General features: G+C 41.1%; 44 protein-coding genes and 3 long non-coding RNA genes across 64 annotated transcripts in view; 15 read left to right on the top strand and 32 right to left on the bottom strand.

Moving 5' to 3' along the window:
• The window catches only part of hand2 (heart and neural crest derivatives expressed 2), a 12318-nt gene extending 5890 nt beyond the window's left edge, over positions 1–6428 (top strand). The window contains exon 2 of the mRNA XM_079337325.1: positions 3381–6428. Coding sequence (XP_079193451.1) covers positions 3381–3521 — 141 coding nt within the window. The 3' untranslated portion in view covers positions 3522–6428. The remainder of the gene's footprint in view (positions 1–3380) is intronic.
• Positions 6429–17615: 11187 nt separating this feature from the next.
• Positions 17616–22889, bottom strand: LOC306819765 (uncharacterized protein). 3 transcript variants are annotated; one of them, XM_079337312.1, is made up of 3 exons: positions 22714–22889; positions 18303–19698; positions 17616–18194 (listed from the first exon to the last, which is right to left on the bottom strand). In XM_079337312.1, the coding sequence occupies exons 1-3, from the start codon at positions 22715–22717 to the stop codon at positions 17945–17947; spliced, it is 1650 nt and encodes a 549-aa protein (XP_079193438.1). In that variant the 5' UTR covers positions 22718–22889; the 3' UTR covers positions 17616–17944. The 3 variants fall into 3 exon arrangements, with proteins under 3 accessions (XP_079193438.1, XP_079193437.1, XP_079193436.1); XM_079337311.1 differs by having other exon boundaries at positions 17616–18283; positions 18350–19698; XM_079337310.1 differs by having other exon boundaries at positions 17620–19698.
• A 5259-nt stretch (positions 22890–28148) lies between these two features.
• On the top strand, positions 28149–39560 carry LOC306819883 (protein NLRC3-like). 2 transcript variants are annotated; one of them, XM_079337494.1, is made up of 13 exons: positions 28149–28246; positions 29324–29434; positions 29526–29618; positions 30004–30117; positions 31197–31295; positions 32020–32118; positions 33179–33257; positions 33767–33986; positions 34188–35985; positions 36742–36915; positions 37232–37393; positions 37693–37739; positions 38099–39560. In XM_079337494.1, exons 2-13 carry the CDS (start codon positions 29358–29360, stop codon positions 38689–38691), a joined length of 3555 nt encoding a protein of 1184 aa, XP_079193620.1. In that variant the 5' UTR covers positions 28149–28246; positions 29324–29357; the 3' UTR covers positions 38692–39560. The 2 variants fall into 2 exon arrangements, with proteins under 2 accessions (XP_079193620.1, XP_079193621.1); XM_079337495.1 differs by lacking the exon at positions 30004–30117.
• A 3911-nt stretch (positions 39561–43471) lies between these two features.
• Positions 43472–47078, bottom strand: LOC306820072 (uncharacterized protein). Its single transcript, XM_079337727.1, has 3 exons — positions 46936–47078; positions 45930–45984; positions 43472–45537 (listed from the first exon to the last, which is right to left on the bottom strand). The coding sequence occupies exons 2-3, from the start codon at positions 45969–45971 to the stop codon at positions 44446–44448; spliced, it is 1134 nt and encodes a 377-aa protein (XP_079193853.1). The 5' UTR covers positions 45972–45984; positions 46936–47078; the 3' UTR covers positions 43472–44445.
• Positions 47079–49726: 2648 nt separating this feature from the next.
• On the top strand, positions 49727–52905 carry LOC306820460 (CD48 antigen-like). The gene is made up of 4 exons (XM_079338311.1): positions 49727–49762; positions 51159–51497; positions 51636–51923; positions 52180–52905. Exons 2-4 carry the CDS (start codon positions 51197–51199, stop codon positions 52305–52307), a joined length of 717 nt encoding a protein of 238 aa, XP_079194437.1. The 5' UTR covers positions 49727–49762; positions 51159–51196; the 3' UTR covers positions 52308–52905.
• Positions 52906–53399: 494 nt separating this feature from the next.
• On the bottom strand, positions 53400–56342 carry LOC306820326 (rheacalcin-1-like). The gene is made up of 9 exons (XM_079338146.1): positions 56308–56342; positions 56092–56173; positions 55431–55553; positions 55309–55338; positions 55184–55228; positions 54996–55090; positions 54657–54782; positions 54417–54513; positions 53400–53783 (listed from the first exon to the last, which is right to left on the bottom strand). The coding sequence occupies exons 2-9, from the start codon at positions 56138–56140 to the stop codon at positions 53713–53715; spliced, it is 636 nt and encodes a 211-aa protein (XP_079194272.1). The 5' UTR covers positions 56141–56173; positions 56308–56342; the 3' UTR covers positions 53400–53712.
• Positions 56343–68575: 12233 nt separating this feature from the next.
• On the bottom strand, positions 68576–70014 carry LOC306842395. The gene is made up of 2 exons (XR_013781732.1): positions 69955–70014; positions 68576–69758 (listed from the first exon to the last, which is right to left on the bottom strand). It is a non-coding gene; the product is annotated as an uncharacterized lncRNA (long non-coding RNA).
• Positions 70015–74873: 4859 nt separating this feature from the next.
• LOC306820584 (ladderlectin-like) lies at positions 74874–77392 on the bottom strand. The gene is made up of 7 exons (XM_079338463.1): positions 77204–77392; positions 77083–77112; positions 76958–77002; positions 76770–76864; positions 76053–76178; positions 75812–75908; positions 74874–75230 (listed from the first exon to the last, which is right to left on the bottom strand). The coding sequence occupies exons 1-7, from the start codon at positions 77331–77333 to the stop codon at positions 75160–75162; spliced, it is 594 nt and encodes a 197-aa protein (XP_079194589.1). The 5' UTR covers positions 77334–77392; the 3' UTR covers positions 74874–75159.
• A 6925-nt stretch (positions 77393–84317) lies between these two features.
• On the bottom strand, positions 84318–86765 carry ddt (D-dopachrome tautomerase). Its single transcript, XM_079337734.1, has 3 exons — positions 86545–86765; positions 85235–85410; positions 84318–84564 (listed from the first exon to the last, which is right to left on the bottom strand). The coding sequence occupies exons 1-3, from the start codon at positions 86650–86652 to the stop codon at positions 84492–84494; spliced, it is 357 nt and encodes a 118-aa protein (XP_079193860.1). The 5' UTR covers positions 86653–86765; the 3' UTR covers positions 84318–84491.
• Positions 86766–91761: 4996 nt separating this feature from the next.
• Positions 91762–95309, bottom strand: chchd10 (coiled-coil-helix-coiled-coil-helix domain containing 10). The gene is made up of 4 exons (XM_079372031.1): positions 95128–95309; positions 94095–94323; positions 93159–93300; positions 91762–92019 (listed from the first exon to the last, which is right to left on the bottom strand). The coding sequence occupies exons 1-4, from the start codon at positions 95166–95168 to the stop codon at positions 92000–92002; spliced, it is 432 nt and encodes a 143-aa protein (XP_079228157.1). The 5' UTR covers positions 95169–95309; the 3' UTR covers positions 91762–91999.
• A 564-nt stretch (positions 95310–95873) lies between these two features.
• On the top strand, positions 95874–109740 carry LOC306819759 (uncharacterized protein). 3 transcript variants are annotated; one of them, XR_013778605.1, is made up of 6 exons: positions 95874–96802; positions 98716–98846; positions 99786–99977; positions 103993–104059; positions 105240–106373; positions 107096–107213. XR_013778605.1 is itself a non-coding variant. In XM_079337303.1 (5 exons), the coding sequence occupies exons 1-5, from the start codon at positions 96469–96471 to the stop codon at positions 108040–108042; spliced, it is 1671 nt and encodes a 556-aa protein (XP_079193429.1). In that variant the 5' UTR covers positions 95874–96468; the 3' UTR covers positions 108043–109740. The 3 variants fall into 3 exon arrangements, 2 of the variants coding, with proteins under 2 accessions (XP_079193429.1, XP_079193430.1); XM_079337303.1 differs by lacking the exon at positions 105240–106373 and having other exon boundaries at positions 107096–109740; XM_079337304.1 differs by lacking the exon at positions 107096–107213 and having other exon boundaries at positions 105240–107069.
• Positions 109741–112387: 2647 nt separating this feature from the next.
• Positions 112388–119286, bottom strand: tmem176 (transmembrane protein 176). The gene is made up of 7 exons (XM_079338413.1): positions 119156–119286; positions 117351–117479; positions 117134–117244; positions 116564–116620; positions 115854–115997; positions 113394–113510; positions 112388–113025 (listed from the first exon to the last, which is right to left on the bottom strand). The coding sequence occupies exons 2-7, from the start codon at positions 117474–117476 to the stop codon at positions 112966–112968; spliced, it is 615 nt and encodes a 204-aa protein (XP_079194539.1). The 5' UTR covers positions 117477–117479; positions 119156–119286; the 3' UTR covers positions 112388–112965.
• Positions 119287–119361: 75 nt separating this feature from the next.
• On the top strand, positions 119362–126872 carry LOC306820538 (uncharacterized protein). Its single transcript, XM_079338414.1, has 6 exons — positions 119362–119507; positions 123261–123345; positions 123472–123582; positions 124788–124844; positions 125326–125493; positions 126055–126872. Exons 2-6 carry the CDS (start codon positions 123265–123267, stop codon positions 126160–126162), a joined length of 525 nt encoding a protein of 174 aa, XP_079194540.1. The 5' UTR covers positions 119362–119507; positions 123261–123264; the 3' UTR covers positions 126163–126872.
• Positions 126873–129322: 2450 nt separating this feature from the next.
• Positions 129323–137558, top strand: vps37c (VPS37C subunit of ESCRT-I). Its single transcript, XM_079337482.1, has 5 exons — positions 129323–129859; positions 131164–131273; positions 132826–132997; positions 133226–133308; positions 133407–137558. Exons 2-5 carry the CDS (start codon positions 131181–131183, stop codon positions 134103–134105), a joined length of 1047 nt encoding a protein of 348 aa, XP_079193608.1. The 5' UTR covers positions 129323–129859; positions 131164–131180; the 3' UTR covers positions 134106–137558.
• Positions 137559–139186: 1628 nt separating this feature from the next.
• Positions 139187–155012, top strand: cd5 (CD5 molecule). Its single transcript, XM_079372523.1, has 6 exons — positions 139187–139694; positions 149317–149724; positions 150697–150822; positions 151818–151868; positions 151992–152057; positions 153909–155012. The coding sequence occupies exons 1-6, from the start codon at positions 139643–139645 to the stop codon at positions 153977–153979; spliced, it is 774 nt and encodes a 257-aa protein (XP_079228649.1). The 5' UTR covers positions 139187–139642; the 3' UTR covers positions 153980–155012.
• A 5195-nt stretch (positions 155013–160207) lies between these two features.
• On the top strand, positions 160208–168100 carry tmem132a (transmembrane protein 132A). Its single transcript, XM_079337725.1, has 13 exons — positions 160208–160697; positions 161086–161312; positions 161394–161600; positions 161681–161886; positions 162264–162404; positions 162483–162740; positions 163155–163307; positions 163511–163706; positions 164063–164206; positions 164345–164547; positions 165209–165428; positions 165513–165704; positions 166763–168100. Exons 1-13 carry the CDS (start codon positions 160664–160666, stop codon positions 167663–167665), a joined length of 3084 nt encoding a protein of 1027 aa, XP_079193851.1. The 5' UTR covers positions 160208–160663; the 3' UTR covers positions 167666–168100.
• Positions 168101–171442: 3342 nt separating this feature from the next.
• On the bottom strand, positions 171443–183926 carry LOC306819753 (uncharacterized protein). Its single transcript, XM_079337296.1, has 8 exons — positions 183134–183926; positions 180952–181049; positions 180755–180866; positions 180487–180620; positions 176567–176651; positions 176026–176141; positions 174123–174453; positions 171443–173328 (listed from the first exon to the last, which is right to left on the bottom strand). Exons 1-8 carry the CDS (start codon positions 183450–183452, stop codon positions 172739–172741), a joined length of 1785 nt encoding a protein of 594 aa, XP_079193422.1. The 5' UTR covers positions 183453–183926; the 3' UTR covers positions 171443–172738.
• Positions 183927–184435: 509 nt separating this feature from the next.
• On the top strand, positions 184436–189143 carry LOC306820722 (uncharacterized protein). 3 transcript variants are annotated; one of them, XM_079338659.1, is made up of 4 exons: positions 184436–184939; positions 185625–185740; positions 186056–186167; positions 186437–189143. In XM_079338659.1, exons 1-4 carry the CDS (start codon positions 184678–184680, stop codon positions 187453–187455), a joined length of 1509 nt encoding a protein of 502 aa, XP_079194785.1. In that variant the 5' UTR covers positions 184436–184677; the 3' UTR covers positions 187456–189143. The 3 variants fall into 3 exon arrangements, with proteins under 3 accessions (XP_079194785.1, XP_079194784.1, XP_079194786.1); XM_079338658.1 differs by having other exon boundaries at positions 186053–186167; XM_079338660.1 differs by lacking the exon at positions 184436–184939 and adding an exon at positions 185369–185504 and having other exon boundaries at positions 186053–186167.
• Positions 189144–189893: 750 nt separating this feature from the next.
• On the bottom strand, positions 189894–191441 carry tmem187 (transmembrane protein 187). Its single transcript, XM_079338661.1, has one exon. It carries the CDS (start codon positions 191184–191186, stop codon positions 190404–190406), a length of 783 nt encoding a protein of 260 aa, XP_079194787.1. The 5' UTR covers positions 191187–191441; the 3' UTR covers positions 189894–190403.
• Positions 191442–191992: 551 nt separating this feature from the next.
• Positions 191993–197409, bottom strand: saraf (store-operated calcium entry-associated regulatory factor). The gene is made up of 7 exons (XM_079337714.1): positions 197206–197409; positions 195506–195684; positions 194550–194739; positions 194190–194462; positions 193586–193757; positions 193258–193352; positions 191993–192316 (listed from the first exon to the last, which is right to left on the bottom strand). The coding sequence occupies exons 1-7, from the start codon at positions 197273–197275 to the stop codon at positions 192291–192293; spliced, it is 1005 nt and encodes a 334-aa protein (XP_079193840.1). The 5' UTR covers positions 197276–197409; the 3' UTR covers positions 191993–192290.
• A 540-nt stretch (positions 197410–197949) lies between these two features.
• LOC306819839 (N-acetylgalactosaminyltransferase 7-like) lies at positions 197950–207318 on the bottom strand. The gene is made up of 15 exons (XM_079337419.1): positions 207180–207318; positions 206043–206154; positions 205590–205905; positions 204683–204849; positions 204377–204507; positions 202984–203063; positions 202005–202187; positions 201053–201170; positions 200843–200965; positions 200177–200292; positions 199541–199643; positions 199248–199343; positions 198913–199041; positions 198771–198801; positions 197950–198250 (listed from the first exon to the last, which is right to left on the bottom strand). Exons 1-15 carry the CDS (start codon positions 207300–207302, stop codon positions 198144–198146), a joined length of 1935 nt encoding a protein of 644 aa, XP_079193545.1. The 5' UTR covers positions 207303–207318; the 3' UTR covers positions 197950–198143.
• Positions 207319–210926: 3608 nt separating this feature from the next.
• On the bottom strand, positions 210927–230315 carry LOC306819838 (N-acetylgalactosaminyltransferase 7-like). Of its 4 annotated transcripts, XM_079337418.1 has the most exons (16): positions 229650–230315; positions 227281–227392; positions 226817–227132; positions 225546–225712; positions 225090–225220; positions 224747–224826; positions 223666–223848; positions 223268–223450; positions 222138–222255; positions 221928–222050; positions 221495–221610; positions 212219–212321; positions 211982–212080; positions 211416–211544; positions 211296–211326; positions 210927–211125 (listed from the first exon to the last, which is right to left on the bottom strand). In XM_079337418.1, the coding sequence occupies exons 1-16, from the start codon at positions 229770–229772 to the stop codon at positions 211019–211021; spliced, it is 2121 nt and encodes a 706-aa protein (XP_079193544.1). In that variant the 5' UTR covers positions 229773–230315; the 3' UTR covers positions 210927–211018. The 4 variants fall into 4 exon arrangements, with proteins under 4 accessions (XP_079193544.1, XP_079193542.1, XP_079193541.1 ...); XM_079337416.1 differs by lacking the exon at positions 223268–223450; XM_079337415.1 differs by lacking the exon at positions 223666–223848 and having other exon boundaries at positions 229650–230314.
• A 2717-nt stretch (positions 230316–233032) lies between these two features.
• LOC306819840 (ankyrin repeat and SOCS box protein 5-like) lies at positions 233033–238707 on the bottom strand. 2 transcript variants are annotated; one of them, XM_079337420.1, is made up of 7 exons: positions 238460–238707; positions 235787–235866; positions 234843–234950; positions 234607–234760; positions 234292–234426; positions 233976–234167; positions 233033–233427 (listed from the first exon to the last, which is right to left on the bottom strand). In XM_079337420.1, the coding sequence occupies exons 1-7, from the start codon at positions 238578–238580 to the stop codon at positions 233300–233302; spliced, it is 918 nt and encodes a 305-aa protein (XP_079193546.1). In that variant the 5' UTR covers positions 238581–238707; the 3' UTR covers positions 233033–233299. The 2 variants fall into 2 exon arrangements, with proteins under 2 accessions (XP_079193546.1, XP_079193547.1); XM_079337421.1 differs by lacking the exon at positions 238460–238707 and adding an exon at positions 236618–237014.
• A 1208-nt stretch (positions 238708–239915) lies between these two features.
• On the top strand, positions 239916–243643 carry spcs3 (signal peptidase complex subunit 3). Its single transcript, XM_079337491.1, has 5 exons — positions 239916–240172; positions 240949–241024; positions 241550–241624; positions 242911–243026; positions 243204–243643. The coding sequence occupies exons 1-5, from the start codon at positions 240030–240032 to the stop codon at positions 243334–243336; spliced, it is 543 nt and encodes a 180-aa protein (XP_079193617.1). The 5' UTR covers positions 239916–240029; the 3' UTR covers positions 243337–243643.
• A 1044-nt stretch (positions 243644–244687) lies between these two features.
• Positions 244688–259161, bottom strand: kdm2aa (lysine (K)-specific demethylase 2Aa). Of its 2 annotated transcripts, none has more exons than XM_079337413.1 (25): positions 258673–259161; positions 257693–257831; positions 257398–257476; positions 257215–257261; positions 256625–256803; positions 256370–256476; positions 256193–256289; positions 255950–256103; positions 254714–254829; positions 254504–254630; positions 254201–254427; positions 253697–253774; positions 252948–253075; positions 252694–252817; positions 252472–252600; positions 252120–252203; positions 249425–249460; positions 249145–249250; positions 248464–249069; positions 247948–248083; positions 247391–247636; positions 246028–246191; positions 245537–245683; positions 245183–245401; positions 244688–245033 (listed from the first exon to the last, which is right to left on the bottom strand). In XM_079337413.1, the coding sequence occupies exons 1-25, from the start codon at positions 258706–258708 to the stop codon at positions 244852–244854; spliced, it is 3693 nt and encodes a 1230-aa protein (XP_079193539.1). In that variant the 5' UTR covers positions 258709–259161; the 3' UTR covers positions 244688–244851. The 2 variants fall into 2 exon arrangements, with proteins under 2 accessions (XP_079193539.1, XP_079193540.1); XM_079337414.1 differs by having other exon boundaries at positions 256193–256286.
• A 769-nt stretch (positions 259162–259930) lies between these two features.
• On the bottom strand, positions 259931–267602 carry stx3a (syntaxin 3a). The gene is made up of 10 exons (XM_079338453.1): positions 267315–267602; positions 265018–265089; positions 264785–264884; positions 264565–264639; positions 264251–264321; positions 264000–264108; positions 263696–263769; positions 263433–263567; positions 263069–263179; positions 259931–262473 (listed from the first exon to the last, which is right to left on the bottom strand). Exons 1-10 carry the CDS (start codon positions 267342–267344, stop codon positions 262396–262398), a joined length of 855 nt encoding a protein of 284 aa, XP_079194579.1. The 5' UTR covers positions 267345–267602; the 3' UTR covers positions 259931–262395.
• A 1334-nt stretch (positions 267603–268936) lies between these two features.
• On the top strand, positions 268937–283752 carry LOC306820729 (uncharacterized protein). The gene is made up of 14 exons (XM_079338670.1): positions 268937–269051; positions 272016–272061; positions 272411–272558; positions 272632–272689; positions 273515–273596; positions 274257–274369; positions 274557–274725; positions 276941–277071; positions 277815–277898; positions 278011–278040; positions 278161–278229; positions 278366–278473; positions 278741–278848; positions 280150–283752. The coding sequence occupies exons 2-14, from the start codon at positions 272016–272018 to the stop codon at positions 280270–280272; spliced, it is 1269 nt and encodes a 422-aa protein (XP_079194796.1). The 5' UTR covers positions 268937–269051; the 3' UTR covers positions 280273–283752.
• A 295-nt stretch (positions 283753–284047) lies between these two features.
• tmem109 (transmembrane protein 109) lies at positions 284048–287867 on the bottom strand. Of its 2 annotated transcripts, XM_079337423.1 has the most exons (4): positions 287748–287865; positions 287497–287684; positions 285607–285709; positions 284048–285464 (listed from the first exon to the last, which is right to left on the bottom strand). In XM_079337423.1, the coding sequence occupies exons 2-4, from the start codon at positions 287596–287598 to the stop codon at positions 285091–285093; spliced, it is 579 nt and encodes a 192-aa protein (XP_079193549.1). In that variant the 5' UTR covers positions 287599–287684; positions 287748–287865; the 3' UTR covers positions 284048–285090. The 2 variants fall into 2 exon arrangements, with proteins under 2 accessions (XP_079193549.1, XP_079193548.1); XM_079337422.1 differs by having other exon boundaries at positions 287497–287867.
• A 1369-nt stretch (positions 287868–289236) lies between these two features.
• Positions 289237–291537, bottom strand: LOC306820567 (uncharacterized protein; the record flags this gene model as incomplete). The annotated part of the gene is made up of 7 exons (XM_079338447.1): positions 290970–291537; positions 290824–290887; positions 290547–290672; positions 290313–290355; positions 289789–289953; positions 289579–289663; positions 289237–289446 (listed from the first exon to the last, which is right to left on the bottom strand). The coding sequence occupies exons 1-7, from the start codon at positions 291018–291020 to the stop codon at positions 289237–289239; spliced, it is 744 nt and encodes a 247-aa protein (XP_079194573.1). The 5' UTR covers positions 291021–291537.
• A 1695-nt stretch (positions 291538–293232) lies between these two features.
• ndufs8a (NADH:ubiquinone oxidoreductase core subunit S8a) lies at positions 293233–297465 on the top strand. The gene is made up of 8 exons (XM_079338125.1): positions 293233–293351; positions 294404–294458; positions 294594–294659; positions 295027–295116; positions 295614–295722; positions 296078–296141; positions 296316–296444; positions 297067–297465. Exons 2-8 carry the CDS (start codon positions 294413–294415, stop codon positions 297196–297198), a joined length of 636 nt encoding a protein of 211 aa, XP_079194251.1. The 5' UTR covers positions 293233–293351; positions 294404–294412; the 3' UTR covers positions 297199–297465.
• Positions 297466–301313: 3848 nt separating this feature from the next.
• LOC306819877 (glycine receptor subunit beta-like) lies at positions 301314–315245 on the top strand. The gene is made up of 11 exons (XM_079337488.1): positions 301314–301817; positions 304870–304993; positions 305556–305662; positions 306933–307000; positions 308746–308972; positions 309160–309242; positions 310065–310202; positions 311397–311549; positions 312028–312176; positions 312475–312639; positions 313781–315245. The coding sequence occupies exons 1-11, from the start codon at positions 301799–301801 to the stop codon at positions 314072–314074; spliced, it is 1527 nt and encodes a 508-aa protein (XP_079193614.1). The 5' UTR covers positions 301314–301798; the 3' UTR covers positions 314075–315245.
• Positions 315246–318223: 2978 nt separating this feature from the next.
• Positions 318224–357971, top strand: LOC306820609 (glutamate receptor 2-like). Of its 4 annotated transcripts, none has more exons than XM_079338491.1 (20): positions 318225–318467; positions 326339–326479; positions 329078–329317; positions 329634–329755; positions 330452–330526; positions 330966–331019; positions 331491–331649; positions 332517–332684; positions 333156–333260; positions 333495–333602; positions 335195–335258; positions 335526–335668; positions 336923–337138; positions 337580–337734; positions 338001–338199; positions 338318–338565; positions 345765–345879; positions 346950–347084; positions 350243–350418; positions 354965–355056. In XM_079338491.1, exons 1-19 carry the CDS (start codon positions 318398–318400, stop codon positions 350411–350413), a joined length of 2688 nt encoding a protein of 895 aa, XP_079194617.1. In that variant the 5' UTR covers positions 318225–318397; the 3' UTR covers positions 350414–350418; positions 354965–355056. The 4 variants fall into 4 exon arrangements, with proteins under 4 accessions (XP_079194619.1, XP_079194617.1, XP_079194618.1 ...); XM_079338490.1 differs by lacking the exon at positions 345765–345879 and adding an exon at positions 344946–345060 and having other exon boundaries at positions 318228–318467; XM_079338493.1 differs by lacking the exon at positions 350243–350418 and having other exon boundaries at positions 318224–318467; positions 354965–357971.
• A 581-nt stretch (positions 357972–358552) lies between these two features.
• LOC306817329 lies at positions 358553–360626 on the bottom strand. The gene is made up of 3 exons (XR_013778014.1): positions 360545–360626; positions 359516–359574; positions 358553–359438 (listed from the first exon to the last, which is right to left on the bottom strand). It is a non-coding gene; the product is annotated as an uncharacterized lncRNA (long non-coding RNA).
• Positions 360627–368536: 7910 nt separating this feature from the next.
• Positions 368537–371455, bottom strand: LOC306820219 (uncharacterized protein). The gene is made up of 5 exons (XM_079337992.1): positions 371363–371455; positions 370676–370984; positions 370424–370474; positions 370237–370344; positions 368537–369051 (listed from the first exon to the last, which is right to left on the bottom strand). Exons 1-5 carry the CDS (start codon positions 371400–371402, stop codon positions 368777–368779), a joined length of 783 nt encoding a protein of 260 aa, XP_079194118.1. The 5' UTR covers positions 371403–371455; the 3' UTR covers positions 368537–368776.
• A 955-nt stretch (positions 371456–372410) lies between these two features.
• LOC306820583 (uncharacterized protein) lies at positions 372411–376004 on the bottom strand. The gene is made up of 5 exons (XM_079338462.1): positions 375901–376004; positions 375477–375803; positions 375124–375171; positions 373981–374108; positions 372411–373556 (listed from the first exon to the last, which is right to left on the bottom strand). Exons 1-5 carry the CDS (start codon positions 375959–375961, stop codon positions 373245–373247), a joined length of 876 nt encoding a protein of 291 aa, XP_079194588.1. The 5' UTR covers positions 375962–376004; the 3' UTR covers positions 372411–373244.
• Positions 376005–380098: 4094 nt separating this feature from the next.
• Positions 380099–380477, bottom strand: LOC306818171. Its single transcript, XR_013778142.1, has 3 exons — positions 380370–380477; positions 380243–380284; positions 380099–380150 (listed from the first exon to the last, which is right to left on the bottom strand). It is a non-coding gene; the product is annotated as an uncharacterized lncRNA (long non-coding RNA).
• A 3614-nt stretch (positions 380478–384091) lies between these two features.
• Positions 384092–385157, bottom strand: LOC306820351 (uncharacterized protein; the record flags this gene model as incomplete). The annotated part of the gene is made up of 4 exons (XM_079338170.1): positions 384092–384235; positions 384358–384392; positions 384476–384571; positions 385055–385157. The coding sequence occupies 4 exons, from the start codon at positions 385155–385157 to the stop codon at positions 384092–384094; spliced, it is 378 nt and encodes a 125-aa protein (XP_079194296.1).
• Positions 385158–389044: 3887 nt separating this feature from the next.
• Positions 389045–392212, bottom strand: dnajb1b (DnaJ heat shock protein family (Hsp40) member B1b). The gene is made up of 3 exons (XM_079338655.1): positions 391835–392212; positions 389789–390384; positions 389045–389664 (listed from the first exon to the last, which is right to left on the bottom strand). Exons 1-3 carry the CDS (start codon positions 392052–392054, stop codon positions 389431–389433), a joined length of 1050 nt encoding a protein of 349 aa, XP_079194781.1. The 5' UTR covers positions 392055–392212; the 3' UTR covers positions 389045–389430.
• A 1686-nt stretch (positions 392213–393898) lies between these two features.
• On the top strand, positions 393899–404613 carry tecrb (trans-2,3-enoyl-CoA reductase b). 2 transcript variants are annotated; one of them, XM_079337526.1, is made up of 12 exons: positions 393899–394001; positions 396337–396387; positions 400767–400818; positions 400896–400940; positions 401033–401136; positions 401305–401420; positions 401778–401883; positions 402013–402085; positions 402170–402213; positions 402403–402460; positions 402615–402703; positions 403965–404613. In XM_079337526.1, the coding sequence occupies exons 1-12, from the start codon at positions 393939–393941 to the stop codon at positions 404136–404138; spliced, it is 975 nt and encodes a 324-aa protein (XP_079193652.1). In that variant the 5' UTR covers positions 393899–393938; the 3' UTR covers positions 404139–404613. The 2 variants fall into 2 exon arrangements, with proteins under 2 accessions (XP_079193652.1, XP_079193651.1); XM_079337525.1 differs by lacking the exon at positions 393899–394001 and having other exon boundaries at positions 396132–396387.
• Positions 404614–406746: 2133 nt separating this feature from the next.
• ndufb7 (NADH:ubiquinone oxidoreductase subunit B7) lies at positions 406747–409156 on the bottom strand. Its single transcript, XM_079334134.1, has 3 exons — positions 408895–409156; positions 407526–407694; positions 406747–406917 (listed from the first exon to the last, which is right to left on the bottom strand). The coding sequence occupies exons 1-3, from the start codon at positions 409004–409006 to the stop codon at positions 406830–406832; spliced, it is 369 nt and encodes a 122-aa protein (XP_079190260.1). The 5' UTR covers positions 409007–409156; the 3' UTR covers positions 406747–406829.
• Positions 409157–410468: 1312 nt separating this feature from the next.
• Positions 410469–419669, bottom strand: LOC306820610 (transitional endoplasmic reticulum ATPase-like). Its single transcript, XM_079338494.1, has 18 exons — positions 419306–419669; positions 418895–419006; positions 418636–418808; positions 418404–418546; positions 416369–416499; positions 415699–415830; positions 415499–415601; positions 415204–415337; positions 414967–415102; positions 414776–414888; positions 413573–413737; positions 413319–413441; positions 413008–413220; positions 412719–412897; positions 412470–412599; positions 411843–412001; positions 411034–411185; positions 410469–410959 (listed from the first exon to the last, which is right to left on the bottom strand). The coding sequence occupies exons 1-18, from the start codon at positions 419326–419328 to the stop codon at positions 410863–410865; spliced, it is 2418 nt and encodes an 805-aa protein (XP_079194620.1). The 5' UTR covers positions 419329–419669; the 3' UTR covers positions 410469–410862.
• Positions 419670–421821: 2152 nt separating this feature from the next.
• samd1b (sterile alpha motif domain containing 1b) lies at positions 421822–436019 on the bottom strand. The gene is made up of 7 exons (XM_079338496.1): positions 433059–436019; positions 431843–432059; positions 431129–431280; positions 423795–423837; positions 423571–423688; positions 422694–422808; positions 421822–422568 (listed from the first exon to the last, which is right to left on the bottom strand). Exons 1-7 carry the CDS (start codon positions 434223–434225, stop codon positions 422425–422427), a joined length of 1956 nt encoding a protein of 651 aa, XP_079194622.1. The 5' UTR covers positions 434226–436019; the 3' UTR covers positions 421822–422424.
• Positions 436020–436139: 120 nt separating this feature from the next.
• LOC306820613 (cAMP-dependent protein kinase catalytic subunit alpha-like) lies at positions 436140–456711 on the bottom strand. Its single transcript, XM_079338497.1, is given in 13 exon segments — positions 436140–438731; positions 438843–438947; positions 439057–439116; positions 442791–442913; positions 443280–443375; positions 445475–445601; positions 446834–446916; positions 449463–449561; positions 450592–450633; positions 450635–450676; positions 450678–450722; positions 452185–452246; positions 456055–456711. Coding segments are annotated over 13 exon segments (1056 nt in total). The 5' UTR covers positions 456101–456711; the 3' UTR covers positions 436140–438605.
• Positions 456712–458279: 1568 nt separating this feature from the next.
• Positions 458280–462993, bottom strand: LOC306817288 (histone chaperone asf1b-B-like). Its single transcript, XM_079334040.1, has 4 exons — positions 462668–462993; positions 460963–461078; positions 460647–460823; positions 458280–459213 (listed from the first exon to the last, which is right to left on the bottom strand). The coding sequence occupies exons 1-4, from the start codon at positions 462774–462776 to the stop codon at positions 459010–459012; spliced, it is 606 nt and encodes a 201-aa protein (XP_079190166.1). The 5' UTR covers positions 462777–462993; the 3' UTR covers positions 458280–459009.
• Positions 462994–464446: 1453 nt separating this feature from the next.
• Positions 464447–499682, bottom strand: LOC306820607 (complement C3-like). The gene is made up of 43 exons (XM_079338488.1): positions 499166–499682; positions 497538–497736; positions 497196–497358; positions 496151–496245; positions 493738–493826; positions 491573–491655; positions 491385–491472; positions 491123–491225; positions 490834–490954; positions 490248–490363; positions 489881–490027; positions 489671–489770; positions 487144–487238; positions 486866–487057; positions 486603–486758; positions 486351–486477; positions 485704–485772; positions 484619–484813; positions 484406–484526; positions 484228–484316; positions 482976–483115; positions 481963–482178; positions 480749–480812; positions 480561–480650; positions 479962–480168; positions 479056–479131; positions 478762–478921; positions 478579–478674; positions 477197–477347; positions 476992–477077; positions 475957–476034; positions 475709–475864; positions 474028–474090; positions 471835–471916; positions 471291–471339; positions 471001–471091; positions 470821–470910; positions 469715–469817; positions 468734–468823; positions 466843–466935; positions 466619–466705; positions 465540–465684; positions 464447–464737 (listed from the first exon to the last, which is right to left on the bottom strand). Exons 1-43 carry the CDS (start codon positions 499240–499242, stop codon positions 464596–464598), a joined length of 4980 nt encoding a protein of 1659 aa, XP_079194614.1. The 5' UTR covers positions 499243–499682; the 3' UTR covers positions 464447–464595.
• Positions 499683–500317: 635 nt separating this feature from the next.
• Positions 500318–526504, bottom strand: LOC306820608 (complement C3-like). Its single transcript, XM_079338489.1, has 43 exons — positions 526413–526504; positions 523919–524114; positions 523641–523803; positions 522783–522877; positions 522305–522393; positions 522101–522183; positions 521884–521971; positions 521633–521735; positions 519947–520067; positions 519590–519705; positions 518794–518940; positions 518510–518609; positions 518149–518243; positions 517875–518066; positions 517608–517763; positions 517327–517456; positions 513448–513516; positions 512740–512937; positions 512523–512643; positions 512333–512421; positions 512082–512221; positions 511607–511819; positions 511144–511207; positions 510968–511057; positions 510669–510875; positions 509612–509687; positions 509364–509523; positions 509142–509237; positions 508236–508386; positions 507898–507983; positions 507194–507271; positions 506943–507098; positions 506782–506844; positions 506370–506451; positions 506210–506258; positions 505970–506060; positions 505759–505848; positions 505573–505675; positions 504139–504228; positions 503061–503153; positions 502850–502933; positions 502162–502306; positions 500318–501189 (listed from the first exon to the last, which is right to left on the bottom strand). Exons 1-43 carry the CDS (start codon positions 526487–526489, stop codon positions 501048–501050), a joined length of 4977 nt encoding a protein of 1658 aa, XP_079194615.1. The 5' UTR covers positions 526490–526504; the 3' UTR covers positions 500318–501047.
• Positions 526505–530582: 4078 nt separating this feature from the next.
• On the bottom strand, positions 530583–567491 carry LOC306820614 (complement C3-like). The gene is made up of 40 exons (XM_079338498.1): positions 567407–567491; positions 565270–565465; positions 564992–565154; positions 563320–563414; positions 562855–562943; positions 561291–561373; positions 559548–559635; positions 559304–559406; positions 557600–557720; positions 557289–557404; positions 556750–556896; positions 553129–553228; positions 552687–552781; positions 552396–552587; positions 552129–552284; positions 551846–551975; positions 548497–548565; positions 543981–544178; positions 543764–543884; positions 543574–543662; positions 543323–543462; positions 542842–543054; positions 542401–542464; positions 542225–542314; positions 541921–542127; positions 539787–539862; positions 539528–539687; positions 539304–539399; positions 535666–535816; positions 535325–535410; positions 534307–534384; positions 534056–534211; positions 533895–533957; positions 533523–533604; positions 533387–533435; positions 533146–533236; positions 532919–533008; positions 532733–532835; positions 532271–532360; positions 530583–530897 (listed from the first exon to the last, which is right to left on the bottom strand). Exons 1-40 carry the CDS (start codon positions 567481–567483, stop codon positions 530731–530733), a joined length of 4680 nt encoding a protein of 1559 aa, XP_079194624.1. The 5' UTR covers positions 567484–567491; the 3' UTR covers positions 530583–530730.
• Between the last annotated feature and the right edge of the window lie 1089 nt (positions 567492–568580).

Here is a 568580-nt window from a genome sequence, read left to right as displayed (position 1 = left end):
GTAGCAAGAGGGCACATAGTGATTTTAAATTCTAGATATATGGCAGGTATAAGCTTTAAACACGTCTAACAGTACATAGAATAGTTTGTTGCAGATGTATTGGTTTGTGTGAGTCGGCTTTATCATATTTGAAAATGTATAAAAAGTAAAATCTCCTAAATTTAATTTTCAATCAACATATAAACACTGAGTACAAAGTGTGTCATCATCAGTGATTGTAGTAAACACATTTTTTTGTGTATATTTGTTGTGGGACTCATCGGGTCTGCTCTCGTTATAAACCTCAAGCCTTTCTTTAATGAGACCTCTTGTTCAATAACGAACCGGAACAGAAACTTGTGATGATCGAATCAGCTGCTTGTTTATTGCTCGATAACATCTGTCTCCATAGTAACACTTGTGTGAGTCTTTGTGCGCTCGGAGAGAAAGATGAATACTTCATTCACTGTTTGACTTTATTTATCAGTAACCTTCAGAACCTCTGATCAGGGTCCAGGATTTTTATTTGGGTCAACACTCGCTCCGTGGTGAAAAAAGTCTCTAACAAAAACAACAGCACCTTATCGATCCAGAGAAATACTCCCGATGGATCAACGTTAGTGTTTGAAGAGATGATTTGGTGTTTGATTTGTTAAAGATCACAAAGTGAGAGTCAGGAGAGCGGACTGTGTGAGGGACGGCTTGGACCTGATCTCCGCTCAGGCTCTGTCTTATTCATCTGCTGTGATGAAATATTTAATTTATTACTATAAATAAAAATTCAGAGAAACACACTGTGGCGTGTCTGAGGGCGGAAATTGTATCCGTCATCTAACATGAAGATCACAATATTCACATTAAATCTGACCGCAGGATGATGCAGGATGTCATTATGTGTTTATAGACAGTGCACGTTAATCAACATATAAGCGTCCATGTAAATATGCCGGAATGAGCACAAAAGCTTTTATTTAATTTAATATTCAATTTTATTCTACACTCCAATGGATAAATAGTTCACACGCTGCACCTCAGGCCTGTTATTATTGTTATTATGATTATTATATAGGCCACACATTCACAGTTAGTTCAGGAAAAATAATTATAATTCTTTAAAAAAAAACGTCTCAAAGTAGTTTCTCTCGTTGCGCACGTTTTGATATTTATTGTTTAAAAAAAAATAATGACGTCATTTAACCTGGAAAAAAATCTAAATCTTGGAATTTTGAGTCGTTCATCATGAAGAGCATTTTAAAAATGTAATTAAACATTGTTCATTGAGTTTTCTTTATTATCACATTTGATCAGGTGTGTTTTTTTCTCAGAAATGCTGATTTTAAAAAATAATGATAAATGGAAAAACCGATGCAAAACTTTTTTCTTTCGACGTTAGTTCAAACTTTCCCCCAAGTTTCTTTTCTTTTAGACCTTTATTTAGGGTTTTTGTTGTGGTTTAGCCTTTCTTTGTCTCGTAGGCTGCTTATTAACAATCTAATAAAACAGCAGTACAGTGTAGTGCTCTGTATCATTTCTAAATTGATCAGTTTTTGTGAACATTATTCAGAAAATAACACTATGAGCAAGAGCCTCGTGCAAAAAGTCAACAACTCACATAATTATAATTATTGTATTAATGCAGATTGCAGGAAAGAACAATAACGACCATAAATATCCCAGTTTTCATTCTAAATAAACCAAATCATTTCAGTTAAGCCTTTTATTTAAATAGCCTGTGTAAAAAAAAAAAACCTTCCTTGGTGGAATTCATTATAAATTGCAAAAATGATAATTGACCAAGTGACGTTCAATACCTGCTGAATTTAATTTAATATTCAACATCATTTACTGTATATAAGCCTCAAATCATGTGTTGATTTTATGCTGCTTCGGTCCCAGGCTCATTTAAATTGTTAAAACAACTATTAAAAATGTTTTTCCTTCTTTATCTTCTTTCTAAATTAGTGAAATCATTCATGAAAAATTCCATTGGAGTATGCCCTCTGCCCCCTGGTGGATGATCTGTACACTGCATGTAGTTTAATTCATTAGTTGTTGTTTCTTTAGGTAAAAGAAAAAAAGATCTTTTTAAAAATGCAGAGAGCTCAAAAAATGTTGTACTAAATGTATGCACTCGGCTTTAAAGGTTTGAAACTTGATTCATGATAAACGGACAGATTATTAAAATAAATGAATGAACGGTCCAATGAATATGATACATGCTTTAGATAAGACGCTGTTTCCATTGAGCTAATTGGTAACATAAACAAAACACAAAAATAAACCCACAAACAAGCAGGCAGACAGAAACTTGTGATATTGAAATATAAAACAATGAGTGAAACGCTGAGTTTAATTTGATTGACTCCTATAAATCGTATTAAATGCCACGTTAACCATCCTGACAGTTTCCGGAGCCTATTTTTATACGAAACAAAACATTTATTTGAATTATTACTGAAAGTTTTGGTCTCACACAGCATAATAATTCATATGAAATTTAAATGTTGGCCTATAGTTTAGGAATAAATATTTATCTTAGACAAAATGGCACGTTTTATTTTCATAGTCTAAGATATATACAATATATGACTGCAGCTTATATACATTAAGTGTATTCACCTACAAGCTTGAACAAAAGCTGGGATAGGAGCAAGGCTGTGAATCAAACATACGGACTTATAAATGGTGAAGTGTTTTAAACATCTTTCTGAAGTGTTCAAGAAAACAACAAGCAGAAGCACGCTTAATTAAAATATATCAAGTATTAGAAAAAAGAACGTCTTTAAACACAATTGTGTCTCATACCGTGGTGTCGTATTGTTTTGTTACACGTTTACTTCAGCTTTATTTGTTATATTGTACCGTTTTTACATATTTTAACGTGTGTGTGTTGTGTCTCCTTTCTGCATCACAAATAGACCGACTTCAAATTAACCGGACTTCTTTTCGCGGATTGATATGATAAAGAGCCGCTTCCCTGACGTCTTTTCTTAGCAACGATATGTTCTTCAATGAAATTCAGGAAGCTCTAATAATTATCAATAATTAAGAGTCGGCCTAATAATAAGCAATGCAAGGGGGGGGGGGGGTCATTTAAATGTTAAATGATTTAAAAAAACGTTTAATTAATCCTTATAATTTTGCTTATGCACAAACCACACTGTTGCGTAACAGGCCAATCAGATTGAAATTAAGCAGCCGTGCAGACAACAAATATCCTATTTCACACGAGATCGGTCCTGGAAAAAAAACAACATATTGAGGTTCTGGTGAACAAACAGAAAGGTTTAGCTTTATTTATAGGTCTGTGCGCGTGCATTCATGTGACGTGTCAATGACATAATAAGTACGTGCATCACTGTGCGTCATATGATAATAACTAAGCTGTCTGCTTTCTGCAGGTGGAGATACCAAAGACGACGACCTCCTCCTCTACGTCCTCTTCCTCCTCCTCCTCCTCGTCATCAGCAGCGGTAGATAAGAAGAGTAAAGGACGGACGGGTTGGCCTCAGCATGTCTGGGCGCTGGAACTCAAACAGTAGCCTCCTCCTCCTCCTCCTCCTCCTCGATGTGAGAGCTCGTGGTGCTTCTCCTCCTCCACAGATGATGGGACAGGAACGAGCGCCTTAATGGACTCCAACGGCCTCATCTTCCTCATCTTCACCCTCTCCCTCCTCCTCCTCTGTGCGTGGACCAGCACGCGCCGTGTTTCAGTGTTGAGGCACGCGGACAGTTCACTGACGCTTCGACTTTTGGAGTTTTGTGATTGAACGTGACGTCATAAGGAGAAAAACGCGTCATGTCAGAGCGCTGCTTGAGGGTTTAATGCTTGATTTCCAATTTAAAAATCACGTCCGGAAAATAAACCTTTTCTAGTAGTCTTTAAACAAAAGACTTTGGCTGAGGAAAAACCCAAAATTAAAACATCTTTTACCCAATCATGATATTGTCCTAATGACATCAATAGACGATGTTTAAGTACCTCAAAGTCAGTGTCAGAGGGAAGAAGACAAACACTCTGTAGCTGAAGATGCAAATGGCACATCAGGAATTTACTCCAGGTGTTTCTTATAAACCATCAGATAAAGAACATTTCTTTGGTTTCAATCATTTGGCTTTTTCAAGGTCTGATGGTTAATTGTCACCTTTAACTTACCTAACTATTTTCAAATAATTGGATTGAAGACTGTTACAAGATGATACAAATTATTTAAATAATCCTCCACTTGATTTTTTTAAGCAGTTTAAATTCTCACATCTTCAAAATTCATCTTCAAATCCAAATTATGTTTAATTCCTAAACCTCCTTTTACATGTTTTAGCGTCTTAACCCTTAAAATCAAATAGAGAACAAACACTACCCTGTGCATCTTTGAGGGACGCAAATATGGCACCTTCCTTGGTAGATATTTGCAGAATTAGAGAAACAGTTCTCTTCACTTATGTTTAAAAAATAACCTTTAAATCCTCATCAGATAAAAAGAAAAGTTGTCTTGTTGGGTGTTTATTTTCCACTTTATATTTACCTAAAAGAAAATATACACTTTAAATAAGTTTCATGGTTTGAAATGAAATTAAGAAATCATTTACCAGTACAACTTTGTTAAAAGTGATTTGATTCCCGTGTTTTATTAATATGAAAGCAATAGATGTTATAATTCAAACCTGAATCAAAAAGTTTTCAGTGCCTTAAACATCATAACCAGATTCAGAGTGAAAGAAAACAAACTGTAAATCTGCAAGAGATGCAAAAGAGCCACAAAGTTCATCAAAATAAAACTTTAAAGAGGCGGGGCTAAGCGTCAGAAATGAACAACCTGGGGAGGCAACGTGTTGCCTGTTGACAAATTCCTAAGGCTCTGTGGTCACATAGTGTTTTTGTTTTGTGAGCGCCAGCATTTTTATTCTCCTGGAGAAAAAGTGCAGCATCCAGCGACAAATTTTGCGAGCGCTCCGAGAGCTCAAGTTGAATTTTATTTTTAGCTTTTCAGAAAGGAGCTGTTAACATCTCCAGCTGCTTTTTCTAAAATGTCAGATATCCCTCGTGTTGTTGCCGCCTACAGATCGTCTCTTGTACTCATTTCCTCTTTGCTCCGTGTCTGATTGAGAAAGGAATTATTTTAAATATAAATCCTGCAGTAAAAAGTAATGCAGCATCCTCGGTCATACAGCAGACATTGTCAACAGACTGTTGTCATAGTAACAGGACGGACGTGCAGCGTTTTTGTTGCAGCGCATGACTGCTTCATGCTAGCGCTCCAGAGCGTACAGCTAGCGCTTTTTTGCACTGAAAAAAACGCTATGTGGACACAGCGCCAATGGAGAGTTTACCTTCCATCGGTGGCTGCCGTCACTGCGTGTGGCGTCTCAGCGTCTGCTGCCGCCTTCTTACTCTGACAGCAGCTCTCAAACGTCACACAGTTTGTGAACTTCCAGTTGTTCTCTGTGTTTGTCTTTAAAACAGGCGCTTCTTTCGTGCATATTTGCTGAATTAGAGATCTGAAGGTCTCTTCAGTTAAACCCACATCAGATAAAGACGCTTTTTGTTGCTGAATTAATTAAGTCTTTTTAGGTGTTTTATCTTAGATTTACACTGAAAAATGTACCGACAGTAATCAAACTCTTCGAGAAATATAACACAAAATAAAACCAAATTAACAAATGAGCTTCCAGTAAATTATTCTGATCATTGTTTTGATTTGTGCGTTTTGTTTACAGACTTGCAAATGTCAAAGTGAAAGAAAACAAAGTGCCATATGCATCTTTGAAATGTGAATTATCCACTGAACAAAGATAGCTAAAACATAATCCACCCGCAACACAGATTCGCTAAAAGTTCAACATGTTTGATGCCAGCCTCTCCGTGACCCTCAGGACCTTCACCCTTAAGTCGTGTGTTTGATTCATGTTTCGTGTAATTGTTCAAATCTACCCCACATTTAAGAAAAACGTTTTAGAGCCTGAATCCCAGAATCACAGTGGAAGAAAACTAAAGCTACCGTGTACAGCTGTAGTTGCGGAAAAGCGTCAAAAAGACGTCAAAGAGTCGGGCCAAAGACATCTGAATGTGAGGACCCGGGATGAGGACGGCGCTCTTTTGGTGGATGTTTGAGTTGAAGATAAAAGCTCTTAAATTGTGTTCTACCAGACTTTACTGCAAAGCGAGGCAGCTTCATACCACTGCTACATGGTGAACAGACACGTTATTTAATGGAATATATTTATGTGCAATGTGGACGTTTTAGAGACTCAAACGGCCGCTCTGACTGACAGACTGTCTTTGATTAAAGGTGTATGTGAAGTATCTCTCTTTCTGTTGTAAATGTAATGACGCCACAGTGGCGTAGCGTACGTGTTGTGATGTGTTGTGCTGTGATGATGCTCTGTGTGGGATGTAAACAGTGTCATGACTTTAATAAAGCAGCGCCTGGTTACGGTGTGAGCTCTGAGATTCACAGAAACTTGTTTTCTAAGGTTGTCCTGCATGTGAGAAGTTTTTTTTAAATCTTTTTATGAAACAGCCAAAGAGGAGCTCCGTCCTGTCTATATAGAAACCACATCCAGTTGCTCCACTTCTTGGAAGTTTTAGGCACCTTTAGGCTGCCCAACAGGCCGCACCTGAAGCCCATTTAATATTTACAATCAATAAAAAGAGATAGGAAGAATACAGGACAGTGATTTGAACTGTGTCCTCTCTGCTGTCGGTGCTCATTTATTTAAGAAACAGCAGGGACAACAAGACTAATAATAATAATAATAATACATTGTATTTGTTTGATGGTTTTCAAGTCAGCTGAAGTCACCTTACATGGGATAAAATCATAAAATAGCATCACAAAAAAGACAAGCATAAAATAATATCACAGATTATTAAAACAAAGTTCAAGGAGAAGAACTCTACAGAGGAACATTTTGAAACTCTTCAAACTTTTTATTTTGTGACATTTCATGCAAACCTTCTCTTTGCTTTGTGAGAGGGAACCTCTTCCTTGTGCTCAAACTGGATACAAACTGACAGGTACAGGTAACTACTAGATAACTACAGAAACAGGCCAATAATAGTACAAGTTTAGAATTTAAAATGTCTTTAATTTTATCATTCTAATGCAAGACAAATGTTCCTGTGTCGTTATTAAGTCTTTTTGTGCGTTTTGACCCCTGACATATTTAAAAGTCTTTTAATCACATAAATCATCCTGAATGCACAGAAACAGTGACACATATTCAGAGCTGTCACTCAGACGTCTTATCTGCGCTCGTCCGGCTTGTCGTCAGCGCTGCAGACGTTTGTCTTGTCCTGACTGAGACGAATGTGAGACGTGAAGGTCTGAGTCTGGCCTCAGGTGCAGACAGAGGAGCAGATAACCCGAGAGATGACCCCACAGCGACCACAACACAAACGCCACACAAGCTGTGTTCACAGCAGGAAGCTTTTTAAAGCTAAGTGTGCTGCAGATTTATGCTCTTTATCTGACATAGTAATAAATAAAACATCAGGCTGGAGATAAAACTCGCTTTGTTACACATCTGGTTGCGTCATGAGCAACTAGCTGATGTGCTGGATCCAGAACATGGAGTTACACTATATGTGTTCTAAGATGGGACTAAAATAATGTCACAAACGTAACAGTCCCCGACTTGTTTGTTTCCACACTGACAGACTACTACAATCTTATTGGTTCATTGTAAGCCACACTGTTTTGACACAACATGCATGTACACTGTGATGAGTTTCCTGCAAGGCGAGTCGACTCGCAGCATCATTAGCATCATTAGCGTGCGGCTGAGGTTGCCATGGCGGTAAGCGCAAAAAGCAAACTCTTGTCGTTGCGGCGTTCAAATACAAAGAAGAAGAAAAAAGGGCGGGAAAATAAAAATGTGGACACAGTGGTGGCTATGGGAAAAGTGGCATTTTAAGACTGCATGGTCTTAACATAGATCTGTCAGATAAATATCCACTCGGGATGTAATGATTCACTCAACTCACGGTCCGATTCACGATGTGTTCTGAGAGAATCGGGAGGTGATCTTTCTCTTTGTGGCGTTGATTAAATCCTGCATCATGTTGGTGGTGCTATTTTCGTCTTCCTGCGATATATGCAAATAGCTTTTGTCTCATCTGTGACCTTCTCCCCTCTGTCATTTTCTGTGATGGGAAAAAAAAGGCTCCTTCTTCCATGATGACGCCTGCTCATTACAACCAACCTCCTCGTCTCTACAGCTTCACGATATTACTCCGATTCATTTTTCCGAGTCACGTTTCGAACGTTTGATATTTAACTGCCTCGCGATTCATCTTTACATCCCTTTCCTACGCTGTCAGATATTTGTCTCAGGCTATCTTTGGTCACCAGACCAACTCGTCATCTTTGATTCTCTCTCACGGTGCGACGTAGGCCACTGGAATTAATAATCTACGACGTTTGAAAACCATGTCATCTGAATCATGGACATTCATTCATCATGAAGAGGAACAAAATGTGTGTGATGGAAAAGTAAAATGTTCTTTAATTGGTCCGAATTTTCTTTCGATGTTCTGAACCAATATAAGCTCACAAGTCTGTCTAAGATTCATGGAGCTCCTCTTGTGGTGGTTAAAACCATAACCATCCCATCCATAATGTGACTGGCTACTGGCTGCTTGAAACCAAAAAGTGTTGCTCTTCCTGCGGGTAGGTTGGATCGAGAGGAGTCAGTGGTCTTACTACAAACAAACCACACCAGAGTTTCTTCAAACGGATAACTTTAAAAGTTGTTTTGATTGATTTTTTAGACTATGTGGATGTAGCACTAGCATAAAAAGCCATCCTGCGCCTGTTCACTTCTGTCAGGCTCTTCAGGATCAGCAGTAAAAGAAATGTATTATCATGGTGTATGATCTAATGATTGTCCTCTGTGTTCATGTCAACATGTTTGTAGGTGACAAAACTCACACATAGCATAAAAAAAGAGCATCGAAAAAGGTTCATATTCAATAATACTTTGAAATAGACATGAAGTAGTCAACATCTCTGTTTAAAACACACACACACACACACACACACACACACACACACACACACTTATCTGTCCTCTCGTCTCCCGTCTGTCTCTCTGAGTGCACCCCAACATGATCGATGACTTCGCCTGGAATAGAACTTTTCCCTGCGATAAAACCAAAACATCTGGCAGCCATTACTGCACCCAGACCCTCTCCCTTCCTCCCCCTCATTCCTCTCTCCCACCTCCCCACCCCTTTGTGTGCTGTGTTTCCCCTCCACTAGGGGGCCGATTTCTCCACAGAGAGGTGGATTATCAGACAGAAAGACGAGGCAGGGGCTGACTGAGGCAGACAATGATTTCGTGGCTTTGGTTGATAACGGAGAACACACGCGCCAATTAGAAAGGAGTGTGAGCGAGTTATGAGTGTCGAAGAGAAGTGTGTGTGCAGGGAGGGAAACAAGAGAAGAAAGAGAGAGAGGAGGGCAGGGAAGTGGGCGGGGCCTTGGCAGCCGTTGAAACAAACCTCCAGGTCACTTCATAACGGCTATGATGTAACACACAGACACACACAAACACACAGACACACACAAACACACAGACACAGACACACACACACACACACACACACACACACACAGATAGGGCTCTCCATCAACAGACACGTTGACTAACCGTGTGTTTTCTCCGTCTAATCAGCCCTCGTGCCATGAGAGGGAATATTGGATTCATTAGTGGTGGAGCAGAGACAGCCTCCTCATTGTTCTCGTTTTTATAGATGTTTTTTTTAAAAAGAGGGAAAAAAAGAATGACCTGGAGAATTTATAGCTTTTTACCATATGGAGACTTCTTTTAATCAGCAGCACAGGATAGGCTGCCTTTTACTATTCAGCAAGGACACACAGAAACATTATCTTCATTTCACCCTTTTCAATGATTCAATCTCTGAGTTGGATTTTAATCTGCAGCCAGCAATCGAGTCAGCCATGACACGACTGAAACACGATGAATTAACTCTATTAGACAATTAACTGTTTGTTCAGTTACAGGAAACAAGAGTGTTTTAGGGATGCAGATATTTTTCAACCACTCACAAACTTCCTTTAAAAAAGTAAACACACTTCAAAGGTGTAAAGAATTTCCATCAGTACTTATAAAAGAAGCTCAAAACTTCTCCTTGAAATAAGAAGCTGTTTTTACACATCCCAAAAATGTCAAGAGAATTACAGGAGGACTCCTCCTGAAATCCTCCTGACTTGTTTGTTCACACATGCTCCTCACAAGACCACTGTCTTTAGCCATACAGAGCTGTCATGAGAATATCTGCCTTTATTTAAAAGCTTTGTGTAGTTTGACAGACTCACAACTCCAACAAAGAGCGGAGGAGAACATACTGGAGAACAGAACATTTTAATGCACCATTCAATTAAAAAAATGTATTTGTCCCCGGGGGGCGATTGAAGGGCACACAGAGCAGTAAATGATACTAAAAGTTAAGAATAAAGTGAACAGAGATGATTCTGTCCTATCTTTGATCCTGCTGCCTCCTCACATCACTCGGACATTCTGCAGAAAAATACTACGGGGCAGGCAGGAGCAACTCTGGATAAAGTCAGAGTGAGAGATGCATCTGTTTCCGTTCACACGTGCAGCTCACTCAGAAGACTTCAGGAGGTTATTCAAGTGTGAAAGCACGAAGTGACCAAGTTCTTCACATTCACATCGTACATGTCCAGTCGTGAACTTCCTGCTTTAAACAACCGAACAAAGAAACAGAGATTTAAAAAAAAAGATTTAAAAAAAAAACACAATCCTCTTAAGAAAGATGATCTTGAATATTTAATTATAACATATAATAATGATAATAATGATAATAATAATAATAATTATAATAATTATAATAATAATAATCATATACGTTCTTCATGCTCAGACACTGAGCTGTCCAGACAAACCAGTCCTAAATTCTAAAAAATAACAAGTTTGAATTCATCGCAATCAAAAGGTTTTGACCAGACGGGATCATGTTCAAGTCACGCCCAAAAGGCTGGGGGGGGGGGGTCATCATGATCATCATTCAAACAGAACACCAGGAAAAAGACGAGGCAAACATACAGAGGCCAAATGTGCCGTCAACACTGACAAACAGGGTCGTATAAAAACCTCACAGAACTTCTAAAAGCGTACAGCAGTAAACACATGGGATTGATTTAAAGATGTTTGTAATGTTCACATATTTTCATTTATTTATCAGATATATTTATAGTGAATGTATATATTATTTCCTTTAAATGATCTACACACACTCTTTCATGTAAATACTGTAAAACAAAACAAACTGTCTCGTGTTTACTTCAGCATCTCTCTCACTTTCACCACTGCACTATTATCTGATTTAGTCTTTGCTTATTTTTTGTTGATATTTAAAGTCAAACCTTTCTACAGAGAGAGCACAGTTTACAGAAGTTAAATTCCTTGTGTGTTTATACCTGGCTAATAAAGCTTGTTCTGATTCTGATGAAGTTTTTGATTCGGATGTGTGTCCGAGTTCTTCTTTTGTTTCTGCACCTACATGACGTGTGTGTCACTAACTCCTTTATCAAAGTCTAAAATACACAGATGGTGTAGCGTATGTTGGAATAGAAATCAAATCGTTTCCTGAACATCGTTTAAATCGTACAGGACATTTTAAGTTCTGAAAATGCCCGAGGCCTCAGTTTGAAACATTTAAAGTGACATTAACTTCAGATGGCTGTTGTCAAAGCAGCGATTCATCAAGTCTATGTTGTTAATCCATTTAAAGAAAGCCACTGAATGATTCCCTTAAAGCTGTATTTATTGTTTATTGTGTGACACATTCATCATTAATGTTGGCGTGTCTAAATGTGAGCTGCAGGCGTCAGGACTGTTTCAGGTGAAACTCTGCAGACGACACTCACAGACTTAAAGATGAATCTCTCTTTGTCAAACTGTGACTAGAAGTCCTATTATTGAAATAAATGATTTAACCTTGATGCAGGTAGGTCCCATTGACATTAAGAATCTCTTTTCAGAAAGTCAGCAGCACAAACACAAAGTTAAAGACACAGAGAGACAAAGTAGGATTTACAAAACTCTAAAGTTAAAAGAGAGAGAGAGAGAGAGAGAGAGAGAGAATAATCTATGAGTGAAAACTGGAGTCAGCAGTTAAATAAGTTAAAAGCATCAACATCCTATAGACACTTCCACGTCTTTCATTTCCCAATTTCTTTATCAAACGTTTGCAACATAAACATAGCATCAGTTAGATTTGAAGTTTGTCTCTAAAGCCTGAAAGAGACATCCGGATGGTTTCTTTCGTTAGTATTATCATAAAGTGACGACTTTTGCTCTTTGGTCTGTTTGTATTAATAACGATGTCTTGTAAGCCTGTTCGTGGGGAAATCATCAATCAATCAAATCATGAACCTGACAAATAAACTGATGAATAAAAAATGATCAAAGAATATCATTTCACTCCTTTAGCAGCAAAGAATCAGATCCTCTGTAGTAACGACAAAATAATACACAACACCTTTGAGTTAGGTTGTTTTGAAGAAACAAGGTTTGAAGGTTTGAGACTCGGATGTGTTTTGGTGGGAGGCAGAAGCAGAGGAGGGGAGAAGGCCACCCAGGTGTGAGAGGTGCGAGACCTGCCAACATCACAACTAATGACCAATAAACTGCCAAGGAGACTGACCTCCTCGCACGGCCGTAAATCAAAGGAGAATAAAGGAGGGAGGGAGAGAGAGAGAGAGAGAGAGAGAGAGAGGGAAAATGAAGGTGAGGTGTGGCGGAAGTGAGCGACACAGCTGCTTAAAAAAAAAAATCATCTACACAGAATCCCATTTAAAATTCTTTCAAAATAAGACGACAGGTGATGTTTGAAGTGTGAGCAGGCGGACGACAACTTCAAAAATATAAGATGTGTTTATCGTTCATCTGTTCAACATGTTGCAACAGATCTGAACGTAGACCCTTCCTCTCCACCAACACACACACACACACACACACATACACATACACACACACACACACACACACACACTGTTCTCTGACATGTACAATATTTACATTTATATTTAGTTAATATTCTGTTATCTGGTGAGACACTTTTTACATTACTTCATGTAAATACTTCTACTTTTCTTATCTCCTCGAATGACAGTTTTTGTTGTTTAGCTGGATAACTGTGTGATCTGTTAAATTTAAATTGCACATGAACATTGGAAATGTTGCCAGTGTTTTTTGTAATTAAGTAAAACTTTTTTTATTGAGCATTTTTAAAACACTCATAAATAAAAGTAATCAAACCAATCAATGCACCGAAAGGCCAAGAGTAGATCTGATTGGACGAGGGGTGTAATATGGAGCGAGGCGCTACCTTTGATGGATTCGCTTCTCTTAAAGCGGGCCAGCCGACAGAGTACAATGATGAGTTAAAGTCTGAGGATTAGTACTGAACCTCATGACCTCATGGTTTACAGAATCCAAAGATTTAGGATGTTAAGAAGAAGAATGCAGACTGTCAAAGTTCACATAAAGGCCCAATCTAAGGCCGCGTCCCAATCTAAGGCTAAAATGAGCTTCAGCAAAGAAAGAGAGAATAATGCTAATATGCATAGACGACATCATTCACTGTTGCATACAGGTAACTCTCTGTTGTACATTTACAGATTAATAGATTCTCCAGTCTTTGTTGTGAAAACGAGTTCTGTTTGAATATAATTAAAGACTTTTCTTGTGTCCAAAATAAAAACAGGGTCAATTTATAGAGGTAAGTAGATAAAAGCCTCGGATATTAACGGGCTCTAAAACATCCCGTGGTCGATCAGAGGCCAAAGAGTAGAAGCAACTAGCCGTCTGTTTGCAGCAAAAGACAAAACCAGGCTTGTTGCTGAAATAAAAACCCAGCTCCAACGTGAACTGACATTATTCGTTGGTCGAATGTTTGGTATAAATTAGGTATTTGAGTAGAGCAGGATGGCCCCTGACCACAGCGGGGCCCTCAAACCTCACCATGTGAGTCTGCTCTCTCTCAGCAGTTCGATTCATTCAATCACAGAAAAAACACACAGCTCTACTTTCCATTCATTTAAACTCCGACCTGCTGAGACGCAGGGAGGAGCACGCTGGGCGTTAATGAAGCAGCATATCAAAATAATCAAAACCAACATGGTGGAGCGCCGATACAGTAGCGCTTATGTCATGCGCCCCATGTATATTTGTAATATAGCAATAATTAAGGTCTTCTTAGCTGCTCTTTTAAAATATTAACAAAGAGTAAGGTCTTTTACTGCTTTTGTGAAGTGTCTTGAAATAACACTTGTTATGAATTGGTGCTAAACAAATAAAAATTGATTGATTGAAGTACATAGTACTCGTCACAGTGACCTTTGCCCTCTGCTGCATGTCATCCCTGATCTCTAATGCCAACATTTCCTGTCTCAGCTGTCCTATCCAAAAAAGGCCCCAAAAAAATACATTCAAGAAAAATCAACAATGTGGTCACGTTACAGAATGACATCGACATAAGTCGACATTAAAATCAGCAGCATGTTCACAGGAGGGACAAACAGACAGCTTCTCAGGGAGGGCAGATACAAATAACATGTCATCATTTCAAAGACAAAGCTGCATGTTTGTTGTTTCTGCACATTTCTGCAGATCGTTAAGCTCCTTCTTTACACTTTAAAAACACAATTTATTTTTCAATAGAATTTAAACGTTATATTTAATTGTTACATTTTCAGCAGGACAAACTTTTTGTTTGTAAAAACAAACAAACTGATTTGGTTAAAAGAACGACTTCAGAAAACGAAAAATTAGAAATTTGAGATTTTTACAGAATTGATGATCTTTTGAAATGTTATTTAACTTAGATCCTCAAAGTACTTTTCTAGAGCGGTAGGGGTTTTTGTTTGTTTGTTTGTTTGTTTTTTGTTTGTTTGTTTTTTTATCTCTGAATAGAACAGATCAGATCAGAGAATTATTTGGTTAACACCAAAGAACCAGCATTTTTATCCAGATATTTAAAAGTTAAAAGGAAATGTTTTTCTTTGCCATAAAGTTTTCTTTACGTGATGCAATATAACGATTTTCGTGTCATGTAAAGAAAACTTTCAGGCAAAGAAAAACATTTTTTCTTAAAGTTTCCCTTTAAGTTCTCAAGTAAACACTGGAAATTTAAAACTGAGTGAAATAAAAAGAATGGCTACATTTCTGAGGGCTATCGTATTGTCCTATTGTTCTGATCAGACATCAAACATTCCTAAAGTTGCAAAGGAAATATATAGTCAAATTAAACTGCATTAATTCAGAGAGAAGCACAAAGAGGCGAGGCAGATATCTACTCAGAAATACATGAGATTCAGAAAAAGAGTACTGACTGTTCCTGGAGCCCGAACCTGCAGAGGGTTTCTGTGTGTGGATCTCAGGTGAATTAAAGTCCGACAGGTGAAAGAAAAAAAAGAAAAGAAAAGAGTGCAACAAACTGAGGTGCCATCACACAACAACACTGAGACTCCGGTGTTTTCATTCATTCACTTTAAAGATCGATTCTACAAACCCTGTGACAGCCGTCCAGCACACCTGAGCTGGAAATGAGACAAATTATCCCACAACACCGGGAACCACACACACACACACACACACACACACACACACACACAAACACAGGTCGCTGTAAATCTTGAGACCACCCGGATCCAGGCAGACCACCAGGCCGATCAGTCCAGCGCTGAATGTTTTTGATCAGCAGGTCTGGGAACACACATAAAACTTTGTACACACACACACACACACACACACACACACACACACACACAACACACACACACACACACACACACACACACACACACTAATAATGGAGCCCGGGTTTTATGTTTTAAGTCATGTCCGGCTGTAACTTTTTGCATGCATGTGTGTGTGTGTGTGTGTGTGTGTGTGTGTGTGTGTGTGTGTGTGTGTGTGTGTGTGTGTGTGTGTGTGTGTGTTAGGTGAAGGAAGCTAATAGGCTGACTGATAGAGGTGCACAGCGGGGGTTGTGAGGTGGGTTTACATAGGAGACAGCAGGAACACATTCATGGCTCATTAATGAGTCTCAGGCTACATGCAGGACGACTCGTGAGGGATGTTAACGAAAACCCAATCGATAAACTTATCAACATCATCAACATTTATCATCATTTCATTTGAGAAAAATGTAAAGTGCAACACTCATTTTTAACCAGCAGAGGGCGATGATTGACATGTTAGAGCAAGCTGCTGAGCCCACCTTTCAAAAACTTGAATGACGAATGAATTCTGGTGAAACAATGTTTAGAAAACTCTTAACTCAATGTCAGAAACACAGACTGCACATCTTTTTTTAAATAGAGAAGTTTACATTATTTGCGCTTGACATAAAATTATTTATCAAAAATGGTTTTATTAGCCAATATACCAAAATTCTAAATTAAGAAATGTTCCTTAAATTAATTAATACGTCTGAGACTGGCAACAAAATGAAAGTATCCTCTTTAAATATTAGCATATAAGTGCAAGTAGCCTAATATTTTAAAGGACAAAATAAAAAAAAGTCAATATGTCCACCTTCATTCAAAAACTGAAAGATGACATTCAAGCCAATGAATATTTAATTAAAGCATGCAAGGTAGGCAATATTTATTTTAACATCAGTCCCCCCATTATGTTTTGACATTAATTTACATAATAGGCCTATTTCTCATGTTTCATCCTACTGACATTTTACTACAGAAAGTAAAGCGATCATTTCACTCTTAGACTCCAGAACTATTGCCTGAAATCTCTGAATATGTATAGTTGAAGTTTTATTTGTCATCAGAGTTTTAGCTTACCTTTTAATTTGATTTCTTAACATCTCACCATCGATCAATATTAGCCTCTATTTGTCTTTTTCTTACCTTGTTCCGTTGGACGACCTCCTAAGTAAAATATTTTACAGGATTTATTGATGAACAAGGACCAGAAGTGATCCAGATCAGAAGAACTGGATCACCGGGGGTCATTTACGGTCCTTGAGAGGATTTGTTGTGGCCCCCTACCTCAGTTGAAGAATCAGAGGATTTTTGCCCGAGGCCTCATTCAGATGGCATATTTAGTTATTTTTCTTTCTCATGTTAGCGAGGGCTGAAAGATATTCATAAAATAGAAAATGTTCTGTACAATGTATGCATTTTTCTTTATTTTTTAAACAGCTTTGACCATTTTCCCATTTAATAACCTGAGCTAAATACAGATAATTTACATTATTACAGACTTCATTCTGAGAAAAACAAATTAAAAAAACAGATAAAGAAGAATGAAAAAATGAAAAATTATTTGATGTCTTTTTACTAAAAGGGTTTCTTTTGTGAACCTTTTGATTCTGAGCTACAAATCCTTACTATTTTTTCAAAAAATAATTAGAACAAAATAGTTTCTCACTGTAATTATTTATTGTGTATTTACTTTATTTTTTAAGAGGTCAACATACAAAACGTTCCTTACAATATGATCTAAAATATTTTTTAAAAAGAAAAGAAAAAAAAAAACAACCTGTGGCCCAAGAGTGATTCTAATACGTCAATTTTGGAAGGCAAGAAAAAAAGTTTGGAGACCACTGGTTTACACAGTGGAGATAAGGCTGCATTATTCCACACTCCTGGTTGAGATATTTTGACTTGTGTTAACACCGGAGAAAAACTTGTTAGATATGAGAGTGTCTACAAAAGTCAACAATATGCAAACATTTATTACAATGATAAAATGATCTTCTTTTGTAGAATGTAAGAGGTCATGTAAAAAGAAACTCTATAGTATATTGCAATGTGAGATATACAGAAGCTTAAGTTGCTTAAAATCATCATTCCTTCAGGTAACTGATTAAAAAACAAAATGTGATGAAATGATCGGGATCATCTGGAGGCTTCCTCTTCATTCAACAGATTGAATTGTGAGCCGCTCAACTAAACCAGCTCCAGATCTTTTTTATACCATTTCCCACAGCTCTGCCAGCCGCAGCCACACTTCGACCTACTACTACCAGAGGACGTAATGGATTACTCGCCTCAGCTTGCTGCCTGGCCACAGCTCTATGCCTCTGCATAAGCATCTCTTCTTCCTGTCTCTTCTCCCTCTCACGCTCTGCCTTCAATCTAGTCAACTGTTCCTTCAGCTTCTCTTCACTATTGTCCTCTCTCTCTTCCCTCAACCTCTTTCTCTCTGCCTCTCTAGTTTTCTCTTCTCGCTCTCTCTTTCTCTCTGCCTCTCTATCTTTCTCCTCTCTCTCTCTTCTCTCTGCCTCTCTCTCTTCCCTCAACCTCTTCCACTCCTCCTCTCGCTCCTCCTTCTCTCTCTTTCTCTCTGCCTCTCTATCTTCTCTTCTCCTCTTCGCCTCCTCCTCTCTATCTTCTTTTTCTCTCTTTCTCTCCGCCTCTCCATCTTCTCTTCTCCTCTTCGCCTCCTCCTCTCTCTCCAGCATCATTCGCTTCCACTCCTCCTCTCTCTCTCTCTTTCTCTCTGCCTCTCTCTCTTCCCTCATTGTCATCATATCTACATGCTTCTCAAACTTCATTTGCTCTACCTGCTGCTGTCTCTCTCTCTCCTCTCTCTCTCTCTGTCTCTCTGCCTCTCTCTCTTCCCTCTCTCTCTTCCACTCCTCCTCTCGCTGATCCCTCTCTCTCTTTCTCTCCGCCTCTTTATCTTCTCTTATCCTCTTCGCCTCCTCCTCTTTCTCCAGCATCATTCGCTTCCACTCCTCCTCTCGCTCCTCCCTCTCTCTCTTTCTCTCCGCCTCTTTATCTTCTCTTATCCTCTTCGCCTCCTCCTCTTTCTCCAGCATCATTAGATTCCACTCCTTCTCTCTCTCCTCCCACTCTCTCTTTCTCTCTGCTTCCATCTCCTCCCTCATCCTCTCTGAATTTGAACTCTTCCTCTCCTTCTTTTTGCCTTTACTCCCTCTCTCTCTCTCAGCCTGCAGTTGGTCACTGATCTTCTTCATCTCTTCTTCATATTTCTGCTCTAGCATTCTCTCTATTTCTTCTCTTTCTTTGCGTATTTGCTCTTTTTTCTCCTTCAGGATGCCTTGTTGCTTTTCTTCGATTATCCTCTCAGCCTCTTGGAACATCTCGTTGGTGTAGTGACGTCCACTGTTGTTCTGGACTATACCTCTGATCTTCTGGAGCAGCTTGATGACCTGAGAGCGAGCCTTGTTCTTCTTGTTGTTGAAGACATGGTACTGACCGTTACATCTGGCCACGAGATCCTGCAGGTCGGGGCTTTCGGCCAAGAACTTCTCCATGGACGTGCCTGTAAGCTGGTCACCATGAGTGAAGAGAATCATGCTGTATCTGTCTGCTGCCGGCCCAAAGATTTCTTGAATCCTCTGCACCGTCTGCTTCTCCTCGTCAGTGAATCTGCCCAGCCTGATGACCACCAGGAACACATGGGGTCCAGGAGCAGCATAGCTGAAGCACTGCGTGATGTTTTCTACAGTTTTCTCATCTTCATATCTGGTGTCAAACAGACCTGGAGTGTCGATTACAGAAATCAGTTGTCCATCCACTTTACCTTCGCCCTTTGAGCAGTGCTCAGTCAAAGACTTTGCACTGAACTTTGCTTCAAAGTACTTTTTTCCAAGAATGGTGTTTCCAGTGGTGCTCTTCCCATTTCCAGTCTTTCCCAACATCACAATTTTCAGAGCCTCAGCACTTTGTTCTGTGGAGACGAAGAAAATGACATTAGATACAAGGGTCGATATATTACCCGTAGAAAAAAGGGCTTTATATAGTCTGATGGTAAATGTGTTATTAAACTGCACCCAAATCATTACAGCAACATAATAGTAGAAAAAACAGTTGTGTGCTGCTGTAGATCCTGCAGCAGGAGCAAAAAGAAATAAAAATAACAGCAGATCTGTTTCTCCCCCAGCGCTCGGCAGAGTATTTTCCAGTTGCTGTTTTGTCACTTGACATTTATGAAGTCACGGTTTCAAGTTCAAGTTGTTATCACTCATACTCTCTGTTCTGTAAAGCAGATAGTCTTGCGCTTCTCACACACACAGGCCTGAATCACACACGTGCAAAAGCAGGACCTGGGGACATGCATTAATGGAGAGATGTCAAAGTCTGGTGGGGGTTTGGTGACTTGCTCAAGGGCTCCTCTGCATTATTTGAGAAGTGGTCTAGCACCTCTCCAACTACCATCTGGACCTGAGCAGGCGACCCTCCGGTTCCCAACCCAAGTCCCTATACGGACTGAGCTACTGCGCCCATATTTTTAATAAATTATGTCTTTAAATAAAACCTGCCTACAAGCATGTCATTTTTGACCCATGTGTTGAAATGCTATCGTATAATACGAAACATTTTTTGTTCAGAAATAAAAAAGCAAACTTAAAAATAATGATTTGTGGAATTCAAAAACAGTCTCCTGGCAATAAATTATTTAATTAATCAAATACAATAATTTAAAAAGCATGCAAAGAAACACTGAGCCATGCATGAAATTACATAGGAAATGAATACTGGTCATTTTTGACCCATGTATGTAAACTTTATGGAATAAAAACCCTATATTTCTTCATAAAGCAAAAAAGAAAAAAATAAGGATTTGTGGTAATCAAAAACCAGATTTTTATTGGTTAATTGGTATATTACATGATCAAATGCATTCATTTAGTAAAGTAGAGCAAAGAAACACTCCGCTGTACATGAAATTACATAGAAAATAAATGTCCTTTTTGACCCATGTTGTGCACTAGAGGGGTAGTCATACAAAAAGTAAGAAAATAAAAATGAATATATGGCAAAGATCTAGATCAGGGGTGCTCACACTTCTTTGGCATGGAAGCTTCTTATAAAATGACCAAGTCAAAATGATCTACCTAATAACATGCAAAACATATATTTATTTAGAATTTAGCTCTATACCTGTATATTAAGTGTTTGGTAAAGGTTGTGTGGGGAGGAGGAGGAGAGAGAGAGAGAGAGAGAGAGAGAGAGAGAGAGAGAGAGAGAGAGAGAGAGAGAGAGAGAGAGAGAGTGACTCTGGTCTTTGTATGTGACTGGGTCCTGGTCTGTCTCATCCTCTGTTGAATTTTTTAAAATCAAAAGTCCAAGTATACTACTGAGTCATGATTACTGATTACTTTAACTGTATTGCCATGTTTAGTTACATTATTACTTAATCCACCCAAATAATATTATTGATGGATAATTCATACTGTGATTAACAACTGATTAACATGGCCTTGAGATATTTGGATTCATTGCATATCCTTTAGTTTTCCAGCCTAGGCTACATTTACATCTCTATTTTTTTATGTTTCATCTGTCGGCTCCTTCACTATGTTTCTCATTCTCTTAGCTTATTACAGTTCTCACCTTTCCTCCTCTTTGCCTGATGATCCTCTGCTTTTCTTGCTGCAACAAATGATAACTTGATTGATGCAGCCTTTTAACACTACGTTACATATTTTAATATTCATTCAGCAAATACAGTCACATCGCGACCGTCTTTACTTTCGGTTTAAATGAAACGAAACTTAAGAGGAAAATGCGGAGCACAGCTGTATTTATGACTGCGTGCTTGTACTTTCAGTCTCAGAACTGCACTGCTTCCACACGCCGTCTGATGTTCTCTCTCTCAACTGCAGGAGGTGCTGTGAACTGACATGTCAGTAGAGAGAATCAGGGGAAAGCAGCTGGTGTACAAGAAATGCACCTCTCTAAAATGTTCCAGACACTTTGTGTCAGTTTATTGTGCAGAGTTTTCAGCTTTCTATGGCAGACTGTAAACAGTGATGTACACTGGTCTGACTGTGTTTAAGTTGTATTTTTTCTTAAAGGTAAATGAACTCCTAATATCATCTGCAGCTGTACCAGGCACGTACTCACCTTGAGTGATAACCACTGAAAAATAGTTGGATGACGTTGTCCTTCAATTATTAACTTAGATTCCTTATCGTCAATCCACCACTGTGTGACGGTTAAATCACTCAAGTCTTCTTTGTTAAGTCTTCTTTATTGTTGGAATTCTCCTAATTATGTTGACATTCAGTGTGTGCGTGTGTGTGTGTGTGTGTGTGTGTGTGTGCGTGTGTGTGTGTGGTTTCTGCAATAACAACATGAAATGAAATTACAATGCTGCATTGAACTGCAATCAACTCCACATTAAAAACAAGTGCAGGTACGCAATAGCAACTTAGCAAACTCCATATCTTGACTCTTAACTTAACCTGAACATTATCATACGACACCAAGACATAATATGACATAGAATACTATACAATTTCACATTCTCCATGTACTTACAATCAAATGGACGCACACAAGATATGAAGGCACACCAACGAACTCCCAGCATCTGTAATGAGCGTCTATTCTCTAATCAAATCACAGCTGGGTTACTTGTGACCCATGTTGTGCATCAAACGGTTAAACCTTTGGCCGTGGGTTCAAGTATGTTCTTCTCAGTTTTCACTACGATTGTTTTTATTCTCATTTTAACTCAATAACATGGATTTTCTTTAATAATCTTTTACTGGTTTGGGGGTTTCAATGGTCTGTTTTGATGTTTTTCTCAGTCTTTTCACCAATTTAATTGTTTTGGTAATTTTCTTATAATCAAAAGGGAGAAATTGTAGCAGAAAAGCCCTGATCATCCTGTGCCCTTCCCTGCTCAAAATACATTAACATCTGTCAAGATCCTCTCAAAGAGACGAGCACTCACCCATTTTTGATGTTTCCTCTTCTGTTGGTCTCCTCACAACTGGGATGTCAAAGCTGTAACAAATTGTGCCTCTGCTCTGTGCACAGCTGTATTTATGACTGCGTGCTTGTACTTTCAGTCTCAGAACTGCACTGCTTCCACACTCCGTCTGATGTTCTCTCTCTCAACTGCAGGAGGTGCTGTGAACTGACATGTCTGTAGAGAGAATCAGGGGAAAGCAGCTGGTTTACAAGAAATGCACCTCCCTAAAATGTTCCAGACACTTGGCGTCAGTTTATTGTGCAGAGTTTTCAGCTTCCTGTGGCAGAATGTAAACAGTGATGTAACCTTCGTCTTGTGTTAGGGTCGGCACCGACCCGTTTTAGTTTTTAAATGCATAAAAGAACCACATAACTTTTTTTTTTGGATCAAGGCTTTTTGACTTTGTCGGGAACCTCTATTTCAACAAAATAAAACGTTTTTTTTTGTTTTCACTAAATTATAAAATGCTCTGGTTAAAATTATGACCTTGGTGTTGTTAGGGTCGGTTTCGATCCAGTTATAAAAATAAGATTATAAAGCAATAATTAGAGCCAAAATTGAACACACTGACAGCCAGCTCCTATCCCAATCATGTGAGCTTTAGGGGATTCTCATTTTACCTTGTTATCCAGTACAAAAACAAAACAAACAACGACAGGCATTTCCAGACATGTGAGGTCAATTCAGTATAGAGTTGGTGACTTGCAGAGTGCACATCTCCAATTTGCAGCATGCAAAAATGAAAAAAAGATTTACAGTGAGAGAAGTTCTGGATAATATTTTTGTTGAAAATGAGGGAGTGGACACAGAGCAGCATAGTGATACGGATGAACAGGTTTCTGAGGAAGACAATGTGGAGTATCATCCAGAAGACACAGACATATCTGATGAGTCTGATGAGGAGGTCACCGGTGGTGAAGCGACTCCCGCTGAAAGATTCAAGTCCAAAAGTGGTGAGATCTGTTGGAGCTCATTACATCATGATTTACATGGCAGGGTAGCTGCTGCAAATGTCATCAAAATGACCCCTGGAATCTCAAGGTTTGCTGTGACGAGAGTCACTGACATCAAGACATGTTTTGAGCTATTTATGCCATTGTCACTAAAAAGAGTCATCATTGCTATGACAAACCTTGAAGGAAAAAAAGTCCATGGCAACATGTGGAAAGGCATGGATGAAGAATACCTGGATGCTTATATTGGTGTTCTTCTTTTTGCTGGAGTGTACAGATCCTGCAATAAGGCCACTGATAGTCTCTGGGACGCATCGACAGGCAGAAATATTTTCCAGGCAACAATGTCACTTCAGACCTTTCATATGATATCAAGAGTCCTCAGATTTGACAACCAGAGCAAGATCTGACATGCTTGCCCCCATCAGGGATGTCTGGGACACATGGGTGCAGCTTCTTCCACTGATGTTCAACCCAGGGCCAGAGGTGTCCTGGGTTGCATTATATGCAGATACATCCTCGATGTAAATGGTAAATGGTAATGGTAAATGGACTTGAGCTTGTATAGCGCTTTTCTAGTCTTCCGACAACTCAAAGCGCTTTTTACACCGCAGATCACACCTACCCATTCACACCCATTTCCACTGATGGCTGGTTATGTGGACCATCCAGTAATTAATTCCATTCACGCACATTCATACGCCCCAGACGCAGCAGGGGGAGCAATTTTGGGGTTAAGTGTCTTGCCCAAGGACACATCGGACATGTTGCTCGCAGGAGCTGGGGATTGTCCCTCGACCATCCGATTGAGGGACGACGACTCTACCAACTGAGCCACAGCCACCCCTGCATATAATGCATTTGTGTTGTGGACCCACATCCACCAAGTAATGGAAAAATAATAGTAAATATATATGGGTCGAAATTGACCCGTAACACCAAAGATGTTACTATAGTTAAAATTATTAAAATGAAAAAATAAATAAAACAAATTTATTTAAGAGATGTGTTCTAATACCCCTCAGTGATAGTCAGGTAACACAACAACCTTTTATTTATTTATACAATTCTCTTGAGGTTAATTTTACCATTTTTTAAAATTGAAATCGAGGGGTATACTGACAAAAAAAAGGCCCAATGGCCCACACCAAAAATATTAAAACCAATATGTTCATGGATAAGGAAGCCTAACAAGGTAACCAAGAGATGAGAAACAAATTGGATGATAGATAATTGTTTTTAGTGTATTTTACAGCTGATTTAAGACATGGGTCAAAACCGACCCATTAACATAAGAGATGGTAACAGAAAGCTAGCACAAGAGGAAGGGTAAACTGGTTTGAATCTGTTTAAAATTGTATTCCTTCTTAAAGGTAAATTAACTCCTAATATCATCTACAGCTGTACCAGGAACCTCCTCACCTTGAGTCAACAGTGATAACCACTGCATGATGTGAGAAAATATCCCGTCAGATTTTTACTCTGGAGTCCCACCGGACACCAAACTAACCATATGCCACCACACTGTCATTTTCAAGCAGTGACCACACCAGGTCATTCAGCCATAAAATCTTCCTTTTGTTTGTGACTTGCACAGGGAGCAGATGATTTCCTTTGAGTTTCACTTGGAAAGAATCTTTAACACACATTATACGGATTATCATTGAACACAGAGTATTTAATTGAACTTGTATGTGTTTCACGATTGCTATTCACAGAAATCATGTGATGAATTTGATAGGGGAAATGGGAGGGGATTTTACAGTTTCAGTTTGACTCCCTGATACTATCTGATGTTTTGCTGATCTGCAGGAAGAATTATGACATAATGAGGAAATCTGAGGCTCATGGGGCATCGTGAAAAGACTCCGTCAAAAAAGGATTTCAAAATATTTAAATGAACTCTCAAGAGGACTTTAAAAAAGTTTAAACTGAGATGTTTTACACTCACACGAGAAAGTTTGTTTTCAATGAAAAATGGATTAAATGATAAATGGATTAAAAATAGTAAAACAAAGTCAACAATTGCATAACTCTGATCTTTCAACAACTTGATACAGAGTGATACACTCAGTTCGGAGCATTTCATCTTTACGCACACATTGAGGGGTTTGTGAGAAAGTTAAATGTTATCAAAGAAATTAAAAATGTCAGATCATCTTGTTAGACAAAGCAGAATTATTAAGTATTAAGTATTAAGTCTATGATATTACCCTATCCTACTCTTGAGTTTGGTCTGTTATTCTTATAACAACTTCAAAATAGCTTAGGACGGTGTGCAAATCCAACTCCGTTAGAAAGGAGCTGCTCCCTTATCTAAATTGAGGGTTCTTTTTTTTCACCTCCGTCTACTCTCTAAAAAAAAACTACTGGAATTTCCCTCGGGATCAATAAAGTATCTATCTATCTATCTATCTATCTATCTATCTATCTATCTATCTATCTATCTATCCATCTATCCATCTATCCATCTATCTATCTATCTATCTATCTATCTATCTATCTATCTATCTATCTATCTATCTATCTATCTATCTAATCTAATCTAATCTAATCTAATCTAATCTATTTTCAGATGTAACCCCCATAAATGTAACCTAGGCTACTATCAAACTATATAAATCTATGTAGGTCAAGTAAATGTTATTATTTAACAATACAGTTTGTTAAAATGTCCACTAGGTGTCACAAAACTCCTTCAAAAGGGAGAGTCATATTGACAGCATAAGGTAAAAAGAACCAGCGGTGTCGTGCATGCAGCTTGCATAAAATATTTTAGATGAAACTTTAATATTCTTCTTAAAACAAATGTGAACGTTATCCAGAAGTGTAAAGATGTGTTTGCAGGGGGATAAAGGAGGAACACTTTGAAGTGTTTTTATGACTTTATCTCCGGTTATGTTACATGGTATGCAGGTTGAATTCTGCGAGACTGAGGAGATCAAGAAGTTGCAAGGTTGAGGATCCAGTCTGCACCTGTTTCTCCAGTGGGATTACAGATAAGATCTTAACAAAATAAATGTTTGGGGCTCCAAACGATCAAACAAACTAACTAAACAGAAGAAAACATTGAATGAAGCAAAAACATGGACTATACTTGACTGATCTTAAATTGTTTGAAGTTAGAAGAACGGCGCTATTGCCTGAAATCTCTGAATACGTATAGTTGAAGTTTTATTTCTCATCAGAGTTTTAGCTTCCCTTTTAATTTGATTTCTTAACTTCTCACCATCGATCAATATTAGCCTCTGTTTGTCTTTTTCTTACCTTGTTCCGTTGGACGACCTCCTAAGTAAAATATTTTACAAGATTTATTGATGAACAAGGACCAGAAGTGATCCAGTTCAGAAGAACTTACTCAGAACATAAGATAAAGCTGTGGTTGCCAACTGTTTTTCCTTGAGACCCCTATTTCAAGGAAGTCTGAGACCCCCAGGACCCACATAGAAAAAAAGAGACCCACTGCTGTCACATTAATCTAGATTAACGGTAACTGTTTTCACTGAAACAGAACATGCCAATTCACTTTTGTTCTATACAAAATAAAGTCAAACAAACTATCCAGAGAGTGTGTTATCTTGATTTTAATTCATATTTTGACAATCTCAGGACATGCACCCCGCTCAGATTTTTAGTACTCCCCTTTTTGTGAGCATGTGAAACGCCTTGCAACACATACCGACTGGTTAAGGTTAGGAAAATGAATTGGGAGAGGATAGAACAGTTGTCTATGGGTAAACCCTTGACTCCTCCTGATGAAAGTTAGGGATTGGCGTATCATATGCACGCAAAATTGCAATTTGGCGTATGCATGGCACGACATTTCAATGTTGTGTTATTTGTATGCAGACTGTGAGACTGGGTTCTCTGGACTATACTTCTGATCTTCTGGAGCATTGATGACCTGAGAGCGAACCTTGTTCTTCTTGTTGTTGAAGACATGGTACTGACCGTTACATCTGGCCACAAGATCCTGCAGGTCAGGGCTTTCGGTCAAGAACTTCTCCATGGACGTGCCTGTAAGCTGGTCACTGATGGGTTGAATAATATAAATGTCCCTAAAGCTGAATCTATCAACAGACTGGATAATATTAACGCAGCATATCACGGCCGTGGTTCTAATCTAACAGACAACACTGAGACTCTGTGCAGGCTGAAAGATAGATAATTTACTGATCAGTGTGGAGCCAGTATATACAGTACAACAGGTGTCATACATTCCTTCCCACTTTGGATATTTCTATACATGGTCTGGAGAATCACATCACCTTTACCCTTTAAATGTCAAACCTCTATTTGAAGAACAATCAGTAATTCTACTGTCAACTGAGGCCACACATTGTGCTTTTGGAATACTTCATGCTTCTCTTCAAATATGGTCCTATATAACCTCATTCTAATTAATTAATTCATTATCCCCCCTCCCTCCAGCAGTGCCTCCCCTCAGTACAGACTCGGTACGGCCCTGCACTGAGGTACTTCCCTCCATATCGCTTTACTTTCACTTTCTGCGATGAGCTCTTGGTGTGACGCATCAGATTTCTTCTCTTCAAAGACAGGTTTGTATTCGACATGAATAACAGTATGACTCTTTAAAAGTTGAAGTTGTTTGCATGTACAGTTCAGACAGAAACAGCAACAAGACTTCAGATCTTTTTCATGCTCGCAGTTCTGCTCTTGTTCACCTTGTGTCGGTTTGTTTCAGGCTGCTGATAACGAGTGAACGGACAGAAATAAGCGAGTCCATGTTCGCCCTGTTGTCATTGTTTGTCTTCGCTGTGGATTAAAAAGACCACGGGCAGTGTTTGGATCACAGATATGTTGTAATTCAGACAGGAACGAGTCATTTCGAGAGGCAGGCCTGCACAGCTGTGAGAGACCGAGCATGTTTTTATCGGAATGACACAGAGGAGACTTATAATAATGACACACAGCGGGTTTTATTTTCAGTAGTATTAAAAACACTCTCACTAGTTTTTATATTGAAATATTACGGAGGTGACGTGCAGGGGTAACAGGGCTCCGTAGACAGCCGGTCATATGATCATGACGTCACTGTGCTGCCATCTTGGAGAGGGGCACCCTATACGTTTAGAAAGGAGGGTGAATTCAGGTATTTTGGGACGTTTTTTGTAATTCTGTCTTGTGATCATATTCCCAAATTCCTCAAGATGTCTACTTTTGAGTTTAAGATGTGCATGAATTGTGCATGAATTAGTGTATCTTATGTTTATTTTAGTACATTATTGCATCTTACATCTTTATCAATCATTTTTATTTTAAATAAATTAAAAAAAAAAAATGTAAATGTCCCAATATTGGATGCCTTGGTTTTCTTTTACTAGCCGTGTTATCAAACAGACCCAATATAATTTGATTTTAACTAAAGTCATATTTGTCAAAAAATCTTCGTGATTACATCTATACGATGTGTCTTTACGATGTGTTTCAGGTCTTACACAACATCTGTATTTTCAATAAGTCCCTCCAAAATTAAGTTTGGCACCGTTCATTTATCTGAGCGTAGCAGCTTCCTTTATAGATAGATATGTTTAGGGTACTGTCCTATTAAAGTCAGAACAGTGTGTGATGGTGATGAGATTAGAATTGAATGTGTGAGCTCTCTCTCCCTGCAGGTGTTCATGTCTGTGTGCACGTGAGGGCTCAGTGATGGACCATCGTGCAGACAGAGGGGGGGGCGCCCCCCCTTATAGAGGCGCTCTGTGTGAGGAAGGTGAAGCTCAAAGGTGAGATGAAGTCCTGGCCAGTATTCAGACATGTACCTTCATATAATCTTTGCTAAAGTGAGTATTTTTCTGAATACATTATTTTTGTCAGGGTGCATCAGACGGCACGCTGTGCTGAACATGATCCCAGATGTGAGTCCATGAAGAGTGTCTCGTCCATGGATCGTCCCGTTTTCTTTGGGAGGTGAGAGGTTTCTCATGATTAAAAAAAAAGTCTGTTGTTTTTATAAAGATTTGTTTGTAGTGGAAACTTAACAGTGAGTCTGAAGGTCAGCTGCAAAAAACATTTCACTGAACACAAGAATTCCTTTTCACAAAATGCAAAAACATTTAGATAAATATTTTTGATGACACATGAAATCATTTCACAACATGAAAAACTAAATTAAACATTAAACACCACCATGTAGCTCTGACGTACGATTCGCAGAAGATCTGACTCCGTGGTGTCGGCCCGTAATGGCACATATTGTTGACTCAAAGGGACTGTTAAGGTTTTTTTTTTTTTTGCAGTTACGTTTTTTCTCCAGTCAGTATTTTTTTAAACATGTGATTTAAATATTTGTCAGGAGCCATCAGGCTGCACGCCATCCTGAACATGAACCCAGGTGTCAGTCCTTAAAGAGCACCTGGTCCATGGATCGTCCTGTTTTCCTCAGAAATGGAGAAACTGCTGATCACAGGTGAAACATTTACACTAAGAATGAACGTTCACATTTTTTAAATTGTTTAAAATCAGACACTCACATTCACAGTTAGTTAACCAGAACAATCAGTCTGTTTAGCCATATGTATGTAATGTAATATATAATGCTACATTTATTTCAAAGTTCAGCGCTTCTTAACGAAGATGTTCTCATCCTTTGCTGGATAAATTAGATTAGGAAGTAATCATTAAGAATAAAGTTGGCCTTATTTGTCGATGGAAGACATTTCAATGAATAAGTTATTATATCAAGTCGGTTACTTCTGGTTTCACTTATTTTTTTGTTAACCTTTTAACAAAGGGAGCTGACTTTTCTCTTCTATCATTCCTCAGAGATCAATCAGAAATACTTTCTTAATCCCCACAGGGAAATTCAAGACGCTTAACACAGTGAGAAAAACCTGAATGGACTGGTCCATAACAGGCTGGTTCGTTGTACATTATCCAGGTCTCTGAGGACAGCTTCACTACAAGCTTTAATTCAACCTCTGATAAATCGGGTACAACCCTACGACCCAAAGCTGTCGATGACTTGAGAGGTTTGACAATTTGTCAGAGGCAGCAGCAAAGACAAACAACAATGTAGTCTGTCAAGAGGCAACAGAAAAGTTTGATTAGTAATAGTTTAATTGCCTTACCAAGCGGTGATGTTTCACACTCCATGTACAGAGGCTGTAGTCTTTATCACAGTGCCTGAAGGTTCGAATCCGATCATGGCCCTCTGCTGCATGTCATCCTCCACTCTCTCCTCCATCTTTCTTCAGCTGTCCTATCCAATAATACAAAATCCCCTTCCTTTGGCCCACCTGCAAACAGAATTATAAGATGTTTGACAACGTAAAACATCATTCAAAGTTCAGGGTTGGTTTTATTGGCTTAAAACTATTTCTGGTGTCAGACTCAGTGAGAGTCGCTCCGGCTTCTACTCAACATGATGAATATACCTCTAAATTCATCCATACAGAAAATAAACCCAAAGTTGAATACTTATAGTGCTCAGTAAGTGCATTTTAGTGACTGACTGATTCGGTCTCTGTGTTATTCTGTTTCTCACAGGACGAAATGCAAAGAAGCTGAACCCAGTGATGCAAGGAGTGATTGGTCGATGGATCGTCCTGTGTTCTTCAACTGTAAATGTGACTGCAGTGATCACAGGTGACGACTCACAACTGGTAGTGAAAAAAGGACTATGTGTTTTTTTTTTAATGAATTGCGAGATCTCCAACTTTAAATCCTTTCATGACTAAACCTTCATGCACAAAACTGTTTCCAGGAGGAGCTGCAAGTCTTAACACAAACCGCTAAATGTTCCCTTCAACTTTATCTGGAGTTTCTACTTTTTACTGCCAGCCCTCGATTTTTTTTCGGAGGCTTTGTATTGATTTTGTTCTGAGCATCCTTCTCTCTCTAAAGTCCTGTCAATCTGTCTTTGCGTTTCATCACTTTTGTTCTTGGTTTAACTGGTGAAGGCAGATCTACAGACTCTGAGGTCTTTCTGGGTTTTTCTGAACCATAACCAGGTATCTCAGGACAGCCTTCAACATCTAAACCAATCACTTCTGGTGACATGCTGAATGGTTGTAATATTTCTACATGCAGACACTAATGTTTACATCAGAGGATATCTACTAATGAGCAGACTGGGAATTGAAATGGATCTGAGTTCATTCAGCTGTTTGTCAGAAACAGTTTTGAGATGCCTCCTCCTGAGCTGAACTGAGGTTTTAAAAAGACACATTTTAATATTAAAATTCATATAAAAATAACTCCAGTCCAAGAAATCCAAATGTGTTTTGCACAGTTAGTGTACGTGTGACTGAATGATTCTGATTGTGTGTGTTGTTAATGCAGTGCACAATGTATTTTGTGTTTCTCTAAGGAGGACGTCTGGAGAACGTAAACCTAAGTATGCTAAAAGTGACTGGTCTATGGATCATCCTGTGTTCTTCAAAGATAAACCTGACTGTTGTTCTCAAAGGTGAGGATTTAAATCTGAATCTGAAAATGTAACGTATGGAATTATTCAAAAGGAATAATGTGCATAAAAAAGATGTGAAGTCTCCAGCGTGAGACGTTTGCTGACAGATGACATTCACTCTGAAGCCTCACACACAGTCTCCAGTTTCACTTTGAAGTTGCAAACGCTTTTAACACTGAATGCTACAGGCCATCCTCGGGGGGGGGGGGGGGGGGGGGGGGTACCTAAGAGAGCTCAGGAGCTCCCAGAAAAGGGAGAGGTTAGAATATAAAGATAGTGACAAGCAGTAATAAGATATGAAAGCTGGGAGAGAAAGAGGGAGAGAGAGATAAGAGATCCTGGGGCCAGTTCCCCCGGTTAAAGAAAGAAAGACATTTTCCAAAGGCTGCGTGTGTGACTTTAAGACTCCTGACTCCCAACCCTCTTCTCATATTGACTCCTTTTGAGCAGTTTTAATCTTATTTGTTGCCCATATGAGGCAGATTTTGTTGCCCATATGAGGCAGATTTTGTCTCCCCCTCCCCCATTATTAATGGGGGAGGGGGAGAGCGAGAGAGAGAGAGAGAGAGTGGGATATATACACTGAGGGATTAGTGAGGTCTGTTTGATAGAAACTAAACAAACTATCAAAACAAAATTCTGCAAACTGTTGATCCACTGCAGGATCAGTAAGCATGTTGAAGTCAACCTCCACAAGGAGTCCTGATTCATCTGCATGAATCACTTCATGGACATGACCTTGTTTTTCTCATTGTTTGATCAAACACCATGGGCAAAGTTTTTTCCCTGCATTCAATCTGTGCCTCCCTCTACAGGCATAGCATGGAAGTAGTGTTTTTATGCCCCCCCCCCCCTCCCACTGCATCCTTCATGTAACACGCCCTCCCCCTCCCTCTCCAAAGGTTCCGAGATGAAGCCAGGTCAGCGCGAAGTATCGCTGCAGACCGGTCCTCTTTGACCAAAGCAATTTCGTTGTACTTGTACTTGTACCTGTATCAATGACAAATAAATCTGATTCTGATTCTGATTCTGATTCTGACTCTGCGTGATTCCTCCACAGAGTCGACCAGGAGATCTTCGAGGGTCCTCGTGATAATTCCACCCAGCAGCATCGAACACACCTGGACTCCATATTTGAGGTCTGTACATGTACAACAGTTACTGTAAGCCTATACTGTACACAATAATCTCCATTTTGCAATATGTCAGTATTTACATTTACATTCATTTGTGACCCTGTAGAATCCAGCTCTCTCCAGTGTGTGTGTGTCTCTTTAAATTCTATGAGACCCCCTGTGTTTTCCCGGTAGACATCACTCCTCTATAGTGAGAACAAAAATGGCGGACCTGTGCAAAAGTTTTGCTCTCGGCTTGGGATGGGTGGAGAAAACAGGAAGGAAGGATAATTAATTATCACAGTCAAACTTGGGATGTTACAAACTGAGAACATTTGAAACTGAGCAATTCTCTGTGTTGTTAGACTTATACAGACCACAATCAAAGGACTGGATGGATTTATATCTCAGTTTGTGGATCGGTAGAAACTCAAGTTACCTAAATAAACAAAAACACTGTAAAAGTGAAACTGTCCCCTTTAGGTACGATCATTTTAGTTTGATTACATTAAACATGTAACTTTCTGTTCCAGCCATTGGAGGAGAAAATTGTCACTTTTGTGAAAAAGGAACTGAAGAACATCAAGAAGGATCTGGATCCAGAGTCCAGTGAGAGTGAGAGGGTGCGTGAGGAGACGTTAGCCTGGGGGGACGAGGAGGAGAGGAAGAGCAATAGAGAAGCTCTTCTGAAGATCATGCAGCACTTCCTGAGGAGAATGGACCACACAGAGCTGGCTGACTGTCTGCAGAGAAGTAAGAGAGTTTCCCTAAATGATTAAATAATTGATAAACAGGCCATTTATTCGTCCCCACAGGAAGTTGCGATATTGTTGTTGAGCAGATTTGCACAGAAAAAGCTTGTGGCATCCTGGAGAGAATGATTTACTCAGTGTTAATTGATCTGTCCAATTATTGTGTTGAAGAAATAAGCTCTTCTTTGTTGTGTTCCTTCAGAACATCCTGTTCCGGTTTATCAGCATAAACTCAGAAACAACCTGAAGAAGAAGTTTGAGTGTGTTTTTGAGGGGATTGCTAAAGCAGGAAACCGGACCCATCTGAATCAGATCTACACCGAGCTTTACATCATAGAGGGGGGGAATGGAAAGGTCAATGAGGAACACGAGGTACGTCAGATCGAAGCAGCGTCCAGGAAACTCGTTGGACCAGAAACAACCATCCGATGTAAGGACATCTTCAAAGGCTCACCTGGAAGAGATGAACCAATCAGAACAGTGATGACAAAGGGAGTGGCTGGAATTGGGAAAACAGTCTTAACACAGAAGTTCACTCTGGACTGGGCTGAAGACAAAGCCAATGAGGACATACAGTTCACATTTCCATTCACTTTCAGAGAGCTGAACATGCTGAAGAAGAAGTTCAGCTTGGTGGAACTTGTTCATCACTTCTTTCCGGAAACCAAAGAGGCAGGAATCTGCAGGTTTGAAAAGTTTAAGGTTGTGTTCATCTTTGATGGTCTGGATGAGTGTCGACCTCCTCTGGACTTTAACAACAGTGAGATCCTGACTGATGTCACGCAGTCCACCTCCGTGGATGTGCTGCTGACCAACATCATCAGGGGGAACCTGCTTCCCTTAGCTCGCCTCTGGATAACCACACGACCTGCAGCTGCCAGTCAGATCCCTCCTGAGTATGTTAACATGGTGACAGAGGTCAGAGGGTTCACTGACCCGCAGAAGGAGGAGTACTTCAGGAAGAGATTCGTAAAGAAGGATCAGGCCAACAAAATCATCTCCCACATCAAGACATCCCGAAGCCTCCACATCATGTGCCACATCCCCATCTTTTGTTGGATCACTGCTACAGTTCTGGATGTGTTGAAAACCACAGAGGTTCAAAAGCTGCCCAAGACCTTGACTGAGATGTACATCCACTTCCTGGTGGTTCAGACCAAGCGGAAGAAGAAGAAGTATGATGGAGGAGATGAAACTGATCCACACTGGAGTCCTGAGAGCAGGAAGATGATCGAGTCCCTCGGAAAACTGGCTTTTGAGCAGCTGCTGAAGGACAACCTGATCTTCTATGAGTCAGACCTGACAGAGTGTGGCATCGATATCAAACAAGCCTCATGGTACTCAGGAGTGTTCACACAGATCTTTATAGAGCAAAGTGGACTGTACCAGGACAAGGTGTACTGCTTCATCCACTTAACCGTTCAAGAGTTTCTGGCTGCTCTCTATGTCCATCTGGCTGTCACCAACTCTGGAGTCAATCTGATGGCAGAAGAACAAGAAACCTCCCAGAAGTCTACCACAACAGAAGGCCAACTTCCAAAGGCACAGCTCTACCAGTGTGCTGTGGACAAGGCTCTAAAGAGTCCAAATGGACACCTGGACCTGTTCCTCCGTTTCCTCCTGGGCCTTTCACTGCAGACCAACCAGACTCTCCTGCGCGGCCTGCTGACACAGACGGAAAGAAGCAATGAGACCAATCAGGAAACAGTCCTGTACATCAAGAAGAAGATCAGTGAGAGTCCGTCTGCCGAGAAAAGCATCAATCTGTTCCACTGTCTGAATGAACTGAACGATTGTTCTCTGGTGGAGGAGATCCAACAGGCCCTCAAATCAGGAAGCCTCTCCACAGACAAACTGTATCCTTCTCAGTGGTCCGCTCTGGTCTTCATCTTACTGTCATCCGAGAAAGACATGAACATGTTTGATCTGAAGAAATACTCTGATTCAGAAGACGCTCTGTTGAGGCTGCTGCCAGTGGTCAAAGCCTCCAACAAAGCCCTGTAAGTCCAGACGTAGTTCAACTACAGTTTTCCCCCCATTAAATATGCACACAACAATCAAAGTAAGAAAGCAAATCTGCAAACTTGAAGCTCGTGTATCAACAACGTGACTCCAAACTGCTAATCTATAATTACAGCTCCATTGGTCTCAATCAAATATCATTCTAAATTAAATTTTTACAAATCTCATCATTTAGCACACGTTGTTCACTGAGAAACGCAAGACTTCAAAATGCAACACCTAAGACCCCGAGTTGTGAGTTTTAAAGATTTCACGCAAACTTAAAACGGCGGTTGCTAACAGATGGCTAAATGAGACTACAGTGGTTGTCAGGGACATTAAACGTCATCACGCTGGGCACTCTCACACTAATCCTCCTTACAGCCTCTAGTAATGTTTGTCAGTGCTCTTGTAAATATTAAGTTAATAAACAACTTATTAAGCTACGGTTTCACTAGCTTATCCAAACTGATTAGATCGATGAAGCATTACAGTTGTGATGTCTAAATCAACCGAACGCGGTGTTGTTAGCTTGTAGCATAACGTTAGCTTTTTACTTCTCTGTGTTTGCTACAGATCTTATCGCAGTTTGTGATTCGAGTTTTGAGGAATCGAGCCACATTAATGTTGATGAAAGGGTTTAAACATTTGGGGGAAAACTGTAATATTTCACATTTGAAAGAATCTTCTGTAATTTAAACAGGAAAAGAAGAAGAACCTGACTTCCTTTTTGCTCCTTCTTCCGTTCTCTTCAGGCTGGGTGGCTGTAACCTCTCGGAGAGAAGCTGTGACGCTCTGTCCTCCGTTCTCAGCTGTCAGTCGTCTAATCTCAGAGAGCTGGACCTGAGTAACAACCACCTGCAGGATTCAGGAGTGAAGAGATTATCTGCCGGACTGAAGAGTCCAAACTGTGTGCTGGAAACTCTAAGGTCAGAATGTCTCAACTTGTTTATGTGTCTTCATTTCACAGACCGGCAGTCAGTTCAGTAAGAGTTTGCTTTAATGCTAGTGGCAGGAACGAGTCTTAAGTGTTGCAGGTTATGAATAAAGAAGCACACTGTTAACTAACCAGTCTGACATATTATTACAGTTCTGTAGTGAAGAAAATCTCTCAGAATCAACTCAAATTATTTTGGCTCATAAACATTTTTTGTCTAATGTGCGAACCCAAAGTTTAAATTGAACCTGATTTGGGCCCTCACAGTGCTCTCAAATGATCCTCCATGTTTCGTTGTTTCGTTGCAGTCTGTCCGGCTGTCTGATCACAGAGGAAGGCTGTGCTTCTCTGTTGTCTGCTCTGACTTCCAACCCCTCTCACCTGAGAGAGCTGGACCTGAGCTACAACCATCCCGGAGATTCAGGACTGAAGCTGCTCGAGGATTCTCCCTGGAGACCAGAAACTCTCAGGTATGAATTTACCTGCTGCAGCTACAAGTAAGCTGTGTGATAGAGGAGCTAGCTTTATTTCCTCCATCGCATGTGCCCGTGAAGATCACTATGCAGGCAGCCGATAGAGCTAGCTCAATCTCTTTTTGTAACTATTTAGAGCCATACTTATGCAAAACAAGCCAGATACAGAAATGGATTACACTTGGAAAACATTAGCTCGTATATGCCGTTGACAGAAAGCACTGAGCAGATGTCTTCATAAGATGGAAGTGTTAATACATGACGATGTGCTGGTCTGATCCAAGTCTTCCTTTCAGGATGGATCCTGCTGGAGTGCAATGGTTGAAACCAGGTCTAAGGAAGTGTAAGTTTGTTTTTAAGGTTTGTTAATGCCTTTATTGTAGAAATAGGACAGGGGATAGAGTGAGAAACAAGGGAGGGATTTCTACAATTGTTATTCCACTCTTTAATAAAAAATAATCAACAATTGTTTAACTAAAAAAAGTTTTACTTAATTGCAATGATCTGATGTCACAGCTTTTTCATTTATTAAAGTTGGATGCTTTGCGTCTATTCGTCAGTGTGATTTACATTTTGGGAACGAAAAATGTGAGTAAGATTCGGGGCTTGAAAACAAGAAAAACAAGAACCAGTGGGTTATGTTTAAGTTGCCACGTTTTATCTCCAGTCTGTCATCAATCACTGCTTTCCTCTCTCTGTCAGATTCCTGTAAACTTACATTCGATCCAAACACGATGAGCAAAGAGCTCAAACTGTGCGACAACAACAGGAAGCTGATCCACATGGAGGAAGAGCAGTTGTATCCCGATCATCCCGACAGGTTTGACTTCTGCCCTCAGCTGCTGTGCAGAGACGGTCTGTCCGGTCGCTGTTACTGGGAGGTGGAGTGGAAAGGACAGGTGGACGTGTCGGTTTCTTACAAAGGGATCAGCAGGAGAGGTCACAGAAACGACTGTGAGTTTGGATGGAACGACCAGTCCTGGAGTCTGGAGTGCTCCGACAGCGGTTACACCGTGTGGTACAACAACGTCGGAGCATCAATCACCCCGTCCTCCATCTCCTCCGTCTCGGACAGAGTAGGCGTGTATGTGGACTACTCTGCCGGCAGCCTGTCCTTCTACAGCGTCTCGTCTGACTCGCTGAGCCACATCCACACCTTCTACAACACCTTCACTGAGCCGCTCTACCCCGGGTTCGGGTTCTGGTCTGACCTGCCAGACTCGTCAGTAACTCTGTGTCCTCTGCTGGAAGAAGACCCTCCTGAGGACAAGACTGCCTCCTCACTCACCTCGTAGGTCAAACACAGGCTGTAAGCTGACCCCATCTGATCCTGTGCTGTTTCCACAGCTGTGAACTGCCTCGTGGTCAGTAGTGAATCTAAATGTGTAAATATTCAGAATCACAGCGACAGAGTGATGAGTCTCATTAGTGGAGGAAAGAGGGCATTCGGCATTTAGTATTGATCATTGCTATTATTACATTTCTTTATTATAAGGTGCCTCTTAGGTCCCTCGAGCTCATTATCGCACTAGAGGTGACCGGTCTTTCCAGGTTGTTGCTCCGAGACTCTGGAATGAACTTCCGCCATCTTTGCGTTCAATTGAATCAGTTGACACCTTCAAGAGTGAACTGAACTTTTATTTGTCCAGGCTTTTAATTATCCTCTTTCGGGCTGTTATTCTCTCTGTACTGTCTTGACCTGTATATTGTATTTTTTTTTTGTTTTTTAACTTTGTTTGTGAAGCACTTTGTGGCCTCTGCCTGTGAAAGGTGCTATATAAATAAAATTTACTTACTTACTTTAAAAGTATTAATTTCAGAACAAATTTATCTGTGAGTCTAAATCTTTGTGTTTAAATATAAACCTGCAATAGATCGAATATCCAATGACTGACGTGTCTAAAAAAGTGTGCTAATTCTACTTAATGCCATGTAAAAGAAAACACTGTTTATTATATTTTATTGTATAGATGCCTACAGCAGAGACATTAATGAGCCACACTGTTAAAAAATCTCTTCATATTTCAAGTAATTTTACCTTTTACGTCTGTTTGGCTGACAGTATTCCTAAATGATTGAATAAATGTTTGATGCACGTATAATGAGAGAAGTGAAATCTGTCTCTGTATAATTTTTTAATAAAGTTATATTTCTGTTAATAGAATCTGCTCAGTGTGTTCACTGTAACTACACAACAACATTGTAAACAGTCACCTGTTTGTGTCACAGCTGTTGATAACATTTTAACACATCTAGTTTTAAAGCAAAGTTCTAAGAAGCTGCAACCTGTAGAGTGTGAAGGTGTTGACACACCAAACAGCTTTTGGTGGCTCCTCACGTCGCCTTCTTTCTTGACCAAAATGTTTCACTTGAAAACACCGCAAAGACTACAGCCAACGGCCAACCCCAACAAACACTATGCGCATGCGTGAGAGGAAATAACGTCCCATGCCAGCAGGTGGCGGTAGTTTGTTGTTAAGATACAAGAAGACCATTTTCACACCTGTTGCACACCACTCATATTATAGGTACTAAAAATGGAGAGTAATGACAAAGGTTGAAAATGGTACTGGTGTGGTCAGCACTTGGTCTTTAAGAGGAGAAAGGAAAAAAAGAGGTGGCAGGGGCGTCATGAGAAACAGTACTAAATCATGGATACTACAGCAGCAGGCTCAATGGGCTTTTTCTGAACCAGTGCTGAGAGTATAGACTGTAAATATTAAGGTTGAGAGCATGAAACCTCTGAACAGCCAATCACCAACTGCGCCTATGAACGCCGAGTCAACATGTCAAATGGCTGAAGAAAAAAGGCAGACGGGCCGTAAGAGAGAAGCCAGTGCAGAAGTTACAAAAACTACTGTTCCTTGAGTGTCCACTAGAGGCAGTCTCCTACAGTGATTCAATCCCCATTGAGCCCCATGTTACAATGTCCAACTATAAAGCAGTGATAAACATGGTACAAAAACAGTTCCGGTTGCTTTAGCTCATTTCTGTTTTCATGACAACTTAACAAGCTAAATTTTCATCAACTCAACTGTTTCTATCAAGACTTATAGTGATGTAGAATTAGGGGCGTGGCCTCTTTGATTGACAGGTGGGAGCTCAAACGTGTCTAAGTGTTATGTTCCTGGTTTAAATCATGTTAACCTCGCAGATCTAAGCATCTGTTTTCAATTAAAGCTTCCACATTTATCTGAAACTACACAGACAATGCCACAAATAGAGATAAGAAACAGATTTAATGAGCAGCTTGCTAAAATCATAACTCAGCTAGCATTTAGCCTCTTCCTCGCTAACATTTACATTTTGAATCATTGATACAATATGAAAGACATCATCTAAATCTATAAACACTCATCATGATATTTTTTTAAACTTATGGTAAAACATTTCTGTATTTACTTCAAGCTACATAGAGGTCACATTAAATGTGCAGACCTGCCTTTAAGCTCCTCTGTTAGTTTCACATCCCTGTCGCAGTACCAGCACAGAAGCTCGGCTGCATGTACGAGTCTGCTTGTTTCACATCATTTAACTAATAAGAGAAACGGACCTGAAGTCCAAAGATAAGTCAGGATTAGTGACTTTACTGTCTCACTGGCTCACTTTGTTTTAGCACCTCTTCCTCCGACAGTGATCATCAAACTATCTCTTTTTGTCATCATGAATAAGAATATCAAGCAGAAGCTGAGCAGACTTTAAAAGACTATATAGACTCTTGAAAAACAGACAAAATAAAGATGAAACATTGGACTTAAAAGTGTGGTGAGCCCCCCATAGTGGCCAAAACAAGTCAATACAACATTTGTGATTACATTATACGCTACTAATCTTTTTAAAAGTATAATACAACTAAAATAAATTAGAGCTGACAGGATGCAGTTAATGTTTGTGTCAGGAGAGGGCGCCAAGCAACCCGACCTCTTAAAGAAAATCAGGTTTTACTAATCATCAGGAACAAGGCTCAAATGTGCTGAGTCTGCAATGACAGAAAGAAACACCTCCCTAAGGGGGCCTTATGTCTGACAGCGCTATATTTGTTGTGTGCTGCTAAACACTGCATACATTGTTAATCTAAAAATCAAAGTTTGTCAGTGAAAGTCGCCAACAAAAAAATGAAGAAGACTGATCAGTGAAATAGAAAGATAATAAAAGAAAGACCGACAGTGACAAGTGGAGCAGAAGACGACGATGGACACTAGTGTCATGATGTGGATTTATACTTCCCGAAAAAAACTATTTAGTTTGAAAATAGATGTTCTGTACAGTTTACCTGTACATTTTTGTCAAGGGTTCAAATAAACTCTAGATTCTCCCCTGGCTTTTACTCAGGTTTCGCTTTAATGTACTTTCCCCACCGATTTTCTTGGTACACAAAAAGACATTGAACATTTAAAAAAATTCTTAACTTACCTGAAAAAACATGAAGGATTCCTCGGTCGAAGGATGAAAGAATCAGTTGTATGTCGGAAGATCAGGCTGAGCAAATTTAACGTCCAGAAACAAAGATCTCTGAAGAAGGAAAGATGAAATTAAAGAGAAACTGAGCTACAATAAAAGTACAATCTAAAACAAGAAAGCCCTTAAAACAAAAAAAACTAGAGAAAAGTAAAAACTGACATTAGTCCTCCTCACGATGTCTCTTCTTGTTCTCCATAAAGCTGACAAGGCTAAAATGATCTCAGAGGCCAGCCAGTCACAGGACAAACGATTTACGTGACCTTGTGGTTTCAGATCAACAGTTTCAGTCACTGACACATTAAGATAAAAAGTCCAAACATTGTCAACTGGTCATCATGTCTCAACCAAACATCCTGTTTTTAAGATAAGCAGATTGAGCAAATGTTACACACATGTGCACACACACACACACACACACACACACACACACACACACACACACAATTCTTCCTCTTTTGATTTGATCATTGCAGTTGTGCTGCTCAGTGTCTGGCTGACATTAACATGAATTAATTTGGTTGTCATGGTTTTAGAAATACTTGATTGGTGTTCTTGACATTACAATAAAAACAAATCAAAGACATTTTTATTTGAACACTTTCCATCTTTAACATCTTTTGTGAATACAATAACCACAGAGGAATTTGGCGAAAAGTTGCAAGTTAACATGGTCACTTTTTAAACCATAACACAGATCATCAGCTTTTTAAAAACTGCCTTTGGTCAAGGAGGCTGCAGCGGGGCAAACACAGCCCGAACCTCAGTCTGTAAATGGTCATAATCTCAGTAGCACTCAAGTGCTGGCAGGGGGCTGGAGATGGATTTCTTGACATTATCATCCACAATCTATGAGTGACTGTGAAGGCTGTGCTGTGGAGGCAGAGATGGGAGGTGTGGATTCTAGCTAGTGTCGCAGACAACAACTTGCAGCCACCTCCATCCAAAGGTTGTGGACCAGAGCGTTATGGTAGTACTTTTCATTTACATAAAAAAAAAGTGATTGGAACAAACAAACAAAAATATAAATACATGCCGCGGGTCCAAAACTGACCAGCACAGGTTACCTGTCTTCATCTTAAAGAAAAGTGAAACTCAATAACAGAAGATAAAGAGGTTTTTCAATTCCTTGTTCCTCAATAAAACCTTCATTTGTTTTATTTCATTCTGTTGAGGCAGAACATAGAGGCCTCTCTTCTTTTTACTTTAGCCAATACAAAGAACAGCCGTAAAAAAAAAAAAATAATAATTCAGATAAGAAAAAACAACAATACAGTTAATTACCTTGGCTGAAGTGATACGAGAAGGATTCTTTTCCGCTTCCTGCCAAGGCTGAATATTTGTAAAGCGTTGTGTTTGTCTGCAGCTCCAAACTGTAAACAGTGTCTACAAAACAAAAGCAGTTCTGTATGTCATGTGACTCTTACTCAGGGTGCATGAGCTGTACAACAAAGAGCAAAGCATGCTCTACCAAGCGTTTTTTTATTATCTGATTATTTTTAATGAGAAGAGAGCGCTAGCAGCAGCAAGTGGCCGTCTGGGAAAGAGTCACTAGATGGAGCCAAAGTGAAACATTTTCAAAATAAAGAAACTTTGATTTGTTGCCACATTGACTCATTATAGAAACATTATTTGTTGTTTTATAACAATTGAAACACAAAACAAACAAATATTCAGGATTAAATTATGAAATAAATCAAATATTCATTTCACATATAGCTACCATATAATTTCAATTACACACACTTTTGAATAAATACTTGTGTACAGGTTCATGTACAGTCAACTTTGAATAATTCTAAAGAATATATAGACAGCTGATTGTTTTGTTCTCGGGTGATGGGCACAAATTATGTAGTTAATTAATCTAGTCCAAAATAAAGTGATAAAAACAGCTTTTCATGTTAAAACAAGAAAACTCTGATTACGATGATCCACTAGCTGTTTGTTGATTAATTAAAAAAACAGCAGCTCACTATTAACTCTTTAAAAAATCCATATAGCTCTTCAAATTTCAGGCTACAGACATGACACAGAGGAGGGATACTATTTTTAAGCGCAGATCCCAGTTTTTCATTTGTTTGTTTTCTTGATGGCTTACATGTACACACAATTTTTGGAATTGCTCCTTTTTCAGTCTGAAACTCGTGTGTTCTCTGGTCAAATCTGTTGTGATCAATGGAGTCTGGTGTCTTTAAATAGTCTCAGTGATGAAAACATGAACATATAAGTTGCACTGTGATTTGATATATCATCCGTTGGGTTTGTGCTGCAGCCAATAAAGCCCGATTCACAGAAGGCAACTGAAGAAATATGATAGATCACTTCCACAACATGTCATTTACACATGAGAAAAAAAACTGTGCTTAAAAAAAATGTGGACTTGTTTGAAGAATGGGGAGGTAAAATGTTAAATAACCAAAGAATTATGTCATTGTATAAATATGCATCTCACTAATAAATATTGTACATGTCAAAGTGAGATCCTTGTGTTCTCTTCTGTCTCTGTGTCATGTCAAATTAGCAACACGTTAAGGAGCCACAGAGATGCTTTGTGTGAAGTAATGTCCTGCATTCACACACACAGACATTTAATTTGTTTGAGCTGTTTGTGAGCAGCTCAGTGGTTCTTCTTCTTCCTTACACACAGTTGGACTGTCCTCATCTTTCAGCTCCACACAGCGGTGTTTCTTTAAGGATTGGGACCGGGTGAAAAATCTCTTACAGTGAGAGCACCAGTACGGTTTCTCTCCAGAGTGCACACGAAGGTGTCGGCTGTAACTGTACGAACTGTTGAAACATTTCCCGCACTGCTCACAGCTGTACGGCTGCTCCCCAGTGTGGATTCGGAGGTGTCTCATGTAGTTGCTCAGTCGACCGAAACCTTTCCCGCACTCCTCACACTTGTGCGGTTTATTTCCAGTGTGCGTGTTCACATGTTGTTTGTATGTTTTTGATATAGAAAAACTTTTGTCACAAAGTTCACATTGGAATGGTTTCTCTCCAGTGTGGATGCGCATGTGTGATTTGTAATTCCCTAACTGAGAGAAACTCCTCCCACACTGGGAGCAACAGTACGGTTTCTCTCCTGTATGGACTCTCATGTGAATCCTGTATCCACTCAGGTCGCTGAAACTCTTCTGACATTGCTCACACTCGTACGGTTTCTCTCCCGTGTGGTTACGTAGATGCAAACTGAAATGTCCAGACTGAGTAAAACTTTTCCCGCAGAAGTCACATTGGTACGGTTTCTCTCCACTGTGGCTCAGCTGGTGTCTCTTGTATGAGCTAAGAAAACTGAAACTCTTGGGACACTGATCACAGCGGTATGGTTTCTCTCCGGTGTGAACTCGCATGTGAATCTTGTAAATACTGAGGTACGTGAAGCTCTTCTCACACTGGTCACACTGGTACGTCCCTGTGTGTTCTCGCAGGTGTTCTTTGAATGAGCTGTTGCTGCTGAAGCTCCGCCCACACTGGTCACAGCAGTACAGTGTTTCTCCAGCGTGGGTTTTCAGGTGGAGCTTGTACGCCTCCAGTTGGCTGAAGCTCCTGTCACACTGCTCGCAGTGGTGCTGTTTGTCTGCAGAGTGACCGAGTTCATGTCTTCTCAGACTGCAGAGCCGACTGAAAGACTTCTCACAGTGCTGACACTGATGAAGTCTGGACTCCTCCTGTTTGTCCTGAGAGATATGAATACACAGAAATAAAAGTCTACATGGTGTGCAAGGGAACTTCAATGTCAGACTAAGGTTATCATGATAACGGTTTGATCCCACAGAAAAATAATAGAAGTCCTTGACACCCAATATTGGTTTATTTCATGTTTTTATTTTGAAAAATTGCAGAAAAGATATAAAGATACCTGAACTTTTCCACGCTATTCTTATTTTTTGACATTACCATCTAGTTTTAACTTCAGATCGGTTTAAACACAATCCCTGTGGCTGCAGGTGAATATATGTCAGTGAGTGTACTTCAGATGAAAAGAGAAGCTCAGAGCAGTGACTGTTTTGTTTTCACTTCACGTCATGCAGCATTTACCTCATTAACAAACTGTTCTTTCTGATCTCACCTCTTTTGAAGAACTCATATCAGCAGCTTTTCCTTTTTGCATTCTCCTCTCAGCTCTGAAATAATCCAAACAGACAGACAGGTGAGAGTAAGGTTTGCCAACCATCATGTAGCAGCTGGGTCGTCCCATTTTTTAAACTAAATTCTTCCAGAGCGGGAGGCCCCCTTGTCCTGAAGTTACTATTGAGGTTATTGAAGTTACTTCTGAGTAATCACTAAAGGACACTTTACTGATCCTAGATCAGATCATCAGACAAATCCAGTACCCCATCATGCACTGACTACTTTCCTTAAGTGACACTTGTCATCCAATTTTCATGGATAATGTCCATTGTCCTTGTGGGGCACAAGAGATGCACAGCTAGCAAGAGGTGTAAAGTATACCAACACATTTCATTTTACAAAAGACTCTGTAAGGCTGTCGAGGGTAACAAGGAAATTTAGTATTTCAAAAACGTTTATTTTATATTTGTACTGTGAGGCTTCAACCTGTGATTTATCCTGTAATTTTTAAAGTCTATGAGTTGTGCTGTTAAGAGTGAATTATTGATTTAAACTACTAACACAATGGCAGAATATGAAACTGTGAATGGTCAAGATTTCGTTCACTTTCTTCAATAAAATACAATAATTCAGTTTAGTGCTCCTTTATTAATATAGAATTACATATTAATACAGTTATAAGACACGTTTCTTTCATTCACACATCCCATCACGGTGACAGTGAACTCCAGAATAAATATTTTGTTCTTTATTTTGCACTAAAAAAAAGTGATCCCAGCCCTTCACTGACAGCTGACTCTTTGGAGATAAAGTCTGATCAGCTGTCTTCACCTTTCCTTCACCTGCTGACCCAAACACACCTCCTCCCATCTGACACAACATAACAAGCTAGCTAAGATGCTAACACACGTTAGCAGCGTTATTCTGTTCACTTCGAACGCAGAGCGCTAACATTTAACACATACACATGAGAAAAAACAACACGAAATAAATAAAGGACACACCTTCATCCCCCCTACAATCTTTCTGCAGCTAATGTTGCCACGCAGATACCGCCATCTTGTCAAATTACGTCACCATCACCATGACGACGTGCTACGCGTGTTCCTCTCCTCAGTCATTAATCGGCAGCTCACATCCTCACCGAAGCTTTACTGACACCTGCTGGGCTCAAGAGGCAACTCAGTGTTGGTCTTATGTTCAGCTTCTTGCTTTTTAATCAGCCTTTATATGGAATGTAAAATGTGCATTAAATCTTTTTTTTTTTTTTGTTCTCTGCTTGTTTTGTCGAATTTCTCTTCTCAAGTTATTTCATCTTCAAGGACGATGACTCAGAGTCTCATTTAGCCTATAAACAGTGAATGCATAGGCACAGATCAGGGTCTGAAACTGGCATTACCCATGCAAACTTTGTTATAGATAAAATCAAATTTGATTAAAAATTGTTTCCACTACCACCAGTAAGAAAACCGACCCATGAGCACACTTTGGAGGCAGGGGAGAACAAGCGACACTGACAGGGAGGTAGTGAATTGAAGCAAAATTATGTTAATGCTTTTTAAACATTTAATTTCACAAAATGTAATGTATCAATGAAATATCCATGCCATAGCAAAAAAAGTAGCCGACATAAGCAATGATATGTGTGGGCCACAAATATCACAAATTGATTTGGGAAAAAAGTGTACAACCAGAATCAGAAGCAGGCAGAATAGCTTAGGTCCAAAACAATATTGTTGAAGGACCAGCCTGAACTTGTGTCCTCCTATCCTGCCCATCCCTGATCAGCCAGCCTCTTCTTCCTTTCCTTCTATCCCTTTAACTTTCTTCTTATTCGTTCCCCTTACTTCCCCTCCTGTGTTCAGGTTTACTCCAGGTGCTCATTTGTTCCTACAATCCCAAAAAAGTATTGCTATCAATTACTGGAATAAAAAATGACTTGAATTATAAAAGGGTCACCATGTTATTAAAAAACGATGAAGTCTCTGTAAAGATTTTTGTAACAGTTCTGAAATAAATGACAAAACACAAACACATCACCTTCAGTTTTCAGGGGCTTCATTTTTGTCGGTACATAAAGTGCATATATGCAGTGTAGGTCCAGTGTGTGTGTGTGTGTGTAGGATGTGGTTATTGCGATGGCTGCTTGCCTGTGTCAGACAGGAAACCTTTCTTGTCTTCTAGCCCCAAATTTTCAGCGCTCACCTTCTGCACAGTCAAATGATGCTTTCTTACATGATACTAACCCTGATATCAAAGTCTGAAATTTCTCCTTGACTTTGCCAAAATGACCATGAGTACATGGGCCTGGTGGTTGTGGTCTCTGTGTGTGTGGAGCAGGATGGAGGATGCTGTACTAGGAATACAGTGGAGATTTTGCAGGTGCAGGGGTGATGTGTTCAGGGTGAGAGGGCATGCAGCAGAGTTCTGGATGTATTGGAGTTTATTGCAGACTGGATGTGATAAATGTGTGGGTTTAAGTTTTTGCAGCTGAGTGTGGATGTGATGGATGGAGATGGGCTACTTTTTTTTTTAAAGGTGAAAGTAGTAGTTTCGTGAGCTAGGTGACGTGGAGATAAAAGGAGAAGTTTCTGTCAGAAGAGTGCAGACATGAGGGAAGGAGAGAGAGTAGAGTTGGCTTTTTGAGCCAGATGTTGTGTGTGGAGTGAGAATTATATATTAACACATCCAAACTGCCGCCTGTTGTAGAACTTTTGGTCTATGCTCTATAGGAAACAGGGTTAGGGTTAGGTGTAAAATTCTCTGAAAAAGTTAAGACAAATAAAGCTTTGTTTTAAAAAAATGCAAACAATTGTGAATTAATGGAGGATGGTGAGTCTGACATTTGAGCATGGTGAAATAACAAAATGGGAAATATTTTACAGAGATCACTGATAAAAAGAAAAAGATCCAGGTGTTAAAACAAGAGACGAAGCTTAAGAGGCTGACATGGAAAGTTGGTCCAAAGTAATAAAAACATTTAAAAATCCCAAATCCCAGCTCTGCGACCCAAAACTGGGTCGCAGAGCTGGTTTTCAGTGGGTTGTGAATGTGTGCTGAAAAGAAAAATGCTTTCAAAAAGTATTTTAAGCTCTTTTTTAGCAAGTTGGTCTCGATCAGTTTCTTTGTTCGATCACAATTTGTACCATCTGTGGTCCAGCCTGCACAATTAAATTATCAAATAAAATCAGATCAGAAATTTAGGTCACAATTGTTCATGAAGGAGCGGTTGGTGGGTCCTGAGTTTCGGCCAGATGAAATCCACTGCTCTTTTTTTGCACTGGCCTCAGTACTTTTTTTTTTTTTTTTTATTAAACTTTGAGAGCTTTGAGTGGTCAGGGGACTGAAGAAGTTTGACATAATTTACCATATTTTAAAATATAGTGTCTTTCTTTCGGACATTTGGAAATTGTACAAAAATGAGGCTGCATTATAACTAAAAAACAAAGTTGGCATTTTATGAGAAAAAGTTATAAACAAGAATAAAAAGGCTTTGTTATCAGCATTAAGTTGTAATTTTAGGCTATTAAGTTAAAAGTGAAACCTTTACTAAAGTAATACCTCCATGTTCCTCTGAGTAAACTTGTCTCTTTCACTCTCTTCATCAGACTAATGTGAAGGATAACTCTTTGAATCTATTGAGAATGTGAGGTTCATGCAAGACATGATTTTAAATATAAAGCTACCTTCATGACAAAGGTGCAAAGAAAAAGAAAAACAGGAAATAGACATCCACTTATGACACTGATGACATTGCTGGCTTTCGTTTCCTTTCACACATACACACCATGGAGGCTTGTAGAAAACATCTGACTCTCTGTGTCACTGCAGGTAAAATACTTTTCTTTACTTCTGTTCTTTTCTTCACATCTCTTTATATTTTAGCATTGACATTAAAGGTTCCCTGCACAAGGCTGAAATTCACCTGAAACCTTTGATTCATGGGTTAAGATAAGATTTGTTGATCGATGACTGAGTCTCAATGAGCACATAAGATGTTTCTCTGTGTGACACAAAGACAGGACCGGCACTTTGTTGTCACTCCATTGAAAAAATCATTTAAACTTGCTTAACAACAGAACAGATGTGGCTTAGTTGTAAAAGTTGGCCGTCTCTTAACCGTAAGGTTGGATTTTTGATAGCCCCATGCCCGATGTGTCCTTGGGCAAGACACTTAACCCCAAAGTGCTCCTGCTGCTTCGGTGGCTGCCTATGACTGTGAATAAATGGGGTTACGTACTTCTGATGGGTGCATAACAACCTCTGCCATCAGTATGTGAGTGGATCTATTTACCATTCAACAATCCTGTACTGTAGCATTTCAACGAAATGCACCATGTATAAACATATATCTGCATTAGGAAATAAGGTTTTGCTATATTTGATTAAATTGATAAATAATTTTTAGTCGATCGTGGGACTCAACCAGTAGGAACGTACTTGGAGCTGGAGATGTGGCCCGCACAGGGTGAGCTCACCTAAAAACTCAGAGGGGTATTCCATCAGTTCACTTCAATTAAAGATTAATATATGTGTATATACACACACACACACACACACATATACACACACACACACACATCTGTTCTCTCCATCTGTTAACAGGGCCAAAATACTTGAGAAAAAAATGTTCCATAAAGACTTTCGTTTCTGTAGAAGACTCACTTCCAGTGCAGACATGACCTGTGAAGCTATTGATGTGGTTAACCTATTTAGTCACCCCCAGCATCGTCCGTGTTCACTCCTCACGAATTAGACTGAGACCCATCGGCACAGGGAAGCCCCCAGAGCTGGGCAAATCCAATTTAAAGAATGAAAACCAACATTTCCAGTTCTGTCGCTGTTTAGAGTGAGAGTGAAAACTCTTCTCTGCAGATCTTTGGCTTGTCAAAACACTTCACTAACATTGATAAGTGATGATAAACAATGTGAAAATATAGGACAGAAAACAATGTTTGTTGCAGACAAAAATTTAAATAACACAATGACAATGCAAACATGAACATTTGTTTTTGAAACCATTCAGCTTTAAATGAAAGGGAAGAAAGAAGCCAACTTTAGAGAACAGGCATCAAATTCACTTGTTTGCTCTTTGCTGAAGTCTTATTATTCCTCTTGATGGAAATCTTTCTCCCTGTTGCAGAGCTTTTCCAGCCACGTTTACATGCAGAGGTGTAGAAATAAAGTTAATTTAGGATGACGTCTCACACCTGCTCTTTGTCTTCAGTGCTGCTGTGCTGTGTGGGCTCAGAGGAAGAAAGAGAGATGGTTCAAGCCAAAAAGGGACAGAGGGTCACCCTGAGCACCAGAGAGGACGGGTGTGACAGCAATGCTAATCAGGTGGTGTGGATGTTTGGATTGGAGAATGCTGACAGGCGGATAGCCAGAATAAAGGACGGAGCTGTGAGGACGAACTACGACAAGTATTTCGGGGACAGGCTGCAGCTGGACCGTCAGTCTGGATCACTGAGCATCACCAAGCTCAGAGGCAATGACTCTGGAGTCTACATGTGCCAGTCCATCAGCTCCCACATCTTCTCCCAGCAGTTCAACCTTATTGTGTACGGTGAGTCCACATGACTATTTACAGTGAGAGACCCTCAGCGAGGCTTCTTTGTGAGTAAAGGGATCAATTTTCCATCCTTAAATTTGGTGAGCCATCTCTCAGCTGCACTTGTTACAAGCTGTTCTTGTTGTCTTCCAGCTTCTGTCTGCACTCCGTCCATCAGGATCAACACGACTGCGATGAACAGCCGCTGCAGCTTGCTCACAGTGGAGTGCAGCGTGAAGAGCAGCAGAGAGCTCAGACTGTCGTGGTTCAGAGGCAGAGACAAACTGAAAGAGACGAGCCGTCCTGATCCGTCCTCTATGTTGCATCTCTCTCTGCTCATACGGGCAGATGAGGAAGACGAGTACAGCTGTGTGGCTGAAAACCCTGTGGATCAGAAGAGCAGCAGACTGCACACAGCAGACACATGTCTGAACAAGGGAGGTATGATGATGAGGCTGGGGAACACAATGCTCCTCCTTCTCTCTGTCTCTGTCCTCTTTTTGCACCTTTTCACTGTTTTATTATGAATCAACTCAAATAATGATGTTTGTTGTAAAAACATTTAAAATGTATGAATACATTTATTTTCCAACAGCTTCAGTGAACTCTTTGAATCAGAGTCAGGCAGATAATTTTAAAAGGTCCCATCCGTGCTCCCTTTCTCTCTCTCTCTCGCTTTTTTTGCATCTCCCCTCAGAGACGCTCAGCTGCTGTAAGACTGAAGCGACAGTACGGCTTGTTTTCTCCGCTGTACTGGGTTTGGCTATGATAGTTGTGGTGGTGGACCACATCAGATTCAGGCGACAAACCCGACAAAGACGCTGAGAGTGTCATCTCATCACATGGGAGAAGAAAACACAAGAAAGTCCTGCACCAAAGGAAAACACTGTTACTTCAATGAAAGTGATGATATCACCTGGTTTATTACAATGCTTGGTATTGGTACAACTAAAATGCTCGTGTCTGCTGTGCAAGCTTTTATTTTGAAATGCTTCTTGACATACATGAAGACACTTCCTGAGGACCACAAGAGAGAAAACGTTGTAGATTTTCAACACAGATACGTGTAATTTAGAGTTACCATGGCCTCTTGAGAACTCAATCAAAAAGCTGATTGTTGTGTTATATGTTTATAAAAACCGGGTTAGGGTTTAAAAAGTGACCATGTTAACAGGGAACTTTTCGTTCAATATCTGTTTAGTTACAATGTACGTTGAAGATGGAAAGTGTCCTAACTATGGCTGCTTAACTGTAATGTTAGCATAAGTTCATTATTAAGGGAATTAGCTGATGTACTTTTATCACATCTTTGTCAATGTTTTAACAGCTAACAAAGTTATATATATGTACCTAAATGTAAAGGTACATATAGGTACAAGCCTCTTTTTAAGACTACTCACCCCTCCCACCTTCCAAGACAATTTTATTTAGAGATTTAGACAAAACCAAATCTTGTTTTTTTTGTATTTGTTGTATTCTTGTATTTTTTTTTTTGTAGGTTTTCAAACAGAGAACTACAAAACCCAATTTGACAGAGACTCGTGTCGTTGTTGTTTTTGAAGCCTTTTACTTTAAATCAAGTTTTCATTATTCTTTTAATAAAATGATCACTTCTAAATTAAACAAGTGCATCAATTTATCATTTATAGTTAATTTCCCCATGACTGGTGTCTCTCCCTGTTATCTCTCCCTGAGATTAGCATAAATATTTTAGGTCTAGTTCTATAACTTTGTGTTGATGAGCACATACAAACATTTCGAGGTGTGTAAACCTTTGAGTCTGACACCAGGAAGTAAACTTTTAATAAAGCACTGTGACGATGTCTGGGACAAGTTTTTAATATTCCTAAACCATAACTTAAATTAAAAACATACATGCTAACGTACCTGTAAGCAAATCAGACCAAAAAAGCAAAGTATGTCACAATATATATTTTTATTACAAACACATTTTCATTTCAAATACAAATTTTACGTCTTTGGTAAAAAAAAAAAAAGAACATTCCTCAATGGACAAATGGCTTCTTGACAAAGAAGGAACAAAAGAAAGAAAGTAGTTTCATACATACAGCATTAAGTCATCAGCAAATCCTCATTTTATATTACATTCAGCTCGTGTGACAGATTGAGGTTTATTGTTTTTCAAAAAATCTAATAAGCTTTGTCTGCCAACACCTCCTCAAGATCCCCTCCATCAGGCTGAAAGGTTTCTGATCAGCTGCTGTCATGTTCAGCAGGTCTCAGTACTCCTCACACAGATGAAATACTTTCCAGAACTGCAGAGATAATTGGTCCAGCCGCCTGCAACACAAAATGTTCAACCATTAACATTACAAAAGCATGACACTGGTTGTTTATGTTCCTTTAATGAAAAAAAAGAATTATAGTTGTTCTACAGTATTATAACAAGACAGAGAAAATGTAATGATCTAAATAAATGTAAAATAGAAAAGTGTCATTAAAGTATTCGTAAAAGTTTACATTTTAGAACCAAAGTCCTAAATTTATGTTCTTCTTTTTCAAGAAAGATACTGGAGTTCCTGAAGTAGCTCCAGTAGTGGTCAATCCAAATCTTGCTTCTTCTTCGTTTTTTATTTTATTTTATTTTTTTTAAGTGACCTGCAAAATTCAGAGTTCAGAACTTTTTTTTCTTCTTCTTTTTTTTTTTTTTTTACAAATCTCGTTCATGTTGCGTCCCTTTATCCTGTTTGTGGTAATATAATGAAAGTATAGTTTATTTTGGTTCATAGCACTATAAGCTAGTTCTCAGCTGATGTGAAGTCAGACTTAAGTTTACGAAACCTGAAAGGTGAAACCACCTGTGCATGTATAAAACTATAATTGTAATCCAGAGGTATTTTACGCTTCAATCAAACTTGAAGTGAGAGGTGACTTTAGACTTTAGACTTGACAGGTGGAGGTGTTTTGACTCACTTGAGGACTGAAGGTAGATGCACGGGTAGCTGCTGGCACCGTTTTGAGAGTACCAGTTGGAGTAGCTGAAGCGGCTCTGGTCCACCCACCTCCATTGCTGCACAAATCAACACACAGTTGATTACACATGCCACAAACATCTGTCTGTCCACAGATCTCACAGTCTAGGATGTTCAGTCAACAGTTACACACACTTTGATACTTTTATATATTTTGTATTATGTATGATGCGTTAATAACCTGGAAGTAGTATCCTCCCATCCAGGCGGTCGTGCTGCCTGCCCTGGCGGTGAGCGACTGGAGGAAAGTGTATTCAAACAAATCACGGGCAGAAGCCAGGGAGGATCCTTGACCGGCACAGTATGACTAAGGGACACACACAAATACACACACACACACACAGAAAAAATGTATTGTCAGTGAAAATCTTTTAAAAACAATTAAGTAAATGTAAATATAATCAAGCACATCAGCAAGCTGCAACTCTACTGCCTCGGACTAACACACTGTTCATATATGTCCCAGTTTGTTAGTGATATAGTGATAAGTAGTAAGTAGTAAGTGAACTTGATTTATTACCTCAGCGCTGCTCCAGGAATAGGATATGCTCACAAATTTATAGCAGTTGCTTCTGTATCGTTCCCAACCATTTGGACAACTGAAGAAACGTTGTCCTGAGAATGAAAGAGACAAGCACCTCATAACTCTGACAGACAGATCAGAGAATCATCGTGAAGATGCAGAGTGAATATTCAAAGACAGGAAACCTGGCGAATCGACCTCTGCAGCATCTACCATGGCAGCATACTCCTCTAAAAGTAGAGAAAAAGAAGTCATGTTTAGATCAAAAGCTAATCAACTCAGGATGCTCACAATGAGTTCAGCTTTTTACCTTCATTTATATGAAGTTCATCTTCGGCCACTGAGAAAGAAACAAGAGAACAAGAGCTGTGTTGGAGAGCGATTCAGAGAACTCACACAACACACTGCGTTTTATGTGTGGGAGTAACTTACACGGTTTGTTCTCCTGCTGCTCTGGAACTGCAGCTGCAACATCTGCAACACCTTCAACACCTTCAACAACTTCAACATCTGCGACACCTTCGAAATCTGCAACAGGTTGAACATCTGCCAAATCTGAAAGGAAAGCCATTTTTAAGACTCAGAAAATTACTTTTATGCATCATCCTTCATGGATGTGTGTTGTGACAACTCTGCCACTGGGTTAAAGGGAGTCTTTGGCTTGTTGCTGGTTCCCGTGTGTCCTGGTCGGTGGCTCATCAGCAGGATCAGTCCACAAATCTGCCCACAAAGAGCTGCTGGTTTCTCTCATTCACCCTCTGACTCTCTGGCTCTTTGGTTGTGGTTTGCTGACTCTCTGACTCCCTGATTCTTCATCTCACAATGACTTTTCTGTTTGTTCCGATTTGACCTACATGACACAGTATATAGGGTCTGTTTTTGCCCTTTGTAAATATCACTACTTTTTGAACTTGTCAGCTTGTCTTGTCTCTCTACTTTGTCACTATCAATGAGCCAGGTTGTCACAGTGTTTGCTGTGAGTCCACGTAATTAATATCGTAGACCTGGTTTCCAATCCAAGAAGAGGAAAATCTATGAATCTTTTACCAACATCTACAAGAAAAAGGTAAATAGAATAACAAAATGATGTTACCCGCTGCAGCTGTGAGAGCGAGAAGAGAAAGGAGCAGGAGAGCCTTCATGTTGATGATGAGGATGATGAAGTGACTGGAGGCCTGCAGGGAGTCAGAGACAGTCAGTTACAGAATATGTTAACATGTAAGAGAGAGAGAGAGAGAGAGAGAGAGAGAGAGAGAGAGAGAGAGAGACAGAGAGAGAGAGAGAGAGAGAGAGAGAGCGGCTGTCTTACCTGTCAGGTGAATATCTGCTGATGCTCAGGTATCAGGTGAATGATGAAGATGAGGTTGTCCTGCTCTTTATATACACACACCTAAACGTGAGCTATGACCTTGGGCTGAAACGTGGGTGTGTTTGTTTCCGTGCATGTGTTCGGTCAACGTGTGCCAGTTTGTGGGAATCGAGGCCAATAAGGAAACAGTGATAGAAACATTCTTACTGATAAAAGACTGATATGAAAATATGTTCCGGCAGCGACGATAACCAAGGATTATGTGTGACATGTGTGTGACTGACACACTTTCAGCATTAATGGTGCTATGGGATTTAGACTTAATGATGAATGTGTAATTATTAAATACTGAAAGCTTAGCAAGTGTACTCAAAGTTTAAAGTCGAGTCCATGCTAAGTGAAATAAAAGTAAATGCAAAGTCAGAGTGGAACATTTTAAACAACCGCAGTTTATCTCGGCTGTACAGGTGTAATGAAAAATACAATTAATAAAAGAATTTAAACATAATAAATTTGAGCATCCTCAAATGTTGAAAGCCAGTGCAGGGTTTTCAAAAATCACAACAACATTGATATAAAGGCAGCTGTAGGAGGCTAAAGGGACCAAGAACACTTTTACTGACATTTTTACTGATTCACACTCTCAGTTTTTGCTATTTGTGTTGTTGCTATTTATCAAGTTGTTGAAGTAACTGTAAATCGATTCTTTATGAATGCCACTGTTTACATAACTATTTACAATATATCTATTAAGAGTTTGTCATGACATGACCAGCAAGTACCTATTTAACTGATCCTCATTGATGCTGCATTTGCAGTATGCTATACCCTCTTTTGTTAACAGTTTCTTCACAGAACTTAAACATGTCTTCCATGTTGTGAAAGATGAACTTGAATGGCTCATGGATTTCTTTGCTCTCATCCTCTTCAAGGTCTCTCGTGTCTCCTGAACCCAGGGCTTGGAAAACAGCTTTACATCTTCTGCAGTCTGCAGAGCGTCAGGCAGGTCCACTATGACTGCAAAGAAATGTGGGTTTGCCTGAATCCATTCTGGATGAACTAACCAACATTTCCACTGTCAGGCACTAAGCTTACACTTACACTGTGTGAGCGACAGAGCTCCATTAGCCCTGAAACAAGCTTCAACCCTTTCAAAACCTCCTTCTTACAAGGTCTCCATCCCCACATGAATAGTCTAATATCAGGTTGATTAGAATGAGCAGATTTCAACGTCAAGAGCAGAGCTGCTCCACATGAGTGTGTGCCATTCATTGTCCCGCCCCCTCATGTTTTCTATGTAGCAGTTGGTTGAAAAAGCTCTCGGTTGGTGAAAATGAAAACATGTCATTTACAAGTGCTAGTTCATGTGTTCATTAGCGAACTGACAGAATTAGCTTGTGATTTCTTAAGCTTTTGATTACAGTATATTATTAAAAGAAGTACAACGCCATAGTGTGGAGCCTCAACATGCTAACTGAGTGCAAATTATTTTTGGTCAACGAGAACAAAATTCACTCTGGAGACAGAGAACAGCAGCTGAAGTTCAGATTTACTAAGAGTCGCTGAGCACTGTGTGTTGTTTTATTTTATTTTGTTTGCATTTTAATAGTTTCTTCACAAAGACAAAATTAAGACAAAAGAAAAACAAAGTAACAAAAAGCTTTTTCAAGAAGCATTTTACAACGTCAAAACTTGTCAGCCTTTTCTTGGGCAGAACATATTAAAATGAGTTAGTGATAAATCATAGCGGTTGCAGGTTGGGTTTGTTTAACTTGTCCATTTTAATCTCTGTGTACTGAACTTTGAGCGAGCTCTTACAAAGGGGTATCTTTCCCAACACTGTTTATCACAGCAATAAGGAAATTTTCTTTCATGTAGTTAAAACATGTTAAAATCGGCACGTTTTCTGTACTGTGTCACTTTACAGCACAAAGTGTGGCGTTAGGAAGTTCAGCTCTTAAATAAGTCTTTAATAAAACAGTTCAAATTTAAGTTGATAAAATGTCTTCATGTAAGCTGCGAGAGGTCTGAAATATTCTGTGGCACATTTACTGACATTTAACATTTACAGCAATGAATTATGAACAGAATCAGAAACCATAAACCAGAGAGAGAAGAAGTGGAAGGGGGAAAGTTCAAGGACAAATTGGCTTACGGACAAGTTGGAAAAATACAGGAAAATGGTTAAAACACGTGTATGACTTGTATGATGTGCAAAAAATGAATATTCTGGACGTTTGCAATCAAAGCAGTTGTGTTTGAGAAAATTTCCTTATTGCTGAGACACTTAACAAAAAGAGCATGTAGTCTCTGTTATATTATGAATTATATTAGTATATGAACATTATTATACTATTCACCACAAACACAAGGACCAGATATACACTGCTCAACAAAATAAAGGGAAGACTAAAATAACACATCCTAGATCTGAAGGAGTGAAGTATTCTGATTAAATACTTTTTTCTTTACATCGTTGAATGTGCTGACAACAAAATCACACAAACATGATCAATGGAAAATGTAAAAACACCCTACAGGCAGATACTTTGATGTAATGTCCTTAAAACAAGTCAAAATGAGGCTCAGTAGTGTGTGTGGCCTCCACGTGCCTGTATGATGCTCCTGATGAGGTGGCGGATGGTCTCCTGAGGGATCTCCTCCCAGACCTGAACTAAAGCATCCGCCAGCTCCTGGACAGTCCGTGGTGCATTGTGGCGTTGGTGGATGGAGGAGACATGATGTGCTCAATAGGATTCAGGTCTGGGGAACAGGCGGGCCAGTCCATAGCATCAATGCCTTCATCTTGCAGGAACTGCTGACACACTCCAGCCACATGAGGTCTAGCATTGTCTTGAATTAGGAGCCAACCGCAGCAGCATATGGACTTACAAGGGGTCTAAGGATCTCATCTCGGTAACTAATGGCTACCTCTAGCAAGCACATGGAGGGCTGATCGCCCCCCCCCCCCCCCCCCAAAGAAATGCCACCCCATTAATGTGCCATCTTGGGTGAGATGGTAAAGATGATGACTTATTGAGACTGGAAGCGTGAAGAATTGATGCTTCAAGATTCTGCAAAGACTGGCGGTGATGAGGAGAGATGTAAAAAACATCAGCATGAAGGATATAAAGGCATAAAAAGAATCATGTTAAAAAGGGCAGCCGAATGATGAAAGGCAGTGAGGGAGAAATGCCATGCCATTGGTTAGACGAGTACCACTAACGAGACAGTTGATTATCCAATGACTGCCCCAGAAAATGACAGCGGAAAAGCGAGTGAGTGTGCATAAGAGGGAGAGATGAGAAAGAGACCAGATCGTGACAAAGAAATAGTCCTCCTGACTGAACTTGTGCTGGATATTTCTACATATTCTCTGATAAAAAAAATACTTTCTCCAAGTTTGTTTTGCAATTTTCCTTAAATAATTCAGGTGTGTTACAAAGAATGAAAATGTGAAAATGAAGCCGGAAAATAGAAACCAAAAGAGAAATGTTGTATTTCTTTCTGCCATAAACATATCATTGTGTAATCTGTTTTGATAATATGAACCTAATTTAATTCTATTTAAGACTCCTCCCTTCTCACCGATGTCTCACTTTATTATTATTATTTATTCATAGAAGTCTTTATAGGTCACCCACTGGACCTTTAAACATCCAGATAAGATAACAATGTAATTAAAGATAACAGAGGACAGAAACAGGGCAGGTTAGTAAAATATGAAAGAATATATCAAAGACTACATTACTTATGAGCTCATCAACATAGTGGCTTAGCTGCTGTGGAAACACCTCATGTTACCTCGACCTCATTTTTCATTTCTTCTATTTGCATACAAGTCATATATAACTGATCTTCATCCATATATCAAAGTTCCTCAACTTGGATGGAGGTGCTCCAGGACAGGCCGGCTCAGTCACCAGACATGAACATCATTGAGCATGTCTGGGGTAGAATAAAAGAGGAAGCATGAAAGACCAAACCAAAGAATCCTGATGAACTCTGGGGGCATTTCAGACTGCTTTCTTTTTATGACTGCATATATATATATATATATATATATATATATATATATATATATACAGTATGAATCATTGTCGAACTGCATGGATGCAGTCCTTCAAGCTCATGGAAGTCATACAAGATATTACATATGGATCTCACAGCATCACTACTTAATTCACTGATGTTCTGTGACATATTTTTGTATTTGGGTTAGTAACTAGTAGTAACTAAGTAAATGGTTTGCTCTATTTTCACATCACTCTCTGTAGGCAACATACATTTTATCTTGCCAAATGCCTTGAACATTCTGTGTTCATTAAATGATCAATCTTTCCACAGTGAAACAAGTGTATTTACTATTAAACATCATTTGGTAGTGTTTTAGTTTTCATATGAGGCATTTCTAAAACCAATTGATTAATTGAAAGTCAGGTTGTAAGCTTTTGCTTCTACAAAATGGTTAAGTGACAAGACTTTTGTCAGGGACTGTTAATGTAAGAAATGAGCTCTTTCAGCAGAATAAAAACTTCACATGAACTTTACTGCCTGGGTTTATGAGTAGCACAGGCGCCATCTGCGCCATACCATCTTTTGTTAACAGTTTCTTCACAGAACTTAAACATGTCTTCCATGTTGTGAAAGATGAACTTGAATGGCTCATGGATTTCTTTGCTCTCATCCTCTTCAAGGTCTCTCGTGTCTCCTGAACCCAGGGCTTGGAAAACAGCTTTACATCTTCTGCAGTCTGCAGAGCGTCAGGCAGGTCCACTATGACTGCAAAGAAATGTGGGTTTGCCTGAATCCATTCTGGATGAACTAACCAACATTTCCACTGTCAGGCACTAAGCTTACACTTACACTGTGTGAGCGACAGAGCTCCATTAGCCCTGAAACAAGCTTAAACCCTTACAAGGTCTCAATCCCCACATGAATAGTCTAATATCAGGTTGATTAGAGCGAGCAGATTTCAACTTCAAGAGCAGAGCTGCTCCACATGAGTGTGTGCCATTCTTTGTCCCGCCCCCTCATGTTTTCTATGTAGCAGTTGGTTGAAAAAGCTCTCGGTTGGTGAAAGTGAAAACATGTAATTTACAAGTGCTAGTTCATGTGTTCATTAGCGAACTGACAGAATTAGCTTGTGATTTCTTAAGCTTTTGATTACAGTATATTATTAAAAGAAGTACAACGCCATAGTGTGAAGCCTCAACACGCTAACTGAGTGCAAATTTTTTATGGTGAACGAGAACAAAATTCACTCTGGAGACAGAGAACAGCAGCTGAAGTTCAGATTTACTAAGAGTCGCTGAGCACTGTGTGTTGTTTTATTTTATTTTGTTTGCATTTTAATAGTTTCTTCACCAAGACAAAATTAAGACAAAAGAAAAACAAAGTAACAAAAAGCTTTTTCAAGAAGCATTTTACAAAGTCAAAACTTGTCAGCCTTTTCTTGGGCAGAACATATTAAAATAAGTTAGTGATAAATCATAGCGGTTGCAGGTTGGGTATGTTTAACTTGTTCATTTTAATCTCTGTGTACTGAACTTTGAGCGAGCTCTTACAAAGGGGTATCTTTCCCAACACTGTTTATCACAGCAATAAGGAAATGTTCTTTCATGTCATTAAAACATGTTAAAATCGGCACGTTTTCTGTACTGTGTCACTTAACAGCACAAAGTGTGGCGTTATGAAGTTCAGCTCTTAAATAAGTCTTTAATAAAACAGTTCAAATTTAAGTTGATAAAATGTCTTCATATAAGCTGCCAGAGGTCTGAAATATTCTGTGGCACATTTACTGACATTTAACATTTACAGCAATGAATTATGAACAGAATCAGAAACCATAAACCAGAGAGAGAAGAAGTGGAAGGGGGAAAGTTCAAGGACAAATTGGCTTACGGACAAGTTGGAAAAATACAGGAAAATGGTTAAAACACGTGTATGACTTGTATGATGTGCAAAAAATGAATATTCTGGACGTTTGCAATCAAAGCAGTTGTGTCTGACATGAAATCCAAGACTTTTTTTTTCTTTTTCAACTGGTCTTTGAAAGTGTTTATTAAATTTCTAAAATGTGCAGCAGCCCTGTTTTTATAAATTACTGACCCATGAGTCAGCTTACACCAATCAATCAATATCTATTTGTACGGCGCCCATTCATAACATGCATTAGGAGCCAACCGCACCAGCATATAGACTTACAAGGGGTCTAAGGATCGCATCTCGGTAACTAATGGCTACCTCTAGCAAGCACATGGAAGGCTGATCGCCCCCCCCCCCCCTCCCCCAAGAAATGCCACCCCATTAATGTGCCATCTGAGGTGATAAAGATGATGACTTATTGAGACTGGAAGCGTGAAGAATTGATGCTTCAAGATTCTGCAAAGACTGGTGGTGATGAGGAGAGATGTAAAAAACATCAGCATGAAGGAAATAAAGGCATAAGAAGAATCATATTAAAGGGCAGTCGAATGATGAAAGGCAGTGAGGGAGAAATGCCATGCCATTGGTTAGATGAGTACCACTAACGAGACAGTTGATTATCCAATGACTGCCCCAGAAAATGACAGCGGAAAAGTGAGTGAGTGTGCATAAGAGGGAGAGGTGAGAAAGAGACCAGATCGTGACAAAGAAATAGTCCTCCTGACTGAACTTGTGCTGGATATTTCTACATATTCTCTGATAAAAAAACATTTTCTCCAAGTTTGTTTTGCAATTTTCCTTAAATAATTCAGGTGTGTTACAAAGAATGAAAATGTGAAAATGAAAATGAAAATAGAAACCAAAAGAGAAACGATGTATTTCTCTCTGCCATAAACATATCATTGTGTAATCTGTTTTGATAATATGAACCTAATTTAATTCTATTTAAGACTCCTCCCTTCTGACCAATGTCTCACTTTATTGTTATTATTTATTCATAGAAGTCTTTATAGGTCACCCACTGGACCTTTAAAGATCCAGATAAGATACAAATGTAATTAAAGATAACAGAGGACAGAAACAGGGCAGGTTAGTAAAATATGAAAGAATATATCAAAGACTACATTACTTAAGAGCTCATCAACATAGTGGCTTAGCTGCTTTGGAAACACCTCGTTACCTCGACCTCATATTTCATTTCTTCTATTTGCATACAAGTCGTATATAAATGAGTTCATCCTTATCTTTAGTGGATGGATGCAGTCCTTCAAGCTCATGGAAGTCATACAAGATAATAGATATGGATGTCACAGCATCACTACTTAATTCACTGATGTTCTGTAACATATTTGAAGTAAATGATTTGCTCAATTTTCACATCACTCTCAAGCTTTCTACAGTGAAACAAATGTGTTTATTATTAAACATAATTTGGGAGTGTTTTAGTTTTCATATGAGGCATTTCTAAAACCAATTGATTAATTTAAAGTCAGGTTGTAAGCTTTTGCTTCTACAAAATGGATAAGTGACAAGACTTTTGTCAGGGACTGTTAATGTAAGAAATGAGCTCTTTCAGCAGAATAAAAACTTCACATGAACTTTACTGCCTGGGTTTATGAGTCGCACAGGCGCCATCTGCGCCATACCCTCTTTTGTTAACAGTTTCTTCACAGAACTTAAACATGTCTTCCATGTTGTGAAAGATGAACTTGAATGGCTCATGGATTTCTTTGCTCTCATCCTCTTCAAGGTCGCTCGTGCCGCCTGAACCCAGGGCTTGGAAAACAGCTTTACATCTTCTGCAGTCTGCAGAGCGTCAGGCAGGTAATGACTGGGTCCCTGCAGAACATATTAAAATAAGTTAGTCATAAATCATAGCGGTTGTAGGTTGGGTTTGTTTAACTTGTTCATTTTAACTTGTTCTCACTTCCAGTGCAGACATGACCTGTGAACCTATTGATGTGGTTAACCTTTTTAGTCACCCCCAGCATCGTCCGTGTTCACCCCTTCGCAATCTGGAACGAATCTGTTCAAAATGCTCACGAACTAGACTGAGACCCATCGGCACAGGGAAGCCCTCAGAGGTTGGCAAATCCAAGGTCCATCAAGAATGATAACCAACATTTCCAGTTCTGTCGATGTTTAGAGTTAGAGTGAAAACCTTAAACGAAAAAAAAGAATCATCTGGTAGATTGAATCAGGTTTTTTCTTTTCTGCAGATATTTGGCGAGTCAAAACACTTCACTAACATTGACAAGTGAAGATGAACAATGTGAAAATAGAGCTTTAATACACCTTACGGTGATACTTGTACACACATCATCAGCGATGGACCTGGGTTCTCAGGGTGTTTCGGGTCTTATCATCGGACACCCTTCTCCCCCAGGTGACCCAACCAGGGGCGATCAACCCCCCGGCTTGTGTACAAGTAGCACGCACCACGGATCCCCCCTACGGATCCACAGCCGCCGTGAGGCCTTCTCTCCGGCCTCAAGAATGTTTTTGGTGGCTCTCCTCAACTGCAGTCCTCTAATGCCAAGGAGTTTGAAAACTCTCTGGAGTGAATGCCCTGCAAAACCTCTGCACTCGATCTCAACAGTCTCACAGCGAGCTTTCCAGCCGTTGTTCTGGCACTCACTGGTGGGCTCAGTATACTTGGTCCTCTTGCGCTCGTTGGCCTCATCAATCCGGTCCTCCCATGGGACAGTTAGTTCTAGCAGGACCACTTGCTTGGTGGACGCCGATGTTAAGACCATATCTGGGCGGAGTGAAGTGGTAGCCATGTTCGCTGGGAACTTGAGTTGCCTTCCCAGGTCAACTTGGAGCTGCCAGTCGCGAGCGGTAGCAAGGAGCCCTCCTGAAACGTTGGGCTGATGGTTAACCTTCTGCCCCGCTCTTACAAACGTGATTGACTGCTTCGGGGCAACCTGGGTCTTGCTGCTCTGTATCGCTGTGCAGATGGAATCCGTCAAGGATTTTAAAACTTGGTCGTGGCGCCAGCAATACCTCCTCTCTCCTAACGCCTTCGGGCAGTAGCTCATAATGTGCTCCATCGTTCCCCTCCTCTGGCACAACTTGCACTCAGGAGTGTCTGCCAGGCCCCAGGTGTGAAGGTTTGTTGGACTCGGGAGAACGTCGTAAACCGACTGGATGAGGAACTTTATGCGCAGAGGTTCAGCTCTCCAGATCTCTGCCCAGGTGAGTTTGCGAGGGTCCACATGCTCCCACCTAGTCCATGCTCCTTGCTTGGACATATCAACCGTCTTGCGCTTGCGTTCTTCATCCACCTCTGCACGGATCACAGGCACGGTCGTAGCATGGCTTTGGAAAGCTACCAAGGCCTGCCCTCCCCATTGCCACGGTTCCGACCAAGGTTTTGTGCCTCAGCCTTGCCTCAGCCTTGCCTCCGCTCTGCTGACGGCTTCTTGTGCCTGCCACTTCCTCCCAGTCTTGACGAGGATTCCTGTCGAGGCCACCTTCGCATCTGCCGAGTCCCTGTACATCATCACCTCTCTGGAACGGTTGACTTTGAACTCCTCTGTCAGTCCACTGAAAGGGAGGTGCAGCTTGGTGGAATGGCTATACAGGGCAATGCTGCTTAAGGACCGAGGGAGCCCCAGCCATCTCCTGAGAAACTGGCTGATGGTCCTCTCAAGTGCCTCTACCGTTGTCACTGGTACATCATAGACTAACAGGGGCCAGAGTATTCTGGGCAGGACTCCATGCTGGTACATCCAAGCCTTGAACTTTCCTGGGAGGCCGGATTTGTGAATGGCTGTGAGCCAGGATGACAGGTTGCTCTTGGTCTGCTGTATTGCTGCTGTGTCCTTTAGGGAGCTGTCAAAGATTTTGCCCAGGCTCTTGACAGGCTTTTAGGTCACCGTTGGAATCTTAGTCCCTCCCAGAGTAAAGCGGAAGTGGTCGGCCACTTTACCTTTTCTCAGGACCAGAGACCTGGACTTTGCTGGCTTGAAGCTCATCTTCACCCAAGAGATGAGCTGTTGAAGCCCCTGAAGCAGCCACTTGCACCCACGAACAGAAGTGGTCATCACTGTTAAGTCATCCATAAAGGCTCTTATGGGCGGCTGCCGGGTCCCTGATCTTGATTTGGGCCCTCTGCATTCTGCCTCCGCAGACTTAACATGTTCATGGCCAAGGAGAACGCGTTGGTTAAGTCGAGCCAGAAGGTTGCTAAGTCTCCTTTGCTTCCCCTTGCCTCCCGGATCAGCTGCGACAGAGGTGTCTATGTAGGCGTTCTTCAAGAGGAACTCTGTTAGTCGTTGGGACAAGATCTTGAAGAAAACCTTGCTCTCAACACTGAGCAGTGAGATTATGCGAAACTGCTCGATGTTGCATGACTTCTCTTCTTTTGGGATCCAGGCGACTTCAGCGTGCCTCCACTGGGTGGCAACTATCCCTCTACGCCAAATCACCTGGAAGATCTTCCATAGACGTTTAAGAAGCCATGGGCACTGCTTGTAGACCTTGTAGGGTACACCGCTGGGGCCGGGAACCGAACTTGATCTTGCAGATTTGACAGCTTCTCTTACCTCTGACAAGGTTGGCTCCGCACTGTTGAATTGAGACACTGGTTCTGCAGGTGTCACCAGAGCCTTGCAAGGGCCAAGTTCTTGGTCCCTTGTAGTGTCACTGAAGGTGGTGTTGAGATGGTGGTTGATATCTTCTGCAGGGCAATCAAGGCGGCCACTGCGCTTCTGGCCCAGTAGCTTCTTGATGAAAGCAAAGGGGTTGCTATTGAAGGCACTTCGCTTCAGTGCCCTTTCTTTGCCTGTCCTTCGGTGCCACTCAGCCCTCCTCAACGTGATGAGTTTCTTCCTTATGATGTCGGTGAGTTCTGATAGGGCATGTTTCTCCTCTTCCTTGGCTGCCCTGAACTGGCGTCTCAAGGATTTCAGTTCTTGTCTAGGCTGGCTTATCTTGACCTCCCGCCGGTTGAGCTTTGCTGGGTTGCTTGCTCCTTGCTTTTCTTCCACTCCAAAACGCTCGGCTCCTATACTCATGATGAGGGTGCACATAGTTTGGAGCTTCTGGTCTGTGTTGCCTTTCCAGATGGCTTCCAGGGTCTTGTCTATGTCCTCGTCCAGTTTGGTCCACTCCTTGCTGTTGGCGAAAGGGCACTCAACCCGACAATGTTCTACCCCGGTTGCCAGGACAGAAAACAGTGTTTGTTGCAGACAAAAAGTTTAATAACAAAATGACAATGCAAACATTAACATTTGTTTTTGAAACCATTCAGCTTTAAATTAAAGGGAAGGGGGCAGATCTGAAAAGAAAGAAGCCAACTTTAGAGAACAGGCATCAAATTCACTTGTTTGCTCTTTTCTGAAGTCTGATTATTCCTCTCGATGGAAATCTTTCTCCCTGTTGCAGAGCTTTTCCAGCCACGGTTACATGCAGAGGTGTAGAAATAAAGTTAATTTAGGATAACGTGTCACACCTGTTCTTTGTCTTTTGTGCTGCTGTGCTGTGTGGGCTCAGATGAAGAAAGAGAGATGGTTCAAGCCAAAAAGGGACAGAGGGTCACCTTGAGCACCAGCGAGGACGGGTGGGACAGCAATGCTAATCAGGTGGTGTGGATGTTTGGACTGGAGAAAGCTGACAGGCGGATAGCTAGAATAAAGGACGGAGTTGTGAGGACGAACTACGACAAGTATTTTGGGGACAGGCTGCAGCTGGACCATCACTCTGGATCACTGAGCATCACCATGCTCAGAGGCAATGACTCTGGAGTCTACATGTGCCAGTCCATCAGCTCCCACATCTTCTCCCAGCAGTTCAACCTTATTGTGTACGGTGAGTCCACATCACTATTTACAGTGAGAGACCCTCAGCGAGGCTTCTTTGTGAGTAAAGGATCAATTTTCCATCCTTACATTTGGTTAGCCATCTCTCAGCTGCACTTGTTAAAAGCTGTTCTTGTTGTTGTGATATTCTGCATCCTCAGGAATACCATAATTAACAGGATTTTCCAGTTAATGTTGAAAAGCATTAACTCAACCTTTTAAGTGGAAAAACAGATGTCAGATAGCTCCCAAGGACTTGGGAGAAACTGATAACAACAGGATGTTGATTAACAATCTTTCCTACTTTCAGTCAAAGACCAAATCAAGTTATTTATGCTTTGAAAGCTCTCCACATTCCGAACTTTGGACAACCTCTAGCAATCTTTAACTCTTTCCCCGCCAGAGAATTCTAGAATGTTTGCCAGCCAGCGCCAGCCTTTTTCACCATTTTCACCAATCTTTCAAGACTCACAGAATATTTTGTTCTTTGAATATGTAAATATTGAATACATCAAAAGAAAGATCAGAGCCTCTGCTTTCATATACAAAAAACTATTTTATTCAAACTTCATTCAATCTTTTTTTATCAGCACTTGAATATCGGCCATTTTCACAAAAAAACAACATTCCGGACAAAAAGCTGAGAAAACAGCACTTTTGTAAAACACACTTATTTTCAATAAAAAAAAGTGATTTTGAGTTTACATTTGGATTCTTTTTACTTTCATTTGACAACTACAGTTATATTTTAAAATAAATAACTAAAATAAATAAAAATGATTCCATAAAATTATAAATTTTCTTTGAATAGTGTAGCACTACAACATTTACAAACTATATTATACATTTTTCTTCTCTTATACACTCAGAAATACTTTGTTTTTACAAACACTTAAATATCATTATTATTTTCAATAATAAATCATTAGGTGAACAAAAACCTGATCAAGAAGAGAGACAATTGTGTATCCCAGGGAAGTGCCTTCTCTGCAATAGGGTTTCATGTTGTAACAGTACTCTGTGTCAGAATCACAAAGGATGTAGGATTTGAACCCATATTTGACAGGTTTTTGGGGATTGTACACCCTGAACGCTCGCCGTCCACGCCACAGAAGCATACTCTCATCAATGCAAATGTTGGCGTTAGGTTGATACATTTGACTGAATTTAGATATAAGGTAATATAAGACAGGGCGGACTTTGTACAACCTGTCAGTGCTATTTGCTGGCCTTGATTCATAATCATTGGAGTGTAGAAATCTCCATATGATTTCAAACCGGTTGCGGGACATGACCTTGTTGAAGTAGGGGGTGACCAAAATGTCATCTGTAGACCAGTACATTTCAAGGTCAGGCTTAGGAATGATATGATCAAGAGCAGCAGCATCATTTAGAGGTCCAGGGTTCTCAGTGAGCTGCCAGTTCATTTCTTTCCACATCAGATTACCTGGACCAGGACCTGAACCTGGCTGGTTTAAAGACCCTCTTGCTTGGTCACCAGGTACTTGACCTCCACCACACCCATAAGATCCACAGGTCCGACCTCTGCCTCTTTGCTGTGTTCGACCTGTAGATAATTAGAAAGACAATTTTTTTATTCAACAGTGTGATATGCACAAAGAGAGGAACGTTATTTTTCGGCCTCTTCATATCACATCTTACCTTTTTCACCTTGGGTAGTTCTGTATAAAGGACACCTGGGCCTTGAATCCCTGGACTCTGTGTGTAAAATGACAGTAAAATGTCATACAAATGTTCATTTGGTAAATAGTTTGTGTACAAAATGAAAGCTAAATTATTTCTTTTTTTATCTTCTCTCACAAATTAGCAGATGCTCTTGTCTTGTAGTATCTAATAATCATACAATCCAAGTGACATACTATCAAACTAAATAAAATAGGTTATCATGACTCACCGCTTGCACCTACGTGTATGTCTGGACCTTGGAGACCTGGACCTTGGAGACCTGGACTCTGTGTCTGGAAATTACAATAAAAAGTCCGTCAAAAATTCGTTTGGTACATAGTTTATGTACAAAAATGAGAGATATGTTATTTCGACGTCGCGTTATCAGATGCATATGCTATCACGGTGAATCAAAAAATAACGTGATCATATCTTACCTCTGACACGTCCTGAATCCCTCCATTCGCTGTCGCCGCTGCTGCCTTCATCCAGATCAGTTTCACGGAGGTCAAAAAATGAATTATCAGAGTCTGTATCGATAATTAACTCTGTAGCTTCCGCAGCCGAATATCTCCTTGCTGGCGCCGGCATGTTTGTACTGTTCAAGAGCTTTTATCTCATATCTAGACGGCTAATGTTGACTTTTTGACGCGCGTCAAACTCACATACAGACTGATAGAACTCCGCCCGCTAGAAAATAAGGACGTAGAAAATGTTTGTTTTTTTTCTCTCTACTTTCCCGCGGGTGGTCTTGTTTGTTGGTTTTTGACCCCACAGTCCTGTAACTTTTTCACAACATCAGTCAGAGCGCCCCCTATCATATTACACTGAAAACACCAATTGACGGAAAATCTCGTCAATGGCGGATAACGGTTGGATCCAAATGACGGAAAATTCCGTCAATGGCGGGGAATGAGTTAAAAAGACAACCAGATACGCTTTGGTCCAGCAGACTGACTGTCTCGGTCTCTCTTTATGACGGTCAGGAGTTCGAGAGTTCCACCTAATCCTGTTGATGTCTTCAGGACTTCCCGGAAAACAGAATAGTTAAACCATTATCTGTCTATATGATAAATGTATATGTTCGAGTGTCTGAGATTTGAAACCGTGCCTGTTGTTTGTCAAACAGTTTAAAAGGAAACTAAACTAAACTTCCCCCCCCAACTGATTTTATGCTCTGTCGTATAAAACTAGACAATGTCCATGACTTTGAAAAACTCCAATGTTGAAATCTCTATTAAAAGAATGCAGATGTATCAACATTGCCATCAAGTGGACAAAAACCATCGTGGGATGTGTAAGATGTGTAATGATGTAGTTGTACTCTCATAATCATAGATTGTTTTACTTAGTTACAGAAGACGTTATTTAAAGACACTAAGTCTTCACATGTGGTTAATCTGCGTTGTTAAAGGTTTTCTTATATAATTTTTTTTTTCAAACTTCAGGATGAAATGTATCGACCGATGGTAACCACTCCTTTAAAACCAGATATTTTAACCTAAAATATATGATGTAACCTACATTGATGTGAATCTTTAAACAACTGATATCTAATTGAATGAATGGTGATTTACATGTTTAGTCTTATTCTTAAACTTAGAGAGGAATCTAAAACTAAAACTAAAGACAACGCCTGTACATTCAGGAGGAGGGCCTGAAACTCCCCCTTTTTCTGACCTGATAAAACCCCTGAACAGTAAGTAATACCGGTTGGTTTTTTCGTGGCTTGGGCTGGTGCTGTGTTTTTGGCTTGTGGCTTGTTGAGTTTTGCTCTTAAAGGGGCTGACTCTGTTCCATCGAGTCAAGCCAGGCCCAGCAGTTTGATCCCCTGCTGCAATTTTTTCTGGAAGACGAACTCATTTTGTCTTAATCTAATTTTTAGCTTTTCCTGCAAGGCAAAGTTTACTTTATTTTTAACATTTTCACCGTAGGAATGATTCCTACTAAATTAATTTTAATTGCAACTTTTTACGCGTACATCTTTGGATTTTAATCTTTTCTTGCACACGCAAGGCCTTTTCAAACTTTTCTTCGGCTCACCGCATCTTTGAACTACAATTTACAGAAATGGATTAAATTCAAGATGGCCATGAGATTAATCTAAGAAGGAAATTGGACTTTCAAAGACTTTCAAAAGAATTTATTTTTTGTTTATATTGTTTATATTTTATAAATATTGGTCGTGTCTTTTTAAGTAATCCAAGTCCAAATTAAATCCCAGATTCTTTAATCCAGTTTATTCTTTATTCGTTTGCCGTCTAAAATACTTCAAACAATATTGCGTTGTATCTCGTTACTAAACATAATTTCACCATACGAGTCAAGTTATATATATAGTGTTCAAGGTATAACATTTCATGCTCACAATACATCAGTATTGCATTTCCCTGCCAAAACAATATATTATTTTATTTTGTTTTATATTTGTTTTGTTTTATTTCATTATTATCATTTATTAAACTTAACATAAAATTCAGTACTGTGTTCCGTGTCTCTCTTGATAAGAAACTGCTCTATAATTCACACTTATGATATGAGATTGATTTAATTAATAACTAATAACTAATTAATTATTCATAATTAACATAGTTATTCCTGGAAAAGCCAGGTGGTGCCCTATCAACGAGGAACATATTAGACTTATGTTTAATACACTTATTAGACTTTTACAGATCTCTGTAGCATCCTATGTGAAGCTAGGAAATATTGTCTAATCAATTAAAATATGCAACATTGTTGTCTTCCAGCTTCTGTCTGCACTCCGTCCATCAGGATCAACACGACTGCGATGAACAGCCGCTGCAGCTTGCTCACAGTGGAGTGCAGCGTGCAGAGCAGCAGAGAGCTCAGACTGCCGTGGTTCAGAGGCAGAGACAAACTGAAAGAGACGAGCCGTCCTGATCCGTCCTCTATGTTGCATCTCTCTCTGCTCATACGGGCAGATGAGGAAGACGAGTACAGCTGTGTGGCTGAAAACCCTGTGGATCAGAAGAGCAGCAGACTGCACACAGCAGACACATGTCTGAACAAGGGAGGTATGATGATGAGGCTGGGGAACACAATGCTCCTCCTTCTCTCTGTCTCTGTCCTCTTTTTGCACCTTCTCACTGATTTATTATGAATCAACTCAAATAATGATGTTTGTTGTAAAAACATTTAAAATGTATGAATACATTTATTTTCCAACAGCTTCAGTGAACTCTTTGAATTAGAGTCAGGCAGATTCTTTTAAAATGTCCATGCTCCCTTTCTCTCTCGCTTTTTTTGCATCTCCCCTCAGAGACGTGTAGTTTCTCAAGTTCTCCTTTGACGATGATGTGTAGATGATGAAGAAATATCCGCTGACACTGACTTGCATGTAATAGAAGACATATATTTACAAAAACAGCATCAGTCCAGGTTTGCCATGTTACCTGGGAGAGTCACCAGTCCATTGTGATCCTCTTGAACAAAGAAAAGACCCTAGTATTTATGCAGCATTGGTCAACAACATCAGGACATTTACGACTTCATTTAGGCTTTGATCATTCAGGTGTGCATCTCCTACAGTCCTACACCCCCTGTGGTTCCTCAGGACATATGGCTTCAAAGGTGACAAGTCACCATGGGGTGACTTCTTATCTCCCCCAATGTATTCTAAGGGTCTGTTCTCATTTCAATACTAAATTGTTTATCTTTCACAGTCTTAAGGAATGACCCCAAATAGACCCCTTCATTGCCTTTGATGTTAAACAAATGTCTAGACTTAAAAACACCATTTGTCCCACCAATAGCTCACATGTTTTAGCAGCATACTTACACTTCACATACTTATTTATATTACATTGTGTTGCATGTAAAATACACTTCAGACGCTTAGCTGGTGTAAGACTGAAGCGACAGTACGGCTTGTTTTCTCCACTGTACTGGGTTTTGTCACATCCCCGGGTTAAGTGACTGTTTATTTTCTGTTTTCCTCATGAATGTGCTTGTGTTTTACTTGTCACTCACCCTGTGTCTCGTTTCAGGTCTGTTGGCTGCATGCCCTTCCCCCAGTGTGTCTCAGCCTGCTGATTACCTGATGTGTCTCACCTGTGTTTTGTTAACTCCACCCCCTGTTCAGTATTTAATCAGTCTCGGTCTTCCCCTCACTCTGTGCCAGTTCGTCTTGTCTCTTCAGTAGCAGTGTCCCAGCATTTTTTAGTATCTTGATTCTTGTTCTGACCGTCTGTGTGTTTTTGGATTCCTTTTTTGCATGCCGATTCTGTACCTTTGCTTCCTTGGACTGACTCCCGTGTACCGAACCCTGACTGGATTAAACGTTTTTGAGAAACTGTTTGTGCCTACCAAGTCGTGCATTTGGGTCTCTTTGTGTGTTCGTGACAGGTTTGGCTATGATAGTTGTGGTGGTGGACCACATCAGATTCAGGCGACAAACCCAACAAAGACGCTGAGAGTGTAATCTCATCACGTGGGAGAAGAACACACAAGAAAGTCCTGCACCAAAGGAAAACACTGTTAGTTCAATGAAAGTGATGATATCACCTGGTTTATTACAATGCTTGGTATTGGTACAACTAAAATGCTCGTCTCTGCTGTGCAAGCTTTTATTTTGAAATGCTCCTTGACAAACATGAAGACACTTCCTGAGGACCACAAGAGTGAAAACGTTGTAGATTTTCAACACAGATACGTGTAATTTAGAGTTACCATGGCCTCTTTAGAACTCAATCAAAAAGCTGATTGTTGTGTTATATGTTTATAATAACCGGGTTAGGGTTTAAAAAGTGACCATGTTAACAGGGAACTTTTCGTTCAACATCTGTGGTTATTTTAGTTACAATGTACGTTGAAGATGGAAAGTGTCCTAACTATGGCTGCTTAACTGTAATGTTAGCTTAAGTTGATTATTAAGGGAATTAGCTGATGTACTTTTATCACATCTTCGTCAATGTTTTAACAGATAACAAAGTTCTATACCTTTGTGTTGATGAGCACATACAAACATTTCGAGTTGTGAAAACCTTTGAGTCTGACACCAGGTAGTAAACTTTTCATAAAGTACTGGGAAGATGTCTTGGACAAGTTTTTAGTATTCCTAAACCATAACCTAAATTAAAAACATACATGCTAACATACCTGTAAGCAAATCAGACGAAAAAAATGTCACAATATATATTTTTATTACAAACATTTTAATTTCAAATACAAATGTTATGTCTTCGGTAAAAAAAAAAATCCTCAATGGACAATGGCTTCTTGACAAAGAAAGAAAGTGGTTTCATACATACAGCATTAAGTCATCAGCAAATCCTCATTTTATAATACATTCAACTCGTGTGACAGATTGAGGTTTATTGTTTTTCAAAAAATCTAATAAGCTTTGTCTGCCAACACCTCCTCAAGATCCCCTCCATCAGGCTGAAAGGTTTCTGATCAGCTGCTGTCATGTTCAGCAGGTCTCAGTACTCCTCACACAGATGAAATACTTTCCAGTACTGCATTGACTATTGCTCCAGCCGCCTGCAACACAAAATGTTCAACCATTAACATTACAAAAGTATGACACTGGTTGTTTATGTTCCTTTAATGAAAAAAAACAATTATAGTTGTTCTACAGTATTATAACAAGACAGAGAAAATGTAATGATCTAAATAAATGTAAAATAGAAAAGTGTCATTAAAGTATTCATAAAAGTTTACATTTTAGAACCAAAGTCCTAAATTTATGTTCTTCTTTTTCAAGAAAGGTACTGGAGTTCCTGAAGTAGCTCCAGTAGTGGTCAATCCAAATCTTGCTTCTTCTTTGTTTTTGTTTTTTTTGTTTTTTTAAGTTTGCGTTTTAGATTGACCTGCAAAATTCAGAGTTCAGAACTTTTCTTCTGTTTTTTAGAAATCTCTTTCATGTTACGTCCCTTTATCCTGTTTGTGGTAATATTATCAAAGTATATGTTTATTTTGGTTCATAGCACTATAAACTAGTTCTCAGCTCTGCATGTATAAAACTATAATTGTAATCCAGAGGTATTTTACGCTTTAATCACACTTGAAGTGAGAGGTGACTTTAGACTTTAGACTTGACAGGTGGAGGTGTTGTGACTCACCTGAGGACCGAAGGTAGATGCACGGGTAGCTGCTGCCACTGTTTTGAGAGTACCAGTTGGAGTAGCTGAAGCGGTGCTGGTCCACCCACCTCCATTGCTGCACAAATCAACAACACAGTTGATTAAACATGCCACAAACTTCTGTCTGTCCACAGATCTCACAGTCTAGGATGTTCAGTCAACAGTTACACACACTTTGATATTTTATTTTATTTTGTATTATGTATGATGCGTTAATAACCTGGAAGTAGTATCCTCCCATCCAGGCGGTCGTGCTGCCTGCCCTGGCGGTGAGCGACTGGAGGAAAGTGTATTCAAACAAATCACGGGCAGAAGCCAGGGAGGATCCTTGACCGGCGCAGTATGACTAAGGGACACACACAAATACACACACAAAGAAAAAATGTATTGTCAGTGAAAATCTTTAAAAAAAAATTAAGTAAATGTAAATATAATCAAGCACATCAGCAAGCTGCAACTCTACTGCCTCGGACTATCACACTGTTCATATATGTCCCAGTTTGTTAGTGATATAGAAGAGGTCCTCACCAGGGTAGAAAAACAGACAGACAGACAGACAGACAGACAGACAGACAGACAGACAGACAGACAGACAGACAGACAGACAGACAGACAGACAGACAAGCAAACACACACACACACACACACACACACACACACACACACACACACACACACACACACACACACACACAGAGGGCATTCTTGCCAATAAAGCTTTGAACTGATAGATAGATAGATAGATAGATAGATAGATAGATAGATAGATAGATAGATAGATAGATAGATAGATAGATAGATAGATAGATAGATAGATAGATAGATAGATAGATAGATAGATAGATAGATAGATAGATAGATAGATAGATAGATAGATAGATACTTTATTGATCCCGAGGGAAATTCAAGTAAGTAGTAAGTGAACTTGATTTATTACCTCAGCGCTGCTCCAGGAATAAGAATAGCTCACAAATTTATAGCAGTTGCCTCTGTATCGTTCCCAACCATTTGGACAACTGAAGAAACGTTGTCCTGAGAATGAAAGAGACAAGCACCTCATAACTCTGACAGACAGATCAGAGAATCATCGTGAAGATGCAGAGTGAATATTCAAAGACAGGAAACCTGGCGAATCGACCTCTGCAGCATCTACCATGGCAGCATACTCCTCTAAAAGTAGAGGAAAAGAAGTTATGTTTAGATCAAATGCTAATCAACTCAGGATGCACACAATGAGTTCAGCTTTTTACCTTCATTTATATGAAGTTCATCTTCGGCCACTGAGAAAGAAACAGAGAACAAGAGCTGTGTTGGAGAGCGATTCAGAGAACTCACACAACACACTGCGTTTTATGTGTGGGAGTAACTTACACGGTTTGTTCTCCTGCTGCTCTGGAACTGCAGCTGCAACATCTGCAACACCTTCAACAACTTCAACATCTGCGACACCTTCGAAATCTGCAACAGGTTGAATATCTGCCAAATCTGAAAGGAAAGCCATTTTTAAGACTCAGAAAATTACTTTTATGCATCATCCTTCATGGATGTGTGTTGTGACAACTCTGCCGCCGGGTTAATGGGAGTCTTTGGCTTGTTGCTGGTTCCCGTGTGTCCTGGTTGGTGGCTCATCAGCAGGATCAGTCCACAAATCTGCCCACAAAGAGCTGCTGGTTTCTCTCATTCGCCCTCTGACTCTCTGGCTCTTTGGTTGTGGTTTGCAGACAATCTGACTCCCTGATTCTTCGTCTCACAATGACTCTTCTGTTTGTTCCGACTGTTCTGCTTAGCACATACACATTTCCATTCGACCTACATGACACAGTATATAGGGTCTGTTTTCGCCCATTGTAAATATAACTACTTTTTGAACTTGTCAGCTTGTCTTGTCTCTCTACTTTGTCACTATCAATGAGCCTGGTTGTCACAGTGTTTGCTGTGAGTCCACGTAATTAATATCCTAGACCTGGTTTCCAATCCAAAAAGAGGAAAATCTATGAATCTTTTACCAACATCCATAAGAAAAAGGTAAATAGAAAAACAAAATGATGTTACCTGCTGCAGCTGTGAGAGCGAGAAGAGAAAGGAGCAGGAGAGCCTTCATGTTGATGATGAGGATGATGAAGTGACTGGAGGCCTGCAGAGAGTCAGAGACAGTCAGTCAGTTACAGAATATGTTAACATGTAAGAGAGAGAGAGAGAGAGAGAGACAGAGAGAGAGAGAGAGAGAGTGACAGAGCGAGAGAGAGAGGCTGTCTTACCTGTCAGGTGAATATCTGCTGATGCTCAGGTATCAGGTGAGTGATGAAAATGAGGTTGTCCTGCTCTTTATATACACACACCTAAACGTGAGCTTTGACCTTGGGCTGAAACGTGGGTGTGTTTGTTTCCGTGCATGTGTTTGGTCAACGTGTCCCAGTTTGTGGGAAACAAGGCCAATAAGGAAACACTGATAGAAACATTCTTACTGATAAATTACTAATATGGAAATATGTTCAGACAACGACGATAACGTGTGACTGACACACTTTCAGCATTAATGGTGCTATGGGATTTAGACTTAATGATGAATGTGTAATTATTAAATACTGAAAGCTCAGCAAGTGTACTTGTCAAAGTTTAAAGTCGAGTCCATGCTAAGTGAAATAAAAGTAAATGCAAAGTCAGAGTGGAACATTTTAAACAACCACAGTTTATCTCGGCTGTACAGGTGTAAAACATTATAAATAACAAATGTGAATAAAAATTAGAAATGTAAAATACAATTAATAAAAGTATTTAAACATAATAAATTTGAGCATCCTAAAATGTTGAAAGCCAGTGCAGGGTTGTCAAAAATCACAACAACATTGATATAAAGGCAGCTGTAGGAGGCTAAAGGGACCAAGAACACTGTTCTCTCATTTCTAGTTTGAAAATCTCTGATACACTAAATAACAGCCACGTCCTGTGTAACATTGTATGTCAAGAGATTACAAGTGAAAAATAAGACCTACATTTGGTTTAAAACGTAAAAAATATCTTGGGATGCCTCAAGCAACATTAAAGTTTTTTGTAATGTGAGATGAACTAACTAATATTACCATAATGGGACATTTTTACTGATTCACATTTTCAGTTTTTGCTATTTGTGTTGTTGCTATTTATCAAGTTGTTGAAGTAACTGTATATCAATTCTTTATGAATGCCACTGTTTACATAACTATTTACAATATATCTATTAAGAGTTTGTAATAACATGACCTGCAAGTACCTATTTAACTGATCCTCATTTATGCTGCATTTGCAGTATGCTATATACCCTCTTTTGTCAACAGTTTCTTCACAGAACTTAAACATGTCTTCTATGTTGTGAAAGATGAACTTGAATGGCTCATGGATTTCTTTGCTCTCATCCTCTTCAAGGTCTCTCGTGTCTCCTGAACCCAGGGCTTGGAAAACAGTTTTACATCTTCTGCAGTCTGCAGAGCGTCAGGCAGGTCAACTATGACTGCAAAGAAATGTGGGTTTGCCTGAATCCATTCTGGATGAACTAACCAACATTTCCACTGTCAGGCACTAAGCTTACACTTACACTGTGTGAGCGACAGAGCTCCATTAGCCCTGAAACAAGCTTAAACCCTTTCAAAACCTCCTTCTTACAAGGTCTCCATCCCCACGTGAATAGTCTAATATCAGGTTGATTAGAGCGAGCAGATTTCAACTTCAAGAGCAGAGTTGCTCCACATGAGTGTGTGCCATTCTTTGTCCCGCCCCCTCATGTTTTCTATGTAGCAGTTGGTTGAAAAAGCTCTCGGTTGGTGAAAGTGAGCGCAAAAACATGTAATTTACAAGTGGTAGTTCATGTGTTCATGAGCGAACTGACAGAATTAGCTTGTGATTTCTTAAGCTTTTGATTACAGTTTATTATTAAAAGAAGTATAACGCCATAGTGTGGAGCCTCAACATGCTAACTGAGTGCAAATTATTTATGGTGAACAAGAACAAAATTCACTCTGGAGACAGAGAACAGCAGCTGAAGTTTATTTACTAAGAGTCGCTGAGCACTGTGTGTTGTTTCATTTTATTTTGTTTGCATTTTAATAGTTTCTTCACGAACACAAAATTAAGACAAAAGAAAAATAAAGTAACAAAAAGCTTTTTCAAGAAGCATTTTACGAAGTCAAAACTTGTCAGCCTTTTCTTGGGTCCCTGCAGAACATATTAAAATAAGTCAGAGATTAAATTGAACAAGTTAAACAAACCCAACCTGCAACTGCTATGATTTATGACTGTGTACTGAACTTTGAGCGAGCTCTTACAAAGGGGTATCTTTCCCAACACTGTTTATCACAGCAATAAGGAAATGTTCTTTCATGTCATTAAAACATGTTAAAATCGGCACGTTTTCTGTACTGTGTCACTTTACAGCACAAAGTGTGGCGTTATGAAGTTCAGCTCTTAAATAAGTCTTTAATAAAACAGTTCAAATTTAAGTTGATAAAATGTCTTCATGTAAGCTGCGAGAGGTCTGAATATTCTGTGGCACATTTACTGACATTTAACATTTACAGCAATGAATTATGAACAGAATCAGAAACCATAAACCAGAGAGAGAAGAAGTGGAAGGGGGAAAGTTCAAGGACAAATTGGCTTTCGGACAAGTTGGAAAAATACAGGAAAATGGTTAAAACACGTGTATGACTTGTATGATGTGCATAAAATGAATATTCTGGACGTTTGCAATCAAAGCAGTTGTGTCTGACATGAAATCCAAGACTTTTTTTTTCTTTTTCAACTGGTCTTTGAAAGTGTTTATTAAATTTCTAAAATGTGCAGCAGCCCTGTTTTTATAAATTACTGACCCATGAGTCAGCTTCCACCAATCAATCAATATCTATTTGTACGGCGCCCATTCATAACATGCATTAGGAGCCAACGGCACCAGCATATGGACTTACAAGGGGTCTAAGGATCTCATCTCGGTAACCAACGGCTACCTCTAGCAAGCACATGGAGGGCTGATCGCCCCCCCCCCCCCCCCCCCCCCCCCAAAGAAATGCCACCCCATTAATGTGCCATCTTGGATGAGGTGGTAAAGATGATGACTTATTGAGACTGGAAGCGTGAAGAATTGATGCTTCAAGATTCTGCAAAGACTGGCGGTGATGAGGAGAGATGTGAAAAACATCAGCATGAAGGAAATAAAGGCATAAGAAGAATCATGTTAAAAAGGGCAGCCTAATGATGAAAGGCAGTGAGGGAGAAATGCCATGCCATTGGTTAGATGAGTACCACTAACGAGACAGTTGATTATCCAATGACTGCCCCAGAAAATGACAGTGGAAAAGTGAGTGAGTGTGCATAAGAGGGAGAGATGAGAAAGAGACCAGATCGTGACAAAGAAATAGTCCTCCTGACTGAACTTGTGCTGGATATTTCTACATATTCTCTGATAAAAAAACATTTTCTCCAAGTTTGTTTTGCAATATTCTTTAAATAATTCAGGTGTTACAAAGAATGAAAATGTGAAAATGAAGCCGGAAAATAGAAACCAAAAGAGAAATGGTGTATTTCTTTCTGCCATAAACACATTGTGTAATCTGTTTTGATAATATGAACCTAATTTAATTCTATTCAAGACTCCTCCCTTCTGACCGATGTCTCACTTTATTATTATTCTTTATTCATAGAAGTCTTTATAGGTCACCCACTGGACCATTAAAGATCCAGATAAGATAAAAATGTAATTAAAGATAACAGAGGACAGAAACAGGGCAGGTTATCAATCAATCAATCAATCAATCTTTATTTATATAGCGTCAATTCATAACAGGCGTTATCTCGAGACACTTTACAAAAGCAGGTAAAGGACCTTACTGTTTGTCTGTTAACATTAACAAAAGAGCAGGTAACAAGACCATGCTCATTGTTATGTTTATGTTAGCAGAACAACTTTTTACGCAGCGTTCAAACGAAGACGTTCAAACGAGGCATCCTCGCCAACAGTCCCAAGGAACCTAAGAGAGCTCAGGAGCTCCCAGAAAAGGGAGAGGTTAGAATATAAAAATAGTGACAAGCAGTAATAAGATATGAAAGCTGGGAGAGAAAGAGGGAGAGAGAGATAAGAGATCCTGGTGCCAGTTCCCCCGGTAGTCTAGGCCTGTAGCAGCATAACTATGAGCTGGTCCTAAGCCAGCCCTAACTATATGATTTATCAAAAAGGAAAGTTATAAGTCTATTCTTAAAAGTACCTCGTGTGTCTTCCTCCCGGACCCCGACTGGTAGACGATTCCAAAGGAGCGGTGCCTGATAACTAAAGGCTCTACCTCCCATAGTACTTTTAGAGACTATAGGCACCACGAGCAGGCCTGCATTCTGGGAACGTAATGTTCTTGTCGGACAGTACGGTACAATTAACTCTTTAAGATACGATGGTGCCTGACCGTTTAGAACTTTGTAGGTGAGCAGGAGGATTTTAAATTCTATTCTAGATTTTATAGGGAGCCAATGGAGAGAAGCCAATACAGGAGTAATGTGGTCCCTTTTCCTAGTTCTAGTAAGAGCACGAGCTGCAGCGTTTTGGACGAGTTGAAGGGTCTTTAGAGATTTACCATAGCACCCTGCTAAAATAGAATTACAGTAATCCAACCTGGAGGTAACAAATGCATGAACTAATTTTTCAGCATCATTTTGTGACAGGATCTGCCTGATCTTAGAGATATTACGAAGGTGAAAATAAGCTGTCCTTGAAATGTGTTTAATGTATGAATCAAAGGACATATCCTGATCAAACAGAACTCCTAGGTTCCTAACAGTGGAACTAGAGGCTACGCTAATACTACTAAGGGCCGTCATATCGGCAAAGAAAGTCTCTCTAAGGTTCTTAGGTCCAATCACTATAACTTCAGTCTTGTCTGAGTTGAGCAGTAAGAAGTTTCTGGTCATCCAGGTCCTAATGTCCTTGAGGCAGGCTTCTAGTTTACGAAGCTGGTTGGTGTCTTCTGGCTTCATTGCTATGTAGAGCTGAGTATCGTCTGCATAGCAATGAAAGTTTATGGAGGGTTTTCTCATAATACTACCTAGAGGAAGCATATATAATGTAAATAGAATCGGACCAAGCACTGATCCTTGAGGCACTCCATGGCTAACTTTGGTGTACATATAGGACTCATCATGAACATGCACAAACTGAGATCTGTCTGATAAATAGGATCTAAACCAACTTAAAGCAGTCCCTGTAACTCCAAGCAATTGTTCTATTCTCTGTAACAGAAACTGAGTTAGTAAAATATGAGAGAATATATCAAAGACTACATTACTTATGAGCTCGTCAACATAGTGGCTTAGTTGCTGTGGAAACACCTCATGTTACCTCAACCTCATTTTTTCATTTCTTCTATTTGCATACAAGTCGTATATAAATGAGTTCATCCATATCTTTAATGGATGGATGCAGTCCTTCAAGCTCATGGAAGTCATACAAGATATTAGATATGGATCTCACAGCATCACTACTTAATTCACTGATGTTCTATCACATATTTGAAGTAAATGATTTGCTCAATTTTCACATCACTCTCAAGCTTTCTACAGTGAAACAAATGTGTTTATTATTAAACATAATTTGGGAGTGTTTTAGTTTTCATATGAGGCATTTCTAAAACCAATTGATTAATTGAAAGTCAGGTTGTAAGCTTTTGCTTCTACAAAATGGATAAGTGACAAGACTTTTGTCAGGGACTGTTAATGTAAGAAATTAGCTCTTTCAGCAGAATAAAAACTTTGAACTAATGAACTTTACTGCCTAGGTATACAAGTCGCACAGGCGCCATCTGCTGGTAAAAGAACATGGCTACAAACATCCTCGCAGTATGCAGGTGTAAAACACATTTGGATATCCATAAAAGAACAGGAAGGGTGTTAATACAAAGGCAAAAGTTCAAACACAAACACTCAGAACTTGTAATCTGTAATGAACAGGAACACAACAGACTGTATGAGCTTTTCATACATATTGCAAAATAGGTTACACTTCAAATTGTTTTTCAAACACTGATGTGTCTGTAGTTTGTCTCAGGAGAAAAGTCCATCCTCTTCATCTTATGCCTGCTCCACTTTCCCTTTATGACATCACAAAGGGCAGTAACGGGGTCAAGGAACTGCTAATCCCACAGTCCATTATAAATTAAATAGTTTCTTCTGAGAAGTAATTTTTTGTTTTTAGTGTTTATACTGGTTATTCACACGTTGTACAATCGAACTTTGCATTGGAGCAACAGGTCAGTCTCAGTTTAGATGTGGAACGAGTTGAATTGGTGGATCTGTTTTTTTTCTTGAACTGTATTTAAAAACAACCTCACGCTCCTGGCCGAGATCGGGATGTTGAAGCAAACAGACTTTTTCTTTAACCTTGTTGTTCTTCACCATTACCTGAAAAGGTTTCCAAAGATTTTATTGATTTGAAATCCTTCTGCTGCGTTAATATCACTCACAAACAGACACAGCATTTAAATCAGTCTGGTCTTTAATGAATAAAAATAGATAGTGTGGACTGTGCTGAAAAAAAAGAGCTCTGTATATTTATTTACTTCATATGGTGATGAACACTGGTTCATTTCTTCTTCCTCTCCTCTGTCTGTAGGAATGTGAGTGTAAGGCATTTCTGAAACGCCACCGTCCTTCACAGGAAGCTCATGACCGTCCCCTTCTTGCCAACCTGGTGAGGCTGTACAGCGTGGAACACGATCACGATCCTGTCAATCAAAACACAGCTGTCAATCAGTTTGCTTTGCAGAGATTGCTTTTTTTTTAAAGTCTGTGAAGCGTTCATTCACAGCCGTCAATCATTCACAGTGTGCCTCCATTTAAAAGATTACAGAAACAAAGCCTGTTAAGGGTTCAAGTTCAGCTCTTAGTTTAAGATATGATTCATCACAGATAACCGGCCAATCAGGGAGCAGCAGTGAGTCTGTGCTGTTAGTATGTCATTGCATGTTTTAGTTTAACTTAAGAGTCATTGTGAGTTGGCATGTTACAGTTGTCACAAAACCAGATTTAACCAGAAATCAGATAAAATATGACCATGAAAATGCCTGTTTGTTACTACGGCAACAAGAATAGAAGTCCTAGACACCTAACATTGGATTAGCTGCAAACTGAATAAATGATATTAGAGGACAAGGACAAGGAGGACTTCAGAAAGAGAACAAGGAAAAATAGAATATGGGAAAACAGGAGGAGAAGAAGGAGGCTTAGGAAGCGGAAGAGGAGGAAAAAGTCCACAGAAGATAAAGAGGAGAAGACAAACAGAGAAGGAGAAGGAGGAAGAAGAAGGTTGAGAGGAAGAGGAGAAGGGGAAGGAGGAAAAAGAGAAACTGAGATTAAAAAAAATAGGGTATAAGTGGGGACCTGCTGACATCTCACCTGTCCTCAGTCAGGCCAAGCTCTGTGGTCAGGAACGAAAAGATCTTGGCACTGTGCTCCTTGTTCTTGTCGGCTGTGTCAGTCACACCGATCGCAGACACCGACAGCATCACACACGGAGAGCTGGAGCCGGAGATCAGCATGGGACAGCCGGGCTGCACGACCACGTTCATCCTCTAAAACACAATGAAATCCAGTGAGCAGCTTTTTTTATACATGTAAAAATATAGATTATTAAAAAGTTACATCAACTCTTTTTATCCAGATATGATGTGGGAGCGTCATTTTCATTTTTTTTTCAGAATCAAAATAAAAAACTTCAGCAAAGCGTTTCATGACCAAAATGTGTGCAGGAGTCTGTCATTTTGGATGGACGTATTCCTCTTCTACACAGCTGTCTTTGCTTTAAAGGCCAAAGCAGTACATACAGTTTTAACTTATATCTACGCATATGAAATGTGTTGTTATGTTTATATGTTATGTTTATTTGTATCATTTCTAGTAATAGTAGTAGTAGTGGTTCGGACACTTTCATTTAGCTTCCTTCAGAAAGTGAATCTGCTGTGACTTGTTAACTGTGCTAATATTTTGTGTATCAGCGCTGATGTTTGAACATCCCTTGTGTTTGTTTTGTTAACTTCGTTATTGAAGTAAATTATTACTATTTTATTTGTTTTCTTTTGGCCTTTGCCAAGATGCACTTTCAATCGCCCTGTTTGCTACAAAAAAACATGGCCTTACCCTTCTCTTTCCTAAAAGTGATCTTTATTTTCCGTTTACTCTAATTGTTGCTGTTTTAAAGTTTCTGACTCTATTGTTCAGTGTTTATCCTTTTTCTTCCTGTCTTTGTAAACTTAACTTAATTGGATCAATAACATTATCCTCGCTGAATTACTTTGTGATGCAACAAAGCAAAGTCTGTGATTTGATAAACACATTTGGTCATTCCTGTTGTTAAAAATATCCTCATATTTAACACATTTAATTCATTAAAACATGTTGAATTTCATTCCAAGAGATAAGACAAAAACCTTTGGACAAAATATGAAAACAATTGATACGATAACCTTGTGAATCAGTGACGAAAAATTCCTGCTAGTTTACTTTCAGCCAATCAGAGTCTGAGTTTATGGGGCAGCAGGGAAAGGCCCAATCAGCATGCAGAGACTGAAAGTCAGCGTGACTCCAGTCTGTTTCTAATAGAATATTTCATAAACATAAATCTCTCCCTCTGCAAATGAAAATAAAACTGTTTGAACATGTCTGAACGGTGCAGCGGGGTCAGAGGTTATCCCAGCAGGTAAACTTACGTCATCAGGTTTCCCCAAAGCGGCGGCGACGCACGCGCTAAATTTCTTCACGAAGTCCTCCGAGAACGAGTCGGCAGGTAAGTTCGTCCGTAGCTCGAGGAAAGGCATGTTAACGGGAGAACAGGACAACGTGTGCAAGCTACAAACCGGAGACAACCGACTGAAGGGAGGAGAGAGTAACGGAGGCCGCCCGGTAACGAGCCACTACTACCGGTTCTGACTGTCAAAATAAGAGTGGAGCGTTAAACTAAGGGCACACTGTTCGAGCCAAACCCCTAACCTTACCCTACCACAACAAAATTAAAGAGACCCTTTTCGTTGCTATAGAAATTGAATTTATTAAGCATTCATAAATGCCAGAAGTTATTTTTCAAGGCTCTCTGCTATCCACTAAAACACATTGAGTAAATGGCACGATTTACGGCATAGGCCTATGATATAAATCTGGCTTTTTTTTGTGGTTTAATTTAAAATATGTGCAAAATGTATATTTTTTTTGTTTTGTTTTGTTTACTCTTCCAAACATATTTCATTTTCACAAACCCAAATTCTGTAGAAAAAAACACTGTTAAAGTGACCGTCCAAAGCGAACATATAGCCTAATCATTCAGCTTTGTTAAAATCATGTTTATTGTCTATGCTTTTATAAACTTTTGTTTAGTTCTTCCAGACTCTATTTTTAACTTTTTATTTTAAACTTTACATATTGATTAATGTTAAGCTAAATATTTGGATGTGTTTATATCTTTCTTGCTTTGTATTTGTCAGAGCTTATTTGTTGGATATTCATTATTTTTTAACAAAGCAAGTTTTCAGTTTTGTAATGGAGCCTCCAATTCAGAGGTGCTGCTTGTCAACAGGCAAGTCAGGCAACTCCTTGGGTCCCCATGCCAGTAAGGGCCCCCCCAACAGCTGACAAACTTTAAACCACAGCCAATGCCTCAAAATGTTTACATTTTGCAATGACAGTAGGAAGCCTCCCTAATGGGGCCCGATCTGACTGCACTCCATCTCAATGCCCTGTTAAGTGTCGCATTTATTATAACTGTGAAAACTATAATGTACGCTGGTTAAAGGGCCCCCCAATAAATGTTTGCCTAGGGCCCCAAAAGACCCTCAACGTGCCCCTGCTCGAAATATCTTGTGACTCTAAATATCTTATTTTGAAGGCGAAACCGGATGTGTGCCCAGCTCAGCCTCAGTCAGGCACATTCTATGGTCAGGACTTCGGGTGTTTTCAGCTGCAGCGCCTCCTGTTGGTTCCCTTCAGTCATTAGAAGAAAGATGTTTGAACACATTTTAATGTGAAAGGCAGTCTGATAATAAAACGTGACGTCACAGAGGTAAAGAAAACCCCATGTGTGCAAACAGAACGTGCTCCCTCTAACAGTGAAGATTGACAGTATTGTTTTTTTGCCGAGAGGCCCACAGCCGCTCACTCAGACTTTCACCTAAATTATACTCAGGCAGGAAATCTGTGCTTCTCAGCAAAACCTTAAAGCCAGAGAAGTAAAACTTTTTACAGTAGACAATTCAGCAAGTGTTCAATATGAAGCAATATTTTTGCGTTAACTCTAAAAATGAGTACGGCCTATACAGACAATTACATTAGTAATTGTTTTAAGTCTTCTTCCACAAATCATCCATGAGCCAATAACCGCTTTGTTCTGAGATGATTAGATAATTAATAATTCAGACTCATATATCAAGATGGAGTTGCATAATTCAGAACGGCATAGGGCTACAAGTTGATGTAACTATGCTCTTATGATTTGGTGTAGGGAAAAGCAGAACCTGCACAAGGGGATTTTACTCATTTCTCTTCTTTACTCAGTTAAAAGCAAAAAGAGGGAAGAAAAACTTTAGGTGTTGATGTCGTTTTCATTGAAAACCTACAGACTGTTGGTGCTTCATGACAAATAGTTACCTAACCTGTATTTAAATATTCACAGTAACGATACAGGCTGCAGTAAACTCCGAACACATGGGAAACACTACTTGTAAATTAAATACAGACATCGTTTGTTGGTTGCAATTCACAAGCCTCCAAAAGTCATCCAGCTCTATAAGTAAAGCTGTTACGTTCAGTGTCAGGTCCACTTTGATTTAGACTTCAAAAAACGTTTGGGACAAACCTCGAAAGCGAACTGAAACCAACAAAGACAACACACATGGATTGTTTTCATCAACTTTCACACACACATTAGTATTTGACAACAGACTCTTCATTACATATCCCTACAATTACATAAAGCAAACAACTCTTTAACGGGAAATTATGTTTTTTTTTTATTTTTTTTATTCAATTTATTTTTCAAGTGAAAATTGGAGGACATTTAAAAGTGGCCAATTCACCTATGGTGACTGTTTTTGGATGTTTGGCAGGAAACCGGAGCATCCCGGAGACAAACCTACAGGTTTGGGGAGAACAGACAAACTCCACACAGAAAGTTCCCCACTGGTCTGCAGGTTCTTCCTGTGAGGCCACAGTGCTAATCACTGTAACCACCATGTCCCCTGAAGATGACGTGTAGGTTTTTTACGTCATCTTTTTATAAACCTTATTACAGCTGACATGTGACTTACTAATCAAAATGTCAGCCATGTTAAAAGTTTATCATTTGAGGGGGTGGGGTGGGGGTTTAAGGATGGGGTGGGGGTGGGTGGGGCGTGGAAGAAGGTTCATTCTTCTTCTTCCAGCATTCAGGTTTTCTCAGCCCCAGGAAGTGTCTGGCTTGTTTTATCTTAGACATCTGCTTCAGATGCTGAGTTGACTCTTAAGGTCTTCCGGCTCTGTCTGGAACTTTATGTCCTTCTCCAAAGCAACCTGCTGCAGTACAGCAATCTCCTCTGTGGCCTTCTGACGAAGGGCTTCCTGCTCAGCTCTCAAGGTCCAAATCAGCGGCTGGTCTTGGGGAAACTTTTTCTGCGTGAGCCGGACTTTGTTGTCTGTTCTCACGTCGAAGGGTTTCCACCAGCTGATTGCCGGCGAGCATGTCAGTGTCATACTTGAGCTTGAGCTCATTGTGAGAGACTTTGAGGTTGTCTACTTCTGCTTGAAGGACATTGCTTTTCTCCTTCTCACCCTGGAGGTCGGCAGTGTACTTCTCTGTGCTAACTAGATGTGCCACCTTCAGCTCCTCATAGTCAGCATGAATGAAGAGCTTTCTTCTTCTTCTGCCTGTTGGTGTCGTTCACTTTCTGGGCGATCTTAAATGCGGAGAGGGTCTCTTCTTTGCTGTACTTTTCGAGCCTCTCAAGCTCTCTTCTGGTGTCCTTTCCCCTATTGATGTACATTTCTTTGAGGGCTTTCTGCTTTGCAAGGTGTTCCTTTGTCTCCTGCAGTTCTTGGCTGATCAGGATTCTTTCATTCCTCTCCTTGCAGCACTGTTGCCTCTCTCTCTCCAACAGTTCAGTGAGCTGCCACACATCCCGACGGAGTCTTTCAAGCTCCATCTTGTTGCCGTTGTGTTGCTGTCTGAAGTACCTGTTGTTCCTTCTTGGTTTGGTTGGTTGCTGCATTTTCTTTGGCAGGTTGTTGTAGACACAAAGAAATGCTGTTGTTAAGAGTTTGCAGATTGTCTCTGATGTACAGAAATATCTAGACAAGGTCTTGCTTAGCGATCGTTGAGTAGTCTCTCTCTAAGTGCTGGCACTTGTTGAAAGGTCAAAACCATATGATAGTCTGGACAGTAGCTATCTGATATTAAAACTTTTTTGTGATGTCATCAAAGACCAAGAATGTTTATTTCTGCTTTTACTCTTTTTTTCCTGCTTGTTTACATTCAAAATCAAAATATGTGATTTGAATGTAAAAACTAGTCCCGTTTTTTGTTTTTTTTTCTGATAAGACCTCAAATATACAGGTGAATAGGGATTTTTTTTTAAAAAAATAATAGATATCCCCATGAAACTTTCTCAGTTGATTACTTATGTAAAGATGAGAAAAAAATGTATTGCAAGTTTTTTGTATTTTAAGGTTTAAATATGCAAATTAGGCACTATCTAACTAAATATGCGCAAATGTGCATACATTTTGAAAAACGAAATCTGATCATGTGATAAAACCAGGTTCAAAATTCCTTTGTCATTTTGTTGACATATTAGATGGGGGGAAAAATTACAGAGGGATTTGTGGATATCTACTTTTGTTATCCAGTAAATCAGAAATACTGTCAATAGCCTTAAAAATTCGATTTTCACCATGTTTTTTGGAATAAAATGTTACATAAATTATGCTAGGAATAATATTTTCACAAATCCCTCTGTAAAAGTCTTCATGCTTTAGCTAGGCACAAGACTGGAAAGCTTGGTGTATATAGGTGCATCTGAAGTGGAGATTTCAGACTTTGAGTATGAGAGAAAACTCATTTTGAGAAAACAGCGTTTAAAGATTTACATAGTAAAATTTCACACATTTCTAAAGGAAAACAAGCAAAACAACTAGTCAGTCCAATGATTATAACCATGTTGACTATGTCTGGCACATGGACAATAACAATTGGATAAAACAACATTGCCATATAAGACCTCCAACTGTATACACAACCACAGAAAACCCCAAATAATGAGCACCAGCAGTGCAGCTCTCGTCTGCTTTGTCGCAATTTTTTTTTTTAATGTTAACATACTTTTTATTAATTAATGTTTTGCACATCAACTTTTTCCTCAAATATAACTTACAAACAGTCAACAATCCTTAAACACAGTTTTTTTTACTATTGCTACAACATGAACACTTTCCAAACTAAAAGCATGTAAACACACTGAAGAGAACAACTTTCCAACCCTGACATATAGGAAGTGAAGTCCATGTAAGAGGTGTCAGCTTACGTCCAGGTTTACAGCGTTCTCATTACATTCTTGTTCACATATTGGGGGACTGTTGTGACTTGCAGAACAAGTCGTTCAATTTTTCTGCCAACTTATCCTGGACATACTCCAACATACATTTACCTCATGAGCTGAAACTTTGTCAAACGTTCAGTATGGGCATCCAACACTGTAACACTAAATGCAAGTTTTAAAATAGGATCAGCAAAAGAGGTCAACTTGAAGTTACCTCAGCCTTCTTTTTTGTTCATTGTTTGTTTTTATTACATTGTACTATTCATTGAATAACTCACACTGTCTGTATATGTTGTTTGTAGTGAGGTGCAGTCGATGTTTGTGCTTCATCTTTACTCCCGTGTCCCACAAAAATATAAACACTGTGTGTGCTCATTAACCCTTTATTAAAGTTCATCACTGTACATTAACAAAAACCTTTCACACACGTCACAGTCATCAAAGAGAAGGGACCAATCACAGCCTGAGGTACAGTGTTCTTATGTTCAGTCTACAGCAGCATGTCTAAACTCGGTTTTATTATTGAAATATAAGATTTACTGTAACAATAGTGTGTCACTCTGCGTTATAGCGTTATTAAAATCATGTCCACCCAGACGTCCATTCTTCAAACCAGTGATGAAACACCTGCAGAAAGACACAAACAACACGTCAACAGGATTCTATACTTGTGTTTGCAGAATCGCTCTGTTTTCCCTCCTTCTGATTCTTAATGAGAATGTTTGGACAGTCATGGTTCACAGACTGAGTGTTCAAATATTTAGACTTTAACAAAATAACTCTGAGTGTCATGAAGTTTATAAAGAACATATTATACCTGCTCCTGTTTTCTTCTTCGAAAGTGTGTCCACTGTTATCAAATTTTCTGTCTCCTAAAAATGTCTCAAAATTTGCATCCTGCATCTTTTATCTGAATTACTAAATGAAAGTTGGAGGCAAATAAGTGACACAGTATTCATTGAAATATGTTTGCATGGTGACAGATGCACAGGAGTGATTTATATTATGGAATTTAAATGATGATAGTGAAAAAACTCAGTCAAAGTTCATAGTGCAATAATCACATTTCTTCTTCTGCCCACTAGATGGAGCCAAGACATTTTTTAAACTACAACGGAGATTTTTTTACTTCAATGAATGATGGATCTGCTTGACTTTGTTCTAGTTATAGTATGATCCTGAGATGTACACTATAAATGAGCAGCAGGTTTTTATAACATTAAAGTGATTCAAAGAGAGATTCACTGACTGAAACCTTCAGAGTAGTAAACGTGTCAGAAAACATTTAAAACTGCATTATTATCATTATGACTGAAGTATTCTGATGGTTTAATAAAGACTGTGGAGGTTCTCTATAGTTTGATCATATAATGCAGTAATCGTTTTTCATACTGAACGAGGCAGTATAAATCCTCTGATGGATAAATCCAGCCCATCCTAATGCTAACTGCACAGGTTTAATTTGTAATTATGTTTACTCTTAGTCACACAGGGGGCTTCTAAATCTTGTTTGGGGATTATTGTATACAGAGGGGAGGGGGGACAGCGGGTGTGTTGTAACTAATGTCTTGTGTCCTGCCTGTCTGTATACTGCTACTAGATGCCTTGAATTTCCCTCGGGATCAATAAAGTCTCTATCTATCTATCTATCTATCTATCTATCTATCTATCTATCTATCTATCTATCTATCTATCTATCTATCTATCTATCTATCTATCATCCTCCTCCTGTGGCTGAGATCCGTCACCCTGTCCGTCACACTCACCGTGGGAGAACTTGCACTGTTTGAGCGCCTCGCTGTAGCCCTCACAGAGACTCAGGTCACTCTGGTTGGTGGCACAATCGAGGAACTGTTTAACCTCAAAGTGACAGGGGCCTTGCTGGGCCTGGGGGGGCCGGGGGGGCTCCTGCAGAGGAAACACAGCGGCTTCAGTGTGTATCAAATGCTTCTTGTTTTCACTTGTGAGCTGTCCGCTTAATTACAGCCATTTTATTTCTATTTGTAGCCTTCTAACAATCCCTAGGACAATCCAGGGACAGCAGATGGTAAATTGGCCTTTTGGCTAACTCTGGCATATTCACTTTTTTTATATGCATTGTCCCTGTAAAATAAAACAAATAAATAAATAATGTTTCTACTGAGACACTATCAGAGAGGACACAGATGCAGATACAAATGTGAATATGTCTTGAAAAGTGAGTTCTGACATAACGTTAAAGCAGTGAAAATATTCTAAAAACAGCGTACACTTTAGCTGACATGGATTTATGAAACCAGACAAACCAAACCTCGCCTATAGAGCTGCACAGCTGAAGTTTCTTCAGACAGGAGTCCAGCTGACTGTTATTCACTTCAGCTGTTACAACACAGATATGATTCTAGTATACATTTAATGATATCAACACCTATTTGTTACCATGGCAACAAAATCCCATCCAACTAAAGTCCTAGACACCTAATATGGGGTATTTTTTTCCATTAACAGGCCTTCTCCTGCTACAAAACATTTTGGTACTAAAGAGCCTCTTCCTGCTCTTCACCTTTTCTTTCTCCTTATTAATCTTTTTCTTCTTCTCTTCAACTCCTCCTCCAAACCCCCTTCTTCCTTAATCTTTTCCTCGTCCTCCTGACCTTCCTCCTCCTAAACTTCCTCCCTGACTCCATCTCCTCTTTCTCTATTTCTTCTCCTCCCCCTCTCACCTGGTATGAAGGTTTGGCTGGCTCCGGGCTGCTGCTGCTGCTGCTCCCCCCACTGAATGCTCCGGTGAGAGCGCTGCCGACCACGTGACCCACAGCCGAGCCAACCGCCACCCCCGCAGCTGTGGTCGCCATCTGAGCCATGAGCCCAGGGCCCTGGGACGGTGCCGGGGCTGGGGCCAGAGCGGCCGGTGGAGGGTGAGCGGGTGCCGGAGCGTAGGATGGGGGCGGGCTATACAAGGAGAAAAACAACTTAACGTATGTATTTATTAGATAAGTGTAAAGGGACATTACACTAAAACGTTAAACAACGTTTGTCAACATATCAGATTTCTAAACTTTGATATGGTTTGTATTTCAGACGATATCAATACCACAACAACAAAAAAGAGAAGTTCTAGACACCAGATATTGCATAGTTTCTTGTTTTTCATTAAACTTAAAAAAAAAACTGCACATTTTTTGAATTGCACAAAAAACATTTTACAAAAGTTTTTGTGCAGTTGCAGTAGTTGGCCTCCTGTCTGGCATTTCTGATGGATTCATCCGTCTCCTACACACCTGATTAAATGATTTGATTAAATAAACGTAGTGCTATTCAAGCTTCTGTACTTCTTGATGTCTCTGTAAGATGGTCTCTAATGGTCACTGAATCACGTTCAGTAAACTGATGTTGGAATAAACTCCACCTGATCAGGCCTCTCCTGGTCCCTTTGGTTTGGACCCTGTGGTGACCTTGACAGGATCTGACGTCATTTCAGACCTGACATGCTCTCTGATGACGCAACAAGCGTGTAGATAAGTTATGTGTTGTCAGATGTTACGTCTCTAGTCATAGCCATATGGCTGACTGTTAAACACAAGACTTTAGCATTAATGACTCCATAGTTTAGTTTAGACTGAATAAATGCCAAGTCCTGCCCTTGACATATATTACAGAAAGCACACACTCTCACGCAGTCACTCTCATACGCACACACACATACACACACACACTCACAGGGTAGTAAAGGTGAACATAAAGTGAGGAGCCTACCTGGCCGGAGCTGCGGACCTGCTGCGGCTTCCTCTTGCCATCTCTGACCGCACACAATAGTCTGTTAGTGGGAGAAGAAGCAAAGAGTGTGTCGGTGTGCTTCTGATCCTCCGCGCAGGTCAGCGTTGATTGACCGCAGCAGATCTCACATGTGAGAAAACGACCTTACATACAAATATCGCGAGACTACATGTATTACGCTTGAAGCTTCCGGAAACTTCTCGATAGCCGAATATATAAAGTTGTGTAATAGACATGTATTAGTTGCTTTCATGAATAATAAAAGAAAGAAAGGACGTATTAATAAATGAAAATATAAACATTTATATTGCTCAGTTTCTCTTTCATAGACTAAATATGAAGGTGTCTTCCCTATCTTTCCAACCAGTGATAACTGGTTGTGCTATATTAGGAAATTAATTTGGGATTCTTTGGAGGTTATGTTTGAGGACACGTATGTGTAATAATAACACGATTGAACAGCCAAACTCATAGCTCAAATGCAAATGTTTAATCAAACTTGAAACAATTTAAAAGTACAGATCCAAACCAATTTATTAATCACATAATCAGGGATGCTTTGGCTCAGAGAGTCGGATGTTTGGGTGTTCAATCCCTAGCTCCTGCAATAGTAGATAGATAGATAGATAGATAGATAGATAGATAGATAGATAGATAGATAGATAGATAGATACTTTATTGATCCCGAGGGAAATTCAGGGTATAAGACATATTCAGGGTAGTATGTCTTATGTGTCCTTGAGCAAGATGCTTAACCCCAAGTTGCTCTTTAGTATGTGTATGAATGGAAAAAGTATTTGTTCATGCTCTGAAAAAGTTGTAAAAAAAAAAAAAGAAGTGCTTTGAATCTCCCCAAATTACTGGTATTTTACATTACTCTAAAACCCCTCTGAGATTTATTTTATTTTAATTTAGATTTATTTGAAGTGAAATGTTGTCCGCTGCATGTTTGGGCCCAGGTCTCCCTTGAAAAAAGAGGTTCTTAATCTCAATGGGACACAACCTGATTAAATACAATCAAAAAAATCAGTTTATAAGCCTTGAAAAAAGTATTTTACTACTATATGGTTGTGTGGCAGTTTTACTACTGGCCACAGGGGGCGCTGTGCTTCTGTATTCATATGTTCTGCTGGTCAAGCACAGTCAGATTAGATTCCTGAAGCTTTATCAACAAAGACTTCTCGCCTTCAGGATAACTTTTCTCAGTTGTTCCTGGACGGTAGAAAAAGGTCGGGATGTGTCCCAGATAACACCGCTGTCTGTGGAAATCCCTCCGTGTTGTTTCAGGACAGAGACAAAGCACCGAGCGGGACTTTTAAGATGTCGGCCGCCGCCGTGGACTTCCACTCTCAGATCGCGTCCATCATGGAGGTGCTGGCTAACGCGGCCGTGGCGGAGATCTGTAAGGTGGTGGACGACGGCTACGCGGTGGTTCACCTGGAGATGACCCGTAGCCAGAAGGAGAGCGAGTTCCTGCGGAGGAAGATCAAACTGCTGGAGCTGCAGGTCGCCCGGTACCGAGCCGAGAGGGTGAAGGCGGCGGAGGGATCTGCAAGAGCCGAGAGGGTGAAGGCGGCGGAGGGATCTGTGAGCAGCCGCTTGCACCACGGGGTCCGCCTCCTCAGCAACCGGCAGAGCAGAGACTCAGCGGCCGGTAAGAAGCCCCCCGACACCTGGCTGTAACCCACAGAAACACCTGTTCACAAAGGTTCTACTAGGTACAATTCAGTATAGCTGACAATGGACCCCTTCAACATAATGCAAGAAGGGATGCTGCTTCACAAAAACACAGCCACGTTTAATAATATTAAAAATCACTGTTTTATAAATGTATTTATTTGAAAGAATGAGGGAAGAAAGTCTGATCCTTGAGCCCGGTGTGACTGTGAGAATTACACACACATGTGGAGGAACATGTGACTAACTCTTGTTAGATGAACAGAAGATGAAGATGAACTTCAGTGTAACGAAGCTTCGTCTGCACATCCACTTGTCACCTTCACTGCTCTGCTCATTACAAACTTTAAAACTTTGAGAAGTCTGCACTCTGATGAAGAGTTCATGTTTGTCTGTCTGAGCTCAGGGCTGCTCACATTTAACTCCCCCAGCCCACCTAACCCCCCCTTAACACACAACACAGTGCTGTACCTATTTTTAAAACATTAGCTCATGTTTATCTCATAATTATGAGATCATTGTAGCAATGTAATAATGGCTCATAATGTCATTATGGCTCATAGCAGCTCATAATGTAATAATGTCAACGTAAAAAAAATTCATAATGTAATATCATAACTTGTTACATTGAGAGTCTTATTAATGTAATAACAGGTCATAATGTGATATCAGCTCATAATCTTATAACAGGTCATAATGTGATAACAGGTCATAATGTTATATCAGCTCATTATAGTGAGGAGCTGTTGCATCATCATCATTTTTCCTTCTGCCAGCTGCAGGGGTGAAAGGAAAAACGTAAAGATCACAGATGTCTGCAAACATGGTGGAGCCTTAGCCAACTTGGCATATACTGTACCTCCGCTTCCAATAAGTGACAGGCCTCATAAAAAAGAAGAGAAACCTAATTGTTTAAAGCATCCTCCTCCCTATAGGTCAAATCTTAGGGAGGAAGGTCACGACTGCAACTTCCAATAATAGTCCAAACAAATGCTTATTCCTCCAGAGACAGACAAGGGCAGCGCGTTGAACCCTTTTCCTTTCTTTAACCTTTAACCTCTCCTCTCAGTGCTTCAACAATGACGTCATATGTCTCATCATCCATGGCCTTGAATGTCACTCACCAAAAGGGCTGGTGTGAACAGGACCAAGATAGTCATGCCCAGTCTCCTTGTTCCTTTTCTCTGAATAAAACAATATTCATTGAATCAGTAGACGTTGAGGTGGGGTATGCAGACATTTTTTTTTAACAAATATTTAATGTAACTACATTTTAGGATGCTGTAGTGTACCTCTACAAATAATTTGATAACATTTTTTTTATATCAACTGCTAGTCCACATCATATTATTGTGGTCCAGACGGACTGAGCTATTGCTGTCCTAGGTAAAACATACGCTGGTTAAGATAATGGTATTAAATCTTGTTTGAAAATAACTCAGTTTATAATTCTGGAGATAGGACAACGGCATCAGAGAATAGACTTTTCTAATAACATTACCAATATTTTTCTACTTTTTGGGACTTTAGTTGAAATCAAATACCTCGTTTTACCTTGTGGGTCGCCGTGTCACAGACACTGAAGCTTCAGTGTTTGTCAGTGCTCAGTCTGTAAACCTTTCTCAGCTTTAACCTCTCTCCATTTTTCAAAAGCATCTCCAATGTTTATTCTAGTTTAAGCACATTTCTGCTCGTGGAGCTTGTTAGTAACGCCTTTTTTTTTTTTTTTTTGATCCAGTAGATCTTACGTGTTGCTCCTTTAAATGTCTTCCTGACTTGTTTTCACAAAGATCTCACAGCACAGACGTCGATTAATCAACCACGAACAGACACTCACAGGGGGTTCATCTAAGTGTTATTTATGTTTCTCCTCCTCTGGTTACCCATCAGGCCCCTCTCTGCACTGCAGGACCAGGTTTTTGAATCGGGGTCCAGCAGCCCAGCAGACTGTGCAGAAGACCCCCCCTATAAACCTGGACCAGGACCCTGATCAGGAGGTCGTGACCACCACTAAAACTGAGGTGATTACAGCAGAGCGCACACACAGAAAACAACATCTTCATGCAGGTCCATGGCTGTGTCCAAACACATGCTAAAGTGATACTATTACATACTCAAACAGTGCATACTGAGTGCTAGCATGATGGTACGTATGTCGTTAGCAACATACGAAACTAAAGGTCACGTGATGACTTTGTATCGGCTAGCATCAATATTACTAATACAGCTTCATAGTCATGAAATGTTATTTGGCAACATGTAAAATCTATTTTAGTGCGGTTACTTTTATTTGTGTGCTGCTGGCGAGCTCTTCTTTTGAATAGTCTGAGAGCTGCAATGCATTGTGGGGCAGATCAGATTTTTCCCGATTCATCAACATTTGGCCAGTCTAGTAAACATCAGGCTTTTTCTCGCATACACCAAACTGCAAAATAATAAAATATCTGGCTCACTCTGCATACTCAATGAGACATTAAAGTATGAAACCCAGTTTGAGTTCTTACTTGACTTTAACAGGTGTATGAAGGCATGACATCATCACATCACCTGCGGGGACAGAAGCTTTCCAGCTGGTTTAAAGGGCCCATATTCTGCCCTTTTTGGGGTTCATATATCTAATTTATGTGTCTACTAAAGTACTTTAAAAATCGCTAATGTTTGAAAAAAGTGTCTGTTTTCATGTACTGCCGCTCCATGCAGGCTCTCTCATCTACCTGTATTTCTGACGCTCTGAATCCAACACAAAGAGGGAAAAAAAGTCTGATCTGATTGGTTGGTCCATCTGTTCTCTCGTAATTGGTCAGTCGTTCGAAATTGTAAAATCCTTGAAATGTCTGAAAGTGAAAATTGAAAAATTCTTATTAATCTCTGGAAGCAATGAGCTGCAGGTTTGATATAGATTTATAATGTGAAAACAGCTGATTGTGGTCTGATCAGGCTGTGATCCGTTTGTGTCTCAGTCTGCAGAGCCTGAGGAGCAGCAGAAGGAGGAGGAGGAGCTGCTCATAGTGAAGGTGGAGGAAGCCACTGAGACCGCCACCACCCACCAGGAGGTGTCATCGAACCCCTGCATCCACAGAGGAGACATCGACCCCCCCACATCGCTCTCCACCACCTCGAAGGACGGCGGAAGACAGCTCAGTGAAACGGAGGTCAGTGGATCTGACGTCCTCACCTTTGTTGTCAGCAGGACACTTGAGACTGACCGCAGTGACCCCGCCCACTGCTCACTGCTCACAGGAAGTGAAGTAAGAGCAGGGGGCGCTGAAGTGACGGCTGCCTGTGATGGTGTAATAGACGGCAGGAGAGAGAAGGCGTTGTCTCCGTTAGAGGTGATAGTGATTGATGGAGGGGGGGAGAGTTCAGATCAGTCTCAGAGAGGGAGAGACATACATGAACAAACTACATCAACCATGAAGGAGCATGCTGCGCAGGTCAAAAGGTCAGTCCTTCCTCCCAGTGACCCCCTTGGACCATCCATAGGAGGCTCTGCCTCCAGTATTAGCTCCTCCAGTAACCCTCAAGGTGCGTCTCTGCTCCGCCCAGCAGGCCTCCACAGACCTGCCCCCAAAGGCCTCCACCTGTCCTTCTACCACGCCGCCACCATGGAGCGTCCGTACGGCTGCACACGCTGCACAAAACGCTTCTTCCTGGAGTCGGACCTGCAGAAGCATGCAGCGCGGCACACCCGGGAGAAACCCTACGCATGCTCACTGTGCGGGAAGAGCTTTGTGTGTCAGAGCCAGCTGGACATCCACCGCAACGTTCACACGGGGGAGAGACCGTTCAGCTGCTCCGTCTGCAGCCGCCGCTTTTCCCACCCCAGCAACCTGAAGAGGCACCAGAATATCCATCACTGACCCCAGACCAGGACTCTACAGGCTGGATCACCAAAGAGGAAGAGGAGCGGATGCAGTCCAGAGCGATTTACTGCGTACTCCTGGCGCTTCATTTCTTATACAAGAAACGGAAAGAGACACAGAGAAACCAAATTCAAATATTTATTTAATTATATTCCACACAGAGGTTCCCAAAATCATCAGTACTACAATATTTTCAGGTTTTTAAAACATTACAATCTCCGATATATTAATGATTGATTATAACTAAAAGAAGCATGTCTCTATAAATAGCACATTATTATAATCTTCAGTCATATTTGAACAGAAACCACATGATAAAGATTTGAGTTTAATCAATCAATCTTTATTTGTATAGCATCAATTCATAACAGCAGGTAGAGGATCTTACTCTTTGTCTGTTAACATTAACAAAAGAGCAGGTAAACAGTCCATGCTCATCATTATGTTTACAAAAAGCAGGTAAAGGACCTTACTTATTTCTATATTACGAGAGCCCAGCTTAATCCGTCACAGCGTGCCAAGAAAAAAACTTCCTTTTAACAGGCAGAAATCTTCAGCAGACCCGGGCTCATGAACAGCCATCTGCTAAACTGTGCTGGGCCTGAAAATGGGATGGGGGAAATGGGACAAGATGCAGAACGAAGGATAGGATGGGGGGGGGAGGTCGTTGTTTGGGCAGGCCATCTTTATCAACAGTCCCGAGGAACCTAAGAGAGCTCAGGAGCTCCCAGAAAAAGGAGAGGTTAGTAAATTTAAAGATAGTGATGTGCTGTAATAAGATATGAAAGCAGAGAGAGAGAGAGAGAGAAAGAGGGAGAGAGATAAGAGTAGCAGCATAACTATAAGCTGGTCTAGACCTGATCCAGCCCTAACTATAAGATTTATCAAAAAGAAAAGTTTTAAGTCTATTCTTGAAAGTACATAGTGTGTCTGCTTCCTGGACCCCGACTGATTGACAACTCCAGAAAAGCGGTGCCTGATAACTGAAGGCTCTACCTCCCATAGTACATTTAGGATTAAATATCACTCTTGATCCTTGATCCAATAGAACCCCTTCCACGGTTCAGGGCCGTGGAGGTGATCTGTGGATGGATGGATTTTTATTTCATCCAAGAGTTTTGAGAAATTAGTGTAAGTAACTTGTATTCTAGTCTTTATTCACAGAATAATGAAACAGAAGAGAACAAGTTTGAGGGGATGCTTCCTCTTTGCACAACCTGCATTGACTCTCTGAACGAACCAAAGTGCATCGTTTGTAAAACAGACTCCTGCTGAGAATATTTTCTGTCATTAAATTATGAAATATTTTCAAACATTTCCATCAGTGTTTTTGTTTTTGTCAATGTAATGCCACAAAACTACACTGGAGCACACCACCAATTTTTTTAACAAGTTTACGGGCCTCCGAATGTCTTAAACCTGCAGTCTTTGAATCATCCAGCAGGGGGCGACTCCACTGGTTGTAGGAAGCAGTCTAATTATATAGATCACATGTTCCTACTTGTCAGTTGATTTATTCCCTCATTAAATGTTTATGAGTTTATGGTCTTAATCTCTAGTTTCAATTTTCTCCGGCACACCCCACTTGTCAGAATATGTTACTTCTGGCCATGAAAATAAAGATGGCGATGGTTTGAATTTAAAGTCAAAGAGACCAGTCAGAGGGGAAGGAGATAGGTCGGGGCTACCTGTGAATGATAAGTCGGCAAATAAGAAAAAGTGTTCAGTTTAAAGCTTAAATTAATACATCTACACTGAATCTCTGCCTTGACATACGCTGGAGGTTCCCGTCACCCTGTACCCTAGTGCATCTTCTCAAAAATGTGATTCTGTACTCTCTTTTTCGAAGACAATTTGTTGAAAGCTTGTTTTCCTCCTGCTAGCATTATCATCCAGATTATCACGACAGGAACCGATCCAAGCTAATGTCTCCAAACACCCAGTGAAGGAAAATGAAAAGCAAAAACGTCACCAACCTCCTGCGCCGGTGACGTCAGAGTCTGCAGGAGAGATCGGCTAAATGAGCTTTCGTATTGTTGTCCCGCCCCTTCCTTTTACCAAAACACACAAACTTCCCTTTGTGTCCACTTAAGGTCCCTTAAGTGGACACAGTCCTCGGCAGAACAGGTTGTTGTGTCAGTTTGAATCCGGCATGATTATAGAAAGTTCAATGACTCTTGTGTGTGTTTCACCACTCTTCCTCTACTCTTATAATACATTTCACACAGTACTTTAAGAGTCCCATTTGTCAACACAGCCATCAATCATGACGATATGACATAACTCTGCATGATAATAACCAAAGCTCTTTTTCACCAAGCGGAAACGTTACCCATTTATTAGCATCAAAAAGAGGGAATGCCACCAAAATAAGGGTTTCGTACCGTCATGCTTCTTTTAGGGTGCCAAGAGTACCGATCCGACCCTGAAGGCTCCTTTGTTTACTGTGTCGATTTTCTTCTTGAACGTTGAACCTATTTAATAGCTGGCTACTCTGTGTTGGGCTGCTATGATGTCACTGTTGCATCGATGACGTGGCTTTGACTCTCTTAACAAATAAGGGTACGGTTGGCTGTGGAAATGCAGTCCAGTTCAGGGTTTACAGTACCGAACCAAACCAGAATGCTTGGTGGAAATGGGGCTTAACTAAAACGACATAATCCATGTTTGAGAAGACTTTATTTGACATGCATTTTTAATTTATCGTTTGACCCATGACCTATTTGGTGACATGGAGGAGGCGGAGCCTGTGACCTTTGCTGCAGCCAGTCAGTAGGGGGAGCTCCAGATGTTTTGGCTCCACTTTTTGGAATATCAGGCATCTTCTTTTATACAGTCTCTGAATAAAGACAGGGGGGAGTCATGGTGACCACGCCCACTTAAACCTATAGAGTCATTGTTATGACCATCACTATTAACCCTTTATGGTGTAAAGAAATACAAATTAGCATGTATATTCTGTGTAAGAGCAGGAGTTCAAAGTCCTAGATGAACATTTCTCTCATAGAAGAAATAACATCTCAGCCCATGTGAAATCTTCATTAACTTCTATGAAACATCCTCTTTAAATTGTTTAGGATGTAAATAAAGATTTACTGTATACTCTGTGTTTTTTAGTACGTCAATAAATCTTTAAATATATTCAGTTTGATTTTATTGTGAAGCTAAAGTGATAATCACTGCAGTGTACTGAGCATATACTTCTGAAACATAAACCCAGAGACCCTGTGCAACAATTATAAAACCCATCATGTGAGAGCTCACGGCAACTTTGTGTCTTCTAAACACCTCCCTTCTCTTTCAGGCTCGGAGACGTCCGACACACCCGGGCAGCCCTCTGAGCGAGCGGGAAGAGACGAAGGAGGTGACAGGTATGTGACATCATATCCTGTCGTGGTGTAACCGGCCCTGAAAGCTTCATTAAGCAGCAGTGGTGTTTCATCGGTTTAAATATCAACATTATGTCAACCGCAGTTTAATGTTTTCCCCTCAGATGTTCAGAAATGCCTCAAAGCAAAATACACGTAGAAATGCAGAAAATTGCTGAAAATGAAAGAATATCAGTCTGCCTTCGTGAAGTGACAGTGAAAATAAAAACACTTCTATTTTACTGGCAGATTCCACAGGTTTGGTTGAATTTCCATCTAAGCTGGACACACCGAAGCTTATAGTGTGCTTTCGTTTCCACTGCCGGCGCCGCTCTCTGTCTTTTCTGTGTCCTGTGTACGGAGCATATCAACCCAGACAGCAACTCAGACAAGGGATGCATAGAGCATGTGTTCAATTTCAAAATGAAACAATATACAAACTCCCGATCAAATATCCCATCACTTTATCACCATCATGTCAAAACAAGCGGAGACACACAGTTACAGTAGTGCCTGACTCAGGGTTTAAAAAGCCTCTTAAGATACATCTAAAGTAAAACCCAACACGAGGCGGTTGTGATGTTTAAGTCCTCAGACAGCCCTGTATTAAAAACAGATGTGAATCTGTAGTGGACATCACTACATGAGCTCAGGAACAAAAACCACTGTTCATGAGCACAGTCCTTTGCTGCTTTCAGCTGAAACTCCGCTTTCAAAGAAGAAACCTATATAAAGATCCAGACCAGCGTCCCCTTCTCTCGGCCCGAGGTCATTAAAGGTCGTCTGAGGTGGGGTGGAAAAAGTCCAAATTTGACTTTCCGTGTGGAAACAGTGGACGCCGTGTCTTCTGGGTTTAAGAGGAGTGGACTCATCGGGCATTGTTATCAGAGCTCTGTTGACAGCCAGCATGCGTGGTGTTATGGAGGTGCATATGTGCATACTGTGTGTCGTTATTACTTCATTTCATCAAGACAATGCCAAACCACGTTCTGCACGTATGACCACAGCGTGGCTCTGCAGTAAACGATACAGTGACTATTTTTAGGGGAGGACAAATTCACTTGCCTGCTTTAGTACTTAAAGCAGCAGGATTGTGTTAGAAGTCTTAAAAAAATCATTACATTAAAGAAGAAGGAGCCAGCAAATGTTTGACATTCCTGTTTCATACCTGTGCTCTCATCAGGTGACTCCCCAGAGAAAAAAAGCCCCGCCCAATCACTGCTGGAGTGGCGTGAGAGCAGGCAGTCTGGAGGATCAGAGCCCGCTTCTTGTTCCTCACACACAGCGGTCTCTGCGGCAGCAAGTTCATTTAGCCTCACAGGCAAAGAGAGGTCAATCCCAGAGCCTGACGTCATTGTGATTGACTCAGGACAGGGTGGCTGTGGCGGTCCGATACCTGAAGCGTGTAGAAGTGATGGAGTGGAGGGTGTATCCAGGTCTCAGACGCCCCCTCTGCTGTCTCTATCTTCAGGGGAATCCACTTGGGCCACCTCTGCCTACACCACCTCCCCTGTTACTGAGGATACAGTAAACGTCTCGCAGCAGAACTCATGGTCAGGAGGCCAGCAAATGGTCTACCAGACACCCAGCACTCAGAACCAGAAGTCCTTGTCCCAGGAGCCCAGCTTCCCCTTCACCTGCTCCGTCTGCTCACGCCAGTTTTCCCACCACTGTAAGCTCCGCATCCACGAGCGTGCCCACACCGGAGAGAAGCCCTACAAGTGTCCTCACTGCGACAAGACGTTTGGACAGATGTCCAGCCTGAAGCGGCACCAGATGGTCCACACAGGGGAGAGACCATTCCCTTGCCCCCACTGCGGGAAGACATTTGCCACTTCCACTAACCTGAAGGTCCACCAGAGCGTCCACACCGGAGAGAGACGCTTCCACTGCTCCAAGTGTGGGAAGAACTTCTCCTTCCTCAGCAACCTCATCCGACACCAGGCGCTGCATCGCAACAAGTGAAGCAAAGAAACAAAGACTAAAGGACTTATAGAGAGACAGACATTAAGATAGAGAGACAGCAAAAGCGTCTCTATTTCCTGTGACATTGTTCAAAAACAGAAACTTTGTACTCCACAGAAACAAATGGCACAAGGCCAGAGAGAGAAAAAGACACATTGATACAGAGACAGAAAGGAAGAGAGACAAATCTATAACTAATGAGAGCTCCCCTATTTTGTAACCTTATCTGTCTGCTCGCACTGCACGGTACATACATAGAGACATAGAGACAGGAAAAGACAGAAGAGCCCCCACTGCGAGAAGACATTCCCCACCCCTATCAACCTGAGGAACCACTAGACAGTCCACACTGGTGAGAGTCACTTCCATAGTAATGTATACATACAAAAAAACAACGACTCAAGGACATAGAAACCCTAAAACAAAGAGCACCAAAGAACCGGAGGCTCAGAGACACAGGGGTACAGATAAAAAGATACAGAGACACAAAAACAAATCCATAAATTAACAGACAGAAACTTTCATATCGGCCACATCATTTGTCAATAGGTGCGGTATCATTTTATATAGTTTATTAATCACACAGAGAGAATTCTTCACTGGTCCACTCTGACAGTATCTCACACTTCCTGTGAGCAGGGATTAAAAAGCCATCTTAAAAGGGCAGCTAGCCTTTTGTCAGATGAACTCAGCAAAAAAAAAAAAGAGAAGTAAGTATTACTAACAGATGAAGCATATTAATTAATGTGACAGAATGTTAACTAAATAACTGACAGAAATAAAGTGTGATTTATGTAAACAAAGAAAAATGTGTAATGTGAATTATTTAAAGGGCACTCCATGGTTGAAAATGAATCAGTTAAATAATCAAATACTAACATAAGGGTACAGCAGCTGATGCGACCGCGACAGGACTGTGGTGGAAAGGGAGGCATTAAGGCTTGAGACACTTGAGTGCAGAAAGAGCTGATGATTTATATCAGTGTGTTAGAAAAACACAAAGCTCTGTAAGTGAAACCTTATAAGACCTTTTAAGACCTTCCTGTTCTCTTTTTGTACCTCTGCTCTCATCAGGTGACGATCAAAGGACAGCCCCACTGCAGCTTGACTGGCAGGAGAGCAGACACATTGGAGACACGGAGTGGCCATCTTGTTCCTCATACACAGTAAACTCTGAAAGTTCATCAATCCGCCTCTCAGGTGCTGTGAGAGAACTTCCTGTCCATGCAGGTGTTGACGTCAGAGTGATCAACTTGGGACAGGACAGCTGTGGCGGTGTCATACCTGAAGCAGGTGGAGGTGACGGAGCTGATGGTCTGAACAGGTCTCAGTACCCTCCCCAGCTGCCTAGCTGTCTACCTACAGAAAAAACCCTTGTTTCCATGGAGACAGCTGACCTACAGCAGCAGCATTCTTGGTCAAGAGTGCAGCAAATGGCTCGCTTCCCTGATCAGGACAAGGTCTACCATACACCCAGAACTCAGAAGCCGGAATCTGGGTCCCAGGAGCCAAACCTACCCTTTGCCTGCTCCTTCTGCAGTCGCCAATTTTTACACCACTGTAAGCTCGTCATTCACGAGCGCACCCACACTGGAGAGAAGCCATACCAGTGCTCTCAGTGCGGGAAGAAGTTTGGCAGGGTGTGCAGCCTGAAGCGGCACCAGATGGTCCACAAAGGGGAGAGACTGTTTCCATGCCCCCACTGCGAGAAGGCTTTCCTCACTTCCGCCAACCTGAAGAACCACATGATGTTCCACACAGGGGAGAGACCGTTCCCCTGCCTCCACTGTGAGAAGGTGTTCTCTAACCCTACCAACCTGAAGAACCACCAGATGGTACACATCAAGGAAAGACCGTTCCCCTGCACCCACTGCGAGAAGACGTTCTCCAACTCCACCAGCCTGAGGGTCCACCAGAGCGTCCACACTGGAGAGAGACGCTTCCACTGCTCCAAGTGTGGCAAGAACTTCTCCTTCCTCAGCAACCTCATCCGACACCAGGCGCTGCACCGCAACAAGTAACACAAAATAACGGACACAAAGATATACAAAGACATAAAGATATAAAGGTGGATTTTTTAACAGTAAAAACTTTTTGTAACCCTTATGACACAGAGGTATAAAGACATAATATGACACACACACAAAGTTAGTCACGCCTTATCCAACAACTGGGCCTGAACAGCAGCCTGTGACACAAAGAAACAGGGATACAAAAGTCCTGTTTCCACACAGCGGTCCGGTATGGATCAGTACAGTTTGGTACGTTTTGGTTCGGTAGAGCCTGATCCTGTTTGCATTCCACAGCCAAATGTGCCATATTTGGTAGGCGGCGTGTAAGCCAGATGCCAATAGCCATCTCAGCTACGTAAAAGCGTCACATCATAGCGGCTAATAGCTAACAGCTACCCCGCTGAAAAAATCGAACAAAGAAGAAAAACGCGACAGTGAAAAACAACAACGATGGAAGACATTCAGCAAATCTACTCTGTCACTGGCATGTAGCTCTTTATCACAACAAATGCTGTCAAGCTTTGTTTCAGAGAAGGCTGTGTGGAGGAGAAATACAGACGAAGAAACAATCGACTGTGTGTTGAAACAGGGCAGGTTTGTGGTGCTTTTAATGCCACTGTCGTATGGGACCCATCAACAGACCTACAGTGTTTAGCTCCTGCTTTTAGGGTCGGATTGACATATTTAGCACCCCAACAGAAGGGTGCCAAAAAGTAGGACTGTACAGGTTGGTAATTTTGAAATCTTTCCCCGCTTTAGTCTATGGAGACGCCACAAAATGAGTGCCTTTCAGAGACGAATCGAACTGAACCACTTGGAGGAAACAGGGCTGAAAAGACAGAAGTTTGAATACAGAGGCTCAAAGACACAGTGGCCCCTAACTTCTCAAATGTACGCACGAAAGAAAAATGGGCATACGGTCATCACTACACAAAGTTTAACACATTCATCTGGACGTGAGCTGAAGATACACTTATTTCCTACACCAGGTCACAGTTACATACACTTTCAAGGCTCTGCAGACAGGGACAGAATCACATGCTGGTTGCAAAGAAAAAAGGTTGTGTGGTTGTAAAGTAGCACTTTACAGCTACAAGTGACCAAAGACAGCGATAGAAATAAACAGAGCTGCAAAGAGAAAAGAGTTATTTAAAAGAAACAGACACAGAGACACAAAGACCTACAGATACAATGACACGTGTACAAGTTAACAGCAAGAACTACCTAGTTTTTTATGACCTGATGCAGCTGCACACAGAGACACAACGACACAGAGTGCAAGATACAAAGACACAGATACAGTTTTAGAAACACATACAAAGAACAACCTCATCGACTGATTCATCTGGTAATACACACGACACAGCCGTAAGTGACAAGGACACATGTATAAAGACAGAACAAGGAGACGGTACGATACTGCAAGACAGAGACAGACAAGCGCACACACCACTACAGGAAACTCACATATACACCTTCTCAAGTGATGCAAACAGGATAACAACAACCAACCAGTCACAGTGAAATGTAACTGTTCAGGTGTGGATTTGTTCATGCTGTAATTATAGAGAGATGAGTATTTGTGCCTCATTTCTTTTAATATATTTTCTAAATGTTTTTGACAGGTTTTTTTTTCCATGTTACTCTGTTTTCTTTGGATTCACTTTATAAAGCGCATCACTGCTTATTAAAGGATCTCTGACAGCATACGTGTGTCTTCTTTTGTTCTCTCTTTGAAAGTGTCATTAAAAAAATAAGTCATGTACTTGATCTTTTGCATAATGCATGGACAGAAAATGATACCACGAGCCCCTGGAAACAGCCTGTAGAGGCCCTCCACCCCTTTAAACAAAAAGCCCCAGACTAAGAGGGACAATAACTACACATGTCGAGTTGGTGCTCATTTTGGACGTTTGCTTCTAATCCAAAACGCGTCTTTCTACAACATCTGAAAAAAACTGACAGACAGAATGTCTTTTGCAGTCATCCTATAGAAATTGAACTTCCATTTGATCATGTAGTTTCTTCCATAAATTTGGATGAGTCCCTTTGCAGGTATTAAACAGATGGAGGGATACTAACAGCTCGTGAATAAAAAAAGACAATTTAAAACAGTTTTCAAACTGAAGACATAAAGACCTACAACAAGACAACAAGAAATAAAAATCGAGTAATTACCAGAAACCCATGGATGCAAAATAGAAATGCTGTTATATTTTAACATTGGGCTCTATGGGGATTGACTCACTGCAAGAGAAAGCCTCTGGTGGTCACGAGAGTAACTGCAGTCTTTGGTATTTATGTTGTTGCTTCATCTGTCAGCCCTTCAGGTTGTCGATTGGTTGTTCTGACAGGGTTTATGTCACATGAAATGTTCCCTTAGTTCAGAGAAAGACTCAGCTGCTGTCCCAGTTTTAAATCAACCAGAAGGGGGCGTCACATCACATACAGGACCTGTCTGTATCAGTGTGCAATAAAGTAATCAGCCCCTCCTTTATTTATCCTCATGAGAAGACTGTTGGTGCAGTGCAACTCTCTGTGTGTTATTCTCAAGTTTTGTGGCTCTACACTGAGCTGAAAGAGTCCATCCTCTCTGTGTATGTTTTATACTGACATCTCTAAACTGACACAAATAAACTATGCAGTCATTATTTTAATAAACAGATTTTGAAGTTTAGTGTAAATATCTTAAGGTGCAGTCTGTCAAAAGTTGTTTGCTAAGACAAAACATGTCTAAACTTTACACCATGAGGTAATACTGACAGATTAACACACACACAAACACTCACACACACACACACACACACATACACACACACAAACACACATACCAACTAACAACAACACATACTGTTTCTCAGGATCCCGAAGGGTCAGTACGTCCCAAATAGTCCACATTACAGAACACTGACTCACAACAGTGTTCAAAACAGAGAGAGAGAGAGAGAAAGAAAGAAAGCTCTGTGGATGGACAGGAAGCGGTCATCAGAGGGGACAAGAACACGACAGGACCCTCCAGCCAAGAACTTATTTCACAGTGTTTTTGGTTGTTATTGTTATAGAAGTTTCAAAATGTAATTCATCCAACAAATGAAAGTATTTAATTAAAAAAAAAAACCTCACCCAGGACTTCAGAATAAAGTTGTTTTTACTGTGTTGAGTCAACACTCAGATTGTTAGTGTGAATCACTCACAGTTGTTTGGCTTTTGTTTTCACACGCAATATTTTTGTTTTTGTTTTAATACACGTTAACAGTCAATGATGCACAGCAGCAGGGTCACACATTTGGAGCCATGATGGAGATCTTTGTTTTCCATGATGTCTGAAGCATGAGGCCCTGAGGTCTGCCTGTGTGTGTGTGTGTGTGTGTGTGTGTGTGTGTGTGTGTGTGTGTGTGTGTTCTGTTGTTTCCCTGCTCAAACACACACATACACGCCTACATAACAAACAGAGGACTATAGTTGTAAACTGACCAAGCGAGGACCTCTGTTTCTGCTTGTGTAAAAAAAACAAAAAAACATTGAAAAGTAATTGAATAGAATACATTTTAGTCATTTCTATATAAACAATGAGAAACAGTTTAGCAGCTATGGTCAGAAGCAATTTATATGAAATCCAGAAATAAGAATTAAACCGATATCTCAATACATCAGAACAGAATCAAATAGAGGTGACATTAAACCTGCAACTCATGAGTGACAAGTCTACTGTACATGTAAAAAGGACTCTTTAAATAAGAAAGTATTACACATAAACACACACACACACACACACACACACACACACACACACACACACTAACCATAGTCTGTTTAAGAAGAAGCCAAAACATTCAGAGCTCCCCCTGCTGACTGGCTGCAGTACAGGTCATGAGCTCCACCTCCTCCATGTTAACAGATGGGACATGGATCAAAGTATAAAATCATTGTACACAGCAAATAAAATGTTCTTAAACATGTTTTTTGTCATTAAAGTAAGATCTCATCATGCTGATTCATGTCCAAGTTTACATTTTTCTGATATCTTCAATTTGAATTTGATGCTATTAAAAGGAGTATAAAATCATGATTGACGGCTTTGTTGACAAGCGCTCTTTCTAAAACCACGAGTGTTGGTCTCAAACTGACACATGTTTTGCTGTGGACTGTACCCACCTGAGGAACCTTTGACCTTTCATCAGGGAGTTATAAGTGTGCTTCGGTTAGAGGAAGGGATGTCAAAACAGCAGCTCTCTGCTGCTCAGACTCAGAAAGATGTCACCAGAACAAGACGTTCGTGCCCGCCATAAGAGGGATTTTGGCTACACAGGAAATCGTGAAGGTGTGTTACTTTAAATTAATTCATTCACGCAAGTTTCATTTATCAGTAAATGTGATTTTATTTTTTATAAAAAGTTTATCATAGAGTTAGTACAAAAACAAATCTTTATTATATCTGAGGTTAAAGTAAAACAGTGCACATCACATGATATTACAATCACACTCACACATACCCCCCCCCCCCCCCACGCGCACACACACTCACTCACACACACACACACACACACACACACACACACACACACACACACACACACACACACACATACACACACACATCTGTTCCAGGGAATACTTTATACTGAAAACAGGAGACAGCAGAAAGGGGGAGCTAATACACCTATCTTTGCATTTCCTCCTCACCTGTGCAGTCCTGTTATTTTAAGAATCAAACAAATTTGAACTTAAACAGACATTTGCCTGCTTTTACATTTACAATATTGTTTAATGTTCTTGCATCAATTATTTTAAGTTTAAAGGATTTTCATTTCTTCTCTCGTCCCTCAGAAGTGTTCAAATATTCTGACTGTCGCACAGCTGATCATCTTATAAACAGGTGGGAATATTGAATCAGATCATCAGGTGATTTATGTCTGCTGGTCCAATCAGAGGTCAGTTCAAGTCGGGGGGGATAAATGAAGTGGGTGTGGAGGGAGCATCATGAGGCATAGACTGAAAGACAGAAAGAAAGAAATCAGCATGATAAGGTACTTGAAGTGTTCAGAAAAAAAACAATGATGTTCATTATGATGTATAATGTGTTTTGAGCTGTTAGAAAGATCTTTCCTGTTAGTGTGAATGCATTTAGTTTGAAAGTAAAAGAAACTTCAAACTGGAATTGGGCCAAAATCACCGGCCGAGATTAATCCTAAATAAATCCTGAAGAAAATGTAAATCACACGTGAATCAAACCTTAGTTAATGCTGAGTTGAACATCCATAAAACCATTGTTAATCAGTAGTTACACGTGTGTTGGATCCTGAGATAATCCAAGGTTGAGTCTTTGGAAAGTGTATTTTCTGATAAACCAGTATTCTCACAGTGTACTCTCCGAAGCTGCGTCTCTGTTTGTAGAGGAGGAAACAGACGATTGACGAGACCGCCATCTCAGCCAACGTGAAGACGAGGAGGGACGACTTCACCCCTCGGCTCATCATCTGGACACACACACACACACACACACACACACACACACACAGACACACACATGCACACACACACACACACACACACACACACACACACACACACACACACACACACACACACACACACACACACACAGACACACACATGCACACACACACACACACACACACACACACACAAACACACACACACACATGCACACAGTATCAATCACATCATTCATTGAATACAATGAAAGCAAAGAGCATTTAAAGGAGGTGTTTATAAAATGTATGTATTGTTAATGTGGATAAATAATACAGTTCCCTCTGAGTGCATCCTGATGACAGACATTATCCTGTTTATTCCACTTGCCTGACAAAAGAACATCAAGTGTGTTTTAGGTGATTATGATAAATATAAAGTGTTCAACAAGCTCATTTAGATATATCACAATGGAAGTTTGGTCGTTTTTAAATTCTGAGCCCGATGACAAACACATCAGCACAATCATGACAAAAACTCCTCCATTATTACCCATTGGAGTTTTGAATAACCATATGAGTAACAGTGAAGACTCAAGTTCAATAATCACAAGAAAGAAAGAAAGCAGAATTCAATGTGTGAGGGAAGTGTAGAGAAGTACACACTCTCTTAAAGTTGCATTAAAAAAACTGCAATACTTAATGGTTAAAAACTGGTCCTCAAATGTGTTTTTTGTGTACTCCAAATTATTAGGATCATGTATTTTCACAAGCATTTTAGTTTGGACGGAAGATGAGGTGGAGTTGCTACTCCGAGTGATACTAAACTACAAAGAGGGAAAATGTTGAGAGCGCGTCATGCCAGTCGAAGTACTCCATCATCCATCCTTAGTTGTTGTAATCGCTCACAGCTATGGACTGGAAACGTGCAAAAGTCACAGTTTTTAGAGGAACTGAATATTGCCAGTTTACACAGAGATAGTGCTGTTTTCAAAAGTTTCCACTTTGGAACTGGGATTCATAACTTTGTGTTTTTAGGAACCCTAAATTCTGTTGTAGTATTAATGAACAGCCAAAGGTAAAGGTTACCATGTCAGCTTACATAGTCGTGCAAATTGACATTTAGTACACTACTCTAATCCACATATGTGCCTCTTGTCAATTTATTAAAAACAATTGGTTTGACTAAAACTTTTTTGTAGGGGTTATCAGGAATTAATGGACAACCTGCAACCAATCAGAAAAGGGCATTCATCGCATATAATGGTTTCTATCTTTGTATTAAGATCACTTTAATTAGTCAGTCTGTTTGGACTTCTATATCAACATTTCCTGGGAGTTTCATAGACTTACTACCCTTTTTAAAACTAAAGGTTATTTTCTGTTTTATACTCCTCAAAGAGACGTTCAGTACTCTAACATGTTATTCTAAAAAAACACATGGTTATTCTTGGAAATGATTCCTCACAGGGAACGACATGACGAAGAAAACTGGCACAACTTTCAACGAAGAGAAATCTTTCTTTCTTCCTGCATTTCCATTTAAAACAGATGTTTCAACAGTGATAACATGTTCTGAAAACATTTTTCCCATGTTTAACCTTTTAATGAATGTATCGTCTTACACAATCCAAAACATGGATTGTGTAATGTGAGAGAGAATTTAAACTGCATGTCAAGCACAAACGTACTGTGTCTGCAGGATGATGAAATATTCTTGTTTTCTGTTCCCTAAAAAGGGCAGCTGGTCAGGAAGTAAAAAAAGACAGTCAGACTAAAGTTCAGAGTCAGCACTAAATCACACGGACAGGTTTCTGCAGCTCAGAGAGATTAAAACAATACATCTAATAGACAACAACATTTAAGGTCTTCACTGGTCCAAAATGAGACACCTGAAACTCTAATACACCTGGGACATTTCTTCTGAGATATACAGTATCTCTGCTGATTACCGTTGCCCTCTTTTGTGCGCAATTTTTCCCCAAATGGCTGCATAATGGAGACGCTGAAATGCTGTTTGCTCTGCAGCTCAGTGAGACGAGCACTTAAATCTTTGTGTGTGTTTTGTAAATTATATTTAGTCTTATTGTCACAATTGCACAGGTTTAGAGTGAAGAAAAGGCTCCATAAAACGTTTGTGAATCAGACCCGGACAGCTGTCCAATAAACAGCCAAAGTGAAACCTTTGTGCATGATACAACTCAGACTGCAAACAGGAACAAGAACCAACAATCAGGGTTGAGGTTGGAGAATATCAACAGTACAGATTCAGAGTCAGCTGAGGAGGACCACCTTCAGGTCAACACTCGTACCTGTATTGAGACATTTTTACCCGTCCTGAACTAATTGAAGTTTTCTCTGTCTGCATGATGGCCTGCTGACACTCACCACAGCGTAGTATCTAGAGTCACAGTCATGGAGACTCTTGATGCAGGGCACCTCTGGGTTCCTATCCATGTCCACGGAGTAGATGCTCACAGCCACCAGAGACAGCAAGGTGGACACCCCGCTCACCAGGAAACACACAGAGAGCTGCAAAATAACACACACGTTCAACCAGAAGAGAGGAAGCCGTGGGAAGTAGGGTTGCTGCTTTTTCTGGAGCACATACAAACATTTGATACATAGCTTCATAGCCTCTATCATGTCAGAATGGGAATTTATGAATGAAAAATCGATAAGGCTGGTGCAATCACAACATCCAGTATTTAACCTTGGTCAAAACAAATCATGTGTGCACTATACTGTAGCCTATCAACTGCAAATACAAAAGAAAAATACATTTATTTATTTTTTTATTCTTTTGATAAAATCCTTTAAAAGCTGCCTGATTAAATAAAGGTTTGGGACTAATGCTAACAGCTAACTAGCTGATTTAAGATGATTCATCATTTTTTGCTGCAGCTCATGTAAATTTGCCAGTTTCCTTTTTTTGCTGAATGATGCCATTTTTTATGCAGTCCAGCATCAGCAAGCTGTGAGAGAAGAATGTGATTCTTTGACTGAATTAAAAAAAACCATTTCTTTATACTAAACCATAAATATGAAGTGTGTAGCTGCATGTGTGAGTGAGTGAGTGTGTGTGTGTTTACACTCACAACTTTCATGGTGCTGTGTTTGTCCAGGATGATGGCAGTCAGTCCTGCTATGATGAACTGAAAGACGGAGCACAATCAGTGTCAAAAGCAGGTTTATATTTGAGCCAGGTTTATATCAGACTCTAATATGAACCAGACTCTGATAAAAAAGAAACAGACTATTATAAGTCAGGTTTATATTGAAGTCAGGTTTATGTTACAGTATATCAGTACGTTTCATACATAGTGCAGGAAAAGGAGAAGAACACAATACTATATATGATAACAAACATCTGATCAGACCTTTAAAGGCTGTGAATGATTCATGGGTCAAGACCTTACAAAGTCTAAGTGTTAGCAAAGTGTTATCATTTTCTTGATCCTGATAAACCTGTGTTTCAGTCAGATGGAGTCTTTTTTTTCAGTAAAAATTCAACCCCAGGAAGAGGCCAACAAAAAGATTTGGGAAGGGCTCATTTTAAGTTACACTTTGTCCACTTTAGCTCAAGGTGACTGTTAACTAGCTTCTTTACAAAGGTGTGATATAAGAAGGAGTCAACATGAAAAATCAATGAAGAAGAAGAAACTCGCCATTAGTCCGCTCCACCAGGGGACACCGAGGAGCACCACCTCAGTGACCTCAGTGAAGTGCAGAGGGATGGAGTAAGAAATGACCATCAGTCCCAGCATCACCTGAGTCACCTGGACACACACACACACACACACACACACACACTCGTTCAACCTTTCCGAGTGCTCCTCATGTTTTTTTCTCGATATTTTCAGTGTTCATGTCGTTGCGACTCACCCCCAGACTTTTTGGTTCTCCTTTGTGGATAGCAGCACGTAGAGCCTGCTGTCTTTCCGACAGCTTCACAGTGTTCACATCCTCCAGCACCTGCACCGTCAGATCCCTGGAGATCGCCACCGCCATCACCTGCAGAGGGCAGCAGAAGTCAGAGTCTATCGATCATCTGAGAGCAGATCGTGCAGAAACACGGAGCTGGACGTGGTTAATGTGGTTGCAGCATGCAAGTGTTTTATTTTATTTTTTATACCTCAGTAGATCTTTGTTGTTTTATTTAACACAAAATTATAAATACTTTTAGGGATGTCAATTGGGTTTTTTTAAGTGCTGTTCATTGCTACATTTCAATCTTTAATTGTGATTAACTTTATTTTGATGTTTGAAAAACATTTTGCTTTTAATTTCTATTTTTGATGCTTAAATCTAAAGTTGCTTTACTTCCTAGATAAAAAAAACTGTATTTTATTCTGAAAGAAGATAAGAAGCTTTCAGTAATCAAAGTATGTTGATACTGATAGAATTGAAATTGTACATTGTTAAAAAAAAGATTTCAGAAACAGACATTAAGTTAATCAAAATTAGGACTTTAATATTTATGACTCAGTGTACTGTTTGTAGCATTAGTAGCTTTTTTGAGCATAAAGTTTAATCAGGTAAATATTTTAATCTGAGGTTCAACAAAGTTGTTCTTGGTACAAACTGCAAATACAAGCATATCAAATGGAAACCTTTTATTTTCTCGCAATGAAGAATTAAAAAACCAGACAAAAATAAAAAATCTGAACTTTTGAAAATGTTTTGAACAACTGTGAAGATTGGATGGGGTCGAAAGATAAAAAAATATTTTTAAGAGGTTGCATGCACTGGTTGGTTTAGTAAAATGAGCCAGAGTTTAAAATGACTTTGTTCACAAAAAAGTTTTTCTCAGATAAGATTTTGATCTGATATGAGCCTGTGAAATTGATCATAAATATTTTGGATTTGTTGGTAAACTTAATGTTGATTGCTCTATCCTCTTTTTTCAATGATGAGTCCTTTTTGATTTTCCATGCTGTGCATTTCCCTCCATCAACTCATGCACCACTCTGCACCGCCCACCTCTGCAACATCACCAATAAAAAGACTGCTGTTGTTAATTATCAATTAATGGTAAAAAAATACAATTAAACATCTTAATCTTCAAAAGTTTTTTGTCTTCTTTCGTTGAAGTCTCCTGATAGTTATAGATCACTAACTTTTTTACTTTACATTCTACGTGAATAATCATTATTTTTGTACTAAAAACCTCAAATCAAATTCCTTTTATGTGAACACCATAAAGCTTGTTCTTATTACTACGGAGAAATCTCCTCTTCCTCCTGGCAAGTTTTATGTCTGACTAATATTTGGACCCGCGGCTGCTGCATGTTTCACATCATTTCAGATGTGAAATATATCCCGGGTTTATTGAGATTCCGCTGCTGGCCGAGGTGTGATCCAGAGAGCAGCGTCCAACCTCCAGATGAGCCCCATTCAGAAAAGCAGTGCTGACTAGAGACACAGCTCCCTTATAGTTCTGGGAGAACACAGGGAACTGGGATGGTCTCCCAAATTGCAGCTGACCCGACGAGAGAACTGCGAGATCCGATCAGAGTACTGTTCACTTAGTTGACGCGTTATTTACGCACTAACGGACCAGGAGCGTGTTGCGTAACCAGGTCTCACTGTTGAAGTTTGCTGTTTGAGAGGAATCGTTTCCAACAATAAATGTCTGTTACACCAGGCTGCTTTTAATCTTCATAAAGCGAAAGATGTTTTCTTCTTACCGTTTTCTCTGCAGATGACTCTACAGATGAATTCTTCTTTCTCGACGTCTCTTGATTTAAAACGCTTCTCCTGACATCTGTTTTTTGGAGCAGGGTGGGAGAGTGGATGCGTTTATTAGAGAGAGAGAGAGAGAGAGAGAGAGAGAGAGAGAGAGAGAGAGAGAGAGAGAGAGAGAGAGAGGTTGTTCCAACTCTGGGTGAGATTCAACAGAGCTCCTCCTTTTCTTCTTCTTATAGTTTCGTACTTTTTCCGGGATTTTTACGTTAAAGTTTAAGACGGACTGAAACCCCGGTGGAATCTCTAGGAGACATACCAGGCAGCTCTGTAGTTTTTATTCGAGGCTACTTCGGGGTGAGTAACACTGATTTATGTGACACGGTTGAAATGTGACAAATAGAGGTAAACATTAAGAAGTCCTTCTGGAGGACATCGTCAGTCTCTGTTCTGATCAACAAAGACAAGTGTCAATGCGTCATATGTTCTCCATTAACTTTAAAATGTTTACTTTGACATCAGATAAGGAGATTTATCTCAAATAATTTCGTTCTTCAGTTTGAGGAAAACAAAACGTTGTGCAGCAATGAAACAGAAGTTTAATGAAGCTGTTCGATTTAAAATCTGGTGTAGAAGAAAATACCTCTTTGAATAAGTGACAGTCTGATTGTTTGATGCTCAACAGCTCTGAACCTTCACATATCAAACTCAGTGTCTTCTTGCAAAAGCTGAGAAACATATTTTAATCCTCTATTCATCTGATTACACAACAGAGGCATAATGCACATGATATGTGTAAATCCATGGGAGTTTGGGAAACAATCTTTTTTTTTTTTTCAACATGTTTTCAAATTTGTTTTTGCGATTAATCTGTCTTTGGCCATTAGAATTATCCTATCATTACTTTTCCATACAGCACTGTGCCTATACCTGCATATACACTTATTTATCTTAATGCACCTTTTCTTTCCCTCATACCCTCTTTAAAACCTGTGCTGTGTGCGCTGTGTTTACCTGTTCTTTAACCCTACATATTCTATGTGTACCTTGCAGATACATACTTCCCCATTACTTGATGTATCGTGTGAATACCTGTGTATACCCTGTTACACCTGTGTGTACCCTGTACAGTATATCTGTGTATCCCACCTTAAAGGGATGCTTCACCCATTTACATGAAGCTGTGTATCATTAGAAACATGGTAGTAGTGTTGAATGGTCGTGAATCCAACCCTCATTTTGCCCTGAGATGAGAAAAATATGTTTTTCTTTGCTTGAAAGTTTTCTTCATGTGATGCAAAAAGCATCATATTACATCACATGAAGAAAACTTCCAGGCAAAGAAAAACACATTTTTCTCGTCTCAGGGCAAAATGAGGGCTGGACTCATGACCATTCAACACTACTACCATGTTTTTAATGATACAAAGCTTCATGCAAATGGGTGAAGTATTCCTTTAATGGCCAGAACACTCATGTAGGAAGGCACCTTGTCTATTATCTTCATGGTCTTTACCTCTAGAACTATATGTATCCTCTCTTGATCTGTACGTACCAGAATACACCCGGATATCTTCAGGAGTCTTGTGTGTACTTGTGTATATCCTGTTACACTTGTATATCCTTTCTATCTGACCTACCGGTAATGCACTCAGTCTGTACCAGTATGTACCCTACAAGACCTGTGTGTACCCTCTCTCTCTCTCAGTATAACACTTAAAGGGGACATATTATGAAATTCCACTTTTACAGTGTTATTAAACATTGATTTTAGTAACCTGAGTGTCTACCGACTAGAGATGCACCGAAACCACTTTTTTGCAAACCAAGTACAAGTACTCACGTTTGGGTACTCACCGATAATGAGTACTGTTACAAGTACTTGTTAATGCCACTGAAATGGGGACATAAGGCAGACAGACAGACAGACAGACAGACAGACAGACAGACAGACAGACAGACAGACAGACAGACAGACAGACAGACAGACAGACAGACAGACAGACAGACAGACAGACAGACACAAGCAGGCACACAGAGATAAACATAGATACTTTACCGGTGATCGAGTACAGTAGCAGACACGGTGTTTGTGATGTGATGACGGCTGGGAAAGTCATTCTGCTCCAAAACACTTCAAAGACGACGAGCTTCTTTTATTTTTACTGCACATGGGTTGTCTCTTAGCTGTCTCCTGCTGCTAGCTTTAACTCTGTGAACTGAAATATCTCCACACCGCTGACCTCTCGCTTCTCTCCTTCTACACTCTCAACTCAATAGGGGCGCACGCCCGCCGTAAAGTGGTATCGATGCCTTTGTATCCGAGTAGTTTTATGAGTACTTAAAGATGGTATCGGATGCCAAATCGTGGTATCAGTATCGAGCCATCCCTACTACCGACCTACAAAATATGAAACAAACCCATCCTGTCTTTTGTTTGTCATCTGCATAAGTGTTAAAACACCGAGAAAAATGCTCGACTTCAAAATTTCTCAACTTGTGACATCACAAGTTGTTTTTTGTTAAAAAAAATCCCCTCCTCTTCTGGTATCTCCACCCATAGACTCCATCCCAGCTTAGGTCTGTCATATTTATCACTACAGAAGAGTGGTGTCTATCGGGAAAACTCTGGGATGGCTCATTGTATTTAAAGAGACACACACCAAAACAGAGCGTTCTGAGAGAGCTTGTTTATACAGGCTCACAAACCTCCTCTGATTCTTAATACATGTTATACTTTGACCAAAGCACAGCACAGATGATTCATTTAGACCACAGGGGACTGTTTGAAAAGGTGGAAAAGGGGAATAATATCGACCCTTTAATGCAAAACACTCTCTCTATGGGTCAACAGGTCATCCACTAAGTTTCTAATGACATTGAGAAGATTTTTCACTCAAACTAAATTCTCAAACAATGTTCCTTTGCCCGCTCTGATAATTGTTGATGTGAAAAGTACATGACATAAAGCAGCATAGGGACAAATGCATGCATGAGAAATAATAAATGACCTTCTTTGTGGACCTGTAATGTACAAAATATTCCTTTTAAATTCCACATGGTCTTATCAATTCAGATAATCACAAAGCTGACCGTCCTTCCCTTACTCCGCTTCAGTCTGCACTCTTTTGGTATCCTCCCTCCACCTCCCACTTTCTGCATCTTTCTCCTCACATCTGCTTCTCATCCTGTTGCATTCCTGGCTTTCCTAAGATGATTCTGACATGTGGTTTTCATGAACTCTCTCTCTCTCCTCTCTGTTCCCCTTTTCTCTCTCACTACTTCTTTTGTACACATTTCTCAATCCCACCTTCCCTTTCCAAACAGACCCATGCATGAACACACTAAAACAACACACACACACACACACACGCACACACACACACACACACACACACACACACACACACTACTTAGAGTGCAGGATTCCCACTGTCCTCTGCCCTCTCTACGATCACATGGTGCGTCTCTGTTGGTTTTGCAGTCTATTCTTGTTCTTTATTTTCTCATACTGCTCCTCTCTCTCTCTCTCTCTCTCTCTCTCTCTCTTTCTCTCTCTCTCTCTCTTTCTCTCTCTCTCTTATGGCATTAGGGGACATACTGTACCTCTAATTGCCGTGTAGTGCTGGGCTTAAGGTGAGCACTATGGTGTTTTGGCTTCACACAGTATAGTATAATGACTAGGATACCATCTCTGCTATCAAATACACACTATTTATGTCCGACTGCTAACACTATATGTTTACACTCAGTACATACGAAAGCTATTTACACGGCAGGGTCGAAAAACATAAAAGGACACTATCACCATGTTTTCGAGGGTAAAACACTGATTCACAAAAAGGGGTGTAAATGTATCATTTCATTCAAAAGAAGTGAACCTGCGAGGCTTACATTATATCCATGGGGAGATTACCTGAGACTGCACTTTAGGAAGTGTTGTCGACCAGGGAGGCACTCTTTAATCTTGTTTTATCAATTGGAAGGGCACCTGCGAGGCCCCTGAGAGAACACTTTACCACTTTAAATTCATAATGTGACAGGACATTTGTTTGAGGGTTTTTGTAATCTAGAGTTACTGCTGTTCTAATCTCACCTCCTGTCTTTCAGCAACATGTCCTCTGAGAGGGCGGAGCCAGCAGGTGAACTAAAGTTACATCGTCTGACCACCTGGTTTGACCCTGAAACTGCTGCGGTGAGATCATGGCAGCTTTCTGTCTTTAAACCTGTATGAGTTAAGAGTCAGAATCATTTAAAACTGAGTGTTTGTGTGTGTGTTGTGTGTGTGTGTGTGTGTGTGTGTGTGTGTGTGTGTTTACAGGTAGTGACCATCCTGCTGGGGTTGTTCCAGTTGCTTCTGTCTGTCCCTCTGGGTTATGCCAGCTTCAATACACCCTCACTCTTCATCCTGCCGCTGGTTTTAGGAGTCTTTGTACGTAATTATAAACACACCGTTACCTGATGATTCTGGTACCTGTACACAAATCTTCACAAACACACTTCACATGCTGTTTAACAGGCTAAGGCTGAGGCATGCTTTCCATTTATATATACATACCGTAAACATGGGACTGTGATGTTAAGGTGGTTAGAGCAGGCCGTTCATGAATGAGGACTCTGGTGGTTGTGGGAAAAACAGAGTCTGATGGTGGTGGTTGGGCGTGACGGACTTCAGGTGGTAAAAGTGCCAAATCACCTACATGTCACGTCAGGGGGCAACACCAGTGTTAAAATAGGACTTAATATAAAGGGTGGACGTTTGAATAGGTGAAAAAATTACCACCTCTTTATTTATTGATTTTAAAATCCAGTGATGCAACAGCAAAAATGCCACTGAATGAAATATATAAACTCTGCGCTAAACTGCTGAAGGAGGGTTTATCTTATCTGCAATCTTATGTATTGTATTAACAATCATACATTTCAGTTGCAGTGTGTAAAACGTGAAGCAGCTTCACACAATCATTTCACATGTTCGAGTCTGTATTTACATCCAGAGAGACACTGCAGGCTGTAATGATGTCATTCACATTAAAGATCAAATAATAGTCTGCTGAGAGCCAGAGAACCTCGCAGTCATGAAGTGTACCACATGGACAGAGGTTATAGTCCTCAGTGGACGTGGGTTCGAATCCGACCTCAGCCCTTTGCTGCATATCTTCCCCTTCTCGCTCCTCCGAGCGTTTAGCTTTGCTATCCAATAAAGGAGACAATTATAACGTAAAGTATTGTAAAGGCAAAAGTTGCTGAGTCCTCACAGATTCAAACAATGGGTTGATTTACTTAAAAGAACAAGTGATATAAAAGGTGATGTTGTAAAATACATGCAAACAAATGTTGTCAATTGTGATATTTGAGAAGATGTCACCGAATATATTAAAGCTTTATTAAATCTGTAATGCCTGAATACTTTTTCCTCATCAGATTTTGATCTTTACAGGATGTATTACTTATTTAAATAAAATAACCCAAACACATTTTCAATAAAATACAGTTTGCATTTATGAATTTATTTATTTATATAGTGATGTTAAAGAATGAAACTGTGAGGAAATATGCATAGGTTTCATAACGTCACAAAAAAAAACTGCAGCAAGATTAATAGCAACAGTGAGTGTGTTTGCGTGTGTGTTGCAGATAGTTGCAGGAGGGTCGTTCACGGTGGCCAATGAGAGGAATCCGAGCAGACTGCTGGTATGTTCACGCAAAATAAATCTAAAGTTTAGCAACCTCTCTGTATTACTTATTCCAACAGAATAATGTTTCAGTTCATGATCGCAAGACATAACTATGGTTGTCATGGTAAAAGATGTTTAAACTGTCAAGCTATATAGATCAAATAATAACGATACCTGTTTCATCAACACAAGTCCTTGGCTACCAATATTGGGCACACTGTTTAAATTGCACAAAAACATTGGCAATATTTGAAAAATATTGTTTTAAAATGTTACAAATATTTGTGTACAATTTCAACAATTTTGCTTTCTTAGTGGAAACGCGTTTTCATTAAAATATGACCTAAGATCTGTTGCTGTTTAAGTGTTGTACTTTTTGATTCTAATTATCATGAAAATAACAGATTGTATTTTAAATTTAATCAGTATAAACAACACCCTAGGCCTTTATATTTCTCTTTAAAGTGCATAGTCCTGGATCTTTATCTCCTCCACAGCTCCGGGGCTGTGCGTGCAGTAACTTGGTCGGCCTGCTGGGGGCGACGCTGGCCTTCTGCCTTTACTGTTACAGCCTGAGCAAAGTCCAAAACAGCACCCCCTGCCCCGCCTACAACCCTGACATGCACTATCGCTCAGAGCAAAAGTGTCCTGGAGACGTGCTGGCAGTGAGTGAGAAAAAGAAAACATTGACTATACAGTATATAAAGATGGACGACCAGACTCAGAATCCTCCTTTTTTTCAACAGAAATCAAAACCCTACACATACAAGCTAATGTCAGAGCTTCAGAGTAGATGTTTCACCCCTTCCTCTGAACAAACACACTGTTGATATCCTGCTTGAGCAATGTTTGGAAAAGAGGGACAAGCTTTTTTTAAAGCTTCAGCCCTTTTTTGACACCATGAAAAGTTCAAAGGTCCCTCAAGTAGGTACAGACACTTACAGTTACAGAGAGTTCAGTGATTCATGTGTTAGTGTTTGTTACGTTTTCTCTTACTGTGCCTCATCTACTCTAACTGGTTCACAGAGCGCAGCAGGACCCTCATTTGTCAACACAGATGTTAGGTGTCAGACTGACTTACAGCCAATAAGCAGGGGAGCTACACATGTTTTGGCTTCACTTTCAGGGAAATGTCATGTTGAACATCTTTTCAGACAGTCTAAGGAGCAAAGTGCACAAAAAAGTTTATTAAGTTTTTATTGATTGTGTTTTGCTGTTTCCCACAGGCTTACAGCTGGAGTCTGATCCTGCTGCTACTGCTCTACACCATAGGAGCTGTGCTGATGCACTCCCTCCTGTCCGTGTCTGCTCTCAAAGCACTGAAAAAAGACTAACACACACAAGCACACATTTAAATATATACATACTTTATGTACCATTAAAAACCCTGTTATTCTCTAACAACATAAATGTCTGTTTTAATGATCTCTGTTCACATTATATATGAACAGAGATCATACATCACATATCACATATATCACATTCGGGAACAGAATGAGTGGGGGAAAGTCACATAGACTGTAACACTGTAGTGACATCTAGTGGTGAACTTGTAAACCTGGTTGTCTCTGTTCCCTGTCCCCCAAGCCTGCAGGAGAACTAATCAATAGTATGTGTAGCAGGCTGAAACTTTTTGTGACAAAGCATTTACAACATGAATAGCTCATTTCTCTCTTCGTGATAACTGTTTATGTTAACCAATGCACCCCCCCCCCCCCCCCCCCCATTCGACAAGATCAATTCTTTTGAAATCTATTTTTCAATGACATTTTTGTTTACTTCATATTTGCATTAAATGTATGTACATACTGCACATGCAATGTAAACTAAATTTGAAATTGCTATTGGCCCATTCCACTATAACAGCTGGCCCCATTATGACTGAACATCTGGCTAATATTACTTAAACAACTGGTCCTTTATACCTGTACAGCTGACCCTTAAGACATTGGTGGGGAATTGTTTGAGAACACACTTGACAAAGCTTCAGAGGGATTAAAACACTGTGATTTTTTTTTAATAAATTGGTGATACTTTGCAAAAGTAGTGCGCAAGATGTTTTTTTTATTTTCAGCCTGTACATTTAGCCCAATTTACCCGAACAGATCCTTTTAACCTGAACCCATTTTACCTGCACAGCTATTTTATTAAATCTGTAAAACTGGACAATTTAACATGAACTATTTTTGACTAAACAGCTGGCCCTTTTTGAACATTGTGAAGAAGCTCAGAAGTGGACAAATATACTCTAGTTCTCATACTTCCAAAACAACTTTATTTTTTCAACATTTTATACTTTTGTACATATTCAAGATACTGGTGAACGGGTTAAAAAATACCTTTTAACTAAAACTGGCCTATTTCAAATTTTAACTTTGTAAATATAGCTTACTGTTCTTGGTGTTGATTTAAAATATATCTGCGTGAAGAAATTGTCCAATATCCGGTGTCCAGGACCTACATTTATGTTGCCATGGGGCGGCTGTAGATAAGAGTTGTCTCTCAACTGGAAGGTCGAGGGTTTGATCCCAATCTCATGCAACAACATGTCCGTATATATATATATATTTTTTTTTTATTATTTATTTATTTATTATTATTCTTTCTGAAAATTCGTAATATGCGCGAAAATGCCTCGTACTCATCACGCAGAGTGACCAAGCAGTAAAAATGATTTTCAGGTTCTTTCACACCTTGAGAAAAACTAACAGGGAAAAGTGAACATTTTCACCTGTCATTTATAGAAGAGCTGTAGAATTATCCCGATCGCTTCCAGGTGTATTTCATGTCAGTGCTCGAGTTTGATACACTGATCTCTAAACTGCAACCACGCATTAAAAATTAGACCAATTTCTGCAAAGCATATGATCCTGAACAGCAGCTGGTATTGTGTTTAAAGTAGGGACACAGACAGCCGGACAGGGGTCGTTGCTCTGAAAGTTATTATGATGGAAGAATGTTTCGGAGTCTGTGTGCAAACATGATCGACAATAACATGGGGTCGCATTTATTTTTTAAAGTGCATCAATTTGGGACGAAAATAACGGACTCAGTTTGCATTGGCCTTTAAGCACGCATTGCTCTCTCTGCTTCGTCGGCAGCGTATGAATGGGACTTTAGTTACTTGTGATGGTTTCTTTACAGAGCAACCTGCCATCAGAATGTGTGGGTGTGACATGCAGTGCATTAAGTAGTCAGAAGACTAGAACACAACTATAAAAGCTCAAGTCCATTTACCATATCAAACAGGAATAAATATCGTTTGATTAGTATGGTGTCAACGTTTAAAATCCTGGTGTGGTGACAGTGAGCTAAATGTCTGACAACCAGACTCCTGTTTGTCAACCCAGGCTAAGCTAGGCCCCGTTCAGTCTATATATAAGCCAGGTCTGTGACCAAACAGAGGCCCTTTATGATCTCCGGGTGTGACTCAGCGCTCCTGCTCTCCATACAAAGCTGCAGTGAGCTCAGAAACTACAGATTTGGCCTCTCACAGGACTCACTGCGGCACCCTGACAGCCGCAGACGGAACATAGCCGTCACATAGGGGTTTCCCTTACATCAGCTGAGACCAGGACCGTACCATTATCACACCATGTAGGGGACAACAGTGGGAGCACGTAGAGAAGACTTCTTTCCTTTTTTTAAATTAAATATTAATTTATTTTATAAATGTTTAATTACAAAAATAAAGAAAAAAAACCTAATAATTGTGATGTTATATAATAAGAACAGATAATAAATATATATATATAGGATAAGAAACAGTCCTAAAAATTGATTCAAGTCTGTACTTAATTAATATTTAGAAATATAGTCCGCACGCCAGAAGCTGAGGGACCTCAAGACACAGCTGATCATTTTTCAAAAATTGTTATTTAAATGGAGCTACTTCTGGGGTGTGGACTATTTCTTTCTACCTTTGGATGTTTTTTTGTTCAGCACCCAATACTTAAGTTTTCAGATGTATGTGCTGTTTTAATATTTTTCGTAAAGACTTAATTAGACTGGTTAATACACATTGACCGGGTTTAACTGAACATTGACTGAATTGAAGTGACGTAATTAAACCTATATTTAATTAAATTATGCATTTCAAATATACCAATAATGTTTAGAGGAATATGTTTAATTAATTGCTTGATAAAATATACCTAAAATATACAAAGAGATTTAAATGCTACATCTCTCAAAGCTGGAATGAAACACATTTCCAGGTAGAGTTTTTTATACAAACATGTCCACATAGAGTTTAAACTACCTTAGATCAAGAATGTACTGTCATAAAGTTAAATTAAATAGTATTTTAATTAAGAGTAAAATAAGTGTTTTCTGTGTAAATACTCTGCTTTCGAAGTATAAAAGTTATAAAATAACATGTACTTTATCTACAGAGTAGGAGTTCAATGCACAATGTAAACACGTATAGGAGAATTTAAAGCACATTTTAAACGTGTTTTTATCCGACCTGCGCTGAATATGTTAGTTGGTCTGACACCCCCTGCAAACCACTGGACATGGACTCTTCCATAAAATGGCGGCGGTTCCTGTCAGTGCAGAGTGAAACTTTGCTATTTTTAGCGATTAATTTAGTGATTTCCTCGCACATTTCTCCGACCGCAGTCGCTTGATTGTAACAGTTAACGTTAATAAAACACAGAGCTGTTATTTATCGATCTTCAGGGTCGAGCAGACTCCTTCAGGGCTCCGGTTTTGGCCGCCTGATCGCTGGTCTTCCCTCGAAGTTGACGGGTTGCTAAGTGTCTGACATTGCCTTCATAACGACTGTTGTTGTTGTTGTTGTTGTTGTTGTCACCGGATCTCTGAACGCGGAAACGTCAGGTGAGGCTGGACGTCGGCTGAGGAGCGAGCTAGCTGTCCGGTCAGATAAACAGACGGTGTGTGTGTGTGTGTGAGAGCACGAGCCTGGGTCGGTGTGAGCTCGTGAGGAAGAGTCACGTCAGCTGTCAGAGACACCTCAGGTGTTGGATGTCACCTGCACTCACTGTCAGTCTGGTTTGCTAGCATCGTGTAAGTATCAGCCCTTTACACTGTTTAACGTGTGTGTGTGTGTGTGTGTATGTGTATGTGTATGTGTGTGTGTGTGTGTGTGTGTGTGTGTGTGTGTCCTACATTCAGTCACATCGTCGGTAAAAGTATAAAAACGTAATTTACTGATCGATAATATCAAAAAGTAATGGAAAAAACCTTCAGTCATATTTTTAACAGAGAGAGAGAGAGAGGGAGAGAGGGAGAGATAGAGAGAGAGCACCGTCTAAATGACAAAAACAATGTCCACGTTGGATCCATGCCAATGTTTTTATACAATGTAGAGATAGTGCTGAAGTTTGTCTGTATCTCTGAACCAGTAAATAATCCAATATTCAGTGTCCAACCTGCCACTTATACCGGATCACATCCTGTCCAATCAGAGCTGTGATAGTGGAGGTCCTCGAGCTCATTATCCAGACTAAAGTATAGGAGGGCAAGCGTCCCCCTTTTAGTACTCAGAGTGCAGGGAAAACATTTGTCAACAATAAAACAAACAGAGCAGTCACAGTCATACAGTGGCTGAGGTCTTAGAGACACAACACTTTTTATTTTTCAGGGAAAAAACCGTCCTGGTGCTGTTCTGCATGTGCAACCCAAAGACTTCTGTGTTTGTTGATGTTGTGTTACACAGTTATTCAAACGTTAATACGTAATAATGTGACGATGAGAGATGTAACATACACTCAACTCATCATACTGGCTTAACAGTACACATTTAATGTGATTATTTATCGACATGGGTGAGATTACGTCTCTTTGAGGTTCTGAATGTCGCCCTACTCGCAGTTTTCCAGCTTTAATTTAAAGTGAGTGAATATGTTACCGTCGCTTGTTTGTCCGTGTCTCACCGTGTTGTCGTGATATCAAGCGACACTGATAACTGTTTGATACCACGACGCAAAAACAGAAGTCCAAGACACCCAACGTTGGCTCATTTCTTGTTTTCGTTTACCAAAAAAAATTACAAACTCCTCCTCAGTGTCAAAGTGGCAAAAAAAATGGGCAATGTTTGGAAAAGAGGGGTGAGCTCTTTTTTTTTTTTTAAAGCTTCAGCCCTTTTTTAAATACTCTCGATTATTAAACTAACAGAGAGCCTGTCATTTTACAGCCCCTGGTATTATTTGATAATATATTGTAGATTATGACAACCATAGTGACTATTCTGTCTGGGTTTTTTTAACATTTAAAAACAGAAGTCAGGCCTTATACTTCCACTTTCTGTTTCCAAATATCCGCTCTTTTTGACTCTTTCTTGCTCTTTGTTTTTTTTTCATGACGGACAGCCATCCTGGCAAATCAAATGGAGAAGCTCCAGGACCTGAGCCAATCAGAGCTGCAGGAGCTCCTGGACACGCCAGAGAGGGTGGAGTCTATGGCTCTGGAGTCCGACGAGGTAAAAAAAAAAAAAAAAAGAAGAGGCTTTTCTTTCTGTTTGGCAGCCATGTTTAAAAAGCAGCACTGAAAGTGTGTGCGAGAGGCGGCGAGGGCTCGAGTGATTACACTAACTCCGGCTTGTTAATCTGTCTCTGGCACTGACACAGCCAGGTAAGTGTCTGAGGACAAGGACAGTAACACAGACGATTCAGTGTGTAAAAGGTTACAAACCAAAGAAATATGATCTTCACAAAATACAACAGAGGAGCAGTCAGGTGAGGCTGAAACACGAGGGAGGGCTGAGGACGACATGAACTCATAAACAAACAGACGTGACGCCACTTTCCCTCAGAAATCATTACAGTATCTTCTGTTCAGGAACAGAACTCTTCTTCCTCTTCTTTGTCTTTTTCTTCTTCTTCCTCGTCTTCTTTTTCTTCTTCCTCGTCTTCTTCTTCTTCCTCTTCTTCGCCTTCTTCTTCTTCTTTTTTTTCTTCCTCATCTTCTTCTTTGCCTTCGCCTTAAGTTTGTCTGCCGTATGTAAATCTGTAGCTCGTAACCCTTTTTTTTAGTGTTGTGGGACTTTTGATTACTGGGAGAGAAGGAGAAAGATGTCGGTGTAACCAGGAAAGCAGAGATATTAAATACAAACAGGAAAACAACTCAAACACAGAAAAAAACAGGAGAAAACAAGAGAAGAACACAACAATAAACTCAGAGTGTAAGAAAAAGCTTTTATTTTCATCTAAACATGGACTGTGTCCTTTATCCCACTGAGACAGATAAACTTGTATAAAGACTGAGACATGCACCTGCATCCTGCATGTAAAGAAATGAAGTGACCAGAGGAGGTGGGCTGAGAGACTCACAGGCAGCTAGCCTACATGTTGCTAGCAGGACTACAAAATCCACCTGGTGAAAACAGAGCTGCACGCACACAGGAAGACAGAGACCTTCAGAAACAGACTGTGACTTTTACAAAGGGCTTTACAGTATCACAGACATGAGAATAAAAAAGAACTGGTTTAAGATGAATGGTCGTGTGGGGACGTTAGAGAAGAACATCAGGAGCATTTTTCAGATGTTTCACTGAGGGATAACGTGATCTCCACTTTGGGCCTTCAGAGGCAGTAACAGGGAACGAGACAAGCCTGTGTGTTTATTTCTGACTGTGTGTGTATGTGGATCTCACGCCGTGCCGTGCTCTGTCACAATCCATCACGCCACAACACAGTGTGATTTTAACAGACTGGGACTACGCCTGTGTGGAATCAAGATCAGTGTCTGAAGGCAGAGCGACTTCACGGTGCTGTCCTGTAAAGGGCGAATGGTTCCAATAAGATCTGTGTTCTTTAGTCATCCAATATTTCATCACGTCTATGGATCTCAGTCTGAACATATCAGATCATCTCAAGTTTTGTTTTTGAACCCAAGTCTAAAAACATTCAAACCTTTCTGTAGTAACTATACAACCCAAATCTGCAAAGACAAAGCACAGGATTCAAGTTAAAGTATTTATTCATAAAGTGACTTTGATCTCATTTAATAATAATTGTATGTGTGTCTTTCAGATCCAGAACATCCAGCTGGAGAGGGAGATGGCTCTGGCATCAAACCGCAGCCTGGCTGAACAGAACCTCGACATGAGGCCTCGTCTGGAGACTCAGAAGGAGCTGCTGGTGGAGAGATACTCACAGCTGGAGGTCATCAGAGAAAACTACAGACAAAACTGTTCACTCAGAGGTGTGTTCACAGTAAACTTCAGCCTGCCTCTCTTTACAGGATTAAATAATACTCAGACGCCAGATTGGAATTTGACTGCTGAATAGTGACTCTTCTTTGTGATGATGTCACTGCACATGCACGCAGGTGTTCTGTGTCTGTGAACACGTCAGCCAGGACACAACCGGTTTGTCATGAGTTTCTATTGTGCGCTGGCTCTCTCTCATTCTCTCTCTCTCTCTCTCTCAGATGGGATGGTCGGTCAGGTGTCTCCTGAAGCGTTTTTCTCCAGACTACAGACAGAGGGCGGCAAAACAGAGGAGGAGTCAGAGGTCAGGACTGTAAAACACACACACTGTTCTCTCTCTGTATCAGTGATGTGCTCACCGTGTGTGTGTGTATGTGTGTGTGTGTGTCTGTGTGTGTGCAGGCTCTAGCGGATGAGTTTCTGGAAGGTTCTCTGCCATTGGACTCGTTCCTGGAGCGTTTCCTGTCTCTGCGCTCGCTCGCTCACAGGAGGCGGGTTCAGATTGAGAAGCTTCAGGAGATCCTGCGACAGAGGAGCGAGGGCAATCCAACCGCCATGGCATCATCAGCGGGCAGCCAGGACCCCGCCCCCTCAGCCTGGAATCAACCAACGTCAACATCGACGACCACACATCAGCAGCAGCAGCCAAGCTCTGCCCCCCAGAACCCCTCGCAGCAGACCGCCTCCTCATCTTTAGGGGGCACAGCCGGCCTCCCTTATAGTCCCTACCCCATCGCCCCCCCCAACCACCCCACAGCTGCGAGCTCCGGCCCAGCCAACCCCCCGTCAAAGTTTCCTCCGTACCCGAGTTCCGGCTCACCTTTCACTCCCACAGGTAGCTTCTCTGGCCCGCGGCCCGCCTTCGGGCCCCCCGCGTCAGCTGCCTGTCCCTACCCCACCCAGCCCTCCTTCCCCGCTCCTCACCCTGGCTCGGCGTTTGGCCAGTACACTCCCAACCAGAGCGGCCCTGCCCCGTACCCCGCCTCCTACAGCTATGGGGGCTACAGCTACCCCGCAGGCCCTGCCTACTCCAGCTCTCAGTCCCCCACAGGGAGGCCCCTGTACAGACCGGGGCACGGGGTCCCACAGCCGTACTCCTGAGAGCCTCTCCCACTCCACCTCTTCTCTACCGCCCCTCCCCCAACTTCCCATCCTCTCGTCTTTTTACCTTTTCTACCCCCTCCTCAGAGTCAGAGGTCTCTCGCTTTACTTCTCTTTGTTGCACTATTCCCCCTTCCACGCACGCACACACACACACACGCACACACACACACACACACACACACACACAATAGTCTCAGGTTGTTGCGTTACACTCGTATCTGGCTCTTCATACGCCCCCCCCCCCACACACACACACACACACACACCCCTTGTCAGCTGTATGTGTGTGTGCATGTGTGTGTCCTGTTTCAGATGATTAAAGTGGAATCATGACGTCGAGTCGTGTCGAGTTCAGCTCTTCCACGCACACTCTGACTCGCTCGGGTGTCAGGTGATGTCAAGACGTTCTCTCCTGCAGACAGTCAGAGAAGCAGCACAGCTCCACACTCACTCTCTCCCCCCCCTCCCCCCACCCCCCTCGGCGTTTTCCAACCAAAGAGCCTTTGAGTTGATTTGATCTAACACTGCTTGCTCTCACACTGTTGAACGTCCTCCTGTTTGTCTGGCTCATTAGCGCCCCCAGCTGGTTTCTCTCAGGATCAAACTGAAGATCAGCTGTTTTCATGTGAACGGGGATTCTGTGAGTGAGTAACATCCTGATCTTAAAAACAGGCTGATGTGAGTGGAGTGTGGTTTGGTGGCTTAAAGATGTTTGTATAAAGACTGATCCTCTCATACTGTATGAGTGCGGTGTTCAGAATGAAATAGCGTTTAAATTACAGAGAAAGATTTGAGGATTTGGCAGATTATAAAATGTCAACAAGAGTCGCAGGTGACACGCAACACAAAGACAAACTCAAATTCTAAATTGTCGTCTGATTCATCATGATGCTTTGTGCAGGAATGTTTTCTTTTTAAATTTATTTTGGTTCATAGCGCTGTAGTACGACAGATTTCAGCCGACTGTGGTGTGATGTGTTCGTTACAGTGGAACTGTCACTCAGTGGAGACAGACGGACTGGAGCTCCACAGCTGAAACAGAGCGTCGGTAGTTCTGGTTCAGATCCTCACTAACAGGTGAGCAGACTCGGACCTGGTCAAAGAGCCGAGGCAGCAGGAAGGTTCATGGAGGAGGAGGAGGAGGGAGATGAATCCAGCCGAGAGAGAGAGAGAGAACGGGGCATGATATGAACACTCTCTCCAACATAAATGTTGAGGTGATTTTATCACTCCTGAATGTTGTCTTTAATCATCATAGTCTTACATTTTGTTCTGGTTCTTCTGTGTTGACGGAGTTTGTGGTTTCTGAGCTGGGATAGAGGCCGCTTTCAGGCTTGTGAGATGTGAAGAGTGGAAGATGAGATTCATATATGTGTATATATATATATATATATATATATATATATATATATATATATATATATATATACAGTGTAAGTCTGACAGCAGGAGGTCTATACTCAATTACAATATTGATAACTCATTGAAATGTGAATGGAAAGATAGTTTCAGTTTGCTTACTTAGAATCATCAGAGTGGGATTGTCTCTTGAGTTTGCTGTCGTCGCTCTGAAGGCGTTTCAGATTTCGATGAAGTCATTCCAGATGCATCGTCTGATGTCGGTGCAGACAGCCGTGCCCGCCCGGCTAACAGAAGACAGGCTTTAATTTCTTTTTTATCAAACTTGGCTTGTTGCCTCATCCAGAGATAATTGTCTCTTTATTTCCAAAAGAAAAAAAGAACAGCAGCTGAAATGGCTTGTATTGAAATCTGCATGTTTAAAACAGAAAGTTACCAATAAGGAGTCTTTAAAGATTTTATGAATTGAAAAATGAGGAAACATTTCTGGCAGAATTGCAGAAATATAAATATCAAACTGATGTTTCATTTCAGCGAGTTCGGTGAATATTTGAATCGTGTATGGAGCTCATGCTGTCATTGTCTTCCAGTCATTAGGAGCCACGGCTACTCCTCTCCAAGATGGCGGCTTCGGCCCAGGTTTCCTCTACAGCACGTGTTTATATCTATGGATTAGATGGTCTGATGCATATTCACAGTGAGCTTCTGTTTGTAGAGTGTGTGTGTGTGTGTGTGTCTGTTTGAATGAAATATGGCTCCACTTCCTGTTCCATCTTATCCCCCCCCCCCTCCGCTCTCTGAACATGGACTGATGCTGGACACCTGAACTCTTAGCTTTCTGTGAGCGGGAGGACGAGTCGTCTGACGTGTCGTTAACATGAAGGTGATCAGCTCTGAGTCAATCATGAAGACTGTTTATGGATGAGATAATAAATCTTCCCCTCTTACTTTGAATATCACAGTTAAACCGTCTCGTCATGCTCATCGTGTTTTCTTTAAACATTATGTCTGAGCTTTTTTTTCAGTTTGCTCGGCTCCAGTCATCAGCAGGATGTTTAAAGTTGTGTCCTAACAATCATTGCACGTGTCGAGGTGAATTCAGACAGAAGAGCATCTATATGAATGTGACGGTGGTCACAATGAAATCAAACGATATCTACACCTGTTTGATGCCACGGCAACAAAGTTCGAAGTCCTACAAATATTGAGCAGTTTATTGTTTTTGATTACAGATAAACTCGAGTTCAGTCTCTAAAATTGCAGGAGAATGCTGGAAATATTTCCGCACTAAAACGTTGCCAGCATCGAGACAGCAATTTGTGACCTATTCATTCCTCTCCTTCGCTCCTGTCGTGTGGGGTAGATCTAGTTTTCTTTTTAAAGCTTTTTGATACTATCAATCATTAAAACATAAAATTGTCGTTTTAAAACACGTGGTGTCAAAAAGTACCGAAGATCTTGACCGCCTTAATCGACTCCTCCGACAGACTGACTCTGTAAGTCGTCACACTGCATGTCAGAATCAAAAAGAGGAAACCTAACCTTCTTTAACTCTCTTGTCAGAACTACAAATCCCAGCACACCTCTCAGCTCTGCCTCGGTAACAAAAAAAAAAGATCTGTCTTTATTTTATTGATCACCTGGATTAGAGTTGACCTGTGTGAGCTGGAGCTAAAAGAGCTGCGGACACTAAGACCTGATTCTGCTGCTGACATCTCCACATCTGTATCACCTGTAACACACACACACACACACACAGCTGTCGGCTTGTGTGTGTGTGTTTTCAGAGAGTGACACACTCCTGCATGGTGATCATGTGTCTGTGTGTTTGCGTGCGTGTGTGTGTGTGTGGAGTGCTGCTCTGACCGGAGGAGGATGAAGAGGCGAAGTGATGGAGGTGTTTTAGATGAAGCACAAAGAGAATTCTAATAGAGTTTAGCATTAAAACATTCAGAGGGTGAATTATAATTAATATTAATATTGATGATGATGATGATGGTGGTGGTGAAGATGACTGTGGGTGTAAGAGACTTTTTTTCTTTTCTTTCTCTTTTCCGGGGTTGTGAATAATTAAACAGAAGTTGATCTAAACTTAAACTCTCTGAGTCGTCTTTTTATAAACGCTGCTTTATTCGAATAGAAATGAAACTTTCATCAGCGCCGTCTCTTTGGATGCAGATCCCTTAAAGTGAGCGTAATGACGTGCTTCTCATTTGGTCGTCCATGTCTTGACAAATGCTGGGGCTTCAGAGTGACTTCATTTTAAAAGGTGATGTTTTTTCTACATCGTAAAACAACTGTAAATGTTCAAACAAAGGCCTCACAGGCATCGCTCAGCTCCTCGACAAACGTAAACTAGTGGAAAAAAGGTTGAAGTGAGTGCTGCGCTGGGTCCAAAAATAAATGTAGAGGAATCAGGAGAAGTTGAGTGTCCTGATAATAAAGTTGGCAGTGTGGAAAGGCTTTAAACTGAAAGTGTGTCTCCTCGTTTTGACTCAGCTGAGCCTTCGTCAGGACGTCCCAGTCGAGTCGAAACACGTACACGCATCAGAGGGCCTTTCGACTGCCTTCCACACTACCAACTTTGTTATCAGGACAGTCGACATTTTTATCAGCCATCAGTCCAGTTTTGCTCTCCACGTTCCAGCATGAGGGCAGAGATATGAAATGTATTTTGTACACCGTATTTCTTGGCCTAAACATATTCTGAACGATTGCAGAGACCAGACGGTGGTCCCTTATGTCGCCTATGAGAAGTCCTCCTGTTTATTTTACAGTCAATTGTTTGTGTGAAGATGTTGTCTATCAAAGTAGCAGTAGTGTCTGCTGTTACTTGTTTTTTATTTTATTTTAATGACAGGAAATAATCACACACTACACATTAAATAAAAAAAAATACAGTATTATACATCTATAATATTAGACAACAATCAACCTGATCTCAAAGATCTTAACATACAAAGCAGCTCCGGACCCTGAATGTGAGCAGATCACAGGAGAATCTGTTGAGAGTCCAGTGGAGTGAGCATCTCAACTTTACTGTACATCTTTTCCACAAGTGTTTGAAAATACTCTATCTAAAGATTTCATAGATCTAAGAAAGATATCGGCTGATAAATCAATATCAGATTTATTCCTAACAAACATGTCGACTGACTGTAATATTACTGGATTTTGCTACAACTTGTCAGCATGTTAAGTATTGATGTGTTTTCATCCATAGGTTGAGCCTAACTGGCTTCACTGGAGAGGCTCATTTATAACGTGAAGAGTGGAAAGAGACAACCTCTGGTGTCAGATAGATTTATTTATTTGTATTAACCTGAGTGCTAACTTAGGTTAGACGACTTTCTGCTAGTGAAGCTGTGCTGACACCGATAATGATAAAGTCTAAAATGATTAAATGCAGGGATGTACACTCTGCTTCTAAGTCTGCCACTCTCTCTTTTAAACTTCGTCACCCTCCTCTTCCTTTCGTCTGTTTAGTAACTGATATGAGCTCGTGTCATAAAGTACAAAGACACTTGTCTTGTTGGTTTGGCCCGCTGCCAAACGTACACAGCGCTGAGAGCAGGTAAGCCGGACATGGGACAGACGCCATGTTTCTATTAGATGCACTTTAAAACAAGAATTGTTGGGATGGAAAAGTCACAGATTGTTGCTTTGAACTTTAGCTCAAACTAACATGGGAGTGAACAGATACAATAACAATTGTTTTTATTGAATAAATTATTTTATTTCTATTGAATTGTGCAGTAACAAGAACAGTAACGTGTTTTTTTTATTTAGATTCAAACAGTATTAAGTCCAGCAGATTATATTTTTTTCCTCCTGTGTTAAAACACTGATGTCTCAGATTTGTTTTGAAGTTTTGACTCACAAACATGATTTTAGAAAAGATGAATAAAGTAACTCTTCCTTCACCTCTTCCTCCCACCTCTTCCTCCCCTCTTATCATCAACAATTTTTCCCCGCTCTCTCTCTCTCTTGCTCGCCCAGTGCAGCAGCTCTTTGAAGGGAGGAAATGTGCAGAGAGGTGTGCAGCATGCAGCAGGATGAACTGATTCACAGTATAACTCCTCTGCAATGTTTCCTCTGTCTGCACACTTTGTGCAGGAGGAGTCTTCCTCTCATCTCTCTCTCTCTCTGTGTTTTTCCACCTGTCATTCACTGTGATGATGGATCTCAGGGCTGTTCTGACCATTTCTCTTTTGCTCATGTCTACTGGTAGGTAAACATTCATTTATTTAATACTGCTTAAACCTTATAACATGGGTGAGACTTACGACAGGCTGCTGGAATTTTTAACACTTTAATACTTTCTGATACCAGGTCTTTAAAACGATACATTCTCTGATATTTAAAAATCGATTACGTCAAAAAGTACCCAAACTAATCTGTTTCATAAAACAGCAGTGCAGGAGGGGAATTAATCTACAGCAAACTTTTCAAAACTGTCTCAATTCCAAAAGTATGCTTGCAACGTTTCGAGGAGTGGGCAAAGCCGGTTTCGCTCTACTTTAGCTTCGCCCTCTTCTTCTATGGGTACCAATAGTCAATACTTAGGACTTTTATTTTTGTTCAAAAAGGTTATCAATGTCATTTCTTTTCTTTTTTTGTACTAGAACCATAATTGGTTTAAAATTCATGACAAACTAAAGAGCATTAACGTTTTATTTGCAGAAGCAAAAAGCACTTACAGAAAACAAAAGTAACAGCAACAACAAATGAGATCCATTTGAGCAAAATAAATGTGTCGTCCAAGTTCACATGTAAACTCTTCAATTGAGCGGTGAAGTTCAAACTGAGGCTTGGTGTTAGCTCAGATTGCTAAAGCTAACTTCAAGCTAACCTGCAAACAAAAACAGACATGATTCTTCAACTGAAACACGAGAAAACATTTTCTCGTGTTTTTCTGAGTTCTAAGTGTCAGCACCACATGAGAGTCAAAATATCTGAGATTAGGAGAATGAAGTGACGATGTAACCAGTATATAGTCACAAACTGAAGGGACATTATATTAGAAGTGTATGTTTAGCCTGTAGGTTAAAATGAAAGATCTGTTGAAGAGTCAAAAAGAGGAACATGGAGCATCGTGTGAAACAAGACTTTAGGAAAGATTTACAAACAACCAGTTACTGAAAATCATAAAGTAGCAAAAGTAGTTACAGGTACTATTTACTAAAACATTCCTATCTGTGTTTAAAAAAAAAAGTAACTAGTTACTTGGGGAAGTAACTTCAGCTTTTTTTTTTGTTAATCAATACTCACATTTATGTTCACATTATTATATGCAGTCACAGTATGAGAGGACGTTCTTATCACATTGGAGCCATTTTTAACATGTACGTATGTTGTTAATTAGTTCTCTGAAGAACAGTTGATATGAAGCGTGTCATCAACAACATACTTGACAATCAGTCTGTTTAGTCCAGCTGTGCCCAAACAGCATGCAACGCCAGCGAGCAACAGCCACAAAATCAGCTTCATTTTTTGTTTCCTACACGAGTGTCGTAACAGCTTGTAAGCCGACCTACCATTTTTGCTCTGAGGCCCCATTTCCAACAATCAAGCATTATTTGTGTAGTGCCGATTCACAACAAGTTAAATCTTGAGACACTTTCCAAATAGCAGTTTTAAAGACTTACATATTGCTGTATCACAAAGACCAGACGTTGATCCATCATGAGTGTAGCATTTTTAGCAGAAGTTACAGTAGCAAGAAAAAACGTACAACTATTTTCATTCCTGTCGCTAGAGCAGACAGTTAGAGCTCGTCGATACAAGAGCACCACATGTCATCCTGTTTGCATGGGAAATTAAAATTTACAGAGCAAAGAAGTGGGCAGTAAGCAGAATCTGCAATGCCACACAGTCCAACACTCACAGTGTGTTGAGCAGGCATCGACTACAGAGCACTTTATTCTTGTTGTTTGACGCGGGATGCTATTGTACTGACGTTAGCATGACCTCACCCAGCGCATCACCAATCAATAAACTTTAACTACTTGAATTAAAGTAACAAATAACGAGTATTTCTAGATACACTAGTAGTTACCACAAAATAGTAGAGTCAGAGTAACGTGTTGCTCCCACCACTGCAGATACATGAATAATTCATCTTTTGAATCACGTTAATACAAATACAAGGACTCTGAAAGAAGGTCAGACAACTCGGTCTTTTTGTCTTTATGCAAGAAGCGCTGGGCCAGATGAAGCCCAGAAAAAAGACTACGGAAAAAATTTAATTATTTAGTTCTAGAAGCATCAACATCATTCATCTTCCGCTTTGCAATTTTTTTTATGTTCATATTCACTGTAATAATCCTGACTACCTCAACACATCATAGAAGGAGAAAGAAATAACAAACAATAGACTTAGTGTCGGGATGTTGTGAGGCGTCCCAGCTCTGGCCTTGATTATCGTTCCAGATGAAACATTACACGAGCTGACATGATTGATTTCTGAGGTCAACAGGTGCCAAACTTTACAGTACGGCTGTTTGTCTCGTGTAATTTAACAGTCAGTCTGAAGATTCACAGAACACAACTTTAACATGTTACCCTCAAACGTTGATGTACTGATGATTTCTAAATAACCAAAGATTTCAGTTTAGTGCACAAAGATCAGAGTCGGGAAATAATGCTGATTTAGCAAGAATTTAATAAAGGGAGGTATTTATAATGTGTTTTATGGTAACTACAATATGCAGTAAGGTTGTAAGAACAATACTCATTTGTAGATTTTGTTAACAAAATTGTTTTGATAAAAGTTACTGTGCACATCGAGTCGCAAAAAACCCTGTAAGTGCTGTAGTTTATATGAAAGGCCTAGTTGTTGACGGTGGGACAAATGAAACAAAGTGCACATGCCTTCTTTCTGCAGAGCTGTGAGGTGTAAACATTAATAAACGGTTGATGCATGAACATGTCTGTAGATGGATGACGAGTCGATCCAAAACCACAAAGCGAGTTTATTTTAAGAAAATGTCGACTCGGAAGGCATGCCAGTCGAAATAGTCAGACATCCGCCATTATTGTTGTAGTCCGCAAACTTGCTCGTGACTATTGACTGGAACCCTAATGGGCCTATGTTTTCAGATGAATTGCGTATTACCAGTTTATGCGACAGAGATGGTGCCATTCGCACTCTGTAAACCCTTTTCAAAACTTTCTAAAGGTTACTGTTTTTGTCTGAAATCAGCGTGTAAACAGGGCATTTAATACCACGCATTTCAAAACAATACAATCTGTTATTTTAATAGTCGTTACAGTCATAAAGTACACGTTGTTTTGAAAGAAAATTCTAGTCAGATTCTAAACAGAAGAGAGAAAGCAATGAGTAAGTTTTACAAAGATTATTATGCAGGGGTTTGTCTGCAACTTGAGTAAATTAAAAGCAAGAAATTATTCGATATTATGTGTCGAGGACTTTGATTCTTATTGCAGTGATATCAAACAGGCATCAATATTATTTTTTACTCGAATCATATCAAATGTAATAGTTCTGGAGTTGTGACAACAATATGTTTCCTGTTTGTGTGATTTACTTCTACAGACCTTTTTACTAATATTACACTGGACTCCGTCTCCCTGATTACTGGTGTTATCTATAACAATCTATCTTGACTTTGAAAAGTAGACATTTTCTGTCCGTCAGTGTTCAGCAGATCTTTCACTGTATCACCTCACTGTGAAAACGCAGCTTTACAACAACTGGGCAGCATCTTTAAATAGAGGACTAAGATAATTATTCATGCAGACTCATCTCATTTTGAATCTCCGGTGAAGCGTCTGTGATTCTCTGCAAAATGTCTCCAACAAAACAACAAACTTTTCAAACAAAATCTCAGGTTTCAAAGGATCATCACATCCGTCTACTGCAGAATGTTGCTTGTAATTAGCAGAAGACTTTTTACTTTGCAAAAAGCAAACATGTAAAAAGAAAGCTTTTCTTTTTGCACTGATAAGATGTGGAAAATCAGAGAAAAAACGTGTGCGAAAGGCAGCTGGTGCGTTCAGGGTCACATGCACAGAAAAGACTTCTGTGTATCTGTTTCTTTCTCAAACCTAACTGATGAAAATATTTTATATATGATTAAAAAGTAAAAACAACATGATTCTAGAAAAAAATAATTAACAGGTTCAAATTATCCTTGTGCAAAATGTTTGCACATGAGCGCAGAATGATTCGCTTTACAGCAAAACTAAAAAATGTGCATTTACACTTGATTCTACAAATTTAAACTCTTTTTGACCCTTATAAGACCCTGTAGAAAAGACCACAGGCGACCAATGAGGTGTCAGGTAACATTTTACATCTTTACAAATATAATAATAAAGTGTTTTTAGCTTTCGCTTGTTAAAGATACAGAAGAGTTTTGCATTCACATAATAAAATAAATATATTACATATATATATATATATATATATATATATATATATATATATATAATATTTTTCTGAATTTGTAGGATTATCTTCTCTGAATTTTGAGTTATGAGTTGCTTGTGTCTCTAGAGTGAGTTAGCACGGAGACAGCCTGAATGCATTTCAGGAGCATCACGTTGTATCAGTGAGGCACATCTTGAGTTGCCTGCAAAAAGTTGACAAACTAATATCAATGCCATAAAGACACAAGAATCTCTCAGGGTTTCAAACTAAAACAAAACGGTGTTAAACTCAACAGTCTGGGAGAGTTTGCTGTGAATCAGAGCTTCTGGTGGAGTTTGATTAACCGATATCTCGTTAGTTCAGAAAAGCACAGGAGATTTTTACTTTTTCATCAAAATGGGGCTCGTAATTCCCAGATAATTATCTTGTTTATTCAGAAAAGGATTTTCTATTTTCACATGTGAATGCTGTACGCCTCCAAAAAGAGCCTAACAAAAGTTCAAACAGGGACCAAATTCTAAAAGGAGTGGAGGGTGCTGGATGGTGGAAGGTGTAAGGTGCTTAATGAAGAAATGCTCACATTCACTTTATTCAGAGCTGAACGCACACATTAGTGTGTGTGTGTGTGTGTGTACATTTGGATTTAAGAAAGGCCAGAGCTCAGGACCTGACGCTGTGAGTCAGTTTACAACATGTTGGCCTCTCTGCTGCGTCCAAATCAGACTCAGGCGAGTTTTTAAAGCGATCAATTAAATCCTAAATTCAAACAAAATGAGGGAGCAAATGAAGGAAAGACTGATGGGACTTTGTCTTTTTAAACCAGATAGAAACCAGTTTCAAGAAAAGACAGAGAACAAACAAACGGCAAGAAATCAAAAAATCAACATTATGGTCTCAGGTCAAATAAAACATGAATATTCACAGTAATAAAGACATATTTAAATAAAATAAAGATAATTTAGTTGAAACAGTCACATGTTAGTTCAGCTTGTAGATTCTTAATTTATTGCTATTATATAAGAGATAAAAAAGAGAAAGAAACTTTATTTATGGAGCTCCTTTTCAAAATACTTCAAAATAAAACAATGAACGACACACTGAGACAATAAAACAACCTAACACATAATAACACATAAAGTATTTAAATAAACATCAGAAACAATAACAATCAGTTCAGGCAGCATCAGTTTGATTCTCATCATCTCTCCGCTGAGTCATCCTCATTGCTCATATTTCAAAAACTCAAAATTAAAACATCTTTGAAAACTAAATGCCATAAAATCAACACTTTAGAAACCGTGTTAAAGAAATGTTTGAAAAGTTTAAAACGTTTGGCCAGAATGAAGTGAAGTCAAAACAAACGAGCTCCTTTTATCTGTGATAAAAAGTCAATGAGGAGGGAAAAAGAGGTCCGCACACTGTTCAGCTCCAAGCCTTCAGACCTTAATGTTTGCTTGGCTCACCGGTCTTTTTTCAGTAAAGATAATTAGGAGAACAGCAGGAAAATGATTATCAGTGGTTTCTAATTTTAAAACAAGGGATCATCTTAGCAGAATATGATGGTGCTGAAAATAAAATGTATTCAGTTTAATGTTACGAGTCCAGGCAGAGCTTCATCAGTGAATATAAAGACCATCGATGGTCTGCAGTGAAGACGACACTCTGTTGGGATCATAGTTTTTGTTGAGATTCTGTAAGAAAAGAAAACTGAAGTCAGCTAGAGGACAATAAGAAGAAGTGCAGAGACACAGGTGTAACAACAATAAAATATTGGATTTTAAAAACACTGCAAATCAGAAATGTCTGTTTCAGCCAGTGAAGAAAAATGACATGGATGGTGCATTTCTTTGAAAATAATACAACTGACAGTATTTACATTCAGATCATCACTGAAGTGTCCTTGTCCAGCATCTCTGTCATTTTCCTCTTTAACAGCAGAAAGTCCATGCCTTCATATTTTTTAAGCTTCTTGATTAATCTGTAACTTCACGGGTGAGCGGACGCATTGAACCATCTCAGGCTGTTAATAAATGGGTCTAATGGTGGTTAAAATGCTGTTAAATTCCATATGATTTAAACATCATCCCGCGGGATGTGCGTTAAATAAATGCACGAAAAGGGAGCAAGTGTGTGGTCTCCTTTTTATTCTTTTGATACTGACCTTTGAGACAGGCACCTGACTACCACTTTCACAACATAAATTAAACGTTAAATAAACTAATAAACAAGGATTTAAAACCTCCATTTATTAAGGATTCTGAAAAAATTCTCATTTCATTTCATAATTTTGAATATGAAAATATTGACTGAAATATATCTCTGTGTGTTGACGAGCGTATGTCGATATGTAAAGTTCTGACTTTTTAAAATTTTTCTCCGTAAACCGAAACCAAACGTTTTTTATGAGCCAACCAGAGAAATGCAAATTCTGTGTGACACGGTTTATTTAAACGACTGAAAAATGTACCGCTGACGGGAATCCAACCTCAAAAATACTCACAAACACACACACACACACCGAAACACACCCCGGCTTACATCCACACAGCGTGAGACGTGACATTTATGCAGATTTAAAACAAAAGATACGTCTTTCTGCTTTTACTTGGGAGACTTTGCAAAAAATCCACACAAATGAGAAAGTCCTCACAACATGAGCTGTCTGTCAAGTGTTGGTCCACACAAGTATACAAAGACAAGCACACACACACACACACACACACACACACGCATCACTGGGTCTCAAGGAGTAAGTAGAACTTTTAAAGTATTTTCTTTACTTTAAATGGACGTAACTTTCTAAACTGCAGTTTGAATATTAGAAAAATCTGTTGTTTTTATAAACTGTACATAAAACTAATATTATTCCAAATAACGCAACGTGAACTAACCTCCTGCAGGAGATTATTGCTTCTTATAATTCTGTTTTATTTGATCTTCATCTTAAATCTTATTTGGTTCATCAGGAATGAGCTAAAAAATGTGTTTAATAAGCGATGAAAACGCAGCTTTACATTTTGATCCATGACAACATTTAACATATTTTATGATTTTCTTGAGTTTTATTTACATAATCTGGTGATATGACGTATTAGTGAACAAGAAAACAGGCTCAACTTGCTTTCAACGAAAACAACAGAGTGTTGAATTCTGAACGATGAGACTACAAGAGAAACGATCATGACAGCGCTCCAAAACTGTATTTTTAATTTCCACATGAACATTTTGAGCAGACACTTTTCTTCAGCGTCGAACTCGCAAATAACATTTTGGACTGCTTTCCTAATTGTGTTTCTAATATTCGTATTGTCAAAAACTATTACATATTGCAAATCTAAGTATTACAAAGTATTATAAAAGCGTTAAAAAAAGGAGATGATTGATTCACATGTACTTCTTCAATTCTATTTAATTTTTACATCCTTAAATTATTTCTATATTTCCTACTGCGTGTGATAAGTGTGTTAAGATAAACGGTAACAACCAAATTTCCCCACGGGATTAATTAAGTTTTTTGTGATAAAATGCTAAAAATAAAAGATATAATTAAAACAGTGATAACCAAATGATAACTCAGTTGATTATATTTTACATGTAACTCCATGAAAAGGGACCTCCTTCAGACAGCAGTGCTGGTTCTTATTTCCTTCTTAACTTAAACGGTTAATATTTGTATACGAGTATAAAACATTTTTAATGTGCTTAATTTCTGGATGATCATGATTTTTTTACATCAACAATACTGTATGTGTTAAAACCATCTGTATTCTTCTTATTCCTCTTTACAAATGTCTTCATTAAAAAAGTGACATTTCTTATAACGTCTATCTTACTTGTATCTGGACGTACAGATCCTTAGATGCTCTTTATTGTCAATAATGAGACTTTGTTAGCAGCAGTCCTGTCCAGCAGCGTTTACTAAATCTGATCACATTCACAATCTGTGGAATATTTGGGGAAGAAAGAAAATGTATCTCGCCTATAAACTTCTTTTTTTTTTCATTTTAGATCAAAGAAAATAATTTTAAAAAAGTAATATTTTTTTGTGTGTTTAATGAAAACTAAAAGTTAACCTCTGATTAATTGTTGTAAAATGAGACACCACACAGAATGACTAATTATTAGATGAAGTCGTTAAGTTTTTCTTAAAGAATAAAACTGTAATTAAAACCATCCAAACAACAAAATAATTTTAATAAATAAAACTCCCTGCATTAACTTTAGACATGACAGGTGAGAATTACCCTGACTTCATGAAAAGGTTGGTAAAAATGTTTACTGTTAACAGAAAATAAATCCAATATGTGGAAGTGATTATTTTAATGTTTTCTGTTTGAATATTCCTCAATATTTCTTTTTATGCTGGTTAGAAAACCATCTTTAAATCTTTACAGTACTTCCTTTGAACACAGTAATCGTATATTTTGGTTAATGTGTTGTCAGGCTGAATACAGTTTGTGTGTTTGTAGAAACTTTAGATTCATCCTGTGAATGTGGGGCCGTCGTCCGATCAGATCTGAAGTGAAACCAGTTTGTGGTCGTCACAGAAACACAAGCACATTTTGAAAAGTGACGGAGCGGTTATAAAATAAAAGTTGAGATACACTCAGACTGTGTTCGAGTCCGAGTCGCAGCGATGCGTTTAATTTTTTAATAAAGTGTCAGACGAGTTGTAAAGATGTCAGACGCGTCATTTACTCACAGTTTTCATGCAGAAGATGACGCCCACAGCTTTATCATAAAATCATTTCTTCTTTTTTACGTTTGTTGTGATGTTGTCAAACTTTTCTATACTTTGAGACTTTTTCAATACTGCATGTATCAGATTATCTTAATCATTGTTATAATGATTAATAGTATCAAAAAGTTAAAAACTTTAAAAGAGCAAAATCTAAACTTTTGAAATCTTTTAGATGGACACCAAATAAAACATCCAAATTAAACTTCAATGTAAAATTCTGTACGAATGTTGAAATAAACATTGTTTCTTAAGAAAGGTGCATAAGAGAAGAATAAATACATCCAAAGATGCAAACTAACTCCTGAACACGATACAAACGTTTTGGGAGTGTTATAGAAAACGTTTGGACGAGTTACCTTACAGAGATGTTTTAAATGTGTTCGCACAAATGAGACAATGTGCAGTAGTTTGATATATTTTGTTGTTGTTGCCATGGTATCAAACAGGTATCTATATTAGACGTTGACTAGAATTATGGTGAAGTTTAAAGATCTGATGTTGTTACAACTTTAAATGAGTCTTAACTTTGTGTTTTCTATAACGTGTAAATAAATTCATCTTGTTTGGCATTGGAATCATGAGAAAGAGTTGAGAAACATCCCTCCCTTCACAGGGGCCTTGAGTAGCCCCCATATGGAGCCTATGTTACTGAAGTTTTCACACGGCTTCATGGTTCTAACATTGCTTCTATCTTTTTATGTGACACCTTTCAGACGCTGCCACACAAACAACAAACTCCACTAACAGCTCACCCCCGACCGATTCGACCATCAGCAATAACAACTGTCCCTGTCTCAACACTGTCCCCACATCCCCCTCCACCACCCCCAAGTCCTCCTCTGCTCCCTCTGCTCCCTCTCTGGGCCTCCTCTCAGTCAACTGGACGAGTGACTGTGGAGGAGAGGTGGTCCTGTTGCTCCTCCCTACCTCCTCCTCCTCCCACCTCTGTCACAGCAGTCTGGCCCGCGTTAAGACTCTGCTGAGCTCACCGTGTGAGCGTCGGAGTGGGTGCGAGGGACCGCCACGCTGGAAGACGAGCAATACCAAGATACCTAATGGTTATGACATCACAGTGCCAGAAGCGGGGAAGAGCTGTGAAAGTCTGATGCTGCAGTGTACACGTAGGTTCATATCTCACACACATGCATGCAAGCCCATTTCACATTGCAGGTTTGCAAGAGCACCATTATGAATCTCCACTGTCACTCAACCTTTCTACTTCTGAATGAAACCATCAACAGGGTTTTAGATTTGTGTCTCAGTGTGTGATTGCACGAAGTGTTGAAAGAAAGAGAGAGAGCAGAATAAAGTCGGAGTGAGGACCAAAGAGTGAGGATGGAGAAGTGTGGGCAGATTTAGAGCACAGTGAGGGCGGATTAAGTGAAGAGGGGCAATTTGAGGTACGAGTGAGGTAAAGGCAGACTTAGGATGATGTGAGAGCAGATTAACAGCCGAGGCAGGACGGAGCAAAGGTATAGACTGATGACGGATTGAGGGCAGATTGAGGGCGGAGTCAGGGCAGGTTAATTGCGAACCTGCAATCTAAAGAGGTTATTTAACAACGTGTGGTCCGTAGTTACTCTTCTGTAATTACCACTGGTGTGTAAATATTTAGTTATTTATAGTTTATTAGAAGTGTTGCTTATTGTGATTTAAGCCACTTATGCACTCCAGATAATATCCAGATAATTACAGGAGGACTTTAATGTTTAATGCTGTGATCTTCCTCAGCAAACATAAACATTCAAAACCAACATAAAACTGACTTCATAAACATAATGTAAGGAGAACGGACAGCTTAGCTTTCTTTTGGAAAGAGTGAAGTCTTTTAAATTGATTTAAAAACAACATAATAAAGCTGTATGCAGCTGCCAGCAGACTTGAGACCTTTACAGTATCTACAGCAAAATAATGACCTGTTGATGTTTTAAATCACAAGAAAATCTGTTTCATTTGTAGGTTCATACCAATACAGTGATCCAGAGCAAAGTCACTTTGTAATTTACAAGAAAAAAAATTAACAAGTGTGTGTGTGTGTGTGTGTGTGTGTGTGTGTGTGTGTGTGCTGTGTGTGTGTGTGTGTGTGCTTGTAGCTCAGACAGATGTACAGGGTCAGCTGAAGGCCTACAAAGTGGTGACGGCTCTGTTCTGCTGCTTGCTGCTCGTCCTCATCCTGATCCGCTTCACCAAACCGACTGTCAAAGCTCTGCAGAGCCGACGTGAGACCACACACACACACACACACACAAACACACACACACACACACACACACATCAATACTTACTGACCTGAATATCAGATCATTAAGGCTCTTAAGATTAAAGATTATTTGAACAAAATACAGATAAAGTCGTTATCCTGAAGAGACAAATGAAAAAATCTCAAGAACAGCATCAGTATGTGATTCACAGATGGGCAGGGGACAGGAGCCGCCCCCCCATAGTGAGTCTGATTGGGTCTTTATTGCTGGTTCAGAGCAAAGATAAAGTGCAAAAAAAAGTACTGAAATCCAAACAGTCTGTATCTGTGGCAGATTCACGAGCAGCTGGTTAGCCATCTTGATTCACATAATTAGATTGAATCATCCTTTCTCGATCAGCTCAGAGAGTTTGTTAGAACTAGTGGACGGAGTAACTTAAATAAGAGTCACACCTGTCATCACTGTAGTGCAGACTCAACAACAATCACGACGTCTTGCACGGTCTGACAAAAAAAAAAAAAAGTATGTCAAACACAAGGTGTTGTCAGTCAGTGTAGTTCTCACAGACACAGAAAGCTGCTAATTGTTGCTAACATGAAAATGAGATGGTTGTGAATAGTGGAGCTCAGACTTATTGGACTGTCAGAACCAAGCGCACCGCAAGATGGATTATTTGAACAAATCTCCAAAAGGCTCAAACACACAAACTACAGCTTCATTTGACTCAACACGCGAAATCTCATCTGACACCAAAAACGATTGACAGAGTGATGCCTCTTTCTTGATTCTTCCAGAGGTAAAAATATCTGAGGTGACATCTCCCTCCTGTTGCTCAAAGAGGCCACTCCCCTAATTCTACACAACTCCCTGCATGAGTACGCCTCTAGTAGACACTGCAGTTGTTGGCACTTTGGTGTTGGCTTCATTTTTAACAACATTACAGACTCATAATAAGAATATATGAATGGTCTCTGCCGTGTTTTCATGTGTCTGCTTTGTTTCATGTTCTTCAGTTTCAGACAGGAGACAGAACCGCTGGATAGGACCGACACAGAGTCACAGCGGTGTGTATCATGCTCACACTAACACTTTTACACACACACACTCTTTGTGTAGTTTTAAGTGTTAACCTGAGACTATATTTATTTATGTTTTTAACGTGTGACTCTTGTGTCTGTATCTGTTAGTGTCGTACCATCGAGGAAAAAGCGTCGCTCAAAGCACGGACAGAGAGATGAGAATGTCCTACCCTGGTGATTATGACATCATTCATGCATTGATGTTTTTCTGCAACTACAGGAACTAAAACATACCTAATTTAAATTATTATTACACATGTAAACTATACTAATGTACTGTATGGTAATGTTTCTATAATGCTATTTAATCTCTGATGTGTAAATGGCATGAGCTTTTTTGTTACTTATCTCAACATTAAAATCACAGTAGTGTGACAAAAACACAAGTGATGTTTAGATCCCTAGAATAGAAAAGAATTAAATAGAATGGAACAGAAAAAAATAGAATTGGAATAGAATAGATTAGAATTAGAAAAGTGATGATGTATTTTTGTAGGCCAACCCGGAAGTTCGAATGAAAATTTGTCTATGGGCCGTTCTCGTTTCTGATGTTTAACTGTTTTGTTTAGCAGGATAATCTTTACAGATGAAGTTTGACATTGAAGTTTGACGTGAAGTTTGAAGCGTTAATGCAGCCGAGAGAAGTAAAAAGCAAACATTATGCTACAAGCAAACTGTTACTGTTATGCTTCATCGATATAATCAGTGGTTTTGACAAGCAAGCAAAACCATAGCTTAATAAGTTGTTTATTAACTTAATATTCGCAAGAGCACTGAAAATCATGACCAGAGGCTGTAAGGCAAATTAGTAAGAGGGTTTCCGGCGTGCTGACATTTAATATCTCCATGACAACCACTGTAGTCTCATTTAGTCACTTGTTAGCAACCGCCGTTTTAAGTACGCGTAAAAAATGTATTAGTGGGAGTCTTAGCTAACGTAGTTTATCTCAACATTTATCACAAAACCTCAACATCTCTTGAGCTTGTGTTAACTACAGACCTTATTTCAGGCACAAACACATTCAAAATCCACATTGACTTTTAGAGTTGTGAACCCATGGCGCTAAAATGCGAACTCACTTTCGGGTTCTAGGGCTCATTCCTGTGCCAGAGTATAGAATAGAACAGAATAGAATGGAACGTAACAGAATACACGTTTGTTGCCATTCGCATTGGAACAGGACCAAACAGGTACCTTGAAGTTTAGATAAGTTGTTCTTATAGAGTCGGCCTTACCAAATGTAAAAGATATAAGAGCTTCAGAACATTTTTTTGATGGAAAGGTTGAATAGAAAAATGTTAAAAATCTTAAGAATGCAGAACATAACTTTATTGCACATTTGAATATTGCTTGTTACATTCTTGCACATTTCATTGCTTCACATCACCTCGTTTAACATTTTGTTATGGCACACCTGTTATTTTGCACATCGTTATCTTTTCACAGATAGTTATCGCACATAACCATATTTGCCTTTACTGTTGTTCTATTTTCCCCATTATTACTATAGCACAGGGGTGTCCAAAGTGCGGCCCGGGGGCCATTTGTGGCCCTTGACTTTGTTCGAAGAATCAGAAGATTTTGGCCCCAGGCCTCATCAGATGGCATATTTCAGTGGTGTCCAAACTATAGCAGTTTGGACACCACTGCTATAGCACATAATGATTCTGCACATTAATAAGGAGCACATCTCCAATCAAACTTTACTTTATTGCACATTAAATCATTGCACAATACATCAATAACACCAATATTTATATTAGATAGGATGTTTCTTGTAGTCTCGTCGTAATATTAACACCAATATTAATATTAACACACATTAGTGTGTGTGTGTTTATTTTCCTGTTACATTTTTTTAGTTTACAGTAATCACTTTCTTCATGTTCATATGAAGCATCACAAGTCAGATTTTTAAATAGTTGCTTGGTCAAAGTCTGTAGTTGCAGAAATACTGTATTTATATGTTATTTGTGTAAATGTGTATTTTTACAAGAAGTCCGTTTTTATCTCTGTTTTATCAGCTCTGGAGAGGCTGACAGTCAATGACAGCAGAGAACCGTCATCCAACAGGAACAGTGGCTACACCTTCTGACCATCTTCATCATCATCATCTTCATCATCATCATCATCATCATCATCCTCTGTTTGTGTGCTTTAATACAGGATTATTTCTGGGTTAAATCTTTGTGCACTGCCAAGGAGTCGCATACTAAGACCTTATCTAAGATTTGTTTTTTTTTTAAAGTAAGGCTCCTGACTGTCTGAGGAGTCATTATGGGGTCACCAGGGTGGAAATAAAATGACTAACAACATACAATAAGACAATTAACTAATAATTGAAAAAAAAAAAAATATATATATATATATATATATATCCTGTTTGTCAATCTTTCAATAAAAAAATAAAAACAACCACTCTAGCAAATCAGAATTAAGATAAATTGCAGTATCATTAAACAACTCTTTTTTAAAATGTGGCTCAACTGGGGCACTGACCTGCAGGGCTGGTCAAGAGTTTGTGTGTAAAAACAAGTAACTATTATTTCCCCCTTTCTGCCACCACTTGTCATATCGGCTTAAATCAAAACATAAATATGTCAAACAGATATAGTTTAAAACCGTTTTTGACACTTCTCAAAGTGGCAAATAGTTTATCGTAACATAAATCCCACCTCTGCCACATCACCAATCACAGTTTAGGATATTGGAGTGGCCACTCGAGAGGCAAATCGGATCCAAAATGGTCATCTCCTGAATCTGCCACTGGGGGGAGGGGGGAGGTCCCCGCAATATGCTATACGGGCGTCCTTGGCATGGCACAGTGTGTTAGATCATGTGTCAGTGACAACTTGTTGTTTATGTCTGCATCATACTGCTCATACAACCTTTTTAATGTGGTACTGATTTTTAACTTTATTTTGTAAGTGTACTTTTATAGGCTTAAATAAAGTAGGAGAAAATAAACAGGCATGCATCAGTTTCATCAGACAGGTGTGTAGTAAAATAAACAAACTCCTTTGCACTGAATGACTGTCAAAAAGATCTGAGTTTAACCTATTTTATTGTCTTTGAGGGTTTTGATTGGAAGGTGTCGATGAGGTTGAAGGAAGAGGAGGTGGTTTCTAAGTGCAGCATGTGGTTTCCTCTTCCGTCAAACCTTTTCCTGTTTGTTTTATTTCTGTCGTCTACAGCTTATCTTTGCCTCCTTTACTCCTCCTCTATGTCTCCTTGTCTCATCTTCCTTTCAGCCCCCCCCCCCCCCCCCCCCCCCCCCCCCCCTCCTGCATGCAGAGAATCTGAATTGATTAAAATATGGCTGCAGATTCATTCTGTGTTGAGCCAGTTTTAATCAGAGGCTCTGTTTGATTTAGAGAGGAGCTGGAAATCATGTCTTCTGTTGCCTCTCACCTTCAACCTGTAGGGGGCAGCACTGCACACAGAGACTGAACCTGAACCAGTGACCTAAAAATGTGCTTTAACTTAAATTGGGATCTAACACACACAGGGGGAGTTTGCTGTTTCTTTCACTGTCAGTGCGTTTTTGTCAATTCTAGACAGCCACATTTGTGTTAACTTGTTTTCTAGGATGGTGTGTGGACTTTTGTGTGTTTGATGTTCACTGCCTGAGTGTGTGTGTGTGTGTGTGTGTGTGTGTGTGTGCGTGCGTGTGTGTGTGTGTATGAGTGGGTGTATTGTACCATATCCCTCTGTGCTCAGGTCACGGTATGAGATGATAATCTGGCCTCGTTGAAAATGTCCGGCACAGAAACAATGACAGCTGACTGCAGATTACAGAGGGGGATTATACAGAGTAGAGGAGCGGGAAAATGGATGATTTAGAGTCAGAGACTGGTGAAGATGTTTTACAAGTTAAAGAAGCAAGATGAAAAATAAACTGGAGAAAAATGGTCAAATAATAGTGATTTATTACGGCTCTGCAGTGTCTGGAGAAGAACATGAAGGTTCAATAACTTAATATTTGACAATTTTTTGCAGGTTCCTGTCTGATCTCCACACACTGACACACAAACAGAGAGCAAACAGCACAGACAGAAAATAAATATCTGCAGAGTAACCATGGAGCTGCAGCAGCTAAACGTTTGGAGCAAGGGTTTCCTGTGGGATTATGAGTGTGAGCGGTTCTGTGTGGAGCAGCAGGAGGTCACATGAAATGAAAACCCTAAACACACAAACTCATTTAGAAATTAAATCACTTTTATACAGAAACCCATAGATAATCATACAGATCATCATACAGTTTTCTTCAATTGTTTTGGCTCATTTTTGGAAAGAGTCCTAACACTCTTTGAACTCTAAGTAATAGTCATAAACTCTCACAAACCTCTGCTTCATGTCTTCAAAATGTCATAATTTACCCAAAACATTTCATTTACATAAGGAGAAGCTGCCGTTCTTTCTTTTCATCTGTTTGATGATTTCTGTCACCATGAAAGTCCACTCATACAAAGTATTTTTAGTTAACATTTAATTTTTCAAATATTTTTGTTGACACTGACATCTTATTGTTCTGTTTACTACTCTCTTGACAGATATTTTCTGTATCATATTGAGCTTTAGATCCATACTGCAGCATACAGCTAAAGATCGGTACATCTGTTTGCATGTAGTGAATCTGTTTATGTTACATGAATATTCACTGTTATAGGCTGTGGTGTGTTGTCCGGTGATGTCTCCCTTCTTCCTGTTTTCCTTGAGTGGCTCACAGGTGCTCCACCTATCATCTGACAGATTTACAAATTTTGACTAAATTCTGGTCTCTACCTTTTCATTCTGGGTTTATTGTTATTTGTTGCTTCGCCACATCCCCTCGCAATCCGGGGAACGTAACATTCACCTTTAGTCTTTTATGCCAGAGAAAAAAAACGTCCCATAAAATGTCATTGGTGTTTCCTGGTTCATTACCAGCAGCTAAGTTGACAGTTCATTAGACACCACACACATCCCGTGGATATCAGAATCAGAGATGAGAGACTGATTTACACTTTGGACTGAATGTCCATTATTTTCATTCTGCTGCTCTGTGATTGAAGTTCTTCGAATAGGAAACATGAGCTGAGCATCAGTTAGCTTTTTCAGCTACTAGAAACATCCTGCAGAGACAGGACATGTTTTCCTTTGACACTGTGTGTGTGTAGTGTGTGTGTGTGTGTGTGTGTGTGTGTGTGTGAGTGTGAAGGTCATCAGTTGAGTGTTTAAAGAGTGTGTGACACGTGAAGGGTCAGTGTGAACAGTCAGATCATTTAACACCGTCAAAGTGAGGAAAAGTGAAAAGATGTTACACTGTGAGAGTCAGATATGATGAGATGATACACCATAGGAGCATTGTGTGTGTGTGTGTGTGTGTGTGTGTGTATTTAATGTGTAAAGTTTGTGTGTATGATGTGTGCAGTGTGCAGCAGCTCTGCTCTTTTTAAATGTTGATGTTTTTCATTTTTCTCCTGCATTAAGCTCCTCTCAGTGTCAGATCCATTGTCCTCTAAGCCCCTTCTGCTGCTCTATTACCACTCTCTAACACACACACACACACACACACACACACACACACACACACACACACACAGCTGTCACAGAGACAGAGGATGGGATATAGAAATATATACAGTGAAGAGGTTGGGAGACTCAGAAGAAAAGGCGTATTAAGAAGAGGAGGATAAACTATGAACATGAACACACACTCACATCTTCAGCTGACCTCTTTATGTCTCTGTTCTCATTATAAACTCTCAGCTGCACTTTCACTTTAACCTTTTTCTTTTCTTACTAACAAAAGTAAAAACAAACAAAGGATTTTTTTCTTTTCATATAAAAAGCGATGGAGGTCTTCACTGATATGACTGTTATCCTCAGAAACACTCTATGCACACCTGAACATGTAACACCTGTGACAGAGGAGCACTGTTTATATGTTCCTTCTGTAAGGGAAACATTGCAGAAGTTTTACACTTTAATTTACACTAAATTATTAAGGAAACAAAGATCCAGGTCGAGAGAAGGAGACGTTATTGTACCAGCTGTTTGTCTGACACACAGAATGAAACTCTGAGAAACCCACTTTCTTTAAGCACAGACCTGAAGGTTAACATCTTCCTAATGAAACTCTGACATGAGTACACTAAATGTCATTACCCCTAATCAACCTTTGATGTGGGATTAGACCTGCACTACTTGATGTCACTTGTAATTTAGAACCGCTTCCTTATAAAGCATATCATGTAACAGGTAGAACCAAAACATTCAATAACTGCTAAACATAAAACACAAGATCCAACACAGATACAGAAGTTAACATCAACATGCATAGTCTGTGCACTTTATTGTTTACAGTCCAGATTGAAACTTTAGCAGTGTTCAGTTTTAAAGAGAAGGTATATTTTCTGGTGAGTCTTGGTTTACCTGCAGTCACACAGTGAAACTCACATTGAGTAAATAGTTTAGTCATCATATGGACGACGTCACACAAGCTGTCAGTCAAAGTCTAGGTATGAATGAGGAGGTGGGAGGAGCCTAAATATATAAGCAAAAACTGTACTGATATGGACGAGGGGGAGGGGCATATCAGAGAGAGAGAGAGAAAGAGAGAGAGAAAGAGAGAGATGGAGAGGGGGATTATTTACTGTTTTAAATGAACAGTGGAGTGTGAATCTGGCACAGAGAGGGAGGGAAGAGAGAGAAACAGGGAGAGAGGGGGGGGAGTTTGTTGAAAAGCAGACCAGCCGAGAAGAGCGCAACAGAGAGACACGAAAAACGAACATTTATACAAGCTGGTTATTTTTGGTTTATTAATAATAATAATCACGTTTTTGTTTTTGTTTTGATGGAATAGAGGATGGCTCAAGGAACAAATGATGAAGATATAGAAGTGAAATAGACGTACAAGTGAGTAAGACTCTGTGTGTGTGTTTGTGCATGTGTGTGTTTGTGTGTGTGTGTGCGTGCATGTGTGGTCTCACCTGTTCACAGAGTCCATATGGGGACATGGATGTAACATCTGATATATTTAGCCAAATGTTCTGATTTCCACTCTTTGATCTTGTGCAGAACAAACTGTGTCTGGTTGTAACCTGTGGGATGTGTGTGTGTGTGTGTGGGTGTGTGTGGGTGTTTGTGTGTGTTTTGTGGTATGTGTAGAAAAAGAAACTGTTCTGTTACCTCTAGTCTTACCTCTGATATCCTCTGAGTTTGGTGTTTGTAAATGTGCTGCACATTACTGTAGCTTCTCTCTCAAAGGGCGAAGCTTGTTATTGGACAGATATCTGGGCCGAGAAAAGAAGAAGGGAGGAGAAGAGAGAGACAATCAAACAGACAACGACACGTTCTAGAATTAACTTTTGTGATAAAATTAATGAAAACCAACACAACTATCATAGTTATAGAACTAATACTGATACGAGTTGTTGTAGCATTTGAATCAAGTGGGTCCACAGTAGCACACTGTCCATACCAACGAAGAAGAAGAGAGTGTGCAAGGTTCCCTGGTAGTCTAAGCCTAAAGCAACATAACTCGGAGTTGGTCCAGACCTGAGCTCGCCCTAACTATATATAAACTTGTTCAAAAATAAAAGTTTTAAGTTTAATCTTAATAATATAAAGGACTCCTGGGCCCTGACTGGTGGACGATACAAAAGCCTGAAGGCCCTTCCTCCCATAGTACATTAGAGACTGTAGGTAGGCTCTGTTCGCTCTTTAAATAGGATGGTGCCTGACCAGTAAGAGCTCTGTACATGAGAGGCTGCATTTTAAATTCTATTCGAGGTTTTATTGGGAGCCAGTGCAAAGAGTCATTTGGTCTATTTTCCTCATTCTAATCAGTAAACATAAAGCTTTACAGACATAAAAACACAAAATCATTAAAACAGAGACATAGACAGTATATCATAAGAAAATGTCTCTCTGAGGTGTTTGGGACCAGGCACAATAACTCTGGCTGAGTTTAGAAGCAAAATAATCCTGCTCATCCAGTTCCTAATGTCCTTTATTCTAGTTGTAGTCTGACTTCCTGTTTCCTCATAGTGAAATGATAGGGGGAAAAAATGGTTCGGAAGTTCATCCCTGATCTTTGATCTTCTTGTGCTGGAGCTTCATATTCAGCTGATCCATACAATGGTTGAAATAAGTTGAAACTGTAGTAGGCCACCTATGGGAGGCTCAGCCAATCATATACTCAGTTTCAATGGAGGCAAAAGGCGTATTAGTTTTTAATTTCTCTAAATGATGTTTCTATTTCAGATGAATGGATAGTGTAAGGTCACAAACACAAAAAACACAAAACAATGTATTAACCCCAGCTCCTGCAAGCAACTTAGGCAAGACACTTTACCCTGAATTGCTCCCCCTGCTCCGTCAGGGTGTATGTGGGTGGCTGCTCCTGTGGTCGATCACTTGGTGCGTGAATTGGTCCATGGGGATAAGTAGAATTAAAAAATAAATTAAATTAAAAAAAGCTGACCCCACATGCATGTTTGGCTTGAAAGAAAGGATTGTTAAAAGCTACATGGACCTATGATCGAGGGACAGAAGGACTAAGTACAGACATTTTAAAGGGATATTTCTTCATTGTCAGCACATTTAAATTTAAATTTCTATCAATAGAAAGGCTGCATTCTGTTAAACTAATCCTAAACTATGGGCTGGGACTAAAAGAAATCTGAATAACAGTGAAGTAATTTCTGCATACTAATGGCCGGTTTGTCAACAGGTGTGCAGTGAGGTCAAAGGTCAGGCGGCCTGGTTGCACCGCTGCAGAAGAGGAATCAGCATGCTGCTGCTGCTGTTCTGGATCCTCATAGAAGGTGAATCTACTCTGGATATAAAACATGTCAGACATGTGTTCACTGGCACTGAGGGCCTGATTCAAGAGGAGCGGGTTGTGGCCACTAATAGCTAAAACAAAATTACTCATCATGGGCTCCCTCTGTTTGCTTTGTCTCAAGGTTTCTTTCACAAACTACATAGCTCTTATGATATTCAGGTACAAGCACACCCCACCTTCTACTACTCCGTGCAGTTTGCTCTTGTTTTGTGTCTGAATGTGGAGAAAGTCTGCACCTTCACTCTGCACAGGGGAGCAGAGGCAGACTAAAGGCAAAATGTCACAGAGGCGTATATATAAATGTTGGGGTTTTTTTAAATGGCAGTCTGAATGGGGCTTCTAACACTCTGGTTCAATCCTCCCCTCAGTCCCCCCCTCCGTCCTGCAGCCTCCTCTCCCTCTCTCCCTACCCGTCCACATGTCGGTCGTCCCTTCTCCCTGGAAGTTTCTCCCTCTCTCCCAGGTGGAGCTGGGCCCTCTTTTCTCCAACTCCAGCCCCTTCTCCTCCTCCCAGAGCCTCTTCATGCTGCCACCGCCGGGACGGGCCTCTAGACCAGGCCTCCAGGCTTCATTTGGCCCTTACTCCGTCACACAGGTACGAGGACAGGTTAGGGGTTTGGCTTGGTTGCTGAAGATGGCACTGAATGCTAACGAACTTCTGTTTCTCCCTTCAAAGCTCATATCAGAGCCTGTTCTCTCCTCCAGCCTGTCTGCCTCCCTCCTCTCTGAGCATGTGCAGAGGGAGATGAGTGAGGGGGGGCAGGAGGTGTTCAGGGTGAGGGCGCTTTTTCACAAACGAGGCGACAGCAGCGCTAGAGGTACCTGCATCACCCTGCATGCCTTCAAGGAGACAGAGGAGCACAAAGCATCTTGTATGACCCAGGTGAGGATTCTCTCCCAGCTTCATGTTTCACCTTCTCTTTTCCCTCCTTTAATCTGTCAGTCCGTCCTTCTCTTACCCAGCATCCTCTGGGGCTATGCGTGGTCACTCTGACTCTGCCCAGTGACTGGTTCAAAGACCAGCACATCAAACGGTCACAGGAGGATTTGGTGAAGTGGCACAGTAACGTCCACCCTCGCCACCGGGTGCACAAGAGAGAACACCGCAGACATGGGCATCACCACGGCAACAGTGTCAAACATCATCACACAGCTTCTCCTTCTATGAGGTGAGCCCATAACAGCTTCATTTGAGATGGTCAGACAATCATTATTACCCTTGCATAGAGTTGTAATTATACCATAATTTTACTTTTATACGAGTCTAGAAAAAATCAGAAAATATCGATAAACCTGCAAAAACAAGAGAAAGCCTGAACACCCAAAAACGGGTAATTCATTGTTTTGAATGATCACAAGCAAACTTCTGCATACTGTCTAAACTGTACAAAAACGTTTGCAACCTTTTAGTACAGAAATGCATCCAATGTTTGTTAGAGAGTGCTCCCTCTCTTTCCCATGCAGCAACTTTTAATTCAGCCTCTCTCTGCAGGTACAGGTGTTGTTGTTTGCTGTGTGACAGAATAATCTTTCTACCTGTATTCAGGGACAATCCAGATGATTACGGAAACACACAGGCAGATGCTCCCCTGCACCTTAGACACTACCGGGGCCCCATTAGAGACCAGATTCAACTTTTCTACTCATCAGTGGACACAGAAACCGACTTTGAGCTGACAGCAGCAGGGTGAGAAACATTCACTCTGAGCTTTTACAAATCGGTGTCGTCTGTGTCGTTGTAACTTCCCTCTGTCTGTTCGTACAGGTGTGTGGAGGAGCTAGTGGCTCAGTCGCAGAGGAAACTCGTCCACATCCGAGCGGTGACACTGAAGGAGGAGAAGGAGAGAGAGAAGAGCAGCACCAAAGAAGAAGAAACCTGTGTGAATGGGCAGGAAGAGGAAGAGCTGAGCTTGGATTCCCATGTTGTAATTCGCTATCACAAAGGCCCTGTCCTGATTGGTCAGCCTATCAGAGTGTCTGTGAGCCTGAGAGCAAACTTCAGTGCTGAGTTTGTGGTCATAAGGTAAAAAAAAAAAAAAAAGAACCTTTTTCTGTTTCTCAAATAGTATTTTTTTTACAAGTTTTACACTAAGGGTCTGATTCTCGAAAAGAATGCAGTTTAAACACCAGCTCAAATAGTTTCCCTAGCTTTGACCGAACTCAGCTCCGTCAGCACGAGAGGGCAGATCCGAGCAGAATACAGGTGCAGCTAGCTTCATTCAACGTTCATCTGCAAAACAAACTGCATAGAGCAGGACCATTTTTTCAACCTGTTTGTGTCTGATTATAATTAGAGTGATATGCTTTGTGTATTAGATCATGAGACTGGGCTGAGGGAGGAAGTTAATGTATGCAGCTATCACCGGCCACGATCCATTTTTTGTTAACCAGGCCCTGAGATCTGTCAGTGAGTGTTTGAGTTTGTGCGTGTCTTCAGGCTGAAGGTGAAGAAGGGTCTGGTGTCCATGGTGGCCCAGAGGACGGTGACATCTGATCTGTGGACGGTGACTCTAGAGAGGAGTCAGGGCTCCACACACGACGTGGTGTCCATCCTCTGTCACAAACAGAGTGCCATTAAGCACACACACAGGTAGGTCTCCTCTGCTCAGTGTCAACACACTCAGTTAAAGAAGAATTAAAAATATATATATTTTTACATTTTCAAAGTTAAATGATTCCTTTGTGTGATTCATTAATGGACCGGTATTTTGTACACATAGTTACACTTTTTGTTTTATGACGTTTTAATCGGATTATTAAACTGGTCTCGTTTATTGTGATTTCTCCCTGCAGTCCCTCAATCCCCCAGCAGGTGGTGTGTATTTCTCTGGATGGCCTCAGGCACAGCTTCGGTGTAGCAATGTTGGTTTCTGCTAACTGGTTTGTGGAATACTCGGGTCGTAATAACCCCGTATCACCGCACGGGGCAGCAGTGAGCGTCTTCTCGTTCACTGATCGACACATCTACGGCATCGCTCCCATCACAGAGGTGATGCTTTCATCCACATGTTGATAACGTGTATTATAAAAAACACAAAATTGTGGCTAATTCAGCAACAGTCTTGCTCTCATATTTAGTTTACTGCTCTCTCTGTATTTTATATTGTGTTCTCTCTGTATTATTTTTTTACTTCCATTTTTCATCAATGTTAATCTGTATTATTATTGTTTAAGTATGTTTAATAATTTTAATCTGTATTGTTATTTCTTAACTAAAAGCCCCAGGGACAAGCGTTGTGAATTAGCCTGTGGTTAAAAACACAACAATGCATACATCATCGTGACTGTTTTTATCTGTCCCTATTCAAGTAAATGTATGTATAAATAAATGCTATCTATCAACAGGCCAAAACGATCATCAACACTGCCATTCTGACCAACCAGCCTGTGTCACTTCCTGTCATCGTTCTCGCTGTAAGTCATGAAGGAAAGGTGTCGGATGTCACCTCTGCCGTCTCCTGCCACTCCACCAACGAGAACACCATCAAGGTGCAGCAAAAAGCATCAAGCTTTTGATCTCCTGACTGTGTTCAAGAGATTATTTAAAAGTGAAAAAAAATAACCTGACAAATAGATTTCGCTCCGTTAATCTCTGATGTCATCGCTGTGCTCTTGTCCTCTCCTTAGGTGTCCAGCGATTGTTCCACCCTCTTTGTGGACGGCAGTGAATCAGGCCTGGGTAACACCTGTGCAGCAGTGGAGTTTAAACTGGGCACGCTCAGTGGCTCAGTGTGTCTGGAGGTATGGGCTCCTTCAGTGCCCCTGCGATTGTCCCTTGCAGACCCCATTCTAAATGCCATCGATGGTTGGAACCACTTCACAGAGAGCGGGTGAGAAACAGCCCCAGCATGCATCGCTCAGGACACATGACTGTCACTACATCTTTGAGCAAAGTTTCTTTTTTAAAGAAACACAAAGGCACAAATATGCAACAGAATCTAATCCCTTTTGTTGTTGTAACTTTTCACCAAAAAGTGAAAAAACTGACTCACAGAACACCACTGTTGCTATGCTAATGCTAGCTGTCAGTGTTTTCTTACAGACTGTGTGGCTTTTATTTTCTGTGAGCGCTCTGATTTAATCCTCTTGTCATGAAAGTGATGATTGATGTCTTAGAGTTTAAAGGATGCGGATATATGAAGCTTATCTGTGTGTAAATACAGATGATAATCCAGCAGCAGTCTGCATACAGTCACATGCAAACAGACTTTTGAGCAGCCATCATCAGTCTAAAAGGGTTTCTGATGGAGAGCATGGGATCAGTTATGGCAGGGGGCTTCGGAGGCTTTTTTTCAGTATTAACAACACAGAGAAGTTTACTCTGTGAGTCCTTCAAAAACATTTGTAGAGCAGATCTTTTTACATAACTACTGCAGGTCATGAGGTCAACAGGAAGCCACAACAACCTGTAGAAGAAATGCTCTGTGATTGTTCATGACACTCACAGTGAACTGTGTTAAGATCTCACCTCATGTGTCACGTGGTCGTCAGGTGTGTGCCCGTCTATCAGCGCTCCTCCATCCATGTCCTGACTCAGTTCACAGCTCAGGACTTAGAGGCCGGGAACATACATCTCCTGGGCTCTTCCGATTGGTTCGTGGATGTCACAGAGCTGGTCCGTGATTGGCTGAGAGTAGAAGATCCCAGCGTGGCTTCCCTCAGCTCTCAGAATGATCTTATTGGTTTACGACCCGGGAAGACTTCAATCTATGTAAGCGACAGTGACATCATCTCAGTATGACATCATCACTTCCTATGTGACTATCAGTCATCATCCTCATCGTGTCTCTCTTAGGTCGTCTCTGATCAGTGGGATGGCGTGCTCGGCAGGTGTGATGTCACTGTGACCTCTGACCCTGTTACCCCTGGAGACCTTTCCGTGCAGGTAGTCAGCGGGCTTGGCATGTCAGTCACATCCAGCCCTGCGCACCCCTCCGTCGTCACGACGACAGTGACAGCATACAACATCCTGTTCAACCATCACCAGGTGAGAGAGAGAACTCTGATCTGAAAATGAATTAATATCAGGAACAATGAATTACAATCAAACATCAATCAAACAACACTCAGAGCGCTGAGACACTCAAACTGAACTGTTCAACCTGTCACATTAACACCTAGATTTGGTATCTTAGCTGCTGAAGCCTGGAGTTTAATAACTGGATTTCATCTCTATGGTTCACTGTGATCTGTACCAAAAAATCCAACAATAATCCTGACTCTATATATGGGCCAACACAATGGGCCCCGCTGAGTAAACGGTGAACGAGCTCTCAGTCCACGCGTCATCGTGTGACTGTTAGAAAAATAAACCACACAGACAAAGACAGCTAGCAGCTCCGACCTGTCACTCAAAGAGGCCACGCCCCTAATTTTGCATCACTTCCAACTTTAATATAATTTTAACAGGTGAATCGCCTCATTGCACTGGACAGCCTCTAGTGGACACTAGAGGAACAGCAGTTTATTTTATTCTTTAACGCCTGTGTTTTCGATTGGGTTAGTTATTCTTTATAACGTTGGGTTGAAACATTTTGTGACACGCTCTTTTTTTCTGGATAATGAATTTAAAAAAAACATGCACAGTGTACAAACAAATTTAGGGGCGTTGGTAACCTAGAAATAAGCACAAGTGGACTCTCGACCCCATGAACAGAGTCTATAATCCACCCAGCGGGTGGCCCAGGTTCAAAAAACCTGTGGCTCCTTTCCTGCATGTCCTGGCCACTCTTTTTGTTCTTGAAATTAGCCCAAAGTTACATGACACTAAATGAAAGAAAATGTTTACCTCACAAACATCTTGGTAAAAATTATTTCACTAAACAACTAAACAAAAATCTAGTACAGATCTCGTCAAGAGACGTTTGTCTGCAGCAGTCTTTGATACATTTCCTTGCTTGAATTTCCCTCGGGATCAATAAAGTATCTCTCTATCTTACATTTAGATTTACTGAATTACATATGACTTATTTTTGATAATCTCTTTCTTAAGAAGATGAATTTGTTTATCTTTAAAAATCTCCATCACGTCTTATTTTCCTCCAGGAGGCGTCAATCAGCGTCTGGCTTCAGTTCAGCGATGACTCCTCCTCCCTCCTCTCCTCCTTCAGTGACCTTCCTCTCTCCCTGCTCCTCTCCTCATTGGCTGAGTCCGTGGTAATCGTGACGCCCGGCCCCAGCCAACACATCTACGCCCAGGGGGACGGGGGCGGGCCTTTACTGAGAGCAGAGCTCCTGGTTTCCACCTGTGGTGATCTGTCAATCACCTCCAACTCCATCAGTGAAGCTGGCTGGACAGACAGCAGAGCCCGACGGCTGGCCCGAGGGTCAGGGTGGATCCGGGTCAACCTGGACCTGGACTTCCTGCAGCCAGAGGAGGACAAAGATGAGAACGGGGAAGAGTTTGAGTTTGACATTTCAGACACGCTGGTCGAGTCTGACATCAACATCTATGCGGCAAACTCAGAGGAGGAGGACGGGAACGTCAGCAGCGACTACGACAGACTGAGTGGGAAAGTGATTGACAAAAACTGGAACAAAGTCGGAAACGGAGGGATGCTTAGTCGAAACAATCTGGAACGAGCTGTGCTGATGCCCAGCCAGGAGGAGGGTGCCGTCTACTTCTCCCCCAGCAAGGAGAGGGGAGGAGATGGAAGAGGGGAGGAGGCGCAGGGGGCTCAGGAGCTGGAGGTGGGTTTGGGTGCAGTCCTCTCTCTGATCTGTCTTTCTGCCGTCCTCTTCCTCGCTAACTGCCTGCCCTGCGCCCTGAGAGACAGCAAAAGGACAAAGACGAAGGAGGAGAGAGGAGGAGAGGAACCGGAGAGAGGGAAGACAGAGGAGGAGGAAGGGGACACAAAGGAGAGGAAAGAGCAGGGAAGTGAGGAGAAGTCGGAGCAGCAGCAGGTGGAGGACAGCATCGAGGTCACAGAGGTGGAGATCATCTGCTGATGAGCAAAAAAAGACCAACTTCCAAACAAACAGGAAGCAGAGACTCACTTACACTATCGCTGTTTATACACATCAGTGAGAAGACCACCACACACGGACAATGACTTTATCTTCATCTTTCTGTTCAGTAACAGTAGCATCACTGCGGTGCAGGGTGGTCAGCGAGACTGCACTGGGACAAAAGCTCTGATGTCATTGGCTCAGACAGACAATGGTACAAACACAATGCAGCAGCACACGCTCCTTGATCTCTTGAATATCCTCCCCTACTATTTCCCGCAAACACCACACAGCTGAGACAAAAAATGAACTGGACAACTCTGACAGGTAGATGATCCCAAAGGAGAAGGCCTGACAACTGAACTCTACTTCCAATAGCACATGTAGAAAATGTAGGTACCAGAAGCAGTAAGGGGTAATACGGATATATGTGCTTTGACTCTTCTGTTTCTTCATTGAAACTTAACGCTGTTTGTTTTAGACAGATTAAATTTAGCCTCTGTGAAGTGTGGACTGTCTAATAATGATGTAACCCTTTTCAAATCTTTCCCGTCCTTCTATGGCCCCAACAAGGAAAACAATTCAACATTGCCATAGCCTACAAAGTATATATGTTATATTTCAATGTGCGATTAGAAAACACGTTAAACACACCACGTGCTAGTTTTCTTTTCAGAATATGCTGTGTCATGTCAGTTGTCTTTCTCTGGTTTCATATGTAGTATGTTAAAAATAAATTGTGCAGAACTACTTTCAAAAGGCTGTGATGCTTCCTCGTTTTGTGAACGTTATGTTTTAAATAATGACAATACTACAATGACATTAGACCATTAAAAACTCTCAAAACATATAGGAATACATAAACTTGTGATTCATTTCGAAATGTAATGATAGCTGAATGCGTGTTCATGTAATCTTCAAGGTGTTTGCTGCTGTTATCAACATTCACATTTAAAAGTCTCACTATGCCCTCTAGTGGCGCAAAAGTGTAACAACAAGGGATACGGAGAGCCAAAAACAAGGAAGCTGCCGTATTGGAATCGAGTCTTACAGGTTATTACGCGTTATGAACTATTTTTACATTTTAAAGCCACAATTTTATTTTGTTTTTTTTAAAACTGCGGCAAGGTGAGCTCACGGAGAAAACACAAACACTCACCGGAGGCTCGATCTCTCCGACAGACAAAGGCTGAGATGTTAGTGGAAAGTGTCTTTAGTGGTATTCACATGGAAAAGTGTTATATGTACAATGTCTAATTTAGTGAAAAATAAACTATTGACGTTGGATAACTACAATTTTTATCCTTCAAAAACGTATGGTGGTCATCTAGAGCTCATGCAGCAGAGTGGCGCAGCGGAAGCGTGCTGGGCCCATAACCCAGAGGTCGATGGATCGAAACCATCCTCTGCTAAATGTTTTCATCTCTCTCGCCGTAACTTTCTTTATAACGACACACCACCACTGTACATTATGTTTAAACATTTAATCCAAACACTCGTATCGATTATTATATTTTAGATGCCGATAATAGTCTAGGCATCACTCACAGTCAAACTATATTTTTTTTACCGTTTAGATTTGTAAAGACATTCAAATAAACCGTTTTAGTTCATCGGCCACTCAGTAATTTTTAAAGATACAGTACCTGGGAGGGATTGGGGGTCTTCCTGGGAACACTTCTATGCAGATATCCAGAATAATCATCATGTGTAGAAGAATGGCGTTATAATATCCAAAAATACATGTTTCATAGAAGAACTCAACTCAAAATCGGAATCGACCCGTTCGCCCATTAATTTTTAACCAATCAAATGAAAGCCCTTGTTCCTGGCTTCCATTTTTAACCAATCAGACATCATCTCTATTCCTTAATATTTACTGTCTGCTGTCTATGCTGCTGAGGAAATTATTCTTGTGTAATATAAGGCAGGTATCTATCCAGATGTGCTACTATGCAGCTCTGTAGGCCTTTAGCAGTGATGGTGCCTGAGGAAGTATTGTAGTGTCTTTTTCCTGTAGACATGCTTATCAATAATTATAGCCTATTAAGTGTTCACAAGAAATCATGTTACTCAGTTAACGCCTTTAAAGTTCACAGAGTAAAAAACAGCGTGTACTAACATAGACAGTTAACATGATCCATGGCTGAGAAATGTAATCTGCATCTATGTGCATATCAAAAGATGAGTATAAAATCACAGGCCAAGATGATAGCTCGGCCTGTAGAGTCCCAGCTCTGTAAGAATAAACAGCGAGTGCATCACACGACATCTCTGCTCAAGTAGGACAGGTCACAGAGAAGGAGAGAGAGAGAGACTGATAAGATCTTGTTTTTGTGAATCCAACGATGGACTGGATGGAGTTCAACATGGGCATGAACAGACACTTTGAGAAAAACTCACCATTAAAAATCATGCCAACCACTGAGACAAAGAAAAAAAGGCAACAAACATTTTTCATACGAAATATTGTCAATAAATCCTTGGTATGAACCAGAGATTTAGAAGCAGGTGTTAAATGGAGACTGAAAAATAAGTGGTATACCCTGCACTACACCACTGGCCTACTGTTTACTAGAGTATCCAAGCATTCTTCTCATTTCCTTACAGTGGAAACGCAGAGAGTAGTTGCAGAGTAGTGAGGAGAACATCAATGTGATGTTCTCAGCTTGCGCCCTGCAAAATAAAGAGGCATCAGTCTAAGGACCCCGAGTGTTGCAGGCATGTATTATACTGTAGCGAAAGCCAGGGCCGCCCCTGGCCAAGTGGGGGCCCTAAGCAGGATTTTATTTTGGGGCCCACCTTCCAATAACATAATAATAATAATAATAATAATAATAATAATAATAATAAATTACAGCCTCTATCAACAGTGGAACAAGAACTTCACAGATCAAAAGTGGAACAATAAAAACAGATTGAGCCAACATAGACAACCAACTAGTCAATTAAAAACTCCTTTTTTTTTCAATAAAGCTGAAAATATTCAGTTAACAAGACATTATATAAATGGCCAACAGGGCCGCTTGAAAATGTAATCTCCAGTCCACATCTAGACACAATTATCATCTCTTCTGTCTCATGATTAGCACGAGCAGACATGCCAGCAGTTTATGTTTATGTGCCACAAAGTTTTTTCTTTTTTATTTCAACAACATACCCACCTTCAAGTGAAGCACGAGCCTCTTCTTGTTTGGACTTTTTCTTTCTTTTGCTAGCTCCCGAATCGTATTGACATTTGGGAGCTATCTCTCTCTCTCTCTCTCTCTCTCTCTCTCTCTCTCTCTCTCTCTCTCTCTCCTCTCTACCTGCAAACAACTGCCTGCCGGCCCATCTGACCGCTGATTGGTCAGATGGTGATGCTTCGCGCTGTCAATCATTGCGTCTCTTTTTCTTTTCTCTCCTGCCTCGGGCTGACTTGGTGGCGGTGCTCTACTCGCGCCTCTCGGCAAAATGCACGCGCATCCTTTGCGCATTTGCAGAGAATGATGATACTTTATTGATCCCGAGGGAAATTCAATTCACTTGCACAAAATGGGGCCCCTCATGGATCACGGGGCCCTACGCACAGCGCGTGTTCTGCGTTTATGGAGGGGCGGGCCTGGCGAAAGCCCTTTATAGAAGCAGAACACAAGATTACATTTCCATGAGTAGACTTAAGTGGACACACTAAATATCTACTAACTAAATATGTGTGCGTAAAGAAGAGACGACAATTACATTGTTTCTGACACATCATAACTGAAAGCAATGAGAGCTGAAACGTTTATTTCAGGCTTTTTAAAAATGTTTATTTTGCACACAGTATAAAATCATTCATTATGTGTTCAGAGTATAAAACAGAGCTGTCAATCAAAGCTGACGGAGCAACAAACCCTCTTCCTGCTGCGGTCTGTTGTCTAAATGTGCCGCGATGGAGCATAAAGGTCGCTCTTGTTCGTCTGTAGTCAAATATGAAGACATCAAAGCATGTCATTAAAAAACCTGAACGCTTCACAATGACTGGACTCAGTATCAGGGTGAGAAAAAAAAATGAGCATCTTCATTCCCAAAGAGCAACATTTGCTCTGTCCATGTGTTTCTCTGCAGACTCCTAAGTATGTGCAGACAGATTCTTATATTTCTGGTTTGCAGGCTGCAGCTCGACATAGAGAACAAGTCAGAGGAAGACTAGATCGGTTTTTAGTCCTGAAAGCCAAAGTAAAGAGTTACTACATTCTGACCCACAGTTTGATAAAGTCATCCACAATGAGCTGCTGTGTTTAATGACACAGAAGTGTCCGTCTGTTTTGACTGTTTTATTGCAGGGCTGGGCCCCCGCTCTCAAATCTGAATTAGGTATCTAATTATAAACACTGACTGTCAGCTGGACGTGAAAACACCAGCTGCTACTCTCTTAGGTTTACACAAATGCAATCTGTGTTATTTTTACAATAATGAACTACAGATCTTCAGTCAGAGTTTTGTCTAAAAGAGCGAGAGCAATGTCTGAATTGTATGAAAAAAAATAAAAATCACTTCTATACGCAAACGTGAACAATGTTTTTTGTGTAATTGAGACAGTGTGCAGGAGATTGTTGCAACTTTTGAAAATTATAAACAATAAATTAACCCAAATTGGGTGTCAAGATTTCTTTTAATGTTGCTGTGGTTTCAAACAATAGACATGGTTTCATTGTCAGCCGTTAACAAATCATCAAGTTTAGCTTTCTGGCAATGTGACAATGAACGAAGGCGAGCTGAGATACTGACAGTTTGTATTTCTGCCCCTGAAGTCACATTAAACCAAACTTTTCTAAAGCCTCTGCAAACTGTCCAGAACACAGCTGCTCTGCTTTTATACAGAAATAACACGGTTCCAGATTACACCAATTTTACCCTCTGCGTTGGCTCCCCATCACGTTTCAAGTCCATAACCAGGAGCTAACGAGGAGAGCCCTACATGTCTTTCACCCCAGCACGTTGTTGAGTTCCTCCTCCTGCGTGCAGGCGTTTGTCTAGGACTTCTATCTGCAGTGTACCTCTTTGCTTGAATAAAACAGTGTCAGCATTCTTCATTTCTTCATAATCCGCTCAGTTCTGCCCCCCTATGGTCGGGGGTCCGCAGCCCGTGGCAGACTGTTGGTGAGTCCTCAGGTTGCAGATCCAGGCAAACCTCCTACCACAGCGCTCGCAGCTGAAAGGTTTCTCACCCGTGTGAACCCTCTGGTGTTTCTTTAGGTTCCCCGCCTCAGAAAAACGTTTCCCGCAGGTGTCGCAGTTGAACGGTTTCTCCCCAGTGTGGACTCTCTCATGGGCCTCCAAGTTGGACTGACCCGAGAACGCTTTCCCGCACGCTCGACACACGTAGCTCTTCCTGCGCTGCTCGCTGAGTGCCATGCAAGCAGCCTGGCTTTTATTGTGGTGGGACAGGAAGCTGGCTCGAGGCTGAGCAGATATGTTGATGCTGATGGACCCTGCTGAGAATCCTCGAACACTTGGAGCGGCTGAGGATCTGCAGGTGGAACTGACACTGGGAGTGTTACTGGGAACGGTGGTTCGTGCAGACATCCTGCTGCTAATCAGATGAGGGTGAGCTTTCCTCATTAGGGCGGAGCTTCTGCTCCACAGAGGCTGAGGGGGCGGAGCTTGTGTCCTCAGGGGGGCAGATACTGATGGGCCAGCTGGCAGAGAGAGAAAGGCATTACTAAAGCTGTCATTCTATGTTGTATACAATAGCAAATATCAGCTACCATGTTAACACGTTGATTGTGTTTGTATTTATTGATTCTAGAGTCAAGGCAGCTGACTGTTTGCAGCACTTTAAGTCCGAGACAAATGTCCTTTTCTTACAACTCGCGACTTAGAAGTTTATGTGCACAGAGTTACACAACAGAAAATTATTTTCAGGTAACTGCGATGAACATACAGCATCTCCTGAGCCTGTTTTTCCTCATGCTCGCTTGTGGTTATGTTTTTATGTTTGATTGAGACACAATTAAGCTTCGCATTGTTTTGTTACCACAGAGATCTAAGTTCAATCTTTACTCTGAGAACTTATCGTCCAGACTAATCAAACTATTGTGCCAGAAACAGGGTTTGACCTTGATGGGTCAAATCAGTGAGCAGCGTTTTTCTGGTGAAGGATTTATATTGTGTCTAATATTTTACAAACTGAAAATAACTTTTTTCATAACTCCACAAAAACCTGCTACCTGTCTTATTTTGTTTTTGTTTTGTTCCTTGTTTGGTCCGTTCATCATGACAAGCATCATTTGGTCCCTTGAAAGGTGCTATATGAATTCAATTATTATTTTTATTATTATGAGAACAGACTGAAATGATTCGTTAAATTATGACAAAGCATGTCTGACATCATCACGCTGAAAAAACAACTAAAAACCAGCAGACAAACTTTTGAGTGAAAATTGAAAAATAAACGCATGTAAACATTGATACATCCCGGCCGCTCTCTCACCCTGCGATCCGGTTTGATGGAGTCCTCCATTCAGCCTCCTGGTCACCTCCTGAGGGGCGGGAACCACATGTTGAGCCTCACTCTCTACAAGAATGACTTGGTCCTGCTCACTCTGTAACGGGTCACGTTTCGTGAAAGAACACGAGGGCCCTCCGGGGACTGGCACAGAGTCCGAGTCAGGGGCCCAGCGGGTGAAGAAGGTCTCCAGGTCAAACAGAGAGAACTCAGAGGGGTTCGTGGTTCTGGTTTTGCTCCTCCTCTCGGAGTCCTTCTGCTGGTCTGCCGCCACGCTTCCCGAGTCTTGTGGCATCTCAGGGGTGGACTCTGCAGACTGAGGACAGAAGGTTTAAAAAGTGCTTTTACGAACAGCAACCAAACACATGCTGAACGACTTCCAAACTGCTGCGAACACGACTGAAGACACGTTTAACCAATCACAACATTCAACTGGCGGCCATCTTCAGAAATTAAGTCTGAATATCTTGTGCTTTTATACAGCTGTACTGCTTTGTTGCATGCTGCAGTTATAAACATGAGGATATCATTCATCACTTCCTGACACACAGATGCAGGAGTTTTTAGAGTTAAAACACCTGAAGGCGCATGAAGCCTGCGATTCACCAAAAACAACCCTAACCTCCCCCTTCAGCTCTGCAGAAGACAGACAGCCCAGCTCACTCTGTACGTAGAGACATGATGCCGACGTGTCAAGAGATATAATTCTCATTTCAATGAAGTGAGCCTTTTACATACTAGAGAGTGAGAATATAATGTAATGCATATGTAACGTACAGACTTGATGCTTATATTGTGTCACAATTTTGTAATGTTCGTAATAAAAAACACAAATTCACATGTTGAGTTCATAGAAAGTTTAATAAAATATCTTACAAACTGTAAACATGGAGCAGAGTTTACAAAACTGTGACACAATAAAAAAAGATGACGCTACATTTACAGTGTATGGCTTCACCTTTACATTAAAGACACTTGGATAAACAGGCATGATGAAGAGAAGAACAAGATTAAAATGTGGAATGAAAGCAGAAAATAGTGTGAAGGACATCCTGACTTTTTTTGGCGTTTGCATTTTTTCGCCTGTAGGTTTTGTTTCTGTGTCTGTGGGTCTTATTTTCATGTCTCTGAACAGACATCCACAGGTTGCAGGTGTCCGAGTAGCGCACTGAGCACAGGGAGGGCTCTCTGTCTGTGAGTGCGTTTTTTTAAGTCTGCTGTCGGTGGTGTCTCTTTTTCATGCTTTGTCATGTTCTGGCTTCAGAGGAGCATTCAGAGCGTGCAGGGAGGGGACTTGTATCTTGGGATTGTGTGCCTATGCGTGTCTGGTGTTTTTATCTCTCTACGGCTGCAGGTGATGTCTCTTCTCATGCTTCCTCAGGTTACTGGGGTCGGCGAAGCGATCGGCGCACAGGAAACACTGGTACGGTCTCTCTCCAGTGTGGATGTGTCGGTGTATCTTAAGGTTACAGACATGAGAGAACTTTTTCCCGCACACGTTGCAGCCGTACGGTTTCTCCCCCGTGTGCGTTCTCAGGTGAGACTCCAGGCTAGTGCGGTAGCCGAAGCCTTTACCACAGAACTTGCAGGTATAGACTCGCCTCTTGCAGGCCTGTGCCCGATTCTGACCCTCAGCCGGTCCCTGTACCTGATCTAAAGAAGGGGCAGGGCTAGTCTCCTCTGACAGGTTGATTACAGGAAGCTGCTGCTGAAAGGACACAGAGGTGTGGAAACCTTGAGAGCTCTCAGCAGCCAATCCCCTCCCAGCGTTGCCTGACTCTGCTCCAATCAGAGCACCGGGTCGGTGAGAGGACGGCCCTCGGAGGGTGTTCTCATGACAATAACTAACCCCCCCATTGGACCACAGAGAGGAAGTGCCATAGCTGACCTCTGAAAAGCCCCGCCCACTCTCCTGCAGGTCAGACAGCTGACTATTGGAGCTCTGTGTGATGTCATCAAACGGTAGAGCGGCTGTGAAGTCGTCCGTGCTCGACTCCACGAGACCTGCAGACATAGAGAGAGATGACAATTATCACTACTATTATCATTATTATTGTTATTGTTATTATCATCGTTGATGCTTTTGTTGTGATGGAACAGTGCATGCAAAGGATCAGATTCCTGCACTGATGTTAGTTTGTGTCGAAGAAACTTTTTTTTCATTCAACACTGTGACAGGAAACAGAAGCATCAGGCATGTTTCCTCTTCCTGTTATTTTTTGTCTGGTTTCAGCTTTTTCATCAATACATTTTTTGATTTGACTCCAGAAACAAAGGACCAGGAGTGACTAGCTGCTGTCTGACACTGTGAACATGATAGCGTGTCAGTGTTTCTGAGAGTTTAAGTGTTATTGTGTTAGTGTTATTTCTAAACAGTGTCATTAATTCACTGCATGTTGGTACCTGACTTTCAGAGACATTTCACTCACCTTCCTGAATGCTGAGGCTGCGCTGACTCTGAGGCCCCGCCCCCACCTCCTCCACCTTCACCAGCACCACGTCCTCCTCCTCCTTCTGCGCACACACACACACACACACACACACACACACACAGAGGATGAAGACAGGAGTGTGTGATGTTAATGCACACAGACACTCAGCGTCATCATTAGAACATGACAGAAACACCAGCTCAGGTAACATCGTCACATATCTATAAATATATGATATATATACCGTATATATCATTTATAGAAGATTTTAGACTTGACGAAAACTTTGATGTTGCAAAGAGAGATCATTATTCTGCTTTAATAATCAGAGTTGATCTTTTATAAATTAAAAAATCAAAGTGAACCATTCAAAACCTAATGAGACAAAACGAAAAGATTTCCTCAAGTTAAAACACAATATTGATCCTTTGGCTCAAACTCTCAGTCCTGGACTCGTCTCCTAAATAAATCAAATAGTGTAAATCATTCAGAGTGTGAAGCTGATCTTCAACGCTGTGAGGAATCATTTATCCGTGACAGAGTGAACAGATTTTACAGCCTGAAACACTTTTCTTTAGGATTTAGGGAAACAAGGAGGTCCGACCTGAAGCTGGGCCGTCTGCTTTAAAGGACTCGGCTGCCGACGCCCTGTATTATATGTTCACACTGGAACAGAATGATAACCGATGTATACACATGTTCGCTGAAGACACATGATCTTATTTGGAGGGTTCACAGCAAACACATGAAACTCATATCGTGTTACAATGCTGGACGTCCGAACTGAAGGAATGCAAAGTTTCACATCATGAACTGAAAGTATGTTGGAGTGTTTCGAAAATGGATCCAAAGGCCGCTGAGTCTGGCTGAAGGTCTCGGTGGTATTTCCATAAAGAAACTTCCACAGGGTCTCAAACACGGCCGAGAGGTGAAGGTCAGTGACTGAATCAGCTGAGTGACACCTACAGCTCCCGCCGCTCAGAGGCCACGCCCCTTATTCTACATGACCTTCAGACTTGATTTAACCTCAAACCTGATCCAGTCAAACTCATTAAAACAACTTTACACGAGTTTAAGAAGCAGATTTTATTCCATATGCACAAGGAAAACACATGATGTCAAACATCATATTAATAATGATTAATAATCACTGGACACCATGACTCAAACATCTTCTCCCCCATAGCTCAGATTCAAGTCAGACCTGATTCTGCTCGGACCAATCACAGCCTTTTATCTCAAATGTTGGGCCGAGAACACGTTGAGACCGAGGCGGCTGCTGATGTGAATGTTTTTGTGCACTTTGGACTGTGTGCAGGAGTTTGCCTGCATTTTTTGTTCATTAAAAATCAATAGATTACCAGAAAACAGATGTCTAGGACTTCTGTTTTGGTTTCTGTGGTATCCAACACATATGACAGTGTTTGATTTTTAAGATTTAATTCTGATATCGTGACAATCCTAAAAAGAACTGGACGATAGTTCAGGTTACACAGAGATATAAAACATGTCCATCCTTTATAATGCACACACATTATTTCCCAACCATCTTCATTATTTAAACAGAAACATGTCGAGGTTTCTGTGTCCGTGCATAAAGAGATAGAGGAGAGCAGATGAGATAACACACAGGCAAGAGAGCAGCCTCCTCTCTTTCACTCACAGCATCTTTTCATTATAATTGATTTGTTTGCTTACTGCTTTTTGACCAAATGAGAACTGTTGGAAACAAGCCAGTGTAGGTCAGGTGTGTGATCCCAAAAACACTAGAAGTGTTTTCAAACTGCTAGAGCGTGAGGTTACCGTCATTTGTTTGGCATTTTTATGGACTTTTATGAACTTTGTTGTGCTTTTTGGATTTATAGAGAAAGTGTGGTCTGGTGGCCAAATCATTTGTGAAAGGTGGATCACAAACTGTGGCAACGCCGGTCAGCAAGGTGACTCCGTGTGGAGAGTGACCTGCTCACAATCAAACCTGAACCTGCACAGGTTTGCATGCAGATCACACAATCTGTGTCAGATCTTTAATATTTCCAGCAGCATGGCAGGAAGAGTTTTTATTTATATATCACGCTGTGATGAAGGGAAACTGTCTCCCTGACAAACAAACATGTCGACACTTTGTGAGCAGCTGAATGAAGAGGAATGTTCAGCAGCTACGAGACTGTGTGTGTGTGTGTGTGTGTGTGTGTGTGTGTGTGTGTGTGTGTGTGTGTGTGTGTGTGTGTGTGTGTGTGTGTGTGTGTTTCCCTGACATACGTTTTTTTACTGGTTTTAAAGAAGTCTAAACTTGGTTATTTGTGAAGCCTTAGCTCTCTCTCTCTCTCTCTCTGGAAGCTTCTCTCTAATTACACTTTGTGAGGGAGACAGACACAGATTCTCAGCGCTATCATCAACTGTGAATCAATCCACCGCTGAAAATAGTCCCAGTATACTCCTGTTCAAGTGATTATCAGTTTAAGTACAGCGAGCAGCTATTTTAGGAAATGTCCTTTAGAAACAAAAAGATTCATTTGGTGTTTGAGCCTCAGACAGACAAAAGGCCCTGTGTGGTTTGTTGTCGTTTCCAACAGGAAAAAACAGAAAGCAGCCGTCTGGGTGACGGGCGCAGCGACCAGCGTCTTTTGAACAAGCGCTCTGCTCTTGAGTTTTTGTGCAGCCACTCCAAACGCTCGAGATGAAAATCCTTCAACTTTTCTTGATATTTGACGTATTTTAGCCTCCTAGTATCCTGTATCCACATCCTCTTTGCTCCGTGTTTGCTGGGGTTAAAAAAAACCAATCTCAAATAGAAAACATGCAGTAAACAGTAACGAGCCATGTTTGTAAAACAGCGGACTTTGTCAACAGACTGTTGTCATAGAGACAGGACAGTTCAGACAGAAAAGTGCGAAGTGGACACAGGGCCTTACACTGTAGATTTAACATTTCAGCTAAGGAGTTTTTTTTTCTTCAGAACAAAGAGGGGAGGACGAGGCGGAGCAGCTCCTCTTTAAACTCACGTTAAAAGCACACGATGACTCAAGCAGACGATGAAACACAAGGTTCACACACTGCTAGAAATGTGTCTCCATTCTAATGTGGGACCTTCAGTGTGAACACGATATGATGGAGCAGAAATGTAGCTTCTCTGACATGTTGAGAAAACACTGTGACGTAACTTATAAAAACATGTTTAAACAGAGTTTCTGTCATACGCTCTGACATCTGTTTATTAAAGCTTCTGCTTCCATTCTGGCGTTTCTCCTTCTGACCCTCAGCTGAATCATGACACCACACGATACCCTTCAGATAAAAGAAGCCAGCTCAGGTGCGCCCCCCGGTGTCCCCTCACTGTACACTTCAGGGTGGCTCTTGAGCTGGTGAGTCTTCAGGTTTCTGATCCAGGCGAACCCTCGTCCACACAAGCCGCAGCTGTACGGTTTCTCTCCACTGTGAACCCTCTGGTGCTTCCTCAGGTTCCCAGCCTCAGAAAAGGTTTTCCCACAGGTGGAGCAGCTGAACGGTTTCTCCCCTGTGTGCACACGCTGGTGGATCTCCACCTTCTTGGGACGGTTAAAAGCTTTCCCACAGTAGCTGCAGACAAACAGTCTCTCCTTGGCGCCTGTTCGATGGTTCACTCTGCTGCGCTCGGACACAGGCAGACACTCAGGGAGACTGAAACGAGTCTGACCGTTCACACCCGAGGAGGATGGTGGGAAATCTGCAGCCGCTGCCGCCGAAGAGTACGAACATGACGGCCTACTCCCATCGGCTCCAGCCCGCGACCGCTCGTCAAAAAACTCCTCAACCAACAAGTTAGCGTTTTTCTCGGTGTCACACAAAACGTCAAACTGAGAGTCGCCGTACGAACGGTTAACTGTTTCCTGCAGAGAGCCAACAAGCTCACAGCTAAGGAGAGAGGAGGAGTCACTGACCTCCACTCCTCTGCTGCCCGCACGCCTCCTTCTGCTGCCTGGGGACGGGGATAGGGTCTGGGTCTGGTTGGAGCTGGACTGGGTGCCCTGCTGGTGGCGGTCGGGTCTCTGTGCTGGTACACACTCGATCACTCCTGAAGAGAGACCACCAGGACAAAGAATAAACAGCTCTTATTAAAGTGTAAACTTCTGTTTCCATGGCGACGCCATAACAAACAGAATGATTTTAACCATGAGCCTGACGTGCGTCTCCTCTATCTGCACTCACCTTCGTCTCTGATCAGCACCTCCTCCTCCTCCTCCTCAGTCACCCTTGCTTCCACCTTCTCCTCCTTCACCTGCGCCGCCGCATCCTCCTCCACCAGCTCCACATCTGGAGACTGCACAGCAGATGAGAGCGGGTTAGAGCAGTTTAACACTCGTACTCTGTGAGCACAGGTCTGAGGGCGACTGAAGCACGCTCACCTTCCTCTGCACATGCTCAGTGTGGATCAACTCAGCGTTCTCTTGTGCAGCTCGGTCCGACCACAGAACCACATCCATCGGTCCCCCGAACGCTGCGTCTGAAAACACAGAGACACGTCTGTTACACACATCACGTATCTTGATGTATTCAAAATCATGCCTCAGTCAAATCCACATGAGCTTCATGCCAAATGTCACACAGGCAACTTTATTAACAGCCTCTTGCACCACTTCAACATGTACATGAAAAAAGAAAAAAAAAAAAAAAAAAAACTAAAAACGTTCTCTTCCTGCATAATTCTGTAACATTTTCCCAAACTCCTGTCCAGGCATACACAGGAATCGACTGCAAGCACAAAACAGATCTCAGTTCAGAGCTAACACTCGGCTGTTTCAGAATATGTTCAAAATTCTTCCAATATCGTGATCTTGAAATTAGGCCGGCTTTCTTTTCCCCCACAGATGGCTCGAAACGCTCTGCCTGCTTTCGTGATGCGAGTCTTTGATTGAGGCAGCTCGTCAACGTTTTCATTTTCACAAGAAACGTCGGTCGTTCAACAGGAGCAGGTCTCAGGAAACAGTGAATGGATGTTTATTATCAGCCAAAGAAGGTTTCAATCTCAAGACCAATAATAATAATAATAATAATGATACAGCACAAATCTCCATGTTCAAATGTCGCAGTTAAAAAGATGACACATAATGATGAATAATAGCAGAAAATACAGCAGGATGTTGGGAGCAGTGATGGCAAACGTGGATCTATATGGATGTGTTGTTTGGACTAAATCTCTCGTGTGAAACATGTGAAACATGGTGCAGCAGGAACACTTTTAGTCATTGCGAGTCAAAAACAGTCAAATGGTTCTTTGTTTGTCAGCGGTCTGACGGATGTGTAGATTGTGGAGCTGTGTTGTCATAAGACCTTTTCAGACACAGTGAACATAAGTCAGTTTGGCACTGTTAACTTCTCATCCACTGAACAATTTAATGATCTCATATTTCATCCAGCTCACCACGATGTGATTGGCTGTCAACACTTTGTGGGGCTTGTTTTTTTTTTCATTCACTGTGTATTCCCTCGTAACATTCACACACACGTTTTAATCCCCCGAAATGTTTGACTGTTTACCACACACACACAACTTGTCTAAAAATGTAATAAATTCATTTTACCAGTAGTTTAATGTTATATTGCAAAAAGTCTTACACCAAGCACACCACACATTTTGAGATGGAGTCAGGAGTGTCTGCACTGTGTAGTCGACCTCTCACCTGCTGACTCACTTCTCTCTTTCATTATCATCGTCTGCTGTTCTCTGTTCCGCCTGTCTGTCTGAATGGAGAGCTTAATTAAACAGCAGTGCTTGCAATCAGTGTGAAGAGAAGCGTCTTCTCCTATTAGTCGACTTTTTACAGATAATGTTCCTATCCTCTTACTTCTGTTTTACAATCATCAGAAGAGAGGGAGTTGTGTTTTTTTTTCCCCCAACAGAACATCATCCCTCTGACTTATCTCCCACACTCCGGCGGCGCTGCTCGAGTGGCTCTACAGCGCTCTCGTGAGACCTCAGAGAAAGTCTCAGGTTGAACACTGATTTCTGGATGTCTCCTTTCTAAAGAAAAACCAACAAAATAATAAACTGTGGATCCTTTTGATTTAAAACACACCTTGTTCCCCTCCAGCTCCTTCAGTTCAAAATGTTGCCAACATATTTTTGTAAAATTTAGACCATGTGCAGTTACTTGTGTTAATTAAATTTACATGACACCTTTTAAAATACTGGACTTTTATGACGTGTAACAATAATAATAATAGAGTTTGTTTATGGAAAACAACACTTGAAATGCTGAAGTCAGTGGTGACATCTATTTTTGTTTCCACAGCATCAAACAGGTATTTGATTTTTCTTTACTAAAATCATATCAAAGTTTATTTATTATTCTGTCATCAAGTCATCATCTTATAACTCTAAACTTCGTGTCACACATTTGAAACTTAACAATAACAATGATTTTAACTTTGAAATATTTGCAGCATCTTTTTGTGATTTAAACATCTTTAAGCGTCGTCATCATGACGAATTGATGGTCACTCTTGGAGAGAAGACAATCCGAACTTATACACAGCCTCCTCCTTTAAATTTCTCATGATCATCAATGTTATTGTTATCTATGTCACCTGTGCAGGAGGTGGAGCTGGAGCTGGAGGTGTTGGGGGCCTGTCGCAGCCTGTCTCCCCCGGTAATCTGCACTCTGGGCCGGCCGCCGTTCATGGCGCTCTCCCGGAGCCTCCTATCGACGTTGTTCCGTGCCATCTTCAGCTCGAGCAGGTGTAACTTCCTCTTCAGGGCCTTGTTCTCCCGCTGACACTGGGACATCTGTAGGCTCACCACCGCGTAATCATCGTCCACCAGCTTGCAGATCTCTGCCACCGCCGCGTTAGCCAGCACCTCCATGATGGAGGCTAGCTGCGTCTGGAAGGCCAGTCGGCTCGACATCCTGCCGCGGAAGAGGGCTCGGAGGCGGGAAAGGAGCTGCTAAATAACCGTGGAAGTCCTCCGAAGGTGAAGACGTTTCTGGATTAATCACCACAGAAACAATTAAAAAGAGAGGGAGGACACAGATGGACGAGTGTTGTTTCTCCACCGTCTGTTCATAAACGAAAACTGCAAACACATGACGTCACTTCCTGTGCTTCAGAACTTTCTTTTAAACTCGGTAAAAATCAATGGAATTATTTTCATTATGTTTATGTTGAAAATTGTATTTGTACCTGTGTATTTTTTAAACTGGTTTGTCTGATCGTTTTAATAACGTTTATTAAAAAAGAAAAGAAAATAGGCAACAAAGACGCGCGGCTGTCCCCACTTTATGACCATGGCACTTAAAAACTGACTCAATAACTATCCATGCAGGGTAATTTATTACATCATTAGTTGTTTATTTTCTTCAAAATATAGACATACACAATGTACCTAAAGGATTCTCAGAGTATTGCTGCAGCTCATTAGAATAAAGTCTGAATGTCGCTTTTTGTTTGCAAACCTTTTTTTATGGATGTGAAATTTCTCCAACTAACTAAAAACAATATAGGCTTGTATTTTTGGTTCTGAGTTCCAGCATTCAGAAAAAGAAAAAAAAGCAAGAGTTGTTAACATCACTGTCTTGCTTCATTTTATTGTATTTTTTTTTGTTGGATAACATCGATGAAGTAGTTTGAAACAGACGTCACATGTTGTTTTTTTTGTGATTAAGTATCTGGAGGATAAGGTCCAAGGGTTTAATCACTGGATATTTGGGACAAATATCTCCAGTAGTGGATGGGACAGTGGCAGCGCCTTTCTGAAATGGAGATCTCACATTTTTTTTTGTGTTGGAAGGACTAGATAAGAGACATGTTTATTCCTGCAGAGGTTTTTAATCACTGACAATGAGCAAGGGGACACAGTGTAACTACATTATTGCACCTTTGGGAATTGCATCCATTACAACAGAAATTCTTTTGGGATGAAACTCTTCTCTGTGAAGTGATGCTCAACAACAGTCTGACGTCATCAGCACGCGACTCTCTCTCCTCAGTAGAAACATTTAGGCAGACGTCGGTGTGTTTGATGTCTCACGGCAGCGCGTGGATCTGATCCCCGCAGCAGCCACAGCAGCAGCCCGCCGCGCACGCACGCACGGTCACGCACAGTCACGCACAGTCACGCACAGCTGGCGGTGATGGCGGACTGTGTGGGCTTCCAGGCGCAGATCGCCTCCATCATCGAGATCCTTGCGAACTCCGCGGTGGCGGAGATCTGTAAGCTGGTGGATGACGGGTACGCGTCGCTGCGCGTGCAGATGGATGAGGAGCGCGAGAGGAGCGAGCAGGAGAAGCGGGCCCTGCGGGACAGAGTGCGGGACATGGAGGTGAAGATGAGGAGCTGCGAGAGGAAGATGAGGAGGAGGACCCAGCACGCGCCCCATTACAGGCAGTCGGGAGGTAAACAGGAGGAGGGGGGTGTAACCTGCGACAAGATGCATGACACACAAACACACACACACCGCGCCATAAACACACACGCGCCATCATGCGTTCAGTAATCATGGTTGATAATGGATTCAGTCTTTGGCTAATTTGGGTCTGTCTGGGTTTCTACACACTGTCTCCTGCAGCCGTACACGCACGCGCGCGCGCGCGCGCGCACACACACACCTGCTATCCTCTGCTCAGGGTGTGCGTTGTGCTTTCGATGATGATTCTAATAAAAAACAAATGATCTACATACCTGTTTGTTACCTTGGCAACAAAAATACTGACAAACTGCTGCACACATTTTGAAAGACAATTCACTCTTTCACTTCGGGAAACTTCTGGTTAGAAATATAACTGAAGAAGATTTAGAAATATGTGATTTCAGAGTGAGCCGATAAACACGAGGATTAACTGATTCTTTCCAAACATGTTGGAATGAAAACAGAAAGAACTGTATTTTATTATTTTCTACATCCACGTCTCCCTCTCAGAGAAAAAAAACTAACTAAAAGATGTTGTCATACAAACAGATGTAAAGATCCGACCCAAGACCACACACAGAAGAAGATACAACAGCTGCTATTAATATATGAAACATGTTTTATTAGAAGTTGTGGTTTTAATGAATTCTGTGCTCTTTGTGGTTTTTCAGCACCTGATCTCCATCCTCTGGTGTCGACCACTGCGCCTCCTTCTCCTGCTGCAGCTCCTCCGGCTCCTCCTCCTGCTGCCTCCTCTGAAGAGAAACTCCTCCATCACATTTCAAACGTAAACATTAATCTGCAGACTGCTTTCAGCACATTCTGTCGCCCCTTATCTTTGATGCAATAAAATGTGAAGGAACGCAGAAAACACATTCTCCATGTGTCCCACTGTCTCGCAGACATAGGCGGGGGTTATAATGGCAGCGAGGATGGACCTCCGTTAATATCATTTCTTTTGTAATGTGCCTTTTTTACTTTTTTTTTTTTAGATCAGGACAGTGTCAACCATTACATGGGTGCTGCTCAAAGTATAGTCTCGGGATGGGGAAGTGTTGTCATGTACATGTGATTTTGTGTGTGTTGTTGTGTATGTCAGCAGGAGGAGAGCAGAGTGTTTCCTGTTGTGAAGCAGGAGAAGGAGGAGAGGGAAGACTGTAACCTGGACCTGAAGGTGGAGGTGAACATCAGAGCGGAGTGCAGTCTATCTGCAGGTAAGTGACCATGTCATTACTTCGAGCATTTTTCTGTTTCGTTTTTTTTTTTTTTTGGACAGATGTTGAAGTTCATCTTTATTCTTGGTGTGTTGATGCCTCATCTCTTTATTTTTGATCCACAAATGCTTTCAACACTGAATGTGGCCTTTCAGTAAGACCCGTCTTTCCTTTACTACCACAGACGAGAGAAAACTGGGTCTTAAATAAGTTTGGGCTTTTATTTGGAGTTTTACGGTAATCACTCTGTCCATCATGTCTTTCTGCAGCCCTGGAGCCCACCGATGAGACCCCCCCCAGGGAAATCATTCTTGAGCCCAACACCACTTCCTCCTCGTCCTCGTCCCTCCCTCCCCCGTCTCCCACTGATGCCACCATGGACCTGACCTGCAGGTCTCGAGCCAAACGTAAACCCGCCAAACCTCTGATGACCAGTGGGGGGGTCAGTGAGGTTGTTCCAGGCCCAGAGCTGGGAGGACCCCTGACAGACGGAGCTCTAAAGCCAGAGGTCCAGGCAGAAGGAGGTGCTGAGGAGGAGCCCCCTCCCTCCCAGTTGTCACCCCCTTTAGTCTCAGATGAGGCGAGTCCGGAGCGCCTCAGCGGTCTTGGTCTGGACCTGGCGTGGATGCAGGAGCGGGTCAGCCATCTTGGCGCGGCATATGCGGTCGCTCAGCTGGGTTTGAACTCAGAGACAGGTCACCCGTCTTCCTTCTCATCTCAAGGGGGGACGGACAGTCTGGATGGCCCACCTACCATGCTCTTCACGGGCGGCGCTCATGAAATGGCTGCGTTCGCCGCCTCCTTCGACATGGCTGCCGCTGCTGCAGCTGCAGCTGCTGTGGTAGCTGCACCCCCCCCTCCCCCTCCTCCGCCCCCTCTCCCCTCAGCTCCTCATGCCACCCCAAGCAGCGAGAGGAGGCCCTACAGGGGCTCTGCTGCAGCTAAAGACCCAGCGGTGTGTGCGGTGTGTGGACGGGTGTTTCCCAGTGCTGCCGCCCTGGAGCTGCATGGGCGGGTGCACACGGGGGAAAGACCATTCACTTGCCCCCACTGCGGGAAGGGCTTCGCTCAGCCCAACAACCTGCGCGTGCACCTGCTCATCCACACGGGAGAGCGGCGCTATCGCTGCTCACTGTGCGGGAAGAGCTTCATCTCGTCCAGCCACCTTAAGAGGCACCGCACAGTTCACACGCAGGAGAAACCTTACAGCTGCTCGCGCTGCGGACAGTCCTTCAGCCAGATGTGCAGCGTCCGCAGACACCGGCAGCAGTCGCAATGTGGACTGTAGACCTTCGACTTTTATTTCTGTGCAAGTCCAAGATAGAAACTGAATTCTGTCATTTGTTTGAAATCCCAGCACGAGACATCACATTCAGCCTGCTTCAAACTGGGGTAACATGTTCATCCTTTAGTCATTATACTGTCCTGTCTGTGTCATGCGCGCGCACACACACACACACACAGGAGAAGTTGTAACTGACCCTCACAGATATCTGTTGTAAGTGGGAGCTGTTAGCGTTGTTCGCTTAGCTCAGTAAAAAAAAAAAAAAAGCAGACACTAACATTCTTACTCGAGGTCCCCATGATTATAATGTGTTTATTGTAAAACTATATGTCTTAAGATCTTTGATCACAACAATGCAGAGACAAACAAGGAGCTCTGAGTCCTGATCAGAGTTATTGATAGTTTACAGACATTTAGTTTTTAATAAACACGTCTCACTGACATGTTGAAGCTTAAAAGAATAAATGCATAGAGAGTCGAGAAAAGCTGAATATTTTTCAGTCCATTGATCCCAGAGATGAGGGTTAAAGCTTACAGCAGCTTACAACAACAAATGAAAAAAATACAATATTAAACATTACACTAGGGCTGTCAATACTAAAATTTAAACTTCACGATTCTAGAAAAGAATCAGGAAAATCTGTCAGAATCTGTTTAAAACCCCAGCAACAACAATAGAAGTCCAAGAGAACCAATATTAGAAAATATATTGTTTTAAATCTAAACTTTTAAAAATGTGAAAGGTTGCCAATATTTTTGTGCAATTCCTTATGAATGGATCCAGTCTTGTTTTCATTTAAGTTTTGATACTTTAAATAGTATTAAGTTAAAAGTTTCATTTTAAAACATGTGGTATCAAAAGATATTGAGTATTGAATGTTTTGACAATCTTAAAGACAATAAATATAAATATTTCAAAACAGTAAGTAACTAAAGATACTGAGCTGAACAGTCAAAACACACAGGGTTCATGGAGTCTTAGGTTTCCTGATCTGTGTTCACTGTCAGCATGTGGAGGTGTGTGAGACAAGCATGCACAGTGATCTAACAGGCTAACTATTCCTACCTACCTCCAGTGTTTGTGCTAAGCTAGGCTAACCCCTCCTGCAGCTGTCTCTGTGCTGTTCGTTCACAACATGTCATTAATTCAGACTGTTGGTTTTACACAACCATGTATCCTGAACTCTGCCTTTAAAGCACTTTAAATGTTCCTGTCGCCGTGGAGACCAGCGGCGTGTGAAGGTAAATGTTGGATTAAATCAACACAGGTGCGCAAGTCTCACCTTTGATCATGTTTGTGACTCTGTCACTCTGAATGTCACTTTATTACTAAATCATTTCTCCTGATAATAACAAGACACGATGTCCTGAAGTTAACGCTCCATGTTTGTTTCCATGGTTACAAGAGAACTTTTATTTTTTCACCTGCTGTGATTTAACTGTGTCCAGGTGTGTCAGTGTGACGTCGTCTCAGAGAGATCAGAAATCAACAGCTGTGTAAAAGTGTAAAAAGATGTGAAGTTCAAACACATATATACAGTATATAGATCAATATATCAGAAGTATTCGTGTGTGTCAGTGTTTGGATGTAATTGGCTCAGTGTTGAACATGTGACGTCAGTTATGACATGTTCAGTGTTTATAAAGTGTCATTAAACTTATCAGAGGATTAAAATGATTTTTTTTATTCATGTTTTATCTCATCATTCTCTGTCTCACACTTCTCTGAGAGTCTGTTAGAGCAGAGACCCCCAAACTTCTTAGCTTAATACCCCAAAGTAACGGGAACCAATCACTATCCCTGGAGCTGATGAAGGCATATAACACATACATACCAGTACCAGTGTGCCTATCGTAACACCTGTAGGACAAAAGAACTACACAGACAAATACAACAATTTATACAAACTTATTGTATGAAAGGCTGGAAGCAGATCACAAGATGTTTCTATGTATATACTTTAGCACTGAGTGGAAATACACCACTAATAACAAGACAAACAGATGTGTTCATCTTTGGCTGTAAAGATCAGCTGACACCTGCTTTGTTGCCGTCATGTGCAAACTTACATTGAAGTATTACACATGTATTTGATTTTAATTTCACTCAATAATGAAATAAAATTTCCTTTTTGTATATAGTTGAGGAAAATATTAAATTTCAAATTATTTTGAAAAACCCCTAAACAGCTCCTAACCCAAACTATATGAACCTTACTGAGTTTAACCGGACACGAAGGAAACCACTGATTGTTTGAAACACTTTTATTTTATTCTGTATTTTTACTTTAACAATCATACAGTCTTTATGGGATACTGCTCCAAATATTGTAAACAACATTTCTCCCAACTTCTCAAAAAATATTGTCATTTAGATCTTTGATTTTCAGAAAATGAAAACTGGTTAAGAGTACAAAAACGATGCAGTCTTATCAAAATCAAAATCATTTTTAAGCAACAGATTAGGATTGTCAAAATTAACAAACACATTTGTGATCTATCTAGTCACCTTCAAGCCTTGTGTGCAAATTAAGACGGCATTGTTCACCTTAAAGGAGCAATATGTAAATATGACACCTAGTGTTTGAAATGGGTACTGCAGTCCAAATTCAAAACATTGAATGGAGCTTTTGACCCCGCCCCCTTGGAGGCAATGTGCACGCTGGTTGCTATGTGACACTGACACTACAGTGCTCTGCATCCTTTGTGTTCTAACCTCTCTCCATTTTTCAAACTCATAATCCTTTCCATGTTTTTATTCAGGAATAGATTACAAATCAACTGCCACTACCAAGAGCAAGAGCCTGTTTTTAAAATGTGGTGTCAAAAAAGCATTCAGTTGAAAAGTTCTGCTCCATATAAGGAATGACTGATTTGTATTGAATTATTAGTGATTAAAAGAAATCAGTACTTGTTCTAAAACCTCTGGTACCAGAGTCTCTGCTGGTTCATCAGTCCTTCTTAGACCCAGTCTTCCTGGTCCTGGTCGTCATTTCAGTCAAGAAACAGAGGCTGAAGTGGATCTGAGTGACGTCACAGACTTTGGACCAGAAATGTCCCGTGAGTCTCTGAAATATCCAGTACCGGGCCAACGGTAGGTCCAGCAGCTTCAGGACAATGAACCCGGAGCAGGAAAGCACCGCGAGGAGAAGGTACCTGCGCGTGCATGCGTTCCCGTGTGTGGCCTGCACACGCACCCCTTTATACACCGCCAGGAGCACGTGACCGCCCAGCGCCGCCTCGAAGCCGCGCTCGTGAAGCAGCGCGAGGCCATAACTGAGGACTGAGAGCAGCTCGACCACCGCCGCGTGCCACGCGCGCCACCCCGTGGGCCCGCGCTCAATGAAGCTGATCCACACTAGGACCCAAGCAAAGATGGGTAATGTAACCCACTGATCCAGCACCGCGGGAGCGCGCTGCAGCACCGCCAGGCGCGTCCACTGCACGGCAGCGTAAAAGATGGACATGAATGCGAACACATGTCTCAGGTACCGGCCCTGCTCCGGCTCTGTGACGTCACTGCGGCGCAGAAGCCAGTAGAGACCCGTAATGACGTAAAGTAGATTGATCAGAGAGTTACAAGGCATCGCTAGGAAAGTGGGAAAGTGATCCACGCGCTGCTCCGCGTAATGATCGTAGGTCAAATCCACCGCCACCGCATCAAACAAGTTGCAGCGCGTCAACATAATGCAGAACGCGAGCGGCAGCGTCACATGCAGCAAAGGGGAGAGCATCACTGCAGATCGATTAATATAAAAATCTAATTAATCTATCGACAGTCAAACTGTTAAAGTTCCTGAGTTTCCTGAGAGGCGGATGTTGTTGTTGGTCCTGTTTCTTTCTTCTTGTTCTTGTGTTTAACCGCAGCGTCACTAACACACAGCAGCAGGTGTTTGCCGCCCCCTGCTGTGCCCTGCACGAGCTACAGGTAAACCAGGTGGCACTAATCATAATGTATATTTAAAATAGACAAGATGGAAAAACAATGATAATAACAGACCATTAAAGAAAATAAAACATAGAATTCAAGCATATCACATTTTGCTTTTTAGGGCTTTAGGATTTGTGCAATAATTTAATGTCTCCAGGTAGGAACAAACATACATACCTTTTACCATTCCATTTTTAATCTAATTTAAAACTCTTATTTTTGATTTAAAAAAAAGGTTTGAATCAGTCAAAAACATTTGGAGAGGTGGCACTAATCCCCTTTTCTAAAATGTGGTTTCTAGATGTGAGAAACAAAAACAAAAAAATCACCCTGCAGCAAACTGATTTCGGTTACATTATTGTGACAGTTATTTTTTTTTTAAACTTTATTTGTTACAATTTCAAATGTTTTAAACCTTTAAACTGTAAATATTTCTGTTACTTATTACACTATTTGCAAAATGTAATCAATAAAGATCTTTTACTTTAGTGAGTGCACAGCAGCACGTTATTATTATAAAGACACAATGCTGATTATTCAGAGATAATCTCAGAGCTTTCAGGTAGTTTGTGTTGTTTAGTTTTCACATTTAGAGAACAAAAGGAAATGTTAACAGTTTCATTTTATAATTTATTTATAAAATATGACACAAACAAACAACATCCTCTACATCTCTATAAGTTTTTAAAAAAGTGGTTTTACATTCAGAGTCCATCCATGATGTTTCTAGTAAAAGTCTGAGAGTGGCAGGTCTGCATCGACCTGACAAGCCTAAAGCAAACGATCACAGATAAAGGGAAATGTCAGAGAATAAGAGAAACAATCTTCAAAATGTTTACCTGAAAACAAAAAAATACTAAAAAATATCTGTGTTCAGTCTCCATCATCAGCTTCTTCTCCTGCTCTTCTATCTCCTTTTCGTGCCACCAAACCCTGACAGACAAACAACACAATGAGTGTGAGTCAGATGGACCTCGTCTCTGTTTGATGATCACCTGTAAAAACTAGACAGTGGATATTTTATTTGGTGAAGAAAATGATTGTTTTTGTGATTTCATCGTTAGTTGGTTTCATTCCTGAGATAGACAAGTTAAAGTCAGAACTACTTTTGTTGTTGCTACTTTTATTTTAGTTTTTAAAGTGATGCAACTTTATGTTCACAACTAAAACAACTGACGAAATTGGTAGTCAGTTGTTCATGGTTATTCCTTTATGCTTCATGCTGAGCACAGACGTAACATCGTTTACGTTTTCAGGACACCTATCCTTACTGTCTCTAAGGAGTGTGACTCCGGGAAAGACAACATCACACACACTCTCAGACTCCCGTTCTCTACCACACACACACACTCAGCTAAATAAACCGCTCTACTCTTGTAACTAACGGATTACCTGTGACACTTTGAAAGTAGATCCTGCTCATCATGGGAGCACATCGTGTCAGACGTCTCTCTTTTAAAAATCATCGTTGACTTTCATCTGTCAAGCTCGGATTTTTCCCCACTTCTGTTTTCAGTCCTTCACCTGAACACTTCACCTCTCTCTTTCCTTCTTTTCTCGTTTTTCATTGGTTCACTCCTAACAGATACAACAGTGAAGCTAACTCTTACCATGTTACTATAGTAGCCAAGCTGCAGGTTCCTGCAAAATGCATCCAACTTAAGCTAGTTGTTTTTCAGGCCAAGACACAAATAAGGCTTGAATTAAGATTTATAACAAAATATTTTAGGAATAATGTAGAATTTAAAATCTGATCGCGAAATAAGAGCCTGTCAGTATTTGCTCAAAACTCAAGCTGATCAATCATTTCAGGAATCGATCACTGATCGTCGTAGTAGTCGTTCATTGCAGCATTAGTTTGTGCGTGCGTTTACCTGAAGCAGTGCGAGTCCCAGAGGAGGAGGGGGGTCCAGCAGGAGGCGCTCTAGTGTGGTTGTAGGTCGGGTAGTTGTAGTTGTTGGGCCGATTTCTGCAGAACAGAGAGACAGAAAAAATGTCCCAATTTGATAACACTGTAATATTCACAATGGGTAAAATCAAGAGCCAACAGATAGTGCCTGACTCTTTGTGACTGTTTATTGACTCTCACACGCTACAGAAAGTAAATATGAAAAAATCCTGTTGTTTATTAAGTATTTATCAATCATTTTATTCTTCTGAGCCAAACAAATGAAACAAACGCTGGTTTATCTCCTCACTGACCTCTGATTACCAAACAGATATCCCAGCAGCCCCCCCGTTCCCATCCCGCTCCAGAAGCCTCCTCCACCTACTCCTCCTCCTGTGCCTGCCGGGGCTGCTCGGCCTCCTGGGTAATGTGGTCCCTGAGTGTAGTCACTATGGAAACCATAGGACGGGTTCCCCCCGGGAGCGCCTGATCACGAAGAGAGAGAGGAGTCAGGATTCAGTGTGAACACATGCTCATTAAGTTCGTCATGATACCAGAATTTAAAATGTTAGTGATACCGGTTTGATGCCACAGCAACACAAATAGACGTCCCAAGCACCAGATATCAGCTCATTGTTTTAATGATCAAATATTACAGGCCCATGTCTGCACACTGTGTACCGTGAACATTAACAATGTTTCCATACGTTGTTTCCTTGTACAAGTTAGACAATGTCTCGCTGTTTGTCTGCAATTTTTGTTGGATTCTCTCTTTTCCTACAGCTGACTTTAGTAAGAGATGCAGTTCTCTTACAGCCTCGATACTTTGTGACGCTATCAATTATTAATTATGATTATTATTACAAACATGGTCTCGAAAAGTATGAAAATATCAACCTGATTACACAGACTCTGTACCTGTGAAGTCAGGTTTGAATCCAGGAGGAGGGGGCCCTGCGTTGAAGCCTTGCTGGTTGTCATGGTAACCTCCCTGCTGTTCCGCCTGGGCTGTGTTCCCGCTGAGAAAGAGCTTGTAGACGATGAAGGCCAACACGAGTAGCACAGCTGGAACCAACAGACCCGAAGAGTCCTCCCCGCCTGAACTCTGACCCCCCTGATGATGTTGATGATTTTGTTGATGTTTGTTTCCTTGGAAACCACTGAAGAAACTTGAGGCAAAGCCCCCCAGATCTGAGACACACACAGGATAGAAGTTATGCCGGTGTGATGATGATGAAGCTTTATTAATCGTAAATGCCTTGCTCCCTCTCCTCTTACCTTCAAAGCCCTTGAACCCCCCTGATGACCTTCCCGATGTCCTGCGTCCCTCCGCTGTCAGCTCCACGGTGAACTCAAGACCACACGACCCCGGCAGGATGAACGCATCATCAGGATGACTGAAGCCCTCACAGCTCACCTCCAGCCGACCGAACCTGAACGCAGCATCCATGTCTGTCTTGCACTCCCACTGAGGGAGGGGGACACATGAGAGAGTTACACTCCTCTGTTTGTGCGTTTATAAAAGTCAGATACGTATAAGGACGTTTGCACAACACAAACACAACAGAGGGAAACATCACTAGAAAACCAAGGCGAGCAGTAATGAGTATAAGTACAAACTGCGCCCACTAAACAACATCCTCATATTCCTGAAAAGATCATCAGCTGAGGAGACCTTTCTTCAGGCAGGAACAACTTGTGGAGGATTATGGGAAATGTATTCCATCAACTTCAGCAGCGTTTTTAATATATTAAAAATTCACTGACATTCAGGGTGATTCAAAGAATTTCTATAAAAGAGATGAAAGGACCAACATGTCTTCATCCATGCTCATGAAGAAGATGATAAAGGCCTATTTGACTCATTCTAGTGATGAGTTCATGCTCCAGGTCCAAGAAAACACCTTTTAATGTTTGTGCTGCACAAACTTTTCATTTTAAAACATGTTGGATGTTAGGTGAACATCACACAGCACGTATGTGAATAAAAAATAAAGACACTTGTGTATTCATTTGTTCTACCGCAGTATAAACACGCGTCTTGTCAGATAAGATGTTAGATATGACTGATTTCACTTCATGCGTCTTCTAAGCTGATATTGGATGCCTGATTGTTCACAGTTAAATCAAGTTTTAATGAATGGTGTGGATGTTTTACGTCCCAGTAACTAAACTATACGTTGTTTTTAGTGTGTGGATGTAAAAATTAATCAATTATCCGCCCCCCCGCTCACCTGGACATCCACTCCGTCCCAGCCTTTGTTCTGACACTGGACCACGTCGGGGATGAAGGCGTGACATCCTGCAGAGCCTCCCACACACTTTAGCTGAGGGATGGGACTGGAGCGCCGCGCCGCTGTGTAACGGTCTTTATACAGAGTCAGCACCTGGACGTCCCTCAGCAGTACGCCACCTGCAGGTGGGGAGGGTGAAGACTTTCAAAGTGTTGCATTTATTCAGTTATCAATCATAAAACAACTAAAGCTTTGCATTATTACTATTAACAAGTGTTGATTCGTTTTTTATTTTACTAATGTAGTGTGGATGCTGATGAGCTGAGCCTCCAACAGACGGAGAGGAGGATGAGAAAGAGAAGAAGAGGAACTTCATTTCCTTCTGACCAACCACACGTTCACTCCTCCACATTCTTTAAACTCCCGCAAAACAGCCAGATAGTCCAAAGAAGAGAAGGACGACCCTCTTCCATATGTGACCAGAAATATACTACAACATCCCTTCAGAGACAGAGAGGACGGCTTGCCGATCTCCCAGAAACCACCACAGACCCCTCTAAAGGCGCTCACCATAGTGCAGCGCACAACCAAATCTGCTGAATGCATGCCAGTGGGCCCAGAGTAAAAGAGAAGGTTTTAGAGTTAACATCACGAATCAGGATGTGAATAAAAACAGAAATGTCCTGCATGTAGTATAAAGCATGAGAATAACGATCTGCCACAAGAACTGAGCAGTCATCAGCATGGCCTTAATGTAATCTGTCTCATAGTCGGGCCTTGTTGCCTGTCTTGTTCTTGATAATGCCCTCGGCCTCTAAACTAAAATAATGTTGCAAAGAAAGACAAAAAATAGGAAATGTCAAACACTCTTTCAGTTCCAAAATAAATCTCAATATCTCAACAAAATAATTATGTAAAATACTTGTACATCAATTTCGTTAATTCACCAAGAATTATTGTTTCAGAGGTCATTGGTAGCAATAGTAAATATAAAGCAATAGTCCAATCAATAAAATCATACACAACACAAAGCAAACATAACCACACGAGAAATGACACACACGGTTTTGAGTTTGGCTTGTGATGGTGGATCTCAGAGGAGAGAGGGAACAGTGACAGCTAAATGTTGGCATTGAAATCACACCTGAACTAACAGAAAGAAAGACTGGCATTTAAACACTTTCAAAGAAGAACAAAGAAAATTCTTTAAAAATATTATATTTTGATAGTTTTTGCATCCTTTGTGTTGTTCAGGGTCAGTTCTCGTCGATATGCAGATTATATGTAAATCACAAACTTTCTTTTTGTTATTTCAGTTGTGTTATCGTTGCCAACATTTAGCTGCCTCCTTCCCCATCTTTTTGATCTAAAATTAGCCTTGTTTTCAGGATCAACCAAACATCCTAAACGTGGATGCAGCATGTCTTTAATTTATTTTCACATTTACAGAGTGTTTGTTGTTGCAGTTTTAATAAATTCAGCGAAGTGAGTAAAAACTTCGAGATGAACGACATCTGCTCAAACTGTGCGGGCTTGGAAGGTGAATGTTTATTTTAATAATATCTTTAACAGTGCTGTTTTGAATAACATCAGCAACCATTCAAGTTATTTAAGTCCAATCGTTTGTTGATGTGACGTTAGCTTCAGTATGCTAACCAGCGCTAACCGGAAACATGTTAAAAAGATAAAGTAAGACAAACCTTGATCCCAGCACAGGATATTCTGCACCGACATAAACAAAACAAACACGACTGTAATAAACTGCGTCATTCTTCTCTTCGTCTTATTCTCTCTGAGTAAATTTAACTAAACTTATTATATGATATTATATTAACACGGAAACGTCCCACACAACTCTTCGTCAACTCATCCAGGTTTGCGTCATCAGCTGACGTGATGTCAACCAATGAGGAGAGAGCACGAGTCTCTCTGTATGATGTAAATAAAATGAAACATTTCCCTGAAACCTTTTGTTAAAATAATGATTTACATGCATGTTTGCATCTTTGTGGGTTTATAAGTTTGATTTATTATATAATGTTTGCATAGTTGTACATTGTTTATGTACTTTTGTTTTGTTTCCTTCATATTTACATTATTATTAAAACCCCTCCTTTATGTGCTATTGTCTATTAATCAGAAGTAGGTAAACATTATTATTGTTGAATAAAGTTGGCATATATTCTTTAACTTTAGTAATTTGTTTTGCACCAAAACTCTAGGAGCAACCAGTGCCAGATTGACATCAGGTGTAATCAATCTCGCCTTTTAAATCACAGGTCCTTCCGTCCACTTTTTCTAGGCTAGTATAGCTAATGAGAACCTGAGTAGTAACAGGGACTTTCTTTCTCTCCCCTCTTCTGAGAACCTCAGTTTGAAACAACATGTCAACCTTGTTGTGCAGTCTTGTTTTACGCAGCTCATGATCAAGAAATACATGAAGATCATCATTCATACTTTTATTTCATCTTGTTTAGACAAACAAACACATCTCTGCTTTAAGTTAAATACAGTATCATAAAGAGTTGTTATAGTGTTCAAAGTTTGTAGTCTTTATTATGCTTTTCATTGCATTTCCGGATTTTTTCACAGTGATGTTCTCTGAATGAGTTTGTTTGTTTTTATAAGTCCCAGTTTGTCACAAAACCATGATGTTGTTCATCTCCCACTTCTGACTGGTTTTATTGGTGTCACAGTCTGAGATGAAAATGGTGTGGAGTTTGTCAGAGCGGTCAAGACACTTCCCTGAGACAAGGACAAAAACACACATTACTATTGACAGCTACAATACCACAGAGACAACATTACTGTAGTCACAGAGCTAAATGTTGAATGGGATGATGGTGATGTGATCCACAGCATCAGCTCTTCCTGTAGGGTCATCTTGTGGTGTTCAGAGGTACTGCAGCACTACACTCAGTTTGTTGTCTTTCTTGTCAACTCAGTTTACTGACATGTGAGACAGTGTTTGTTTCTTTGGTTTGTTTTTCCTATTGGTGTGCATTAGTTTCTATTTCTCTACATGTTTATTTCTACCCTGTTTTGCCCCATCTTGTGTTTCTTCTTGTTTTCAGGTGCAGTAGAGCACTTTGAAAAACATTTGATTGGTATTAAAGATGCTATACAAATAAAGCTTGATTGAATTGAAGAGACCTAAATACTTCACTATATCAGTGTGCTTCATCTTCACAATGCTTTTTTTGTTTAATAATAATAATGATGAAGGTGATAAATGTATGTGTAAAATAATAGATTAGATATTTACCTGTTGGCACATGATTGAACCGATTCATATCCTGAAAACACAGAAAGAGGTATTATTCAGTACTGACCAGTATGTGTGCATGCGTGCGTGCGTGCGTGCGTGCGTGTGTGTGTGTGTGTGTGTGTGTGTGTACATGTGATACCTTGTAGTAGCGCCACTCAGAGTACTTGTTCCCATCACAGGGTGTGATCATGACAGCTGTGTCATTAGCCCCTCCAGTCAAACAGTAGTTATTCTGAATCAGTTGGTTACCTTCATTGATACGGAACATCTACACACACACACACACACACACACACACACACACACACACACACACGCACACAAACTGAAGTAAATGTGATATGGAGGAAGTGAGTAAGAAGCTCTCTTTACAGACAGTAGTATTAATCTAAACATCAGTCACACAGACTGAAGCTGCTCTGCTGTTTGTTAAACTGGTCCAAACCAGACCAGAAGCTCCATGTGGGTCAGTACCTGGTTTCCACCCATCCTGTGGCAAGGTCCGATCTCCACATTTCCCACTTTGCGACCCATACTGTCGATACAGTAACTGGTCTCTAATCCCCGGATCTACACAGTCAAAAAAAAAACACAAACACAGAGCATGTCCACAAAGGTGTGTTTTATTTCAATTCAGTTTCAATAGCTTTTGATCCAATCGATCATTAAAATAACAGAGATTGTATTGTCTTAAAACACGTGCTATCAAACATTTCTTAAGTTTCAAGGATGTTGACAACCTTATGGACAAGTTTGTGTGTTCTTACCTCCCCCCACTCCACATTTTTATGAGGTGGAGGAAACTTTAAAGCGATGTCGTATGCGATCTCCTCCATAAACCACTTGAAGTTTTTACAGTGATGCTCCTCCCTGATGAGAGGAAACATAAACACAGCAAACGTGACAGTTACAAACAGTCAGTAACTCCTAATCAAAAGTCAGTGGTCTAGAGTTTAAATAAATGTAGTTATATTAATTACACAAGTCTTACGTCAACCCTACTTATGGCAAGCCCTTTTAACATTAAATAATTAGCAGTAATAGCAACTGTAGATGTACATAAATGCATGCTGACATGTTGGTTGATTTCAATGTGTCCAAATGTAATTTCCACTAGTGAAAACTAAATCACTACTTGTCAGGCAGACTCATATAATGTTAAAATGGCTTCTACAGGTAGAAACATAAACAGGCTGCCTGTACTCACGTTCCAGCACTGGGAAAACTGACAGGGCTCTCAGCATGTTCTGAACAACATGCTGGCTCAACCCCATCGTGAAAAGGACCTAACCATGTAACACTGACAAGATTCGGATTCTAAAATCTGAACTGCTCTCACACTGTCTGAGATTTTAAAGGGTACAGAGTACACAGAATAAATCTGTATCATATTTGAGTGTTACCTGAAGCGTTTCAATTCACTGATGTCTCCGTAGGCCAGCCCCCGAGTCTCAGGACGACTGGCATAAAAGTATTCCCTATATTCATCCCACCACACCTCCACCACACGCACATAGTTCTGTTCAAATATATATACACACACACACGCACACACACACACACACACACACACACACACACACACACACGCTAATTATTATTATTTTTCCACATAAAATAAAAAAGAAACTATGAAAAAACTATTGATAAATACTGAGTGAAATGATTTTTTTTTTTTGTCATGCAACGATGACTGCTTGGAGTTTGCATGTTAATTCACTATTTGATCAGGCAACAAGACAGCAAGACTCCAGCCAGTTAAAGCACGAAATCTTGAAAAACGAATAAGCTGAAAACACCTGCATGTCAAGTCAGACTAGCAGTCATGCTGTCTAAACACAGAAGAAGTTGCAACAAGGGTAGGAGAGAAAAGAACAGGAGGAGGAGGATGCAACGCTCACTCTATTAGACTCTTTTGAATCTCAGCTGTTTGTTGTCACATATCAGACCTTTGACTATCACAGCACAATCCTCGTTCAAATAGCGTCCTCTTTGACCTCTGTACTTTGCAAATACAACAGTAGCCTAGATTACACAGTGAATTGTAAAAATCCCAAGAGCTGCTCTACCTTCAGAGTCGGTGATGATCCAATGTTTGCAGGCGGCGGGTTCCCCTGCCATCCCTCCATTCTGTAAACATGACCGACCCGGGAGCACGGCACGAAGAGGAGCTGACCGCCACACTGCCAGATCTACACACAAGTTTAAAGTACAGTATGTGACAAAATAATCTGAGACTGTGCTATAGGTGTTTATAAAGGGTAGTACTCTTTGTTTACCTTGTAAGATATTTCAAAGTTTTCTCCTCCCCAGATCTGCAGGCCAGGATCGTACAGACCCAGCTCAAAGAAGAAGTCTCTCTCGATAGCAAACAGACCCCCCGCCATGGCAGGAGACCTGAGGTACACACACACACACACACACACACACACACACACACACACACACACACGGTACATAAACAAATATCTCATACACACGTGTAAATCCACACAGACCAGATCATCTTGGTAAATCATAAAGAAATAACTTACTATACTCTACATTATAATGCCAATATAGCAGCGAAGAATTTCTAAACGTTGGGAAATAGAGATGGAGACAAGTAAGATAAATCCTCCTTTACTTCTTCTGTAAACTCTGTTGTCTTGATGAACAAAGTAAAATGTTCCGGGTGTCGTTTTCTAAAAGTAGTTTGTACGTAGATCTTGACAGCGCAGCAGTTTTAGTGCAATCTTATCAAACAAGGCAATGAATGGCATTATGAGGTTTGTTTGAAAAGAAAACTTGTGATATTATATATATATATATATATATATATAGGCATTTTATGCCTTACTTAATGTGTGTATATGGTTCCTATTTTGTTTTGTTGTATGTGAAATGTTTTCTCTACATGTCTGCATAATGCAAACTTCTCCCTGGGGACAATAAAGTATAAATGAACATGATGATTAAATCTTTTTCTTTGCAGACAAAACACATTTTTTTGTTTCTAAATAAAGATTTAATCTATGACACATCCTGCCTTCCCAGCTATTTTGAGTGTGTTCATATACACCACATAGTTGGTGTCACAGACAGGATTTCACACACACACACACACGAAAGCAGCAATTCGGGAGATGGGGAGTTGATTATTAGGTGCTTTAAACAACATATTTCATGATACATTTAAGCCTAGTTTGGATCTGGTTGGATCATCAGTCAGGGGGCGTTTGTTTTGCGTACCTGTATGGCTCAGTGAGAGTCTTTCTCCGTTTCTTTTCTTTGTCTGTCAGAGGAATCCTCCTCCATCCCATGGTCCACTCCCAGGCACCTCTAGCGAAGTTGTCCTTGTCCCCTCCCCCTTGGGTCTCGATACTATAGGTCGTGCCACGGATAATGTCGACCAAAGGCGCCGTACACACCGTTCTGACAGAGGCGGGGTAAGGCCAGCAGTGAAGATAAAGGATGAGTGTTGGCATGCTGTAAGCTCTTTAAAGAGTGAGTACCAGTAGGCTGTTTTTTTTACATTGCATTCATCACCGCTCCACATTATATATTAGTTTGAAGAAGAAAGCCGGTGATTGGTTTTTCTTGTGCTAAAGAAGATGAAAATAACCATCAATAAACTTTTCTGTGAGTGTGCTCAGAGCTTGGAGCAGAAAACATAAATTAACAAAAAGTATTTCTCAATCATACTCAATATCTCTAAGCGGGATTTCTGGATTTTTGGAGCTATCTTATGTTCAAAGATTGTCAAGGTGTTTAACTCGCTTTGAACTGAACCTCTCTGTCGTCAATCGACTCTACAAACAGATTAAACAAGAAATTAATGGGATCTTTTTTACAGACAGATGCTAAATTTATCACTGCAATTATTAGAGACAACTTGATCTCTACACCCTGACTACATTCTAACTTTATTAAGTTTCCATCACTGATCTAACCAACCTTTTGAGTGCCTAAAGGATTTGCATTGTGTACTTCTGTGTGCCCACGGTTTACCTTGTCTTTAGTAACCTGTAGGGATCTGTGTGTTGTCCAAATGGCCTTAGTTACAGCAGATAGCTGTCTGTTTTTACTGGCCTTAAAGTTGTTCCCCATACTTAATACTTCACCCAATCCGACTGTCCAGGTGGGAAAGTGAAACTAATGAACCCTCAAGAATTTCAGAGGCTATCTGCACACACATGCACGTACACACACGCACATACACCTGTGTTACCTGTCTTTTGATATAGGAGCGACCAGAGGAGCATACCAGTTGATTCCAACCTCACAGTGAGCATCCAGGTAGATTAACACCTGGAAAACAGACACATACAAACATCTGATATGCGTGTTCTGTAGAGGCTAAAAACCCAGTTTGTTCAGTGTAATGATGGTCTTTCATTAAACTTTCAATGACTCTAAAATTTCTTTTGTTTTGTTTTCTTCTCAGATATTTTGATCCAGTTTTAGAGGGAACTGAGAGTAGTAGAATATTTGACGCTTCATTGAAAGAGTTTCATTTGACTATGAGAACCTGCTTATGACACAAGGATAATTACGTTTGTCAGTTTTCTCATCATGACTATCTTGGTAAATATTAGCTTATTATTTGTAATGCAATTCTGAAAATAACTTGTACTTTTATCAACCTCCTTAGTGTGTGCATTATTAAATCATCCCAAGTCAATTGTGTAGCCACGGGTGTGCCGGTGCCCCAAAGTATCAGAAGCAGAATAATTTTTTTGGATATATAATTTTTTTTTAAATCTAAATTTGTGCTTTTGATGTTTAATTACAACATTTGTTCATTTCAAATATAATTAAAATATTGAATATTGGGCTTGCCGCCAACCAATCTGACTGCAACTCCAGCATCTTGGTAGACGTTGCAGCGCATTGCTAGCAGTATGTCGCAGTGCCCCTCCAACATTTATTCTCCAAAAAACCTTAGCTTGATGGCCGGTCGGACACATGGCCTAACGCTCCCTCATCTAAAGAGGATATTCTCTCCCCAGGTCTGGAATCAACAGCTGGCATCTGAATCAAAAGGCACCGAAATGGCCTGCACCTGACCTTTCTGCAGTAGATGAAAATGCATGCCAGCCAAAATGGCGTGAGTTTCCATTCACCCAAACAGTCAGTGGAAAGAGGAGGAAATGTATGTGAAGTGATGTGACCATTACTCTTGGTTAGAGTGCTGCATCACAATGGATGCTGTTTTTTGCCAGTCCTGTTGCAACTTTATCAGCGAGGATGACAAGGAGGGCAGATTCAGCAAAACAGATCTGAGAAGTGTTTGATTAAATCAGCAAATCCAGGCATCTCACATTTCATTGGCTACAAGAAATGTCAGTTATCAGTACAGTGACATGCATTATGCTTGATATCGTAGATACATCAGAGCAGGGGCTTACAACTTAGGCTCTTATTGATTATTCTAGACTGGGAAGAGTGAAAGGAAGGATTCAATCAAACATATTGCAGCCAAAAATCATCATCTATAAAAAGGAAAACGCATTGTAAAATCAAGTTAAGTTTCCTTTCTAAACTGAACACTATGGCACGCTGCATGCTGGTATTTTAAACCCAGGCAGAACTGAGACCTAAGATGTCACATCATCGGGTACCTCTCCTTTAGTGGCCTTATTGGCTCCGATGCTCCTGGCCTGGATCAGTCCTTCTCTCTTCTCATTCCTGAACAGTTTCACCAGACCGTTCCACTGTTTGATGTATTCCTCCAGACGCTCCTTCAGGTGGGCTGCACTCAAACACATATTATATCAGTCAGATATTGCTTGTTCAGTCCAGAAATGTTTTTGTTTAGTCAGGTATTATTGGTTCAGTCAGACTGTAGTAGTTCATCAGATATTGCTGGATGATTCGTCTTTGGTAGCAGTTATGCTACTTGGTATTTATCAGCAGAGAAGTCTGACCTTTGTTGCTGAAGTCGTCGATCATGACGATCTCAGCCAGGTATTTCCTTGGAGTCCTCTTGATCACACTGTGGACCGTCCTCATCAGTGTAGACCAGCCTTCATTATGAAACACGATCACCACACTGGAGGTCAGCAGTCTGTCGTCATAGTGCCAGTACTTACACCTGAACAGGTGAGAAACACCAGAAAAAGTGATACAGCATCAAGTGACATTTCAGGTATAGCAACCAATGCTACATCTTAATAACATGATTTTATGTCCCTTAGAAAAATAAATTAGGTCTTTCGTCTTGAGAACATCAGCCGTCACAGAAAAAACAGAAGAACTAGAAAAACACATGTCAGGTTAATTATCATGTGAGGAAAGAAAACAACTCACAGTCCTGCAAGACCTGCAGTTTTGTATATAAATCAGTTTCCTCTGAACCAGGTAGTATGTTAGCTAAACCTAAGAGGTATGTCTGTGTCATGCTGTTGTGCAGATTAACCTGATCACCATAAGGAGAAGCCATGAGCTAAGATTAGCTCAGTTTGTTTCTAAGTTTATACCAGTGACAAAGATATCAGCACATTTCTGCTGAAGGTGAAGACTGATCAGTCTGTGTACCAGACACACCCACATCCGTGTGTGTGTGTGTGTGTGTGTGTGTGTGTAAAGGGTGTTTGCAGCAGGATACAGTCAAACACTGTGTTTGCAGAAGGATAACTCCACTATTGCTAGAGATTATTGATGTATTAATCTTTGTGTCTTTAACTGAATCTCTTCCTTTCTTTGATTGTTCATCTATAAGTAGCTGACACTGCGTGATTTCATTCATCATGTTTGCTGCGATGTGATAGTGACACCAGCGAGGATTATTCAGACAAACACTGATCTATTAACAGTGTTAACACTGTGACTCACTCCTCATGGCGAATGTCGCTGATGCTTCTGTCCAGAGATATCATGTCACTGGCCACCATGTTGAAGCCAAACTCTTTAACGGCGGCCTGCACGGCGTCTTTGTACTCTGGACCCAGGATGAAGGGTTTGGCCCCCTCTCCAGGACCATTAGGGACGCCTGGAGGTTCTGGTTCTTGAGGCTCAAAGTTACCCAGGATGCCGTTCTTCAGGACGGGGCTGGTGTATGCGTGACTGTGGGGTTTAAACGTCACATACTGCTGCTGGATCACCTGCTTCTCGTCGGGCTGCTTCTCCACCTTCTGGGGGGTTTTGGTTCCTGATGGAGGAAAACCCGGAACCAAAGCATGAGAACATATAATCTATCAGGTCACCTCACACCTGCTCTAGTCTTTTCTTCTCACAGGTGGAGTGTGTGTGCAGTCAGTGTGTTTATGGATGTTTATGGAGTCTCACCATTTTTCTGTCTGAGGGAGTTGAGGTCAATCTCCAAACCTTCTACAAGAGGCCAGGAAACAATAGTTTTGAACTGGTCTGGAGGGTCTACTGTGGACAGGGCTACAGCCTCCTGTAAGATCAAACTGATGGTCAAAACATAATTAACGTATTAGTATGACACTATGGTTTTAATACAACCACAGGTGACTTATTAGTAAGAAGAATTGAATGCGACCTCAAGGCACATTTAGATTCTTGTTGTTTTAAAAACATACAAGTCAAAGTAAAGAAAAACTGGTAAACACAGCCCTGAAGGCAGGACAGAGACCTAAAGCTAAATGCATATTTATGTTGATTCAGACAGCATGATTTAGGAAAGCTGATTGTGTGCATTTAGTAGTGCTAATGTTTAAATGTGTTGCAAAGCAAGAACGTGCTTCTCCTACACACACAACTTTAATGAGCAATTAAGCCTTGAGGCTACATCGCCGTGTAAATTAAAGTCTGTAATGTTTGTAGAGTAGCAATTTTGTGATTTATTCACTGTGTCAATAGAGAGTGTGTCTTGTATACATATTTTTGTTTGTACTGTTTTAGAATCCACAATTTTAAGAGCGCGGTCAGCAACCCGTACTATGCTAGCAAAAAGTGTCTCTGAGGCGTTAGGGCCAGGCACAATAACTTCAGGCTTGTCTGAGTTAAGAAGCAACAAATGTCTGCTCATCCAGGTCCGAATGTCCTCGGGGCTATATATATATATATAACTGATTAGGTCATCAGGTTTAATTGATATAGTGTTGAGTATCATCTGCATAAAATTGATTTATCATGGTTGAGTATGAGTGAAAGTGATGAGTGTTTCTTTATGATATTACCAAGAGAAAGTAAAGGGTTGAGGAGAACTGTGCTCTTCAAAGGGGTCCCGGGTTCAAGTACATCTGTTTGCTTCATACAAACATACAAGCTTCTAGAGAATAAATCTCCATGACAACAAGCTACCAGTTAGTTAACAGTAAATGAAAGCTTCCTGTCATCAGTCATCATGAGCACACCTGCTGCCCAAACATATTAGAGTCACTATAGAACACATTATGATCTGTTGTTTTTTAGATATGTTAAACTGCCAAACTGTTGTTTAAGCAGAAGTTAACTCACCTGTTTTCCAAATGGGTTTTCTTTCTTTGGTTTGATGGACCGAGCCGACCAGAGAATCTTCAGACCCACAAATATCCATATGCCCAGCACAGACCGCAGAAGAAAGCCCAGTTTCAGCCTCATACTGAAGCTTACAACAGGAAGAGTAAGTCAGGTTATCTGCTTGCTGTTGCGCTGCATAAAGTCTAACCATCTGCTCACAAACTAACTGTGACTATACGTGTTGCTGTGAGTTTGAACACAAAGCTGAAACTCAAATAATCCTGATTGTCTAATAAGACGTTTGAACTCCAGCAGGGAGATGTTAATTTGTATGTCTTTCGTTTGCTCTCTGATGATTTGGTCTGATCGATTAACAGTGACAGATTCACACTGATCCTGGTCCCTGTTCATGTCCTGTCAATGATACAGATCCAGGAGGTGTGCCTGGTTGTTTGCTGTCAAAGAGGAGGTCCTTCTTGTTCTTCTGACTCCACCTGTCAGCAAATATCCAGGCTGGGCTTGTTGGAATCACAAGCTTCAGGTAATAGTTGTGTGCATTTATATTTAGAACGTGCATCAATAGAAGACAGAGCCTCGCTGTCTGTCATGACAAAATGTGTCTCACACCCAGCCAAACAGTGGAGTGTACTGTGTAAACGGACTTTCACCAAAAGTGGCCCTCCCCCTATCAGTACACACAGAGAAATTACTAATAACTCCTCTCTGTTTTCAGAAGAACAGGATGTTGGAGTTCAACCTTCAGGTGGCAACATTAGTGTAGCCATGCAATTCCTAGTTTAGACAAATCAATTAAGATACTTTTAGATCCAAGGTCATGGCGGTGCAAGATGCCTCCTTGCGAGGCCATAAGTTGCCTTTGATTGCCTCACACTGTAAGGTGGTAGTGACTAATGTTCACTCCTGAGTGGATTTGGGTTTAGGGTTATCATGGTGGTACAGAGAAGTGTTGTATAGCATTGAAAATTACAGATCACAGATGGGCTCCAGCTTTTAGATATAAACTGGATGCGTCACAGACTCCTGCCTTATAAGGGAGGCAGGCATATTTAGCTATGCAGTTTACAATGTCAATAATCAAAATGAAACCAGATCAAACCTTTTACTAAAGGTTGCACGGCATCTTTTTCTATTGACGGTCCCTAACTTTTCCAGCCTCAGGGCTTTGTGCCTGCCAGGACCACAGGTGAAAGTTTCCCTCAGACCACAATGATAATACTGAAAGGGCATTTTGCAGGTAAAAAAAATGTGTAAATTAACACTTCACAGACAGAACATGAATATTAGACATGGAGCTGTAGAGTCCACTGGGACAGCTGGAGGAGGGGTTGCTGCAGCATCAGCAAATTGGACTGAGGCCTCATTCAAAAGGATCGTAAAGCGGTTTAAGAGAGTAAGCGATGGTGGAGACTCTCTCCGAGGAGTTAAGATTTTCTTCCTATTGCGCTAGGACTAGGACCGCTGGGTTGGCTTCGGTGTAAAGCTGTGAGCTGGAGCCAGGAGTTTTGCTAAAGTTGTCTTTGGCAAATGCTTCAGCACGCCATTTCATGATTGGTAAAAACCCCGTCCAAGCAGAAACGTCTTAGATGAATAGTTGAGGTGATTGAGCAGGTAAGCAGATCAGTCTGCTTTTACCCTGCATTGTTTGCAGCCCCTCAACAAGGAGTGTCTCCACTTGTTGGGCAGTCAACATACTGACACGGGCAGATTGCTTTAAAAGGGAGATTTGTTCCAGGACCACAGTGTCCACCCGTGTCTGTGCCTGTGGCATCAATGTTGCTATTCTTGGTGGAGTTGTTGTTCTTTCAGGGACATACGACACTGAAGAAAAGGCATGTTCCTTCTTGTCTGTCTAATCAAGTGTTAAGCATGACATGGTTAAGTTAACCTAAAATACTCAACCTGTGGGTTAAGGGTTTATATCCAGTGCTTTTTTTTTTTTTGTAATTTCTTTTTAAAAGAATCCAAAAGTAACACATGGATGCTGGTGTTGGAGCCAAACCCACTGTTGTGCCAACAGGCAAACAAACTTTGATTTTCTTCTTTTGTGCATCTGTTGGTAGACAAAGAAAACAACTTTGTATTTATAAGATGTTTACTGTATCACTTCTCACCAGAGAGTAGTTACATAGTACTGAAAACAGATGATCAGGGCACTCTGTGCACCAGGGAGATATACCCTCCACTCTGTTGAAAGTAATTGTATTATTTGATGGACTTCTTTTTTTTTTTTTTTTTAAGGTGGAGAAGTTAGATTGTTGCTTTAAAAACTTTAGACTTAAATAAACTAAACTTTGTGCATTGTTAGAAACCAACCAGCCTTCTTACTACAAGTGCTGCTGGAGTATTTTGACCTCTTCTCAGCCTTTCACTCTTCATACACCTTGTGAGTTGGTAAAGCTTGTGCCAGAATGCTTCTTTAGCACACTGTTAGAAAACAGCAAGAGCCGTTTTCAATAAAATATAAATTAAGTCTTTGTGTGTCAGACTGCAGTGATTGACTCAGAAACAAACAGGAAGCAGCATGAGCTGTAAAAATCAGGTGTTTTATTTGCTCCATCACCCCCCAAATATTAAATCTTTGCTATAAGTTAAATATTTACATCATTCAGGCCCCTTCACAAAATTATTCAGCGTCTTTACAAAGAATCTATTTACATTGTACAAAACATTGCATACATGATCGTCCAAACACCAAAGCCTCCCACAAAGAATCACTTTTTCTTCATGTGTTGTCGTGTTTGTATCCCCCCCCCCCCCCCCCCCATTCACAAACAACACAGTGTTCATTATCATCAGGCCGTGTCACAGTCAGCTGGTCAGATACTGAACCTTCATCAGTCTGTCATAAGGCAGGAGTCCTCGTCACTCACACAAACATCACACCGTCTGTGGGAGCTGATCAATCAGACCTGATCAATAGAAAGAACTGGAGCCAATCAGAGGAGTAAAGTTAGTGTTTCTGATGTGACAGTGAAGGAGGGCTGGTGTCAAACGTGGCCCACTGAGGGGTTTTGTTTTCTGTCTGTGAATCAGAGTTTAGAGGAGTGTGAGCACAGTTTTGTCTCTCGGGTCCATGGAGAGGAGACCCTTAAAAGTGGAAATAATGAGAACGTCTCGAAGAGTAAAGAAGAACACAGCTCAGTTAGTCAGAGTTCACAGTGTGTCTGTCGTCCATGTGTTTAGTGGCTCTGTTCTCAGATAAGGTTCATGCTCTCTGACTGATCGAGTCTGATCAGGTAAACTAAAATAAACACAGCAGCTTTGTTTGCTCAGGTCGGTCTCATCTGAGAGTTTCTCTTCAACATTAACATCTTGAAGCGGCCTTAACCTGAACCTACAATGACACATCTCCTGGTTCCCACATTAATGATGTCGCTGGCTCCTCCACAGGTAGAACGGACTCTTTGGTTAGTGAGGAAAGTATGATCAGGGGACGAAAAATTAAAGACTGTTTAGTAATTTAAATCAAAGTGAGAAAGTTTGAAACACCTGAGAGCCCAAATCAACAGAAAAGAGCCCAGTATGGGTCCAGTTCAGACCAGTAGGAGTGTTACTCGTGTGTGTGTGTGTGTGTGTGTGTGTGTGTGTGTGTGTGTGTGTGTGTGTGTGTGTGTGTGTGTGTGTGTGTGTGTGTGTGTGTGTGTGTGTGTGTGTGTGTGTGTGTGTGTGTGTGTGTGTGTGTGTGTGTGTGTGTGTGTGTGTGTGTGTGTGTGTGTGTGTGTGTGTGTGTGTGTGTGTGTGTGTGTGTGTGTGTGTGTGTGTGTGTGTGTGTGTCATCAGTATCACAGTCTGATAGAGTGTTTTACACCCGGCCTCCATGTCTGAGTCGTAGCTGGTTACACAGCCACAATGTTGTTCATCTCCCACTTCTGACTGGTTTTACTGGTGTCACAGTCTGAGATGAACACGGTGTGCAGCATGTCGGAGCGGTCCAGACACTTCCCTGAGACCAGGACAGAAAGACACATCAGCACAGATAGCTACAATAATACACACATCACATATAAACACACATAAGACATCAGGAGTGTGACAACAACTGTCCGAGGAAACGTCATCATGTTGATGGTGACAAAGAAGAACGTGTGTATTAATAAAAGAGCAAATATTTACCTGTTGGCACATGAGTGAACCGATTCAAATCCTGAAAACACACAGAGAAAAACACAATGAGGTACTGTTCAGTACTGATCTGTGTGTGTGTGCGTGCGTGTTCAAGTGTGAGTGTGTTACCTTGAAGTACTTCCAGTCAGTGTACTGGTTCCGCTCACAATGTGTAATGATGACATCTGAGTTGGCTTTTCCTGTTGCCAAGCACTGGTCATACTGCATCAGCTGGTTAGCCTCATTGATCCGGAATAACTGCAGACACACGCACACGCACACGCACACACACACACACGAACACACGAACACACAGACAGACACAGACACACACACAGTGAGTTTGGACCCACTTACTGGTGGCTCTCAGTCTCAAATATACAGAGAAGTTAAAATAGCAGAATCGGGTCATCTGGTGGTCGTGGATCAGACGTGTCTGTCAGAAACCATAAATCTTTAAAGAGAAGGCTCTGTTGGGTTTTTTTAAAGTCAGCCTCTCCTCCTCACTCAGTAAGGAAGTGTTCGAGGTAAAAACTGAAGTAAATGTAATATGGAGGAAGTGAGTAGGAAGGCCTCCTTACAGACAGTAGTATTAATGATTCCCTTTATCTAAACATCAGTCACACAGACTGAAGCTGCTCTGCTGTTTGTTAAACTGGTCCAAACCAGACCAGAAGCTCCATGTGGGTCAGTACCTGGTTTCCCCCCATCCTGTGGCAAGGTCCAATCTCCACGCTTCCGCCGTTAGTGTGTCCCATACTGTCGATACAGTAACTGGTCTCTAATCCCCGAATCTACACACATTTAAAACATGATCAACACAACTCGGAAACAAACAGAGAGAGAGAGTGTGTGTGTGTGTGTGTGTGTGTGTGTGTGTGTGTGTGTGTGTGTGTGTGTGTGTGTGTGTGTGTGTGTGTGTGTGTTCCTACCTCGCCCCACTCCACATTTTTAGGAGGCAGGGGATAATTCAGTGGGATGTCATATGCAATCTCCTCCATGAACCATTTGAAGCCTTTACAGCGATGCTCCTCTCTGATGAGAAGGAAAAATAAAAATAAAACACAGGAAAAGTTTCAAACAGCATGAACCAATATATTTATTTATAACAAGTTAGCAGGTAATAAAACACTGATTTATGAAAGCAGACTTTTAATAATCAGGACTCCTTTCAGGACAGGTTCGGAGAGTGAAATGATCTGATTTGGGGGATTCTAGGACGCTCCCAGACCAGGGCGCTCTGAAAGCTCATGAACACAGCTGCAACATTCACCACCAGTACATCTAACTTCAGGCGTAGTTTCATCTCAACCAATGCCAGTCCAGTACAGTCTGTCAACCTCATGATCCATTTTACCATCACTGTGAACAAGACTGGACGACACCTTTGTCTGAGGCAGCGGCTCAATCAGAAGCCAAAGAGTCATCCAGCAGAGAACCATGGTCTTACACTTCGGTGCTTTTCCTCATCCACTTCACATTTGGCGAACCCAAGGATGAGACGGCTCCTTGTAACAACTCCAGTGCCACAGGAACCCCCAAGAAGATTCCCAATCCTGGGCCCTTTAAAGGTCCACAAAACACATTTAGACAGGATAAGAACATTCCCATGTTCGTCCCAGTTAAGGTTAAAGATCATCCACTGTTCCACAGCCAAGATGGGATCTACACTGTGTTGGGTCCAGCCAGGATGGCAAAGTTCAGGCTGTGTATGTTTGGAGAACTACGACAAAAGACTCTATATCCCAGCATGCCTTGCAGGTACTCCCAGAATGCTTTGCCACACCTAACACAGAGGTGTGAAGTCTGGGAGGTATAAAGCCGGCCATGTCTCATTGTTCTGCCTCTTTCAAACGTCGTCTGGCGACGTCCGAGGATACCCAACTCTGTTCCTGTTTCCAGCACGCTGCTCTTTGTTTAAAGGTTTTGGCGCGCAGCTGATCCAAGGCCTTGAAGCACACCGACGTCCTAATTTCCGAGCCTAGATCATCCACTTGAACGCATCTCAGAAGTATAGCGTTCTATTTTTCCCGTATCAAAACGGTATTGAGAGAGACTGTAAGGATTACGTCTCGTTCCGTCCTTTAAAGAAAGGACACCCACGGAGATCACCTCGCTCGACGGAGGACACTACGGCCCTGCTCAACCCCCTTTGGACACGCACCGCCATCTCCATATAACTGCAGAAAGGCCGTTCCAGAACCTCTTTTCTTCCTTTCATCAACCGTGGACAAACGGTTACAAGTGAGGCATAGCTAGGTCTGGGCAGTTAGATATAGAGAGTGTGTTTAATAACTGAGTTATTATTGGGAAACGGTGATAATATTTGCTTGGTGTTTGACCGATGTGTCTTAGATTTTACCAGAGTAAAATCTCTTTTGTTCTCCTTATTTGTGCCGCTGTGTCCCGTGTGTTTCTCTGTGAGCTCCCGCGTCATAACCGGGTAATAGACTCACTATCAGAAAGACTAGTGTGAACGCCGTCTGATACAAATCCGGCCACTAGCTTCTGGTACGCGACGTAAACTGTGCTCTGAGTTGTGGTGAGCTCCAGTCCGAGATTGAGCTGTCGAGGTGCGTTGTTTTCTCTCGCTCTCTCGCCTTTACACACACACCTTTCGGTAGACGCACACACATAGAGATCTGTGGCTTTCCAGACGCTGCTGAAACGTAGATCACGTCCTGTGTCCGCCATCACGTGACCACGCGTGGTCGTCGCCATTTTGATCTGTCTCTGTCTGTCTGTTCCCCCCCCCTTTCTCTCTCACACACACACACACACACACACACACACACACACACACACACACACACACACACACACACACACACACACACACACACACACACACACACACACACACACACACACACACACACACACACACACACACACACACACACACACACACACACACACACACACACACACACAGGTTTGTTTGTTAATTGTAGTTTGGCTTATGATGGTTATTTGTTTGATTGGGTTTCATTGATTTACTTGATGTGGCTGTGTTAAATAAATTCTATTATATCTTAAAAAGTCGTTGTTTGTGATCACTGTGAATTTGCTTTGTGACTTAGGCTGGGTGAAAGGGCTTTGTGTTCGGATTTCACACCTTCAATTAAATACAGATTATTAATTATTAATGATATTGGTATTTAATTAAATAATTTGAGACTGATATTGGTAATATTTTGGTTGTTCCCTGTTTACAGGGTGGTGCCCCGAGGTTTATTAAACGCAGTTTAATAACAATTATTGATTTAGATTAATAATTAAATAAACTTAATTATTAATTTATTTTGACAATCAAATTTTACCTCACAAAACCCAACATAACTGTTGGTCAGGTATTCGCTCCTGAAAATTCCCAACATAATGATGCATCCCGTGTGAGGCCCTTAATAAACCAGCTTTGTTACATTGTTTGTTCACAGTGATCCAAACTTTTTAATCCTGAAGTGAGTCTTCTAAGGAAATTCTCTTTTCTTTGGGAGATTACTTTTTGTTGTTTTTAAAGCAAAGCAAACATCAAGTTGTGTGTTAGTTGTGCTGCTGCGTGTTGACGAGTGAGTAGTTTAATAATTTTTGTGTGCTTATTGTTGTTGGAGACAACAAGTTAGCCATTTGCTCAGTCAGGAGTGTAACTTTAAAATTGTTACAGAGCCAGCTGCCTGAGAGGTGTGTCTTCCCCCAATCCTCAAAAGGACTTGAGGTGTGAATGTTCGCACCTAGCTGCCAGGACAGACTGCACTGATCCGGTTTAGAACCGTAGGTCAGAATTGCCTCCTGCTGACTTTTTATCTTGCAGCTTCACAAACAGTAATCCACTAAGGTATTCTGTTTTACCACATCAACATTAACATTAACATGGGTACCAAAACTTCTTGTGAGCCAGGAGCTAAGACTCCTTTTGGATCAGACCACCACACATCACCAAAAGAAACTGTTGCTGGTCTGACGCAGCTCTCCTTAGAGGGGATTGCCAACCTGATCAGCTATTTCATTAGCATTTGTAAGGACACCTTGAGAAAGGTAGGTGACCAGGCCAACCCCCGAGCCAAGATCACCCCCAACAAAGACAGAATGTCTGCGAAAGACATTCAGCAGTCAGGGACCAAGGCCCCCTGTGGATCACACAATCCACCCCCTCAGGTTGGAGTTGCAGGTTTAAACCACGTCCCTTTAAAGGTCAACAGTCTGAACTCCTCCACCCTCAGCACAGGCGAAGATAAATTAAATGAGTCGGTTGAGTATATAACTCATCTAACAGGGAAACCACAGTACACATCTTCGAATGTTCTCGGCCAACTTCTCCTCCCTTTTCAGCGCAAATCATATTTGCAGCAAAAGAGACACCAGGCACAGCTCGCCCAGGTGCAAGAAGATAACCAGATCCTAAAGGACGGCTTCAAAAGGATGCAGGACCGACTTAAGACCTTGCAAGTCGAATGCAAGGCCCTGCAGGAGGAGAATAAAATACTGCAAGAAAGCTGCAGGTTAGCCAGACGAATGAAAGAAAGTGTCATGGTACCCGGAATTCAGGAGGAGCAGGTACGCACCGCAGCCCCCACGCCAGCTGAGGAAGCCCTACACAAGGGATGGGATACTGAACCAGATCCCTGGAGGAAGGAGACAGACATGTTGGACGACCAGAGGACTTATGAGTCTTCAGACGACTCGGGCAACTCCCACCAGGCTGTAACTCATGGTCTATGGACCAGACGGAGTGTCAGTGCTTCAATGGAGACACTCCAGCCAGAGGTCCAATCCCTGCAGGAAGAGAACAAATCTCTTCGTCAGCACCTACGAACTGCCAAGCAGAAGGTGTTAGACGCCTTTGAATTAATTAAGGGAGCACAGGTAAGCATAGAGCAAGCCACGTCGTCAGGATATGACTCTGATCGTGCACCAAGCCCCTTAGAAGATCAAACGCCCCTGCTGAAAAAGCTCAGTAGAAAACCGAGCAGCCAGGATAGTCTAATGACTGAACAAAGTCTTGTTCCCCCTGTTAATCCTGAACAGAAAGACTTTGACTGTAGAGCCCCTCCCTTTGAGAAAACGCTCCGGTATATTGACAGCTGTCACACCTTTTCACACCTTCACAGGTTTGAATCACCCCATGGGAAGGGGGGTGACATCTCAGCCCCCTCAGGCAGAGATTACAGCAGGCCCTCTCCTACTACCTGCAGGTTCCCACACATACACCCTGAGCGTCACAAAGGTGACGTAGCACTTGAAGGCAACGAATTGCCTCGTGCTATGAAGCAGTCCAAGAGACCACGTCACCGGCAGAGAAGACGACAGAGCCAGGGGGGTGAAGGGTTGAGCCAGCCGTAGGGTAGGTTCCAGCCTGAGGAGTCAATCACTGACAGACCTGAACAGAACTCTCGGGATGACCGAAGCCTAAGTCAGAAGGGTAGGTATAACCAGAGTTCCCAAGAGCTTCATAAGGAAGCAGGTCTCGGCAGTGAAATGACTAGCACAATTCCGAGGGGGGTGATAGATGGGGTAAGACAGTGGCAGGCCTCCAGCCCTTACAAAGAACCAGGTTCTGACTCCACATTGGGGAGGCGTGAGTAGCTCCCATTTCAAAATCCAGTAACTCTACTCACGCTTTTGTTGTTGTTTTTGTTTTGTTTGTGGCCTCACACCCATAGTGAGACTCTACATGTACATGTACATTACACATTACTGACATGCCACAAACACACACAGGCTTTCTCCTGCCCAGTCAAGGAGTTAGCCCACACATCTACACATGAAACTGTTCTCTTTCTCTCTTCCTCTTGTTTGTTTGTTTCATGTGTTTTGTCCAAGAATGCACCTTGAGCAGCAAAGCTTCGCTAATGCCTGATTATGTTTTGATGTTTAGCGTTAGACATAGTTAGACAGTCTGCCCAGACTTTGCCTCAATGCCTGCCCAGACCAAATGCCTCTTGAATTTATGGACTGTTTGCCAAATTAACTTTTGTACAAGTATCTCCAAAGCACGTGGACTGGTGGCCCATAGTGCCCTGAAGACCATGACCTGCATCCCGCTCTTCAGGCCAGGGGGGATGTTGGGTCCAGCCAGGATGGCAAAGTTCAGGCTGTGTATGTTTGGAGAACTACGACAAAAGACTCTATATCCCAGCATGCCTTGCAGGTACTCCCAGAATGCTTTGCCACACCTAACACAGAGGTGTGAAGTCTGGGAGGTATAAAGCCGGCCATGTCTCATTGTTCTGCCTCTTTCAAACGTCGTCTGGCGACGTCCGAGGATACCCAACTCTGTTCCTGTTTCCAGCACGCTGCTCTTTGTTTAAGTTTTGGCGCGCAGCTGATCCAAGGCCTTGAAGCACACCGACGTCCTAATTTCCGAGCCTAGATCATCCACTTGAACGCATCTCAGAAGTATAGCGTTCTATTTTTCCCGTATCAAAACGGTATTGAGAGAGACTATAAGGATTACGTCTCGTTCCGTCCTTTAAAGAAAGGACACCCACGGAGATCACCTCGCTCGACGGAGGACACGACGGCCCTGCTCAACCCCACTGGACACGCACCGCCATCACCTTACAACTGCAGAAAGGCCGCTCCAGAACCTCTTTTCTTCCTTTCATCAACCGTGGACAAACGGTTACAAGTGAGGCTTAGCTAGGTCTGGGCAGTTAGATATAGAGAGTGTGTTTAATAACTGAGTTATTATTGGGAAACGGTGATAATATTTGCTTGGTGTTTGACCGATGTGTCTTAGATTTTACCAGAGTAAAATCTCTTTTGTTCTCCTTATTTGTGCCGCTGTGTCCCGTGTGTTTCTCTGTGAGCTCCCGCGTCATAACCGGGTAATAGACTCACTATCAGAAAGACTAGTGTGAACGCCGTCTGATACAAATCCGGCCACTTGCTTCTGGTACGCGACGTAAACTGTGCTCTGAGTTGTGGTGAGCTCCAGTCCGAGATTGAGCTGTCGAGGTGCGTTGTTTTCTCTCGCTCTCTCGCCTTTACACACACACCTTTCGGTAGACGCACACACATAGAGATCTGTGGCTTTCCAGACGCTGCTGAAACGTAGATCACGTTCTGTGTCCGCCATCACGTGACCACGCGTGGTCGTCGCCATTTTGATCTGTCTCTGTCTGTCTGTTCCCCCCCCCTTTCTCTCTCTCACACACACACACACACACACACACACACACACACACACACACACACACACACACACACACACACACACACACACACACACACACACACACACACACACACACACACACACACACACACACACACACACACACACACACACACACACACACACACACACACACACACACACACACACACACACACACACACACACACACACACACGTGCCACGCTTGTTTGTTTTGTTTGTTAATTGTAGTTTGGCTTATGATGGTTATTTGTTTGATTGGGTTTCATTGATTTACTTGATGTGGCTTTGTTAAATAAATTCTATTATATCTTAAAAAGTCGTTGTTTGTGATCACTGTGAATTTGCTTTGTGACTTAGGCTGGGTGAAAGGGCTTTGTGTTCGGATTTCACACCTTCAATTAAATACAGATTATTAATTATTAATGATATTGGTATTTAATTAAATAATTTGAGACTGATATTGGTAATATTTTGGTTGTTCCCTGTTTACAGGGTGGTGCCCCGAGGTTTATTAAACGCAGTTTAATAACAATTATTGATTTAGATTAATAATTAAATAAACTTAATTATTAATTTATTTTGACAATCAAATTTTACTTCATAAAACCCAACATAACTGTTGGTCAGATATTCGCTCCTGAAAATTCCCAACAACTGTTCCTCCTGTATCCGAGGTTGGATGCTCGACCAATGCCTCCTTTCAGCACCCCAGAATAGACTTTCCCGGGTAGGCAGAGTATTTGGAGCACGCCCTCCATTCCCCCTTTATAAAAATGGGGACCACTGCTTTGCCCCCCCAAAGGCACAGTCTCTGACCTTCATGCCACACTGAAGATACACATCAAACAAGACAGCCCAACAAAGTTCAGAGCCTGTAGTATCTCATGGACAGCTGCCTGGTTCTGACTTCCAGTATAACTCTGAGCTCTGCCACATGCAGAAATACTCGGACGACACTGCGATAGTTGGTTGCGTCAGGGATGGACAGGAGGAGGAGTACAGGAGCCTGATCGAGGACTTTGTGACGTGGTGCAGTGACAACCATCTGCAGGTAAACACCTCCAAGACCAAGGAGATGGTGGTGGACTTCCGAAGGAACAAACCACATCTAGAACCTGTTTCCATCGGGGGGGGGTCGACGTGGAGGTGGTCAACCTACGGGTATCTGGGGCTGCAGCTGGATGACAAGCTGGACTGGTCGCCTAACATGGACACTACCTGCAGGAAGGGACAGAGTCGTCTGTACTTCCTGAGAAGGCTGGGGTCCTTCAACATCTGCAAAAAGCTGCTGCAGATGTTCTACCAGTCTGTGGTGTCCAGCGTCCTCTTCTACGCAGTGGTGTGCTGGGGAGGAAGCTGCAAGAAGAGGGACGCAGCACGCCTGGACAGACTGGTGAGGAGGGCTGGCTCTGTGGTGGGTACAGAGCTGGACTCACTGGTGACAGTGGTAGAGAGGAGGTCTCTGGACAAAATGCTCTCCATCATGGACAACACACACCACCCTCTGCACAGCACCTTCACCGGTCAGAGGAGCATGTTCAGTGACAGACTGCTGTCACAGTCGTGCTCCATGGACAAACTCAAGAACTCTTTTTTCCCCCTGGCAATAAGACTGCACAACACTTCACTGTCACGGCAGGGAAGAAGCACACGGTGAACCCTGGACTCTTTTCTTCACTTTTTTTCCCACTCCTCATCTGCACTGCTGACCTCAGTCAGCCTCCAGTTGGACACTTTAATGCATATTGATAGGTCACCTTACTGAGCACAGGTCACTTAAATGATAATCACCCTAATCATGTCTGGTTTCATCCTACTGTTGTGTTATGCTACATCTGTAATGGTTGACATGATCACCCCAACTAGGTCAAGTTTCACTCTATTGTCTTCAACACTTAATGCTAATCTGCTCCTCAATAGTTGGGTACTTAAATGGCAATCACCCTAATCACTCCTGGTTTCACCTTATTGTTTGGGACACTTAATGCTAATCACTGCTCCTTTATGTGGCTGAGCCCAATTGCACTCCTCCATTGGCTGTTTAACGACTGTACTCACACCTCTGGCACTACCTCAAACACCTCTGTACATGCACATGTAACTAGTTTCTAGAAGGTCAGCACTTGTTTTCCAAGGCTCTTTAACTGTCTACAGGTCTCTTTTAACTAGCACACGTTTCTCTCTCCTCACAGGTTAGGTACATTATGCTATATAAGTTTTAAGTCTAATGCTAATGCCAACTGCACAGGTTTAACCTTTACTCTTAGTCACATAGGAGCTGCTAAATCTTGTTTGGGGGATTATTGTATACAGAGGGGAGGGGGGACAGCGGGTGTGTATTGTAACCAATGTCTTGTGTCCTGCCTGTCTGTATACTGCTACTGGATGCCCTGAATTTCCCTCGGGATCAATAAAGTATCTATCTATCTATCTATCTATCTATCTATCTATCTATCTATCTCACATTTGGTCAAATATGCTGTTTGTCATTGCCAATCCATGACGAATACAAAAGTCCAACAACACCATCAGGGTTCAGATCAGCAGGCCATCCTTCCTGTCGTCCCTCTCTGGGTGTCTGCATTATTACCCATGTGGGCTTTAAAAACCTTCAGTACATAAATAAAGTTCCTTGGAAGAACTTCCTTAAATACTTGACTCCAAGCAGGCTGCAGACTCTTGGTGTTTGGTGCATGAGCACAGCCCACAGTTACAGTAACGTGCAGTTGAGAAGTCCCTCCAGGTATATCCACAACCTCCCAGAGACACACCCTTCGGAAACGCCAACAGAAGTTTGGTTTCAGGACCGGCACTGTGCATGGATGTGAGCCTAGCTATAACTAGTTAATAACGCACCACCTCCTGTTCAACTCTGGATCCCTCCTGGTCACATTGTGAAGATTTGAGCAAATCCGTTTCAAACTGACAGGAAGTCCGTCTGAATGGACTATTGCTGGTTAACCGTGTCAGTATGTTGAAGACAGGTGGGTGAATGGCACTAAACAGAGACACTCAGATCGAATCACATTAATCACTGTGTTACCTGAACCGTTTGAGCTCACTGATGTCTCCGTAGGCCAGCGTGAGAGTCTCAGGACGACTGGCGTAAAAATAGTCCTTATATTCATCCCACCAAACCTCCACCACCCGCACGTAGTTCTGATGAAAGACAAACACGTACACATGGATTACACCAGGCTTTTTTTTAACCATCTCTGTCAGGTTTATTTTCTTTCAGGGTCCTAGCACCGACATTAACGCTTTACATAACGAAGAGCATTTTGATGTCTAAAGATCCTTAAAAAACTCAAGAAAAACTTCTTCATGAACAATCTCAATCTGTGTAGTTGTGTTGGAAGGTCATGATGATAAAAAGTTGTTCGGATCGTTTTGACTGAGCTTCTTGGGTGATTTCCTGTTAATCAGTAAGTTCTAGTGCGGATGTGTCAGCTGTGTCTCAGTGTGAGCTGCTCTACCTTCAGAGTCGGCGATGATCCGACGTGTGCGGGTGGCGGGTTCCCCTGCCAACCATGTAACCTGTAGATGTGACCGACCCGGGAGCACGGCACGAAGAGGAGCTGACCGCCACACTGCCAGATCTACACACAAGTTTAAAGTACAGTATGTGACAAAATAATCTGAGACTGTGCTATAGGTGTTTATAAAGGGTAGTACTCTTTGTTTACCTTGTAAGATATTTCAAAGTTTTCTCCTCCCCAGATCTGCAGGCCAGGATCGTACAGACCCAGCTCAAAGAAGAAGTCTCTCTCGATAGCAAACAGACCCCCCGCCATGGCAGGAGACCTGAGGTACACACACACACACACATGTAAACAAACACGCACATACACACAGAGGAGGACTCAGACAAGGACAAAGAAACTTACAATCATCAGTGAGAATCAGCAACATCATCAGTACTTATCTGGTTAATGAACAAAGATGAGTTTCTGTTATTACTGTCATTTAGCACACACACCTGATCAGACAGTATCAGCACACAGGAGAAAGTGAGAGCAGAGCCGAGAAAGAGATCAACACACAGACAAGATGAATGAAAAGGTTTCGGGAGGGAGGGGGAAATGATGGTGCCCCGATCTGAACCCAATCACACCGGAGCGATCCCAGTTCACCCTCAGCACAGACCCGACACCATGAGCCAGCACTGAGCCTGACCCACTGACACTTAACACCACAGAGTCAGACTGAGACAAGACGCCATGTGGGAGAGAACAACCAGTAAGGCAACAACCAGTGAGACAACAACCAGTAAGACAACAACCAGTAAGACAACAACCAGTAAGACAACAAAGTAAACTCTGAACAGCTTAAAGCACAGAGGAGGCAGCGGGCAGGACAGATGTTTCCCCCCCGACAGCGTAACAACAGTGTTTAGTTAGTTAGTCAGTTAAACTGAATCATATAACCTTTTTATTTCATACTTTTCACATCGTTAAAACCTTCAATGATGTCTTAAACCACTGTCAAAATGATCAACAATACCATAGCAGAGATTTCAATGTTTCACTCATATCATTCTTCTCATGTACTTTGATTAAAGTTCTGTCTTTACTTTACTTTATTGTGTTGTTTATTTGATCTATTGTCTAACTAAACTGTCCTTTTGGGACCAATCAGGTCCCACACACATCATAACGACCTGTCTGATTAGTTCCTTTCCATGGTTACGTAATATATAGTACTAAACAGTGTAGCTATGTTCAAGGTTAATTATTAGAAACGAGTTGTGCTCAAGTTCGGACCTGTTTGTCTCCGAGGTGACACTGACTATTTTAGAGGCGTTTGTTTTGTGTACCTATATGGCTCAGTGCGAGTCTTTCTCAGATTTTTTTCTTTGTCTCCTAGAGGGACTCTCTTCCAGAGCATGCTCCAGTCCCAGGCACCTCTAGCGTAGCCGTCCTGGTCTCCTCCACCCTGGGGCCCGATGTTGTACTGCTGTCCGTCAATGGAGTCAACCAGAGGCACCGTACACACCGTTCTGACAGAGGCAAGGTGGGGCCATGCATACAGGACACACACAGGGGGAGTGTAGGGATGCAGGGGAAGTGTCCATGTAGGACACAAACAGGCGGACACAGACAGCAGTGACAGCGACAGCACGAAGACGTGGGGTGGATAGAGGGATGGAGATGGAGAAACAAACAGAACAGGGATGAGTGTTAGCATGCTGTCTGCTCTCTGAAGAGTGAGTACCGGTAGGGCTGAGTGGTGTGTTTTCTCTTGGCCTTCTCTCTGTTGCCCAGTGGGACTCTCTTCCAAAGCAGGCTCCAGTCCCAGGCTCCCCGAGCCAGCCCGTCCTCGTCTCCACCCTGCTGGGGCTCCACGGTGTACTCATTACCATCTATATAATCTATGAGAGGCACTGTGCACACTGTCCTACACACACACACACACACACACACACACACACACACACACACACAAAAAAGGCCCTTTACGTTGCCAGTTGCCGGCAGGACCTTTATGCCCCGGCTACACGTCGCCGTCAGTGTAAATGTTACAGAGGCAAAACAGTGAAGGAATTGATTTAACACTGAGCCAGCGTCAGACGTAGAGACATCAGCGTAAAAGAGGCAACAGTGACGTCAGAACCAGCAGGGAGGCATGCTCTGAGAGTGTGTGTGTGTGTGTGTGTGTGTGTGTGTGTGTGTGTGTGTGTGTGTGTACACACCAGGCCTGAAAGCAATGTAAAATCACACACTTGGCCCCCAATATCACATCACTGAGGAGGCACCATTGATGGAATAAAAAGGGGCTCTCTGTTGGATTAAACCTGGGCATTCTGTTTGTTCAGGATTGAACCCTGTGCCCTCTGTGGCATTAAATATGGGCTCTGTGGGGGGCGGGGGGCTTTCCAATAGTCCTACACTGCGCTCCCTGTGAGGTTCATACTTTCTTTCATACATTCTGTTGGGTCTTAGATTGATGAGTTCTGATTAGACTCTGTGGGTTTAAGAGGGCAGTGTTAACAGGGGTTTAATCTGAGCTGGATGACGGTTCAAGCTAACAGTCTGTTAAATTTATCTTCCACTATCTCTTAAAGGGGGAATTAAAATCTATTCTATTATTCATGCTTTCTGTTTGTGTCCCTAACAGACCCACAAGTAGGAAGAAAAGATGATCTGAAATATAGACGTATATCTGAGAGGACTGTACAGATTCTAAACACACTGAAACAGTATCACATGTATCTGTGTGCATGTGTTTATGTTTATATATATATGTGTGTGTGTGTGTGTGTGTGTGTGTGTGTGTGTGTGTGTGTGTTTGTTACCTGTCTTTTGCTATAGGAGCGATGAGAGGAGCGTACCAGTTGATTCCAACCTCACAGTGAGCATCCAGGTAGATTAACACCTGAAGGAGGGACACACAGATAAACACGTCTGTGTGTTGATGTCTGGTAAAAGTCCAACATTCAAACTCCACCCCTTTGAGCACATGTCACCGTGCCTTACACTGGCTCCCACTTCCTGCTCGCATCAAACTTTAAACCATTCTAAACCCTATCATCCAGTTCTTCACTCCTGCATGATCCACCCCTCACACGTGTGTGTGTGTGTGTGTGTGTGTGTGTGTGTGTGTGTGTGTGTGGCAGCATCAGTCACATCATCGGGTACCTCTCCTTTAGTGGCCTTATTGGCTCCGATGCTCCTGGCCTGGATCAGTCCTTCTCTCTTCTCATTCCTGAACAGTTTCACCAGACCGTTCCACTGTTTGATGTATTCCTCCAGACGCTCCTTCAGGTGGGCTACACACACACACACACACACACACACACACACACACACACACACACACACACACACACACACACACACACACACACACACACACACACACACACACACACACACACACACACACACACACACACACACACACACACACACACACACACACACACACACACACACACACACACACACACACACACACACACACACACACAGTCAGTGAGTCAGTGTGGTGGTTAGACACTTCAGTCAGACTGTAGTAGTTCATCAGATATTGCTGGATGATTCGTCTTTGGTAGCAGTTATGCTACTTGGTATTTATCAGCAGAGAAGTCTGACCTTTGTTGCTAAAGTCGTCGATCAAGACGATCTCAGCCAGGTATTTCCTTGGAGTCCTCTTGATCACACTGTGGACCGTCCTCATCAGTGTAGACCAGCCTTCATTATGAAACACGATCACCACACTGGAGGTCAGCAGTCTGTCGTCATAGTGCCAGTACTTACACCTGAGCAGGTGAGAAACACAGCGGGTTAGTGTATGTCGTGTGCCTTCGCAAATCATATAAATAATCATGGTGGGCCGCCATGGTCAATAATGCCAGGGCCTTTTTTTGGTGCCAGTCCAGCCCGGTGTCGCACTGCAGCGCTACGAACCCAAAACAAAAGATTAGATTATAATTAACAGCCTGAAACGATGCTGAAACAACAGCATGGTGAGTATTTGTATTAAAAAAAAAAAGATTGGCCAGGTCTGTCTGTAACACTTCAAGAAACAACTTTTACAGTAGAAGTTTGAAGTTAGATGAGTGTGTTTTTGAATCACAGAAGTTTAAATCCATGATTGTATTCTGTCTGCAGATTGACGAGAATCACACGTTTAAAGTGCATGAACCAAAGTTAAACCACTGAGATGGTTTGATTGTTTGTGGATCTGCAGCAAGACCGGTTAGCCACAATCTTTTAATTGAGTGTGTACAAGGCACACCCATATCCGTCTCTCTGTGTGTGTGTGTGTGTGTGTGTGTGTGTGTCTGTCTGTTTGTTTGTTAAAGGTCCCATACATTTCTCTCTGCTTTTAGATGTTCTTTAGTGTGTATCCAGCTGTCTTGTGCATGTTCAGACACATCTATGGGCACAAATCAAAAGTCTGTGGAAACATGTCTTCTACTAAGTCCTCATGTTAGCAGACTAGACCCACGTCTGGACCCTGATCGTGAGGGATTCAGAGCATTAGAAATACAGACAGATGAGAGAGCGTGCACGGAGCAGCAGTACATGAAAACAGAGACTTTTTTATTTAACATTAGCGATTTTGAAAGTACTTTAGTTTTTAAATTGCTCATTATGTCTAATGCCGCTCTGTGATGTTTGGATGTACTTATTGTTATTTCAATTAGAGATTTTGAACTTAGTTATGGGACCGTTAAAGATTGTTCATGAATAAATCCTTTTGTCTTTTACTGAATCTCTTCCTTTCTTTGATTGTTCATCTATAAGTAGCTGACACTGCATGATTTCATTCATCATGTTTGCTGCGATGTGATAGTGACACCAGCGAGGATTATTCAGACTAACACTGATCTATTAACAGTGTTAACACTGTGACTCACTCCTCATGGCGAATGTCGCTGATGCTTCTGTCCAGAGATATCATGTCACTGGCCACCATGTTGAAGCCAAACTCTTTAACGGCGGCCTGCACGGCGTCTTTGTACTCTGGACCCAGGATGAAGGGTTTGGCCCCCTCTCCAGGACCATTAGGGACGCCTGGAGGTTCTGGTTCTTGAGGCTCAAAGTTACCCAGGATGCCGTTCTTCAGGACGGGGCTGGTGTATGCGTGACTGTGGGGTTTAAACGTCACATACTGCTGCTGGATCACCTGCTTCTCGTCGGGCTGTTTCTCCACCTTCTGGGGGGTTTTGGTTCCTGATGGAGGAAAACCCGGAACCAAAGCATGAGAACATATAATCCAGACTCTCCTCTTACAGGTGGAGTGTGTGTGTGTGCGTGTGTGTTGGCAGTCTCAGAGTGCAGTGTGTTTCTGGACATAAAAAAAAACAAAAAACAGTCTCACCATGTTTTTGTCGGATGGAGTGAAGGTCAACCTCGACCCCCTCCACATGTGGCCAGGGCACCACAGGCTTAAACTGGTCTGCGGGGTCTACTCTGGGCAGGGCTACATCCTCCTGTAAGACCACATTGAGGGTTTAATCATACATAAAACCACGACTGACAGGATATCAGCTGTGAAAGTACTTTTTAAATCTGAGGTCTGAATGGCTTTTCTTTCTGAGCGGATGTTTAAACGAATACAGAACTACACTTCGATTAAAATAAACCCCACAGGGGTGCATCCATTTGACACGGTAAAAGTGTTTAACATTCAGCAACGTCGGAAGATGCATGAAGCTCTGACAATGGTTTGGGTGGTTGATGAGGTTTTGTGTGCTTCGAAGTAAACCATAAAAGAGTCCAACCATCTTTGGGAGGGATGCTCCAGTAGATGAATGAATAAACTATATTTTAAAACGTTTCTAAAAGGTTGTGAGTTATATCATATTAATGAAAACTGAATGTGACGAAGGGAAACACCACATTTGATTGAAAACAGCAAAAAGAGAAATGTCTCTGTTTTTCAGAAAATTAAATACTCATTATGAAAATATATAGGTACAACCCAGATCCATAAACAACATCATTTAACTGAGGCAAGTCTAATCCATTCATTACTATTACTGCTTTGTATACCTCTTATCCCATTCAGGTTGCTAGGGGCTTAGATGGATCAGCTGTCATTGGCCGGAGACAGGGTTACATCCTGAACTGGTCACCAGTCAATCAAAGGACTGACATACGGAGATGAACAAACATTCACATCCAACCTCAGGGAAGTTTAGAGTCACCAATGAACCTGCCGAGCATGTCTGTGCACTGTGTGAGGAAGAAAACCAACGCACTGGGAGAAAATCTAAACCCGTCACAGAAAGGCTGACTGGGATTTGAAAGAGGAACCTTCCTGCTGTCAGGCGATGGTGCTAACCACTGCACCCCCACACCGCCTCTCTTTTAAAGTCTGATGAATCTAAATTTCACATCCTGTTTGGAAAAATAATGGAACTCTGGGCTAAAGAGAGGAGGGGCCATCCGGCCTGTTATCAGTGCTCAGTTCACAACCAGCGTCAGTGATGGTATGTGGGTGGGGTGCTGCATGGGTAAACTGTAGATTTGTGAATGTTCCATTAATGCCCAAAGGTTAAGGAGCAACATACGCTGACAAATAGATCACTTGTTTTTTTAGGGAAAGCCTCGATTATTTCATCATGACAATGTTAAACCACATTGTGCAAGTACTGCAACACCAAAGCTCTGTGGTTTAAGAGTGTGGCTGATAAACAGGCATTCCCACAATCCTGACTTGTCTCCCATTGAAAAGATTGGGAGCATTATGAAATGTAAAATAAGACAAGAGAGATTCTAAACTGTTGAACAGCTGAAATCTTGCATCAAGAATGGTAAAACAGTCTAATTTGAAAATGACACTAACTGGTCTCCCTGGCTAACACATACTGCTAAAAGATAAAGTCACTCTACAGAGTGATAAACAGGATCCTGGACAAACTTTTATGAACTTTGTTGATGGCAAATATATGTCTATAGATATCTATGCAGACATGCCATGAGGAAATACAATACTTATCTTGAACAGTTTACACTACAAGCACAGATAAGGTCTCTTTTGAAAGCTCATATTCTGCAGTTTGGAAGTTCTTCAAAAATGGGGCATCGTTGGCTGAGTTTTTAGGGGCTGTAATTCTCGAAGCTGACCTGATGCTCCTTTCCTGCAAGTCATTCCCCACTCTCTCTGCCTAAAGCCTATAACAAAACAAATAATAATACTAATAAAATGCATAAAAATATCATTAAAAGCCATGTACTGTTAAAAACTCTAAACAAACAGACAGATTGTGTGATTTTGAAATAAAGTCTCCTACACTGTATCACCTACACGTGTGTCACACCTGTACACTTCCGGCTTGGTGAAGTATGACAGCTGCAGCGTGGTGACGCATGCGGATGTGTATCCTGGACCGACTTTGAGTAATAGTCAACACCGTATGTTATTTCTGTGGTCAACACAGTATGAATAAAAACCACCACAATGTAAACAAATCCCCGCTGCACACTTCTGTGTGTGTTTGTCTCAGAGCAGCGAGCTAGCATCAGCGGCTAGCTACAGTAAATCACCATGACAACCATTGAGGGCTCTAAACGTGAGCTGTCGTTATCAGACATGACAAACACACCTGTAACTCGTTAAACACGGTACATAAACACGTATAAAAGGCATACCCTGACCAGACGATGTTTTAATGCTTACTGTGACACCGCTTTTGACAGTTAACTCTCAGCTGGTTAGCTTTTGTTAGCTTCTGATTTACTCACCCGTCTGCTAAAGGGGTTTTCCTCGCTGGGTTTGGGGGACAGGGAGGACCAGATGACAACCAGAGCCAGAAATGTCCCGATGACCACTAGAGACCGCAGGAGAAAGCCCACCTTCAGTCTCATCTTGAAGCTTGTGACACGATGAGCTAGGCTAGGTTAGCTGCTGTTGACAGTAGCTAACCGGTTGGAAGCTACCTGGGCTCACAGATACCTGGACTAAGAGCTAGCTGTGAGTTTAAACACGGTACCTGCAGACGTTCACAGGAGACTTATTTGTTAAAATGATAAGAGCTCCAGCTCCAGCAGGTTTCCTTCCTCTCTGACTATCTGCAGCCGTGCTAACACCGACACTGGTCCAGCTCAGTCTGAGTTAAACACCTGTGTGTCGTCTGGTTTATATTAATTATTCAGCATCATTTCCCATAAGTTCTTCTCTTGGATCCCTTCACATACAGCCCTAGTTCAGTTTCTTACACGGATACGGATCCAACAGCAGGTTTTTCTGGTTGTGTGCTGTCCTTCTTGTTCTAGACTCCACCTGTCCAGGTTTAGCAGGCGGTGTCTGTAAGAGTCAAACACAAGAATGTACAGTTCATGACAAAGGTAATCATAGACCTGATGAGGAGTGGAGCTGCAGGATCTGATTTGCATGGCACAGGGGCGTATCGAAACTCTGATTGAAAATAATTTGTCAAACAGAGGTTAAACAAAGCATTAAAACATTAACAGACAAACAACAAGAGCACATTTACGTATTAAAGGGTATATATTGTGAAAAAAAGTGTTTCTGAACATATAGGCTATTTGGGTATTTTGTGTGTCTACAACCCACAAAATGTGAAATAAACCCACCCAGTCCTTTGATTGTGGCCTGACCAACATCAGAACCCAAACATCTGAATTCAAGCAACAATAACTGAGGATGTAAGAAGATAAGAGTGATTAAAAGAGAAACTATAATAATAAAGAGCATTAAAGGTGCTCTGTCGATTTGAAAGTGACATTTTAAAGTTGGAGAACAAATCCAGGCTTTATTTTATGAACTTAAAACACAAATTTAATTCAAAGGGGGAAAAATGGGTCTCTGTAACACTGTCTGGAGCTAAAAGAAGCTGACAGGAGAGTTACGGTGCAACTGTTGTGACGTAGCATTTTATCTTCAAACAGTGTTACAGGGACCACACTTTCCTCTGAGTTTGTGTGGAGAGTTATGAACATAAACCAGAAAAAAAAGTAAATTGATCCAACTTTCACATTTCTGCCCAAAACTCAATAGTGCACCTTTAAGACGAGACAAATGTGGCTGCTACACACACACACACACACACACACACACACACACACACACACACACACACACACACACTTTTTTGTTCACCCCCTCTTTCTCCACTCATAATCATATTTCCTTTTGAAAGTTATGGAGGAATTTAGTTTGGTGCATTTTGAAACTCACTGCTGCTGCTAAACTTTTAAAAATGAGAGAAAACATCACATGCAATCTGCAAAGCATACAAAAGATTACATGCATGCAAACTGCACTGCCAAGCAGACAGCACCTGTCCCTTTATCAATGTAAAAGAATGTCCATAAATTCTCTGCAAATTTTTCGCCCTATTATTCAAATAAGCCTTGTAAAAAAAAAAAGTTGTACAGTCAGTTGACTTTTTGACTTGCATTTTTGAAAACTGGCACGATTTTGTAAATCGCATCCTCTCCATTCTTTGTATTCACTTAGCCCCTCCCCTTTGTGCTTTTTCAAAAGCCACACCCCTCACTTACATGCACTAGCGCCATTGGTCAAGAAGCAGATTTCAGCTCATGCTTGGAGTGTAGGCTCGTGCGTGCATGGGGTAGAGATGCTTGATTGGTTTATAATAAACAAACCATAAATCTGACATAATTGGTCAAAGTTTTTACAGGCTTACAGCTGCCACAAATGAAGGATTTTCTTTTTCAGAGCACATACAATCTTAACTACTGTCAGGACATAAAGACAATTTCAACCAAAAACTTAAGTGTATCTGGAAGAAATGATCTACCCTGCCTTAAAAAAGGATGTGTGCAACTGTGGCCATTTCAGTTCATCAGTACAGTTTAATTGTTGCACTCTAATGAACCACAAAATCCTTGACTGTCTGTGCCTACATGCTCTATCATAAATATCAATCCACAAAATGTGAAATCAACCCATCCAGTCCTTTGCTTGTGGTCTGCATAAGTCTTCCTACAACACAGGGAAAAGTGCTCCATTTCAGATTTGCTCAACTTGTGACAACACAGTGGGATTCCCTCCCCTCAGCGGGTATTTCCACCCATGGAGTCCAGCCCAGTGCAAAACCTCTGCGCAGGTCCTCCATTTTTATTGTCACTAGCGAAGGAGTGATGTCTAACAGAAAAAAAACTCAGGGGGTCTCATTGCATTTGTGGGTTTTTTTTCAGAGCAGCAAGCTAGCATCAGCAGCTAGCTGGAGTAAATCGAGATGGTTTCCACAAGGTCACAAAACTCCTCTGGTGCTTCATTCATCTTACATTTACCTCCGCCAGCAGTTAACGAGCAGCTGTGTTGATGCACCGGGTCAATGAAATAGAACCTTTTTAAAATATGTGATGTAGTCATGTTTTCATGGCTTCTTTTGCAACATTACAACAATAGCATGAAAATGATCAATCATATTTAAACACATTTTTGATTGTTTGTCACTTGGACACAATGCTTACATGTCACATAACTAAAATGATGATAAATTGAACTTTATAACTACAGACTAAAGTCTGATGCTTTTTTTTTTTCTCTAACTTGTTTGAGGGTATTTCTGTGTTGTTATTTGAAGCTGCTGAAGGTCAAGAACATAGTCCTCATTTCTCATCATCAAGTCAAAAATCACAATTTGAATATCAGAATGGCTACATTTTTCCTCTAGGGAGGAAATTTGAAGGAGGGCTCATGCCACGCCTCTGGGAACGACCCTGCATTGGCTTCAAAGTGGGAAGAAAAGGTTGTGCAATATTGACAATATATTTGTGCAACAGAGACAGATGCAGGAGTTTGCAGTCTGTTTATTTCTCTGTATATCTACAGTAGGTGTCTGTGTCTGTCTGTCTGTGAATTGCCAAAGACACTTTGAATTGCCTTGTTGTGGAAATGTGCTATATACATAAACTTGCCTTTCCTTGTCTGTCTCATCACTAAGTCTGAAAAAATAAAATCTAAAGTTTGAATTACAGTCTTTGGACAGTTGAGCTTCCTTGAGGAGATTTGTGTGTTTTGTCCATTCTTTCCGCATTTTATAATCACTTAAGTCTTCATGTCAGTCTGTTTCATTACCACAGGAGCCCCGCCCTCCTCTCCCCACTGACAGACGATTGGATGCTCACTGAGGTCAGCTCATTGATGATTTATTCACACAGACAGGCAGATATATTAATAAATCAAGTCACACACATGATGTCACACAGACAGTATGAGGTCAGAGATCAGCTGACAGAGTCAGGTAAACAGAAGTGATGCTGGTTAAACATTAAAACAGACACAGCATAATGTGATGTCATGACGATGTGACACACGGTTACCACGGTGATATGTTTACATGTGTTTAAACTGTTAAAGACATGTTGAGTGTTGATTTGAAGGTGTGTCCCTCCACCTCCTACGTGTGATCCAGGTAATCGGTGAGCAGAGGGGGCAGAGGGAGCACGGGGAGGAGCTTCAGTCTGGATCGGCCAATCAGCGACCTGATCTGCAGGCGACACAGCTGGCAGAGAGACCTCGGAGTCACTGGAGCGAGAGAGAGAGAGAGAGAGAGAGAGAGAGAGAGAGAGAGGGGACAGTGTGATTGAGACAGGTGTCTTTGTTAAAACATTAGAGAAGACTTCTATGATATACTAACTTTCACCGTTTCTTTTGTCTGTCTGTTAAACCTCGAGAAGCTTTGCATTCATCTCACACTGGTGTCTGTAAAACAACCCTCATCTCAAATTTCTAACTCTGGTTTGTTTGTTGGGTAGTTCAGTTTGTCTTGGGTGGTGTGAACGTTTAAGAAACTCTGGTGCAGCCCAAACAATTGCAGTTGAATTCTGCAATTCAGTTGCTTTGTTATATGAAATACATTTTTGTCACTGTTTGTGGATCATCGGCAGTTAATTGAAGTTATTTGCAGCTGGTTGTTTTTTTTCAGAGAAAGTAAGGCACAATAGGAAGAACTCTAATGAACGCCAAAAAAAAAAAAAAAGGTTCTTTCAGTAATTATTGGAAATGTCATATCTGCATCAATATTTTGTTGTTTGGTAAAATGGGGATAACAACAATTTTAACTTAAAAATAACCTTCAAAGCTCTGAAGCAGCTGCTGTGTCTGGCCACCAGAGGGAGCGAGCTCCACGGCACGCTGATTGTTCCCGTCTCTGATGTTCACGTCAGCGCCATACTCTAGAAGCAGCGACACCAGATCAGCTCCGCCCCCTCTGACCGCCGCATGGAGAGGACTGTCTGCTCCTCGACCGACGTTCACTCTGGCTCCTACAGGACAAGACCAGGTGAGACATTTTAACGCAGCGGGGTGCCAGGTATGAGAACAGCTGTGACTACAGGTGTGAGACGGTTAAAACAGGTGTGTATATGTGACACCGGAAGTGCTTCTTACCTGTGTGCAGCAGGATCTTTGAGCACTCGGTGTGTCGGTGTAAACAGCTCATGTAGAGAGGTGAACCCAGGTGAGACACCTCGTAGTCTGGGTCTGCTCCATGAGACAGCAGAATCTCCACACACTGACTGTTACCTGCCCACACAAAAGGCAACACCTTCTTTCCTGTTCTCTTACTTTCATAAGATCCTCACCACACGAAAAAATTGGACTCAGAAATAAACGTTTTTTTAATCTTAAAACGCCTTCAGTGTTAACAGACATGTTTAATGTGTGCCTCATTATGTTCACACACACCTGTTTTAAGGTGTTTACCTCTCTTGCAGGCTTCGTGCAAAGACGAGGGGAAGTGTGTGTGTGTGGTATGTGTGTGAGCCCCGTTCTGCAGCAGCAGCTCCAAGCAGCCAACGCTCCCAGAGGTACAGCAGTTATAGAGAGGAGTCACCCCGTCGATGGTGGCGGCATTAACCTGTACACACACACACACACACACACACACGTGAGTGGACAGGGTAATAATATTAAAATGAACAAGAGTAATGTTAGCTTACATTAGCTCCAGCGTTGAGCAGCGCTCTGACACAGGCCACGTGTCCTGACAGACACGCTTCATGCAGAGGAGACACGTGGTCGATGGTGACGATGTTGGCGTGATAACCCTGAAAGAGGAGACGGTCAGACAAGAACACATTCAGTCTGTCTGTGTGACCGGTCTCACTCTCTTTGTTTACTTTAAAGATTAAATTCATACAGAGCTCAATACTCACACAGGACAGACACAAAGGGAGATAAAGAAGTCATTACACAGTACAGACTGCATGTGTGATATGTTGTCTTGGAAATGTAAAGTGGAGGACATGAGATGATAAAACCTTAACTGTACTGTATTAAAGAGGTGGTAAAAGATCAAACTGGACCTTTGAAAGTGCAGACTCTGTTCTGATCTGGATCTCAGACTCTTTATTGTCAGCTGCTTTGTAAACGTTGTGTCTTAAATTCTGGAGTGAAGTCCACACTAACTCCGATGTGTAAGTTGTGTCATTGTTTGATTATCAAACTTCTGCCAGAAATTAGAATATTAACTTCTAAAAATAAAATCTGATAGCTGACATTAATGCATAAATACAAAGACAACTGTTTGTCAAATATGACAAGGCATTATAATTAGCTGATAACTACAGATATCAAATAACGGTGACATCTTACAGGGAAATCTTCAACTACAACGTCAGTTAATTTTAAACAGTACTCTATTATTAGATGAATGAAATGCTCATGGAAAACTAAAGCAGAGGGATGAATTTTATTATGGAGGACACACCACTCACAATGCTCACACTGTTACCATAACAACCACAGAGAGCTGCTCACACATAGAGCTGCTCACACATAGAGCAAGCTAAACAGAGCTGCCCACTAAAGAGACAGGCTGCTCTGTGACACGTATCTGTGTGTCAATGTGCATCTGTGTGTTGTGTGTGTGTGGGTGTATTACCTGGGCGAGCAGAGTGCGCAGGGCGAGCAGTCGACCCTGAGACGCTGCTTCATGAAGGGGAGAACGGTCAGCCCACGAACCTGAAACATCAGAGACAGGCGGGGTTTTATTACCTGTCCTCTGGCGGTGGGATGAGGCAGTGACATTGGACACGACTTTGTTAACTCTGGTTTCTCTGCTGCTGGTAAATTAAAGTAAGTTGCAGACTGCTCTGTTTGGAGTCTTTTCTTCTGCAGCCTCATACCTACAACTGAATCACAGCAGTGCTCATATTCAGGACCATGCTGGTCGGACTGTTAAAGGCAGCAGGAGGTTTATACACAGAACAGAACCTCACTATGGAGCCACTGAAGGGACATGGAGGGATTTCTTTTAGGTGAACCCTAAAAACTTATGTGAGATCCAAAGAAAGAGTTTTTGCCAGATCTCACTAAAGTTTTCAGTCAAGTGGCTTCTTCCTTAAGTTCACAGGTACAGTGAAACGCACATCAACAATAGAGGAGGCCCACGCTGCTGAACACATTCACTGTGTTGGATTTTCAAATGGGCCTAAAATATAAATATCTACAAATATTAATAAATGCTGATCTTCTTCATCATCACCAGGCTATCTACATACAATACATCATGAGATAAGCTTTTATAATGAAACAAAAGAATTCCACAGCAGGCACCAAAATAAACACAACATGTGAACTTCTTCTAACTACAATACTGATACTGAGTTAATTCAAGTAAACACTTTCTGCAGCCTCCAGCTCTGCTTCCTGGGCCCCTCTCTATCTGTGCCTCTCTCTTGTATACCTGCTGTGTGTAATGTGTGGACCATACCCATATCTCCGTCCCCCCACGGCACGTCCATCCACTGATAGATATAAGACATCCTGCAGAGACACAAGCTGCAAAGACGAGCTGCAGACCTCTGACTGTGACCCCTCACTCTGAAGCTACTGCTAAAAATAACAGCTACCAGGCAACTAATCAACGGCCTGCATAGGTTCAGCACAAAACAAGCTGACTAAAAGTTTTAAATAACTAAAGAACCAGTTAAACTAACAAACCAGTGTGTAGCAGCTAACTCTGAATCTCTGCTGTCACACACGTTTGAAATCCTTCTCCCCCTCTGAAGACACACTCACACTGAGACAGCCATATTTAGATAGTCTGACCCTGAAATACTCCCAATGGTATGTGACAGCAGCCATTTTGGTAAGGTCAACAACAACCAAATCAACACAGAAAACACTTTATACCTGACCTACTTTTTTAGTTTTTTAATGAAATGTTTTTGGATGAAAAATTATTTACAAGAGCACATATCCCAATGTCGCTGGCTCATTTGTCATCAGAATTACGTTTTATATCCTTTAATCAGATCTGGCTGAAGACCCCAATTTTTCAAACAAAATCTGCAGTCTCACTACAGCATGCTTTCATAATACACGTACACACAACCTATACAACAGCAGTCTGCAACATGGGGTGATTGTAATGTTTACGGCAGGTTTAGCAGGTGAAACTTCTGATCATTTTTTAAACTGTTTATAATAAGTCTATGTTCAGATTCAGTGCTAAATAGACGCTGATTAGTTTTATTGTAAATCTTTGAATCACGTTTCAGATAAACTGATGAGTCATTTGTTCTGTAAAACATCAAAAAGCGGAGAAACGTGTTTACAACAAAACATCCTCAAACATTGCTAAAGATTCACTTTACGGTCATGGATACAATTCACTTATAAGAGCTACAGTCAAGGAGCTTTACACTGTTTTCTTATTTAACTACAGAAAAGTCCAACCTGCAGTTTCATCTCTCCTCCCCACCTCTAAAACCATGTCATCATAATGAGGGCATGTGATCATTGAGTGTTCACACTGATGGATGATTATTAAACATCAAAGAACTATCAGACAGCAGAGAGAGGGAGACTGCTGCAGAGAAACAAACAAAATAAGAATAAAATAATAAAATAATTCATTCAGAGTAACAGTGAACATCAAAACGCTGTGTCTGTGTTCATAACAACTCTGTCCAATCTGTTTTTTTCTCCAAATAATCAATGGTATCAAAGACAACTGAAACCGAAAAAATACATCTGTTTCATGAGGCAGTCGTGTACGAGAGTTATGAATTCATCAGAATCATTTAGGAGCCCTGGGATCTGTGCTCTGTTTTGCAATACAAACAGTGCAGAAGTTTGCTGCAACTTTTGATAATTAAAAACAAGAAATGACCCAAGTGTGGAGTCTTGGAGGACTTGTGTTGCAATGGTGTCATATATATATATACATATATATATATATATATATATATATATATATATATATATATACATATATATATATATATATATATATATATATACATATATATATATATATATATATATAGAGAGAGAGAGAGAGAGAGAGAGAGAGAGAGAGAGAGAATTAACAGAATAATATTAAAGTATAACGTTTTAGTATAATGTACTATGTACTACAGGTATTGTCATGTTTAACAAGACATTGTAAATCTTAATTTAAAAAATAATTATAGAGTTTGATGACCTGATAGATACAAAGGCACAGACAGCCTGTCATTCAACTTAATGTTATGATCTCACTAATTCAGCTGTGATGTTTTCTTCACCCCCCATGTTTTTGTCCCCACCTCCCGCGGACAGGACCAACCTTGGCTGGTCAGGATCCCCCAGCAGGTCTTCTTTCTCTCCGGGATGAGGTCTGGAGGAGCCCCGGGCTCCGCGCCTCTTTTCCGGGACACCTCCGGAGCTGCAGGCGGGACATCGGGCATGTTCGCTGCAGACGTCTGGATCTCCGCTGTCAGGACCACTCTCTGACGGATCTCCTTTGAATGTCTAGAAGAAGTCCGACACTCTGCAGAAGGCTGCCATCTGCTCTCTGATTGGCTGCGCGCTTTGTTGTTGTCCTGCTTGGAGCATGTGACTACCTCACATGCACGCACACGTGTGCACGAGGAAGGCTATTTTTGTCCCTGAAGTGGACAACCCTCATATAGCATCCCCCTTTCGTTATATGTTTGTGACAGATGTGTATGTGTATGTCTATGGAGTCTGAATTTAGCTCTGTTTGTTTCAAATCGATTTTTTAAATCACCTTCAAATTAATTAATTGATTTTGGAACATTTTATGATTACCAAAAAAAAAAGTAAAATAAATTGTATTAAAACTAAAATTTCAAATTACATTATATTTCATATGAGCAACTATAATGCAAATATGTTATATGACATTTACAATTCAAATGCATTTTCATTTAACATATTTAAGGTTTCTTTACCCAAAGGTAAATTTCTTGTGCAGATAGGAATTCAGCATTCGGGTCATATATATAACATATTATATAAAAGCAATTCAAAGGAAACATTTAAAACAAAATACATTAAAATAAATATCCTTGATTACTTCTGGTCATGGAGAACTCTTCAAATAGACACGTTAAGAATAAAAAATATATCCCGACCAAGTTAAATTGCATCATCCTGTGTTAGTTTTGTTCAGATCTACATTTATAAAAGAGTTCTTGCAGCGTTTTGTTCTCCCTTAAGGAGAAACAAAGTTTGTGTAGAGAGTGATGAACGAATATCACAGATTCTGTACATTTCTCAAACTTTAAAATTTCTCTTCTTAAATTCCACAGTGCACCTTTAAAGTCATGTTTATGTACATCTCTTTCTGCAGTTTATTTGATTATCAGATTGACTCGTTATTATTTGTTTACTGAGTGAAAAAAGAAAGCTGATTTAAAACGTTTTTTGTTGTGTTTACTTGAATGTTTTTAAATAAAGTTATTTAAAAAAACGTTCTTCCGCTGACTCGTCGCTATTATTTAAATGTATTTCCTGTTTCTGTTCTGTCAAGTTAAAGTTATACAGACACGGAAATACATGCTATAGTCAAAAAAGTTAAAGTATCTAAAAAACCAACAGAATAATAAATCAACACAACGACGGGAGGAAAGATATTCAAAATATATTTCGCAATACCTTAAATAGTTTCAGTGTTTAAAATGATTAAAATGACGTATTTATGTATGTTATAACACATCATTCAAATTATACATACTTTAATTTTGAAGTTTAGACACAGGAAGTAGATGTAAATTGTGACGTCACAGCTCGATTTTTCCGGTTTGTACTCCGAGCAGCTAGCATTGTATTGTTAGCCTTGTCCCGCCTGTGTGATCATTTCATTAGTGATTTAATTTTTACCCGGGTTAAAGATGAACACGGTCCTGTCCCGAGCCAACTCTCTGTTCGCCTTCTCCCTCAGCGTCATGGCGGCGTTAACGTTCGGCTGCTTCGTCACCACCGCCTTCAAAGACCGCAGAGTGCCGGTGGACATCCACGTCTCCAGAGTCATGCTGTGAGGATACCTGAGTGTGGACAGGTGTTCACGCTGTGTAAACACCTGTTCAACACACTAACCTTTAACGTTACTATAACACGGAGAGAAGAGGAGTGAAAACCGCATCCTCACTCAAGTGTTCGAAAACAGTGTTCATGTAGTTTCTGAAGCAGACCTGTAATGACGTCAAGGGTACATTTAATAAAGTTAAATGTCCTTTTTATTCTGCAGACACGACAGACGATGCATTTTCACTAATCTGCATAAATAAGACCTGCGAACTGTGTTTGACTCTGAAGTGTCTGTACAGGAAATTGAAGGATGCAAAATCCTGTAACGCAATATTTTAAGGGTGGAGGCAGAATCTTGCATTATAGAAAATTATTATGCCTTATTTAGCATTTTCCTGTGATGTGCATGTGACTCTCGGCAGGTGAAAACTTCATCATGTCCAACAGCTGCTCACATCACTGTGTTAAAGATATCTCTGTTATACCTTCTGCAGTCAGGTGTTATTACATGCATTTGTTATAGTAATAAAGTGCAATCTACTCATTAAATGTCAGGATCGTCTGCAGTAAAACAACCTTCAATAGCTTCAAAACATGTCCCCTAGTCTCTGTGTCTCCTCACCTGTCTCTGTGTCCTCACTTTTCTCTGTGTTCTCACATGTCCTCTTGTCTCTGTGTCTTTACATGTCCTCTTGTCTCTGTGTCCTCACGTGTCCTCTTGTCTTTTTGTCCTCACCTGTCCTCTTGTCTCTGTGTCCTCACGTGTCCTCTTTTCTCTCACAGGAAGAACGTGGACGACTTCACAGGTCCCAGAGAGCGCAGTGACCTGGGCTTCATCACTTTTGACCTCTCGGTCGATATCCTTTCTAAACACGGCCTGACCTGTTGAAATGTCAGCTCTATTTAGATCTTATTGATATTTAGTAACTGCTGTGATCAGTTTAGATTTAAATATATTAATGATATTTCCTGGTGTAGTTGTTATGCTCAGAATAAAACAGGTGATTTTGTTCATCAGGTAATATGGAAGATATAATCAATAATGACCTCAATCTGTTGATTTCTCTGAAGGAGGATTTGATATCATCGATGTGAAATAAATCATCAGCTGTATTATTGGTGTAAACATGAATCAATGTTTCTCTGCCTGAGAGAACATCCTTATAACAGAAGCCTTTTTAACGAATCAAAGCCTTTCATTAATGTCAGCTCTGTCACACACTCTCTCTCTCTCTCTCTCTCTCTCTCTCTCTCTCTCTCTCTCTCTCTCTCTCTCTCTCTCTCTCTCTCTCTCTCTCTCTCTCTCTCTCTCTCTCTCTCTCTCTCTCTCTCTCTCTCTCTCTCTCTCTCTCTCTCTCGGGTAGTTCTTTAACTGTTTCCACATCTGCAGCCCATTTTTGACTGGAACGTCAAACAGCTGTTTCTCTACATGTCAGCAGAGTACGCCACCAAGAGCAACGTAAGACACACACACACACACTCACACTCACACTCCACACATATAGAGAGATATTTTCTCTGCATGAGTTCAGATTAGGGGGGACCTCGACGAGGATTTACAGTCGAACCAGACTCGTCTGATTTTCTCTCTCTGTTGTTGTTTTACTGCACTACTTTCATATTCTCATTCGAAACGCACAAAGATAATCCACGTAATGAAACTATTTGTCATCTAGACTTGGAATAACAAATGATTTTGTGATAGGACTTGATCCATCCTTTGTCTGCATCATCGTGACACGATGACAGCCCAGCGTGTAATCACGTTTATAATGAAGGTTTTTCCCTTACTGGAGAGATTTGAACAGCTTCCTTGCGCTGAACCGGACTCCAGACTATAGTGCAGCTTCTGGACACCGGCATTGAGCCTGAGCCCATTTATTTAACCTCTGATTATTGTCGAACAGTAATATAAAAACAATATGAACTGAGTTTACTTACAGATGGTTCATTTTTAGGTCAACCAGAGGAGCTGGCCAGCTTTCATCAGCCTGTAAATATCTGTAATATAATTAACATGAACATTTCCTTCTTATCTGAAAACAATATGTCCAATCATACGGAGGTAACCTGCAGTCTGACAAACTCATCTTCAGTGAATGCCAAAAAAAAAAAAGTTGAATTTGAAATAGACCTTTTTATATATAATGCAAGGATAGCACAATGAATAATGCCTGATTTGTTTTTGTTCCTGTTGAGATAAAGTTCTCAGAAGTAGTTTATTTAGATTTTTTTTTTTTTTAAATCACACAGCAGCCTACATATCCCATGTGTTGAGTTATAGTGATGTCAGCAACTGGAGGTCTCATTTGATGCAATATGAGTTTGACACCCCTGTTCTAAACTTTTGATTGACATGTGACTTGGCCGATTATGACCTTTGACACGGTTTCCAGCCTGTAACAGCCAATGAGAGCCTGATCGGTCCCCTGTGCAGATCACTGACGTTTCTTCAATGAAATTCTGAACACTTTGATGCTGCTTCAATTAACAACTCAGGGTGTTGTGTTGTTCTTGCATCACCATGGAGATTGACTCCAGTTGGTATTAAGACCAAGCTCAGCTGTAAGCCTCGACTTCTTTGTAAGGTTAGACATTAAACAACCCCCACGTAGCTGGAATGGAATAATCCTGGTGTTCGACTGTGTGACTGTCAGTCGACTGAGACTCTGTGGAACAAATGGTGTCACTGCTGATCGTCACATTGATACGAACAGTAATGATGAACTGTGTGTGTACTTTCAGGCTCTGAACCAGGTCGTTCTGTGGGATAAAATCGTCCTGCGCGGTGAAAAAACCAAACTGAACCTCAGAGACATGAAGTCCAAATATTTCTTCTTCGATGACGGCAATGGACTCAGGTCAGACACACACACACACACACACATATACATACACACACACACACACAAAGTTAGTTTTCAGCCTTTTTGGTCGTTTTTCTAGATTTCCTCAGATCTGAAGGTTGTCTCTCAGTTTTTGCAGGTTGAACGTTATCTGCTCTCTGATTGGCTGACAGTCGTTTGTTTCTCCTGCAGGGCCAATAAGAACATCACTCTGTCTCTGTCCTGGAACGTTGTCCCAAACGCAGGAATCCTTCCCTTAGTGGCTGGCAGCGGTCACATCAGCCTCCCCTTCCCAGAATCATACGAGACCACCAGGAGCTACTGATCCACCTAGACACACACACACACACACACGTTCACACACACTCTGTTTGTGTTTCTTGTTTAACAGAATCTTTGTAATAAAAGGTGAAACTGTGGATTCATTCATAATTATTTGACCAGATTTGAACATTTGACAAAAACAGAAACTGCTTTCCAGAGACGCGTACATGAACACTGAAGGCTCCGGTTGATCTCAGTCAGTGGAGCAGGTAAAGGCTTCAGGCCTTGTCGCTCTGGTTGCTGGTTCACTTCCTGATCCGGACGATGTTTGATGCACTGTTAAAATAAAGGCAGCTTTATGCCATGTTCACGCTTGAATTCTTCTTTCAACTGCTAGCGCCCTTTTACACCCAACCCTTCAGTTGAATTGTTTTAACTTTTCAGAAAAGCGCTGTGTGACATCAAGCGCCTATCAGCTGACCAATCAAGACAAGAGGGGTCGGTGCGCATGTACCTTCCCTAGTTACTTAAGTCCCTAGTTACCAGTGGCCAAAAAGATGTGTGAATTACATCTCAAGTCTGTTACGTCTCCGTGCACCCTCGTCTACACTCACAAGTCCAGTGTGAACCGGTGTGAACACGGCCCGAGTAGACCTCGAGCAGAACAAGACTCAGCTGAATGTTTTCTCTATGCTGTTTTAAATGATTGCTATAAAGTGATTACCCGTTTCATATCACATGAGAGCAGAATATTAGTACATTATTTATAGACGATTAGAAAGCTGCAGTCAAACTATCAGGTCGGTGAAGGATTAATACAGCAGCAAGCTTTGAAATGAACTCCCCTCACTCCCACCAAAATAGGATTTTATGACCGTCACTCAAAAAAACAAAACTACAATATGATAAAAATCCTACTTTTTTCTTCTTTTTTTTTTACATCTTATGGTTTCAATCTGATTTTATAAATCCATGAAAAAACGTTAAATAAACCCGAGTTCAGTTTTCAAGACAAGAAAATCATTCATTAGGTGATTTCTTGAAACTTTAGAGGGGTTTCATTTTGTGCAGGTGATCACTTCTGCAGAGCGTCTCCGATGACTAACAAAGAAAAGTTACACCTGTTCAATAAGGCAGCATCAGTGCAGACTCACTGTTGGAGGGTTTAATAACCCACTACACACACACGTTTTAGACAGCAGCCACTGTGGCAGATCTGTCACATAAACACAAAGTGGAAGTGTGCAGGAAGTGGTTTAAGAAAGGCCCATTGTTACTGGGAGCACTGGGCCAAGGGGCTCTCTGCCTACCGATGAACTAATTGAACACAGGAGCAAAGAAGGCCCGACCAATCAGGCCAGAGCGCCGTCACACAGCAGAGTGGAGGGGGGTCAACAAAACAAACAAAGCTCAACAATGAAACAGGTCCCTTTATTTATTTTACAGTGATTGGAAACTAATGTACAAAAACAAAGGAAACATCAAACAGTCTGATCATTTATGAAAACAGGAAGAAAAACACTGCATTGTTCATGTTTGTAGCCTCGCTTCTGTTCAGTCTCAGCTTGTTTATGCGTCAGTCCATGCGCTGGATTAGCTTCTCCTCCATCATGCAGTAGTGGGCGACGTGGGACAGATCAGAGATGAAGGCGTCACACGCTCTTCTGCTCACACCTGAACATCCGCGCAGGTCCAACAGAGACAGACAGGACAGACGCTTCAGGTAAGACAGGCAGGTGTCCGTCAGCTCACTGCAGCCTGAGACAAGGAGAGAGAGAGACACGGGGAGTCAGGCTGATCTGCTGGCGCCTTACTGAGAGGACTAAACTCAGAGGAATTGCCCCCTGCTGGAGGTCTGACAGAATGCACGTTGAAGAAAGCCGAGTGTGCTACTTGTGTTGTCTCACCTGCCAGGTAGAGTTCGGTCAGGTTGTGTCTGGTGTGTGTCCCTGCAGCAGTGAGCAGAGCGATGGACGAGTCACTGATGTCCTTACAGTGTGAAAGGTCGAGTCTCTGCAGCTGAGGCATGTGTCTCTGCAGCAACCTGAGAGACGAGTCGCTCACCTCCAGACCCGCCATGTGCAGAGTCCCCATGTTCCTCAGCCTGCTGCGGGTCGACTCAGAGTCTGTGGGGGCGACACAAGGGGTAAACACGAGGTCAAAAAAGTGAAAAAGAAGAAGCAGCTACAAACAGAGTTTTTTTTTTTTTTAAGCCGACGCTAACATGAAAAACGACTTCAGTGTGAGAGTGTGGTTCTGACCCGGGGGGATGATGATCTCTTTGATCTGAGCGTCTCTGATTCCTTCACACCAACGCAGGTCGAGCAGACGGAGACAGGGAAGAGAGGGAGACACCAGCGCGGACAAACAGGCCCAGGACAGACCGGTAACCCTCAGCTCCCTCAGACCTGAGACAGACACAGAGACCGACACAAACTGCTGGTTGAGACATGGAAACTATAAACGACTATTATTACTATTATACGACTGTTATGTACTAAGTACTAGAACCCCCACTACCAAACAGTCTAAATGACCAACAGTGCAGGTACTCCTGCAGGTTGGAAGAAGAGGAGGGATCTCCTCCTTTGAAACCAAAAGATAGAGAGGGAGCATTGCCAAAATGTTACACACTTGTTTCATGTCTTAAAATCTGTTCACAGTAGAATCAACGATCACACTAATTTAATCAGAACAGTTTACAGAGATAACAGTGAGTATTATTAACAGTGTGTGTGTGGTGTGTGTGTACCAGGCAGCCTGCCGAGCAGACAGGTGAGCTGTCTCTTGGCTAGCGGGGTCCAGGACAGGTCCAGAGACGACGGCTGACGTTTGATGATTCCAGCCAGAGACTGATTGGAGAGAGGACTACACCGACTGACATCCACATGAGACCACAGACGCTTATCACAGCTCCTGAGAGACACACGGGATAAAGAAAGAAAGAGATTTAGGATATATGCATGCATTTCTAAATCAACATATTTATAGTTTTTAATAATAAAGAAATTAACCATGGAGACCAGAGCGTTTTTTAAACCAGGCTGTAGGAGCAAAACGAGTACGAGTACTCATTTAGACCGGAGAAACTTTCCCCCAGAACTCTGCTCTTTATGAGGAACTACGTGCGTTTCCATCAAATCTACTGAGGTAGAAATGTAGTTCTGTGGTCAAAGTTCACCCCTAAAAAAGATCCTGTCAGAGGTTATGTACTTATAAAGGTATTTACCCTCCCTTCATCAACTGTTAGATTTATAGAAAGGTCCAAATCCAGGATTTAAAACCTTCACAGCTGAAAGCTTCTCTCTTAAACTAGTTTTTAATCTAAGTACATTTTAAGTTATTCACTCACTCATGAAGATAACAAAGAAACATTTATATTTGAATTGGTTTTTTTAAATAATGAACTGTGTATTTTTTTTAAATCTTGATTAAAATACCATCTTTAAGTATATTAAATTCTATCTTTGATGACTAAATCTTTCTCAGAAATATAATTTTAAACGATCCTGCATATTCACAATAAAATAGCTGATGTTCTAAATTTCAAATGTCATCATCAAAAAATATTTGTTCTCCAAATTCAGTTGAAGAAGTTCATTGCAGGGTTAAATATCCTTCATCTTCCTCAGAGGTGTGTCTTGGTGAAATGAGGACACCGAGGTATCCAGTTGAATTCTTCTAACAATTTCAAGCAGCACTCGTCTCCCTACATGGTTAATCAGGGAAGTCATTTACAAAGTCATACAGCCTGATTTGCTTAAACTTCACAGAACTTCAGGCAGCGGTAGAAACGCAGACAACTATATGCATCAGGAGCTTTTTAGTTCCTCGAAGAGAAGTCCTTGAACCTTTTAGTTGTGGAGACTAAAAGTCTGCTCAGCAGGGATCAGCTGCTGGAGTCGCTTTATGACGTCAGTTCACTACTCCCAACACTCAACACAGTCAGTGTTAGTGCCGTGTTATTGTTGCAGTTTTACAGTATGAACAGTGTAAGTATAAGTGAATTTAACCCCCCAAGAATTGTGCTTCGGTTGAGCGTTCACTGAACACCTGAAGAGGACGTGTGTGTGTGTGTGTGTGTGTGTGTGTGTGTGTGTGTGTGTGTGTCGTACCACTTGTACCAGGCCTTGCACACGGTCATACAGTTGAGCAGCTCGGCTCTGTCCAGGAACCTGAACACTGACACCCACACCTCCTTCTCTCCTCCCCCCTCGTTTCCTACGTCTTTGAAGGAGGGCAGCGACAGCAGGGAGGGGGGAGACAGGGAGGAGGAGGGGGGAGGAACCTCTTCGTCCTCTGATGAAGACCCCGAGCCATCTCTGGTCCCTCTGTTGCCATGGTTACCCCGCAGGCGAGGCCTATGACATCACAAACACAGCACATGGTGTCTACTGATGTCACAATCTTCATTTTGAGGTCTGACTGAGAACTGAGTTTTTGTCTTGAACTGATGAGGAGGAAGAACCTTCATCTAATGTTTAATAAACAGAAACACAGGATGACATCAGCATCGTGTGTGTGTGTGTGTGTGTGTGTGTGTGTATCTTCTGTTTCTGTGTGAGAGACAAACATCTGAACAATCAGAGAGTTTGACCTTTTACTCAGACTGCTGTAGACTAAATGTTACTGCTGAGTCAGCAGCTGTGTTCAGTCGTAATCTTTTCAGTACCTGCCCGGTCCCCGAGATGTGGCGCTCTCCCCCGAGGGTTTGGACAGAGTCTTCCTCTGGATGAAGGTCTGCTGACCTGCAGCGCCCCCTGCTGACCTCTGAGCCACAGCTGCCTCCAGCTTTGGAACGATGGAGCCTGAACACACACGGAGGATTTCATGAAGGCACACAGCTCCTTCATGTTTAAAGGAGGCCTGTCAGCAGTAACTGCTTCAACACAAGTAATTAAGGTTTGAAATTAAAGAATCTCATTTTTTTAAATTGTGATTAATCACATCCTATTTTGTCCCTTCAGGCCCACCGTGGATAAGCTGCTGCATCTTGAAATGTCTTTTTTCACTCTCAGACAGCTGAGCTGAGTCCAAAGAAATATCACCACACGTCACTTCTGTACCCTTCCTTTTCACTGTTCTGACCTGAGATGAGCTGCGATTGGTGAGATTTTGCGTGCTCCATGTCACCTCACAGTTTATGATGATGAGTTTATGAAAGTGTGTATTCTGTCAACATACTGACCGCTGTGTGTGCGAGCCTTTTGGGGGTGCTGCAGAGTCACAGTGAGGTATGAGCCGCTCAGCAGGTCGTCACTCAGGTCTGACACCAGGAGGACTGGAGGCTCAGGGTCCGAATCCCAGCGCCCCTCCTCCTCCTCGTCATCCTCCTCTTCCTCATCCTCCAGGGTGTCGAGCTCATCGTCCTCAGGGTCAAAGTCTCCTCCATCGCTGTCCTCCTCCTCGTCATCGTCAGCTCTTCTCCTTCTCCGACGGTGATGATGACGGCGCTCTTTCCCTTCATGCTCACTGTCCTCCTCCTCTTCATCATCATCCTCTTCTTCATCATCGTCGTCGTCATCTTCATCGTCCGACTCGTCCGACTCATCTCCTCGGCGCTGCATCCTTGACCCGCCCCGCAGCCTCACGCCCCTCCCCCTCCGCCCCGCCTCTCTCACGCCCATCCCTCGCTTCAGTTTGAATGCAGAGGAGCCCGAAGGCATGACCCCGCCTCTACTTCCTCTGTGGGCGGAGCCTCCTCTCAGTAAGCCCCTCCTGTTAGCATTGAAGCCTCTCCTGGAAGAGTGGACCGCCCCTCGAGCGTGGAGCACCATCTTCCTCCTCTGAGAGCCTGAGGACGCAGGAGGGAAGGGTCAGAGTCACAATGATTTAGAAGGCATCCTGTGACCTTAATAAAGACACTGACCTTCATCCTCATCATCACTGGCAGAGTCATCTCCGTCTCGGCTGTGTCTCTGTCGTCTATAAATCTTCGCCATCCGAGCGTCCAACAGAGACGAAGATTTACGCTTCTATACGTGGAGAAGAGGAAGGAAGAAATAACGGAGGAAAGGAGAAACAGAGAGGCGATAAGGAAAGGAAGGGTAGAAAGCCAGGAGGGAAGGAGAGGAAGAATAAAAGGAGAGAGAGTTTATAAAGTCGAAAAATAAAGCAAACTTCTAAAAAGAGAGACAACTAAGACTCACCAGAGGGAGGCCGTCAGCTTTATGTCCTTTAGTCTGCTTCAGGAGAGGAAGGGTGGAGGAGCAAGAGGAAGAGGAGGCAGGAGGAAAAAAAGGGGAAGAAGAGGAGGGAGAAGATCAGAAACATGTTAACAGAGTCACGGTGATGTTTCAGGACACGAGCTGATGAGATGCTTCATGTTCCGATGGCTCTGAGCTCATCGTCAGTGAGCGGTCCTCAGCCGACACACTTTCAACTTCTCACTAAACATCTTCAACAGGAGAACACGAAGGTATGAACACGTCTCCACTCAAACTCAAATATTCAAGCATCATTCAGCACATGTGAAGAACCCACTGAGGGAGTCTCAAGTGTTCACACAACTGAATCTAAACAAGTCAGAAGTGAAGGAGGCTGTCATGATACCAGATGTTACATTATTAAATGATTGTAGTTCAAATTAAACACTATTGATATCTTTTTGATATTGAGGCAAATAAAATGGAAACCAAGGCACCGACATAAAATAATTTATTGTTTTTAAATCTGCAAAATTTGCCGGCAAATTCCTGAATCCTGCCGAAGTCTAACTCCTAAGTTGGTCTTTGTTAGTGTGGATCAGTGGAAGAGTTGGTCAGCTCTAAACAAAAAAACTGAAAAAGTTGCTCGTGCTGTTTGGTGAATGTGTATGAATTGATTGGTTTACACAGCAGACTCTGCCATCGGTGTACGGTGACGACGAAGGCCGACTGTGGCGTCGCCTCACGATGCCTTTCGTCTTGACCAAAAAGTTGCACTTGAACGCACCCTAAGGACTGCAGTCGACGGCCAACCACCGCGTACAAAACGTACCCTTCAGAGAAAATCACTCATGCCAGCAGGTGGCAGTAATCTCGAATCGTCATCCCAAAAAGGGGAAACCGGAAGAGGACGAGGACGGAGAAGAACACAGATATATAAAGCGTTAAAGAGCGTCGCTCAGCACTCAGGATACAGACACTTCTCATCAAGAATACTGTCTGAGAAGAAGTTCAAGTTCATCCCTTCCGTTTTTCTTCTCATGCACTGAGTCACTTTGCTGAACAGCCAATCAGAGTGATTCCTCTCACCACAGAGCCGACAGGTCGTGACACGTGATGTCCTCCATGTGTCAGTGACAGTCTCCTCCTCAGTCATCAGCAAAACACAATCAAAGCAAATTTTTTTTCTTCCTTTGGGATCATTTGGGCCAGCTGACCAGCTGACCGTCATGAATCAAGTCATTTACCGTCTGTAGCAACAGAGAGAAATTCTCTTCCTGTGAGACAGGCTCAAGTTTCCTCATGCTTTCAGAGAAGGTGGGACTCTCCGGACACATTAAAAACACTCAGATGTTTAGGTAGCTGCATCTCCTTTAACTAAAGGAATCTGATGATTTAAAATCTACATCCACAAAATTCAAGCTGACAGCTGGCCAAAAGTCAAAACGTTCTGAAAAAAAACACTGATTGTAATTATTAGTTAAATAAACGATACATTTTAATCTAAACGAATATCATTATTATTATTATTATTATTATTATTAAGGGTTTCACTCCTGAGCTCCTCCACTTTTCAAAACATTGACAATGTTTTTGTGAAATGTAGACAGAACTAGAGTAGATAGAATATATTATCTGTATAATTCAGGACAGAGACAATGTTCCATCAGCTGTACAAAGAACTGAGACACAATAACACAGACAGACACCTGTCTCACTTCTGTGTCTACACTGCACACTGACAGCTACACCTCTGAGAAGCTTTCAAAGAAAAAAAACAATTTATAGTTCAATAAAAAGTGAACCTGCTGCTGCTGCTGCGTATCAACGTCACTAAAGACATGAGTGCACGAAGAGGTGTCCATGAAGAAGCCAGAAATCAGAAGATGATCAGTGAGAAAAGAAGACGTGATCAGAGAGTCTGAGGAGGAGAGACGGAGCTCGGGTTCGACAGGTTCTTATTCTATCTGAGAGATTTAAACTCAACCCTGTATCCGTCCTCTTTAATGACCATGAAGTGGAAAAGGGGGTGGGGGGGGGGATGTACATGCCACAGAGAGGGGAGGGGCTGATGCAGAGTAGGCGGCTCCTCTCACCAGTCTCGAGCTGATTGGCTGAGAAGGCAGAGGGGCCGCCACCAAGAGAAGAGAGGCTGAGGAGGAGCAGCAGGAGAGAGGAGGAGGGGGGAAGAAACCACAGCGGACCACCTCCCCGTCCTGCTGGGAGACCCCAGGACCCCCCAACACTGCAGCAGAGGGCCCGGGGCCCAGCCGGAGCACCAGGGGCCCGCGGGGACGGACCTGCTGCTGGTGACCGGGGGCCAACGACTCGTCACTGCCTGATGACTGACAGTCACATCGACCAATCACATGAAACCAGGAAGAAAATCATCCAATCAACAAGAACGTCGACGTAAAGGAGAAAGTATGAGGTAATCAACAGAAGGTAAATCGACCAATCAACAAAAAGGAGGAGATAACTCCACAGAAAACAAGTATCAACCGATATGAAAGAGAAAGTATGAAGTTATTTCATCAACCAAACAACAGAAACCAGGAAGAAAACCAAACGACAAAATATACACAGGACAATTCACCTGTTAGACAGCGTGTGTGTGTGTGTGTGTGTGTGTGTGTGTCTGTGTTTGTTTGTGAGTGCGTGCGTGTCTGCATGTGTGTGTCTGCGTGTGTGTGTGTACCTCAGGGTCAGTGATGCCCTGCACACATTTGGGACACTCCCAGCAGCTGGGCAGGTCTTTGTTCACCACTCCTTCTCCTTGAACCTGAACACACAGACGACATGAGAGAAAAGGAAATATTCAGGAAAATGCACCAGGAGCGAGCGGGCGGGGATAATGATGTGGCTGACATGACTATAGACTGTCTGCATGCAACCTGTGTGATCTCTGTGCTTCATTATGTTTTGTGGTTATCAGCAGCTTCTTGTCATCATAGAATCAAACTCCGTCTGCATGTGTGAACAACCAACTGAGGAAGGTTCCAGGGCCAGCCTGTAAGACAAGAGTGTGTGTGTGTGTGTGTGTGTGTTACCGTCAGGCAGGCAGGATGAACTATCTGGGCACAGTTGGAACACTCCATGAGGATGAGGGAGGCGTCTCCCGTCTCTTCCTGGTTGGGCTCCTTACAGATCTCGCACACAGCAGACAGAGGGAGGCCTGGCTGCAGGGGGAGGGAGGGTAATTACACTCCATGTTTCAATAAAACACACCTGCATATAAAGATAGAGCGTGATGTCATCCAGGTGAGACGTACAGAGAGACACTGCCTCAGCACACAGGTCTGCTTGAGTTTCCCTGGACCTCCAAACTTCTTCATGTCTCTGCAGAAGTTACATTCTCCACACTCCGATCTCATACACGCCTCACACCGTTTACACCTGCACACACAGGGACAGAACACACAGGTACATCCGTGATCTTTACTGTTAACAGTATACGGATAAAAACATGTGCATTCTACCGGCTGATCAATCAGAGCATTAACCAATCAGAGCGCAGCTGTGTTACCTGACTCTGCGACGTCTGAGCACCGACATGGAGGAGGCCGGTTTCTGAGGGCGGGGGATGATGGGTGTGTTAGTCAGCTTGGGACGAGGAGGGGGAGGAGGAGGAGGGGGAGGCTGGTACCACGAGGGCTGAAGGAGAGGAGAGATAAAAACAAGTGAGGTGACCAGAAGAGAGAAAAGGTAACAAAACAGAATAACATGATACAATATAAAAACATGTTTGAGACCAACACAGAGTCATCAGAAGAGGACGAGCAGGAAAACATTTCACACTCATTCAGTCTCAGAAATGTTCAAGTTATATGTCCAGTCGTTTATTTGACCAAACATGGAACACATAAGAGATGGCTTTTTCTTCTTATAGGAAATAAAACATTGGAGACTTCAATTCAAACAGTGACACTTGAAAAATAAGCCGCTGTCTGCATCATTTGTACGTTTGATCTTTTTTACAGTTTTGAACATGACAGCGTTGATCTCCAAGAGGAGCAGGAGAAAACTCCTGATGCATTGTCCACCTGTTTAAACCACATGACGTTGATATATGTGTACAAAAAAAAAAGCTGCTACAAGAATGTTCACGTCATTACATCAGAGGTGTAAAGTATCTGTGTACCTGACAGTCGGGTTATTGAAGCACAAACTTGTAAAGAAACAATTTTTATTAACTTCTTTAAAAGACTTTAAATATTACGGACGTGTGTGTGTGTGTGTGTGTGTGTGTGTGTGTGTGTGTGTGTGTGTGCTTACTCTTTTTGGCCAGCGGACGATGGGTTTCCCCGTGTACGACAGTTTGGGACTGTCATTGGCGTGTTCCTTCAGGAGAGCCTGTAGACACGAAGCAGCATTAAAATATAAAGAAGAAGAAGAGTCTGTCATAGGTACAGTGATGACATACACACTTTATAATATCACACATTTTAAAACCATACAATCTCTGATCAGCACTATTTAAAAGTCTAGAAGCTTTAATAAAAAAAAATAAAAAAGTCTTAATTTAAGTCAGGCGTGTGCGAGAAGAACGAACCGGTCAAACTTGCTCGTCGTCTAAATTGTACAAAGAAGTTGGCAACATTTCAGTTTGGGTTTCCTGATGGTACTCATGAAACTCCAAAAATACCCAACAAAACATTTTTTTTTTTAATAAACCCGTCTATTTTAAACCAAAACTGCACTGGCAACCTTTGGACGTGTGCATTGGACTGCAGGTACGGACATTTTTGAGTATCAGTAGTCATCGCAGTCATCACAGACCTTGATGTGTGTGATGAGAGCCGGGGCGTTGTGTATTCCTGCAGGGACACACTTCTTGTTAGACGGCAGAGCTTCCAGTTTCCCCAGCAGGTTCCACATTCCTTCCAGTTCAAGAGGAGTCACATGAACATTGTCAGACTGCTGCCGTTCATCTTCCTCCTCCTCCTCCTCCTCTTCCTCCTTCACCAGCTCAGAGGCTGCATCAGAGTTGGGGGGCTTCTTCAGACCTGACCAAACAGAGGACACACTCTTTCAATAAGCAGCAAGCCCACCACCAAGACGTCCTCCTGTTCGGACACGTACCGATGCCCAGTGAGTGTTTCTGGAACTCAGGTGTGAGGTACGAGGTCTTTGTCAGGCTGAACACGTAACGCTCCAGCACGTACCAACACATCTCATAGTAGAACGGGTAACGGAACTTCACCGGAACCTGGACGCCAGGAGGAGGGAAAAAGATTATTATAGAAGCATTTAAACATCATCTCAATGAGGGGTGTGTGTGCGTGCTCATACCCGTGTCCTGTCCTCGATGTTACAGATGTTGAGCTGCATGGGAATGTTGAAGCTGTGCAGGAAATTCCCTCCGAACACCATGGAGTCCACAGGAGTGTAGACGGCATGGATCCAGCCTGAGTTTTTAAAAAACACACACACACACTCAGAAATGTAACCTTGCAGCTCCACTCAGAGCAGAGTTCAGGCTAAAGGGAAGCAGATACTTCAGTGGGGTCTAAAAGTTTAAAAAAAAAATTAAAAAAAAAATCGGGTGAGATTCTCGTGCACCCTCGCCCGTCAGCACCCACAGGCTGCATTCTGAGCGGAGCTGCTGTGTCAGAGTTGAGACAGACTGAAAACACGAGGGAATTTCACAGTAGGAACAAGGTGATAACGAGATAACTGCTTCATACTCCCTTTTTCTCTATCAGAGTGTATTATTCAGAACAGTTAAAGACATGATGTTAGGCGGGATCAGTGTCATTGTCTCATGTTTAGCAGCTTTATTGAGCGCAGAAAGTCATCTAAGCCAAGTAAAGCGCCTTGTTCGCAGGCTAATAAATAAGAGCATCCTTCTACGGGATGTAGACACTTCACACAACACCACTGCTTGTCAACAGATGCATGTTGTCTATTAGGGGGAGCCATGACAGCACTGTATTACCACAGTGCAGTAACTCACAGACACCTTGAGGGGGCGCCAAAGTGCACTAAACTGAAATCATACATAATGTTGCTTTAAGCCCTTTAATTTAATTTAATTTACACTTTATTACACTCTGTCTAACACACACATAGGCCGAGATACACACTCATGCACAAACAGGGTTCTAGTGACATGCATTAATGGAGAGGTCTCAGAGTGAGGGGGCTGCCCACAGCGAGCGCTCCAGAGCAGTTTTTGGGGTTCGGTGCCTTGCTCAGGGGCACCTCGGCAGTGCTCAGGAAATGGACTGGCACCTCTCCAGCTACCAGACCAGTTTCCGGACTTGGTCCGTGCCGGGACCTGAACCGGCGACCCTCCGGTTCCCAACCCAAGTCCCTACAGACTGAGCTACTGCCGCCCCTTTAAAGAATCAAGAGATCAAATTGGGTCTTTAACAAACTGTAAATACAAAAGTTATAGATTGAAATAGTGAGTCACACTGCAGTAAAACAAACCCTCTCTTCACTCTGAATATGGCTGCAGTATCAAGAGTGACTCAGATTTATAAGTCTTGTATGTATGATGTCTACATGTGTTTGAATGTTGACCTGAGGGGATGATGAAGGTGCAGCCCTGCTTCAGCTCTATCCTCTGACAGTCCGACACTCGATCTCCCAGGAACACGTCTCCCTGTTTCCCAGACAGAACCCAGTTCTCATACAGTTCCAGGTTCTGAGGAGTGGGAGGGATGAGCCAGAACACCTGAAGACACACAGACACGCACGGTTACAGGTCACACACACAAGAACTGTGTGCACTTCTAAACTTTTAATAATCTGATTGTGTCCCACCTTGCTCCCTCTCAGGATGTGGTACCACACTGACGTTCCTCCAAAGTCGATGTGAAAGTCTGTGTAACAGCCCTCCACACTCATCAGACAGTACCTGCTCACGCCACACACACACACACACATTAAAACCGGCTCATATTCACACCCTGCAGTCATTAAAAGGTGCAGGTGTCTTACTTCTGGACTTTGGGGTACTGCATGTCTGTGATGGAGTTCGTTGAGTCTCTCTGTCTCTCCTTCAGGTGTCGAGGCCACATGTTGTCCACCCAGTCGATCAGGTCCACCTACACACACCACGTTTTAAAGAGCCGTTTCATCGCACTGACCCCATAAACACAGCAACACCCTGTCCCTGTTAGTTGCCATGGAAACCGCCTGTTCCTGTAACCATTGTCACATGTGTATTTTGTGTTAATTGTGTAGTTGACGTACAGTTGTGGGTCTGTGGACCAGCGACTCTAGCTTGGTGTGGCTGAACTCCAGGCTGATGACATTATAAAGCTTCTCTCTCTGAGGGGGCGGAGTCTCGTAGTATCGAGTCCACTGAGCCATTGACATCTCCGTCCCTTTCTGAGTGTTTACGTCCATGACATCGATCATCCGCCGGCTACCTGAGGGACACACACACACACACACACACACACACACACACACACACACACACACACACACACACACACACACACACACACACACACACACACACACACACACACACACACACACACACACACACACACACACACACACACACACACACACACACACACACACACACACACACACACACACACACACACACACACACACACACACACACACACACACACACACACACACACACACACACACACACACACACACACACACACACACACACACACACACACACACACACACACGTTCAGTACAGCACCAGAAGAATCATCTTGTCACATGACTGCTCTTACGTGCAGATATCTTTATACAAAGAGAAATAAATCAAAGTCCACTTCACACAACACAAAAATCTGAGTTCTTACCAACAAACATCTTCACATCGTTCACACTGAAGTCTGAATCAGGCATCCTGCAGAGACAACAGCACAATCAATACAAGACAAAATGACAACAACATCATCATGAAGAAGAAACAGACTCTGATGGAGTTTAAGGAAGAGGACGAGATGAAAGATGAGGATGAACATGAGGAGGAGGAGTCTTACTTGAGTCCGAGTCCTTCAGGTCTTTCAAACAGTATGGGGTCTCTCAGACCTCCTCTCTGCACAAACTCAACCGTCAGATCTAACAGACAAGAAAAACAAACCAACACAAAACATCATGTTACTGATTTCCCATCATGCACTGCAGCCCATGGTCCTGACAGTGATGGTTTTTACAGGTTTATTATTTAATCTGGTTATACTGCACGTCTGTTCACTGATGATCTGAACTTTGAGGTTTTATTAGAGATCACTGATAAACACAATATCAACACACACATGAACCACACACGCCTACCTTTCCCCTCCATGCGCAGCACTCTGTCAGAGCTAAACCTCTGGCTGCTGACCTTCTCCTCCAGGTCAAACATCCGCCGTCCATCGATCTCTTCATCTGAGATGCCGTCGTCATGGTAACGCCTACGCGTACCAGCCCGCTGAAATAGAACCAGAGGTATGGTGATGAAACCAGGTCTTAAACATGTTATTTTCCTCCAATGTTTTCTCTAAATCTATTATATATTTATTTCATCATCTCTGGATTACAACACTGGTTTTACTACAACTTAATTTCTTGAGATCTCAAGAAAATGGCTGAAAAGTATTAAATGAAAAAAAAGGTGAGAAAAAAATAAATAGATTTCCTTTTTGTTTTCTATCCAAATCACAATTTTATATCAAGACAACACTTCTCGGGATTACAACGTTAGTAAGCCTGTAAGCCACTTCAATTCATTATAATCTCAACAAAGCGTCTGAAATGTCTCCTCATCACAGAAACATAAAACAATTGATTTGTGTCCGCTCACAGCTTCAGTACTTTTTGATACCATCCGTGCGGGATGTAAAGAGTGATCTAGCTTCACACCTGTACTCGAAAAAATGAAATCAAAAGAAGTCTGTAAAATAAAAAAAAGGAGGAAAAAAAGATAACAGATGTAGACAAAAACTGTGTGTAAATAGTATAAGACAGAACTACACAAACACAAAAACCAACATTTAATCAACACCACAAGAAGAACCTTCAATCACCTCCCCTTAATGACAGAATAAAAACATTACAAGCGAGTTTGCAGCTCCTAAAGGAATCTTTTACAGTCATCATCTAGCTACAGTCTCATTTTGTAAATTAATAAGTGTGAAAGAATTATATCGTAAATCCAGTATCGTGAGTTTAGTTACATCCCCACCATCCCCTACAGAAATTATATTTAGAAAAATAGACATTTAATAAACCTTTAAAGACAAACAGGGTGAGTCTTCTGGCTTTAAACTCACCAGTCTTTTGCTGTATCGAGGTTTAGACTCGTCCATGACAGTTTTAATGCAGCTCCATAACAACGACCGTTATTCTTCTGACGTTTATTAACGGCACACTCTTTTCAAAACTATTTACCATTTATATTAAATATTCAAATGTAATAACCAGAAAGGCTTCCCACTGAGAAAATAATTAAACATGTAACACAAAATCCTCATTATATTCAGTTTGAGTCAGACTTCTCTCCAGCTTTGTTCTATCCTCACAGAGAGGGAGCTCATACTGCTCGCTCTAGCTGTTACCGACAGAAAACTCCACATGAGCGTTTATATCTTTAAAAAAAACAATGTTCAGATTAATAAAATAATATATATAAATATATTGAAGCCCCTGAATCGCTCCTGCTCTGTTAGTTTGGTTTCAAAGTTGATTAGCTCCCCGAACAGCCGCCATTTTCCATCCCATCACAAAACATCACAATGCCCCGCCCAAAAAAGCAAAGTGGACCAATAACAGACTCGCAAAGGGAGACGTTCATTGGACAACGGCGCGGTCAGTCACTTGAAAGCATTGTGTACTGTGATTGGCTGAGAGTAACCAATAAGAAACACGAAAAAGGTGTATAGAACCAACAGTAGCGCGCTCCAAAGAAAGACCTTAAATATGATTGGTCAATGTAGCTCCAGCTTGTCTACGATTGGACAGACAAACTGTCAATCAGGACAAAGTAGCCAGTCATGTGAGGGTATGGCGCAGTTACCACCTAATATACCAAGTCACCCTCCTGTATTAGCCGAATTAGCTCAATAATAAAGCGTTTTATTAAACTTACCCCCATATCCACACGACTCCGCCCAAACACACAAAGCTCCGGTAGACCGGGACGAGTGACGTCCTCGCGAGGATTTCTGTGCTGCCTCACAGACTCACCTCTTCGCTGAGCCCTTAGACACGTTTGATGCTTTCACCTCAACGAGGAAGTGCTCACAGCTCCATAAATGGAAGTGCACCCTGCGATGATGAGTGCTGATTGGCTGTAAAATGTTGCCTGGGTGCTGTGATTGGCTGCTGAGATGTGTCTGTTAAAGTGCACAGTGAGATTACGGCGGGCGAGAGGGACATAACACACTGTGACAAATAAAACAACATGTAAATAATCACTAAAACACAGGAAAATAAGCAATTAAATTGTTTTTAATCAACAATGACAAAAAGACATAATACGAGATTTAAAACAGAATCAATAAACCATAAATCACTACAATGTAACAGGCCTTAAATATACAATCAAAAAATTCAAATACTCTCCTTACATGTAAACATCTAGGTTTCTTTAAATATAAAAATGACAGCTATTAATCATGAAAAAGGAGAAATGATAAATTAGTGAGTTCTGTCAAAGGTAGCTGACTTTCTGTCTGAGTCTTTACTCCAACACGCGGCACATCACTCTGAATCCACAGTTCATCCAGAAAAATCTTATTTTAAGATCTAACTAAATGAAAATGATTTTTATTAAAGTTATAATCAGCTCTATGTGAACCTTTGGGGTCCTTCCAGGGCCATGTAAACACAAAACTACTGAAAAAAACATGTTCACATGTGATGTATTGTTTTATCCCCTCATTATTCCCTAACCCTAACCCAAACAAATAGTTGGTTGAATGGTCCATTACCTTTAAGGTTTGTAACATTTTTAAAACCTCAATATCGTAACTTTTCAAACAATGCAATCTCTGTTAGCCGTTAATCAATAGTATCAAAAAGTACTGAAGTTCTTCTGTAGGAGAGGAATGGATTCTTGGATAAAGTGTACAATTATTTTATATTTACTTAAATATACAGCTTATCCAGCGTCTGAATCAAATCAACAAATGACCTCATATTGGGTGTTTATGACATCTACTTTTGTTTTGTTTTTGTTGGTATCAAACAGGTATAGATTTTGTTCGAGTTTATTAAAATCATATCAAAGCTTTTATAAATCTGGTCATGTGACAAGTTTAAACAAATCAAACTGTGTTTACAGCCTAAAAACCCAATTGTAGTCTAAATGTAATAAATGAATAAAACAATGTAATATCTGATTCTTTTTGTGAACATTTGAATTGTGTTTGGCTCCACTTTGACGCCCCCGACTGAGAGCTGATGGACTCCTGCAGAGCGTCAGTGAGGATGTGAGCAGCGAGGAGGAAAAGATGAACAGAACAGATTCCGACCACGACGTCAAGCAAGAACGAGCTCTTTGAAAACAGCTGGTTTTTATAAAAAAAGGGACACACACACACACACACACACACACACACACACACACACACACACACTACAATAATAATAGTTGTTCCAGACACACAAACAAAAACTAAACTATAAAACACGCCCAAGGCAGAGTCAGCGTGTCAAATAAAGCAACAAGGGCTGTGTTCAATTTCTAATCACAAACACCTTCTATTCTCTGATGACAGTATACAGTCCAACAGTGCCTACAAACAGAGTCTATACATCACCTGTCAATCAAACAGTCTATTAACCTTGTCAATCATTTTGTCTACTTTATATCAGCCTACTATCTACCACCGCATAGAGGAGTGAGCCATCACATATTGCAAGTCAACTCCTTCACTCCTTCAGTCTAAATTGCACCTTAAAATTGATAATGTTGCAAAAAGAAATGCTGCAAATGTTTTTTGTGCAATGTACACAGTGTGCAGGAGTTAACTTGCAATCAGTGATTAAAAACAATTAATTACCCAAAATTGTGTGTCTAGGACTTGTTCATGTAAACAGAGTAACAGATGTGTGACACTTAAAATACTGACTTCTCTTGAATGCATCATGATAATGAGTAGTGAGACGCCATTAGTTGTCTGAGGTGTACATCATATATATCTATGGTGTACATGTACTGCTCTTTGTTTGGAATCATCTTTGAGTCCTCCTCAGATATTTCTGAACACAACAACATTGTCATCCCTTCAGTGAGTCTGTGCTTTAGTGTGTTTGTCAAAGAAGAGTTTCCTCTGTCTGTCTGAAGAATGTTTGATTTATAAGAAAATAAAATTAAAATTCAGGTTACTAAAGAAGAAAATTTAAAATATCAGTTAATAGAGAAATCATAGATATATGAGAAGATACATTCTGTTCTGACAGCTGCTGATCGGCTGATAAAAAATGAAATGCAGGTTTCATCTGCCAACAGCTGACGGAAAGATAAATAAAAACATGACATGACACTTAATAAATAAATACAATAAATTAAATAGACTCACACGCACATTAACTTTATTAAAAGGATATATCTTTCAGCTAAGACTTCAACAGATGAGTTTATCGTGTGTATGCTCAGGTGTGCAGCTGTGACTGAACTTAATATAAACCTGATTAAGAATGTTTCACAAAACATGTAGGACATGTGAGACCTACCAGGATAAATCTGTCACCATCAGAAAAGAGACAGTCCTCATGTTGTGTTCAGAGATAACGGAGTGGATCTACATTTGTTTCTACGGTGGGATTGAAATTAGATTAAATAAGAGCAAAGTGAAAACATGGCTCCTCACGCCGCTCTTCAGGTGAAATCACTGTGTGTCTCCAGATGTCTCCAAATGTCTTCAGGGGTCTTAAAGTCTCACCAGGTGTCTTTAGATGTCTCTCCAAATGTCCCAAGATGTTTCCAGGTGACTCGTTGTCTCTCCAGGTGTCTGAAAATCCCTCCAGGCATCTCCAGGTGTGCTGCTTGTTTATTTGATGAAGCTATAGAGGAAGGATCCAAGGATGAGGGCCAGAATCACACAGCAGCAGAAGATCATCATTTGTTTCTGCAGAGAGGAAGAAGAAACATCATCATCATCAATATTACCTTCATCGTCACCACTACAATCATCAGGATCATCATTACGTCATAAAGAGTGTGAGAGACGTCTGTTAAAGCAGCGACCTCCTGAGAGATGTCGAGTTTGGGTCCTGTCTCCGTTTATATCCTCATCATGGTTCAAACACTCCCTCTCTGGTTTGAAGTTTTATCAGCTAATGGAGAACCTTCAGAGGAACCATCAGGTGATGGGGAACCTTCAGAGGAACCATCAGGTGATGGAGAACCTTCAGAGGAACCATCAGGTGATGGGGATCCTTCAGAGGAACCATCAGGTGATGGAGAACCTTCAGAGGAACCATCAGGTGATGGGGATCCTTCAGAGGAACCATCAGGTGATGGAGAACCTTCAGAGGAACCATCAGGTGATGGAGAACCTTCAGAGGAACCATCAGGTGATGGGGATCCTTCAGAGGAACCATCAGGTGACGGGGATCCTTCAGAGGAACCATCAGGTGATGGAGAACCTTCAGAGGAACCATCAGGTGATGGGGATCCTTCAGAGGAACCATCAGGTGACGGGGATCCTTCTCTGAACTCACCCTGCGCGCCTCCTGCTGGAACTTCGCTGCCTTCTTAGTGTCCGCCACTGCACGCTCCACGAAGCCCACTGATTGGTCCATGTTACTCTCAATTCTGTCAATCATTCCCCCCTGGGAAGGCGGAGGGGGAGAGGGAGGGGTGGGTTGGGGAGTGGAGGAGCAGAGGAAGAGAAGAAGGATGAGAAAGAGAGATAGAGCTTTGATCAGAATATTTTGATTCGTTACGTACAAAATGTCATTCAGCTCTTTCATGCTGAGTTGGCTGTTGTATACACATCCTGGGTATATATCGTATTTATGTGTTAACTTTGTGTATATGTTGTGGATAGTGTGTACATATGTTGTGTGTTTATATAGTGTGTACCTGGTTCTCAACCAGCATGGCAATGTCCACGAACATGTCGTGCAGCTCTTTGATGCTGCTCTCCAGCCTCATGATGTCTTTGTGTCGAGCTTCGATTTCATTCAAAGCCTGCTGGTTGATCTTAGAGTCCATGATCTGAGAGAGAGAGAGAGAGAGAGAGAGAGAGAGAGAGAGAGACAGAGAGACAGAGAGACAGAGAGAGTGTGTGTCAACAGAGAAGAGATGACTTAAAAACTGTTCACATGAACTCAGCTGTGTCTCACCCCGGCAGAGAACACAGCAGCGTTTCCTCCCTCCAGCATCTCCTCCAGCTCCTCATCGGTTGTAGCTTTCCCCGCTGTCACAGAAACACAGATCAAAAGTCAAATAAGTATATCTGTCCTCTTCATGTAAACGTGAAGTCAAAGATGAAAGTTTAACACAGTCAGGTGTTTTGGTCCAAAAACTGGAGAGCCTGACACTTAAATAATAAAACATGATACAGTAAATGATGATTTGTCTTCATTCAGTTAAAAAAAGCACAGCCTATCATAGCCAATAAAACAAATCATAATAATCATAACATACTGATCTCGAGCTGGCGGGCGATGCGTCCTTTGCTCTTGTCTCTGAAGTCGACCTGAGTTTCATTGTACCTTGTCATCACCTCCACAAACTTCTTGGCCAGAATTGCATGCTGGGAGAATGAAACGTGTGTTTATCATTGTGTAAGAAACTGTTTGATGGATCACACAAAGCAGCAGCTTCACTTCAGGTCCGACATAAAGTCGTTGCTGCAGGTGGAGATAAACTCGAGGTCTTTTAAAAGAGAAACTAACCTGAGATTTACGTATCCTGAGATCAGCTGAGGCTCTGTCATCTGTGTTCGACTCCAGCTGACGCTCAATACCTGAGAGAAGACACACACACACACACACACACACACACACACACACGCATTGGGTACAAATGTTGTCGTTAGTGTGCAGCTCACTCTGAAAATATCAAAAAAAGTTTTTGGCATTTTGTGGAATAATGAAGACTGACATTTGCAAACATACTCTCTCTCACACACACACACACACACACACACACACACACACATACTCTCTCACACACACACACACACACACACACACACAGAGGTACTAACTCTTGAGTTTATTTCGTGCGTTGTTTGCAGACTTCTTGATCTCATTAGTCAGAGCTTCAACATCGTCCTGAGTTTCTGACAGAGAAAGAGAGAGAACATCCCATTAAGATGAAGATAAACTCTTTTATGAATGTTATTGATTACCCACATGATAACATATTTATATATATATAAATACATGTACAGTATATTTGTGTGTGTGTGTGTGTGTGTGTGTTACTTTGATCAGAGGTGGGAGCTGACAGGATGGTGGAGTAAAGCTTCTTGATTTCTGTGATGCTCTCGTCCACCTTCTCGATGCTGGTCCGGATGTCTTCGATCTGAAACCCATGAACATGCAGCAGAGGGACACCTCACCTGTATCACCTGTTTGTTTTGTTGTTGTTGTTGTTGTTGTTGTTGTTGTTGTTGTTGAGGTAACCCCCAATTAGAAATAAAAATAAAGACGCACACCTGAGCAAAGAAGTCATCCATGAACGCCTCGTTCTCCACAGGAACTTCGATGTCATCTCCTCCATCACTCTTCTGTTACACACACACACACACAATTCATTTTAAGCTGTGTTCAGTACTTGCTTCTGATCGGTCATCAGTCGTCTGTTACATCATTATCACACTATAGTCTTACAGGTCACCTCCTACAGGTCACCTCCTACAGGTCACCTCCTACAGGTCACCTCCTACAGGTCACCTCCTACACGTCAGCTCCTACACGTCAGCTCCTACAAGGATTATAGCGGTGAACCTGTTTTGTTGGAAACCTCATGTTGATTATTTGCCTTTTTGTTTATAGTATATCCTGATTTTTTTAATGCAGGCTCATGGTGTTTGGTGTGTATCAGAGGATAGATGCAAAGTGAGTACGAGGTCTTTTGGCTGAAGATACAGAGGACCCCAACGTACACTAAACCATTTATTTAAAACATATGTTTAGCCACATCAAGTCAAATAAGAATGTTTTCAGGCTATTTGTGTAAAAACAAAAGACTAATTCTTACCTCAATGTTATCATTTTGAGCTTCATCCTGTTATTTGAAATATGCTAGCAGTATGTTGTTATTTTATTGATATGTGCTTATCTGTTTACATGTGCATTGTTGTGTTTTTCTTTTTCTTTTATTTATTAATACAGCTGTGGTTGCAACTGAATGTGTCCCACACTGGAGTCCAACACAAATTTTCCTCATGGGTGTATTAATTCATGTCGTGCCATGTCTTGTCAACTTCTCTACTTCTGTCTCGTTTTGGTTTATGTTGTATTCTCTTGTATCTTCTCATCTTGTCTTGTAACTGGCAAATGGATTTGAGCTTGTATAGCACTTTTCAAACAACTCAAAGCGCTTTTTACCCCAGGTCACACAAAATCATTCACACACTGATTGCATAAGGTGCCATGTAAAGTCATATTGTCTTGTCCCACATTGTCTTGTATTGTATCCTATCATCTTGCATCATTTGGTATCGTATTTACTGTATAAATGAACTTAATACAAAGTTACTCAAACACTGTGTGTCTTAGTAAGGTGACCTTTCAGTGAAAACTACTTCATACAATCAGCATTTGTGGTCAGAGCCACAGAAAAGGTTTTCTAAAATTGAACGTTCCCTTTGTGACATCACAAAGGGCAGTAACCCCTCCCCCAGGTGGGTGACACTCCTTCAGCTGTTCTGCCCTCTGAGTCTGCTTTCTCACCAAAACAAAAGGACATGGAGCGAGAAAGCCCGACCCACCCGAGCCCTTCCAGAGAAGGGGCGTGGTCAGACACAGCTCATTTACATTTAAAGCTACAGACACAGAAACAGCCTGTTCTGAGCAGGGCTGAAATAGAGGGGTTTATAGACATGATCAAATGCAGGATCAGAGTGGATTTAGAAAACGAATAATCACACACATGTTTTGAGTAGCTCTGAGACTTAACTGGTGTAAAGGAGAATAGTGATCTTTAAAATTACAGAGATTGCTTCAGTTTGAAGGATTATAAATGTTGCAGACCTTAATTTAAATCTTTGAATATGTTATTTGTGTAAGCTGTGTAATTTGCTGAAGCTGTGGTGAAGGAGCCCAAAGTGAGATCTGTTCATGGGACCCTGAAATCCTGAAGATGCCCCTACCTGAAATATTTTCAATGAAAGCGACTGTGTATATCTTAGACGGATGAAATTTGCTACAAACCCTTTATGATTAGAGAAAACCAATCCCTCATGTGTTTACAGTTAATATGAATAATTCAAATGTATGCATTAACTGTATCTGACTGTTACACTGGACCTGTCAGGTGACTTGTTACACTCAACCTGCTGCCTTCGTGTCAGTGTCATGTGAGGACAGCTGCAGATTCGCCGTCCTGCACGCGCCTGACTTAAACTAAACATTCACTTTATCCTGATGAAGTGATATGTGTTACATTCTGCTTCACAATCTGTTTCTTCTTTACATTTATGATGAATCATTGCAACCTCCAACAGTGACAAGTGTTTTCATATGACAGGTTATTTCATGCTGTTTCGTGCTTTTGAGCCCATTAATGTCATAAGAAATGAAGAAATATTTAATCCTGACAGTATTTCTAATACATGCTACATACAGCCTCTGCTCTATACACAAGTACAGCAAACAGACCTGCTGAATTACATACATCAAACCGACTCATCATAGTTTTTGTGCATTAGTGTGTGGGTCAGCAGCAACAGGTGTGTAGCAGCATGAGGTCAATATCTGACAAATAAAAGTAAAGAAACAGAGTTTTTACCTCCTTCAGCTGAGCCAGACGGTCCTTCATGATGTCACGTTTTATGATTTCAAATTTTTTTTTAAATGCAGTGTGTGCGTGTGTGTATATTTGTGTGTGCGTATGTGTGTCCCTCAGGTTTTAAAATGGCCTCCTGGTTAACCTGCAGATGGACATGATGACAAGAACTAAATGAGGAGAGCTGTCAGTCAGAGTCAGGATTTAAAAAAAGAAAAAGAAAAACTAAATAAATAAACAGATAAATAAAAAAAACTAATTAAACAAATAAATAGATAGAGTCCGTGTGTGTGTGTGTGTGTGTGTGAATGTCTGACACACAACCTGAAGTCCCACTAAGCCTCTAAGAACAGATTAGGACTACAGTTTCCACGACGATAAATCCCTCCCCTTCCTTCCCCTCTCCCTCCCTTCCCCCCTCTCCCCCTGCTCATAAACTCTATATGTGTGAGGTGATCATGATGATTTTTACCTGATTGTTATGAGTTATTTTTCTGAACTTGTATTCAATCATTTGATGCAGCTTGGATACAATCAAATCTATTTTAAAAAGCCAAGACACTTCACAAACTTTCTTAGAGTCCATCCCACCGATTTACAACCACAAATACGATTATTTTCAATGTTTGAGTAAATTACACAGATTAGCATCATGAAAAGTTGCCAACACATTTTAGAAATTTTAAACATTGGCAATAAATGTATTTCAGAGAGTCAATGAGATGTCTATCCAAAATGATTTTTGACATAATTTTACAATAACAAAAGTATAATATATAAGAGTATACTAAGTGTGTGTAGCATGTTAGAAAATGTATTGAAAAAAAAAACGTTCACACCTGAAACTTTGATAATTTTCAATTTTAATCAATAACTTTAAAACATTGTCACCTGAGTCAGATTAATAATTAAATAATTATAAATAATTATAATTATATTCATTGATTGAAAGAATTATTCATCTGCAGAGTGGGTAAAGTTTTGAGGCTGATAATAAACCTCACCGTTTCATTCACGGTCTCGTCACAGGGAGGCTGTGGTTGTCATTTGTTGCCTCTAGAGGGCGCCAGTGTGATTCTGACTTAGTGTTAATTAACTCAAGAGTGAATAATTCATTGAAGGTGTCTGACCAGAGCATTGCAAGTGAGAAGAAGGATTTTAAATTCTATTTGAAGTCAGTAAAGAGAATTCAAAGCAGGAGTAATGTGGTCCGGTTTCCTAGTTGGAGTCAGAACATTAAGGGCAGCATTTTGGAAAAGTTGAAAAAGTCTTCGGAGACTTACTAGAGCAGAGTGACTTTACATCACTTTTTCTCATGAAATAACTGATAGAATTCTGACTTTATGTTATTGAAATCTGGACTTTATCCTGTTGGGACTTTTCCCCCCTCATACTATTAAGACTTTATTGTCATATTGTCTTACTCTACTTATAATGCGGCTTAATAGTGATCTTTTTTCTTTAACGCTGCTCCAACACTCCCTGATCTTTTCAGTCATTGATGAAAAGCCCGCTATAACTAACCTTCATGGAGAGTTCTCATATTTCCAACGCCACATAATGCATCACTTGTTGGCCGTTCCCCCACCATCATCTCTCCAGCACATAGCTCCAGCATAGTGTTTGTTAATGAGTGTGTGTGTGTGTGTGTGCATGTGTGTGCAGTGTGATGCAGCAATGAAACACTGAGCTGAGAGTGTGTGCTGAGCATTGACAGACGGAATATACTTGCACGAGACGGTAAGAGAGAAAATGTTTTTGCACAAAGGGGGGTTAAGTTTATGTGTGTGTGTGTGTGTGTGTGTGTGTGTGTGTGTGTGTGTGAGAGAGTAACATTTTGTTCCGCTCGGTGTAGTTATCGGCTCTGTAGGCTATTCTCAGTCTGGGGGGCTTTTAAATGAGCAGCCCCCCAGACTGAGACATGAGGCGTTCATGTGTCTGCTGCCACAATGATTGAAGTGTAGGAATCTGAGAAGATTTGATGATTAAATCGACGGATGAGCGGCCGGTCGGGTTTAATGATCGGTACACATATAAACAGAATTTAATTAAATTAATTACCGATGATTCTGTCCTTGATCAGTTTCAGACCTTAGTCTGAATCAAACACACACGCGCACACACACTGTCTGTGGTTGGAGCCCCGCCCCTCTGCGCTGTGCCCATGAACACATCCCACTACCCCCTTTGTGCGTAATTGTATTTTAAAGGTTTGTTAATGAAACGGGGGGGGAAAAAAACAACAGACAGTGAGGAATTCGCTCTCCTTTGTCTTCTTCGTGTCTTTATTATTTAGCCTTCACAGGGAGTGGCACCCTAGCCCCCCCATCCTTTTCTTTTTAGGGCGGGGGCTAGCGAGGCCTTCAGGAACTGTCGGAAAAATGACCACTACCATTTGTCGAGGCTGAGGGGAAAATCATTCTCCGGCTCGGTTTCCTAACAGGCTCGAGTGTCAGCCCCAGTTTGAAATCAGAATCAGATTTGTAAACACAGTTACAAACGGAAGACTTTTAGTTATCACCAATGTAAACACAGAAATAAACATGCAAAGAATTGAGGAAACAGCAGAACAGATCAAAGTTAGGTTATTGGATCTAGTTAAGATTCAGTTTGAGCATGAATGTGAAGATTTGCTGGCTCAGGGCAGATACTGAACTGAAGCATCAGTGTGTCACTAATGTTGTTTGATTTTTATTAGAACCATACCAAAGTCTAATATTCTGTTATTATCTTGTAGTGTGAATATGTAAGTGCTCAGTGTGTCACAGAGAGCCTCAGAGGAAGCGGGTTGGAGGTTTGAGGTCTGATGGATGCTCAGATATTGATTTATTTTTCTCAGTGAGGGCTTTTCCTACTAAGTTTACCCTGAATTAACTTGATGTTCATAATGGTCCCATTTAGAGTCAAAGGGACCAGAAAGAGGGGAGAAGAAAGGGTGAGGCTACCTGTAACTGCAGGCTATTTTTCAGTGAATTATAGATTATTATTCTTTAACAGATTATAAACTTCATAATGGTTCCTGCTTTTCCAGAGTAACATTCAGAGCTTCGTGCAGGACAGGAGAATATCTTTTTTCACAATGTTCAGTATCTTTATAGGATGGCCTGCCCAGGTAAGGTCCTTTACCTGCTTTTTGTAAACATAACAATGAGCATGGTCTTGTTACCTGCTCTTTTGTTAATGTTAACAGACAAACAGTAAGGTCCTTTACCTGCTTTTGTAAAGTGTCTCGAGATAACGCATGTTATGAATTGACGCTATATAAATAAAGATTGATTGATTGATTGATTGATTTATGAACTCCCCCGGTGACACTGACGCAACGTTTTAAACGTATTGGTACTTCCAGGAATCTGTGTGAAAATAAAGAATACGATATTACTTTATTGATCCCCAATGGAGAAATTCGGGCAGTGCAGCAGCAATAAAGAAACCAAAAAGTCAAAGACCGAATAAAATTGTAATATAAATACAATTTGACAAATAGAAGAAGAAGATATATACAGAAGACTCTCTTTTATTTCTAATTTAATCAAAGCTGTGATGAATGTTTCTTTAATGTTTTCTTTTTTTAAACCTGAAGTTCCTTCTCTGTAACATGCACGATAGTTTAATAAAACAGTTAATATAGAAATGATATATGCCAGAGAAGCACAGTGAGTACAGAAGCTTCTATATTTGTCCTCAGTGGCTCTCAGAATAGACAGACAGCTGCAGCCTGACACTGATCCTGTTTCTGCAGCCGTTTACGACACAAACTCACCAAAAGTTCCAGGTAATCGACATTTAAGTCTCTGAAACTTTCAGGAACTTACCTTTCACATGAAGTCCAGCTCTAACAAATCTTAACACTGTGATGCGCTGTGTGTTAACTCCTTCTAATCCAAACTTAAGAGTTTTATTCTTCAGTGGTCATATTTTATATTAATCATGATTCTGCAGCTTTGCTCCATCAACACCTCTCCCAATGAACACAAAAACATGTTGTCATGTTTGTGTTCAAACTTAAACCTTTTGATATTTTAAATCTTGATTCTTATGTAATGCTTTACTACAGATCATGTTTGATTCTGTAGCAGACGTCATGATTTAGAAACACACAGTTCATCACTACATTCACTAATGAAGCTGAAACTCCATATGCAAAGAGGAAATGTATCCAGAAACAGTGCCGCCTTCTCTCGGCCTGAGGTCGTGTACGATGGACTGGAGGTGAAGTGTAAATCTGTCCTGAGGTCTGAAGAGTCCAAATTTGACTGTTCTGTTCAGAAATAATGGACGCTGCATCCTCTGGGCTAAAGAGGAGAGGAACCATCCTGCTCACTATCAGAGCTCAGTCTAAAACAAGCATCTGTTTTGATGTTGGGTTGCATTAGTGCAAAAGGCATTCCTCTGTAGAGACAATACAAACTGCGGACCTGCACATAATATGTCCCCTTTAAGACAACAACAAATCATTTTCTGCTCGTGCAACAACAGCATGGTGACGTAGTGAAACAGTCTGGCTGATAATCTGGCTTTCCTACACTCCTGTCCTGTCACCCATTAAAACAATGTGTTGAATTATGTTGCTTGAAATAAGAGAATCGTGAAGGAGATTAATGAAGCATGCAGCCGTGACATTGACACAAACTTCTCCTCAGTTCACAAACACTTAAACAGATCCTGCTGTGATGAAATCTGTCTGTCTCTCTGTGTGTTCAGATGATGTGGAGGTGTGTGCTCCTGCTCTGTGCTGCTCTCTCTGTAGGTGAGTAACATCATCGCTCTGTTCGCTGTCTTTACATTTCACCTCCCTGACGGTCAGGAGACAAATCAGTGTTACACAAACAATGCACTTTAATCATTAAATAACATCTGCTTGTGATGAAGGGTCTCAGATCATACTCACTGATAAACACACTGATGCCAGTAATGTTTTTTATTTGTGCCAAACTGACAGTTTTAAATATGAACCTGTGGGCCAATCAGGAAACAGCTTTGAATTAAATTTAAATAAATGTGATGGATACTCATGGCCACGTCTCTTAACACTCTACACTGTGAGTGTAAAGTGTGTTTATTGTTTATCAGCTGTTGTTGTTGTTGTGTTGTCTCAGAGTCATACACCGTCCATGACCAACACGAGCGTTTGGCCCACGGTCGACAGCTGAAGATCTACCTGCCAAAGAACGTCGATAAGCTCGAGTTCACGCCCGCTGATGAGCCCAGTAAGAACTTCCTTTACTGGGAGAGGGGCCACTCCAGGTGAGACACACTGGGAGGAGGGGCTTAAGGTGAGGTGTGTTACCATGCTAACGGGATGTGTTGTCCTCTATAGGGTCACCAAAGGGCGAGTGTCAGGGACAGGAAGTGACCGTCGCTGGTACCTCGACAAGGTGAGGCTCAGTTTGTGGTTGTGATTGGAAAGATGTCATAATACTGAAAGGGGAATTCAATCTCTGTGTTGTCTCAAGGTGTAATTATCAAAGCATATAGCTGTAATGATACTTGAGCACATCCATAAAGCCTTCCTCTGCTTGGAGCTGCACTCTCGTGGTGATGAAGCTCAGTTCTGTCTACATAAAGAGGATGAGCGAGGAGGGGAGGGGAAACTTTTACTCTTTATTTTGAAGCCAGACTTTTAAAAAAAAGGGATTTGACCAATCAGGGAGCATGCCCCCTGATTGGGGCAAAAAAAGGACAACTCAAAGTAACACTCACATCCTCGTCAAGGTAACGACTCTAGACCTTCACACATGAGGATGAAGCCCTGGTTATATGATTAATAGTAATGCCACTTAAAGACTTTATTTACAGACCATTCATTTTAAGTAGTTGACAGCATTGACTATTCATGAATTAAGGTCTACTATTTTGTTCCTTGGCCCACTGTAAACCTCAGCGGTGTCTCCCTTGAATAATTTCCCTTTTAAAAAAACTTGTTTTCCTGATCACCAGAACATTTGAGTGTGATGTTTCTTATGAATACTGAGGCACAGTTGGCACCAACTCTCAGTGGACAGTCAACTGTGAGTGATGGTGTTTGTGTATAAGACAGTTTTGACAATAAGGCTGATTTTGTAAATGGCAGAATAATGGCTAATTTAACCCTTTGTGTGTGCTTTATGGATTCGATGGTGTCTCTTGGACTCATTTGTAAAGCACAAAAGCTACACAACCCTTTTTCAGCATCCCGCCGTGTGTATGTGTGTCTCCATCAGGTGACCTATGAGGACCAGGGGATGTACACACAGAGAGACTACTGGAACAAGGAGATCTCCATTATTAAAGTGGCTGTCACACGTGAGTTAGCTTAGCATCTTTTTTTTTATCTGTGATGCTAAAAAATATTCCCCCCTCCACATACCGTTCTGAACTTAAGCAGCGAGCGCTGCCACTGCACTACAGGCGTCACCGAAGAGAACATTTACCGTAACAATGGCTGCCTTCTGTGTGTGCAGCTCGCAAAAAAAATTGTTGTAAATCGTGGTAATTTAAGTCCTGTTTGACATAGTTATAGGCATCTAAGGACTTATACACCCTTGGTTTGTTTTTACACTTGTTTATTTTATGAAAAAAGAGACGTTGTTCAAACTTTGGCAGACCTGACAAATCATCCATCCACAGACTGAGGCATTTGGCAAGTCTGCTCCAAATGAAATGAAATGGACTTTTTCATAAATATTCAAAGACTCAGATTATCTTCAGCCCTTGACAGAAGCAAGCCAAAAACAACGTGCTAGCTCGCTTGGCAAATGTGATTGGAAAATATTTATGCCTCCAGCTATAAGCCACGTCTATTTAAAAACACTTAATGGGTCTATAGAACATAAAATGATATACATGTTAACAACATGCTTATAACCTAGCATCTTTATAACACTTGTATGACACGTGTATGACATGACAGTACACAACCTGGATGTAACCTGTTAATACATAATCTGACGTGTTGTGTTGTAGCGCGACGTAACTACGTGAAGTGTGTGGCAGGAGAGACTCTGGACATCTCTCTGGAGGGACTCGACATCGCAGACAGCTTCCTGACCTTCAGTGGGAACGTCAATGTCACTCTGGTGAGATTACAGGAGGAGATTTCAAATAAGGGAGCAATAAATGGATGATTGATTTGTTGATTGATTGATGGATGGATTGATGAAGTAATAATTGATAGACGTGGTGGGGGATGCGTCATTTATTCTTATATTCCATCCGAGGCTCAGATGTAGAGGAGTGATCCTCTGAAACGATGTGTCTCCCCAGGTGAGTGAGGGGGCTCGGGTCTCTCAGGACCTGCCGGACTACTGGGACCGTGTTCGGACTCACTCCACGATAATCGAGATTCGGAACGTGAATGTCAGCGATGAAGGTCAATATACACTGAAGGACCGAAGGAACCGGTTGGTGTCTGTCACCAGGATGGACCTGACAGGTGAGACACTTGTTTAGTCTTTACAGGTGAGACACTCGTTTAGTCTTTACAGGTGAGACACTTGTTTAGTCTTTACAGGTGAGACACTCGTTTAGTCTTTACAGGTGAGACACTTGTTTAGTCTTTACAGGTGAGACACTCGTTTAGTCTTTACAGGTGAGACACTCGTTTAGTCTTTACAGGTGAGACACTTGTTTAGTCTTTACAGGTGAGACACTCGTTTAGTCTTTACAGGTGAGACACTTGTTTAGTCTTTACAGGTGAGACACTCGTTTAGTCTTTACAGGTGAGACACTTGTTTAGTCTTTACAGGTGAGACACTCGTTTAGTCTTTACAGGTGAGACACTCGTTTAGTCTTTACAGGTGAGACACTCGTTTAGTCTTTACAGGTGAGACACTCGTTTAATCTTTACAGGTGAGACACTCGTTTAGTCTTTACAGGTGAGACACTCGTTTAATCTTTACAGGTGAGACACTCGTTTAGTCTTTACAGGTGAGACACTCGTTTAGTCTTTACAGGTGAGACACTCGTTTAGTCTTTACAGGTGAGACACTCGTTTAGTCTTTACAGGTGAGACACACGTTTAGTCTTTACAGGTGAGACACTCGTTTAGTCTTTACAGGTGAGACACTCGTTTAATCTTTACAGGTGAGACACTCGTTTAATCTTTACAGGTGAGACACTTGTTTAGTCTTTACAGGTGAGACACTCGTTTAGTCTTTACAGGTGAGACACACGTTTAGTCTTTACAAGTTAACAGTGCTTTTCTGGGAACTATTACACGTGCAGGTTTGATCAGAAAACGCTCTGAACTGAATGCAAACAGCAGTTTGAATTTCTAGCGTCTGCCTGAAACCTGCAGGTTTTATCTCACTTCTTTTGGCAACATTTACAGTCTGCAGGTTACACTCAGCAGTGAAAGTAGGCGGGTGTGGTCCAGTGCTGTGAACCACTGACAGATTCGCTTGAAGGACTGTAAATAAGGGAGAGCTGCTGCCGGCCAAAACTAACATCTAAAACCAAACACGATTGCACTTTCAGCAAAGAACACATCTGCTAACGTAATGTCCTGTTTAACATGTCTTCTTATTAATAGTTCTAAGTAACTCTGAATTGATTCTGAACCGTCCGTGCTGTGTTTTGAGCCGTGCTGGACAGAGCCCAGCTGCCTGTCTTTACTGTTAACGTGAGCGAGAGCTTCCTGCAGCCGACTGACATCCAGGGCTCTGAGATATGTTTGTTGCAAAATGTGAAGCAGAGTGAAGTTTGATGTGTATGATTCTGTTTTATTCACACAACACGGGCAGAAGCTTAGACAAGCTGTGTGTAAGTTGATGAGGGATTGCTCCATAACTCATTCACACGGTATGCATGACTGGCTTTGTTTTTCTTTACTTTACTGCTCCTGGGAAAGGGTGCGTTTGATTTATTGTTTTGGGATGTTCGACGTGTGTTTCTTATTTCTTTCTATTCTACAGGTGGTAAAATATTGAAATGTTTTTGTTTTTATCGAGGGTGCATGAAGCTGAGGAGCGATGAACAAGATAAATAGATGAAGGTTGTGATCGTACTACTTCTGACAGATAATCTCCCCCCTGGTTTTACATAGCTCCCATAGGTTCATGTTTACGTTCAGTGAGCAGCTGTCAAAGATTGACCTCTCATACATGAAACAGGTGGCAGAGACTCAAACGCTCTTATACATTTTAGACGTGCTCTTTTCTGTTCTGACGTTCAAAATGACGTCCCGTTTAGTCCGATCGATAAAATAAAATATATTTCAGAGATCTCCAATGTTGGAAAGGTACATTTGGAGTGTCATAACTTAATTTATCTCTTTAAATGATTCAACACTGGTCAGAATGAAACTGTCAGGACTATAAGAGGAGTTCTGATCTGTCCCCACATGTTCTCTGACTGTTCAAATCAGACCAAGTTTGTTTTTATTGAAGCGCATGCAAAGGAATTTCAAGCAATTAGACTGACAGGAAATGTTTAGGGTGTGGCCTAATTCCTGAAATAATCAGAATGAATTTAGATCGCATTTTTTTCATTCCTCTGCATGAAGAAACTCGCTGCTTGTTTACCTGTTATAGCTCAGAAAAGCTTTCATTCTGCTCAGGTGGGCTCATGTTTTATCCAACAGCCTCTCTCACTCAATCTTAACCCTTTATTTAAAATCTCAAACAAACGATGTGATGTGTTCCTTACAGATCAACATGAGTACACAGAGGGGAACCCTCTCATGGCTCTGCTGCTGCTGCTCGGCATCCCTGCAGGGATCTGCTGCTGCTGCCGCAAGAAGATCTTCAAAAAAAAACAAAATACAGCAAACACACTGCAGGTACATGCAAAAAAACACCACACACACACACACACACACACACACACACACACACACACACACACACACACACAATCCACAACATCTACACTCATCATCAGACTCGTACACTGTACACACACCGTCATGCTCTTGTCTGACAATGTAACTGAAACCAGCAGTTTAAATGTTCAACAACTTCCTGCCCCGACTTTTTGTCAGGGCGTTGCGTTGTATAATGGGCTGATTAAAGTCTTGTAAAGTGAGAGCAGAGTGGGAGTTCAGAGACTATGTAGGCATTCAACAGAGGGATAAAGGGAGAGGCTAACAGAGCAGCAAAACACCAACGTATAAAGACAATAACAGTATAACAGTATTATTACATCATAATGATGTTAAACATTATGTGTAGTATTAGCAGTCCAACATTAACATTAGCAACAATTAATGAGAAGAACAGATGATTTAAATTATAAAGGCTGAAGTTGATCACTTAAATATTTATCATAATGATAACAGATGTAAGGCTGATATTAATATAGCTTTAGCAGTTGGAGTCGAGGCGGGGTGTGTGTGTGTGTGTGGGCATCAGGGTGACCACAGCATTGATCCAGAGGAATAAGATGAAGCCTGACCATTAAGAGCTCTCTCTCTCTCTCTCTCTCTCTCTCTCTCTCTCTCTCTCTCTCTCTCTCTCTCTCTCTCTCTCTCTCTCTCTCTCTCTCTCTCTCTCTCTCTCTCTCTCTGTGTGTGTGTGTGTACAGGCCTCTCCCGTTGCAGTCCACCCCCCACCTAATGTTGGTCCTGTCGGTCCTGCTCCTCCCTACAACACTGGACCTCCAGCAGGGGTAAGATCAACACCTTCTACCCAATCTATCAATCAAATACCTCATAAATTATTTCAAAACTTGTCTTTTTATTCCTGTGTGTGTGTGTGTGTGTGTATGTCTGTGTGAACAGGGGTACTACCAAGGGCCTGACCCCAACATGGTACAAGAAGACAATCGTTAAACACACATTATTCCAATAATTAAGCTCAGGTTATTACATCACTGAGGATGTTATTTTAACCTAAGATGTGTGTGTGTGTGTGTGTGTGTGTGTGTTCAGGGTCCTACAGTGTACCCCCCTCCTCAGCCTGTAGGTCCAGGACAGTGGCAGGGCCCCCCTCCCTCCCCGGTGAGCTGCTCTGTTTATAAATGAATGATTCAAATGTATAAATATCAATAATGGAAAATGACTCGATGTGCTGTCATGTTAAGCTTTTCTGTGCTCCTCCTTTTTCCTGACCGGACTCCTGATTGGTCCTCTGTAGGGTTTTAACCCCGCCTACCCCCCTCAGAATGCACCCTACGCCCCGGCTGGTCCACAGTGGAATGGTCCAGCTCCGGCTATGTATCCCCCAGGCCCTGCTGCTCCGATGGTACGACTCCTCCCAAGGTTTTACCTTTGACCTTTAGAGGCTTTAAACTGAGATTATGAAGAGTGTCCCTGTATGAATTGTGTGAAAACAAAGGTTAGGTATTAAATACAAAGACACGATGCGTAACAAAATGAAATATCATAAAACATCAGAAAGAGTCTCAGTAAAGGTATGCACACATCTTTTTGTAGGAAACGGTTAAATGTATGTATTGTGTGTGTGTGTGTGTGTGTGTGTGTGTGTGTGTGTGTGTGTGTGTGTTTGTAGGGCTATGCTCCAGCTTCAGTCATGTACAGCGCTCCTCCAGCAGAGGAGATGAAGATGCAGAACATGGCTTCCTCACCTGCAGACCCCCTGCTAACCACCACAGCACAGGTAAACAAGCGCACACACACACACACACAAATCACGGGAAAGCGGCAGAAGCCACACACACACACACACACACACACTCGCAGGGCTGAAAACGATTGTTTACCTGTGTGAGAACAGGTGTCATGTTGAACATTAAACCTGTTGAACCTGTACATGTGGCGCGCGCACTAAACACTACGCTACCTTCACCCAAGCATTATGTGTTTTAATTGCGAAGAATTCATTTCATGTCCCATAAATCTCTGAAGTGCTGAAGAACATTAAAATGAAAAAAACAGAAGTCAGACGGATCAATATATATAATCAATAACTCTTAAGGACATTTATAGAAAGACAAGTTCAGAAAATTCAAACAAGGCAGAGCTGATTTTATCCAAACCAAACTGAAAATATACTCCACTCTACGTGAGTCAAGGACTGACAACATAACAATTCACCCAGAACAAAGAAACACGGCAAATTTGTTTAAAATACTCACAACACAAAAAAATGAGTGAGAAGATTTACAGTTCCTCCTCAAACCTGTCAATCAATCTTTAATTGTACTCGACCAATTCATAACAAACGTTATCTTAAGACCTTTTACAAGAGAGCGGGTAACAGACCTGTTCACTCATCTTGAGCTCTAACTCTAACTCGGGTCAGAACACATTTTGAGTTTTAAACTGATTTCTGATAATTGATGTCATCTTTTTACTTTTTCAATAAATCTGGGGTTTAATGTCTTAAAATCACATTTTATTTATTTATGTTAACACTGCGTTCCAGTCTTCAAGGAAAATGTGTCATTTATAAATATAATAGTTAATAAAAAAATCTACAAACTGCTAAAGTGTTTATTTTAGACTTTTTGCGTAAGAATAAATAATGTATGTAACATTTTTTAAATGTTAAGAATCACGAATAATACAATTTTTCACATTTAAAAAAAAAAAAACATTTAAAACTTTGCACTGTCTTAAGCTGAGAGTACTTCACTTGTTTAAATTCAAACTTGCTTTTATTTTTTTGAAATAATGTAAGGACCCTCTGGTAGAATGAAGGTAACAACATTAACTTGACCACGGAAAAAGAACTTCAAAAACAGATGAATAAGACAGCTGTGTTGTTCTTTTCCATTACTGCGTCTACAGGGAGACCTAGCGTGCACCTCAAGGGACAAAATAGCACGTGATTAATCGCTACTACAGAAAAATTACTGCATTCATTTCAGACATTAATTAGTCGGAATCAACTAGTTAATGCTGACATCCCTGGTATAGATGAATGTGAACTCATAATTTCATTTGCCCCGTCCCCAGGCTGACTCCGCCCACTCCCCTGAGCCTCCAGTGCCCCCTCCCTCCTCCTCCAGTGTTCTGCCTGCTGATGGTGCTGCCACCTTCCAGATCGACGATGGGAAAAACTCCACCAACTTTCTGTAGAGATGCCGCAGTCCCCCCCCCACCTGTGATCACATCAGGACGCTGAATGGTGCAGGAGGAGCACGCCTCAGTAATTAACCCAACAGGGGATGGAACACCTTGGAGGTGTGGGGTTAGCCTTTGTTAGCCGAGTTAGCATGTGAAAAAGAAGTTTAAAAGGTCCAGGGTCTGTTCAGTTATAGTGTAAGATGAATCTTTCACATCATGTGTTTTATGAAGTAATTTTTAAAGACTGCAGATGTATGAGGTGTCACAGGTTGAGTTATTTTAACATTTTTAAAGACACTCAGCTGAGTGACAGTAAAGGATTACTTTACATTACTGTATTGTTAAGATTTTCATAGAGAAGTGAAAGTCGGTAGTTAATTTAGATCCACATGTTGATACTTTATTTTATCTGTTTAACTCACACTAAATCTGTTTTTATATATGCTCTCCTGAAAATATCTAGATCATTTCAGTTGGACTGCTCTGGATGTTCTCTCACCTGTTCACATATGCTCCTCACAGACGGATTTAGAAGGGGTGGGAGGGGGAGAGGTTACTGAGATAATATATAAAAAAAAAACAACCTGGTAGTAGTGGACCAAGCAACAGAGTCTGCTCTACGGTGCTATCATGAGAATATTTGCCTTCATGTCATGCTACGTGTAGTTCAACGAAAACAAACTATTCAATTCAATTCAAAAAACTTTATTTGTCCCTGGGGTTAATTCAAAGGCACATAGTGCAGTAAATGACAACAGTGCAGGTATACAAAAATTGAACCTATCAACTAAAGAACAGGGAACAACATGCTGGCGAATAATGCAGCCTTTTAATTAAGAGTACAGAGATTGTGGCGGTCTCGTTGTATGTATAAATGTCACTCCCCTTCCTATTGGCTTAAGCTTAGTTGTCCGGACAATGTACTGCGGCGTTCTCACATCCGCTCTCTCTGACTTGCTGCAGATATATAAAAGGGGTCTTTTCACACATACATCCCCTCTGGCAAATATCAGGAGATTTTCAGGAGTTTTCTGCATGTGTGAAAGCCCTGCAACATTCTCATTCACTCCATCATTCGTTCACACATTCATCATGCCACATGCACTTTTACACACACCTATACAGACAGCTTCTGTTTTCCTCACAGCATGTTCATGATGTATATATTGATGTGTGGTCAGGATTAATCTATAGTCAGTGAGAGCTCATTAATAATTGAACGTCTAAACTAAAGAGAAATACCTTAGCATTACTAACAGGTCACAGCCAGAGAAGGCTCCGCCCATCTGCCATATTGAGAAAAAAAAAAATGTCAGAAATGGAGGCTGGAGGTTGCTGTCACATAATCTGCATGTTCTTATATCGTCACCGTCCTAAAATAATGGCCTAAGAATTTTATTTTATTTTTTCTAAAAATGAAGTTTTTGTTGTAATCATCTCCTCATGATGTTGGCCAACTCTACCTCAACTTCTACCCCCGTAGTATAGCGAATATGTCAAGAGGATGGTCAAGAGTGTTACTTAGACCTTTTTAATGTCCCTAAGTCAAAAGACAATGGGCCTCATTTACTAACAGTGCATATGCACAAATGTGTGCTTATACGTGTGTTAGATCTTAAATCTCACTACTCCCACTAACACTACCATGAGATAGCTGATCAGACACACCGGAACTGAAAAGAATTGACCAGATCAGCACTATATCAACGGCATAGAAATGTCCTAAAATCTCTATTATAAAACAAAACCAATATCATTATCATGATGTCCACAAGGGCATGTTAAAAAATTAGCTCAAGTCATTTATTCCTCTTGTGTTTAAATAAATTACAGACATTGCTATCAGAATGTCAAGTCGTCGATGGTCATTAACTTTTTCATTCAGATTATTAATAAATATCATATATTCAATATTTGGCTCAGTTTTTTTTTCTTTTCTGAAAAACCTGAAAAAATGACTGAGGCCATTATTTAAGGAAGGTGATGTTGTACTGGTATACGCTCTATGATAATGTACCTTCATTTATGTAAAAAGTTTATTATTATTCATCATTGTGTAAGCAGTCTATGTCATTTATGTGGTTGTTACAGTGTGTGTGTGTGTGTGTGTGTGTGTGTGTGTGTGTGTGTGTGTGTGTGTGTGTGTGTGTGTGTGTGTGTGTGTGTGTGTGTGTGTGTGTGTGTGTGTGTGTGTGTGTGTGTGTGTGTGTGTGTGTGTGTGTGTCAGGGTTTTTATTACCTGCAGCAATCTCAGATTTACCTGTTCAGATGTTTTTCCTTTGTTGTCTCAAAAATGCAGGGTTTCATGCTCACATGTCAGGTGTGTGTTCACCTGTGTGTGTCACGTGACCTCGCTGTGGAATCATTCCACCATCTGTCAGATCGTGCCTGGAAGTGCTCTTTAGACACACTCCAAAAACATTACAGAACAGTAGCCCTTAAACACAGATTCTGTAAAAACTCCCACCTTCAGTCTTAATAAAAAATACATTAAAAAAGTTTAATTACTATAAATACAGGTGCCTCAGTGAACGCATGTTAACGAATGTTGTTAAAAACAAAAAAATGATTGCTGATCTAACAGATAACGCGTCATTCAGCCCTGCTGGCTCTGATGTTTTACATTGATCCAGTCACACACCGTCACTCCTCTGTTACAACCTTGTGTTACTACCTCTGATACAGCTGTTGACCATATTCACGCCACCATCACACCTCTTTGACATTTACACAGACAGCGAGGAGGATCAGTCCGACCTCGAACAGAAAAAAAGGGCTACTGTTACACACCGTTACACACACCTTTACACACTCGACTCCCTGCAGTATGATGATCAGAGTTCTGCTGTTACCATGGTAATGTTGTCCAGGTAGAGAGAGTCTGTTACTATGGTGATGTGATCAGGTTAAAGAGAATCTGTTACTATGGCGATGTAGTCATGTTGGAGGGAGTCTGTTACTATGGTGATGTAGTCAGGCTGAAAAGATTCTGTGAACATGGTGATGTTACCAGGTTAAAGAAATTCTGTTACCATGGTGATGTCGTTAGGTTAAAGAGAGTAAGTTACCATGGTGATGTAGTTAGCTTCACTGACTCAACAGACCAGGATTACTCTCCCCATCTGGTGTTACAGCAGAGCTCTGACCATGACTAGTGTTAAACAGCAGCTACCTCTTGTTTGGACTACAAACCTTCTTAAAGGTCACATCTGAGACATATCAGCCAATCATAGCGAGGCAGGCAGTATAAGCCTCCTGTAGTTTTTGTTATTAAAGCGTCTTTCAGTCAGCTGATCAGTGCCTGAGTCTGTAGAAACATGAACATGTTCAGATCTAATGTTTCAGTCCCCTGTGTGTTTTTTAAACGTGTACCTGTGTGTAACATTTATCTTCTTAACCGTTGGACTTTATACGCTTTGGGTTCTTACCCCTCATTTATCTCTTCAGTGTCAATACTACAACTTGCCAATAAAGCTTTTTTTTATTTACACAGCTGAACCGCCTTCATTCTACATATATTAACCAAATGTTTTTTGGTTAATAAACATGGTATTATGTTAATAATTACATGTCATGAAGATGAACCAATGATTAATAATCTAAAAATGCTTTTGTTTAAACTCAAAGACATCGGGTATAACTCAAACTGAATAATTCAGAGAACAAAGTATCTAAAAAATAAAACTCATTAAAAATGAAATCAACCTTTGACTTTAAAGGTAACGGAGGACCAGAGCAGCTAGGAATTCTGGGTAAAATTTACCAAGACTCATCCGAACAAAAAGACTCAAACAGTAAAGAGTTTAATCAGAACAAACATGGAATCACATACTTTTAACATTTTATTATAACATCGCTTAAACCTCAACATTCAAATAAAAACAATGGAAATACTTTTTTTTTTTTCTGATGTGAAAGTTTAGAAGAAGAAAAAAAGCATTTATGGATGATGTCCGTGTAGGTCCGTCATCATCCGGGTCATCTTAAACTGGAAGCCAAGAAACCTTTCGAAGGAGAGGTGAAATGTCTTCAACCAAGTCCTGTTGGCTGTGGATCAAGCTTTTGATTTTAGAACGAGAGTTAACAAAGATTCAAACACACACGGCTGTTTTATTTTATGATTTATACCTGAAAGGATGAATATAACATAGAAACACTTCAACCATCAAATGACAAAAATAAATGAGAGTGAGATCTGAAATCAAGTTTGGATGTAAAAAAGAGGAAAATTCATGATTAAACAGAGTTAACAAAATGATGAAATATTTTTCCTTGAGGTCATCGTCCAATCAGAGCAGACTTGACCTCACTTTGACCTTGATATAATAAATCATAAGTATAAAAGGCTCCACTCAAACATGTTCAAAGATTAGAAACAGATGAGTCGCACTCTTTGATACGTCCAGGTGTTCTCGTACCTGTTTGACCGTCTCTTACCTAAAACATCCATCAGCTCATGGAGATTTTATTGCTAATATTTTATTTATATATATATTTTATTTTTACTTTCACTATCTATAAATCCCAATAAATATTTCTGTAAAAGTTGAAGGATGGATTAAAGCAAACAAGAAGTTTACATATTCCATTTTCTATTAATTAATGGGGGGGGGTCTGACAGACAGTTTCTCGTATGCTGAGTTATACTAACTAACCACATCTTAGATTTTACCATCATGCATCTTCATGTAAACAAGGACGGTCAGTGTGGAGGTTTTTATCAAACTCATGTTTACAAACCAAACATGCAGATAACATTTTTATTCAGTTTTACAAAGTTTAAATCCGACTTCAGAGTTCTCAGAACGTTTTGCTGCTCCCCGCCTCGCATCACTCCTCTGTCCTGCTCCACCTCTCCATCTCTCTCAGCCTCCTCTCCAGGATCCTCACCTGCTGCTCCAGGTGAGCAGTCTTTTCCTCCGCCCCAGAGCCACACCCACTCCCCACGCCCAATAGCACGCAGACAAACACCAGCACAGCCAATCGGATAGCAGTGGTGTCTGAGCTCGCGCTGCGGTCGCTGAGGATGAGTCCGAAACCGCCCAGAGCGAAGCACACTTTCAGCAGCCACAGAGTCCGCCTTAGAGTGGAAGCGACCAATCGGAGAGCAAGGGACAGCAGCCAGTAGCCAACGAGAGCCAGGAGAACCCACTGAGCCACAAAGATAACACCGTCAGGAGTCACCGTGTCGACAGAAAGGTTCACTAAGGAGACAGATGGACGAGGAAGAAGAAAGGAGTTATGTTCTGTACTTATTGATCAGTTTCTCAAAACTACCACACTACAAAAACACAGCACTGTCCCTTTAAGAGTTCACACTGTCCTATCAGGTCGTCTGGTGTTTACCTGTCAGTCCAGCAGCCTGCAGCAGGTGTGACACATACTTCAGGAGAATGTTAAGACCGTCAGCAAAACTTCGTGCTATCACAGCCAGAACCTGAGAGAACGCCTGGAGCAGAGCGAGTGGGGTTACATGAGTAAACAGGTATTTATTTATATCTTATATTCATTTACATACATTCAGGGCTCAAGTCATCTTGTTTTGAACTATCATATTACAAACATGCATTCATAACTTTTAATCCCATAAATCTATTTAAATACTTTTAATTCTTTGGGTAGTTCATTAAAGGGATACTTCACCCATTTGCATGAAGCTGTGTATGCAATATGACGCATATTGCATCACATGAAGAAAACTTCCAGGCAAAGAAAAGCACATTTTTCTCGTCTCAGGGCAAAATGAGGGCTGGTCTCACAACCATTCAACACTACTACCATGTTTCTAATGATACACAGCTTCATGTAAATGGGTGAAGTATCCCTTTAATGAGGTACAAAATAATGTCTCCAAAAGATTCATGTATTCATCCCGCAGCAGTGAAACAGGCTGAAATGTCTGCAACATGATCGTCGACCGATCAAAGTGTGTCCACTAAAAGTTGTTGTTCTTGTCCTGCATAGCCTCAGATTGTCTGACATTACATGACAGAAGGGGTTCCTTACTGAGATGGATCTTTTTGTAACCTCACAGGAGTTAATCATCCACCAACTGGTCGTGAATCGTACATGTTTGAAATGTTTAGTTCAGATCCAACATAGGATCTCTCAAACCAAAAAGGACACGAGCATACTAACTAACTAACTGGTTCATGCAGCAGGAGAACAGCAGCTCCTGTCTGTGTTGTTGAAGAGAGCCTGTTTAACAGCTGCAGACTACAACAACTCAGAAACTTTGTAAACTTAATAAGGGGGACATAGTCTGAACGTTTATTTGGGTAACCTGAGTGACTACCCTTTGCACAAAATACAAAATAAACCCATCCAGTCCTTTGTTTGTGGTCTGCATAAATCTGACAACACAAAGAAAAATGCTCTGTTTCATGTTTGCTCTCTTTGTGACATCACAGTGGGATTCTGCTTACAAAAAATAATCTCCCCTCCCCTGGTATCTCCACCCATGGACTCCACCCCCATGGAGCAAAACTTTTGTGGGGGTTTGCCTTTTTTTATTCTCGTTAGTGAACGAGTGATGTCGACCTACTACTTTCTGTATGTATTTTTATGACAATATGGAAAACATTACAATGGAAAACTAACAGGGGGTCATTGTATTTAAAGAGACACACACACCGAAACAGAGTGTTCTTAGAGAGCTGGTTTCTACAGGGTCACAAAACTCTTCTGGTGCATCATTCATGTCATATTTTGACCAAAGCACGGCACAGATGTTTCATTTAGAGCACAGGGGACTGTTTGGAATAATATGCCCTCTTTAAAGTCATTTTAATAGTTCAAATAATCTAGAAGAGATTAAATTAGGAATCATTCTTTATATCTGCTGTGTGATAAAAGACAGACATTTAAGCTGTTGGATAAATAAGGTAGAGATCTCATCAGGCTGTGTTACAAACGAAAGCAGGAAATGACGTCACCCACGCTCTTTCATAAAAAAACTTAAAGTGCTCTCTCAAAGAGCTGAGTGTTCATGAAATACTCTTTGTGTTGGAGGTTTTACAAACTTGATCTCACTTTAAATATATGAACCAGGATCTGTATCATTCACGAGTGTAACTTTCGGTACAAATTAAACTTTTTTTAACATCCATAACTTTGTGATTCTCCTTCTGAAGTTAAACTTTATGAAACATCTATCACTTTGTTTCTCCTTAAACTTTATGAAAACGTGTTTCTCACTTGCACTGAGTTCAACTTGATTCAAAACGTCTCTCTCACCTTCTGCACGGACTGAACCGTCTGCTCTCCGATCAGCCTGCCCAGGTAGGAGCTCCCCTCCTCGGTCAGCTCCGTGAAGGCAGCCCGGAGCTCCTGGATCATCCCTGAACCTGAGCGGCTCTCGAACTCTTTCTCCCCGGAAACGGAGCTCACGAGGCCGCAGAAGAGCAGACACAGTCCGCTGAGAGCTGTCTGCAGGGAGGGGACGCTCATTCTGATGGAGGGGATTAAAAAAACAAAGAGAGAAAAACACAGCAAAAGTCCCTGTTAAGTAGCGAAGCAGGATGTGGAAAAAGAAAGTAATAACTTTCCAAGAGAAGGCAGGAGCGCCCCCCACAGGGCGAAGTGTGCAGCAGGTTTCATCCCTACCCCTCCCCTTGTTTTAATTATTTCACTGACAGAACAGACAGCTGATCATTAATCAATAGTCGATCACTGTGTCCTGCTGACTTAGTTAAATGGGTTTAACGTGTGTGTTCAGGTGCTGCTGGGATTTGTCCTCATAGATCCTGCAAAGACAAAACTAAAATACTCACAAACCCCGGATGGACGTAATAAAAAGCATGATGAGTAGCCTAATAAAAGAAACAACAATTAGGCTAATTAATCTTGACTGATTCTGTTTGATTTTAATATTATTTTGTAGAACAAAAACGTTTTCCTGTTTTTTCTTCTATTACTTTGAAAAATTAACAAAAACGGAGATAAACAAAAGGAATTAAACATTAATAAAAAGAAGTAAAGATATGTTGTTTTTATCATGACAGTTTATCAAATTATTATTAATATCAAGAAAGAAAATATTCAAAGTATTTTGGCTACTGTCATATTTGCAGAATTAAGGTTTGAAAAAAAAAGTATTATACAGAACATATAATATTTAAAACGTATTTACAGGGGAAATTTGAGGATAGGCTCCATGTAATTTCTCTTCTTACAGTCATGTTGTCACTTAACTCGTGGATGGCATTAACAGTGTTTTAGTCTGTTAGAATCTTACAGACAGATGAGCTTGATTGTGAAGCATTACCTTCTGAATTTGAGAGAGTAGTTTACACGTGAAGTAAAACTCATTTAAACTATTAAAATGTTGTGTATGTTAGTGCAGATCAGTCGTCTGAGTCTCTTTGTCGCTTCCAGCTGGTCCTGAATGCAGCTGCACATCTTCTGACTGGCAACAGACAACATCCTCACAACATGTTCATCACATCCTGCACCAGCTTCTCTCAGCTTCTGGTTCTAGTTTATGATGTTATTAACTGTTTTTGAAAGCTTATACATGGGATGACACCTTTCCTATTTGTCTGAACAGTTGCACAAACATGCTGCAGTCAGAGCACTAATGTCACCTCACCAGGTGCGCTTGGATGTAACAAGAGTCTAACCAGGAAGTGATAGAGCCTTTGAGACAGCTGCATTCATTTTGTGGAGTGAGTGTAACCTGAGAACATCAAAACTACTCAGTCAATTAAACATTTGAAATCACAGCTTAAAACGTACATGTTGTTGAATACAAGTAGCTTAACTCTTTCACATTTTATAATGATCCTATTTATGTGTTTTTATTGTGTTTTAATTGCCCTTTGTTTTGTGTTTTAACCTGTACAGCACCAGAGATCGTTTTAAATGTGCCTTTTTGAATAGACTTTGACATGACGTTTATTAGAACATATTAACACATTCGAGTCATGTGATCAGAGCCCATGTTTATTCAAACAAGTTTGCACTTTAGAGTTGTGTTTACATCTCGTGCTTGGTGATGGCTGTCAGCACTGGCTCTGATGGAGGCTTCCTATTGGTCCAGAGCAGGGCAAGCCAGGCCTCCCTGAAGTCCTGGTGGGAGCAGTAGATCAGGGGATTAAGACTACAGTCCAGGTATGACATCACGGATGACAGCGTCCTCAACCAATCAGGAGCTGGCAACAGGTCCATCCGCCCCAGCAGGATCAGCTGATTGGTCAACCGTGAGAGAGACGGACAGTGAGTGAGTGTGTGTGTGTGTGTGTGTGTGTGTGTGTGTGTGTGTGTGTGTGTGTGTGTGTGTGTGTGTGAGATATGTATTATGTGGAGCAGCTGTGTTACCTCAGAGACAATAAAGGGGGTGTAACAGAACATATAGGATGCCACAAGCAGAGGAGTAACCTCAGAGAGATCTGACTCTTCATGACTGAGACAAAAGGAGAAGAAAGACAGGCAACACTTACACAACTGGATTGTTGCTCAGATTTGAAGGTATGATCCTGTCAGATAATAATTATCTTTTTGGAATAATGCCTCTTAGGTGATGTTTACCTGAAGGGGGTGAAGCCACAGCCAAGGGCACTAAGCAGGGAACAGGTAAAGATGAGGAGGAAGGGGACAAAGATACAGACGGAGAATGCACACAAAATGTAGACCAACATGTCCGAGTAACTGTTCTCCCAAAACACAGCACACAGCATCTCTGCAGGGTCATACCTGCAGGACGAGAGAGGCCGAGGACAGGCAGAGGAAACATGAGAACAGGGATGTCATGAAAAAATGAGGAACTAATAGACAAAGTACAAACAGAAGGACGACAGAGAGCAGCGACTCATGGAAACATAGAGGAAAAGAGGAAAACAAAGAAATGATCATTTGAAGACAGAGAAATAGGGACAGAGACATGAAGCCACAAGGACAGGCAGAAACAGACAAGGTAAAGAAATGAAGACACAAGGAAGAGACAAGGACCGACACAAGAACAAAGAAAAAAAGAAAGACATGAGTACAAAGTGAAGACAGAAACATGAGGAGAGAGACATGAAGACAAACAGAGGACAAAGATGGACCCATACTTGATCCAAGCGTAAACCACAGGAACACTCCCGAACACGACACCTGTCACCCAGCAAACCAAACAAGCTGTCACCATTACCGCAAACAGAGCACCTCCCGTGGAGGCGGGGCCAATCAGTCGCTGGACACATAAAATGGCTAAAAATTAAAGAACAAATACCGGTACATATAATTAATTCAGTTTAAATCATGACTTTAAATGACGAAGAGGAGGAGGTGATAAAGAGGAGTACCTATGCTCCCGATAGAGGAGGAGATGAAAGCGAACTTCAGAAGACTGACAACCTCACACCACGGTGACCTCTGACCTCCTGTGAGCATGGCGAAGAAGGAGCCACTGATGATGAGGACGGAGCAGCCTACATAATCACAGGAGTCATTGATGAACATAAGAATAGTGAACAACGTGTTGCTGCACATCTTAAATAAAAAGAATAATTAAGAACAACACAGATATAATCCAGATTATAATCCAGTTAGTTAACAGAAGATCCTTGTCTTGAGTCGTACCAAAGTCCGACAGAGTGAGACTGATGAGAGGAAGCCAGTACCGACAGCAGAACCGCCCCCGACACTGAAATCAAAACACAGAAGAAGAAGGGAAGAGTGTTGACATCATCATGTTAACTTCATGTTGTCATGTAACCTGCACTCACCAGGACTTTAGCCAGTAGAACCAGACTGTTTCCCAGCACTCCCATTACCATCTCCACGCCCAGCACTGCCACCAGCAGCCACTTCTCCGCCTCTGGCCACCAACGCTCCGCCTGCACCGTCACGTTCAACACGCCACTCACTGACAAGGCAGGACAGCAGCTCAATCAATATTTCAGGTGTCCACATCACGTACCTTGACTAGGGTCCAGTAAACTAGCAAACTTTAGACCACAAGAGGCTGCACGCCTCACAGCGAGGAAGTTCCTGGTTCGAATCCCCGTCAGACAGGACCTCTCTGTGTGGCGTTTGCAATCAGGATAATGGAAGGATGAATGGATGGACTCTCAGCCAGGGGTATGAGAAGTCATTAGACAACCCCACACAGCAGGTACCGGCTAAAATACTAAAATGTGACAATTTAAACAAAAAAAGTGCCAGTTCTCCCTGTGCATGCATGGGTTCTCTCTGGGTTCTCCGTCTTCCTCCCACAGTCCAAAGACATGCCAGTTAGGTTATATGGTGACTCTGAGTTACTGTAGGTGAATATGATAGTAGCTGGGTGTCTGTCTCTGTATGTCAGCCCCGTGGTTGACTGGTGATCAGTCCAGGGTAAACCCCGCCTCTCACCCAATGACAGCTGAGATTGGCTCCAACATGTTTGAACTACCTTTGATGTTTGACATACACAGATTTAGTCGATGGTAATCGATGGCGTGATCACCTGACCTCCTGACTCTTTACACTAAGCTGTGGGCTGGGTGAGTTCATATCTTCTGATTCTGACATGAAATATTTAAAAGGGATGAAGACAACTGCTGTGATTGATGCTTCAAAAGGAGAGAACATGACATTAACTGTGAAATAACAGGACAAATTAACATTTTAAATACAGTGAAGCTTCAGATTTATATATATATATATATATATATATATATATATATATATATACAGCCTCTAAATATACATCTAACTCTTAAAAAAGGATGAGTGAACGGGATAGATGGAAACAAGACACTCTGGGGGTTTAACATTTTCAGCGTACATAGTCAATCTAATGTTGAGTCCGTGACAGTGTTCTGTGTATATTTAGGTTCTTTCCTCATTTAGGATCCAGATGAACTGTTGACCAGCAGCCTGGATGATCCGATCAAACAGACCTCAGTCTGACAGGATTTCATCAGAAAAACAGAATTATATAATATGTATTAACATTAAAGAGTTCACTTACTGTCACAGAGAGTCCTCGGTCTAACAGGTAACCAGGTGTGTGTGTGTGTGTGTGTGTGTGTGTGTGTGTGTGTGTGTGTGTGTGTGTGTGTATGTGTGTATGTGTGTGTGTGTGAGTGAGAGAGAAAAAGATCATAGTCATCAAAAGCCTCTTTAATTAAAATCCACACGGCCCATTTACCTCAGCCACAAGTGTGTCTGTGTGTGTGTCTGTGTGTGTGTCTGTGTGTGTCTGTGTGTGTCTGTGTGTGTCTGTGTGTGTCTGTGTGTGTGTACTTCTACTCTACGGTGCCAAGAGACATCAGGATGTATTGGTGATGAGACATTTCAGAGACAAAATATCTCTCTCTGAATAAATGTATAAATAAATGAATTTCTGTCTCTATGAGGTGATCAGTTCCTTTAAAGTGCAGCAACAACATGAAGAATCTTTATTTAAACAGAGCGATATGTTTTCTTAACAGAATTATAACCACAACACACTGATTATGATGTTCACTTTCATGTGCTTAAATTGATAAGAATTAGTCGTTGTGTATGAACTCTGCTATAATTAGTAGAACAGTAATGTGTTACAGTCAGGTTAGGGTAAATGCTGTTTTTGATTTTTAACAAAACATTTTAATCAAAGTAGACATTTACACATGATACAACAACACAGTGTAAAGATATTGTTGAAAATACGAAGTTACCAAACAGTAAAAACTCACATTAATAATATAAAACAATGTGTTTTTGGTTTCTCCCTCAGACTTTCTTTTTTCCAGAAAAAGTTCGAAATGACAAACAATTATGTTATCTAAAATAAATCTACAAATGTCTCGCCGCAGTTTACTATGTACACATTTCTAGAAAAGACGAATAGCTGTCTTATTATGGGATTCAGATTCAGATTCAGAAGGCACAGTTTAAATGTATCCTTCTTTTTATTCAACAAAAAGGGATTCAACAAATACCTTTAAGAGAAGGATATCCACAATTAGGATATATAATAGTTTAAGATACACGTCATACCAGTGAGTGGCGCTAATGCCCCAACATGTTTGTCAACCACCAAAAAAAGAAAAAAAACTCAACGAAGAAGAAGAACTTCCGGTGTCCGCTCCGTAAACCGTCCGCTGTTCTGGTTTAGAAGGCCAAATAGCGACACTGCGGTGAGTTTAAATCTTTATAATAAGCATTATCTGATAAATACGAGTATATGTGTTGAAGCAGATATCTAATTTATGGTCTGTCATTTTAAAATCATCTCAATCTGTTTCATTTAATTCACCTCTCACGACCTCTGTTCAAAAGTCCTTGACAGTGTGTCACTGTTAGCTTAGCTTAGCATTAAGCGTTCACTTTTTACAAATGATATCAAACTGAACAGGAGATTAAACTGGTGAGATGTTGAAGGAAACACTTCCACAAACTGTTTAATGTGTGATTAGTCTGTTAGAGGGCTAAATCCGTGTTAGCTTTGCAGTGCTAGCAATGTTAGCACTGAGAGAGAGAGAGATCAGAGGTTATAGAGTTAACACTGTTCACCTCACAGGACTCAAAATTATTTTAAAAAACTACATTAAGCTGAGGTCGAGACAGTCCAGAGTCTATCCGAGCTAACATCAGTGTGTCCATGTGTTCGTGTGTACGAGTTCAGACATGAACATGATCCTTTACATGTCGTAACAACAACTCTGACAAACACACCTGGAGCCTGACTCAAAGTCTTTATTCTTCATCCTCACTTATTATTACAACCTGCAGACAATCACACTGTTTTAACAGGAGGAGGGAAACATAAATCTGTAACTCATCATCATGTAAAGCTGCTTTTTAGACCTGAGCAGGAGCAGTCAGTGCGACAGTGTGTAAACTGGTAATCCAGGCTGTAGCAGAACCAGAACTGGTACTGACACCGACACCAGCTCTCACTTTCTCTCTCTCTCTCTCTCTCTCTCTCTCTCTCTCTCTCTCTCTCGCTCACACACACACACACACACATACACACACACACACACACACACACTGTTCAGCTCCTAAAGTGAAGCCTTCAGGAAGCTGCTCATCAGGAGCTGGACAGGGTGCAGGTTTCTGTCGTTCAGACCTTTATTGTCCTGCAGCTGTGTCATTTACTTGTATGCACACCATTTTCTCTTTCTGTTCAAACGTTTGATGATGGCTCCTGTAGTTAAACCGTCTGTGGTTGTGCGTCTGTTTTCAGCTCAAACAGATGATGGCTGCTTCTCTGCGTTTGTTGTACTCTGTGAGCAGACCAGGTGAGATCCCAGCACACACACGCACTCCTTTGTCACAGTAACACATAAACACACAGCAGTGTGTAGCTGTGTAACATCTGGCAGGTGAATGTCACAGTAATGATCATATGAATCATTATTTTGTTTGAACTTTAGGCTCGTCTGGTGTCGCTCACAATCTGGTGAGGTCCTTCAGTGTTTCCACACAGAGAGGAGGATTCAGTGAGTACACACACACACAAACACACACACACAAGCAGACATTACTACCATCACTGTTCAGATCACCATGGTAACTCCTTTACTGCAAAGCTCACCATGGTAACACTCTCGCTGCACAGATCACCATGGTAACACCATTACTGCACAGATCACCATGGTAACACTCTCGCTGCACAGATCACCATAGAAGCCTGACTGGGACAAAAAGTATTGACTTTGTGCTGAATTTCCTTCGGGATCAATAAAGTATCTATCTATCTATCTATCTATCTATTTTAAGTGCTTCAGAGGTTTTTATTGTGTGTCTGTGCGTGTGTGTGTGTGTGTGTGTGTGTGTGTGTGTGTGTGTGTGTGTGTGTGCGTGCAGAGTATGTGAATGCTCAGGAGATGGCCACAGACATGAAGTCGATCACAGACCGAGCTGCTCAGACGCTACTGTGGACCGAGCTCTTCAGAGGTAAGCTCCCCTCTGTAAACACTCATTGATAATAATATTAATGATGATGCCGTGGACTGAGGACACGTCGTCTTTCAGTCCCTCTGACTGATGAACTGAAGGACATGTTGAGCTCTCGGATGGATTCAAACTCTTTAAAGTTCACTTTTCCTGAATCAGTGTTCAGTGTGCCGTCACCATGGTTACTCAACTCCCTTTAGACTATCACTGTCACCAGGTAGTGGCTCTGTTAGCAGTTTGAGTCTCTGCTGAGACAGATTTCTTTCTAATTATTTATTCTGTCATCGCTGTGTGATGATTGTGTAACGTTTGTGTGATGATTGTGTAACGTTTGTGTATTGGTTGTGTAACGTTTGTGTGATGATTGTGTAACGTTTGTGTATTGGTTGTGTAACGTTTGTGTGATGATTGTGTAACGTTTGTGTATTGGTTGTGTAACGTTTGTGTGATGATTGTGTAACGTTTGTGTGATGTTTGTGTAACGTTTGTGTTCACAGGTCTGGGGATGACGATGAGTTACCTGTTCAGAGAGCCTGCCACCATCAACTACCCATTTGAGAAAGGACCTCTGTCACCTCGCTTCAGAGGAGAACACGCCCTGCGCAGGTAAGAACTGAGACACCTGTCACTCACGTCCAGCTCGCTCTGTGATTGGTTGGTTTTTATCAGGTTGAGACAAGGGGCAGATTCTGTGTTTTTAAAGAGAACGGCTTCATGTTGAGACTCAGAACACTGAACAAATGTATGCAGCAGCAGAGTTGTCTTTGTCACTCAGCAGTCGAACACAGAAACAGAACGTACAGGTGGAACAAACACACCTCAGCTGTTAGAGTCTCTTAGGTTACGATCTTATTCACCAGCTCTCCAACAACACCGTTCCAGATTATTTTCTTTACACTTTCTGCATCTTCCACAGTCCTAACGCTCAATGAGTCACCTGTTTGTGATGATGTCATTCCAGGTATCCTTCAGGTGAGGAGCGCTGCATCGCCTGCAAGCTGTGTGAGGCCATCTGCCCTGCCCAGGTACACACACACACACACACACACACACACACACACACACACGATCACAGGTTACACAAGTGTCTGATTATTTTAAACTGAACACAACATGAAGAAACATTAACATCATATAAAAAAAACATTTCTTACTGTATTTTTGTGTGTGTCTTGTGTGTGTGTGTGTGTTGTGTTCAGGCCATCACCATAGAAGCAGAGACTCGAGCTGATGGCAGCAGGAGGACGACACGTTATGACATTGACATGACCAAATGTATCTACTGCGGCTTCTGCCAGGAGGCGTGTCCTGTGGACGCCATCGTGGAGGTGTGTGTGTGTGTGTGTGTGTGTGTGTGTGTGTGTGTGTGTGTGTGTGTGTGTGTGTGTGTGTGTGTGTGTGTGTGTGTGTGTGTGTGTGTGTGTGTGTGTGTGTGTGTGTGTGTGTGTGTGTGTGTGTGTGTGTGTGTGTGTGTGTGTGTGTGTGTGTGTGTGGGGAGAGGCTGTTTATCAGTTTAAAGTCATACACACGTCAGGGCTGGGATGTTTCAGTAACATCTTTCTCCATGAAGATGTTTGTGTTCAGTTTGAACTGAACCTGCAGACATTAAAGCACAACGATGAACACTGTTGGCTCTTTATGTTGATCCTTGAACAGTCTGAGACATTTTGACAAAGGCAGCAGAGAACTGACCTCTCCAAGGTCCTCACTCCACAAATTATTTACTGATCAATCAGGATTTAATGATCCCAAATCTCTTTACACGGGCTATACTGTAATCTGAGATTATGATTTACTAACATCAACATCTTAGCTAAAGAAAGACTAAGTATGAAGAAAAACAAAGTTTGACTTTATTTCTGTTCTCTCTTTAATGGTTTGAAAAAAAGTTCCCCTTTCATTTATGTATTTTATAATCAGATTTTCTCTCTCTCTCTCTCTCTCTCTCAGGGTCCTAACTTTGAGTTCTCCACTGAGACTCACGAGGAGTTGCTCTACAACAAAGAGAAGCTGCTCAACAATGGAGACAAGTGGGAGGCCGAGATAGCTGCCAACATTCAGGCTGATTACCTGTATCGATAGAGAGACACACACACACACCTACACACACACACACACACACACGTGTCCTGTACATACTGTAAGGAAAAACTCGGTTGACAGACAGAAATCTTCCTCTTGTTGTAATATCTATGTCTGATTATATATTTATTAAGAAACACGAGTCCCTGTGATTGATCAGATTGATTGATCAGACAGACTCTGACATCACACTCGGCTGATCATCAATTATTGTTCTAATCTGATATTTTTCTTTATGACTCGAATAAAAAACCAGTGAGAGAAACACGGAAAGTCGTTGTGTCATTCAGTAAACAAACAAACAGGTGGCCTGATGGAGCTGGGACCAAACCACCAACCCTCTGATTGGACAACACACTCGACCGCTGAGCCACAGACGCCCAACTTAGATCCTGAAACCTTGATGTGAAACATCATAACACAAAACAACATGGAACAAAAACAAAACAGGGAATAAAGGTAGAACATAGTATTGAGGAAATAAAATAAAAATGTTATTTTGTTCTCTAATCCCTGAGAGAAATTCTCACATAAGCACAAACAGAGCTGTGGACATCTCTTAGGTCTACATCTGGATTTGAACCATCGACCCTCCAGTTCCCAACCCAGGTCCCTACAGACTGCCGCCTCGGACATTGATCACCAAACAGAGAAGAGAATAACTCAACATGAAACACATAGGACATAGATGACAAGACTAAGAACATAAAACACAAAAAAATACAACAAACAGGATGTAGAATATAGAACATAGAACATTAAACAGAACATAGAAAATGAAATTTTTAGAACACGAGACGCATCATGAAACTAAACGGATCAGTGAACACGGGACATAAAATAAGGAACACTGAAACAGGACAGAGGTCCGAGAATGAAAAACATAGAAGACTAGAATCAAGAAAATATACAACATAGAACCAATGACAAAATATAGACCAAAAACAGAACATAGAACAAACATTAAATGGAACACAGTTACAGGCTATGAACTACAATAGATAGAACAGATAATAGACCACATGAGATAGAGAACATAGAATATGACGTACAGTAGATGTGAACGTAGATGGATGGATGGAGGGATAGATACTTTATTGATCCCGAGGGAAGTACAAGTTAATTTTTTATTTATTTTTTTATTTTTTTTACACAGGTCATGCATCACAGGACAGATATTAAATAACAGAAAAGAGAACACATCATGTCGACTTAAAACATGAAAGCATGAAGAAGATAATCATGAAATATAGAACATTTAAATGACATGCAGACTCATCACATGCAACTCAGAACATAGAAACTAAAATGTAGATCAGAGAACAAAGAAAACTACACACAACTAAGAACATTAAACACACTGATTGTTGAGATTGGTTAAAGAACATGAAACTGAAGATAATAAATAGAAGAACAGACAATAGAAAACTTAACTGATCAAAGAAAAATTCATATAGAACCAAGATTCAGAGCACATGAAACACATCCATTAAAAATAAAGAACATAGGTTTTTAGCATACTGACCATGTAACACAGAACATACAAAATACAATGTAGAAAGATAGGACATAGAATAAACAGCATGAAGCACAGGGAAGCAAATGTAGAACAATTATACAGTAACATGGAGAGATAAGAAATAAGCACAGAACACTGAACATAAACTGAAACACCAAACACAGCACTAAGAACAAGAGCATAGAACATGGAATAAAACACCAGGCCTATAATCATTGAAGGTAAATCAGAATAAAGATTTCGTTTAAAGAAGGTGATCTTTTTGTTCATTACTGCAGAGGTTGCAGAAATTGGTCTTATTCATCATTCTGTTACTGCAATGCATTGTGGGTGATCAAGGCGTCTGTGGAGGACAGTGTTGCTGACTCTCTTCTTCAGCTTTTTACATTCAGGTTTTCAGGACAAACAGCTGAGTTGTCATGGTGACGGGCGTCCCCTGAGAGGATCTCTCTGAGAACATGTAGTGTGATGTAGCTCCGGTCTCTGGAGGTTCACCGTGAAGATATTCAGCCTCTGAGGGGACACGCAGGTTTGAGTCCTGTGGGACTTCATCCTGAAAATGCATTCATTCACGCATGAGGTGTGTGTCAGTGCTCATTTAGGTCACAAGCAAAGAATTATAGATAAAAACCTGATATTTATCTACCGTTTTATCGACTTTAATATGAAATTATGTACAGTGCGGCGAAACAGTTTCGGAAAAAAAGGTTTTTAACATTAAGGTCAAAATGTTCAGTAATTGCACAGCAAACACGGTAAATGTGTGTTAAAAATCTTTTTATTTGATCTTCATACTTTATCTGAACACATACAAAACTACTCAAACTCTACACATCGATTATTATTTATAAATCAGAACAAACTTTTAGGATAACAGATCCATACAACACGGGACTCAGCCATGCAGTCTGCAGGGACTCCAGCAGAGGGCGCTGATGCGACACAAAACACGAGTAGTCCCAGTGCAAAGCTATAAGAGCGCTTTATAAACAGCATTTACTCAACTCAGATATTAAATTACTGACAAATAGTGTTTAATAATGATAGATGATGATAATACGGATCGATACCCCTGAAGTTTTTCACATAAAGTGCACGTGAATATCTAATCTCCACAGTTGAGGCTAATTCTTCAGGTCTGTCTCTCCTCAGAAAAAAACAAAACAAAAACATTTTTACACGGTCTTGTCTCAACAGTCTCTGAGACTGGGCAGACTCCGGATTTTAAATCAAGAGTTAAGACCACAACTTTGTGGCTTTTTTTGTAGGTCATTACTGTGATTAGAATAAAAATACTATAAGAAGTACAATGAACCATTTTAAAAATGAAAATAAAATTAATTTGAACAAAATGCAAATACAAAAGTGCAGAAATGCATAAAGTGCGTTGATTCCAATCTTTCGATTTTGAACTGTAAAAGTTACAGAGCCTAAAACACTAAAATAGACAGTAAATAAGGAAGCATGAAATCAGATTCCAAGCCTGTCTCGATGAAATTACCAACAACCACATCAAGCAGCAAGGAGGGAAAAGACGACCACACCGACATAGGGACACACTCTCTAGCGGGAGTGGATGGAGACCACAGGAGGAGGGGCACCTGAATAAAATCTTGGCAAGCCATATTACATTCACCTGACAAATCCAGATTGACATCCCTATTTTAAGAAATAGATATAAAAAAATGTTCACACTGTCATTGAAATAAAATCATCTCATCTTTAAAATGATCGGCAATTCATCAAAAAATGAAAAACAACCACAACAATTTCCCTATGTTGGTCTGTACTGCACTTTAACCAGCAACCTTCTCCTTTCCTCGTAGCTCAGTCTGATCAAAAATCAAAAAGTGATCATCTTATTAGACTTCAGGGACTGCGTTTTTTTTAAATAAATAACTGATGTACTCCTGCAGTACTCTGAAGACATTCTAGGGGGGGCAGTTCTTTCACTAAATCAGTGTTTTATAAGATAAAAGAGGAGAGTGAAACACCATATTTGTAGTTTTATCTGCACACTGACTGATCATCTACTTTTGCACTCGAAGCCAGAGGAGCTTTCAGCTGTTCGTGCTCTCACATGGGGGATACCGCTTGCAGGTGAACCTGAGAGAGTTAACAGAGGGACAGGGTGACCTGAATGATGTCATGATGTAACAGGAAGTGAGAGGTCGTCTGTCAGGTCGATGCAGACATGTTTAATATCAGCATGTCCCCCAGAGACGGGACAAGATATTACTCAGTGATGAGTGGACAGATTCACATCAGCAACACTACACAAGACAACACACACAACATTTATAGACACAACTTACACGAAACACTACACACACACACACACACACACACACACACACACACACACACACACACAAAACACTACACACACACACAAAACACTACACACACACACACAACATTTATAGACACAATTTACACGAAACACTACACACTACACACACACACACACACACACACACACACAAAACACTACACACACACACACACACACACACACACAAAACACTACACACAACATCACACAAAACACTACACACACACACACACACACACACACACACACACACAAAACACTACACACATCACACAAATCACGACACACAACATCACACAGTCTAATACACAAAACACTACACTGAACATTACACACAATATTGCACTGAACACTACACACAAGGCATTGCACAAAACAGCGCACTACACTGAACCTCCACACCAAACGCTACACACCTGTCCTGGTGATTTATGAGAGGGGGAAAATGTCGTCCCTGTCGTCTGCTCTCGTTAAAAACAATCAGCTGATTAATTTAGTCGCTGCTGATGAAGCTGTGACTGAGTAACATTCCTGTTCCCCCTCAGGCTGCAGAGAGGAACTTGGACTCAAATACAGAGCGATGCAGATAAACCCCACACACACACACACTCACACACAGAGACAGACCCACAGACACACACACACACACACGCAGGGAGAGAGAGAGAGAGAGAGAGAGAGGACAGAGTGGGAGCGCAGCAGCGTCTCTCTGAACAACCTCTAAATCGTGTGATGCAGCAGCGCTGATGATCCGACGCTCCAGAGGTAGGAATTAAAGAAACATGCAGTTTGTGTTCCTGTGTCGTACTGTTGTGTCAGTCTGTGTTTGTGTGTCTGTGTGGTGCATGTGTGTGTGGTGTGTGTGTGTGTGTGTAGTTGAGTGTGTTAAGAAACAGAGTAATGAATCTTTGTCCCAGGTTGAAGGACAGTAATATTAGCTTCGGGTTTGCCCTTGTATGAGAAGTAGCCTGTGTTCTACCTGTGTGTGTGTGTGTGTGTGTGTGGGTGTGTGTCTCTGATATAACTAGTTTTTACATTTGAAAAAATGAAGAATGATGCATTGTGATTTGTGTGTGTGTGTGCGAGTGTGTGATATAACAAGTTTTACATGTGAACAGATGAAGAAGAATGCAATGTGATGTGTGTGTGTGTGTGTGTGTGTGTGACCATAAAAGCCTCAGCGAGCTGTGTCATCGTATCGCCGCAGTCCCCCCCTCATCCCCCCCCCCCCCCCACACACACACACACAGTACTTTCTCCCTGTGTGTGAGGGTGCACGCAGCGCTGATGGGCTGCATGGTGGGACCTTATGTTTCATTGTATGTTCTTTAACTCTTTAGTCTGGATTTATCTGAAGGATGAGGACCAAAGTGAAGGTCCTCGTCGACGCGGAAGAGAACAGCTGATTAATGAGCTGACAGGTCTCTGATCCTCGGACGCGCTGTATAGATCTCGATGGGACATATAATCCATAAACATTTATTAGAAATATGGGGGAGAATAGTTTTCTTTAAAACATTCATTTGGTATAAAAACAATGAAGGCTGAAACATCATGAAATGGCCATACTACAGAAATACAGCAGAACGTCTCAAGAGAGGACAGAGAGCAATAAAGAACGATTGATGGAAAGTAGTTATCATGCATTGTTGGGACATAAAAACATGCAGAGAGGGAGAGACAGGGGCTCAGTGTGCCAGGTCCCACGGCAGTCTAGCCTGTAGCAACAAAACTAGGAGCTGGTCCAAGCCTGAGCCAGCTCTAAATATAAACTCAAAGGAGTCAGCCTCCTGGACCCTGACTGGGTGATGACTCCAGAGCAGAGGGGCCTGATGACTGAAGGCTCTACCTCCCATAGTGCATTTAGAGACTGGAGGTACCACGTCAGACCTGCATTCTGTCAACGTGATGTTCTCGAGGGGTAAACCTGCACTGTAAGCTCTTTAAGATAAGATGGTGTCTGACCATTAGGAGCTCTGTTAGTGAGAAGAAGAATTTTAGATTCAATTCTAGCTTCTAGGAAGCCAGTGGGGAGAAGCTAATACAGGAGTGATTTATTTTACCAGGTACATGAGCTGCAGTATTTTGGACAAGCTGAAAAGTCTTTAGAGACTTACTGGGGCATCCTGATAGAAGAAAATTACAATAATCCAATCTAAAGGTAACACATGCATTGACTAGTTTTCCTGTGTTGTTCTGAGACAGAATGTGCCTTTGTCTTACAGATATAACTAAGGTGAAACCTGGATTTATTTGGGTTGCTAGGCTGATGCCAACTAGAATTACATCATTAGAAAAAGTGCCTCTGAGGTGTTTGGGACCAAGCACAATAACATTGGTCTGAGTTAGGAAGCAAGTAACTCTCTGGTCACCCAGGTCTTAATGTCCTTAAAGGAAGAGTTTGTAACTTTTTTATCCAGTAGATGTCGCCCTTGAGCACCAGCATAAAACCAAAACAAACTGCTGTTTGTCGACACCTCCGCCGTTTTGAAGCCTCCGCTCTCCTCCCGCAGCACACCTCCAACCACCGTCCAATCACATTCAGCCATGAATTAGAACACACTGTAAGTAAGCACCGTTTAGCACAAGCAGCGGACAAAATTGTTCTTGAGCTGCGATTGCCTGTGGCCTGAATTGTTGTGTGAGCAGGCTATTGTTAGCACGCTTTGGCTATCTCATTGCTTCATATTGCACATAAATTGACACAGAATGACCGTGACCATGACATCCAAATAAACAGTGACAGGCTATGTTCTTCTTTTCTCTAGTCCTTGAACTGAAACAGCTTTTTACACAAGGCCGTCCTGTTTATGTGAACATGACGTAAACACAGCACCAACAACAGTACAGCAGACGGGACTCATGCTTCTCATTGTAGACAGTCATGACTCAAAGAGACATTGACAGAGGATATTCTCGAGTTCTGGTGTATTTATGTTTAAAATGTTGTACATCCTGCCTTTAAGGTATGCTTCTAGTTTATTTAAAGGTGCACTGATCTAGTTTTGGTAAAGAAATGTGAAAGTGGAAGATTCTGTGATATATGTTCATAACTCTTTACACAAAGTGTCCTCAGAGGAAAATGTGGTTCCTGTATCACAGTTTGAAGATAAAATGCTATGCGAGAAGTCATGGTGGTTTGTCCGGTAACCTTTTAACTTTCTAACAGTGTTCCACCGACCACATTTTCCTTGAATGAAGTTTAGTTCAGAAAATCTAGCTTTGAATTGTTTCACTACTCCAACTTTTTTCACTACTAAATCCACATATTGCACCTTTAAGTTATTCGTCTCATCTGGCTTCATTGATATAGTTGAGTATCATCTGCATAACAATGAAATGTATGCAATGTTTTTGTGTGATTTCTACATTTCTAACATTCATCTTATACATATATTGATTTTTATTTTTTTAGATTTGATACAATAATTATATTATACATCATGAGAAACATGTCAGTACACATATCAGAGTACTTTTATACCAAACTGAAACCATTCAGACCAGTTTAACTGAACCGAGTAGGCGATCTTAAACAGATGGGTTTTGAGTGTGGATTTGAAGATGGGGAGAGAGTCAGTGTTTTGTATATCAGAGAGCTCCAGAGCTGGGGAGCAGAGTGTCAGAAAGCTCTGCCCTCCATGATGCTGAGGCGGGCTGAGGGCACAGTAAGATGGAGTGACGACATGAGGGAGGTCAGACAGATATGGAGGGATGAGGTTGTGGATGGCCTTGAAGGTGTACATGAAGAATTTGATAGAGATTATTTGCTTGACTGGGAGCCAGTGGAGTTGATGTATGTTTCTGTGTGTTTCAGGCATCATGGTTCTTGCTCTTAGGCCGCTGCTCCTGCTGTTGTGTCTGTCATATTGTCTTCTACCTTCAGCCGCAGAAGGAAAGTCAAAAAAAGGAAAGAAAGGAAAACAGGTCGTCTGCCCATCGTAAGTCGATACATCATATTCATCAGTTTTAATATATTCATTTGTTTGAATCATTATTCAGAAACATGGGAGGTCTTTTTTGACATGCTTACAATTTTTTGTTAATTATTTTGACACTCCACCCAGCCACTTGTACTGCAGAGAGAGAAACAAGTTGAATGCTAAACGAAACATTAACACTAAATCAGTTATAACTATATCAGTTTACATATTGATTATTTTTAGCACTAAACTCTCCTGCTGTTTCACTATCACATTCATTATAATCACATTTTTCTATTTTATATGCTTAAAAAAAATCATCTGTGATGAAGTCCAGCAAACTGAGTTGTTTCTGTTCTTTGTGTGTGTTTATTTAACAAAAGCCAGTGTATTATCCTGTGCTCATATCATCCTGTTTATAATAAGCCCAGGTGTTTACGTTATCATGTGTGTATAATAACCCCAGGTGTGTGTTTTATCCCAGGTGTGTGTTTGTGTATAATTCAGTGTGTAAAACCTGAGCGGTGTATCATGTAGGAGGTGAAACTAACACTTTTTATATGAACTTCCTCTCTGACAGTCAGCTGTCTGCTGAAGATCTGGCTCAGGTTCCCGAGAATTCCACTTCCAACATTCTGAACCGCCTGATGGTCAGCTACGACCCCCGAATACGACCCAACTTTCAGGGTAAGGATCGCAGCAGTGCAGGAGTGTGTGCAGATAAATACACTTTAAGAATATGCAAAAATGCAGGGACTTGGGTCGGGAACCAGAGGGTCGGCGGTTCAAGTCCCGATGTGGACCAAAAGACGGACGTTGGTCTGGTAGCTGGAGAGATGCCAGACCACTTCGCATGCACTGTCGAGGTGCCCTTGAGCAAGGCACCAGATCCCCACCAGCTCAGGGGGCGCTTCTAGTGGGGGCAGCCGCCGCACTCTGACATCTCTCCATTAATGCATGTCAACAGGTCCTGCTTGTGCCTGTGTGTGATTCCATACAATTCAAGCGTGAACCAGAATTTCCTTTGAGGGATTAATAAAGTATTTTTAAAAAAAAGATAAAAATGTACATATACTGAATACGGTGAAGTCATAATTAACAATGTACTTTCTATGAAGACTCCTCTAATAATCCCGAACACACAGCGCTGCAGGAGCCTCATTTGTCAACAGAGCTGTCAATCATGATGTTATACTCCTAATTATTAATTAAAGCCAAACAGAATGTAGACATAATAAGAATGATATGAGCGGACAATTAAAGAAAAAACGTCTGAGAAAAATTTATCTGAGGTGTATTTAAACTTTATAGTTTAATATGTCTAAAAATGGAGGAGGCGGAGCTTATGACCTATCCTGCAGGTAGTCAGCAGGGACAATGCTAAACATTTGGATTTCACTTTTAGGGAGCTGCCATGTTGTTCATCTTTTTATACAATCTGTGGAATTAACATGTAGAAGAGCGATAAAAGAGAACAAGGTGATGTGATGATGATGATGATGATGGAGGGATGAAGATGAAACGGGAAAAGGAGAAAAAAGAACAGAAACAACATGATGAGTTTCTGTGCTTCATTTAATCTGCAGCTCCAAGCTACAACCAACCAGATGTTCACACAAGCGTGCGCAGACACACACACACACACATGCACGCACGCACACACACACACACACACACACACACGCACATACACACACACACACACACACACACACACACACACGCACATACACACACACACACACACACACACACACACACACAGATACAGATGTTTAGTTTAGGAATTTATTTTGTTCCCTTTTTTGCTCTAAATGACAATCTGAGTCTGTTTAAACAAACCCTGTCTTTGCCCCCCCGTGTGTTACCATGGTTACTTTAACATCGCATCAAGAACCAGTGGACAACTTTCTCCCAGTGCTGAGTGTCTGTTTATGTGTGTGTGTGTGTGATTCAGGGATCCCCGTGGAGTCCAAAGTGAACATCTTTATCAACAGCTTCGGATCCATCCAGGAGACCACGATGGTACACAATTCTTTTTATCAGCTCACTCCTTCAGACTTTTCATGTCTGTAAATCCTCATAGAGTTATCAGTTATTAATAAGCATCCGTACTCCCATTACTGCCACACTAACAAATACAGGCTGGCCCACTTTTACCTTTTATAAAGGTACCTGTATTTCCCTTTACATTTCAAACAGCACAGCTTCCAATGCTTCTTCTTATTCTATCAGGTAACAACTGCTACACATGATACCTCTCAGCTCATCAAAAGCTCTGCACAGACTGCAAGTGAACTGAGGAGTCAGCAGACGGTCTCAGAAACACAATGCAAAAAATGACTAACTGTGTTCACACTGTGGTGTAAAAGTGAAGTAAATCAGATTTTTTTTTTCTCCTATGTGACTCCAATCTGATTTTTTGATGACAATGTGAACAGCACAAGTCACTTAGGGTCACTTTTATAATGTGGATTCCCACAGGAGTCTGATACACGCCACCTTTTAGTTTAAAAAGCAATATGAACAGCCAAAAAAGAAAATCATATCGGAGTTAAAAAATCTGAACTGAGCATTAAGGCTTGCAGTGAGTCAGGGAAAAGTAAACAGAGTGTGCTCTAAATTTAGAAAAGAAGACAAAGAGGAAGAGATTTTCATCAAGAATGGAACATTTTGCCCGTGGGCAGTTTAAAACAAAATGTCTCATGATTCAGTACGCTCACGATCATTAAACCGGGTAATGTCAAACATCACCACGAGACAAAGCAGACATTTATGAACAACCCACTCAAATCTGATCACAGGAAACAGAAAGTGAATGAACTAAGAGCCCATTAAGATCGATCCGCCAGAATCTTCAAGCAGTCCTGGTTTTGGGTCGACAAATAAAATCGTTTTACAGACAGAAATTACTTTTCTCTAGTCCAGCTCACTTTGAAAGGTCGAGCTAAAGCTAATTTCTCTCACTAAACTTGAGGAAGTGTGAGAGTGTGACCTAAAAAAGAGAGAGGAGCATGTTTATTGTTTTAATAAATGTTGAGATTGTTAATTATAAAATAGGTTTAAAAATGACAAATATCAGCGGATGGCAGCAGTGATGGTGCAATTTAAGTCACTTCATTAGGGTGAAGGGGTTTGATCCAAACATCTTCCCTTTGGGGATTCTGTTGGTCTAATAGTGGTTAGTTTACGTAACCTCATGGAGCCTGTAGTCCTCGAAACGGGTGGCCCGGGTTCAAGTCTGACTCTTGGCTCCTTTCCTGCATGTCATTATCAAATCTCTCTCTCTCTCTCTCTCTCTCTCTCTCTCTCTCTCTCTCTCTCTCTGTTTCTTGACTCTCCAATAAAGCCATAAAATAATCATAAATGACACTTTGTACTAAAATCTGAGAGTTTGAAGTTCATATGAGTTGCCTTTTATAAAAAATATAAAGGCCCGGAGCTTTTTCCAGTTTCGTAAACGAAGGCCCCGGTTATTATTGGAGGATTTACAGAATATCTTTATGTTACTATTAATTACATCTTTAATTATATCTTTATGTTAGTATTGATCATTTTTATGGGGAAACCATAAACATATGAATAGATGGAGTAGTTGTATTTATATTCACTAACACTGATGAATTCATTTACACAATAAGGTTCTGTGTGTTTCTCTGTTTGTGTGTGTGCGTGTGTGTGCCTGTGTCTGTCTGTGTGTGTGTGTGTGTGTGTGTGTGTGTGTGCGTGTGTGTGCCTGTGTCTGTCTGTGTCTGTCTGTGTGTGAGTAGGACTACAGGGTGAACATCTTCCTCCGTCAGCGGTGGAACGACCCTCGCCTTCGTCTGCCCACAGACTACAAGAGCGACTCTCTGACCATCGACCCAAAAATGTTCCAGTGTTTGTGGAAACCCGACCTTTTCTTTGCCAACGAGAAGAGCGCCAACTTCCACGATGTGACGCAAGACAACATCCTGCTCTTCATCTTCAGGAACGGAGACGTGCTCATCAGCATGAGGTACACCCTCGACCTTCATCACTTATCATCCTCCTCTTCATCACTGGCCTTATTTACAGAGCTACATAAATTATAACAGACCATAAGAAGATACTCTTTCTGTCTGTGTGTGTGTGTGTGTGTGTGTGTGTATGTATGTGTGTGTGTGTGTGTGTGTGTGTGTGTGTGTGTGTGTGTGTGTGTGTAGGTTGTCAGTGACCCTCTCATGTCCGTTGGATCTCACTCTCTTCCCGATGGACACACAGCTGTGTAAGATGCAGCTGGAGAGCTGTAAGTGCACCACACACACACACACACACACACACACACACGCACACACACACACACACACACACACACACACACACTGCGTTATATAATTACATGCAGTGAAACAGATGTTGAAAGCGTAAATTTAAAATAATGTGTGATCTCAGAAGCTAAAATGTAGAATATCAGAGTTTCAGTATTTAATGCTCAGTGAGGTGGATATTTCCTGGCTTAAATCATGAAATGATCTTATTATATCACAGCCATTTTGCCCCTTGCTAATTGATTTGCCAAACCAACAAGTGTTGATGAAAGCAAGTATTTAGATAGAAGTGATTCTACCCAAACTAAAAAGCCTCTGCATTCTTCTAATAAGCTGCTCGAGCAACGTGGTCAAACTAAGTTAAATTTTGAAGATGCTTTTAAAAAAAAAATGGAGAGAGGTTAGAATGCAGAAAGATTTAACGACTGATGCAGAGCTGGATAAACACTGAAGCTTCAGTGTCCTGGCAACCTGCGTGGGCATCGCCTGTAGGGAGGAGGGGAGACACACCTCTCCAGTGTTTTAAATGTGCACTGCAGTACCCGTTTTAAACACTAGGTGTCAGAGTTACTTATTTCTCCTTTAAAGCTTTGAAAGAGAGAGGAATGGTTTTATTTGAAACTACATTTTATTTTTCTTATATTTTTCAAATCCTCACTTCAATCTCTTCTATGCTCAAAAAGAGAAAAATCAAGTCAATGAAATGAAGTTTAAACGGATACTTCCTTAATGCACCACGTAAGCTGCTTTTATATTTATGAATAATGAATAATAAGGGTATTCTCTTGTTTTTTCTTCAGTCGGTTACACCACCAGTGATCTGGTGTTCATGTGGCAGTCTGATCCCGTTCAGATGGAGGAAATCGCTCTGCCGCAGTTTGACATCAAAAAAGAAGACATCAAATATGGAAACTGCACAAAGTTCTACCAGGGCACAGGTCAGTCAGCAATGATTATTGATTATCACTGAAACATTAACAATGAACCTAAGAGTTAATAACAACAGAACAGCATTTATATGAACTGTATTGTTAGGTTTAGGTTAACTTTAAACCCCTGATAAAATGTAAAAATGGTTTAATAAACAAAGAGAAGAAAAAGAGCCGCTAATAGAGGCAGGGGACTCGCTGGCCTGGAAGTTTTTCCTGGAGACCACAGACATGAGGATGAAAAGACAAAGACATTGAGACTGGTGAAAGAGTGAGGCACACCAGAATACCAGTGCACTTTAAAAAAACAAAAAAACACCAAGAGCCACAGAAACACTGCAACACAGGAGGCACATCAACACTAGAACAACCTCTGGAAGAAACACTGAAAGAGAGTTCGAAGAAAACTACCAAACAAGTTGGAATTATCAGGCAGAGTCGTGGAGTGAAGACCGAGGTGCATTTGAATTGTCTCTTTGATGAAGAGGGTTTCTAACTGATTAAAATGATCCGGAAGCATCCAAGTGGCAGCCATGTTAAGTGCTGATTGAATTCTCTGAAAGGTCAGGAAAGGTGCTTCTTTTATAGCATTTGGTACGCTGAACCACCCTTTGGTCCAGTGTCCAAATAATGATGTATAAATGTAACAAATCATTTTATACAATCATACTTATGTTAGATTAATGTTGATTTATGTGTGGACAATGTAAGTGAGAGCAACCATTCTCAATGTGGCAACCATTTAGTTCCTCATATCCTGGTAGCCAATATTCCTTTTATTTCATTTCCCTTCTTGTGGTAGTTATGGATTATCTCACAGGCACAGGGGATGAAAGGAGCAGAAACTGGTTGGTAAATTACTTAAAGAATTAACGCCCGTGATCAGCTGATCACTAGAGCGGGGGACGGAGGGAGTAGTAGAGAGGGAGCGTCTACATTCAATGAAGAATTGAATGAATGTGTGAGAAAATATAATCATCCTTCCTGCTTGAATTTACACTGAGCTCCATACAATTTTAGTTAAATAAAAATGTGAAATTATTAAAAAAAAACAAAAAAAAACAGCTTAAATTTGGTTTTGTCTGTTACACTTATAAATTGTCTGCAGTAAAAATGAACACCTGTTTGTTATTTTTTAGTTCCCTTTTATCTTCAGAGGGTGAGTTTATCTGAATCTATCAAACCTTTTCTTTATGTTCTCAGGTTATTACACCTGTGTGGAGGTGATCTTCACTCTGCGTCGGCAGGTCGGCTTCTACCTGATGGGGGTCTACGCTCCGACTCTTCTCATCGTCGTCTTGTCCTGGTTGTCGTTCTGGATTAATCCGGACGCCTCAGCCGCTCGAGTGCCGCTGGGTCAGAAAAACAAACAAACACTCAAAACAAGATTAATCAAGGAGGTTTTGTTTGTATATCCCAAATATTTAATACATGCTAAACTGACAATTACCTGAAACATCTAATACTAGATTAATATCAAGTTTATCATAATATATAAAATACTTTTTATGATAATTTTGACTGAATCATTTCTGTAAATAGATGTAGGTCTGTGACTCTCTTCAGTCATTTACCAGCCTCCTATTTCTCTGTTTCCCGCACGGATGAAGAAAGTTTAATGTGATTGTCCTATCTGTCACTCTAACGGTGCGCATCCCCATCTGCATCTCCCTCCTCTTTCTTCTGCCCCTCCCCCACAGATCCAGGACAGGAGGGTCACTGAACATCCTCCTCTGCGTCTTCATTTTCATCCTTATCTCCTCTTCAGGCTGAATGCACCATATATAAATGCTTCCTGTAGTGATGCTGTAACATTGTTATCATGTTCATGCAGGTATCCTGTCAGTCCTGTCTCTCTCCAGTGAGAGCATGTTGTTAGCGTCAGAGCTACCAAAGGTTTCTTATGTGAAGGCCATCGACATTTGGCTCATTGCCTGTTTGCTCTACGGATTTTCGTCCCTCGTTGAATACGCCGTAGTACAGGTTAGACACACACACACACACACACACACACACACACACACACACACACACACACACATAGACAAACAGATATGCCTGTTTACGCTGCATTCTGATGAACTCATTTATTACATTTAGTAATCTATAGACCTTGTGTGTTGTTTCACTGACCATACAATAAACTGTGAAATGTTAACCCTAGTCCCTAACCCTATACAATCTATTGAATCATTGCTCCCTATCTCGCTGTGTTCCCCGCTCCCAACCCTCCCTCTCCCTCTGTGTCTCTCTCTCCCTTCACCCCGTGTCTCCCTCTCAGGTGATGTTAAACAGTCCCAGACTGATCGAGGAGGAAAAAGCGAAAATGGCGACCAAGGAGAAAGCTTTGAAAGAGAAAGACGAAGGAAAGAAAACTACAAATAACAAAGCTAACAACACAGTGAATGGAACAGGAGGAACACCTATACACGTAAACACCCTGCAGGTAAAAACACCTGGGCCAGCAGCTCTGTCACTCACATCATCTATAACACACATCACTTGGATGTATGTTAGTCAAATGTAAGTTTGGTAATGATATGTAACATGATGCATACAGTAATATATAAAACATATACAATATTATAATATAGTGTTCGTAACATGGGAAAGCTTATGAGATCTGTCTGAAATCTACTGAGGACAAATTTGTTATTTGACCTATTAGGTTTTTTTTTTATAACATTTATATGATTGGTGACAAGTGAACACAGTGACCTGCCAGGAATGCCCGGATGTCGGGATTCCAGTGGTTAGTTTGTGCCACATGTACAACACGTATGACATGTCCGCATTACAGGAAGTGTGAACAAGTCCCAGCAAAAGAAGGAAACTATAATGATGTTGAAATGAATTTGAGATGATGTATTTTGTGTATTGCTCAGTTCTGGATTGAGCAGACCTAAGTGCTCATTTGCTGTTTTTTATATAAAATATCCTAGCATCGCTGAAGGCCGTCTCCAAGAAATGATAGAACACAAACTGATCAAATATTTCTGATTGTCTTTCTTTCATTACAGGGGATTTTTATGACTCTTTGACTTGAAGCACCTTGTCACACCTTGAGAAAGTATTTTATTTTTCGGACTAACATTCGTAGTAAACTTTCTTGGTTGAGGAACACAGACAGGTTTTTAAACGTTCATGTTAAATAAAAAGTGGACCCAGCACGCTGCTCTGTGGGTCTCCATCAGTTGTGTACTTTAAATCTTAAAGCTTTAAAGGAAGAATTTGTGACTTTTTGATCCAGTAGATGTCGCCTTTGAGCAACCAAAACAACACTTACACCACACTGAATCCCTGCTCTCCTACAGCAACACAACTCCAGCCTATAACTAAGCAGCAGACAACATTGTCTTTGTCTCAAGTTTCATTGTTGTATTAGCAGGCTAATGGTAGCTTATTGTACTTATTGCAGATAGTTATTACTCAGTTAGATATTTACAGAGGATATACTGGATTTCTCCTGTAACATGTCACTCATTCTTCCTTTAAATAAACTGAAGCACTTTGATGACTCCTCCTTTCACAACACAATTTAAGATATAAAATCCTGTTTTTTATCCATTCTCTTTTGCCCTCTTCAGGTAGTAGAAACTCGCTGTAAGAAAGTCTGCACCTCCAAGTCAGACCTTCGCTCCAATGACTTCAGCATCGTGGGATCTTTACCACGAGACTTTGAGCTCTCTAATTTTGACTGTTACGGTAAACCGGTGGAAGTTTTGGGAGTGCTTAAGTCCCAAAGCAAAACTAACAAGAAACCCCCCCCACCCAAGCCGGTCATACCTGCTGCTGCTAAACGCGTTGACCTCTATGCACGAGCCCTGTTCCCCTTCTCCTTCCTATTCTTCAATGTGGTCTACTGGTCCATCTACCTGTGACAGAGCAACACATGGACCGTAATCTCACAACGCGACATCAGAAACTTTACTCCAATAAAAACTAAAACATTCAACCTTCAGAGTCTGCAGAGAGAACTAAGAACCTTTGGAACGTCTCTTTAATTCTGCATGTTTGTTTCTGTCTGATACAGACCATTAAGCTTCATGTAAATCCAAAACCTGCGCTATGCATTAGGAATAAACGCTTTGACTGCAGCTAATGTTACTGCTTACCCCTCATGATCGAAGTATAGCACTCTAAATACCCCCTCCCATCATAAAATAAAGCCTTAAAGAATGAATATGGATACATATATAAAGATTTAATATATAGTATATACCTCTGTTTTTCTTATCACATATTTTACAGAAGATTTTATTGTTTTTAAAACAGCTTTACAATTTGATAAGTCAAACTTCATTTTTATAACCAACAAACAGAATAAAGCATTTCAATTAAGCAATTCCTGGTTAAAACATAGACTGTAAATAATTATTGCTACATACAGTCTATGGTTAAAACAATACAGTTATTTTTCATAAAGGTTGAAGACATAACTTCCTGTCCTCGCTCTGGTTTAATGTCACAGGTGGACGAGGTCGTCAGTTGTTTTTTGTCCAGGTGTTTGGTGTAGAGTCTTACTCCACAGGTTTTAAGTTTATCATTGATAAAATATCTTCAAAGTCTATACTACAAAAGAATGTGCCATCTGCTATCCAGATAAATCCTTCTTAATCTTTATTGCACAATGATCTATCCATACTTCTCATACTGTGACATTGTTAGGGCTAGTGCTTTTAAAAGCAACTGCAACTCCATTTTGTCTTTGCAAAAGCGATTCATAAAATTCATCACTTTCTCCAACAGATTTAGCAGCTTTGCTCCGTTGTTCCTACACCGAGGAATTCTCCTGGTCTTCCACACTAAACCAGCTTTAGATACTGTATGTATTTTTGTTCTCCAATAATTCAACAACTTGCTCCCCGTCTGTTTTCAAGATATATTCAATTCTCAAAACCACCATCATTCCAACACAATGTCAGCCAGCTTACTTCATTCTGCCTTTTTCAGGACCTCTTATTTTAAATTCTCCATCAGATTCAGAGGACCTCATTGTTGGAACACTTTACTCATATTAGAAACAGCACCAGTTTCATTTTTATCGAAATAACAAACTCTGCCACAAGTGCTAATTTTCCCTTTTCTCCCTCCTCTTTAATGTTATTCTTTCTTTTTTGCCTTTATTTTAAAGCTCCTTGAGTATGTTTTCTGGTTAGCTATATTGTATTTGCTTGGACTACTTTAATAATTTTTCTCTGTCTCGTGTTTTTCTTTAGGACACTCGACAAGCCTGTCTGCGTTTATTTGGCTCCTCCAGCACATTTCTTTCAAAATATATATTTTTAAAATGAGCTAATTATTATTTAGTGTCTGTTTTTTCATTTGTAAATTATGTTTTAAGTGCAATAAAATAAAATTGCGACAAGGACACACATAATTATGTAACACATCTGTTATTATGGCAGAACTGTTTGAGTGAAAACTGATAATACTAACCCATAACCTTAACTAACCCACCCATGACCTTATCCATACCCTTAACCTTGATTGCTGATAATGTATTACTGTAAGTTGAACTTTTATGTGTTCAAGTTTTTTATATATTCTTTACTTTTACCTTTAATTATAAAATGTAACAAAGTGAAAAACTGCTCTGAGTGATTAAAACATCCCAACATACAGATGCATCGGATCTGTGTGGTCTTCATCTGTGTACATCTGTCTTCACCAAACAAAAGTATAAACACAACATTTTGGTTTTTGGTCTAATATTTCACAAGTTGAAATTAAAGATCTAAGACTTTGTCAGTTTAACACAATGTCCATACATTTGAAAAAATACACATTACTATATTTTTCTAAAGCTAAAATGGGTCACTAATCCATTAAAAAAAAGCAATTATGAGAAAAGTCCATCCTCACCGTCTTTTCCTGCTCCACTTCTCAGGAAACGTGTGTTCAAACAGGCTGTTTGGATTTTCCCTTCAGGACATCACAAAGGGCAGTAACCCCTCCCCCAACTGTGTGAAACTCACATCGGTGTTAGTTCTGCCACCTTTAGCAAGAAACCTTAAAGACATGTTTTTGGGGAGCTCTGAGACTTCTTTAAATGTGTTGAAGGAGTAAGTGACCTTTAAAATTGTGTTTGTGAGCATCTCTCCTTTGCAGAAATAATCCATCCGCCTGACAGATAGCAAGATACTGATTATAAAGCATGAATATTACACATGTGTGCCTTAGACTGGAACAATAAAAGGCCACTGTAAAATGTGCAGTTTTATCAAACAGCACAATGCCACAGATGCCTCAGGTTTTGAGGCAGTATGTCATAAACATGCTGACTGCAGGAATGTCCCTCAGAGCTGTTGCCTGAGAATTTAATGTTCATTTCTTTACCATAGTTCATCTTTAAAGTAGTTTTGGAGAACATGGCAGTACATTCAACAGACCTCACAACCACAGACCCCATCGAACCACGACAGCCCAGAACCTTCACATCAGGCATCTTCACCAGCAAGATCAGTAAGATCCAGTCATATGGTGGCATGAAGTTCCAGTTAATTTAAGTTTACTGGACCAGGACAAATGGTTAAAGGGACTGGAGTGTCTCTGTTATGTGATTTATGCATTATGGTATGTGTTGCTGCAACTGCACTGCTTCATTCTGCAACATTACACATGATGAAGTGTTTTTCCATAAACATATTCCCAAATTGATTGATGAGACAATCATCAGGTAATAATTGATGAGGTAATGAAGATGACAACAATTTACAGACAATTTAAAGCCATAACTTTAAACTTAACCAAGTTAACCAAAACAAAAAACCAAACAAACAATACAAATCCACAAATATGTTGAAGTTGAAAGCAGTTTTGTTTGCAGGTGTTTCCTTTATTAAGAGTTTTTAATAAGTTATTTTAAAGGAGCACGTGTGTATGGTTTAGTGACACCTTGTGGTAAGTTAATGAATCCCCCCCCCCCCCCCCCATAGAAACATAATTAACTGTAGATATGCATAGAACTAAATCACACAGATTGCGGTTAACTGTTGCTGCATCTTTATGATGTATTCTTTTATGTACCGTTTTAATTCTGATAGTTAAGAGCATTTTCACAAGTGATTTCATCTCACTATTATTGGGTTTGTTTTAGGCAGCTTTATAAATGTTTATGTATTTGTTCTTTTCTGTTTCCATCTGTGAGCTTTTATGTATATGCAGATAAATGACATAAATAATCAGAAATAATCAGATAAATCCAGGGGAAAGTTTTCCCTTTGTGCCACCACAAATGGATTTGTCTGTTTATATTTTTGGTTGAAATTATTATTTTTTTTTCCAGTGAGAGAAAATCTGCAGCTCAAAGATTTGGAACGAACACATGCATACAAACTATGTAGAGATCAGGATCATGTTCATGTCGCCCCCGAGAGGAGAGCTCCATGTTAAATATTAAAGATGCAGGTCTGCTCAGCGCTTCAGGCGGTGTGCTGACATCTGCTGGCCAGCTGCTGTACTTACATCTGAATGTAAACTGTGAAGAGGATCAGAACAGAGGGACCTGTTTGAAGACATATTTTAAATGTTGTTGAGTTGACTTACAAAACATTTACATGATGCAAGGATCTAGAGAGGAGGAAGCAGCATTTAATCGATCAAAAATCTTCCACAAAGATCACACAATGACACTTTAACTACAGCAGGAACATACACTTTGCATTTATCGGCTCTAATATATTTGTAGGCCAGTGTTTATAAACCTATAGATATTTGACTGTAACTGGATGTGTTTCAGCCCGGGTTTGAGCATAGACTGTAAATATAAGGTTTGAGCGTGTTTTTCAGACGGCCCTGTCAGGTGAAATCACACATGATATTTATTATTCATTTATTGTAAAAAGAAAAAACATACTCTTCATCCTTTACTTTTTCTCCTGCCTGCTCTATCCCTTCTCTTTCTATACCGCCCCCTTTTCCACTCATCCTCGGCCTCTCGTTTTTCTCCGTTAAGTTCTCGACTCTCCTCGGAGTCTCTCGTACCTCATCGGTATTCCTTGACAATCCTCGGCGCGCGCCGTCCAGCAGCAGCAGCAGCAGCAGCAGTCGCCGTGCACGCGCCTGTAAGGAGAGTTCAAGGCATCTGCAGAGCTCGAGCTGTGAGCGGAGCTGGACCGACGCCATGAGCTCGCGCGGTGTGTGAGGGAGGTGATGATTCGGTAAAAAGCGGAGCCGTCGATGCTGTGAGGTCGCGTGAAAACATGAAGCTGCTGTTTGTGGTGACGCTCTTATGGCGCGAGGCGCTGTGCGGGTCCCCGAGCGTGCAAATAGGTAAGACCTTAATCCCCGTCATCATCATCATCCTCCACCACATCCGTCCATCGGTGTGTCACGGTTATTCTGACTGACCGGTACCAATCTTTTTTCTTCTCCTCCTCTGTCTCCTCTTCCTCCTCCGCCTCATCTCACTCCCGCTGCGGGCCTCCTTCTCGCGCTTCTTCTCTCCTCGTCTGTGGGAGGCCTCCTCCTCCTGCTGCTGCAGTGCTCTAATTATGTCACATTTTCATCTTTTATATTTGTGCATGTGCCATTCCCCCCCCCCCCCCCCCCCCCCATCACCACCACCACCACCACCACCACCTTCTGGCAGTGCAGTGTGTGGCGCGTGCGTGCGCGTGCACAAGTTGTAAAGATGTTTACAGGTCCACAGCTGGACAGGTATTCCGGTCCTGATCCAATCTCTGTCTCTGTGGGACCGCAGACATGGAGGTGTAGAAATCCAGTGAACCCTGAGTGGTCCAGACTCAGCCTCCATCAGATTTATATAAAAGGCTTTTATATAAAGACATATTAAATATTTAATGTAATAAGGAGACTTGCAGTCAGTTTGGTTTTTCTGTTGCAAGAATACAACAAGTCAGTGTTTTTTTCAGCACCTTTCATGTTTTATTTCTTATTTTACATAAAAGCTGCTGACACGTTAAGTTGTTTCAGCAGGACGTGGCGTCATGTTGAGGAGCCTGTGATTTCTGTGTTTATGGGCGCATTGACGACGGTGTTGATGTGTATAATGACAGTCCTATAGTCAAGTGTCGATGCATGTTGGATCTTCATGATGTATTTTGACCAATAGACCCCAAAACAGCAGCTCACCTGGTGCATACTGAAAACTTTCCATCACAGTTTTTGCCTCTGATCTTCGGCGTTTTCAGATCGCAGGAACTTTTTCATAGCTCTTGGAACTGTTTGAACCCCCCCTCCCTTTTTATTGATTCTGCACCGCAAGAACTATTAATTTTTTAAGTTCCCAAATCCAAGTTTGGAGGAACCTTTTTAACTCCTGCTTCAGTTGTCGCCCAGTGCACAGTGATCGGTCCATACGTCCATGGTGACTGGTTGAGCCAGTCCAGTATCACTGACCGCCACTTTTAAATCCCATCGTAAATGTTTGCAAATAACAGTAAAGATCAGCAGTTAAAAGCTTTTAAAATCATTAAACACTGAAATGGACTAACAGCAAAGTCCACGCGACAGAGGAAGGGCCAGCTCCTCCCACTATGGCGTCCTCCATATCTTATTGTAAGAGGCGTTGCTGTAGCGACTGTTGGCCGAGTGAGCTCACTTAAAGGTTCATATCAGCCGTCACCATTGTGCTGCGAAGGCATACAGAAGAAAGGCCCATAGTTCTCAGGGAACTCTCTACTGGACAGTTCCTCTTCAAAAAAGTCCTCAGAAGTGTTCGGTCTGAACACCTCATTAGTCTGACTGAGCATGTGCAGAAGTGTTTCTCACACTGAAGTTCTGATGACATATATTGAAATTGCTATTCTTCACTTAAGAGCTTTATGGGCTTTAAAGACATTATTGTTTTGTAATACCAAAAGTGTCCACCAGGGAACATGTGAGCAGCACTTCTGGATCCTGAACTGTCCATATTTATGGACGAAGCCTGAGCGACGTCACTCATCTGTTGCAGCAGCGGGCTCCAGATTGCTGGAAATCCTGTCTCAGCCGAACTTTTAGACAAGCCAACAGCAGGCTGAGCTCGAGGTCAGGCAAGCTTTGAAGGCTGAATGTGTGACGTTTTACGCATAAATCCAGTATATCCTGTGTAAATATCTCCGAGTCGTGACTGTCTACAGTGAGTGTGACGCACGAGTCCTGCTGTCTGTGATGTTTTCTGAGCCGTATTTACATCGAATGAACATGGACGAGACGGCCAGCCGACTCACCGCGCACGACCATTAGCCTGCTAACACAACAATGCAGCTGGAGACAGGGACAATTTTGTCTGCTGCTTGTGCTTAAGTAGAGATAGATGTACTTTATTGATCCCAAGCTGGGAAATTGTGCTGCGTTCCACTTTGATTACTTCTTTTTATATCTTTGCAAACACAAGGGGAGAGGAGTGAGGGGTGTGTGGCTGAAGGCCGATATCTACTGGATCAGAAAGTCAAACATGCTGCTACACCGTGTCCACTGACCAATCAGGTCGGCCTCACGCCTAACTATGCATAACCTCTGTCCTTCATAAAATCATGCGCTATAAACCCCCCCCCCCCCCCGCACAGTGTGTCCCCATGAAGACAATAAATCATTTCAATAGTGTCTTGTAGCAGGCTGTAAAAATAGGCATGTTTGATTGGGTACGTGACTTGTGGGGCTCTTGAAGAATGCAGCTCTGGCTTCATTCTTCATCAGCAGAGGATGCTGCTTGCTCTGGATTGACGGTTGAGTTTTTTTTTTATCGTCGGTTGTCGGTTGTCAAGGAAACAGGATGTGTAAACAAGACGAGCTGAAAACAACAAACTGAAAACATGAAGGAACACTTCTATGAGGTGTTTTAATAAAAGATGTTTTACTGTTATTGTGTCTAACTGAGGTTTGAAGAGGGAACATTACACATCTACATTCAATGTTCAAGATTCAGAATATTACATTTCTTCTGCTCGGCCCAGAGGTGAAGCTGCAGCCATTTTCTTTATCTACCTCCTCCTGGGAACGCTCATTGCCCTTCTGGTTTCTTCACATATCATTGTGTTCATACGCCCCCTAGTGTTTCTATGCACAGAGAGTTAGTGCAGCACAAGCCAGGATCGAGAAAGAAGGAAACAACGTCAGTCAGTGCAAACAAACAGCCTGACGTGTCATTGGACACACAGGTGCACAGCCGTTCTTCAGAGTTCTCATCAGCATCAAAACCATCCTATCATCATTGTCATGATTATCACCAAGTGCATAGGTGTTCATGGAAGAGCTGGAGCTTTAGTTTTCTTAAAGGAGCAAAGGGATCGTACGGGCTTGTTTGAGGTAGTTCTGCCAGCAGGGGCTTAAAGGTTGTGAAGCAGCTTGGATCAGATGCTGTTCACCGGCAGAGCGTCGTTGATGTGAGGGAGTGTCGACCTGGACGATGGGGTTCAGGTCAGGAGATGTTTTTGTGTTGTTGTTTTGTAAGTGAGCGGCAGAGTGTCCTCGAGGATTTAAAGTTACAAAGTGTGACAGAGTGTAAAGGAGTGATGCGTCATCCTCGGCTACCATGGACTCTGTGATGGTCTGTGATAGGTTATTGATTCCTCAGGTATTTTAAAAGGTTCTGATCTGATTCTTCCTTTAATACTTTCATTAGATAAAATGTGTAGATGAAGTCGCCCTGCTGACAGTGGACTCCTTCATCTGTTGATGGTACTGACACACTAAGCAAGAGAACTAGTACGGCCAACCTCCACGTTCGTTCTGTGCATCCGTGTGAGGAAATAACTGTTCATGGCAGCAGGCGGCGGTAGCTCGTTGTTATGATGCAAGACGACCATTTTCACTGTAGGCAGCCTGCGAAATGAGAATACTGTCTGATAAAAAGTTGTAAATGGCTCTGACGTCATCCGCTCTTGGTCTTTAGAGGAAAAAGAAAACACGAGGAGGAGGCGACATATAGCTCAGGAGTGTTTCAGTAACATCAGAGAGGACCGTGTGTGTGTGTGTGTGTGTGTGTGTGTGTGTGTGTGACATCCTGTTTATGTGCTGGACTTATTTTACATTATTCTTGTTTGTTGAATTTATTAAATGAGGACAGTTATATTCTTGTGAATAATGTGATGTCATCTGTAAGAAACACAGAAAAGGAGAGTTTACAAAGAGCACAAGTGTTGCACAACAACAGACGCACAAACACACTTTTATATATGAGAAGGAAAAGTGTTGGGAGCAGAAAGGAAATGAAAAAATAATGTTCCTTTCTGACTTGCAGTTTTTGCCGTCACGTTGTTCTCCATTATTTAACATCTTTTATCTTCTTTTGTTTTTGTCTCCGTCCCGTGTGATCCTGACGCTCTCCTCCTGTGCAAAAGTTGGGTTCATAAAGATTTGAGTTTTTTTTAGTTGGATGTGGATAGATGTGATTGGTCAGTACAGCCATGACCTCACTTTCACCTTCACATGTGCATTTTGGACGATTTCGAGAAATAAGTTATCAAAGTAAAAATGATGAAATCAGGCCTGAGCTCAATGTGGAGCTTTTTAGAGCCGACTCATTGGATGAGGAAAGAGAACACAATCTGGATGAGCTAAAAAATTGGATTTGGACTCTCAGCAGGCTGAACCCTCGTGATCGTTCAGTATTATCATTCAGTCCACTTCAGTATACTGTACTGAACAGTTTGCTATGGATACTAACTCCCAGGTTTCATGCAGTGTGGATCGGATGCATCCTGTCATGATATGAATTGTATTGTAACTCCCACAATGCTGTGCGAAATTAGCGAACAGCGTTTAATTTAATCACATTTTAATCCAAAATTGAAGTCCCTTCTAAAATCGCTCCTTTTAATGAACAACAGATATAACAAATGTCTGCATTAATATCAAATTATTATTTCCCCCATCTACTAAAATAATGATTTCCTTATTTATATATCTGTCTTTATTGGTTTATTTTACTTTATATACTGTGTATTACTGTCTTTTGTTTTGTACTTTCCTGTATGTACTTTCTGTAATTTTATTATTTAATCTGTTTTTTACATTCTGATTTTGTTTTTGTTGACCTGACTGTATGTGCATTACTCGTCTTGAATAAAGCTAAAAAAATAAAAAAAAACGAGGATGGAGACAGCTGGTTCGGGTAACACACTTCCACACTGAATGAATCAGACGAAGTAGGAACAAATATCAGCCTACTGAACAACACTAAACAGCACACAGATAGAAGGTACTGACTACACTTTATAATTCAGATGCACCCAGAGGCAGGAATGAACACAACACACTGAAGACACTCAAGAATGTAAGAAGACACACTGGGACATGAATTGACAAAATCAAACTGACTGAGGTAAGAAACATTAACACACACAAACGTAAACAAGATGAGAAATCTAAAGTCCAAAATACAAGATGAGTCCACAGGGGTTTGAGGTGTGTCGCTGGAGGGGAGAGGAGCCTTCACAATCAGTTTTGCTTTAGTGCTTTAGTGCTCAAGGGCGACGTCTTCCTCATCAGTCTTCCTGTTAGTAGTTCATGCTGATAGATAAAACATAATAAAACATACACAGTAAAGACAATCTGAGCTCTGCAGTCTAACCTGAAGTGGATGATAAACTGAGTGGGAGCTCTGAGTGTTTCAGTTACATCAGAGAGGACTGTGTGTGTGTGTGTGTGTGTGTGTGTGTGTGTGTGTGTGTGTGTGTGTGTGTGCGCGTGTGCGTGTGCATGTGCGTGTGTGTGTGTGCGTGCGTGTGTGCGTGTGCGTGTGTGTGCGTGTCACAAGCATGACTTCCTTCACCTGATAGGTTACCATAGAAACAGAACACCTGACCTGGACATTTCACTAACGAGCTATGCTTTCTAATTTAATTATTTATCTTTAATGTTTCATGTTGTAATAAAAACAAACTTCATTTTTAGATTTTAACTTTATATCTTAATCATTTCAATCATGATAAATCTATTCTTTTTAATTTGATCATATATTCATAATTCTAAAGTCTTGAATAGCCATCTTTCATTGTAATTATGTATAAATATAAATACCTGGCGCTGTGACTGACAGCTGCTGTGACATCCTGAAGGAGTGAACAGCTGATTATCTAAAGTGTTTCTGAAGGCATGAAGCTGATGAAGCCGTGAGCCTCAGCCGCTCTGCTCAGGGCCAAAGATCCACTGTGTGGAAATATGACCTCATTCTGCCAGAGCCACAACAGAAGCGCCACTCATGTGAGGTACATTTTTTAAATTGATATCGATTTGTTTCTGAAACGGTAATCCCGGTTTGATCATTTAATCCCAACTGCAACGTCAAAATGAAATATTATATTTAAAAAGAAAAAAACGTATATATGCAGTGTCCTAGTGAGAGGAGTCTGCAATTCAATTCTACAAGTCAGAGATCCAGTAATATGTATTGTTACACAGTGCATAATAATAATAATAATAATAATAACATTATATTCTAAATCTTCTTGCTCGTGTAGACATGATGACCCTAACCCTTTATGATCTTTTCATAAACATTTATGTACCCAACTATAAATTATAGACCTTAATCTTCGTGTTCTTACCATGTACCAAAATATCCTTTTTTAATGGTTTATTTTTAGGCTTTTTATGGCTAAAAAAAAAAAAAGTTGGCAGAGTCAGTAACCATGGACAAAGAGAGAGAGAGAGAGAGAGAGAGTGGGGAATGAGATGAAGGAGAGGAGCCACAGGTCAGACTCGTACTCTGAAGGTCTGTAGCTCGTGCACATGAAGCGCTCTCACTCACCACGACTCAAGTTCAGATTTGATGTAGAAGTTCAAAATTGATGTATTCAATGTAATATATGTTTTTAATGCATTTACATATGTCATGTTGATTGACTGATAGGAAAGTCTGGCATTTGTCTTGAATCACAGCGCCTCCATTTAATTCACAAAGATGAAAGAGAGGCTGCAAACATTTGACGCAGATATTCAGACGTCTTCAGCGTACTTTGATCTGAGAATAAACTCCTGATATTTTAGGATTGACTCATGCTTCAGGGAGACCCGATGCAGACGTGGGACCTTGTGTCTCAGGTTTTAAAGAGTTTATTTTGGGGCTTTTTCTGCCTTTAGTGTGAGACAGGACAGAGGAGAGAGTGAGGGATGACACACGGGGGACGAGCCAGGAACAAATTTGGACCCAGGCAGACTACAGCCTCTGTAATCATTCAAACTCACTCTTCTGGATGTGAGATCTTACTCACTGCTTTGCCAATAACGTCACTGATTTGTTTATGCCAATGACACATATTTCAGCTTGATCATCTCGATGACACTGAGACATTTTTTGTGCGTTTTATATTTCCTCAAGTGTTATGCTGTTATAAGCTCGATGAGTGAACGGTCCTGAGGCAGTGAAAATAAGACCCAGGTGAGAGTGCTGCTCCTGTGTGCTTTGATATCGTGTCTGCCAAATTAAAGTGATTTACATTTTCAATACTTTCAGGCCCTCGATGTTCTCGCTGCTCTGAATCTCTCTGAACTCCTGCACATGAGCACACCAACCTGCAATCAAATGTGTTGTTATTACGATACAGTATTTCTTACTTTGTGATCTTTCCTTCTTTTCTATGATCATTATTTTAGTTTATACATTGATGTTCCATGTTCTGTTTGGGATCAATCATCTGCATAAAGAAGACATTTCACCTCTTTTTCCCTCTAAGATGAGTCCTGTCATTTTGATAAATGCTCTCTCTCTCTCTCTCTCTCTCTCTCTCTCTCTCTCTCTCTCTCACTCTCTCTCTCTCTCTCCCTCTCTCTCTCTCCCTCTCTCTCTCTCTCTCTCCCTCTCTTTCTCTCTCTCTCTCTCTCTCTCTCTCTCTCCCTCTCTCTCTCTCTCTCTCTCTCTCTCTCCCTCTCTCTCTCTCTCCCTCTCTCTCTCTCTCTCTCTCTCTCTCTCTCTCTCTCTCTCTCTCCCTCTCTTTCTCTCTCTCTCTCTCTCTCTCTCTCTCTCTCCCTCTCTTTCTCTCTCTCTCTCTCTCTCTCTCTCTCCCTCTCTCTCTCTCTCTCTCTCTCTCCTCTCTCTCTCTCATCTCTCTCTCTCTCTCTCTCTCTCTCTCTCTCACTCTCTCTCTCTCCCTCTCTCTCTCTCTCTCTCTCTCTCCCTCTCTCTCTCTCTCCCTCTCTCTCTCTCTCTCTCTCTCTCTCTCTCTCTCTCTCTCTCTCTCTCTCTCTCTCTCTCTCAGGTGGGCTGTTCCCTCGGGGGGCCGATCAGGAGTACAGTGCGTTCAGGGTCGGCATGGTTCAGTTTGGGATGACAGACTTCAGACTGACTCCTCACATCGATAATCTGGAAGTGGCGAACAGCTTTGCGGTCACAAACTGCTGTAAGTTTGACTTTCATATCAAAAACATTATTATGAACACAAATACTGACAGTTGATGTACGTTATATAAAGATGATTTTTCATTCTTGTATTTTTGTCTCAGCTGATTTATACAGATTATCAACATCTTAAAATATGAAGTTGTTTCTGAATATGTTGTGAACTTTCTCATTGTGTCATTATAAGTTATTTCATTGATTAATTTATTGATGAATTCAAACCTGGCATACAATCAGAAACACTTTGACACGTTGATCATGAACAATAAGGAACATGATGATCCGATGACTCCCTGCTTATACCTGTGGAGAGGATATGTGATGGTCCTTAGCTCGCCTCAGTTCATCCTGTCAGAGGAGCTGTCGAAGGTCTCTGAAGTGTTGATCAGTGCTTCTCCTGGAGCTGCTCACTTACCTCATCAGGGAAACTCATCATGAATCAAACACTCTCCAACAAACGAAGCAGGATTTCTTCAGGTGCTTGAATAGTTTCAAACAGGCTTCGTCTCGTCGTTATGATACATGAAAAAGATCCAGGGGATTAGACGTTGAGACTTAGGCTTAGACTTCCTTTTTGTCATTCAAATTTAAACTTCGCAGTACAGATTTAAAAAATAAATTGCGTTGCATTAGCCGTTGTAGTGCAGGATAAAAGAGCGGCATACATTAGGAATATTGTATTTACAAAGTAAGGTGCAGATATAAATAGATAAATAGAGCAATGTGTGAAATTACTGTACAGATAGATATATTGCACATTTATTGATGTATGTTATATATAAAATAATAATATAATAATATATATTAAATGTGGTAAATAAGACAAAGAGACTAAAAGGGAAATAAGAGCGAGAGTTTCATCAGCTAACAAAGAGGGTCTTTATTAGTGTGTCAAATATAAATAGCTTCATTTTTTGTTGAATGTATCCTTAAAGCGGCACGCTGGTTTTAAATGCCTGTTTGCACGTCCAACTCTGTCATGAAGAAGGTGCATCGAACTCAAACTCTCACAGTGAAAATAAAAAAATCCTGCACACTTCTTTTGCTCTTGCTCTGCATCACTTATTTATAGAACAATTCAGGACGTTTTGCTTTTAATAAATGTGTGATGCTGAGCAAGAGTAGCGTGTGGGTTTATGTGATAAATGCTCCACATGTCACACGTATTCTCAGCCCACTCATCAGTGATCGGTTCAATTTATCACCAGGAGAACTGAACATAAGGCTCAGCGTTTGTGCCAGCAGTTCAAGTGAAATGATCTTAACAGGAATTGAATCAATGAGAAGACGGTGTTATGCTGAAGGTGTGGAGCTATGTGCAGAGTCAGAGTAGAAGCATTGAGGACTCAATGCATGCAGTTTACTCCTCTTCATCGGAGCGTGATGTAATGACGGCCTCGGGCTCAGAGCTTTGCTATTTAAGTTCAGTGTGCTGCGATGGATGCATGGAGTCCTCTGCTGATGTTTACTCTCTGTTGTTCTGCACCTGATACACCCACAGATGCGGTGCATAATCTGTGAATATTTACATACACTTTACTGAGACTCGGTGTAACCTCAGATGACACACAAAAAAGGTTGGAAGAAATCCTGAAATCGTGACTCCTTGAACGCTCCTGGTTTATATCGTTTAAACCCTCAGAGTCACTTTGTCACTTCACGAACGTCAGACGACATCAGGAGTTTATTTTGGGGCCGTCTAGGCTCTGATAAAACACATGATCAGAATGAGCCTGCAGACAAGAAAGAGGGCAGCAGAAACAAAAAAAGGAAGGCATCAGGCGAGCGAAAGGGCAGCAGACAGTGAGAGCAGAAGGAGTCGAAGTTTCTGTGCAGCTCGAATGTAAAACAATTGAACGTTTGTGTGATTTGATTGCACTTAATTCCGACTGTAAACGAAGATTGTGTTAAGAGTGCGATGAATGAAACATGAATACTGTTTATGTGCGTACATGAGGTGGTGAGCTCAGACTTCTCGGAGCGGAGAATGTTTTATTTATAATGTAGAATAATGTTACGTTTTACTGGGCAAGATGAAAATAGAGCTTTTATTTCCAGAGTCAGAACAGGGTCATTAAAGTAGGACAACTAAATAAAGCAACGCACAGCGAGAGCTCAGAGTGACCGTCATACTGATACACACCTGACATGCTCAAAACATGTTCTACACATGTTCTTTACAGTACATGGCTACAGACACGGAGAGCTGCATGTCCATCCTTTGGGTAAAATATAATCACCCAACCAACAACCGCAACCACCTTTAAACGACACGCTGATGTTTTCACTCACGACTAGGTTGAGCCTACATTACCCACAATCCTCTGCAGTCACAGTTCAAAGAAAGTGACTCTGACAGCTCGGCGGTGATCAGCTGATGTCATCGCCACAAACAGCTGACGCTTCATGTGGCGCTACAGAGTGAAGGACTTCTCGTGTCCTCATTTCCTGTCTCCTTGGCTTCCTCGTGTCGCTCCATGCCTCTCTGGTTTGAGGGAATAAGATGCAAGTTTGGGATGAATGGATGAAACCAGGATGCTGTCCTCGTCCCCTCTCTCTTTTTAATGTGTCATAAAAAATCTCTCCCCCTCTCTCTTAGTTTGTTCACAGTTCTCACGAGGCGTCTACGCCATCTTTGGCTTCTACGATAAGAAGTCGGTGAACACCATCACGTCCTTCTGCGAGACGCTGCATGTGTCCTTCATCACGCCGTCATTCCCAGCTGAAGGCATGAATCAGTTTGTTCTGCAGATGAGGCCGGACATCAAAGGTCCACTGGTGTCTTTAGTGGAGTACTATAAGTGGGAGAAGTTTGCGTACCTGTACGACAGTGACAGAGGTGAGAACAGTCTTTGTATTGAAAAGAGATTTAATCGACTTTAAGGCTGAAGAACAGATTGACTTACTGATGGTCATACTGTTTTACAAACTGTGTGTGTGTGTGTGTGTGTGTGTGTGTGTGTGATACATGACACTCACCTTCATAATCTGATATGATATTTTGATGGTATAAGTACTCATGGTGTATCTATGTTTTGCCAGCCTCACCTCATATAGAACACCTTCCATGGTCTCAGTCTGCAGTATGAAAGGCTTTTATTTCTGTGCCTCGGTGAAAACTGATAATGCTGATGAAGCTGTGTCCTTTATTCCAGGTCTCTCAACTCTTCAGGTCATTCTAGACACTGCCGCAGAGAAAAAATGGGTCGTCACGGCGATAAATGTAGGAAACCTCAAAGACGAGAGAAAGGACGAGGCGTACCGCTCCCTGTTTCAGGTATTCATGTCAACATGTTCCAGGTTCTGATTTTCTGTTTAAACACACACTTTAATAATTAATAAAAAATCTCTAATGTAAGATAGAAACCTAATTAAACGATAGCATGACCGTACGATATGATCAGACTTTGAGGAAACATGCTAAGTTGAAGTGCTATGTCCTCCTAACTTTAGCTTCTGGTCCTGAATGGTCTGTTTTAGTTTTAACCACAGAAGGTGGACGGTTTTAAGGCCCCCCTAAGGGGCAGTTTCAGCACCTCTTAATATGCCAGGAAAAAAGCAAACCAAGGACGTAATTGGGCAAGCATAATGGTTTAGATAGAAGTGATTCTATCTAAAAAGCCTCTGCATGTTTAGAATAACAGAAACTCGCTCAAACTTGGATCAATGTTGGAGATGCTTCAGAAAAATGGAGAGAGGATAAAATACAGAAAAGTTTAAAGACCGATGCAGAGCTGGCTAAACACTGAAGCTTCAGTGTCCGTGACACAGCAACATGTGTGAGCATTGACTTTGGAGAGGAAGGGAGCGGTGGAGACAATGCTCGTCAATGTTTTAAAATTGCACTACAGTATCTATTTTAAACGCTTGGCGTCAGAGTTACACATTACTCCTTTAATCATTAATATTGAATAGATTAACGCACGTGTGTCCAGCTGTGCTTGTTTGAAGAGTCGTGTTTTATGGATTTTAGGACCTGGAGATCCGTAAGGAGCGACGCATCATCCTGGACTGTGAACAGGACAAAGTCAAAGACATCATGGAACAGGTTCCTCAAGTCTTTCTCTATATTACTGAACATAATCGTTCATTAACAGCAACAAACCTTTTCTGCATCTGCTGACTGCAACAGTCAGTTTATTATTGATAAGCTCAATACAACACTGAAGTAAAATATATCTAGGAACACACCTGCAGTGATTATGTAATGACCCACAACACTGCAGCAAAGTTTATATTTATATACAACCTGCAGTTAATAATATATTTATTAATAACACTGCAGTTAATGAATAATCTATAAAGAATAGTGCATCGAGTTATATATTTATATACAACACCTCAGTGAACTATCCATCAAACCCCGAGTTATTAACATGATTTTGTCATCTACAGAACACCGTAGTTTTGAAATCGTCGATAAATCAAAGGAAAAAGTGTTCCTGTGTTTACATTTGACACGACACATTCTGTTGTTTGGCCTCCAGGTGATCACTATAGGTCGACATGTGAAAGGATACCACTACATCATCGCCAACCTGGTGAGTGCACCTGAGTTTAGGTCAGCTTATGTTTGCTATTGAAGTGTAACGTACCTGCTGAATCCGGTTCACTAATCCTTTCTCTGCTTTTAAATCTCTTCTTGAATCATTTTGAATTCATTTATCTCGATTTAAATGATCGTTTTACAGTTTAAATGTAGTGTTTGTTTTTACTTAATGTGGAGATATATGGTTTATATGTTTCTTCATTTGTCATGTATTTTAGGCTGTAAAGCACTTTGATACTTTGTTTAGAAAGTGCTTTATATAAATGATTAATAATGGTAACATATCAATATTTAACGGCAAAAACTGGATAAAAAAACTACATTTGTCAAACGTGTTTTGTTGTTGTTCTAGGCTATGCAGTATATCTTGTCGTCATTTTTATATTGAATTGAATTATTGAATAATCGGTCTTCATGATCTTGTTATTGGTCTTGATGATCTTGTTATTTTATCTTGTCCCAGGGTTTTGTAGACGGCGACCTTTCTAAAATCCAGTATGGGGGAGCGAATGTTTCGGGCTTTCAGATCGTAGATTTTGACGATCCTGTGGTGGCAAAGTTTGACCAGCGATGGGAGGCTCTGGAGGAGAAAGAATATCCTGGAGCAGACGCGCGGATCAGAGTAAGATTTTATTTGACCAAATATGACATCTAATTAGAAAATGATAAACTGTTTAAACTGTTCAGATAACCGGGACCTGATCAAGGATCAAAACAATCAACTCTCAAGTAGGGCTTACTTCTCGTTTAACTCAGTACTTTGATTTATACGTTTGGGCCTATTTTTGTCGGAACAGTAAAAAACAAAGCTCTGAGAGTTTATTGCTTCAAGACAGGAGGTGATTCTGCAACGTTTGGACAAACAGTCAAATTCAGAAACATTTCTCTTTTTCATCAAGTCAAGCTGTCAACACAGAAGTCTTTAACCAGAAGAGGAGTTGACAAAAGTTAACATTTAAACAGGAAGTTATTACATTGAATGTTAAAGCAGTTATTTCTGGCTCCTCTACAGAGTAGGGTTGGACTTAAAGGTGGGCGGTCAGTCTAAATGAAAAACAATGCACACAGTTTAACAGTGTAAAGCACGGGCAGTTCTTTTTGTGAAAAAGACTGCTGATGATGAATGCGCACCAAATGTTCCAACTATTCCACCGGCTCCAGCCGTTAACTGTAGCTAATGAAGACAGACCACAGTGTGCAGTATGGTCTCAGTTCTAACTTCTGCATGAAGACAGGACAAGAACCGTGACCCCACTTTTGGACATTTTTCAACTAATCAAATTTATTTCATGAAAACTTTTTGCACAGACAAACAGAACGAAGACACTGAACAAACAACATGTTTAAAAAACGCCTCACAGAGTTGTTGACACTTTTTTTGTTACCCACTGAAACAGAGAAGCACTGTTGTTGTATTCACGCATGGACCGCTGTGTTAGAGAGCAGGGCAGGCTGTACAGTTCTTCACACTGAACGTTTCTCTCCTCAGTACACCTCTGCCCTCACCTATGACGCTGTCAATGTGATGACCGAGGCCTTTCGCTTCCTGCACAAGCAGAGGATAGACATGAGTCGTCGTGGCAACAGTGGGGACTGTCTGGCTAATCCAGCAGTGCCGTGGGCTCAGGGCGTGGAGATAGAACGAGCCCTCAAACAGGTAGGAACTGGATCAGAGCCTCAGGTAGACCGACCTTGTTTGGTTAAAGCTGATTGGTCCGTCTTTGTTTTGGAGATGATGAAGCTGAAGTGTCCTGTCCTGGTTCTGTTGGGCCAGTCCAGCTGCTGGGCCTCCTGCTGGGCCTCCCAGTCCAGTTAAAGCTGGTGTCAGTTTGTGTTCAGTCATTGTCCAGGACAGGTTCACCGTGATTCTCTCTGCAGCTGGAGACAGAATCCAAATCTGCTTTTTGTGGTAACCAATAATTCAGATTTTATTCCTCATCTGTCTTCATCTCTTTATTTGTTTTGTAGTTACTCAATCTGATTGGTTAGTGTCTTCACCTGATGCTGCAGCATCACCTCTGCTGTTCAGCTCAAACGCAGACAGTCAGCCATAACTAGTCAATTTAAGGTCTGTGTGTGTGTGTGTGTGTGTGTGTGTGTGTGTGTGTGTGTGTGTGTGTGTGTATAGGTGCGTGTTGATGGTTTAACAGGGAACATCCAGTTTGATCAATATGGAAAGAGAATAAATTACTCGGTGACGGTCATGGAGCTGAAGAACAATGGACCTGTGAAGGTAATCGACCATCACGCTACGTTTGATGACACGGATAGCATTTAGCTTTGTTTGAGATACATGAAGAGCACAGTATCAAACTCCATGAGTCCAATATATGGAACCATTCTAGCACGTCACTCTATAACTATGTTGCAGACATTGAATTATTTAAGCATGTCTTAACATGTGTTAAAGATGTGTCAGACATATGACCTCCCTTTGTGTGTGTGTGTGTGTGTGTGTGTGTGTTAGATCGGTTACTGGAATGAGGTGGATAAGATGGTGGTGACAAAGACGGACCTCTACCCAAACGACACCAGCGGGATGGAGAACAAGACGGTCATCGTCTCGACTATTCTGGTAAAAAAAAAAAAAAGAGACTACATGCAACATGCAGGCCAGTTAGAAACAGTACATAAAAAATGTTTTGTTATTTTGTAGATGATACTGAATGTTACGAATGAACAGAGAAATAAATTGTCATTAAGTGACCGCGCTGGACAGAACAGATGGCGTCAGACGAACCTGTTGGCAGGATGATGGAGGGAACAGGATCTTTTAAGCGGGCTGTCAGGAGGCTGGCCTGGAGCAGCTTCAGAGGTCATATTAACAGATCGCTCTGAGACTGATGAGGAGGTCAGTGGTCAGGAGGAAACAGGGACTGCTGCTGCAAGCTTGTGTTCAACAGGCAGACATTTGTCGGCTGAGTGAAGGATTGTTAGGGTCTGTTTTCAAAAAAGACACACAGTGGAGAGGAGAGCGATGAGGACGTCTTACAGATTACAGAGTGGATGTCAAACTAAATAACGACCAGCTGAGTCATTGTGATGCTCACAGACCAAACCACTGAGGGCACTCTCGCACTAAGTATCCAGGACTTGACTCCACACAATCAGACTGAGAGTTTATACATCAGATGAATACTGCAGGAGACATGATTCAACATCACGCTTGTTGTTCAGCCTCCTGCTCAAACAGAGCTGACAGACACTCCCAAAGGCTCTGCATATATTCAAATAGATATTATCATTATCAGGGTCGTGCCTCATTGAGCCACCTGAAATAATCTGTGAGGTCAAGGAGCCTGCAGTGAACAACACGTTCTCACAAACATCCTGCAGATATCAGGAAGAGCTGCTGACTCTCTCCAAGCTGAACTGTATCAGGTCTGACTGACATCAGCAACAGTGAAATAACATTCACACATCCACACTCTGCCCAGTTACCCTTTACAGTGTTGAAGCACGATCGCTCAGTTCACCACTGCCTACACTCAGAATGCTCAGGGACTGATCATGGTTACCTCTTGTATGCACATCATCCGGTTGTAAACACGGTAGAGTCAGCACAAAGGAGAACAACACAGAGAACATGACTGCGTCTTTACGGACACTGTGGCCTAGTTAGAGTCACATTCTGCCCTCTAACACTCCTGGATGTCTCGATAATGCAAGACAGTCATCGAATTTACATCATGTCCACGTTGTGCACCAGTGCTTGTGCCCTGCTGAAGCACACCTCCCAGCCTTGCTTAAATACTCTTCAAATGGACTGGACTCTTGTCAGACATGCGTGGGCACGGTACAGATTGCTCCTTTAGAATAAAACACAGTAGATTATGACCTCTCCTGCTGATGTTTGGAGCTCAGGGGACTCGAGATCAGGACACACCAGAGCTGAGCTGATGATGTGAAAGTCGGATGCAAACCAAAGGAAGGTCAAGTGAGTTTAAGTCTGCAGACCTGCGGGTTGGAGGATCAGCAGGTCTCATGAAGTTTTGGTAAAAGTCAAAACTTGAACTGAAATGGAAAATAAAAAATAAAACCAGGAACAACCGGATATGAGAAGAGGGTCAAGTTTATATCTGTTCAATGCCAGGTAGAACAAAGGTTAAACAAATGTTTGTGTGTGTGTGTGTGTGTGTGTGTGTGTGTGTGTGTGTGTGTGTGTAGGAAGCTCCATATGTGATGCTGAAGAAAAATTCTGAACTGTTTCAAGACAACGATCGCTATGAAGGTATGCTCATATTATACTGTGTGTGTGTAAATACTATAAACTGCCATAATCTAATAACTTTTAATCAATTCTCTTATACTTTGCATACAATAATTTAGTATTTCAGTTTTTCCTATGAATATAAATACTGCATGACTTATTTTAATTATTTAAACATTATAATTAGTATACCAAGAAAGGGGAAGCCTCCCTCGTATCGAGGACTTCTTGGTTCAGTCTCTGTTGCTGATTTAAATGTTGTTGTTGTTTTTTCTTGACTTGCGGCAGGTTATTGCGTTGACCTGGCTGCAGAGATTGCAAAGCACTGTGGGATACGGTACCAGCTGAAGATTGTGGGAGATGGCAAATATGGAGCCAGAGATGCAGAAACCAAAATCTGGAATGGTATGGTTGGAGAGCTGGTGTATGGGGTAAGAGTTTAACACACACACACACACACACACACACACACACACACACACACACACACACACACACACACACACACACACATAGAGAGGACAGGACAGTGTGTATATTTTATGTATATTTCTCTATTAAACTCACTACTGTTCTGAGGACTCACCACCAGCAGGTAAAGGTATGGGAGTCATGTGGAGTTGGCTGTAGGCAAAGTGGAGGCCATGATGCAGATAGGGAACATTAACACTGGTGGGGAAGAAACCCCGGTCTGAATGGGGAGTGAAGAGTGCAAATGTGCATGCACAGCACTCGTCCTGGAACTTAATTCTGAACTGTCTGATGTCAGGAAACTGACAAGCTACCAGCTAAGAGTTGACCATAAGCTTTTTATAAGCCTGTCAGACATCAGACATGAAATCCAACTGTTGGCAACTAGGTTCAAGGAGGCAGTCAGGCTGAAGTAAGCCCCACAAGCTTGTTTAAACATTAAGCACTTGATGCACTAAGAATTGAGTGTGCACCATTTTTTCCTGCTATCTGCTCCGTTCCCAAGGTCTAACTCAAAAAGCACTTAGCACAAGATATTCAAGCAAAAACACGTCCTAAAAGTCAGTATGCTTTGTGCAGTTCGTTCTTGTTTAGCATCTGAATGTGAAGAAAAAAGAAAAGAAAAGCTTTCTGCTTCTCTTCACAGCTCTGAACTCAGAGGACGAGGAAGGGAGGGAAACCTGTTTCAGGGTTAATTTGTCTTGAACAATTGAACTAGAGTTTAACCTTTTAGACTCACAGGGCTTCTGAGGGGTCATGAGAGTTTACTCTTCAGGTTTACGTGTCAGTCAACACATTTTGAACTAAAGCTCAGCTCAACAGCTTAATACATGTTTTTTTTATTCTCAGAGCAACTGAGTTTGAAAAGAGGAACACAACAGATTTCATTTACACAATTCTAAACTTCTTGTAGGTTAAATCAAACACAAACTATTGTCAGGGTGTGAAGGTCAGCAGTGTCAGTGATGAGGACAGTGTGTGGATTGTCAGCGCTGGTGAGATTATTGATGGCCCAAACCCTGACCCTGCAGGACAACAGCGTTTATAGTTTAGCTGAGTCAGATGAAGAGTTGATGCTCCTTCATCATCCCTCAAGTGTCTTGCTTAATTTCTTGTATCTGTTTCCATCACCTTGCTGAAGTCCACTATGACTGTTTAACACTCTGAATCCATCATATTAAATCTTACTCTGTTCAACTCTCTCACTATGTCAGAAAGCAGATATAGCTGTCGCTCCCCTGACGATCACTCTGGTTCGAGAGGAGGTGATCGATTTCTCCAAACCCTTCATGTCTCTGGGAATCTCCATCATGATCAAGAAGCCGCAGAAATCTAAACCAGGAGTCTTCTCCTTCCTCGACCCGTTGGCCTACGAAATCTGGATGTGCATCGTCTTTGCATACATTGGAGTTAGTGTGGTTCTCTTTCTGGTAAGTCCTTCTGTCTGTAGCTAATGTGCCACACGTTTGTTTTTGTTTTTTAGTAAAGATTGGTTATTTTTCAATAATGTTCAACTTTATTGAAGAGGTTAAATTTGAAGCATCCTCAGACTCTGGAGTTTTTTGGGGTTTTTTTGTAAAACAAAATCAGACTTTCTGCAGTGATGAAGTCTGTCTGGACCTTTAACTTTTTTTTTTATCTGGAGTGTATTCTTGTGTCAGGAAATCCAAACCTTGACACATCGTGATGTACATCAAGGTTTTGTAAATCTGTATTTTTATCCTTTATATTTTATATTTATCTTTAAAAACTTTTCACAGTTAGCTTACACTGGTTTGAACAGAAACTTTTTTTTTCGATTCTTCTGTGTGTCCAGCACATGTGGAAAAATTAACAAATGAACTTTGACAAGTGGTGATGTGATCTTGTAGGTTTCCAGATTCAGCCCCTATGAGTGGACATTAGAGGAGCCAGAGGACGGAGCTTTGCCACTGACGACTGAATCTACAAATGAGTTTGGGATTTTTAACTCCCTTTGGTTCTCTCTTGGGGCTTTTATGAGGCAAGGTTGCGACATCTCACCAAGGTTAGTGTGAGGCCAGAACAAAATATGTATATTCTTAAACTCTCGCAGCACATTGACACCAGAGTTTTAAATGATATCACTTAATAGCACTCTGGGAATGAAAATAGACTTTTGACTAAACAGTCCAAAAGAGCAAGAGTTCATGTGCAGTAAAATAAAGACGTCTTCAGTATGTTTAATATATAAGAGCTCTTGATCTTGAGACACATTATTCTGAGTGTTTCTTGCCTGACACAGCGTGTGTATGTGTCTCTGTGTCGGTGCAGGTCTCTGTCTGGGCGGATCGTGGGAGGTGTGTGGTGGTTCTTTACTCTGATCATCATCTCTTCGTACACCGCTAACCTGGCTGCCTTCCTGACGGTGGAGCGCATGGTTTCCCCCATCGAGAGCGCTGAAGATTTGGCCAAACAGACCGACATCGCATACGGGACCCTGGATTCTGGATCCACCAAGGAGTTCTTCAGGGTGAGGACTTCTGTTCACTTATTAGCTACCTCTAATGCCTAGTGTCAGACTTGTTGGTGTCCATAGTATAAAAGTAGTCCTAGTATAGTCTTTGTGTCTGTCTCTTTTTTTTTTGTAGCGCTCCAAAATCGCCTTGTTTGACAAGATGTGGCAGTACATGAAATCGGCAGAACCTTCCGTCTTTGTGAAGAAAACATCGGAGGGTGTCCTGCGAGTCAGGAAGTCCAAAGGGAAGTATGCATACCTGCTGGAGTCCACCATGAACGAGTACATCGAGCAGAGGAAACCCTGTGACACCATGAAAGTGGGAGGAAACCTGGACTCCAAAGGATACGGCATCGCCACACCTAAAGGATCCCCATTAAGGTGGGTGGATCAGTATAACAATGCTAGCCAACCTGCCCTGCCATGTACCATTCACACTACTAACCTGCTGCCTAGCATACTGACGCTCCCCCATCAAACAGCCCAGGATTTACACTAAAACAGTTCTGAGTGTACAGCGTAGCAGCTCCGAGTTTAAAGTAAAACATATCAGAGTTTAGATTAAAACAGATCAGTTTAGATTAAAACAGATTATTTTAGATCAATACAGATTAGTTTAGATTAAAACAGATCAGTTTAGATTAAAACAGATTATTTTAGATCAATACAGATTAGTTTAGATCAATACAGATTAGTTTAGATCAATACAGATTAGTTTAGATTAAAGCAGATCAGAGTTTAGATTAAAAACAGATTAGTTTAGATCAATACAGATCAGTTTAGATTAAAACAGATCAGAGTTTCACAGTTTAGATTAAAATAGATCAGAGTTTAGATTAAAACAGATCAGTTTAGATTAAAACAGATCAGTTTAGATTAAAACAGATCACAGTTTAGATTAAAACAGATCAGAGTTTAGAGAGTTTCTTGATGACTTCAGGAAAGACTGCTTAATCTGATGGGGGGTTGGGGGAGGGTGACTGTCCAGTACAGTGGACCAGTATAGCAGGAGGGGGGGACCGGTTGGGGGGGCGGTGTAGTCTTGCCCCAGGCTCGGAGCCTGTTGGCTGTTGCAGTATGCGAGTGTGATGAATGACACATGGCGGCTTAATCGTTGTTATAATAATCCACCTACCCTGATGACTTCATCTGTGGTTTGTATATTACTGTGGTTACCACCTCTGACCAAAGGTGCAGGTGGTTGCCATGACAATAGTGGGGGGAGGGGGATTCAGATCTTAACGACTTCATCAAAATAATAAAAATGTGTTTGTTTATTACATCTCTGAAAATGTAATGAGGGAAATTTCCACCTCTATCTGCCTTTTTATTAATTTATTGATTCAAATGTTAATTTTTTTAAATTTAAATTATTATTAAAACCATGTAATGTTGGAGGTTTTGCACATGATGAGCTTCTTTAAGACCTGAATCTCGCAGATGTTTCATTATAACTTACTTGTGTGTTTCTGTGTGTGTGGGTGTGTGTGTGTATGTAGGTGTGTTTGTGTATGTGTGTCTCTGTTTGTGTGTGTGTGTGTGTGTGTGTGTGTGTTTAAATGTGTACTTCTGTTTGTGTGTGCATGCTTATTAATGAGTTTGTTTCTTATTTTTGTGTCTTTTCAGCTCACAACAGATGTTTGCCCGACCGTCTCTTTAACACTCTCTGTATGTTTTCTCTCTCTCTCTCTCTCTCTCTCTCTCTCTCTCTCTCTCTCTCTCCCTTTCTCTCTCTAGCTCTCTCTCTTTATCTATGTCCCTCTAATTTGGGTCACTGCGGTTTATTATCAATAATTTATTTCAGAATTATGTTGGATTTGCAGTTAAAGCTTCATTAAGCGATTTTTTTTTTAGCAGCCGTTCACATTTTCCACGTGGCTATCAATTATTCCCCTATATTTGTCCATAACATCTGTAGTCTATAACAGCTGTATGTTTAGTCTATAACAGCTGTATGATGAGTCTATAACAGCTGTATAATGATGAGTCTATAACAGCTGTATAATGATGAGTCTATAACAGCTGTATAATGAGTCTATAACAGCTGTATGATGAGTCTATAACAGCTGTATGATGAGTCTATAACAGCTGTATGATGATGAGTCTATAACAGCTGTATAATGATGAGTCTATAACAGCTGTATAATGATGAGTCTATAACAGCTGTATGATGATGAGTCTATAACAGCTGTATAATGAGTCTATAACAGCTGTATAATGAGTCTATAACAGCTGTATGATGAGTCTATAACAGCTGTATAATGAGTCTATAACTGCTATATAATGAGTCTATAACAGCTGTATGATGATGAGTCTATAACAGCTGTATAATGTTGAGTCTATAACAGCTGTATGATGATGAGTCTATAACAGCTGTATAATGTTGAGTCTATAACAGCTGTATGATGAGTCTATAACAGCTGTATAATGAGTCTATAACAGCTGTATGATGAGTCTATAACAGCTGTATGATGAGTCTATAACAGCTGTATGATGAGTCTATAACAGCTATATAATGAGTCTATAACAGCTGTATAATGATGAGTCTATAACAGCTGTATAATGTTGAGTCTATAACAGCTGTATAATGATGAGTCTATAACAGCTGTATAATGATGAGTCTATAACAGCTGTATAATGTTGAGTCTATAACAGCTGTATAATGTTGAGTCTATAACAGCTGTATAATGTTGAGTCTATAACAGCTGTATAATGTTGAGTCTATAACAGCTGTATAATGATGAGTCTATAACAGCTGTATAATGATGAGTCTATAACAGCTGTATAATGATGAGTCTATAACAGCTGTATAATGATGAGTCTATAACAGCTGTATGATGAGTCTATAACAGCTGTATAATGATGAGTCTATAACAGCTGTATAATGAGTCTATAACAGCTGTATGATGAGTCTATAACAGCTGTATAATGAGTCTATAACAGCTATATAATGAGTCTATAACAGCTGTATGATGATGAGTCTATAACAGCTGTATAATGTTGAGTCTATAACAGCTGTATAATGATGAGTCTATAACAGCTGTATAATGTTGAGTCTATAACAGCTGTATAATGATGAGTCTATAACAGCTGTATAATGATGAGTCTATAACAGCTGTATAATGATGAGTCTATAACAGCTGTATAATGATGAGTCTATAACAGCTGTATAATGATGAGTCTATAACAGCTGTATAATGATGAGTCTATAACAGCTGTATGATGAGTCTATAACATCTGTATAATGATGAGTCTATAACAGCTGTATAATGTTGAGTCTATAACAGCTGTATAATGATGAGTCTATAACAGCTGTATAATGATGAGTCTATAACAGCTGTATGATGAGTCTATAACAGCTGTGTAATGATGAGTCTATAACAGCTGTGTAATGATGAGTCTATAACAGCTGTATAATGATGAGTCTATAACAGCTGTATAATGTTGAGTCTATAACAGCTGTATAATGATGAGTCTATAACAGCTGTATAATGTTGAGTCTATAACAGCTGTATAATGTTGAGTCTATAACAGCTGTATAATGTTGAGTCTATAACAGCTGTATAATGTTGAGTCTATAACAGCTGTATAATGATGAGTCTATAACAGCTGTATAGTGATGAGTCTATAACAGCTGTATAATGATGAGTCTATAACAGCTGTATAATGATGAGTCTATAACAGCTGTATGATGAGTCTATAACAGCTGTATAGTGATGAGTCTATAACAGCTGTATAATGTTGAGTCTATAACAGCTGTATAATGTTGAGTCTATAACAGCTGTATAGTGATGAGTCTATAACAGCTGTATAATGATGAGTCTATAACAGCTGTATAATGATGAGTCTATAACAGCTGTATGATGAGTCTATAACAGCTGTATAGTGATGAGTCTATAACAGCTGTATAGTGATGAGTCTATAACAGCTGTATAATGATGAGTCTATAACAGCTGTATGATGAGTCTATAACAGCTGTATAGTGATGAGTCTATAACAGCTGTATAATGTTGAGTCTATAACAGCTGTATAATGATGAGTCTATAACAGCTGTATAATGATGAGTCTATAACAGCTGTATAATAATGAGTCTATAACAGCTGTATAATGATGAGTCTATAACAGCTGTATAATGATGAGTCTATAACAGCTGTATAATAATGAGTCTATAACAGCTGTATAATGATGAGTCTATAACAGCTGTATGATGAGTCTATAACAGCTGTATAATTTGGGGTTATGGAAACTTGATCCAAAGGCAACTGGACTGGTTGAATTATAATGTTTCGTGTAAGACAGTGCCGTATTATGTTGTATATTCACAACTTTATTGAACCGTAGTTATTTTTGGCCTGCCAATAATATCAGCCGATATTAGCATATCCAGTTAGCGACAATATTACTTGATTTTTTTCACCAGTTAAATAGCATTTCATTTCAGTTTTATTGCATTACACTAGCAGTTTTCTTTATGGCTGTGACCAGCAGAGGGCGCTATATGAATAACAAGCATTAACACTCTCCACAATGTCAAGCGTTGATGCATGTACATGCCCAGTTACTTTCCATTTGAGTAATCATCTTATGGATTTATTATCATTATCCATCTTTTCCACAAGGGCTTGATAATTTCATTTGAGGGATCAGCACAATAAATGTAAATATTTATCTAACGCTACAGATTGACCATAGAACTATTAACGATATTGGTCCTGAAATGTCCATATTCATCGGGCCCTAGTTGTTGTTGCAACAAAAACCTATGAGAGGTCAGATGAATACATAATGTGCACTAAGAAACTTTAAAATTTGAAAAATGGCTTAATGGAGCTTTAAGTATTGTATTTCATATTTCTGTCGTTCTACACTGACTGCTGAACTCTCACATGGTAGAAACAGAGACACATTTTTATTTTCATTCAACCCCGGTACAGAATAATTCTTTATTCTGATTCAAATTCTTTATTAATTATTCAAACATTATCTTCCACTCTCTGTGTCTCTGCTCCTCACATGTTTTCACTGTTTAATGTTTGTTTTTGTTTTTTTTCTCACAACATGTAATGTTATAATATGTTATGTTCTGTTAAATGCGGGTTCAGATTGGAAAAAAAACAAAACAAAAGTTCAAATGATCAAAATTTGATATTTCAAAATAATGGTAGAAAGAAAATAGAATTCTCAGGCAATCACAAATCTCTTTGCTGACAGTTTACAGAATTTACAGCCAATCAGATCAAAGTGAACTGAGCCCTGTCCCGCTTATTATTCACAGTTATAGAATATGTAATGGGCAATTTATCATTAACCTCCATTTCCCACCACATGATACATGTTTAGTCGATTGAGGTATTGACTCACTTATTCATTAGAAGCACTTTAGTCATGAAATCATGAACTTGCTCTTCCTGCTGAATTCTTTTAAGACTTTTTAATGTTCTTTTAACTGAGCACAAAGAAAGAAAATGTTCTCTAGAAACAAACTACTGAGATGGTTTAGTATAATAACAAAATTTAAAACATAGGTCAATTAAAGATACAATGAAGATACCTTTTTTTTAGTGTTTTGAGTAATTGATTCTACCATGTGCAGCACTCGAATCCAAGACAAACTTTCCAAAGGGGACAATAAAGTGTATCAAATCGTATAAAAAAAGGAAACAATTGAGAATAAAATTGGACCAAATAAAGATTCAAATGAGATCAAATCAAGATACCATTAAGATTAAAGTTTAAGATAAGTTGACAGAAATTAAAAATGAATCTTTAAACAACGCTTAAAAACTATTTCATACATGATGCTGTGTTAAAATAGTTCACATTATTTTTCTGTGTAGGCATTAAAAACAGTCTTTAAAGAAAGTAGAGATTTTTATTCAACATTAAAGTTCTGGGGTTTTTTTTTTTTTTTTTTGGCGGGGGGGGGGGGGGGGGGGGTTACCTGCAGTGTTCAGGTCTGACATGTCTGACACCCAGAAATAATCAAGCAGACATGAACAAAAACAAGAAGTTAATCAGGATATTATTAAACTGTATCTAAAATAATTTTCCCATGGCATTCAGAATTACATGAAGTCGTTATTAAATAAAAACATTATCTAATGTCCAAGTTATTATGATAAAACAATAGAAAGAACCGTTAAATATGTTTGAAAAGAAAGAAAAAAAAAAAAAAACTCAGAGTAGCTGCATCTATATTTGTATGTAAATCTCAATCTTATAAAATACTGTTTATAGTATATGAACCAGGGTAAGTTAAACAAACTCAGCGTATCTGTTATGATCTCTCTTTATTAAGAATAACACACAACAATCAGTTTTTTCCAGATCATATATATTTTTTATGATTAAAAACATGAACATACCAAACCCGAAAAACACATTTCACGCAAAAATAACTGAACATAGAATTTGGTAACTTCCGTCAAAATAAACGTCAGAGCTAGCTTACAATGTGAAGCAAAAAAACCCAAAATTTGAAGTCTTATTTGAAGAACCTTATATTCTAATTTTTTTATGGAGACAAATTTTCTATACATCATTTTCATTTCATATTTTTTTTGATTTCATTATATTTTTATCGCATTCAGCAGGCAGAGCTTAGCTGCTAGCACATGTTTTAGCTAATCTGAGTTTGCTGCTAAGAGGGAGAGCCTCATCCAGCTGTGTGTATCCTGTTTATGCTAAGCTAACATGCTAACGTGCACACCAGCAGGAGGACTGACGACAATGAGCTGCTAACAGACGCTGTGTTCATGTAGAAATGCGGTGAACCTGGCGGTGTTAAAGTTGAACGAGCAGGGGCTGCTGGACAAACTGAAAAACAAGTGGTGGTATGACAAGGGAGAGTGCGGCAGCGGAGGAGGGGAGAGCAAGGTTAATACACACTCACACACTGAAACACACTGAAACACACACATAGGTCCCACTGGGTTAGCAGGTTTTCAAGAAATCTCAAGAAACAGCATATCACAGCGCCACCTGTGGTTATTATGTTAGCGACTAGCCTTTAATTAAAAAGATATTTTTCGACCCACCACAGGCAGCGCTGTGCTATATGCTGCTTCTTCACACGGTGTTGCGCTCTGTTTGGTTGAGGTCAGGGTCAGGGCAGGATTCAGGGCTGAGGCCAGGGTCAGGTGACCTCACACCAGATAGCAGCAACAGAAACAAACAAACAGGTGAAGAGCCGTTGATACAAAGTTTATCTGCCGCTCTCACCTGTTTACAAAGCAGAAAAGGCTTTCACTGCAGCGCCTCTCATTCTCTGTCTTGGGGGCCAAACAGAGGGGCCCCATGGATAAACCCCCCTGATAACAGGCTTATCATGCTCGCGGTTAGCATCTGACCTAATAAGGAGAGAACATCAAATGCCGACATTAAAGCTCTCCTGAATTATTCATATTTTAAATGTTTTTCTCTTAAAATAGATTAATGTTTCTGAATACTGCTCAGTTTGTGATACCTAACCTCTCAGAGGGCCCTTCAGAGGCTGCAGGACCAGAGTTTGAGAACCGCTGCCCCTCTAATAACATAAGATAACATTGATAATGATGTTATTTATGTTATTCCCATTAAAGAGTTCCAATAAACCTTGCCGTATTGAAACTGAATGAGCAAGGGACCCTAGACAAGATGAAAAACAAGTGGTGGTACGATAAAGGAGAGTGTGGCTTCAAGGACTCCACTAATAAGGTTAGTCGTCTGTGTCTGTTGGCCAATCAAACGCTCTGTATGTTCATTCAGCATGCACAGTTCTGTCGGGTCTGTATGTGTCAGGAACACAGAGCACTTCCGCACTTTAGTGGTTCTGTCTGTGAGTGTTTAGTGATTAAGGTTTATTGCAGCTGTACATCATGTAGGAGACACTGTCAGGTTAAACATTTGAGCACACCTGCACTTATAGGAGTATTACTGGGAGTGTTTTATGATTAAGGTTTGTTACAGCTGTACATCATGTAGGAGACACCGTCAGGTTGACACAGGGAAAAATACATACCTGAAGATTAAAGTCATGTTTGTCTGTGAGAAATGGTATACAAGTGTGTAACATAGAGGACACTTATGGAGCAGAACACACATGTAATTTTACAAAAATATTTGTGTGTGACATTTAATGAATTATGTCCTGAAACAAAAGACTTTTCAAATGAAGCCAAGTGTCTGAAAAAAAAGAAAAGAGAGGCCAACAACTAAGGCAACAAAGTAAAACATTTAATAATAAACTGACAATATTTAAGTTTCTACAGTATCAGCAATTCTGTCATCGTGAAAATTTGTATTACCTTAATAGTTTTGATCAGTAACTGCACACTGTCACTACAAACTGTAACTCTACACTGTTACTATAAACTGTGAGTAATACATAACTAGTTATACTCTACTATACTATTATAAAAAAGTAATTGAGTTATCTGTGTAGTTACTACATTATTAAAGTATCTTTAGAAAGATCCTCATACCCAATCCTCATATTTACTTATATTGACTCTACATTCTGTTGTATGGAAACTGCATACTGCTGATGAATACACTTAGTACATGCCTTCACTATTTTTATGATTTATCAACAAATTCTTGATTGTCAGCATTAAAAAGAAAAGATCATTAAGCACAGTGTCAGGTGTCACTGTGCATCTGGTTAGTTTGAGCAACAGAAAAGAAGGAATTTCACACTTCACATTTAGTTTCACATTTTACGTTATGTGTTATTAATCAGTCCACACTTAAACCATTCTGTAACGCCTCCCCATGCCCCCCTCCAGGAGAAGACCAGCGCTCTGTCTCTCAGTAACGTCGCTGGTGTCTTCTACATCCTGGTCGGCGGTCTGGGTCTGGCCATGATGGTGGCGCTGGTGGAGTTTTGCTACAAGAGCAGAGCAGAGGCCAAAAAGATGAAGGTATGTTCATGTAACAATTAAAGTGGAATAAACTTTGATTTGATTTGCAGGGTTCTTATTTTAAATACTGAAATTATTAAAAAAACAAAACGAAACTGACCTTGAGATGATCTCTGAAGTTGAATAACATCTGTGAGGAATATGCACATAGAAGAAGAGAAGTTAATACAGTCTGATGAGTAATGATAAGGTCCTTTAAAGGAAGAATCTTTATGAAGAAAAATACATTTTTCACAAAATCACTGAACAGTATTTAATACGTAATATCACTTTCTTTGTGTTGTTTCACATGTCCTTTTTTTTTGTCTTTATTTCTGTATACTTTTGTACATTGCCATTTTTCAGTCCAATAAGTCAAACTTTTGATTTTTAAACTCTAAAGTCACCTTTATCCTTCTTTTTCATGGAGACTATTTCAACATAACTGCCTCCTGCTTCAATTACATGTCCCTCTCCTTGTGAAAACGACACAGTCGCACAATATAGCATCTGACTACACAAAATAAAATACAAAGTTACATCTGAATCTTTAAATCCTTAGCTGTAACAAAACTCCATTACTTCTTCAGCTCACACATTTAATCTGTATCAGCGTTATATTGTTGTCCCAGTCTGTGAATTCACATTACACGACTGTATGGCAGAAGCAAGAGATGCACACAGCAGGAGCAGACGTTACCAAACTTGTACTGGTGTTAACATTTGTTTACTGGACTTCTTGTAAGTTTACACACACACATATACAGCTGTGGGACACACTATGTTGACGAGCAGAGGCGCTTGAATGTACTTCTTTGTAAATGAAATGGTCATTGCAGAGGGATGGACAGAACGTTTCTGACTTGGCATGCAGCAACAGTGAAAGTGTGTTTTGTGTTATCATGTGGGTGAGCAGGGTTGTGAGAATGTAGTGCGTGGGGACGGGATTATTTTTTGAAACAGAGGAGGAAAATACCTGCCTACATATGGACTAGGCCTTATTCTATGAATAATACCATCCTTACAGCTGGTTTAAAAATCGAATCCTTCATACTCATTGTCCTTTCACATGAACATCAGCCTCTGCATTGAACCAAACATTGTCACTGTTAAAATGTTCCTGTTTATCAGGGCTGTGTGGATCCACACACACACCATGCTCGACTGTTATTTCAATCACCCTCATGGTGTGCAGCTTTGTGTCTGAGGATCCTTAAACAATGAAAGAAGCTGCAGGCTGTGACTGTAAAAAGACTCTTCTGCACTCCGTCTCCTTTGATTGACTGGCGGTAGACTGAAGCTTGCTGGATGCTAAATGAAAGCTAAATTAGTATAACTAAAGCTTTTAAAAACCAAATAGTATTCCAGCGAATTAAAGAATAACTTGCTAACCTATGAGACACACTTACACGATCCCTTTCCCCATATTAACAGGTACTCAATAATAAGCCTCTTACAAGAGATAGCTATGAAGCAAATATGATTTGATCAAAGCCTCCTCAGCTCGTACTTTGACGTGAACATGTTTTGTTGCTCTGTCAGAAGCTAAAGAGGAGTGCTGGTCCTCTTTTTGTAACAGGGAACGCAGCAAAAAAGGACAAGGCTTTGAATTATTCTGAACCGCCTTGAAGAAAGTCCTTTACCAAAAAAGAGCATGTTGGTAAAGTGCAGCAAAAAAGGACAAGGCTTTGAATTTGTAAAGTGCTTATTCAGCAAAAAACCCTGAATGTATCGAGAACACTCAGTCACAGGCTCTCGCTCCTCCAGCAACTTTTACTATTGTTACTCTGATTAATCACAAATGTTTGTATGGTGACTAAAGTGATATTTAACACTCTGAATAGTTTTTCTCTGCCACTTCAGGAAGTTGTCATTACATCAGTTTAAGTAGCATCTGAGCTTTTATGGCTTTTTTTAACCTTTAATTTTGTCTGCAAAAAAAAATGATGTCACTAATTTGACAAAAGTCACTTCATCGACTTTTAAATTATCGCTCCCCTCAGGTCTGTATTTGTGAAACCCTGTTAGAGACAACATTTTCCTATTAAACAAACAGATGCTCTGTTCTAACGAGGCTTCACAATTAGACCTCACACTGCAGAGTCTCTGTGCTGTCTCATTCAGTCAATACAATGTCTTCTTCAACTTCTGGATCCATGTTTTCATGTTAAAAATGTTGGCTTACTTGCTGCCTGGTGCCTTGTGTCGCTTCTTTCGACCAATCAGAGGCTGCATTCCAAACTTCCCACCAGCCATGAGCTCTGTCACGATGATCACAAAACGTGTTTATGCAGTGAGATAGAGACCCTCGTAGATGGAGCTTTTCACAAGAAGCTAACGGATGTGTTTATTGCAGCAGTCACTCACAGTTGACGTGTGATTACACAGAAAAGAAAGCTGAACAAAACATCATAACTTACATTGTAATGTTATTAATAAGCTGCTGCAAAATCAGTCAGTGTATGCCAAAACTATGACAGAGAAGCTGTGTTACTCTGCAGCAACAGATTTCTGTCTTTATTTTGTTGTTAATTCTAGCCAGCAGAACAGGGAGTGTACTTGGTGTTATAGCCACAATCAGATCTCAGTCTGAGCATGTACTGTGCTGACATCCCAACACTACTGTGGAATAACCAACACATAAGGTTCAAGACTGATCGTTGGTAGTTGGTAAATAAATCCACATCTCTGAATACACAGACTGGGTCAGGTAGAGGTGTTCACACCTGGCTGAATGTAGAATCAGGCCAGAAATAAATTCAAACATCTCTGCTGAATGTCCCTTTTTTTAGAGAAAATACTTATAAAACCATCAGTTATTATCACAGTATTTTTCATCTATTTATTCTTTATTTTATCCAGACTCATATTTTGAATTTACAGTCATATAATACTTCATTACTGAATAAAGTCACCTTTTTCCATCACATTTTCTTGTGGACCTGTTTAGGCCCTACTGTATATTTCTCTCTCTCCATTGAGTTTTTTCCATGTTGGCTTTTCATCCGTCATTTTGATGCTGTCAGGACTCAAACTGTTGCTTCCAGTAAGATGTAAGAGTAATATAGTAGAGATAAGATGACACTAATAAGATCATACCGAAAAAGAGTCTCAGAGTGAAGGAGGATGTTAAAAGTGAATCAATGTAAGAACTTTCTAACTTTATTTCTGTTGTAAAGGTGGCAGCCAACACCTTGTCCTCCCCCCAGCACACAGGAAACTACACACACACACTGTCTTCTCCTCAACACGCCCCCAACTTCAACCTGCTGTCCCCCAGCCACCAGCCAAACTACGCCACCTATAAAGAGGGCTACAACGTTTATGGCATTGAGAGCGTCAAGATCTAAGACGGGTAGGAGAGTGATGATTGATGGCTAAACATTCCTCACCTCACAGTCATAAACAGCGCTCAGACTTTTGTTCCCCTTTGAATCAAACGGGAACAAAATGAAGATTATAGATCATAAATTCAGTGTTTATAGTATAACTTCACGTTAGCTGTTTATGGCTGTGATCCTTTCCATTCCCCAACAGCTTCCTCACATCCTTTTCCTGTTTATCCTATTTTAAAGACTCTTCCCTTAGTCAGCTGTCCTCGTCTCCTTCTGTCTTCACTCCTCTGTCCTCGTCTCCTTTTATCTTCACTCCTCTGTCCTCGTCTCCTTCTGTCTTCACTCCTCTGTCCTCGTCTCCTTTTATCCTCACTCCTCTGTCCTCGTCTCCTTCTGTCTTCACTCCTCTGTCCTCGTCTCCTTCTATCTTCACTCCTCTGTCCTCGTGTCCTTCTATCTTCACTCCTCTGTCCTCGTCTCCTTCTGTCTTCACTCCTCTGTCCTCATCTCCTTCTATCTTCACTCCTCTGTCCTCGTCTCTTTCTATCTTCACTCCTCTGTCCTTGTCTCCTTCTATCTTCACTCCTCTGTCCTCGTGTCCTTCTATCTTCACTCCTCTGTCCTCGTCTCTCTTTATCTTCACTCCTCTGTCCTCGTCTCTCTTTATCTTCACTCCTCTGTCCTCGTCTCCTTCTATCTTCACTCCTCTGTCCTCGTCTCCTTTTATTTTCACTCCTCTGCCCTCGTCTCCTTTTATTTTCACTCCTCTGCCCTCGTCTCCTTATATCTTCTCTCCCTGTCCTCGTCTCCTTCTATCTTCACTCCTCTGTCCTCGTGTCCTTCTATCTTCACTCCTCTGTCCTCGTCTCTCTTTATCTTCACTCCTCTGTCCTCGTCTCTCTTTATCTTCACTCCTCTGTCCTCGTCTCCTTCTATCTTCACTCCTCTGTCCTCGTCTCCTTTTATCTTCACTCCTCTGTCCTCGTCTCTCTTTATCTTCACTCCTCTGTCCTCGTCTCTTTCTATCTTCACTCCTCTGTCCTTGTCTCCTTGTATCTGCACTTCTCTGTCCTCTTGTTCTTTGTCTTCACTCCTCTGTCCTTGTCTCCTTATATCTTCACTCCCTGTCCTTGTCTCCTTCTGTCTTTACTCCTCTGTCCTTGTGTCCTTCTGTCTTCACTCCTCTGTCCTCGTCTCCTTCTATCTTCACTCCTCTGTCCTCGTCTCATTGTATCTGCACTTCTCTGTCCTCTTGTTCTTTGTCTTCACTCCTCTGTCCTTGTCTCCTTATAGCTTCACTCCCTGTCCTTGTCTCCTTCTGTCTTTACTCCTCTGTCCTTGTGTCCTTCTGTCTTCACTCCTCTGTCCTCGTCTCCTTCTATCTTCACTCCTCTGTCCTTGTGTCCTTGTATCTTCACTCCTCTGTCCTTGTGTCCTTATATCTTCACTTCTCTGTCCTCGTCTTCTTGTATCTTCACTCCTTTGCTTTTGTCTTCTTCTGTCCTCACTCCTCTGTCCTCATCTTCTTCCTCTTATACTCTTCTGTCCTCGTCTTCTTCTTTCCTCACTCCTTTTCCTTTCCCTTCTCCACTCCATTGTCTCCTTCTATCTTCCTTCCTTTTCTCTCCTCCTCGTCTGTTCATCTGTTTTCATTGTCTCTTCCTAATTGTTTCCTGTTTCTTGTTTTCTAGCCAATCATCCTCTTTATTGACTGACTCATTTGCCAATCATGCTCCATCTGCTTTCATTATGAGGCCCCATGATTTTTTGTTAAAGATGGACTGGTTTGCACTTTTAGCCCTATAAAACGTTGAGCGCTTTGTTGGAAGGAAAATAAAGCTGAATTATTTATGTCATGTTATTTTTTTACCTCCTCATTTCACTTAGTGCCCTGTCCACAAGACGGCTCCTGACCTCCTCTTCCTCCTGTTCTGTCTCGTTGCTTTCAGAGCTGGTCCGGGATTTCACTTCCTCATGATAAAAGAAGTAGCTTTCAGTGGCTGTCTTGGTGGCTCGTCATGCCTGTAGCTTGATTCAAGTAAACATTTGTGTGATAAGTTTGCAGCTTGAATGTTGCTGAACAGTCCAGTCCCAGTCCAGATCCCTGCACGCTGCAGACCACATCCTCGAACACAGTTCTACAAATCCCCTTTTTTCTTTACACCAATGCTTGTTTTTAAGTCCACCTTGAAGTTTGTTCAAAATCTCTCAAGCGACTCTTAGAAGATGTTGGAGGTTCTGGTGTTGGATCATACCGGCAGGTGTTTGTGTGCATGAATTAGTCAAACCAAGTATATTTATTGGGGCTCAGGCCAGAACTTGCAGCCACTGTTTATTTAAGGGACATTAGTGAGGAAGGCTCTGTGTTGTCTCTTTCATAAAATGCATTCTTTCTTCTATTCAAACATGTTGAAAAGGCGTAGAATAAGTCTCAGAGCTCCTCAAAACGTGTGTGAAGTTTCTTGTTGTTAATCCACTTTGATCCTGTATTGGATCATGTCTATAAACCCCTCTGTTTCAGCCCTGCTCAGAACAGGCTGTTTCTGTGTCTGTAGCTTTAAATATGTAAATGAGCTGTGTCTGACCACGCCCCCTCTCTGGAAGGGCTCGGGAGGCTTTCTCTCTCCATGTCCTTGTGTTTACGTTGAGAAGGCAGATTCAGAGGGCAGAACAAACACCTCGCTGTGGGAGTGTCACTCACCTGGGGGAGGGGCTACTGCACTTTGTGATGTCATTAAGGTAACATTTCTACCGACCTGTTTGAGCACATTCTCTGAAAAGTGGAGCAGGTAAAAGATGGACAGGATAAACTGTTTTCATAACTGGGAGGTAAATAGACTTGGGACACATATTAGTGTTTGAAAAACAAGGTGAAGCACATTTTGCATAATATGTAAATTTGAATAACATCAAAGTTTCACGACAGCTGAATATATTTTTGAGTATTTTTATGTTAATACTGTAACACATGTGCCCTCTTATCTCTAAATGATGGTCACAGACTCATGAGACCCAGTGCTCAAAGAGTCCCTGGCTGCACCGTGTGTCTGGTGAGTAAGCAACGCCCAGTGAGCACCTGGTGCCTCGAACACTTTATCGTATCACTAAATGTGAACCAGTACACAGAACTGAAAGACTTTGAGGTCTGCCTCAGAGAGGCTTTGGATCGTCCGTGTCAGCTGACACCTGTGGGTCAGAGAAGAGACTTCCCCTTGCCGTCTGTGTTTCTGTGAGCATGCGTGGTCTAAATGCTGGCTTTGAAAGGCTTCGATGAGTAGAGTCCTTCCTCATGGTTAGAAGAAGTGCCTGAGTGGAGGAGATGTGGACATCATGGTAGTTCCTCAAATGTTCTTGTGATGTTTTTGGAGCAGCAACTTGTGCTAAGATCAGCTCGTTTATGTTTGGTTTCAAATAAAAGAAACGATCGTGCTTTGGTCAACATCTTTTCATATAGAAGATTTTCCTTCTGATTGCTGATGTGCAGGAGTACAGCTCAGAGATGAAATGTGAAGGTGTATCCAAACACTTGTAACCTCACATTAATTCAGGCTGTGTGAAGACAAAGTCACCTTCTCCCCTGATACTTATAACTTTGATTTAATTGCAAACATAACTCAGTATGCTGCTTTAAAACAGTCTTCATCCTGTCATATTGTCATAAACTGTGCTCCATTCACTGGCTTCAGGAAATCTTGTAGATCTCAAATTAGTAATAACAAATAATCCTAAATTTTTGTGATTGTCATGTGCCCCTTGTGTTCATCTTAATCTATTTACCCTGATCAGTATATCACCAAACATGTGGTTCAAACATTTTGTTAAATGAAGTTATTCTGTAGTCAGACACGTTTCATTTAGGTTTGTTTCAAAGGTTTGGTTTCAGTGTCCCTATTTGGTGGAATTTCACTTTATTGCTCAGTTGAAATGGGGTCAGGGGTGTCATGAAATCAATTGGCCACCCTATGTGCAACCCCAAAATCCAAGTCTATGATTGGCTATTTGCCTAATCAGAGGCAGAACTTAAGAACACATCAACTATTCTTGCTGTTTTAACAGGCTCGTGGTCTCACTTTCCATTGTAAATTATTTTTTAATTTTCTTTTCACTACAATGTAAAAGGATAAACCTTTCTGTCTTGAAATGGACTTGAGTGCTACTAAATGTATTTTTGTAGAAGTGTTTGCATGCAATTACTTGAGTTCTTAAATCATGACTTATAGAATCAAACTAAGCAGATCCTTTGTCTTACATGTCATGAGCGTGGGTATAGAAAGGGCAAAAAATGGACTCTTTGCATGCGTGTGCTCACGTCATGCCCGCCCTGCATACGTCAGTTCCTCAGGTGGGCCACCCAGGTAAAAAAGTGTGGACACGCCCCTGAGAGGAAGAACACATTGTTGTTTACTAAACTATTACAGTAGGATGCATTTCATTTGTCTATTCTTTAATGACTAATCACATTTAATCACATCATCTGTTCTAGGTGTATATAGTAGCTGGACAGGTGGTCCAACACATCAGCTGTCTGTCTCCTTTGACTGTTGAACTTGTTTTCTCCTCGTACAGATGAAATTCACAGATGCAATGCGCTCCAAAGCTCGTCTATCCATCACAGGATCGACCAGTGAGAATGGCCGTGTCCCAGTGGCTTACCTACGTCCAGGATTACCCATGAGCCTCAGCATGACTGATCTCTCCTGACCACGCCCGAGCCAGTGCCTTACAGCCAATGGACACACATCCTCCCTTTGCCATTTTAGTGACCAATCACCACTCATGGTGGGTGATCCGCCCTGATTTCCAATCTGGAGTTTAGCCAATCATATCTCTGAGGACTCCTGATCTCACTGTCACTGTTAAACTTTTGACTGGACGGACGTTGTTTTCACCACTCAACTGTCAGGTTTAAGACCTGCCCACCTGCAAAGTGAATTACTGACTATCAGTGAGAAACATGGCTGGTCATTTACGTTTTATTCATACAAAAAAAAAAACAATCAAGCACAGTGGACAGTTTTCTAAACAAAAAAAACTCATGTCATTGTTTCTTAGATTTTTTGCCATGGAGGCTCCTCTTGTATAGAAAATAAGGACAAAGTGAAGCTGACTTTACGCAATAACTACACTCATCAGAGATGTGATCAGGAACTGTGAAAGCAGAACTTTTGTAAAAATGAGTGCAAACTAAATCTGATGTCCTGATTATCACATCCATGAAATGATACAATTATAGATATTGTCATAGCAGAAAATAATAACAATGTTATTGTAATTGTTTTCAACCTGAAAATCCCTGATTAGTAGAGACTCCTAAAGTTGCATGGACTGGTACACACACACACACACACACACACACACACACACACACGATACAAAGGGATGGGCAGGAACAACCTTTCTTTTAAAATGTTTGTTCTCATGGACTGTTCGGATTTGTTTCGCATGTGTGAAGCACCAAGAAACACTGATTAAAAATAATGCAGGACAAAGACATCAAAGTAACACAGATGCACAAAAACCTTCACGTAACGTCAAGCCGTCAATTCAGCTGTATTCATGGGATAGACTAAACCAGTCATAGAGGCCAAAACTAGAACTGCACAAGTATTCAGACACAAATGATTACTCTTATATTTGATGAGTTGGCTTTTTTATATTCGTGTTACTTCAGTGCTATCAGGCTGTGTAGTATCATTTCAGTAAGTTAAGAAACTTTACGTAGTGTTAACATTTTCTGTCATGCATACTAACTGCACATCACTCATGTTCATGTGACAGTCCAAGGCTTGTTAAAGATCAGTTTGCCTGCATTTTATCATTCACAGTTACAGCACAAGTATTGTTTGTGGTTCAGGAACCAGAGTCAATCCTGGTTTCACAAGTGACATTTAAAAAATAGAAACTGAAGCAGGAAGACTTTATCTTTCTCTGCACATGATGCAGCGACATCTGCAGCTACAGCTACATTAACCCCCCCCCCCCCCCAGAGACTTCTGGAATGGTCTTTCCTTAAACCCGATCAGATACACTTAAAATGTCCTGTAAGAAAGCAAAAAACATATAGTTAGTGGTCTCTGGCTGAACCAGTTAAATTAACTCTAGACTGATCTAAAGTCTGCATTCAGTGCCTGACTGATGTGTCTGATCAGTCTTCATCCTGTCTGATGGATCATCATGATCAGTCCTCATCCTGTCTGATGGATCATCATGATCAGTCCTCATCCTGTCTGATGGATCATCATGATCAGTCCTCCTCCTGTCTGATGGATCATCATGATCAGTCCTCCTCCTGTCTGATGGATCATCATGATCAGTCCTCCTCCTGTCTGATGGATCATCATGATCAGTCCTCGTCCTGTCTGATGGATCATCATGATCAGTCCTCGTCCTGTCTGATGGATCATCATGATCAGTCCTCATCCTGTCTGATGGATCATCATGATCAGTCTTCATCCTGTCTGATGGATCATCATGATCAGTCCTCGTCCTGTCTGATGGATCATCATGATCAGTCTTCATCCTGTCCCTAAAGAAAGACTACATTGTGCCCCCTCTTAAACAAGCATATAAATATTTAACCTATAGCTACATATTTTATATTCTGCCCATCCCTGCCCATATGACCCCCACCCTGACGTAAACCCTAAGTCCTGTTGTATAGTATGAAAGTGGTACGCGACATGCATTAACAGTAAATACAACATGACAAACATTTAAACAGTAATAGTTGGTATAAATGAATAGTTAAACAGTTATACATGCTTTACATGAAAAGTTACTCATTGTTTACATTGATACCATATAAACACACTTGTACCCAAACATTTGCACACACAGATTATCGCCAAAAGAGTTCTGAAGCCAACATGTTGATGTGCCAAACTAACATTACCAATCAGTATTATCCATGCTCAGCCAATGGCAGCTGCTGGTAGTGAAACCTGAGCCAATAGGAACTCTCACTGTTGTAAAGTGAACAAACAAGTGGGAGCAAAGACTTTCGAATAAATATACTGCACTGCTGATGAAGACAAGTGTGATGACGATGAGGAGAACAAAGAGAGGACGAAGAGAGAACGTTTGCATGTCACTTTAATTTTCTTTCTTTCTGATGAACTTGTCAGCCTGAAGCTTTCTGCCTGGCTGCGTTTTAGTGTTCAATAATAATAGTAATAAGAATAATATTAACAATATTAATTGCAGTATTAATGTGGTTCTTGTTATATATAGTGTATGCTTTTAAGAACTCATGTCTGCTTTTTTCTTTCACCAGAAGCTATTTGTGCTGCTAGTTAGAACCTAGCGGGTTAGCTGAAAGCTTCTCTGAAAACGATCAAGACGATATATGCAGGTAATGCGAAGCTGAAAATCAAAAGCTTTCTGCTTCCGTTTCTTCTAATGGACTTTTTTGCAACGACCACATGTGGTAATTCTCATGGTGTTATAATTAAGTGTTAAAAGTTTACCACAGAACATGTCACAACAGAGAAATGTGAAAGTGATCACTCTTCACGTCTGACTTTACTGCTGATAAAACTTCATTTTCTAATAAATTCATCAATTTTGACCTAAATCTTGTGATGTGTTTTATTAGTAATATATTACTACAGTATGTTAATACATGAATATATTGTAAGTTAAAAGAAAACAATTCCCACAACACACAGATAAATGTATAGCTGATATAAGTGTATCCACAGGCATGTTAAAGAACACATTCACAGTCTGAAACTATTAACGTACAAAGCCTGAGTGATGTCACTCATCTGTTCCTGCAGGACGCTCTGGAGGATCATTGATGGTAAAAGTCTCGTGGTCTTTGAGCCAGGTTACAACAAAGTGGGGGCTCGTCCGCCTTCTGCCCATTTGTGGCGTGACTTGGACAATGTTCTGATCAGTTTTTAATTTGGTAATTGGAGTAGATTTAGGGCACATTTCAAATTTAAGGCGGAGTAGATTTTGTGGGAGAACTTCACCAACTACCAAAATGCATGAAGAGTGAAAGGCTTGAAGAGGTCAAAAAGCTTCAGCAACACTTGCAGTATGAGATTAGTGCTGGGGCCATGAAGGCATTACATTTCTTTTTCTGTACAGCTTTTAAAGAGTTCCTCTTTTTTCGTTTCTCGACAGACTTATGTGTATGAAGATGGATTTTTTATTTGTATTGCATAGCTATAGGCCCAATTTCACCTACATTGTTTTTTTACCTCTTGGTGTAAGAGGCTCTGTTTCACCAAGGAGCGTTTTACATTTTGTGGCATTTCATGCCATTCTTGCGTGTTGGAATGGTTTATCTACTGGGTTCTAGACACATATAACTCCCCTCCAGTTGAAATCATGAAATCAAGGTGTCCTTTGGGCTACAGGCATCTATTTGCATAATCATGCTGTGAGAACTCATTGGCCACATTAACCAAAGGGGGTTAAAAGAAACCCTGCTTCGGTGTCAGTCTCCACGCTCAAAACCACTCGAACATCCCCCTGCAATGAAACGCTCACGTGTTCTGCCTCCCTTAGTGAGGTGAGGAACGTCCCTTACTAAAATGTCCTACCCCAAACTGCACACAGAACAATAGTTCCACCTGACAGAATAATAGAAACCTTCTTGAGAAAACTATTCTTAATTAACTTAATATTATAAAACTAAAGTATTCCTTTGTTAAACGTAGGTCATTGTAATATTTGACTCCAAATTAAGAAATTAAACTGTGCAGGCCAAACTGACTCTGATGGCAGCTACAACATATGTAAAACAAGTGGGCAGTCTGTCTCATGGCTCCCCTGGCACTGACACTGTGGAGATAGTCTGCTCTGTTTCTGGTCGATGAACAGGACTCTGAGTCATAATATATGTGTAGTCACAATGATTGATATTTGGAAGTGCATCTTTGCTGGTGGAGACAGAGTCCTTGTGGGTGTTGACGCTGGCGTAGTGGAGCTGGTCTGCTGGGGGTTCGATGGTAGCATAAATAGTAGTCAGTGCGTGTCCGGAGCTCGCCTGCTGGTCCTGTATCTCTGCATAATCAGGCTCATGATTTTCCTACAGGAAGAGAAGTGTTGAGATAGATGCCATTTATGTAAACTTATGAGGACACAAACAGACAAACACATACACACCTCTGTGTTCTGTCCATCATTAGTCACATGCACGGAAGATCCCCTGCACGCACAACAAACTGAGAGGAAAAAAAAAAACATCTCAAGCTGAACCCAACAAGACATTTGTATCAGTCTGCATTCAAAGTAACTCCATTGTCAGTCAGAATCTGGTGCAAGATGTGGTTTTTACTTTTTGGAAAAGTTGCTGTATGAGAAATGAACATAGCGTGGTGTCATCACTCATTTCATGTTCTCCAGTTGTGTGGCCTTTAGTTAGAATTAGTTAGCTCTCACCATCTTGTTTTCTTTTCTTGGGTACCAGAAGTAACCATTTTGCACTTTGGAAGAATGCGCCTCCATTACTGCTTTGGTGCTCTTTGTCGATAAGGTGAAAAGAGACGGCTGTTTTTCAAGAATGCTTTACAGTGTTTACAGTGTTCTTCATGAAGGGAAGTCCAGAGGAGCGCTGCACTCTCAACAACCATGAGTGTTTGCTTCAAACCTGCACAAGAGTCTGAGGGATCTGTGATGTTTTCTCTGTAATTTACACGGGTGCTTCAGCTAGCAGAAGAGTATTTTGGCTTCATTTTCCAAGAACGGATGTAGGCGAAGACAAAGAAGGATTTTCTATGGCTTTCAGACAAACATACAACAACTGAATGAACTTTGAGCTGTATTTCATTTTTTTAAATTCAGGACGGAAGGGGCAGAGGGAAGTGTGGAGACAGTCTGAAATAATTGGTCTAAAAGTATATACAATATATACAATATACAATATATATAAATCGTAAGCTTTGAAGCCATGATGCTATTTCCGCATCTTATATACAGTCACAGTTGCCTCTTTTTTTCTTCAGCATGTAAATCACAAGAACGTAAAGTAGAAATATGAATCTAACAATCTTAAAATGCAAAAGTTTACTTTAATAGAATAACAATAATAGTTGTTCCAATGAAAAGAGAAAAAAAGCCACCAGAATGACTTTGAAACAAAAGTGTGCATGCAGGCAGCTTGGTGTGTTTCTCTACCGTGTGTCCAGCCCTCACCTTGTGGTCTTGGGAGTTTACGTCTGACCATCACAAGAACAACCAAGACTATCAGTAACAACAGCCCAACCACCAAACCTCCAATCCAACCTGCATCTAGAGACAACAGAAAAACAAGCTGTGAGCTCAGTCATAAAAATACATTATTGGTGAAAAACTCCTGAGCATGTGAGAATGGACAATACTGAAAGATTTTTTTGAAAGATGAAGATTTTTTTTTTGTCTCTCGCACAAAAACAACAAAACTGTTTGACCTTCTCAAATGTAAGCTCATTCTCTCACACTTTAGGTCCAGTTGTTGCAGTGAATGTGGCACGAAACAGATTCACACACCTGTAGAATACTTTCTCACATATACTTTCTATCTGCTCACGAATTACAAGTGTGTGCTGCCCTCGCCCCTACAGGTACACAAATCACCTGTTTTCCACATTTACTGAGATATGTGGTGCAAAAGTGATCTGTGCGTCTGGAGCCAGAGAGGGCGCGAGTTTGCTTCAAGCCCCAAATTTTACAAAAGATTCGTAAAATAAGATTTGTTTTAATCAAAAAGAGTTTGTTGACCTTTACCTGAAGAGTCTTCCTCTGAGTCTGAGTCATCAAGTTCAGGTGGATCATCATCTTCATCAGAATCGTCTGATCTTTGGGTTTTGATGTGTTCTTTATCAACTGGTCGGGGATGAAAACAAAACAAAAGAAGAGAGAGGCTTTCATGAAATGATTGAATGTGAGAAATACATACAGAGGTCATTACTGACATGTCTGATAATCCCTTAATCATCACTTCGATGGCTTGCTGACAGTTAAGTATATCACTAAAAAGAGTCTAAATAAAGCGTACACTTACACCCCCATTGATTTAGCTGTTCTCAGAATTTGCTGCATAATGTTGTATAAATACAGCAATGTATGTTTATCTTCTCTAAAGACGCCGTGCAGACTGAGGGGGCTAAACGTACTGTTTAAAAGTAACTCATACAACCCCATTTTAAAAAAAAGGAACTGTCCCTATAAGTGTTGTTACACCCCAAAATGTAACAACGACCGAAATGTAAAACTCTTCAATAATGTGACAGAATACTGAGTCCAAAACGTTAGTACAGTTATTACATCACGGGGCAGGCAAAAATATTTTTCTCCTAAAAATGTAACGACTTGTTACATGTTGGACAAAAAGTTACGACGTTTTGGGTTCAGCGTTTTGTTACAATACTGACCAGTTATTACATTTTGTGTTTGTTACAATGTTTTTTATAACATTTCTGCTTGTTGTTACATTTTAGGCTCTAACAAGCCTTCTGTATTTCCATGCTGCTTTTATATTTTTCATTTTGCAGCTCCGAGCGTCTGAGACTAAGTTGAGATCTCAAGAAAACAACTGGAAATAACTTGTTATGATTATAAAATGAAGTAAATAAAATGTATAGATGCATGTCTGCTCAGGGCCTCCAAACATGAAAACTTCTGCAGAACTTATTTTATGAACTATAAGAAGCTTAAAATGACGAAGGCTGATTGTTTGTGTAAATAGTCGACTGAAACATGTCTGTGAAGTCTATTGAAACTTTTAAATCAAACTTGGTTACATTGTTTGATTAGTTACTCAACTACTATTGAAGTTGTTGAGATTTTTCATGAAGGTTTTCTTATTTTATGGACAGTTTTCTTCTTTTTAATCCCTTTTTTTAACGTCAGCTCAGTCATGCAGCGTTATTTGAAACGTCTTACTAAACTGTGCATGTATTGATCAATGGCAGCAAAAACCTTTTTGTACTGATCATAACCACGCCTCTTCTGCTGCACCCGTACAGAGTGAACGTTCTCGTGTGACGTGCACCTTCACTCACCCACAGTAAGGAGGATTTTGTTGAATTCAGCCTGATGCGATGGCAGGTCAGAGCCACACCAGTACGTTCCAGAGTCGTCAGTGCTGAGATCACTGATGTGCACGAAGAAGGAATGTTTTCTTTGGTTGTCTCTTATCCTAAACTTGCCTTTTTGCTCACTTCTTTCCGTTGTTGTTGTCTGTATTAGAGTCTCACAGGTGAACGGAGTCTTCCCCTTGCACAAGAATTTCTCGTTATTTTCATACGTCTTCGAATAGTTGCAGTCAATTTGGACAGTTTTTCCGGAGGCTCCTGTTTTTTCAGTTGATGTGACATCATCCCAGTCTAAAAAAAGAAGAAATCCAGATGAATAACAACACATTTAAATGCAGGTTTTTTGAAGATGGTTGATAAGTTGCTTAGTTCTGAATCAGGATTATTAAAACAGATGAGTACTCACCTTTAATCTGCAGCTGGATCTCTGTTAAACATGTAGTGCCACCATTCATGTCTCTCTCCACTTCACAGCGGTAACTTCCTTCATCTTCCAGGGTCAGATCACGAATAACAACACTGTAGACTCCTTTCTGGTCGTTTAATAAGGAATATCTATTTTTTCTTGTGTCCTTTGTGTTTTTAGCTGATATCAGATTTGTGCAATCAGAGTTTTCAACTTCTCTGCAGAAGTGTCTGAGGTGGATTGTGTCAGCTCCTGGCTCCTTGCACTCGATCGTAACAGCTTCTCCAGAATATGCTGTGAGGCTCACTGGTGGGTTGCTACCTGAAAGAGGGTTTGTTTTTCACTTAAAGCAGCAGACGTATGTAAATCCAATCCTGCCACATATTAATTCCTGGTGTTTTATGTTTTATGTCCAGCACAAACAGGCCACACCAAACACAGGTGTTTATTTTCTTTATCCTGTTCAGCTATGCATATCATGGATGGGAAAAGCATGTTTAAGTCCGTCACTCACTGAGAGAAAAAGTGTCTGTAAGGAACTTTCAGTTTGTGTCATTCTATCTCTCTTATCTGACCTTGTAGATCTATAAACAGTGTGTTGTTAGTGCGGTAAGACGTCACATGCTCTGTGCAGCGGTGTAAGGAGGAGAGCAAAACAGAATAAAGATGATGTAAATCACTTTTCACTGTTCTTTGTTACTGGCTATATAGTTGTTGTTTTAATTTTAATTTAATTTTGATTTTAAAAAAGGACAAAGTTTAGACTCTTCGCTGCTCTTTGAATCATATTTTTGCCTGCTCCTTTATGTGTCTGCTTTGTGTCGTCTATGTGGTTCTTCAATGTGTTTGTGCTGCCGTGGCTCAGTTGTTGAAGTCAATCATCTCTTAACTGGAAGGTTGAGGGTTCGATCCCCAGATCCTGCAACAACATGTCTGATGTGTCTTTGGGCAAGGCACTTAACCCTGAATTTCTCATGCTGACACATGAACGCGTGTGAATAGGATTATTTACTTCTGATGGTCTCACTACATGAGCCGTCAATGTGTGAATGTCGAGAAAAGAACAAAAAGCCGCTGTGTAAAAGTGCTTTGAGTTGTCAGAAGACTGTAAAGTGCTTGAATTTCCCTCGGGATCAATAAAGTAAGTATCTATGTATGTATGTATGTATGTATGCATGTATCTATCTATCTATCTATCTATCTATCTATCTATCTATCTATCTCCTTTGTCCATCATGCCATCACGCTCTACAACTCCTCACTTGGGGGGAGGAGGACTAGAGCACACGGGACAGAGGGGTAGGAGTTGGAGCGTCCTTCTTTCTTTCCTTCTTTCCTTCTACCCTCACTGTGCAATAACACATGGACACTTTTTACTCGTATGTGCAATAATAATCTGAACCAAGTGCAATAATCGCAACAATAATCATTGCCTTTTTTTGGTATATTTTGCTTCCACCATGCATATTTCTGGTATATTCCTTCCAATGGAAGAGTGTTCTATTATTGGTGCTGTATTATTCTGTATATTGTTACTTACAATACTTTTTGTATTTTGTGTTACATTTTTATCTTTATTTATTACTCTTATTGTACATGCTGCTGGAACCTTAAATTTCCTGAGGGAGTCATCCCAAAGGATCAATAAAGTTTAGTCTAAGTCTAAGTCTAAGTCTATCTATCTGTCTATCTATCTATCTATCTATCTATCTAATACAGTGGTGTCCAAACTTTTTTTCTTGAGGGCCAAAATTGTCGCGTTAGAATCGCTCACGGGCCACAGGTTTTTTTTTTTGTTTTTTTTTAAATATTAGAAGGAACTTTTTGTATTTTGACCTCTTCAAAAAATAATGTAAATACACGATAACTAATTGCAGTGGGAAACTGTTATGTTCTAATTTTTTGGAAAGAATAGTCAGGCTTTTATAGGTCTCCCTCGCTAACATGAAAAAGAAAAAAATGAATGAAATATGCCATCTGATGAGGCCTCGGGCCAAAATCTTCTGATTCTTCGATTTGAAGTCAAGGGCCACAAAAAATCCACTCAAGGGCCACAAATGGCCCCCGGGCCACACTTTGGACACCCCTGATCTACAAGCTCAGAACCATTTACCACAATGTTTTATGGCTGATCAGATCTCATGATAGACCTTATAAATTTCATTGGCACTTTCAAAATAAAAATTAAGAAGAAAAATAAAGATGGATTTACTTACATGCTATGACAGATCCTCTGTTGTTTCCTGACAGACACACTAAACTAGCACCTGTCAGAGACAAAAAAAGTCATAAAACAGTTTCCCACATATCTTAAAAATGAAAACAATGATAGATAGATAGATTGATAGATAGATAGATAGATAGATACTTTATTGATCCCGAGGGAAATTCAATCAAGAACTAAGTATTACCTGTAATTATGTAGATGATGACGAGTGATAGTCCCATCATCAGTCCAGCTACGAACTTTAAAGTGATCATCGAGTTTAATTTCTCTACTATTTCATCATCAGTGTGTATCTTTGTCACACCCTCTGCCCGTCCATGCAAATGAGTGCGTTTACTTCTCTTTTCTAACACGAAACTCGAAACATTTGCATTAAAAATAGAGAGTTATGTTTTCTCTTTTCAGATGAGAGGGAGAAACTGAGAGAAATGAAAAAGAGATGGAGAGAAACACGTGAGCTGTGTCTCATGATCACTTTAAAACCTAAATATAGTTTTTAATTTCCAGTAAAACGCCGCCTGTCGAAACTTTTGACAAAATGTGTTTAAGTTACTTCTCTGTAAACTTGTTGAGATCCAGTCTCAGTTTCAACCCTCAAGACTGTTTTTATCTTTAAATGGACTGTTTTCTTTAACTTAGGAGACTCTAATTACAAATAAATGTGAATTATGTGAAACACCTAAACATGCACATACAGTGCCTTGCGAAAATATTCGGCCCTCTTGAACTTTTCGACCTTTTGCCACATTTCAGGCTTCAAACATAAAGATTTAAAACTGTAATTTTTTGTGAAGAATCAACAACAAGTGGGACACAATCATGAAGTGAAACGAAACTTATTGGATATTTCAAACATTTTTAACAAATAAAAAACTGAAAAATTGGGCGTGCAAAATTATTCAGCCCCTTTAAGTTAATACTTTATAGTGCCACCTTTTGCTGCGACTACTGCTGTAAGTCGCTTGGGGTATGTCTCTATCAGTTTTGCACATTGAGAGACTGGAATATTTGCCCATTCCTCCTTGCAAAACAGCTCGAGCTCAGTGACGTTGGATGGACAGCGTTTGTGAACAGCAGTTTTCAGTAGTTTCCACAGATTCTCGATAGGATTCAGGTCTGGACTTTGACTTGGCCATTCTAACACCTGGATATGTTTATTTGTGAACCACTCCATTGTAGATTTTGCTTTATGTTTTGGATCATTGTCTTGTTGGAAGACAAATCTCCGTCCCAGTCTCAGGTCTTTTGCAGACTCCATCAGGTTTTCTTCCAGAATGGTCCTGTATTTGGCTCCATCCATCTTCCCATCAATTTTAACCAGCTTCCCTGACCCTGCTGAAGAAAAGCAGGCCCAAACCATGATGCTGCCACCACCATGTTTGACAGTGGGGATGGTGTGTTCATGGTGATGAGCTGTGTTGCGTTTACGCCAAACATAACGTTTTGCATTGTTGCCAAAAAGTTCATTTTTGGTTTCGTCTGACCAGAGCACCTTCTTCCACATGTTTGGTGTGTGTCCCAGGTGGCTTGTGGCAAACTTTAAACGACACCTTTTATGGATATCTTTTAAGAAATGGCTTTCTTCTTGCCACTCTTCCATAAAGGCCAGAGTTGTGCAGTATACGACTGATTGTTGTCCTGTGGACAGAGTCTCCCACCGCAGCTGTACATTTCTGCAGTTCATCCAGAGTGATCATGGGCCTCTTGGCAGCATCTCTGATCAGTTTTCTCCTTGTATGAGCTGAAAGTTTAGAGGGACGGCCGGGTCTTTGTAGATTTGCAGTGGTGTGACGCTCCTTCCATTTCAATATTATCGCTTGCACAGTGCTCCTTGGGATGTTTAAAGCTTGGGAAATCTTTTTGTATCCAAATCCGGCTTTAAACTTCTCCACAACAGTATCTCGGACCTGCCTGGTGTGTTCCTTGTTCTTCATGATGCTCTCTGCGCTTTAAACTGACCTCTGAGACTATCACAGAGCAGGTGCATTTATACGGAGACTTGATTACACACAGGTGGATTCTATTTATCATTATTAGTCATTTAGGTCAACATTGGATCATTCAGAGATCCTCACTGAACTTTTGGAGAGAGTTTGCTGCACTGAAAGTAAAGGGGCTGAATAATTTTGCACGCCCAATTTTCAGTTCTTTATTTGTTAATACAGTTTGAAATATCCAATAAATTTCGTTCCACTTCATGATTGTGTCCCACTTGTTGTTGATTCTTCACAAAAAATTACAGTTTTATATCTTTATGGTTGATGCCTGAAATGTGGCAAAAGGTCGAAAAGTTCAAGGGGGCTGAATACTTTCGCAAGGCACTGTATATAACCTCAGCATCTCTCAATTCAATATAGTGCATATTTCAAGCTACTGAAAATCTAAGCAGTATTGGTAAATCATCTATAAATAAAATACTTTATAATCATGAATCAAATCTATAATCTATAAACGGACACATCAAGTACAGAACAGTTCAGGTACATCAGGCTTTGTGTGTCAGCTTTACAACATATTAAATAAAGAAAAGCAGGGAAATGTAAAAGCAGTCCCATGCAGGGGCGTGTCCAGAGGGCTGGACTTCTGTTTAAACCAATATTGTTTAACTGCTGCTTGTGTTTATCTTTCATAACAGAATATTTTTTTATTGTTTGTACTTTAAATTAAAAGCCTGATGCCCCCCAACACTATAGGACTGTGTCATCCCTTAAACCCCCGCTGTCCTCATGTGTGGACAGGACCACTGCTAGTGTACCACAGTGCACATGTGATAAAAAGAGATCAGAACCCCCAGATTCAGTGCGTGGTTCCAAGGTGGGGAGACGGGAGGTTGGCGTTGGAAGAAAGGAGGCGCTGGGAAGGAGAGTAACTGTGGAGAAGAGCCATGAAGTAGGAGGCGGCCTGGTGGTTAAGGCCTTTATGTGTGAGGAGGAACATTTCAAACTGGATACAAAATGAGACGGGGAGCTTGTGGAGATTTTGATGGGAGGGGTGATGTGTTCAGGTGTGGGTGAGAAGTTGTCAGAAGGGTTCTGGTTCTGGATGTATTGGAGTTTCTTGAAGACTTTGGATGATGTGTCGAAAAAGAATACTATTGCTGGATGTTAAAAATGTACCAATTAGGGTTTCATCAGCACAGAACAAGTGAAATGGGCAGAGAAGGCTTTGTGTGTGTGTGTGTGTGTGTGTGTGTGTGTGTGTGTGTGTGTGTGTGTGTGTGTGTGTGTGTGTGTGTGTGTGTGTATTTATCTCATATATGGAAATACTTTAATTATATTTTATAATAAGCAGAAAGACGAGGCCATGGTGTTGACTGATAGTCCCCTCTTGTGTGTGTGTGTGTGTGTGTGTGTGTGTGTGTGTGTGCGTGTGCGTGTGTGTGTGTGTGTTATCAACCAGGGCAGAAGAGAACAAATTTCACTTCTCTTAAACAGTCATCAAGAAACAGGAAATAAAAAGAAACAGGAACAAGATCCCTCCATGGTTGTGAAGATTTTATTACAGTGACATTTTATTTTGAAATCATATTGTTTTTAAAGAATATTAAAATATTGAGTGAAAATGATAAATAAATTACAACTTGTAAAAATAATGTAACCTCTGAATTCAGTCTAAGCATAATCAGAAGTTTGTGTTCAGATGATCAAACTTGGATTTCCTGCTTCAACATTTAAAGGTCATCACTGAGTTCAGGCCGCTGGCTGCAGGTTCACACGCTGCTAAAGGCCTGTGTGGATGCTTTCAATGGTGGAGTATGTAATCCCTTCAGGGCGAGTTGTCACAGGGCTGCAGTCAACGCGTCTGTTGAAGCTAACAGTGGTGTAAAAGAGGCCGTCTGATTGGACCTGAGGCTCGTCGGAAACATTAACGTTGGAGTAAATATTGTCTGTGAGATCTCTGCTGGTGTCTGGGTTTTGAACCTCGTTGGCAGCTGTAGATGAAGAAGTGACGTGTCCATCTTGTTTCATATTAGACATTGTTTTCTGGACTTTTCCTGTATGGAGAGTGATTACACAGTTAATAAATTCACCCAAGAAGTAAAAGCTACAATTTGACTTTCACTTCTCGAAAAGTCTTTTTTCATGACTTTTTGTCTTTTTTCTTTTTTCACGTAGCTTAACATGAAAATAAAAAATACTTATGAATTGCCTTTTTTGTCAAACAGGAAGCACTAGAAGAGTACCATTTACTAAAGTAAATATAAATGTGCTTTAAGGAAGCATGTGCCATTTCATGATCCAGTAGGTGTCGCCATTGAGCAACAGTAAACTGCATTGTTGTATTAACATGCTAACGGTAGCGCCTTAGTTTGCTCATAGCTTCACACTGCATGTAAACTCACACGATATGATCATGATCAAAAATGCTTCCATGGCATTCAAATAAGCAGTGAGCACAGTATGTTATTAACTTAGTCTTCTTTTCTTAACCCCTTAATTAAACAGCTTTTCTGCAAGGTGATGCATGTAAACACAGTGTAGCTATGGCTCAGACAACATCACAGACAGCACAACTCAGGTGTCACACTCATTGTAGACAGTCATAGATATTTTCAGGGGGTAAACTGCATTTCTGCTATATTTATTTGTAAAATGTTGCATATTCAGCCTTTAATCCTAAGAGCACTATTATTTTATTCATTTAGCCCAACTCCCTCATCTGTCTGTCGGGCTTTACAGTCTACAGTCTTTACAGTCATGATTCAATGATGCATGAGTCTGACAGCTCATGCATCATTGAATCATATCAGAGGAAACTCCCCAAAGTATTAGAAAATTGGCTCCGCCTTTCCTCCACCAACACAGATGGAGCACACCTGTGTCCAATCAGCAATCAGTGGGCAAGGAGGCAGGAGACAGCTGGCCGTCGGGGTCAGTGGACCATTTGGCTACGAGCTTCTCTGCAGAGGTGTACTCTTTCTGAAGAAGGAGGCTGTGTCCTCGATAGTTGTATTCTGGATTATTGGTTTCTTTGGACTTTTTTCATCAAAATTGGCTCCTCTTTTATTTTGTGTTTTGTGAAAGAAGGTTGTTTTGTGCTGTATATTTTTCTTTAGTAAATAAATCCTTTTGTTCAGCTCCTCCTTCTTTTCCCTGGGTTTTATTTTAGTGTTTCTCCCCGAGGTGACTATGGGCATGAACATAAAAGTTGACTTTGTGGTATGCCATCAGTGTCTTACCTTTAGAGGAACAGACATCTCTGTTTTGATATTTGAAATATATCAGAAGACCAATGGCCAGAGCGAGCACAACCACCCCGAGACCTGCTCCAATATACACCGTCATCTCTGAAACACAAATATCAAGTCTTACTTATGATGTTTCACTCACTACTTCCCTCTTTCCCATAATTAGAAAATCTCTTACTTGGAGACTGTGATGACTGTGGCATGTCCATGTTTGGGATCTTTTGGGTAGCTGAAGAAAAAAGAAAGTATGTTTTATTTTTGCTGTGTCATATTAGATTTCCTCAGTCTCATTTCTTTCCTGTGAAAAAGAGAAGACGATCTTGAGACAGACGGTGTTGTGAAATATTTGACACATTTTAGTGAAAAGGAAACGGAACAAAGGTCTCGAAGCGTCATAAGGAGCTACTCATGCAGGGCTGAGTAAACTCACCTTCTTTAACTGTGAGGACTACTTCATTGTACGTGTCCACACCAGTTCTCTCTATTCCACACCAGTAAGTCCCTGAGTCGTCCACGTGCAGATCAGATATGGTCACGGAGAAGGTGTTTCCTTCATCTTTAATGCTGTATTTCTCACTGGAATCCCTTTTCCTGCTAGTTGTGAGGACGTCTTCGTCATGTTTACACCATCCTTTGCAGAAATATTTGACGTTGGTAGATGCGTAGGTATGAGTGCATGTTATTGTGACACTCTGTCCCGACACTCCCGTTATGGACATTGCTGCAGTCTCCCATAAGGCTGCCAAAACATACAGACCGCAAAATGATCACGTCTTCATATTGACAATAAATATGCATCCAATAAGAAACAATACATATTTTAAATGTTCTTTCTTTAAAAAAGAAACAACATATTTACCCAAAAAAGAGAAACATGTTGGTTGTGAAAGGCTGCTCGTGATATATTGTGATTTCTTAACAACTCTATAAAAGCACCTTGAAACATTCACTGAGCTCACATAAAGCACTTATAATAAATACTAAGGATAAGAATTAGAAAGTAATTTTAGCAAAAAGAGAAAAAAAACTTCTCCACTTAAGGAAACTCCTAACGACAAGGTCGGCAAACATTTGAAAGAAAAACATCCATACAAGGATGTAAAAGAATTAAACTCACCTCCCAGAAGTAAAAGTGCGATGAAATAAATCTTCTCCATGCTTTAATATGGATCTGTTTGTCTTTGTGTCTTCCGATATCATCTCCCCATGGTTTCAGACAACTCTGAATCAGTTGTTAGTTCCTGTTTTGTCATGCACTTCCTATGTGTAGCCCTGTGTCATAAACCACTAAAAACAGAGAAGAAGCATCCCGGTGTCCCTCCTATCTACATGTGTTAGAGACCAGAGATGGTTCACGCGGTCACATCATGGAGGCTTGGAGGGCGAAAAGAGAAAGAGAGACAGAAAGAAGTGAACACCATTGAGCACTCTCCACAGAGCAGCACGGCATCATATATTTTCCATCTTTTTGAAATGATGTATGTTTTCAACAGAAAATACAACAACCTGCATGTCTACAGCACTATAGCCAGTCTTTCAGCCTCTAAAACGAGCCTCACTAGAAGATGTGTGTGTTCATTTCCATTAAACAGGGTCTACAACCATTTACACCAAAGATTTTAAAATTAAATAGATTCAATTTCCCAAATTCTGGTGCATTCAAACAAGTTTTTAGACTGGGTACTTGTCTCCCTCCTTTATTGTGTTTCCCGCACGGTCTGAAACCACTGACGACACTGCGTTAAGACACAACTCTTTTTGGCACTTCATTCTTTATATCATTTCAGATAAAATAGATGATGATTTCTAAACAAGAACACATTTTCAATACATTGCACTAGAAAAAAAGTACAACATCAGTGCTACCCAATAAAGCTAAATGCTTAAATAAAGAGATACAGACTATTGTAGGCCTACAAGCTTACGTTAACATGACCTGTGTTGCTGCAGTAAAAGGCTTTAAAGCACAAACCTTTCAGCACTGTTAGCTGAGTCATTGGAAACATTGGCACTGGAGGAAAGTGTAACATCGCTAGATGTTTAATCATAAAAATGTCCATTATTATTTCTGTATTTTCCCTCACCAGAGATTACAGTACGGTAAGTATGTGACACATGTGGGTGATCGGCTTTGTTGGTGGGTGCTCGGGCCCCGAAGCACCCATGGAATAGGCGCCTATGAAGATCATGAGAGTATCTGGATGACTGTGAGCGGTCAGTCAGTGTTCAGGCAGTGATGTTGGTTCAAAAGCAGAAATATTTTGATCAAGTGAACACTATTTTATAGCAGAATTAAAAGAAGCATGCAGAAAGCAGTAGGCTACAAAAGAGGAAGTGAGCACAGCGTGGACTAAAACTCTGACTGACTGACTGAAGAATGAAAATAAAAAACATCAACAGACTCAAACAGTGAAGAGAAACAAAAACAAACATATTTTTAATCAATTAATGATGTCCACGCCAAATCATCGATTTCTTAGCTGGATTATGTACAGCGAGCGGGTCGTTATATCTGACAAAACCTTCTGACCCCACCAGAGTTACAGTCTGCTTTTTTACACAACTGTGTTTAAGACTTGATTCTGATTGGACCATTGGACATAGCTATGATCTGCTACCTCACAATAGTACTCAGTTGTTCTCAGGAACAAGCAAAATGAAGAACATCCTGACACAGACTCTGGATGACTAACTGTGAACAAATCTGTTGATTTCTAAAGGAGCCATGCAATGTAAAGTGAGCCGGTTGTTATATTTGAGGAACCCTTCATGGTGACCCCACTTTGCATTGGGCTCTGATCCCCATATTGGTCTTCTACCGAGCTGTAACAACCACCAACTATACATCAGCCCTTACATAATGCATTACCAAGTAAACAAAAGAGATTTGTAAGGACAGCTATAGGAAAATTAGGATAATATTTAAGGTACAGACTCTCAAATAAGCTTGACAAATGTATCATCAAGAAACTGGAATTATCCTTGAACAGCATCAAATGTTACTCGGCTTTTATAATCCTGGGACTCCGGTCTTTTTTATCACCGATGTTTCCATGAAGACAGTGGTAGACGTGCTCCTCTAAATGTTCCAGATCCAGATGTTGGTACGGGCAGAAGTGCTCTGATACATCCACATCCTGGTATTCACCAGGGCTGAGAGTGACGACTGATTCTCGATTTGTTGATGTGTAGTGGGAGCAGAGATCAGGGGGTGGTGGGGGTATAGTTGAAAGGTCATCTAGATGGGAACAGCTGCAGCGGAGTTGAGGTTCAGTGTTAACGCCTGGCGTCATGGTTTCATAGTCCGATGTCTGAGGGGGTGAGCACAAATCAACATGTTGTTTTAAGTATAGGAAACAAGACTTTGCATCTATGCTCGCTCTGTAGGCTTGGTAATGCTTTGAGCTAAATGCTACATCCACATGCTAAAGTTCCCACAGTAGCAATGCTAACATGCTAACCTATGCTTAGCAATTGTGACACTAAACATATTCAGTGCAGCTGTAATGATACAACAGGGTATATGTATCTAGTCTGTCCGTATACAATAGGACACGGAGTGAGAAAGCTTGAGACACACTCAGAAACAGCTCATTTACATATTTAAAGCTACAGACACAGAAACAGCCTGACATGATTTCCCCAGAAAGATATAAATGCCCCTAAAGGAAATAAGTAACACTGGTGAAGTTAATCGACTGCTTGTTTGACAAACAGCTTGTGACAATAACAAACCTCTCTGCTCCGATGTGATCCTTGTCTTCGTTGTTTAACAGCCACCAGAAGACAAAGTGTAAACATACACACACAGGGAATTGCTGCCACACACAATACAGCGGTCAGGTACAGCGGCAGGTGGAGCTCTGCAGAACAGGAAAAAATAGAAGTTGACTTCACAGGGGATTAAATCTCACAACACTTTGAACACAGGCTCCACGGATGCAGGCCTGCTTGTTGTACCTAAAGTATCTAAAAGATGAATGGGAAGTAGAGCCTTCAGCCAACAGACCCCTCTCCTTTGGAGTCATCCACGTATCAGGGTCCGGGAACATACACCGTACAAGAGTACGAGTTTCCTCTCTCACTATTGTATGCATCCATTGATTCAATTTTTTTCACGTTACTTTTAGTAAATATATTTTTCGTACCTTTAAAAAAAAACAACTGTAATTTAATGTTACTCCTTTAAAATTTCATTTTAAGATTTAGATTAAATCACACCGCTGCTCCTTTGAATGTTTTATTTTCAGTGTAAAAACAGACAGCTCAGTTCAAGAGTCACAAGTAACCATTTCATGTTTTTCACTGTTCCCTTTAGCTGTCTTCATTTGGTTTTTAATCTGTAACGTGATTAACCTTTTTCTAAATGTCATAACCTTCGAGATACCAGTTCCTTACTTTATTTTGAAACAAAAACAGGTTTGAATTCAAACAGGAAGTAAAGATCCCTCAAGTGAAGAAAAAATAAAAATCAAACAAAAACATGTTTTTTAATGCCAAAGAATGGAAACAGGAGATTAAAAATGTGATTAATTGCGAGTGACTATTGAATTATTATTATCATCGTTTGGGAGCTCTATGCAGCTTTTTTGGCATTTTAATCATTGTTGAAAATCTTAAAGGTTTCCACAGTATCTCTTTTAATTTTGACCATTTCACCAATTTAACCATAAAAATGAACGTTTTTTTTCTCCAGGAGAAACAAATCCAAACAAGAGCTGTTTATTTGAGAGATAACCATCGCCTCTACCTCACAGCAAAGTCTAGTCCTGCTCTTTAAGTTTCCTAAGATAACTTAATGATTTCACTTTGCATGAATACTAATTAATGAACTGACTGACTGATTAAAGTGAACACAAACAAGGACAAATCACTTACTGTCCACCTTGAGATCCTTTGGGAAGACGGCTGGTGGTGATCCAGTTACTGTAAGGTAAAAGTACAAAAACAATCTAAACACTCACAGAGATTTATTTTATTTGTTTTGTTTTCATTATTTGTTGTTTAGTGGAAACAGAAGCTACTGCATCAGATAAGTCAAATGTGAAAATAAGGATTGGGAAAAATCATCTGACTCAGTTCTCACTTAGAGAAAAGCTGTCCTATTATTTTTACTGATTCTGCTTTGATATAAAACATAAATCTTACGTTCTGGAAGTAATCTCAGGTGAACATTTTTATATGAAAAAATGTGAAACAGTGACCCTGTGCTGTGAGATGATATTCTGTACCTCGAGAAACATTCAGTTGTATGACAGTGACGTGATCAGGGGAGTTGTTGATGTCCACCACACACCAGTACATCCCGCTGTCCTCCAAGGTAACTTGGTTCACCTTGACAATGAAAAACGCTGCGGTGGTGTTGTCGTATATAGAGTATCGTCCTTTTCGCACCCACTGGTCATGTTTGTCTGTTTGTATTTTGAGCACAGAGCAGGTGTTGTCAGCAAGAAGGCAAAGGTACTTAGCTTTGATCCGGTGGTCGACTGGATAGCTGCATCTGAAGGTGAATGTCTGTCCCTCCACACCAGCCAGTGTGGTTTTTATACTCATTAGAGCTGTCAGACATAAAAAAACAGCTGTGTTGGAAAAAATAACCACATTATCAAATAATATTCTACATAAAGGAACTCAATCAGCAAGCATTCAGCCCACCTTGGATTTGCAGTAAAACAATTATGAGTATTGTTCTTGTCGCTCTCCTGTTTGCTCCCATTACTCCCAGCTCGCATTCAGTCCAAACACACTTTCTTCTTTCCAGTCGCACATTGAGGCAGACGCCTATACTAAACATTGTGTAGGTGCTTTCACATGAATGTGTTATCTTCCTCTTTCATAAATAAACCAGAACACTCATATCCTCTACCTTATGAGAGTGAAATCAGGGCGGCTGCAGTGACTCTAGAATAAACCTTTGTGGGTCCTTGGCCTATTTCTAGAACGACGCCATCAGAAATCCTTGTTTCTCACAGCACTAGGGCCCTGGTTTGGCTCATTGGTAGCCCGCAGATTGAGACACCAGTCATTGACGTATTGGCCATAGTTCCCAGAGTTCGAGATGTGCTGCCTTGTTGAGTCTATCCGTGTTGCCTTTGCTGACAGAACAATATAACTTTATGATCATTACCTGCTCACTTCATACATTGTCAGAGTATGAGCATATGTTTTGGTACTCCAATATTAAAGATTTCAGGATGAAGCCTAACTCGATGGACAATTATCTCCTATCATATAATAATAATGAACCCTGTACAGCACAGAGCGTGATGGTAGCACATCTTGATGGGTAGCACTAATCCTGCCTCGGCCCTCTGATGCATCATTGTCCTCTCCATTCTGTCGTAGCAGATCGTAAAGATTTATTTTGGCATTTTTGCCTTTATTATAGATGGAGGAAGATGGACAGGGGTGGGGGGGGGGGGGGGGGGGGGGACGCAGGCCTGGGCCACCAGCATGAAAACTATGGCCTCGATACATAAGGATGCGCACGCTGCCACTGCGCTACCAGCCCCCTGAATAAATATCTTCTTTTTTTAAATACACATTTTGCATCCTCTCGGGCAATCTCTCCCTCCTCTCCTCTAATTCTTTTTCTCCACTCGAGCCATCACACACTAAACTTGTGCGTGAGAGCAGTGTTGCTTTAAAAAATCATGAAACAGAACCATGCAAGTGGTAAATGGCTCTTTGAAGTGTGTGAACCTTTAGGAGTAAATTTCACCACACAATTTTGAAATAATTTATTGGACACTTTCATCCAAAGCAACGAACATCAGAAAGTGACAAGAGACAGGATCGAGTGAGGAGGAACCAACGTCAGTGAACAGATTTGAATCCGATTGAACACACAGGTGTTGACAGGAAGTGCACAACAACATCAGCATCAAAGCCATCCTCAATATCATCATTATCATTAACATCATTAATATGTCCTCTATCATTAACACCATTGTAGGTCTTCAAGAAAGAGCTGGGTCTTTAGCTTTTTCTCAGAGGTGCAAAGAGACTCGGCAGATTAAATGGAGTTTAGTTCATTACACCACCGGGGTGGCCACAGAGGAGAAGATCCTTGTTACAGACTATGAGGGCTTTCACACTTGCAGAAATGACCTGAAAAGTCTAAAGTTATTTCCCAAAGGAGTTGTTTGTGTGAACGCAAACATCCACTTTTTTTTTTTTTCTCAGAGTTTCTCCTGACAGACTTCTAGTATTTTTTTTCCTCAGCAAGTCCAAGTGAGCTGAATTGAGGACACAGCAGGATATTCTCAGGAGAATTCAGCTTGAGCGAATAGGAGGGGGAGTGACGTGTTACTACTGCACGGTGCTCAGACTGCATGCATGCGACCACTATGATCTCTGTGCATGTAATTAAACTGCATTATGTTTTCTGTTTCATCAGTATATTGTTCTCTGCTCTTTTGTGGATTTTTGTCATTTCATTGGGCGACAAATAGCATTAATATAAAGGCAAATACTCTCATTATACTGTTGTATTTTATCTTATCTCAGGAGACCCCCGGCCCCCCTCCCGTCTGACAGATATTTTCCGGAGTGCTACAGATACACAGATACTGCGGAAGAAACAGAATCCCCACTCGGCTGTCTCATCCCCATTTTCATATTCCGGGCTGGACTTGTTTTAGATCTCCTGAAGCACTGAGGCTGAAGAATTAACAGTTTCTGACTTTGTATTTCTGTTTCTGTATTTGCACTGGTTTGATGTTAATGCTGTTGTTTTCGTATAGTTTGTTCAACTTGATTTTGAATTGGCAGTGTGTCTGTGTATTTTTCTCCATGTACGTTGTTTCAGCTGTTGTCGAGACTTTGCACCTACCGGCCACCATAGAAGACACATAATTAACTAGACACAGCATGCAAAATGATTAAGAAATGGTTCAAACATGGTTTAGCCACATTTAAATCAAAGCATTTAATTTAGACTTTATTTAAACTTTTCAAGTTGATCATCCTGTGAAATGTTCATGAGAAATCAAGGAAAGAAGATCATACTTTGTTATTTGTAGAAGTATTGTAAAAAAAAAAAAAACCTTTAAAGCCTAAAGCCAGTTAAGATTGTCATAAATATGAAGATACAGCCCTGAGTCTCTTGAGTTACCGCTTCACATGGATGCATTGTTGTCTATGTCACGAGGCTTCCACATGTACACCAGATGAATTAATAAAAGAAATGACATTATGTCCTTTAAACCCTTTTGTACATAATATGAGATTCAGGGCCTCTGCAGATACACAGACAAGCCACATGTTTTTTTAAATTGTAAGGTTTCAGAGAAGTGAAAAAGAAGAAGAGGTGATGGTATAGTTCATTGGTTTCTAATCGTTAACACCTTTGAGAGTAACTCAGACAGATCCTGATAAATCCAAACCAAACCAAAGAGATCTGGGCCTCGTGTCTGAGGACTCACACAAAGATGTGGAATGACATGCGGCAGCTTTGCTTGTACGTCCCTGTGGAGGTTTGTTCGTCCTAGTTGTGGGTTTATTTGTGTGTTTTCCCAGAGCGCCATCATCTGCTTTCTCAGATATTGGAAGTGGCAAAGGGTTGATGTAGATCCCGGCGCTCATGTCTTGCTCCTCTGGCAGGTTTGCAGTTGCGTGTCTGTAATCTGCAGCACCTTTTGAGAAACAGATGTTTTCATAGATAGGCAAAGGTTCACTAAACTTGGCTGGTGGATCCTGTTTTGGTTTGTGAGTGAATATTGGACTCTTAGAAAGATTTTCATGTTTGCTGCCCTCCAGTCGAGAAGCAGGAATCTGAAAGAAATCAGCACATAATAGTGTTTGATGTCAGACTGGCCTGAATTCAACTGTTCAAAACTGAATCCTTTCATCAAATAAATACACACACCATCAAATGATTACTTGATGAGAGCGTACATGAATACACTTTTTAAAGTTTGACCTACAATAACCTGTTGAGATGAATATAAGATTAGAATCAATGTATTTGTTGAAATGATACGCTCCTCCTCTGAGAGGGATGATGCATGTTTCATTTCGTGCACAGAGATCACCCTGCATACAGTCGTGCATCGATCGAAGCACATGAACGTTAACATCCTCGTCTGACATGTTTGCTGCGTTCACACATCAGTTCACCGCAGCTTCACACGAAACATTAGTAGATGCTAAAGTAGATAAAAATGAGGCTCTCTACATTTTCTCATCAAGTGCATCTCAAATAGGTCAACACGTTTTCAGGAGTTTCATGCATGTGTGAAAGCATCTTTTATTCAAAGGTCTTGAGAGGAATTTACAGTTTGTTGATTTTGTTCTGATTTCTTCAGTACGTCTGTAAGTCGATTCTGCTTTTGGTCAAATCAGTCGAATTGCATTCATGTTGCGTTCAAAAAAAGCGGCTTCTGCAGCATGCTGTTTTCTCACTTCACTTGACACCTTTCTTTGCAGCAGCAGCTGTTTCAGGCATCAGTGCTATAATGTAGAAATGCTGATAGTGTCTCTCACTTTTGTTGATCACAAAGAGGTGTCAGTATAAAGGTCAGCCTGTTTTATCCAGTAAAAAAAAACCTCATAGGAGCTTTAATGTATCTCCTGTACCAACAATACAACTGATTGTGGTTTTAAAGTATTTTCATACAAAAAATCCCAACTTGTTTACAAACTAATACAAAGGAATTGATACTAGCTGACTTTAGGAAAACCCCTGTTCATACATCGACCTCTGAAAGCAGGAAAAGAAACTTGAAAGCCGCCAAGGTCACAGGCTTCACATACCTCTCTTTTGCTTACGCTGATGAAGTCTGTGATATTTGAGTCAACTTGTGGTAGATGTTTTGATCTTTTTCTCCGTTTCCTCAACCACACAGCCAGCACCAAGATGGTAACCACAGTGACAGCCCCGACTGTACAGAGCAGCACTGTGCCTGACCAAAAACAACAGAGACAGATCAACGATATATTCATGTAAGTGTTTCCTGCTTGTATCAAAGCATCAACTCTACATCTTTAAACTCACCTGTGCTGCTGTGTCGTTCTAATCCATTCGTGCAGTTTGAGGCTGTAACATGAAATGAATATGTGATATGTATGTAATAATATGTATTCATACTTGTTAGCATATATTCTTACTTCTTCTTCCATACCTGTACACATGTTTGTGTCCATTTCAGATGTTTGTTGTTTTGAATTTGAAGTTCTCTGACTGGTCCATGTGTTGACAAGTTCAGGTGTGACGGTTGTTGTCTCAGCTGAATGCAGAAGAAGAAAAAATAAAGTATTTAAAGTAAAACCTTTGTCAAGAGTAAACTTGTGAGCATAAATTAAAATTGCAGGAGTGATGTCAGTGGAAGGGCCTGTGGACTTTTTTTTTTTTTTTTTTCTGGCAACACTTGTTATCTATTCCAATCAGCATTCAGCGTCCCCTTAGGGCGAAATCATCTCAGCTGTTTTTGTTGCTGCATGCATCACGCTCCTCTTTATAAATACCGGAATCAGGAGTGGTTGTTTTAAAGTGTTTGTGTGCTTCTCTGTTTGTCTTGGCCTGTTAAATAATTGTTAAAGCATTGCATTTTATGAACATACTAATAGACACACTGATGAGGAACCCCTACTGTAAACTGTCTGTCTCTGTGTTGAAATGTGTGCTAAATTAATTCAGTAATAGTACTTCAGTAAATATACTTTACTGCATTTTAAAAACTTCAGGATAAAAATAACGGTAAAAAAAAAAAGGAGTGCCATCCCACTTGCCTGTTTTTACAGTCAGGTGCACTGCATCATATGTATCAAAACCCAGCCGTTCCACTCCACACCAGTATTTGCCCGAGTCCGTCATCTGGAGCAAACTGAAGGTCACAGTCATAACTCCATTCCCAGAGTCCTCCAGTGCTATCCTCTCTGACTCCGCTCTTCCACCAGCTTTTACAGTAACCAGGATGTCATTGCTGCCTTTGCAGGGATTCTTGCAGAGGTATTTATTATTTGACCGTGCGTTGTTGTGTGAACACTTGAACGAGACTTCTCCCCTTTCAAATCCCTCAGCATGGATGTCTGTTCCCACTGTGCACGTAACTGTCAAAGAAGATCACACAGCAAGAGTTAAAAAATCTTTAAGATCTTTCAGTCCATAGATGGATGCCGCTCTTTCATGCACTTACCGTGTAAAAGACAGTAGAACCCAAACACAGTCTTCATGCTGATTGATAAAGTCTCAGCTCTGGAGTTGTGAACCATTGATGTTCTGTGCTATCCAAGTCTACTACGCGTTACGTCTGCACGCCCTCCCACAAGTGAAACAGCACCTTGAGCTCTCTTCACTTCTTCCTGTGGTTATGACAGTGTGAGAGAGGAAGACTTTTTCTATAGAAAGCAGACAGCAACCTGTGAGACAAATAATTCTTGTCAAAGCTTGTCAACGTTTGATTCCTCTTCACACATGGACACCATAAGGTGTCCACTGGACAGGGTGCTGTGCTAGTCTGCTGGACGTCCTGTAATCATAAGATCTCAGTCCTTCTTTGAAAATGTCAGACTTTAATATATACATGTTTGAAATGTGAAGTGAGAGGAACATTTCATGCGCGCACTAACTTTTGGTCCTTTTAAGTTCTTGTATTATTAAGAGCTTGTACGAGTGAAAGTCAACTAAAAAAAGGAGTAATGAATGATAAAGACTCATACTAAATGTTGATGACGCTCAAACTGAGGCTGGCTGGTGCCTGTTGTTAACTCCTGCTTCCTTTAATGTTGTCTTTGATTCAAAGACGTATCACCAACAAAAACACATAAAACAGGTATAGGCCTGCAAATGTAAAAGAGAATGAAACCAAAAGATAGATTCTGAGGAACTGCATTGCTTTCATAATGTTTGCTGCCTTTAACTTGTAGAAGTCGACTGTTGCACACAGTTAGCCCCTGTTTCCTATTTGCAGTCTTTATAAAGTCACAGTCGAGCCTTCACACATGAGTTGTACACAATTTCACAGTGTAAAGTTTTCCCTGACAGACGTCCAGTGGACAGGAGACGTCAGACCAATTGACCATAATGACCGGATTTGAACCTTCATATTAATGCAACATAAAGTTCAACATTTTCAAAGTTAGTGACTTGAGTAGGGGGAATGTTCTTAAATATTTCCAGCTGTGTCCCCACTTCTTCTCACCTGGACCTTTTCCGTAAATAGGACATTTGTGCTCAGCTCATGCGAGGTGTCGACTTACAAGAACGAGATCTAATCTTATCACATTTGAAAACGTAAAACTGAAAGTTGAAGTAGAACATAAAAGGGCAATGCTATATTTAAGGGCTAAAGACATCAGAACGTTATTCATTGAAGGTTTCTGATGTTTAAAATGTTTGATAAAGAAACACAAAGAGAAGGTGCCTTTTGATCCACATTTGGTGTTAGACATAAAATGAGTCCTGACTGAAGAATCGATGTGAAGGCGATTTAAAAAAAGTAACAACAGACCGCAGTAGAGTCACCTTTCACAGTGTAATAAGACAGGAGTAAAGAGTTCACATGTGGGCAGAGGTGTAGAAACAACAATGTGCAGAAGTGACACATGTCCTCGTTCTCGCTAACCTTGGCACACGCTCAGCGGAAAGTAAATGATGCAGGGAGTCTGAAAATAGAGTCATGACGTGTGTTACAGTCACGACTCATTTAGTGTCAAACTAATCTTTAGGAGCCATGCACAACACAACTGTGGGGCCAGAGTTTGTTCAAATCTCTTTGTTATCAGACACTGTTAGATCTGATGAGAGTGAGATATTTTCATATTACCTGTGAAGTCTCTCAATTCAGCATTTGATCTAAGTTGCATCAGCATGGGGCCAATTTTAAAAAGCTCTACATGCAGTCTTTGAAACGATAAGAAATCAGTCTTTGTAGTATGTGTGTGTGTGTAGCTCCCTCTGCAGGTCTACAATCCTTTACAGTAACTAAGACACTCCATCAACAACAAACGATCTGATAAAGTCTAAAAAGGGTTTCTGTTGCAGGTGAGGTATTGTGATTCATATCATGTTTAATTAGGGAGCATATCAGAAATGAAAGCCGAAGAATGTGTGTGAAATACATTGTTATTAAACATTTATGTAGGCACATCACATCAAGATGTTTTTTTTTAAACAATGAAAATATAGCATTCCCATTTCTGCACCTGAACTTATGAAAAATCAACATTTCAATCCCACTCGTAATTCTATATCATCATTTGGCTTTACATAAAATATCATCATTAAACACTAAGGCTGTCAAACAATGAACAGTTTTAATCATAATGAATTGCAATATTTCAATTGTTAATCATAATGAATCACATTTTTAATCCCATGTTTGAAATTTCATTATTTCCTTTTTTATTTTGAAGGTTTGTACTGTGTCAGACTGAGACTACTTTACTTCCTGTTTGAATTCAACCCTGCTTTTATTGTGAAATAATATAAGGATCTTCAGGTAGATCAAATGTTATGACATTAACTGAACCACTGAAATGAACGGTGAGAAAGGTGAATGTTTGATGAGGTGGATTTGACTTTAGAGCTGAGCTGAGCTGCCTAAGAGTTGTTGTTTTTTTAACCTGAAATGAGACGTTCAAAGATGCAGCAGTGTCTTTCTTTTCCATCACTGACTACAGGGAGACACTGAGGAGGCTTCACGATGCGTTCGTTTTAGATAATACAGCAATACATTTTATGAAAATACACTTTCTTCATGTGGAAGATATAATACAACAAAGTATTAACCCTGTCAAGGAGGAGACTGTTTGCTTGAATAGAAATAAATTCCTTTATTTTTTCAGTCATACCACAGAGAAAAGAGTGAGGTTAACCCACAGATTGGATCAAGATGAGCTCTTGTTATTCCAGACTTTCAGGATCGAGTGCCTTGTAGATGGCACTGTAATGAGCAGCATCCTGAGAGCTGGACTCTGGATCTGAAGCCTCCAGCCTCACCGCAGCATGAGTCACGCTCACATCTGCATTTTCCTCCAAATAGTCAGCCTGTAAAGAAAGACAGAGATCATTAAAGATCTGTTTAATAAGCAGTATTCTTCCACTGATAAAGTCATGATGAGAGATGGACACTTTAAGCAAAATTCAGGCTGACATTCACGGTCGCTCACCTCGCTCTTGCTCGCTTCGGTTCTGTTCTTCTGTCCTGAAACGAGCAGCAGAATTAAACTGATTGTATGAAACTGCAAAAGTAAAACACTGTGTGTCTCTGAGCGTGTGTCTCCCTACCCCTGTTTGTCCAGCAGTTTCCATAGAATATAACAGGGATGATGGCACAAACTAGAAGAGCCAGGCTCACGCAAACAATGAGGACCACGGTGGTATCTACGGACAACAGACATATTAGCTACAGCGTTTCAGTAACAACAACATGTCCTTCACAGTTTGACTGAATTGTGGAGGTAAGCATGCAATGACATGTTTTATATACATATCTGTTGTATGCATGCACTCAGATATTGGAGTGTGACATGATACATTCAGCTTCGTTCAGACCGAGAGTCTTCTGAGGATTTTAAAAACTATATGATGATGATGATGATGACGATGATGTATTCAGTACACCCGGTTGAGGCAAAGTGACACTGTTGACAACAGCTATAGTGATGATGTGTCAGCACTCATTGAATCCAATAAGATGGCCAATCTGTCAGTCAGAACTAACCGTTGAACTGAAATACACCAACATGTCCTTAAAGGACTTTATATCACATCACCCGAACCGACGCATGCTTTATTATGAAGCTTATGGCAGCAACATGTAAAACAGTTTGCTATGTGTATTGAGGTGTGTTAGCTGTGATGTACCTTTGAGCTCGGTTGCTTCTGGTTGGTCGGCGTCTATAGCAGAGACGGTGGACGCTGCAGGTGAAGGCTCAGCGCTGGATGTAAGACTTTCTGATTCCGTCATCAGGGCGGTGATAGAGGGAGAAGATCCAGGAGAAACAGTGGGAGCTTTGAGAGGAAATGAACGAGGATGATTGACAGACAACCGTGTTTTGTGTTTGTTTGTGTGTTCATGTAACAATTTAATTTACAGCCTTAATATACACCATCATCAAGACCGCTCAGCAACCTGCCTAACAGCCTGAGAAGGCACGTCTACTTGTAAGTAGATTACATACGACTTCTTTGAAATGATGCCCACAGGTTGCGTTACATGTAGATGTGATAACTTTAATATCTATTTTTTTGTGTCTCGAAGGAAAAAGGCTCAGATGTTATGAGTAGCCACAAGGCCAGATTGACGTGTTGTTTCACCACTCAACCTACAGTATGTTCCAACCCCAAACTATAGCATGATCTTTGGTGGCGGGGCTCAGTCATCTGAGGGGAGTTTGGAATGGAGCCCCCGCTTCGCTGCATCCGGAGGAGATAGTTGAAGTGGTTCAGGTATCTGAGACGGATGAGTCGAGGTCTATATGGAAACCTCCTGGCACCTCAAACAAGGAGGAGAGTTCATGGAGGATTTGTGTTTCCAGTTTGGCCAAGAAAGTTTGTTAATCTACTTCAGGCCAACTGAAGAAAAGCAGTCCAGTATAAACTCTATATAAACTCCTGAGTGCAGCAGCTGTCTGTTGCAATAGGTAAAGCTCTATCAGGCTCAGCAGAAGTGGATCACTGAAATGTCATGTTCAGAGGGTCATCTGTCTGCAGTGACTAAGTGCAGTCATTAACAAGACTTCTTCTCCCAAAGAGCCCCTCGAATTATCAAATTGTTCTCATACTGTACTGGTATTCATCTTAATTATAAATATGTAACATTACCAGTTGATATTTATACCATGCTTGTGCTTTCACTAGATTTGTTTAAAAAAAAAGGGCTGCATAGGACATACATTTAGTTTTATTTCCCCCTTCGTGTGTGTGTGTGTGTGTGTGTGAGAATCATTAGAGCCTGTATTTAGTTGTAACATTTAACATGTTATCTTACATAAATGTGTTTATTTCATTAATACAGCATTTTTATTCATTAAAAAAAACGAGACAAAATGTGGCAACAATAGCTCGTTGCCTGGATACAGCCAATAACACTTAAGTTGTGTCTAATTTACTCGGTTAACAGACATTCTCTAAATATTAAATATTAAACAAATGAGACCTATTTTTTTTTACCTTTAAACATTGCAAAACAGTAAACTGATTAAAAAGTTTCAGGAACTGCTTGAAACCACCAACGCAACTGGAGATACCTACTGTATTACAGAGACACCGTTACACTTTTTTTTTTGGTTGGGATTCCTCCAATCACATCTTGGTATTTATTTCTAATTGTACCTTTTACAATGTAATGATACCGCTGTGTCTGTTTTAAAGTGTAAATAATCAACACTCACCTGAGAAGCAGTAAAACATGATGACATAAAGAATCTTCATCTTTCATCTAAAACAAAGCAAACAGAAGAATTGTGTCCTATGAGAGCAGACACATGCTGGTCTTCGTTACTCGTGTAATTTAGTCCTGTACAGGTCGTGCCTTTCACATCTGGAGTGTGATGTCAGCAGAAGCTTTCTTCAGCTCATCTGATCAGGAGTGAATCTGTTTCGAATGGCCTCTTTAGCTACATTTCTCTGAACAGAGAACGTACAGTTTATTGTATCATCTGCATCGACTGAAGCAGCTGATGACTGTCACAGTGAAGGCTACGAACTCTTCAGTGTTTATGCACATTCATTCAGGCTCCTGTGAATGGCCTTTGAGTGCAGCTACGGCTCATGAAGCTGGAAGGCACAAAACTCAAGGAGCAGTCTGCTGACTGTGTCACGGGTATCAGAGGACGTCCTCAGGGCTGTGTCCTTAACAAGATTACCAATGAAATGCTCATTATTTCATCTCCAGGCTTACTCGCAGATCAAGTTGCTTATTTTCTGCTCGTTTTAAGGCTGAGCATCATCTCAGTGGTGATTTATCACAACCTGCCACCAGGACACAACATTTTGTCTCAGGGACTGTTTGTAAATGATTGACCTGACGAAGAGGCTGAAACTTTGTCCTAAACATGACAGACTGTCTCCAGATCTATAAAGATTCTTCTCTGTTTTCTTCCCTTTACTTACAGCAGCAATTCCCTCCCCGTGTCTGTTCATATTTTATAATTGTTAGCCTGTTCACGAGGCCCACAGAAAGGCCTCGTGAACAGGCACTCTTCAGAGTGGATTTTATATTGACACATGCATTTCAGATCAGTAGAGTTAGCCTCGACAACACTCGCCACCTTGTTCAAGCTGCCATTGGTCTGAAGTTTGATAAGAACTTCTTGTTGGGCACTACAGCTCTTTCTTTTTCATCTCCTCTCTTTTTTTAGTTTCCCAACTTTGTTGAAGGTCTTGGCATGACAAAACAAAACAGTTAGGTTCAATCAGTGGGGTCACCCATGATGTTAATATTACAAAAAATAAAGTCATAACTTTAAAACAAAAGAGGTTTAAATTTTGAAACAGGCTGCATTTTACAGAACGTGTTTTTGTCCTGCTTAAGAAGTTATGTGGAGGATTTGGGTTTAAAATAAAATGAGGTTATGAAGCTTCAGTTTACGCTGGACTTTGTTATTGATGACCTCCATGAATGTTTCCAGGCAGCTGAGCCCCAGAAATTGTCCCCTCTTTCCCCCTCTAAGGGCGGCCATGATTGTTACAAACATAACAATTATAAGCCAAAGCTCATCGTTTCAATGTTGTAATTTAGTCCTGGTTGAACACATCAAATCATACTTGTTTTGAAGAACAAATGAAGCGACTGCTTGAGCAGAAAAAACATGTTGCTGAACTTCTTTAGAAACCGCCGTCTAAGTGCCGCCACAGAAGCTAAAGGCTACATGCCGAGTGGGTGCACTTCATACATGTTCAGCCCATCACTTTGCTGTGTAAGCGGCTTTGTTCAGGCACTACTTCAGCACACTGATATGTAGATTTTAGAACGTGACTGTGCATTGGCTGGATATTGTGTCTGAGTTGACGTGATAACATCGGGGTTAATAGTCCAATCACAGCAGACACTCAGAGAAGAGGGGAAGGGTGAATGTACTTCTAGTTTTTAAATTATTGTAAGAATAAAATAAAAGACTGAAAAAGACTTCAAATTAAATGAATGAAGAACAACATTATTGTTCATTAAATTAAGGAAACGAGGTGCTGGATAGGTTTGACTCAGACCCTCCTTTCCCTTTATAATTCCACTCCTACTCGGCACCGAGAGAACTAAATAAATACAAATATGGAAACATGTATCGGTGTACATTAAACATGAACGTGTGCATATGTAGAAATAGCTTTCATTTCTGGTGTTTTGAAAAAGCAGATATTTATACACACATCACAAAAAGTTTTTATTGTGATTTATTAACACTTTTGTAGCATCTGTGTCTGTCTTCTTCCTCAGTCGGCTGTTTTTTGGTACTTACCGTTGAAGGTAAAAGGAGATATTGCTATGAAAGAGGGCTCTGCCAGAGGCTTTATGCTCCACGTGGATCCTGGGTCAGGTGACAGAGAGATCTTCATCTCCTCATCGCACTTTTACAAGACAAATAATCCTAAATTCATTTCCAAATGTTGAGCAGTTCTGCAGCATTCGAGCCGATCTCGAGTTCACCACAGAGAGAACAAGTGGAGGCATGTCTCAGTTTATTTCAAGAGGGATTCGATTCAAACACAGAAACTCCCCCTTACAGGAGAGATGATCTTTCACCCAAATCATGTATGTACAACAAACCTTTTCCTACGATTGAATCAAAGTGATTCATCCGTACAGACTCGAGTGTCGGCGGTGCTTTTAGGAGAAACAGTAAGGCACAACTCTCGTTTTTGTTTAGCACCAGTTTAATGTCTTCTCTGTAGAACTGCAGTGATGGTCACTCAAACTTCAGAAGGGCTTTTTCTCCCCTCTGTAAACCTTGACAAAGGGCTCCTACATGGTAGTGCACTTACAGCATTCCTCTATATATAACAAAACATCGATGTCATCAAAATCAAAGCTGTGGATATTTACAATAAAGCCTGTACAATCCTGCTGTCATTTCAAGGACGTTTTTATGCAATGGTTGACGATATACACGCAGGAAAATCTGTCCCACGAGTGTCAGTAGTCCGATGAGTGAATCCATATGAATGTCCACATGTGGACTGAAACACGGACGCTGGGCAGCTCAGGTGATCGTTTGAAAGTCTTGGGGAGTTGTTGGCATTGTTTAGGATCTTGGCAGGACTTGAGCGATGGTGTCGCGGGCGCTCTGACTGAGCCTTTCAGGAAACTTCACCTCGTATTCCACAATCAGGTCTCCTCGCCGATCGGGCCGTTTGGGATGAGGCAGCCCCTCGCCGCTGATGTGCCGCTTCATCCCCGGATGCACGACGTCGGTCGCCGTCACGGTTACAGTTCTGCCCTCCAGCGTGGGAGCGTTGATCGTGCAGCCACACAAGGCCTGATGGGAGAAGAGGGGAAAACGTCAATCAGTATCATTCTATGGTCCGTCTTCGGCCTTTGAGTGACACGTTTAATGGTTTGTAACGGCCGTAAATGTCGAAGGAAGTGCCGTCTTTACTTACGTCTCTGAGTGAGATCTTTGCAGTGTAAACGATGTCAGAGCCGTCACGTTTGAACAACGCATGTGGCTTGTCTTTCAACACGAAGACCACGTCTGCTGGAATGTTTGTGGGCCTCTCGTCACCCTCTTTGGGGAACGTGATTTTGGTGCCTTCTTTCCACCCCTTCTTGATCTGGACCTCCAGGATTTTCTCCTCTGTCCTCACGGTGCGCCTGTCGGGGTTCAACCTTTTACGGGAGATCTTCATTTTCTTGGTGCAACCTGACAGAACCTCCTCCAGGGTCACCCGGAGATCGTGAACCACCGGGGGGTCTTGTTGCTTCTTTACAATGCTACTGTTCATGCCCATTCCTCCCATACCGGAGCTGAAGGAGCGAGGGAACCCGCCCATCCCTGCGCCGCCCATCCCAAATTGGGCAAAAGGATCGTCAGTGTCCATGTCCTCTTCCGCGCCTCCGTTGCGCGCACCAAAGAACTGTCCGAAGGGGTTACGTCCGCCAAAGAACTCTTCAAAGATGGCGTGAGGGTCGCCCTGGAAGCTGTAGCTGAAGGTCCCGGGGCCACCGGAGCCACCTGAGGGGCCTCCGCCTTTTAGACCTGAATGAAAAAGACAAACCGTGAATACACTGATCGCTTGCTTTCTATCAAAGCTCTGCCTAACTGTGAAAGAGAGAAATGTTTAACTTAAAGTCCTTTTACTTCTGCAGAGCTCACCATACCCGACACTTTAAATGTACTCTGAGACATGTTCTTCAAAGAACGTACCGTACGGTAGAAAGTAGAAACATTTATTAGTTACAAATGATGGGGCGTTTTCTTGTCATGGTTTCTAAACCATAAAACGCCACACACAAGCCCAACGTAGTGTGTGGGGGTCCAAGCTTTCAGGTCCAGGAAATGAGATAAGAACTGATGTGTGAAAACCGGTTCAGGCGAAGAAGGTATTGCAAACACTGAGTGTGACCCTTGACCTGTCGCTCCAGTCAGTGACACAAAAAGGCTCTTTGAGTGTTTGCTGTGATATATGCGAGCATAAAGTGCTGCGAGTATTAAAAGGCGTCTGACATGTAAAGATGACTTAAAAACATTCATGTACCATTTTAGGACACAAGCAGCACATTTCAGGATCTGTTAGCGTGTTGACCAAATACAGAAAAAGTAAGACCCACAATCCTTCGCATATGTCCACTGACACTCAAAATGTACATATTTGTAAACATCTCCGGCAAAAAAAAAAAAAAAACAAGCTTCTTCATGACACCAATGTTTCAATCAGTATTCTTACCTGTGAGCTGCGACACCTGTACAAACTTAAAAATATCTGTCGACAGTGTAAACTTCGTCACAGATGAGTAAACTTCACATTTTACTGCATTGTCATAATTATTTTTTTAAATATTTTAGTGAAGTTTTAATGTCATATACTTGAATAAGTGGGAACAAAATATGATACTGACGCTGCTAAACCCTGGAATGTTGATCTACATGCTTCTATTGCCATGGCAACAATGTCTGTCATCCACCATGCCCATATTTTTTTTTTCTCCAGTTACCATGGTTACTAAACAGGTAAAGTATCTCACTGGACTTACTGTTCAGTAACACCTCCCCACCTGTCATCATGTTTCCACGCATCAAGAACAACACTGGCTCAGTGACAACATCATTCAGACATCTAAACTCGCTGTACCCTGGACCTGGTCCTGGACCTGGACCTGGACCTGCCCACCACAATCCTCTCTCAGCGTCATGTAGGCTTCTCACATTAGTTCACCCACTGTTTTCTAAGTACGAGAGTGTAGCCGACTGTCTGTTTTGCTAAATCCTGCTCCCCTGGCTCAGAGACAAACTCGCAGTGAAGGGCAGAGAGGAGGGAGCGCCATGACACGCAGGGAAACATTTACTGTTAAGTCCCAGTCGTGATAAAAACACGAGATACTGGCTCATCTTCTCTCACTCACATCTAAAGACACTTCCACCGTGAACACCCAGACTATCCAACACGCTGCAATTAAATCACAACTTTAAACCTTTTTTTTTTTTTTACCTTCTTCGCCAAAACGGTCGTAGACATCCTTTTTCTTTGGGTCACTCAACACGTCGTAGGCTTCAGCGATTTCTTTGAACTTGTCCTCGGCTCCCGGTGATTTGTTTTTGTCGGGGTGATAACGCAGAGCCTGTTTACGGTACGCTTTCTTTATGTCGTCCTCCGACGCTCCTCTCTTAATCCCCAAAATGTCGTAGTAGTCTTTACCCATCTTCACCATCGAGCAGTTTGTTTACAGGATGTTCAAAGTGTTTGAGTCTGTTAGCCTCCGCGTCCCATCACACTCTGTCCAGCTGCACCGTAAACACGTCCCCCTTTTTAAAGCGTGGAGAAACTTCCAGAGTTTTCCACAACCAGCCAGAGCAATCTGTGTGACGGTTTAGAGAAGACACGCCCATCGAGGGGGAGGGGCGTCATGATGCCTTCAGGTCCTATCGGGAATTTCCCAATAAGGTAACATACCATGAGAAGACTCATCATAGCTACAACAGCAAAACAAACACTAATAATAAAAAGGATTAAGCCCTCTTTCAAGCAAACATCCATTTAATACTGTATATAGCACCATTTTGATATAGATAAATAATAATAAAAAAAACCTTTTCTGCATCTGTACATGTGCACCTTTTCAGATGTGTGACATGGCAGACTTAACTATAGAAGCTATAATATGTCAAATGATAATCCACAAAAAAAGCAATTCCCTTAAAATAATTGTTGTGGCAGCCTTGTAGACTTTTTACAAAATAAAAAGGGAAAATCTTCCTCAAACATACCAAATGAAATTGCAGATCGACTGTTGGCAAGAGCTTTTGTTTTGCTTGGGTGTTGGCCAGATTCAACACTCCTTTAAGAGTGGTTATTCCCCATGCTGACTGTCTGGTAGTGTGCTGCACAATAGGGATGTGTAGTAGGCTATAGTGTATTTTAACATGGCACTAGCCAGGCAAAACCGACTATTTGAATGTGGCTTGTTTGAATCAATGTTTAAGAATGAAGACAGAGAAGAGAGGGAGATTGATCACATTAGCAAAGCCTGGTTAGGCCTATGTAGTGTTTTATACTGTCATGCATTCTTTATTTGTACATCTGCAGAATATGTAGTAAAATTGTGCAAACAGAGCTGTAAAGTACTTTAACCATTCTACCTAATGAACAGATCTGACTTGTGCAAGTTCTAGACTTGCTAGGACCAATTTGGGTCTAAAGAGAAAATACTTCCTCATCTAAGGATGTATTTTGTTTAACTGAATGTAAGACGAGAGAGGGAGAAATTAATTTTCTGCAACCTCAATCAGAACTTTACATTGAAATGATATCTCAGAAGGATAAGCACATTATCAATCAACTTTATTTATATAGCACATTTTATACTTATAAAATGTAACATAAAGTGCTTAACATTAAAAGCAATGTAGTGAGAGAAAGTGTACTTACCACACTGAGGACTAACGTGAGAAAAGGGACATTTATTGATCAAATATTTATCTATTGGATTGCTCTAACAATATGTTGTTGTACCTGTACAATGACAATAAAGTTATCTTATCTTAAGCGTGCCTTAAAAGCAGCACATTCATGAAAAAAATAAAGCTTTACATTTCTTCACTTTATGTTTGTCTATTTCATGGGTCTGATTTCTATTAGAAAAGTTGAATCGTTGTTGATATGTAAGCTACAGTTTCATGCGTCTTCTTTTTAAAATGAATAATTTAAGTAAGTCAGAGCAGCTCCTCTCACTGGTGTAGTAGACATCATTTGTTGAATGAATAAGTGAGATAGCTTCATGATCATTACAGGCCTATACACAAGAAAATTACAACTACATCAGTTTCTCCATCAGTAGGGAAACCTCTTAATAAATACTGTTTACAGACAAAATCCTATTGTTGCCAGTTTGACAAGTGAGCATGCGCAGAAACGAACAGAGCGTTCAAAAGGACGAGTCGCGACCTCTCTGAATGCTCAAATCTCATTGGCTACGTCGCTGACACTGTGAGCGCGATCGCGTGAATCCCGCTTGTTTTGATTGGTTCTAATACGTAGGTAAAGCCCGCCCCCGGTGGTCTCAGCAGTCGCACATTATGCCTCCCATTGGACGCAGATGTGTCAATCATACGGGATATTAAGGAAGAAGGTGACGGTTGCCAAGATGAAGCACTACGAGGTGAGTGCTTTTTGAAACTCTAAACCATCAATGGGACGCTTTACGGGGGCAAAATGTTATTAATGTGTCCAATTTAGATTTTTCCAGAAGCTTCCCTAAGATTTAATTTTCCCCGAACAGTCTCATGTTAAGCTTTTAACATGAGCCGTGATAGCAGCATGCTGCAGCCTGTCTGCGGCTGGTTGCTATGACCGGGGGATTTGTGGCCTCTCGTGCACGCAGAGTAACGTAAAGTGTTTGCTACCATCGTGCCTGAAAGTTAAGCTGCATCCACAGTTGCGTTTTGATTTTTTTAAAGGGTTTTTGTGTGTAAGTTGAATGTGTGCAAGTAAAACACAAAGCCCCTCTGTACAGGATAACACTTTGCATCATCGGCATTTGTGGCTGGAGAGACTCATTCTTATCTTGTTATGGCTCAACAGTGCAGGTGAACAGTCAATCTGTACACGGTTGAAATCATCCTCATGGTTTGAGATGTGACAGTAAGTAAGGCTGAGCTGGTGGAAACATTGGGCTTTGTATTGAATTTGCCCAGTGTTGGCCTCCTCCTGCAAATGTCTCTCGATGTTAACAAATACTTCCATGCACCAAAACCAACCAGACCGGATTTGAAGCAGTGTGACAGAAACTGACCCAACCAGTGTCTGCTCTGGATCCACTTCTTTCTGATGACACATCTGGCTTTTGCAACCTATGAGGGGGGAGAAGAGACCATTGACTGGAGAAGTCACAGAAATCATACATAAGATTGAAGTGTTGACTGACAGCATGTAAAAGATAAATGCTCACAAATAGTGACAGCAGACATATTTTACATCTCAGTACCTGACAGTGTGAACAGAAAAGAAACTCCTCTGATTTTCCGCCAATCAGTGTAAACAGTGAATATTTTCATTTTTTTCTTTTTAAATGGCCTCTTACCTTACATTCAGATAAAGTCTTGTTGTGATTGAAATCCCTTCTCTCTGCTTCACTGTCGGCCGGAGGGCATTACCTCCACAGACTGTCACTGGCAGCTTTATTTAGAGGAGATGTGGGTATGCCTGGCAACCCCTGCTGGTGCCAAGTTCAACCTAAAAGTCATTCTAGTGTCCAGAAGTCCCTCTAATCCTCTCAGACAGCCTCAGATTTAAATTTATTAGCAACACGTCAAATGTCTGAATTCTGACTTTACTGTTGAATCCTAATACTTCAAAGATGTTCATTAAATTTCACAAGAAGAAAACATGTTTGTCTTTATTTTCATGTCTCTTTCATTCAATATGAGAACTAGCCCAACTGTTTGTCATGAGGTAAACTGTGTGTGTGTGTGTGTGTGTGTGTGTGTGTGTGTGTGTGTGTGTGTGTGGGGGGGGGGGGGGGGGGGCTTCCCCGAGGGGAGTTCCCCAACTAATCCCTCATAGTCTGGAGTATTATCACCCCTGGGTGGCAGGGAAGGGTTATCCTGCGGTTCACTTTGGTTTCAAGGTACAACACGCTGTAAAAACGAGGGGGGGGGGGGGCTTGCCCTTGCCCTTGCCCTTAACTGATTTTGTGTATGAGTGTCAGGTCAAAGGGTGGTGATGTACAACAGATATGAGATATATATGGATGTGTGACATCACCACACAGACATAAATGGGTGGGTGGGGGGTGGGGGGGGGTCTGCAGGGAGAGCACTGGTTATGCAGAGTTGGCTGTAGACGTTTATATTTAGCCGGGCAGAGGAAGCTGCTGGGTTAATGTTTGTCATCTTACCTCACCTCCATCTTCCCACTTAGCCAGGGGTTGAGAGGTGTCGGGGGTCATCAGGTGTCCTTTTTGAGGGAGGGGTTGTGTTTCACATGCCCGTGCTCTGTGCTCGACATGTGGGCTTCATGGGAAACACAGATGATATGCTGGGGACAGAGTGCCAGGCTGGTACTGGGAATTCCTTTGTATGCAACTGTGCACACGCATGTTTCATATGTCTGCGCTCCACAGCTCGGCCGGCGGTTAAATAAAGCAGCGAGCAGAAGTGAAGGAATGAAAAAGGGAGGGAGAGAGAATGACGGGGAGGAGGGAGGGGTCGGGGGGGCAGACAGATTTATTTCCACAGCTGAGTTGTTCCCGTCTCTTCTGTGGTTTGACGTGGATTTTGAATCAACTCTACAGAGGTGAGGAGAGTTAGGGGCAGAAGGGAATACACCGCAGGACGACTGTGGACATGGATGCACTTGCACTTGAAGCCGCCGGCGGTAAAAAGCCGGCTAACGGGACAGTGGCGGTGGCGACTGCTGCCGCCCCAGTAGCAGCTCCTGCCCCGGTCAAACGCAAACCTGCCAAAAAAGCTAAAAAAGCTGTTGTCTTCTTTGAGGTGGAGATCCTGGACGCCAAGACCAAGGACAAGCTCTGCTTCCTGGACAAGGTGAGAACTGATTTCTCTTTATTTAAGTAATTTAGATTTCAGCTCTATAACTCGGTGTTTCTGATCTCAGCTCTTTAAAAACACTCTTCACTATATTGTATGTGCTGCGTCTCCTTTTGTTGTGTGACTGTTACTAAACACAACAGGTGCAGTGTGTGTCTTCTGTATTACAGAATAAAGTGTGTGTGTGTGTGTGTCGGATGTTTTCTGGAGCTGCAGACTCGGCTGTCAGTCAGTCAGTGTGAATGTAAACACTGTAAGTTTCCTCTACCTGCGTATTCAGGACACACTCGCAGGCTTCAGAGTTAACGGTGTGTGTGACATCAAGTCTGTGCTTATGTCTAAGTTTATGAAGGTTGTGGAGAAAAAGAGACGTTTTTAACAGTGCATGTTTTAAATTGATACGATCTGTTTTCAGGATTGATCAAATCGAAAAGTTAAAAAGCAAATCCAGATCATCAGTCATATCTTTAAAGAAAACTCTGTGAGTGCGTCCAGCTTTGTTCCCCTCGTCGTACTGTGAGCTGAAAAACCAGCAGCTAAAAGTTTCAAATGTTCATCTGTATCGGTGGATTCTGTTCCTCGAGGCGTTGTCACATCGGACGCTGGAGAGGAGAGAAGGTAAGGAAAGGCAGCACGTTGTATTAGAGAGGTAAACAAAGAGCGTTCAGATGGATCAGAGTGCCGCTCTCAATGATTCATTTCAAAATGATATGATCTCAAAATGTTTGATTTCTGAGCGTGGGTTACTGAAGTTTCTGTGTGGGACTTGTGAACTCGGGGCGTTCCTGATGACGTATCTCTCTGCTCAGGTGGAACGCGTCGTGGACTGAAGCTGTGTTTACATCGCAACTCAAAAGATTCACTGACCATTCTGAGCTGCTTTTATTGTGACGGACATTAGAGCGTCATGTTTCGTGTGTGTGTGTGTGTGTGTGTGTGTGTGTGTGTGTGTGTGTGTGTGTGTGTGTGTGTGTGTGTGTGTGTGTGTGTGTGTGTGTGTGTGTGTGTGTGTGTGTGTGTGTGTGTGTGTGTGTGTGTGTGTGTGTGTGTGTGTGTGTGTGTGTGTGTGTGTGTGTGTGTGTGTGTGTGTGTGTGTGTGTGTGTGTGTGTGTGTGTGTGTGTGTGTGTGTGTGTGTGTGTGTGTGTGTGTGTGTGTGTGTGTGTGTGTGTGTGTGTGTGTGTGTGTGTGTGTGTGTGTGTGTGTGTGTGTGTGTGTGTGTGTGTGTGTGTGTGTGTGTGTGTGTGTGTGTGTGTGTGAGAGATCAGGAGCTTTGCTGTCATGTTGGTGTGAGACACAGCACACGGCACACAGTGAGGCTTTAGACGCGTTTACAGCGCTGTTCGTCCGGGACAAACGCCGCTGATCAAAGACTGCTCATCAGGATCACAAAGGATAAAGTGGCAGGATTAAAACCTGTTGTCGGATTAGCACGGTTTCCATGGTGATGGGGTGTGCAATCTTAACAGCTGTTGAAAGGAAGTTTCCAGAAATGACGGACAGTGTATTGGATTTAGTCAGGGGGGCACGTGGAGGGGCTGCTGTCTTCAGACAGAGTTAGAAATAAAACTGGATCACGTCTGCAGCCAGCTTCTAGAAAAGCCTTTTAGATGGGGGGGGGGGGGGGTCACAGCGAGGTGGCTTCTCAGTGATGTCATCCTGCTAAAAATGGCATGTGGTCTGCAAGACGCTGCGAACAGAAGCCAAGTTTGTTACAGTAGACGTCTTCTCTCTACAACACGCGTATCACCGCCTCTGTGAGAAAACTACAACAACACTTCCTGTTTCTCTTCAGCCGTCCTCTCCATTAAAGGCCCAAACATACAAAGTACCATCGTGAACATGTGAAAGCTTATTGGTTAATGATTTCACAGCTTGGTAATTAGGTGCACATGAGAGTGCTGTACATTTACATCTCCAAACATCACAGCTCTCTTTACTGTTTCTTGATGGCAGCAGTTTAAAGCACAAGCAGCCCTGAGAGCAGCATCCAGTCTGTGCTGAAGAGGCTTCGTCTCTGTTTAGAGAAAGAACCGGTGGCTTGTAATGACTTATTAAATATCAAAACATTTAATAATGATGCCCTTATGCATTTCTAAAAGTCACTGAGTTTCATCTTCAGTGTGTAACCAAAAAAAAAAAGGACCGGATGTGAAGTTACATACGGGACTCCCTCTAATGTGGGTTTGCTTTAGCATGGATCTAAAAGCTGATCCTAGGAAGGAAGGAAGGGAGGAAGGAAGTAGGACAGTCACAGGCTTCTGAACCTGTGAGGTGTCTAAAGCCCCGTCTCCACCGAGCGCTTCAGTTCGTCTCGGTTCGCCCGTTTCCAGCCGGGAAAGCTCCCCAAATAACCGACCCGTCCCATCCTGCTTTTTGGGACCCTTCTGTTGGGGTTCACAGAATATCGATCCGACCCTAAAAGGAGGAGCTAAACGCTGCAGCCCGTTGATTGGTCCCGTACGACAGCAGCATTAAAAGACAAACAACCCCACTAAGGCAGAACGATTTATCGTTTTCTGATCGAAATCGCGATTTCAAAAAAGCCGCGGTTTTGGCAGTGCTTCTCCCGACTGACCCAGGAGCCTGATACACAGCTCGACAGATAGCTAACAGTTTTCCTCCAATAAAAAAGCTGAAGTTTCTTTGTCCAGTTGTTAATAAAGGAAGCACTGTAAAACCAAAGAGGCATCAAAACAAAAGTTATTCATCTCATAATATGCTAAAAAAAAACCGAAAAGTCCGCTAGCTTGATGCTAACGTATATGAGAATTTGAATAGGAATGCTCGCGTTTAGCATTGCGAATGTGTGAATTGTTATCTCACGTTGTAACCTTATTAAACACTATACTCTAGAGATACAATGCAAGATGCTCACAGGCAAATGTTTCAGCTGTATGGCTAGAAGAAAATATAGAGACATTGTTGGCTTCTCTTGTTGCATAACTTCTGTGAACTAAGTCACCTACGGCAACCCCAAAGGCCCAAAATCGTGTTTTAGTGTCAAACTGACACTAAAACCAAGAACATCACACCGTCTGTGTGTTTCTTCTTAATAAATACATTTGAAATGAATTCTTAAACTTTAGTTTTCATTCTTTTAATTTAGAGTTCTGGCATTTAAAGTTATAACTGGTATGATGTAATTTCCTGACATGTTTGTAAATGTTACTGCACATTGAGAACACTGCACAAGCGTGATTTGAAGAAAATCGAAATCGCAATTCAATCTTTTCCTAAAATCGTTCAGCCTTAAACCCCGCTGTTTTTTAATAAACAGCACTCGGCCTTCTCTGAAATAAGGCTGGATTGAGTTTTGTAATAAAGCGTCACATGCCAGTGACAGAGTGATGAACTGCTGGATGGTTTTGTTTGTGTGGTGTTTTTCTTCTTGAATTTTTTAGGGTAAGGTAAACGGTGTCACACTGGTATGATGCTATCGGCATCCAGCTTATACGCTGCCTACCAAAAAGGGCGCGTGTTGGCTGAGGAAACACAAACAGGATCAGACTTTACTGAACCAAAACGTACCAAACTGTACAGGCCGCTGTGTGGTAACAGGACTGCAGAGGTCAGGATCAGGATCAGGATCAGGATCAGGAGAAATAAGGACCACAGGTTGAGCTCTTGTGTGACGAGGACGGGGAGAGAAGTGGCCGAGAGTCGTGGTGACGGATGTGTTCGTGTCCCACTTCTGTAAAGTGATCTCACATCAAAGGCTCTAATGATGAGTTCAAAGTAGTAAGGTGTTTTAGAACAATATGTTTATTTAATGATCGGTAGAAAGGAAAAGTGCAGAAGAGAAGAACACGGAGAGGGAGCACAAACACGACGACAACAAAGCCAAGTGAAACTTTAGACTGGGTGGATGAGTCTGGCTGCATTTTTAGTGAATAAAGCTGAAGACTTTGGGTGAGTAGAACTTGTGATATTTGTAGTTTTTTGGAGTGTCTTTGTTATAGTAATAGTTTGGAGAGGATGTCTGTAGATAGACAGGAAGTGTGGGAAGAGAGAGGACGATAACGTCCATGTGACCGATCGTTTCATGAACGTTAAAGAGAGTGTGTTGAAGACAGGTCGAGGTGATTTGATCAGATGAAGGGGAAATATTGACATCCACTTCTAGAGACCATGCGTGTCTATATTTGGTGTTGTCGGCCCGTTGCTGGCAGCCTCACACAAGGTCACGTACGCTGGATGCTCTTATGTTTGGATGCTTGTTTGTGTGTGTGTGTGTGTGCTGGTTGAAACCCCAATACCAGCTGTTAAATAGCCCACGTCCATCGGATGAGTGGACCCAGCCAGGGCTAAATTTATCACTAATCACCTTCATGAATGGAAAAAATGACCCCCCTCTTAATAATTGTGTTATTTGCAGGTCGAGCCAAATGCCACCATTGGAGAGATCAAGTCCATGTTCCACAAGAGCCGTAAGTGCCGTCCCTCAGAGAGCCCCATAAATCAGCCAATCACAGAGCTGCTCACTTTCTCTCTCCATCTGTTTTAGATCCTCAGTGGTACCCAGCCAGACAGTCCATCCGCCTCGACCCCAGTAAGTGAGCCAAAGAGCGATTTGTCAGTCAGCCGTCTGTGAGTGACGGTTCGAGTCAAAGTGAACTCAAAACGTGCTCGTGTGTGTTTCAGAGGGGAAGTCTCTGAAGGATGAGGATGTTCTGCAGCATCTTCCTGTGGGAACCACGGCCACCTTCTACTTCAGAGACCTGGGAGCTCAGATCAGCTGGGTCAAAGTGAGTACTACACAGAGCCCTGTCGAAACAACACGACAAAAGTAAAGACTGTGTGTTCTTTTTGCCCCGTCACTTTCAAACATGTCTGCAGTCAGTTTGTAGAAACATAGTTTTCCTTCATGCAGAGGGGTAAAGAGTCTGTCCTCAGTGTTGTCTTCTGTTCTTCAGGTCTTTCTGACAGAGTACACCGGCCCTCTGGTCATCTATCTCATGTTCTACTTCAGAGTGCCCTTCATCTACGCACCCAAATACGACTTCACCACCAGTAAACACTGGGTCGTCCAGTGAGTCCCACGTCTCTCCTGCTCTCTATGCAAAACAGATTATCTTTGTTGGGTCACAGGTTTTCTCAGTTTTTTTTTTTAATAAATGAATTAAATCGTCAATCAAAATGTTTTTTTTTTTTTTTTTTTAAGGATTCAAATCAACAAAACAAAACAAATTGGAAAGAATAACAAATTAAAAGGCAACTGCAGAGAATCTTCTTTACAATCTGTTTGCTATTGGCTAAGTCTATGGGGTGGGGTGGGGGGGCACCGGTGGCCTAGTGGGTGGTCAGCCGCCTATGCATGGAGGCCACAGTCCTTCAGGCGGGCGGCCCTGTATCTTCTGTTTCTAACGCTCGTCTGTTGTGTCGGCAGCCTCGCCTGTATGTGTCACTCCTTCCACTACGTCAAGAGGCTGCTGGAGACGCTGTTCGTCCATCGCTTCTCTCACGGGACGATGCCGTTACGCAACATCTTTAAGGTGAGACGCCTTCATCCTGTTCGGTCCCATGTGGCTCTGTGTCAGTGTGATGAGGATTGAAAGGAGTGTATCTGTACCGACACGAGGACGCCTCAGTGACGGAGCTCCTTTTGGTTTTCTCTCTGTCAGAACTGTTCCTACTACTGGGGCTTCACAGCATGGATGGCCTATTACATCAACCACCCGCTGTACACGCCGCCCAGTAAGTATTCCTGCATCCAGACCCTCATATCAACCCGTCACTCTCTCACTCCTTTAGTCTCATGTTCACTTTTTCTTTCTGCAGTTTACGGGGAGCGACAAATCCGACTGGCCCTCATCCTGTTCTTGGTACGATTCTGTCTTTCCTTCAATCTGTTATTTATGGAGCATTTGATGTTTTTAACTGATAAAACACACGATGAATACGGGTTTATTTTTGTTTGTCTTTGTCAGCCTGAGAAGTTTACCAAAGGAGTATTTCTAATAGTTACTGATACTTTCAGTACTCGATCACTCATGCTGCTTTTTCTTCCTCAGTTCTGTCAAATAGGAAACTTCTCCATCCACTTTGCTCTGCGGAACCTCCGTCCACCAGGTAATCTATCAGCCTGTTTGAACTTTACTTTTGGCTTGATATTCCCAGATGCATCTGTTGGTCATGTGACATCGTTTCCAAAATAAAAGCCCAAACCCGCCTGGAATAAGTAAAAATAAAACCACACTGTTCATATGTTCCTTTCTTCACCCAGGCTCTAAGACCAGGAAGATCCCCTATCCCACCAAGAACCCCTTCACCTGGATCTTTCTGCTGGTCTCTTGCCCCAACTACACCTACGAGGTAAAGACTTTTAGTTTTTAGAAGTGAAGCCTGACGAGAGTTATTCATTCAATGACTATGGCGTTAAAAACTAAAGCATAGAAACCATAAAGTTTCTGGGAGGAAATTTCAGCCTGTGTGGATTTTGGCGCCCCCTGTGGACAAAGTGCTGCCTCTTATCTCTTTGACAGTTTTATCCCGTAAAGATGTGAGGACTGTTTCAGCAGTCATTGAAACCCACCCTGCAGCAGGACATTAAAAATGAAAATGTAGAAAAACCAATCCTGTCTTTGATGACTGTTTGCTTTGTTAGGTCACAAAGAGCCATCAGTTCATTTCACGTTTCTTTTTAAACCAATTCAAAAAACTTTATTTGTCCCCGGGGGGCAATTCAAAGGCACACCGCAGTAAATGAACGACAGTGCAGCATTAATAAAATGTAACCAAAGACAAAGTGTGAAGATATAAAAGTTAAAATACTAACAGACACATTTCAGAAAGCTCCTCACAGGAGCTGTAAAGAAATATTTTCGCAAAGGTTTTAAATAGTTTTCTACCCGAGTGTGTTTGTTTTCCCACTCTGACTGATGATCAGGTCGGCCCATGTGTGGAGGTTTTAGTCCTCCAAGCATGCAGCCCGGGTTCAAATCCGACCTGTGGCCTCTTGTCATGACCACATGTCATTCCTCTCTCTCTCCTGAGAAGACACAAAGCCCCAAAATCAAATCTTTACAAAGGATCATGTGGTTAATGCGCCCACTGAACCCATGATACAAGTTTAACTGTAATAAACAAAGTGCAGGCTCCTCTAACTGAGACGTAATAATGAAATCATTTGGAAAATATTCGGCCTTCTCTATGCCAATGAACCTCATTGCTATTGGCTCACATCCATGCACAGATAGAGGGAACATTTCAGCGTCTGCTGAGAGAAGGTGGTAAACACGCCGCAGTGTTTATCAGGGATGTTGTAACTTTGCACCTCTGTGTCAGCCAACATAAATAATCTGTAAAAGCAGCCTGTGAAATAAATCATAGTTTTAAATCACTCTACAAACGGACGCAGAACAGCTTATCAGCGGTTTTCTGCTTAAATAACAGAAGTGGCAATATGCTTTATGTTTCGGACCTTGAGACGGAGCAGATCGATGCACGGAGCTTTCAGCAGCAGAACTCCATTCTTAGTCAATCAGGCTCTAAAGGTTTCTAGGAGGAGGTTTCAGCTGCTGCCCTCTTGTGGTACGTGTCTGTACTTACATCCCTCCTCCTCTTCCTCCTGCAGCTGGGCTCCTGGCTCAGCTTCACCCTGATGACCCAGTGCCTGCCCGTGGCCTTCTTCACCGTGGTGGGTTTCATCCAGATGACGGTGTGGGCAAAGGGGAAGCACCGCAGCTACCTGAAGGAGTTCCGCGACTACCCTCCGCTCCGCTCCCCCATCCTGCCCTTCGTCCTTTAGAGGAAGACTCCACCGCTCCCTCACCCATTCAGAGCTCCCTCTTTTCAGGAGTCAAGTACCCCTCCCTCCCCTCGTCTCCTTTGACAGCCCCCAAATCTGCACTGGAACTTAGTGAGCTGACAGAAGGAACGTGTCCCTTTCCCTCGACTGTCTCTGTCCCTTCCTGTCTCTGAACCCGTGTGACGCTCAGCTGAAATGTAAAAGAATCTCAATGTGCTTTTTGTATCGCCCACGAACAAACCCGTTCTGATTGGTGAATTGATTTGTGTTGTCAGAGCAGTCTTAGCCGCCAAGTCTCCCTGTGTGTGTGCTGAATTATTTACTGTATAAAAGAACAGTAACATGTGAAACAGCTCCGGTGTCTGTGCTGAATCTGCAGCTGGAGCCGTTCAGTTTTGATATCCAGCCATCTTAATTTGAAACCATTTCCCGTTTCTTGATGTCTGCAGTAATTTATTAAAAAAAGATTAACCAATGTGTTGTTGTCGCTTTTCTTTTAAAAGAAGCCACATTGAGCTTTTTATCGGCTCTACCTGAAAACCTTTCATCCAAACATCGGTGTCAAGTTGGTCACCTTCTTACCAAGGCTTTATCACCATGGCAACAAATGCTCAATCCCTAACCTTGTTATGTTTGGGATAAGAAATGAACTTAAAAATGACCAACCAGATCTCTGTCCTGGAGCTTTGCTGACTGATGAGCGAGCGAGAGAGAGAGAGAGAGAGCCCGGTAACATTTGACCCAAATGATTTCATAGATAAAGATTTTCCAACAGAGACTAAAAGCAGTGACGCCTTCTTGTCTTATAAAGTCTTAGTGCTTGCACATATAATTCATATTCTTTTTTTAAAGCTCTGTACCATCCAGCCTGCGTCAGAGCAGAAGCTGAGGCGTCATGTGTTGAACTGTCAGACAGCAGAAATAATTGATTGAAGGGAAGAAACCCAGTTTTAAATTCAGATTTGATTTAGCACTCGTGATGATAAACTTCTTTTATAAGCTCTCTCTCTCTCTCTCTCAGCTAGTTCTTCCTGACCGTGTCTCGAGCTGTGCTGATGTACGTCTTCACTGTGTGCGACATGACTTTATTATATTGTTTACTCAGGATTTATTCAAATATGATTTGCTGACGACAGACTTGTCCATGATCGTGATTTGTTTTCGCTCTGAAATGACCGATGATTGCCCATGAAGTGTCTGGGCCACATTAAGAGGGGGAACTGCACATCTCAACATTTAAATCACTCATTTACAAGAATAAAGTAGGTATGAGATGAAGTTTATATTTTGGTCTATATTATCAGAGCGGCAGCCGTCTGTAGGAGATGCGTCCTGTGAAGTGTGTGAACGAGCTGCTTTCAGCTCTCGAAACGTCGTGTCTGCAGACATGAAACTACACGTTCCTCCGGCACGTCAGCGTCACACAGTCAGGAGAATCAGGACCCGGAAAAGATTCTGCAAGAAACTGGAGCTTTAAAGGAGAAAGAACCAGAGTGACTTGGAGGAAATTGTCTCTTGTGTCAGAGGAAATGGATTTGAGAAGTCCCCTTTTTATCATTTTCACGCAGGCGGATGGCTGCTCTTCTCAATAATCATTTTAAACACACTCATATCGATTTACGAATTCAACATGGCAAATGTACGACTTTCTTTTGTATTCTTTAGAAAAATCAAGTTTTCAACACGGCCCTGACACTCCGTGATAACGAGCTGTGTTTCAAGGATCTGTGCTGTCAGATATAAAAGATAGGCAGGGTTTGTTAAAGTAAAACCTGGTTCACACGGCAGGATAATTACGCCGTTTTTGGCCCCGATTCTCCCCTTCCAATAATCTTAAGGACGCCCCGATCATCATAAAATCATCTTATAAGATCATCCTGCCGTGTGTGGTGTGTTCAGACCGCTCTCGTCTGGTCGGAAGAATGTCGGGACCGCTCCGATCTCAAATCAGGGATATTCAACATGTTGGATTGTTGTCTCATGTGTGGCGTTTCCCCCCCCGAAGGGAAACGAGCACGAGCCTGTTGAATGTGACGCATAGCCAATCAGAACACGAGGTGAGCCCCCCGTGAGAAGCGAGGAAACACCGGGAGCAAAACAACAACTACTCACCTCCATATCAACATGTAGCAAGTACAGCTCATGCTCCCGTTGTCTCCGCTCCTTTGACCGACGCCTCTTTTTAAAACGTGTTTTTTCAGATAAAAACAGCACAAACGATCCCTGTTACGTCCTCTTCGTCCGTTTGCTGACTCTGGAATCACGTTTGATCTCGAGAGGTTTTGTGAGATTTCCCGTCTGATCGGGGGACGTTCGTGAGTGAAATCGGTTGGTGCGTGGTGTGTTGATGTTGCCGTGTGGCCGCTCACCACACATTGTACGACCAAAACTGTAAAACCTCCGATTATTTATCGTCATGTGTGTGGTCTCTAAAGTTTGGGAAATCGGCCTACAATTTTAAAATCCTGCCGTGTGAAGCAGCCTTAACTGACCTGAGATATGAGGAGCTTTTTTTTTTTTAAATGACTGATCGATCAGAGAACACTGAACTCTCGAGTGATGTCATCCAGAGTGTTGGTGCACATTTCGATCTGAAGGAGGCCGAGGGTTGTGGAGCTTAAACGATCTTGTTTATTGTGAAGGGCAGCACATATATATACAGAGACGAGGAAGAATCAGAGGATGTACTGATCACGCAGCTTGAGCCTGAGCCTCGATTTTCTTCTTCCTCAGCTGGAGCCTCCTCTCTCTTTCGTACTCCTTCATGCGCATCACGTAGCTGGAGATGGAAAAACACAAGATGCACGTTAAAGGACGCAGTGTTTGGATGCCACAACACTTTCTTCATCTCCGTCACGGATGTTAAAAGGGATCAGTGATACAAAGCTTTAACACGTGCGTGCGTAAAGTCATTGACGTGACATCAGCAGATATTAAACATGTTGACAAACATCAGCACGTTTGCGTCGCACTGATGACAGCAGCTGACGTCTATCTGTTGAATCGCACTGATTTAATCACCAACTGCTGATTCAGAGAGGGAGAGCTGTGATTGGGCGATTCACCAGGTGGACAAACCTGATCTGATTGGTTTTTCATGGTCAAACGTCAGCAGAGTGGGAGTCTCACTATCGCTGGGAAAAGATCAGCAGCAGGCAGTTTGAACATTAGCCATGCTGGCTGGAGGCAGCACAGCAGTTCCACATTAGTTAAGGGCTCATTTAAACAAAGGCGAACACTGACCGCTGTGTCAGTGTGCTGGCCGGTGTGGGGGGGGGGGTCCGGGGGTTTTAGGCCAGGAAATGTTGAGGAACCAACACTCTAAAGAAAAGCACTGCTCTCATTGGGGGTGGACTCAGCTCTGACGTGTGTTCACTGGATACTCACTCCTGGTTCTCGCAGTAGTCCCAGTCGTGTCTCTCGTGCTTGCAGGCCATAAAGTTGGGAAAGTTGTCCCTCTTGCACTTCATGAATTTCATGAGGTACTGGGCGCAGTAGTCCCTCTGCTCCAGAGGAAGCTGGGCCAAGTTCATCTGCTCCTGCGTGGCTACCATCACTGAAAATCAAAAACAAGTTTCAGCGTTCCGCAGTGAAGGCCGGCCTTTAACAGAGACCCCCGTCAGGAGCCGTCACCAGTGACTGAAGCTCGATGTATCCTGTAGTGAACGTTTGGTTATCACTATGGCCAGGCGTCCACTCAGATTTGTTCTTCTGGATCTATTACAAGTTCATGAGACCAGAAAGTAATGTTTTAAACCGATATGCATTCACAGTACATTCAGAATATATTACCTTTCAACGTGTTCATGACCACGCACAGTGTTTGTTTACAAATCGTCTGTGAGGACTAAGCCTGAGCGACGTCGCCGTTTGGTTACTGAAGGGAGCTTTGGAAGCCCGACGATGGCGGCTGTCATACAGGAAGTGTTTTCAGTAAACCTGAAGGCTGACAGCTGGAGCTGAGGCGGGTTTAAAGCGTCTGGACTAACAGCTCCGTCGACTGGACCAGCAAGGTGCCTTAATGTGAATAACTCTTATCCTTCACAAAATATAAACACGTGGGTTTAAAAATCAAACCAACATTCAAAACCTCTAACCTATGTAAACTCGTCCACGTCACGCCGTTTGGACACTTTTTTGTTTTTAGAGAAGACAAAAAAAAAGTCCAATGATGTAAACACTGCAAGACATGCAAGTTATTTATTTTCTACTGTTTTAAAGAAGTTAATTTGTACTTTTAAAACTAAAACGTGTCATTTTTATTTCCAGCGATGCTTCGATTTCAGTCTTAAATATTCAATAAATAAACTGTCATTATAAACAACACACCAGCTTTAATAGCTGAACACATTTACAGTCGAGAGCATATCAGTTATCTATGAGGGCAAACAAATTAATAAAATCATTTAATAATCACTATCGAGGTCAAATGTTCGATTAATCGTGATTTGAGGACATATCGTCCAGCTCGACTGAGACAAAAAGATGTAGACAAACTGTGACATTTAGTGAGACAGCCGCAGTTCACTTTAAACCCAAACAGTGCTGACAAAATAAACAAATAAATAAAATAAACGAATACATAAATAAAAATAAACGTAAAAAAATAACCCCCCCAAAATACACAAACAAATAGAATAACCAAATAAATTTAATAAACAAAAGAGCTAATATGGCTAACTTTAGGCAGGCTTAATAATATAAATGATTAGAATGACTTGAGAACAGATCTTTAATGAAAGCTTTCTTTTCTCACCTCTCTCTTTTCTCTCTCCGAAACCAAACTCGGGGTCGAACTGGAACTTTCGGTCCGGGTCCGGTTCGGTGTCCCGCTCGGTAACGTACCGTCTGACCAGGTGAGCTCCCATGGCTCCAAACACCTGTTTGCACTTTAGCTTACTTTGTGAAGAAGGATTTATTTGTATATTTCCTAAATGCTTTCCTCCATTCGGTCACCTCCACAAGCCCCTTGCTTCTACTTCCGCTTGTCACCGGAAATAATCAGCCGAGCGGTACCTCAGGAAACACTTTCCCCCAGTTCACACATTAAAGGTTCCACTTACTGACAACGATTGTTTAATAGTATTGATTTAATATTGTTTGAATAATCGATGCAGCTGTGAATAATACATGTTTAACTTGTTGAATTATTTTTAGCTTTTTAAAGTTTTTTTTAGCCAAGCCGCAAAAAATGAAAGCCGCAGAGAAAAAAAGCAAAAATGTCATGAATAAAGTTGAATAAATGTCCGAAATAAAATACAGTAAATACAAATACAAGAAACAGCTCATAAACTGGAGGAAGTTCTGAAGCAGTTATCAGATTAAGAGAGCGTAAAGATCTTTTTGTGAAGTTGAATCTGATGGTTCGTTGACTTGTAGTTGATATTTGATGTTATAGGAATTCTTAGGTTGGAAAATGTTTTTTGGTACTTATATTGAAAGGAACTGAAATACATTAAGATGTGTGAGAATAAATGTTGGAAATGTCTTAAACACACATCCCAGGAAGTACTGTGAAGAACATCTTTTTAAGTTCATTTCTGAGGGACTCATTTCAGAGCAGCATGAGTGATCAAGTACTGAAAGTATCAGGCTCAGTAACTATTAGAAATACTCCTTTGGTAAACTTCTCAGGCGGACAAAGACAAACAAAAGTAAACCCGTATTCATTGTGTGTTTTATCAGTTAAAAACATCAAATGCTCCATAAATAACAGATTGAAGGAAAGACAGAATCGTAACAAGAAGAATCTATGAAAATGTGGCTGAGAGCCAATCGGATTTGTTGCTCCCTGTTAAACTGCAGAAAGAAAAAGTGAACATGAAACTAAAGGAGTGAGAGAGTGACTGGTTGATATGAGGGTCTGGATGCAGGAATACTTACTGGACGGCGTGTACAGCAGGTGGTTGATGTAATAAGCCATCCATGCTGTGAAGCCCCAGTAGTAGTTTGTCCTGGTTAAAGTGTTTGCACCTCCCAGCCACCGTCATAGTTTCAAATATCTGTAGCATGATGTTTTTGAACATTGAAGTTGATCTGAGATTCATTGTATTTGGGTGTATTTCATATGACCGATAGATAGATAGATAGATAGATAGATAGATAGATAGATAGATAGATAGATAGATAGATAGATAGATAGATAGATAGATAGATAGATAGATAGATAGATAGATAGATAGATAGACACTTTTATAACTTTTTTTTATGTGCATCCAAGATGCATTGCGTAGTTTCGAAAAATGGCCACCTGTACAACAGCAAAGATTTTCATTTGTACACTGAAAAGAAAACTGAGCCAGTATTACAAAATAAAGCTTGTTGGATTGATCCTAGAGGCATATACAAACATTTATTTCTCACGTTAAACATACACACACACACAACTCACCTCATTTCCATAGTGCAAACACATCACATTTTAAAGTGTCAACTCAAAGCGTCTGTGGTCATTTATATTTCTAATTTACATCAATTAAAACAATTCAATAGCCTAACAGAATATATTCTTTTTATTTTCTAACACTTGTTTCTTATTGTTTTACTGTTACACAACATGTTTTTATGCTCTTTAAAAAGCAAAAACTTTGTCAGCAGGCTTCCCTTTTGTTTCTCCCCTTCACCCCTCTTTTCCTCTCCTTCAGGTTTCACCTCTTCAAGGAAGTGAAGTGCAGCAGTGTATCACTGAAAAACATTGTGCAGCTGAAGTTTTAATGAGTTTTTGTCACTGATAGAGATCATCTTCACCCTCCTCTCTGAACAGGCCTGACCCGGGGCCTGACCCCTGAGTTCCATCGCGGGTACCGGTTGCAGAAGGAAACCTATGGGAAGAAAAAAATCAGTGAGCCTCGAATGTGTCCTCAGGAAAACGCGTGCTCCACATATATATGTGTACCTGAAGTTTCCAAAGCCTCGGCTCTGCTGCAGAGTCTGAGAGAACATTTCATATTTTCGAATGTCGTTGTCGCTGACTGAGCGACGAGCGAATCGCATCGCCTCTTCAAAGTGGTCCTTCCTGATCTCTGGGACCGGATCAAAGTCCTCATCCTGTAGACATCAAATCAAAAACCTGAACATCTTAATGTGGACACAGTACACTGAGTGTGTGTGTGTGTGTGTGTGTGTTCCCAGTCCAAAGGCTGATAGTTACAAAACACACAGCCGCCCTTTAGGGAACTTTTTTATCTCCCACTTCCTCTGTCTGTACCGAGCACACACAGCCGGGTATTGTTTGAGGAGTGGAGCATGGGTGTGTTTTTATCAAGGAGAGAAGAGTCCTGAGCAGATCCTGAGCTTTGTATTTGTATTTGTATTTGTGTGTGTGTGTGTGTGTGGGCAACATTTTTGGTTCTTGCCTATGAATTTAGTTGATCACCTCAGTTTTTGCTTGATTTTTTTCACAGATTCATCTCTTCCTATGCCTTTATGAAAAACAAGTGTTGTTTTAAAGTGTCACTGCTTTTGGATAGTGTGGATCAGTAAAATGATTTTTCCTTTTAAATGCGTCATAACTGAAAAGTATTAAAGGAGGAACATTTTGAAGACCTTCATTTAAAGCCTTGAATGGGTCATTTGAGTATCGGAGGTGAGATTGTATCAAAATCAAAGGCTGGCTGAGGCTGTGGTAGAGGGGCCCAGTGGGTTCATTCTGGAAATATGAACATGTTAAGGAGTTTAAATACAGCGCAGCTTTAGCAGTCTGACCATGGGGATGTCCGCTCTGTTCTGCCTCTGACGCTCTGCCTTGATCTCGGCCTCGATGGCCTCACGGATGGCCAGCTTACAGGCCCGCTGGCAGATCTCTGTCAGGTCGGCTCCAGAGAAACCGTCTGTGATACCAGACAGGTAATCCAGGTCCACATCCTACAGGAAGGAGAGAAAAGAGGAGCAAAACACAAACGTTGTAATGTATCGATTCCCTTTCATTCTGAGAGCTGGGGTTACTCTCGTAACTAAATATTAAGTAAAAGCAGTTTAAGCAGTAAAATCCTGTTAGCTTTTATCCATTTTCCTGTGACGGGAAGTCATTTCTGGTTGCTCACTAAAGATCTTGATGTATTTTTACGTTATTGGGGGTAACAATGATAGTTTTTCTATGAATTTTATTTAAAAAAACAGATGTTTTTTCTGAGCTCAAGACTTAGTTTTCTTGTTTTCTTTGGATAACAAAGCTGGTTTTCCTGATAAATCTGTCTTATTAAATACATGACAGCATCTCTCCGTCTCCTTCCATCGTATGAATTGAAACCAAAAGATGAGTTCCTGCTCTCACTCTGCAATACTCGATGTAGACACTTCACACAGAGCTCTCCATGTGTGTGTATCACTGACTTGTGCCACAGGAGACTTGCGTAGGTTGGCGTTGAGAATGGCTTTGCGCGATGGTTTGTCTGGGAGCGGGATGTAGATGAGCTGGTCCAAACGGCCCGGCCGCAGGATGGCAGCGTCTATGATGTCCGGTCTGGTGTGAGGAATGAAAACAGCGAGATGAACAGAGAGACAGGTCAGGATGTCTGTTTGATTCAAAGTGTGTTTTACTCTCAGAACCAGTGCAGGAACAAGACATCCCAGAGCGTGCACCTGTTTGTGGCACCAATAATGAAAACGTTCTTTTTGTCGGACATGCCGTCCATCTCTGTGAGGATCTGGTTTATGACTCTGTCAGCTGCTCCACCTGCATCCCCAGCTCCACCTCCTCTGGATTTGGCGATGGAGTCCAACTCATCGAAGAACAGGATACAGGGGGCTGCCTGTCTGGCCTGGGGGAGAGAAGGACATCAGGGGGTAAAGTTTGACCTAAACACACTCAGCTGCCTTGACTTAAAATCCCACGAGGATTCATTCCTGGCTGTATTGTTTTCACCCTCACTTTATCAAACACGTCTCTGACGTTGGCCTCTGATTCTCCGAACCACATGGTGAGCATCTCAGGTCCTTTGATGGAGATAAAGTTGGCTTGGCATTCATTGGCGATGGCTTTAGCCAGAAGAGTTTTCCCACAGCCTGGAGGGCCGTAAAACAGCACGCCACGAGACGGAGTCATGCCGAACTTCAGGAACTTATCTGGATACTCGACAGGGTACTGAGGGGAGTGGGACAGAGATGGGTGGTTAACGGTACGAGCAATTGTAGGTCCATGCAGAGTTTGGTGGTTTTAATTATTTTGAGCGTTTCTACCACCTGAACCAGCTCTTGCAGTTCTCTCTTGACCTCGTCTAGACCGCCGACGTCCTCCCAGCTCACCTGAGGAACCTCTGCGACCGTCTCTCTCAGAGCGGAGGGGTTGCTCTGACTCAGCGCCCACTGAGGGAGGACAAGATGGCGTCTTCAGTCATCATAAAATGTTCACTTCTAAATGTAATCTAACTAATCTCTCTCACAGGTAGGTGTGTGTGTGTGTGTGTGTGTGTGTGTGTGTGTGTGTGTGTTTGCACTTGGAAGTCGTCCATGTTGACGGCCAGCGAGTTGAGCAGGTCGGCGTCGATGGTATCGTCCTCCAGGTTTATGAGGGTCATCTTCTTGCGGATGGCCTGCAGAGCAGCTTCTGAGCACAGAGCAGCCATGTCTGCGCCCACATGACCGTGTGTCTCTTTGGCGATCTGAGAAGGGTCAAAGGACTCAGACAACTATGTTCATGTATGAAACAGTACATGAGCATATCAAGACCGGGACAGATGCCGTCTGGAGGTGGCTGAATATTTGAGTTTGTGGTCATATTTTTTGGATTGGTTTAAAGCTTATATTGAAGAATGTGTTCACTTGAAGGATGTTCAAAACATCACTCGTATATGAGCAACAGTTTGAGTTCACTGGAAAAATAAAAAATAAACTTTAATCACTTTACCCCAGTAAAAATATCTGTACCAAGTTATTATAACAGCAACATTTACAACGACCTCCTTAAAAGGTCTCGGGAGGAGTTTTGGTCTGGTCATGAATCAGCTGATGCGTCTTTATAAGCTATGACAGCAAGCGAGACCATCAGCGACATGATCAATCATTTCTTTAACGTTGCTGTCAGAGAAGGCCATAAACGTTCCTCTGTAAAGATTCACATTTAATGATACATTCGAGGTTAGGAAGAAGGATCAGGGCCACTGAAAACATTTCTTCTTGATCTGACTCTTTTTATTTTACAGATATGACTGCAGTTCTGAGAGTAAAATCTAGATTCTCTCTATTTTATCAGCAAAAAAATTGAGGGGGGGAAGCTCTCTTTAATGTTTTGAATGTGGACTGCAGTACCAATTCCAAACACTAGGGGCCAGAGTTTCACATTACTCCTTTAAGAATTCTGACTTTAATCTAAAGCCGGGTGCACGCTGCAATTTCTGCCTGTTTCAGACCCAATTTTTGACGTACAACTAATTTTGAAGTCGGGCTGGATTTCCACCACATCACACTTCATCATTCTTGTAGTGAACATTGAGGCACGAAAGTCCATCATGGCCCGATCAGATCATAGAAGCTACAGGTAAGGATCATTTGGTTTTTATTAAAATGGGAATGACTCCCCTCCAATCAAACCAACAGATGTTCAATTCACTCATAAACGTAAGAAAAGCAAAAAGTCCTGCACACTTGAAAGGTATAAATGGACTCGAGTGTATGTTTGGTCCACGCTGATGCTTCCTTACCCTCTCCAGATCCACGTCGTCACCCATCTTCATGTTCTTGGTGTGAATCTGCAGGATCTCCAGTCTGCCCGTCAAATCCGGGATTCCGATGTCGATCTCCCGGTCAAACCTGCCTGCAGAGAGACATCAGCCTATCAGAACGGTTTATTGTATATCCATATGTTATGGGCTGCGTGTGAAGCTATCCTGACCGAAACGTCTCAGAGCAGAGTCCACGCTGTTTGGTCGGTTTGTGGCTGCCATGACAACCACATGAGCTCTTTGCTTCAGGCCATCCATCAGGGTCAGGAGCTGGGAGACTATACGTCTTTCCACTTCACCATGGGTCTACACACGCACACACACACACACACACACACACACACACACACTTAAATGGACCTTATACAGCTGAAGCAGACATGTTGTTCTTGTTCTCTGTTGGTTACTTTCTCTCGCTTGGGAGCGATGGCATCCAGTTCATCAATAAAAATGATAGATGGAGCGTTTTTCTCCGCCTCCTCAAACGCCTTCCTCAGGTTGCTCTCTGACTCTCCTGCCAGCTTACTCATGATTTCAGGACCTACAGAGAATATTAATGAGCATGTATAATATATTTTCTCCAACACATAAAATAGAAGTGTAAAAACAGTTTTGGTAAATTTCTGTACTGAGAATTCAAACCTTTAGACCTGATTTCTTTCTCTGCACAACATAGTGTCACTTTGTGAACTACAACCTTACCATTGATGAGGAAGAAGAAGGCACCAGTTTCATTGGCTACAGCTCTGGCCACCAGAGTCTTCCCAGTGCCTGCAGGGCCGTAGAGCAGGATACCTCTGGGGGGCTGACAGAGAGGAAGGAAGGAACGTGTGAAACCTTTATGGCGAGAAGTGTTAACAGCACTAATAAATAAGTTCAGAGATTGTCTATATGAATGACACCTTGACTCCTATCGCCTTAAAAAGTCCGGGGTGTCTGAGAGGAAGCTCCACCATCTCTTTGATTTGGGCCAGCTGCTTCCGACAGCCTCCGATGTCGTCGTAGCCGATGTCGTTAAGATTCTCCTCCTCGTCCTGTGACAGGGACGTTTCAAAGATTCAGATCAGATTGAGTATCTACTTCGATATGAACATGGTTCCTGATGCTAGTTGTGAAATCAAGCAAATATGGCCGAATAACGTTCAAACTGAGACACCAATTTTATTAAGGCATCAAATATGAAGAAAAAGTAATCGTGTCCAAAGTTCTAACCCGGGCTCTCAATTGTATAAATTCACACCATATCATTAGATTTTAGAAAGTGTGGTAGATGATAATGCAATACGCTTCAAGACAGTTTTAAAGAAGGGTGACAAACCAAAAGATGTGAGGATATAAGTATTTGAAAAAGGCTCTTTAAGTATAATTCGGGGAAATCTGCAACCCTGGTGACAAAGAAGACTTCAAACCGGCAGCTGATAAAACAATGAATGACATTAAGGCCTTTAACCTCCTTTTGTACAGACTGTGAGCCAGAAGAATTACTTCCTAAAAACATCCCATTTCTACACACTAGCAGTCAGAACAGTGCAGTAAGAGACACGCATGACAGCACAGAGCTGGGAGTTTCACCTCTCTCTTGATTGGCTCTCCCTCACAGTAAATGACCGTATCCGGGGCGACGATGCAATGCGGGCTGGGATCTGTCTCCACCACTTTGAACTCCACCGCCCGCATGCTCCCCCTCACCAAGAAGATGTCTCCTGAAAACACAGATGAAGAGTTTAGAAACATCGAAATGTGAACTAGATACCCAAAGTAACCAAATGGTGCAAGTAAAGAGTGAAGTTACGCCTGGAATAAATGAAGGATAATGAACTTGCATGCACAGAAAGCAATGCCATGTGTTTTACTTTTCCACAGAGAAAGTACAAGACATCAAAAACACAAGTTTGACACAATAATCATGCTCATGGGGGAGTTGCAAGCTGGCATCATGTAACACCTTTAAAACAATGAGAACAACTTTAAAATCCCTTCTGAAAGTTGCAGGATTCATCGTGCACAAATCTGCAGCTTTCAGATCTCTTACTGTATGTCGGCTCTAGTTTAGTTAAACCTTGGACTGCAGGCATTGCAGCTTTTGGTAGGCTACTCTAGGCTACACAGAGGTCTACTGTTGCTACTTTAGAGATGGGAGAAATAAGGGCCGTAAAGTTGAGGTCAGAAGTGTTTGTGATGACATCTGTGAGACCAGATGTCCTGTCAGTGCAAAACTGGATGCCTCTCATTTATTGGCTAACATCTTATCTTCATTTAGCTTTATTAGAAGTTCCTACTTATCCAGACATCAAAAATGATTCTTCTCAGATTCTTTGAAGTGGTGTTTTTATGAGGTACTTAAATAAAGCAGTCAGCTCGGTTGCTTTATTGAGAAACTGGAAAGAGTGCAGACACGCAAGCTATAATATACATCTCTACAGACCATTGTAACATGTCAGGATTGAATACGGGACCTAAAAGACTCTAAAGTGCTGTACTGTACTTTGCCATCTGCAAGCCATTTTGTTTCAGCATTACTTTAGAACGCCACGTTTCCTCTGGCTTCAACACACCGATCAGCTGTTTGGGTCTTTGACAGAGACAAAACTGATAAGTTAACCGTTTTTGCATTGCCAATGACCTGCTGTTTACTGTGGATATGTGAGGATACTTTTATGGAGTAAATGTAAACGAGGGTGTGTGTGTGTGTGTGGGGGGGGGGAGGACAGGAGAGATCCAAAGTTACCTGGTGATGCAGGTTTTGTAATCTGAGTCCACAAACCCAGAGAGAGCTACACGTTGGACTTGGACTGTACTGTACCTCTGACCTTTGTGAATGAGAGGACACCAGCGTCGTGCCTGCAGCCTTCATCACTCACCATCCAGAGTTCCCCGACGTACTGGACACTACTAATCTTTTATTCAAACTAGGATGCAGATATACAAAATGCACAGCAAAAATATCAGTGTGCTATTAAACTGAAGAGTGAACTGCAGGCAAAGTAAGACATGTTGTGTGCCAACTTTGTTAAAAGTAAGTCTCTTGCTTACAGCGGAGTAAAGCCCTGAAAAAAATCTAAATATAACACACTCTTAGATTTTGTCATTTTTTCTTGAAATGTGTTAAACAATGTGACACAGATTGCTCATTCTGCAGGATTGTCTAGCATAGCGTCCATTCTGGCACTCTTGCTGGTTTCTAAAGAAACGGTCTGAGCCGACTGGCATCTCCTGAGGCTGATTAACCAATTACTGACAAGTATTGAGAATACGGCCCTTCTTCAACCAACCAGAACAATCCTTGGCTTACACAGTCATTTTGGCTCAGACAAAATACAGGACACATAAGGCCGTCATCAGAAATAAAAGCAGACTTTAGATGCATTATGAAGATCAGGAACAGCAAAGGTCCCAGAACAGTTCTCTGGAGAACACCACAGTCTGTGTGTACTGTGTGTGACATGTGAGCATTCATTCTGATGGAATCGCCCTTTATTATAATAAGTGCTTGACACCAGCTTAGAACTTATTCTTGAGAGACGGACAGGGAATATTTTTGGATTTACAGGATCAGGGTCATTTTATCAGCAGAGGTTTTCACTGTGGGTGAGTTTGTGCACAGTACCTTCATGTACAGGCCGGTAGGCTTCAAGAAAATAAGGTTTGAGGAAAACTTCAAAGAGGTTTCCTGTGAGGCCTTCAATAGTGTCATCTATTGGAAGAACATGGATCCTTTTCCCGTACTTGATATCAGGGCAGGCATGAATGCTGGGATAAAACACATCAATGGATACAGATTATTTCTGCTAATGTTGTCACACCTCACATCACAGCAAGTATACAGGTGTGAGATTTACCTGACGACATCACCGAGCCGGACACGCAGGTTGTTGCGCGTCACGCGGTTCACGCGGACCCGCTCTACCCCACATGTGTTCTCAGTCAGGACGATACACACCGTCTGACGACGCTTCCTCCCTTTCAACACCACCGTGTCACCCCGGAAGAGCTGAAGCTCCTCCGTCTTATTCTAGTGGAAACACAAGTCTTAGGAAAAAAAGCAACTTGACTGGACTCAAACCTTTCACAGACCGCGACACTCAGACACACGCAGACCTGGGACAGGCTGACTATACTGTTGTCTTCATTTAGAGATTCGTCCACAATGAGTCTGTTGGGCCTCTGTTTCTGCTTCAGGATGGCGGTGGAGAAATCTTCCCCCTTTGGGCTTCAAACAAGACACACATTAGTACTCTCTCACATACAGGCACTGCACTTGTAGCTCTAATTTCCTCATGTGACACTGAGCTGTATTTAGACTCTCTGGCTCTGCACGCAGCAACTAAACTAAAGTGTTGACATGAAGAAAATCTGACTAAATCGTCAATGGATATGTGTAAAATTATGTTTTAAGTCGAACTGGCTTCATGGCAACAGCATTCAATGTTAACATTTCGTACAGTTGGCTCACATACACACGCAGAGATAGCACACATGAAGCTGTGAACATGCAGCTGTTTGACTCACTCAGCACCTCCTGAGCTCGGCATGATTGCTCTTCTTTGTCTTGTTAGGTATCCTCTATATTTCACACTCTCTCCTTCCTATTATATTCAGGAGTCTGTCACAAGTGAGCGGATCAATGCCAAAAGATTCAGGTACTGATCAGCCTGCGGTGGTTTTGCTCGTCCTGAAGCCCAGAAGTTCCAAAGAGAGATTCTCAGTGTTTTTGTTTTCCCTCATCGCCTCGTACCACCGTGTTTGTGGAAGCCGCAGCCTGTAAGTGGGGGTAGAAATGTGCCCTTCTGCTACCCTGTCTGATTTGTAACCCCATCGTTTGCACACACACAAACTATGACACAGTCGCAGTCACTCAGAGATCCCAAACACTTACCTTGGAGAGTTTCCCAGGACAGATATAGCCTGATATTTCTTTCACCCTCTCGCTCCAACCAGTGAAAGTGCTGCATGGTGCGGCACGGGAAACACTTCCTGGCTTACTGTGACATATTTGGGTCAAATTAATGCTGTGAAAAATTGTCTGTTTTGGATGATTTCTCCTAACCGCAGCATGGTCTATCCTCCTTCGACTCTTCTGTGTTGTGACTGAACGGACAGGCTGTTGTGATCCAGCTGCTCTGAACACACACTCCACATGCACACAGCTGTCAAATGAAAACACGCAACAGGACATTTCATGCAACGTGTGTGTACACATACTCACATTGGACACATTGAAGTCTTTTAGTTGAAATTTTATTTCTAAAATTGTCATTTAACAAATGACTTGAGACGAGTAACAAGTGCACAGACTCATTATTCACCTTGTGTAAATGTAGACTTAAACACTGTCCTCCTCTCCTACAGATTAAACTCATGAGAATGAAACAAACTTGGCAGCTCACACCTTCAACTAACTGTGACAAGCGGCCATGTTTTCTTGAGTTGCAAAGAAAATGAACAGTAAAGGAGAAACTAGGGGCGAGAGGTAGCAGAATAGGCCTCAGTGCACAAAGAAATGTAAACATCGGAGCGTGGAGAGTGGATTGAGAACATTCACAAACTGAAACATAAATCTTGAGACATACTGTAGATAAACATACAAGAATGGGTCATTTTAACTAAGCATGCACAGAGGAGCTGTCAAACCTGGAATGGAGTCTTTACGCTTGAGATGGGAATGAGATGAGCCAGGAGTCAAGCCCAACCTTCAGGAGGATATACCTGTTTATCTGTGATTATCCAATCATGCCCCCTCAGTCAGACTGAGCGGCAGGTCTGCCTTTAGTAGGGGGAAAAACTCATAGAGGGGGAAAGCCGATAGTTATTTAGACTCCTACAATTTACTAAAGGCGCAGAACTCTGGTATCCTGACATTCATACTGGATGTACCGGAACCCATTCAATTCTCTGAATAGTGAAAGAAAATAAAAACCTCCAGAGGTGTGGACCTGACCCCAGGCTGAGAACGTTGGACAGTATTTGGTTCATAAGTTTGAACACTACAAACAGTTGTGGCGATGAGTTGATTGATTGACTCAGCGGTACCCTGTGATTAAGTGTTTTATAATCATTATAATAAATAAAGGCTGATGTCCTGATGGTTCGTTTTTACCGTATTCACATGTTCACTCTAACACGCGTGGCTGAGATGTTCTGCTCTGTCCCTTCTTGAACCCATACAAGGCACAGTGCACCACATTGCTTCCAATATGTTGGCATTTTAAGACATTATAAAAAAATAATAAAAATAATAAAGGACAGGATATGCAGGCGAAAGGCTACTTGTTGGAATCTCATTTTAGCTGTTGCCTTGGTTACGGGGGAGTGGGAGGTCTGGCCCAGGACAAGTGTGTGTACACATAACATTTACAGAGTGGCAGTAGGCATTTGATCTGAATGGATCCTAAATGCACCTTAAATATGTTCCCACCAGTGACGGTGTGTAAAGACAGACAGACAGAACGTCCACTGCAGCCAAACAAGCCACTGATCGAACCAACCAAAACACAACTTGAACTGAGCGATAAAACTGTAAGAACACTTTTGAAATGGTTCAGGCTCAAGTAGAAGACATGCTTGTATCTGTTTGAAGCAGACACAACGTGTTTAGGGAAGTCTTCTGTTTGCTCTTCCTTCTTTTTCCTTCCTAATAAGATGCACACAGCAGCGCAGCCACATTGTCAACAGAGCTTTTCTATCCCTTTCATTGGCATCAAATAACTAATTAAAAGTCACACATGATTCAATTACACTTCACCATGTTTTTCTAACAATAATGTGTCCATAGTTCGTCTACAAACCCCCAGTAATGTAAAAGGTTTTATTCTGTCTGTTCAACTTTTTAGAAAATGTGCTTAAAAAGGCCATTTGATTTAACCTTTGTGACATCACAAAGGGCTGTAGCCCCTCCCCAAGGGGGGTGACACGCCCACCTCGGGGAGCTGACAATGTTTGACCATCTCCAAAACATCTAAGTGTCAGGTTATTGCTATAATCAACCCTGTCCTGTGTGTACTGCATGTTTGTTTTTATTTTGACAGTGGGAATGTCTTTTATCTGCTTTTTTCATGACAATCTAAGAAAGCCCCGTCACTCTTTCACATGCACACATCCAAAGTGTGCGCAATGACAGACATGCACCCAGAAACTCTTTACAGCCTTTAAAAAACAAACCGACATGAACCTCCACACACATAAACACAACCTCTTTTAAAATGTGCAAAACATGAGCCCAAAATAAAACAAACTGTCCTGCGCAGTTTACTGGAGGAATTACAAAAGTGCTTGATCATTGAATGTTTTCTAAAAAAAGGAAAGTTTGCATGACTTCTTTCAGCTTCTCCATCATAAAAAGTTCGCTCCTCCTTTTCCCTCCAACATCACTGCTCTGTTCAGTAGAAAATCTTTGTTGTTCAGGAAATGCATTCTCGTTATTGTGTGTCGTTTCTGGACCAGAGCAGTGTGAGGGGTCCCAGAGGAGAAGAATAGTGTGTGTGTGTGTGTGTGTGTGTGTGTGTTGTAAGAGCTGGTTTCCATGAGATGAAGAATTGTTTTGTATTTCATGCATATATTGGTATAATATTATTGAAGATAATAGTAGATACAGACTTTACGGTCTCTGTGTGAACTTCATGTGTGTTTTGTTAGCAGTCGTCATCCTCAAAGTGCGTTCTCTGCAGAACCTTTACGTGACGCTCATAGATCTTGAGGGCGGGGCCGAGTCTGATTGACAGGCCAGTCAAAACATCATTACGCTGCATGAGGAGAAGAGACTTGCCATCGATTTCCTAATGAAGAGAGCAGAGCATTGTGGGTGGGTAGATGTAGGTTAGAGCTGTTAAAGGTTACAGTACAGTCATTCATCCGTTCTCTGGTGGCCTCTAGTGGTAAAGAAGAGGAATAACAGGCTCACCTGGGTCTTAAAGGCAGCAGCCTGCTCAGGGAAACCTGCTGCTGTGAAATAACTGACAACGTCTGACACAGTCCACTCCACCGGGCTCCCACTGACCGCCTCGGACTTCACACACCTGGAGAGACCAGAACCAGGGCAGATGGAACGTTACAAAACCTGGAGTGAGCTAAAGGCAGCATTAACAAAGCTAACACATCAATAATAAAACAGATTTTACTTCAGAGGTTTTTGTTTCTTATATTGTACCCTATGTTTCATTTATCAAAGTGTAGACTTGTTGGGCGCCGGTGGGGGTCGTGTGATCATTTCCTACAAGTCCATCAGGTAGAACACGACTCCAAGTGAACGCGCTGAGCACTTACCGTGATGTCAGCGCTGAATCTGACTGAAAACATGGTGAAACAGACTTGTTGGTGAAAGACCTCTATTCAGCTAATTCTCAACCAACTGAAAAACATCAACATGTCACAAATCACATTTTTCTCTTCTAATCATGAAAACGTCTTTCAAGGTCCAATAAGGACAGAAATAAGGACTCGGTGAAATCCAATCTTTGCAAAGATATCGCTCCAACATATTTTCTTCTTCATGCAAAAATTATAAATGGCGAGCTTTATTGACTGTGTGACGTAAACAAGAAGGCTCAGAGACATGATGAAGGGAGATGTTAGTAAACGACCAGCTGCTGGTGTAATTGATTAACACCTCAGGAGGGGTTGTGGATTAGGATTAGGATGGACAACAGAAGTCAGTGGGGGACTTTAATGCAAGTCCAGTCAAGTCAAACTTTATTTATATGGCCCATCACATGGCAACACAATGTGCCAACAAATCTGTGCATCCTGTTCAAAGTCTCCTGTATCTCTGCTGTACTCACCCTTCACTGTTTCCTCCTCCGCTGATCCCTCGATCCTCAGACAGGCAGGAGTCCCTCGGGGAGGCAGTGGGTGTGAGCAGGCAGGACGACACGCCGACCTCCGTCTTAGACTCCTGGCCTACGAGGGAAAAAATTAATCTCAGTCTCAATACCTGTCATCAATATGAAACAAAAAAACTACGAATGTGAAACTTTTGGTTCAATTATCTGTTCAGCAGACTCACAGTTCAAGCCCGGGGAGGTGTGGTTCTCTCTGTCACTCTGCATCTGATTGGGAGAAGAGAGAGGGTCAAAAGAAGATGACTCAAAAAATACAGTAGGGCATAAATAAATATGAGCTGCAGAGAAAAAAAAAAGCCATCAGAAAAAAGTGACCTCCACGTAAACTCAAAAGGCGTGCAGTACATCAGAGCGCAATTGCAACATAACCATCTGTTATGAGATTTACAACAACACTGTGGAAGGTAGAGAGTGGACTGGTGGGGGAGACAGAACTGTTGAGTCATCCTCAAATACCCAACCTCTTTTTGACTGATAATCAGTCTTTATATACAGCCGATGTTATCATTACACTGCAGCTATTCAAGAATGTTAAAGAGATGAATGAAATAAATGTACAAAAAAGGAATAAAAGAAAGTGAACATGGTCAACCAGCAGATCCATTCATCCAGAATACTGGTCGCGGGGGGCTGGAGCAGAACGCAGCTGTCATTGGGCGAGAGGCGGGGTAAACCCTGGACTGGCTGCTGGTCAGTCACAGATCTGACTTATAGAGACAGACATGAAGCTACACTCACATTTACTCAGCTACCGCTAATTTACAGTCACCATATAACCTAACAAGCATGTCTTTGGTCCACGTGAGGAAGCCAGAGTACCTGCAGGGAACCCACGCATGCACGAGGACGCCTGTCCGCAGGGGCCATTCGACAGACTGTCGTGGCCCTCAGCAACATTTCACTGGGGGCCCCTTCGACCAGCGTTCTTTACCATTATGATAGGCTTCCCATCAATACAAAGAAAACCAGCGACTTACAGTATATTAACGTAGGTCTTTCTAGAGAGAGGGCATTGGATGATTTTTATCCATCTTCTGCATTCCTGCAACCTCTTAGAAATTGATATTATTCGTATGGTTGCTCGTTTTTATTCCATTTTTAGGCAAGGACCGATGATCCTCGTATTTCCAGCGACAGGCAGACATCAGCCACCATGTATGCTAGTCCTCATAAAAGCAGCAACTACATCCACATAGGTGAGTATGTTCTGTCTGTGATGTCCTTTATTTAAAACTCTGAAGGCTGTCCGGCCTTTTTGACTGATTAGAATACTAAGAGCGATCCACAAAACCATTTCATTATTCTCACCAAGAAACGGGACTTCAAATTTTAGACATACCAAACAAATTCACACAAAGGCAAAGGTTGCAGTGGAAGCTTCTCCGTGGCAAGGTGCCAGGTGTGGATGAGATTGACCCTAACACGGTGAAGAAGCTGTACTTTATTGGGCTGTCTTTTCTGACACTCATCTTCATTGTGGGCATCTGGCACAGTGCAGGTGCTGATCACCATTCATTAAAAGGGGAAAAGAGTGTGTGCTCCAACTATTAAGCTATCATTCCACATAACCTCCCAGGAAAAGGTTATTCTACGATGCTACCTGGTAAAAGGAGGAACAATGGAAATCCGGCCTTATAATGGGAGTGGGAACAATCTGTTTTCCCTTGCTATGCTTTTTGGGGTGAGCATGGGAGTTTGCTCATCCTGTCTATATTTGTGGTGTGGGAGAAGGCCTATGATGGTTCTCCTTCGGGGTACATTTGGGAGATACTACAGAAGTAAGGTGTTCCAGGGCTGTTGCTAAGGGCCATCCGGTCACCATATGACCAAAGTGAGCCTTAAGCCCCTTTCCACCGGCGGTTCAGTTTGGTTAGACGGACGGACGGACGGACGGACGGACGGACGGACGGACGGACGGACGGACGGACGGACGGACGGACGGACGGACGGACGGACGGACGGACGGACGGACGGACGGACGGACAGACAGACAGACAGACAGACAGACAGACAGACAGACAGACAGACAGACAGACAGACAGACAGACAGACAGACAGACAGACAGACAGACAGATAGATAGATAGATAGATAGATAGATAGATAGATAGATAGATAGATAGATAGATAGATAGGTAGATAGATAGATAGATAGATAGATAGATAGATAGATAGATAGGTTTTCTACTGTCATTGAAAAATGTGAACATTTTTAGCCACTGCTGTGGTTACATGTTTGTCAGCCCCTGGGGGCCCCCTACTGTCCTGGGGGACCAATCATCTCGCTGTGAGGCATCAGCTCTAACCACTGAACCACCGTGCAGAACCAACGAGCAGATCCAAATTCAACAAATAAATCTCTTAAGAAAAGAAAAGATCAAATAAATTCAATTGATTAATGGACCTGTAAAGCACCATTTCATAACAAACGTTATTATCGAGACACTTTACATAAGAGTAGGTACAGACCCTTTCCTTTTTGTTGTATTATCGTCAGAGACATGCACTTTTGTTAGATTATTCGTTCAGCAGACTCTCAGTTCTAGCCCGGGGAGGTGTGGTTGATTCATGAGTCATTCTGAATCCAAAACCAAGACCCAACGTCAGAGCACTAAGTAACATTTAGCAAAGTTAAAGTGGCAAGAAAAGAACGCTGGAGTGGAGTCAGACTCATGGTAAACAGCCCTCTCCTGAAACTACACTCACAGCTCAGTGTGATAATAGACTGATCAGGCTAATATCAACGTCAAACACTCACTTGAATATTCATCATGACAATAGTTGATGTAAGATATGAACATGTACTGTCATTAATGTTAAAGCTCCTAGATGAAAGACTGAATACAAACACGAGTTCAGAGAAGTCTTTCGTATTAAAACAGCACTCATGAGTTTGAAACTGCAGGAAACAGAAACACTCAAAGTGAGCTTTGATGTTTCTGTGTGAACCAAAAACCAAACAAAGGTTGACCGTATCATGTGCTCAGGTATATTTCTCGGGTAAGTACTTTAATGATCCGCTGAGGGGAAATGTGTGCGTTGCAGCAGCACGAGACAAGCAAAAGAAAGTCAAACAAAATAAAAATGTAAAGAGAACAGATCAGATAAATAAAATAAAAATAGGGGGTATATGTGTGCTATGAATGGTTAAGTTAACGATGCAGTCTCATGCCTGAAAGAGCTGCCATCAGGTCAGTGAAAGTGCATTTGTTTACATTTCCATGGTAGAGACACAGTGAATGACACGTTTGAATACTAAAAGGAAGCAGGAAGAGATTACATACGATGTCCAGGACGAGATAAGATGCTCTGCTTTTTCTACAGCTGTCACCAAAAAGAGAGAAACTGGGGGTGCTGGTGGTTGGTGCGCGCATCCCATGTATGGAGGGTACGCCTGTGGCTCCTTTCCTGCATGTCAACAACACCCCCCCCCCCCCCCCCCCCCCTCTCTCTCAGACACTGAAAGTTCCTCACAGTCGCTCTAATTCAAAAGCACTTAACAATCTCATGACAGAAGGGACACATGATATTTAATGATCAGTGCAGCGAGGATGGACTTCTCTCAGATAGGATCTGTAAAAAGGTCAGTCAAAGACTGTTTTATTTAAGGAAGCTGAGGAGTTTTAATGTTGAAAGTTCACTTATGAAAATGTTTTATTCATCATATGTCGAGTCTATTCTCACATTTTCAATGATATGCTGGTTCGGTAATCTTAATTTGATTAACAGAAATAGGATGGGAAGCTTTGTTAGACAGTGCCGAAAGATCATCGGTGTCAGTCTTAATGATCTGAGCCAGGTCTACCAGGTTAGGTGTGTCCGGAGGGCAGACGCCATTTTGGCAGACCCTCTTCACCCTCTCCACGCAGAGTTTCGGCCTCTACCATCAGGGAGAAGGTTTGCCTTCTCTCGGAAAGCAAAGTCAAACCGGTATATAAAATCATTTGTACCATTAGCCGTTAAATATTTGAACCAGCTCTAAACGTTACAATTTGTAACTTTCCAGGATGACATCTCTGGGTTAATTGGGTTATTTATTTTCTTCTCTTTGAATATGTCTTATTTTACTTATTGTTCATTTTATTTACATGTTGGCTGCTGTAAAATGATTTGACACCCGGGGATAATAAAGAATAATCAATCAATGATTGGAGGGTTCGTCAACAAGTTAGAGACACATATTAGTGTTTGCCCACCAAGCCTAATCCACGACTGACAGCGATATGACCAATTTAAAAAGTACATTGAATTCATTTATATATATTGCCAATCTGGCCTACAGACCACTCAAAGTGCTCTACACGTTCTTTAAAACACTGATTAGAAGGGCAGCAAGCAATGTTGGCAACTCTTTCCAACAGCACGACCTGCAATCAGGGCTCCAAGGTCCTCTTCAAGAACTCATTGGCATATAGACGAGTATCAAACAGCTGATCTTCTAATTGGTGGATGATGAACTCTACCTCTGTGCTCTGTGTGACCGAGTGTAACAGAAGTAGCATGCATGCTCTGCAACACCACTGGGTCAGTATTTCAGTCTCTGCTGAAGAACAAGGGAACATTTGTGAAGAAGTGAGAATTCAGTCCTCCAACAAAACGGCAGAATCACACAAAGGAATTATTTTGGACTCCGTTGTTCTTGTGAGAGTGTTTTTGTTAACCCATAAGACGTATCAAAGATGTCGTTTTTGTTGCATTTGGGTCAAAATCTTTACCCCCATAGTTGAATACTTCATAAACTGGTAACAGGAGCTGCTGGTTTTACTGAGCTGCTGGTTTTACTGAGCTGCTGGTTTTACTGAGCTGCTGGTTTTACTGAGCTGCTGGTTTTACTGAGTTAGTAGAGCAGCTGTTCCATGAAAGGTCCTCGTCGCAGGATTTAACTCAGTCCTGATGATATTTGGTGCATGTCAACCCTGCTCTGCATCACAAGTTCAAAGGATATGGGCTGCATATATTTGAGGCTAAAGCTAGTAGTTATAAGGAGGGCATATTGTGGTATCTTGAGAGACACAAAAGTTACAGGATTTTACTTCATAATTCAGATTTTAAGAGATCCGTTTAAAGTTGTGGACATGATTTTTGTGTCTCCTTCCAGCTGATCTATGATCGCCTTCTTTCACTGAGCTCGAAAGAACTTCAGATGTTTTCTCATCAACATATTCAAATCTAGTGCGGGACTATGGGAAACAACTCTTTACACAAACACACACACAAATACAGACACACACACACATATACACACACACACACACACACACACACACACCCAAACACACACACACACACACAGACACGCACACATACACAAAGACAAACACACACACACAAAGACAAACACACACACACACACACACAAACAAACACACACACACACACACACACACACACACACACACACACACAGACAGACACAGACACACTTAATTACAAATGCTCATGGACAGAACAACAACCCTTCATCATGTCCACCAAATCTTTAGTCATTGTTGTGTTTTTTTAAGCAGGCTTTCAGAGCTACCTGTCATTATTAATGACATGAGGAGCTGTCGGTCGGCTGCGCCCCTTTAAAGAGAGACCGGACTGAGTGCAGAGATATGTTCACTGGGCTTTTTGCTCAACATAATTTTGCTTTTTTAGAAAAACCAAGCTAAAAAACAATATTGAGGTAAATATATGCATTATTAAAAAAACAAAGAAATATTTATTTATTCATAGTTATTTACTTTCCTGCTTTGTTTTAGCACTACTTTGGTCCACTACATACATGCTCCTCCTGTGAAAGCACAATATAATCAGTTGCTTGGGTTCGTAGTAATACTGTATTGTACTTGATAAAGAATTGTTGTTTGAGATTCTAATTGTTTTTAATTTTCCCTCTTCATGGAGGCATGTTCTGCCCGACAGACGGAGAGTCAGACAGTGTTGTCCAGCTCTGCCTCTGATTGGTCCAACCTGAGAGCAGGTTGACTCTCAGTCATGTAGTCAATGTGTTTGTCTTGTTCTGTGATGTTAACTCGTCAATGCCTGAAGGAGATATGTGAGATCAAAACTTTAAGTTGCTGGAAGCTTTTACTTTAATAGTGTGTGGATTCTTTTTTTATTCTTAAAGGAATATTTCTCCCTTTTTGCAAAAATCTTCATTTTGTGTCATTGCAGGCTCTTTTTGTTTGCAGGGGTAAAACTACAAGACAAGTTCCTCATATTTTCGACCCACTGAAGCTAAAGACCTATCACAGATCAGTGGGTGGGAACTCACAAAACTTAGCATCCGCCATCTTGCTTGGAAGCTATGCTAACAGGCTCTATGGAGAAAGCTGATGAGAACTGAGAATGGGGGAAAAGTATATTTATGGAGTGGATTTTAAAAGTCTTGTGCTTGAATTGGATGTTTGTGGCTATCTCTACGAGCTGCAATAATGCGGTGAGGTGTCAGCTGCCAGCAGCTGTGAGAACAAGGAACTGGGCGTGTTGGTGCTCTCACTGTTTGCCTATAGACACAGACATAGAGTCTGTATACTGCCAGAAATGTCCAATGTTGTGGTAGAAATCTCAGAATCAGTTATCAGTAAATGTTTGTAAATTATGCTGCATTCAGGTGCTGCTCGGGTGGTCCAAGTTTCCAAATTGCAATGTCGTTCTTCTGACTTCAGTGTTATAATAACAGCACAACAAAGTGGATGCTACGACGACGACGATCAGTTAAAATGAACAAAACATTTTGCCCGTCTTTTGATGACGATTCTGACGTGAAGTCTGCTAGCTGAGCGTCTACAGTAATTCTTCTCAGAGTTTCTCGAGTTGTTCTGACTTGAGCAGGTGTTTCATCTGCATTTTACAACTCGAAAACTCATTTGTCCTATGTGTCTGACACCACATGAATGCAACATGAAATCCTCTATTTCAGCAGGAGTGTCCCTGCGGTGCTGGGAATTCTGGGAGTTGTTGTCTTTCATCCACATGAGCCCAGAAGACACTTTCTGGCGTTTCTCAGTCAATAAGGCACCAACTTAAACAATGATATCACATTTTTAAATGACCCAACATCAATACAGATTCATGTTTCAACGACTTAAGGATCCCTTTAACTTGGGTTTATAATATTACAACTCCACTTCACTGTTTTATCAAGGACATAAAGACCTGGAATGACCACAATGCTGCTGCTCACCTAACAGGCGTGTTAAAAGAAAGTTCCTCTGTACAACTTCTTGCTATGAGCTTGTATTAACATGTATCAAACATAAACATAATAATTGACCTGACAGAGAATGTGATAGTGACTAACAGTTCATGTAACAGCAGAGGAACATACCATTTAAATATATTTATAGAATGAATTGATTTTAATAACATGCGTACTATTACACAACATGTCATGATTGAGGCTCAGGCAGCTCTCAGGATCTTCTCTGCATCCCGTCTCTTTAAACAACTTCTGAACCCAATTTTAATTTGATGTTAAAGATCTTTTAAATGAATGTCCATTTAGTACGTACCATAACGTCTGTATGTAGATCAGTCTGGGCCCCATTTCTGTCCTCCAGGTGAGTAACATTACATTGTGACAGGGAAGATGCCTGAACAGGTGAGAATGGCGTCCTGCTGAGGGAATCAAGCCCAGACACCCTCGAGAGGTCAGCAACCAAACCTAGATAATGAAAAGAAGGACAGATCTATTATCGATTGATAGGTTTTATTATTATTACTTTATCAGTGATTGATTATTACAATAAGTAGGTAAGCTAGTAGGACTAGTGGTGGTGAAATTTCATGGTTACCAAAAGGTCTAACAAACTGTATTTTGATGTACAAATACTTTTTTTTACTTTGTACAGATACAATAAAATAAACCAAAAGCGTAGTTCCCAAATAAAATGTGGTCATCACTGCTTCAGTCTAGGATAGCCTTTGTTTTTCGATGACCTCAAAGTGGGCCTCCATGCGGCTTGGCCAAACAAAGCTTCCCCCTTCTTTCCCCCTTTATGGACAGCCTTGCTTCTACTTGCGCTATGACAATACTTTAGACTTTAGACTTTTATTTTTATTGTCTTTCATCAAAACTAATCCAGACAAAACCAAATGTTGTTATGTTATTGAAGATAATCTTAAAAAGAGTTATTATAGTCTATGTTAGAGTGTAAAGTTGTGATTCTAACATGACTACGAATCACAACTTTACACTCTAACATACTACAGGTGTCCACACACACCTTTGCCTTCATGCTGCTGCTGGGGGCTCTCCTGCTTTGATGCTGTCTGGACCTCAGCATCTTCTCTGGTTTTCTCAATGAGCTCAGGTTCCGTTGTCATGGCTACAGGGGAAAGTCCACCCTCCTCTTCAGAACTCCGGGGATCTTCTTTCTCCTCTCCTTCCCCATTATCCTCCCGTTCCTCTCCTTCACTCGCTGTTTCCATTGGCTCATTATCCTGGAGAGGGAGGAAAGGTATCTACAATGACATATAAGCCCATAAAGTCAACTCCATACAGCAGACTGGAGTTTGATACGAGTTCACCAGGTTGATTGGAACCTGATTGGATTTAGCTTTAACTCAGAAACAACAAAACAACAACAAAAAAAACCACCTACATCTTGGAGAAAAGACAGAAATCAGAAATAACGTTAGCCGCCTACTGTAGCCTACTGAAGTCCTCACCCACAGGAGGAGGAAGAGGGGGAGGAGAGAGCGCTGTCAGAAATCATACAAAGGATTTAATGAGGCACGAAACGGGGAGCACATCGTGGAGGGCGGGGGAAAACAATGTGGTTAGAAACATATACGTCTAAGCAAACCAAACATTGTAAGAAATGATCCATGACATAACATGATGTTCTACTGTTATGAGTCCTCGGTCGGCCTGCGCGACACGCAGCACTCAAGTTTTTTACAGACACCGCCTACTGCGCGCCAGGCCCAGACACTCCGCTCTGCTGCGCACAGCTAAAGTTCCCGAGTGCGAAATAAAACGTTATTGAGCCCAAATAGTGATGTGGCAACGAAAGCAGGACCTGCGCGAGCGCGCGCCATGCAGAGACGCTCTTTTTATGATGCGCGCGCTCATCGCGGGGAGTCGGGGAAGCCGCTCCGACGCTGTCTGCTCTAACCCGCACCTTTTGTGCAGGAAGCCGAGCTACACACACTCTCTCTCACATCTACACTCGTTTTTACCGAGACATTAGAGGAAAAACGCAACACGGGCACGGTCTCCTCCCATAAATAATTAGAAAAAACAATAATTAACCTCCCTTGATGTGCAACATTTCTTTTAACACTTAACCAAGGTTAATCCGGAAACATTATTTGGCAAGGGCGCCTTTTTTGCCGTTTTAACCAGTGATCATTAATTTATCAGCAAACCATCAAAAGCCCTGATCCGCGCGCCCTACAACCGGGACGTGTTGGAAATGTTAAGTTAACAGTGCCCACCTTTTTCACAATGTGTCTGTCCTGCAGTGCGCTCTGTACAAGTCTGTCAGCGGACGCATTCTTCGGCTCCTCCAGCACCATCCCCCTCAGAGGAAGAGTAATGTTCCCGCAGCGGGTCCTGCGCAGCCGGCCCCTCGCCACCTCTCTCTCCATCACCACTTTGACTTTGCCTCGGGTCAGCTTCTCCTCCGACAGTCGCTCCTGGCTGCTCAGATAGCCGAGGATCTCCTTCAGCCCGAGCGGTTTAATGTGGCCTCTCGTGGCGGTGGAGCCCCCCCGGAGGCTCTTCTCGGACAGGCTGCGTACAGAAGCCACCAGTCTGTCGCCGAGGTCGGAGTTGGCGTGGTTCCCCGCTGTTCTAGTGCCACCTCCTCCGACACGAAGTTTGGGCTTGAGGAGCACAGTCTGTCTCGGTCCCTGATGTTGAAGGCTGACGCCCCCAGAGCAAGTTTTGTGTTGGGTGTCAGCCACGAAAAGACCAGAGACTTTTCCTCCGCGAACTGCGTCGGTTTTGCTCGGTGTTGTCCCGCTGGCATCTTCGCCTTCGTGTGCGCTTGTTCTTCGGACGAGACCGGGCGACGGGCAGCTCCCCGCTCCCTGCTGTCCTAATCCCTTGTCTTTTGATGCACTTGCTTTCTCCTCTTTACAGCCGCTCCCGACATCGCAGCCCGTTGTTGCGCCACAACTGAGGCACCCTTTTCCGCTGCTCGGGCTGGAGATAGGCTTAAGCTTTTTTCCCGAGCTGCTGGCTGCTGTTTGAGTGTGGGGCTCTGGGCTGGGCTGCGAGTCCTCCTCTCCCTCCTCCTGGTCTGTGAAGCTGTGCGCACTGTCGCCGTTGTTGTTCAGATGGTCGTGTTTGGTCCGCTCCCTCGCTGCCTCCGCGCTGCCGCCGCCGCTGCTGCCAGCGCCCGTAAACTCACACTTCTTTCGGCTTTTCCTCTGCACCTTCGCCGCGTTTCGGTACGATATTGAGCCCTTGTAGCTAACTTTAAGCACCGTCTGCTCCTGAATCAGTTTTTCCAGTTCTGTCCTGGTTCGGTCCGGGTCCGAGCCATGACGTCTCCGAACCATTCGACAAATCCTCTCTAGATCCGGACGAGCTTTTCTCGAACGCAGAGAGTCGATTGTTTCCAGGATCCACTCTCGGTACTTATTTGGCTCGGACATCTTTCTCGTGCTGGTGCGGATGGGGTTTGGCCCGAGTGCGTCTTTCTCCCACCTCTGTTGTTTCACAAGTGACGCTGTGTCAAAGCTGGGAAGCCGGAGCGCGATCCTCGACAGGAGAATGAGGACGGAAGCCCGGCTGGTACGCTTCCATTCGTTGGCCACATTGTGCGCTTAAGGTGGACCGAAGATGGCGACGAGGTATCCAACACAGACGCAAATCACATTTAAGGTGGAATTGTTTGCCTTCTAACGCATCGGAGCGTGGTTCTTTGTTCGCAGTGTCGTCCTATTTGTTGAATCTGATTTCTACACAAAGAAAGAGAAGAGCGCACAGTCCAGACTGCAGGGATGTTATTTCACTGTTGTGTGTGTGCGCGCGCGCGTGTGTGTGTATGCGTTTTAGCGGATCAGACTGAGCTGTGCGGTCAACAGATGGGTGGATGAAGGCTCAACTCCGCATCAGGCGGCAGTGATGGATGTCCGACCTCCAGGCGACAACACTATAGACACCCAGCGATGAAAGATCTCTTTCAAAACTCACTCTCATCTTAACATTGAGCAGACACTTAAGAAACACTAAAACACAGAAGTTCAGTTGAATTTTACAAGTAAAACTTTATTGGAATGATACTTATGTTGCAAAATATTACACTTCGTGTTTTTCGGTCGCTTCCCTCGTGACCTCGACGCTTCCTTTAGCAGTGTGACTGACTGTGTGTGGATGTGTGTGTGTATGTGTGTGTGTATGGGGGGGTAACATGGTTTACTGGGTCTCATTTCCTAAAAAGTGCGACAGTATACCAGCATTGTGCCTGCATCAAGAGGAAGTTTTATAACTGCAAAAAACACCGAGGAGACACAGAATAATATTGTATCATAACTTCAAACATTTTTTTTTTCCCAAGATGAAATAGCCAACATTAAACTTGACATGGAGGAAATACAGCCAATGTGAAGTCTCAACAAGTGGTTTACATCAATGTCATAATGATAATGAAAATGACAATAATAACAGGTTCTTAAAGGAGTCCAGAAGAACAGATCACCCAGCTGTGAACAAGTATCCACCTTGAAGCTCTTGGTACCATTTATCTGACAGGATTTGACTTGATCCATAAAATGTCTCAGTGAATTCACCTTTTAGAAAGGAAGAGGTGGAGTACCAAGCCAGTAATGTTGATGCAGACAAAGGTGATATGAGGAGGGGTGAACATAGACTCTTGGATGACCATAATTAAGAGCTTCTTGAGACGGCTCCTCAAAAGCTCCTTTAAAAGGTTTGAGGTAAATTGATGTCCACATGAGCAATATATCAATCTAATCTGTCCAGACAGGAAAGGGAGAGCACGATCTGATTATCAACAGGAACAGAACTTGAAAGAAGGCGAACATCGCCGTGAGGGCTACTTTTCCATCTGCTGCCTTCACTTCCCACATTACGACTCTGATACATCCGACTTGGCAAGCAATGTTTTCTTTGCTTTTTTTAATCCATCAAAACAGCAAACACAGCTGGCATAAAAGCCTCCTGAGTTGATGTCAAGGCGTAAACGATGTGACCACATAGTCAGAATCTCAGTCTGTGCTCGAGTGTCCTGAATGTTTAATGAACGTGCACGTTGAATCACTGGCATGGCCCTTTAAGACCTTCATTAATTCAGCTGATACTGTGCTTACATTGTGCACATTCCTAAATTAATATGGGTCGAAATCAAATTACCGCAGAGCAAACCTGGGGCCATGGAATATCTCAGCATCGTGATAGTGAACACGATGTACAGAGATTGGGAGGAACGGTGGGTTAATAGGAGCCCCGGGGCCCTGCAGCTCTTTAATCCGTCCATGGACACTGAGACGCACAGACCGAGAAATGATCTGAAACAGGTCGTAGATCGGATCTTGAAAACTGGCTGGTCCATTTAAAAATAATTTGATATGACAAATTATATATTCTATTGTGTGTAGCTCTGACAAAAAAGGTTGTTATAAGTTTCCATTCCTGAACAGTAGTTGAACAGGACGGATTCAACTGAAAGAAAATCAAAAACACCTGAATTTAAAAATGTCCAGAGAAAAACCTGAAAGAGTGCCTGAAAAGAACCATTGAAGAATATCTTCCTCATGGCACAATGACACAGCTATGAAGAAGGCATTTAAATGTAAGAAGCAATAACAGGTGGCAGGATGCGTCCTCCTCCCTCCCTTGTTCAGGGGAATGCCACATTATCTCTTTAAATCATCACCACACAAGAAAAAAATATATGAACGAAACAAAAACTGTGTGCACACATGAGAGTCACATGGAGCGTGGTCCTGACTTAGCAAGAGTCAAAAAGAGCGTAGACGACGTAGACTGTCTTTGATGGATGGTTTGAGCGCTCTGGTGAAACAAACAGCTCGAGGCAGGTGGAGGTGGTCTGCAGTTCTCAGGGGCCAAATGGTTGATTTATGATTCATTTATGCCAAATCAACTTTCAACTGTATTCTTCAGATATACTGTAAATTGTACAGTATAGTGCACTGGCGAAAGTACAATACTGTAACTATTAATTTATACAACATATAACTGTACATCTGACTTCAATATGTTACTGTAATTCTTTGATACAGGAGCTACACTGTACATTTACAGTAGTCAACAGTGAGACCGCCTGTTGTAATCTATGAAACATTACAGCAGAGTACAATCTATTTGATTATAGATACTGTTAATTATACTGTAAATTATTGGTGAAACTGCTGCCAGTCATTTTACAGTAAAAACTTTTACAGCGTGAGCGCCAACAAGTGGAGCCAACCAGTGAATCAGCCTGCCGATATTAGCATATCACGTAGCTATCATCGTAGCTATGTATCGCTATCAGCTCATTTGATCTGTGATAACGTGCCGATATGAGTAGGTTAATTCAATGTAAGTTGATTATTTATTTAATTCAGTTTTCATACCGTCACACCCGGAACATAAGTCGTACTGGTGTATAAGACGCACTTTGTTTGTGAAGGTCTCTCAGCGCGGAAAAAAAAAAGAAAAGAAAAAAGTTGAAACTGTCTTCCTACGGGACGATTTTATTGTGTTCAAGGAAGTCAAAAAGTTGTTCCATCAAAAGAGCCCTGACAAGGTTTGTTCACAGAACGATATGCCACTGTTTGCTGTAGATGCATGATTATGACCTGGTGAGGAAGAACACGTCTAAAAAGTGGTGCGGCCTGACTGCTCAGTGTGGTAGAGTATCATGATCGGTGTATAAGACGCAGCCAACTTTCAAGGGGAAAAAATAGTTAATAAAAGTGCGTCTTACATACTTGTCTTTATGATTCATCTTTTCCACAAGTGTTTGATAAGAGCTTCTGAGGAATCAACAGTAAATGTGTATCTATGTTAATCAGCCCATGTCGGTCGGGCCAGACTAAAAAGTGTCTAACGTGAATCTCCTGGATGAAGAAACTCTCATGATTTAAACCTCTTATGACTTCCTCTTAAGTTACCAGAACGTCCAATTACCAAATCTTTATCCAAGCAAGTCTTCATCTGTTAATCTTTATGCCGCTAAAATGTCCAAGTGACATGTTCAAACCTGAGATACCATAATGTAACGATGTCCTTTCACAACCAGTCAAACGGAAACATCTCCATCAACATTTCCTCCTCAGTTAGTGAGACGCGACGATTGAGCCGCGCGTTTCTAGCAGTGTGTAGGAACGGAGCGCTGCAGATGTGCACAAATCCGGGCTACGCTAACGATGATATGAAAGACAGATGCAGTTACGTCGTCAACTCGACCCACTTGTTGCTTCATTTTGTTCAAGATTTTTGGCCAGTCGTGCCAGTGTTTACACATGTTCACACACGAGGACAATCACAGCTGTAAAACGTAAAAGTGACGTTTGTGTGATTGTTTTCAAGGTTTGCTTTACTGCTCCTCTTGTTAGCTTGGAATAGCCGAGTTAGCCTGTGCAGATTGAGACTTGGACTGGCTTCCAGCAGACTGTCTGATGTCTCTGTGATGTGGCCTCAATGTGACTAAATGATAAACGAAACAACAGAAGAGCAGGAAAGACCTCGGGTTTCAGATGTGGCAACTCTAAATAAGTGGCGGTTTCCACTAGCAACCATGGATTTGAAGCAAACCTTCCTCATGAAGGTCTTCATAAATAAGACAGAACAATAAATTAAAAACAACAGAAACGCAACAGAAAAGGCAACACTGCTGGTTATCAGTCCCCTTGCTCTTTTTCCCCTCTTCTCTATCCCATTTTTTTCCTCTATTTGAAGCTGGTGCTTGTGATTGGACAGGAGACAGTACTCTCTCCTCGTGTCTCCCACTCGACCAGCCTACTCCCTACATCCTTCTTTTCTTCCTCCCTTCTTGGTCTCTAACACTAGAACTCTGTAAATTCCTTGGCACATTTCTCGTTGAAGGAGACGCGGATCTCCTCCTCCTCGTAGTCGTCGAAGTTGCTGGTGTCGCCTGGTCCTTTGAACTTGGGGACGAAGGGAGCTTCCACCTGAAGACAAGCACCGGTTGAAAGGCGAACTTAACCCATGGGGAAGCGACACATCTACACAGAGTACACATACACACAGATACACACACACACGTTTCTGGAGACACACACCTTTTTCTGGTAGATTGCGATCCAGTCAGTGGTGGCAAACCACTTGTGTCCCTTGATGTCGTTGACCCCGTTCTTGAGGTTCCCGTAACGTTTTGTGAGGTCCACCTGAGGATGACAGCGGTACTTTTCCATCACTTCCACAGTAACGTTAACTCAGACAGAAAAGCAAAGGGAAAGATACTTGACGTGGGCTCGACTCAGATATGTGTTTCACCTGCAACAGGTTCCTCAGGAGGTCCTTCAGGTCGGAACTGAAGTGAGACGGGAAACGCACCTGAAACAGAAAACAAAGAAGAAGAACGAGTTTACGTCAAAGATGCCGCAGTGTGACCGTTTCAATTTAAGATCATGAATCATCAAGGTTTGTTTGTTTTTTGGGGAGGGGGGAAATAATCTTCAGGACCAAAGCCACTAAGGCTGAGCACACACTGAACGACTGGAGAAAGATGTCAGCTTACACTGCATGACCTGATTCAGTTTGAGTGTGTGTGCGTGTGTGTGTGTGTGTGTGTGTGTGAGAATCTCTGAGAGGGAGAAAAGCAAATATTCAACAGACAACAGCATACAGCTTCATTTTTCATTCTTTTAGCTTAAAAAAAAGGGAAAAAGTTTGACCTTCCAGCGATGGATGTTCCTAGTTTACTTACAGTAAAATATGGAGTCTCACTGTAATATAAGGGGAAGGGGGGGGGGGCTCTTTTAGTACCATCAGTTTTTATCCATGTGGAGGTTGCCTTCCTGCTTGCTATCGGTCGCATGTAAAACAGGATAAAAGGGGCCAATTTTAAATATCTTGAGGTCCCAAGCAGTGTGTGATGTTGCTCGATGACAGAGAATGTCTCTGCTTTTTATACTGTTATGCTGTATATAGGACGCAGCCCACTTTTAGATGAATGTCTTATCCACTGGATTTTACGGTAGATTAATCGGGCATTTAGATTCTGACTGGTGGTTAGAGCAGGCTCGAGGGTAGAAAAACCCTCAGAAAGCACAAAGAATAAGCACAGTTTATGTGACATGGCTGAACAGGACCTCAGGCTCCGCAGGTAAACTATGACAAAACGGTGTGCCGCGTAGCGCTTACAGAGCTCCTCGCAGGTTAACATCAACATGTCTGTGTTACATGTGCTTATGTAATCCTAAAGTGGAGCAGCTAGTTCAACCTGACACAGACTACATGAAACTTTCTCTCCATTTTTTAGATCAACACACAAACTCTTTTTTTACATTGGGGCCCTTGAGTGGGGAGAACAGGTCTATGCCTGCCTTACAGTTTAGACTAAATATCTAAATGCCACTATAACATATTCAATATTAATCTGTTGTGTTGTTTTCAACCTAATTTTTAGACAAGCTGGAGCTGAGGCGACTTTAAAGCCTCCTGACAAACAGCTACAAAGCGCCCGCGCATCAGTCAGGGTCCACCCGTCATAAAAACCAGACCCGCGGTGGCGCCGATTGCGCAGCAGCAGCGCGCGCACCATGTTGCGAGGCTTTGCTCCTCGCGCGGGCGGCCCGGGCTCGCGTCCGGCCTGTGGCCACTTTCCCGCATGTCTCTCCCCACTCTCTCCCTGTTTCCGACTCTATCCACTGTCCTATCAATAAAGGCAAAAAGGCCAAAAATAAACCTTAAAAAAAAAAAAAAACCAGACCCGTGCTGCGTGCGCCTACAGAGACGTGAGCTGTTCAAACTCATTTAGTTCATTAAAGCAGGGTGTAAACATGCTCATATCTGCTGTTTAAATGAGCTCTTTTGAACGGGGCGTGTGAGTGACTTCGAGTGGACGCGCAGGATTTTGAACTTCCGCATCGATTGCATTTTTCAACAGAGGAGTTTGCGGCGTGTTCTTTTCCTTTTTTGTGAAATGTCTTCTTTCCTTTTCACAGTTAGCATAGCTCATAGTTAACACAAAAATATATATCTTTTAAAATCTTAAAATAGTACTTTTAAAGTCGATTAAATGGCACAACAATGTTTTTGTCTCTCCCATGTTCACCGACCGCCCTGGTCGCTTGCTAATGACACGTTAGCATGTTTTGCAGCAGGGTCATGGTTGTCTTGCGGGAAGTGACATGTGACAGTAACTGTCTTTACAGCACGAGTCAGTTAGCCTATCTCTGTACTGTTTGACACAATGTCTGAGGTTTTAAAGGTGGAACAGGACGGATGAAACTAAGAAGAAAAAGAGAGAGAGATCGAGCAGCAGAAGAAGCCGAATGTTTACATCAAAAGTCAAGCTGTCTCTACAATGGCCTCTACATGCTAGCCGAGTCATATTCATGCAACTATTAATATTGCTGTGCCTCGTCAGTGTTCATGGGTCTTTGGCTTCAAACAGCACCTCTGAGTTGTCTGTGAGGGGGAGCCATGACAGCGCCGTGTTTTACTACAGTGCAGTTGCACTTAGAAACCTTCAGTCGGCGCCAACGCTCACCAAACTGAATTCCTACATATTGTTGCTTTAAGTTTGCCACGAGCAGACAGTTGTTCAAGCTGTGGTTAATGTTAGTTTCTGGATCATAAACAGCCATCTTTGTAGTATTTGTATTTGATTTGTTATATTGGAAAATAGGAGAATAGTTGTTGTGCATGTAAAAGTAGTCATAATAGAGTTACTCCGTGTCACATTAGTGACTACAGTAGAGCAGAGGCATTTTTAACTTCTGCTGAACTGGTTTCTTATGTTTAAATCTCTGACTCCAGCAGCAACCACCACGACTCTCAAAATGTTGCCCCCTGTCAGGGGTGCTCTACTCACTATTTAGGGGTATGGATTAGAGCTGAAACGATTCCTCGAATAACTCGAATAATTCGATTACAAAAATTCATCGAGGAATTTTCGCTGCCTCGAGGCTTCGTTAAGTTTTTTTTTTTTTTTTTTTTGCGTCATCAAAACTTTGGTATGAGTATAAAACACGTTTAATATAGCTGCAGCTACCTGCTCCTCTCTCTGACACAGACACTTCAGCGCTAACACCCACACACGAGCGCGGCGTGCCCCCTTTAACTTTTAGTCAGCACACAGTTGATCCGTGATCCATACGACCCAGTCGGGAACACGTGATCCGGTCAAACGGTCGACTTTTCTCCGTTCACTCTCTCCGTGTTTGCAGCTAACATAACGATAGCAACGTCCTCTCACAGTCTCTGTCATAGACACGTCTCTGGTCTCTGTAGTCTGTGAGCGCGCTGAATGCACGCGCTGCAGGAGCAGACAGAGATACACTTATAATAATAAACAGGCTGATTATATGAAATGTCTGATGTCTTCAAAGCTAAATCAAGAGATAACTTGTTTGTGGAATAATAATTTAGCAAATATATATTTAAAGTTTCTCAATTTCCTTATCTGACATAATGATTGATTCTGTGATTGATTCAACAGAACATAATGCTTTCTCAATTAAATACTGTAACAGATGTGTAGGCTACACAAATCACTATTTGCTATTTCAGCCATTAAAACGTGTTTGGCCTGTATTTTTCATCTACCTGCTGCCTTGACAAAGGTAAGTGAATTTGGGACCCTGTCAGTAATATGGTGAGCATCATCAGCAGCTGTAGAGCAGAGGTGGTTGGCTGTAACAAGCAGGCGTTTCCATGGTAACTGCAAAGAAGCAGGTTTGTAGGGACGACCCAAGACGAGTTAAACCTTAATTAAGCAAAAGTATGATTTATTCGATTACTCGATTAATCGACGGGATATTCGATAGAATACTCGATTACTAAAATATTCGATAGCTGCAGCTCTAGTATGGATAAATAAAAAACAGAACACAAATGCTGATGCTGTTCCCATCTTTCAATGATGAAAAGGAAAACGTCATTTCAAGCAGTTTTCTTTGTCGAATCAAAAAACGACCCGCAGCGGGGGAAAAGTCAGGGACAGGGGGCGACCAGCAGATTATACAAAGAGATACTGAAGTGTAATTCAGAGTCACACTCACCTTCCCTGATACGATCTTTTCATAGATCTGAATGGGCTGGTCTGCAAAGAAAGGCGGGTACCCTGCTGCCATCTCATAGACGAGTACGCCCAGCGCCCACCAATCCACTGCCTTGTTATAACCCTGGTGGATTCAACACAGAGGAAAACAAGGAAGAAGGAAAGAGCCAACAGTCAAAACTTTATTTAGATTTAATTTGTTCCAGTTCAGTCCAAACGCTAGCTGAAGCTTGTCAAATATTTCCACAGCTTTTTAAACAACAAGCTGAAACAGAACTTATTGGTAGAAACATAAATATCTCAACATTTTAAATCTATACTTTCTGAAATAAAAATTCAACAACAACATTTTTAAATTGTGCACTCGGCTGTAAGAACATCACAGGACTACATGCTTGTTTATAACTGAAGGATCAGATGCTGGAAAAAAACCCCAATAAAACAGCAGCAGACAAATTATAAAATAAAAAAGGAACTAAAGGAGGTTCACCTTGCTGAGAATAATCTCTGGGGCTAGATATTCTGGGGTGCCACACAGTGTCCAGGTCCGGCCCTTTACACGTTTGGCAAAGCCAAAATCTGTCACCTGGGTGACAAAAAGAAAGAGCAGGGACATGTAAAGAGAGGGAGGAATCGAGGTTTAATTTAACCTTCATTTAAAGGCAGGGTAGGTCATTTCCTGCAGACACACTTTTTAAGTTTTTGGTTGAAATTGTCTTCATGTCCTGACAGTAGTTAAGATCTTATGTGCTCTTAAAAAGGAACAAAGAAAATCTGTCATCTGTCGCAGCTGTAAACCTGTAAGAACTTCGACCAACGACAGATTGAAGGTTCGTTTTTTATAAACCAATCAAGCTTCTCTACTCCATGCATGCCCGAGCCCACACTCAAAACATGAGCTGAAATCTGCTTCTGGACCAATGGCGCTAATGCATGTCAGTGAGAGGCGTGGCTTTTGAAAGAGGGGAGGAGGAGAGTGAACACAGAGAAGGAGAGGATGCTACTTTTAAAATCATGCTAGTTTTAGAAAATTACCAACCCTGCCTTTAACGAGGTAATTTCTTTAAAAAAGGGGGAAAAAATCAATACAGCACATTATCGTGATATTTTATAGACTTTCGGGAGGGTCAGGGTTCATTTTGAATAAGTTGCTTGTTAAAAGTGACTGCAGATGTTGAGTCGTCCGTACATGTTTGTGTTCAGTTCAGACTGAGAGGAACCACCTTTGACTTTGATTACAAGAGGAGGTTTGGAGAAGCTGTGTTTCTGCAGACTTAAAATGTGTGCACATAGATGTGCACTAAACATGCACAAGACACGTGGAAGACACACTAAAGAGCATCTCTTAGTATTTAAATGAGTTTATTTAAACCTCCTCTTGGAAACGATAAAGTGTGATCTCTCAGTTCTGCACTATACGAGACAGAACTGTGGCGTGCACTGATAATGTTCAATCTCGAAACCATAACTTGAAGTGAGATTAAAAAACACAAAGCCGTATTTAGTCTTCATGCTAAAGACGACAGAGAAGCCGTTTGCTTTTCACTGCAGAAGTGGCACCAGTTAGATCTTAGTACGCTGATTCAGACTTTCTTCATATGACTCAATCAATGGCCTCCATCCACTGTGTATGAAGTGAACAGGTGACAGGTGAGAAAAATATCGGAATGACTTTCCTTATTAATCCCAAAACATTGAAATCTGTGCTGATTTTAATCATAGCTATCAGTTAGGTGACAGATGAGGAGGGAAAGAAGCGGGTCACCACTGAATACAGAGTGCAGCTTCGACACTCTGCAAACATCAGGGTGACTGTTTCTTAAAGGCGGCCATGTCTTCATCAAATGAACAGCACTCATGAAGCTCTAAATATACAAAGCATCAAACTGTTTTTTCATCTCATCATTAATAATCTATGATGACAGTAAACATAAAACAAATCCTATAAAGTCTTAGTTTAAATAAAACATAAGTCACATTATCATTTATGTCGTTTTCAAAGAAGATTCAGAAGTGTCAACGTGATTATTTGTGATAATATTTTCTGTAATTATTAAAGGAATATGTACAATATCTACTGAGTGAAATCACAAAATGACTGTCCTGTTTGATCAGACTTTAAGAGAACGTGCTATGATGAAGTGCTGCTCTGACAACAACGCAGCAGCCACTATGTCCTCCTTCTAACTTTAGATTCTGGTGGTCTGAATGGTCTGGATTTATTTGGACCAGAGAAGGTCCAAAGCGGTTTGAAGGCCCCCTCACAGGGCCGTTTTGGACGCCCCTCAGTTTAGCAGTCACATGTCAAACCAACAGGTGTTCCAGTGTTGAACGCAGACAAGCTGACTGCTTCAGATAAAAGTTCATGTGCCTGACATAAAAAGCCTCTGCGTGTTTCTAATATGCTGCAGTACCCATTTTAAACACTAGGTGTCAGAGATACATCAAATATTGATCCTTTTAACTGGCGCTCTGGCTCTATGAGTGAATCCTCGAGAACAGAAATAAAAACTTTTGTAATTTAACATATGGTGGTATTTTGTGAGGTTTTTTTAGACGCAAGAGGAAAATGTCCTAAACACAGGTACTTTGTAAACAATGAAGATGAGTTGATACAAAGCATGCTTTAAAGCTACGTTGCACTCCTTATTTAGTGTTCTTATTGCTGCATGAGGGACTATTCACCTGTATGTATCCCTGTTGGTCTATGAGCAGATTTTCAGGTTTCAGGTCTCTGTAGATCAGGTCCAAAGCGTGCAGGTACTCAAAGGTCAGGACAATCTGAGCTGCGTAGAACCGAGCGTGAGGCTCACTACACAAATGTCCACAACAGTGGGGGGGGGGGAGAGAGACAGAGAGAGAGAGAGAGAGAGAGAGAGAGAGAGAGAGAGAGAGAGAGAGAGAGAGAGAGAGAGAGAGAGAGAGAGAGAGAGAGACAGAGAGAGAGAGAGAGAGACAGAGAGAGAGAGACAGAGAGAGAGAGAGAGAGAGAGACAGAGAGAGAGCAGGTTAGTGCTGTGATGATCTCACTGAGCAGCAGATGGGGAATAGAATACAACCGAACAAAAAATGAATGGAATAGTCTAACATAGAATACAACATAACAGAGCAGTATATAATGTAATATAATATAATGGAAAGGGATATAGTAGAATAGAATAGAAGAGAGCAGAAGGGAAATTATATAAGTGATTACAGTAGACTAGATATATAATATTATATAATTAAGGCAGTCAAATGATTAACATGTTAATTTTAATTAATCACACATTTTAATAGTTAATTAACATTATTTGATTTTTTTATCAAATGTTTAAAATCTGTGTTTCATATGCTTTTATTTTGTATTTTGTACTGATAGATCTGAATAGAATAGAATTGGATAGATCTGAAAAGAATAGAATGGATCTGAATGGAATAGAACTCTATAGAATAGATGTAAATAGAATAGAATGGAATCAAATGCATTGTAATACAATAGACTAGGACAAATTGACGTAGGCTCTCTGATTGGATGAATCTACCTAGGAAAATGTGGTCTATATCACCTCTCCAGTTGTTTGAGACATGCTTTGTCTTCCTATTTCACAATCATTTGCAACTGTCCATAATAATAACACCACTTCAACACCTTTATATTATCATGTTGTGTACATATTCCACTGTCTAGATTATTCACTGTGGGCTTTAAGATCTGTGAGTGTGCATGTCCTGCTCTGCTCTGAGCAGGTTCCCCTGGTTTGTTTTCTTGTTAAATGTTTGTCTATTTGTGTCTGTACTGTACATTTCTGTCTTCAAGGATCACCTCGAAAACAACATGACACATCTCAAGAGGTTATACCTAATAACCCTTTTTTCCAAGAATAGCATAGAATAAAATAAAACAGAACAGAGCAGAGCAGCATAGTATAGAATCAAACCAAATAGATAGAGCAGTACAGACAGGATTAAAACAGAACACAGGACAGAGGAGCAGAATGAAAAGCACAGTGATTATACACGTACGTCTGTGAGTGCTCATAAAGTGTTTCACATTTGTCTTACCTAAATCTGCCAATTCTCCGTAGATGGGAGAACATCTCTCCGCCTGGTACATACTCCATCACCATGTAGAGGTTAGTGTTGTCCTGGAGAAGGGAAGACGGAGGAGCTTGTCAGTGACTGTGGCTCATGCACACAAACACACAAACTGATCTGTGGGTCAATCTGAATCACTCTGGATGAAGAAATTACTATTAAACACTGGCTTGAGCATGTTTCATGTCCATGGCTGGTTTATAAATCCCCTGTTCTTCAGAGCCTGTAAATACACCTTCATGTGTGATCGTGGGGGAACAGCATGTCGACAAGAATATTCTCTTGATGGGTTAAAAATAGCTCAACGTAAATGTTCGGTATGGACGCTGCAGAGTGGACACAGATAATAAGGACTGATGGAGCTGCTGCTGGAAACACTGAACTGATGCTACGCAAAGTTTGTACTGTGAGATGTATTGGTGTATATGCTGTGCAGTCTGATAGCCTGTTGTATGTATCCAGGCTGCACTGGTGCGATGCAAGGTGAACTCAAGAAGAAGTCAAGTCAAGTGAAAACCTATGCTACTGTTGTGTGTGTGTGTGTGTGTGTGTGTGTGTGTGTGTGTGTGTGTGTGTGTGTGTGTGTGTGTGTGTGTGTGTGTGTGTGTGTGTTTGTTTAAAAAAGCATGGATTTATATATGGCTTCGGGGGGGGGGGGGGGGGGGGGGGGCTGCTACAAAAACATGTCAAATGTGTATACTAAGAAATGTTTGTGGATTTTCATGTTGCAGACAGACAGGAAACAAACAAACAGGAATGTGTTTACTGCTCTGCTGCATCACTTTGTTTTGTACATGTGGTTTGGTATTGAGTAGCCAAAAATAAGCAGGGCGTCATCTGTTTAGAAGGTTCAGCATTAATTCACACACATGTGGAGGTTAAAACTCTGACTCTGCTCCCCAGCACTCAGAGATGTCTTCAGATTCTCTGAATCTTTTCCATCAGGTGTTTTTTTTTTCAAACACCTTTTCACAACTTTGAGTCTTTTGTTGACTTGTACAAATTTTCTTCAAACTTGTTTTTTTTGCAACAAATTCAAAATAAGCAGATCGTTCTCTAAAAATGACACAAACTCCGTCTCTGTGCCGTTTACAGTCACATTATGGGCTTTCAGTGTTTTGTAAATCATAACATTCTGGTTTTATTTAAAAAAAACGTCCCGACTTTGTCTGACTTGAGGTTTAAAGTGAAATAAGGATGAGACAGATTGAACGACGCTGAAGAGAGGATGTTTGGACAGCTTTGGATGTGATGATGTGGGTTTCGTTTCTGGTGGCAGAGATCAACTGAAACCCTTCAGAGAGTTCTTTAAACAGAAGGGATCACTTCATAGACACTGTTGATTTAGACCTGGTAAACAGACTGTCATTCAAAGGACTCATGAGTCTTTTTGCTTTCAGTATAAAGAACCTCAGTACACCGAGGGGAGAGTGAGTAATCATTGATCAGCTGAAACCACACATAAGCTTCTCCGTATGTGAACATGGGTACGGAGCGATGTAACTAATATGAACGCAGACGAGCGGGGGAGAGGGAGAAATGGTGTTGATTGGGGTGTCCTGATCTGATATTGATAATCGGTCCCATATCAGTCAAAAACGAATTTCAGATTTTATTGGACTGCATCTAAATTCTCTGATACAGATGCTCCGACAAGCAGACCATTTAACAGACTTGAAAAGTTTAGTTTGTTTTTATTGGATTTATTTAGGTGGAAAAAGTTGTGTCTGCACATCCCGAGTGTTGATACATAATAATAAATAATAATTTATATAATGACAATAAAAATCTAAACCTCATGGGGAGATTTTGGTGGAAAAAGTGTTTCTAGATATTTTATGACACCCGTCCAGACACATGAAGGACCTGTGTGTCCCCGGTAGGACATCTTTAGCGTTAGAGAGACATTAGAAATAAAGCACCTTCTGATCTGCTCTTCATGATTTACACCAGGGGTCCAGAGCTACTTGCATCACATCGCTTGACTTCATTCACATAGCACACATCAGCTGAATGATTGTACATGTGTGAAATTGCATTAAGCCAACGCTTATCAATAATAATGCTAATCTGAAATTCACATCATCCAAGAAAAAAAAAAAACATGAATATTTTACACTTCTTATGGTGCCACATAGTAAGTATGTTACTGAAAATTCACATCAAGGTCCAAGAAAAGAATTACTATGTTACACTTGCTTTAATAGGTCAAATATATGAATAGTGGGAAGAGGTGCATATTTTCTACACAGTCTGTCAACCAATAGGTGAGCTACTGTAAACCTGCCCACGAGCTACCACTTGCTCCCAGGCTACCTGTTGGAGAGGCCTGATTGACACGACTCGTGTGTTTGCATCATGTTCCTCCTGACCCCCTGATAAAGTTCAAAACATAAATCATGTGTCGACATGGTGACGAGCAGATTTGTCCCGACAGTTTACAAAAGCACTCTGAGCTTCCAATGAGATGTGCTTTAGAAATACAATTGCTTTGCTAAATTGCTATTACACACAGTACATTGACAAAGAGACGTGAAAACACACTCAGGGAGGAAAACACTGGCGTGCACAACCCGACCAACAGAGATGTGCGTACCTTGAACGAGTATTCTAACCGGACCAGAAAAGGAAAGCTGACGGCCTGAAGAATCCTCTTCTCATTCAGTGTGTGCTCTATCTGCTTGAGCTTCACCACCTGAGAGACAAAGACGGAGAGAAAGGAGGAGAGACAATGCAGACTGTCAGATGAACTCATGCATCAGGAGAACTAAGCTGAATGTAAAGGCACGAGGCCCCTCTTTCTTTTTCTCACAGGTAGGATAGTTAGGTTACATCAGGTTCCCATCACACAGCGTATGTGTCGTGGCAAGATGAACATTGCGTTTATGATAATTATTAATTGCATTTCTACCATCTACTCGGTTCATTCTTTAAAAAAATAAATAAGAGGCTGTATGACGTTTGACCAACTCTGTCTTTGACTTTTGAGGAAACATGAAAAATGAGGAAGGAAAGAGCAGTTTGGTCTGACGACGCCTCATGTTGTTGTTCAGAACATTTCACTTGACTTCTGTGTTTCTGTTTGGGATAATTGATTCACGTTTGGGAGGAAGGTTTCTGTCGATGGATTTAAAATCTGCTTTGGTGACAATTAGCTCAGCAGTATCAAACAATGACCAAACATAAGAAACACATGTATCATGGTGTATTTAAAGGGCAGAAGCTTCTAGCATCATTAAAAGTAGCTCAAATCAGCTCCACATTGAGACGCTGCATTAAGTTATTTAGAGTGATGCACATATCTACTGTGTTTTCAGAGATAAATTTGCCCCTTTCTGTGGAGACTACATCTTGAAAAGGGGCCAAATATTTCAGGAAATAGGAACAAACCAGTCCTTAAAGTGAGTCCACATCCTGATCTGCATAAAAACAATCATAGTTGTGCCCGTCCCGCCGAGGCCTCCTTCAGCACAGGCAGGATCAAAGCGGGTTCAAAAGAGAAAAGGAGGCTTCACCTGTGTTGTGAGTCCAGTGTCCAGCAGCACAGACAGAGCACCTCAGGGTGTTTAGTTCACACTATCCCGTCATTCATTGTCTCAAGCTGTAATCAGTGACATGTATCCTCTGTGACCCTCCTGTAGGATCCTGTGAGTGTCCTCACATGAGGGACACATTTAGACGCCTTCCATTCCCAGTCTGACCCCTGACCCCTGACCTGGACTGACCTTCTGCTTGTTGAGGATCTTCATGGCGTAGTGCTGTCCCGTTTTCTTTGTGCCTCACCAGCATCACACGGCCGAATGAGCCTTGTACCCAGGGTTTTCAACCTCTCAAACTGCTCCAGGGAAGCAGTGTTCTGCACAAACAAACAAACAAACAAACAAGAGCTGATGTTTGTGTCCTATAATCACACTTTCTGTTCATTCTGTTGCATATACTCACAGGAGACCCTGTCCCACAAACATTGATCCCAAATTGTATTGTATATATCTGCATTGTTTGAAACTACTGAACGTATGTTTGTGATTTGATTTAATTCTATAATGCTGGCAAAGGGACTGCCGATGACAAAGAGCCTTTCAGCTAACTCATTTACATCCGTCTGAATGTTGAATAGTGTACACTGTGCCTCTTTAAATAAGGAACTCAATAATCAATAATAATAATAATAAATAAACCAGACGATATAACTCACATTAAACAAATGATGGTCTGTGGACTGTGGGAGGAAGCCGGAGAGAACCCACGCATGCACAGAGAGAACATGCAAACTCTACAGAGAGTGCAGACGGGCCCTGTCAGACGGGGATTCAAACCGGGAACCTTCTCACTGGGATACAACAGTGCTAATCACAGCATCACTGTCTTCTGTTGTGTAACATGTTTTTGTTTTACATGATTTTTTTTAAAGATTGTATTTTTTATTCATAATAAGTGGGGAAATAGGCATTAAGTGAAATGATGTAAAACAACATTATTTTATCACATTAATATTTGTAATACAGTTAATAGATAATTGCATGAAAAAGAGACCATACATACTTTAAAAACATTTGACTGATTTCACTTTTCACATTACATTAAAACATTTAGCTACAGTGATTACTGGCAGAGCAAAATAAAAACAAACCAATTTAGGGTTCAAAATAAATATTAAAGGTCTCATATTATACAAAATACACTTTACCTTATTTTTTCCAACACTAATAAATGTCTCTAGTCTGTCTACAGAACCCCCAATTATGACAAAAGTTTTCTGCTCCAAGTTTCAGAAAATGAATGCTCAAACAGACCGTTTGGAGATTTTCCTTTATGACATCACAAAGGGCAGTAACTCCTCCCCCAGGTGGGTGCCACATCCACAGCTAGGCGTTTGTTCTGCCCTTTTAGTCTGCCTTAAACAATAGGACAAGGAGCGAGAAAGCCCGAGCCACCCAAGCCATTCTAGAGAGGGGGCGTGGTCAGACACAGCTCATTTACATATTTAAAGCTAAAGACACAGAAACAGCCTGTTCTGAGCAGGGCTGAAATAGAGGGGTTTATAGACATGATCAAATACAGGATCAGAGTGATAAAGAAACTTCACGAAGATGTTTTGGAGAGCGCCGTGACTTACAGTATATTAATAATAATAATATATGACCTTTAACACCATGGAAGAAGTTGATATCTTGAGTGACACAAGTTTAAATAAAAACCCTAACAGAGCTGTATTTAGGCTAATGAATGGATTAAAATTCACTCTGATCAGAGAAGAGGTTTGTTTGTGTGTGCACACACAGAAACACACACACACACACACACACACACACACTGACCTGTGCAGGGTTCTCCCACTTCTTGAGAAAGTCCTCTTTGGCTTTAGCAAGGAATTCCTTGACTGTGGAAGACAAAACAACAAGACAGGCTTCAGAGTGATAATATGTGGATGTAAGAAGTGGGAAGGGATAAAAGAAGGACGTCTCCGCTTTCAGGGAGCCTGGGAAACACTTCAACAATCTGATTTGAAAGATTGTTAATTATTATTATTATTTATTTTTAACTTTGATCACTTTTGGACTTTAATAAACAGAAAACACAAAGAAAGAGGAAAACAGTTCAAATCTGAAACAGATGTTGAGCTGTTGTCAGACACAGATAGTCACGTGAGCTTAGTCGGATGAACTCACTCATACAGCATCGTTACATATATTTCCAGTTTCTGGTTCCACAACATTGTCTGCTTGTTTGTGAAAGAAAAGCGTGGTGATTGAACACGGGTGTGTTATGTTGAGCAGCAGTTGATTAAACTGTAATTATTGCAAAGAAAAAAAGCAGTGAGACATCGGAAGAGTAGGATGTACGGCTTCAAAATGGTATGAATGAAATGTTCATCTCGATAGCATTGTTAGCCTATTAGCTCAGCCTAGGTTAAAAACACTAAGGTTTATTAATAATAATTATAAAAATAATAAATTTTATTTATAGGCCGCTTTTCATTGACTCAAAGACATTTTACATACGAGGTAAATGGATACAAACAACATACAATAAATAAACCAATAAAATAGAAAAAACAAATACAGTTAAAAAGTGTATGAGGGGAATATTAGTTGTACACATGAAGATTATAACTAAAGAAATGAAGTTAAAAGCAGTGTGGAAAATGTGTGTTTTTAGTTTGCTCTTGAAGGTAGCAGGGTCTGCAGTATTTCAAATGGGTTTTGGGAATAAATAAGTAAAGGGTGGGGAACTGAGCAGGCTTTGTCTGAGAGAGAGAGAGAGAGAGAGAGAGAGAGAGAGAGAGAGAGAGAGAGAGAGAGAGAGAGAGAGAGAGAGAGAGAGAGAGAGAGAGAGAGAGAGAGAGAGAGAGAGAGAGAGAGAGAGAGAGAGAGAGAGAGAGAGAGAGAGAGAGAGAGAGAGAGAGAGAGAGAGAGAGAGAGAATGGAGGAAAAGGATCCACAACTCAGACTCGAACCCAGGCCGCTCGCCTGGAGTACCACAGCCGCCTCCATACATGGGGGTTCACACACCAATCGCTTTGGACGCGGTTACATTTTTCAAGCAACATCCGTAGAGTTCTGCGTTGGTTCAGGGCTACTCTACTGCGCAGGCTTTCCTCTTCCGACTTTGGCTTTGATACAAGCCAAGAGGATGAGTTGTTCAAAAACGGTTTGCTAATGAAGATGTGATCTAATAGTTGTTTGTATCAGTCAGTAAACACGTTTATTTCAGCTGTTGAAATGGACATCTTAACACAGGGTGTGTATGTGACTCCCGGGACTTTTGGAGCAAGTGGACACTCTCAGAGCTGCAGTTGTTCACACCTTGCATCGTCTTCTTTTTTTAACACACGGGGTGGCAGGTCGGTTTAACACACTATAAAATGAACTACTCAACACAAATGCTCAAAGGTAAACAGCTGGAGCACATGCTGTGAACCCTTTTTATGTCATGTTTGTTATTCAAGGACTTATGAAGGAGGGTAAATGAGCATCAACAGTACTTAAAGTTCTGACTTCTTATATGCTGCTTCTAGAAACAGTAACTTAAAGGGCTCTGTAGTTAAAGATTGTATAAAGATTGGACAGGGAAATATCTTGCCTCTAGTGAAGTCAAAGGATGTAAAGCAGGGCTCTCCAACAAGGAGACCCCTGCTTTAGGAGACAAGGAGACCCCTGCTTTAGGAGACAAGGAGACCCCTCAATAAGAAGCTTGCCAAATACATTTAAAATGTAAAAAAAGAAAACAAATATAATCTACCCTATGCATAAACAAAACCTCACTCATAGCAAACCGTATCAACTCACTACATCTCTAGATCTATCTAACCAGATTATAATGCCTGGTCAACAGCATGCAGTGTCAGAAATCTCATTAAAGGTAAGCATATAATGTTATTAATATCCAATGCTAAAACAAATAAGGGGAAGAAGAAGTAGCTTGCGAATTGTTTTATTTTTTGACAGTAGCTCTCATCCTAAAGACAGGTTGGAGACCCCTGACGTAAAGCTATCCCTGCCAACAGGCTGCAGTATAAGTGCCTCCTCCATATTAACACATCAGACACGCGTCAAACTACAAAATCTAAATGCACATCCGATAAATTTTTTTTAAACCTGCTTTTATCCTGATTAGTTACTGGATGTAAATGATGACCAAAATGAGATTTTTGGGGCCGATATCAATAATGGGGAGAGAAAAAAATATGATAACGATAAATCGGCCAATATCTTTCTAAGAGCTATCGATCTGTAGATAAGATGTACAATGAAGACAAGATGGTCACTCAACCGGAAAACAACTGTGCATCTTACATTATTAATGTAATTCATCTAGCGCCCTCTACTGGTAAAAGAGAACTGCTAATGTAATACAATTAAACTCAAATAAAATGATATTTACTGGTGGAATAAATCGAGGTATATCGGCACATACCTGCTATAAAATTAACCTACACCGATCGTCACTTGAGAAGGAAATATCTTGAATTTCCCTCGGGATCAATAAAGTATCTATCTATCTATCGGCTGATATTTTCACTCAGCTGATTAATCGGTCAAGCTGTAGTTTGAGGCGATTTTTGGCATTCAGTTCACAGTTCACCTAATTTTGGTGGAAATCTTTTACTTTTTTCTAAAGGGGCTAAACGGTTCAGCATGCTGTTAATTACTTCATATGAGCCCGTGGCAGACATTGAAGGAGTTAAATATTATGAAGTCAATCTTGCTTGTTTGCTTTTATAAGCCATTTAGATGCTTTTTCATTTTTCTGTCAATCTATTTTATAACCACGGAGTGATTCTGGACACACTCATATCCAATTCAATCACATTTTACACACTTTTTCCCATCAACATCACCTCGCCATCACACACATTGAACAGCATTATAGTAAAGCACACAAACACACACTTGTAAATGTGACTGGCATCATCACAGACAGCCAGTCACAACACTGACTTCAGCTACACACGGACACACCGTCAATGCCTCGATGTTAATAGACATTTAAAGTACTGGTGGTTATTTCATGTTTGGTGATCAATCAAATCTGACTGTAAACTTATCAGTAACCTTCTCTTGGACATCCAGAGCAGACACCAAACCTGCAGACACGCTTTCACTAAGCAAGATCAGATCCAGCTCACCCACACACTATCAGTAGAATCTCTTTCCAAGGGATTGGAGCAACAGGCCTGTAGTGTTTGGGATATATCTGACACATAGACGCTTGTGATCAGGCCAATGTTACAGTAATGTGACAATGCCAAGATGCTATAGCAGCTTGTAATGGCTGCTGGCTATTCTGCAGCTAATACAGTTTTTGGCCTAAAATTGTATCACAGCCTTCCTCGTCAGCTAACATCAAATAAAACATGTCCATATCTGAGGGGTAATTTTGACCCCCCCATGTTCACAGACAGCTTCTCTTCATCATCTTCATTTGATGCTCCTGAATTTAGATGCCTCACATTTAGGTGTTTGCATGACACAAGCCAGATTGTGTGCAGCCAATGGACTACTTGTCATGGACGTAGGAGAAGGATCTTAATGATCTGGAAAGGAGACAGGCCTCTTATCAACAGTGCATGGCTTGTTATGTAAAACTAACACGGCCTGCTTTATAACATCGTCCCTGATCGATGCATGAGGACGCTACAGAGCAGGTGCTGCTCAGGAGTGATGCACACTGAAGACGGTACCCACCGCTTTCCATCTCGCTGCCCTTTCTAGCCGTGGGCGCGTTGCCCATGATGACAACCTGTCAGCGGGCGATCTGTGGCTTTTGTGGCCGCCCTGCAGCCTCCTCAAGCCGGTCGAAGCTCGATTAGGTCTAACCGGTGTTTCTTAAATCCAGCTGTACCAGTTCCCAGGCGTTATTATCTGAAGTCTTGGTCTTCACCGACCTGACAGCTGCTGATGATGCGGTGGATGGAAAGGTGGGTTCATCAATAACCGGCCACAGACGTGCACCGAGCTCAAATCCACGGTGAGCTCCGGCTGTGGTGTGTGGGTAGCTGAGGCTTCACTGTCAGGCCAGACCTCGGCGCACTTGGCCTGAACACGGAGGATCCAGTCTTCTCCCGTCCCTCCTTGCAGCCCCCTCCAAGCGAGGCCCCCCCGGCTCCCCGCCTCTCCCCCAGCCCGAAAAACAAGCGACGCCGACGGCGGGGGTTTGCGATGATCTCACGCGAAAGCTCTCCACTTTCCGTCCGCGAAGCCAGCTTTAAAAATTAAACATCGGCGGGGTCCGTCAACGACGGGATTTCACTCAGATCAACATTGCCCCCCCCGTATCCTCGGAGACGAGCGAGATGACGGAACTACAGCCGAGCGAACGCCCCGCCTATTCACCACAACAGTTTGATTGACAGCTCATGCTCGGCTTGTGATAGGCCACCACACCACAGCGCTGTCTCACCGAGCCCCGTGATTGGTCCTTTACCCTGTCCATCAAAAAAAAAAAAACATCAGCGCCCCACTCCCCCCATACAAAACCAAGCGAGAGGAGCGTCACAGATTATTTTCCTCCTGGCGACGGACGCGCCCACTTTCTCCTGTTTCTGTCATCCATTGGCTTGTCGTGGCTCAACCGTGGGAATCTCGGCGACTGTGAGGATTTCTATTGGCTGTCACCGTCGGTTGACAGGAATGGCCCCCCTACCACCACCTCCACCTTGGAAAAAAATAAATAAATCAAACTCCCTTCCTCCGCTTTGCCCCCCTCGTCCCCCTCCCTCACTGCCGCCAAGCGACTGATACACGTTTGGCAAAGTGACGTCAACCGCGAGCTATTTTTAGAAATGTTGGTCAGAATTTAAAGCACGCACGCACGCGCGCGCGGCGCGGTCTGGCTGGCAAGACTCCTAAACAGATCGCAGACAGACGTGCACGGAGAGGACTTGAAATGGTGGGGAGTGAATCACTGGAAACAATAGGGACAGTTTGCTTTACAATCGGTGCAGGATGCGAAGCCACACACCGTCTGTGTTACAACGACCTCTTACTGTCCCATTCCTCGAATAGCATCTTCCTCCCTGCACACCTGCCTGCAGTGAGCGTGCAGCAGACCAGGAGCCCGGCATCAGCTCAACATCCTCTACAGGCACATATAAAATACATTGTACGTGTCCTAAAGGATCCCAGGCCTGTGATCTAAACAGCTAAGCTATAAATAGAAGAAACCAGCAGCTTGTGCAGAGTCTGACAAAATCATAGTAGCTCTCCACAGCCCCTTTCCTGACTGTTGTTTTGGTTTGGTTTGAATGAAGCTCTGCGCAATAAATGTAAGGGTTTGATTACATAAGGAATGACATGGGGACCAGTGTCTGGATTGATGCGTCATTTTTTTTGACACAGGGGTTCAAACATACTCTAAGGTTTCAAACAACACGTTTTCATAGTGAGTTAGGGTTAGTAAAATAAAAACCAAAGAGACCAAATTGTCCAAAATCTAAATTCCCACCCTCTAGTTTTATTATCAGCCTCATAGTATAAACTGAGATAATGTGTGCATGTCATTTACCTTCTTCTAGTTCTTAGGAGTCTTTTTGAACACAGGAGGCGTGTGAGAAGCAGCCTGAGCTAACAGATGGATGGAGGAGTTAGTCTCTTCTATGAAGGAGAGATAAAATGGGTGATAGCAGACAGTCCCCCCCTCCCTTTTGTGCTGCAGTTGCCTAGCAACATGAGGCTGGAGTGAAAATGGCGAAGTGATGCTGCTGAATTTTATGAATGAAATTGGAAGGAAAAAAAAGAAAAAAGAAAGAAGGAGCCAAGATGAAGAGGAGGAGGGAGGGGGGGGAGAGTGGGCCGATGTGTACACATACACATGCAGAGTCTCGCTGCAGTCTTTTCCTCCTTCCGCACTAGTCAAGGTGGAAAGAGGCAATGTTAGTAAGATGTTGTTATAACAAGAAGGCATTACAGAATCAACAAAACAAACTTTATTTACCACGTCACTGTAAGTACAAATAGTGAGGCACAGAATATAAGCACAAAGACAAACGATGTCCTCCTGAACTTAAACTCTAAATAAGCGCTGAAAAAAACATTATTTACAGGAAACTTACATCACCCAAACTAGCTGACTGCAATACAGCCTCACTTTTTCTTCTTTCTCCCTCACTCGTGGATGATTGACTTGTCAGGATCAGTGAGGATTAGCTCCCATGCTAACACTCAGAACAGGAACCAGCATGTCTGTCTTAGAACTGAATTTGTTTCCGAAGGTATCCGGATGCATCAGATTGATGCCAGACGAGGAAAAAAACCTACAGAACAAATAAACACGACGTTCATTCTGACAGACGGAGCGCTAAGTCAGAGCTGGAGGGGACAAACGGGTCAACACAAGTGGCTTCTGTCTGTAAGTCTCATAATACGGCCGCCTCGGGAACGTTTCCCCCTCGTGACGTGAACTTTCTCCGGCTCAGCGTCTGCTTTATCAAAGACGGATAAATAAGGCAAAGTTGGAAGTGATTATTCAAAGTGAGAGTGAAAGATTTCCTAACAGATACATATCCAACCCTTTTTTGCTTATGCTGTATAAAAATAACGTCCCTGATTTCTGACATGTTGTGAAGATAAGTCCGTGGTGTCCTTGTCCAAAAGAGTACAAAGATAAGAAGAGCTTCTTTGTCCGTCTCACTCTGTCCATTCTTACATGCAGTCCATGGAATTGTCCGGCATCAGTCCAATTTGCGTCATCTTTCCTGGTAAACAGGCGGCGGGGGGGAGCATGCCGCCGCTGCTGTTGGGGGACGGGTCAACGTTCTCGCAGTCCTCCATCTTGTCCGCTGAGCCCTCCCAGTTGATGTGGAAGCGGGTGACACGAGGGTTGGAGGCCAAAATATTCCTCTGGAGCTGAGAGAGAGAAAAGAGCAACACATGCTGGAGTTTAGAATTCACTCAAGACTGTAAAGTCATTTTTATTGTTTCGGGTGTCCGACAAATACATCTGGGTGGAGTAAGAAAGCAGTCACATCCCAATCCACTGAATGTTAGCCAGCCCGTTTTTAAGAACTAAACTCGGAAAAGAATTAAATCCAATCCAATTCTACACTTCATCACGAGGGAGTTAAATATTGATTCACAGGTGTCGCGGTTCGAATCGCTTCTCTGACAAAAGAATCGCAGTGTCGTGGTGAAGCGTCAGCAGCTGGAGAGCAGGAGGAGGTCGGTTGTTATAAGCAGGCGTCATCATGCCAGTGGAAGCTTTCTGTCTTCCCCAGACAGAGAATCAAAGACTGTGTGCAACAAGACAGAACTTCACAAACCAACGTGATGCAGCGTTTAGTCGACAGCACAACGAGAAGCTCCGATCACCTCCAGATTCTCTTCAGAGAAATCGAGAGTTGAGAGAATCGTTACGTCCCGACTTAGCAGAGCTCTTTGTTCAGAGAAGATCAAGGAGTAAGGATCTGAAGAGAAGGAAACAAGGTCCTTCAGTTTGGTTTTTAAGCTTCATGGGGGGGGGGGGCTAATCAGACCTGTGTAATTTGTAACATGTTTATTCCTGCTGTAAAAAACAGATTCTTTTGAACGTGGGGTGTATCTGCAGACAGCCTCGAGTGGACACTCGATGTACTGCAGGATTTTATACTTCTATCAGTTTCATTTTTCAACACAGCAGGTGGTCGCTTGGTCCCGTTTCCTTGTCCTATATCAGATTAAAGACAAGTAGAGATTGTTCCCCTCTTGTTTAAATACTGATATACGTTGGTATGTTGAAGGATTTTGTGAGTTGTCTGAATGACCTCAAACAAACAGCCCGTCCTAACACACAATCTGAGTCCAACCTGCTGACCTGAGGCCGATGACAGCTGGCCTGGAACGTCCGTGTATTCGTGGACTCGTCCTTCCTTAACGTATGTGTTTTTATGTCACGTGTTCGTCAAGTTTGTCGGCTTGTAAGGTACGCGTCGTCTTGCCCCGTGAGCACAGATGTAGGTTATCTTTGATGCTGTAGCAGCTCCACCCTGTTGTACTCACCGAGCACAGTGAACAGAGAGCATCGTGTAGGAGCAGATAAATGAATACAGAGGCTGTATCAGATGAAACTGTCACATCAGCCAGAGCAGTGTGTATCCACATTCAGCAGTCGGGTGGATGTTCGCCTGTCGGGAGGACCGAAGCTTTGCTAACCTCATCAGGGATAACTGTTGTTTCAGTACAGCAAACGCATTAAAAAGAGCCTGTACATCTCTTGTCTGCTGCTTCAGTTAGCTGTAAGTTCAATAAGTGAGCAGCAGAGGGCAGTAGAAAACAGTGTATACATCTGTGTGTGTGTGTGGTACCTGGGTGTAGTCTGGTTTAAGAGGGGGGTTTTCCCGTAGTTCGGGGTCGGTGTATTCATTGTTGACATAGTAACCGATGCGGATGAACTCCTGTCCACGGTAGGTGCAGGTTATGAGGACCACGGTCACTCCCACAGCGTCGCTCTCTGGAATCAGCCCGGTGACGGGAGCATCCGCCTGAGCCGGACAGGAATCAGATTCAACAGCACTCATGATTAATGCAGAAAGCTAATTCATTTACCTCGACTTTCTTCCCCTTCAACCCCCGTCAGTATGTTGAATGACAGGTAGCTCGTGAGCTCAGCCTGCTGCTTACCTGGAACACAAACATGTGTCTGCCAGCCGGCACCGGACCGACCAGAACAGAATCCAGAACCTGGTCGTACTCCTCGCTCTCTGCTGAACCTACATAGATGATCTTCCACTCCAGATCTGACACACACACGCACACACACACACACACCAGAGTTAGAAAGGTGAAGTGATGTCTGCAAGGTAAACATGCTACACACAGGTAACACTGTTGGTGACTGGGAACACGTTTAACCCCAGACATTGACTCTGACATCAGAACGACGCGCCAGAGGGAAAAAAAGGCTTCTTCTGCTTTTAACACCAACAAAATATTTATTTCCTGCTTGGACAATTAAGCAATACACCATCATACTCCTTCTTTAGCATAAGTGATTATATTTTCCTCTTCTTTGACGTTTACTCTTTCTTCATTCTTTTTACACTTTATGAATGTTTTTTCTGGTTAGCTGTTCTTATATTTGCTTGCACTACTTTAATAACTTGTTTCTGTGTTACCTGTTAGGAGAGCCCCTCTGGCTTCCCCTACACATTTCTTTCAAAAGATTATTTTAGATTCGATTCTATTTGATTTGATTTGTTTGTTTGAAGTGCATGAAATAAAAATAATTAAATAAATTGCATTGTGGATTATCTGTTCGTGTTTAAATATCACAACTATTGTTAGACAGATTTAAAAGTTTAGTGTTTTACAAACAAAAATAGTAAAGCACATTTAATAAAGATTAAAAAACTAATGAAATTAAAGTTTACTGTCGTTTCTGAAGAAAAACATGTTTGAGTGGTTGAATGTCAGAGGTCGAGTGAGCCGACTTAAATGTGGATCTATAAAGAGAAATTCAGTTTAAGGTTCGTTTCATCAGCCAACGAGACAAAGAGCCTGAGCACACTTTAAAGGTGTTCATTTAAAGTCTGTGGGAGCAGCGATAAAAGATGTGGGACTGTCGAAAAGCACATCAAAACAACACCAGCTAGAATCAAGGAGGACACACTAAATATGAGGGTTTGGTTAAAATCTGTGAAAAAAGGATTATTAAGTTGTTTCAGTTTATTTGCCAAATAAAAAACAATAACATTTACTTTTAAAGGCCTTTCTGAAAGACTTCTCAAATATTTGTTTTTCTTGTTATTATGACAGGTGGTCTAATTAATGTGTGAAGCATAGCACAAGACAAATGCTTTGTGCCTACAGTACATCTCAAGACACTGTCTACATTTAAAAACATTTTTTAAAAAAAAGCTAAAATATGAATTTAAACTCAAATACACCAAAAATGTAACCAACTAAAAGTCGCTATAATGGCATTGTCTATCTGTGATTAGTATCTTAGTATTCATTAAACTGACGCTTCCGGGTTGTCTTTCCCCAACAGTTCGCGGCAACTTTTCGGGCTTGTCCGTTGCTACAGCAACGCCGCATTCTTATCCAATCAGCTGCTCGGACACGCCACAGTGAACCAATCACTGAATGTGGGAGGCGGGACGCTGAGCACAAACGCGCCAGCGCCAAATTTCAACCACTCATCAATTTAAATATCTCCCATACCCCTATTATAAGAAGTATAAGAGGACACAACAGTTCTTATCGATTAGTAAAAGCTGCTTTATCAACTTTAAATGTAGAAGTTGCCATTAAAGTAAAATACATCCCGAGGGGAAGCTCGTGTTTTACAGCTATAACACTGAACATTTACATGAGCATTACTCACCCTCCGGTAAATCCTCCATGCATTCAAACGTCATTTCAAACTGAAACGGGTTTCCAAACGGGCTCGGGTTGTCCAACACAGCGACGTTTAAAACCTGAACTTTTGCCATCTTAATATCCTCTGAATCCCCTCGACCTAGAAACACGTGTTTGTCTCGAGTCCTGGCGGTGCTGAACTGTCTCTGAACCCCGGGGCTGCTGTTGTCTGCCTTCAGTACTGACACTTAAAGTCTGTTTCCTTTATTATCAAAGATCACCAACATGAAAAACTGGCGGCTGGGACAGAGAGGAAACACGTCATTTCGTCGTCGTCGTCGTCGTCGTCTTCTTCTTCTGGTGTTTAATTGCGGTTGATAAACAGCTTAAAGGTACAATACCGCCACCTTCTGGACTGAAGTGTAGACCGGAATGGATTTTTATATTTTTGTTTTGTTTGTCCCACCAACAAAATCTAATGTAAACTATTTGCCGTACATGCCCGTCGTAATGTCTGCCTTTATTTCCTTGTTCAAATAATAATGCCTCCTCCTTAGTCCTGTTTGTATTTATAAATAGATCATGATCTTAACTTTATCTTTGACGTGAATTGTCTAATTTTCTTCTGATTTTGTTGCTGCCTCCTTTGGAGGAGGAAAAATATGCTCCTGCTTCTGACTGCAGCTCACGTGCTGGTTCATGGTGCGCGGTTGCCCCAAGTGTTCACTTGTTTAATGTGAAATATATACGACAAAGCTACTGCTTGAAATCCCAGGGACTTAAGAGAGATGGAAGTAATGACATAAGTGGCCTACATAAATCTATCTTAACAGCACCTTTGTAAGTTATGATGTTGAAGTGGGTTAAAGCTACATATTTTTGAGTCCTCTTAAGTTTTACAAATGCGAAATAGTGTGATTTCGACTCCTGTATTGTCTTCTCTTCACTGGCTTCCATAAAACCCAGAATAGAATTTCAGGGGTTTGATCCCCAACTTCTGCAGCCACGTCTGATCCATCTTTGGCTGAGACACTTGTCCCCAGGTTGCTCCCACTGCTTTAGTGGCAGTGTATCTGTCTGAAGGGACGAGTTATTACTGATGGACTCTTTACTCAGCAGCCTCTGCCATCAGTGTGTGAGTGTGTAGGTGTGACCTGTGGTGTAAAAGTGCTTTGAATAGTCAGAAGACGAAAAGTGAAAAAAAGTGCTCTACAAGTTCAAGTCCATTGACCAGTGACGTGTTTATTACAGTGCCCGATGATGACTGTGCTGTCAAGCTTTCTACAACACAAGCAAGAATCTAGAGAGAAGGAAACAACATCAGTAAGTGCTAATGAACATGGTTTTACTTTACTCTTCTACTCTGCATAACATCAAAACACAAACACAGAAGAGAAGCCCTCCAGTGTAACCTCTGAATGCAATAGCTTTCATATGTCAATAATTTAACCTCTGGGAGAGATGGCCTAATTTCTGGGGCTCGCTGTGTATCCTGTGGTTTTATCACAGTGGCATTCCAGCCAAGACTTCCTTTGGCTGGAATGCGACTAGTAAGTTTCCACAGTCCTGTTTTTTTGCTGTCTAATCCACCGATTAGGAAACACTCCTTGAGCCCCTGATTGGGCGCATTTACTCCCTTTATGTCTGAGCATCGTGACTTTACTTTGTTCAGAACAGACCAACCTTAACCTGCAGTATTTGTCAACATGCTAACAAAACTTAGAGTTGCATTTTCTCCTCCAGTGTAACTGTTGTTTAAAGTCATTTTATTTATAGATGAATGATGACAATTTGATACACAAAGCACCCTGAGCCAAAGATGTTTATTTAGGTTTATTTATTATTTTATCTAATAAGGAATACAAATTATAAAGTTACATTTTTATTCATTCCTGCATGCCAGTTGTGAAACAAACAATCATTTAAAAGCAGCTTTGTTTGATTCCTGTTTCCTCACAGCTCACATCCAAAGAGTTCATACTGCTGAACCAGCTGCTCCATGCCCAGACAGGTACGTCTGTGTTCCTCAGTCTGACACTCTGCAGTTGTGGGCCAGTACTCGATCCAGGTGGTCTCCCCAAGTACATACTGATACCTACAGAGAGCAACGTGAAAACATACTTCATAGGTTACACAATCTGGAACCATTAGTTAAAAGAAAAACCTTCAGATTAAACATGTTAGTAAAACAAAATCTCTCTGCCTCCATGTAAAGCTTCATTTTTTTAATATAAGTCTTTGTTTGCTCTTTTTTTTTCTCATGAGAATCCTGGCAACCATGTGGACAAATAGGCATGTAATATCCCTTTATCGACCTGTCCTGTACATGTGTTAGAAGAGTGAAGTAATTAATCCTTCTGTTCTCTTTCAACTGTCCAATGTATAACGTTCAGGGCTTTAACGCAGAAAACTCCTTCAAAAAACTTCTGGTACGCGGAGCTGTAGTTTATATGTGTGAACGCAAAAGCCACATTTTTAAATCCAGAGTTTCTCCTGGCAGATTTTGTCCTGCAGCAAGCCTCAGTGAGCTGATGTGAGAACACCACAGGATATTATGTGGAGAATTCACCTTTAGCGGGGGGAATGATGTTTATACACTGTGACTGCTGCATGATGCATAGACTGGATATTTTCAGGCTCGCATATGTGACACTGGCTGGGACATCAATTGATAAACGTTGTGGGATTTAATGTCAAAGTATAAAGGCAGAGCAACATAGAAGCTTTGTTAAAGTGTTGTGGTAGTTTAAAAAGGTCTGAAGACTTTTATAATGCTTGATTTGCTTAAGTGCAGCTGGAGCAGCAATAGACGGCACAACAATAAGGTTTCCATGGTAACGGCTTGAAGAGGGACATGTGCACAACTCAAACAAACACCAGTAAACAGAATTACGTACAATTGACTTTGTTCAAGCACTTGAATGTATTTGGATGCTCCCATGATGAGGTAGGTTTTTCCTGTTGTCAGACCCAAAGATTTTCTGCAGTGCGGCAAACTGAGGAATGTGCGCAGTTTTCCCAGAGGAGCCACGTCATTATTTCCTGTGATGAAAATATAACGAAGAAGAACAAAACACAGGATGAGTTCAATAATCACATGCAATTAAATGTCATAATAACACCTTTATGATTGAATCAATACTGTTAAAAGTGCTACATTTTCTGACAGTGCGGAAATGAAATGTAGGCAATGTCATGTTATCATTCTAAGCCTCTTTAAGAAATGTAGATGTTATAAATAGATGCAGTAAATAGACAGTAAAAACATGTCACTGAGTGAAAACACTGCATGTACTGCGTCAAATACTCCTAACATCCGTCCACCTGTATGTTCCTCTACATAGAAACATTTTCAGCTCCTCCAGAGGGATTAAGAGTGAGCACTGGGTCCAGTTTCCTTGCTCAGAAGGCATCTCAATCAGATGACCACTTCAAACGGTTCTGTTGGATGAGGACAAGCTTTGCTGCTCTGAGCCTCCTCCTGGATTGGTCCATTAGGGGTATCTTATGGCAAATTGGTGCAAGGGAAGTGTCCAAACCAAGATTGATTTAAAAAAACAAAAAAAACAAAAAACAAACAGACTATGAGTCTGACACTCTGGAATAGAAGTACCAGCTTCATATGGGAATCACTACCTGGAGCCAGACTAGGGGGGGTTCCCACAGGGGGTGTCTGTTAGCCAAGCTGTCATCCATAGGTTGGAATCTGTTGGAATAAACTACAAGGATCTGCTGCCTTGTGGCACTCCCTTTTCTTACTCAACAGAGCTTGTTAGCTTGTTCCATAAAGTAGGGACAGTGGTGCATAAATAACATCTACATCCGAAAATGAAATGTTGAGCTTTTCCTTGTGTCAACACCAGAGAAAAACATTTTGAGAGCTGGAGCTGAGTTGGGTTTTTAAGCCTCTTGACAAACTGCTGCGTTTCCCCTGCGCGTCAGTCAGGTCTGCTATGTGCTTAAAATGAGAACCCACCTTCTTTAATGACTTCCAATATCCGAGCAGTGTAAACGTCCGTGGTGGGAAAATCATCAGAAAAATCTTCAATTATGACTTTGTACACTGAGAGGAGACAAGTTGTATTATATTAGCTCACTTGCTTTCTTTCTCAACCTCTCTCTCACTCTATTTGACACAAACACCCGGACAGGCATACCCGTTCATGTGCCACTGATTCACAGAAACACACACACTCTTACCAAAATCTATGTTGCTGGTTTCTGTTGTTTCACAAGCTTTTGCAGTGCGATCATCATTGCTGATTTGTCCCTTCTTCTGCATACTACAGTTCTCTGTAAACACACAACAAACAAAATCAATAGAATTAGTTCACAGTTGTATTAAAGGTAACTATAATCCCCCTTTCAACAAGTGTAAATAAGTCTCAGAGCTCCCAAAAGCATGTCTGTCAAGTGTCTTGTTCTAAAGTATGCAATCACTTTATGAGTGTAACAAGCGAGGTTACAGAACACATCAGTTGCAATTTGCAGAACTTATCAAATGTTTTGTTGAGTTTATTGAGTCCAATAAGAACTTTTAAATGTACTCCCTCTTCATGTAGTTGGCATAAAAACGGCACATAGAGTCACGCTGTTTCACTGTGAATCATGTGGTTGTTTTATTGTGCTCAGACTGAACAATGCCAGCTGAGCCGTTGTGTGTTACTGTTTTTGAAGAAGCTGCTGTGTCTAATATGCCTCTGCAAAGTTCTTGATCACACCTGTGCAAAGCTATTCACAGACTACCCTCAGTTTTTATTTAGCTTTCCGACAGGGCAGGGAGTCAGACTGCAGACGGCTTGTTTCCCTCCTGGCTGTGTGTACCAACTGAAAGCAACCAGCATGCCTAATGTTGCACCGCCCGTCTCCACTGGCCGTTAGTCGCCTTGTATTTAGGTTTCTTTTTACACAAACCAGCACTCCACAAGGTTTGCTGTCTGAGCAGTCTCTCTCTGTTGTATTTGCATAGATCACTGTGACATAATGAAGGAGAAATAGAGTAGGGTGGCTCATGCCTTCACCTAAGAAAAAAATTGCAACATACCACTGAATGATGTGCACACAAAGGGGGTTTAAGAGAGGGTATACACAATGGAGACTGACATTACTATCCTTGAATTAAGTTGTACTTGAATTGAATGGACCTAAATGTATGTTTACTGTTACATTTATGTTTTACCGTAAATTCCGTACTATTGAGCGCACCTGGATATAAGCCGCACCGGCTAAAAATAAGTAAATAAATGTATTTGTACATATATAAGCCGCACTTGATTATAAGCCGCAGGTGTCCACGCTATAACAAGAGCTATTTACACAGACGTAGGCTACCGGTAACATCCGCAAATACTGTAGCGTCCGTACGGACGTTAAAGGACGAGGAGAGCGTTCAAATAATAACTTTTAATAACCCGATCACTGTCGGCCGTGACCACGCCGTTTACAGCAGAGAGCAACACATAACTTGCCGTAACAATCCAACTCTCTCACCCAGCGTTCTCTCATACAGCCACTCAACACGTTCTCGCTGGTGCATTCACTGACTCTCCACATAATCGGAATTATGAACACATTATCAACTACTGACTTTACAACATGAACCGTTACAATACAAAGCCTAGCCGACGGTGTCTGTAACACGGCTGATGAAAAAGATGACCGTAATATATTTCACAAGAAAAAGTCCATCCATTCACTGCCTCAGAATGACTTCATTACTCACTTCCTCAGTCTCTGTTGTCGCTGTCAGTGTCATCTTAACGTGCAGCAGCTCTGTTAGCTTCTTTGACAGCCAGGTCGATCGCCTTTAACTTGAAAGCTGCATCATATGTATTTCTCCGTGTGTTTTCCATCATGAGGGTGCGTGCATGAAGCGCAAAATGACTGATATTAAGATCCGACGTGACGAAGTCAAATGTTTTTGCGGCAGAAGCTCATTGTCCCCCATAAAAAATCCATGCATTAGCCGCACCGGAGTAGAAGCCGCAGTGCTCGAAGTGTGAGAAAAAAGTAGCGGCTTATAGTCCGGAATTTACGGTAATTTTAGTCCAAACTTCTTATTATTAACAGATTTATCATGTGTTTTGTTTACCTTCTGCACATGTACATTCTTCGCCCCTGCAGAGCTGCAGAAGCTCGCCGCTTTTCCTCTCTGGATGGTAAAATTTCATACAAGGTGTCTCTGCAACAAGAAAGACATGTTTACACATGCATGTATTTTTTGTTGAGTCACTGTAGTATATCAGCAACTGTGGCATGTATGGATGACAATCTTACAAATGTGCCTTACATGGATCTTCATCCACTCCTTCAGCTACACTTAAAACTATTTGAAAACCAATAAGCTGAAAGTGCACTGACTATTAATGTGTATTGACACGGAGTATGTGACAAGGTGGTTAAAAGCTAAATTGTGGTTATAAGTTGCATTACTACAGTATATGGGTCAGAACATGGTCATATGTATTTTGGAACAGAACAATACATTCTAAGCTGGTGAAAAACAAAAATATTGTTTTTAGACGAGCTTTTGTCTATCTGGGGCTTGTTGTGTTTCACACTCCTGAAAACATCCTGAAGATTTTCTAGTCTGAGCTACATATGAAAAAAACAGCAGAATTTTTCACTCTGACATCACCCATAATTTTTTTGTATGAAGGCCAATATTTTGGGTAAGAAGTCAGGGTGAGCTGATGTGAGAATGTAGAAGAATAAGCATAATTCACTGTGAGCAGGTGGGAAGGGGGATAACATTTTTACATCCAGCAGACGGCGCTGATCATAGGCTGTATACAGTATGTTTGTCTGGTTTCTCTGTGCACATAAACTGCTTCATTTTCTTTTCTGCCCATATGTTCTTTTATCGAACTATGCGTAGCACTTATGTACTTCGATGTAAAGGCAAAAGTTCTCATTACAGCTTCATACATTGCATCTTAGTCCTTAGCTTCCATGTTGTTGTTTTTTACGTCATGTCTTGCTGCCTGAACCCCACAAGGACGCTCACACTCTGAGCTGTTTGTGTGAATATCTGCATGTATGAGTGCATGTCAGCAAACAGCTTAAGACCCACCTTCATAGTATTCATAGACAGACACAGCAGCCGGTTGTAAGAGGCCCACCTTCATGTTCTGATGGATTTTAAAAGAGATCTCCTCTACTCGTGTGTTAGAAACCTGAAAAGAGATTATGAACACACATAAAGCACGTGTGTATGTTTAAAAGAGACACTCCATGTTTTGTTTTTTTCATTATATGCACATATTTATGTAGAACTTGCAGAACTGCAGACTGGATTTGTTGTGTAGTTCCCATAATAAACTGTTCCCAGAATGATTGCTGGGTTTTGTTCCTGACACACCAAGCAGACAGCAAAGAACTAGTGGCGAAGAAGGCCGCCTGTGGCGTCGGTGCACGACGCCTTTTGTCTTGGCCATAAAGTTGCACAACAACACACCGCAAAAATTACAGCCAATAATAAAAGTAATCGTCATTGCAAGACGGAGAAACCGGAAAACGACAAGGACGAACTCGAATAAATAGAAGATTATTTTCTCACAGCTGTCACTCAACACTCGTAATATATAAAATTGATGATAATAAAAAAAAAGCCAACTGGGGCCGACGGGTAGCGGCGGAGCTGCAAAAACTAGGGCGACGACCTCTCCCCAACGAACCAGCGGTCTCCTTGGTGTGTCAGGGCTTTAAGGCTTGGAAGCTCCTGAAATGAACCGCTGCCTTGTGTGAGGCTTCAGTTTTCACTTCAAATAAAGAAGAAAAAGGGGAGTGGCGTCAGATACACGTGTGCTATACCTTCATGGTTCTACTACCTTCTACTAATAGACACGATACACAACACACATGGCATGTACCCCTGAGTTCCCCATATTAGGCACCAATCAGCAAGGAGTCTTTCCACTATTTTCCAACTCTGCAAATTGCCTTTAAGTGTTGTTTTTAGCTTTTAATACAGGGTCAGTAGGGTGCCCATGATGAAGTGGTGGCAGCGGTCTTCAGGGAACTGTCAGGCTGTTAAGGCTCATCTAGCATTTTGCTAACAAATTAAGCTCATGCAAAGTATTACTTTTCATAATATGTCCCATTCAAAGCTTAAATTGAATGAAATATGGTTAAAGCAAGTCGGGGAAAAAAAACAGCATTGAGGGAAGCTCGTCTTACCTTTTCCAGGTAGATGATGACTGAGCCTCTTTCGGACAAGACTTTGTTTAACTCGTACTTTTCAATGATGCGTGCACGACCTTCAGACAACTAACACATGCATGAACAAAAGTAGTGAAGAGAAACATTGGAAGATTTTTGGCTGTGATTGTTTCTGTTTGTCTTTATTTCCGTTCTTACTGCTTTGAGGTCCTTTTCATTAACAGTGAACCCAGTTGGCAAGCCAATGTCCAAGATCGACATGGATGCATTGCGCTCGCTGTCCTTAAACCTGAACACAGATCAGATTGATTAATCGCTAAAACGACGTACATTTTTTTTTTAATTTTTAAAATGTTTAATTTAGCAACACTTGCTTCAAGGTGAGAGGACATGGGATAGTTCACATAAATATTACAGAAATCGAAAAATGAAGAACAACAGCCATGTTACTGTGAAACGTCTCAGAAGAACTTCTTTAAAGTACTTACAATATCTCTAAACTTAGCCTGTATATCTTCTCCTCCTCGTCCAATTTCTCTGCAGAAGCAGAACAAAACTCATAACTGGGTGGTTCTACTTTGACTTCACAAAACTCTTGTGACCTCAGACTTCCAAAACACACACAGCTTTTTGCTAGAAGTATTTCTTTTCAACCATGCAATAGTTTTTCTACTGTGTTGCAAGTAAACATTCATTTTAGACCACATTTAGGCTTTTCGGTTTATATTATTGTGGACAGAGGAAGAAAGGCTGGAAGGACATTTCTGCTAAATTAAAAACAGACTGGCAGTGCCACTGCAGGTTTCTTGTTTTGGCATTTGCTATTGCTTCAACATGTTCTAATATAGATTGTGCTATTTATTGATAGATACATTTTAATTCCATTCAAACTACCCCAAGGTTAGGAAAACATGCCATAACTTTTGTTGTTTATGTTGCTCATAAAAGAAAAAGAGAAAGACAAAAATAATATGACAACAACAACCAGGACAACGATGACAGCAAACAGCAAAGACAGAGGACACACATTACCTGGGATTACTTGAATTGACAAGTTAAACTTCTGACAGTCGCTCTCCTTTTCTTTAGGTTGGGCGTAATACAGCGATATCATCTGTCAAAGAGACAGGTGAAAAAAGGAAATAACTGAAGAGCCTCAAACAACAGTATGTTTACTGCCAACAGGAATTAGATTTTTTATGACTAAATATTGTTTTCAGAAGAGTGATATTAACACATATTGAGTGAAGCAGCAATTTTTAGATTCAGAATCAGATTCAGATGACTTTATTTATTCCACAAGGGCAATTCAGTTTCACAGCCTACTGAATCACTTAAAAGAAGCCAAGAAATATGAAGTAAACAATCCAAGTCACAGTAGCATCCATGTCAGAAACAACACCTCAGCAGACGAACAGGTCGCTTCATGAGAAGCCAGAGCTAGAAAAATGTATTCAAAAATATGATGCCATAATTGTAATGAATAAATAGATGCATACATGAATGGATCTTACAGGTTATCACAGCGTATAGTAATAGTCCATACAGTAAATCAGTTATTTCATGACTGGCTCAAAGGCCATGGCAAATAAAGGCCCCAAAATAACAGTCAAAGATGCTGTATGTAACTTTCAAAAATACTGCTTTGGAGCGATGAAGTGTGGCCATCAGGCGAACTTCACCAGTAAACCGTCGCTCGCTCACATGCTTGTCTTATGTGCATGTATTGCATCGCCCCTGAAACACTGTATATTGACTGGCATAATGTTAACAGAGGAGGTAAGTGGTCATGCACATTTGAGAGTCAGTGAAGGAGTCTGTGTTTCTCATTCTCAGTTCTACAAACGAGAATGAGTCTCGGCAGGTAGGCACAGCCTGAGAGCAGAAGTGTGTGATGAGTTTGTCCGACTATGAGAGCTTCGAGGACGGATAGAAGTGTGTGGCAGGCGGCCTCTGGCTGTGCAGGTGAAGATCGGGAGTGTGTGATCAGTTTGTAGTTTGTACTGTTGATTTCTATGTTGTGGAATATATCTATCTACAGATTCATCGGAGGGTCTCTCTCTCCCTCTTTTTTTCTCCCCTTTCTCTGGATTCACACTCACTCCAACACATTCCAAAGTTAACGACTCTGACGCCAAACTGAACTGCTTGGGAGTTCGCCAGACGCAGAAAAACACATCAAAGAACTTCAATACGCATCTTCTAATCAGAAACCATTTGAATTTTCAGGTGGATAAACTTTCTCAGGACATTAAGGCTAACATTTTCATCCAATCAGAATGCAGATACGACGAGGTATCGCGAAGATATAATTAAATCAAATTGTCATCAAGAGAAATATTTTTGGGATAAAATTCAGAGCTCTCCGGGAGGCCGTGGACATTCAAGACGCGACCCAATTGCCCAGTAGAACAGACTCCGACCTGAATTGTCAAAGCAGTTCCTGGACCACGGAAGCTGAGGACGAAACTTCAGAACACATCCTTAATCTCCAGTACCCCTAAGGTGGATTCCTTGATTCTACGATCAAAGTAAGACGCATTTAACAGCTGGTGTCACACATGTGCAAAGGGTCGTTGTCGTATGATGTCCTTTTAAACTTCCCAGAGTGACTGACATGCTGTACATGTGCAGCTACTTTCCATTTGAGTGGCCATCTTGTCTTTTCATTATACTAACTATCATTGTCACAAGTGTTTGATAACTGCATCTAAGGGATCAATTAATATGTATAGCTACATAAGTGTATCTCTACAGATCGAAGTACGATCTGCGAAAGATATCGGCCAATATATCGGTATTGTTTTTCCCTCTCTCTCTCTAGTATCGGTATCGGACCCAAATATTCCATATTGGCCGGACCCTAAAGTCAATCAGTCAGACTGATTGGACTTGACAGCCACGTCTATCAATCACATGTACTGTACCTGCAACACAAAAGAGAAGGCAAAACCTAACAGGCCAACTTCACTCTTGAAGTTGTTCAGAATTCAACAGCCTGATAGCTGAAGGAATAAAAGCTTTGAAAGTGTTTTTAATATATTTACACACTCAATGTAATTGTCCCTGTGTCTGCATTGTCTTCAAAACACAAACAGAAAAAGCAGTGTGATATAGAGACAACGCATTCACTCTCTATACAGTATAACAAAAATCATGCAATTTGCTCATAACTCAAAGAAAATACAAAAGACAGTAAATCAACAAAAATCATGTTAAACTTACTGACAGTGTTGCTTCTCCAATTCCTGCGGCAGTCACTTTGACATCCTTGTTTATACTGTTGAACTGTTGACAAGTGAAATAGGCAAACATAAAAAAATCAACACATAAATGTCAAGCAACGACAAGAAATCATCTCTATGATAAAGAGGTTTTTAAATGATACTGACTTTGGAGGTGATTTCAATATCAACACTGAAACAAATTGAATTTTTAAATCAAGACTGTCTTACAAGACTGACTTAAAATTAAGTGACAGTAGTTTATCAATTTTAAAGTAATTGATAAACTTATTAACTTCACACATCAGGTATAAAATGTAGGAATTAAACTAACAATACTGTGTGTAACCTTCCACTTTCCAAGTTGCAGTTTCAAAGTAATGGAAGAAGATTAGGGCGACCAGAAAAAATGTTTGGGTTAGGTTTGGGGGAAATTCTGAGATTAAAGTAAAAAATCCCCCCTAAATAGTCTTTCATTTTTGGCCCTAATCCTCTTCTGTAGTAATTGGATCTAAATTCCACCAGATGCACGATCGCTCCATCTCTGCTCTGCCACGGCAGCAGAGCTTTAATCAATGTGTGTGCTTCCATCTGCGACTCAGTCCTCAGTCCTCCGCAGCAGATAAACAAGGCGGAGCAGGACGCATCAGTTTACCACGGAGCAGATCATGCAGGACAGGAAGTCAAACACCAAAACAATATTCAAAGATCCGGTTTATTTTCAGAATAAAACACTTACTTTTGATGATTCTGAACAAAGACCTTATGTGTGTTTGTGGTTGTGTTTATACAAGTTTGATATGGTTTTCAAGCTCAAGCTTTTGTCATATTGCGCTGATTCTGTAATTAATTAAGTCATTGGTCTGGGATGAGGTAGAACAGATGTACCGGAGCAGAGCTGACGCGTTATGGAAAATTTGACTTCACGTGTACTATGTTGGCTGTACAAATGTCTCATATAATCTGTCATATCAAATGTGTCAGAAATGACTTAGAATACTGCATGCACAGTATATAAGGATGTTTTGTCTTCCATCTTTTCTCACCCCGAGCAGATGTGGGAATTGTCATCCGGGTTCTTTTCTCACACGAATACATCTCCTTCTTAGCCTTGGTAGATGTGAAAATAGTCACGTAGGCTCTTTTCTTGCACAAGGGGATAGTTTGTGCCCGGCCGGGTGGGCAGCAGCCCTATGTGGCGTGATGGGGGAGTGCTCTGTGTGGCGGGATGGAAGTGTCTTCTGAAATGTTGCTACTATTCATGTTGCCTTTTTCTTACCACACCTTATGAGAGAGAGGTCTTTGAATACTGATTGTGCCTTCGAATACATCATCTTTGAGACCAGATCGATCTTGGGGTTCTTTACTGAATAGTTCTTCTCACTCTTTGGTAATGGAAAATTCCACAGCACACACAATGCACACGCATGGCATGTGGGGAGTTTTCATTTCATTTCGAGCACCAGCCTTCAGTGAAAAAGAAGCCAGTTCTGGCGGGGAGAATCCTCCCTAATGTTGCTTGAACAAATGGAGAATTGTCTTTTTTTGCTCAGGAACAGCTGAACACCAAACCTGAATGGTTGCTCCCTGTGATTGTCTGATACTGTGAGAGAAGTCTATAGAGACAATGGTAGACACTCATGTTCAGTGTTTAATATATTAGTGTCTGTTTGAGTTTTTACCTTAGAGGTTCTTGTGGTGTAATGGTTTCCCTTGTGGAACTTGATCTTCTCAATCCGTGCTTGGCCTGGTATCGAGAGGTCCACATTCAGGTCATACTGCGGTTCCTCAGCATTGGCCCAGTACTCAGCTACAGCCTGGTACACTATTATGGTGGCCTATGAAGAGAGTGATATGATCAACAGTTTGAGTTGATTAAATAATGATGTAATAATAAACGAGCAAGAATTCAGACTGAAAGACACGTTACCTGAGTTGAACCATATCCACCTTTCACCTTCTGTTGTCGCTTTAACCATCTGACAACAGGTTTGGCTTTTTGAAATTCCTTCATAAACAAGAGAAAAGAATATTAAGTGCAGTTTAAGTTGATTTGTCTTTTAGAAATAATAAAAAAAAAAACCTTACCCAAAAACCCCCCTGTGTCATTCAAGCAGCGTAAATTACAGTCAATAAAAATAAGTTTTAAAATCACATTTTTAAACAATGGTTTTAAAGGGTGAAGGTATATTGGACAGTTTTAGTTGAACATCTTGATTATAGTTGATGTGTTGACCGTTCTACAGTGGAAGTAACCAGTTAATAGCCACAAGTTGGTTTTGTATTTTTGAAATATTCTTGGAAATCAAAGAAGCATGTTAACAACACAAAGGTGCACAGAACGGTTACACACACACACACACACACACACACACACACACACACACACACACACACACACACACACACACACACACACACACACACACATACACACACTGCATCGTGGGGTTACTATGTTCACATGTGAAAAGGACAATAATTTCTAAACCATTTCTCTTCTTTTTGCTAGATGTTGCACCTGCCATCAGCTTCATTCCTTTTTAACACAGAAGTCTTCCTTCTAACAGACCCCTTATTCCTCATGTATTGTCAATGCTCTTTAAGTTGTTCCATAGTTTATTGTTACCTGCTAGCTTCCCAGGGTTCATTGCCGATGGGGTTTCTAATTTAAATTGAGTTAAATGTCACAAAACATGTTCGGGTTGTGAAAGGATGTATTCTAAAAAACAATTACCTACTTGGCTTTCTGGACCAGCAGGTTTTCTAAAGATCAACAGTTTGAAGTGAAACGTTGCAAGGACATTGTAACATAACCATGAAACTTTGCTGTGGATTGCATTTAACGACAATTGGCATTAAATAATGTGTTAATATGGGAACAAACTATAGGATTGAGGAACATGTTCAAACATGTAAAGGCTGAACATCAATGTATCAACATCTTTCGGTGGAATGAACCCACCTTCGCCTTCACCAGTGCAAGAAGAGCGTACGCTGTGGCCTCCAGTGTGTACATATATCCAGAACTTACAGGCCAGTGGGACCGATCTGAGGAAGACATACAAACACATTCACGTCGCTCGACTAATAATGCTCATGTCTGTCTGTTTTTATAAAGTTTCATAACGATTCTTCTCATCATTTCTAGTAATATTATGTGTGAAAACCTGATGAGGCAAAAGAGTGGAGTTTCCCAAGGTTCAGTTTGTTTTCATTAGCCAGCGCATATGATGTAATGGCAACAGCATATGGGTTGGTGACCCTAGGCAAGCGTCTCTCCAGGTAGGCTACTGCTTTGTTGATACTGTTGGGCAGACTCTACATGAAAGGAAGAGATAGTTAAAATAGTGTCAGACCAAGAGGACATGAAAATAGAGCTGTCAAGTAAAATACAAATATGAGAGCTAAATCTCACACCAGGAGCACAGAGAGCAGCTTGCCTGGATTGGATATAATATAGGTCTTTTGATTTAATCTTGATACTGTTTCTGGGAATATGTTGCTATTAAAGCTTTTTAAATAGTTTTGAAACAGACAATAAACAGAGAGAATATTACTGATGTCTCTACTTGGATTACACTTTCACTTATGGTGGCCGACAAGTGCACAGTGCGAAGGCTCAGTATGGTTGAATAGACTTACATCAAGAAAATGTATGGCGTTTGCGGGACAATGAAAATGTCAAAAAACACGCAAGTCCAAAACAAATGCAACAACTGATAGGTAAACCCAGAGTTTCACATAAAAGGGCGGAGTTAGCTTCATTTAACCTATCACAATCATCACTGAGCCTGCCGTCAGTAGATCATCATATCTAACAAACTCGAAACAACAACAACTTTATCAAAAATATAATATATATTTTTTAAACTGACAATGACTCCAGTTTTTTCTCTTATCTGGATGTAGTGCTCTGACTATTTCATGTAGCGAGTAAAACAGTTTGAGGAGTTTCATTTAAGCTGCTCTGATAATCACAAAACACAGTGGCATCGAAACATGAAACATTAATATGAAAATATAATTCATAATTGTAAATCTTAAAAATATAACTAAAATGCTCCGGTGCTTAGTCTCGCTGAAGGATGAAGGTCGATATATATCAGTGAAACCCAGGGTTAGCCCTGAAGTTACCTCACTAACTCTAGACCGAGCTTCGTAATAAAAGCCCCAGGATGACTGAGAAGAACCAACACAGACATTCTGAGGCCAGACACCAACATAATCTCTGGAGTAGTAAAGACACTTCATTCTGATAGATGATGTCAGTGCTCCCTAATCCTCCAATGTGCCTATATTAATGTCACACCATTATCCAACAGATATTTGTGAAAACAGACACATAAATGAAACAAAGATACAAGAAACCTAACTGAAGACTTTTACGGACTTCTTTTGATAACATTACATTTGAGAGATCTTAAAGACCCAGCAGGTATCTTATCAGGAAACTGTCAAGTCCTTTCACAAAAACAAAAGGCACAAATCAGTAATGGATGAAATAAAGATATGAGTCTAAATGAGGACACTTCTTCTTTGGGATACTCACATTAACAATAGAACTACATATTGTGCGTGACTCCTGCATGGCAATAAGGCAGAAGGCTGTCATGGAGACATCTGAATCTGTGCTGAGGACACCACCCTGTACATGCAAACATGGAAACATGTCTTTGTTATCATTTTTGTTTGGTCCTTGGTTATTATAATTGATTTTCAATATCGAACTTACACGCATTTCTCTACTGTACACATATCCAATTTCTTGAAACATGCCGTCTGGTTGCTGTGCATTGAGAATAAGAAACTTGACAGCGCTACAGATCACGTCGCTTGGCACTGGCACCAGATTTGAGGCAATGGCAAACACCTTTAAAACATAGGCTGTCAACCTGAAGGAGGAGGAGAGATCATGTGTCACGTTTGCTTCAGTTCATTGATTGGTATCAAAACAGCTTGGATGTAACAATGGTTGAAGGAGTTTAAGAAACTGATATACAAAGTCATGAATGTTTGAGTGCCTCACCAGGAGCTGCCGTCTGTGCCAACAAAAACAGAAAAAGACCCATCGCTCCTACGGTAAGGCAGCTCCTGCTGGTAACCTGTGAAGTAATGAAACACAAAAAATGTTCTAGTGTCTGCAGTTTAAAGGAATAGTTTTCCTTTTTTTAAGTGTGGTTGTATGCAGTGGCCATGAATCTGTTGCTAAACCCAGGAGAAACCCAGTGCTAAGGACGAACGGCAGACAACAGCACGATACAACCCGCTTATTGAGCTTTTGTGGACTATGTGAAGGTGATGACTCCATCTATTCAAGGGACACAGTGGGTCCGGGATGCACTGGAAAAGATGGCAACATGGGCACACCAGCGCTTTAAACTAGAAAAGTCAAGAGTCATCAGCATCTTGTAGGAAACATTGTCAGCATCCAAGATTCTGAGATCCCAACAATCCAGGATCAAAGGATCCAATGCCTCGGAAAGCAGTACGCAGCACACTCAAGGCCAGTGGCAATCTCACTAACACCAATGCCCAGCTGAACACCTGGCTCAAGGCAATCGAGCACAGCCAACTGCTTGGGAGGTTCAGAGTCTGGTGTTTTCAGTATGGCATCATACCACAGCTACAATGGCCCTTCCTGCTTTGTGACTTTCCCATGTCCCAAGTGCAAGTTATAGCTTTGGGTAATTGGGCATGCTTGTTGTTGTTCCACCCGTTTAGCCTCCTCTCCTGTCTCATGGACTCTTTGCACCACAAGGACTCTTCTGGCTCCTTGCATCAGCCCTGCTCCACTTCTTCATGCTACTTAAAAAATAAAAGAAACTATCCCTTTTATTCACCGTTGGATCTTGTCCAGAAATGGCCAGCTGGTATAGTCCTGTAATTGAAGGCTCCTAAGTTGAACAAATCTGTGCTAACAAATGAAGCCTACCAGTCTTGATGTGCTGGAGGCCCTCATTTCGTTTCTCAAAGCCCACTGCTTCCCATTGGTTGGTTTTATCCAAATATGTGGTTGCAATGACTGGCAGGGTCATGGAGGCTATGTTCTGCTCTCCACAGCCCCAAGGCTTGTCGATTAGCTGACCCATAGCGTTCCCACTAATGGCGCTCTCCAATAGTGTGCTCATCTGTTCTCTCCCTGAGGGAACACAAGGGGTCATCAAGGTTGTCAATGAATGTGCAAAAACAAAACAAAGAAACAAAGCAATTCATGCAAAAGGAGAATTTACATGCACCTATTCCCAATATAATGTCTATTTTTTTATCTCTTCTGTTTGTTCACTGAAATGTATAATATGTGCAATCAAAACAAAAAGATGAAGTTGAGGCTGGCAGGAGGTCATGGGAGTTCATTTTGCTAATGTAGGTATTGTATGTACTAAAAAAAGAGATTAAACACAGGTTTAGTCCATTTTTGATTAATTGAAATATTTGAAAGTAAACATCCTAATAAAATTCTACATATTACACCTTCAAGTTTAAGATAAGATTTGATTTTAAGTTTGAGAGTTACATGCATCTTCCTCTCACCTGTCAGAGAGATGAGTGTGTTGGTAGGTGTGTTTGGAACCATATCATTCAGAGGAATCTCACTGTTGATAGTTACTACCTGTATACCATCTAAAGGAAAAAAAATAGTTGGTAAGTTTTGGGATAAGCAAATACAAAATTAAAAATGAGCATTTTATGTTAAATGCGGCAACTTAAATTCAACTTACTTGCACCTCTATTAACTGGGTCTAGCAATATGGATTTTGGTACTTGTTGCAGGACACCTTCAGACTGAAAACACAACAGGAGCACATCTAGTTTGAAACCCTCTTCACAGTCAGTTCTTCTCTAATTTGAAAACTTCATATACAAACAAACTCTTGACAAGCAGCAAAGAACTATGATGACAATAGTAGTTTCAAAGTTGATCTAATGGGCTGTTTCAACAGGTAGAATAGTGTCTCTCTAATGTCTGCTGTTTACTTTTGGACCCTTACAACTCTATCTCAAACTTGATAATAATGTCTCTATACAATGTAGCCATCGAGCCACAGCCCATAAATGTCATGGTAACAGATGAATACACATACACATGTAAACAGTCTGAAAACTGGGTAAAGATGCTTGCAGTCATATGTGCACTCATTTGTCAATTGAAATGGTTGTGTAACTTTGATTGGTTGGCACACTTTACCTTTCCTTGAGTTTGTTAGATTTAAGACATGAGGACTGATGATTGGTTATAGTTAATGTCTGGAAAGGTCCTAAGTGGTGCAAGCAGCAGTGAGGAAATACATTAGAGGGGGAAAAAAGTGAGAAGGGGCAATTTAAGATTTTCACTATGTGAAACAGGAGGGTTAGTGTTAATTTAATTTGTTTGTTGAAAGATGTTCAGATGTGTGAAACCTCACACTCAATGTGTCGGACTTGAAGCAAAATAATAACTCAGGGTATCAATACCAGTTATAAAATAAAGCTACCAGAACAAATAACTTTATATTTATTCACAACTCACTTCATATGCACGGCCTGAGGGAGTACATTTCCATACTTTTTTACTTCAGATCCAGGGGAAGCGTATATAATAATGCTCCCAGAACAGAAGTAGTTAAAAACATAACCACCTGCTGCTCCCTGTACTGCACATTGCTGCATGGTAACATCTCAATGGGTAGCGTTATTTAATAGAAAACGAGCATTGCATCCTCTTCTTTGTAAACAAATGCATGTTGTACATGTGTATTACAACAGTGCAGCTGCACTCAGAGACCCTCAGTGGGCTCCAAAGTACACCAAGTTAAATTCCTCCATACTGATGCCAGCGCTACAGTTTCAGAATGTAAAATCAAAACTCCTGCAGCTTAAATAATTCCAAGCAATAAGACATTAAGAATATAATAACAAAAAGCTTTCAACCAACTTCAGGGTCAGTTTCTCTTACCACCACTCGCAGCATCTTTCTTATTCCATCACTCAGCTCATAAGAGTCTTTAACAACTGCTTTAACCTCAATTGGGGATTGTCCTTTTTGCATGGGAATAATGATGAACGATACAGCTTGTGTAGTCCCGGCCCCAACGTTGACTTCCTGACGAAATTTACCACGCTTAGAAGCAGCACTGCACAGATCTTTGTCCTCAATCAGATCCACACGCACCTTCAAACAGGAGGTCAACATGAAGGAATGAAAAAAAAGAAGACATATATCAATATAGGGCGACACAGGAACAAGTCCTAAAACCCGGAAGTAAGGTAGCATTTTAGGGTCATGGGGTCTCTTCCTCAATGTCAATGGGAATTTTGAATGGCTTTGTGGTTAGACACCTGAAATAAGTATGTGGTTAACACAAGTTAAAAAGGCGGTTGGTTGAGACTACAGTGGTTGTCAGGGACATTAAATGCATTGTAAGGAATCTGTCCTTCTGTGGCTCCAGATTCTTTGATTACCAGCAACTATTGTCATGACACACCTGCCCCAGATTACCTCATGAGCCAGGTATACTCTTTTGTTTGCCCTATTCAGATGCTAGATTGTGTTTGTTATCTCAAGCATATTGATTATTGCTTTAAAGGTATTTCATTGGTTTGTTTTAAGGCTTTTGCCTTTGTCTGACTTTTGGAGTTTTGCCTTTCCCCTAATGGTTTTATTTGCAAGACCGACCGGAATATAGAGGTGCTAGTATACGGCTAAGCCCTCCCATAGTGTTAATGAGCTACTGTAGTTATGGCACACCCATTATTTTGCTGATAATTTGAGCCAAATTCATTCAAACCCAGTCCACCAACTCTTAATCAATAAAGTAACTGTAACATGGGGCTCTGATAGCCTGGGGGTTGGTGCGGCCGTATGTGGAGGCCATAGTCCTTCTGATGGTGGGTGACCTGTCGTGTAAGGTACAGCCTATAAGCACAGCAGTCTTGAATGGAAACAAATAGCTGATTAGATTGACTCACAGTGACGGCTTGTGGGCTGTAGTTATGCAGGATAGCCTTAATTTCCAGCTGCTCTCCACGGACTGCAGAGTACGGCAGTTTGAGATCAATGAAGAATTTCTTCTTGACAATGACCTCTAATGGGTTTGCCACACAGATCCCTTTAAAACCCACAAGAAATATAGCAAGAGCAAAATATGGTGGAGAGACAAAGAAGAAGAAATATTATAACACATTTGTGAAATCCACATCCTTGTTGACTGTTCTAAAACCAAAAGAGCTTTCTCTTGATACTAGTAACAGGCGGATTAGACAGAGTTTAACCACTTTTATTCTATGCAGCCCATTAAAGGTTTGTTCTCTCAGACCTTCTGACTTTTTATTTAAAAACCAAGGTGATCATGCAAGCTAATAAAATCCTGTTCAAGCTATTAAAAGTTACACAGGCCGCAATCTTTCTATGAGTGCACATCATAATCGTTTTCACCGATGCTCTAGAGAATTTTAGGACTGCTCTGAACTCCTCCTGATCTGGTTGTTCATACATGTTCAATGTTTAAAAGAAATGGTCAGACCTGGAGTTCCTCAGAGGTCTTGTCTGGTACCGAGCAACATACAAAGTCATTTCTTTTTGTTTTGCAAAAGTTTGAAAAGAGTGGGTGTTGAGAATTTAGACTGGCATAAAGATAAAATGTTAAAGCTGTTAACATAGTGGGATAATTGATTGCAAATTACTTTCTTAAAGATTTTAACTAAAGAATATATGATTGATATTGGGCAATAATTGTTTAAGGCATACTTCGCCCATTGAAACATGAATCTGTATTGACAGTGGGTCATCACAGCACTGCAGGCCACTCCCTCTGAAGTAGAGGATTTATTGTGCATTCATGTGGTATCGGAAAAATTAGATTCTAAGTTGTAAAATGCTCATGAAACATCTACTGAAGTCGGTCTTGTGTTTTGTCAATGTTAACATACTTTTTATTCATGCACGTATTGCACATCAACTCTTCACTTAAACATGACGTTTGACAATAAGATTTCTCTGAGTTGGGATGTCAGAAGAAGTATTTTTGTTGTTTTTGTCATTTTTATATTGAAAATGTTGCTTATTATACCTGTAATAGAGAAAGTGACAGAGAAGGAAGTATGTACAACAAAGAACTCTCACAATAAAGTTGCCTGACTTCTCATTTTTTTTATCTAATCAATGTAAAAAAAAAAAGAAAGAAAAAGATGAAGTTGTCATATTGTAACAGAATCCTCTCACCGTGAGTTCTTGACATACTGATGCCAGTGAACTGCCAGGTTGTGATTGAATCTGGCAGAGGAACATTTCTCTTAATTGATGTGGTTTCACTGGAACAGAGAAATGTTATCATTTTTTGGGGGGCTAACAAGGAATCTTAGTGGTTGTCTAACTTTATGCATGAACTTTTTCCACTCACCAGTTCGGGCTTTGTGGAGAGCAAGAGGGCAGTATGATATTATCCAACCAATGCCAACTTTCAGGGAACTTGGAGCGAGAAACAATTTCATTGCTGTCTCTGTAACTCTCATCCTCCTCACCTAAAATGTGATCACAAAGAGATTTCTGAGCTCTTTGTTCAGTAGGACTCGTATGTCAACCCTGGTGCACATCTCTTCTCTGTGTCTCTTACTTCGAGCCAGTATGAGGTTTTCCTCCTTCCTCTCTGCTTGCTGGCTTTCTATTGTCCTACAGCAGCGCAGGAAGGCATCAACACAGGCTTGACCATCCCCAATGTACTCACTCCGCCTTTCACAACTGTATGAAACGGGGATGTCTCTCATCCCATCTAAACAACACTCGCGCAGCAGTCCTTCAAAATCACTCACTGGAAAAAAGAGGGGTGTGGGAAAGAGACGAGTGATTATGGAATACAGTACAATGTTTGTGGATGTATATACAGAATGGGATGATGTAAAGACAGATATAGTTGATGTGGTGACCCCTGAATTTTGGATGCAAATTGATTATTAAATTCAAAGTATATTTTTTTAACTTCAGGGAACTGAAGGGAAAATAAATGTAGGATTTTGAAAGAACATGTTGTGTTTATTACGTATTCAAGAGGCCCCGTGTACAGACAAATACTTTGATGTTATATGATCAGAAGTTCCTATCTCCACAGGGCCTTTCTGTGTGGAGTTTACATGTTGTGTTGGTTCCCTGCAGGTACAGGTCTATCCTCTAAAGACAGGTGTGATTCAACGAACAGTAACTGTCAAAGGTTCATTTCTAGTGCTGAACTGTGAAGTTAGCTGTGTCCATTTAAGTCTATTGTGTGCCGGGAAGAACTTTACTTGCGTAGAAATAAGCAATTGCAAACAATAAAAAACATGTTTAGTCTATTTGTACCTTTTTTTAGATGTAGGAAAATAGATTACGGGAGGGACAAACAGGAAAGGAGCCACAGGTCTGTCCTTGTAAGGTGACTATCATTAAAATCAATGCGTTTAAATCAAACTATCAGCCGGTTTGTGTTTCTGATAAAGAGTTTGGCAGACCGATGCACTCAGATCTAAAACATTTTGATTTTATACCAATTTGGATTCCTTACGACTGAGTAAGCAGGTCAATGTGTTTTTCTAAGTTGAGGTGAGCTGGTTGGCAATAGGAATGCAGTGTGTAGAAAAAGGGGCTTTAGTCACAGAGTCTGAATAGTCATGCATACATTCAGGGACTTTTGGTTATCAATGAGGTGATCGGAGCAATGATTCTTACACAAGGTGGTTCTGACGTCCATTATAGTGCTGGCACGTTTCCTCCTGCTGGTGCCTGGACACCTTAAATCTGAAAAGGCAAACACCTTTTAACATCACACAAAAGTCTGTGAGGTGTCCGTGATGTGTTACCTGATAATAACAATAAGTCAGAGGAAAGGTAGACATGGTAATGTCCTGTTGTTAAAGGAGTATACATAATGAAAATGAATGCAGTTTGGTTGAAGACTTACAACAAAGAGAGACGTTTCAATTATCTAACAGATCATAAACAGTAAACTCACATAACTCACATAACTCAGACATATCTGTAGAAAACTAAATGGCTTATATATCGCTTTCTCATCTTCTGACTACTCAAACTGCTTTTACATCGCATGTCACAACTACACATTCACACCCGTTCATCGACTGGTGGCAGAGGTTGCTATAAAGTGAGACCATCAGAAATATACATACAGTATGCACATTCATACTATTCGAGCACCTTTGGGTTAGGGTAGGGATTAGTGTCTAGCTTAAGGGCACATCAGACTTGTACCTTCAGGGAATCGAACCCTTGACCTTCTGGTTAAGAATCTACGACTCTACCAACTGAGCCACAGCCGCCACGAAAAAGAAAACAAACTAAGGGTAAAGACTCATCACCTAGTCTGTAGGGAGTCCCTGAAGCGCTGGATTCAAAAAACAGTCCTGCATCGTAGAAAACACCCATACTGTCCTTCCCTCCACCTGGTGTGCAGCCTGTGTCAGCCTTCTCCACAACATCCCAAATCTGAAGAGGGAGGAGGTCAGTTATGGATAGAAATACAGAGAGACCAAACTCAACTATGGAAGTCATGTTAATCAGTTATTGTACTTTCCCTCAAGACATTTTAGAAACAACACCAGAGAAAGTACCTTTTTCTGGGTGAGCCGGTGCTCGTTGTTCAGGACATAGACGCCTTTGTCCACTGCGACCAGTCCCACTTTGGCCCCTGGGTCTCCTGTTATCTTCATATTAAATGATCCCCGAGGCTTGAAGGACGACTCATGCCCCTCTTGTTCCAACTTCAACTGAAGCGTTTAGTAGGGAAAGTAATGTTTTCATTGAAAGCAGCAATTTTATTAGGCAATTCAATTATACAACAATCAACTTCATCACTTTATACACAATGTCTCACCGAGCCCATGCAGGACTCCTTGACGTCCACCCAAACAGAGTCAGACACCACTTCATTAGCGTTAGTGTGGAAGTAGGCTATGATGCGGAATGATGGCATCATTTCTTTGGTGATGGGAATTGTTAAGGCAATAAGGACTTGACCACTTGTGCTATAACGGTTGTATTTCACCACCTGACCTCTGCTCAAGATCTGAGGACACAGATTTAAAACAACATCAGTGCTAATAATATCAGTGTATACAGATTTATGCAGACTGCCGGGTCAAATTCTCTTACCAGGTATGTGATGTCATTTTGTATGTTTTCCTGCCTGTTGAAGATGAGGTTGATTTTCATGTTTTCTCCTAATTCTACTTCAGCTTTACCCAAACCTGTAACATCAGAATTTAACAGTGAAGATTATAACCGCTTTTAGGGTGATAGCTTCACTGACACCTCCATCTATTGTTATATCACCACCAGAAGTTTCAAGGGACTTTCTTGCTGTTTGACATTTTGACAGACAGGGTTAAAAAAAAAAAAACGAACTCTGTGATTTATTATTATCTGTCATTTCCATTTTTTCTAATGAGATAAAGTCTAAATCTATCACTGATCGATCATTAGACAAACAATGAAATCACCAGGGTTGTCCAGGGTTGGGTCGCAGTGGCGGCAGCTTTAGCAAGTCAACCCAGAAGTGTTCCAAGGTGTTTCCACTTTTAATAGGATATATAACCTCTCCAGCAAGCTCTGGGTCAACCCGAGGGTTTCCTCCCAGTTTGATGTTCTCAAAAAACCTCTAAGGGGAGGCATCCAGGAGCTATTCTAAACAGATGCCCAAACATCCTCAACTGGCTCCTTTTGATGCAAAAGAATATCAGTAACTCCAAGCTCCTTCAGGATCTCTGAGGCCCTCACCCTATATCTAAATCCTTGTTTCCACTGTATGCACAATTAGTTAAATGGATCAGTACAGTTTGGTATGGTTTGGTTTGGTAAAGCCTGATCCAGTTTGCATTTCCACAGCCAACTGTGCCATATTTGGTACTGTAGGCCGCATGTAAGCCAGATGTTGATAGCCGCGTCAGCTACGTAATAGCGTCACATGATAGCAGTTAATAGCTAACAGCTAGCCCGCTAACCCGCTAATAAATTCAACAAAGGAGAAAAACGGGACACAAACAAAACCAACAATGGAAGACATCCAGCAATTTATCTATTATGTGTCATGGTTTGGTTTTGTTCTGTATTTAATCTTGTTTTAGTTCATTATTTCCCTCGTGTTCTGTGTATGTATGTTCCTAGTGTGTTTTACTTTAGTCCTTAGTGTGTTTTCCTGTGTCCTTGTGTTCTTCTATGTTGCCTGTAAGTTTATTTCCTGTGTTGTGTTTTAAGTGTAGTCTTTAGTGTTTTATTGTTTTGTTTTGTATATCTGGTTTTAGGTGGTGTCAATGTTGGGTTTTACTTTGTACTTGTCTTCAGTGTTCTGGTCTTGTGTTCTTTGTTCCTTGTGTTTCCCGCCTTTGTGATTACCCTGATGTTCCTCACCTGTCTCGTTAGTCTCACCTGTGTCTGATTACCCCTTGTCTATTTAGTCTCTGTGTTTGCCTGAGTTTCTTGTCGGTTCATTGTCATTGTCATTGTCTTTTGTATGTCGTGGTATCTTTGGTTGCTGCTTCTCCCTGCTCCCTGTGTTTTCGCCTCCTGGTTTTTGGATTTTGGTTTTTCTAAGTAAGTTTTTGTTTTGCCTTTTTTGTTAAAATAAATTAAGTTACTCTGCACTTGGGTCATCCTCTCCTGTTTCCTGCCTGCTACATCGTGACAATTATGTTACTGGCATGTGGCTCTTCATTACAAAATGCAGCCCAGCTTTGTTTTAGAGAAGGCTGTATGCAGCATGGAGAAATATGAAAACCATCAACTGCGTATTTAAATACAGCGGTGATGTGTTTGCAGCTGTCTTCTTTTGACAAATCAACGGATTGCAGTGTTTAGCTCCACCTTTTAGGGTCGGCTCAATATTCTTGGCACCTCAACAGAAGCGTCCCAAAAAGTAGGAGGGGACGGGTTGGTAATTTGGGGATCTTTCCCGGCTTTCCACTATGGAAACGCCACAAAATGTGAGTTGTACTGAGACGAACCAAACTGAACCGCCGGTGGAAAGGGGCTTAAGGCTCACTTTGGTCATATGGTGACCGGATGGCCCTTAGCAACAGCCCTGGAACACCTTACTTCTGTAGCATCTTCCACATGTACCCCGAAGGAGAACCATCATAGGCCTTCTCCCACACCACAAATGTAGACAGGATGAGCAAACTCCCATGCTCACCCCAAAAAGCATAGCAAGGGAAAACGGATTGTTCCCACTCCCATTATAAGGCCGGATTTCCATTGTTCCTCCTTTTACCAGGTAGGTAGAATAACCTTATCCTCGGAGGTTATGTGGAATGATAGCTTAATAGTTGGAGCACACACTCTTTTCCCCTTTTAATGAATGGTGATCAGCACTTGCACTGTGCCAGATGCCCACAATGAAGATGAGTGTCAGAAAAGACAGCCCAATAAAGTACAGCTTCTTCACCGTGTTAGGGTCAATCTCATCCACACCTGGCACCTTGCTACTAAGAAGCTTCCACTGCAACCTTTGCCTTTGTGTGAATTTGTTTGGTATGTCTAAAATTTGAAGTGCCATTTCTTTGTGAGAATAATGAAATGGTTTTGTGGATCGCTCTTAGTATTCTAATCAGTCAAAAAGGCCGGACAGCCTTCAGAGTTTTAAGTCATTGTTCATTAAAGGACATCAAAGACAGAACATACTCACCTATGTGGATGTAGTTGTCGCTTTTAGTTATATGAGGACGAGCATACATGGTGGCTGATGTCTGCCTGTCGTTGGAAATACGAGGATCATCGGTCCTTGCCTAAAAATGGAATAAAAACGAGCAACCATACGAATAATATCAATTTCTAAGAGGTTGCAGGAATGCAGAAGATGGATAAAAATCATCCAATGCCCTATAGAAAGACCTACGTTAATACGCTGTGAGTTGCTGGTTTTCATTGTATTGATGGGAAGCCTTGCCATGCCATTGGCTTCAGTAAAGGCAATCACCTCGCCTGGATTCACAACAACTTTAACACCGTTTGCTGGAGTGCCATCAGGATTCAAAACCTCAATCTGCCACCAGAGACAAAAACAACTGAATGCTCAAAATGTAAGTCCGTCTTTTAAAACATTTTACATCTCTTATGAAAATGTGTCTGCTCAAAACTTTTTGTGAATAAGGTCATAATGACAGTGAATGCACATATAATTAGTTAAATGCAATAAATTGACTATTCAGAATAATTTGATTGTTAGTTTCAATGAATGTTTTGAGTTTAATTTATTAGAATACCGTAACGTCGAAGGACATTCCTGGTTTGTAAAACTTGGGCGTTCTCTTGAAGGTGATTGTGTAAGGTGATGTGACAATCTGGATACTTCTCAACTCTGCCTCCACCATTTCATCACCTATGAAAAATATACACAGAAAAAATACATTTTTGCCTCCACCTCTGAGCTTTCTTGTTCAATAAAGCTTGAATGAAAACTAAAATGGACTCCTAGTCGAGAACAAAACAAGTTTTGAAGTTTCCCACACGCAGATTTGTGTAGAAATAGGAGACATTTTATTAAAATATTAAAGTATTTAAACCATACAACAACAATTTCTTGGAAGTTAAAAAACAATCTTGCAAAATGAGTTATTTTATGACAAAAATTAGTAGGCCTCATAAGCCCTTTTCAAACTGCTTTTTTTCCACACAAAAAGCCATCATCATCAAGTCTCTGTACATTTGCAGTACATTGATTCCAGTAGAGATCCCTTCACTCCCCATTATTCCACAGCAACATTCAAATTAAATGTGAAATTTTGGTCTGGAATAGGGCTATTGAAAAACATTTTCATGCATAAGCACAAACACAAGTTTCTCATTTACCGCTCGCCGTCAGCACAGTGACAGCTACGTATATGTGTCTCTTCACCAGGCTGGAGATGTCTTGGAAGGTTTGTGTGATGTGCTCTCTCCTCAGTGTGGCCTCTCCATTACCATTCAAAATCTATTGAGATAAAATATCAAAAGGCATCCATCCTGTCATGTTAAGTCAAGTTTGTTCTACAAGTCTTTGTTTTTTCTTTTTTTGTGTGTTTGCACAACAGTGGGTCAGACAAATGAATTACAGAGTAGACTGATGGGCAGAGGTGAATAAAACTGTAACCGTGCTCACCGGCACTCTCTGAAGAGAGCTTGGAAAGCTCCTTTTTTGGCCATCATAGATAACCCCAAAGACCACATATGCCATCCCATTTACCTCTTCACCAAACAGATACCTAAACAGGTCAAAAGTTAAAACCAGAAATTTGAAAATATATTTACGTGCATAAGGGAAGCTTCAAACTATAGCAAAAGCAAGAAAATACAAAATAAAAAACACCTGATCCATCTGAAAATCAGAGTCGGTCTTTATTAACATGAGCTAAAAAACATACTTAGCTTCAATGTTGACAGTGAGCTCTGGACTGTCCACGTAGAAAAATGGGTTCAAAGGCATCAGTTTGACCTCAAAACTGGGAAGCACTGAAAAATCAAATGACCTGTATATTTATCCAATCAGTTCAAAAATAAAATTCAAGCTTGTTTATTTTCTACAACAGTTCACATTAGGAAATGGACTCACCGTACTCTTTGACCTCAAACTCTGCAGAAAAACTCTGATGTGGGCTGCTTTCAAACTTTACCACCAACTTCCACAGTCCGAAACTACACACAGGCATGCATGCATGCGCGTGTGCGCGCACACACACACACACACACACACACACACACACACACACACACACACACACACACACACACACACACACACACACACACACACACACACACACACACACACACACACACACACACACACACAAAATCAAAATTAGACATTATTTGTGCGTCTGAGAATCTTAAGCATAGTGACTGAGAGCCCAAGTTTGAGGCTTTTAAGGCTTTCTCCAGGGATTTCCCAATTGGCTCCTTCTCAATTGTATTTTCACCCTTCCCTGTGTCTCCTGGGCTCTGGTCTGTCTATCGTATTGACCGTCATGCTGTACAATAGTTGGTAGTCCCTCCCTGCTTACCATCTCCTTGTCCCAAGAGATGCTTTCTGTGGCGCAGCAATTGTCTGTTCCTGCTGATCAGCAAAGGTCCCCTGTTCCTACTGAGCTAAGATAAAGGCCTGCTGGTCCTGGTGAGCTGTAGTAAAAATGCCATGTACCCACAGGCAAAATACAGGGGGTGTATAGATAAGATAAGGTATCTTTATTATCATTGTCCAGAATTATTTCCTTGTAGTGTACTGTATCAGCGCTCATACCTGTGCATGCAGGTAGGTGAGTGTTTCTGTCATTGAAATATCCGACCCCTCTTCAATAAATATACAAACCACTCTCCAAAATCCCAAATCCTGGTGTGAAAAACTTGTTGCATCATTCCCAAGAATACTCATGGCTGTACTAGCTCAAACGGGTGCTTCTAAATACTGAGCAAAGGGTCTGAATACTTATGACCATGTGATATTTCAGTTTTCTGTGATACTGGGATACTGAGTATACAAGAACTGTTTATGATTTTAGCAAATGGCTGCAATGAAACAAAGAGTGAAAACTTTAAAGGGGTCTGAATACTTTCTGGACCCACTGTAGACTACTTATATAAAAAAAAGCCCAGTTGGAATAGTGCAAAACATTTCAACTCTCTAGTCCACGTTAATAGAGGTATTCAAATGAATGCATTCTTGTGTGAACATGTATCTGATGAACAATTGAAATGTTAATTAATAAATTAGACCATAATTATTATTCAGAAGTAATAATTAATCAATAAAAACTTATCAGAATACAGGAAATTTAATGTTAGATATCCAACATTTCTATGGGAGATATTCAGACTCTCCCTAATCTGTTGGTGAACACTTTTAAACTATCATGGCAAATGTGTTTCCCAAACAAACATCTGTAAAAAGAGCACTGCAGGCCACGCCCACTGTAGTTGCGGTGCTCTTTTTATAGACATTTACTACAACATATACGACCATTTGCTCAACCAATTTTCTGTGTCTGTGTCCAGGGAAACAATGACAGCCCTGACACCACCAGTCCGCCACAGCTCGAGCTGCCCCCAGGACAGGAAGTAGCCGCCTCGCTGCTATATTGCGCAAGACCTTCAAAATCCCCTTCATCCATATCAGTTTGAAGTTATAATCAGCTTTCTCCATAGAGCCTGTAAGCAGCTTCCAAGTAATATGGCGGACGTGAAGTTTTGACTCTGTCATGTCCCGCCCTCTGATCTGTGATAGGTCTGTAGCTTATGTGGTCAAAGATATGAGGAACTAGATGATGATACAATGATGTAAAGCTTAATGGAAAGGGGTGAAGTATTCCTTTAATGTCCGCCCTCCCACTCTATTTTTGGTAATATTCACAGCGATTCGGTTAGAAAGGATTGACATCCTACACAAGTCGGTCCTGTATATTCTCTGTCGGTTCAAATACTGTAGCCAGCTGGATGAAGGAAGTAGTAGAAGAGGACAATCATGAGAGCTTGGTTTCATATCAGACATCTCTCAGGTTTCTAGTCAGGTATATCCTGTCCTATGTGCTTTATTAAGCTTTTACATAGTGCAAACATTGTACCACAAGCCTGTACATGTACGGGATATCTGTAACTGTATTTTTTTTCTTGTCACCTTATGAACCCTTTGTTCTTTGTTTTGATTTTTGACGGGGGAAGGGGAGAACAATGGTTTTCTAAATGTTCACAATGTTCTGTATACAGTATTAGGAAACCACTCACCTGACTATTTCACCTAATGAATAACTTCCAGAGTACATTCCAGACTTTAGAGAAACAAGATGAGTTTGTGCAGTGATGCCATCTGGAGTCTAAAGATGAAAACAAAAGAGCTTTCAACATTGTGCTACATAAATGTATCCTTTGTAGAATAAAACCCTCTGAGCTGTTGCTGCTGCGTGTTGATGTGTAGTGTCGAAACGTTATTCACTTTGTCTCGTACTGATAACTGGCTGAGGCCTCAGACTATTTACAGTGCCTTGCGAAAGTATTCGGCCCCCTTGAACCTTTCGACCTTTAGCCACATTTCAGGCTTCAAACATAAAGATTTAAAACTGTAAATGTGTTGTGAAGAATCAACAACAAGTGGGACACAATCATGAAGTGAAACGAAACTTATTGGATATTTCAAACATTTTTAACAAATAAAAAACTGAAAAATTGGGCGTGCAAAATTATTCAGCCCCCTTAAGTTAATATGTTGTAGCGCCACCTTTTGCTGCGATTACTGCTGTAAGTTGCTTGGGGTATGTCTCTATCAGTTTTGCACATTGAGAGACTGGAATATTTGCCCATTCCTCCTTGCAAAACAGCTCGAGCTCAGTGACGTTGGATGGACAGCGTTTGTGAACAGCAGTTTTCAGTTGTTTCCACAGATTCTCGATAGGATTCAGGTCTGGACTTTGACTTGGCCATTCTAACACCTGGATATGTTTATTTGTGAACCACTCCATTGTAGATTTTGCTTTATGTTTTGGATCATTGTCTTGTTGGAAGACAAATCTCCGTCCCAGTCTCAGGTCTTTTGCAGACTCCATCAGGTTTTCTTCCAGAATGGTCCTGTATTTGGCTCCATCCATCTTCCCATCAATTTTAACCAGCTTCCCTGACCCTGCTGAAGAAAAGCAGGCCCAAACCATGATGCTGCCACCACCATGTTTGACAGTGGGGATGGTGTGTTCATGGTGATGAGCTGTGCTGCGTTTACGCCAAACATAACATTTTGCATTGTTGCCAAAAAGTCCATTTTTGGTTTCGTCTGACCAGAGCACCTTCTTCCACATGTTTGGTGTGTGTCCCAGGTGGCTTGTGGCAAACTTTAAACAACACCTTTTATGGATATCTTTTAAGAAATGGCTTTCTTCTTGCCACTCTTCCATAAAGGCCAGAGTTGTGCAGTATACGACTGATTGTTGTCCTGTGGACAGAGTCTCCCACCGCAGCTGTACATTTCTGCAGTTCATCCAGAGTGATCATGGGCCTCTTGGCAGCATCTCTGATCAGTTTTCTCCTTGTATGAGCTGAAAGTTTAGAGGGACAGCCGGGTCTTTGTAGATTTGCAGTGGTGTGATACTCCTTCCATTTCAATATTATCGCTTGCACAGTGCTCCTTGGGATGTTTAAAGCTTGGGAAATCTTTTTGTATCCAAATCCGGCTTTAAACTTCTCCACAACAGTATCTCAGACCTGCCTGGTGTGTTCCTTGTTCTTCATGATGCTCTCTGCGCTTTAAACTGACCTCTGAGACTATCACAGAGCAGGTGCATTTATACGGAGACTTGATTACACACAGGTGGATTCTATTTATCATTATTAGTCATTTAGGTCAACATTGGATCATTCAGAGATCCTCACTGAACTTTTGGAGAGAGTTTGCTGCACTGAAAGTAAAGTAAATTTGCACGCCCAATTTTCAGTTCTTTATTTGTTAATACAGTTTGAAATATCCAATAAATTTCGTTCCACTTCATGATTGTGTCCCACTTGTTGTTGATTCTTCACAAAAAATTACAGTTTTATATCTTTATGTTTAATGTCTGAAATGTGGCAAAAGGTCGAAAAGTTCAAGGGGGCCGAATACTTTCGCAAGGCACTGTATCTAAGAAACGCAGTGGAATATCTATGAGGGTGGCCAGGGTGGCATTCTCGGGTTACATAAAAGTAGATTAGTGCCGTCAGAAAGTGTACCTAAAGGATGTTCCTGTGTATGCATGTTAAGGCCGCCCCTGGATAAGTCAGTGTCCTAATTGGACCATCCCAGTCAGAAAAGCCTGGACAGGCTAGCCAGAGCCCATGAATGAGCAGTTCTTTCCTTCTTGTAAAGACAGTTTGAAGTCAAGATGAAGTTTTTGTTTAATCACGGGTCTAGTCAGGTTGCACGTCTATTTTTAGCTGAGGATTTGTTTGCAGGTAACGGATCAGTTTCAGTACTGAGCTTTGAGGTGGGGACGGATGCTGATCAGTAAAATTGGAGCTGTGCAGGACTCTAGATTAATGTAGTTAAGGTCATCAGAAGGAGACAACGCATGATTCACAATGCGGATTGGCAGATTATTTTACCATGCTAATTATGATGAGGGACTCTAAGTGACATCAGACAATATTATTTAAGTTATATCAAGAGGCAGTTAATTACCAAAACGTCAATGGAAATTGAAGCGTCAATTTGAGTGTTACTATTTCGCTCCACAGGCTCCATGCTGGGGGAAAGACCAAACATCCTGTAAAGGACTAAGAGACAGACAGAAAGTAAAAAAAATACATATAGACACAACACAGCTGATAGCAGGATCGAAACATTTTAACATGAACTTATCCAGTAAAAGCAACACACATTCAACACAGGCAGTACATACATATTGCAAGCTTTTAAGACAACATATTATTCCACTTTTCCACCTTTATTAACAGTTCACTGTGGTCAAATGGTCAAAATAACCCTACAGTGAACCAGCACTCTCTGAACTCTCCATTTTGGTGTGCGTCATGTCCCTTTAAATGTAGTGATCCCCCCTGAGTTTTCCCAGTAGACGTCCCTCCTCTGTAGCGAGAATAAAAATGGTGGGGTTTTTACAAAAATCCCACTATGATGTCACAAGGAGAGCAAATCTGAAACAAAGCATTTTTTGTGTTGTAAGACATACACAAACCACAAACAGAGGACTGGATTAATTCATATTTTGTGGGTCGGTATAGACTCTCAGGTTTCCCAAATATATGTTCAAAAACACTGTAAAAGGAGATTTTTCACATGTTGGAGTTGATATTGACATAATTATTTACATGTTTCAATATTTCAACAGTGTGGTTTGTCTTGAGTTTAATCATCCCAGCCTCTGATTGGCTAACAGCTGGACATGTGATAAGTAACAATGTTGATCTTGTTATAGCAGAATCAATATGGCTGACATTGAAGTGCTGCTGAGAAAGTTATCCGTCTCCATCCTGAATAGCGCCACCACACAACGGACCCTCACGTCACAATTCTGATTTGTGTTTCATCTTGTTCGACTCTTAATATCATGGCAATCAATGTTCACCACTTTGAGTTTCATTCTGATTGATTGATTTTTTTAAAGCTATTTCATATTTTCTGTTTTATATGTATCTTTGAAGTTTTTTTCCCTCTCTTCTTAATGAAACAGTACTGAGCTTTGCACTTTGTTAACATGCAGACTCACCATTGCTGTTTGGGGTGTAGATCGTCTTGTCAGTCTGGATAAAGATGTAACCAGACTGGAAGGACACTAAGACGACTTTCTCCAGCAGTCGACCAGGAAATTGAGCTTGCAGAACCACATACTGCTTCACTTTTGGATCCTTACTGAAGTCTCCTATGGGGATCTGAGATTAGACATAGAATAGTGAAGGTCATATGACCGTGAAGTTAACATCCTTTCCAAAGCAAAATTAATGGACATTTGGAATGAGATCCTAACACACTTGACGTGAAATAAATCAATTATTTTTATTTGTTTCACTATTGTCAATAACATTTCGTCATGTTGGAATTTCCACATTACCGTAACTTGTGCAAGGTTCTGGTATTTGTTTGCACTTGTGAGGGTCACAGTTGTTGATACCAGATGGCGGGTTTTGGTTGGATGGTTCTTCACACTTATTCCGACAGTTATGTCATCTGTAAGTTTGCGGTCTTGTATTTCCACAAAGATATTTTCTGCTGTTCCTACTCGCAACAGGTTCGGGGCAGACATCACCTCCCTGAAGAGAGAAAGAGTATAGACCACGTTAGCAGTTGCAGGCTCATTGTGATGGAGATAAACACAGAAAAAAACCCCAGATCCATGTTATAAGTGGAGAAAAAGGTCTTGTTGTTGACATTGGAAGTCAAACAGTAACATAAAAAAAATGGCCAGAAATATATACCGTCTTGTATAGCTTTTTTTATGTTCTTACTGCTGGCTATGCAGTATTTATTTTTTATTTTTTATTTATTTTTTATATACTTTATTAATCCCGCGAGGGGAAATTCGGTTTTCACTCTGCATTAATGGAGAGGTCTCAGAGTGAGGGGGCTGCCCACAGAGAGCGCTCCAGAGCAGTTTTTTTTGGGGGGGGGGTTCGGTGCCTTGCTCAGGGGCACCTCGGCAGTGCTCAGGAAGTGGACTGGCACCTCTCCAGCTACCAGACCAGTTTCCGGACTTGGTCCGTGCCGGGACTTGAGCCGGCAACCCTCCGGTTCCCAACCCAAGTCCCTACAGACTGAGCTACTGCCGACCAAAAATATGCCAAGCTTTAGTACAAAAGAAACAGCTGACAAATCTCAGTATTAAATGTCTTGGACAGGACCGCAAAGCACAAAGTAGTAAGACATTAACTGTATGCCTTGAGTGTGACATGATGTAAACACGGCTCCAACAGCAGATCAGCTGGATGGACACTTCTCACTCATTGTGGACAGTCAGGACTCAGTGAGACATTTACAGACCATATGATTTCTGATTGATCTGTAAAATATTCCTCATTCTTCCTCTACGTCATTGGTGGGTTAAGTTTGAATACTTACATTTTTATGTGTAATGTGATGATGAGTATGAGCTTCACTATGGATTTTCTATATTAAGCAATGATTATCCTGACCAATGGCCAACTAGATAAATAAAACATTTCAACAGTCATGTGGGTTGTTTGCTGTGCAAACTCAACTTTAAGGTCATTTTACTCGCACTAGTTACAAATAAATCCCGGAATTGTTACACAAACATGGGATCTGGAACTTATTAACTAAATCTGGTTATTAAAGTGTATCTCATTGCACATGCTAAAATTGATTTGACTTATTGTTGCATACATTTAAGTTTAGCTCCAGGACATAAATAAATGACCTTTTCATTCTTTAAAACTTTGGAAATATTTGTTACACTGATTAAGAAATGCAGCACATTATATTGTGAAGAAGGGGGGACCAGGATCTCAGAGCATTAAAATGTAAAAAAGCATAATTTTTTGGAGAGGCTGCTTTTCCCCTTCCTGTGTGTTAAACATTTTCTTCTGTTTTTCAGAAACACCCAACCCTTTTTATTTACACTTTTCTCTTTAACCACATTGAGCAACCAATCATCTCTTTTTTCCATACATTGCAGGCATTCAGGGTTAGAATATTGTGTGAAGGGAAAGCATGTTTACTTACAACGGAGTTTGACCAGCCCGAGACTTGAGCGGGGAAAAGACCAGAAAGGCCAGCAGGCACAGCTGGGTCCAACACATCCTGCTATCAGATCCAGAATCTGCTCTCTATAAAGAATCTTACTCTGCCAAACTCTCCTTTTTATCCACTGACCTCCATCCAGTTGAACCATTAGATTTCAACAACATGGCCATTCATGCCAAGGTTCATAATCTTTCCAGTCAGTCTAAGATAAGAAAAGTCTACTGATAGCGAAGCCTCGGACATGGATTCATGAAGTTTATTTTGCTCTTTTTCTCTCATGACAACAAGTTCATTTTGATTGATTCTCAGGTCTCAAGAAATTAACTCCTCATCACGGGAAAACCAGCTTTGTTATCCTAAAATAGCAAGAAAAATGAATCTGGAGAAAACATATACATGTAATCACAGGTAAACTGAAAAAAAGAAGATAGAATAATAATGTAATTGTAGGAGCCATAATGTGTATTTTTGTGCATTTGAGGTGGCAGGAGACTAAACAAAGTAGTGAGTTTGAAATATTATCTCCCCTCCCCCCCCCCGTTTGGTTTAATAAATATAGAAGCATATCTGGACTTTCTGAAATTTTAACAGTAAGTAACAGGTACAAGCTCACTTAGTCATTGAACATCATGGTGATGTTAAAGTCTGACTGCAGCATCTATCATCTATCTGCATCAATATTCATCTTCCCATATAAATGTAAATAAGAATTGATTTCTTCCAAACTGAGATTTTTAATTAGTGTTCAGAGTTACAAAAAGGTGTCATGTCTTTAGGACAGTAAAGTTCCTTAATCTGGTTATCCTCATGTTTTATGTATTGTGTTTCCTGTTTTACTTTAATATCACTTACCCTGTGTCTGTTTTCAGATCCTTTGCGCTCTGCACTCTCTCGTGTCTCCCTGGTCTGTGATGACCTGATGTTTCACCTGTGTCTAATTTCTGTGTTTCCCTCCTTCTGTGCCAGCTTGTCTTTTTTTTTTTTTGTATCTTCGACCAGCAATTCTGCGTAATGTTTTGGAAACCGTACCTGTATCTCTGTGTATTTGTTCTGAATTTGTGTTGTGGAGTCGTGCATTTAAAGTTCTTTGTTTTATGGTTTAGTCTGACAAAAGGTGTGACTTATACGCAGTTTCATTTAATTATGTTTTATTTAAACAGTCCATTTCTTTAGCATTACTAGTATTTTCTGATCTGCATCACAATTTGTGTATACAAAACAAAATATCTGGTCTAACAGAACATAGAGTTTCTCTTTATGCAGATGAGATGCCTCTTTATGTATCAAATCCTTGTAATGTTCGAAAAAGATCTTTTCATCAATACAGATACTTTCTACAATTTCAGATTGTATTCTGAACATCCCAAATAAGTAGAAGAAATAATTGTTTAACAATTATATAAATCTTATTTCTGTGAGATTTTGATGAAACAGTCAGACAGGAATAAATTAGCTGAATTTTGTATTTCTTATCCAAAATTTCCTAACCAATGCTTGTTTTACATAGAATGGTAGTTACAAACCAGCTGTTTCACAATGCTTTCAAATGCCCCCTTTGTTTGTTTCATTCTTTGTCATTAAGCTTTTCAAGGGTAACTCCACTGATCTTAACATCAGGAAGTTGACTAATTGAGTTGATCTCTTCTTGAACTTAACCAGACAGTAACAACTTGCTCAATTGTCTGAATAAACCAAAACGTCATCAGTGTAAAAAAAACCCAAAACAAAACAAAAGGATCCAGATCAAGGACTGTCAACTTTAATCAATACAGGGCAAAATATAAAACTTTTGTATTTCTTACAACATCAGCATAATGTCAACGAACAGTTTGAAAATAACGTTTTATGTCCTGGATTTTCTCTACTGTTGACATCCAAAGAGTTCATACTGCTGGACCAGCTCCTCCATGCCCAAACAGGTGGGCCTGTACTTCTCCATTTGACACTCAGCTTCTGTGGGCCAGTACTCGATCCAGGTTCTTTCACCAAGTACGTACTGATACCTGATAAGAGGAAAACATGTGAGTTCTTCACTGGCTGGACAAAACACACAGATATGCTGTAAAACTCGGAGTATAAGATGCAGTATATCAGACACAATGTGTTTTTTGATTGTGTGTGTGCCCTACATGGGGATTTCCATCCTCAACTCAACTCAACTCAACTCAACTTTATTTATAAAACGCTTTTAAACAGCCATGGCTGTGACAAAGTGCTGTACATCCATGAAGAGCACAAACATAAAACATAAGTAAAACACTAACAGGGTTAAAACAATAAAAACAATAAAACACTAAAACAAGAACAGAGTCTCATGCTGGGTTAAAAGCCAAAGAATAAAAATGTGTTTTAAGATGAGTTTTAAAAATGGACAGTGAGGGGGCGTGTCTTATATGGAGAGGGAGGTCGTTCCAGAGTTTGGGACCGGCAGAAGAAAAAGCCCTATCCCCTCTGAGCTTCCGCTTACACCTCGGTACCTCCAGGAGCAGCTGGTCAGCTGACCTGAGGCACCGGGCAGTGAGTGTAGGGATGGAGCAGCTCAGAGAGGTAAGGTGGGGCGAGACCATTTAAAGATTTAAAAACAAATAAAAGAATCTTAAAATGAACTCTAAAGTGCACAGGCAGCCAGTGGAGGGAGGCCAGAATTGGGGTAATGTGCTCCCTCTTTCGTGCTCCGGTTAGGAGGCGAGCAGCAGCTTTCTGAACTGTTCAGCAACGTTTACAGTGTGCAGTTTCTGTGCAGCTGTGTAAAACTGTAAATGGTAATGGGCTCGAGCTTGGAGAGCACTTTTCTTTTTCACTGCATGAATAGCTTATTACACCACTGTTCACACTTTCACGTTCACACACTGATGACAGAGGCTGCTATGTAAAGTGTTCATCAGCATGTAATTCATTACAGAAATAATAAAACATGTAAAATACTTGCGTAGACACAATATCATTATTGTATATCACAACAATAAGAAACTTACGATTGATTTTGCTCATCTAAGTGAATATCTTGGGACGTGCCCATGATCAGGTAGGTTTTGCCGATCCCCAGATCCAAAGACAACCTGCAGTGTTGATAACTGAGGAATGTGCGCAGTTTGCCCACAGGACCCACATCAGAACTTCCTGGTTTTCAAATACAGGAGGAGAGAGAGAGAGAGAGATGTTTTATGAAGATTTAATGTATACTCACAAATACTTCTACCTGGAGTCATGTCTCCTCGTATTTGTTTAATCCATTCAAAACTCAATGCAGAATGCAGCATTCCCAATTTATCAGGGTGAGATATACTGGATGACCTTTTGACGAGGATTAACATCCTTGAATAACTGTTGGATTATTGAGCTGATCTGATGTTACTAGTTATTGATGTTCATTTGTATTACTGTAGTTCAGAGTTCAGATCTATTTTATAATAGTAACCTCCTCCTATGACTCTATGACTGTAGTTAACATGCTGTTCATCAGGTAGAATCAAATGGCCTGATTGCCCTTATAGGTAATCAGTGACATGCACTGTGCATAGACGAGTTAGGTTCATGATGCAGCTGGTTGCTGGTGTGTATGCAAGAATAAGCAGCAAGCCTATCGCGTGCCTAAGGCACCTTGGAGGTTCTTCAGAAAAAAAAAATAATTAGAGGGAAGGTAATAAAAAAATTAACACCCACCTTCTTTGATAGCTTCCAGTACACGTATTGTATAAATGTCAGTGGACAATCCGTCTTGAAATTGTTCAAGTCTCACTTTGTACACTGAGGAAGAACAAGGTTCAGATAGTGAATTTACTTGCTCACAGATTTTCTTAACATCTCAAACATTAACATGATTTTTTTTTTTAAAGTTAAATACTGTATGTGTAGATCATTTATACTGTCTTACCAAAATCTATTTTGCTGGTCTGTGTGCTCTCACAGGCCTTGGTAGTCCGCTCATCATTGTCAATATGGCCCTTTTTCTGCATGCTGCAGTTCTCTGGAAATAAATTTAAATTAAATCTGTGTGTAGATATGTAAAGGTTACATATTATTCTCCTTTTATTTGAGCTTAAATAAATATCAGAGGTCCCCAAAACATGTCTGTAAATTCTCTTGTTGTAAATCCACTCTGATCCTGTATGTGATCATTCCTATAAATCCCTCTATTTCAGCCCTGCTCAGAACAGGCTGTTTCTGTGTCTGTAGCTTTAAATGCAAATTAGCCGTGTCTGACCACGCCCCCCTCTGGAAGGGCGAGATGGCTTGAGCTTTCTCACTCCATGCCAAATTGTTCACAGTGTGAAGGCAGACTCAGAAGATAAAACAAACACCTAGCTGTGGGAGAGTCAGCTACCTATGAGGGGTTACTGCCCTTTGTGATGTCATTAAGGGAAAATCTCCAAATGCCTGTTTGAGCACACATTTTCTGAAACGCGAGCAGGCAAAAGACGGAGAAGATGAACTCTTCTCACAATTGAAGGGGGGTTCTATTTTTCACAATACGTGACCTTTAATAGTTGCTGTAATGCTGCTGTATTAAAGTCACAATCAAAGCATGTTAGTAACTTGTCCTGTGGCTAGACTTGCGGTGATTCAGAACCGGTTTATAGCCTTTGACAGAAACTTCTGATGTTAAAAGTTCAAATTGTTTATTCACAATCAAACTATTTATCAAACCATCTCCCTCTCCAGACCTTAACAGGCAGATATCAGGGAGTATTAAACTAGTGTTTCCATCATGAGAAGTACCAATGCAGCCATTTAAAAAAACAGATCAGACATCCCCCTGTGAACTGAATAATCTGACAGAATAATCCTGAAGGAGTTCCCTGTGTTGAAAATGACAGATCCAAACCCAAATGATCCGAGCATTAAGGGAGGATTAGGTGAGTTGTATTTTTTGTGTTAAGGTGTTCATTACAAACATGCTAACCGAAACTACAGAGATGAATAAAATGTGTATTAGACACCATCCGGTTTACCTTCAGCACATGTGCATTCATCATTTCTGCAGAGCTGCAGTAGCTGCCCAGCTTTCCTCTCTGGGTGGTAAAACTTCACACAACGTGTTTCTGCAGCCAGACAGAGATTTTTCAGAACATACATTGAATGGTTATTACATTACAGTAGGATATGTTCATTACATACTTAAAAATATACAAAAACTAAAATTAACTCTGAAGTATTTTGAAAACAAAAAACATTCCTGGAGGCAGCAGATGTTTCTAATGTGCTCCTGACAATGTGCTGATTTGCCTGTTCACACATAGCGCCTCATAGTATGGCAGACTAAGCAGAGTCCTTGATGATGAAAGTTTTGTGTTCACACGTGTTTACAGCCTGGTACAAAAAGGATCTAATTAGTTCCTCATGGGAGCACACTATAGGATGATTTGAGTTTGAAAATAATACGTGTTATTCATAGCGAGGCACGTAGCTGACATGATTGACAGGTATGTAATAGACGTGGTTCGTCCAAAGGCTTAAAACCCGCCTCAGCTTCGGCTCCCAGCCTATCGTTTGGTTGACTGAAAGTTAGACTGAGACAGCATTTCCAGCATGAGGCTGATGAGAGCCTCTTGCAGGAACAGATGGCGGACATCACTTAGGCTTCGCCTATTAATATTTACAATCTATTGTCACTCCCCACAACGCCATCCAACACCATCCACAACGTATGGCTGACTCAGCCATACGTTTTCCATGAACCAGTCCTTACTGTCACTGTCCCTTCACACTTCAGGTTAGGGCTAGCATTTTGTTTTAGGTATATATGTAGGTGGCGCTAGCTTGTAACACTGAGGCTGTTTTTTAAAACCACGTACTACATACTACTATCAAAATCACTGTGCAGTATATACTGCATATTGCGTTCAACAGTAGTATGTAGTCTGAATGCCAGTCGTTGCTTATTTTGCAGTATGCTTGGCCCGGTCAAACTGGTTTCCGATCCTGAAATGCATTTATACATAATAGCTTGGGTTGAAATATGACGGCATGCTATTTAAATTGTTGTTGTGTACTTTTCAGGCATTCAGGTTTCATCTTTACACAGGGGCAAGTCAAGGACCCTGTAATTGCAGCTGCTTGTCCAGCTGTGGCACACGCACTGTACAGTCTACAAAACACAAAAACCTGAGGTGGTAAGACATGTAAATAAAGGAACATGTCATATTGTTATTGGTTCATGCCCATAATGTAGCAAGATAGCCACCGATGAGTTCAAACAGCTGTGCTTCTGCATTTTGGCCTGGCACTTTGCATTGTGGGTAAAATTTCACAAGGTAGACTGGTCTGATGCATACTGTACATGTTTTCCTAACGGCTGATCTCGTAGATGTTCACATGCTGCATTTTGGGCAGAGCAGTGCGTATTATTAGCATCGTATGTTGCTCGAGAACAGCTTAAGACTCACGGTCGTAGTATTCATAGACAGACACAGCAGCTGGTTGCAGGACTCCAACTTTCAACTTCTGATGAACTCTAAATGAGATCTCCTCAAACCGAGTGTGAGAAACCTGTGAGGAGATGAAATCATCAACAACAAAGGGAGAAGGTAAAAAAAGACTAAATAGGACTAAATGTCACAATGATGACTTACCTTGTCCAGGTAGATGATTAGAGAGCCTCTTTCTGACAGGACTGTGTTCATTTCATATTTGGCTATGGTGCGGGCACGTCCTTTCGACAACTACACACACACACACACACACACACACACACACACACACACGGTTAGATAAATATTTTTGCGACTAAACAAGTTTGTTTCCTCTAACCATAAACTTGTGTGTCTCTGTAACAGTTCTTACTAAGTCCAAGTCTTGTGTGTTAACAGTGAAGCCAGTTAGCAAGCCAATATCCAGGACTGACATGGTCGCATCTCGCTCTGTGTCTTTGTACCTGTACAGGAAATGGACAATGGAGAAAAAAAATAAATCTCAAGAAGACATAGATCAGGAAAGAATAACCTTTTACTCAGAAAATGGAGGACAGGATAATTCACAAAAAATGATAATGACAGAAAGAGAGAACCTCATGTTTGTACTTACAAGACCTCTATTCTCAGCCTGTATGTCTTCTCATCTTCATCCATTTTCTCTGCAAGCAGAAAACATTGACAATGATTTTTTGTTGGTATCATACATTAACTCAGTAAGAGAGATAAAATAGACACGAAACATACAATGAACAAATCAGATGAAAATTTACCTGGGAGGAGCTGCACTGACAGGTTAAACCTCTGACAGTCACTCGCCTTCTCTGTCGGCAGAGCGTAGTACAGCGACACCATCTGGAACAGAGAGAAAAGAGCATCTTTGTGTGTGAGAGGCTGCCATTTAAAGAAAATACAAGTTTGAAAGTGGCTGAAGTGTATTATACTTGCGACACAGTGTGATATGAACAATGATGTGAAACTACATGGCTTATCTGGAATTCAACTACCAACGGATACAAAACCAGCGACATAATATGACTTATACCATACCACCTCCGTGCAGTAGTGGACTCTGAAGCGGTTGCAGCCATAACAGTCCCCATCACAGCACATCTTGTTTACAGAATATTAGCTGACTCACGGTGAGCACGCCAGCTTCAAGTCATTGTTTTTCATTTCACTCACCTTAACTGTCGCCTCTCCTGTGCCTGTGGCGGTCACGACCACGTTCTGATTGATATCATTGATCTGCAGGAATTCAAACATGTGCACAGACACATTTATTAGGATAAACAGAAGAAAGAAACAGAAAATGATGAAATGAAAGAGCCCCTCGGTTTCCTCACTTTAGATGTTCTCGTGGTGTAGCTGTTGCCCCTGTTAAAGTTGAATTTGTCAGGCTTTGCTCGGCCCGGCAACATGATGTCCACATTCAGATCATACTCTGGTTCTTTAGCACTGGCCCAGTAATCAGCTACAGCCTGGTACACCATAATGGTAGCCTGGTGAGGGAAACAAAGGAGGAAACATATTTTAAGAAGATATAAATGAATAAAAAAAAGCGAGGTATCAAGATTGAGAGAAGAGTCTGTGTTACCTGAGTTGATCCATAACCTCCGCCCACCTTCTGCTGTTTGTTGAACCATCTGACAATAGGTCTGGCATCTTCAAAGGCCTGTATGAACACAAGGAACGTGTAAGGGTGAAACGATCTGAGTTTGACTTTTCCCTTTGGAAAATAGTCCTGAAGTATCCTGATTCTCCAACATTTACAGTATGACTTTCCAAACTTTACTATAACATCTCATTAAACTCTTATTAAATCAAGTTTTATGTTTTATGTTCTTAGATTGTTAAATTACAAAAAACCCAGCCGGCATCTGATTTGCCACCTGTCCAATGAATACATACAACAAATCATATCAACAGTAAGCCACAGTACACAACTAATATATCAAACACAATCAGAGACATCATTTACAACCATGAATCAGAATCACCACTAAAAATGCTCATTCAAATATCTGACTGCTGCTGGAATAAATGACCTCCCGAGTTGTTCAGTCGAACACAAAGGCATCACTCGATGTCACTGAAGGAGATTTGGAGTCCATTAAAAACACACAGTAAAGGATTGCCTTTAAAGAGCAGAGCTGTTTTCAGTTTGGTCCTCGTTCTTTGTAATCTCAAGTGAGTCCGGTGAAATAACAGTGCCAGCCTTTTTGATCAGCTTATTGATCCGATTTTTATTACCCACATGTATTTTTTTATGTTTCTCTCTGTAGCATCACAAGAACTCACCTTGACCTTCACAAGAGCGAGGAGAGCGTAAGCTGTGGCCTCCAGTGTGTAAATGTGTCCCTTTGCCGATGGCCAGTGGGACAACTCTGAGGAAAACACAGATACATGTTTGTGACTCTGCTGTAACACCAGGATGCTTGATCTACTTTCAAAATCACTATTATCAAACATTAACTCTCGAAAGGAGTGAATGAAAAGATATAACAGAGAAGGAACTGTAAACGAGTCTCTGTTTTTTAATTGTTAAATTCAGCATTCAGCAGAAATCTGTCCACTCTAGCGAAGACACTAATGCGTCAGTTTTACGAAGTGATTCAAGTTATTCTTTGAGACGGTACCTGGGGAAGCAAAGTTGTAAAGGATTTCTTTGTTTAGTTTGTTTGCATTGGCCAGGGCGTATGATGTCATGGCAACAGCATATGGGTTGGTAAGGCTGGGCAGGCGATTCTCCAGGTAGGCCAATGCTTTGTCTATGCTGTTTGGCAGACTCTGGATAGAACAGAAGAAAAAAACCCGAAAGATAAAGGGGAATAATGCGACGACAGATAAAGCACAGAGATATCAAATCAAAAACGTTTTTGGAAAACAGATACACAAACAAAGTGTGATAAATATTGTGAGAGAACAAAAAGCTACTGAATACAGTATGATATAAATTTTGTTTTATTATTTGTAATTTCAGACACAACCAGCAATAATCCAAGGCAGCAAAGATTATTTAAAGCTCTCATTGGCTGTTATGACGTGTCATCAAACGGTCAGCAATAGAATAGCAGAGTTTTTATTAACTGTTCTGTGGATCACTATGAATCTAACGTGTTTGAATTATAACTTTGACTGGATGGTGGGGACATCTCATCACGAGAATGCAGTTCATCTTCATGTTTATTTAAAAGATGTTGTTTGTTTGTTGCTGGTCTGACTGGGCTATCAGTGTGTCTACTGTATTGGAAATGTGTAATGTTGTTATAAGGTCACATTAATGCTCAGTGAGTAAGAGACATGTCCTATCATGTCCTTTTATAGGATAAATCGTTTTTCGAGAGTCTAGAAGACAAATAGTTTAAAGATGTGTTTCAACTTAAATCAGACTGTGGATCAACGACCACAAAAACAAACAGCAACAACAAAACTTTTGACTTTCAGTGTTTTATAGGCAACTTCTGACCAATCAGGTCAAGCTATGTAAGAACTTAGCCTGAAAGGCTGAGATATAACACAATGTATGGCTTTGATGTACTTACGTTAACAGTGTCAGAGCAGAGTGCACGGGACTCCTGCATGGCGATGAGGCAGAAGGCCGTCATGGAGGCATCAGAATCAGCGCCTCGCACGTCACCCTACATGTGCACACGTGCAAAAACACGTTTTAAATTCATGTTCAATATCTCTATCACTCAGTGACATAAACCATGAATATGTATCTCCGTTTTTTTAGCATCAAAGGGGTTTGTGAGTTCACGCACAATCATCTCTCCATGGGACACCCTTCCAACTTCTCTGAACATGCCGTCTGGTTGCTGCGCGTTGAGAATCAGAAACTTGATAGCGTCACAGATAACGTAGTTTTCCACTGCCACCAGATTGTTGGCCATGGCAAACACTTTGGCAACATAGGCTGTCAACCTTTCGAAAGGGCAGAAGAGCAACAAATTAGTCAGAAGAAGTCAGAAGTTAGAGGATGTCCAAGTTCATGAATGTTTGAATGCCTCACCAGGTGCTGCTTTGGTGCTTGGCCCACACGGCAAAAGACCCATCAGGTTTACGATAGGTCAGTTCTTTCTGATAACCTAAACACACACACACACACACACACACACACACACAAAAACTTCAAGTCCATTGGCTGCTTGCTGAGGGGCTAAAACATGTTTTCCTTCACAGCATCATATCATCTTTCATATTGCACTAATGTCATAAGTTACTGTTGTAAAAAATTCTGGTGAAAACAGCTTTAAATAACAGATGGTATAAAAAAGGACAGTGAAAAATCGCACCTCAAGTGAAGCTTAAGTGTCATGGTTCAGTCCTCTTTAGTTTTGTGTTTCAGAGTTTAGATTTCTTTATATAGATATATTGACTCTGGTCATGGCTATGGTGTACTTACGTTAAAAAGGGAACTTTTTCCCAGAGTTGCTTGTTTCTCTGAATGGTAATGTTTCCTAGTTTGGTCTTAAGTGTTTTATTTTGTCATTTTTGTTCTTGGTGTTTGCCTTGTGTCTGATTGCCCTCATTGTCTTCACCTGTGTTTGATTACCTCTGTATTTAGTCTCAGTGTTCCTTCCCTCATGTTGTTGTATGTTGGATGTGTCAGCCGCATTGTTTCCATTGCCTACTGTGTTTCCCCTTCTGAAGTATTATTATAAACTGTAATGACAAAAGGTTTGTCGAGCTCCTCCTGTTGACTGGCTGCAGTATTGGTCTCAACCCCTGGTCTATTTTTAATATTGCAGTTTTTTTAATCTGCTGCTCTGTGTAGAGCAGAAGAGCAGAAACAGTGTGAGGACACATGAAACATCCTTCACACTACCAAACACAAAAGTCAATGAACTTCCATTACTGCGAGTGTCTGCTTCAAACTCACATGAATCTGTGATGCTGAGGGGCTGTGCTAACCTGAAACATCTCTGGCATTTTTTTCCAGCTCATCTTATCTCATTGTGCTAGTTTGGAGCTTTAGAACATAATTATTTACTAAAATCCTTCTGCCAAGTCTGGAAGTTGCATCACGAACATTTCTCGTGTCAGTGCTCATAAAAACATCTGCCTACCAAACTTGATGTGTTCAATGGCTTCGTTTCGTTTCTGGAAGCCCACAGTTTCCCACTGGTTTGTTTTATCCAGGTATGTGGTGGCAATGACGGGCAGAGTCATGTGGATCATGTTTTGCTCTCCGCAGCCAGAGGGCTGGTAGATCAGAGTCCCCATTGAGTTCCCACTAATGGCGTTCTCCACCAGCGCAGACACTTCTTCTCTTCCTGTTTGAACACACACAAATCCCAACAATAACATCATTTCACACCACTATACTGCACTGACTCACATGTCTGAATACGACACTGAACCTCACCTGTCACAGAGATCTGAGTGCTGGTCGGTGCGTTTGGAACCAAATCCTTCTTAGGAATCCCACTGTTCAATACTTCTTCCTGTCTGCCAGCTAAAGATGAACCAGATCAGTAATCATTTGAAGAAGGCACAGCAGTAAATAACTGCATTATGTAACTTTTCAAATGGTCAACTCACCTACACCTTTAGTAGCTGGGTCTAGAGTTACAATCTGAGGAGATTTGACGAGTACACCTTCAGGCTGGAAAGACAATATTACACATCAAGTGATGAAATCTCTGTTAACACCTCCTCCTGGCTCTGTTTCTCTTTTGTATTTACATAGTTACAATAACAGACACAGATTAGAATGAATTTAACCTGGGAACAGAGCACTCTGTCTAATGGTGCAATCTGTCCGCAAACCAGTCAACCGGTTATTAATACACTGTGCAATATCTAAACTGTTTAACACAGCTCAATGTGTATATTCATCATTGTAAATAGTGTTTATATCTTTAAGTCACTGCACTCTGTACACAGTTTATTATTGTATTTTCTGTGTGTCATAATGCCATATTGTGTTGAAGAACAAAGGTAACAACCAAATTCCCCCCCCCCAATTCTGAAACAGACACATGTGATGTGATGTATTTCTTACCACAACACGTAACATCTTCATGATTCCATCGTTGAGCGACGAGTCTTTCACAGCTGCTTTGACTTCGATGCTGTACTGTCCTTCCTTCATGGGAATAATGACGAAGGGTACTGACCGTGTAGACTGAGGATAAACTGTGACCTCCTGACGATACCGTCCGTGTTTAGAGGCTGCACTGCACACATGGTCCTCCTCGATCAGATCCACACGCACCTTTGAAAAAATATCAGACACAGCTGAAACATGATGGAGGTATGAGAAAAGATCAAGAATCAAATTCTCAGCAATCTTTTGAAGGCAATAAATCTGAAGTTTTGCACGAACAAAAAATTTATATACTGGCCAGAAACAAACAAACTTGACAGGTTCTGGGTGAAAGTTGTTGTGCGGAATTTGTTTTGCGTGATTTTGAAAAAAACACAACAACCTCCTCAGCTCTGTCCTGAATAATTGGAGCTGAGTAAAACAGACTTACTGTGGCTTCATCTGGGCTGTAGTTGTGGAGGATTGCTTTGACCTCGAGCTGCTCTCCTCGGACAGCAGAATAGGGCAGTCTGAGGTCAATGAAGAAATCTTTCCGCACAATTACTTCAAAAGACTCGCCAACGCAGATTCCTTAAATATGAGGAGAGGATAAAAGAACATGATGAAAGAGAAAAAAAAACTGGGGGTCATTTTTGGGTCAAAGAGGCAAACAGAAATAAAAACGAGTCACTGGATCCTCACCGTGAGTTCTTGACAGACTGATGCCGGTGAACTGCCAGGTTGTGATTGAATCTTGCAAAGGAACATTTTTCACAGACGATGTGGTGTCACTGAAAAGAGGAAACATGTTCATACAAGGTCGCTTCAAAAACTTAGTGATGTTACTGATGGCGTCAAATGTGTTTATTGTGTGCAGAGATTTCTGACTCACCAGTTAGGGTTTTGTCTCGGGCAAGAAGGAAGATTGATATCCAACCACAGCCAACTCTCAGGGAACTTGGTGCGAGACACAATTTCATTGCTATCCATGTAGCTGTTGTCATCCTCCTCACCTAAAGCAGGATTGGAGAGTTCAATGAGTACTATGTTCAGAACGATAATGGTATAAAACACTTCAGGGTGCCTCCTCTCTTATTCCTGTCTCTTACTTCGAGCCAGTTGGAGGTTGTCCTCCTTCCTCTCGGTCCGCTGGTTTTCCATCTCCCTGCAGCAGTGCAGGAAGGCGTCGATACACTTTTGACCGTCCGTAATGTACTCACTGCGCACCTCACAATTGTATGAAACAGGGAGGTCCTTCAAGCCATCCTGACAACATTGGCGCTGTAGGTCGTCTTTGTATTGGCTCACTGGATAAAAAAAGGGGAGTAGACTCGAGTCAGGGGTGGAAAGGTCTGGAATACATGGTTAATATGGCAGCTATAAAAGATTCAATCAAATCTTTAGATTAAAAAGTTAATTTGTTTTTTAAAATTTTAGTCTTCCTTCTGGGGGGAGGAACATAGGATGTCAACTAGGTACAATAAAGGAATAAAAAAGATTCAATATTTAACTAACAGAGTTGTGCAGGTGTACCTTCTTTGTTTAATACAAGAAAGAAAAAAAAAAAAAATAATTATAATTTCATTTAACTTTCTTAACATCTACAGATGGATTATTTAATAAAGAGAGGTCTATTTACATTTGAAGATAAAATGCTACGAGAAGTGATGATGGTGTGTCCACAACATAGATATATAAATATAAACGCAGTCATTGACAAACATTTATTGGTGTATATTCAGTTAACAAAATGTCTTTAAAAAATCAATGATTTTAAGGGGCTTCGGTATGTGGTACTTGAAGGTGTGAATTCTTACCTAAACTGGTTGTGACTTCCGTTATGGTAGTGGCTCTTCTTCTCCTGCTGGGGGCGGGACATTTTAACTCTGGAAACACAGCACAGACAATGTGTTTAAAAGGTACACTATGCACCCTTTCAAACATGAATATAGCAGATATCAAAATCTTAACTGTAACTGAGTCATCATTTTCAGAAAAGTGAAGTCAGACTCTCTCTCTGGGTTTGGTGCTCTTAGCTCTGTGTTCACACTGAGTGCGTTAACATGGACTTGAGTATCCCGGTTATGAGCCTTATCCCAGTTTTAATCATATTCAGGATGACGTTTACATGCTCACAGAGAAACCTAGTTATTTATATTCCTGTATATATGATCAAAAATAGTATCCCGGTTTCTGATTATAGCACCTTATTTGCGCAGACGCATATGATGTTTATTTTTTACAACACAATTTAGACATTTAGAAATATAAAAGACATGAAAACACAGTGGCTGTTAACAAAAATATCACTTCAATGTATCCCTTTATGAATCCAAAATAAACTAAAGTCCCAAACAAACATAAAATGATCTTTGAAAGTTTAAATTGTCTTTTTAGTCCACGGAAAAAGAAGACCTCCGCCAACGTCGCCGTTTGCTCATCCAAAACAAACTCAGTCCATCCACAGAGTTAAAAAAAAAGCAATCCAACAAATGTTGATCACTGCTATACCACAATAAAAACGAAGCGATCTCACCAGGATGCATGCCGGATCGGGCTGTATTTATTTTGCTCTATATTATAGCCCAGCTTCAATTATATTTAATGTTTTATTAGAAACATAAAAGTTATTCCTCTCTCCAGAATAAGACGATCTTGTTGGCGCTGTCATGTTTGTTTTACGTGTACGTCACTTGGCTGAGTCTGCGCCTGCACAGGTGTTGGCAGCTGTCAGAAACTGGGGTAAGGCGTATCCATGCCACAGTATCCCGTTTTCTATCGGAGTTCTCCAGGTCGTTGTTAGAACAAAATGTATATAAGTTATCATGAAGTGTCATTGTGCAGGGCCGTTGTAAACAAAGTGTCTCTCAGTGCTGAAAAAGTACATTCTGTACTTTTTCACTCAGGTTGTTTTGCAGAAATTATCACCCACACGCAGCTGCAACAAAGGAAAACCGCAAGTGTGCGTCATCAACGGTGGCGCCTGCTTCTGATACCAGAAGAATGCTGAAGATACCCAAGGACACGGCAGCAGCTTATTCTCATATATGTTCTTATAACAAACATCGTGTGCAGACATGAGTGATCGCGCCTGCTTTTCCCCCTCCCTTATTGCTCACTCTTATCTTATGTAAATTAGGGCGTTTTTCTTCAATAAAAAGAAAGGACGAACGGCAGAACAGCAGAGTGGGTTGGAGATTGTGAACTTTGCTGTCTCTGGCTGCTCTCCTTGCAAGTATATTTGAACCTATCTCTGATCTCTGTGTGTCTGTTCTCCGAATCTTTTTCAGATGCAGCATAACCTAGACTAATGTAAGACAAAGCTGCGGAGTGTCAGTTTTGGACCTGACAGTCGTGAAACCGGGTTTCTCAGAAAATGGGATACTTCATCAGGGTCAGGGACGCTGTATGAAGAGGCATAATGGCGGAGTATCGTTGCAAGATGTTCGGGATGGAAGAATGAAATGAAGCGACAGCTGAGAGAAAACTTGGACTTGACAGCCGACCTACACCTATGATCTTGTTTGAAACCAGCCCTGTATCTTCTATTTTTGATCCAAACACAACAAAAACCGAACTCATAGTTAACACTCTCCACAATACTGTCCTGTGCGGGGAAGACCACCTGTTGCTTCCCCGCCTGTAGCTGACCCAGCCTTATATTGTGATATTCTGCATCCTCAGGAATACTGTAATTAACAGGATTTTTTAGTTAATGTTGAAAAGCATTAACTCAACCTTTTAAGTGGAAAAACAGATGTCAGAGAGCTCCCAAGGACTTGGAGAACTGATAATAACAGGATGTTGATTAACAATCTTTCCTACTTTCAGTCAAAGACCAAATCAAGTTATTGATGCTTTGAAAGCTTTCCACATTGGACAACCTCTACCAATCTTTAAAGAGACAACCAGACACGCTTTGGTCCAGCAGACTGACTGTCTCTGTCTTTCTCAGTTAGGAGTTCGAGTTTCACCTAAACCTGTTGATGTCTTCAGGACTTCCCGGAAAACAGAATAGTTAAACCATTATCTGTCTATATGATAAATGTATATGTTCGAGTAAGAGTACATGTCTAAGATTTAAAACCATGCCTGTTGTTTGTTTAACTGTTCAAAGGAGAACAAAATTGAACTTTTCCCCCCAACTGATTTTCTGCTGTCTTAAAGCCATAAAACTAAACTGACCTGGGAGTGATTAAGAAGAACCTTCAGTCACTGCCCAGTACTAAAAAAAAAACAACTGCAATAGTGAAATCTCATTAAAGGAACGTAGATGCATCTTGTCATATAGATATTTGAAAATGTCATTTAAAAACTTATAACATGATTCTTTTCAGGTCTAGATCCAATGTGTAATAAAGGAATTAGGCGTAATTAAATTTTAATAGGAATTGGACGTGGAACAACATTTCCATCAAGTGGACAAAAGCCATCGTGGGATGTGTAAGCTGTGTAATGATGCAGTTGGACTCTCATAATTATAGATTTTGTTACTTAGTTACAGAAGACGTTATTTAAAGACACAAAGTCTTCACATGTGAATTATCTGCGTTGTTAAAGGTTTTCTTATATAAATATTATTTTTCCAAACTTCAGGATGAAATGTATCGACCGATGGTAACCACTCCTTAAAAACCTGATATATTAACCTAAAATATATGATGTAACCTACATTGATGTGAATCTGAAAACAACTGATATCAAATTGAATGTATGGTGATTTACATATGTTTAGTCTTATTCTTAAACTTAGTGAGGAATCTAAAATTTTTTCATTTAAGACAACGCCTATACATTCAGGAGGAGGGCCTGAAACTCCCCCTTTGTCTGACCTGATAAAACCCCTGAACAGTAAGTAATACCGGTGCTTGTGATTGGGCTGGTGCTGTGTTTTTGGCTTATGGCTTGTTGAGTTTTGCTCTTAAAGGGGCTGACTCTGTTCCATCGAGTCAAGCCAGGCCCAGCAGTTAGATCCCCTGCTGCAATTTTTCTGGAAGACGAACTCGTCTTGTCTTCATTTAATTTTTAACTTTTCCTGCAAGGCAACGTTTACTTTATTTTTAAGATTTTCACTGTAGGAACGATTCTTACTGAATTAATTTTAATTGCAACTCTCTTTTCTTGCACAAGCCAGGCTTTTCAAACTTTTGTCCGGCTCACTGCATGTTTGGACATTTTCCAGATCTGGATTAAAATCAAGATGGCCATGAGATTAATCTAAGAAGGAAATTGGACTTTCAAAAGAATTTATTTTTGTTTATATTCACTCGGGACGCTGAGACGACGCGAGCCAAATCACCATCCAGAATTCTCACCTTGAGCCCCAGACTCGACCTCCTATCTGGCTTATTACGGTAGCTGATGGACTTACTGAAAACGGTTTATTGATCCAGCAAAGAGAACAGGAGTACCTGTGCAAGATCCCTGAATTATGTTGGGAAAGTCTTCAAAAAGTAAGATTTGCTCTGAGCTTGTGTTGAGAGAAATATTGGTCGTGTCTTCTTAAGTAATCCGAGTCCAAATTAAATCCCAGATTCTTTAATCCAGTTTATTCTTCATTCGTTTGCCAGCCAAACTCTATTTGGCCTAAAATACTTCAACGAAATAAAAAGTGATTCGACTTTGTGCTGCATATCAGAATTGAGATATGGCGGGGAGGTGTGCACTGAGTGAAGGGTAGAGCAGAGTTGAGGTACCTTGTCTGTAGGGAGTCCCAGAAGCAGCGTTGGACTCAAACAACAGCCCTGCATCGTAGAACACACCCAGAGCATCTTTTCCTCCGCCTGGTGTGCAGCCTGTGTCAGACTTCTCTACAATGTCCCACACCTGAGCAATAGAAGGTGATTCACACACAGCAAAGGAGAGCAAAGGCTCAGATATGTGTCACATGTCTGGCTTATTAAATGAATACTTTCAGTGTGTTTTTCTTGAACAGTTACACCCTTAAAAAACATTTGAACAGATAGAAGTAAATTGCCTTCTTCTGGGTGAGGCGGTGCTTGTTGTTCAGGACATAGACGCCTTTGTCCACTGCCACCAGTCCCACTGTGGCCCCTGGATCTCCTGTCACTTTCAGACCAAACATCCTGCGAGGCTCAAAGGATGGAGCGGGTCTTGTTGATTCCAGCCTCAGCTAAACATGTGGAGATGTGAAGTTTCATATCAGTTTAATGACTTTCATTCCTCTAGAAAATGTCTTAAAATTACTGTGGTACTCTTGAACATTGCTAAATGTGGGTCTCACCGAGCCCATGCAGGAGTCCTTGACGTCCACCCAAACAGAGTCGGACACCAGTTCATTATCATTTGTGTGGTAGTACGCTATGATGCGGAATGATGGCAGCATTTCTTTGGTGATTGGGATTATCAGGGAAATCAGCACCTGACCTTTTGTATGGAATCGGCCATTTTTCACCAGCTGACCTCTGCTGAGGACCTACAGAAACACAGATTCAAACATAAGTAGTCAGGATATGGAAATCAACAACAACAACAAAAAATCACATCACATATCTTACCAGGTATGTGATATCACTTTGTGAGTTCTCCTGCCTGTTCAGGTTAAGGTTAATTTTCAGATTTTCTCCTACTTTCAGCTCAGCTGCATCCACACCTGCAAAAGTGACACACTGATATGACCGACTGATATGAGTGCCTGACATTGCAGATCTGGAGCATTGGTAACGCTGTGCTATTTTCACCTCTGTCACTACCTGGTCTAAATTATCTGGGTCTGGTTGATCAAAAGGTTTAATTTGGATAAAATCTGGAACTTTAGTCCAGTTTGGATCCAGCCCTCTGTTGGAGGGATGATCCAGACTTTTGAGGTCAAAGTTTATGAACAACCTTGACCTGGTGTTACTTAAGGTTGTTCCTCACCTATGTGGATGTAGCTGTTGCTTCTGGTGGTATATGGTGCAGCCTCCATGGTGGCTGTTGCCTGTCTGTCAGCGGAGATACCTGGATCATTGGTTTTAGCCTGCAAATGAAAACACAGACAGATTAGTCTACTTGGACTTAAATCAATGAATGAACCTTTTTCCTGTGCTAATAATAATAAAAAGGTGAATTTGTTTGGTCCAATAGATGTCACCCTTGAGCACAGCATGAAACCGAAACAAACTGCAGTTTGAACACCGAAACAAGGAAAAAAAAACACTTACAGTAATCTGCAGTCTGCTGGTCCTGGCTTCTGTATTGATGGTTAGCCGTGCCAAACCATTAGCTACAGTGAAGCCCTGCACCTGGCCTGGATTGACCACCACTGGAACACCTCTTGCTGGAGTGCCATCAGGATTCACAACTTCAACCTGTCATTGGAAACACAAACAGTTAAACTATCAGAAAACATCTAAATCCCTGAACACATAGTTGAAGCTGAATGCTCAGTGTTCAGTGGTCAGGGAGCAGATCACAGGATGTTTCTGTTTGTAGTCTATCTATTGTCTCTTCGTAGTCCCAGCAGTCCCAAGATAGACAAAATAACTAAATTAATCAGAATTATTTTTTATTCAAGTAGAGCTTGTGCTTAAAGGTTGTTTTTCTGCAAACTGAACCAACAGCGAACATAATGTTAGTGACCAATAATAAAACATGATCTCAAAATAATATGCGACTTTCCCGTACTCTAATGTTTTTAATTTTTTCCAAACACCTTTTTCTTTGGAAGAAATTATCACCCTTAGCACCCTTAAAGGATCATATTTAAAAGGAAAGCTGAACAATGATAGGCTGAAAACGAAGGAGGCCATTGGTTAGATGAGGTCCGGTGACAAAACAGCTGATTAACCCAAAAAATGGTGACTGAGAAACCTGATTGTGGATCACTTAAAGTCTTCCTTACTTAACTTTCGCTAAGCTGCATATGTGACTTTCCCGTACTCTAATGTTTTTATGTTTTTTTTTCAAACACCTTTTTCTTTGGAAGAAATGATCACCCTTAAGCTGTCAAAAACTTACCGAAACATCAAAGGACATCCCTGGTTTGTAAAACTTGGGTGTTTTCTTGAAACTGATGGTGTAAGGTGACGTGACAATCTGGATACTTCTCAGCTCTGCCTCCACCATTTCACCACCTGGGATTTTATAAAGAATCACAAATACATGGACACACAAATAAATAACAAAACACACTTTGAACATCACTTTGCTTGCTGCTTGATACACCGATACAGAAACATGCATCTTTTACATCTACTGCATCTTATTTATGAACATGTGGACATAAATAAAACTTGTTTAGAAACTTAAGAGGCTGAATTAGTAAGAATGTGGAATGATCAATCATACAGCACAGAAACAGTCTCTCTGTCTCACCGCTCTCTGTAAGCACGCTGACTGCTACAAATATGGAGCTTCCCACAAGATCCATGATGTTGTTGAAGGTCTGTGTGATGTGCTCTCTCTTCAGAGTAACCACTCCATTACCTCTCTGGATCTAATGTGACAAAATACAGGAATGCTCTTTAAATACAGTACAGAAATGCAGCGAATACTTGGAGGTAGTGATTTGAAAATGTATCATGGTGGCCTTAGCTAGGTCCGTATGGACTTGGATTCGGAACCCTAGGGGTAACCAGTTCAAGTCCGGGTGCGTACGAAAGTATGGAAGTTGGTGTAGTTGCTTGAGAGATTTCAAGTCACTTCCCAAGTACTGCATATAATGTATGCTTCAGGTCATATCTCCTTTTCAACCAGTTTAAATAATTCACAGAGATCCCCAAAACATGTCTGTGAAGTTTCTTGTTAAAGATGTTTTCTTCCTGTAGTTGGGAGCAGCCATGTGTTGGACAGACTCAGGCCTGTATCCCCTTCCATGCAGCCTGATTGTTGTTATTTAGGAGTGAAACAAACAAAAGCCCTACAGAAACACTATAACTAAAATCATTCATTTAAATGTCGTAACCAAATTGACTACATTAAACCCCAACATCTTTGTTGCATCTGTATGAGCTCTGCAAAAACCCCAAAACTGTGTTGTGTGTATATAAATGTCTATCGCCATTTACGATCTGTGGAAGTATTTGATCATGTCAATAGACTCCTCTATTTAAGCCCTGCTCAGAACAGGCTGTTTCTGTGTCTGTAGCTTTAAATGTACATGAGCTGCGTCTGAACACGTTTCTCTGAAAATGGATGTGAGACTTATTGATTAGGGTCAGAAGGCAGACAGAGGCGTTGTTCAGATTGCCACCAAAATCCGATTTTTGTCCCAAATCAGATCAGAATCCGATCTAACTGACTAACTGTCCACATTACAAATTGCAAGTGACCAGATTCAATCTGCCCATCCATATTGACTTGATCTGATCCACATTGATTTCTATGGTAACAGGTTATGTTCACGAATATACAACAGCAAAATGGATGACTGAGATGTTTGTCTATTTCTGATGCAAACAACCTTGTGGAGCAGTCTGTCCACTGGCTTGTTTTATTACATGTATGTTTGTTTTGATTCTTGCTGTTTTAAGTTCTGGCTTGCCGGATCAACAACGTTGTTGTTATTGTCCATGTTGTCGCATTGTGAGTGATGCAGAAGACACATTGAAGCGACTGAGATGTTCCGATTAAGTCGTATCTGAAGGAATCATAGTTGAATCGCATTCAAAACCACTTTTGTATGTGACTTGAATCAGATATGGACAAATTGGATCCCATGTGGCTTTTTCTGTTCAGACTGGCAAAAAAACAAACTGGATGTGCTAAAATTCAGATTTAGAGGTGTCATGTGAACAAGGCCAGAGGGAAAAACAAACCCACTTGGGGGAGGGATTACTGCCCTTTGTGATGTCATGAAGGTAAAATCTCCACACAGCCTGTTTGAGCTTGCATTTTCTGAAACGTCGAGCAGCCAAAAGACGTAGAGGACAGACTTTCCTCATAAACATGTATTTTGTATAATTTGTGATTTTTAAAGTCAAGCAGTCAGGTGTATGATTAGTGATCAACTATCTAACTAAAAAACAGAAATACAGCAGAAAAGTGAAGCTGTGTGCTCACCGGCACTCTCTGAAGAGAACTTGGAAAGCTTCTCTTTTGTCCATCTTGCATGACACCAAACACCACGTACGCCGTCCCATCCACTTCTTGACCAAACAGGTACCTTAAACAGGGGGACATTGAAAATTATTGTCAAAATGACATGCAGGCCCATTAGCTCAACAACCTTCAATCATTTCTTTTCTCCTCAAATTAATGTAACAAACAATGCTGCTGTATAAATCATAAGAAAAAAAAAATGTTTTACATACGCAGCTTTGATGTCGACGGTGAAATCTTGGTTGTCCACGTAAAAGAAGGAGCTCACAGGAATCAGTTTGACCTCGAAACTGGGCAGGACTGAAAAAAAAAGAAGTTCACCCTGAGGTTATTATTTCATTAAATAGGTGGTGTCAAAAAGTTTGTAAAGCTGTATATGTTTAGCATAACATAGGACAACATAACATAGGAGGTAGTTGAAGGGCTCACCATATTCTTTGACCTCAAACTCAGCGGAGTAGCTCTGCTGTGGGTTGCTGTGAAACTTTGCCACCACCTTCCACAGTCCTGGACTACAGCCACCCAAACACAAGAACATACAGTATGTAATGAAACGTAGGATAACCACTTCATAACTAAATGCACAACATTAAAAAGTGAGAATTTGTCATGTTAATTTAGATGTAAACATACCTGACGATTTCTGCCAGCTGGTAATCTCCAGAGTGGATCCCTGATTTCAGAGAGACTGGATCAAGTGGTAAAATGATGCCTTCAGGGGTCTAAAAATAAACAACATTTGTTAACCATTAATTGTAGGCATTTAAATGTGCAGATTATTTCATTCAAGTAAGTTCTTGATGTAACTTGCGATAATTCTTTTGATTTCTATACATGAGCCTGGTTATTAAGGAGATGGCTCTTTTAGTAATAATTCCTTAAATTTCTTCCACTGACTGGAGAGGCTGAGTGAAGGACAAACCCCAACCAGTAGAGGGCGACATGCAATTCTGTTTCACAGTGTTTGATTGGTCAAATGTTAGAGTGAGATGGAGCCCAAACTTCACAAAGACACAAGGCTGGTTGTTTAGTGTCAGTATGCCTGTTACTGATGATATGATAGACTACTATTGAATTCAAGTTTATGCTGTCCAAAAATAAAATACCATACCACAAACTCAATGGCAATGGAAGCATCCGTCGCGGTATCATCATCCCTCTCTACAGGCTCCATTTTGGGCGTCACTGCAAACATCCTGTAATAAACTAAAAGAGACAGGAAATAAGATGTGTGCTTTGGTGAAGAAAGATGAATAAGGGGATTTCTGATTTAATAACATAATCTGAAAAAAAGAAAGTGACCTATTCCTATGAACTGAAATAAAATAAAGACAGGGTTGGTATTTTTTTTAAAACAAGCATGATTTTGAAAGTAGCATTCCTTCACCGTATATACACCCTCATATTACCCCCTCCCCTCTCTGCTCCCTTAAAGCACACCTCAACTCATCGCTTGAAATGTGTAAAAACTACATCGTCTCATCCACAGCACCTCTTCCCATTTTCCCTCATCACTATGGCTATGGCCTATGGCCACCTTATTTGCCTCTATGAATGGCCCGCTGCCCAACAGACCTCTAGTATTGCTTAATATATAAATTATTTAATCTGAAACTTTCAACACTAAACTGTATCATAATACATGTTAAAAAATGTGAGTATTTTCATACTCACAAGGACCAATGACAAACTCACAATATAAACTCTGTCATCAGTGATCAAAGTGGTCAAAGTTTTTACAGACTAATAACTGGGGCAGATGACGGATTTTTTTTTGTGCTTCTTTTCTAGAACACACAAGTTATCAATTTCTGTCAGGACCGAAAGACAATTTCAACCAAAATCTTAAAAAGTGTCTCTGGAGAAAATGACAAACCCTGCCTTTGAGAGACTTGTTTTCAGAAAATTACATCTTGTCTTGTTATAAAGAAGTTTCCACAGAGGGACGTCTGTTTCCAGTAGTGTGTACCTTTACTGTCGGGGGTGTAGAGCGTCTTGTCAGTCTGGATGAAGATGTACCCAGACTGGAAGGACACGAGGACGACTTTCTCCAGCAGGCGGTCAGGGAACTGAGCCTGCAGGTACACATACTGCTTCATGTTGGGATCCCGATTAAAGTCTCCAACAGGGACCTGAAAGCAGCACGAAGACGCAAAAACAATGAATAAACACGATGATGGGATGTGTGCTTTCATGGATCTCTTGTTGTTGTCTTGGCAGAAAATGAAGTTGTAAGATATATTTTACCGTAATTTGTCCAAGTGCCTGAAAGTTATTCCCACTGTTGAGGTTTACAGATTTGTGTGCCAGCCTTTTGTTTTTAGTCGGATGGTTCATGACGCTGATTTCCACATTCATCTCTGCTCCTGTGCAGTCCTGACACTCCACAAAGATGTTTTCTGCTGTTCCTACACGCAGCAGGTTAGGGGCAGACATCACATGCCTGCAGAGAAGGAAAGAAAGAAGGACTGTTAACTAGCATGGTGAAAAAAACTCTTCATGCTATGTAATAATAATAAAAATAACTTCATCAAATTTGTATGATTAAGGAATTATTTTCTATTTATTTTAGAAATATGTAACTTAAACAACATACAAGGTCCATGGCAGTGTTTCCAAACCCTTATTTCCCTTTGTGCAAATCTAATACTAACAACCAAAGAGCAGACACAGCCCTTTGCAACCCCCAGACACCAATTCCCTGGGGAGGCCCCCCAAAAAACTTTAAGAATAGAGAGTGCAATAGACAAGTTGAATAAAAGAAGCATTTTTAATATATTTTTCTGTGTGTGTGTGCATGTCCATGTGTTTTAGTACATTAGAAATTCCCCTCAGAAGAAGACGAGGCAGCGGTGATGTTTGCAGTTAGTCATTTCAAGGTATTAGAAGATTGTATGACTTATCATTTAAAATATGTTGTATTTTAATGTCATCCTTTCTGATTTCATGTTGTTTTTAACGCGCTGTTTAACTGTGTAAAGAACTTTGGGTAGCTCTTTATATAAATGGTGCTCTTTAAATAAAGGACGTTCATATATTCACTTAGATTCGGGAGCCATGCCCGAACCACACCTCCAATCACCTGACAAGCCGACGTATCCCTCTCCACAACGTTTGTCTTGTCCATTCCCTTCCTCTCCTCCACTCAACCTTCTTCCTCATCCCTCCACCTGATGTCTAATTCTGTTACGGTTCAGAGAAGACCCAATAGCAGAATGAACAAGCAGAGGCAGGAGTAAGGCAAAAAAACTGAAACTTTACTTGATCTTTAAGGCAGAGTACCATACGTCCATAAACAAAAACAAGAACAAGAAAAAAATCAAGAAATCCAGTCCCAAGTAATACAGGGAGATATCCAACAGGCGAAAACAAACTGGCTTGAGGCTCTGCAGGCGGTAACAACTATGACGATCAGACAAAGCAGGGGGGAGATTGACCAAGTCTATATAGAGAGGGTAATGAGCAGATGAGCAACAGGTGAGTGGCAGGATCCAGGAGGCTGACGGATGATTGGCTGAGACCAAGAACAGGGGGGAAGGCTGGCAGGTGCAGAATGGACAGTGAGCAGAGGAGTGAGTGCAGGAAGGCGGGGTATCAGGAGCAGGAAGCTCCAGCAGAAACCATGACAAATTCACAGTCTGAACTAGGCTCCAGAAGGTTCCCTCACTCTGAGTCTCCTTCGGCCCTGCAGTTCGTTTAATTCTTCCAGACCAGCCAGTGACAACATCCTCCTCCATCATGATCATTACCTTAGCATATATTCATCTATCATTATATATCTACAACGCATATGGTTGTGGCGCTGTCCTTGCTAATGAAACTGGCCTTGTGTTGTCAATGCATGTGGCACTTTTGAGTTACAAAGTGCTTCACAATTAAAACTAACTAAAAAAAAGGTTCAATCATCATCAATAAAACAAGTTTTAAAAGGTGTAACAGAGCAAAGGTTTGAGGAAAATCAGGACTTTAAAAGTGAGTGCAAGAAAAAGATTTCAAAGAGGACACCGAGTTTGTCTCATTGACATCTTCATGATGGCAGGGAGTTCATTAGCACATGGGCTGGGTCACCAGTCGAGGTGTAGGATGAACAGATATGGGACAATGCGTGTCATGCCGTTATAAATCAAGAAAATAAATAAAATCAAACATGAATGACAATATGGTCAGATCAGGGTGAGAGCCACTATCCTAGACTCCGTGAGTAAACATTTCGATTCAGCAAAAAAAACAAAAAAACAGGAGGAAGAGCTCCTGCATGGACTATAAAAATAATTAGTAATGTATTAATTATCTTGCTTTAGATCCAACATTGGATCAATATAACCTTTCATCATGTCTGGTGGATTACATCACTGTGCAAACTCAGACCACAGTTTAACCTTTGTGACTGGACCTCCACCTCTCTTTATGTAAGGTATTAGCTTAATGAAATATAGTTTTACAATTTAAATCAAAACTTTATTTATTCTGGAAGGGACACTGAGGTTTCCCTTATTTCCAATGAAGTCGAGATCACAAGCACAGTAAAACAAGCAAGAAACACAACAAACAGAATCAGTGAGAACTGTGATTCATGAAAGCAATAAACTAACTCAATAAATAAAGCAATAAACTAAACCCCTTATAGTGCTATCTGCTCTAATGATATTTTCACAACACAAGGAGCAGCATAAACTAACAAACTGTCCATAGCTCATGTTTTCATTAGTCAGCATTAATTACAAAGTAAGCTGATACATACAGTGGAGCTCCATCAGCCAGAGAAGAGAGAGATCCAAAGGCCAGAGAGGCCAGCAGCCACAGCATCGTCCTCCTCATCCTCTTACCAGATCCTGATCCCCTGACAAAGTAGAGTGTCACCCTGCAGCACCCGCCTTATATCCACTCTCTGCACCCCTCCATCACCTCCGTCTCCTCTGTGCTCCCCCCTGAACTTCTATCTCTGTACACAAACACACACATGATTTCCCAGCAGCAGTTGAGTAATGTTAAAAAAGATAAACAGTAGAAAATCAATCATGCTTTACAGACTGACTCCAAAGCATTCTTCTAAACCAATGTTTCACTGCAAATGTACCCGTTCAGAGTAATTTAGACTTTATTTTAACCTATATCTTTAACATAATTCTTTTTTTCCTGAAGTTTGTCATTACTATTATGGTGACCCTGCTGCATCAGTGTACCTACGAAACACCATATTAATCATTCACAAACAACTTTTTGGGTTGAGTAATTTCCAGGCAAACTCCTGAAACGCAGTTTGGGACTTTTTTTTTTTTTTTTTTCAGTTTCACAATACTGGAATTACCTCTGTCATTTTTTGTTGACTGATGATCAGTTTAGATTGAAAATATCAAGAGAATCAGAAATACTTTATTTACCGAAGAGGGAAATTTGGTTTGTTGCACTAAAACACAATATAGCAGTAGAAAAATAGTTATAACCAATTCAAATATTAATAAAGAATTTATGAAAAATATTAAGCAATAAGATCAATAAATAGCAATACAAGAATAAATACAATAGAGTAAAAATAAGGGCACGGCGTCATCACCACAGGAACAAAGCAGGACGTCTACCGCAGCACAGGGACCCTCTAAAGACTCAGGCTCAAGCTAAACACATAATGATGTACTCCACAAATCTAATACAAATATATCTGAGTGTGTTCGCCCTGCTGCAGTTTGACCTGAAGCCTGTGATGGTCTTCATGCCACTCCAGACGTCCCTCAGGTTGTTCTGCTGGAGTCTTCACTCGAGCTTCCTTCTATAAGACCTCCCTGACTGTCACTTTCAGGAACCCCTCTATTATTCTTACCTCCTTTATATGTGAACAATCTGAATTGAACAAGTAGGTTTATTGCTCGAGATGTCTGCTATAACTTTCTATAACATCTCCTAAAAAAGTTATTGGAAAGAACAGCAACATGTGAAGAATAAAGAGAGCAACAAACAAGTTGACTTCATTTTAAGAGTTGAAAGCTTGAAGTGTAATGGAAACACATAGTTTGGGCAGCAACAGCCACAAACCAGTTGTTATCTGACCTTTGGATTCAGCCAAGTCATGAGATCGTATTTTGAAGAGGACTAGCATTAAACATCAAATATCATCATGACCATCTCTGCCAATCATTTCCAGACATGGGACCCCTTTAAACAGATTTGTCATTTTCCTATGCCAGTCTAACGGCCTCATAGTTTGAAGGTTGGTGTTTTCTCAACTCTTTCTAAAATTTGGATGACCCCCCTGTAAACTTCCAGCTCAACCAACATAAGACCTGTATGCAAGACGCAGGGGAGATATTTTTCTTTCTGCTTTTGAGATGCAGCTTCTTATTTGAAGAAACTTCCAACAATCTTTCCTGGGTTAATCACATTCAGCTGGCAGGCCAGTCAACTGTTATGTACAGCGTGTGTATGCCTAATAACCCCATGATAGTTTATTGTCAGTTTTGAGTATCTGCTATCTACAGTGACCTAGTCCTACACAGCAACCTGATGAAACTAATACAGCATATAAATAGTAATACTGTCATAATGATATAAAGTCAAACCCCCAATTATGATGTATAAACTTGGAACAATATTAAATACTTTAGTATAGGGTGATAGAAGTGTTTTGAGAGTCCTTTTCATGTATTTTAAGTTTTGCATTTTAAAAAATATTCAACACAAGACCATAATATCCTGCACTATATTAACCCCAACACTGCTGATGATGGGAATCTATCCTACAACCTTATGAACGTGTCTTATTCCCCTGTAAAGCACAAAGAAAACACTTTATTTTATCCTTCTTTTCCTCTCCGCCCTTTCTTCCTTTATGTTTCTGTCTCTCCCCCTCCTCCCACACTAGTTCCCCAGCTTGTATTTAGTCTTGTACATATTACTCTTTGATAATTTATTTACTTTTGTGTGTGTTGTTGATATTCAATGTTATACCTTTGTACAAGGGTTAGGGTCCAGTATCTAATCCAGTATGTACTTTATAAAGAACAGACCAGCCTTCCCTCAGCGCCTGCAGTGTTTATGTGTTGACAAGCTAACACTGGGAGTTGCATTTTTTTATTCCAGTGTAACCGCTTTAAAAAGTAATTTCAATTGCTATTGATTGATGAAGATCTGATATACAAAGCACCTTGAGCCACAGATGTTTATTTATTAAACAAGAATGAAAAAACATCTACCATAACATTTCAATGTCAGTTGTGATTGGTTGTCAAGTTTTACATTAAAAGATTAATGAGAACAAACAATCATTTAAAAGCAGCTTTGTTTGATTCCTGTTTCCTCACAGCTCACAGTCAAAGAGTTCATACTGCTGAACCAGCTGCTCCATGCCCAGACAGGTACGTCTGTGTTCCTCAGTCTGACACTCTGCTGTTGTGGGCCAGTACTCGATCCAGGTGTTCTCCCCAAGTACATACTGATACCTACAGAGAGCAACGTGAAAACATACTTCATGGGTCACACAATCTGGAACTGTTAGTTAAAAGAAAAACCTTCAGATTAAACATGTTAGTAAAACAAAATCTCTCTGCCTCCATGTAAAGCTTCAGTTTTTTAATATAAGTCTTTGTTTGCTCTTTTTTTTTCTTCGTGACAATCTTGGCAACCATGTGGACAAAGAGGCATGTAATATCCCTTTATCGACCTGTCCTGTACATGTGTTAGAAGAGTGAAGTAATTAATCCTCCTGTTCTCTTTCAACTGTCCAATGTATCACTTTCACACTTGCAGAACACTCATGATATTAATATTTAATATGTATAATAAGTATAGGTGTATATGTGAACACAAACTGGGAATTGTTTTTGAGAGTGCTTTGGGGGAATTGCAATGTTAAAAGGTCTGAAGACTTTAGAGATGGTTGATTTTCTCAAGTGCAGCTGGAGCACCAATATACAGCATTAAAAAGGTTCCATGATATTATAAGGTTTGTTATGCACACAGCCTAAACAAACACCAGTAAATACAGAATTACGTACGATTGATCTTGTTCAAGGACTTGAATGTATTTGGATGCTCCCATGATGAGGTAGGTTTTTCCTGTTGTCAGACCCAAAGATTTTCTGCAGTGCGGCAAACTGAGGAATGTGCGCAGTTTTCCCAGAGGAGCCGAGTCATTATTTCCTGTGATGAAAATATGACGTCAAAGAACAAAACAAACTATGACTTCAATAATCACATGCAATTAAATTACACAACACCTCAGTTTAATTGTATTTACGTACTTGCTATTTTAGCCTTTTTTTCCATGGTAACTGTTTTTGCACCAATACACCAAGACAAATTCCTTTTATGTGTAAGTGTACAGGGCAATAAAAAACAACTATAATTCTGATAATTGAATCAATACAGTGAAAAGTGCTAAATTTTCTGACTGTGCGGAAATAAAGGGCATATGTTATCATAGAAGTTATAAATAGATACAGTAAAGAAATAGATAAATTATCATCATGTCACTGAGTGAAAACACTGTCGGTACTCCGAACTGATCTGTCCAGCTTCTACAACGTATCCCTGTCACAGCAGGCTCAGCAACATGACCTATGTGTTCCGTCTACTTAGAAACATTTTAGCTCTTCCTGAGGCATTAAGAGTGAGCACTGGGTCCAGTTTCCTTCAAGGAGGACATGATGAGAACACCTCCATGGGGGGCCTCCACGAGGCATCTCAATCAGATGACCACTTGAAACTCTTGTTGGATGAGGATGAGCTTTGCTGCTCTGAGTCTCCTGGATTGGCCCGTTGTGGGGTCTCCCAAGGCAAAAGGGAAGTGTCCAAACCAAGAGAGGTTTGAAAATATTATTTAAATATGGAAAGGAGGTCCTTACTCAGAAAAGGGAGCATATTTGGTCCTATTTGAAACAAAAAATGGGGGAACTGAAGGAAAAAATCAAAGAACCCACCTTTTTTTAAGACTTTCGATATCCGAGCAGTGTAATTGTCCGTGGAAAAACCATCAGAAAAATCTTCAATTATGACTTTGTACACTGAGAAGAGACAAGTTGTATTATATTAGCTCACTTGCTTTCTTTCTCAACCTCTCTCTCACTCTATTTCACACAAACACCCGGACAGGCATACTCGTTCATGTGCCACTGATTCACAGAAACACACACACTCTTACCAAAATCTATGTTGCTGGTTTCTGTTGTTTCACAAGCTTTTGCAGTGCGATCATCATTGCTGATTTGTCCCTTCTTCTGCATACTACAGTACTCTGTAAACACAAGAAAGTAAAGATTGGTTCACTGCATTGTCAAAGGTTGCATAATAACTCATTTTAAACAAGTTTTAAAAAGCCTCAGCTCACCAAAACATGTGAGTGAAGTCTCTTTTTCTAAATCCACTTTAATCATGAGTGGCTCTTCCTTCATGTCCTATTGTTTACGGTGAGAAGACAGACTCAAAGGGCAGAACAAACGCCTAGCTGTGGGAGTGTCACCCACCTGGGGGAGGAGTTACTGCCCTTTGTGATGTCATGAAAAGAAAATCTCCAATCTGTTTGCGCTCACACTTTCTAAAAAGTGGAGTAAGTAAAAGACAATCCTACCAATGTAGATAACAGATATTTATTAACTGAAAAGGTACAATATTATTAGATAAATTATTTTAAAATATAATTTTTTAACGAACTCATAGATCTGTTTCTCTGATGATTTAAAATCTCAAATTCAGCAATTTCCACTCTGCAGGAGATGCCCAAAGAACAATCTGTCTTAGGTCTGCACTCTCACTGTCTGTTTCCAATCCTGTTTTTTAAGTACAAGTACATCAGACTAATGTTTTTATGAATGGCATGAAATGTATTACATTTGGTAAATCTTCTATTTGGTCAATCATTTCTGAGAAAATGTTCTTGAAAAGTACATTTGGATTGGATCCACTCAAGTAAATGTTGGTGCATGTTGGGGCTGTATCTTTAGGCGCAGTCAGGTGTCGATGGATGAATGTGACAAGTGGCTGCTCTGTCTAATACAGTATACAGCTACATTCTCAGTCACACCTTTGCCATGCTACAGGATCTAATCCGACTACACTTAGCTTCTATTTAGCTTTCCAACAGGGTAAGAAGTCAGACTGCAGGAAACTTTTTACCCCCTGGATGTGTATCCACTGAAAGAGAAACCGCATCGCCCAGCTCCACTGGTTGCTAGTTGAAGTTAGTTTTTTTTCTTAAACAAAGCATCACTCCACCAGGTTTATTCTCTGAGCAGAATATCACTATTGTCTTTTGTATAGATTATTTTGAAATAATGAAGGAGACAAGTTGATAGAAATTGGCACCACCAGCTTTGTTCTCACTCGTAACAGCGTTTAAGCCAATTACAGAAAAGGACGCGTCATGCCTTCACCATCCTATGACAAAAATGACAACATACCACTGAATAATGTGCAACAGAGGAGGTTTAAGAGAGGGTATACACCATGGAGACTGGAAATAACAGTCTTAAATGTATCTTTATTTGAGCTGGCTGGACCTAAACATTTGTCTGCTATTTTGCAACATGTTTTAATCTTATTGACAAACTCGTCTCATTTACACATTTTTCTTGTTGAAATATTCCCAGTAAGATCGTGTGTTTTGTTTACCTTCAGCACATGTGCATTCATCATTTCTGCAGAGCTGCAGCAGCTGCCCAGCTTTCCTCTCTGGGTGGTAAAACTTCACACATGGAGTTGCTGCAGCCAGACAGACACATTTTTCAGAATATACATTTAATGGCATGCATTGCATTACAACATATACAGTACATATTTAATAATCTATATAATGCATAATTATTCACTCATTCATTTGTTTTTTGAAAACAAATAATAATGGTCAAAGTACGATTGTACTGGCCACTGGATCAAAGTGTAGATGTTTCTACAAAGCTTTTTCTTCTGCAATGGGACACTTTTACTGTCAGATGGGAGGAACGTTAGTGGGGGGAGGGGGTACCATCAACCAGTCCTTTCTTTTACTCTCTCTCCACACACAGGACAGGGATAGTTTTTTGTTTTATGTTCTGCATATATGCAGGGTTGCTATCTCATAACACTAAGACTCACGGTCGTAGTATTCATAGACAGACACAGCAGCTGGTTGCAGGACTCCAACTTTCAACTTCTGATGAACTCTAAATGAGATCTCCTCAAACCGAGTGTGAGAAACCTGTGAGGAGATGAAATCATCAACAACAAAGGGAGAAGGTAAAAAAAGACTAAATAGGACTAAATGTCACAACGATGTCTCACCTTGTCCAGGTAGATGATTAGAGAGCCTCTTTCTGACAGGACTGTGTTCATTTCATATTTGGCTATGGTGCGGGCACGTCCTGTGGACAACTAGACACACACACACACACACACACACACACACACACACACACACACACACACACACGGTGAGATAAATATTTTTGCCACTAAACAAGTTTGTTTCCTCTAACCATAAACTTGTGTTTATCTGTAACAGTTCTTACTAAGTCCAAGTCTTGTGTGTTAACAGTGAAGCCAGTTAGCAAGCCAATATCCAGGACTGATATGGTCGCATCTCGCTCTGTGTCTTTGTACCTGTACAGGAAATTTGACACAACTGGTCAAATATCCATTTAAGGAAGACATAGATCAGGAAAGAATAACCTTTTATACAGGAAATGGAGGACAGGATAATTCACAAAAAATGATAATGACAGAAAGAGAGAACCTCATGTTTGTACTTACAAGACCTCTATTCTCAGCCTGTATGTCTTCTCATCTTCATCTATTTTCTCTGCAAGCAGAAAACATTGACAATGATTTTTTTTTGGTATCATACATAAACTCAAATCAAATCAGATAAAAAAAAAACCAAAATTACCTGGGAGGAGCTGCACTGACAGGTTAAACTTCTGACAGTCACTCGCCTTCTCTGTCGGCAGAGCGTAGTACAGCGACACCATCTGGAACAGAGAGAAAAGAGCATCTTTGTGTGTGAGAAACTAACAGGCTGCCATTTAATGAAAAATACAGCTAACACAAGTTTGAAAGTGGCCTAACTGGGACTCAACAACCAACGGATACAAAACCAGCGACACAATATGACTTATACCATACCACCTCTGTGCAGTAGTGGTCTCTGAAGCGGTTACAGCCATAACAGTCCCCATCACAGCACATCTTGTTTACAGAATATTAGGTGACTCACAGCGAGCACTCCAGCTTCAAAGTCATTGTTTTTCATTTCACTCACCTTAACTGTCGCCTCTCCTGTGCCTGTGGCGGTCACGACCACGTTCTGATTGATATCATTGAACTGCAGGAATGCAAACATGTGCACAGACACATTTATTAGGATAAACAGAAGAAAGAAACAGAAAATGATGAAATGAAAGAGCCCCTCGGTTTCCTCACTTTAGATGTTCTCGTGGTGTAGCTGTTGCCCCTGTGAAAGTTGTATTTGTCAGGCTTTGCTTTGCCCGGCAACATGATGTACACATTCAGATCATACTCTGGTTCTTTAGCACTGACCCAGTAATCAGCTACAGCCTGGTACACCATAATGGTAGCCTGGTGAGGGAAACAAAGGAGGAAACATATTTGAAGAAGATATAAATGAATAAAAATACGCGAGGTATCAAGATTGAGAGAAGAGTCTGTGTTACCTGAGTTGATCCATAACCTCCGCCCACCTTCTGCTGTTTGTTGAACCATCTGACAATAGGTCTGGCATCTTCAAAGGCCTGTATGAACACAAGGAACGTGTAAGGGTGAAACGATCTGAGTTTGACTTTTCCCTTTGGAAAATAATCCTGAAGTATCCTGATTCTCCAACATTTACAGTATGACTTTCCAAACTTTACTATAACATCTCATTAAACTCTTATTAAATCAAGTTTGTTTCTGTTTTTTGTCACTTTTATGTTAGATTTTTAAACTACAAAAAACCCAGCAGGGAAACTGGTTTCCCACCTTGGTTTTGTATTTTAGAGTTTTTATTTCTTATCTTGTTTTACTTACATTACCTGGTGTTGCTTGTTTCCCTTGTGGGTTAATGTTTTCTAGTGTTGATGTCAGTTCATTGTCTCATGTCGTTTGTGGAGTTGTAAGTGGCTCCTGTCATTTGCTCCCGTTTTATGTTCCTGGTCCTGTTAAAGCGGGCATACTTGTGATTTTTTCCCTGTTTTTTCCCCTGACATTCAGTTATGTCGGTGAGACCACAACGTATGATTTGGACTGAGGACATGGAGGCCATACTTGTTCAGCGGTGCTTACATTATGCTGGATCCTGGGTAGGTGGTGTTCCTGCAGAGCGCCGTCTGCCACCAATTACAGCGGAGCACAGTCTGCTACCAGTTCCTGTTCTGGCTAAGGGCTGTCTGTCCCCCATGGTGTTTCTCTTTAACTTCTTTGACTCAATCTCGTTGGAGATTGTGTCTTTGTCAGCGGTTTCAGCGACTCCTGACCCCTTGTCAGAGGCCCTGCTGACTCGCAAGCCCTAGTCAAAGACACTACCTCTCACTGGTCAGCCTCCCAGCCGCCCAGCTGACTTGTTCCCCATGTTTGGTTGGCCTACTGGCCGCCCACCTGTACTGCTCTCCGTGTTGGGTCGGCCTTCAGGCCACCCAACAACTACTGGCTGGACCCAACAACTACGTGCTGGAACACTAAAAAAGTGCTCACCTTGACCTTTACCAGAGCGAGGAGAGCGTAAGCTGTGGCCTCCAGTGTGTAAATGTGTCCCTTTGCTGATGGCCAGTGGGACAACTCTAAGGAAAACACAGATACATGTTTGTGAGTTTGCCGTAACACCAGGATGCTTGATCTACTTAGAGTTGCTAAAAAAAGGGAAATGAAATGATAGAACAGACAAGGTAATAACATCAGCTATTTACAATTGTTTCTAATACCGTGTCCTAAACCTGGCCTTTTGGAGTGAAACAAAAAGTCTCTTTTTTTTCATTGTAAAAAACAAAACAAAACAAAACAGCTCTGTTTTATGAATTGATTTTTTGTGGCAGCACCTGGGGAAACAAAGTTGTACAGGATTTCTCTGTTTAGTCTGTTTGCATTGGCCAGGGCGTATGATGTCATGGCAACAGCATATGGGTTGGTAAGGCTGGGCAGGCGATTCTCCAGGTAGGTCACTGCTTTGTCTATGCTGTTTGGCAGACTCTGGATGGAACAAAAATCACACAAGATAGATGAAGGGGAATAAAGACAGAACACATAAAACACAGAGATTACAAATCAAATTTAAGTATCTTTTTTGTAGGAAAAATACACAAGGAAATTAATGAAGTGTGATGAATATTGTTAGAGAATAAAAGGCTCCACTTAGCTCATCAGCCTGGTCCGCACTTCACTTCTCTGCCAGATTATTCTGTCTTGTTCAGTATTTTCTTCAAATGATTTTTGCTGTGCATAAAAGGAGCTGCAGGCTTTGCAGTGAGTTTTGTGCCAGCTCCCTGTCTCCACTGCCTGCTTTTTGACTATTTAATAGTTTTTTTACATCTAAATAATAGTCAATACTACTGGTGTTTCATTCCCCTGAAAGCGCGTGCAGCTTAAGGATACTGTTTCCTTGTCTCAATTTTATTTTCCACCCTATGACATCAGTTTCAATGCTAGTTTTTAGTAAGGCAAGGCACATTTATTTATATAGCACTGTTCAAACACAAGGCCATACACAGCGCTTTACAGACATAAAAACAGATATATATTAAAACAAAGCTTTAGGAAAGAGTGCAACAGAAATGAAGAAAAACAAAAGGAGAATATCATTAAAAGACAGAAGAATGTAAAAGTACTCGATAGGGTAACACCTTTTAAAAAATAGGGCAGAAAGTATATTTCTAATTGAAAGCCTGAGTGAATTTTAAAGTTTTAAGGCCTGATTTAAAGGAGCTGAGTAAGGCAGCAGTCCTCAGGTGTTCAGGGAGTTTGTTCCACAGGTGAGGAGCGTAGTAACTAAAAGCTGCTTCACCTTGTTTGCTTCTGACTCTGGGAGCACTGAGTAAACCTCTTCCTGAGGACCTGAGTGGTCTGGATTTTTTATATTCTACAAGTAGATCTGACATGTATTTAGGGCCAAGACCATTCAATGCTTTATAGACCAGTAGTAAGTGGTAATCCTCATGGAACAATTCCACTATGCATCATTTCATCACCCACTTCACCACTAGTGTTGAGTCTTCCCTGGCTCAAGCTTCACAATCCACACATACAGTAGACTGTTCCAACTCATCCATTACCAATTGGAGCTTGTATTGTCATGCATACTGTTTAAATTCTGCTATTCCTACCACTGTCACGACCCCATCAGTTCCTCTAAAACTTGTTGATCTCACCTCTGTCCCCTCCATGTATCATGACCTACAGGACAATAGCCGTGCATTATATCTACCACCTCACAGACCATATGACTGTAGTGTTGACTTGATCCGTGGCACACCCATACCTTCCAGAAAACTCTATAGTCTCTCCAGGCCTGTAAAGGTGGTCAAGAAGGCTTATATCGCTGATTCTACAGCTGCTGGACTCATCCATCCCTCCGTCCAGTGGGGGTGTGTTTCTTTTCTTTTTTTGAAGAAAGACAAGACTCTAGGCACACGTATTGACAACAAGGGCTTGAATGACAGTATTGTGAAATAAACCATCCTCTTCCACTCACTGACTCTGCTTTTAGCCCCCTCCACCAAGTCACCATCTTCTCTATGCTGGACCTCCCTTCATGTTGAGACAAGACAATTCAAAACCGATCCTGCCAAGGTTCAGGCAGTGGCCGAATAGCCCACTCCTACAACAAGAAATCAACTTCAAAGGTTTCTAGGGTTTGCCAATTTTTAATATAGGTTTACCCGGGACTATGGTCAAGTTGCTAAACCACTAACCAAGCTAACATCCATGAAGGTTCCCTTTGTATGGTCAGTTTCAGCTGAGGTTGCGTTTGTGAAGTTGAAAGGCTTGTTTTCTTCTGCTCCTGTGTTGTCTCAACCTAATCCTGCAGCTCAGTTTGTGGCAGAGGTTGATGCCTCAGACTCTGGTGTTGGGGAAGTCCTCTCCATTTTAGCCCTTCAAGAATGGAGGCACTGGCTGGAAGAATCTGCCCACCCATTTGTGGTGTAGACAGATCATAAGAACTTGTCATACCTTCTTTCTGTCCGCAGGCAGTTGGTCCTTGTTCTTGGGCCAGTTCAACTATACACTCACCTGCCGGCCTGGCTCCAGTAATGTAAAGCCTGATGGCCTGTTCACTTTGCCCATCCAATTGAGGATGTGTCTGAGGAAACCGTCCTATCTTCCTGTGTGGTGGGAGCAGCAAGGTAGATGGAAAGGGTGGTCCAGGAGGCCAAAGAGGATCACCAGACTTATGATGGCTGCCCACCAGACCGGCTTTTTGTGCCTCTAACAGCCAGATCCCCAATGCTGCAGTGGGGACATGCCTCCACGGTCCCATGTCATCCGGGTTTTCTTCGGACCTTTCTGCAGCAATGCTTCTGTTGGCCCTCTATGTCCGCCGACACAAAAGAGGATGTCTCTGCCTGCTCCGTCTGTGTCCGTAAGAATTCTAACCATGCCCCTGCTGGTCTTCTTCGCCCCCTTCCCATTCCTCAGAAGCCTTGGTCTCACATTGCAGTGGAGTTTTTCACAGTTCAGCCTCCATCAGAAGATAACACCACAATGTTGACAATTGTTGACCGTTTTTTCAAGATGGTGCATTTCATTCCCCCATAAACTACTTACTATTCCTAGGGTTCCTAAGTGTGTTCTGTACAGACTGCGCAGGGAAACCCCTGGAGCCAACTTTCTCTAGGAATAGCCAGGCTTTCCACCCTTTTTCCCTGCAACGCTGGACCAAGTGGGAGTATTTAGTGACTTTCTTCTTGGATACCTCCTCTCAGCCATCTTCCCATTGGACTGTCAGTTCGATTTTGATGATCTTCTTTCCCTCCTCTGAACATAGGAGCACATCAGGTCTCAGGGATGTTTAGACGATCTCAGGGAAGTGGTCCACTCATTCCAAGGTCCACTCTCATCTGCCATTCATAGGCTGTCTGCAGGAAGCTCTTCTTGGTCTTCTTGGAGGAGGCTGACTTCTACCCCTCTTTTAGGAACTTTATTGATGTTATTGGTCTCATATGGGTATGGTCTTTCCTTTGCCTCTCCCACTCTCAGATCTTGGCAAGTACCCTGAGGACCATGTGGTGGAGCCATCTATATCTCCCCTGGCTTAGTGTGTTCTTGCACCCAGCCAGTATTTGTGCCAGTGTTCCTCTCCCTCCACATAACCTACAAAGGGGATCCTTCCTCATTCCCCACGAGTGTCATACACTGACTGAAGCAAGAAAGAGACGCGAAAGGGCTCCAGTCTCCAGAGTTGAGGCCAGGTCACCGTCCGCTTGGACAGATTCCACCTTGTCCAGCACCCTTGCAATCTGAGCTCCACAGACCTTGACATTTGTCCTTCCTCCTCCAGGTGTCGGACCTTGGTTTGTACCAAGTCTCTTCTTTGCCATAAGTCAGGTTTCCACCAGTGCTGGAAGTAGTTCCAAGTCCTCTGTCATAGTGTTTTGCCCATCTCTCCACAGAAGATAGTAAATGAAAAAATAAAGGAAGTCAAAGAAAAAAAGAAAACAATGTATGGCTTTGATGTACTTACGTTAACAGTGTCAAAGCACAGTGCACGGCTCTCCTGCATGGCGATGAGGCAGAAGGCCGTCATGGAGGCATCAGAATCTGCGCCTTGCACGTCACCCTACATGTGCACACATGAACAAAAACATTTTTGATTCAAGTTCAATATGGTTCAGTGACATAAATCCTGAATATGTATCTCAGTTTTTTCGCATCAAGATGAAAAAAAAAGTTTCTGAATTCACGCACAGTCATCTCTCCATTGATCACCCTACCAACTTCTCTGAACATGCCGTCTGGTTGCTGCGCATTGACAATCAGAAACTTGATAGCGTCACAGGTAGCGTAGTTATCCACCGCCACCAGATGTTTGGCCATGGCAAACACTTTGGCAACATATGCTGTCAACCTTTCGAAAGGGCAGAAGAGCAACAAATTAGTCAGAAGCCGTTCAGAAGAAGTCAGAAGTTAGAGGATGTTCAAGTTCATGAATGTTTGAATGCCTCACCAGGTGCTGCTTTGGTGCTTGGCCCACATGGCAAAAGACCCATCAGATTTACGATAGGTCAGTTCTTTCAGATAACCTAAACACACAAACACATACAAAAAAACTTATTGATCATTCACTTTGTAGCATTATATCATCTTTCATATTGCACTGATGATATAAGTTGTTGTAAAGCATCCTGGTGAAAACAGCTTTAAATCACAGACTGTATAACAATGGAGAGTAAAAGATCTTGCCTCAAGAGAAGCTAAAAGTTTGTAGGGCTCCAGTACTGGCTGCAGTATACAGATGAAGTAAAAAAATATTTCCACCTTTCCCTACCGCGTACCTCTATCGGTCCGTGCACTCTCCTTTCAGAGAAAGACTGCACGTTGTATGAAGAAATATAAGGGGGAAAATTAGAGATGTTGTGATTAAAGTCATACATTTTTATTAAAGTTGTGATTTTAGTCCGTAGTTATATCAGTAGCAGCAACCGCCTGAGGAAAATGAAGAAAGTGGAGCATCTTGTGAAGTTATACTTTTTTTTTATTTTATTTTTTTAATCCCCTCAGGGAAATTCAAAGGCACTTGTGGCCACCGCAGTGACGTGGTTGATGACATAGGTGGACTTGTAACGCCCCTATGCGTCACTTGTGAAAAGAAGTTGCAATTATTGATCTAACCACCAGGAGGAGCAGTGATTATGGAAGCTAAAGTGATTACTGCATCTAAAAACAGCTGCGCGTAACATTGTATGCGTTAGTCTATAGCGCGCCTCAGTCTCTCTTTGTGATAAAAAGTCCACTGTATCAACAACCTCATAGAAGTAATCCTAAATGTGTATTTTGCCTCAATGTGTAATCTTTACTACAGAATCGTTCTTTAAATTCCCTTCGACCCAGCGCTTTTTTTTTTGCATTTCACATTTTTCGTGAGGTAAAAATGAATTTTTGATTTGATTAGAAGGATGTTTTCACAGGTGTGATTTTTCTAAGATGTGAAACATACCAGCAGGAAGAAAGCCATACTGTAGATTCATGTTTATAATTAAACTCCAGAATGGAATGGCCAGCTGCCTAATATTCTGAAGGTGTCAGCACCTTTATTTAGGTGATCAGCTTGTACTTAGGCCATGGAACATAATATCATGTGAAAGATTTGAAATGGACGAGCAGGACGAAAGCAAGTTTACAATCAAAGTTTCCTGATGCCCGACTCCCAGTTACATACAGGAATTGGCCCTCGATTGACAACAGGAATCAAATCATTAGCATTACATTGTGTCTATTTTTCAATCGGAATGGGCCATCACACCGAGCTCGCCCTGCCTTTGTCAAACATTATCCGAACTATGAGTTTCTTTCTCTCAGTCTGCTGCTAAGCAAAAAAACAAGACACCCACTTAATCAAGCAGTACCATAACACTGCTTCATTCTTTCGTTAGATAAAAATGTAACTTGAATTTTGGATTTTATAATAATTATGACACATACAACTTCATAAGGAAATGTGTAAAATAACTAAACTACATGATAAAGTAAACTGACAGCTTTGTCATAATGTAACGAAAAGTGTGAGAGTTTCACCTAAGAGACCTGAGATTCACCTCAGATTAGACTCCCTGTGCTGACTGTGAGTGGATTTATTGATCCGCACGTCAGACCCAAAACAACAATTATTTTAACAACATATTTTATAGACATGTAGTCATATAGAATATATTCAACATGAGGCTGATGCGTTCTTGTGAGGGAAGCGCCATCTACTGGCGACACCCTACAATTGGATATATATATTGGATAATTGTATATATTGTGTATACAATATAATGCATGCAAAGAGGGGGCTCTCTCTAGGCCTGGGAAGTGAATGCGAAGTACCTGGTAGAACAGCTGATAGGCTACTGCCCTGGAGGGAAAAATCCTGGTAGCTGGAATTGTAGGCGAGTGTCTGCTTCAAACTCACATGAATCTGTGATGCTGAGGGGCTGTGCTAACCTGAAACATCCCTGCCATTTTTTTTCAGCTCATCTAATCTCATTGTGCTAGTTTGGAGCTTTAGAACATACTTCTTTACTAAAATCCTTCTGCCAAGTCTGGCAGTTGCATCATGAACATTTCTGGTGTCTGTGCTCATAAAAACATCTGCATACCAAACTTGATGTGATCAATGGCTTCGTTTCGTTTCTGGAAGCCCACAGTTTCCCACTGGTTTGTTTTATCCAGGTATGTGGTGGCAATGACGGGCAGAGTCATGTGGATCATGTTTTGCTCTCCGCCGCCAGAGGGCTGGTAGATCAGAGTCCCCATTGAGTTCCCACTAATGGCGTTCTCCACCAGCGCAGACACTTCTTCTCTTCCTGTTTGAACACACACAAATACCAACAATAACATCATATCACACCACTATACTGCACTGACTCACACTGACTGTCTGAATACGACACTGAACCTCACCTGTCACAGAGATCTGAGTGCTGGTCGGTGCGTTTGGAACCAAATCCTTCTTAGGAATCCCACTGTTCAATACTTCTTCCTGTCTGCCAGCTAAAGATGAACCAGATCAGTAATCATTTGAAGAAGGCACAGCAGTAAATAACTGCATTATGTAGCTTTTCAAATGGTCAACTCACCTACACCTTTAGTAGCTGGGTCTAGAGTTACAATCTGAGGAGATGTGACGAGTACACCTTCAGGCTGGAAAGACAATATTACACATAAAGGGATGAAATCTCAAGTGGTCTGTTTCTCTTTTCCATTTACATTGTTACAATAACAGACACAGATTAGAATGAATTTAACCTGGGAACAGAGCACTCTGTCTAATGGTGCAATCTGTCCGCAAACCAGTCAACCGGTTATTAATACACCGTGCAATGTCTAAACTGTTTAACACATCTCAATGTGTATATTCATCATTGTAAATAGTGTTTATATCACTGCACTCTGTACGCAGTTTATTATTGTATTTTCTGTGTGTCATAATGCCATACTGTGTTGAAGAACAAAGGTAACAACCAAATTCCCCCCCCCCAATTCTGAAACAGACACATGTGATGTGATGTATTTCTTACCACAACATGTAACATCTTCATGATTCCATCGTAGAGCGACGAGTCTTTCACAGCTGCTTTGACCTCGATGCTGTACTGTCCTTCCTTCATGGGAATAATGACGAAGGGTACTGACCGTATAGACTGAGGATAAACTGTGACCTCCTGACGATACCGTCCGTGTTTAGAGGCTGCACTGCACACATGGTCCTCCTCGATCAGATCCACACGGACCTTTAAAAAAATATCAGACACAGCTGAAACATGATGGAGGTATGAGAAAAGATCAAGAATTAAATTCTCAGCAATCGTTTGAAGGCAATAAATCTAAAGTTTTGCACAAACAAAAAATGTATATACTGGCCAGAAACAAACAAACTTGACAGGTTCTGGGTGAAAGTTGGGCTTTGTATGCAGCTTTTGTTTTGCGTGATTTCGAAAAAAACACAACAACCTCCTCAGCTCTGTCCTGAATAATTGGAGCTGAGTAAAACAGACTTACTGTGGCTTCATCTGGGCTGTAGTTGTGGAGGATTGCTTTGACCTCGAGCTGCTCTCCTCGGACAGCAGAATAGGGCAGTCTGAGATCAATGAAGAAATCTTTCCGCACAATTACTTCAAAAGACTCGCCAACGCAGATTCCTTAAATATGAGGAGAGGATAAAAGAACATGATGAAAGAGAAACAAAAACTGGGGGTCATTTTTGAGTCAAAGAGGCAAACAGAAATAAAAACGAGTCACTGGATCCTCACCGTGAGTTCTTGACAGACTGATGCCGGTGAACTGCCAGGTTGTGATTGAATCATGCATAGGAAATTTTTTCACAGACGATGTGGTGTCACTGAAAAGAGGAAATATGTTCATACAAGGTCGCTTCAAAAACTTAGTGATGTTACTGATGGCGTCAAATGTGTTTATTGTGTGCAGAGATTTCTGACTCACCAGTTAGGGTTTTGTCTCGGGCAAGAAGGAAGATTGATATCCAACCACAGCCAACTCTCAGGGAACTTGATGCGAGACACAATGAAATTGCTATCCACGTAGCTGTTGTCATCCTCCTCACCTAAAGCAGGATTGGAGAGTTCAATGAGTACTATGTTCAGAATGATAATGGTATAAAACACTTCAGGGTGCCTCCTCTCTTATTCCTGTCTCTTACTTCGAGCCAGTTGGAGGACGTCCTCCTTCGTCTCGGTCCGCTGGTTTTCCATCTCCCTGCAGCAGTGCAGGAAGGCGTCGATACACTTTTGACCGTCCGTAATGTACTCACTGCGCACCTCACAATTGTATGAAACAGGGAGGTCCTTCAAGCCATCCTTACAATATTGGCGCTGTAGGTCGTCTTTGTATTGGCTCACTGGATAAAAAAAGGGGAGTAGACTCGAGTCAGGGGTGGAAATACATGGTTAATAAGATAGATAGATAGATAGATAGATAGATAGATAGATAGATAGATAGATAGATAGATAGATAGATAGATAGATAGATAGATAGATAGATAGATAGATAGATAGATAGATAGATACTTTATTGATCCCGAAGGAAATTCAGGGCATCCAGTAGCAGTATACAGACAGGCAGGACACAAGACATTGGTTACAATACAAGACATCGGTTACAATACACACCCGCTGTCCCCCCTCCCCTCTCTATACAATAATCCCCCAAACAAGAAGAAAGAAACTGGTTACATGTGTATGTACAGAGGTCTTAGAGCTTATGCCCGAGGTGAGTACAGTCGTTAAACAGTCGTTAAACAGTCAATGCAGTGATTAGCATTGAGTGTCCTGAAACAAAGAGGTGAAACCAGGAGTGATTAGGGTGATTGCCATTTAAGTACCCAACTATTGAGGGGAAGATTAGCATTAAGTGTTGAAGACAATAGAGTGAAACTTGACCTAGTTAGGGTGATCATGTCAACCCTTACAGATGTAGCATAACACAACAGTAGGATGAAACCAGACATGATCAGGGTGATTATCATTAAAGTGACCAGTGCTCAGTAAGGTGACTATCAATATGCATTGAAGTGTCCAACTGGAGGCTGACTCTGGGGTCAGCGGTGCAGATGAGGAGTGAGAAAAAAGTGAGAAGAAAAAGAGTCCAGGGTTCACCGTCTGGTTCTTCCCTGCCGTGACAGTGAAGTGTTGTACAGTCTTATGGCCAGGGGGACGAAAGAGTTCTTGAGTCTGTCCATGGAGCACGACTGTGACAGCAGTCTGTCACTGAACATGCTCCTCTGCCTGGTGAAGGTGCTGTGCAGAGGGTGGTGTGTGTTGTCCATGATGGAGAGCATTTTGTCCAGAGACCTCCTCTCTACCACTGTCACCAGTGAGTCCAGCTCTGTGCCCACCACAGAGCCGGCCCTCCTCACCAGTCTGTCCAGGCGTGCTGCGTCCCTCTTCTTGCAGCTTCCTCCCCAGCACACCACTGCATAGAAGAGGACGCTGGACGCCACAGACTGGTAGAACATCTGCAGCAGCTTTTTGCAGATGTTGAAGGACCCCAGCCTTCTCAGGAAGTACAGACGACTCTGTCCCTTCCTGCAGGTAGTGTCCATGTTAGGCGACCAGTCCAGCTTGTCATCCAGCTGCAGCCCCAGATACCCGTAGGTCCTGACCACCTCCACGTCGACCCCCCCGATGGAAACAGGTTCTAGATGTAGTTTGCTCCTCCGCAAGTCCACCACCATCTCCTTGGTCTTGGAGGTGTTTAGCTGCAGATGGTTGTCACTGCACCACGTCACAAAGTCCTCGATCAGGCTCCTGTACTCCTCCTCCTGTCCATCCCTGACACAAGCAACTATCGCAGTGTCGTCCGAGTATTTCTGCATGTCGCAGAGCTCAGAGTTATACTGGAAGTCAGAGGTGTACAGGGTGAACAGGACAGGGGAGAGCACAGTCCCCTGTGGTGCACCAGTGCTGCTGACCACCGTGTCTGATGTGCAGTCCTTCAGTCTGACGTACTGTGGTCTCTCTGTGAGGTAGTCCGTGATCCACCTCACCAGGTACGAGTCCACCCTCATCTCGGTCAGCTTGTCTCTCAGTAGGAGGGGATGGATGGTGTCGAAAGCGCTTGAGAAATCAAAGAACATGATTCTCATCACGCTGCTCCCTTTGTCCAGATGAGAGTAAGCCCTGTGTAGAAGATAGAGGATGGCATCGTCCACGCCCACCTTTGCCTGGTATGCAAACTGCAGGGGATTCTGTGCGTGTTGGACCTGGGGTCTGAGGTGTTGGAGCAGCAGCTGTTCGAAGGTCTTCATAACGTGGGATGTCAGAGCGATTGGTCTGAAGTCGCCTGGCTCACTGGGGTTTTTCTTCTTGGGGACAGGGGTGAGGCACGAGGTCTTCCAGAGCACAGGAACCTTCCCGAGCTGCAGGCTCATGTTGAAGATGTGCTGAAGTGGCTCCCCCAGCTCAGCAGAGCAGGCTTTTAGCATCCTGGGACACACCTTGTCCAGGCCTGCTGCCTTCCTGGGGCGGAGTCTCTTCAGCTCCTTGCTCACCTGGTCTCTGGTGATGGTGGGGGGGAGGGGGGATGGATTGTCACTGGAGGTTGTGTCTGTCCTGGTGGAGGTGTTGGGGGGAGTGAGAGGGGGGGAGGGGGTGTGTAGAGGGGTGTTGGGGGGACAGGCACTGGCTGCAGCGACGGGGCAGTCAAACCTGTTAAAAAACAAGTTGAGCTGGTTTGCTCTCTCAGGGTCCCCGTCTTCTGCGTTGTTATTTTTCTTTTTGCAGCCTGTGATGGTCTTCATGCCCTCCCAGACCTCCCTCATGTTGTTCTGCTGCAGCTTCTGTTCTACTTTCCTTCTGTACTCCTCCTTTGCCTCTCTGAGTCTAACCTTGAGTTCCCCCTGCACACGCTTCAGCTCTGCCTGGTCTCCCTCCTTGAATGCCCTTTTCTTCCTGTTAAGGATCTCCTTGACATCGCTGGTGATCCAGGGCTTGTTGTTCGGGAAGCAGCGCACAGTTTTAGTGGGAACCACAACGTCCATACAGAAGTTCATGTAGTCAGTTGTGCAGTGTGTGACCCCCTCAATGTCATCACCATGGGTCTCTTGCAGGGCACTCCAGTCAGTGGTCTCAAAACAGTCTCTGAGAGTGTCCTCTGCCTCGGGAGACCACTTTCTGAAGGTGCGAGTAGTTATCGGTTGTCTCTGGATCATAGTTTTGTACTGTGGCTTTAGTAGGACCAGGTTGTGGTCGGACTTACCCAGAGGTGGTAGGGGGGTGGCAGTGTAGGCGTCCTTCACGTTTGCATACAGGAGGTCTATTGTCCTGTTCTTCCTGGTGGGACAGCTTACAAACTGGTGAAAGTCCGGTAGTGTGGAGTTCAGTGTGACATGGTTAAAGTCACCTGAGATGGCAATGAAAGCATCAGGGTGCAGCGTTTGTAATCTCGCGATGTTAGAGTGGATGACATCACACGCGGTATCGGCGTGCGCACAGGGTGGGACGTAAACACAGACCACGATCGCGTGAGAAAACTCTCTCGGCATGTAGTAAGGACGGAGACCCACCGCCAGCAGCTCGATGTCTTTGCTGCACGTTGTCTCCTTTACAGTAACATGTCCATGGTGGCACCATCTGTTGTTAATAAACAGCGCGAGTCCTCCTTTCCGTTTTCCGCTGAGTTTCGTGTCTCTGTCCGCTCTCACTGTAGTGAAGCCTGGTAGATCCACGTTAGCGTCCGGGGTGTTTTGAGTCAGCCAGGTTTCTGTGAGGCACATTAAACTGCACTCTCTAAATGTCCGGTTGTTCCTCACGAGAGCAGCCAGCTCGTCTGTCTTGTTGGTTAGACAGTTTACATTCCCCATGACTATCACCGGAACTGAGGGCTTGTACCTCCATCGCTTAGCCGCTAGCTTAGCCCTTAGCAGAGCCCCAGCTCGACAGCCTCTGTACCGCCGCCTCAGCTCATCGGGTATCGTATGAACGATGCCGGCTTGTCGCGCTGACCTGAGTGAGAGCAGCTTCTCCCTTGAATAAGAAAGTTTTCCGCTGCTATTTCCACGAAGGCACGAAAGAGTATCCATAGGATACATAAAGTTATACACTGAAAGTGTACTATAAAACTATAAAAGTACAAGTTGGCACGGAGCCAAGACAAACAAATAACATATCACAACGAGTACGACAGGGACAGAGCTACTGGATTATGCAGTCACTCACGTCGGCGCACAGGTGAGCCACTCACGTCGGCGCACAGGTGAGCTGTGCTAATATGGCAGCTATAATAGATTCAATCAAATCTTTAGATTAAAAAGTTCATTTGTTTTTTTCAAATTTTAGTCTTCCTTCTGGGGGGAGGAACATAGGCTGTCAATTAGGTACAATAAAGGAATAAAAAAGATTTAATATTTAACTAACAGAGTTGTGCAGGTGTACCTTCTTTGTTTAATACAAGAAAGAAAAATTAAATAAATAATAATAATAATTTCATTTAACTTTCTTAACATCTACAGATGGATTATTTAATAAACAGAGGTCTATTTACATTTGAAGATAAAATGCTACGAGAAGTGATGGTCTGTCCACAACATAGATATATATATATAAACGCAGTCATTGACAAACATTTATTGGTGTATATTCAGTGAACAAAATGTTTTTAAAAAAATCACTGATTTTAAGGGGCTTCGGTATGTGGTACTTGAAGGTGTGAATTCTTACCTAAACTGGTTGTGACTTCCGTGATGGTAGTGGCTCTTCTTCTCCTGCTGGGGGCGGGACATTTTAACTCTGGAAACACAGCACAGACAATGTGTTTAAAAGGTACACTATGCACCCTTTCAAACATGAATATAGCAGATATCAAAATCTTAACTGTAACTGAGTCATCATTTTCAGAAAAAAAGTGAAGTCAGACTCTCTCTCTGGGTTTGGTGCTCTTAGCTCTGTGTTCACACTGAGTGCGTTAACATGGACTTGAGTATCCCGGTTATGAGCCTTATCCCGGTTTTAATCATATTCGGGATGACGTTTATATGCTCACAGAGAAACCTAGTTATTTATATTCCTGTATACATGATCAAAAATAGTATCCCGGTTTCTGATTACGGCACCTTATTTGATGTTTATTTTTTACAACACAATTTAGACATTTAGAAATATAAAAGACATGAAAACACAGTGGCTGTTAACAAAAATATCACTTCAATGTATCCCTTTATGAATCCAAAATAAACTAAAGTCCCAAACAAACATAAAATTATCTTTGAAAGTTTAAATTGTCTTTTTAGTCCACGGAAAAAGAAGACCTCCGCCAACGCCACCGTTTGCTCATCCAAAACAAACTCAGTCCATCCACAGAGTTAAAAAAAAAGCAATCCAACAAATGTTGATCACTGCTATACCACAATAAAAACGAAGCGATCTCACTAGGATGCATGCCGGATCGGGCTGTATTTATTTTGCTCTATATTATAGCCCAGCTTCAATTATATTTAATGTTTTATAAGTGAAACATAAAAGTTATTCCTCTCTCCAGAATAAGACGATCTTGTTGGCGCTGTCAAGTTTGTTTTACGCGTACGTCACTTGGCTGAGTCTGCGCCTGCACAGGTGTTGGCAGCTTTCAGAAACTGGGGTAAGGCGTATACATGCCACAGTATCCCGTTTTCTATCGGAGTTCTCCAGGTCCAGCAAACTGACTGTCTCTGTCTTTCTCAGTTAGGAGTTCGAGTTTCACCTAAACCTGTTGATGTCTTCAGGACTTCCCGGAAAACAGAATAGTTAAACCATTATCTGTCTATATGATAAATGTATATGTTCGAGTAAGAGTACATGTCTAAGATTTAAAACCATGCCTGTTTGTCTAACTGTTCAAAGGAGAACAAAATTGAACTTTTCCGCGGAACTGATTTTCTGCTTTCGTAAAGCCATAAAACTAAAGTGACCTGGGAGTGATTAACAAGAACCTTCAGTCACTGCCCAGTACTAAAAAAAAAACAACTCCAATGGTGAAATCTCATTAAAGGAACGTAGATGCATCTTTTCATTTAGATATTTGAAAATGTCATTTAAAAACTTATAACATGATTCTTTTCAGGTCGACATCCAATGTGTAATAAAGGAATTACGCGTAATTAAATTTTAATAGGAATTGGACGTGGAACAACATTTCCATCAAGTGGACAAAAGCCATCGTGGGATGTGTAAGCTGTGTAATGATGCAGTTGGACTCTCATAATTATAGATTTTGTTACTTAGTTACAGAAGACGTTATTTAAAGACACAAAGTCTTCACATGTGAATTATCTGCGTTGTTAAAGGTTTTCTTATATAAATATTATTTTTCCAAACTTCAGGATGAAATGTATCGACCGATGGTAACCACTCCTTTAAACCTGATATATTGACCTAAAATATATGATGTTACCTACATTGATGTGAATCTGAAAACAACTGATATCAAATTGAATGTATGGTGATTTACATATGTTTAGTCTTATTCTTAAACTTAGTAAGGAATCTAAAAATGTTTCAGTTAAGACAACGCCTATACATTCAGGAGAAGGGCCTGACACTCCCCCTTTGTCTGACCTGATAAAACCCCTGAACAGTAAGTAATACCGGTGCTTGTGCTTGGGCTGGTGCTGTGTTTTTGGCTTGTGGCTTGTTGAGTTTTGCTCTTAAAGGGGCTGACTCTGTTCCATCGAGTCAAGCCAGGCCCAGCAGTTAGATCCCCTGCTGCAATTTTTCTGGAAGACGAACTCGTCTTGTCTTCATTTAATTTTTAACTTTTCCTGCAAGGCAAAGTTTACTTTATTTTTAAGATTTTCACCGTAGGAACGATTCTTACTGAATTAATTTTAATTGCAACTCTCTTTTCTGGCACAAGCCAGGCTTTTCAAAATTTTCCAGATCTGGATTAAAATCAAGATGGCCATGAGATTAATCTAAGAAGGAAATTGGACTTTCAAAGACTTTCAAAAGAATTTATTTTTGTTTATATTCACTCGGGACGCTGAGATGATGCGAGCCAAATCACCATCCAGAATTCTCACCTTGAGCCCCAGACTCGACCTCCTATCTGGCTTATTACGGTAGCTGATGGACTTGCTGAAAACGGTTTATTGATCCAGCAAAGAGAACAGGAGTACCTGTGCAAGATCCCTGAATTAGGTTGGGAAAGTCTTCAAAAAGTAAGATTTGCTCTGAGCTTGTGTTGAGAGAAATATTGGTCGTGTCTTCTTAAGTAATCCGAGTCCAGATTAAATCCCAGATTCTTTAATCCAGTTTATTCTTTATTCATTTGCCGTCTAAAATACTTCAAACAATATTGCGTTGTATCTTTTTGCGCTGTAATTTCACCATATGAGTCAAGTTATATATATATAGTGTTCGAGGTATAACATTTCATGGTCACAATACATCAGTATTGCATTTCCCTGCCATAACAATGTATTATTTTATTTTGTTTTATATTTGTTTTGTTTTATTTCATTATTATCCTTTATTAAACTGAACATAAAATTCAGTACTGTGTTCCGTGTCTCTCTTGATAAGAAACTGCTCTATAATTCACACTTATGATATCAGATTGATTTAATTAATAACTAATTAATTATTCATAATTAATATAGTTATTCCTGGAAAAGCCAGGTGGTGCCCTATCAACGAGGAACGTATTAGACTTATGTTTAAAACATTTATTAGACTTTTACATATTTCTGTATCATCCAATGTGAGGCTAGGAAATATTGTCTAATCAATTAAAATACGCAACACTTATGTTTTTCCTGTTTTGAGATATAGTCCTTCCTGTGACTGTCATCTCTTAACTTTTCTTCTGTCTTCAGATTAGGGCAAGCTTTTTGTTTCTTTGAAATAATACGGCGCTTCACTCGTAACACAACAGAACAAATGAATAACAGATTTTACAAACAGAAGAAAAAACTCTATTTGGCCTAATATACTTCAAAGAAATGAAAAGTGATTCGACTTTGTGCTGCATATCAGAATTGAGATATGGCGGGGAGGTGTGCACTGAGTGAAGGGTAGAGCAGAGTTGAGGTACCTTGTCTGTCGGGAGTCCCAGAAGCAGCGTTGGACTCAAACAACAGCCCTGCATCGTAGAACACACCCAGAGCATCTTTTCCTCCGCCTGGTGTGCAGCCTGTGTCAGACTTCTCTACAATGTCCCAAACCTGAGCAATAGAAGGTGATTCACACACAGCAAAACAGAGAGCAAAGGTTCAGACATGTGTCACATGTCTGGCTTGTTAAATGAATACTTTCAGTGTGTTTTTCTTTAACAGTTACACCCTTGACAAACATTTGAACAGATAGAAGTAAATTGCCTTCTTCTGGGTGAGGCGGTGCTTGTTGTTCAGGACATAGACGCCTTTGTCCACTGCCACCAGTCCCACTGTGGCCCCTGGATCTCCTGTCACTTTCAGACCAAACATCCTGCGAGGCTCAAAGGATGGAGTGGGTCTTGTTGATTCCAGCCTCAGCTAAACGTGTGGAGATGTGAAGTTTCATATCAGTTTAATGACTTTCATTCCTCTAGAAAATGGCTTAAAATTATAGTGGTACTCTTGAATATTGCTAAATGTGGGTCTCACCGAGCCCATGCAGGAGTCCTTGACGTCCACCCAAACAGAGTCGGACACCAGTTCATTATCATTTGTGTGGTAGTACGCTATGACGCGGAACGATGGCAGCATTTCTTTGGTAATTGGGATTGTCAGGGAAATCAGCACCTCACCTTTTGTATGGAATCGGCCATTTTTCACCAGCTGACCTCTGCTGAGGACCTACAGAAACACAGATTCAAACATAAGTAGTCAGGATATGGAAATCAACAACAACAACAAAAAATCACATGAGCAAAAAAAGAAAAAAACATCTCTTACCAGGTATGTGATATCACTTTGTGAGTTCTCCTGCCTGTTCAGGCTAAGATGCATTTTCAGATTTTCTCCTACTTTCATCTCAACTGCATCCACAACTGCAAAAGTGACACACTGATATGACCGACTGATATGAGTGCCTGACATTGCAGATCTGGAGCATTGCTAACGCTGTGTTATTTTTATCACTATCACTAGCTTGTCTTAAGTATCTGCCCAAGGTCGTTCAAAAGGTTTAATTTGGATAAAAATCCGGATCCAGCTCCTCTGTTGGATGGATGATCCAGATTTTTTTATGTCAAAGTCACTCAAATCTCAAAAGTTTTGAAAAATATATTTTGTCAAATTAAATCCAGGATTGGATTTTCTGATGTTATTCCACAAGGTAATTTTTCTTTTTCTTTTAAACAACCATGAACTGGTGTTACTTAAGGTTGTTCCTCACGTATGTGGATGTAGCTGTTGCTTCTGGTGGTATACGGTGCTGCCTCCATGGTGGCTGTTGCCTGTCTGTCAGCGGAGATACCTGGATCATTGGTTCTAGCCTGCAAATGAAAACACAGACAGATTAGTCTACTTAGACTTAAATCAATGAATGAACCTTTTTCCAATGCTAATGCCTAAACTAAGTATTTTAACAACAAAAGGACAACATAGTGTTGGTAAGGTAAAAAGGAAATGTCAGTAACTCTTTACTTTACAGGTCTGCAAATTAAATGTAAATAGGTGATAATTAGACGATATTGTGACAAACCTTTTATTATTTCTTTAAAATTAACCCCGAATTTCATGACAGTTGGGGGATAAGACAGAAAGCAAACATGGTTGCTGCACCGTTCAAGGTGCAAGCGCCATTGCTCAGGCTTGATCAGAGCAGTGCCATGTGCGGAAAAAGTACATAAAAAAATAAACTGATGACACCGCGGTGAAAATGTCACAATGTACAGTAATGTGTGAGAGCTGGAGATTAGGCGACCTGTGCGGACTGTGAGTGAACTTATTGATCGGCACGTCAGTGAAAATGATATGAACGGTTTGACTGAAAAACAACTTCCTGCCTCGTCTCAGTGAGCTCATTAAGAGGAACTCTTTCATTTTTATTATAACAACACATTTCATCAATGACATGAAAGCTATGCTCACTAAAATAAAGAGGAAGATGAAGAAATAATACATTTAATTTCATGAAGAAGATTAGAGGATATCTTCAGTGTGACTTTATGAACAGCAGCTGATGTGATTAAGGATTGATTAATACATTTGTGTGTGTGTGTGTGTGTGTGTGTGTGCATGCGTGCGTGTGTGTTGGGGGGTCTGGTGGCCCTGCTGGAGCAGGGTTTTTTTTTGTTTTTTTTTTCTTCGTTGAGAAAAAAGACCATGCATAGACTGCAGGGGATTGAATGATATCACCATCTGTAACAGGTACCCTCCTCCCCTCATTTCTACTGCTTTTGAACAGCTTACTTACGCAATGCCTGTCACCTTGTTCGAATAAGGGAAGGGGATGAGTGGAAAACTGCCTTTACCACTTTGGACTCACCAAAGCCCTTGCAGTTTTTCAAACCCTAATAAATGACATTCTGAGAGACATACTTAATCTGTTGGTTTTTGTGTACCTTGACAGGATTTAGCTTTTTTCCCCGGAGGAGAAAACTCATGTTCGCCATATTCAGAGGGTCCTACACCATCTCCTCCAACACCAGCTCTTTGTCAAGGCCGAAAAGTGTAAGTTTCATCACACCACGGTCTCTTTCCTGGGTTTGTGCTGGGGCGGTGGAGATGGACCCCGAAAAGGTTGGTGCTGTGAAGGATTGGCCCACTCCCACTAGTGGTAAGGAACTGCAAAATTTTCTGGACTTTGCAAACTTTTATAGAAGGTTTACACAGAACTTCACTACTGTTGCCTCTCCCCTCCAACCTTTCACCAAACGGTTGTGTGGGCAACTCAGACAATATCACTGTTTCAGAAGCTCAAGGAACGTTTCACCTTTCGACAGTTTGTGGTAGAGGTAGATGTGTCAGACGTAGGGGTGCGAGCAGTGCTAACCCAGAAAGCAGCAGCTGACAGTAAACTTAAACCCTGTTCCTTCCTGTTTCAGAGGTTGTCTGCTGCTGAAAGAAACTATGATGTGGGCAATCGGGAACCGCTCACTGTCAAGGTCGCCCTTGAAGAATGGAGACATTGGTTAGAGGGAGTGGAGCAACCTTTTCTGGTGTGGACTGATCATAACAACCGGTAGTATCTGAGAACGGCTAAGCAGCTCAACTCCAGGCAGGCAAAGTGGGCTCCGTTTTTCAACCATTTTCATTGTTCTCTTTCTTGTCACCCTGGCTCCAAGAGTGTTAAGCCTGATGCCTTATCTAGAATTCATGCTAGGTATTAATCTGAAGTTGAGCCTTCCACAATTTTAGCTGGAGCTTGTTTGGTGAGGTCTTATACTTGGGATATAGAGCAGAAGGTCATGAATTCTAACAAGGATGCCACCCAATTATCCACCCAATCGACTGTTTGTTGTTCCTGAGAGGCTTTTACAGGTGATTTACTGGGGCCTTGCCTCATTTTTTTTAAATGTTTTTTTTTTCTTCTAAAATGGTTCATTTTATTCATCTTGCAAAACTTCCCTCGGCCAAAGAGATGCCGAGGTTATGTTGCATCATGTGTTCTGTATCTATGGTTTCCTTAGATGATGTGGTGTCAGACCGGGGCTGCAAGGAGTTTTGCCCGCTGTTAGGAGCTACGGTTAATCTGTCTTCTGGACATCATCCTTACAGTAATGATCAGTCAGAACGTCTGACCAGTCAGAATCCGGATACCTCACCTAGGTTGAGTAGGTTGAGTATTTTTCTTCTGGTCTCTTGCCCTTTGTAGTGGAGAAAAATAATTTGATACTGTCTGCACAAAATGTAACCGTTTCACAGGTGCTTCATGGTGAGATACATCAGATGCGCAAACTTTGACGTCATGTTCTCAACATACCTCGACTCCCTGTTTTCAACAATCTTGAGTCCTTTTCTCTTGAAACAACTCAATTTTTGGTTTAGATAACATGAAGTCATTGTTGCAGGGCAGACTAGGCAGGGATGGTGTCTCAGAATATTATAGAAGACCAATCACAGAGATGCAATGAAACATTTTATGCAAATGTACAACTCTCGTTTAAGAGTATAAAGCTTCAGCGCAAACGGGATTGTCCGGGATTATGCGAGGCACTGACTTGATGTGACTTTGTATGATACCCCTTTCTGCAGAAAGTTACTCTATGCAATAAAATACCCAGAGACAAAAGACTTTGCTTTCAGATCTTCATTCAAACAGAAAAATCCACGACACCTTTCAGTGTGTTTTCGGCTACAAGCCACGTCTCTTTCCAGCAGTGGAAAAGGAAGTGAAGTTTCTCTCGGCCATATTAAATGTTCGACTTTGTCTCCAGGGTTATATATATGACGTTTCAGGAATGAGCAACTTATGTTAAGCCCGTGAAAAAAGGACTTCCTGTTTGATGGCAAATGATGCGTCCATAGAAAGACTTGTGTAAATCAGTGTACTTCTGGTGATGAAAGAAAAAAAACAGGAAACTGAAAGTACTTTGCCATTTTAGATGGACGTTGGCTTTTGAACTTTAAAGTCTCGTATGGCCAAGATGTTTGCATGGTCCACAACAACTTCGAGGGTGAATTGAGCTACTGTGCAGCAATGGCTAGCAGTAATTGAGAAGTAGTAACTTTCTGTTCTCAAAAGGGGGAACTATCAAAAATTGTAAATCATGGATATGTTCAGCTTAGGCTATATGTTCTGCATGAATTTTTTGGTGACGATGGAAGACATATTAGAGTTATAAGCATTTAATCTTTTGCCAAAACGAATTTTTTTAAGTAAGCTGTTTTGATCTGCTTTATGCTATTCTACAGTATCTGTATTTTTAACACTACATTATTCTGTGTTTGGCCACTAGGGGGCCAAAACTGTCAACAGCGTCACACACCTGTAAATAGATACAGAATGAAAAATGCATATTATTCGTACAAACAGGTTTTAAATTAAGTATTGGTTGGCAAAAACACTTACAGTAATCTGCAGTCTGCTGGTCCTGGCTTCTGTATTGATGGTTAGCCGTGCCATACCATTAGCTACAGTGAAGCCCTGCACCTGGCCTGGATCGACCACCACTGGAACACCTCTTGCTGGAGTGCCATCAGGATTCACAACTTCAACCTGTCATTGGAAATACAAACAGTTAAACTATCAGAAAACATCTGAATCCCTGAACACATAGTTGAAGCTGAATGCTCAGTGTTCAGTGGTCAGGGAGCAGATCACAGGATGTTTCTGTTTGTAGTCTATCTATTGTCTCTTCGTAGTCCCAGCAGTCCCAAGATAGACAAAATAACTAAATTAATCAGAATTATTTTTTATTCAAGTAGAGCTTGTGCTTAAAGGTTGTTTTTCTGCAAACTGAACCAACAGCGCACATAATGTTAGTGACCAATAATAAAAGAGGATCTCGAAATAATATACGACTTTCCCGTACTCTAATGTTTTAAAAAATTTTCCAAACACCTTTCTCTTTGGAAGAAATGATCACCCTTAAGCTGTCAAAAACTTACCGAAACATCAAAGGACATCCCTGGTTTGTAAAACTTGGGTGTTTTCTTGAAACTGATGGTGTAAGGTGACGTGACAATCTGGATACTTCTCAGCTCTGCCTCCACCATTTCACCACCTGGGATTTTATAAAGAATCACAAATACATGGACACACAAATAAATAACAAAACATGCTTTGAACATCACTTTGCTTGCTGCTTGAGAAACTCAAACAAAAACATGCATCTTTTACATCTACTGCAAGTTACATGCAGTAACTTGTTTAGAAACTTAAGAGGTTGAATTAGTAGTAAACAGTCTCTCTGTCTCACCGCTCTCTGTTAGCACGCTGACTGCTACAAATATGGAGCTTCCCACAAGATCCATGATGTTGTTGAAGGTCTGTGTGATGTGCTCTCTCTTCAGAGTAACCACTCCATTACCTCTCTGGATCTAATGTGACAAAATACAGGAATGCATCTTAAATACAGTACAGAAATGCAGTGAAGAATTAGAGGAACTTCATTAAATTTGAAAATGTAATCCATGAAAAAAAAAGTATGGAAATTGGTGTGGTTGCTTGGGGATGCCAAGTCACTTCATGAGTTCTGCAGAGGTTTTTTATGATTTTAAATACTGTATATTATGTTTGTTAAAGGTCACATATTATTTTCATTTTCAACCAGTTTAAATACTCAGATGTCCCCAAAACATGTCTGTAAAGTTTCTTGTTTAAAATGTTTACATGTCATATTTACATGTTGTGTGTATGGATTATGGGATGGGTAATTCCTTGAATAATAGTTACTATAGTCACATGTATTGGGGTAGCTGGCTGTCTTGTTTCCATGTGTGAATTTCTTTAAAAAAAAAAAAAATCATTTTGTAAAAAATCAAGGGATTTGAATGGAAAAAATATACTGACAGAACCAGAGTCACTGAAAAAGTGGGCAATCACTTTTTGGCTTGAACGTTCACAGTGAGAAGGCACACTCAGAAGACAGAACAAGCACCTAGCTATGGGAGTGTCCCTTACCTGAGAGGGGGGTTACTTCCCTTTGTGATGTCATGAAGGGAACATCTCAGACTTACTCATAGTTGAGTAATTTGTATACAAACAATAATCTTGGTGTGTTTTTTCGATCAGACACTTTCGTTGGATTAACATGTAAAGGAGGTGACCAGAGTTGCTTTTTTCCTTCTCAGAAACATATCCAAGATCAGCTCAATACTGTTGTTTAAGGACACTGAGATCTCATTCATGCCTTTGTGTCATCTAGGCTACATGGTTGTAAAGTCCTTCTGCCGGGTCTGCCAAAGAAAAGTATTCAGAGTCTGCAAATGGTTGAGAATGCTGCAGCTTGTGTTCTGACCGGAGCTTCCAGACATGAACATATTACACCAGTGTAGTCTCTGTACTCTCTCCATTGGCTCCCTGTGCATGCCAGAGCAGACTTTAAGGTATTGCTGCTAGCATATATAATATTAAATGGCAGCTCACCATTGCACCTGACAGACCTAGTGAGCCCCTGTGTGCCTGCTCAAGCCCTGCACTCTCAGGTGACGGGTCTTCTGAGTGTCCCAAAAGACAAAAAGAAGACAAGTGGTGAACGGGCTTTTTCTTTTTGTGCACCAACGCTGTGTAACAGTTTATCTACATACATGAGGCAGGCTTATTCTGTTGAAGCTTTTAAAGCAAAGCCAAAGACCTATCTACTGTTTACTGTTGTGTATGAGTCCTAATTTATCTGTATGTTTTCCTAAGAGTCCAAGTGTGTGTTTAATTTTGTTTTAGTTATTTGAAATGTCTTTAAACTGTATTTTCTATGCTCTGTGCAGCACTTTGACCTGAAAACGCTTTACAAATAAATGTATTTTTGTTATTATTAGACTACGGCCAACTGTCGGTTATTGGAAAACATGGTAAAGTGTATTTTGCATAATAAAATAAAGCCAAGCAGTAAGAAGTATCATAAGTGATGAACTATCTAACTAAAAAACAGAAATACAGCAGAAAAGTGAAGCTGTGTGCTCACCGGCACTCTCTGAAGAGAACTTGGAAAGCTTCTCTTTTGTCCATCTTGCATAACACCAAACACCACGTACGCCGTCCCATCCACTTCTTGACCAAACAGGTACCTTAAACAGGGGGACATTGAAAATGATTGTCAAAATGACATGCAGGCCCATTTGATCAACAACTTCCAATCATTTATTTTCTCCTCAAATTAACAAAGGAAGCTGGTGTCTAAATCCAAAAAACGAAAATCTTTTACATACGCAGCTTTGATGTCGACGGTGAAATCTTGGTTGTCTACGTAAAAGAAGGAGCTCACAGGAATCAGTTTGACCTCGAAACTTGGCAGCACTGTAAAAAATCAAAACATTTAGACATTTTTATTACTTGAATAAGTAACATTATTTAACATAAAGAATAAAAAGTATGTAAAGCTGTATATCGGGGTGTCCAAAGTGCGGCCTGGGGGGCATTTGCGGCTCTTGAGGGGATTTTTTAAGGCCCCCAACTTCAATCGAAGAATCAGATGATTTTGGCCCGAAGCCTCATTTAGATGGCATACTTTAATTAATTTTAGCAAGGGCTGAAATATATTCCTAAAATAGAAAATATTCAGTAAATGTATGTTTCTTCTCTTTTTAACAGCTTTGACTATTTTCCACATTTTTTGTTAACTATGAAAACGAACTTATGCATAATTTTTACAAACAAACTAACCACATTACAGTCTCGATTCTTATAAGGAAATAGGAAATAGGAAATCAATATTTCAAGATTTCCTTATATTAAAGGGTTTCTTTTGTGAACACTAGATTCTGATCTACAAATCCTTACTACCTAAAAAAAAAAATAGAACAAAATAATTTCTCACTGTAATTACTTATTGTGTATATATGTTTTTTTGTAGAGGTGAAAATACAAAAAGTTGCTTACAATATTATTTAGAAAACAAAACCTGTGGCCCGGTGAGCGATTCTAACACGACAATTTTGGCCCGCAAGAAAAAGAAAAAAAACCCTGTGGCATTACAGCAGCAGGACATCAAACCCACAGTGTCAGTAACAAAACAATGTAACATGGAATACAGTAGAAAAGTACTAAAAATGTACAAAATGTAATAGCTAAGAATAAAAATGATACCTTAAACCAGAGGTGTCCAAAGTGCGGCCCGGGGGCCATTTGTGGCCCTTGGGTGGATTTTTTGTGGCCCTTGACTTCAAATCGAAGAATCAGAAGATTTTGGCCCCAGGCCTCATCAGATGGCATATTTCATTCTTTTTTTCTTTTTCATGTTAGCGAGGGAGACCTATAAAAGCCTGACTATTCTTTCCAGAAAAATTAGAACACAACAGTTTCCCACTGCAATTAGTTATTGTGTATTTACATTATTTTTTGAAGAGGTCAAAATACAAAATGTTCCTTCCAATATAAAAAAAAAAAACACCCTGTGGCCCGTGAGCGATTCTAACGCGACAATTTTGGCCCGCAAGAAAAAAAGTTTGGACACCACTGCCTTAAACCTTCCAACTAGTCCAAAAAAGTGAGGAATGAACTCTGACATTTGTAAGTCATGTTTAACTGAATGTAAACATACTTTGCTGGAGTAGATGAACAAAAAATAGTGATGACAGTTGTAATTGAGCAGTTAACAGATAAAAAAAAATCAGTGATGCATATTAAAGTGCAATATTGAGAACAGACGTTATTAGCTGAAATTATTCATTATGATGATGAGTAAACAAAAATAAAGTGAACTTCAATGATGCCTATATTAAGTGCAGGAGGGAAGACAAGTTAGAAAAGTTAACAGCTGAAACTATTGACTATAATCCTAATGGTGAGTAGACAGACCAATGAAACTGAGTGCACGGATAATAAAGTTTACATGAGCAGAAAGAAGCGAGAGATGATCATTATTACAGTTCTCTGCTTTCAAGAGGTGAGCTGTTGTACAGGGTTTGGGCTTTCAATAATAACATAACAGAGGAGGTAGTTGAAGGTCTCACCATATTGTTTGACCTCAAACTCAGCGGAGTAGCTCTGCTGTGGGTTGCTGTGAAACTTTGCCACCACCTTCCACAGTCCTGGACTACAGCCACCCAAACACAAGAACATACAGTATATGTTGGTAATCAAGTAAGAACACTTTTAAAATTAGGAGACTTAATTTAACACCAGAACTATAGTATAATAAGCCAGGTATAATATATTATATTATTACATTTTAAATAATACTATATATTAGACAGATATAATTAATTAAAACATGATTTGAAGGAATAATTAAACCTTAATGACTTGAATTAAGAATAACATGTTAATAGCTCAGATCTGTGTGTTAGCCATAAAATATAAATAGTAGGCCAGAAAATGTTGAAATTTGTCAAAAAATGATGATTAGCCTTAACAAGGGACTCCTCAAGCCCCTCGCAAATCTATTACACTTTTCATTGATGTTTAATCTGTTACAACAAAAAGAATAATGCCATCGGCTCGGTGTTAAACTGGACATTCAATGGGATTCATTTCCGAGTCACCTCTGGCTGCTAGTCAAATGCTAACGTGTTACCTTCAGAAGAATCTGAAGGTAACACGCAGGTAACAAGCAGAATCTGTGTCTGCTTTTATGCTAACTGTCCCCTGATGCAATACTAAAGAACATAAGTTACTTAAAACTATTTGGCTTTAAATATGAAGGAAACATAAAGGTGGAATGACTACACCAAATTGCTTGTTTCAGGTCAATTGTAAATGCCATCTGTTGTTTGGAAAGGGGGGTGGGGTCGTCCCCTCCCAACCATGGTGCCCCTGAAGTACTGTGACCATTTTTCTTAAAACACAAATGCAGCAGTTTCAATGATTCTTCTTTTCAACGTGTTTTTTAAAAAAATATAATTTGCCATTTCATACTATGAATACACTTAAATATCGTGCTTTCTTTACACTGAGACTGGTATTTTGTGTGTAGCATGGTCGCACACTGGTTAAGATCCTGCAGACCAGACATATACGACCATTTCATACAAATGTTGGAAGTTTTGTAAAATACACATCAAAACACAATGTGGTTTGCAAAATATTGAAACCCCATGGATAGTTAATCGTAGCACAAAGACAACAAACCAAATAATAAACCTAATCAATGTCATTGATTTTTTAAATTACCATATTATTTTTATTTTGATGTGAGCAACAAATCTCAAGAAAGTTGGAACTTTGTTATGTAGGCCGTTAGTGATTTTTAAACTTAAGACATGCATTTCACATACCTTTCAAATGTCATAATAGTTTACCTAAATCTGTTTCACAAGTTAGAACTCCAGACGGCTCAGTTCAGAAAGTGTTGAATTTTTTGTAGCCTGAAGTGCAACTTATATATATATTTATAGAGGATTAGAAACACAATTTAATTGCCCTGACAAAAAAAAAAAGTAATATAACCTAATAATGTTTCAAGGTAAGTCAATATTGTTGTAGTTATTAATCATAATGAAATGTAGGATAACCACTTTAAAACAAAATGCACAACAAATGTGAGAATTTATTGTGTTAATTTAGATGTAAACATACCTGACGATTTCTGCCAGCTGGTAATCTCCAGAGTGGATCCCTGATTTCAGAGCGAATGGACCAAGTGGTAAAATGATGCCTTCAGGGGTCTAAAAATAAACAACATTTGTTAACCATTAATTGTAGGCATTTAAATGTGCAGATTAATTCATTCAAGTAAATCCTTGATGTAACTTGCAATAATTCTTTTGAGCCTGGTTATTAAGGAGATGGCTTTTTTAAGAATAATTCCTTAAATTTCTTCCACTGACTGGAGAGGCTGAGTGAAGGACAAACCCCAACCAGTAGAGGGCGACATGTAATTCTGTTTCACAGTGTTTGATTGGTCAAATGTTAGAGTGAGATGGAGCCCAAACCTCACAAAGACACAAGGCTGGTTGTTTAGTGTCAGTATGCCTGTTACTGATGATATGATAGACTACTTTTGAATTCAAGTTTATGCTGTCCAAAAATAAAATACCATACCACAAACTCAATGGCAATGGAAGCATCAGTTGCGGTATCATCATCCCTCTCTACAGGCTCCATTTTGGGCGTCACTGCAAACATCCTGTAAGAAACTAAAAGAGACAGGAAATAAGATGTGTGCTTTGGTTAAAAAAGATGAATGAGGGTGTGACGGTTTTTTTAAATCTATTTTTCACTATGTAAGGTAATTTTCAAAAACTAACGTGATTTTGAAAGTAGCATTCCTTAAGCGCTCCGTCTCCCCTATTTTTTTTTTAACATTACACATGTCAAAAATTTTTTTTTTTTAAAAACAGGACTATTTTACTGACAAACGCCAATGACAAACTTATCTGAAAGAATAAACTTTGTCCTTGGTGACATGTTTTGAATGTGGGCTCGTGCATGCAAGGGGTAGAGAATGAGCAGAGAGACAGGGAGGCCTGATTGGTTCATCAGATTGGTACCTCATGGAAAACATTGCTCAAGGTTTTTACAGACTAATAACTGCTATAGATGACAGATTTTCTAAATTCCTTTTTTCCGTCTATCAGAGCTGAAAGACAATTTCAACCAAAATCTTAAAAAGTGTCTCTGGAGGAAATTATTGACCCTATCTTTCAGTGACTTATTTTCATTAGATTTTATCTTGTCTTGTAAAAAAAGAAGTTTCCCGTCATGTTTTGTTCCGTTTAGTTTATATTTCAGAGTTTTGAGTTCTGTTGTTCTTATTCTTTTTATTCATCCCTATTGCTTGGTTTACTAGTGTTTATGTTCCCTAGTTTGGTGTTAAGTTACCTGTATTATTTTGTCATGGTATTTCCTTTGTGTAATTCTCAGTTCAGTCTTCAGTGTTTCATGTTTTTTCTGGTCTTGGGTGTTTTGTGGTTCGTCTTCATTCTTGCGTCTATGGCTGTGTGCCGCCCAAATCAGATTTTTCCCTAAATCTGATCAGAATCTGATCTAACTGACTGACTGTCCGCATGTCAAATCGCAAGTGACCAGATCAAATCTGCCTGTCCATATTGACGTGATCTGATCCACATTGGTTTCTATGGTAACAGGTATTGCCCAGCAAAAACAACAGCAAAATTAATGATTGAGAAATGTGATTATTTCTGAGGCAAACAATTTGACAGAGCAGTCTGTCCGCTGGCTTGTTTTATTACGTTTGTTTTGGTTCTTGCTGTTTTCTTTCACTGACTAAAGTTAACTTCCGGCCCGCCGGATCTACGTCATTGTTGTTATTGTCGATGGTGTCGCTTTGAGAGTGACACGGGAGACACATTGAAGCGACCGACACGTTCAGATTGAGTCGGATCTGTAGGAATCAGATTTGAAACCACCTCCTCAAGTGGTTTGAATCAGATTTTGAAAAATCGGATCTCACGGCTTTTTGTGTTCAGACTGGCAAAAAATCTAACCACATACAATCTGGACGAGCTAAAAATTTGGATTTGGAGGACCAATGCCAACAAGGCCAAAGTGTTTCCCTTAAGTCTTGATAACACTGATTGTCCTCACCTAAGTCTGATTACCCCGTGTCTATGTAGTCTCTATATTTCTTTCCTTCTTTGTCAGTTCATTGTTGTATGTTAGTCGGTTATTGTAATCCCTCTTGCCTCTCAGTGTGTTTTTTCAACGTTCCTGACATTTCCACAGAGGGACGTCTGTTTCCAGTAGTGTGTACCTTTACTGTCGGGGGTGTAGAGCGTCTTGTCAGTCTGGATGAAGATGTACCCAGACTGGAAGGACACGAGGACGACTTTCTCCAGCAGGCGGTCAGGGAACTGAGCCTGCAGGTACACATACTGCTTCATGTTGGGATCCCGATTGAAGTCTCCAACAGGGACCTGAAAGCAGCACGAAGACGCAAAAACAATGAATAAACACGATGATGGGATATGTGCTTTCATGGATCTCTTGTTGTTGTCTTGGCAGAAAATGAAGTTGTAACATTTGTTTTACCGTAATTTGTCCAAGCGCCTGAAAGTTATTCCCACTGTTGAGGTTTACAGATTTGTGTGCCAGCCTTTTGTTTTTAGTCGGATGGTTCATGACGCTGATTTCCACATTCATCTCTGCTCCTGTGCAGTCCTGACACTCCACAAAGATGTTTTCTGCTGTTCCTACACGCAGCAGGTTTGGGGCAGACATCACATGCCTGCAGAGAAGGAAAGAAAGAAGGACTGTTAGCTAGCATGGTGAAAAAAACTCTTCATGCTATGTAATAATGATATCAATAACTTCATCAAATTTGTATGATTAAGGAATCATATATTATTTATTTAAGAAATATGTGACTGCAACAAGGTACAAGGTCCATGGCAGTGTTTTTAAACCCTTATTTCCGTATGTGTGTGTGTGTGTGTGTGTGTGTGTGTGTGTGTGTGTGTGTGTGTATGTGTGTGTGTGTGTGTGTGTGTGTGTCCGTCTCCACTCAGAAGAACATTAGGCAGTGGTGATGACTGTTGGTGATGTTTGATGTTTATGAATTATAATTTCACATATGTTGTATTTTAATGTCATCCTTTCTGCTTAATGCTGTTTTTAACTGTGTAAAGAACTTTGAGTGGCTCTTTATATGAATGGTGCTCTTTAAATAAACTGGCCTTGTGTCGTTACTTTCAATTCAGCCAAACTGCAGAAAAAATAAATCAAATAACAGAGGAGGAAGAGCTCCTGCATGGACTATACACATAATTAGTGATGTATTAATTATCTTGCTTTAGATCCAACATGGGATCAATACAACCTTTCATCATGTCTGGTGGATTACATCACTGTGCAAACTCAGACTACAGTTTAACCCTTGTGACACAAACTGGACCTCCACCTCTCTTTATGTAAGGTATTAGCTTAATTAGGGATGTTAATTTCTAATCTTTTTTTTGTTTTAATCATTGAAGATTAATCACTATTCAGAATTTAACTGATTGAAAATGTCTTAACCTACAAGCTGTTTACAGTTTGACCGGCAGTCACGCAGAGGACCACTTTTATAGTGCTGGTTGATATGACCTCAGATCAATATCACGATTAATGAAAAATTACTGCGTTTAGCTGTTTGCCCTCTTAGATCAGTGACATGGTCTCTACTTTAAATGTGTTCAACTATTAAAGTTGGGATATTGTGTCCAATGACTGATCATATCAATTTGACTGTTTTATTGTTATTTTTCGAATGTTTTTAAATGAAAGCAAAGCCTCCCTTGAAATGAAAACTACACATTTTAGTTTTAAAGTTGATTCACTTCTCTGAAACAGTAGAAAATATATTGTCCTCCAAAAGGAGGACATTGTTGTCATGTCACATATTGGACGTGTCGTCACGTGACCCTGACCCCTGAAAATCATGAACACAATTGACATGGGCAAGATTATGTCGGTTAGAGGTTCTGAATGTCTGTTTGGATTACGCATCACTTCTGTAACTCAGAAAACGACGGAGACTATAAAAGGAAGAAGCCGTAAGGACGAGAATGAAGCAGTCAGCAGACTTACTGTGAATAGACTTTGCACATGACTCAGCCCTGATCACTTAGATGTGCTCGTCTGTCTAAATAAAAACAACTGTGTCTTACAGGAGTACTTTATGGGCTCACAACTCACTCCTGAATGTGTCAATATGCTAATTTGCCTGCAAAGCAGAATAATGAAGAGCACTGTGAAGAGGCCCAAATGGTTTTATTTCAACTTTATTCAGAACTTTGTGTTGATTTTAAAGAAGAGTTTCATTTGGTAGTCGTCTAGAAACGGCAGTAGAGCCTCGTTGTTATATAAACTCAAAGTGTTTAAATAAAAAAGGTGTGCTTTTGTGCTCATTAATTTGTAATGATTAATCGATTATTGATTGTTAAGGTGTTTAACTATCGGTTAAGGAAAATGACTGAAATTGGCATTTTACTTTTTACTTTGGCAAGGACACTCATTTCTAATTTCCAATGCCGTTGAGATAACAAGCACAGTAAAACAAGCAAAAACACAACAGACACTCAGAATCAGGGAGCCACTGTGAGCAACACAAGGAGCAGCATAAACTAACACACTGCAGAACTCGTTTTTTCATTAGTCATCATTCATTACAAAGTAAGCTGATACATACAGTGGAGCTCCATCAGCCAGAGAAGAGAGAGATCCAAAGGCCAGAGAGGCCAGCAGCCACAGCATCGTCCTCCTCATCCTCTTACCAGATCCTGATCCCCTGACAAAGTAGAGTGTCACCCTGCAGCACCCGCCTTATATCCACTCTCTGCACCCCTCCATCACCTCCGTCTCCTCTGTGCTCCCCCCTGAGCTTCTCTCTGTACACAAACACACACATGATTTCCCAGCAGCAGTTGAGTAACGTACCAATAACAAAGTCAGCAAAACTTTATATTTACTAACACTTTCAACATTGCTTGCTTGCTTTAACATATGAGCAAAGTCTGTTTGATTATTGATAGTTATCATCATATTGCCAGATTTGAAGTCCATTATAAAATATATAAAAAGCAAACAATATAAAACCACATCAATCAATCAATCAATTAATCTTTATTTATATAGCGTCAATTCATGACAGGCGTTATCTCGAGACACTTTACAAGAGCAGGTAAAGGACCTTACTGTTTGTCTGTTAACATTAACAAAAGAGCAGGTAACAAGACCATGCTCATTGTTATGTTTACATAAAGCAGGTAAAGGACCTTACTTATGGCTATATTACAAGAGCCCAGCTTAATCCGTCATAGCGTGGCAAGAAAAAACTTCCTTTTAACAGGCAGAAATCTTCAGCAGACCCGGGCTCATGACGGAACAGCCATCTGCTAAACTGTGCTGGGCTTGAAGATGGCACAAGATGCAGAAAGAAGAATAGGTTTGGGGGGGGGGGGGGGGGTCTGGGCAGGCCATCCTCGTGGGGGGGGTGTTTGGGCAGGCCTTCCTCACCAACAGTCCCAAGGAACCTAAGAGAGCTCAGGAGCTCCCAGAAAAAGGAGAGGTTAGAATATAAAGATAATAGCAAAAAGACGAGCAAACAGACAAAACATCACCATTATTAAGGAAGACAGCTGTACCAGTGTCCTCCTCCAAGAACCGTCACCTTAAAGTGGTGGAGGAGTTTATCTGTCCTGGTAAACCCAGAAGCCGTTTTGTCTGATAACGCCTGGACCACTTTGCCTGCTAGGCCCAAGGCAAAGTGGTCCAGGGGGAGGGACCAGACACAGAGCAGTTCAAAAGTCCTCATTTAAGGCATGCCCAATCTGACCTCAAGTGCTGATTTGTTGTTGGACTTC

Source organism: Symphodus melops (genome assembly GCF_947650265.1).
Source record: "Symphodus melops genome assembly, chromosome: 2".
In the NCBI taxonomy this organism is placed as follows: Eukaryota; Metazoa; Chordata; class Actinopteri; order Labriformes; family Labridae; genus Symphodus; species Symphodus melops.
The sequence above is the reverse complement of the archived record's forward strand: the minus strand, read 5'-3'. Positions and strand labels throughout refer to the sequence as shown.

Coding starts and splice junctions, on each gene's coding strand:
- LOC306819883 (XM_079337494.1), top strand. CDS start 29,358: ATGGACCATCGTGCAGACAGAGGGGGGGGCGCCCCCCCTTATAGAGGC. Junction 29,435..29,525: donor GAGGAAGGTGAAGCTCAAAG/GTGAGATGAAGT, acceptor TATTTTTGTCAG/GGTGCATCAGACGGCACGCT. Junction 35,986..36,741: donor AAAGCCTCCAACAAAGCCCT/GTAAGTCCAGAC, acceptor CGTTCTCTTCAG/GCTGGGTGGCTGTAACCTCT.
- LOC306820072 (XM_079337727.1), bottom strand. CDS start 45,971: ATGCAAAAAGGAAAAGCTGCTGATATGAGTTCTTCAAAAGAG. Junction 45,538..45,929: donor ATATGAGTTCTTCAAAAGAG/GTGAGATCAGAA, acceptor CATATCTCTCAG/GACAAACAGGAGGAGTCCAG.
- LOC306820460 (XM_079338311.1), top strand. CDS start 51,197: ATGGTTCAAGCCAAAAAGGGACAGAGGGTCACCCTGAGCACCAGAGAG. Junction 51,498..51,635: donor GTTCAACCTTATTGTGTACG/GTGAGTCCACAT, acceptor GTTGTCTTCCAG/CTTCTGTCTGCACTCCGTCC. Junction 51,924..52,179: donor CACATGTCTGAACAAGGGAG/GTATGATGATGA, acceptor ATCTCCCCTCAG/AGACGCTCAGCTGCTGTAAG.
- LOC306820326 (XM_079338146.1), bottom strand. CDS start 56,140: ATGAAGGCTCTCCTGCTCCTTTCTCTTCTCGCTCTCACAGCTGCAGCG. Junction 55,339..55,430: donor GCAGCAGGAGAACAAACCGT/GTAAGTTACTCC, acceptor TTTCTTTCTCAG/TGGCCGAAGATGAACTTCAT. Junction 55,229..55,308: donor TGAACTTCATATAAATGAAG/GTAAAAAGCTGA, acceptor CTCTACTTTTAG/AGGAGTATGCTGCCATGGTA.
- LOC306820584 (XM_079338463.1), bottom strand. CDS start 77,333: ATGGCTTTCCTTTCAGATTTGGCAGATATTCAACCTGTTGCAGATTTC. Junction 77,113..77,203: donor GCAGCAGGAGAACAAACCGT/GTAAGTTACTCC, acceptor TTTCTTTCTCAG/TGGCCGAAGATGAACTTCAT. Junction 76,865..76,957: donor TGCAGAGGTCGATTCGCCAG/GTTTCCTGTCTT, acceptor TTTCATTCTCAG/GACAACGTTTCTTCAGTTGT.
- ddt (XM_079337734.1), bottom strand. CDS start 86,652: ATGCCTTTCCTCGAGCTACGGACGAACTTACCTGCCGACTCGTTCTCG. Junction 85,411..86,544: donor CTTTGGGGAAACCTGATGAC/GTAAGTTTACCT, acceptor ATTGTGTTTTAG/AGGATGAACGTGGTCGTGCA. Junction 84,565..85,234: donor CTTGGCCTGACTGAGGACAG/GTGAGATGTCAG, acceptor TTTGATTGACAG/GATCGTGATCGTGTTCCACG.
- chchd10 (XM_079372031.1), bottom strand. CDS start 95,168: ATGGCAAGAGGAAGCCGCAGCAGGTCCGCAGCTCCGGCCAG. Junction 94,324..95,127: donor AGGTCCGCAGCTCCGGCCAG/GTAGGCTCCTCA, acceptor CTCCTTGTATAG/CCCGCCCCCATCCTACGCTC. Junction 93,301..94,094: donor CAGCCAAACCTTCATACCAG/GTGAGAGGGGGA, acceptor TTTCCTCTGCAG/GAGCCCCCCCGGCCCCCCCA.
- LOC306819759 (XM_079337303.1), top strand. CDS start 96,469: ATGTCGGCCGCCGCCGTGGACTTCCACTCTCAGATCGCGTCCATCATG. Junction 96,803..98,715: donor GAGCAGAGACTCAGCGGCCG/GTAAGAAGCCCC, acceptor GTTACCCATCAG/GCCCCTCTCTGCACTGCAGG. Junction 99,978..103,992: donor GACAGCTCAGTGAAACGGAG/GTCAGTGGATCT, acceptor CTTCTCTTTCAG/GCTCGGAGACGTCCGACACA.
- tmem176 (XM_079338413.1), bottom strand. CDS start 117,476: ATGGCGGTGGCGATCTCCAGGGATCTGACGGTGCAGGTGCTGGAGGAT. Junction 113,511..115,853: donor ACTCTAGATACTACGCTGTG/GTGAGTGTCAGC, acceptor GTGTGTGTCCAG/ATGATGAGCCGAGGGGTGAA. Junction 113,026..113,393: donor GCAGCTTCGGAGAGTACACT/GTGAGAATACTG, acceptor TCTGTCTTTCAG/TCTATGCCTCATGATGCTCC.
- LOC306820538 (XM_079338414.1), top strand. CDS start 123,265: ATGTCCTCTGAGAGGGCGGAGCCAGCAGGTGAACTAAAGTTACATCGT. Junction 123,583..124,787: donor CGCTGGTTTTAGGAGTCTTT/GTACGTAATTAT, acceptor TGTGTGTTGCAG/ATAGTTGCAGGAGGGTCGTT. Junction 125,494..126,054: donor GTCCTGGAGACGTGCTGGCA/GTGAGTGAGAAA, acceptor TGTTTCCCACAG/GCTTACAGCTGGAGTCTGAT.
- vps37c (XM_079337482.1), top strand. CDS start 131,181: ATGGAGAAGCTCCAGGACCTGAGCCAATCAGAGCTGCAGGAGCTCCTG. Junction 132,998..133,225: donor ACAAAACTGTTCACTCAGAG/GTGTGTTCACAG, acceptor TCTCTCTCTCAG/ATGGGATGGTCGGTCAGGTG. Junction 133,309..133,406: donor AAACAGAGGAGGAGTCAGAG/GTCAGGACTGTA, acceptor GTGTGTGTGCAG/GCTCTAGCGGATGAGTTTCT.
- cd5 (XM_079372523.1), top strand. CDS start 139,643: ATGATGGATCTCAGGGCTGTTCTGACCATTTCTCTTTTGCTCATGTCT. Junction 139,695..149,316: donor TCTTTTGCTCATGTCTACTG/GTAGGTAAACAT, acceptor GACACCTTTCAG/ACGCTGCCACACAAACAACA. Junction 151,869..151,991: donor ACCGACACAGAGTCACAGCG/GTGTGTATCATG, acceptor TGTATCTGTTAG/TGTCGTACCATCGAGGAAAA.
- tmem132a (XM_079337725.1), top strand. CDS start 160,664: ATGCTGCTGCTGCTGTTCTGGATCCTCATAGAAG. Junction 161,887..162,263: donor ACAGCTTCTCCTTCTATGAG/GTGAGCCCATAA, acceptor ACCTGTATTCAG/GGACAATCCAGATGATTACG. Junction 162,405..162,482: donor TTTGAGCTGACAGCAGCAGG/GTGAGAAACATT, acceptor CTGTTCGTACAG/GTGTGTGGAGGAGCTAGTGG.
- LOC306819753 (XM_079337296.1), bottom strand. CDS start 183,452: ATGTCGAGCCGACTGGCCTTCCAGACGCAGCTAGCCTCCATCATGGAG. Junction 176,652..180,486: donor CGGGCAGCAGAGGAGTGGAG/GTCAGTGACTCC, acceptor GTGTGTGCGCAG/AAGGAGGAGGAGGACGTGGT. Junction 173,329..174,122: donor CCATCAAACCGGATCGCAGG/GTGAGAGAGCGG, acceptor TCTCTCTGCCAG/CTGGCCCATCAGTATCTGCC.
- LOC306820722 (XM_079338658.1), top strand. CDS start 184,678: ATGGCGGACTGTGTGGGCTTCCAGGCGCAGATCGCCTCCATCATCGAG. Junction 184,940..185,624: donor CCATTACAGGCAGTCGGGAG/GTAAACAGGAGG, acceptor GTGGTTTTTCAG/CACCTGATCTCCATCCTCTG. Junction 185,741..186,052: donor TCCTCCATCACATTTCAAAC/GTAAACATTAAT, acceptor TGTGTATGTCAG/CAGGAGGAGAGCAGAGTGTT.
- tmem187 (XM_079338661.1), bottom strand. CDS start 191,186: ATGCTCTCCCCTTTGCTGCATGTGACGCTGCCGCTCGCGTTCTGCATT.
- saraf (XM_079337714.1), bottom strand. CDS start 197,275: ATGACGCAGTTTATTACAGTCGTGTTTGTTTTGTTTATGTCGGTGCAG. Junction 195,685..197,205: donor TATCCTGTGCTGGGATCAAG/GTTTGTCTTACT, acceptor CCCCACCTGCAG/GTGGCGTACTGCTGAGGGAC. Junction 193,758..194,189: donor ATTCAAACCTGACTTCACAG/GTACAGAGTCTG, acceptor CTTCGTGATCAG/GCGCTCCCGGGGGGAACCCG.
- LOC306819839 (XM_079337419.1), bottom strand. CDS start 207,302: ATGAGGCTGAAACTGGGCTTTCTTCTGCGGTCTGTGCTGGGCATATGG. Junction 201,171..202,004: donor ACTCTCACTGAGCCATACAG/GTACGCAAAACA, acceptor TGTGTACCTCAG/GTCTCCTGCCATGGCGGGGG. Junction 199,344..199,540: donor AAAATGTGGAGTGGGGGGAG/GTAAGAACACAC, acceptor TTGACTGTGTAG/ATCCGGGGATTAGAGACCAG.
- LOC306819838 (XM_079337418.1), bottom strand. CDS start 229,772: ATGAGACTGAAGGTGGGCTTTCTCCTGCGGTCTCTAGTGGTCATCGGG. Junction 222,256..223,267: donor ACTCGCACTGAGCCATATAG/GTACACAAAACA, acceptor TGTGTACCTCAG/GTCTCCTGCCATGGCGGGGG. Junction 211,545..211,981: donor ACAGGATGGGGGGAAACCAG/GTACTGACCCAC, acceptor GTGTGTCTGCAG/TTATTCCGGATCAATGAGGC.
- LOC306819840 (XM_079337420.1), bottom strand. CDS start 238,580: ATGCCCGATGTCCCGCCTGCAGCTCCGGAGGTGTCCCGGAAAAGAGGC. Junction 234,951..235,786: donor TGCGCACTCTGCTCGCCCAG/GTAATACACCCA, acceptor CTCCTCTTTCAG/GGTTATCACGCCAACATCGT. Junction 234,168..234,291: donor AAAGATCCTGCTGCACACAG/GTAAGAAGCACT, acceptor CTTGTCCTGTAG/GAGCCAGAGTGAACGTCGGT.
- spcs3 (XM_079337491.1), top strand. CDS start 240,030: ATGAACACGGTCCTGTCCCGAGCCAACTCTCTGTTCGCCTTCTCCCTC. Junction 241,025..241,549: donor CTTTTGACCTCTCGGTCGAT/ATCCTTTCTAAA, acceptor CTGTTTCCACAT/CTGCAGCCCATTTTTGACTG. Junction 241,625..242,910: donor AGTACGCCACCAAGAGCAAC/GTAAGACACACA, acceptor GTGTACTTTCAG/GCTCTGAACCAGGTCGTTCT.
- kdm2aa (XM_079337413.1), bottom strand. CDS start 258,708: ATGGACGAGTCTAAACCTCGATACAGCAAAAGACTG. Junction 257,832..258,672: donor CTCGATACAGCAAAAGACTG/GTGAGTTTAAAG, acceptor GTTCTATTTCAG/CGGGCTGGTACGCGTAGGCG. Junction 256,104..256,192: donor ACATCCTGAGAGGGAGCAAG/GTGGGACACAAT, acceptor GTGTGTCTTCAG/GTGTTCTGGCTCATCCCTCC.
- stx3a (XM_079338453.1), bottom strand. CDS start 267,344: ATGAAGGACCGTCTGGCTCAGCTGAAGGAG. Junction 263,770..263,999: donor CGCCCGCCAGCTCGAGATCA/GTATGTTATGAT, acceptor TTTCTGTGACAG/CGGGGAAAGCTACAACCGAT. Junction 262,474..263,068: donor TCCAGCAGGAGGCGCGCAGG/GTGAGTTCAGAG, acceptor TCCTCTCTGCAG/AAACAAATGATGATCTTCTG.
- LOC306820729 (XM_079338670.1), top strand. CDS start 272,016: ATGATGTGGAGGTGTGTGCTCCTGCTCTGTGCTGCTCTCTCTGTAG. Junction 272,062..272,410: donor CTGTGCTGCTCTCTCTGTAG/GTGAGTAACATC, acceptor GTGTTGTCTCAG/AGTCATACACCGTCCATGAC. Junction 277,072..277,814: donor ATACAGCAAACACACTGCAG/GTACATGCAAAA, acceptor GTGTGTGTACAG/GCCTCTCCCGTTGCAGTCCA.
- tmem109 (XM_079337422.1), bottom strand. CDS start 287,709: ATGAGCGTCCCCTCCCTGCAGACAGCTCTCAGCGGACTGTGTCTGCTC. Junction 285,710..287,496: donor CGGTTCAGTCCGTGCAGAAG/GTGAGAGAGACG, acceptor GCTCTGCTCCAG/GCGTTCTCTCAGGTTCTGGC. Junction 285,465..285,606: donor GCAGGCTGCTGGACTGACAG/GTAAACACCAGA, acceptor CTGTCTCCTTAG/TGAACCTTTCTGTCGACACG.
- ndufs8a (XM_079338125.1), top strand. CDS start 294,413: ATGATGGCTGCTTCTCTGCGTTTGTTGTACTCTGTGAGCAGACCAG. Junction 294,660..295,026: donor CACACAGAGAGGAGGATTCA/GTGAGTACACAC, acceptor GTGTGCGTGCAG/AGTATGTGAATGCTCAGGAG. Junction 295,117..295,613: donor GTGGACCGAGCTCTTCAGAG/GTAAGCTCCCCT, acceptor TTGTGTTCACAG/GTCTGGGGATGACGATGAGT.
- LOC306819877 (XM_079337488.1), top strand. Junction 305,663..306,932: donor AATACGACCCAACTTTCAGG/GTAAGGATCGCA, acceptor TGTGTGATTCAG/GGATCCCCGTGGAGTCCAAA. Junction 308,973..309,159: donor GACGTGCTCATCAGCATGAG/GTACACCCTCGA, acceptor GTGTGTGTGTAG/GTTGTCAGTGACCCTCTCAT.
- LOC306820609 (XM_079338491.1), top strand. CDS start 318,398: ATGAAGCTGCTGTTTGTGGTGACGCTCTTATGGCGCGAGGCGCTGTGC. Junction 338,566..345,764: donor CCTAAAGGATCCCCATTAAG/GTGGGTGGATCA, acceptor TTCCCATTAAAG/AGTTCCAATAAACCTTGCCG. Junction 347,085..350,242: donor CAGAGGCCAAAAAGATGAAG/GTATGTTCATGT, acceptor TCTGTTGTAAAG/GTGGCAGCCAACACCTTGTC.
- LOC306820219 (XM_079337992.1), bottom strand. CDS start 371,402: ATGGAGAAGATTTATTTCATCGCACTTTTACTTCTGGGAG. Junction 370,345..370,423: donor ACAGTCATCACAGTCTCCAA/GTAAGAGATTTT, acceptor TTTGTGTTTCAG/AGATGACGGTGTATATTGGA. Junction 369,052..370,236: donor AGATGTCTGTTCCTCTAAAG/GTAAGACACTGA, acceptor CTCTCCATACAG/GAAAAGTCCAGAAAACAATG.
- LOC306820583 (XM_079338462.1), bottom strand. CDS start 375,961: ATGGGAGCAAACAGGAGAGCGACAAGAACAATACTCATAATTGTTTTA. Junction 375,172..375,476: donor ACAACTGAATGTTTCTCGAG/GTACAGAATATC, acceptor TTTACCTTACAG/TAACTGGATCACCACCAGCC. Junction 373,557..373,980: donor GATCACATCGGAGCAGAGAG/GTTTGTTATTGT, acceptor TCACCCCCTCAG/ACATCGGACTATGAAACCAT.
- dnajb1b (XM_079338655.1), bottom strand. CDS start 392,054: ATGGTGAAGATGGGTAAAGACTACTACGACATTTTGGGGATTAAGAGA. Junction 390,385..391,834: donor CGACCGTTTTGGCGAAGAAG/GTAAAAAAAAAA, acceptor TTTTTCATTCAG/GTCTAAAAGGCGGAGGCCCC. Junction 389,665..389,788: donor CAAAGATCTCACTCAGAGAC/GTAAGTAAAGAC, acceptor TTCTCCCATCAG/GCCTTGTGTGGCTGCACGAT.
- tecrb (XM_079337525.1), top strand. CDS start 396,187: ATGGATGCACTTGCACTTGAAGCCGCCGGCGGTAAAAAGCCGGCTAAC. Junction 400,941..401,032: donor GTCCATCCGCCTCGACCCCA/GTAAGTGAGCCA, acceptor TGTGTGTTTCAG/AGGGGAAGTCTCTGAAGGAT. Junction 401,421..401,777: donor AGTAAACACTGGGTCGTCCA/GTGAGTCCCACG, acceptor TTGTGTCGGCAG/CCTCGCCTGTATGTGTCACT.
- ndufb7 (XM_079334134.1), bottom strand. CDS start 409,006: ATGGGAGCTCACCTGGTCAGACGGTACGTTACCGAGCGGGACACCGAA. Junction 407,695..408,894: donor CGGAGAGAGAAAAGAGAGAG/GTGAGAAAAGAA, acceptor TTTGATTTTCAG/TGATGGTAGCCACGCAGGAG. Junction 406,918..407,525: donor GACTACTGCGAGAACCAGGA/GTGAGTATCCAG, acceptor TTCCATCTCCAG/CTACGTGATGCGCATGAAGG.
- LOC306820610 (XM_079338494.1), bottom strand. CDS start 419,328: ATGCCGAGCTCAGGAGGTGCTGA. Junction 418,809..418,894: donor GTATAGTCAGCCTGTCCCAG/GTCTGCGTGTGT, acceptor TGTTTCCACTAG/AATAAGACGGAGGAGCTTCA. Junction 412,002..412,469: donor GCAAGTCTCCTGTGGCACAA/GTCAGTGATACA, acceptor TCCTTCCTGTAG/GATGTGGACCTGGATTACCT.
- samd1b (XM_079338496.1), bottom strand. CDS start 434,225: ATGTCCGAGCCAAATAAGTACCGAGAGTGGATCCTGGAAACAATCGAC. Junction 431,281..431,842: donor GCAGCAGCATGAAGGCAAAG/GTGTGTGTGGAC, acceptor TTCATTATCTAG/GTTTGGTTGCTGACCTCTCG. Junction 423,838..431,128: donor ATCTACATACAGACGTTATG/GTACGTACTAAA, acceptor TCTCCCAATCAG/ATGCAGAGTGACAGAGAGAA.
- LOC306817288 (XM_079334040.1), bottom strand. CDS start 462,776: ATGGCAAAAGTTCAGGTTTTAAACGTCGCTGTGTTGGACAACCCGAGC. Junction 461,079..462,667: donor CATGGAGGATTTACCGGAGG/GTGAGTAATGCT, acceptor TGTGTGTGTCAG/ATCTGGAGTGGAAGATCATC. Junction 459,214..460,646: donor TTAAACCAGACTACACCCAG/GTACCACACACA, acceptor TCTCTCTCTCAG/CTCCAGAGGAATATTTTGGC.
- LOC306820607 (XM_079338488.1), bottom strand. CDS start 499,242: ATGTGTTGGACCCAGCTGTGCCTGCTGGCCTTTCTGGTCTTTTCCCCG. Junction 486,759..486,865: donor AGGAGTCCTGCATGGGCTCG/GTGAGACATTGT, acceptor TAAACGCTTCAG/TTGAAGTTGGAACAAGAGGG. Junction 484,527..484,618: donor AAACCTCATACTGGCTCGAA/GTAAGAGACACA, acceptor ATCACATTTTAG/GTGAGGAGGATGAGAGTTAC.
- LOC306820608 (XM_079338489.1), bottom strand. CDS start 526,489: ATGAGGAGGACGATGCTGTGGCTGCTGGCCTCTCTGGCCTTTGGATCT. Junction 524,115..526,412: donor CTGGCTGATGGAGCTCCACT/GTATGTATCAGC, acceptor CCTTCTCTGCAG/GCATGTGATGTCTGCCCCTA. Junction 512,644..512,739: donor CAACCTCCAACTGGCTCGAA/GTAAGAGACAGG, acceptor ATCCTGCTTTAG/GTGAGGAGGATGACAACAGC.
- LOC306820614 (XM_079338498.1), bottom strand. CDS start 567,483: ATGAGGAGGACGATGCTGTGGCTGCTGGCCTCTCTGGCCTTTGGATCT. Junction 557,721..559,303: donor GTTCTCTTCAGAGAGTGCCG/GTGAGCACACAG, acceptor TTGTCACATTAG/ATCCAGAGAGGTAATGGAGT. Junction 543,055..543,322: donor ACAGCCCAGATGAAGCCACA/GTAAGTCTGTTT, acceptor ATTTTTTTAAAG/GTCCGTGTGGATCTGATCGA.